This window comes from Poecile atricapillus, chromosome 18 (genome assembly GCF_030490865.1).
Source record: "Poecile atricapillus isolate bPoeAtr1 chromosome 18, bPoeAtr1.hap1, whole genome shotgun sequence".
Taxonomy (NCBI): Eukaryota; Metazoa; Chordata; class Aves; order Passeriformes; family Paridae; genus Poecile; species Poecile atricapillus.
The window spans coordinates 252,452-829,167 of NC_081266.1; the positions used below are offsets into that span (position 1 = coordinate 252,452).

Sequence of the window (576,716 nt, forward strand, 5' to 3'; positions counted from 1 at the left end):
CATGCCTTGGCCAAGCTGCAAGAGACTGGAACCAACTCTAGAGATGGAAAGGTTTGTTGGCAGAGTGGGGGCAGCTCGTCAGGACCCTGGACAGCACTGCAGGGAGCCGGCGGTGCTCACTGCCAAGGGGGACACAAGGATTTTAACAAAGTGGGAAGTCCAGGGAATCACAGAATGATTTGTGTTGCAAGGGACCTTAAAGGCCATCCAGTTAAAAGTCCCCTCTGCCATGGGCAGGGACACCTTCCACTATCCCTGGTTGCTCTGAGCCCCATATCCAACCTGCCCTTGGACACTTCCAGGGATGGGGCAGCCCCAGCCTCCTGGGCACCTGTGCCAGGGCCTCACCACACACACAGGGAACAATTTCTTACTAAAATGCATTCTTCTGCATTGCTTCATAAATTCCCCCATTTCATACAAAGAAGTCTAAACTAAGAAGACAGGGAGTTTGAAATCAATACAACCCAATGACACAGTTCAAGCTTGGTATAAAAACTGAGTGTAATTTTGGGTACAGCCTCACATTTTTTGTATTTTCTCATTTGCAAATCAAGAGGACTTTTTTTTTTTGTTTCTCACTACACAAACACTTGCACCAACCTCAAAATACAAATTGACTGTTAAATAAATGTGACAATGGCATAAACTGCCTATGACTTTTTTTTTTGGGGCGGGGGGAGGGGATTGTATTTAAAAATATATTTTACAAGCACTGTAGTTCAATTATTAGAAGCATATTCAGAGCTTTGCAAATATTTCATGCTATTTCTCACAATTTGCCAGAAAGCTCTTCCAGAATCTCTCCACTTATGATGAAAAACCAACTCCCTATTCTCTTTTAATAACAAATGGACTTAAAAAAAAAAAAAAAATAAATCTGATCACTATTGTTTGAAAGCACTCGAAAGCAATAAGATGGTCACAAGACTTGATTTGCCTGTTCTGCCCCCTTACAAACTCACTAAAGCTTGCTTTTTATGACTGATTGCTGTGCTGTATTAATCCCCGAGCATATAAAACGAGTCTATTGGAGACCGGGACTCCACTGGGAGAGGACAGGGAAGCTGTTGTCTTCTGAGAATTAATCCATCCTGGAAAATCAAAAGCCAGCCATTCACAATACAGTAATCAGCATGTTCTCCACTATGAAAGCCGTACGTTTCCCTTTCAGAAAACACAACTATTACTCCATTATGTACTGAAACACACAAAACTATTTTAATTTTTTTGTGTGTGTGTTTGTTATTATTTGGCTTATATTTATGGGTTTGTATGTATTCCATTGGTGAGCGTACAACCATCAAGTTAAAAAAACCCCACCCTGTCTATTCCCCATTGCTTAAAAAGAAAAACGGACTCCCACTGCTATTTCCACAACCAAAGTTCTCTCTGGATTTGCTTTGTGAACAGGATTTTAACTCTTTATCACCCTAAATAAAAAGAAATTCTTTGCATTTTTTGCCTTACACAGAAAGCACAGCAAGTCCATTTTCTATTTAGAATAATTTTATTTTTTTTTTGGACTTTGTTAAATTATATGAGTTTTTTAAGTAGTGGCATTAAAATACAAGTGTTTGAATTTTTGTAATTGCTAAATTAAGAACAATTTCACTTTATTTCAGATAGTGTCCTATTTGATGCTCCTTTGTTAGCAAAATTTTAATTCTTTCCTTTTAAAGTTGAATGAAGCAGCCTTCTAAATAACCCCTTTTTTTTATTTTTTTGAAAAAGTATAATTTTTTTTTTTTTTCCATTTAGGTGCTAGAAGTATGAATCTTCCCTTCAGTTACGGAGATAAAGATCAAAACCCCCTACAATCCCAGCTGTAAATCTTATGTGACAGTAATGAAAATGCTAAATGAATTTTGGCCTAAACACAATAATTAAGGCTTAAGGAAATAATTGAGAAATCATGTGCTTAAGAAGAATCACAATCACATTTCCATTCAGCCAGCAAAAAGCACCTACCTGTATACAACAGCACTTCAACACAATTTTTAACACTCAACAAAATATCCCTCTCAAGTAACTTTTTAAAAGCAAACAAATCAATCTTCTTACATTCATATTCACTCTTTGCTAAAGCAAAGAACACTTTTCTCCCCTATTTATTTTTCAAGTAAAAAGTCACTAAAAGCAATAAAAGTTAGAACCTTTGTTCCTATTGCCATTATCCCTTTTCAGACATCACTTACTTAATAAACGGCTATAGACAGGAGTTTTGTATCCTTGCCTGTAAAACCAACAGGTGTCTAAAATCCCACTGGGTCAATTCCGTAGTCCCACCAGGATGGCATGGCAGACATCAACTTCTTTCTGTTAACTTGAAATGACCTTAGGAGTCCAGTTCTGTTCACCATCAGTTTTAAGCAGTATGATGTGTTTCTCAGAGTTCAAAGCCATGTGTACTTTTTTCCATTTTTACACCAAAAATTCAATTGAAGGATCAAAATCTCATGCACATGGCTGAAGGTGGGTTATATGTAACGTGGAGTTAAAGGACATGAACTTGCCCTTCTATTTAGAATGGGATTAAATGCCAACAAGAACATGAACATGTTCATTTTTCTGAGACCTCTGAGTTAGACATGGCTGAAAATAATCCAATGACAGTAAGTGTGCACAAGTACCAGCAATATTAAGGTGTAATTCCTGTTTTGCTTGTGCAGGGAGGATTATATTTTTCAGCTTCCAGGGTAAAGCTATGGCATAGACAGAGTTAACTGTGCCCTCCTCCCCCTGTCCCCCAGCTTCACCCCCCTTCTCCCCATCTCATTCATGCTACATTCCACAGTGGCAGGGTCCAACAACAATATAGGAGGGTACCCAAAATGAAGAGGCAGGGCCTTCTATTCTTCTGCCTCTCTTGAATTAATTAACTGGAAATGAGTTTTGTCAATGTTTTGGAAAGGCAGAGGGGTGAAAAGAAACTGCTAGAATTAATCACAGTGAGAAACTACCTCTTCAGCAGTCTGCCAAAGTTCAGAAAACCCATGAGAAGTGCAAAATAAAAGGAAAGTGGGCTGACTTACCCTCCAAAGGAACAAATAAAATTCAAACAAACACCCAAGTCTCCAAAACAGAGACATGCCCCAGTGCAAAGGAATGCAGCATCTGTTGCCACAACAGCTTCAGCTTTGGTTTTAATATACTTGTCATGAAGACTGATAGGTATCAAGGTAGAAAAGACAGTTTACTAACAATTTAAATAGACAAAAGGCATGTTGTGTTTAATTCACTAAATATTTAAGTACATCCAACATTCCCTTGATGCTTATATATAGAGATATTTAGGTCCCATGATTGAAAATTAGTAACTTTGCTTGTTTAGCCCTAACTCAGCACAGATCTTTTACATGGAGAAGGCAGCCTGCAAAGGAACTCTTTGTAGAATTTTTTAATGATAGTTATCTCCAGGTTCAGCAAAGGAAATTATAACAAGTCAATACTGCAAGTATGACATTCTTCTACTGATGAAAAGAGAAGTAATGAAATTCCAACCAACTGACAAGAAGGACCTTTTTTCAGAAGCTGATTTACCCAGGTACATAGAAAACACACAGGTGACCTTTTGTTTACAGCAAAGGGAGGCAGAAGCATCATCTGGAAGTTTGTCTGAGAACAAACACAACATTTTAAACAGACTGGCACTAAAAAATTAATGGCTTCTGAGCAAGGGAAAATATTTTATAAGAGAAATACCCTTTTAGTGATATGACTATTGCTAATATTTTTGCTCAGGAGGGCTTCTTCCTGACTGACCGCAGAATTAACTTGTCATCTCGTTGCTGTATCTCCAAACCCATCCTCTCGAGGGCAGAGCTGTCTGCCAGCCCCTTCTGCTCCATCTGTGCAATCAGCGCCTGGTTCTGCTCGTTCTGTTCAGTGAGATTCCGGATTGCATAAATTGCCCACTGGCTCACAACTGTTGGGCAGAGTTAAGGACCATTTCTTTATTTACAGATGAAACATTGTTTATTTTGATTTATTACTCCTCTCACCTCCCCCCGCCCTCCCCATCCCTTAAACTCAGAAAACTAGTAGAAATCAAGGGTTTGAAAAAGTAAGATGTTTACAAGTGCTGACACTCAACATGCAAATACTCACATATGAGACAATTTAATTTTAAAAGAGGTATGCCCTTAAACGTCACACAAATTTGCTAGGGTTTATATTGAGTCAAAAAAACCCCAAGCAAACAGAAAAGCCCAACCAAATGAACTGCAGGAATTAAAAAGACATACTGTGTTAAACCAAAATTACAGCCAATTGAAATGTTCCAGTGATCTTCCTAGTGAGTTTAAATAAAAAATAAAGTCAGTTGTTTATGATCTGAATCCTTCAACACTACACTTCCAAGCACTGGCAAACAAAATAGGCTGTACCTCATGTACAGGAAAGATGACTGTTTTTTCACTGCAAAAGTTGAAGAGATGTAGAAAAGGACAGCTTATCCAGGTTAATATCTCAAAATAGCACAAATAATGTCAGAGACACTTAAACTTCTTTGACTTCTAATATTACTTAAATTCAGTCCTTTATGCCTGGGTGCTTTCACACACTTGCCAGGAGACCAGACACTACAGTCACTGGCAGGGAGCTCCTGCTGATGTTTAAATGGGCACAAACTGCAACTCATTCACCTCCCAAGGTGGTCCCTTGAGGCCAGGATTGAGGCACATGTCAGGGATGTAGACAAAGGATTTAAATTCCCAGGATTATCAGCCAGGCGTCTTCCAAGTGAACTACAGTGCTCATTTTATGAAGTGTCAGAGATGTTGGTCCCAATTCTGCAGCTGAAAAGTTATGATATAATCTTTTCCAAGTTACCCACACAGGAGCCAAGCCTTTCTGAATCACATGAGTGGTTTGCCTGCAGGGCATCAATTATTTACTACATGTAGCTTCACATCCAGTAGAAGAATATGCATAATTTACTCATCTCCTTGACGTCTTTTGGGTTGGGGAGCATCTAAGCACAGAGATAAATGTTCTTATGGGCATTTGCCAGGGGGTGACAGGAGGGGAAAACTCAGACAGAGGGGAACTTCAGACAAAACAACAGAAGAGATGAACTGGACTTAAACAGGACTTAATCTTACACAACCTCAGCAGAGAGAGAAGGGTTTAGATGAAGAGTAGCGTGGACACAAACGGAAGGGAACAGCCCCGCACTGGCATGCATCAACAAAATAGTCTTTTTGTAGCAGTTTATATTTATTTTCAAATTCAAGAAGTCCAGAATTGAAAACCAAAAATAATAAAGTGTTAACTACTACGGAGCTTTTTTTCTTTTTCCTGATTGACCTCTTCAAACTTTGTCAGGAAGCATGCTGCACACCTTCTTTGTTCAAAATAATTCCAGTTTGAGGTAATGACAGAGGAGACAAATTAAGACCAAAACAAATTATGGATCACATAAAAGCCTTAACAGGTGAACACAACAGAGAATATCAGTATATTCTCTTCTGTCAGTGCATCACTACTAGAATTAAGCAAAAAGAAAAGTGCCAAGCTACATTTAAGTTACATGAACTTGGTATTTGCAGTGAAGATTACATTTGAGTATATACAACAGTAAGATGCCAAAGTAATAAAGTCATATATGTACAGACTCTCAGTCATTAGTGCCAATGGTGAGAATAGATTGCAAAGCATGCAAGCTGATGAATGCAGATAAACCAAGGCTGACACCCAGCAGGTCTTTTCCAGGTCTGTTTTAGGGCATGCCATGAGTGCCAAAAAGTAACATGAAGTTCTCCCAGTGGACTGTGAAAAACAACCTACCACCCTTCCTGGCTTGGCTCCTGGGATGAGAAGCAGACTTTTCTTGCTGTGTTCCTAAAATATGGCCTCTGCATAAAACACAGCACTTGCATAAAAGCATATTTTCTATAATATTAACAGCAATTTTCCGGGAGTTCTCAATCAGACAAAATGCCACACAGACCAAAAATGTACTATCAAAACTTTTGTGTGTACTAGCCTTGGGAATGATCCTGCTACTATAGTCTTTATGTCCTTCAGCACAAACCCGCTGCTAAACCCCATGGCAAATGCTCTTTTCCTATTACCAGATCCATTCATGCTTACATAATATCTAAGACATCCCCATTATCTTATGAACTCTATCACCATTGTGGCATTTATCATTACTGACTACTGTAGCTGAAGCTGCAAAATGGTTTCAATAACATTTTCATTCCTTCAGACACCCCTTTCTGTGTGTAGGTTTTCCATTGTGACCACAGCCATGAATATTCATGATCCCCTTGTTCACATGCTGGGGAAGGATGAGGCCTTTGGACAGTTTGGAGCAGACTCTGGCAGACTTGAGTGTCTGTGGAGATTAAAGCCAGTCCCCAGCTAATACTCACATTACCCTCTTGCTCCTCTCCAAAGACAGAGACACAGAGAGAAAATTAAACATATTCGAGAGTCTCTAATCCTACCTACACTTTAGGCACTTTATTGTATGCTCAGCTTTAGAAACAGAGCTTCTAAAGTTGCCATAGTTACTACAAATAAGAGCGTGAGCCTGTTTGTTGTGAAACTGCACCGAAGAGAAGCAACACAGTGAACACAGCAGATCTGATTGCACAGACTTGTCTAGATCTTTCCAACTGGGCATTTTACACTCTCAAATAATATTATAGACAAGTGAAAATGATGATATTCTGTCACAGGGAAGAGGCCATACAAAAGGAAGAAAACAATTAATTTTATTTTGCAGAAACCTCATCACTAGACTATCTGTGCTTAAGGACTGAAAACAAACATTTCTATGCATTTATAGCAACACTTTTCCAAAATCCTTCAGTACTGTGTGCTTTGGGATTCCTATGCTACTTTGACATAGACAAGTAACTAAACTGAATCAACTTGACCTGTCTTCTATACTTAAGTAACATCTTCATTCCACAATTTAAAATTTTAAATCATCCTCTAGGTCGTAACTTTGATTGTCAGGGAGAGAGGAACACAAAGAGAAAGGAAGAAAGGTGGAGAAAACTGTTCCTTAAGAATGAAAAATATTAGTATTTTGGAGTAATGAAAATCTATGCCACTAAATTCTGTGTAAGTTTTGCCACTGACTGCAAAAGGAACTTTTCACAATTCTTCTGTTTCTTTTCACTCGGATTCTGCTACAAGAGGTTGCTGGAGTCAATGCAACAGCACAGTGACTGGTTTGTAAGCTTAATGGGGTGTGAAAATACAACGATGTCGTGCCAGGAATTGCTAACCAATGCTGCCAGAGAGGAGGACATACAGACCATTTCTCAGGGAGAGCGTTCCACCTCATTCTTAGTCCAACTGGAACCTAAACATTATTGACAAGCCCACTGCAGCCACCAGGACCCAAACAAATTGTTCCATAAAGCAATTTGGATTCTATGGATGATGGAGAATAGAAAAAAATATTAACGAGGTTGGAAGCTGATGAGGTAGATAAAAGGCAAGTTTTAGAAGTTAATTATTATCATTAGCTAATACAAGATACTGAAGGGATGACAAGGAGAATGAAATACGTGCATCTGTTTTCCTAAGTCCCCTTCATAGTTGTTAATACTGAAGGATCTGTAAACATAACATTCTTAGTGGAGAGTTTGATTTATTACATAGTATAGGGACTTTTTATTTTTTTTAAATTAGTCTGTTTCCTTCACTACATTCAGTTTTCCATAACTAAATTACTGCTTAGGAACTTTATTCCTTATGAGTAATTAGGCTGTATGCAAAAAAGAGGGTATTCTTTGCCCAATCCCATTACCTCGTTTAAATCAAAATTTTTATTATTTAAATAGCAACTACATTCTAATCAATTACAGGAAGAGATACAAAACCTTATTAAGAAAGCCAGCACTCACAGATTGGAACCCTCATCAAATGGGCTGTTTATGTAATCTATTTCTTAAAGCCACCCAATTTTTCTAAGAACTATTCTGAAACAGATCTGTAGGACTAAAAAACAGAGGTAATGAAAATACAGTATTTGTATTGTACAATAATTATATTTCTTTCTGGCCTTCAACAAGTAATCCAATTATCACTAGAATGTCTGCAGACTGGAATTAAATACTGAAGTATCACTTAGAGTCACTTCCACTTGCAGACCTGAGTGGACCACACTGAAAAGACATAAATCATTTTTCTTTCCAGTCTTTTAGTCCCTTCAAGCACTTTTGTTTCACAGCACCTTGAAGATAATTCTTCCCATCACTAAAAGAGGGCTCTAGACAACTATCAGAGCTGTTTGTCACAGTCTGGAGCTGTGATGGACCACACGTAGCAGACAGTCAGGACTTTGGCCCCTCACCATCAGCCAAACTGTTTACAAAGCTCTAAAAGTTTCATTCTGTCTGAGGTTTCAGTAGTTTAATGAAGTTCTAAAAGCTGTATAAAATCAGAGCAATTCCTTAAGATTAATCTGTATTTTTATATGACTTCTACCTGTGATTAAGACATTACCAAAAAAGTAATAACAGAAAATGCAACAAACTTAAATGTTTTATCTAATTTACTTATTTTCAAGAAGCTAATTTATATTTTTAGAATTAATGCTTTATACTCTCTTTATACTTAGCATTGAATTACCAGCACCAGAAAACAGCTGGGGTATTTTCATCCCAGGATGAAAATCAGAAATTCATCCTATACAAACTTAAAATATTTTTCCTAGACAGTAGGGAGAAAAAAGTCTAGAATATTTCAGTTGCCTGTATTTTCATTTATTCCACAGCTGTTCTTATCACCTATGGTTGCAGTCACCACATTCTGGGTTTAAAAGCTAGAAATGGGCAGTCCTGTACAAGCTGGGAATGTCCCTTCCTCCCACCTCTGACTGACTTTGCTCTTGCAGAGCTGACATAGCACAACCCATCTAGTCTAGAAGCCTCCAAAATACAGAGGCACCACTGGATGCTGGCAGAGGTATTTATTCCCGATCACACTTTTTAGGGATAAGATTTGTAACACTGGGGAAGAGAAAGCAGATGTTTCTGCTACAGGCAGCCCTCCCCTGGTGCAAGGGATCGGGCAGAGGCTTGGACCATCCAGTACCAAACAAGGTTCCATCTCCACCACAGCGTGGCAGCAAAGCTTCACTGGACAGCGTGTGTGGCATGAGGAGCTTGCAGCCAGCCCTTCCACTCCTCACCTGCTTCCACAAAATATTCCAATAAAGACAGAAAGCCTATCCCCAAAAACCTGAACTGGGGTTTGCAGCTCAAATTCCACCCTGCAGAACATGGCTTTGACAGAGATTTTAAACTACACCACCTCAGAACAGACAAATGGGCAAAACCATTTGGTTTAAAGGCACCAAAACAGCTTCAATACTAGGGCAATATTCTCTGTAATTCACAGACAACAAGAAACATCCACAGCACAAAATAATTGTACATTAAATACTTTTTCCAGTTCTGAAGCCCTCACTATCCTCCCTCATGCCAGCAGTGTTCCTCTTGCAGACAAACACCATCCTTCTGGCTACTTGCATTTTTCACACTCTGAGCAGTCTACCCATGATCTGCAATGATGAATCAGTTTCTAAAGTGTGCCTTGTGGGACACAGACTTCTTTAAAATGGGACTCACACCTTTTGTATACCAGCACACAGGCATGTTAAATCTCATGCAAGACTTTTTCATCCATTTTAAGTATCTAGAGCCAACAAATACACTTTGAAGACCAGAATGGACCTCTTGCCCAACACTTCTGCATTAACAGAGATGACCAAAGGTCAGCTCCTCTTGAAATCAAGCCTGTCAATTCTATTTCATGGGAAAGATGCCTTAATTCCTTTTCTCTGAAAAACTTCCAGTGTTGAACTGGAAGATTTCACTGTGTCCCTAAATAAACTGTCCTAGTGGGTAAATATCTCACTGATTACAGCCTGTGATTTATTTCTGGCTTAGATTTGTTTAGAATTATTTCAAAACACAGCTTTTCAGCATAGGTAAAAAAAATAAAAAAATCACAGATCATAACCAGCATTTGGTAAAGTACTTTTTGCATGAACTAAAGAAGGAAACCAAGGGAGATACTCCAAGTTTTGCATAATTTTTGTGTCTCTTCCCTCAATTTATGTTTTTGAGCATTCTTTTTGAAGGACAGGCACCAGAACTAAGTAATAAAATCTGCTAAAATCTGCTATCTGGCTGATTAGAGGTACAGCACAGTTTCCTGGCCCTTTTGGCTGTGAGTAGTTCAGAAAGAGAAGAACAACAGCTCACAATATCCAGTTGCTGTATATCTAACACACAATTACGGATATACATATATATATGTATTATCTACTGTACTCCCAGAAGTAGAGTCCAAGATCTCCAGCCTTTCACATTTTCACACCTTTTCAGTACTGTCCAATACTGACAGCCAGGGCAGATCATGAGGCTCATTTGAGTTCCAAGGCTTCCCCATTTTTAACCATATCCTCATGTCAGTGATAACCAGCTAAATAGCACCCTGTGTTCACTAAATGGCGTTTACTGCTTCAGGAATTTGAAATCTACTAGCACATCTCTTACCTAGAGTCATATGGGAATTTTTCTCCCTAGATCACTGGTATTTCTGGGTTAACAGTTCTGAGCAGTATTATGCACCCAGACTGCTATTAGCCTTTAATGCCTGCCAACTAAACATTTAATCTATATTCTATGTGCAGCCTTTCATGTTCTGTCGGACTTAAAACCCAGTGCCAGAACATCTTAGCATACTATGAACTTAAAAAAATTGGGTCTAGCACTTCAGAGCTACAAAAGCCATTGGATAGGCTTAGCTCTGTCAGGCTATTTTTATTATTATGTTTCTTACGCCAAAACTTACAGAAACTTTCAGAAAACATTAAGCCATAACCTCCAGCTTGTTTTCCTTTTCCCTATACTCAGACTTGTAATACTAGCTTAAAACCAAGAATATGACACATTCATTTTTTGCTGCTTAGGCTGCCAATTTTTTTTTAAATTATGACTTACATTTTTAATAGAAACCCATAATTTATGAGCAACTACAAATCATCTGGTTTTAAAACAGAAAGAATCACACTCTTGATTGATCTCAAGCTACTACTTCACAGTTAGAGAATATTCAGTTGTTTCAGTCCCTTCTTTTACAAAAATTCCATTTTAAGAGTTCATAACTAAATTTATTAGCTATCTGTAAGAGGTAGTTAGCAGGCTGGTATGTCAAAAAGCTTCAACTGCTGTTACCTTACTGTTAAATATGCCTTACCTTCTCTTCCCAAGTACGGAAAAAAAAAATGGAACATTCCATTAAGCTGAAATTAATGTATCAAATTACTATTAAAACCTACCACAAACAATGCTTCACAAGCAATGAAGCACAGGGGGATGGTAACTATGTTCACAAACTGATCATCAGGCAGGCTGTAGTCCTTTTAGATTTCCTGGGATAAGGAAAGAAAAAGGCTCCACCTTTACACAGAAATACAGTTGTGTATTTACATTTATACATATAGAAATAAACACGTTTTCTAATACGCTTTAAAATGACAATTACAGAGTCAAATAAAACTTTCAGAAATTTGGCACTACACTTAAAAACCCAATCTAATTCATGCCTGAGATGTGGTCAAGCTAATTCTAATTCACCACTCTAAGACAGATGATGAGTTGAGCTGACACAATTTGGACTGAAGCTCTTTCTCTGTTTAGAAATGTTAGAGATTTGTCCATTGATATAGATCCAACAAAGATCTTATGCCACCTTATCTTTCAGCACAGTACATTCATATTTTATCAATTCAGGGTCTCTGAATAACTTATGTGACATACCCTCCCCCCTGCCGCTTATGGTCATTTCAAATGTCACTTTATGACAAATAATCAAAACACTGAAGATAAATTAAACTCCAGTTCCATGGTCACAGACACCAAATGATGCCCAGTGTGCACCCAAAAATAACAACCATTAAATAAATGGGTGTTTTGAAAGAAGCAACTAAATTATAACCAACTATTTGTTTAGCAAAATAGACATTAGCCACAATTTTGTCTACAATTTCAGGCAATGTCTGCAGCTCCTTGAGGAAATCTCCACACTCATGGAGAAAGGAACAAATCCACAAAGTGAGTGGAAAGGACTGCAAATATATCCCAAGTGAGGGAAAAAAGGTTAGGTTTTAGAAAACATTTGCAAATCGAAAGAACAAAGTTTAACCAAAGATCTGAGGAAGTGCTTGCAGACAATTTCAGACTCAGGAAGGAGCTACACAGGAGAACACATTCGCCAGCTGAAGATAAAACTGTTTTAATTACAATGATCAAAAATGGGCAACAGAAAAATGTCAGAATAAAGTTATTACTCAAAGCACTGGCCAGATTAAATCCAAATATTATTTGGAGGCAGGCACAAGAAAAAATGTCAAGAAGACAGACTGAAATATGATAAGGTGGTTGTAGAAGGCCTTCCATTCTCAACAATATTTCTGAACCACTCCTAGCTTTACTTAAAAAACCCCAAAATTTCTGGCTCTCAAATTTCTAGTGCTCCGTCTCAGCCCAGAGGGGAATTTTTCAAAAGCAAGTCTACAGAAAAATCAAGGAAGCAAGTTTGAGCTATAAAAAAGGTGAAATAGTATATATTTTCTTTTTTTTCTTTTTTTTTTTTTTTGAGGGGGGTTTGCCCCTGATAACTAAAGATCTGCTTTCTTTAAAGAACTCAAGCCTGTCATAGATTTAAATCCACCGAGTGGATTAGAGAAGAGGAAAAATATGACAAGATTTGGTTTAGAATTAGTTATTAACTTTAATTCCTCACTTTTACATGCATGAGTTGGTGCCTACAGAGATTACTCCTCACAAGGGATTAGATATATTAGAATGTAACATTTGAAAGAGCTTTCTTGTATTCTGTATAGCTCTGTTAGATTTCTCCCAGCTTTAAGAGAGACCTTGTACATCACATGTTTCTTTAGTGGTGATAGCTGGGTAGAAATATAATACTGAAGAATAGATTCATAGTCAGATCTCTGCAAATCTGTGTTAGTATTTTATATATTTTTCAACTCTTAAGGAAATTACTAACAACACCCCCTCATACTCTGAAGTTCAATATTTTTAAACTACTTAAAGTATTTTCACTATTTTAATCATCCTGCAGGTGCTCTAAAAAATTAATTTTAGGAATTATGCAATCAGCAACCTGAAATATACCATTATATTGGTAACTGTAACTTTGTTAAATGATAAAACCCTGTGTCAACCCCTGCCTGGACCGCCCCCTTTGGAATTCCCCTATTCCTGGGAGCCCCATTAGCCCGTGCCCCACTCTGCTCCCCTGGTGTTCCCCACTGGTTTATGTATTGTGTAACCCCGCCTTGTGTTCCTCCCTAAGTCTTCCCTATTGGTTTATTATTTGTACACTCCCCTTGCTCCTCCCCACACATAAGTTGCTGTAGCTCTGTATCTTTTGTCTTTCCTCCCTGGAACCTTCAATAGAATAAATCCCTTTTGGAAGCCATGTGGAAGAGCTCTCCCTCGTCCTTGCTCCTGCCCTCCACGCTGGACAGCCACTGCCGTAGAGCATGAGCCCTAAGCTGTCCTGCTTTCCAGGAGCAGCCCACTCTTGGCTGGGTGCCGGGAGCTGGCTGGGGAAAACATCTGGCACTGCATCATATGATCTGCTGGGAAGGCAGCAGATGAGGAACGCTAGAGGTAGGAGAGAAGCAGGGGAGCATCAACTTCATGTAGCACAAGAGCACCTGGAATAGCAAGAGGTCAAAACAATAAACTGAACCATAGCCAGGACCTGAACTCTAGAAACTGATGCAGCAAACTTCGTCACAGTAGGCAAGTCTTCCCTGTGTCCACGTGCTACTCACTTTTCCATATCCCCCAATACTGGATCCTATGGATCACTGGTGAAAAATCACATTAGGAGGTGTTATAATGTTTTTAAAAACCAAGTAGACAAAGTTTTATCCTCTTATAAAAAGTTTATGGTATAGCTGTAAAACGTCAGCCTGTATAAGAAGGTGAAAGAAGTTGCAGTTTGCTCAAAACACAGTGAAGATTCTCGTGTTTTTTTATTTTCCTTTCATTCAAGATCATAAATTAGAAGTCCACCCTTTGAGAGTCTCAAACTTTATCCTCTTCTACTACATCTAAAATGAAGGATGAATTCTAGAAGTGGTTGCACAGCTGTGCTTTCCAGCAAAGAAGGGTCACTTAGGACAAAAGCTCCTTACCAGGTTTCCTCAGGGCTGCTTTTCCACTTAGGGAAAGGTGAATTTCCCTGCCCATCCCACCACATCCAACAGTGCCTGTTACCAGATCTGGACCATGGAAATACAATTCTGCCACTCAGTGCACTGACAAGAGGCACACTGTCATGTCTCAAACTACAGGAATACTGAAGATGTAAAACTTGTGGATATAAAGCATCAAACTGAGTAACTCAGAGGATACTTACCACCCCTTCCTCCTCCACCCAGCTTGTTAACATTGTGCTATCATCTACATTATTTCATCATTTTAGGATATATTTATTTGTACATGATGTTCTGCAGGACACAGCTGAGAGAATATGAAACATTTGCACCATTCTTTTTGTTTGTTTCTTATACTTCTTTAAAAGAGTGCGCTTTTTATTATATAATCATTTGGAAACCTATTTCATGTGTTCAGTAAATTAAAGCTGACATGATTCTGTACAGGAAAGACATTTGATTTCCAGATGCAATTATCAGAAACTTACAACTAGCTAATGATTAGATGACAAAAAAAATCACAGCTCAGTCACTGAACCTGTATTACTTGAAGAGATGGATAACTCTGCTTAAAAACTGCTTATCTTCAATATAAGATTATTTATTTCCCTCTAATAGCAGTTCATTTTTGAAAGTTTCTGCTCTTAAATTCCAGGAAAAAAAAATCTCTAATATGAAGCACGATGCCATTTATATTAAAATCTCCCCAACACTTCAGTAATTTGCACCATTGATTTTTTCAACACATTTTCATAACAGCTTGCGAGCCCTGTCTATGTGCTTAGAATAAATTCCCCAGTCTGATTTAACAAGTGTAGAAAAATCAACGTGGGACTTATTTCAGTTTCCTAATCAGATTTCAGTGAAGCAAAAGCTCTAAATCTGATACAACAACCAGAGTCTGAATTCAGATTTCTGTCACAGCTCTTTGAATAGGCACTTGCAAACAAGTAATATTTATTATTTTAGGAAATAGAATATAACCACAGTTTCCTTACTTAGAATCCAGTTCATGGAAGCCTATTTGTGCCCTTGCTCACTTCTGAACCATTTAAATATAACCTAGAAGCTCATGAGGCCAATTACATTTAGATACCCTGTGAAAGTAATGCTGGCATATATCCATGAAACCCCCACACCTTTCCTCATGCATCATATTCAATAAACAGGATTATTTTGTAAAGGATACAAGGATTGTTGTCATCAATGCTGCAATTGTCCAGAATCAAGGAAATGCCATCCAAGTCATACACCTAAATAAAAACAAAAGTATAATTTAACAGATGTCTCAACAATACTAATGATGTTTCATACAAGAAATATGTAAAAACATAAAAGGAATGTTTGTTTCATCAAAAATATTAAACATACTAACATGAATTGCAGAGTAAACCCGATGTTTTCAGCATGAGTATCACAAAACAGTGACACAAGTCACAAGGGCACTAATTTCACATTCTCCCTTAATTCAGCAAATGTTTGACTGAGGTATTTTCTGCTTCTCACACTGAGCCAGGTAAGCTATGCTCACTTACAGCTCCTGCTTGCTTTCAGAAGCAAGAACCATCAAGAACTGTGAAGCAAAAAATAGGAAAGAAAGAAGTTGAAAAATACACCTACACACACAAGTTTGCATGAGACCACATCTTCTGTACATTTAGTAGCAACGTGTTACTTGTACGTGCCCAGCACAAGTTCTTTATATCAAGTAAGAGCTGTGGATGTTTCTCCTTTAAGAAACTGTTCCTTATGTTACTAGCAAATGAGCAAAGATGAGATCTGGGGTCTTTAGTTCCTTGTGCATACATACACATGAGAGCTCACAACTACATTTGTGTGTGTGTGTATGAGATAACAACAGATAATCTTAATAGACTCATACACTTTACCAAGTCTTGGGACAAGCTGATCTTAACAATAAACATGGAGCATTATCTTATGGAAAGTATGTTCCATAAGAAATTTATGTAGACTCCTAAGGTATACTGTAACATCACACATGCATATTTATACTACACACATCCCCTTCCAACCTCATCCATTCTGTGACAGCCAAGCTATACTCATCCAAATCTTAAATTCTTTAATTTCTTAAAATGTAATTTCAAACCAAGAACTGCCAGTTCAAGGAATTTAACGTAATGCCAGTTTAGGCCGTGGCTTGATGATGATGTTCTCTCTTCCACCTTTTTTGCCCCAAACAGAATGCATTTCTATGTACCAAGGAAAACAATAAACACAAAGTTTTCACTGCAGGATCATCAGCTTTCTGAAACACAAGTTTTGTGATAAGAGAGGCAAGTCGAGTAGATTTAGATATGAAATCTCAAACAGCCTATGGATCAGTAAAACTGAACTCAGAGACAAAGATGAGCACACGCCTCTTACAAGTTCCTTTTCGGACAATGTTATTATAGAGTCTCAAGCTACATGAGAAAGCAGCAGTGACAGACAGACAGCCAATGCTTACACGTGTAAGAAGCAGAGAGCACTACTAGGTCTTAAAACCCACCTTGCACATCTGTCCTAACATGCCTAACTTTACCTACATAAAGTACAGTTAATAATACAAGTTTAAAAATATCCATTCTTTCCATGAAATGTTTGTGTTTTCTCCAAAGGCCATGCACCATGTATAGTATCATACTTCATAGCTTGAACAAGCAGTGACCTTTAAGTAACACAGTACTTGGACATGCTTGGGAAATGCTGGTTCTTTGATATTCAGGCTATAGCCAAACACTGATGTGCCTACAATGCTACCTCTTACTTCCCACCAGTGAAATGTTCAACAGTAGAAATTAATTAGGATCAAGTGCTGTCAACAGAAACAAACCATGCAATAATGTGCTCCAGTCTGATTCAAATGAGATGTCTGGTTAACAGAGTAATCATTTTGGGAAAGTATGATTTTAATCATGATCCACCAACACCTCAAAAAGTTACTGCAAGAGTATAAGATGGCTTCAAAGCTATGTGGGAACAGCAGCAGCAAATCACAGCCTTAGTGATACCTTCATGAAAAAACAAGTTGCTAACTACCAGTGCCTTGCACCTCCTCCCTTAGAGTTTCCTTAACATCGTACAATTAAACTGTACATACAATTTTTATGACTTAGGCACCGCTTTTGTCACCACAGTGACAGCTTTAGAATGTCACCTGTGACTTACTACACAGGGAAATGGAGCAAGAAGAAAGGCCTTACAATGTAAATACCCAAGACAAATCTATATACTCCAACTGACTCGAGATGAAAGGGCTAAATCCTGAGCAACCACTGTTAGAAAAGTTCCAGTCCATGCCAGCCATTCCTGAACTCCAGTGGTCCACTGAAAAAGCGTTTTATGGCAACCTACAGTTCGTGCTCTGTAATGTGAGCCAGTTCAGCAACTGCTCTGCAGATAGCAGAGCAACCTCTGCAACAAGAGTGCCTCAGGCAGTCAGAGGGAAGAACCACTGTCCCACCCAGCGTCCCACTTGCATTGCTGAGCATCTTTCAAATCCTGTCACTCTCATCTCCTTGTAACCTCCCAAACCAGCACATTTTGTAAACACTGAGAAATCGTCCTACATCTCAACCTCTAAACAGTCTAAAAATCCATTGGAACTACACTGCCAAAAAAAAACTGTTTTGGGAACTTTTCCAACTAATTATTGGGCTCAGAAATTTTGCTTTTTTGGTCCCTTGAAACCCAAACTATTATATGATTCTGCAAAAACAAAGCATGTGTCTTTAATAAGAGTTTTTCTATTTTATATTTTTCCATTTTCTATTTTTCTTCACTATAGCAAGAAGATGAAGTTGAGGAGCTGTGTGGTCACAGTTTGATCTGTGGATGTTGACACCTTCTGCTAACTAAGTAGATTTGTTACACACCTTGCCCCCATGAAAAAAAAAGAATTGAAAACTGAATTCCAAACAAGTCAAATCTCGTTCATATTTTCAGGTAGAACAGTCTTCAAATTAGGAAGCCAGTCTCATATAAAACAATTTGGCTTAGGTGTGTGTGTGTGTATATATATATATATAAATCTAAGTTAATGTGAACACGCTAAATAGTATACAGATGTTTTACTTGCTACTTTTATTAAGATCAATTTTAACAACAGAAGCCTTTTTCTTTTCCCTTTTCTCCAAGAAGACTTCCTTTCTTCATCTCTGCATTGAAAAAAAATGGCATTACAGCATTAGAGAAAGCACTGATGCCATCTCAAATAAATACAGGCACATGAAAAAAATTATCCCTCATAAATTGTTCATTTCACTAGAGTTACTCTGCCTAGGTAAGAAAGTGCCAGTACCAAGGGCAACTACGTATTTAATTTTTCTGCCTGTATTAACAATAGAACTGCTTTACCAAAGAAACAGATTCCAAGATTAGCACACTATGATTGAGTTCATTGGCATCCACAGTACCTAAAATGTCCTTGGCAGCTTTAGGCACAGGAAATAAGGTTGTGCAGAACAGTGCTAGGTGTCACAATAAGGCAGAGATCAGTCATCTCCCCTTCCATGTATATGATTCTTGTAAAGGAACACAGAAACAATGACCTATCTTGCATTTGTTTCATCTCTACAACAAAGAACTATATCCTCTGTAATTTATTCACTAGGTTTCTTTTGTAAGTTTTACTCTTTATTAAACAGTTCTGTACTAAAGCAGCAGAATGAGCTAAATTAATCCATCATGTCATAGCTCTGAAAGTGAGAGTGGAAAATAAGTATCTAAAGCCTTCCCCATACAAACCAGTACCACGTCTGTCTCCATGATAAAAGTGAGGTATTTAGAAGACAAGTCTAACAAGGTAATGTATGGAAGAATTTTCACTTTTTCCATCTGATAGCTTTATTCATCACCTATCAGCCAAAACCTCTACCCCTTGCTCAGCCAGAGAACCCAACTCCTTCCTTCCAGTGTATTTAATACAAACATACAGTGCATCTTTGTGAAGGAGACATAACACAAAACAGAAGACTGCCCCTCATGTATGACAGTAACTCTTGACAGCCCTTCCTCCTACACAGAAGGAAAACAGAATGGAACTGTACACCCACTGCAGGCTCTTGGCAGGCCCAACACAGAACAAGCTTAGCCCTTGACATCCCAAGTACAGGACTTTTATTTGTTGCTCTCTCCTCTTCAAGAGCTAGTGCAACTCAGGACATAAAGGGACCCAACATGGGTCAGTCCAAAGGGATTGTTTTATCTTAAGAACACCAACCCATCCAGCCTTGCAAAATACCAAGTGGGCAGCAAGCCTGGCAAGACCCCTGCTAGTAACTGTTTACAGGTCTGCCCACTCCCTTGAATTGTAAGGACCTATCACAACAATGGGACTAGACTATGAGGAAGAAAGGATGTAAAGAATGCATTCCTAATGTAATGGAGTAAAAGCTAAATAATGCATTCTTAAAGCAAAGACTGATTTTAAACAGAAAGAGAAGAAGCAATAAAACGCTAGCAGGGTCTCTCTGTTCCAAAGCATTACAAGATTTGTAATGCCAACAAACCAGTCCAGTAATCCTCTGCAATTATGGTTGTTATAGCAGGTGGAGATCATGAACAGAGAGGTGGAAAAGCAGCCTTTGCAGAGCGATTCTCATCTCCCTCCGGACAGTTTGTAGCTTTAGCTCCAACCAGCAACCCATGCAGCTGACCTGCTCCACTGAACTTGGAGATTGGCACAGCAGGACCCACACCCAAGAGGGCAAGTAGCCTGGGTGTCACTCAGCTCAGGAAAGAGCTCCTGGATGCAATGATCCAACTCTGTTTCACGGTGAGCTTGGCCCAAGTCACCACTCAAACCCCAGGTCTGTGGATATTGCTTCTGTTTCTAGAACAACTCAGGCAAACCAACATCAAGCATTAAGGTTATATTACAGATCCAAATCATAGAATTGCCTGGGTTTGAATAGACCTTAGAGATGATGATGTTCCAAGCCCCCTGCCATGGGCAGGGACATCTTCCACTAGACCAGGTTGCTCCAAGCCCTACCCAGTCTGGCCTTGAACACTCTTAGGGATGGAGCATTTTCAACTTCTCTGGGCAATGTGTGTCAGGGCCTCATCATCCTCACAGCCAAGAATTTCTTCCTAATTCCTGTTTCCAGGCTCTTCCTGCCATGCAGCCCTCTCCTGAAAGGCAACCATCCAGGCTGTCCCAAGAGAAAGCCGCTTCCCCAGCCCATGCCTACAGTTCCCAATTTCCCACCCCTTCTCCTTCTCCCACAGGAGAGCAACAGCCACTGGTAAAGTCCAAGGTCTCTCACACACACTGGTCACTTGGCTGGTTGCTTTTGATTGAATACAGACAGCAAACTCAGTGTAAACCCAGTAATGGATACAAAATCAGACCTATATTGTGAGGTACATGTCTGAAGTGAGGTGGGAATCCAGTTCTAGGTCTGAGCCATGCACCACTTTGAAAAAGTAACTCGTACCTCAAAACTCTTATCTGTGCAATGACAGCAGCTGCTTGTCCCATCCTCACAAGCATGTGTTTATGTATGAAAATAACCTTACAAACTGCTTTAAATATATGAAATAAATCCGTACTTATTTAAATAACTATTATTATTTATTTAAATTTATTTTAATTAATTAAAATTATGTCATATTTTATTTCATATTTAAAATTATTTAAATTAAATATTAAATAAACTGAAGGTTCAGACAGGATATGATACAACTGGCATTTCTGAAGTTTCAATGGCATGTAAATAAAGTACCATGATATCACACCAGAATTTAAATAATTTTTAAGACAGCATAAGGCAATACTATTTTCAGGCAGTTTATAGCAATTTAATACCCACCTTCCATTGAAAATATTAAGCCTGCATGCTTAATTGCTCCAGGGGCCTTTGAAAATCCCAGCAAAAAGGATAATAAGCTGTAAATCAACCTTTTCAAAATTAAGCAACCCTCTCCCATCCACTATCATTAGGTATTCCATAAAAATGTACTTTATTTCCACAAACACATATTACATCATAATGGGTTAGAAACATAGCTAAGCAAGAGTGATTAACAGTATTAATAATATTTTTCAGACATATTAAAAACTTCAATTAGATACTCTTAATATGAATGGGGAAGAGGAAGATCATTCCCGTATTACCCATCCAGAATTTGACAGACAAAGACACTTTTGGAAGTGTTTTTCTTGCTGAAACTAAGATAGTCTAACAAATCCTGGAGGAAAGACACATCTTTTATCACTCAAAAAAAAAAGTTTAAGATTTAATGCTTGCTGCTGTTTCCCCCTTTTTCCCACTGTGAAAACAAAACTGGTTTTCTATACAGGAATTATAAGATAAAGGGTTTCAAGTGATTTGATAAAGGCAGACCTGCATTTTTAAAGTGACATGAAAAAGGGAGAAAAAGCATTGGACAAATTCAAAGATTTAAAGTTAAGTCTATACAACAATTCACATCCATTTCCCTTCAAAGTGAAATTGAAACTCAGTTTGAGACTTTTCATAGAAAGTGCAAAGTGAAAACTATAACGGAATTAGGCACTGGCTTGCATTCTACAGGGCTGAAACAAAAGGTAGGCAGGCAAAAATTACATTGTTATTAAAAAGTCAGCAGAAATGTGATAGTAATTCATACTCACTAAAAGAAAAGCTTCCTTTACACAATCAATTTTACAATTTACAAATCAATTTCTAGACCAACAGTATATTTGCTACCCTATAGTCAGGCATCTGTTTACACATCAGAACTCTGACAGAAAAATGTGTAAGCTCACCTTCTCTTGGTTTTCCTTATTCTTGTAACACAAATTTCCAATCAAACGAATGAGATGAGATTTGAAACCCACAGCTGGATGTGAAATTTCTTCCTGCCCTGTCACAGCATGTGTGGCAGTGAAAATATTTACATCCTGTTTCCCAGCAAGGTGAGTTAATCTCAGGGTATCTAGAGAAAACATTTTAGTACATTACCAGGAGAAAATTAGTCTCACATGGCACAGAGCTTTATTATCAATTGTTGAGTTCAGCACTAAGTAACATAATTTCTGATATTCAACATCATGTCAAAGAACTATGAAATTTTACCTCATTGTGTGATTTAGGCTAATATAATCAACCATAAAAGACTAGCCCAATGTCAGAAGGCATTTTTGCATACTTTTTTCACCCTTAGATAGTTCACACATGAAGGCTGAAGCTGCTGCCATCCATCTCCACCTGAAGATTCAGAATTTGTAGGCTGTTGAGAATTCTGGGACCATAAATATATTGCTAAAACCAAGATTTTTAGAAAATTTCCTGTAGCTTGAATATGTCACAGCAATACATACTAACCCCAGAATCCCATTTTCCTCTCTACTTCAGCCTGTTCCTGGCACTGTAGCATGGTGAGAAAATTCAAGTACACGAAATTACAGAACAATTTGGGTTAGAAAGGACTTTAAAGATCACCTTATCTCATCTACCATGGGCAGGGACACCCTCCACTATCCCAGGCTGCTCCAAACCCCATCCAACCTGGCCTTGGGCATTTCCAGGGATGGGGCAGCCACAGCTTCTCTGGGCACCCTGTGCCAGGGCCTCACTTCCATCACAATCTAACCCTACTCTCTAGCAGTTTGAAGCCATACCCCTTCCTCTGTCACAACACGTCAATAGCATCCCTCCAGCTTCCCCACAGGCTCCCTTCAGGTACTGGAAGGCCACAATTACATCTCCCTGAAGCTTTTCTTCTCCAGACTCAACAATCCCAATTGTCTCAGCCTCTCCTCGCAGCAGTGCTGCTCCATCCCTCTGATCAACTGGAAGTTTCCTTAACACACACACGCACAAAATAAATCCTGTTGTTACTCATCTTATTGTAAGCCATAATTCTACAAAGCTGCCACCAAAAATAGAGGTTTGGTTGCTTTTTAAGTTTTTCTTTTGTTGTTGCTGGAGATATTTTCTTTATTTGGATTTTTCTTTGCTTGTTTGGGTTTTTTTACAATAAGAACCCTTCAAACATTTCAAAAGGAGTCATCGCTAGCAACTGTTTCAGCCTTTTTATTTTTTAATTTTTACCTATTTGTCTTAAAAATACAAAAACTTTTATAATATTCTCACAAAAATGATAGCATACCTCAATCTCAAAGTGCTAAGATGTAAAAAAAGCACAGGTCATGGTATGTATTCTCCCTCCTTGAGCATCTTTGGAACACCTTGGCATAATTTTCTTTGTGTACAAAGAAAATTTTCTTCCCTTGCTGTTTCTTAGCTTCTTTAAAGTTGACCTTTAAAAGTCACTGGATTTAATTAATAAAATTCAAATTGCACTTAAATTTTAGAAATTTGGGAAACAGAAGAGAACAGGCTTGGAGGACAAGTCCTTTTCCTACTTCTTGAAGGAACTCTTCCACGCATTCAGCCAGTGGAAGAGCATAGAAAGCAGCTGTCCATTGCATCCCTTTCTGTAGGAAATGAGCACTGCTGAAACTTGAATCAAGGCTCTGTTGGGCAACACAGACCAACAGAGAAAGTGGAGAAGCAGAAAATTTCCAGGATCAAATATTTGAAAATGCAGATTAACTACATCTCCTATTTATTTACCTTATTCAGAGGCCAGAATTGTAATTACCACTGGTTGTGAAAGACATATTTTTATTCACAGAGTACCAAACAGTTAAGCCTTGTGGCTAACTCACCTACAGCTGTTTCAAGCAAACCAGGGAATGCCTGCAGATGTTCCAGCTGGTCGTTGTTTGAGGTCATTTCACAAAGAACGTCAAGAAGACGAACTGTCACCAGCGCTTCCTGGAATGAAAACTGCATTTCTGAAAATGGCCTATGAAGGCTATCATAAAAACATAAACCCAGAAATGTCAACAGGGGAAAGGAACTCTCAGCTCCTCAGGTTCGGTGCAGGTCTTCCAAACTGCCAAGAATAAATTTATATAAAATTAGGGCAACTTTCTAAAATAACAATAACATATTAGATTGCAATAATTTATTTTCTACAGTTAGTGTTATATCTGCCTGAAAAATCATGGGGAAACCAAAACAGAGCCATATGGGATAAAATTTTAACAAAAACAGAGTCACTTCCAAAAGCAGAAATACAGAAAATTACTAGCTGAGAAATTATTTCTGTATAAATGTTTTCTTTGAATTTATTCAGTCAGAGCATTCCACTTTAAAGACACAAACACCGCCTGCAAGACACCAATTTGTTATCCACAGGAATTCTGTAAAGTTCTGTGGTCAAAAGAACTTTGGCTGTGAGAATTTACATTATTATTGTGTAAATAGGATTGCAATCAGAGATACAGCATTTTGGTTAGGTATGAGACACAATTCCATTTGCATATTATTTATTCACCCAGAGAACTATTTTTTCTCACTGAATATGTTGGTCCTGCTTGTAATGATAATCCAGCACTTACAAAAATGCCTTAAGAGCTCATGACAGAATTTGGAACACCACATATTGCTCAAGAGCCAGGCTGTGCCTGCAAGATGATCCCACTCCAGGTGTGTTACATAAACTGCAAGTAGCCATGAAAAGGCTCAGACATTGGTCACAGTAACTATTCCTGCCTTTTCTGATCCAGGAAAAAAAAGGTCACTTATCAACAGTATAATATTTTGGATTCACATAATCAACACAGTGTTATTCAAATCATCAATAATAGTGCTCAGTAATTAAGTAGTACAATTATATTCATTCACTGCTCCTTGGAAACACCAAATTGCTATAGGGTCTGGGTACTAAATCAGTATTTTCATTTTTTGACACATAGAGATGTAGGAAAGTGCAAATCTTGCCCTAAATTACTCAATAAACTGCTTTCATCAGCACAAAGGCAGATTCTAAACACACCTAAACATAAAACACTCCAAACATTATCCTCTTGCAAATTAATAATACCGCAATTGTATTTCAGAGACAGTAACCAGCATTTTACAATTTTTAAGAGGAACAGATTATTTAAAAACCATAGAAGAACTCCCAAATTTTCATGTATATTTGAAACTTGCTAAGATCAAAAAACTGTTCCTTCCCTGCTGCTGACTTTCCAAAATTTTTTCCAAATTTTGGAAAAATCCAAATTTTTCCAAACCCAAAAAAAAAAAAAAAAAAAGGGTTTTTTTGCCCTCCACCTGTACAAAAGAAAGGCAGTAAAGGAAAATACTTCCTACTGAAGTTCAAAGTCTGAAATAGTTTGAACTCTGATAGACATTCCTATATGGATATAATCTGAAAAGTAAATAAGGAAGTAACTGATGACTTTTTAAATAAGCATATTTAGAGCAAGATGCAGAAAAGATGTTCCTTATAAAGAGATGAACTAAGTCCAGGAAACGTTTTTATTTTGCAAATATGGTTTAAAGTTAGTGCAGGCAATCTGATGCTCAATTCAGGCTTCAAATGGAAAAGCTGTTTTAAACATTGGCTTAAGCATTGCAAAAGCATATGATTAGCTGCTCATGGGTTTAAGATGCAAGCTACAAGACCTGATTTTCCTTAAGAAAACAAATGTCTACATATAACAAACTAAACAGTGGATGGGGACACCCAGACAACATTCTGGGAGTCAGGCCAGTCCAAGGACTGTTCTCAAAAGTTTTCCAATGTGGCCTCAGAGCTCTGGAGTCTAAGGCAGCTTACTACTACAGACATGGCCTGAGCAAGGCACTTGGCTTGTGGGCCACAAAAAAGGCCAGGCAAAGCCAAGTTGAGTATCACAGATGTTGCCTAAAGCATTTTTAATGACAGACTCTAAATGCACAACTAATTTTTTTCAATTAAATACAACTGCTACAAAAAACCTAAAAATACTTATAATAATGAGGAGAAACTGATGCAATTCTTTATAATTTCTTGTAAGAAAAGAAACAGTTTTCTGAAGTTAGTCTGGCATTTCTCTTTTCCCACAGTAAGCATACATTGTGAACAAATGTATACACAGATATGCATGCACACATATTGCCCTCCACTTATTCACCTATCAGGACTTATATTTTCTGTTTATTCAGTGCACCCCATTTTCCCACCAAACAGTGACACTCAACTTATCATACATCTTGTTTATGTGAGAGAAGAATAAGAAGTCAGTGTCAATCAGGGCAAGTTATGCAGTAATATTCACAATACTGCTGTCCCAGCACCTTCTGGTTGGATAGAGACCTTGTTCTGGTGGGTGCAAACAAATAGTTTGTTTCCATGAACTGAAACCACAGAAAGTGGTCTGGAAAGTAACCACAACGGATAAAAAAACAAAAAAAAAAAGGAAGGCAGGGGAAAAAAAAAGTGAAGATGGAATTGTCTCAATGTACATCCTCTCACTGCCAAGTTAGTACCTTTTCCAGAAGTAGTCACTTAAGTTATCTGACATAACTTAGACCAACCAATTGGGGCAGTGGGGAGGCTGTGTTTCGTGGACAGACAAGAGATTGTGCACTTGTTGGTTTGTGTTTTGGTTTTTAAAAACATCTCCACCACCTCCCATAATGTGACTTACGGTATTTTTTCACAACATGTCTCAACCTACTTTTAAAATTCTTGTGTCTATTTAAATAAAAAATGCCAAGCAACTACAACACTTTTCAACATTATCATATAAAAGCGTTTAAGATAAATGTTTTTTTACTTTGATAATAAATTATGACACTTCTTCTCTAGAGTTTTTGGAAGTGAAACTATTGCACGTTAATTTTTATATGAACAATAAAATACTCTGACTACATGTATATTACTGCTTCCCATCTATGAACAGAATAAATATTTTTATTTTGGTTCATATTTGAATCACAGGATCATCAAAAAATCACAAAATATTCTGAGGTGAAAGGCAGCCATGAGGATCAAGTCCAACTCTCAGGTGAAAGGCCCATATGGGGATCAAACCCACAAGCTTGGTGTTACCAGCACCATGCTCTGACCTCTGAGCTCATCTCAGGTCATGGTCTGAGTTGGAAGGGACCTTAAGACCCATCCTGTCCCACCCCCTGCCTTGGGCAGGGATACCTTCCACCAGACCAGGTTGCTCCAAGCCCTGTCCAGTCTTGCCTTGGATATTTCCAGGGATGGGGCAGCCACAGCTTCTCTGGGCAACCTGTGCCAGGGCCTCACCAACCGCACAGGGAAGAATTTCTTCCTAGCATCTAATCTATCTTTACTCTCCATCACTGTGAAGCCATTCCCCCTTGTCCTGTCACTACAAGCCCTTCTAAATTTGAATTAATAACAATTCACAACTCAAATAAATTATAGAAGTGATCCTTAGTAAGATAATAAAATATCCAAATACATGACAACTTGAACATTTCTTAGATTTTGAAACATTTAACAATGGGGTAGACTTATTCCAAAGTACCATACCCTTTGCCATCCTCAAATTAAAAGCAAAAGTTGGCTGCTGTCCTATGGCTCTACTGTGCACTTTGCCATTGCTTTCCCAACATAAACTGGAAATGGTACTGTTATGTATGCCCCGTTGTGCAACAGTGGCAATGAGGAATCATCATGTCTATGTTCTAAATTCTAGTACTTAAACGGTTATCAGTCATACCTCATCTTCTGCATCTGCTGCAGCAGTTAACTTGAGCACAGCTCCACATTTCTCTTGGAAGCAGACTGCAAGGAAGTCAGCATGTCTCACAAACACATTCATTTCTTCACTGATAACTGAGTCCTTGTCACTTAATTTCACCATCATTAGCTCTAACAAAGTAACTCTGGAGACAGAAAAAAAATTTGTTAGTCAGATTCACTGAGCCATATAGAATTATCAGTAGAGCAAGCAGTAGTTAAAAAAGATAAAAACAATTATCATGCTTGTAACAGAGAGAAGTTTTAAAAATTAACAAGCCTCATGAACACTGGCAATCAGTTTCTGTCTCCTAGGATTTTTTTCTGTACAGAATTAATTTAATTCATCATTTAATTAATACAATCTGTCCAGACTGTCAATATTTTTTTCAAGTCTATTTCAATTTATAATTTCTTATGTCCCAAAAAAACATCACTGAGAGTGCATATTCCCTGTATCTAAAATTTAAAGCAAACCAGCTCTTAAAAGCTGTTTCTAAGCATAGCAAAATAAGCATAGACTATTTGACAGCTTCTGTTTGAAAAATACAGGTTTTTCACAGCCCTTGCCTTGCCCACAATCCTTCACTAACTCTTCCCCACACTCCCAAAAGAATTCTGAGCCCAAACAGGGAAAATAAAAATTGATTATGCACACTCAGTTCTTCACAGTCATTTCATAATTGTTACTAGATGGACTATGTAAATCCAAGTTAATCACTTATGTACCCAGTCAGAGATATTCAATGTATTAAGCTGGCAAGTAACTAGATACATAATGAAGCTCTATGAAATCTACTTGGGCTGCATTTTTTAACAGCTTTAATGTAATTTTATTTCCAACGCCGTTTCATGTTGTCAGGGCAAATTGGAAACATTTTGTGGAAGTAGGACTTGGACATGGCAGAGGCCCTCCGACAGGTCCCTGCTCCAGTCCAGCACACAGAGACTCCAGCTGCCTTCCCCAGACACCTCAATGGACATCTGTCCATTCTACATTTACAGGACTTGGTCAGTTTCACTGGACACCCAACACGAGAATGCTTGTGGTGAAGACTCCTCATCTCTTTTTGAAACAATGAATTCCCTATGCTTTGGGGTTTATGGCTGCTTTTTTCTCCAGTTCATGACAGTCAAAATGTTTGTATCTGAATTGGATTTGTCTTTTCATGTATCTCAAAAGAATGCATTCTTAAATACACTAACATTACCTAGGAAGATGCCAGGGCAGGGTATTCATCTATAGCTTGGATGCAAAAAGATTATTTCTATAGCACTTCCATATGTTTGTCAGTAAACAAAGCACTGCCCAATTCATAAATGTACTGTGATTATGTCTTTGAAAAACTTAATGGAGTTGACCAGCAGAACTCTTGGGATTAATAATAAATTCAGCAGATATGCTCTAAATAGTGATCCCACCTGTGATCATCTATGTCATGTCTACACCAAAAGCCTTTGAGGTGAGGGATCTGATGATCATCTGTAGTATGCTGAGACCTTTCTAGAAACTGGTTACACCTACTGCTTTAAGTACAACTGAACACCATAAACAGCTCTGGCTATCCTCAAAGGCATTACAAAAACGTGCAAACTGCCATTCATGACATTCCCCAGAAGAATTCAATCTAGTTCATTCACTTAAAACAGTTACACAGCACCTACCTCCTGGTACATTAAACACACAGCTCAGATTTGTTCCCACTTGGTTATCCTGAATTATGGAGGAAAACAGTATCTCCCTCCTTACCATTCCCACCCTATACCATCCTCATACAAGAATGATATTTTATTTATGGTTCAAACCTATTGCATATTCTTTCTTTGTCTGATAACCTTTCAGTTTTCTGATAATCTCCAATGAACCCTCACCTGTGGTAACACTAGAACAAAACACAGGAAAAAATGCAATGGCGCTGTTTTATTTAGTGATTTTTCACCTGCAAAAACTAGAGAGGAACTTCTGCAGCTTCCCTGGGTGGATGTAGAACAATATAGGCACATTAAACACATAAATGAGACCACAAAATCTTCAAGCAGTTGGAGGAGCTGTAGAATTCTAGCAGTGTTTCCCAAATTTGATTGTCTTAAAATCATTTTTTAATCTTCCTCAATTCTCTATTAAAGCAATGAACATTTTTCTATTATAACAGTGGCCATTTCCCATCAATTCAGCACATACTTACTCGAACAGCTATCAGTGCTTCTTCAAGGTGAAGATTTGTTGAAGCTTTTCAACAGTAGAAATATTAAAGATTAAGTAATCACAGGCATCTGCTCATCTATGTTTTTTGTAGGTTCTGCTAACCTGTATGAGACACACTTCCATCTTTCTTAAAGGCTTCCTCTTAATTTCTTGACATATCAACAGAAGTATGATGAGCTAAGGACATTTCTAATCGAGCTGTAAAACTCTGCAGGGTGTGGCACTCTTACGAAATCAAGACCCAGGCATGAAATCCTTTCCTTTTTTGTGTGTGAACTATTTCCTTACCGAGTAATGGCGCCAACCTGAATTCTGCAACCCTACATAAATCACTGCCAGTTGTGGCTAAGCTGTAATGTTAACCAACCAATTTAAAACCATTACTGACATAGAAACATGTATTTAGAGATTTTGTGCCAACTATGAAACCACACAGTTTTTCAATCATGTGAACAGGATACTCTATATGGAATGCTAAATAATAAAAGCCGCATTGGTTTTGGGGTTACCTTTCTTGATTGCTCAGTTTGGCATAGAGGGCTTTTACCAGCTCTGGACATTTCAGCAAATGTTCTGTAACAATCAGGAACCTAAAGGAAAAGAAAAAGAAAGTCTTACTAGTGCTGTAAAAGCAGTATACAGATTTACTCCAAACATTGCTGATTAGTTTTACTTGTAGATGAACAAGTGTGTTGTGCTTTTGGTCCTACTCACTAATAGATACAAATTGGCATAAAGTAATTGCACTGTCCTGCAGTTTTTTTCCCTAACATTGCAATGACCATATCTCATCAGTTCAGCACAGTTTTACTCACATGTTTGAAGGAAAGATGGCTGGAGTCTTAGACCAGTTATTCACATCACAATTCAAACAATGAAACACTCATCCAATGGTTTATGCATCTAAGCAAAAAGCCAAAGTTCAAATTTGAAAATTATTATTCTATTGATCACAACACTGTCTTTAAGCCCAAACAGTCAAAAAAGTGCCCAAATTATACAATTATTTTTCTTTAAAAGGGGCAATCTGACAAAGCACCAAAGCAAATGAGAACTTTTTTGTCAGATGTAAGGCAGCAAGGTACTTTTCTCAACTTCAACAGCATACCCTCCTTGTCTAATAGAGACCTAAGCTGAGAACCAATTTTAAGCCCTTGCTTTACAAGGCACATAAATATAGGCACATAGAGTCTCATATTCTGGAAGGGACACACAAAGATCATTGAGTTCAACTCCTGTCCCTGCACAAGACACCCCCAACTTTAACACAAGGATCTTGCCAGTCAAAATACAGTGAAGTATATTCTGCAGTAAATTATCAAGCTTTTCTCTTCCTTTCACCGCCTTCCCTTTCTCACACTATATTCGGGATTTCTGAAATACAAAAAGACCAACAGAAGTTGACAAACCGACCACTGGTTCCCTCTTTCTCTTCACCAAAATGTTGCAATGATACTAACCTTCCTGGAAAAAGAGTGTCTTTAAAAAAACAATCTATCCAAAACTGGCAACAGCTCATTCTTTCTTCTTAATTCTTTCTCTGGAAAATATGGTCAGCCTTGTCCTTGTGCTAATGCCAGTATTTACACCGTTTGCTTTCCCAAGCACCATCCACAGCAGTCCACAGCAGGTAACAGTCATTTAATTTCAACCCACACTCATACTCCCAGCATTATGGGAAAAAAACAAAGTGGGTAAAAGTATTTAGCTCCTCATATCACATCCCCAGGAGCACTAACAGTGGTATTTATGCTGCATAGGTACACACAAACTCAACGATGCATTTTTAAAGTAGCATGTCTAGGCTACAATAACTACAGGTTAAGTCTCAGAGTATCTTCTGAGCTGATGAAGCTACAGAAAAAGAACAGCTAAAATAATATTAAAACCAAACAATTTCAATTTTCCCTCCACCTCCTCCCTAGTTTTCCCTTTGCTGACAGCCTTTATTTTGCATAGCCATAACCTATAACATAGCTAATAAGAAGATCACAACGAAGCCTTCCAGCTGCAATAAAGTATTTTTTGGACAAGTACTCAATGCCAATTGGGCTAATAGAAGAATAAGAGTTCCAAAAGATTAATAGCTATTATATTTCTAATTGTAACTTGGACTTAGCCAGCATCTGGTTCAGTTACTGAAAACTCAACATTTTTAAGAGGGCAAGGAAGAAAAACTATTTTCTACTGCACTTCTTTTTACTGATATTTGCACATTCATTCATGAAAAAAATATGCAGAGGTATAAGGAATCATCAGCTTAAAACTGACATGCTGAGGAGTGTAGCACTGATCAAAGAGTTTTTCAATACAAATTTCAAAAAACACTTAGACTCACTCTAAGTCAGCAGCACAAATGTATCCAACTGAGCTGTGCAGACTCAGCTGTAACACCCAAGTGGAGCCATCAGCAGGGCAGTCAAGGGGAACTCTTCCACAGTTCCTGAACTAACTCTCAGCTATCCATAGTTAAACCTTCAGAATCGTCACAACCAACTTCATTTTCCATGGACTTAAGTAGAACCACAAACTTTTGTGTGGAGCTGGAGAAGAAAACAGCACAGATCAGTGCTGTGCAGAACACAGAACTTGGCCTAAGAATGTACAAATTTCAGCTGATAATGCAGTAGAGTATAAAGTGCATAAAAAGAGATAAGAAAAAAGATGTGAAAAACCTTGAAGCCAAATTTTTCTACTTTGAAACTGAGGCTATTTAATTTAAAGCTTAATTTTCATGTTTAAGACTGTGTTGAGGAAACTCTCTTGACTATTTGTCTTGTAATTAAAAAGTGATCAATAATTATCACAGAAAAAGATCTACTGCTACTGGGTTCATGTTCCTGATCACTATTGCAAAGTGGAAGGACCATAGTTCAGCTATTACTTGGGTCTGTGCTCCTGTATTCTCTCACACACATTTTGCACATTCTGTGGACTAGACCTCTACTGCTTGAGGAACTTGGAGTATTTTAGACTAAAATTTCTGATTCTTACCTTCTGGTTTCATAATGTGATGCAACACCTCAAAAAACAAAAAGCTCTTGCTGTCCCATCACTGGAAGCATCAAAAGCCAGGCTGGACAGGGATTGGAGCAACCTGGGATAGTGGAAGGTGTCTCTGGGGAAAGGGTGGAAGGAGATGGGCTTTAAGATCCATTCCAACCCAAACCAGTCTGTGATTCTATAAAGTATCTGCTTCTGTATTTAAGTGTTCCTTTTACCTTATCCACTTTCTGCGTTACTGCATCATTGTGCTGGTCTTGCATTAATTGACATTTGGTGAGAACAGAAGAAGCTACTCATGGAAATGATTTTTCTTAGAGAAGCTGCTAAGAGCTTCCTCTGTGCTTAGCAAAAATCAATAGCTGTCTAGCTCTGAGAACTGACATCCTATTAAACCATTTAGAAGGTAGGTCTGCCTCTGTGAGATTCACATTTTAAAGACAGGCAAGCCCAGGAAATCTCTCTCTTGCTTCTGGCTTTGAAGAGGTAATTGGGCATTGGTTGGAGCGGTGCCCCTCTGCCATGGCCCGGCGGGGGCCAGAGACCAGCCACGCAGCCAGAGCAGCCAGCACCGTTCTGGCCAGGCCCCCTGAGATCTTGGCACAGCCCCAGCACGGCCTGAAATCCTGAAATCACCGAGACTGCTTCAGCCACTGCCCAGCAGAAACCATCATGACCATCCACAGGCCTGGGCGAGGTATTAACTCTTTCAGTGCACAGATGAGACCTGCAGACCTCCATCCTCTCTTGGGTGAGAGAAAAGGACAGAGTGAAGATATGTAGAGGATAACATGAAGTCACCAAGATCAGTAAAGAAGGAGTCAAGTCCCAGATGGAAGGAGAATGAGGAGATGCCATAGTATTGGGCTGGAAGTGTTTTGGTAAGGCCATGGAGATGGACTATGATATACTAGAATATTCCCTTTAATTAATGAAAAGTCTGGGGGGGATGGAGTGTTCAAACTGTAGATGTGAGCAGAGGCATCCTCAATAAAGCAAAACAGATGTTGAAGTAGCTGTGATCCCATGAGGAGCTCGAACAGAGAGATGAGAGTGATGAAGACCCTTTGCCCCCAAGGAAAGAAGAAGACCTCTGTTCCCAGAGATGAAGATGATATCAGAGACAGACGGACAGAACCTTTGCTTTTGAACAGCTCATCCTTAAAATAACACCCCATAAGTTGACATGGCCCATGAACTCAGCTGTGGGAAGGCTGTGAAAGATGGGAGAAACTTCAGGATCGCAGATTTTCTGGGCAGCTGCTATTCGTGGAAATTACAAAGCCACAAGAGAACTGTTTCTTGTGGAGAAGTCTCCATGGCATGGCCAGAGAAATTCCTCTCCCTACAAGGACTGATGAAAGACTATTGTAGAGCTGATAACTGATTGAAAATCCCAGGTTTTGTTCCTACATTGTCAGTTGGGAAAGAAAAGAAGATGTGGAGAGGGGAGGAGAAGTGTTCTGAAGGTTTTATTCTGATTCTTACTATTTTTTTAGTTCTGTTAATAAAGTTTTCTTTATGCCTTTTAAGATTTGAGCCTGCTTTGCCCTCCCTCTTAATTCATATCTCACAGCAGGAAATGAGTAAATAATTCTAGTAGGTGCACTGGCGATTTTAGCCAGCGCTAAACCCGTTACAATAATGAAGAACAGAGCACGAGTATCATCACCAAGAGAAAACAGAAGAATTAATGGTGGAGTAAAGCACTTCCAACTCCCTCACCATGCCCAGAAATTCTGGAGGTAGCTAAGCAAGGATGCAGCACATTCAGTATACTGTCTTTAGTCCTGTCAGCTTTCCTGTTTTCATTTGTGGCACGGGAAAAGAAGAGGAAAAGTAAGATAATCCACAATTCTGAAATATAGAAAGATATTCAGTTTTGGGTTACTGAACATGGCATTTCAAATGCACACAAAAGGCTTTGGTAGGAGACTTAAACTCTCTTTGGGGGCCCACAGTAGAACCACTGGAATAAACTGAAGACCACTGTAATTTAGTGAAGGAAATGGTGAAAATTAAAGCTGTTATGCAAGCGTAACACAGTAACAAATGAACAGTGTTAAATATGCCAATTTTCTCGACTCTTTAAAAATTGTTTGGCTAAAATCCTAAAAAAATCAAATGCTTCCATAGTAGATAAATACAGGAGGAGATGTTCAAAGTCTTTATAACAGCACAAGGGCTGTATTATACCAAACTGAAGCTCAGAAGCAGCCAAGACAAAGTGGTACAAGCTACATTTGCACTCAGTATATTCCAGATGGCAACTAAGCTTGCTCCAATCAAAGCTGGGTGTAAGCAATCAACTTTACCATCAAATGTCATGGTCCACATTAAGTTGATTTTATCCCATTAGCAAATTTAGGGAACAGTTTCCTCAGTCTCAGAAAAAGAGGAAGACAACCCCATGTATGTTTTCCAAGTACAAAGAACAAGACATGGCAATTCTCTACTTAATCAGCAATCTTCTTTTCCAATCTCAAAACCAAAAGCATTTTTCATCAGTACATTACTACAGTAATGCCACTCTATCCAAAATATTTAGTAAGAACTAAATAGCTATCTTTTTACTGTAATTTAACAAACAAATGTAATAAATCATCCACATTTTGAAGAAAAGTAAAGAAACAAACTCAGTTACATTCAGCCAACTTTCAAACTTTTATCACCAGCCTTTTTAGATGCTAAAAAAGCAATATGCCTCATGAGAAATTATTTGGAATCAAAACATATTTTAGAAGCAGAAGTATATTTAATCCTTGCATAAGAATAGAAGAAACCTACCAAAACCATTTAAATAAACAATTACAAGTATAAAGCTATTTAATAACAAATGGAATGTGTGCTGTCATAAAATCACTAGGAAAGAGGTAATTCATCCCATTCCCACACCGGCATTTCTAGCTCTGAAGGAGAATATAGAAACATATTTTCATATTTAAGCCTTGGTCCTAGTATCAAGCATCACAATACTCCTCTCCTGTGCTGAGCCAAGCACAACAGTGAGCACCCTTCCATCTCCCAAAGGCACTCCCACAATGAAAGCATCCTTCCTACTGGACATGATAGCCCCCACCAAGTAAACTGAGGTCTAGAAGACTAAATTCAAATTAAGTGCAGTATTTCACTGATTCACGAGACACTCAGACTCAATTTGACAGTTTGACAGCTACATCTGAAAGGCACTAAGGAGAGATTAAATGTAACTTATATGTAGAATTGAATTGATTTTTTTTGAAGAGCTACCAAGAAATAAATGGAAGATGATCAGCAATGGCTAATAGCACTTCCTGCTTCACCCTCTCCACAATATACACAAGAAGAGGTGACAAGATAATTCAGTGTATGAGGCTGAGCTTTGAAAGATTGAGGAAATCTGTGCCAATTCACTGCTACTGCAAATAGAAAGTAGAAGTTAGTCATATCTCTAAAATTAAGGAAACTTTTCCAAGTGTTGTAACTATTTAAAACCACAGCTGAACTTGGAACCTGCAATGTAACTCCAACTTTCCTGGAATTAAAAAAATAATTGCTTTCTGGAGAGCAGAAGAAGGGGGTGGAGGACATCCTAAACTGTCCGACAAGAAACTGAGTTGCCAGCCCAATGAAAAAAAAAGGTTCTTCACCACACACACACCAATTCAGCAAAAAGAGCAGTACTGAAGAGCTCTCTCCTTGCCTTTAAATCTGTGCCCATAGGCAAGACTCCTTGCCACAGGAGTACCAGTTTTTGTCCACACATCTTTCCATAAGCCAGGAAAAAACCCAAAGGCAAAAGATTGGGGAGGGGTAGCCCCACATCCTAATCTTTACAGTAATCATTTAGCTGTGGTTTCAAAAAAGAAAGTGGATGTTCAGCAAAACTTACTTCAATGCCAAACAGCTGACCACACTCCTAATATCATTTTTCTGAAAGACAAAAGGCACATTATGTCTCTTATTTTAAAATGGAAGATTTTTGTTCTTTGCTCTTCAGGAATCAAAAATACAACCTATTTTTCCTGTCCATATTAGGACCAGACTGCCCCATGCACAAACTTGGAAAAACTGATTACACAAGTTATACTCTCATCTCTGATGGAGCCACCAAGGTATTTCTAAAATAAACAGCTTTTAGAACACACATCGATCTTGGTTAAGATAAATTATAATGTAATTTTTGTACTATGTTTTCCTAATTATTTTAAAATACACATATTTTTCCAGGTTCACATTCTAAAATAGATCGCATGTGGCATTCTCTGTTGGCTTCTTAATTGAAGCTGCAGATTTTCAGTGTTAGAGTTTGCCCCTTGTTCATTTCAAGACTACCCTGAAAGAGACTATTTCCCACCCACATCAAACATCCATGGTGGAGATAAGACATTTTCACCGTAACATCAACTGAATCTACTTCACACTAGAGAGATCAGGGAAATGCATATCCCTCAGCATTTATTTTGATGCTGCATTTATCTTCAAAACAATCTTACCACCAAGATTTCGGTAACAGTCAAAACAAATTTCAGTGTATCTTCAACACACAAAAAAAAATAAGGATAATCAGGATAATTATCTGAAAAGCAACACTTTAGTTTTGTCATCTGTCAATAACAGATAACAAATTATGTCAATTACGCACGTCAACATGTATAAAACTCAGTTTGGAAACAGCAGTCTCATCACCTAACCCTAAACTTACAGTTTGCTTTTTAAAAACTATTTTGGTCTAAGCAAATTGCCCTTGCCATTAAAAGAGCTGAGCCACAAACAAATTCCAGGGCATTTTTTTCAGTACAAAAGCAAACTATAAAATGACACTTACTTTTCATTCAGTCATCTTAAGTCTGTGTTAAGACTTTCTATATTGCTTTTAAAACACCAAAAATCCTTCATATTTAAATTCTGAATTTAAACACAACTTTAAAAAGAATGCTACAAAAACATACAAACAATTTTTTCCTCTTGGAAGACATGGTGTAAAAATTAGCTGCATGTGCATCCTTGCTATATAGGGCAGCATATCAACGGCATAACTGATAACACTATTTAGAAGAATGGTCAGTAGTAAAAAATATAGACGTTCAGAGGGATAAAGTCACTGATTAGGTGCTCTAAGTATGAAATGAAGATTCACAAAAAAAGCCATCCCTGTTTTGGTATAAAAATGACAGTGTGTTGCAGTAGAAAACTGATGGTGGAGATAATGACTGACACCGAAGAAGGCTTCAAGCATCAGCACTTTATTGCTCTTAAGAACAACCTCCTATACTATTCATCTTACATATATAACACCTGTGTGCCCTCTCTACCCTTTTGTGATGGGTCAGTACACTGCAGCACTCCGTATCTCATTGCGTTCAATATTGTTCACCTGTCTTACACAGTTGTAGCCCATTAGTGATGAGGGTCACCCACTCCCAATCACCACTAACTGTGTGCCTACAGAAACCAGTTATGTTAAAAAAGGAAAAAAGAAAACACAAAAAAACCAGGTTTTATGTAGCACTTACAAGCATTAGACAAAAAAGTCCTCCTATCATGACCTGTCTGTATGACTGTTCCGTGCTAGCTTAAAAAAAATCTCCACAACCAGCACACAAGTATAAATTAGTTTGCATTCTAAAACCCTGTTTCATTGAAAAAAACAAAAACATTTGTTGAGGACAAATTCCTATGTCCTCAACAAAAAAAGGAGTCTTATTTTAACAACAATCAAAAGAGTCATTGAAATTACCATGAAAATAATCTCTATTATAAACTACTAATTTTTTACTAGATCTTCATTTACTACTTTGCAGTGTCACAAGTTTAGACATTTTAATACAGTTATTTACACAACAAAACACTTAACTAAGAGGTGTAGAGAGAGAAAATTTAACAGTACATACGACCACTCAGAATCCAGCTGTTCCTTGTAGACTCTCAGGACATGAAAAGCCACAGTCAAGTTCCCTGGATCCAGCAGTTCTCTCACTCGCTCTGAATTTAGGCAGGTGAACAGGACCATGCAGCAATAAGTGACAATTTTCTCATCACTGTATGTCAGGCAAGTCCTTCAAGAGAAAATAAGGAGTTAAGGGCAAGTTAAAAGGGACCCTGGAAAAACAGGCTAGTGGCACTGAGCTCGCTAAGCTGTTCTTTGCTGTCTTTTAGAGAATCACAAATTTGCCACTCCCTAAGAAGGATAGAAGTCACCTGCAAGGAAAAATATCCAACTCACAACAAGGTCAAACTTCATAGAAGGTTTACAAAATTAATGCTAAATTGGAACTGCTTTCTTACGGTAAGGTCTTCCTACTCCTGGTGCTAACAAGTGGTTTCCAAAAACCCATGGAGAATGATTATCAAATTGAATCAAAGTGCCTTTGTAACCAGCTTACTACAAAAAATCTTGCTAAACATAACAATGCTGTCATGTGCCTGCACAAAATAGTTTATGTAGTATTTCCTTACACATATATTATCAAATCCCCAGGAAGATATACTGGTGAGGTTAGGAGAGGGACAGGATTGAAAGATTTGAAGATTAAGGAACTTTTATAGATTACATATGATCCACCAATACTGACAGATCTGCACAGAGACAGTATCATGAGAAAAGAAAATGCTGTGTTCTTGGAAATGAGTGTAACTACTTGAAAACATGTCTGAAATAAAGCTTATGTTTGAAGATCGTAATTCAAAATAGTTGTCTTCCAGTTTCTGTTCAATGAAATCAATCTACTGTTAGTTTAGAAAAAGCAGGTTTTTAAAGGTTCTGACTCCTGCGGTTGACTAACAAAAAACATCTACAGGATATGGTCTCAACCAGCCCATTCTCACCAAAGTTATTTTTCAGAGTTTCTCACAAAGGCACAACTATCATGTACAAGAGCTTTGAATACAACCACAGAAATGACACTAGGAAGAAACCCCGCATCCATGCTTACAAGAAGAGATCTGGGAAAGCACACTTCCAGATGCTATTCTGGGAATCTCCATTTCCTGCAGCAATGTTTCCAAGAAACTGGAGACTACAACGAAGAGCTGAAAGAAATCCAGAAAATATATTAACAAGAATTCAAAGCAACACTAATAAATTTCACAAGAATGACATACTTCAATATTCTAGATACACACTGCAGAATCCATCTACAGGAAGCTTTAGGTGCAGTATTTCACTTCTACTGTACATAAATATTTGGATTTTTTTTTCTAACACAAATAATTTTACAAAATATTTTAGAATCACACCCAAGACTTGTCTGAGTATTACACACAGGCTACTAGTGACTATAAGAACTGACAGGTCCAAGCTCCTCACATTATATTCTGGTTAACTGGACAAATGATTATTGTCTATTATGATATGCTCAATACCTTGTATCCCAGAATTTCTATCCCAGAAAATGAAAGCCAGCTCTCCAAATAGCTCTGCCTCCATTTTTGACACTGAATTTAACATGGCCAATTTATACTCTTACTCCAAAGGATTTATTTTAGCCTCCTCTCAATAGATTTAAAACATTTCACCACACAAGTTAATATCCTAGACCAGCCACCAAAAGGTGTAAATTAAAAAAAAAAAATTGCATGTTTTCAATAGCATGAACCCAAAGACTTCATGAAATTAAACCACTTTTTTGTCCTTATCAACAGCTATCAATAGCCTGGCCCTTATTCATAAGTTGTCAAAGAAACTTGAAATTAAATGTTCAAATTCAATTTAACAGATAGTACAAACAACAGCCTAATACATATGGAGGTGGCTAATATTGCCAGGTTCTGCAAATCTAAAATTAGGTCTCTTAGAAAGGTGCTGTGCTGCTGTGCCAGCTGGCAGCCAGATTTCCTAAACAGGTCTGGGCATATGTCCTCTTGAGAACAAGAAAGTGAGTCTAAGAAGTGGTCACTTTGGCTCAGAAAAAAGTAACTTTTTAAAATATATATATATATAATCCCAAAATATGTATGTATTCTCTATAATGCGTCTTGAATTATATTCTCTAGTTCTTAAGACCTCTGTTCTCTCCCCCTGCACATCTGCACTGGTTTAATTATTTTCTGCTCATCATTGTGCTTCCTTTTCTCCCACTCATCTGGTTCCCACCCTGCTGACTAAGGAGTTTCTGAAGGACAGCAAGCATGGGCATGCCAGCAGACATTTTATGGAAATACTTCCCTGCTAGAAAAAAATAACAAGGCAGTAAATCCTAGAAACAGGGTATTACCTCCCTTCGTGAATTTCTTAGCTATACAGCAATGAGAAAGGTCTCCCAAAGAAACATTAGGCTGGTTGACTATATTCCAATCCTTTCCTGAAATTTGCTTTGCTTTTTTCAGCTATCAATTACACCTTGGTTATTCGAGATTAGTCTGTCCAAAAAATTCTACAGACCAAGAAAAAAAGTTCAAGATCTTGTAAAGTTACCATTCTTACTGTAACAAAGATGAAATGCCATGAACGCATTTACAGTACAGTAATAAATAGCTACAAATTCTCCATTAATCACACAGTGGACTCTCAATATTTGTGAAACCAACCAACACTGCACTTGTTCAGCAGTGATGTACTGAACAAAGAAGGAAGATACAGAAAAAGGTGATAATTTGGTGGATGCATCCATGGCAAAAAACAGTTTCACCACTAAGTGCTTGTTCTTAACCAGCAAGAGTTAAGATTTTTCTTTTAATTAGAGAACACAAATCAATACATGGGCAAGTGGATATTCCATAAAACAAAACCTATCTCCTCTACCCACCTAAGCAGAGAAAGAGGATGCCTTGATAACACAACATATAAGTAATCTCACATGATGACTCCCAGCAATTTGGAAGATATGATTCTACAAATGGAAATTAGCACCCAAGCAGCTGAGCAAAGCCCAGAGTCCAGGTCACATACCATGTCCAGCAGTCACAGATAGAAAAACACAGATGAAGAGGCAAAAACAACATGAAAGGTCATCACACCACACCTAGAGTAACTCATCACAACATGTTCTCTGAAACACATCACAGCAATATCTGTAGGGTTGTATTTAAAAAAACAAAACATCTCCCCTGGAACTCCACTGGTCTTGGAATACATAAACGTCTCATGCAGTGCTTCTCTCCAAATATAACTCCACATAAAATGTACTAGCCTGGCACCAAGCTACCAAGGGATAGTGAATTTTGATACAAGCATTACAAATTTATACAATGGTATTTATGCTTTAAAAAAGAAACTCCCCAAAAATCCAACTAGAGCCATTAATTCACAGCAAGGTATGTGTGGGTTAAAAGATGTAAACACTACAAATATAAAAGGGAAGTATTGCATTTCAAACTATGGAAATATTTTCTTAGCATTCAATTTCCCTGTTTTTCTTTTCTAGTTTTACATCTATGAGACTTGACTGGTACAATATATGATTGATACGCTTGGATATCTGTATAATACAAATACTGCTTTTCTCCTCTGTAAGAATTTCTTCATCATAAAATCACAGAACCCTTAAGCTTGGAAAAGACCTGTTAGACTATAAAGTCCAACCGTCAACCCAGTACCATCATGTTTACCACTAAAGCATGTTCTCAATTACCACATCCACACCTTTGTGAATATTTCTCGGATGGTAACTCTACTGCCTCCCTTGCCAGCCCATTCCAATGCCTAGAAACCCTTTCCATGAAGAAATATTCCCTGATATCTAATGTAAACCTCCCCTGGAAAACTTTGAGGCAATTTCCTTCCATGGCCTTTCCATGTCTTTACACCAAAAGCAAGAAAATGTAGCTGATGATGAAGATAGACTTCCATTCTGCCATCCAATCAATAAGCCATGTGCTTCCTGTAAGGGGGGTGGGGTAAAGGAAAACAAAAAAAGGAGAAAAAAAAAGACAAGACAGTTTCACTTATACCCCTTTTTACAAAGCTGAAAACAATTGTCTTAAACAATTCTGTAGCTATCAGCATGGGTAAATTTAACTTTAAAAAAAGGTTACTCTGTGTGTGGTCAAGTGGAGTATTTTTAACCTGATGGTCAAGCACCATGAAATTGCCTGTACTGAGATGTAACTTCTGAAACACAAATCAGCCCTGGAGCTGAAGAGATCTCTCCTCACCAAGATTTCAATAACGCCTGTAAAAGCTGGTGTTCTTTAACAAATACACAGATTACATCTTGCTTTCACAACCAGTCTGCAACGGCTTAAGGAGATTTTCTAGGTTCTATACAACAGAGCAAAGGGTACAAGCAGAAACACTGACTCTTTACCTAAGGAATTCTGGTACCTCAATGTTTATCTCTATATAAACTGAACATTTAGTCGCTCAAAGCCACCCATGACAAAGATGAAGGAGATGATACTTGATGGCCCTGTATCAGGATGGTTTAAATGCACTCCAGAAGTTCAGTACCTTCATGATCACAGCTCTTTCTTCCTTTCAGTCCTTTCTTATCACAGAACAATTGAGCCAGACTCTAGCGTGTGCTTTTCATTTAATTATTATATTGACATTGTCTCATTAAACAATTACATTATATAGTCTAAAAGACTACAGTGGCTCATCTGGTCCCATTTCCCTACTCCAGCAGGGCCATCCCAGAGCACACAGCACAAGATTGTGTCCAGATTGTTCTGGAGTATCTCCAGTGAGGAAACTCCCCACCCTCTCTGGACAATCTGCTCAGGGCTCAGTCACTGCCCAGGGAAGAAGTTCAGCCTCATGTCCAGGTGGAACCTCCTGGGTATCAGACCCTGCCCGTTCCTCTGGTGCCATTGCTGGGCCCCACAGAGCAGAGCCTGATCCCTGCTCTGAGCCCTCCCTGCTCACAGGGACACCCAGGGCTGAGAGCCCCTCCCAAAGCTGGACAGCCCCAGCTCCCTCAGCCTTTTGTTTTAAGAGATGCTTCAGTCCAGACAAAGATGTCATTTCACACAGTGCCATTTACAGAATCAGATTGTGTATTAGATGAAAATTAAAATCCCTTAAGTTCTGAGGACAAAGACTTTAAGCATTAGGATTTTAAAATTCAATACCATGTTTCCTTCTGTTCCACATGGTTACAACAGGAGCCCCCAAATGTGCTCAGCAATCATTTCAAAAAACTTTGACAGCAACTGTAGAGGCTTAAAACAGTCCTAAGAGATCTCCATTCCCTTCATTTGGGTCAGACAACACAGTGATAGTTGCGAGTACTATCACCGTTATTGAGATTGTGAGAGAGTTGTGTGTTCTCTACCTTTACTGGAGTTATCAAACAAACAGAGATATAAAATAGATCCTACCAAAGCACATACAAAATTGTACAGCATTGCTTGTCAGACTGGAAATATAAGGCTTACAAACTTGCATCTCTCTTAATGCTCTAACCAGTAACATGCAGGAAAAACAGAGCTGCGGTGCCTCCTCTGCATTGGGGCAGACACAAAGCCTAATAAGTCCTGGGACCACACCCCAGGCTTCTGAGAGCCTGCACATTTTTAGAATCGCCTTTGAGCTCTGCAAATCTAAACTGTGGGCTGTGAGCTGTCACACAAAGCAGCTCTGGCTGTTTGTAAACAATGGCAGAATGCTTTATGATAGACTGTGTGTCCCAGAAATATAAAACCTCCAACTCAGCATAAGGTGTAGCTCTCTATTACTATAAAAATGTGAGTTTCCACCACTATCATCCGGTCATTGACTTGTTCCCTTGCGGCTGCAAGTTAAAGCAACTTCCAGTCATAAAGAGTTATTTGCCTCTTCACCACCATGAATCATACCACAAATACTGATCAAAATGTATTTTCCTTGGAAAACAGTCTGTCTAGACTACTGAAATTGAATGTACAATACATATATGGGCTCTGCCATTTAATGTTATATTAAAATAGTACCTAGTATTTTATTGCTGTAAATAAAATTACTGTCTAACTACCTTTTATATTTCCACCTTGGTCTTACTGCACTTGCTGCAGTGCAGACTAGTAACCCATTTTTACCATCTGTGGAATACCAAGAATGTTTTGTTTAGTAAGTTTCTGCTCCTTCTCCCCTCCATCTCCTCCACCTCCAAAACAAAGTTGTACTCATTTCTTTTTCTTTCCCTTCAGAAGTGCCAGCTCTAATTTTAACAGAACATTATGTGCATTGATTGGACAACCCTTGTGTTCCTGGAAGATAAATGTCTAGGCAAAATATCAATACTTTGTTTTGACTTAAAGGAGAATTTGACTTAAAGGCAAGTAAAATTCTTGCCACACTACTAAAAATGTGGAGTTACAAATAAATTAGAAGGGATCTGGAAGAAACCATCAGACCACACATCAAATCAGCCTCTAATGCAAATTAAATTCCAATGAGGTCTCATAACAAGAGATGAAAAAAAAAAAACACTTGTGCATTTACTAAGAAAAGAGTCAGTTAGACAGACCTTTGGAGATCAGGTTCAAACTGACTCTGATTCATACAGCACTAATAAGGTTTGCTAAATACAGTACTAGAACTATTTTCTTTATCTCCTGTTATTTTAATTGCATCATTTCATTTTTAGAAAGTAAACATAAATATGCTCATTTCCTTAACAAATTATCTATTAAAATCTAAAGGCATATGAAATGAGACTCCTGTTACATCCTGGATGTAGCAAAACACATGCCTGAGATTACTGCCCTATATGAAGTAAAACACTTAAGTTTTTTGTGTGCATTGCAGACCTGGGAACTGCCTTTATTAACTTCCTGCAAACATTAGGACGTAAAATCTTGTTCTTGAATCAGCCCAAAAGCTGAGCCCAAAAGCTGAGCCTAAATCTAATGCAATGTCTCTTTAAAGGTCCTGCAGCAGCAAAATCAGCAAGTTGGAAGTACTGGGGAGTCTCAAAATTGGCTTAAACCATGCCAGGAAACAAAGTGGGTGGCCACCCACTATGTACTATTAGTGGTGTCTGCCTGTGAGACACACTCCTCCTAAAAGGTACCTTCTACAGGTCTGAAAAAAAAGAAGAAAAAATTATTAACACGTAAAGTACTAACCAAGGTTATGAACAAATTTCTCCAATTACTTTTGATAGCATACTGTGTATGTTGTTTCATTTAACCCAAAATTTCCACTGAAGTGCTTATATTTGCCCTCAAAAAGCTGAATGATCTTTTTCTGTAAGTCTGTGAAAAGAATATCAGACTTCCCACCACTTACTCGTACCATTTATATTCTGTATCTGGCTAATAAATGGACCACAGTCCTTTTGGAATACAGAATAACAAGCAAACTTACACTTGGTATTTTTACTTGCATATCCACATTAATGTACAGCAACAGTTTTAGCATCAACCTTTTTTGGGCATTATCATTTCATTTAATACCTGCAAGGGCAGCTTACCTCTTCTCATTGCCATGTAATGGTTCCTTCTGTACCACATGTGGTATATGCCCAGAGATTGGAGAAAGGGAAAGAACTCGATGTATCTCACAAACTTACTTGATGTCTCTACACATCACGTAACTTGGCAATAGTCTCTAAAATTCTCAGCAAAAAGCAAGAGACACCTTTCTCTCTAAGCCCAAAGCTGCTAGCAAAAAAGGGTCCTGCAGAATGGGAAATAAAAGCCTTGTAGCTTTGTGTCTGGAAAACCATGGTAAGACAACTTCCTCTTTTCCACCACAATGGTGCTCCTGTAACTGGAGAGTATGGCAGTTGTGCCATGGCAATGACAATCAAACGGTTGAGAGAATGACATGTGTAACTCCTACATAATTATAACCACTTGGATTTTTATCCCAACAGGCAACAGATGCCTCCTGTTGTTCCCTCTGCTCAGATCTTCCTCTTGCTTCTTTCCATCCCCCTTCCACCTTCACTTTCCCTGGAGGAAAAAATATAGCCTGCTTCGGGCCTCTGTGGGAGACTCTTTAGAAGGGATATTTCCCCTTAGCATATATGAAAAAAGTTAATCTGCTTCTCCCTGCATTAAATTTATGATGCTCTGCCTTTAGGAAGCTCTGCAATTAAAAGGTTTGTTTGCCCCATTTTTTCCACCTTTATCATGAGATCCTAATGCCCCTGCTATAAAAAACATGGCAACCATTTTAAATCTAGGGACGCTTCTGCAAGGTTTGACTCACGTATATTTGTGTAGAACAGAAACCTGCCTAATTATGAATTATTTGCTGACATTATTTGCTGGGGTAGGTTAGGGGACACTAAAGAGCAAGGAAGGAAGGAAAGGACTTACAGAACACACTATTTAGAGATCCACAGAAATATAAGCATTACTGTTCATTTCAAGCCTTAACCAAAGTAACCAGAAACCATTCTAATTAAATAGACATCAGCAAACTCCTATTTTCTTTGTGCTCCAAGTGGATATCAGTCCACATTATAAAACCACTATGCATGTGGCATAAATCAGCAACATCTTGGCAGGCTATACTAGAAAGCCTGCAAATTGCAGAAGCAGGAAAAAAACAAACCAGCTCTACACACTGTCTAAAAGCTGCACCAGCAACGAGACCAGGGGAGTCCACAGGGCAGCCCACTGACCTACTGTTTGTTCTGACTTAGGGATATTTTCTCAGGTTACTCTCTCTCCTAAAAGGAGCAAAATTACTTAAACTGACTCTGGGACAGTCACTGCCTCTGTCTCCCAGTACAGCAATCAAAACATCTTTCCCTGAGTACCATGAGAAGGACAGTTTTGACCATCAGCACAAGCGTCAAACTGCTGGAAAGCACCAGATTTTTAATCACGATTTCTAAGTCTGCTTCCAATGCCATCCATGTCGTCAGTACCTGACAGGTGAACAGGATTTGGTCTGTAGATCAAATTGTGCCTCAAGGTGCTGCAATAAAACACTTTTATACTCACATATACACAGTCAATAAAAAAATTCAGTTCAACACAACTTAGAGAGAGACTATTTACAAGGGCCTGTATAGGACAAGAGGGAATGGCTTCCCGCTGCCAGAAGGCAGGGCTGGATGGGATATTAGAGAGAAACTCTTCCCTGTGAAGGTGGTGAGGCCCTGGCACAAGCTGACCAGAGAAGCTGTGGCTACCTCAGCCCTTGAAGTGTCCAAGGCCAGGTTGGATGGGGCTTGGTGCAATCTGATGCAGTGGAACCATGGCAGGGGGTGTGGACAAGATGATTTTTAATGTCCCTTCCAACTCAGGCCATTCTGTGATTCTAAATTAGAGAATTTGTTACTACTGAGTCTACTGCAGAAGCAGCAAGACTCAAGGAGAGAATTAAGCCCACAGTAAGAAAAAAAACAACCCACTGCCATGAATCACTGCACTTAAACATTAGCACATTTAAAACAGAGTTGGGAAAAGGTTTTAAAATGAGAGGAGAGTCTTACATGGGGCTAGTAAGGGATAAACACAGCAAACTGGAGCTTACTATATTTGGACACAAGAGCCTACAACTACAGTTGCCTGTAATAATGAAGAGCCAAGCCCTGCTGGAAGTTGAAGGCCCCACTCCCTCCTCTTTTTTTTTTTTGCCATTAAGATAGGAAAGTGCTGCATTTAAGTAGAGTCTCTGGTCTTACAATAGATCCCACAATGCCCTTCTTCAGAGGATCTAAACTCTCTCTCAAACCCCACTCCACTCCAAATGCTAAAAATGAAAAAAGAAATTAAGGCATGCATCAAGTTCCCATATTAATACCAGAAGTCACAGGCAACATTACAAAGACATGTCAGGTTGAAAACACTGGTAACACTGGTATTTACTCAAAATCTCAGTTCCTGCTGTATCACACAAATGTACACGAATACCTCAGACCTGCAGGGCACAGGGAGCAGTTCCTGTATGCACTGTGCAAGATCCTAAGCATAGGAACTCACAGTGAACGGGGCAAGAGTGAACCACAGCAGGCAGGGCCAGTACTACATGCACAAGAGCTAAAGAGAATTCTGTATTTGCTAACTCAGGACAACTCATCAGTTGGAGTGCTCTTGATCCAGGTTTGGCTCTTTTTCTTTTGCACGCAGCTGGAAGTGGTGTAAAGGCTGGTTGCCTATTTTGGAGTTTCTGCAAAAAGGCCAAAGCACAAAGCCTTTGAACAATGACCTGAACCGAGATCCACCCAAATCAGTGATTCCACAGCCTTCAATGAATTTTGGACCAAACTAAGAGAACTAAGAGAATGTTCTTGCCTGTAGGAGGTTGCATGAGGTTGACGTGATTTGAGAACATGAAGTTGTACAGCTGGAATCCTTGCTGTAGGTGTTCTGAAGACAGTTCATTAACGATCTGTGGCAATATTCACCAAAACACAGCAGAGACAAAACAGTTGTACAGTTAAAACTGCAGTATAGAGCAGGACTGGAACATCTGTGCATCTGGTAACTTCCCACTGCCCAGCAGCAAGTTCTGCCTACTCCTTTAACCACCCAACTGCCTATTGCTAGAAAACCTCACAACTTGTAACCATATATGCTTCTGGGAGATGTTCACACTCACTTTAAAGATGAACTCAGACTCATTTTAAAAAATACTAACAAAAAAAAAGCTAAACATGAAGGAAGAGCAACAACAAAAAATCCAAACGAACAAAAAAACAAACAAACAAAAAACCCAAACTAAAACAAAAAAAAAAACCCAACTCAATTGGTACAAAAGAACAAACCAATTACTTAAAACTTTCCTGTTTGGTAAAGTAGTAAAATCCTCTGAGCTATAGTAATTAGGGGATAGCAAAACTCAAAAAAACAGAGGATTTTCTTAAGCTATGGAAACATGAAACCAAAATCCCAATACAAGTGCAACCAGCAGTTTACCCCTACCAGATAGCATATCAACTGATTGTTAGGGCACACACTCTGCAAATGCTAGAGATCATGAAAATCCCAATATTATTTTTACAGATTGGAAAAACACAAAGGCCAAAAACAACACCAATAACTCAAATAAAAAACTCATGCTTATGTTTACATAAAAGTTTGATGAGTATAATATATTCGTCACACTCCCACAATTATTCCCCAAAAATACTATAAATATTATTTTGACAATGTAATTATAGTTTTTACTTTAACAGTGGCAGCAAAGTATTGGCACCAGTCCCCCATACAAAAATCCTAACAGACAAAGCAAAGATCACACATTGAAACTGGCAACTCTTAAGGTCAGGGTTGTCCTTTATTCCTATGTCTCAACAAAGTCTGTTTAAGTTACCAGCTGGTTTATTTAAGCTGTAATGCATACATAGTTTTAATTGTGCTAGCTGTAAGCAAAAGGAAACCTCAAATACAAAAATAAATGGGAGTGCAGATTTTTAAGTTCTCTTTTCTTCCATGTAACTGAATCATGTTCTTTCATGCTGCTTTTTGGGAATTAATCCCATGGACTATAGGTCCACTCAGGAGCTTTCTCCCTCTTCCTCTCCCTCAAAAGAAAAGCTAATGTGAAACAAAATTGAGAAGCATCACCTATCAACAGCTCACGATGACTGTATGACAGTAAAATTATTCAAGTTTTATAATCACTCACTCATTCCATGTAAATCAGCGAGTAACATAACTGGTACAAAAAAATCTGCAGCACAATAATTTTCTGTATTTGGTCATGAACACCCCCAAGATCTCCAACAAAACAGTATGCCTTCTCCTTCATAGATAAATATTTGGGGTACTGACATGGGAAGAGAGTCAAGATTAACTATCCTTCCTTAATCCAGCTGGTTTAAATTTCACAGCCACTGTCTATGAGAATCTCCAGGACACAATTTAGAAATTACACCTTCTCCAACTCCCTATAAACAAGCCTGTGTGAAGACACTTGTTCAGGCAGTTACAGACCTCTGTTTATAGACAATAAAACTTGGCAATGGTTTCTCAAATGCATTGGGTGAGCTCTGCTATGATGTCTGTCTAGCAAAAAGTTACTACCTGCGTTCCATCACACTTTCCAAGCATGTTTTAAAATATTTATTTTTTATATATAAAACATCAGCAGTAATTTGGAAATTAAACCATTCAGTGCAACATGATTAAAGAACTACAAAAAAAAGTGAAAACAAAATGCATTTTTTAAAAGAATAAAACAGAAGAATGAAAAATACTGGACAAGAGATAAGAAGGAAACGCAAGAGATAAGAGTGACTCCTTCTGTCAACATTGCCATTCATAAAAGAATATTTAGGTTCCATAACTGACCACTCTGTTTCTCTTTCCTGCTGATTTAAAATACTTTACTGAATGACCAGGCATTTCAAATATTTTCAAGAACAGATGAAAACCAGTTAGACTGTGATGCCAGTACATATGCCTCTAACACTCAGATTTTGAAACTGAGCCTGCAATGCCCAGATTTTTCTACCCACTGGCTCTGCAAAGGTACCACTCCAATGCATTCCCGTAAGTCCACATATTTACTTTTAGCTCATTTTCCTGCTGCCAAAATAGTCTTTTTAAAGGGGACTATAGCCTTCTAGGGTAAAAAAATAAAGAGATAAATAAATATTGACAAGAAACAGTAAACAATCAAGGATACAGGGATGCCCATTTAAGAAGGAATACAGGAAAACTAACTCAGTGTGCTTTGGCAGGTTTGAAAGCATTTCCTTCCTCTGCTCCTCTGTACTTTCAAAATTAGCCAGCCTTGATTTTCCACTGTAATTCCAAACTGCCAGTCCTTGAGTGCAGAAATGGAAAAGGTCAGAGCAAAGAAACACCTGGTTTTTTTCATTAAGTGGAAGACAGAACTGAAAGTCTTGTCTCCCCTGCACCCTCTTGAAAAAGTAGAAATCACTTCACTGGTATTTACCCATTTTTGTTTTCAGGAATACCTTTGCAAGCATAACAATTTAACCCTGTTTTACTCATGTTCTTCTTCAGAAAAACAAAAACATTTGATTAAATATTTCCTTTTCTGTAAACCTTTGAAAAGTACTTTGAATTAACAACTTTTTAAAACTGAGAAGATACGCAATGTAGCTGCTGGAAATTTATTTCCTTGTGCCATTTATTTTCAGGGATCTCACCTAACAAAACCTCCCATAGATCAGGTTAAACAGATTTTTCAGTCTGCAGAAAAATTTTCAATCTCATCTTTGTAAATACAATAACGTTGTAACTTCAAGTTTTTTTAGCCTATAATGATTTATTCTGGGAATTTTTCAGAGGTACATGATCTGAAACATTATTTACTGCTGTTCACCCCGCAGTACAGCCTTACCTCCTCCTTGAACTTCACTGTTTTGGAAGCAACATGAAGGTATTTTAAAAACCTTAAGAACAGACACAGGCATCAAGAGGAATCATCCAATCCTGTATCCAGCATTGAGCACATCCTGCTCCCTCTCCTGCAGGGCAGTCCCTCTGGCAGGTGTCATTCTTACACAATTCCTGATGCTTTGAATGGGCTGAAGGTGGCAAGCTTTTTTTCCCAGTACAGCTTTTTGAGCCCACTGCTGTCCAAGGCCACAGAAGGGACGGTGACAGCCTGGACAGAAGCAACATTTTTGGCTCCCATCACTTTTACTTTCATCTTGCTGGTCTGTAAAGCAGTTCACAACTGTGGCACAGGACACTCTTGCTCTCCATGACCTTTTCCAGTCCTCCCAGTAACACGGCTTGAAATTCACTCCTGTGGGCCATCAGTTCCTCCCCTTTGGGGCCACTGAGCAAGCCCTTTTTGCCACTCACTGAGCTTATAGTTCAGTTCCTCCCACACTGGAGGGCTGTGCTGGCATCACCAACCCTTCCCTGGCAGCAGGATTCCAGCAAGAGGTCCAGGAGTGAACCTGGGTTAAGAACAATACCCTCATGTGCCCACAGGGCTTCATTTTGAGCCAAACATAGCAGCAAAAGGAAACACAGCCTCCTGGACTTCACTGCTCCCTCACAGCTTCATAAAGGTGTTTGAGGGTAAGTTACTTAATGAAAACTGTTTCACCTGCTTACACAAAATGACAGAAAAGCAGCAGCAGAAATCCAGTAATAAACCTCATCTGAGGAACAGCAGTGAAAAGAAATAACAGACACACAAGAAAGCAAACATGCTTTACTGACTGCAACCACAGACAGTCTCAACTGCAGTCCAATGTATACAGCTCCACACGCACACACCCGGAAACACAGATTGTGAGAATTACTGATAACCCATAATATCCAGTGAAATGAGTAACAATAACTACCACTAGTGAGGAAGGGTAACATAGTCACATTTTCTCTTCACTGCATTGAAAGAAAGAATTCATCCCTTAAGGAAATGTGAACACTACTCAAATCAGTACTTAGTTCTTGGCAGGTATCATCCTCAATAGCCAGCAATCATGGTACCCAAATGAAAATTAAAAATAATTTTTAACAAGTCACAGCCCAAATTTGCTGCCTGGAATCAGATAAATTATTTGAAGCAACAAAGCAAATAAAAAGACAGTAAAACAGCAGAATGTATTTTGAATGGCAGTACTACAGGAACTTTGTCTTTTATAAAATCAAATATCCTGCTTCATATTCAAGAGTTTCAACATATCTTTCCTTTAGCAGTCTATAAGAAACAGTTCAGTAAAAAAAAAGCTAAAGTAGACTTGAGGCTGAGACCTTTTTCAAGCAATCTAAGAGAGGGCCAGTTCTTAACTGCAATTCAAAAAAGAATGCATCAGTAAAGTGACATCATACCACCCATATAAAAAAATATAGTGCAGGCCATATATTTAACAAAATCCCCAGCCTTACCAGTCAGTAACAATTCTTCTTTGATCTGTAGTCCATGAAGCAGCTTTATCAAATGAACAGATGTAGAGATGAGACCCAAGTTCCTATTATTAAATTGGGAAAAAACCATAATAATTCACTTGTTATGAAATACACTCAAAATTTAAAAGGCTTTTCATCAAAGTTAACAGGAAATCTTTAGCATCTTCAGGACCTCTGAAACAAAAATAGCTTCTCCTATGTTACTGCCTGCCTATCAGTAGCCACATTACTACCACCAGAAGCAAATGAAAGGGGTTTATTGCATCATCCTGTACTTTGCCAATTTTGGGCACAGAACCTTCAGAGCTAAATACCCTTTCCTCCCTTTTTGCTATTCTTCCTATCAGACATTAAATCTTAGCAAGTTATTCCTATAATTTAATCAGCTCTATTTGCATAAAACCTTTGCTTTGTCTGGAGATCAAGCATCCAGAACAAGAGTCATGTATCTTACTTCATAATAAACGTGGTGGATTTTCAATGCCAGCAAAGCAGTAAGTGACAGCTACCAAAAAAAACCAGAGCCAGTTCAAAGGGAAACATATGCAACTCTCACAGAGAAGCAGAGAAGGCCAAGTAATCATTTATCCTTTCTCCAGTGAGGAGGAATCATAGGTAAGACTCTCAGAATGATTTGCATTGTAATTTCTGTGGCATTAACAGAATTCTGCCCCAGCACAGAAACTAAGCCTTGGTCCCATGTCAAAATTATTTAGTTCAATAAATCAAATTTGACAAGTCCCAAGAAGCCGATTTTTAAGCCTGTAGTTCCCAATAATTATTTGATATAACCAACTTGTGACAAGTTTGGGGGCTTTCTTTTGTTGGTTGGTCGGTTTGGGGTTCTTGTGGGGCACCTAGGCAAGGAGGGTGTTTGTTGCTATTTTTTTGGGTTTTCTAACAACATCAACCAGACTATCAGGTATTCACTAACTACAGCTGGCTGTATCACAAACATCACTTCAATGTTGCAACAGACACAAGCAAAGAATAGAGAGCCTAAATAATTTAAGGAGCTAGATTGACTTAATATCCTTTAAACTCAACTTGCCTGTATTTATGTATCAAGATTAATATGCACAGTTCTACATGTGATGTATGTTTTGCCAGAAAAGCCAGACAGATCTAAATTAACCTTAAAATGCATACTAATCCTTTAACTGATTATTAAGACCATTTACTTATTCATTGTGTTATAAAACAATTAAAGAAAGAGAAAAAAAGGATAGTTCTACAGTCAGGCTTCCAACAGCGTTATATCATTTGTGTAATTAGCTCATATTATGGACCCAAACACTTTGTCCTATTACTGAGCAGGACCTTAAACTGACCTACAAATAGGTCAGCTATTTTTGTTTCTTGCATATTTGAATTCAAGTGATTGTATTAAGCAGGAAATGCCAGTTAATAAATCAACTAACACAGCAGTGTAAAATAAGAATCTCTTTTATAAAACCACACAAACACCAGTAGGTGGCATGGGCTAAAAGAGATTATAACTGTACCTCATGACATGTTGATTCTTGGCACACTCAACACAGGCATTCCTCAGACATCTGAAGCACTCTGCTATGAGCAGCAGACAGGTGTCTAGAGCTGCCTGTCCACAGGAGTCCTTACAGCTCTGCTCAATGGCACTTGAGGCGCTTGTCAGGATTTCCAGGACATTCCGAAATACACTTTCTTCTGCTGTTTGTCTGAAATACAAAAATTTGCGGTGAAGAAAAAAAAAAAACTAACTCCTACCAAAAAGCCTATGCCATTGACACTTCTTATTGTAAACCCAAAGATATTTCTGCAGCAATCTTTAACTATTCAGAGTATTTAACTACTCATAGTCTTTCAAGTAGAAAGAACAAAATACATCACATAATCCTTCCATCAGCCTTTTCAGAAAAAGGGCTGTAGGAGAGTTGTGTTGCCTCAGTATTCCTTGTGACTTTTCAACAGCTCTTTGGAATTTAATGTAAAGGGGAAAAAAAAAATTCTCCCTAATACATATAGATAGCAGGTTTATACATGACACTGCATGCTGCTTTAAGAGGAATTGCTTTAATTAATGAACACAGTTTATATGTCCAGCATTAGCTGTTTCTGAAGAATAAGGTATCAGAAGCTCCAGCCTGCTGCAGATTTCCTCAGAGGGAGAAAGGTCACCAAGAAAGCTGGTAGCTGCACGAGCACCATTCAGAAGTGTGTGAATCACAGTCAAGGGAAAAAGCCAGCTCTGTCCAACCTCAGCAGACAACCACCCAACACAGAAGGCACCAGGCCACTTCCTGGAGCACCCAGACCAAGGAAAAGAGCACTCCCAAGCCATAAGCATATGCAGAAATCCATATGACTGGATGACAGCTGAGGCTGCTGCTCCACGAAGATTCACCAGCCTCCCAGGACTGACACACATATCTACACACGATCTGTCACACAGAGATAAACAACATTTCCAAACTACAGCTATTTGTCTACACTCTGCCCTGATTTTATGTCCACCAAAGAGATGAGGGCAACACGTGATAAATGTTGCTAACTCAGTTCTGATACCACATGCTGGTGGAGAGAAGCCACACCAGAGAGCATTTATGGCATTGATACAGGAAAGTTCAATACGTTTGCTCATCCAATACTTCTGAACAGGGTCAGGAAAAGGAAATCCAGATGCAGCCTCCTTGAACCTTAAACAAACTTGTCATGTACTCAGGATCAAACAGAAGAAAGTGAGATGAGAGGAAATGTAAGGTAGCATTAAATAAAATGTTCACGCAGAAAACTCTTCCTAAAGGAGATTTAGAAAACCTCTTGTTCAAACACTACTGGGTGATAAAGTAATACCTGCATTCTGCTGCTCACTCAAATGCCTACACATTTGCACAATCAGAAATTCTACTTTCTCTTTTCTAAGTGATCATGCCTATAAATCAAACCATAGAATCACCAAGGCTCGAAAAGATCCTTTAAAGATTATCAACATCAACATTAACCAAACACTGCCAATCCACCTTCGCCCTAAGAATACCCTTAGACATGTCTGTGGACTTTATTTCCCACCTCTGCTCCTGCCACGTTTTCTTGCCTGCACTAGGCAAAACTCCCTTAGTCTTTACTCAGAGTTCACATTTTCCAAGTCCTATATCAGAGTTGTTGCTCCAATAGTGACATTTTTATGCTAGGCTACATCTTACTGACAGTACAGTGACCCCAACGTTAAACTCTGTTAGGGTGTGGAGGGGACTTACAAAGAAGGGAGAGTGTTGTAAGAAATACAACAACAAACACTATTATCTAAATTACCACAACATTAGGTTCTACGTCTCTAGGAAGTACGTATTTTATTCTGCAACCTCACAGCTGATCAAGACCAATATATTTACACACTCTCCATCTACACTGAAACATTAAAAAACCCACCACTGCATTACTGAGAATTACAGGGAAGAAGCTACATTTTACAGTGGTGCTGTACTGAAGGGAAAATACCAGTGGCACAAAAAACAACGACCAAACACAGAGCTGGCCCTCAGTCATAAAGAAAAGCAGAGCTTACACAACCCAAAAGAAAGTTTGGAATTTGGTTTTGGCTTCAAGACCAAAGAAAATATATTCATGGAACTTGAATCTTCAACTTACAAGAGGCAGTGCAGCTTCTGCCACTTCATGATGTACCAAGAGAAGACTCAGTGGCTGACGTACCATGGTCCCCATGGGAAATGCAGTAGAGACAAGTTTTACTAAATGTCAGAAGAGCTATGGTGTGGTAAGGTAGTCCCCTGCCAGGGAGTGCTTTCTACACTGAGCAGAACCATTAGCTCTTCCGAGTTCTTAAACTCTGACATTAATCTAAAATGGGACCGCTCAGCCCACTGAATTTTCCTTCATATCAGCCTATGTCTTTTGTTGGATTATCCCATGAAATCAGTCATTTCCTGACCCAATTGCAAAATACAGAACGCAGTGGTCAGTGCAAGACATACTACTGTACAACATCCACTTATTTAAACTGGTAAAAGAGAAATAAAAGAAGCTAGAAGAATTTTGTGCATATTTTTGTGACTCCACAGGTAAAAGGACACCTGACAGTTATTCTTGTGCTGAAAAAGCTCCACTCTCCTGGCAGAGCTATGCAGCATAACAGAACTTTTAGTCAGATACTGGATCAGAAGCATGCTGAGTTGCTGTGACAATTTTTCTTTCAAAATTAGATTGAAAGTGAAAAAAATAACAACTTAGAGTGCAGACATTTCCAGTAAAATGCAAAGAGGAAAACCTTGTGTGTCCTAATGGAGCAATTGTGGGGTATAAAATGAAGTATCCTCACTGTAAATGTGGAAGGAGATGATGATTTTTTTACATCACTGAGGAGAGACACAACTCCAAATCTAATCTCTTAAACCCTCTGAAAGAAAATCCAGACTGCTCAAGGCAGATCATTCCAGGCAGAAATCAAATCTCCAAGCCAAACAAGCAATCAAAAGGTACTCTGAATGAACATGGACTGACTTAAATGTTGTTTGATAAAGCAGGATTCTGGTCTGAGAAAATTTATGTGTGGCTCTTGTACCTAAGCATTCAAATAGCACTGCAAATTGAGTGTGTACTACAATGGAATTTTAATGAAAACTGCCCTGAATAAAAGAAATCCTCAAATTAGCAAGAATGGCAGAAAATATTTAGCTGATATTAAGAAACCAGCCAAGACTGACTTGAGAAAACTGTTCTACAGCAATGCTTACTAGCAGTTAAAAAAAAAAACAAAACTTTTCCCAGCAGTACAACAAAGATTCTCATACAAAGTAGCAGCTATAAGTATTTAAAATGTATTTTTGAATTGGAAAATATTTTCCTTCCACAATTTTTTCCCTAATTTTTAATTTATAAAACTACCAAAGCGCCTCCTAAGTGGACTTGAGATTCAAAAGATTTTTTTAGATTACCTTGCATTGTAAACAGGCCTTGAAATCCATTCAGAACTGCTTTGTGGATATTCCACAAACTTCTATTTCCTGTGTCTAGTTGCCAAACACAGCAGCTCCACAAGTTGTTATTGCTACCTGTCCTTCATTTCCACATCAAGTTCTGCAGGAACACAAAAGGAAGCAGAGGCAAAGGGTACAGCAGCTCAGCTCTCAGACAAGACATACAATTTTGTTAAGTCAAAACAAAAAGTCAGAATTCCTGTACCCAGGCCAAAAGGAAAATTACTGTTACTCCTTTTAAGGCCTGTTTTACTGTTAGAAACTCTACAAGATACCACTCTAGCAAACATGGAGTTAAAAACAGTAATAAAACTGTGTTCAAAAGACTAGGGCTCCAAAAAAATCACTAAATTAGTCAGGAACTATATGAACAAATCCACAAATTTACAAGTCTGTATTTCCACTCTAAGTTTTAGGTACTTACACAACTCCATTCCTGTAATCAGAGTCCCTAAAAAGCATTTAAAGTACTTAATCTCGTAACATTCCCAGGAACAAAATAAAGTCATTTTCTTCTTTGTGTAGCTTAGTAAAGGAAGCATAAATAAATCACTTAAAAAGCACTGGAAGCCTCAAGTTAATCTCACAGCCAAATTCAAGTCTCCCAAATTCCACATCATGGTCTCACAGTAGGGGCATTACTGCCTCAATTTAGTTCCTTCCGAGTTACAGAATACCAGAACTTGCATTTTTAATGTATTTTGTTTCCACAAACACTGAACAGTGATGTAATAACAAAAGAATTGTCACTAAATATCACACCTTCAAACACAAAACATCCATTGGCTTGTGTCTGTCACTGAACAGCACCAGCAACAGGATTTGCCAGAGCTGGCAAATTTTCTGTCAGAGCTGCTCCTAGACCCATTCTGCCGTGTCCTATGGGATGCAAGGTAATGCTACAGCTTTGTCCTTCTGGAAGAGCAACTGCAGTGTCTTTCAGTCCACCTGCACCCACAAAACTTGGCTGTTTTGGGAATATACTCTTCTTTCAAACACAGTGGCAGAGGCTTCAGGGAGCAAGATCTGTACAGGTCCTCCCTTCTTTCCCAAGAAGCTGAGATGAACACCAGAGCAATGGTGACTCCTAGGTCTCCTGCACTCACAGGCATCACAAAAAAATCTGTAAGTACATCTTCCCCTTCACCCCTTGATTTTTAAATGTGGATTTGAAAAATAAAACCGTACTGGGAATTTAAACAATCAAACCACCAGCAGGATTTTATACCAAACTTAAGTCTGATTTCTTTATTCTCAGGTGTCAAGAATTCCAAACTACTGTTAGGAGTGAGCACAAGCTGTACCTTCCCTCTCCTTCCAGGAAGAGAAAAACCCATTCTCTAACCCCAATCTCCCAGCTGAATCTCTGCAAGCCCAACTTCTGCCAGAGCCAGCAGTGCTGTATGGTATTGAAGAGGTCTCCCTGACCTTACAGGCACTGCTCCATACCAGCCCCGTGTTTCTCCACTAGCCCCATTCTCTTTACTCATCTTAAAACCTACTGAGGAGTATCCAATCTTTCCTCCCAGTGAAGCTGGTGCAGTCCATCCTGCCCCACAGTGTATGCCTTCTGTCCCTAAGGCCCCCGGTCACCACCCTCATCCCAAATCTTGGGCATCATGTGGAAATGGGACTGTCACCCAGCAAGGCCTTGCACAGGCAGATCTCATCCACTTCTGGACACCCTGCAGGGCTTCCATGGTTTTTTGCCCCAGAGCAGCTACTCCCACAGCTGCATCCCATCTAATGTGCCTGCCCAGAAAGGCACCACAAGCCTCAGAAATGGCCCATGAGGTTCAACAGGACCAAGTGCTGGTGCTGCACCCAGGTGAGGAAAATCCCCGAGGATCAACCAAGGCTAGACATGAGCAGATGGACCAGCCCTGGGAGAAGGACTTGGGGGTGCTGGTGGTGAGAACTGGACATGCCCCAGCCACATGCGCTGGGACCCAGATCCCCCCCTCTTCTGCACTGAGCCCCCAGCATGGAGAGCAGGGGAGTTGGGGTTCTGCCCCTCTGCCCTGTTCAGGACAGAGCCACCTGCAGAGCTGCCTTGAGCTCTGGGATCCCAGCACAGGAAGGACACGGAGCTGTTGGGAGAGAATTCAGAGGCACCAAGTTGTTTAGACAGATGGAGCAGACCTGCTCCTCAGAAAGGCTGGGAGACTTGGGAGTGCTCAGTCTGGAGCTTTGGGCTGACCAAACAGACACCTTCCAGCACCTGAAGGGAGCCTACAAGGGAGCCTGAATTGAGAGAACAAGAGGGAATGCCTTCAGCCTGATAGAGCAGGTTTAGATTAAATGTTAGGAAGAAATTTTTCCTGTGAGTGTAGTGAGGTCCTGGCACAGGTTGCCCAGAGAAGCTGTGGCTGCCCCATCCCTGGAAGTGTCCAAGGCCAGCCCGGATGGTGCTTGGAGCAACCTGGTCTAGTGGAAGGTATTCTTGCCCAGAGCAAGGGCAGGATGGGATGAGTTTTAATGTCCCTCCGACCCAAGCTATTCTGTATCTTTAGTATATTTTATGCAACCCACGACTAAAAAACAAACACCTTTCCACCATGCTACAGGCACAAGGACCGATCACACTGAACTCTTTGTGGAACCCGTGGGGCAGGACAGAATGGACACATCACCCCCCACACACAAGCACAGCCCCAGGAGAAGACTGCGGGTGCAAAAGCTCCCCAGAAGCGACATGATCCACACCCCTATGGGGGCACTGAGAGCCCCTTTTCCGGCCCGCAACCGACTCCACGAGGGGCAGGACTATGCTAGGAGCCGAGACGACTCCTGCCCAACATCCGCCGGCACCGCCGCTCCCTTGCTCCTCACTACCTGGGCTGCGCCTCCCGGAACAGAGCCGACAGCGCCCGCACGCTCTCCAGGCCGGCCGCGGGCAGCGCTCCCGCCGCCGCCATGGCCCGGCCCGCCCCCGCCGCGCGGAAATGGCGGCGGCGGCGCCCCGCCCACCGGGAGGGGCTGGGCGCAGCCGGGCGGCAAAATGGCCGCTCTGCCTGAGGGACGCGGTGCCTTTTCGTGTCGTGTTCCTTACCGGCCGCTTGCCTTTCCCTTGTTTTTCCCTTCCTCCTCCTTTTCCCTGTAGCAAGCTCATCGCGCCGCTGGCTCCCATCACGCAGCTTCTGCTGCGCGCCCGACACCTCGGCCCGTGTCCTCTTGGAGATACCCGTCTCAAAACAAATATTAAATGAATATAAAAATACATAAATTTCGGGAATAAATATTTCATCCTTAATATCTTAATTATATAAAGGTCGCCCAGCCTATGGCAGGGGTGTGAAACTAGACGATTGCTAAGGTCCCTCCCAGTCCAAGCACTTCTGTGATTTCTGTGAAGTAAATACTACCTTGCTCCAGGTTTTAAAATTTCTTTAAATTAAATGTTACATTTTTAATATTTATTTTCTGAAAATATCGTTCAGCATTTTCTGAGCATATATGAAAAGTTTACGTGTGCGGGTGGGAAATCAGCTTCCAAAGGATGAGAAGATTAATTGTGGCCAAACACTATGCAAAGCTTTATCAGACAATCATCATTAAATCACAGAATGGTTTGGGTTGGAAGGTACCCTAAAGCCCATCCAGTGCCTCCTCCTGCCTTGGGCAGGGACACCTTGCACTATCCCAGCTTGCTCCCAGTCCCATCCGTCCTGCCCTCGGGCGCTTCCAGGGACGTGGCAGCCACAGCTTCCTGTGCACCTGTGCCAGGGCCTCACCTCCCTCACAGGAACGACACTCTTAGAGCTCAACCATCCAGACAATTCTTATATAGACTATAAAATTTACTATTTTTTTTCCATTACTCACAGATGCTGTATATCTTAAGCTCATCTGATCAACCTAATTTTGTAAACAACAGGCAGATTCCTTAAAGATGCAGCTTTTCCCCCAGAGAGTTTACGGTCTAAATAACATTCTTCTTAGCACAGCTTTAGGGCACTACAAGAAGGGAAACAATCCACCTAGAGCTAACTGCATCTGAAAATAAAATTATGCAGAACTTACTTTTAAGTTTTAACTTACTGGAAATGTTATCTGCCTTCTGTTGCTTAGGAAATGTAATTAATTTGCTAAGCTTGGAGGCCAGCCTGGCTCCTTCAGATGTCTCACAAGGATGCTGTTGGAGGGATGGGAATACTTTCTGAAATTGTATTTTATTCCCAGAAAATAGAAATAAATATCCCCACTAAGGAGCAGAAATAACTGAAAAGCTCCCCACCACCTGGTTGCTCTCAGAGAGTAAAGAGGCATGTGCTTGAATATTTTTGAGGAACTCACCAGTTATAGTCTTACTGAAGAGCTATCTCAAGCCAATGAATGGAGGAGCAAAGGGAAATGCCCATGAGGAGTCCCACATTACTTGGCAGTATTTGCCAGCATCGGTGTACCTCATCAATTCTGAGAAATTTGCTGCAGGGAAAAAACAAGGCCTAAAAGAATGAAGAACAAGAAAAACCTATATAGTGATTCAGAGTATCTCCTATTTTGGGTTACTGCTGGTGCTTGGAATTGGAGAATTGTAGCTGTGATCCTGACCATGCTTCGTACTAAGAAATAGAGAGGAAACCCCTCCAGCTCTGTCAAAAGCCTGACATCTAGTGGTTGTAAAATGCTGGGCTGCAGAGCTCAGCCAAAAACCATCTGACTGCGGAATTTGTATTATTCACAGCTGGTGTAGAGTCCACTTGTTAATTCCATCTGTGAAATATGAGTTAGTCTACTCATCTTCATTGTACACTAAAGTCACAGGATACATGTCCCTTCCAGCTCAGGATAATTTATGATTCTGAATCACAATAACCTAAGCCTTTAGAAGGTTTTCAGTATGTACACTTGGCAGCAGATAAGCTTTGTAAGGGGAGAGCAATAGGCTTGGTATCTTCATGTTAGGAGACAAATACCTACGAAGTTTGCTTTTGTAGAATTTATGGAAGCCAGTCTAATGTCATCTTAAGAAATAATATTTGAGGAGATGCTACTGGTAACTAGAAGTTGCTATATACATTATCTATTTATCTCTAAGAAGAAAATATATCCAGTTATACAGAGAGTTGCTAGACTGACGGAACTGAGAAATAAAGGGTTAAACGTCAGTTCTCCAGAATCTTTTTGTTCAGATCTTTTCAATTTTTGCAGCTGCAAGAAAAGCTTCAATACTTACAAGAAGAAGTTATTGAAAATTGTGAGCATTCATTTTGATATAATACTATGAATCTTGTGAAGTTGTAGTTAAAAACCTCAGAATTTATATTAGAATTTCCCTATGCTAGCTTAACACTGGTTGAAATAAACATGCAACCTAAACTTTAATAAAAAGTAACAAATATTGCTATTAAATAACATCATCATAATAGATGTTATTTCATAAGGTTCAGATATAAGGATAATTTGTTGTGTTTTAATTTCAAAACCTTAACCCATTGAAGAAATACCTGATGAACCCTCTCTGTCATACCTGTGGATCTGAAAAAAAGAAAATTACGTTTCTTTTAAACCAGTATGTAAAGTCTGTCCAAACCCATTTGTCTAATTATGAATCTGAAGAGAAGCTTTGATCCATTCCTGTTTTAAATGTCTTTTTCCACAAGGTCATGCTATTAGACTAAAGTAATAGGTTACTATTTTTTTTTAAACTAACATCTTTCTTAAGAAGACACAAATATAAGTTGTTTGATAGTTTCCTTCTGCATCTGTTGATTATAAGATGTGTCCTCTTCAGAAGTCATTTGTATGTGTATGACAGGCTTCTAAATTCAAAAATCCCCCACTCTTTAATGACTGGGAGTAATAATACTTTGGAGTTATAAATTTTCCAACTCACACGAAGATAAAAGTAGATATTGAAGGAGGCAGTTGTCCATCTGTTCACCTGTGCAATGTTCTCCTTAAGTCCAAAGCTCATCCAAATTAAATCAGCCCCCTGTGTCTGCATCTGTGTGCCACACATTATCCACTTGTGAGATCTAGGCTACGTGGGCTTTGTTAGCCTCCCCTCCCATACTTTACCTGTCTCTGAGTGTGCCTCATACCTCAGTAACACAGCATGCAGTTATTAAGTAATATAAATTAATAATTAAAATATTAATTATTAATTCTATGCAAACACAGGCATGTTCAAGATGCTGTCATGGATGGGTGAGCCTGCTTTTTGATCTGAGCAAATGCTGATATTCACAGAATACAAATACAGGTTTCACCAGAGGGGGAAATGAGGAGAAAACCTTGTGATGAGTTAGAGGTGAAGCCTCAGTTGGCAGGAATTTGGTCAGGGATCTGACTTCTCTCTTCCATTTTCTCCTTGCCCATTATTTTTGTGACTCTGCAACTGCACAAAACTCTGAGTCTTCCATTGGGAAGTCTTTTCTGGGAAAATATCTCTTCTTTTTTTTTTTGTCTCCCTTTCAGAGTGGTCTGGTTTAAAGGCAGAACTAAAGGGAATAAAGCACAATATGATATTTGTGTCTGCTAGACTTTATTTTTGTCTCTTACCTGTGCTTGCCCCACACTGATGGAACAACCATCCTCCTTGGCTCATCCTGCCCCCAAGCTGTATCACAAGCACCAGGCATCAGGAGTGACCTGTCCAGCACCCAGTGCTAGGAACATGCAGGGTGAGATACTTCATGTATAATTCCATATAATGTGGTGCAGCCCTGTGCACCACAACTTCTGCTCCTCTGCTTCTGTTTTAAGTCTGCATCATCAAAAGCCAGAGACACATCCTGGACAAAATCTGTTGCATTGTTTTTACATCTAGGAACTCTAACCAGCTATGTCTGACATAACATCCCAAATTAATATACTCTAACCTGCAAGACCAGTGTATGTCTGACTTCTAAATATGTACTGTAGTTTCACAGCACTATCCATTCATGGACAGATGAGGAGTCACTTGATAAGTCAAAAGCAGGTAAGTCAGTTTTTCCTGCACAAGACAAAGATTTGTAAGATCATCATGTTAGATGAAGAGTCTGGGTACAATGTGCACCTTCATTCCTGAAGCAAGGAGTGCCTCTGCTGAGGAATCTGTTATAAATCACATTTTCAGTGAGACTGGCGAAGCCGCATAACTCTGGCCTCAGGGAACCTGTCTAATTTGTCAGCTAAAATTCAGTCTCCTGATAGAAAACTAGTCTGTTCATGCTTTGTGAAGGCTAATTACCCATGGAAGGAATCTGCTCAAGGAACTGTCAGCAGTGATGTGGTGTGGCACCATCATCTGGCTGGAGCTTCCCAGGGAAGGTCAGCAGAGTTCCCCTTCCTCTTGTGCTGACCTTTAACTGTGCAGCTGTTCTCTCCCAGAAAGAGAGTTTGATCAGACCATTAGCAGAGTTGCAGGAGCCAGAGTAGTTCTTATTCACCAAAGTCCTCCTTCAGCCCTGCAACAGAATTTGTTTAAACTCACCACCACTTGGAAAGGGACATAAATAACATCCAGCAAATAGGAGCTTCCAAAAATAATCTTTGGAAGAAACACTACTTCAATTCTTAAGAATTTGTTTTTTATAATCATTCAAGTGCACTGTGAACTGTAAAAACTACAGTGTTTAATAAACTGCCACAAAATTAACACTTCTTATTTCAGAGAAGAACTGAGTTTCTTTACTGGACCAATGAAAGTAATTACAATGATTTTCTATCTGCAAGTCAGAGTTTAATTCCCTTCCATAACATTAGACATGCAGTGTGTTTTTTCTCTTCTAGGATATTGTTCTCTGTTGTTTGCCCCAAACTTTAATAAGCAAAGTAACTCCATTTGTTCCATTAATGGCGTTGTTAAATTAAATTAAATTAAAATAAAAAAAATTAAATTACTAGTTTTATTCCTACTAATTATGAAGCCCAAACTTTGAGTATGTCCATAAAATATCAATGAGGATGGGAAGAAATTTTGGAAAGAATGGTTAGATCTTGAGGGGAAAATGCAATCGTTCACAGTTACTAGCAATTGTTAACAAGTAGAGGTTCAGTACTTGCCAGGGCTAATTTAGGATCCTGTAAGATATCTCTTCAATTGACCATTTAACTTTTGCTGTTATTTATCATGCTGCTAAGAACAGGTCTCCTGGACTGAATTAATTGTATTAAATATGGAAAATAGGTATGAAAAAGAATATAATTGCTTGGAAAACAGTTACATCCAACCCCAACATATCTATAGCCAATCTTTTAATATATTATAGAAAGACTTAGTTCAAAAACAGTTTGAAAGAAATGCTCCTTGTAATTAAAAAATATATTGCAGATTGACCATGTAAACTTGAATTCAGCAGGGTGCTGAATGCAAGTTTGCAAGAAACAGAGTAGCCTTGGATCATTACCAACCTTAAAATAACTCCCATTTTTAAGTTTCTTGATGTACCAAGGCCCCTTTGTTCTGTTTGACTCCATCAAATTTGTGTGTTTGTTCTATTAGATGGCATCAATGACTAGTCTCTTTTCAGAGTGCTTTGTAGAAAAGGGGACATAATTGTCTGAAAAGAGGCCTATTAAGTGTTTGCTTTTAAATCAAAGATCACTTTTGAAATATTAAAGAAGGACTACAATATATAAGTCACTCCAACCCATCTCAAGTATACTGATGCACATTAATGATACACTTTGAGCTCATACACCTATTTGGTTTTGTGTTCAAAACGTTGTTACCCTGGTAACCCAAACATCCCTCAGAATTTAACTTATTCTCCATCTAAAGTACACTTTTAAGGAAATTCATACAGGTTCTCAAGAGAGCTCTTTGCCCTTTTTCCCCCTTTGTTTGTAAAGGAAGAAGTAGTGACTGGTTTTGTCAAGAATGTTTTTTTTTTTCTTTTCTTCCTTCCCTCTCCCATCCCATTAATGACAGCTGAGATTTAAACACAACAGTACATTCAGCCTGTGTTCAGTGTTTAACAAAAATCCCAGTCTTAAACAAGTTGAGTTGCTTTACTGCAGTATCGATGCATGTTAATATACTGGAAAGAGCCTTTCTAAGGAATTCCTCTCCTTATTTCAGAGCATACCTTCATTCTCAACAGTCTGTGCTCTCATATATTCCTTTAAACAAGAGCAATGTAGCTCTTTTCTGGCACACTGGTATTTTACTGGGCTGTCATTAACTGGGGTATATTTCAGTGCTTGGTGCAATGGCAAACATCAAGAAGAGGTTGCCAAGTCACCTCACAGCCCTACTCCTACCCCGTGGTATTCCCTGGCAGGTAGGTAAGGATGGGGGGAACACCAGTGCATATCCTGTAGGAGACTGAATGCCAAAGATGACTTAAATATTCTGCCTTGAAGTGGTCTGGGCTCCCTCCTTCAGTGGTGATTGCTGGTGATCTGGCTCAGGGAGTTGAACTGAGTGCACATGATGGCTGCAGACTGATGTTGGAGCTGACAGCTCTCGGAAAGTGGCAGTCCTGCTTTGCCCTGGGAGCCACTTCCCATCTTTGCTCCATTGTTTGAGGTCTATCAATCAGTCATCCAGTGGAAGACCAAGCTGATTGAGAGGGCTGATCCAGTAGGAAAGCTGGCAGTTGACTTCAGGACACTCTGCTCTCCTTCCTCCTGCCTGCTCTTGGTTCCTGGTGCCCCACACCTCGTGCTGTGCTGCTGTGAGTGTTTCTGTGGCCACAGATCCCTGTGGGTTGGTGACTGGATTTAACTGCTCCATTTTTGCATTATCATATTCTTGCTATTATTTTTATTAGTTCCTGATTTTATTAGGCTGATTTAGGGTGGTTCAACACTTACCTCAACACAAGGTAGGAGATGGGGGCCTGTAGGAACAAGGGACAGGAGGCATGAGATGTGATAACTGGCATTGCCACCTTCCCACAGAACATTGGGGAAGATGGTTTTGGGAAGACAAGTCAGAGCTGGAATGGCAGATAAACTTTGCAGTTTGTGCTGGGCAGATGCCACAGCACCTGTAGTGCTGTGCCAGCTCAGAACTAGAACGTACCCAAACTAGACCCCAAGGAAACCACAGCAGCTCATGAGCAAACAAGTGACATCTGCATCCTTTCTGTCCCTTCCTGGGACAGGGCAGCACAGGGCTGTCCACACCTGAGCACAGGGCAGAAAGATGCCAGTTATGGACAGTTCTGGAGAATTACATCCAAGGGAAAACATTCCCAAGAAGGGGTAGAAACCCTACAAACACTACAAAGTACATCCTCCAAGCAGGTACAGCACAGCCACAACCACACACTCACTCTGTTACGGCCAGAAGCAGCAAGAACATTTGTTGAGCCCCATGGTCTACATGACAAATCAGTATTTATTCCAGATGTTGATTTTTTTTTTTATTATTAAGATTTATTCAGACCAATGCAGAAGAAAAAAAGGAGTAAACACAAGCTTAAAGTTTCAGAAGTTTCAAACTCATTATTCATCACTATTTGCTTGCTGTGTAATCTCTTCCTCATTATTCACTGACCTCTGGCAAACAAAGAGTTGAACTGACAGCAACTTCTTTTCCTCAAGCCCAAATTCTTAAAAAAACCTTCTATTTAAAGCTGTATTTCAACCTCTTCAGACACTCTGTCCAATAATCTCTTAAAATCACCACCCTACTTGTCTTTCACATCTAAGAAACTTGCAAAGAGAACTTCGCAGAGGGGAAAAATTCCAAAGGAATTCTGTAAGCCAGTCTGCTTACAGAAAAACAAAATCTCTTTTCTTGATTTCCCCCTTTAATTTATAAAAACATCTTGCTAATCCTTGCGGGTTTCTGAGAGAAAAGTTCTCTGAAATCCCTACACAGCAACAGAAGTTAGATACATGTTAAACAGAAAAGATTGACCACTTTAATGATTAAACAAAAAGAGGAGGTATAAATGACTGAGGAATCTATCAGGGAAACATATTAACTGCAGTTTCCTGATTTTTCTACCTTTGCATTCTTAATAATTTACTTAGAGGAGATACTGAGGTGACTGGCTCAGTTAGCTCTTCCTAACCTTAAACGTAAAGAGGTTTTATCCATTTCAATCACAGAACCCCCCCATCACACTACATACATACAGTTTGTTAGTTAATAAATATCACTCAGTTCTTTGGAAAGATTTCCAAATTTTGGATGATGTCATCTTAGCACATTTTTGAACTTAGATCAAATGAAGTTTTTTTCAATTTTTTTTTTTTATAAAAACAGTAAACAAATTTTTTTCCTCTTTGGTTAGATTATTCTCTGAAATTTTCCCAGTTTTGAAGTGAGGATAAAAATGTTTTTGAGCTTTTTAATTTGAAGGAGGAAAGAAAAGTTTATTAAAAGATTTGCAGCATTTGGATAAAACAGTAGTAAATAGAGTGTATCCTAATCTGGGTAGGAATGACAACACACAACTACTTTTATAATCACAATTTAAGTACAGAATACTGCAAATACTAAGTGCCAGCATTACAGTCTCAAGGAATATTGTAAAAATACACACCAAATTTGCTGATTTAGCAGCAGAAATAATACAATTAATTACTCAAAGGACATAAAGAGCTGAAGTGACAGTATTTTTTCCAGTCACACTGCAAATCAAGATACGTTGTAGGAGTTACCTCCAGGAGATGAAAAGCATACTGCTGACCCCAGGTGGAAAGTAGATGACTTTGTAAACAAAAGTTACTGTGGCATCAAGAAGCTGCCATTGACCTCAAACAAGGACAAGCATCTCCATGACCCCTGTGCACATTCCCACCTCTCAGTCCAATTCCTGCAGTACTGAGCATCTCTGCCAGTGCACACGGACTGAGCCTGTTTGCTCCACAGTGGTCCTTGAAAAGCCCTTACATTCTACAGACATGATTCACATATGCCCACACAAATTTCATCTCCTCTTTACATCAGTCTGCATTTACTGGAAAATTATGTCCGGGTTTGCCCCTACAATGAGCACAACACAAATACCACCAGGGCAGTATCTGAGGAGCATTTCTCATAAAAAGGGACAGCCTGCTCAACTGGCACTCAGTTTCCAGCACTGATGTCCCTCAGCAAAGGCAGAACTGTAGAACAGTGCCTGTTGAAAAGGGATCAGTTCTTAGCTCTGTTGGTATAGGGACAGTCTGTCTCTGGGAAGTTACCAAGCAGGGTGTTGTTTGTACTGGATGTTGGAGAAGCAGTGAGAAAGCCATGATTCCCTCTGAAAGATACCCAAGGAGAGTCTGTTCAGCTGGTACCAGCTGGGGTGAGATCTGAGCTGATGACTGTCTAGTGAAAAGGTCCCACAATTCGTCCCCTGCTCCACACACCAAAACTCTTGTTTGTACATTTCAGATTAACTTTACTACAGAATACGTCTTTGTACAATGCTGTGGAGTTGTGCTCATTGCATCATGTAGGTTACTGCTAGCTGGGGCTTGGAGCAGGGCTACTCCAGGAGCACACCAGAGACAAAATTCAGATACAGAGTTAGAACTGCCTCCTTGGATAGATCTCTCCACTGTGTTCTAGTTGGGAATATTCTCAGTTACTGCCCATATTACAGAACCACAGAATGACCAGGTTGGAAGAGACTTTCAAGATCATCAAGTCCAACCGATATTAGGGGCATATTATCCTCTCTTCCATTAAAGTTTAACAGCATTGCCTCACATATTATTGGAAAAGAAAGACAAAGTGCCGTCCACGTATGGCCACTTCTACTTCCTCCCCTCGCACCCCTGCAAAAGCCTCGTCACAAAACTTGCTCATGCACCCACGAGGGTCCCCAGCACTGTGAAGGGGCCTCATGTGTGCATGTCAAGAGAGGTGAGAGGAAGTTGTGGCCACAGGCTGAAAGGAGAAACCTGAAGGGTGATTTCCCCCTTGCCTTGTTGGTTTGGAGGGAGAGGGGAAGAAGGTTTTTCCTGATTCAAGCGCATATTTCCCTAGCTCAGCCTTGCTGAAGTACACATGCTTGTGGTTCATCCTCACAAATGCCACGTCAGGCCCTGTGCCAATACAAACACCAAGTCTGTCTTCAGTGTATGCAGGGGGAAAAAATAGTTCTATCTCACTCCAGATTAGAGAGTGTTTGCAGAGAAAGGGAGGAGATGAAGAGGGCTCTGATAGTTGTAGCTGAGTAATGCTGATCTCTGCCCTTAATAGGTCCTGTTGTGGAAGGCGCAGCTATTTGCCTTTGCGTGCTTTCAAGTTGATTATAATATAAAGGTATTCAAACGTACCAGGAAAAGATCTCAAAGGAACATATCTTAATTCAGTAGGATAAGAAGTTTGGTAGGACTGCCAGCATGCCTGGTGAGCTGAGGGAGAAACAGGTGCCTTAGGCCACATACCAGTGTGAAATCACTGAGTGTTCATTCCTGACAAAGACTTGGGAACAAGAGACATGAGACTTTTGGTTTTGTCTTTAAAATATTTCCATGTTATACAAATCTGCAAAGCCTCTGCTATTCTCAGCTGTTGGTAAAAATGTTCGAACCCAAGTTTCAAATAGACTGAAGCCTTGCATTCTATTTAGTTTTCTTGCCCTGGAGAGCCAATGCTATTTCTGCATGAAGCAGAAATACATGACAAAATTGAGTTGATTTAAGTAAGAACTTCACAAGAAAGGCAGCAACTGAAACGGATCCTGTTTGATCACCACTGAGGACTTCATGGAGGAAAAAAAAAGAAAATGTAACTTTGTTTGCAGGTAGTCAGTCCCTAAAAATGAAATTGAAAACAAAAGAGATCATATAAATTAATAAATTATTCATGACAATTGGTTTGACAAACATCAATCCATGCAGTTTTCATAAAGAATAAAGATCTTAGCCAAGTTTCCTGCCCTGTTAATTACATTGTCCCTACTTAAATTTCCTCTTCAGTTCAGCATTTTGCATGTTTTCCTCTCTGAAAACTGTCTGACAAACCTGAAACCTGCTGCTTGCCTTTCAATGCTGGGTAGTAGCTTTGGGTTTTGCTACAGGATTCATAATTCCTCTACCCCAATCAGCTTCATATTTCTTTAGGCTGAGAGTACTAAATGAAAGGAATTCAAGCCATAGAATTGCTAAATCTAATACTTCTAACGTTTTCATACTATTAAATATCTTACTGGCATTGAGTTTTAGCCATGTCAAACTCCAGCCAAATCAGCCCAGAAAGGACATTGACTTTTCCCAGCCTTCAAAAGCTGCTGCAGAGGTTTTCATCATTAGTTGAATTTCAGCCAGGCTACCCTCTGCAGCTATGAACATTGCATCCTAATGCTGGCTGGGGATTATTTGAATGGCTCAAGCTCAGCTTTGGGAGAAAGCTTCCAAATATTTCAGAAGCAGCTGAAGGCTGTTCCTGCAGCTCCACCTTTTGGGAGCTAGGGATCAACCAACCTGCTTGAGATGGTGACTTCTTTACAAGAAAAGGGCCTAACCTTGTTGTATTTGTGGCTGACATTAATCTCTAAAATATAAAGAATGAAGCACCTTGGAGGTTTTAAACATGCATTGATTCCTCACAGAAAGCTCTATAATGTGTTAGGCTGGAGATATTTTTATTCTGAATAGTTTCTGAAGCTTGTTCAGTGTCAGCAAGGAACCTCATTTATGCATGTACTTATAATAAGAATGTTTCCTTTCATCCTTTCTTTTTAAGATTCACTTGGATTCTTTGTGCTGGATTGAGAGGTGCTCAAAGTACACCATGTCAAATATGACAGTATCTGGTCCACATAAAATTCAGTAATATTCTTGTATGTTTGAAATGGATTTGGTTTCTAATCCTCCACTTGCAGCCTCAGACTAGACTGCAGACCAGAGACTTCATGACATGAGGTGTCAAGCACCCTCAGAACTGTTAGGTAATTTCTGTGCTCCAGTGAGAGAAATTTTCCTGTCCCTTTTTGAGAGAGCCCAGCACAAGGAGATGCTATCCTCTGTTGTTGGGCTGAAGATATTTGAAACATGCAGAAAGCATCCTGGATGCCATAAACTTCCAAAAACTTAGATGAGGACTACAGTACAAATCTGCCTCTGCTGGAAAAAGGAGGAATGTGTTGGTGACTGACAAAGGGACTGATCTAGAGTCCTTTGAAAATTATGATACATAAGGCTTGCACTGGGACTTGAACCAAGTCTGTGGTGGATTTTAAAATGAGAAGATATTGTGGCAGCCAACAGTGACCTTTAAGAGAAAAGGGTTCCCCCCGAAAAAATGGCCTCACTTGTTGGTTCCAGGAACTCGAGGGATGAGTGAAGAAACTAGCAACTCACAGATCCAGAACATAAACCCCTTTTTACCTCTTTTCACTCTTCTAGCATGGATTATGTTGCTTTGATGAATATCAGACATGTATTTTCCTTTCATCACTTTTCACGTTCTAAACCTTGCCTTGGACTCAGCCTCTGTTTCAGACTACTGAATATTATACATGCACGGGATCAATTTGGTGTATATAATGATAGGCATAATTGTTAAATTGGTTTCCAGTGTCTTTGAGGCTGTGTCCCTGCAGAATTGCAATTAAACACTTGACAAACCACAAGGCTATGCTAATCCCACTTCAAAAATTTCTGATGGCAAGGATGGCAGTCTGCCTTCCTTCTCCACTGAAAGATGGGGAGACCCAGCATTACTCAGGCTCTTAAAAATACTCTTTTTCGCCTTCGGTTCGATGGCTCGTGTTTCAGCTGTAACATTCTGCCTGAGTTGGCCATTGCTGTGTAACAAGCTCCTCTTTGTTCAGCCCTGCTACCTCATTTCTTTCTATTAGCCTTTAATCCCTGTCAGGGTTTCACCTTTGCAGCAATGAGGTCACAGCTCATGTTGATTGGGAAAGGAAATCCTGATGATTGTTGGTGACAGAAAGCTGATAATGCTGGTTTGGGCAGCAATAAATTCTCAGTCTCTAAATGAAGACTAACCTTTGAGCCAGAAATCACTTCTTTCAGTAGTTTTTTTGGGCCTCATTCACAAATATTTTCCCATGCTCAAGCTGGCTGACCTTTTGGGGCATTCAATGCACCTATGTTATTGTGCAGAACTGTTTTCCAGGGATCAAAATAAGCAGCCATCTATCAGTGAGAGGCAGGTGAAGTTATGAAATAAATCAATAGTGTTTTCCTCACTGGGAATGCAGCACTTGGAGCTCTCTGTAGCCTCTGCAACCGTAAGTGCCAAATTGGTCTCTGCTGCTGAACCATTCCATCCTATAAGCATTTTCATTTCTTCAAAAGGCTGGTGTTGTTGGACCACTTATTTTTCTTTTTTCAGGACAAAAGCACAACATGCAGAGTGATAAAAAAATGAAAAAGGGGTGAGCAGGAGTGGTTTGTGTTGTTAAATTAATATTGTTGACTCAAACAGTGATTCAGTAAAGACAGGTTTTAAATAACCCTAAGCAATGCAGATGCTTCTTTTACAACATCATAAACCATGTCTTTGGTATGGTTCACTACCTTAAATCAAGTGTGGCCCTTCTCTGCTGCAGCAACCATCATATGCAGATTCCTTGCACCTCCTGCAAGGACACAATTCCTTGCCAGCAGGGAGCAGCAGGGAAGTTCACCAACAGTTGAACAAGGAGAACTCTCCTAGAAATCCAGAACTTCAAATAATTGACAATACTGTCAAAACCTTATCTTCTGCACATTATATTTTCTTTTTCTTCCTGTTCCTCCTGCTGTTCCCCAAAACACATGTTCCATCAGTACACTGCAATCTGATCTCCTCCTAGTGCCTTATCCACCTACCAGAGCCTCAGTGCCCCCAAATACCTCCAGCACCCCCAAATATAGCTGCTTTGTCACTTATTCACTCCCAGACAGCCATATACATGCTCAATGCTACCAAGATATGAAAAGCTGGTGGCTGAAAGCTTTGGCTCCCTCCCTGCCAGCTCAGCCTGACTATTGTTTTTGTCTCTCAGCAAGCTGTACTTACCCCTTTGATCAAAATAACCCTGGACTCTGGTCTGAATGCAGATTTGAACTTTACAAATCGGGTTTTCTCAGCTAACAAAGTGAACATTTTTCTCCCTTTCCTCCCTGCAGTAACAGAACTCCCTGCTCCAACACACAGCTGGTAGCATTTTAGTCAGGCAATCCCTATGTAATCCATTCTAATTTTTTTCTTCCTTCCACAGTGTGTTGGTCTTCCTAATGGCAAAAATCCACTATGGTGAAAATTCTCTCTAAATACAGGCTCCAGCAAGGTTCCTGACGGGAGCAATTCAGACACCTGAACACCGATGTGCAGAAGGTGATTTAGGCTAGCCGTGGTACCCACACCAGCCTGGCAGAGGTGATGTAGGAGCCGTGGAAGATGCACCTTTCTGGAGAGGCAGTCAGAGCCCAGGCAGGCTGTACAAGAGCCTTGACAAGATCTCAGCTGATTTCAGACTCCTGAGCCTGTCCAGGCAGCCCTGTGCCATCAGAGGGGCAGATTGATTCTGTGCTCATACACAGAATAGGTAAATTTGGGACACACATTATCAAGGTTCAAAAACTAATCATATCTCAGTATGTTTGTATGCTAACTCTTATGCTTGCAGGTAACTACTTTATGTAACTTACACAGGTTTGCATGTATCAGATTTTCCAGTCCCTCTGTCAACTAAATCTACTGGCCTGTGGGTTAAACTCTTCAGAGGAGAGGAAACTTTGTTCCTTGAATTGTTTTGACTTCAGGATTCTCTCCTATCTTAGTTTAGCAAAAACTATAGTATTCCTAGACTTCGTATAAAAGACAAATTTTCATTAGAGAAATATAACTGGACTAAGATTCCTAAACCTGCCTCACATCTGCAGTCAAGCCCCACTTTCTTCACATGCACATCCCACTGTTATGGGCAGCTCAGGAGCTCAAGGACAGCAACAAACACCTGTGGGGCAGACCAGTGCTCTGTCTCAGTGCACAGAGTGAGCAGATACCCAGAAAATGCTGAAGTAAACTGAGCCCAGGGCCCAGGGAAGGGCTGTCCTTGGAATGCAGAGAGCAAGGAGCCAGCACACACAAAGTAGAGACCCAATGTCTCCTTGGACTGGGAGAGCAGCACAACAGCAAGGGTGAAACCGTGGAAAGCTGCTGCAATATGGAGAGCAGAACTGCTGGCCTGCCTGACCTGGTTTCCATTACCTGCCTGGGATGAGATGAAATTCCTTAAATGCAAGAACATTATCTCTGCAATTGGCTTGGATAGTCTGGCTCGTGTTTCTGCCCATAATTTGTGAGCCCTGAGAAGCTGGCAAGACAAAATACTGCATAAATGCATGGGGAAATACACTGCAGCATAAAAACCAGACGCAATGGAACCACAGCATCATTCCTCCCACAGTCCCAGGGCTCCCCTCCAGATTGATTCCTCTGGTTTGTGCTAGCTCCTTTGAGCATCTGGCCATGTTCTGCCATACTGCACAGCTCCATTTGACAAGAGCAGAAAATGGGCACATCCCGGAAGGGAGATGTGTGTGAAGATATGCTGATTGCTGATGGATGAATTCCCAGTGGATGGCACTTATTTCTCCCAGACCAGATTAAGCTTCCTTCCATGCATTGCAAGTAGCTTTTTGTGTGCATCTCTTTACCAGCAGTTTTTAACACCAAACATACTATCCTGCCTTTTTTACAGATCTGCTGCTAAAAAGATGGTTTTATGGTTTTAAATTATGAAGCTCATCTCCCAGGTTGTCTTCAGCTACCATACCTTGGCTTATACTGCAAAGAGATCACAGAGTAACAGCTGGACTCACACTGGGTGAAACCAAAGCAAGATGCTGTTGTGCTTCAGCCTCATGAATGTTCAGCACAATTGATCAGACTAGACCATTTCTGGGGAAAACCTGGAGAGCTTGTGTGTTTGCAGGAGGCGAACATCAACTCCTTTCCCTCAACTTTTTCAGTCTCCAGATGTGATCCTTTTATGCTTTACTGCTTGCTAGGGTAGACAGAGCCTACACATCTTGCTGAAGGGCACAGAGAGCATCAAGAGCAGTGTGATGACAAAGCTCAGCCCTCTGGTGCTGCTTCTTGAGACACATAACAATTACATGTACAGCTATAACCTACTGCAGCCACGCATCTGGGGCTACTTATGGCCTCATATCAGGATGCACATCTGACCTGCCACGAGCTGCAGTCAGACAAGACACCAGCCATCAGACAGGCCCATCCCTCTCATCTTTCTTTCCCACAGAAAAGTGCTTCTGTTTCCATCAATATGCTCCACAATGACCTGGGACATTTCCACCCACTGGCTTCTGATAAAACCTAGCCACGGATGCTGATACCACGTGGCTAATAATAGGTCAGCAGGACAAATCCTGTGAGACTGGAAATAATACAGCTTGGTGCTGATAGGATAAGTGGCAGTATCACTTTTCAAGTGATATTTATTGACTGCAAGCTCGAGGTGGAGAGGATGTATCTCATTCATCAGTGACTTTCTTCCACTCATTAAAGAGTGACTGTTTGCTCTTCTGTGTAGGCTGGTTGTATTTATTTGAATCATGTTCCCTCTGACTCTTATGAAATACTGACATTTCTATTCCTCAGTCCCAACTGAAGGGTCAATATCATGCTCAATTTGCTGCAAGCTTTACATATGTAATCTCTGGTTTAAATTTAAGGATGGACAATGGGAAAACACAATGTTACTTTCTAGCAAGTTCAGTATGTTAATTCATGTTCTAGTCACAGAAGAATGACATTAAAAAATGCCTTTCTGTAAATACCTTAGCACATACTTTCTTATTTGTTACACAGTCAAATGTTGGGGAGATTAAGGAGTAGATAATAAAAAGCATTGATATACCTAATACCACAGATAGCTAATCTGTCTTGACTCTTATGACAATGTCTCTAGGCATCTACAGATCTTCAGGAATCTGGCCATGTGGAAAACAGCTTTGGATCCATAGAGTCTGTCAAATATTTCTTGGGTTCCCCCCTCTCAAGAGTTTCTTTTTTGGTAAATAAAAAATACAGTTGATATGTTATAGAGGATCTAGTGCATTAAGCATTGTAGAAGAATCAAAAAGAAAACAGAGGGTGGGGAGAGAGCTAGCAAAAGATGTTCAGTCATTAATGAAATTTACTGGTCAAAACTAATGGCAATGTTCCATGAACTTGAATAAGGCAAATTCAGACCATTAACTACAACTAAAAGAGAATAAAAAAAACTTGTGTGGACAAGACACCCATGCAGTGTAACTTCAGAGACAGATGCTACCCAGTTATTTCAATGTGGTGCATTTCTGAGTCAGAACCAAGGCTGCATTTACCCAAATGATCCTTATTTGTGCATGAGTTCAGTTTCATGAATAATTATCATCTACAAACAAACAGAGAAGTTTACATCAGCCTAGTGGCTTACATGATATTCCAAAAGGAAACACCAAAGAGCCTGGCAGGTGCCAAACAACTGTAGAGGGCAGGGAGGAAAACATGTATACAATTACAATTGCAAAGGAGATTAAATGAGCAGAACACTGCTGCAAATAATCAGACTGCTTTTACAAACTCCTTCAAAAAATCTAATGTATACTCTTTCACATACTGCAAATAATTACATTCTTGGATTTCCTTTAATCTCACATATGTGAGACTTACAGCCTTGATTAAGGCCTCTGTGTTTGAAGGTGATTTGTTGAATTGATATGTATCTGATAGGTCCCAACACAGCACTGTGAATTAGTCGTGGCTAATTTGGTTATAGCTATGCTTTACCTTTTTTTTTTTTTGTTATGGCATTTTCTCTCTCCCACTCATAAGGAGAAAACTACCTCTTTCATGCCAAAGTTGTTATTTGTCATTTTAAAGGCTTCTGACAGTTCAAGGAAAGGACCTAGGGACCAAGAGCTGTAGGTGGGAGCACTTCAGGGTACAGAGCCCATGGACTGGCTTTGCAGGATCAAACCAACCTTTCAGGATCTTCCCAGCTCAGGAGATTCCACAGCAAGAGCCGATGGAAGCCACTCCATGAGCCCACCCTCACCCCCCACAATATGGGGGCAGAGCTGTGCCCTCTGCTGAAAATATTTTTCTTTTTGACCTCCCCAGCAGGAGGACTGCCACCTTGCAGTGTTTCCAGACAGCCTTTCCACTCTTTCTGTCAAGTTTATGGGTTATGAATTTAAAACACTTCCAAAACCTCTCTTAACATTTTCATACAGCTAAAGATACATATTGAAGACAAACCAGTTAATAATATTTCCATGTTCTCTCAAAGTGTCTGCCACCTGAGGGTTCAGTACAACTGGCTTTTATTTACAAAATATCAGAATGTGGGTTTTACAGATAACTATCTACATAATCTCCATACACAGAAGGAATGGATAAAACATGAAGAAGTAAAACACTTGCCCAAGGTCTCTTTGAAATGCTGTGTGCCTGATAAATCAGCAACTCTTCATTGACTTCAATAGACACCAGTTTAGGCTTTTAATGTTATTGCCAGAAGATGAAACAAAAGTTAAAATGTCCTGACCCCAGTGCAGTTGCAGAGAGTAATTGTATGATTCTGCTTTAGATAATTTTGGAACCCTCCAGCCCCTGGACCTCCTTGGCTTGCCCCAGAGAAACCACCCAGCCTTGGCTCAAGAGAGCAGGTAGAAGGCAGGGCAGGTACACTGAGCCCAGTGTGAGTGAATGCAGAGGCACAAGGAGCTCTTCAGTGCATTGCTCCCCTCTGTGGGTTCCCAGGCTGCACTCAGGCTGCTGGACATCCCTGGCTCTGGACACGGTCATCAGTCCAGCCTCTCCATTTCACCAGCTCAAACTCGACCACCATGGAAAAGAGCACAGACCAGGTGGGTCCCAGTCCCTCTTGCCAAAGCCCTGCCTCCGTGTCTCAGAGGAGATGGGTGTCCAGAGAACAGGGGGCTGAGCTTTGCTGCAGAGACACCAGAGAAGCTCTGCTGACCTCATGGAACTGCTGCTCTCCCATTTCTCTCCCAACAGAAAGGCTCCTGCAGAGGCAGCCTCTATTCCAAGCATCAAATACAACACTACTGCTAAAGAGGGGGTTTCCAGATCCTATCTCCTCCTGACTATGTGTGCCTGCTCAGAGTCCTTGTGCCCCTGCCCAGGTAAGCCCATGTCCATGGAACTCTGGTTTAGCAGCTTTCTAACCCTGTTCCAGTAAGCAGTGCATCTGCAGATCTGGGAAATTTTGTGGGTTTAGGGGAGAAAAAAAGCAGCTCATTTTCTCAGTGCCCTTCAGTGGGAGCAATCTTGTAGCCACTCACACCTACCAGATAACTGCACTTGGCCAGGCATCAAAACCAAAGAGAAGCCTCAGTCACCAGTTTTTTCAGTGTAACCTTTGCCTGGGAGGAGCTCAGGGAAGCCCAGGTGCTCTCAGACCACTTTAATATTCCCTTCCCAGCTTGCTAACACAGATACTTTCCTGCCTCTTTCTGCCCATCTCACCCCTGTGACCACCTTCTCTGGTCTCTGACACAGAGGCAGCAGCTCCACAGCACAGCAGCTTATGGGGCAGAACATCTCATTTCTCTTTTTTTACACAGGCATCTGCAGCTGAAATACTCTTTCCATGTTCCCAGCTGTTCCCCATCTGAGAAACTTAAGGAGAGGGCAGTGGAATAAGGGGTCAGGTGTAAATCTTACTCAGGGGAGAAGTAAAAAAGAATTGTAATCATAAACATTTAGAGAGCTTTCTAGCCAGAGATTCTTCTACATTGTGGATTTTTCTACAGCGAGTTGGAAAAAACCAAGTTGCTTTTATGAGTTGAAGAAACATCGCTAAAATCAATCAATGCATATAATTCACGACAAAATTAACCTCACCACTGCTAAAGAAAAAAAAGTTTACCATGACTTGTTAACTGATGGGGTCTGATAAAAAAAAAAAAAGTATGAGATTTAGTGGCTGCAAATTAGATCCTTAATCTGTAAGATGTAAAGTACATCATAGGTTGAAGGCTAGACAGTCCATTTTTCTTCAAGTTTTTGGCAGTTGTTTTACAAACTACTTCATCCTCTTGATACCACAGAAAATCTGGTGCTTCCTGGTAGACCTGAACAAATGGTCACCAGCTCAATAGGTACAAACGTACACAGTTTTTCTTTGGAAGAGAAAAACCCCAATTTTTTTCTAATTTCTAGCTTCTAGACAGCTGGCCAGAGTTCAAGCACCATTTAGTACTTTCTGGCTAGCCTTAGTTAAACACATATTTGTAATTTTCAAAACCTAAACTGCAGTTACAGAGTTATGATGGTATCCATTACAGTAGTGCTTTTTATCATTATTACAATTTCTGCTCAAATGTTGGCAATATTAGGACAATTCAGCAACATGTAATTTAACTTACCTCACATCCAGAGTCAAGGGTGGTTGTTCTCATCAGGTCCAAGGTCATTTGTGGGTTGCCTTTAGATAAAGTTGGTTTTGGCTTTGCCTGAGTGGAGGAACCCAAAATCTTTTATCAGCTGCCCCTGGCCCCATCACTGTATGACCTGCACCAGATCTCACTCATGTGAGGTCAGTTAATGACAAAAAAAAAAAAACCTTACCATCTTCAGGATCAACCTGCAAATGTTGCTCTGTGAGCATGGCCAGCCCAAGATACCCATCACCTATGGTGTGATACACCACAGCTGCTTTCCTTTGATGCCTATTGGTTTTTACCTTCTTTTCTTTTATATATTCTCAGTACTATTTACACATATATTTGCTTGTTAGCTTAATGAGCTCTGTAGCTTATTATTGCATTCATAGCAAGTTTTCCCAGTGCTTTCCCTGCCCTTTCCCTAGGTAAGAAGACAGAACAAATTCCAGAGCTTCAAGCCCAGGGGGTACAAGGCCCCTCTCCTATTTTAGTTCTTTCTGGGAACCAAGGCTGAAAACAGCATTTTGAGACAGAGAAGGGGCTTGACTTCAGGGAATTGACAAGGGAATTGCATCACCATGTGTCGTCCCAATTGGTACTTTTTATCAATTATGCTAATTTCCTGAAACCCATAAAAATGTATGCACCGCTGTGGGGGTGGACTTTTTTGGACATTCTTCCATAACTGCTCCTGGAGCTTCAATACAGAATCCACTTTTATATTGCCTCCTATATTAATACTACCTTGAGTTTCATTTCTAGGTTGAAAAAGGCATCACTTTCCATTTGATTTATTCATTTTAATTTAAATGGGGTGACTCCCCTTCCATCCAAGCAATACCAAAGCCAGACTTAAGCTAGGTGTGACTGTGGGGTAACTGTGCTTTGCCCTCACAGGCTCAAACACCATGCAAAAATCATAGAATCCCAGAATGTCTTGGGTAGGAAGGGACCTCAAAACTCATCCAGTCCCATCCCCTTCCACTAGATCAGGTTGCTCCAAGCCCCATCTAACCTGTTCTTGGACATTTCCAGGGATGTGGCATCCACAGCTTCTCTGGGCAATGTGTGCCAGGCCCTCACCATCCTCACACAGAAGAATTTTTTCTCTAATATCTAGTACAAACCTGTTTTCTGTCCATTCCCCCTTGTCCTGTCACTCCAGGCCTTTGTAAGTAGTCTCTCTCCATTTTTCTTGCGGGCTCCCTTCAGGTACTGGAAGGGGCAATTAGGTCACCCCATAGCTTCTCTTATCTGGGCTGAACAATCCCAATTCTCTCAGCCTTTCCTCACAGAATATGTGGTCCAAGAATGAAGTTTAAAAGAAGGTGGCCAGAAACTGTCCTATGAAAGTGTCCCTCCTGGCATGATCTGGCCATGATGCAGAGTATCATGACAAAACATTTGAGTATGAAGGCAAATGTGCCTTTGTCTGTCTGCAGTCACCCCAGGATGGGTTTTCCCTCTGCAGCTGTTCAAAATCTCTCTCCTTGGTCTGGTGATCATGTTTAACTTCAATTGCTCAGTTACAAGTAAACACTTGTTGATAGGAAAAAAATAAAGAGATGGATGCAGAGAATGAAAATATGGAGAGGGAGAGGAGATTTCAATAAAGAAAAAGAGGGGAAAACCCCAATGAAATGGGATAAGGTGAAAGCAAAAAAAAGGGAGGTCATTACAGAAGAGATAGCACATTCTTAGCCACAGCAGGAATAAAAGATCTTTCATCAGGCCAATGTTTTGGAGACTTGGTGAGTGTACTTTATGTCTCTGTCTCGGAGCAGTGATTTTCAGGCAGTCTCACACCTCTCGCTCTCACCACAGGCAGCAGGAACAGAGGCACTTGGAGAGCAGAAGTGATGTGGGAAGGGCTCTGACGTTCCTTGCTGTGTCAGAGCAGAGAGCCCTGCTCTGGAGAGACCAGAGGGGAGCTGGAGGAAACAGCATCCCCTCCATCCTCTGTCTGGGAGGACAGGAGCCGAGGGCACACAGGCATGGTCTGCCTGTAGGCAGGTTGGAAACCTCAGCCAAACTTGGGCCCCTGCAATATAAATCACATTCTAGATCCTTTCCCTAGGGAAAGCAGCATTCCTTTACCCATGGCTAGGCACATGCTAGCCAGCCTGGAGGGGCTCTGGCTGTTACATCAAAACCCTGCTCACTCCAGCTCTCTTGATCAGCTTTGGTCAAGAGAGAACAATCAACTGCTGCTTTTGAAGGTGACTGACTGCAAGCCCTTGGGATGAGCATCTCTGGAAGACTGAAGCTGATAGCCTTTGAAGAGCCAGCAAAAATGCCAGTTTAGGGAAGAGACAGATTTTCTTTCATTGTTTCTTTCAGAGATAATGTCTTTTCAACAAATCAGAAGAAGAATGTTTAATTAGTTACCATAGAATCATAGAGTATCCTGAGCTGGAAGGGACCCACAGAGATCATCAAAGTCCAGCTCCTGGCCCTGAACAGGACACCTCATGTGCCTTTGGGTGTTTGAAATGCTCCTTGAGCTCTGGATGTTGAGTGTGCTAAAAATCAAAAGGGAACAGGCAGCCAGTGGACCCAAACTCAAACCTTGCTACAGAAAACAGATGAGAAGACACAATAACAAGATAACAGATCTGTCCACAGTAGAAAGAAATTGCAGAATGCTGTTATTTGCTGATTTTTTTTTTTAAATTATATTATGGAGCACACATATTTATTTTGATTTTACTGAATTCCAACAGCCTTGTCTCATGTGGCTACTTGGAATCACCTCAGAATAATTTTGAAGTCCCCCCAAAAAAGTTACTCTGCTGTCCTTAGCATCATTTGCTTGTCTTGAGACCACTGTGCAAAAAGTAGATAAGACTGCATATTTTTCACTGTGTTAATATTTTCCCTACTGTTCCTAAGAGTGGTATTATCACAATTCACGAGCAGAAAAATAGGTTAAATGAACCACATCAACCACAGCCAACCAGCACTGGCTCTGTATGTGACGTAGCCAATGGTAAAGGGAACTGATGCTTTGTTTAACCTCTGTGAAAGCCCACCAAGCTGGGAAAACCCATCCTAAGTGACGAGGGCATCCCAGTGCTGGGTTACTTGTCCAGCTGCATTAGTGATCTCATTGGTGTCAAGAGTGAGACTTGAAATGAGTTGTCAAGCTCAGATGGGTAGGAAAAAGGCAATGTGGGCATGGCATGAACATCTCCATCCTTGCCCAGCACGTGAATGCAAACATAAATACTGTTTTCCTACCCAATGTAGCTTAACACCACCACAGAATATAGAAAAGTCATGTGTCAGCATCCCTGTAAAAGCTATTTCTGGCATACTAAATGCAAACTGCTAGAACACTGCAGGAGGGTTGCTAGAGGCTGGTTCTCACAAGAAACATCCCTCAGAGCCCACACTCTTGTTTTCTGCTGCAAAATGGCATCTGCTATTTTCTGCATCAATAACATCCTCCCAAACAGACACAGACCACAAACATTTTATTAAAAAAGTAAAGGTAGCAGGATCACACTGACCTTAAAGTTCATCCAGTTCCAACCCCCTGCCATGGCCAGGGACACTTTCCACTGTCCCAGGTTGCTTCAAGCCCCGTCCAGCCTGGCCTTGGACACTTCCAGGGCTGGGGCAGCCCCAGCTTCTCACAGTAGCCTGGTTCATGCTTAGTGCCAATAATGACCGAGAATGTTTGGTTTGAGTGAGGAGTATGTGTATGATGAATTTTCTTACAAAAGCTGTATCATATAGTTTCCCTGTGAATCAGAAACCATGGCATACTTCAGAGTATTTCCCATCTGACCTTCTTTATTTCCTCATAACAAACATAACAAAATGAAACATGGAGTTATTTATTTCCTGTTCTGTAATAAAAAAGATACAGTGTTTTGATGCCCAGAAAATACATTAAACATTCATTTATTTGTGAGATTTTCATTATATTATTACATATGCCTTGGTTTGGTGCATAGAAAATATACAGTTTAACATGCTAATTTTATTAACAATTTTAAAAAGGCATGGAGCTTTATAACACACAGGAGATATGGTCTGAGTTTCCAACATATTGCTGAGTACTGGTGAGATTGGAAGTTAAGCAATATTCTGTGTTCCTGTAACAGATTCATTTCAGTGAGAGGTACTTGTTTAATTAGAATCAAACAATCTTACAATGAAATAATAAGTACCAGAAAGAAGGAGTATTTTTTTAATATGTGCAATACCTTGTTAGTCTCTAAGTACTTCTAATTCCTTTTGCACTTCCTCTGGTAGCTGCAGCTGAATGTCACTTCTTAGATATCCAGGATGAACTTTTCAGGAATAATTAGCAATTCTGGGGGCCTATTCAGAGGGCCCAAACCTAACTATTTATCACTCTCTGACAATCTTCTTCAAGGTAGCTAATTTGAGGTGAAATTATTAATCCTTATCCAACTTCTTCCATCCAAAGACACCATATACTCATCCCAATGAACTCTGACATCTATTTTGTTCCACAGCCTGTCACTCATGTTATCTGGCCAAGGAGCAATATTTGAGATCTGTCCAAACATTTAGAAAAGTTTTAAATTTCACCAGGCAGCTGAGCAGTTTTACACACTACATATTTATACAAACAACTACATCAGGCTCACTTAATTTGCTCCACCCTATGTCTAATCAACATAATAGCTTGTTATTTGTCTTAAACTATAAACCAAATATTTAAAAATAAAACAAGAAAGAGCACTATTGGGTTTTAAAAACAAGTATATGACATAATAGCTTGTGGTAATGTTTCAGGCTGGAGCACTTGCTCGTGGGTGTCCCTCAGAACCAGTACTCAGACACAAAGACGTGGACGTTGACGATGTTGCGGTGAGACACCACCCCACCCATGACATAGTTCATCTCCAGTTTCAGGATGGCATGGAAAGGTCCAATTATGGGCCTCACCTGGCGAACTACACCTGTTGGGACAGAAAGAGGTTGCTGAGATTAGCAGGAGAATCTAGCTAATTCCAGGGGAGCTACACCACCCTTGGTGTTCAGTACAGCCCAGGGAAAGGTATTTTATCTATTGGGTCTGTAAATAGCTTGCAAGAAAGCTTGTAAAAGAAGGATAAACACAACTTCTTAGTCAAAATATTTTGAAGATTTATAATACACTTAAGTGTTGCAAATGGCAAAATTCTGAAATCAGTACTTTTTTTTAATTTGGAGACATAAATTCAATAAGCATGCTGTGACACTGCTTCTGCATAGGGCAGAAGGATATTTCCCTTGTAACCCAGAACACACATTGCTTGGAGGAGTACATGAGCACACCTGGGAACACCATGCAATTCCTGGTATCATGTTGAAAACCTCTTTTCGTTTGGAACAGTAGAAACCACCTGTATTGCATCAATAAAATCAACCCTTCCCTTGTGAACATCAGATGACACCAGTTTGTGAATGATTAATGTTCTGAGTCATGGATGGACAAACCCACTGGACACAAGGAGAAAAGGGGGCTATCTCTGCATCTGCTCCCATGTCATCCTCACGTGAATGGTGGCCATTCCTTCACCAACACTGGGGCTAGATAAGGAAGGAAGCAGTAAGGGAGAAGCTGTGTCCACATCCCAGCTAGGTGCCAGGGCAGGCCAGGGGCAGCCAGGTTCAGCCAGAGACACACATCACAGCCTGGCTCATGGATGATGCTTGGCCAGAGTCAAACTGAGGAGGCAACACGTGGGGCAGGGTCCAGAACAAGCAGATCCTCAGCTGTGCTACAACCAGACACCAGCCCTCTTCCAGCAGTGTTCAGGTAGGGACTGATGCTCACATTGGGCTCCTGGGCTCTAGGTAGGGTGTGGGAGGTGACCCTGGGGAGGCACATCTGGGTCAAGAGGAGTTATCTGTGCCTTGATGCAATGTGGCTACACAGAATAGTGATACAGCTTCAGACCTACAAAACAAAGTCAACACAAGCTTTGCCATTGACTCCAAAAGCTCCAGATCAGGTTCTAAATATATTCTCACTTCCTGTTTATTTTCTAGGCCTGGTGTTACAGAGTAGGCAGCTACCAAACTGCTCTCATCTGAAAAGGATGTCCCCAGATGTCAAAATCACATGAAGCCAAGGTCAGCCAGCAGGCACAGGGAGTCTGGTGGGGACTCCCCTCCACAGACACCTCCTGACAACAGACTGCTTTGACAGGGAGTTTGATTCAGAAGGAAATGTACAGTTTCAGGAAGGATGATTTGAGATATATACTCCTCCTGCATGCTAGGGACTATGTTTCACAAGAAGGCAGCACACCAGTACCATCAGCTCCTGCAGCTGTTCCCTATGAACACTGGCCTGAGGTCTGATGGGAGACATAAACGTTTGCTTCTGCAGGCTGTCAGCACCTTTTCCTAAGGCAGTGATGACATTACAGTTCTGTCCTGTTCAAACACTAACTAGTATCTTCAGCATGAAGTGAAATTGCAAACTTCTCACCACAGTCACTTTGCCTGCCATATTTGATGAATACACTTTTTAAGCATCCTGCCCCCTACAATTTATATGCATATATATAAATATATAAATATGTATACTTACATTTTATTTTCTTTAGCTTTCTTGGCTACCCTCCTGTATCTTATAAAAATGACTGGGCTTGGCAGATGATGTATTGAAACAGAAAGGCCTTGCTTAAATTGGCCTCCCTTTAGGGTAGCATTTAAAGCACTTTGCTAACAACACATCACATTATTGCAGGAACTCCTCTAACTGAGAACCACGGAAATGCACAGCATTGAAATCACTCACTGCTGGCAATTCTTAACCAACCCCGTGAGCAGCTCCTGCAGGTCAACCACCAAGCCCTAGAGAGCAAAGGCTGCTGGTTTTATTTAGCAATCCTGTTATAGCATTCTACACTTTCTGTACTACTCCATTAGTTTACTCTGCTCTGGAGGTGGGAATGCAAATGGTGTTTTCTCTGCTGTGCTATGCCACAGTGTGGAAAATATTCACACATCACTGATGCAGCATTCAAATCCATTAGGAACATTCTCATTCCAGTTGAGATGCACCCGGCTAAGAGGCAGGAAAAAAGAAGCAATGGGCAAACAGTGCAATGGGCAGTCCATGGGGCAGAGCCTTTTAGCACAGTTCTCTTGCTGCAGTTTTAAAATCCAGCCTATAAAATGGCTTGAGAAATGAATGCCACACATGCTGACAGCTATATTGAAGAAAGAAATGTAGAAAGAATACTCTGACAATAGTTATTTCTATAGTTTGTTGTGCCAGTGTTCTAGAGATCCTGAAATGACCATCACTGCAGGAACTATTTCCCTTCCCTCCCATTAATTAAATCAGGATGATACAGGATAATACAGGCAAGTGGCTTCGTCCTACAGCATATGTGTACGGATAAATTCATTCTGAATGGGTAGAATGAAAAAAAAAAGAAGTTAGAAGAAACCCTTGAAATGTTCTTCTGGACAAAATCATATGAAAGGTTTGCTGCACTTGGCAGATTCACTCCTTGAGAGCTTTGCATTTTTGTTTTGTGACAAGTGTTAAAATGGAAAACTTGAGTATTTTTCTCCACCAAACTCAAGGACAAAAGCAGGTGGAAATCATGCAAGATGCTTCCTGTGTCTGATTTTCTCCTGTCTCAGATTTTCTCCTGTCTCAAACCTTTCACATCACCTAGGAGGGAGGCATAGCTCTGCCAGACCCAAACAAGGCCAGCAGTCCCTTGCTGCCTCATACAAAAGACTAAAGAAAATTTTTGAGGTCTAGGCCTGGCCCATGTACTTCACATACATGGCTCAATGAATCAGTCAGTATTTCAGAAGCATTTAGCCCAGGACACATTTGAAGAAGCCACATGTAGTAATTCTGGGTGTAATTTTAAGTTACATGGACTTGTGAGACACTACAACATTTGCATAAACATGCTGTTTCACTGTCCCTTGTTGGCAAACGAATGGGTCCAGATTTGTGGTCTGGCTGCTGTCAGCATTTATAGCTGAACACTAAATACAAAATCATACCTTATAGGAGCAGGAAGGTTACGATTTTTAAATGCACTGAGAAGTCAGGAAATGTAAAAATTAACCAGCTGCTTTTTGATCTCTTTTTCACCCATCTAAATCCAAAGTAGCTGGATGGAGCCACTCAGATTTGCCATGGGAATAATTGCAGACTGGGACTTGGTCCTTGTCATGGGGTAGCTTTACTTTTAAGACAGATTGGAGAGAGGGGAAGTGAAGCTGCTAGTGGCTGATGGGAGTTTTTCTTCTTGACTAATTATCAGTCATTTTTAAGAATTGACAGCAGATCTGACTATTAAAAAGTGAATTTAACTTGTAAACACTTCCTTAAGAAGTCCACTCAGAGCTCTGAAGTTTAATTTCATTAATGCTTGGGCTTCTCTAGAAAGCTTTGATTGCTGAAATGCATCAAATAAAGAGGACATAAAGAGGTGTCATCACATTAATATATTTTTTGGTCAGAAACAAATGCTGAATATTTTCAAAGCTATTACCTGTCACATTGGATCATATGGAGCCTTGGTATTATGAAAGAATTAGAAACAATCTTTGATTTTACTGAGGTTTGGCTAGTTGACAAATGCTGTGATCTTTATTAAGGATGCTAAATGACTTCAGAGAGATGCGCTGTTATCTTGGTTTGGCAAACTTGAAGTGCTTTTAGATGTCTGGTTTGCCTTCCAGCCAAACCTTGCAATGGGTTTCAATGTAGACAATGCTGTGAAATCACTCATGCCTAAAATGCAATAACTATACTTGAAGTAGCCTCATTAAAAAATAGTTTCCATCGTGTATTTTTTGATCTTTCCTGTTCCCTCTTTAAAAATGTAAGATGCTCTATGTAATAGAAGAGCCTTACATATTACAAAAATAGGTGGGAAAACTTCAGCAATGAACGTTCAAAATGTGCAAAATCACATATATCAGCCTCGTGCTGCTTTATTCTCAATATCTGATTTACAGGGGGCTTCATGTGAGAGTGGCTGTGTTTACCCTGCCTGTCCCACTATTGCATTATTCTGATTCAGCCACACTTGGGTCCATGGCACCTGGACAATTAACTATTGCAACCCTCTCAACAAAAGCTTTTCTTGGCAAAGAGCCGCAGTTATGGCACACAGCATGATATGGCTCTATGATTTGATTTGCCATGGAAGAAAAAGTACCTGATCCTGAGGCTTTGACACAGAAGCCCCTGTAGAGTGCTCAGTTATCCCCTTGAGGCAACAGCTCTGCTGTTCCTGTTTACAGAATTCTGACAAGGAAGCTTCCTGAGCTTTCATGTGTGTTAATTCCTGACCAGTTCTCAAAGACTGAAATAAGGGCTCACTGAACTACATTTTGCCCCTTTAAAAACAGAAGTTAAAGTAGGGTTGTTTTTAAGTGAGCCAGGCATCTGTGTGTATATATTACATATATATACATACTGGGAAAGATTCACAATATGCCTTGGGTCTTATCTTCCTTTTCCATTTTCATAGGGTGTGCAGGCACTGCTGCAGGAATAAAATGGTTGCTATCAATACACAAACTCAGATGCAGCAGCAGAAGCAATTGAATCACAGTATTATTTAGACTAGAAAATATTTTCAGGGCCTTTGAGTCCAACCTTTGACCAAACACCACTGTCTCAACTAAACCAGAGCTCTGAGTATCACTTCCAGTTCTATTTCATGCTCAGAGATAATCATAAAAGCAGGTCTTTGACTACTTTTAACTGGGGCAGAGCACCTCAGAAAGCTGGATTCACATAGACATCTGCCAGAGGAATTCCTATAGTATGTTTCTTGGTGAATTGGATTTCAAACCTGGCTTTATTTGCTGATTTATGCAGCATCTCAGCCCACTGTTTAACATGAATACCAGAAAATGCATGCTATGCAATCTGAACCAAGGACTTTGGTGCCCTTTGCTGTCCCTAACTCAGTCCATTTCTTTCCCAAGCTGTCAGGTTTTATACTTCACACCACAGTTCACAAAACTTCATCAGAGCCACAGTGTAATTTATCTGCCTTCTGAGCCTTATGGAAACTGTAAGCAAAGATGGCCTGTATGAGTGGGTTTGTAATGCCTTGTACCACCCGAGAGGTGAGATGAACACAGATCAAGGAGAAGAGTTGGATTAACCAGACACTTGCAATGTGCTAGAGTGAAATTTGGCATTAGCAAGGTTGTTCCACTTGAGATCAAGGCTCATTCTCATCAGAAAAACACCTTCAGCATTTCTCAGACATGAAATTAAAATTCGCCTCCAGCTCAAGGTGCTCCTTTCCCCCAGAGGAGCTCTTCATCCTCATTTTTTTCCTGGAGGGGAGGGAGGTTGTTGAGCAATTTGATTACTGAGCAGTGCAGTCAGCAGCACGCTGAAAGGGCAGGTTTAGGCAGTAAATCTAGGATCCTATTTACCAAATGGCTTCTGGGCACCCTCACCTCGAATGGGCAGCTGCTAATTTCAACAGGGCGACCCGGCACAGAAAAAAACTCACAAAATATTCTTTTCTAAGGAGAGAGATATTCTTTTCTCCTGTGAGAGAGGAAACCCTAGTGATGAAATCAGAACAAAGATACTAGAAGAGACTGTGTCTTTTTTAATGTACAGCTGCAAAAGCTTGTTGAAAAATCGACTGAATTATGTCCTGCTCCAGGAGCTTGCTGGTAATGACTGGGCAGCACCAGTTTTGTATGGCCAGACACCATTGTTGTTTCATGCTAATGACATTATAAAAAAATGTTCCTATTGCTGCTTACTTTCAATAAATAGGATCCACATGAGGAGATAACAAGTGTTCTCTCTCCTTGCCCCTGTAAGCAGCAGAGCTTGCCTTTATTCCCTGGCTCTGCCTACACTTCCCCTGCCTCAGAGAAATCCTGCTGAAGGTGAACTGCTGCTTTCAGCACCAGCTGTGCCAGGAAGCCCACATCAATCTGGGAAACTCACTTTGCTGAACACCAAAACACGTGCACAGTAAGAACCAGCCAGCCTCTGGCCCTAAAGATAGTCTGGAACAGCAGAGGAGAGAGAAGCAGAGGGAAATAAGGAGGTACTTGCCTGGCAATGGAGAGTGGGTCCAGGGACAAAGTCCAGAACCAAATCTTTTGCAGACCAATGACTGAATTTAATGTCAGACCATACCAACATTTGCATGGAGGACTGTAAAAAGACTTTGCCACACTGTGAATAGCCAAACTACTTATGAGATACAGAACTTCTACCCCTATACTAAAAACTTCTTGTTTGACAAAAGTCAAACAAACCTCCAGTTTCCCTCTCCTGCCCCAACTAACATGGGATCTCACACACTTGTTCATGGTAACTATTTTTTGTTTATCTTCTTGATCATTTCTGACAAGTCTCTCCTCAGACTCTGGAACACACTGAACAATGATACCACAGTAGCAATTACACTGGTGATCAATCCAGCATAGTACTATCAGTAGCTGAGATACTTTAATGGTTCCAAGGTAACATCGTGAACTCTCACCCATGTAAAAATGGCTGGAAATTGAGGACAGAGTCCTCAAAGTAAGCCTTGCAAATAACAATGGAGAGCACTAGTACATATCAGGGTAGATAAAAGTGCATTCAAGCACCAGCACAGCCCCCCACAGAAACTCTGTACAGACTTTTTATAGCTATATTGGCTCTGCTTGTTTTTCAGAAGAATAGCACCATTCTGTTTAATAAACAAGAATATAGGCTTAGGTTATTACCAAATGCAATATGGAAGATTTCAGCTCATGAAAACTCCTTTTAGCTGTACTATGAAATTTTAAAACCTTCCTGAAATTTATCAGACTACAAAGTGGGATTACTGTTTTAGAAAATGAATGCATAGCTAAAGGGGAAAGTGTTTTATAGCAACTGTTAATACCTTAGGCACTGATAGGACACTTTTGCACAGGTTGAAAATGCATTCTTCATTTTTCACTGACAGCTGTTTAAAGGAGGAATGCAGTGAAAAGTCTATAAAAGCCTTAAAAAAACCACCAAACACAACTGGATAGGTCTGCACTTCTGTTTTTCTCCCACCCATACTAGTAAGTGATGTTAAGTTGTTAAGAGTATCATTTATATTCATTGCCACCTTGGCTTGTAACCACACCAGGAAACAAGGAGTCTTCAGCACTTCCTGAACCAGGAAAGACTGGGGATTTGCATGTCTTTTTAATATGACAGGGTAAAAATATTGGAAGCAACTTTTATACAATTATTTTTCATCAGATTGCATGAAGTCTACACACTGTCTCTCCAGGAATCTGGATTTCATTCCTCCTCTTACACTGGAAGATACTTTCTGTAGGCCAGCGGAGCTACTTTTGGAGTTTGCTCTTAGTTCTTTTGGCTCCTCCATGTCTGGTAGCCCTGATCATTGATTCCTGTTTGATATATTTTCTTTCCTTGATTTTGCAATACTGTCCTTGCCTCTTTCTTCTCCTACCTTTGGGCCTGCTTCTTCTACATATCTTTTGGGAGACTATTTTCTTCTCATAACATTCCCTGGGGCAGCGCTTTCCTCTGCTTCAATTTTCGTCTTTTATCTCCCTCACAACCTGCTCCTTCACACTCATCTCCTCCAATGACCTCAGCTGCAACCTCTCCATCAACAAAGTACAAACCAGCCTGATCACCCATTCTCCAACCCATCTCACACATAACTCAGCTTCCCTAACATCTCCCTGAAGCCTCAGCATCAGCTTAGAGGGATAATGGCTGAAACTGGTAACCTGAATCTTTTCAGCCCAAAATTCTCAGCGTTGAAGCACCCACTTTTCTTCTGTAACTGCATCTCTAACATCTCCCCTCAGTCTTTAAACCTTTCCCAAAAGAACTGTATCTTTTCACTTTTTTTTGTTCTCCCAGGAGAGCATCTTGTTCTTTTGCATCCACACAAGCACAAGTTACATGCAGGTCCTTGTTAGGGCATCATCTCTGTCCTTGTTAGTGACAGCCTAGCTAAAACTGTATTACTAATGAAGGTCTTCCTGCAAGGGCATCTTCATTGGCCTGTCCTTTCTTGCTCTCTTTACCCAGTGTTCCCTCCTCTCTCTGAGTCCCTTCATTGGCTTCCTCTAGTGTGATACTGAGTCAAGGTTTATTATTACTGAAAGACACTAAGGTCTTTCAGTAATTGTTTTCCTGTTTTTTTCCATATACCCTTATGCATTTCATCATGCTCTGAACTAGATCGTGTCTTTTCTTTAACAGAAAAAAAGAAGCCAGCCAACAAAAAGCTTACTGTAGAAATTTTCAATCTTTTCTTGTGTATAGAAAATTAGTCTTGTAAAAAAAATATTTGGTGATCTAATTTCCATTAGCAGACAAAATAACTTTGATATTATGGTAATTTCTCCTGAAATAGTACAACAGAATGAAGCATGCTTCATGTTTCTTTTACCAATGCATTTATGGTTTATTATCAAAATTAATTTATTCTTTCCTATATAAGCAGCAAAAAGACATTAAAAAATATGTATTTAAAAAAAAAACCTAAAAATATGCTATATGGATCCCAGTGTCATATGTGGTCATCCAGCATGCTGGTCCAGGTGTGCTCTCCCAGAACCCCATAAATTGCTTTTTGCAACAAGTTGGAACATTGCAATTGCAGAAAGATTCCTGAAAACCCTTCTGTTACTGGCTTAGCTGGGCATGTCCTCTGCTAGAGCTGCTATCTTCCACACAGTTCTGATCCCTGGGACTTAGTGGGACAGCCACTACAGCCTTCTGATACTGTCTATGCCCTTTGGGGTTTTCCTCCCTTACACAGGCTCTTCCCTTTCTTTACAAGATGGACTTTGTGAATTCTCATGGACTAGGATTGTAGCTGATTTGTCTTGAAAACTTCCCAGCACTTTTTAAGGAAACACCTAACATTCCAACTATTAATAATAATAAAAAATATATTATGAGGAGAGCAGCAGAACTGCTTCTGGCAGAATTATTTGCAATCCTAATATCACATAGATAACGTGCTGTCCTGAACCTCTGCCCCTCCAGGTAAGCTGGGGGGTTATTTTGATTTTCCTTCTCCAGTTCTGCTGCAGGCAGTTTTCTTTGCAGCTTCCACTCGTTAATCTCAAAGTACTTTACCATAGAGGAATTAATTAAGAGTCTTACACACAAGAATTAATTAAGACAGTAGTAGGCATGTTTTATCATCTCCATGTTGCATAGGGGGAACTGAGGTGAAGAAAGAGTTACCCAATTCTTTCACAGAGCTGGGAACACTTGGGCATGTATCATATCTTCTCAACTCATCCTTTCTCTCCTTAAAATGTGAGGCAAATAATCCAGTTAACCAAGTAAAATACCACTGACACACAGTCCTGTTCTTCAAAATGGAAACCCTTCCCTCAGGCAAATACCTCGGCCAGTCGAATTTCCAAACACATCCTTCTTTCTTATTTCAGACAGAAAGAAGCACACGGCACGAAAAGCAAACTACTGTAACTCCTGTGGGATCTGATAACATTTATACTCTGCTAAAGAAATGCCCCAATAACTGAAATCTGTAATCTTATCATCCTGTTTTAACAGACTCTCCCTTTTTCTCAGCATTCACATGTATACTTCTGTTTGATCAAGAAAGAAATAGAAACCTAATGACTTAGGATTTTTATCTACAGCTCATAAAGCCTTTGCAGAGCTGATGTTGTACTATCCTGCTTCTGAAATACACCAGTGCCACCTTCAGACCATGTGAAATAGGGCTTTTTCACAACCCTCCATATGAAAGCTTCAGTGATTTTTCTTTTCCTCCGGACAAGTCCTGCTGAAGCACATGTACAAACCTGAGCAGAATCTGCACGTTCACATACCAAAGCACAAGTGTTCAGTGGGAACAGTAGTAATTTATTTTCATAAATAAACATTAATAGAGAGTAATCAAATGCTCCTTTTTAATACCTGTCATGAGAATTCCAGTGTATTCCCCTGCCACTGCCCAAGCAGCTCCCATTTGGCAGAGCAACACATCAGCTGGGATCTGCTCCTGCCCTCCACCTTAAATCATTTGCCAGCTGCTCCTGGTTACATTAGGTCCCTCATCATTTTAAAACTAAGCCATTTGCATTTTTAGTTAGAGCCAGTTCTGAAAAAAAAAGTTTAAATACTTCTCAAATTAAAGAATAGGCCTCTGGTATTTTGAATAAAAAATTATCTGTGATATTAGTTCAAATTACACATATTGGACTGAAGAATATGAAATCAACACTGGCTTGAAAATCAAGATAGGAATTAATTACTTGAATTAATTTCTTTGACCTTGTCCTACAGTATATTAAAAGAAGAAAGTAGGCAGAAAGCACTGCTTACCCACTGTCATACCATCCATGTAACGCTTGATGATATCAAATGAATCTCTTAAATTTCCTTCTGTAATGTCAAATATGATATCTGCCTGGTTGGCCGGATATGTAGGTGTGATGGCACGAAGAAAAATAATCTCTGCAAGTAGAGTGTCACAGAATGTCACAGAATGTCATTGACAGGTATTTTAAAACATCACTGAAGAATTAAACAGAATTTGATCCAAAATTACTTGTCCTCACAGTTGGTGGAAGACATTCCTCTCCCTTACCACTCCCAGTTTGTCCTTTAAAATGGAAAGGCAGAAGATCTAAGGGAAGCGAGGATTTGTATAGATTTGTTTTCTACTCCTATTTCCACCATGCCCTGAAGCCAAAACACTCTTACTTTTAAAATCCAAAAAGATTGCTCTTAAGAATCCAATCAGATTTCCAGTATGTACCCAAAAAGGATAACACCAAGGATCCACAGGCTGGGTTGAGGAAGGGACCAAACAGATAAATCTCTCCACTCCAATTCCCCTGGGCAGTTACACAAGGTATTGCTATTAAGAATTAAAGAGTCCTTTGGAGGAGGTGTTTAGGTTTAAAAATAAAAGTGAGACTATTTTCATGTCCCTTGTGAGGGATGGAGTTATTATTACCCTCATTATTATCCTCACTCTATAGATGATGAAACTAGACTTGGAGCTGTAAGAATTCACCTGAGGCCATGCACTGAATTACAGTTTACATCTTCTGGGCTTCAGTAGTAATCTCAGATCACTAGGTCTCATCTCTCCTTATTAAAACATGAGGATGGACTAATGAGGCTTGGGAAGCATCCTGGGCAAAACCCTTAGCTGTGGTGCCAGTACACCTGGTGAAGCTGAAGGGGTGTGTATGGGAGCAGAAGTGGCCATGGGGCATTCCTCCATTCCCTGTGAAGCAGGGCCAGCCACGGCCTGGAACAGGCCTGACAGAACCTACACGAGCTCTACATCAGTGCTTAAATTCTTCCTGTCTGGGCAAGGACTGCCAGGTCTTTTTTCCCCACTCCTGCCTGGTGCAGAGAGGAAGAATCAACTTTGGCTTTCATTTAGGACAACTTTCTGAAACAGCAAGGCTAAGACTGTGGGTACAACAGAAATGAGGATTTAGGGCCTTTAGAAACCCCTCCAAAAGAACCTTTCTCCATACCCTTTTCTTTGTGTCTGAGCCACTCAGTAAGATGCTGAGAGCAGCAGAGCTGCAGGCAGTCATCCCAATGATGGCTGCATTGCCAGAAAATACATGCAAATGGCAAGGAGCAAAAACTGGCTCTTGATCTGTAAGTCTTTAGTTTTTATGTGAACTAAGAAAGTGAGTGAAAAGTGAGAATAAATCTACAGGACTTAAAAACTCGCAGGTACTGCAGAGGACAGCCACTCAGGTGCTTTTTGAAATTCTTGTCTTATAAACATTCTGCCAAGTTCTTGGAATTTCCCTTCCTTTAATCTATAGCAAACAACACTTTGTTCGTAGGTCAAAAATCAGCCAATCATCATTTATTTTCATCAATATAATTTATTTTGTGATTAATGTCTGCATGTAAGGTTTTTATTCTTGGAACAAGTCATCTGTCAGTAGCAAACAATTGGTCATAGACAGATGAGAGAAATATATTTAGTACCTTGTTCCTACAGCAAAACCTGCAAACAAGGGAAGAGAAAATGTCATGGGGCATATGGCTATTGTGTGAGTAAATGTGGTACATGGGAATTCAGAGTCAATATTTCCTTACATTGGAAAGCAGTATGACTTAGAGCTCAGAATGACTTTCTTTCCTCCACAAAATTAAAACTCCTGGATATCAAAGGTTTTAATTAAATGGATAGTAAGCTATAATTTGAAGCTGTGCAAACATTTACTGCATCAGTAGCGAGTCTGGCTTTAGGCAAGGATTTCCGGTGGAGGCTTTATATGCTGTAGTCTATTAAACAGAACAAGGAACAAACCACTTACCTTCAGGTCTTGTAAATTCTCTGAACGTGGGCAGTGAAATAACAGTGTGGGAAATTGTGTGGACTGGATCCAGCAGACAACTGACATCATTTGGTCGACAAGACTTGATGCAACGGATGGTATCTGTCTTTTCTAGTCTGACACTAAGAGAAACAAAAAAGTAATTCATATATAGACTGAATATTAAATAGTTTGTGTTTTGCAAACTAGGGAGCTAGAAACTATAGTTGATATAAGTGTTGATTCTTCACCCCAAAAACTTAGACAAACGCAGATCATCAGAACTTCAGGACCCCTGAAGAACTTGGTTTGGCTCAGAGCTGCAGTCAAAACCTTATCAAACCCAGTTCTTCAAGCCAGGCACGTGAAAACAAGAACTGTAGTACCCAAGATGCCATGTAATGTCCCTTTCCGAGGACAAACAGTGACAACAACGAGACCCACACCCTCAGCTGGCCTGGTTTCAGCAATTTCAGTGGAGCCACTTTTTCTTGCACCAGCCTTTTTCACTCAGTCATATAAAACAGAAAGAGTTGTTTCTGTTTTAGAAACTTGGCATAAATATGTAAAGGGCCAACTTTCATGATTATTGGTGTAACAAGGGCCATAAGAGCCTCTTTTAAGTCTTTTTTTCACACCCTCCCTTTCCATCTGAAAGAAGTGAGAAAACAGAAAGGAAGGGAAACTAGGGGAGGAAAAAAGTTAACCACATTATTTAAAATCTCAAAGGCTGAGTTCTGAGTTTGGGGAAATGGTAAAGGTCATTTCATATTCCATCTCAGCCAGCTGCTCATTCGGCCTTGAAAGTCTATTAAAAGTTAAATGACTTCTCACCCTTGTCCACTAAAGTGAATTTAAAGTCACTTACAGTTCAAGAACTTCACACAATGCCCACTCTGTGTTCATGAGAGATGAAAGGGCTGTGCTGGGACTTAAAATGGGACTAAGCCCCACAAATTATCTCAACTTTGACCTGCCCATTTCTACATATTTCTAAGTGGAAAAAGAGAATACTGCATGGTTGGAGGGGGGAATTGAAAGATTAAAAGTGAGAAAAATTTACCGAGTTAAAGGGAAACCAAAAAAGGGAAGATTTAGTTTGTTATATACCTCTAAAAAAGAATGATTCTTGCTATTTTCAAAATGTGTTATCCCAGCCCACACCTACAAACCATCTTTTTTCTGATGTTCAAAGGGACTCTATGGCTCTATTTATAATCAATATATCAGTAATTTCTTATTACATGTTCCCACCTCTGCTCATCAAAGAAAACCAAGCCAAACATGCTGATACTGTGTGAAGTTAAGTAAGGGGAAAACACAACATCAAGGAACTCGTGCTTCAACAGATATGAACTGGCACAGTCCATAGGGAGGCAACAAAGCTGAGTTAATAAACACCAGCTGAGCCTGGTATTCACACCCTGAACTTGATGCTTTGAGACTGGCCAGGATATACAGGCCAAAGAGACCTTTTACTTCCCACCATTATATGTCTACAAAATCTTGTCACGTCCTAGACACCTCATTTATAAACAGTGGCTTGCATAACTTATTTTGGGACACTGTTACTGATGAAGCACTGTTAGAATGCATAGAACATCCTGAATTACCACAGCTGTATTTAGGTAATAGAATTTGTATGCAAAAAACATTGTGATGGGAGTGTCTCAGGCATTCAGTAGTGGTTTCCTTTTGCTTCTTCTTGGGAATAAAAGGGAGCTTTATTCTTGACTTCAGCTGGAATAAAAGGAAAATACAAATATTTCTGAAATACTTTGCCAATAAAGCCATAATTTTGTGTAAGATGAAGTCTTAAGACTCGCATTCATGATTCTCACCTGTGGGATAAAGCCTTCTGACATGACTTTGGTACAGATCAGAGGATCGCAATGGTCACAAGTGATTTGTGTTAGTTCTCATTTAAACTGAGTTTCTTGATCCATCCAGCTCACAACCACACATGTCACAGATAAATGTCTGTGTCAACTCCATTTCTTTGCACCTTTTGTCTCTCCTCTTACAAATCCCTCTAACTTTTTTTTCTCTTTGCATGCTCCATCCACAGTGCTAAACTGGAACTTGTTCTTTCATTATACTCACTATCTGATCTCCTTTCTTTTACTATCCCTGCTAATTGCCTCATGCCAGCATATCCAAAGTGCAGTTGATAACACTTTGTTTTCTCATTGCTTCATCTTTTGGACATCTCCAAACTGGACTAACTTCTTTAACAACAAACATCTATTTCAAATTCTGGTATTTGCTATAAACTATATGCTCTGTTTTCATAATACTTTATAATTTTATCCTTACACATCATCTTTGCATTTCATCTTCTGATTAGCTGGTGTTTTCCTTTTTGCTCATGTTCTCCTTCACTGGGGACTGTGACTGGCAGAAATTTCGTCCTCAGTGCTGAGAACTTGTTTATTTGCATCTTTCCTTCAAGTTTTCTGCCTCTAGCACAAATTACAGCTTTGGAGATCAGCTTCCCTCTAGGCATTTTCATTTAAAGAGAAGAAAGTTAAGAAACATCTCAGCTTCTCTGATTATTTCCTGAGAATAATTTTTTCATTCTTCTAGGGTCCTGATATGATTCTTTTTTGTATTGTCTGTTAGATTCAGTCAGTAAGTTCATTGGACCAGGAGCTGTGGTTTCATTTTCATTTGGAAAATATAAATAGCACTATGTAACTACATATATGCTCCTGAAAGTCCCAGTGACACTGCAACATTCAAGCATCTAACACAGGGGAACGTGAGCTTTGTGTTCTTGAATTCCTTGCTAAATACAATTAATGTAGCAGCATTTTACAACACAGAGGGCCAAGTTCTCAAACTCCCTTCTTTTCCTGCCAAAAAAATACATATTCATGTTTGCAAAAATGAAGTTTATTTTTGAATATTTATCCTACTTCATTATGGCCTCATAAGGAGTTGGTAGCCAGAGGGCATTTACATACAGCTTCTGTGGTAGTAATAAACCCCATTAGCTCAAGCAGCACGGGCTTGTGCTCTCAGTATTCAAACCTGGGACTATCCCCACTGGCAACTTCTGGCAGCTTTATAAAGATGTGTCAACAGGCTTATTAAACACTGGCATTCCTTATGTGACTGGAACTCCTATCAGCCAGCTGGGATAAACTTTGCCTTGGGGAACATGTAATATTCTGGCAGAGTGCTGTGATCATGCACCAATCCAGGCGCTGGCTGATGATGAGCCTGAGAGCCTGCAGCTTCCAGTTAATGGAGTAATTCCTTGTGCTCAGGAGATTAAGGCATCTTATCTTGGTTTAGGAGGTTCCCAGTTTCTACCCTTGTGCCCTGACTGTGCTGTCAGCACATACACAGTGAGGTATTTTTCCTATAGGTGCATTTGCATGGATTATTCCCTGTTCTTCTATGGAATGACTCTTCTGCCTGTGTAATGAGCAGCAGAGATAACTGAGCCCAGGGTAATGTAGAACATTAATTTTTGGATCATATCTCTGGGACTGAGCTTTTAATATTTATCAGCACAAGGACTATGTGTAATAAATAAATCCTCTTCCAACTCAGAAAACAAAAGAATTCCAAAAAAATTCCAGTTGTATTTGTCTACATTGTTCTTGACAGCCTAGAAGTAAACAAAGAAAATCAAAGTAAAAGAAGAAAGATTTGCATGTCGGAATTCTGACTGACTTTTCAGGGCACTTATGGTTTGGTGTGATAGTGGTTGTGGATAAAGTCTTTAATGGTCAAAATTCATCAGTTTTAATATGAAAGCTGGAGAGACAAAAGTGTTATGAGACAAATCAAATATCTTTTTCAAAAGTTCCTGAAGATAGAACTGTTTCAGGATATAGCTTGTGAAACAGAAAGGAGCTCTCTGCTAGTAGCTGAATGCTGTTATGAAGTTGATTGCTGTTCTGCTGTCATTAGTTTTTCCATTCAGCAAAAATTCCACAGAAAGCAAAATGAAATAGCTCAAATAAATGTTCTTTAGAGGAGATTAGATTTTGTATCATCCTTAGAAGCAAGAACTAGGATCTGTACCTGGTGGAAATCAGCATTAGCTCACAGGATACAACACAGCAACAATAATTAGGACAGCTTGAGAATCTGGCTGCACACTTTTATACTGACTGATGTGCTGGGGCACCTCAGGGGTCCTAAGGGCCCAAGTTATGCCCTTTTAACAGATTTTCAGAAAATGTACACTATTTGCCACGTAAGTGATGAGATTTTCTAGAGATGTCTCAGTTGAAACAGTTCAAAATATGTACCTATTTCCTTTGGAAAATTTAGACCTAAACATATGTAACTGTGTATGATCAGATGACTCCCCTACTGTGTGAAGGAAATTAATAGCTCTCAGTCCTCAGGATGTTCAGGTAATGAACTCTTAGACACCAACTTCTGCTTTGTTTTATGATGCAGAGTACACAGAAGAATCTCCACAAATTAAGATGTTCAATTATAGGGCAGAGTGGAAAACTGTAATGATGATGGCAAATAAAATGCAAGTGCAGCATGCAAGAGATGAACTAAAACTTTATTAAAATTATGGGGGGGAAAAAGCTACTCCTAGAAGAGAAAGAGTAGCCAATGATGACTGTAAGTTAGGGATCAAAGCTCTGCAGAGACAAAGATAAAAAGTTTGGCAATAAATGTGTTGACAGTTCCATGGCGGGAAAGTCGCATTTGAATTGTCAGAAGAAGGTCTCTGGGCTCTGTGATTTGACGCTGCATGACCACAAGGCCACTGTGGTTGTTCACTTTTTTTGTGGTGAAAAACCCCTCCTGGTTCCCGCTGATGATGGACAGCTGAATTTTATCCCCAGGGACAGCATTGGAAGGACCCATGCGGAAAATGTCGGTGGGTACTTGAATGTTGGTAGGAAAAGAGAGGTGATAGTAGGTTATTCTCAGAGGCAGGCTCTGGCACTCCTTATTTTCATTACAAGGCAAGCGCTCACAGTGACTGCAAGAAAAGTGAGAACACAAGACAAGAGGAAGATTAATGCACATTTAGTGAGTGGGAGGGAAGGCAAGGGCAGTGGGGGTGGGAAAAGATAGGCTGACTTGCATCCTGTATCCATTCTTCAGCCTGGCACCTGACCCATATTGCAAAGGGATAGGAATTCAATAAGGATGAACTTGCCTGCAGCTGGAGCTTTGGGAGAAGCATTGCCATTGTGAGAAGTGTTGCCCTTGCTCTGCATGCACAGATGGATCAAGTCTGGCACCTCAGTGGGAGTGAGAGTCTGTTTTCATTTACATCAGCCAAGCTCTGCTAGGGAGAACACTGGCACTTTTTTCCCCTCCAAGTTTTATTATTTTGCTGTTTTGATGTATGTTCAGTAAAGGAAGAGATTCTAAGTGGTTAGGGAGTTGTCTGTATCCTATTTGGGATGTCTGGCTGTATTTTAAGACTGAGTGAATTATTCTGAAAACCATGAATGTCCAAGGAGTTGGTCTCTGAAGATGAACATTTCCTGCTGATATGGCACAGTATTCCTCTGTACTATCAGAACCAACGAGAGTATATCTAACACCCATCTAGGCAAGCTCTGAAAACAAGATCCAATGGCCTGATGTCTCCAGCATGTGGCCTACACATTCAGTCCCCTCTTATGTAGCCTTAAGTAATGGGAATGATTCTGGTGAGAGAGAAATTTGCCCTCTGTTCTTTCATTCCCTTAGCACTGTGTCACAGTGAAAAATCCAGAGCACTAGCATGAGATCACCCATGCAGGCTGGCAGGGAACAACAAACCAATACATCAGCATTCACAGTCTTCATGCATTCTGTTCCAGAGAGAAGTGAACTTTGTCCAGAAAATATGGTAGACAGCTATGGGCATCCAGTTCACTGCTGTGTAAGTGTGTTATACTTTGCTAGCACATAATGAAGGTCTGACATGCCATGGTGCCAGGTGGGTTTGAGAAGTGTGTAAAGGATTGCATACTGGGAAAGTTTGTATGCATTTCAGATTAAAGATATGCCCAAATCACCACACAGCTATCCAAACATCCTTCCAGGCAGGTGTGAAGTAAAGGTAGACAACAACAATCTCAGCTGGATGATGAATTTGCAGAATTTCATCATGATCAGGTCAAGCATTTAGCTCCAAACTTGCCTGGTGCAAAACTATGAATCAATTAAATTATGTGCAAGAGTCTCTCTACACCAAGCAGTATTTGGTCCACAGGTTGAAGTTTTGGAACCTAAACAATTTTTTTCTTTACCAAGAAGTGCTCCAGCATAAAAGCATGGTTTGTTTCTTACCACCTCAAGTAAAGCTGAGTGTCCATTTCATTACTTAATTTTGACATGAGTTTGAGCTCCTATCAGCAGTATCAACAGAACAGTGGTTCATAAGTGAGCCCCACGTTGCTGCCAATGCACGGTGATCTGAATTCCAGGAACTTCTCATTATATGCAAAATCATCACTTTCAAGAAGACTAATTAAAAGTGCCCTCAGTTCTTCAATTAACGTGTTGCATGTTTTCTTTTAATACTACTTGCAAACATAAGTGGTTTTTTGAAGCAATTCTTTGAAGTTTTGAATGCATTCTTAATTTTATTCATGTGTTTAAAAATCACACACAAGTCCTCACAAGATGGCCAGCTAATTAGGTGTGGATACTCTTGAAGTATTTTCAGGTATGGAGAGCTCTGCATTATTTTCTGAAATGTCATTAATAGCTCCACTAAGAAGGATGACTTGGTGTTGTTGAAATCATGAGGCTACTTGGTTTTGCTGAAATAGTGGAGCAAGTTGAGACAATTCCTTAACTGGAAATATTTTCTTCAAGTACAACTTCTTAGAAGCATGTACATGCTTATGAGCACTTACACTCTCATAAAGATGCTCTCCCTTATTATTTTATAAAAGTAAGACACATTTTTAAACTATGGCCAGAATTTTTTAAGAGAACAAAAAACCAAAGCTTCCACCTTTCAAAGACTTGAAAAAGGACGTTCTGTTGATTCAGAAAGTTATTTGTGAAGATAGATGTGCCTCCAGCTAGGAGCTAAAATTATTCAAATTTTATATCATGCTTTGGTGGTATACACTGCACACTGCACTGTAGGTTCAGTTAATGCAGCAATTGTTCCATCAAATAACCACAAAGGAGAGATAGAAAATTTTATTCCTTTCAAGAACCAGAGTTCATTCTGGGGTCACACACCACAAAGGCAAGAAGCAAAGAGCATTTCAACCCCAGTGTACTCTCTAGACATTCAGTGGGCAGCAGGAAATCAGAGGGTGCTGCTGATGGGAGAGCAGCCCAAGCCCCGTGGGACAGGTGAGCTGCCTGCAGAGCTGCTGTGTCCTGCCACCACACTGGGAGCCACAGGACAGAGCCAAGGGGCCCAGCAGGAGAGGGGAGTGCTGAGGGGGCAGAAAGTGCTGCCAGAGGAAACCAGCCCAGAGCCCAGGGGCAGCTGTCTTTGCAAAAGTCTGAAATCAGATACCTGGGCTACAAAAGTAAGTGTATACTGCTGCTAAATGTTTGTTCCTGGATTTGAACACAGTTATTTTAGCTCACTTTCTACTCTCTTCTCTTATGTTTATTTATGTGGCTGAAATATTGGTTTCAAATAATTACTCCCAGTTTGAATTTCATGTTCCAAACACTGATAAAAAAAAAACAAACCAAAACTAGAGGAATTACATTTGGAGATAATAAATGGAACATTTTGTAACCGAAAAACAAGAAGAAAAATATTTTGTGCCTTCCCTCACGTTAATTTCTGAGTCAAATTTTCACTTCATTGTGCTCAAAGGAGTTGAGTGGTATGCAACAATTCCTCATGTACTGAAGGAAAACAAACTTTTTAGCAATATTTATGGCTTTATGATTTACTTCCTACAGGGAAACCAGCTCAAAATGCTGAGCAACAAACCAAGTTTGTAAGTGAGCTATACCCTCACTGTACATTCTATGCTGCAGATTTCCAGAGCTGTAACCATCTTCCAGGCCTCCTAGAATATATTCCACTACAAAGGCTCTTGCTCGTGCTATCATTGGTGTGCACTTCTTTTCAGCAGGTTGCAACACACCATGAGGTCCAAGTGAGCCTTCTCCTCATCATGGGTATTGATGCTAATGATCAGCTGTGCAGGGAAGGTGGTTTTTGCCTTAAACCACAACTTAGACCAGAACTTTAAGGGAATGAAAGCAGCTGATAGTTGCTCTTCACAGAAAATTCTTAACCAGAGGAGAATCTGGAGCCCTGCTTCAGGAAGGAAAAGAGGATACAGGAGAGTAGTAGTGAGGATGGACAAGCACCCTGTGTGCTCCTCCTGTCCGGAGATGGAAAGTCTCTAGAACATTTCAAGCTGTAGAGGAGACAGGACTATATTCTGTTTCTCCTCAGCACTGAGCCTTTACATCCTATCTTTGTGTCCTTCATCTATCTTTCCTAATCTAGTTTCTTCTCCCTATCCCCTTTCCTAGACTATGGCCTTTGCTGCTCACTCAAATATTTGGCATCAGGACTGTCTACTCAGCCAGTCCCAATCCTCCTTTTCTTGCTCCATTCTCTCCTGGATGATATATAGTTCTCTCAGTATCCACCTCACAGCCCGAAGCATAGATCCTTTCCCTCAGGATCTTTGTGTGGCCATCCCACACAAAGGATTATTCCTTCCTCTGATGGTCCTCATCCAAATTTGGAATAGAATTATGGGATCATTAAGGATGGAAAATATCTCCAAGACCATCAAGTCCAGCCTTGACTGATCTCCACCTTGTCACCCAGACCAGAGCACTGAGTGCCACGTCCAGGTATTCCTTGGACAGCTACAAGGACAGGGACTCCATCACTTCCCTGGGCAGCCCCTGCCAATACCTGACAACCATTTCAGTGAAGAAATTCTTCCTGATGTCCTCTTGTCTTGTCACTAGTTCCCTGGAATCAATCACCCTTGACCATAACGTCTTGGCCCCTATGGTTGCCCCCTTTCTCTCTAGTTTTACCCCATTTTACTTGCTACCCCTGAAGCATCTCCCAGGCTCCTTCACCTCACCTTGACATACCTTCAGACCCTTCCCTCCCTGCATTCAGCCTCCTTTTCTCAAAATATGCATTTTCTTTTTACCAGGTTGGCTCCTCTCTCACCCGTGCTGGAAACCGCTCGCTGATCTGAAGCTGGGGCTGTCCAGGACAGACAGTGTCTGGTCCAGGACAGACAGACAGACTGGGCTCCTCTCCTGATGTGGGAGCAGGCTCAGACACTCTGTGGAGTTAGAGCTGCATGTCTCACACTGCTCTGAAGGGCAGTAAGCTCAGGATCACTAAATCAGAAGTGAACTCTTTGTTGCTGGAAGAAAAAGACCTCTCTAGTGATAGGAAGAATTAAATTGCAGTAAGGCAGATAGCCAAACACAAAGACTGATTGCAACTGAGGCTATGAAATCCTTATCATTCAAGGACTTGAAGGAAAAGTTAAATAAAGAACTCTCAGAAAGATTCCAGGTACATCTGAGCCTATTTTGGCATAGAAGAGTGGATTAAGTTTACCCATCAAGCTGTTAATTTCCTAAGGTTTATGAAAAAACAAAAGAGCTGAATGCAATTTTACAAAGTTTGTAATTTCAAATGTTTCAGAGGATTTTGGTAAGGATGACAAAAAGCACAAAAGCAATTTCCTATCAAATTTCAGATTTCTGCTCCATACCATGACAGCAAACTGTTAAAATAATTTTTTAAAAGTATCACCAAAATGTCTTTAAAATACACAAAACAGCGTGTTCCTCTCTACATTTGTTCTTTGAAATGTTTGAAATGGGTGAACTGCTCTGGCTGAAATTTGCCAAAACTTGAGCCTGAGTCAGACACCTGGCATTTAAAATTTCAGCCATTGGTTACACTTTGGCAAAATTTTAAGGAGTTAAAAACATGTCTTAATAATGATAAGCACCAGGCAACCTTAATAATAAGCAGGCATGTCTAGGAAATACAAATAGTTCCCCATTTGGCTCAATGCAGCACACACCTGACATGTTGCCATAAATGCTTCTTTATCTTTTCTCCTATTTTTCTTGGCTTAAATATTAGAAATGTTTCAATGCCATATAAAGAGAAGGTAATTGTTATGCAATTTGAAAACAAAAATGTTTTGGCAAGGCAGTGCAGCAAGTTGAATTCTATTATGTGGAGCAGCAGATCTTATCTATCCTGGGGAAAAAAACAAGCCTATAGACTGACCAATGAAAAACAAAAAGCAGAATTTAAGTAAAAGAGATAAGGCCTTCAATAAAATTGTTACCATTTAGATCAGGCCAGGCATTTTACTGTCTTTGGGGAAGATAACACAGACTGTTTCTTCCTGGAGCTCAGAGTATCTAAACAGCATCCTGAGGTTTCAGCCAATAGCCTGGGATGATTCTGTAATTACTTCACCCGATGGCAATCGCCCCTGCAATAGCCACCATACAAAAAACTCTCCTTTACAGGTATTGGGTAAAGAAGCTTCTGGATCACTGGGTGCTGTTGCCTGTACATAAGGATTTTAAAGAAAAATAAGAATAAAGAAGCTTGGATTTACAGGACTGAGGCCTGTTAAATTATAGCTATTCCAAAGAAAGTAATGGGGAACAGGGTAAAAAAATTTCCTGAGTTGCCAGCTTGATGGGAATGGAACAATATGTTGTCTTTCTTATGTACCAAGTTGGTGAAACTGGAATGTGTTTTGAATAAAAAGGAGAGAAAAAATGGTATCTGTACTAGTGATAAGAAGACAACTCCTTTGATTCTAGAGCCTGGTGAAAAACCAATTTAATGCCATTATCATGCAGAACGTAACAAAGATATGCTGGCTATCATCCCTGCTGGGGTGTATATGCAAAACTGATTCAGTCAAGGAGATGTAAAGTAGTTTGGATGTAAAAAGGGTGCTAAAGAGCTATTTTATGAAAGTGCTCCCCAGTGAGCACCAGGTAATCTCACCCATAAACTCTGACTCCAGCACATTGGTTCAACATTCCTGTCCCAGCTGAGAGCACCCATGGGTGGTAACAATGAACTCACATTCTCTTTATGCAAACATGTTTTCAACAATGCATTTATGTAGCTGTTGAGAGGGAAAAACCTAATAAATCCAACAAGATTATAACTCAAGGAATTAAAATAATTAGAATTTCACTGAGCAGCTGTAGGATTTGTGTCTGACTCAGCCTAATTATAGCCTGAACACATCAGAAAGACCTCACCCTATGAGTAGGTCTGAGTTAGGCAGAGTAGAACATTACAGAGCCCAACAACCTAGACACAGAAAAGCAATTCAGACATTCTACTGTTTTCCCAAAAGATTGCAAATAGCCAATGATGTCAAATACAGAAAAGAGAGAAAATGAAATGGAATGTGTGTGCGATGTGTATTTTATAAGTTGAACTCCATAGGAGTAGAAATCTGCTAATTCTGCCTAGTGGACCACTGCACGTTGCATTTTTTAAAAAACGTGGATACCAATGAACCCTCAGTCTTACAAACAAAGAGAACATCTGCATCATGAGGCACTGCCTGGTCACTGATGTGACAAATGTAATTTAAAATTTAATTCCTATTACCCTTCTCAGAACACAAGCATATTTTATAAATAGCTGGGTTTACACATGAACTTTCTCTCCAGCATTCTGATCAAATAAATTTGCTGTGCCACTTATATGATGTTTCAAAGACTAAGGCCCAAATGTAAACTAACTAATACCCACAAAATTCCTAAGATGAAGATGAATGTTGGTTTCATTCTACAGAGGAGGCACAGAACACTCAGGTCTGTCTAACAGATGGTGGCCATACCAACACTGACTGGGAAAAGCAATAGTGGGCTGATAACAAATGTAATTTGTTGGATTTCCTCCTTGGCTGGTGGAGCACACACTTACCTGAGTACAGGACACACAGGGGGACCATGTAGCAGCCTTTGGAAGAATTGCAAGTGGCCAGAAAGCCACAGGGCAGGAGGTAAAGCATCACCTTCACCAGCCATAAACTCCAGCTACACATCTGAGAGTTTTCAACAACTTCTCCTCTCTGCTGGCACTATTTGATGGGTATAAAAGAGCTGCCAGCTGCCCCTCCTCCCAGAGCTGTCTCCTATTTTCTACACCAGAATGCACAGACTATCTCTGAGCAAGGTTAGAGACACAGTTATGAGCTGCAGCTAACTTACCAACCTTGCTAGGATTCCCAGGTTTTGTAATACAGGTGAAAATTGGATACAAATTGCAAGAGGGGAGATTTATATAAGATATTAAGAAGAAATTTTTTATTGTGAGGGTGGATGCCCCAACCCTGGCAGTGCTCAAGGCCAGGCTGGATATGGCCTTGAGCAAACTGGTCTAGTGAGACACGTCCCTGCACATGGCAGAGAGGGCTGGGAATGGATGATTTTTAAGGTCCATTCTAGGAAAGACTGGGTGTGATTCTGAAATAAAAACCAAGGATTTCAAAGCTGAATGTAGCCCTCCTATCATGCTGCCTGCAAGGGAGCCAGACAGAGAGTATCTGCTTGTGGCTCTGGGGATCATTATGGTGCAAATCTTAGAAAGAGGAGCATGAGAAAGAAACCAGACCTGTGTGTGCAAAACATGGGGTAGGCCTGCCAATACAATACATATTTGCTAGAAACTGCTCTGTGTTCAGTCATCAGTGGCATGACATTAAGGAGATCATGCCACCAAAAAACTGTTTGACCTTGAAAAATAAGGTACTTACGTATCTCCTGACTTGCGGTAATTGTCGGGACATTCCAAAGACAGGCAGCGAAAGCCGCCCTGGATGTTAAAGCAGGTCTCATTGAAAGAGCAGTTGTGGCTCTCTGCAACACACTCATCGATATCTGCCAAATGGAAACAGGGGACTGGATTGAACACATGCTTTTCCTCTCCTTGCAGATGCCAGACAATGACAGTGTCCTATTAGATACCACAGGACATGGGGTGCAGTTAAACATCGCTACAGGATGGCACGGGCACGGCAGAAGAACAAAGAACACTAACCCAACCAACCAGCAAGAGGAAGAAAAGGAAGAGCAGCAGTGCCACTAAGTGGACAAGACCTAAATATTTGCTGACTGGTTTACAGCAGGATATCTCCTTTTGATGGCTAAACTAACTCATAGCATTTCACCATTGGAATCTCCATTGTAAGAATTTTTTATAATTATTTAATAATGTTTTAAAAAGTAGTCTCTACTGAATTACTTTGTAACTGAAATGTCCTGTATATTTATTATAAAAGACTTATTGCTTCAGATGTCTGGCTGATGTGTACTGCATTACCTATGATTTCATAGGAAAGGCATTTTTTAAATACAAAAACTGCTAGAACTTGTCAGAATTCCACAATCCAGTGGGGTCTCCCAGCAGCTCTTGAACCCACCTTGGCAGTTGCGTGCATTGGGTGCCAGCCTGTACCCAGTGGAGGGACAAGTACATTGAAAGCTCCCAGGAATATTAATGCAGCGAAAGGAACAGATATGTCCTCCAGTGGGCAATGCACATTCATCAATATCTGCAAGGAAAAAACACCACTCATTTACTATGTGTTCATGACATTCAACCCAGTGCAGATGTACAGTGTTCCTGCTATTAGCTTCAAGCACAATTTGATGATTCTAATTTCTGGGCAATGAAGAAGATCATCAGATAGGTGTGGCTTTAGTCAACAACAAGTAAACAGCAAAGATTTTCAGGAATAAATGGAACTCTGAAGAAAATTAAAAGCTATAAGAGAGCCCAAGAGACAAAGCAATGGATGAGGGCAAGCACTTTACAGTGACATGTATTGCAGTGCTTTATAAAAGGGAGGCAGAGGAATATTTTTATCCTTGTTTTTATAAAAAGGAAATTAAAATTAAGTGTTCTGCCCAAAGCCTCACTGTTTAGTAAGTCTTGGAGACCTAAGTCCAAGTTCAGGATCTTATCAGTGAGGTCACAGCCACATCCTCCTTGTATTCAAGAACACATTAGTTCAGAACCAGCCACAAAAAGAATAATTTCATATAATAATTTCAATTTTATATATAGCTATAGCTATATATAATATATATTATATATATTTAAATTTCAATAATAAATTCATAGAATAATTTCATACATGAAATACCTGGTAATATCATATATATCATATCATATGTAACATAAATATGCTCATATCTTCACTGGCTGAAGACTAGAAATTCTGGTAGTTCCTCAGGAAAAAGACAAATTTCTGTCAAGTTACAAAAGTGTGCCAAGCTACAGTTCAGTGTAAGCAGCAAAAATGAGAACACACATGCAAAGAGATGCCTCTGGAAAAGGACATGGGTGAGAGACCTTCATTAAATACAGTCTCACAAGAAAATACCCAAGAGACTCAAATATTCAAATGAAAAAATTATGTGGAATTGCTCATGTTTGTTACAGCAACAATAAGAAATGCCCACCCAACATCCCTCTCCCTGCAGTGCCATGGATCTCACCTTCACACGAAATGCCATCGATGTCACTGAGCTGGAATCCACGGCGGCAATAGCACTGGTAGGAGCCGTACACATTGGCACACTCTTGACTACAGGGGTTGTTCTCACACTCATTCAAATCTGAAATGCAAAGTTATCAACCTGAACCCCAAATTTCTTGCAGTATTCTTCACTCCTAATATTGGAATAAGACAACATTTTGGAAGGTTGTTTGTTATTTTTTTATTAAAAAGGGGTGGCACACATCACTGAGTAAACTGGAAATAGGGGTGTCTGAGTGTTGCTCTTAACAGGGTCTGGCAATACAGGTTAATCTGCACTGTGCTGTAATTTCCTACTGTATTTCAAGGTGTGAGACTGGGAGGGAATATTTAGGCCCACACTTATGTTTCTGTGTCTGGATATCAGCAAGGCTGGTTTTTTTGAAGGTTTTGAACCTGATTGAGTTGAGCCACCCTTCAAAGTGCAGCAAATACAGACCCATACACCTCTGGCTCACAGAATCACAGAACCATTCAGGTTGGAAAATACCTCCAAGACCATCGGGTCCAGCCTGTGACCAAGCCCTACCTTGTCACCACAGATGAGAGCACTGAGTGCCACATCCAGGTGTTCCTCAGACACCTTCAGGAGGGGGGCTCCACCACCTCCCTGGGAAGCCCCTTCTGATCCTGACCACCCTTTCAGGGAAGAAAGTCTCCCTGATGTCCAGCCCGAGCCTCCCTGGTGCGGTTTGAGGCTCTGTCATCTTGTCCTGTCAGATGAGCCAGTCTAAGGGTGATATATTCAAGCTGTGGGCTATAGCAGCCTCCACTAAGAGCAGCAGCATTCATGTCATCAAAGAGACTGCACTGTGATGATTTCTCGTGCCATTCCAGTGCAGCCTTGCAAGCCAAAATAAAAAACAGCTGAAAGATCAATGAGCTGTTCCTCACACTCCATAACCAAGGCATTGACAGCCGTACCTTCACAGGATCTACCGTCAGCTGAAAGTTTGAAGCCCATGGTGCAAGTGCAGTAGTAGGAACCAGGAGTGTTCTCACACTTGTGAGCACAGAGGCGGCCTGGGTAGCGTCTGCATTCATTGATATCTGCAATGATGAACACACAGAGAGGTCTGTGGATTGGCTGGCTCACTGTGGTACCAGTTTGGACAAGAATGTGGTTATAAAAGTTTAATTGTTCTTTTCCAGATTTAAATTTCATAATAAAGAGAGAAGAAATCATCAAAATGCTTATTTAGAAGCCCCCCAGAGTATAATTGGATTAGATCTATACAGAAGAAAGTTGCTTTGATCTTCCAAAGGAATCTTTCGCTTATAAAAATATCACAGAAAACAATTACACACACTCTCACACCTTTTAACAGGATAGCAGATAACATGTTGACAATATTAACGCAGCTTCCTTTGAAGTATCAGCAGTTCTTTAATATGGCTTTAGAGTCAGCCAAATAATACAGCAGTCAATTTTACATTCTGATGACAGAGGGCATGCAGAGAGCAGTAGCATTCTTTACACAGGATCACTTTGTAAGTGCCATGGCTGCAAGTATTTGGTCTGATGCTGCAACTTACCAATACATGTCCTACTGATGACATCAAAAGTATAGCCAGCTTTGCACTCGCAGCGGTAATTGCCTGGGGCATTGATACAAACGTGTCCTTCTCCACAGGGCTGGTTAGAGGATGAGCACTCATCCACATCTAGAACAAAAAGTGGTTTGAAGTACACTTCTGACTATGCAAATTGAGAGAGCAGCAACATGTTAACATATTTTTTTGTCCCCTGGTGGTTATAAAGTGTTTTGAAACAGAAAACAAGCTGTTATCCTGCTCCCAGCTTTTACAAGATCAGAGTCACAAATCCAAACTATTTGTACCAAAGCAGGTTAGCTCTAAGGTGTCTTTAATGTTGATGGACTTGGGAGGAAAGCAATGAAGTAACCAGGCAATCTTTGGAGGAATTTATGTGCAAAATTGTTTTATTATGCGTACTCAGTATTTGTGGGCCAGACCTTCATCTAGTCTAAGATGTCTGAGATCCAGAGTCAACAGCAGTGCTTTGATAAGCCACTCACAGGAATTGAAAACACATACAAAAATGCCTCTCTTTGCAAAAACCACCTCAGTTAAAAGCCAGCTGAATGTCTTTCACTGTTTTTTGATTGGCTTCTGTAGGGCATTAAATTGACCTTGTGTTATCTTTCTGTACTAAGGAGATTTGGGACCACACAGCCTTGTTCCATTGATGCAGTCACAGCCAATGCTATTTATGAGGGCTGATAATCATTACTCCTCAAAATGTAGGGTTTCATGAGTTTTATGAAAGACAGAGGGTGGATGCTTGTCATTCTTCACTTGCTGGCACTGCTATGAGGGAAAGAACAGGATCAAGAATTGACTGTGGGAATAATAAAAACCCAGGCAAAGCGCAAGCAACTGGTAAACATAAATTATATATGTGAGCTATTTTCTTAGAACTGCTTTTTCTTCCCGACTGTCACTCACCTACACATCTTGTTCCATCTTCATTGAGATGGTAACCTCGGCCACAGCTGGGTGAGATTCGCTGGCAGGTGAAGGAGCCATCGGTGTTAATACAGATCTGTCCAGCTGGACACGGCATGTTGGTACTCAGACACTCGTTGATATCTACAGGAGCACAAGTCACTGTAACTTTTTCCAGTCTCAAGAAGTTTAAGATAAGATGCTCTCATTATATAACCCTTCAGAGAAAAGTTCTGCCTGTGGGAGAAGACAACTATTCATGACATTTAGCTTCACTGATAGAACACTTCTAGAGTGAAGACTGGGAGGTACAAAAGCCATTGATACCACAGAAAAGCAGTGGAAATTGGTATAGAACTTGTATTTGTTTCAAAGCCTTTAAAATTCTCTGCTAAACATAAAAAGAGCTAATCAGCAATTCAATTCACCAGCTTAACTGGTTCTGTCTCACTCTCTGAGTTCTGATTGAGCTCTTCGCTTCTACAGGATGATCAGAGTCACATATCCAACAACAAAATCCCCTCAGCTCCACACAGAGCAGCATTTTGTTCCCAGTGTGTAAAGTTAGGCTATGAAACTGCCTAAATGTTTTGAGCAAATGTATTTTATGAGCCATTGGCATGCTGCAAACTGATGTGGCTTTACTGATGCCCACGACAACAAGTTAATCAAAAGCTGCCACGGACCTGGCGCTACCTGTGGCAGGTGTGCACTTTCAAAGGGTTTGCTGTGCACAGGCACTGGCCCCCCTCATTTTAAAGGCTGCAGTTTTATTTTCAGTCTGTTTCCAGTGTCAGATTTCAACACTACAGGAGAACAAGGGGCTGGTAATGAGTGCAACTTGGCAGCCGCTGCTGCTCGGCCAGTTCCACAAGTCCAAGACTTGCTGCGCCAATGGGGGAATTAAAAGTTGAGTTGAGACTTGAAAATAATACTCAAGGGAATAACTGATAGATTTGTAGGTCACATTAGACAAATCCATAAAGAGTCTGCTGGAAACCAGTCATTTTAATGCATTTATATGCAGGATATAATTCTGGTTTTGGGGAGTCTTGGTAAAAATGCATTGGCCTGATGAGATTGTCATCAGCCTTTAAAGTAAAACTCCTCTCCACAGTATGTTATAACTTTCCCATCTTTCTCATACACAATAAGATTATTGATAGGCTGTAATGTGGGACAGGTCTGGAAAGACCTACATGCCTGTAAAACCAAGCAGACTAATACCAAAGGGTGTTGCAGAGGATGCCAGCTTACTACACAAAGCCTTGGCTAAAACCTTTTGGATAGTCAGATAAAATAAATCACAATTTTTACAAATTTTGTTTCAGATAAAACACCCAAAGCCTTAAGCAGCTAACCACCTTAGGTAATGCAATCTCATTAAATATAGTGATCTAATATTTAAGTCTTTTATTTAAATGGCTTTCATCTGTCACTTTTACCTGTGGGACCAAGGAAAGAGCAATGCATACGCAGATGAAAAATAGCTTGAGCAGCTCAGAGCCCACTCACTGAAACTACAACTTTTCTCCCAGGCAACACCTGAGTATCTCCCAAGATAAGAACATGCCTTACCAATACAGTTGCCTAGTGCATCTTGTATAAACCCACTCATGCACTGTAGCTTGGGTCGGCAGCGGAAAGATCCTGGAGTATTCTGACAGATAAAATCGGGGGGGCAGTTATGAGTACCAGTCTCACATTCGTCAATATCTGGTACATCACAAAAAAAAAATTGTTAGCAGGAATTTGGCAGGTTTTTCATTACATTTAAAACATAAGACATAGTTAAAATCATCACATAGATTAAACCTCAGCATACCTTCCTGGAATTCTGTGATCTAGGATCAATCTGACTTACTACCTCAAAAAAGACCTTACTAAAACCAGGGAGGTTAAGATTTTTTCATGATTTTATGATTAATCTTATATATAGGGATGTGTCTGTGCACATTATGCTTTACAAGTTTAGTTCTCACAACTAAATGATTCAAGGCTATTATGGAGTACCTAAAGCAACACATTCAGCACTACTCAGCCTTGATTCAGCAGTGTGCTTAGCTTTGAAGTCAGCAAGATTTAATTACCCAAGTGTAATTTTAATTTTAATTTAGATCCAATGCAGATATTGTTAATTTCTTTCATAAGTGAATTAATTGGCCTTGATTCCCATCCATATTAAGGCTTGCAATATCCCTGCATTATCATGCTTTAAAATGCACATAAATATGACTTCTGCTTACTTTAATATTCTACTCCAGTTCAGAATAGACAAGAAATATTTGTGAATATAGTCTTGTTCATGTAAAGCAGATAAAGGAGACAATGGCAAAGGAGGCTTCACTCACTAATGTAGTTTTGTCCACATAAAGCAACTAAAATTTAATTTTTGCCACCTGGAAATGGGATGAAATCTCCTAAAGCTATCAAAATACAGAAACCCTCCAGCAACAGGATACCTCAGCTTTCTCATTCACACAGTTGATACAACAGTAGCCCTAGAGTTTTGTGGGACTTAAAAAATGAGCCTGGAGACCATTTGAAGTTTAGGCTGGGTTAATACTGAACTGGGTTCAGCAGGGTTCTACATGTAGCTCAGTCATGTTACTTGGCATTTAAAAGCCATACATGAATATTATTAATTTTTTATTTTTATCACTATTAACATAACATTAATAAATAATGTTATTAACATATCTTACCCAGATAAGAACTTTCTAACATTAGTGGCGGGTATATCTGTAGTCCTTTTTATCAACAGGAAAATATGTTAATACTTGCCAGTAAGCTATTTGTTGGCCTAAATCTGATGTCATTCAAACCACCAGAAGTGTTACTTCAAAGGGACCACAGTTACACCATGATACTTTCAAAAAACATTGCCTGATATTCTGCAGGTTTTGCACTGGAGTTTGCTCATCAGCTTTTTTATTTAATCTATTTATTAACCACTGATCCGTTCCTACTGTAAAACCTTACCTAAAATTTCAGTTGAGTTAATTTACTCATTTAGTACATTTATATTTACTTATAAACCATTCTAAGCTTAGGCAGAACAGACTTTCTTATTAGTGAAAACCAATTCCACATCAACTGGGGTTGGCTGCTAATTTATATCTCTGTAAAGGCAGCATGCCAGGTGAAGTTACAGATGCACATGACAGCATTCTTTAAGCTAGATGGAACTTGAAATAAGTAACTTTTTTAGTAAGAAAGACTGTTATGTTTGTGTTCAAACGCAGCTAGTCAAGAACAGTGGTTTTAGCCTCTTTACATTTTTAAATCCCTAGGAATGCTGTGATTAAGAAATTAATCCCTTTGTAACTTCCTACGGATAAAAGCTTACTTTCTTTTTCTAAAGATGCATCTACCTTCACATTTCCAAACTGAATCACCTGGTTTCTCCACTTGCCACACTTTGTTTCACACTCCAGAATGTGCAAACTTGATTCATTCAGGTGCATCTAAACCATTATTTATGCTCCAAGAGCAGGACTTAGGCACTCCAGTCACTCATGAGCAATCAATTCAGCACACCAGACTGGAGCTAGGCAGAAATAATCTCCAGGGTATCATGTATAGTTTGAGTTCTGGGCCTTCATAATCACTGGTTTTAGTCACCAGACCAGCTCCTAATATGCAACACAAATTGCCAATGTGAAATAGAGTTATCTCTCCTGGAAGTCTCTGCAGCAGCCCCCAGCTGCATGGTAATCTGCAAGGTCATAGGTGGAAAAACTGCTCTTGAAGTGTGTCTGTCTCAATTACAAGTGTATTTACCAAAAGCCAAAGAGCACAACATGATGTTGTGCCTCATATTTAACTTAAGCCTGGAAGATTTTAGTTTCTCAGCACAGGACATACCTTTGCAACGACTGTCATCTGTTAGCTCATAACCAGTTCCACAGCTCGTGTCCCGCTGACAGCGGAAGGATCCTAATGTATTGACACAGGTTTGTCCAATCCCACAGTTGTGTGTCCCAGTGATACATTCGTTAATATCTACAGCATGCACAATTATTTAAAAAGAAATAAGAGAGAGTAAATAAGAAGCATGAAGATGGGAAGAAAAGAATCTGAAGGCTAGCTATGGGCACACCTCCAACCAGACAGTCCTCTGAGCATCAGAATACAATGGTGTGGATTTGGCCTCACATCCCACTACACAGCTGTTGCCAGGGCATGAGCCAGCAAAGAGATTTGGACCCTGTTGGTTCCAGGACTCACTGATTCACTGTACTTAAGAAGAGGAAAATCAACTGAGTGAAAGCAAAGCGTCATCATCATCTGATTGAGTCTAGCAGTACATGATGTCTCCAGACATGTCTAAGGTTGTTAGAGGTAGGATGTGTAGACATGGTCTGCTAGTGGAGTTGGCAGTGTTTGGTTTATGTTTGACTCGATGATTTTAAGTGTCTTTTCCAACCTCAGTGATTTCATGGTCAGATTATAGTGACTATATGAATGAGGTAAACTTTCAGAAATCCTTGCCTTGCTCTGCATCCCACCAACACATGGATTAGGGACTCTCTGAGCCAAGCTGGATTTTCTACTTCACAGCTACTGATAGACATTTCCTCTGTGAATTTGTTTCATTCTAACTTTGAATACATAAGAAAATCTGACATCCATGTGTATTAAATGTAAAAGCTCTTCCTTTTTATATGTCCAACTAGGTTAGTGTTAATCTGACCAGTCACCAATATTTATTTTATATTCTGGAGTTTGTATCTAAGCCACTTCAGACTCCATTTTCAGTCACTGACAGAAAAAGGTTCTCTTCATCTGGAGCACTCGTCATCCTTGAACATCTATGCAGGGTGGGCAATGTGAACTGTGCCCTAGAAGGGCTCACGTCCCTCAGCAGCAAGGAGCCTGGGCTCACTAGCTCAGAACCAAATGTCACATTGCACATGCCTGAAATCCACCTCTATCCCAGTCCATTTCATTTGATGTCACAGATTAGAATATGCTGAATTGGGATGGATCCACAGGGATCATCCAGTCCAACTCCTGGCCCTGCACAGACACCCCTCAATCCCCTCCTGAGCATCCCTGAGAGCGCTGTCCAAGCGCTCCTGGAGCTCTGGCAGCCTCGGGGCTGTGACCATTCCTGGGAGCCTGTTCAGTGCCTGACCACTCTCAAGAGGTGGGGGAGGTGTGAAAGAACCAGTTCTTCTGGGAGAAACTGACAATCCTTCCTTGACAATTCCCATGCCACTCATGGAATCTAGAACATTAATCATTTTTGTCAGTTCTGCCCTTAACAAGCTAAAGAATCCTACTTTATTTATTTTGTCTGCCTTATCAATAACAATTCACTTTCACAAGAGAGAATAGGTATTCTATTTTGGTTTTAGTCACAGCAAAAAATTCAAACTCTGCCTCTTCTCCATTCTAAATTCTCCACCTTTTCCACTGACCCTCCTTAATTTCATCTTCCCACAATTCTCATTTCAACACTCTATTCAAATCAACTTTTTATGACTTCACCTCTTTCCCTAGCTGACATAAGCATATTCTGGTCTCTTCTCTCTGGGTATTTTTGTATCTATTCTTGTTATTTTAAAACAAGAATGTTTATAATTGAAACAATGGCTTTATTTCTTTTACCTTCACAGGTGATACCATCTGGTTGAAGCTGATACCCAACAAAGCAGGAGCAGACGTAACTGGATCCTGTGTCTCTGCACTGCTGAGAGCAGGGACCACCACCTAATGGATATGTTAAAAGGTCTTGTTTAATTAAGAGGCTCTTCATAGGAACTGAAACAAACCATTAATTTACAGGACACTTGATTTATTTAGAAAAGAAGTTAATACACATATACACAAGAAAGAAAGGGCTAAGTACTGAAAACTCTAAAAATGTATACAAGAAGGGTTATTCTGACAAACAGAAAGAGGATACTACAGAGAACTTACACAAAAGTTGGCTTATCTTTAAGAAAACTTTCTGATCTTGTTAAAATAGAAATTAATATTAAAAATGTTTCATATTCTAAAAATAGAGAAAAGGTTATATATTTCCAAAACCAAATATTTGTTGTAAGGCTGCAGATATTCTTAGTACTAACAGAACCCATGTCCTGTTTTTTAGAATGGCTGGACAGGTATTAAACAAAAGGTTTGAGGTAGGCACAATCCATGTGAGCAACTGCAGCTACATTAAAAATAATTGTATACTATAAATAATTTTTTAAGTACAACAATTTCTAATGAGGACAGGGCCATTAAATCACTGAAAATTAGATGGGAACTGAAAATCAGGTGGAACCATAGTTTTGTGGTTGAGATCAACAGCCTCTGCTCTCTGAATCTCTGCTAATACTGTGAGCTCCATCCTGACACAGTAAAACCTGTAGTGGAAGTGTTAGATGAACAGAATTAATTTCCTCATGTAACATGAAGGTGCTCCAAAACAAATTGCTGGAAGTTCCATTGCCTAGGAAATTTCAGTTTCCCCTGTTCAAAAAATTACAAGTACTTTTGGCATGCCAAGTTTATCAGAAAATATGCTGTAGACAGAACCACCAATTGGCAATGAGCAATACTAATCCATCTCCTGCAGGCAGCTGATTAACTAAGAAATACAACAACTGATTACATGAAGAAATAATGCTAGGAAAATATGTAACACATATTTCTATGTCGTCTCTCTTAATCAGCAACTGGAGTCAAGGAGGAGAGGCACTGTTGACTCTGGTTCACTAATGACCTGGTAGATATTCCCATTCTCTCCAGAGTGTAACAGCTGTAGAACATGGAGCACAGTAAATAATTTTGCAACTGGAATATAAGCCTATTAAATTGATTTTATCCTAAATATGTTTCTGGGTTCTGAAATGCTGGCAGGAAACAATGAATCACTGCTGGTTTAGGTTTATAGACATGTAAATCACATGTGACAAGCAATAAGTCAGAATACTTAGCAGAGCAATATTCCAAATGCATGTTTTTAAAGAGGCAGAGCAGCATGACTAATCAGGACTATAGCAACTTTTGTCTTCCTTTTTTTCAGGTGATGCATCTCGAACAGAAACAAGTTTAATTTCATATTCAATCACCCTGATAATAAAGCACCAAGAGAAGAATAAAAGATGCACATATTTAATATAGGATCACCATATTCTGAAGAATCCAAAGTACTCCACAGGTTCAAGGGTGACACTTCTGAGGTATTACCCACTAGAAGTTAAGTAGAAGTTAAATGCATTGTGTCAGCTTCAGTTGGATAGGACAGACTCCACTGTGAGAGACAATGCCTCCCCTGTATTTAGTAACTATTTAGGCATCACATAACGGCCCATTACTCTTTGGAAAGGCTCTTCCTCATGATTTTTTACCCATAACTATCCTAGGCAAAAGGCTTTGAGTAATCTCTAGATCTAATTTGGCTTCACTTTATTGAAAGCAATCACAAAAGAGCTGGCTAGCAGGACTAGTCACCTGACTCACCTCTGCAGCCATCATGCAGATAAGGATCTTCTTGGTCTAGTTCCTCCTTTGAAATTTCAGCTAAAAAGAGGGGAGATAGGCATTAGAGGAGAAAGCACTTTTCTTCTCAAGGTAAAACAGTGTGTGCATGGGATGGAACTCACACCAGGGTTTTGGACAAACTAGGACAAAATTAAAATTCATTATTTACATATTTTGCAGCTATTTCTTGCTTAAATTTGACATTCAAAGGCTCATGGCCACGGGGCATTTTCCATCTGACTGATTCAATATGAAAGTCACACTGTGATCATAGATTATATATGGACTGAGATTTTCAAATGCAGATTCTTAATGTCAGTTTTAACCAAAGCTTAACCTCATTTTCATAAGGCATGTTGTTGAGGCATGCTTGGCTTCCACTGCCTTTGTAGTAGCTTGGGGTGCTCAGAGATTTAATGAAAACCAGATTAACCTCAGTTATTTATTTAGACTTCATTTCAAAAAGAAGTCCACATCTAAGTTTCTGGGCACATACGTATGGCATACTTTCAAATATACACATTGGAGAGTTTTGATCTGTGATGCTCCTGCCACATGTGTGTATCCCAAGAGCCCATTCTCTCCACGTGAGGACATACAAGGGCCAAACACATCCTGAACCCACTGCTTCCCCAAAGAACCAGCTAATGGATTTTTTCCAACCCCACTACTTTGAACACCGGGGAAAAGGTAGGTTGGTAGTGTGCAAAAACACAATCCCAAAATGCTCTGCTTATTGACTAGGAAACTTAGGCTTGTTTCAGTGACTGCCCTTCAGCCTATTCCACCTGCAGTCACTTACAAGCAAGTGATGCAGAGAGGATGTGAAAGCAATGTTTGTGCAATGGCATGAGGCTGGGTTAGTTCACTGAATCCTCAAGCCATAGGGGCACAATTCAATTGTGCAGAGCTGATCAAATCAGTTTGCCCAAGTCTGACTGGATTTTGTACAGGCTTCTGGGGACACAACAGCAGAGATCACAAAATTAATTAGGCTGGAAAAGGCCTCCAGTCAAGTCCAACCTGTGGACAACACTTTATGTGATTCTGAGAGCCAGCTTGCCTTACCCCTGCAGCAGAATGCCCTTCATGCACTACTATGGCACAACAAACACAAGGTTCTAGTCCAAAAATCTGCCTTGCAAAATGGAGCCTCATCTCCCCTTCACCATCAACCAAAATGTCTATTTTTGTTGTTTGCTCTGCCTTTCTGCAGGCATTTGTTATTGTCAATAGTGTTATTTGATGTATGTTCAAACACTTGCTTGTTTCTTAGTTGAATGACGAGAACATTGCCCTGCCCTGCATGTGGACACAGCCCCAGCTTTGCAATGCACAGGGGCACTTCCTGGAGATCTTCAGCTGTCCCAGACAGTACAGGCATTTCAAAAACCCCTGATTTGTGGGCATTTGCCTCTCACATAATGGCAACATTTGCATTCTGCTGAGCTGGCAAAAGCCCTCTAGCAATTTAAAAAAATTTTCAATTGTTTGTTGATTTTCATTTTAATTAAGCATTTATCAGTGGGCAAAATGCCATTAAAATTAATTTATAGCCTATATTCAGCTTCTAGGATAAGATTATTAGTTGACAAAATAAGCTCTCATACATTTAAATTCTGATACCAGAAACTAAGTGACCCCTTTCCTTATTTTTAACAACAGCCTTTCAGGTATCACTAGCCAAAGAAGTGAGCTCCAAAACATGCATCATTAAATTACTCAGACGAGATGTCACATTAGAGGAATTCCAACAGAAATCATTTAAAGTGAAAACACTCTTTGTACCCTGTATCATTTTGTGTCTCACTCTTCTAAGTATGCAATAAAATACCTGGCTCCTTTTTAGGAGCATAATCACTGATGGACAGATCAATGCCTTCTTGACCTTTCCCACAGCAAGTTCTGAAGACAATTCCACACTGATATCCTATCTTTGGGTTGGGTTCACAACTCTGTCCTCGGAGTTGGGCAGCCTTTCCCAGCAAGCAGCAGTTACAACATGTCTGTTAAAAAGAAAATGAAAATATTAACAGAGTCAAAGCAACATGAGCCTTGACAATGATGTCAACAGTTATCTCACCTTGGCACTGATGGAAAGTTTTTCACGACTGACTCACGAAGGAAGATGGAGAAGCTGATGAAGAGCACACTCTGGACTCTGTAGACCTGGACACAGCTCCACATATTCACATATTTCACCTGTGAACTTGGGAAGTCACCTTTACTTTCAGTTCTCCCACCACAGAAAGGGACCAGCACAGCAGTGATAAGGTGACTTTAGCTCACATTCATGGCACACTCTGGAATTCCAAGACATTGGTACATTCCAAAGTAGCATGGAATTACCACTAGCATGACCCTGCTATGATCCATTTCAACCTTTCCTTTCCCACAGCCATGTTCCTGGCTGTTGGCCTCTTCTGAAAGCCTTTGATCCTTTAGTCAGGAGTGCATTGTAACCTTCATATTAATTCAGCTCTTGAGGCGTTTGCAGCCATTTTCCAAATGCTGCCAGTTGCCTGGAATCAAGTTGTGATGACCATTTACTTATTTGCTAGAACCATCACTGCTTTCATGGATGGTGTGACCTAACAATCAGGTTGTTATTATAGCCTTTCACTGCCTGTAAGCCTCTGCTTTTTAAGTCATTCCAATAATATCAAACTTTTTTCCCCTGGCATTAGCAAAATCCCACACAGCTTCAAAGCTGTGCCTTGCTCCTCATGTTTGAATAGAGAGTAGACAGCTGTGTCCTTCCTGGAGTCCCATGATCCCTTGGCTGCTTTCTCACAGAAAGGAATAAAGGAGTAAAGTTACGTGTGAGGAATTTGAAGGTTTATTTTTAGTGTGATTAGGAAGCACCTGAAGTTCTTTAGATGAATAAGGTCTCTTGATTATGTAAAGTTTACAACTGTTTTACAATATTTCTTATTATTTATGTTTAGATTTAAGTAGTCAGTTTTGGTGTGAATCCTGTAGCAACACTGCTTTTGGTATCTGTCCACAAGAGGTCTCTCCCTTGCTGAAATCTGTTAGATGGTAACCAAAAACCCACTAGTAACTCAGAGGAATTTTCCAGAACTTTTAAACAGATAAACAAAAATTTAAAATATTTTCAACAGTCCAAAGCAATGAAACTTTTGTGCTCACCTACTACACACAATCAAAAGTATTAATGACAAAACTTCTGAGATAAAGATGTATATCAGCCTTTGAAAAGTACCTATGACAAATTTTGGGGAAAATATCCATGCACCTTAAAGGTAGTCAAATTTCTAGAAGCTGCACTCCTTTCTGTAGGGCTGTTGTGGTACATACTTCCAGAAAATAATTTCTACACCTCGTGTACCAGCATCACATCTAGAAATAGATTGCTTTCTTTTGATGAAGATTTTAAAGATTAATCATTCATTTTGCATCCTTTTCTTTTTTTCCCTCCAAGGCTAGAAAAACTATTCTTCCAAATAGCCAGAAGAGAAAATTCTGCTGATAATTTCCTATGCCTATTGTGTTATGTGTAAAATCTAAGGCAAATATTTTCAAAATTAAGTCTTTTTGTCTTCTTTCCAATCCCAAGTTTTGGATTCAAAGGAAAGATTAGCTGCCCCATTTGTTGCAAAGGGCTGTAATTAATCCTTCTGACTGAATTACTCAATCATTCTTTCTGCCTCCTTGAAGGAGACAGAGAAGATCCAAGAGACATCACCTGAGCTAAAAAAATGGACCAACTTAGGCAAAATGAGATTCAAGTTTGTCTACCACAGCAAGGCATAACTTCCAGACGTTGTATGTCTCAAGGTGATCAAATTCAAAATGTAGTCAACAGAAGAAATGTTGAATTGTTCACTGATATTAGATAATAAGTCACTTTATGATCACCATGTCCACCATGGATCAGAGATTACCTTCACAGATACTCCTACCTCAGTGAAGTTGTTAGGTGCAGGATATTCCTGCTAGGGAGTAGCAGGGCAGAATGACTCACAAAGATTAATTAATTCAGACTATGTTTATACCAGTAAATTAAACAGGGGCAGAATGTAGGCTCAGGGCATTACTCCACAATCACCTGTGGTGTTTAAATATCAGCAAGCTCTAATGGCAACTAGCACTGCACCAGACAGGGCTGAAGTGTGTTGTGAGGCCAGCACAGCTCTCCTGCACTGTGTGTGGCAGGGGAAGGACAGCAGCTACGTGACAGCTGTGCTGAGCCATTTCTTCTCAGGGCCACAGATCAAGGCCCAGTCCAATTTGTTTAATAATCAAACTGTCACTATCAAAATCTGCCATCTTTAAAGAAGTCTGGCTGTTTACAAAAACACCATTAAGTCTCCTTCCTCATGCTGACAAGCTTACACAGGGAAGCATCAGGCAATTGGTGGGTAAGTGGGTTTCCTTGAAGAGTTGCATTCTGGTTTAGAATTGTCCTATGACGTGTGGTTAAAACAGTACCACTGCTAAAATCCTGCCTTTGGTGACAAGCACTTGGATCTGCAGAGTCCTCACCATCAGTCCTTGTCCATCTGCTCAGAGCCCTTCAAAATAGTGACACAGAGGGTGGAATATTATTTTGTGCCACATTCAGATGGAGGGGGATGTGTCTCCCAGCAGGAAAGGCTGCACACAGGGAATTCCTGTGCCAAGACCAGGGCATTCATTCCCTGGACATTATCAACAAGTGATGCATGGCCTCTCTGGGAGACATGGCCCATTGTGGGACAAGGTAAAACTGCACTTGTGGGCAGACTCAGGAGAACCCAGACTCATTGGCAAGGGTTTTCTTTCTGGGTTACTTCCCAGCCCTGTAATCAGTGGCATCCCACTGACAGGAGCAGACCAAGCCAGAACTTTCTAGAATATGAAACTTGTCAGTCAGGGACTGTCTGCCATCCTCTGCAGATTGTTTGATTTTAACTGAAAGAGCCACTCAGCATCTTGGAGAAGGGAAGAACTAAGATCCCTCTCATCTGTTGTCATCACCATGGAAAGAACTCCATATCAGAACCAAAACTGTTCATGTCCATGGCCAAGTTCATGATCTTACTGATGGAACTTTCTTCCAAAAATACACTGAAGAAAGGTATGACTATGCTCCATTCAAGGTAGAGAGGAACAAAGATAGTAATAAAAGTGGAGGGCAGGGCACAGATCAATTGCAGATGCCAACAACAGGCACTTTTATTCTGCTATCAGATGCTGGTATCACAGGCTTACAGATCTCTCCATCCAGTTGTAAATCAAAGTCATGTTAAATTAGAACATTTATACAACCTGGAATTATAACAGATCTCTCCATCCAGTTGTAAATCAAAGTCATGTTAAATTAGAACATTTATACAACCTGGAATCGTGAGAGGATTAACTTCAGTCCTACCCCTTTGGACCACCAATATTGAAAACCAGTGAGTCTGACCTTAGGCCACGATGCTCTAGTGAAAGCTGAAGTCTGAAACGTGTCTGAGTTTCTCACCCATCCGTCACTACTGCACTGATGTCCTCTTTTCATGCAAAAGTAGTTTCCTGGCCAATTAATCATTCAAGATTTTGCATTCTCCCTTCTGCCTCAGCTAAGATGCAATGTGACAGTCTACTTTGCTAAACAGGGCTCCATTTCTCAAAGAGAAGGACAAAGCAAACAACCTTAACAGAGACATGAGGTGCAGGTGGGGAAAAAACTGTGTGTGTGCAGCAAACCAAGTCTAATAACCACCAAGGTCAACCCTAAATAACCTCAATTCCACTTTTTAGAGACAAATGGGAGTATCTCAGAGTCTCACCTTGAAGTATTCGGTTTCACAGGTGGAGTTTTTGGCAATATGTGAGTCACACTCCTCACGCACGTTGGCAAATTCAACCCCGTCGGAGCAGGAGTGCTTCTCCAGCTGGCTGCGGCAGCACTGCTCCTGGGTCATGCTGCCAACAGCACAGAGAAAGGGGAGAACAATGTCACATATGGGTCAAGATGATGCAAGATTTGACAGTTAGTACTTGTACTAGTCATGTGGAAAGGGGTTTCTGTGGGAGCACTGTTACAACATAAAGATATTCTCTGGGAGGAGGCAGATTGTCTGTGTGACGTGTTTAATACAGCTTCACTGCTGATCTACCCTGCAGCCTGTCCTAACAACTTTTTTAAACAAATGGGTACAACAACACCTGCCTCAGGGTTCAAAGTGCTCAGGGCTGCATTCTGGCATGTTTTGTGACAGCTAGTGGCTGGGAAGTGTGATGGAAGGGAGAAGTCAGGCTCTGGACCTTGGGAGAGCCTGCAATCCCAGTCTACCCTCACACCTGCTGCCCCAAATCAACAGGGATGGCATGTGGGAGGAAAATCAGAGCATTGCTCTGTGGGACACCTGGAGATAAATGAAGATACCAAGAGAAGTCACAGTAAGAAACAGCAGGCTGTATTGCAAGCAAGGGAAAATAAAGACAAGGGAAAGAAAAGAATTACAGGGCAGGGAGATGCAGAGAGGAGACAGGATAAAATTGTGCAGAAAACTTTGCTTCATTACACTGCTCATTAAATCATTCTATTTTATCTCAATGTCAGTGAAAAAACTGCAAACTTGTTCCTGCAGGGAAAAAAAATATACATGAGGAGGCTTTAAACTTCTCCAGTCCAGTTGCTACTGTCATGTGAATACAAAGCCCAGTGAAGACCTCTCTCCTCTCTCCACTCTGCTTTTATGTGTAACTCTGCTTTGCTTAGTAGTTTTGTGAATAAAGCTTTTCCACCACTACCTTCTGTTACAGACACTGGGAAACAGAGAAAATACCCTTTGCTCCTAAAAATCCCCTATTCCACTGTTTGAAATTTTGATAATATCTGGAAAAGGAATGGGTTAGTGGACTACTAAACTACAGGCTTCTCCCACCTGAGATAAGTGGCTTGCCATGCTCCCCATCTGGAGGAGCTTTCTTGCTCTCCAGGACCATAGGATGACCCTTCCCCTCCCAGGTAGGATGAGGGACTCCCTGAGCTCTAAGGCCAGGCAACTAAAAGCAGGGGACATGTCAGTACTGGGCTCAGATTATGCTCTGTGCATAATCGTCAATATCAAATGTCAAGATACATTCCTGAAGATTCCAATTACTATTTATTAGATTGTACATGGGTCACTTCTAACCCAAACCACTCTATAATTCTACAGTTCCATGGTTAGTAATGGTCTGACTGTGCAGTTCTCACTTGGACAAAAACAGCCATGATATTTAGATGCATAGGAACAAAAACCAGGATAAATTCATGAACAAATTATTAAAAAATAGACTCTAAAATCATAGCAAGAAGTTAAGCCTAGGACAGTAACTTTATTTGGCAGGATATTTGAAGTTTTTGATATCTGATTTAGTTCCAGTTTGGAGAAATATGTAGGGTTTTGTTGCTGAAATTCCCTCTGAAGCAGAATTTCCATTCCCTGCCCAGCTCTGGGGTGGTCTGACTTTCAGGGCTTTGGAAGCCTCTAAAAACTGAAGTCCAAGCCCAACAGTGTGGGAGCTGAAACTTTCCAGCCTCTTTACCCCTCCACAGTCTCTTGAGGAGCTAGATATGTTAGCCACAGACAAGCAAACAAATAAACAAACAACAGCAGTCTTTCAGTAGATCTGTTTGATTCCTGATGTGGCTTTGTTTTTTCAAACACAAGCCAACTCTGTGAAATCTCTGAAAAACAGGCAATTTCAACCAAAACAAGAAAGTTCCTTGAATGTTTCCCACAGCTGTATTCCTAAGTCATGTGGTCCACCCCAACTGTAATAAGGAATTAAACATCAACTGGATACTAGGTTAAAATACTATTTGTTCAGTCTGAGAACAACAATGATAAAATCACACTTCATTGCCCAAATCCTACAGCCAAGTTGCTCTGGGAGCAAATATTGCTTGAGACTCTAAACACTGGTGTGACAGTAAGAGGGGCAGAAGTCCTTGAAGGATGGCAGAGAAAAATGTCAGAAATACCTGCAGAGTGCTGCTCTCCCTTTTCCATCTGCACCCCAGCCCAGGTGCTGCTGCTGCTGACCAGAGCTCACCACAGGCAGCTTGGCAGGCTCCAGGAGTTTGAGATGGGCAGGGTGGCTCCCTGTCTTTCCTAAATCACAAGGCTCTCCCTGGATTACTGCTCCAGCTGATACAGGCTCACTTTCCACTCCCTAGCAAGGTGAAGGAGCCGTCTTTCCTGGCTGACAGGACATTTAGATTTGTCTCTTGGTGTAAAACCTTCCAAGTGTACCATTAACAGTCTCTTAAAACAAAGAAAGTAAAGTAGTACCTTTCTATGAGTCTGGAGGTTTTTAATAAGGAGTAATATTTTTAAAAAGCCAAAAGCTGTTTTTTCTTTATCTGCCTTATTCTGACTTCCAGTTAAAAGAGAGCAATAATATTTTTCTGAAAATAAATAGATATTCACAATATGGCAGATATTGTATAACACTAAATAATGAATCTTTAGGAGCATGAGGCCTCATAAGTGGTAACTCATTCAGGATATTTCAGGTAAAATAATGTATTTCTGAAGGATGAGTTTTATTTATGGCTCACTAGTGAACAAAAATCACTAAGACATTTAAAAACCCTTTATTTGTTGTTTCAGATGTTGATCTAAAAGTTATTTCACTACTAGATAGTTTGATTATAAATCAAGCTAAGCACTTTTACTTTCTCACTTTTACTTCCTGCTAAAATTTTAAAATTTAAAATTAATGGGGCTGATTTTCATGGAGTTAATTTCCAAATTAAAGTCTACACACCTAATTACATCCACAATATTTTCATATTTATTATTCTCCTGTCTAGAGGATGCACTCCTAATCCAGCACAAATTTCATAATTACCTAATTTTTATTTCACTTCCTTTCATATAATCATTAAAATTTTACTTTTTTATGTAAAAAATGTCTTGTAAATCTACTTTTACTACCCTCTGTCTCTCTCATTCTGCTTCCTTCAAGCTATGTCAGGTCTATTTATGTGTACAGTGGAAGATCTTGAGCAAAATATCAAAATTTAAAAAAATGATTTTGCAAAAAACAAGCTGGGTCTTCCAGCCTTAGATTCTTCAGTCTGCATTCTTGCAGCACTAATAGATAATGTTATTCCTGATGCAATTCCAGAAAGGCTACACATTGTTAAAGGCACGCAAATACCATATGGAGATAGACTGTTTCTGGCATGGGAATTAAGTTCAGTTGCTAACAGCTCTGTGCAGGGGAAACTCTTCACTTAGAAAGGAAGACGACTTATTGGACAGGTTTAGTTCCAAAATTAAATGTCAATTCTTTCCAGCTGCTGTGAGTTTAACCACACCACAAGAAAATGAATGAATGGGGAAAGACCCACTGTGATATTACTCATTAAAAGCAGCAGATATGTTACTCATTAAAAGGCTACACTTGTATTTACTGAGTCACAAAGACACAGAGATAAATACTGACGTTGTCCAAAGAGATAATGCAATGAGATTAACTGGTGTGTAGGGCAAGAAACCACAGTAAGTGACTGCAGACATTGGGCCCAGAGCCTTGTTTCAGCTCAAACAAAATGGATTAAGAGCAACCAGAGGGATCTTTAGAACTTGTGAACTTCACACAGGGTCTGTCTCACCTTGTGTAGGACAAAAAAGTAAATGTCTGTAGTTTGAATCACACCACACTCAGTCAGTGACACTGATACAGCTGAGGAGTCCCTCAGGAACCACAAGGGACTTTGGGATAAGAATACTACAAATATGCTAGAACCAAGAACTGCCACCTTGTTCCTGGGATGCACGGCAGATACAAGAATCCCAGGGCTGGAAAGCAATTCTCTCTTTAGTACAGAAGGCATTTTCCCTGTGAGGGAGGTGAGGCCCTGGCACAGGGTGCCCAGAGCAGCTGTGGCTGCCCCATCCCTGGAAGTGTCCAAAGCCAGGCTGGACAGGGCTCTGAGCAGTCTGGGATAGAGGAAAGTGATCCTGCCCATGGCAGAGGTTGGAACTGGATGATCTCTAAGGTCCCTTCCAACCCAAACCATTCCATGATTCTATCATTACTCTGGATATATTTGAAATGGTTGGGAAACAGCCAAGAGGATGCAATTCAAACTCAATAGGGCAGCTGGTTCCTCACACAAACAAGAGACTCTAGCAGTGGGCTTCCTTTGAGGGAGAGACTGAATCTGAGACACCACTAAGTTATTACTATTCTAAACAGATGATTCAAAACCAGCATGGAAATTCTTGTAAAGAATATTGGGGAAAGCACTCACACCCATTCTCTTCTGTGTTGCACAGACTTTGCACGGCAACTGCAAAAAATCCCTTTTATTTCAGGAACTTTATCAAACCTGCTCACTTCAGAATGTGTTTTCTCCTTGTATTCATCTACTAACCTTGCAAACTGAAGCTGCAATATGCAGGGCAAACAATTTCCCCTGGCATTAAGGGATATATGGCTTTCTACCCCCACATTTTTCTAGAGCACTCAATCAGATGGTCAACACTGCACTGCATAGATGTTCAGGGGATCCCAGCTGGGGTTTAAACAGCCACAGGAATGCTGACATGTGGCCCCAGACAGCTCCCACTTCAGGCATGAATCTAAGCAGGAACCCAGTTATTTTGAAAATCTGTGGCCAATAAGGCATCCTGTTTCTCAATCCTCTATTCTCACCTGCCTAGACCTCAGCAAGGGCAATGAAGCCAGGTCTTTGTGCAGCAGGAATAAATGTAGAACATTACTGTCATTACCCTCATGTGCCTGCAAAAAAAAAATCATTCTCCCTCAGTACTCATTCTGGCCCCAATTACACCAGCAATTAGGAGTAGAATTTGGCCCTGACCTCTGTGTCTGAAAAGGCATCCTAAAGTGATTTTTTTCTGTACCTCTCACAGATAGGTCAGTTTGCAATCATAACTGGAGTAAAATAATATTGATGTTTAAAAAAGTGCTCCAAGGTGCCAATTTTACTTAGTCATTCTTAGAGTGAAATCAGGCTTCAGGGGGAACATGCAAGCATGAATAAATGCAACCAAACTGAGTCTATCGACCTAGGGTTTTGTCAAGAAGTGCTCATATCTCTCACAGAATACATGCCTTTTATTTTACTAGTATAATTTTCTTAACTACATCTCAGTTATGCACAAAAGCTAGATGAATCATTAGTGAGCTTTTTTTTCCAGTTCCTATGAAGTCCTAGCGAGTCTCTAAAATGAAAATCTTTTGAAGAATAAATTATTTAAAGCAGAATCTCAACTAGCATTAATCAAATTATGATTAAATCATCAAGATACTCAGTCCCAGATTGTTCAATAAACTTGGTTTCCTGTTTTTCCTCCCTCTGTTTTGTCTGTAATTCTTATGACTCTTCAAGTATTTCTTAAATTGGCATTTATTTCCTATCTGTCAATTCTTCTGCATAAGAGACTGCTTTCAATGCCAGTATAAATTCAAAAGTCAGAAAACATGGATAGACTTCCCTGGAAGACCCATTCTTTCTGTAATAAAAATCAACCCAACACTTCTACAATTACCCAAGTTAAATCACTTTGCAAATCATTTAAGCAGAGGGGAGCAAAGTAAAATGTTTTAAATACAAATTTCTCTGTGAAGCTGCCTCTCAAACTACCAGTTGTTAGCTCCACTAATTAAACGTAACAGCAAAAATAATGCAAACTACCACTGAGATAAAAAATACAAATGCCACAATAACATAAGACATGCAGTAGAATCAAAATCTTAATTAAACATTTGCCTTCATTATTTCATTTAGTAGATTACCAAACAGAAACATCGTATCAGTTCTGAGTAGAATTAAGAAATCTGTATATTAACTTAAAAGTTCTATTTTCTACAGTCAAATACATTTCATAGAATCATAGAAACAGAATGGTTTAGGTTGGAGGGGACCTTAAAGCTCATCTCATCCACCCATCCTGCAGGGACACCTTGCACCGTCCCAGGCTGCTCCAAGCCCTGCCCAACCTGCCCTTGGACACTGCCAGGGATGGGGCAGCCACAGCTTCTCTGGGCACCTGTGCCAGGGCCTCACCTCCCTCACAGGGAACAATTTCTTCCTAATATCTAATCTAAACCTTCTCTCTCTCAGAGTGAAGCTGTTTTAGATACTCTCTCTCCATCTTTCTTGTAGGCTCCTTTCCTAAGCTGAACTAACTGGGAGAGTCCTTGGATCGCTCTGTGGGGAACTTAAGGCTGAAGTTGGCTGAGGACTGCAGGACAGTGACCTGTGTAGGAGCACAGAAGGCTGCCTCACATGCATACACACATATCTACTTATTCAAACCATAGTTAGGCACCTGCAGGATCTGCTGTGTGTCTCTATGAACGTTTGCCCAGAAACGTGGCCAGATTCACAACCAGCTTGGTGACATTTGTGCAGCCACACTGAGTCATGTCCTGACTGCAGGCAGAGCCCAGCCCCATGAGCAGAGCTCAGTGGGAAAACCTCTGAGTAAGAGACAGTACATGCCACATGGCTTGGGGCTGGGTCAATCTACACTAGACTGACAGCAAAAATTAAAAGGACTTGATGCATGAAAAGCAGGCACTCAAGAGGTACTCCCCAAGTGCAAGCTGAAAAGCTGGGATATGTCAGATGGGTGCTTCATCTTCTAAGTTAGCTTTAATACCTGCCATTCCTATAGTTTCACATTAGAGTATATGCTGTGTTTTAATATATAATATGGAACTATGTACCTGCATTCTCTAGACTCGGATATTAACGGCAGAGAAGCACATATTCTGTTTTTATTTGCCCATTCAACACCCTTGTCACAGCATTCTTCCACTGACAGATCTGCAGAAATGAGGAAAGAGAGAAAAACATAATATATTTAATACAACCTTAATAAATGGCACTGCATCTGCCAGTTAAAAAAAACACAGCCAAACACAAGCAAGCCAGTTTTTCCCTCCCTGACTTACACACAGAACAGGGCACCCATACAAAAGGCAGCTGAGGCCAAAGAAAGCACCTGTCAGCACCTTGCAATAAAGCCCAGTGCTGGAGGTTTTCCTTTCTTGGTGAAGCAAACTGCATTTTCTCCTAACCTTCCACACAGAGACACAGCCCAGGGACGGATACACTGGCAGCAACCAGCTCAGATAGTCCTGCCAAATAAAACCATCTTTGGGATTGCACTCCTTTATTATCAAAAGCAGCAGTAGCAATAAGCAACCTCTTAAAATCCTGAAGAATACAGGATAAATCAAATACCTGATATGAAAACCAGATGAATCTCATTACAAGAAAATTTGCAGAACTATTTTTTTTCCTGAGGTTATTATCCAGTTAATCTGTTTTCAATTTTTTACTCAAAAGTATGCCCGTAAATGCCAAAGTACTGTAGAGAGGAACAAAAAGGTATATAGTATTTTGATCACTTAACATATGAAAAAAAAATTTTAATCCTGTTACCAACTTATACAAACTCTGAAACTAAGCGGAAAACCACACCGAAGCCAATTACTTGCGTAGAGCATATTTTTACAAGCTTCTAATTTAATAAAACTGATTACTGTTAATGAACTGAAAACACTACAGGTTTGCTTCATATTCCAAGTGCAAAAGTTCACTGCACAGCAGGTGCATCAGAACTTGGAATAAAACACGAGTCACACTTTTCTATTAATTATCAGTAGTCTGAACACTGAGCAGCTCCTTGTATAACAAATACACAAAGTACGTAAAAACCCTATTTGGTTATCCAGAGGGACAGCTTTTGAATTATTTCTCTCTGTTTCCAAAGTTTTTTGACTGATGTCCCTGACAAGTTTCACCCAGGAGTGCTGAGGGATCTGGATGATGACGCTGCCAGGCTACCTACGATGGTTTTGAACCTCATGGTGATTGAGAGGAGTTCCTGAAGGATGAAAGAGAACAAGCATCTCCCTGACTTTGGGAAGGACAAGAGAGAAGATCTGGGAAACTAAGAGGTGGTAAACCTCTTACAGAATCACAGAACCATTCAGGTTGGAAAAGACCTCTGACTGCAGACCAGCCTGTGCCCAATCCCCACCTTGTCACCCAGACCAGAGCACCAAATGCCACGTCCAGGCATTCCTTGGATACCTCCAGGGACAGGGTCTCCACCACCTCCATGGGCAGTCCCTGCAAATGCCTGACAACCATTTCAGTGAAGAAATTCTTCCTGATGTCCAACCTGAACAACCCCTGGAGCAACTTGAAGCTGTTTGGCCTTATCTTGTTCCTTGTTCCCTGTGAGCAGAGCCTGAACCCCAGCTGGCTGCACTCTCATGTCAGAGAGCTGTAGAAAGCGAGAAGGTTCCCCTTGAGCCTCCTTTTCTCCAAGCTGAGTCCCTCCCAGCTCCATCAGCTGCTCCTGATGTTCCAGAACCTTCCCAGCTCCATTCCCTTCTCTGGACATGCTCCAACTCCTCAATGTCTTTCTTGTAGTGAGAGGCCCAGAAGCAGATGCAGGACTCAAGGTGTGCCCCCACCCAGTGCCAAGAACAGGGAGAAATCACTGCCTGGGCCCTGCTGGTCAAACTGTATTTGACACAGGTCAGGATGCCATTGGCTTTTTGCCCATCTGGCACACTCTCCTCATTCTCTGGGAAGGTGATGGAGTAAAATCCTCCTGGAGACAATGTCCAAACACATGAAGGACAAGAATGTGACTGGCAGAAGTCAGCCTGGATTTATGAAGAGTACATCATACATTAAGCATGATGGTTAAGCATATGATTAGTTAATCTCACAGCCTTTGACAAGGAGGTGGCTAGTTTAGCAGATGAGGGAGCTGATGGTGTTTGTCATGACATCTGTAAGGCTTTCAGCACCATCTCCTATAACATCATCACAGACAAGCTGGCAGTGGACACTTCAGGTAAGCAGACAGGGAGGTGGCCATGGGGAAGCAGTGCACCCTTCACCAGCTCACAGGTCATACAGGTCTGGCAGGAGTGGCTGATGCATGGTCGTGCTGCCATCCAGAGGAACCTCAAGAGGCTGGAGAAATGGGCCAACAGGAGTCTCAGGAAGCTCTGCAAAGGGAAATGCAAAGTCCAAATGCAAAGCTCTGCAAAGGGAAATGCAGAAATGCTCCTGGGGAGGAACAAGGCCTATGCAGCAGTGCACACTGAGGACCTGCCAGCTGTAAAACAGCAAAGAAGGACCTTGGTGTCCTGGTGGACTCCAAGCTAACTGTAAGCAATGTGCTTTCCCAGCAACAGAGGCCCACAGCACCTTAGTCTGCATTAGACAGAACATTGGCAGCACACAGAGGAATGTGATCCTTCCCCTCTGCAGAGCACTCATGAAACCTAAAGTGCCATGGACTGTCAGTCCTGGGCTCCCCAGTTCAAGAAAGACATGGATGTGCTGTACTGAGTCCAGTGCAGGGCCTCCAAGATGATCTATCTACTGGAGTATCCTTCGTATGCAAAGAGACAAGAAGAGCTAAAAGTCCTGCTAAATGGGGAGAAAGTGGGAGAAACCGACCATTTTAGGCATAGATAAGTAAAACCTGTGAAAGGACATGGTTCCTGTCAACAAATATTGCAGTATTATAGTAATATTACAGTAAACAACAATCAAAATTATGGGATCAAGTAAACCAAACATGTTTTAGTAAGAAAACCATTATACTTATAAACAGAATTACATCTAAGTATTAGTTTATTACAGTGTTCTGTGCTCTATGATGCTGGTCATTCTTCTAGTCTTATCCAAAATAATGGTCAAAATTCTGTCATTGCTAAGCCAGGGCAATATTTCTCTTGAATTCCCCAGTGTGTCCAGAATTCATGCCAGTGACTGAAAGCTAAGTGCAATTTATAATGCTTCAGAGTAAACCAGTCTAGTAAATAACTCTGCCTGAAATCCATGCATTTGTGTCTAAGCTCTTCTTTGGGAATAGGGACTCTGTCTGGGGCCCTCTGCCTGACAAACATCATATGCATCAAATTTCATACAAAAGATTACAAATAATCTTATTTTTAGTGTTGCTGTCTGCAATCAATCTTAAGTGTGTTGAAAAATGATACACATTTAACTGAAGTGCAGAGCTGCCTGTAGGTTTTTACAGGGCTTTGCACAAATGAGTCTTTAGCCAAGTTCCTCCCCAGAAGGACAATCCCTGGCTCTGGACACCAGCTCTTCCCTCCAAGCCCTGGCAGCACACCTCTACTCCAACCAAATAACCCAAGAATTCAAAGCAGGCCAAGCTGAGGAAGCTTGTCTGAAGGAATGCATCCAGACAAAGAAGGATCATGAAGAGTTTGTTGAAGGAGAACTGTGGTCCAGGCCCATTGTTTTGGTGACATCACAATTCACATCCTCTAAAGATCCTGCCAAACATCTCCTGAGACTAGAGAGAAGTAAAAAACAAGCAGTAAAAAAAGCACTCCACCCTCAAGGCCATTCTTCTAATATGTAAAAATCAAACAGTAAAAAACATTTTCTCTTGGCCTTGCAGTTTGGTTTAAAAACAGTAATTCATGGGCAAATCCCTACTCTTTCAAAATCTCAAAGTGTGTGTATCACATATTGGGTGTCAACTTCTGATAGCACTAGAAATTATTCTATTTGGGCATTAAGAGTTGCTAATGAGTATTTAGAAATGAGACAGACTTCCCACCTCCCAGCTGCAGCTTTGCTGCTGATTCAGCTGCGCACACGTGCACATTCGTGTGGCTCCCAGTTGGAAATCTTTAAGCAAAAAGTTCATACTGAGGCCATTTGTGCCTTCTTACATCCTCTTCAGGGGACCAACAGCACGGAGGGGCTGTGGCCTCCCTGCAGCCTCTCCTATGAGCTGGTACTGCAGGGTGGGAAAAGAATCAGGCAGTGGGGAGCAGAAGGTAGAAACTCCTCTGATTATGACATCTCAAGGAATCTCATTGGAAAGAATGGGGTTTTTTTCTTGACTGTAACCACATGTCTTACTTCAGCTGCTGGGCTCCTGGCACGCCTCAGATCATGGCAGTGCCAGCGATGATCGAGTAGCAATGACAGTACTGCTCCACTAAACCTGGTGCTCCTTCAACAGCACTGCAAGTGCACAATGTTTCATGCAAACCAGCCAGAGAAATCTCAGGCATCCTAAAGACAAAGCCCTTATGGGAAATGCTGATGACATCATCTTTGTTCAGATTAGATGTGCCTTTTTATTTGGAGGGAGAAACCTTACAGGAAAGTTGTAACATGCAAGAACACAGTGCCAGATCCATTTTGTGAAACTGAGGAATGTTGGTTTAGCTTTCTGGTATCACAAGACAGAAAAATATGAGGATAAACCAGAGCTCTGTTAATAGAGGAGCATGTTAACTTCCTTTTCATCAGATACTGTAATTTTACATGCTAACTGATTTGTTCAGAAAATCCCAGGTTTATTTTGGATAAAATCCAGAACAGCTTTATCACTGCTTTGTTCCTGTACAAAAGTATGTGCAGCAGGGCATCCAAGAGAACTTGAGCTCTATTAGTATGGTAACAGCAAGGATGCCTGTCCTAATGGATACCTGGTGTATGCTGGATTCTGAGAGACATTTCAAGAGTCTTGGGGAGGAGATAGCAGAAACACAGCTGGAACTAAGTTCTCTAATTTTACAAAAGATGTCATGAAGAAGATCTATCAGATAGGGCATGATTAAGGTCAAAAATATCCAAACATGTGCACATGATGCATTTATGTGCTAGTTCTGAACTGTGTTTACACAGATATGATGTGTACAAAGGTTGTTTTAAAAAAAAAAGGTAGTTTGCTAATTTTAACAGGATTGCCATAACTTGTGGGAGTTCAAAGCAAGAAATGAAGTTAATATCTGGATTATATAAGGTTAATAACCTTAGACTTCTATGATATAATAATTGCTTATTCAGCTGCTGCAGTAAATATTTTCTGCAAAAGAAAGACAAGCTGAAGAAGGTTACCCAAAAGCATGATTCCTGGAATGAGAACCCCTGAATTGCTTCTTGTGCAAATGATAAGCAGAAGCAAAATTAACTGGATAAATTTCATAGCAGTATGATTCCAGCTAGATCAAAAAGGGAGATTTTTTTTTTTTTTAGGTAACAATCTACAATAGCAGCTATTCTGCACAGTTGCCTCTAATGGAAATGCCTATATAGAGTCCAGGATTGGAGAGCTGTTCATTACTCAGCACTGATCTACAGAACAGGTAACAACCTGATGGTGAAACCAAAGCAAAGTGACACCTGAGCCTAGGTGGCCTCACCAGGCCAGGGCCATTCAGGATTGCCTGTTCTTCAGGGTGCTCAATAATCTGACCCTCAAACACCTCCATTTCCCAGCCCACATAACCAGCTGCAGTTGGGTATGGATTAGGAAGTGAGTCCAGGTCAAGGGGTCAAAATCACACCTTCTTATTAAGATGTTCATAATCCTTTAAGCATGTGAATTGATTATGTTTGCAAAATGTAGTGCAGGTCTCGCCCTTCACTCAGTTTACTGCCTAAGAGGCTCAGCACAGTGGAATGTGAGAAAACAAAACATGACTATCCCTTCTCAGCATATGAGGATACAGGCAACAGATAGATTCTGTGAGAGGCCAGCACTAATCCAATGTGTTTCAGTAACAGTACGTCATGGAGAATTTTTGGAACTCATGATTATAACAGGCACACAGTGGTTTAGGTTTCAGGTAAGAACCACTTTCAACAGCCACCATGTATCTTTCTGATAAAACCTCTCCTGTCCTGTCCAGAAAACTCTCTCACTAATGAGGTTCATCCATCTAAATCCCAGCTGGAAAAAACTCCAAAACTACTTACAGAATTTGATTCTCAGAATGACAGACAGGCCAGCCATAATACCCAGTCACATTCTTTGTCTTCCAATCTCCCTTTACATCTGCATTGTCATAAAACTACAGCAACTGCATCTCCCTTTAACCCAGGTTCCCCTTCACTCAGCATTCAGGACACGGAAAGTGTGCTTGGCCTGATCTGCTATACCAAATTAACTCCTCCTGAACAATGACACCTGGCTGTTATCAGGTAGACAAAGTCAGCTGCTTTTGTAGCAGGGACACCAGTTAAATGCTGGCAGCTGGGATTTGTATTCTTGTTTTTTCACTCTTCTTGCAACAAACTGCAGAAATGCTGTCTCTGCCAATGCAAACACACTCTGGCTGGCCACTTAAGGTATGGAATAGACCTGGAGACATGTTTAGAAAAGAGGGGAGCCAGCTGACTTCAAAGGTCCAACTGGTAATAGATTAACATGACAAATAACATGACAAATGTTATCCCCAGCTGGATGCAGCACTGTTCACCATCACTCTCTGGCCATCCAGCCAGTTCCCAACCCAGCACAGAGAGCTCCTGTCCAAGCCTGGGCTGCAGCTTTTCCAGGAGTTTACTGAGGGAGACAGTGTCAAAGGCCTTGCTGGGGTCCAAACAGACATATCCACAGCCTTTCCTGCACCCACCAGGCAGGACCTGGTCATAAAAGGAGATCAGGTTGGTCAAACATGACCTACCCCTCCTAACCCCACACTGGCTGGGTCAGATCCCCTGGCCATCCTGTAAGTGCTGCATGATGGCACTCAGGACAAACTGCTCCATTACCTTACCTGGTACTGAGGCCAGGCTGACTGGCCTAAAATGACCAGGATCCTCCATCCCACCCTTTTTGTGAATGGGTGTCACATTGGCCAGTTTCCAGTCATCTGGGACCTCACCAGTGAGCCAGGACTGCTGGTAAATGATGGAGAGAGGCTTTGCAAGCTCATCTGCCAGCTCCCTCATCACCCTGGGATGGATCCCATCTGTCCCATAGATTTATAAACATCCAGGCAGCTCAGCAGTTCTCTGACTGCCTCCTCCTGGATAACAGGGGGACCATTCTGCTCCCTGACCCCATCTCCCAGCCCAGGAGGACAGCTGTCCTCGGGACAAGCTGTCTTCCACTAAAGATTGAGGCAAAGGAGGTGTTGAGCACCTCTGCTTTCTCTTCACCTGCAGTTACTGAGTTCCCTCCCTCCCTTTTACCGGCTGATAGACAATCACTCACAATTCACATTCAGCTAAAAACTACAACATCCTATCTAAACATATTTAAAGTTTGAACCTTTACTTTCAGATTGATTTCCCAGCTGAGAGTGATTATTTCAGGACAGCTGAAATCACTGAACAAACCCAGTTAGCACAGTAACGAAAGCAGCAGCACCCTAAAGGAAATGCCTGGTATGTTAGTGTGTTTTGTGGTTGGTTTGAAAACGGCCAACATTTTACTGGAAATTGTTTTAGGTCAGGAGAACACTCATTTATAGGGAATGTGACTCTGGTAACACCAACAATGGCCATCACACAACTAGAGGGATTTTTCAGATACAGCCAAACCTCATTTTATGACATATCTGTGTACAGTTTATAAAACAAGTTCTTAAAAGCTTCATGGCAATAGCTGGTGAGGAGGACAGGAGCAAGGATGGAAGTGGTAGTACTTCCAATGGATGTACTGCAAGTAGCATTTGCACATTATATCCCTCCAAAGCTTCATAAATCCTTGGAAACACTCTAAAAAGCTGGAATATACCATACAAAGTATTTCTACATCTGTATGCTTCAGCACTGATAAAAAAAAAAAATCTTTTCTGGTATTGCTTTCTTTATTACTAAGATTAAAGTCTCAATGCAGATTTTACTAGACTCAAAAACAAACCATTTATTGGGGAATATACTGCACCCTTGTGCAGCATTGCTCATTTATGGTGCAACCATAACCCAGAAAACAATGTACTTCCTATACCTGTGTACTCAGTACCCAAAACTACATCAGCTTTTTTTTGAATGAAAATGTAACAGTAATTTGGTTAACTGAAAAGAGTATGAATGAAAATCCCTGAGAATCTTGAAATTTATTTTATTCTTAAGATACAGCAGCACATACTTCAAATCCAAAAGGCAACTTCTAAAAGCTTTGAAGTCTGAAGTAGGTTATAATAGGTACAAATTAGAAACAAAGTACTCCTTAGTGCTGGGGGAAAACAGAAATGTTGCTTGCTTTAAAATGTGAACAGAAGAAACAGAATGAACTGTTTTAGCCAAAGTTTTGTTGGTATATTGAGGAGAGCACGGGAGATGTTTAAGACATGCTGCATCCTGTTGATCAGAGAAGACTTTCAACACAACTTCTTCTGGACTGTCCTGTGTCTTAGCAGAGGACAAGTAGCCTTGCCAAGTCTGATAAATATGCAAGTGACTGTCACAATTTTCTCCTCACTGTACACTCTTTCACTGTAAATCACCCAGTATATCATCTTAGTAGGTCCTTGTCTACTCCTTCTCCACTTACTTGACATTATTCTGAGCATTTCTAAGCTAATTTTTATTCACAAAACATTACAGCTGGCAATTCCAGCCATTTTTCTTGAACTCCTCACTCATCTGTACTCATGTTTTCTCTCCTTTTTGGGCTTTTTGATTGTTGTGGCTTCTTCCTATGTTTTCTCTCTTGCTCCTGACAACTCCTGCATTAATTTCTTTGCAGACATTTTTTTCTATTCTTTCTTACCCTGCAATCTTCTCAACCTTTTGCTTACACGTCTACATCTTATCTTGGAGCAATTATATCCAACCTCCCAATTGAATTGTGTGATGACTTAAAATCTCACCCCTGGCCTATCTCCTTCCAGTGAACCTACACAAAAACACGAGTGCCTAACATTTCAGAATTCTTACAAAAGCTTCTGCCTATTTTGGCTAAAACTACCAGCTTACTTTGTTATTTCTCAACTTTACTAATTTCCTTTGCTTCCTGTAACTGTCAACCATCACTTTCTGCTAAATTTTCACAAAAGCTTTTGCTCATTTGTCTCTTTCCTACTAACCCACTCTATGTTACCATTAAAATTCTTGCCTGTGCCCTAAAGTTGTTTTATTTGGATTTCAGCTCCCTCTTTCTTGACCTTCTCTGTTTCATCTTTTATTCTGTACAGATATTTTACTACATCAAGTAAACCCAGATCTCTGCTTACTGAATTCATTTTAGCACCTACTTCTTTAGAAGTATGCATAACTCAAAAAACCAAACTCAAAATCTTTCATGGTCCCAGTTAACTATTTCAGTGAAGTCCCAGAGAGCTAAAGCCCATCTTTCATTTCAAAAAATAACAATAGAAGTATTGTAGAACAAGTTGGTCTTAACACAACTATTTATTGAAAACACATGTAAAGTTGATATGAAACTTGCAGAATGGGCTAAAGTAGGATGACAAATAAATAACTTTTGAAAATGCATTGACCACCTTTCCGATAATGCCTGAAACCTAAGAGAACAATATAAATATACTGGCAGTAACTTGATAAGCTGGTTTATGGGGGTTTCTCTTGGATTTCACTAGCACGTCTGCTTTCAATTACACAGATGAAAAACAAAGAGCTTTAACATCTTGCTCTTCTCCTGATTACAATAAAATCTCATTTCTGAAAATAGCCTCTTAAAACAAAACTCAACTAAAAGTTACTTTAGAGGTAGCAGTCACGTTTCAGAAGTGGTAGTATGTGATTTTTTGGGGCAGGTTTTATTTATAATAGCATACAAGAAAGCACAGATTTAGCCTTTCATGTGTCCTACCTCCACCCATATACTTCTTATAAATGTACTGTTATAAAAGCACATGTAAAAATCATAATCTTAAAATAAAACTCATTCCACAAAGTCAGTGGAACATTTTTTTTATTACAACAGTAAGCTTCCCCTGAATAGACATGTTTCCAGATGTTTAGTGAGTTAAAACTGTGCCTGCAGTACCAAGATGTGCCAAAGAGAGAGCTACAGGATGAACTATTAATCTGGCCATGATGATGTAATTCATCTTCTTCAGTTTATGGTAGTTGATGTGTGTTAAATAATGCAATGTTTACAGTGAAACAAAGTTTCATCATTAAATATTTTAAGATTTTAAGATTCTTTTGCGAAGAATGATATACATACCTATATTCATGTTCCCCTGAAGGCTGTCCCTTCAGTTTCTTCAGAATGAAGACTTTAAAGACCTACTGATGGTAGGGTTACTAATGGTTCATTAGCAAGGAAAAGCAATTAAGAAAACTGATGGTAACAAGTTTAGAAGAAAACTGTCATAAATAGGTTGTCCTAGTAACAATTTGCAATTGTATCACTAAAGCACCTAAGAGCTCCTATTTGCTCCAAGGCCCCTTATTCCAGACCTGCAGGGGAGCACAGACTCTGCACCAAAGACTTCAACAACATGAACTCACCATGTAATTATTCCATTTACCTCCAAAACACAGATTACTATTCAATATTCAATAATTATTTCACCCAACAGAAGCCAACTCTTTAAATGCTGATCTCCTAAACAGGGATCCTCACCTGCTTTCAGACATTTAAATTTACTTTTATCCAGTGTACTGTTAAGTTTTAAGAAATAGAAACTCTCAGTCAAATTAGAGTATGGATTCTAATTTGGGAATAAAAAAATTTAGCCAGTTTTTGTATTAAAAAAACTTCAAAAAACTGAACTTACAGATCTAATGACTTCCCAGTTTTTTAACAAGTTATCTAGTAACTAAGGTTAAATGTACAGAGGTTACAAAGCAAAATTTTTCATGTTCTACAATAATGTTGAATGCTTAAAATTACTATGTCTTCTCACTGTGACACATCACAGTTTTGCTGATGTACTCTGTTGTCTAAGGCAAAGTAGGAGCTATTTTGATTCTGGAGGTGAATGCTGTTGTTCTGACCATCTTATTCTGTCCCTCTTTTAAAGGAGTGTTACAATCTCTTTATGAAAAGCAAATGTTTTGACAGATATCTGTGACAAGTGCTTTGCTTTATGAAAATCCAAGACTCAAGACACTGTGACAGTAACCAATTATTTACTTCACTGGCTTTTGTCTGCCTAGGCCAGAGTGTAATGAAACCTCAATGGACCCCTTGGGGTTACTCTAATGGAAAAGTCACTTACCTGTTAGCTGTGAGAAATTCATTACCACCATAGGACAAATACTTTCTTTGTTATCTCCTACAAATTAAGATTTGCCTGAGATCTCTACAATGAATTAAATCAAGTTCACATCCTCTCTTCAGACAGTACTAAAAGATCGGGAAAAGCGTGCAACACGGAAAAGGAGTCATGGCCCGGCTCCAGATCCCTGCTTTCAAAAGCAACCACATCACATGGCATCATTCATAAATGCTCCACATTTCGTCTCCAAAAAGCCCGCATCCTTTGCTTCGCTATTCCTCCCGCTCCTCTGGAATTCCAATTAACTGCTGGCGCAGTTTCCCATGTTTTCCGTCGTGTCTCCGGCAGATCAGAGCCGCCACCTCTGCGCTCCGCCGGGTTCGGACCCATCACCTCGCGGTGCCACCGCCTCTGGCTGGGGACGAGGGGCACCGTGCGATTCCTGTGATAGCCACAGGATGCTGGGCTGGATCCCGGCTGGGCTGTGGGCCGGGAGAAGCGAGTCACCCTTTCCGCGGGGCGCAGCCCGTCCCAGCACAGCCCGCACCGAGCAGCAGTGCTCCGGGGGCTCACCGCACCTTCCCGCTCGCTCGGACGGGGCAGCGGCGCTTTAAAGCCTGCCCGGAGCGTCCAGGGGCACGGGGAAGAAGGGCCCCAAGGACAGAGCCCTGCTCCCGCCCTTACCTTGTCCCCGGAGCTGAGGCAGCAGCGCCAGGAGCAGGAGCAGGAGCGGCCGCAGCCGCCGGGCCCCGCCGGGGGTGTCCATGGGCGGGGAGCGCTCGCTCCGAGCGGGTCTCGGCTCTCCTGCGGTGTCCGCCGGGCTCCCCCTCTCCTCTTGCTGCCGCTGCTGCTGCTGTTATCCCAGCCGCCTGAGACCGCTTGGAAAAGAGCTCGCAGGAACCCCCCACTCGGTGGGCTTCACAAAGATTTAATTCAGTGCCTGCCCGCTTAATTATACAGCCTGCAAGTGCTCGGCAGAACAGAGCCGTCACGGCAGCTCGGAGGCACGAACCCTGTTGCTTATGATGCCCCGCCGCCCCCACACGCTCTGAAAGTGACTCCCTTGAGCTCGGAAAACTGCAGATCCTCAGGGTGAACCTCGGGCCGGCGTGACTGATTCTGTGAAGGAGAAGTGCAGCGACTTCTCTGGCTTCCAAGAAAACCAGAACGGCAAGGCAAAGGAAAACAAAACAAAAGAAACCACCTAGCAGAGGTTTAACCTCTAAAGGGGAGATATTCAACCCCCCTGCTAGGTCTTTCCGTGGATTTCACCCCAATACAGCTTTTGTCAATAAAATAAGATTTTAAAAAGGAGAGAGATTCTAGAATCTTTCAATGAAATTCAGCGGGGAAAATGAAAATCCCTTCTTCCCTCCCCCTCCTCTTAAGAAATCAGGATGAGAATTTCAAACCAAATGAGGCAGCTCTGCTCTCTCTCCCCTCCCTTCTTTTTTCTTTTTTCTTTTTTTTTTTTTTTTTTTTTTTTAACCTCCTTATCTTATTTAAACAGGAACACAAACACTGATAGTGGTCAAAGGACCCAGTTGGCAATGCTGTTGCTGAGATCTTTAAGATCATGAGAGGGATAATATTTGCAGGCAAATGGGGATGGAAACACACAGAGGGTTCAACACCCCAGTATACTTTGCCCTCAATTTTACACAAACAAAGAGTTGGAAGTCATTGTGTGTTTACTTGAAGGTTGTGCCCCATGGACTCTGCTAGGGCTATTCCTCTTGTAACTACTCAATAATGCAACTTTTGAGTATCTCTCCTCAAAATGTCCAAATGGAAAAAGTATTTAAGGCAGCAAGGGTTGAATTTGTGTTTTCTTCTGCACCAAGTTATTTGTACTTTTCTAACACAAGAACATAAATACAGCCATAAGGCCAAGAGTCCAACTATCTCAAAAGCCTGTCTTGAGCCATAATCATAAAGTAGTGGAAGAGCATGAATAAGAAAAGCACACATGATAATTTTCCCAACTACTCTCCCAGCCTTCAGTTCCTTTGAGTTTGGAGCATTTCCTCAATGTGGTCTGTGTACTTAGTAGCCCTCAGTGAATTTCTATTCCAGGTATTTATAATGTCTCCCCAAGAGTTCTTGTAAAACTTTATCATCCAAAGTACCCTTTGGCAGTCGGTTTCATGGATTTACCAGTGACTGTGAGAAGGGCCATTTCCTTTTGTTCCATTTGAACCAGGTTCCAGTGTCCTTCTGGTGCTGCCTCCCACATACACTGCAAAGTTATCCAAGAACTGACCTCCATCCACACTCAAAATGCCGACATCATCTTCCTTTAACTGCCAGGGGGGTTTTGGTGGTTTTTTTTTGGTGTTTTTTGTTGTTGTGGTTTGGTTTGTTTGTTTTGGGGTTTTTGGGGTTTTTTGTTAGTATTTTATTGGGAAGGGGCAGATGGAAAAGGGAGAAAAGGATGGATGGCTAATTCTATTTGGGGAGGATTTTAATTGGGGGATTTTCTACATAAGCATGTCTATTCCTCTCTCTTGTTTAAATGCCCTAACTCAGTTTAAAAGGATTTTACATTAGTTACAGTGGGACCTTGCCAGTGTTTTATTCCAACCTCCCAGCTACCATTTTTCATGTAGCAGACAGCTGGAAAAAACACTTAACAAAGATCACACCTTGTCTAAAATCCATACCAGTTTACTGAACCAGAGGAATCCCCTCTATAGAAACTCTGGGTTCAGTTCAACATTGCCTTATTTCACTCTACTTTAAAACCTCCCCTAATTGATTAAAGGTGGATAGAAAGGACATCACCCAGCATGCCTGAAACAGTGTAAAGTCATACATAATAGCCTGTCCACACATGGAGTTACCCTGATTAACACCATGTGTGGACATTTTTACTCCAGAGTAAGAATTCCTTGTTCCTGTTTAGCTTGCCATCACAAACTATACCAGAAACAAGGCAAATTTAAATAAGGTTTAAGAAGTATTTCTAGAAAACATCATGGCTGTGGTCATCTGCAGATCTGACAAAAGGTTTTTCCTTGGTTTGGGGTGGGGTTTTTTTGCTCAATACACATTTCTACTATAAATTGGCACTCTCACCTACAGTCAGATTGAGAGGCCTCAAGTACATGTGATTCCAATTACTGACCCCAAGCTTTGTAATGAGCTGAGCCATGCACTTCAGGCTCAATCCAGAGGTCCTGGGAGTCAATGAAAAGTAAGGGTTTATGAGAGGAAACATTTTGCATAACCACATTTTTTTCTTATATCTGTTTGTAAAGGCTCTATAATCTTTTGTGTAGCTCTAAAACAAACAAATTCTTTAATGAGGATTTTGTTTCTACTTCAGAAGAATCAAAATCATTTGCAGAAGCTCAGATTAATGAGTAATGACAGCGTAACAAATCGTTGCGCAAGTCATTTCCAAGGGTCCTGTTGAGAGTAGATACACACAAGAAGATTGGCAAAGAATTTAGAATTACTCTATCAAATCCAGCCATCTATGGCAGCAGCTCCCATTTGGCTACTTAGGAATTCTTGAGATGGCCTGATAAAGTCTCTATAAGGGCATCAACCTCTGTGCAATGAACAAAGCTGACCTGATGTCCCAGCTGCTGTGCTTCCCAGCTAATCTCTTTAACTGCAGCTCCCAAAGCCTGACTTTTTACCACTCCACCTATCTGTCCCAGAGGTTGAGCAAAAGAGAGGGAAATGAAATTGCACTGTCTTTCCTGTTTTCAGGAAGAATGTTGCAAGGAAGTTAGTAGACTCACCTGGAAGTTAAATCGAACTGCAAATTTCTAATTGTAAATGGAAACTCCTCAGGCCCTATGGCAAAACATGAAGCTACATATTTGCTCTTGTATGTGCCACATTAAAAATGCATAAAAAGGCCTCTTCTCCTGCTTGACAGGAAGAATACATCACTGATTGATACACAAGAATTAAGATGATTCATGGATATTACTGTCTCCCACTGTAAATACAAGACCTCAAACTCTACAGTAGGTAAATCCACGGCTATTGGAGTACATATGACCACTCAGCTTAGCTCCAAACACTACTATGAGCATGGTACAACTGACATTCAGCTTCTTTGCTGTGTTGAGCATGAAAAGAAAGAGAAACTTAGCAGAGTTTTCAGAGATGGATGCACAGTAATAATTGGTTATTTTTTTGAAAGTGCTACTGCCATTACAGATAACAATTGCTTGCTTATTTTGAGTCTAAGTAAATGTAGTTTCATTTTTAATAGCTCTCTGGACTTGTATTCATGTTGAAGTTGTCACTTTGTGCATCACCACTGATCACCAAAGACCCTTAGGATAGTATCACTTGGGGACACTTAATATGCACTTTCCATATCCTTGTCAGGGATTAATTTGGAATAAACCAGGATGCAGGCACATCCCCATCCTCAACTCCCAAACTATGGTTCCCAGCCTAGGTAAAGAAAAGGAAATGGGAGGACCAGGAGCCTCCTCTGTTGCCCTACAAGTCCAAAACTGCGCCTCCAAGAAAGCTCACCCAGACACCACCACCACTAAGCTTGTTATAGCATCTTGTAGCTAAAAGCAGAGCTGGAATTCCTTCTAGAATAATTACTATGTCGTTCATAACAATCCTTAATTTAGCCTGTTCTTTAGATAAATTGTATTGTATATAAATAGAAATACATAAATAAGTCATATTACACACACACACACACACATATATATATATATATATACACACATATGTATGACTAAATGGATGCCAGTAGTCCAAGCCACTATTCCATTTGCATATACAAGAAATACAGATGCTTGTATCAAAACAAGAGAATCTGCCTGGGCACAATGTTTCAAATGTCTAAAGACTGTCAGAAGAGGTTTGGCTTATCTTAAAGAGCTTCTCTCGTAAAAGACAAAACATGCTTCTAAGCATGTTGAGGTTTTGCCCATTTTGGAGTTCATATCCATTTTTTACATGCTGCCTACATTTTCTTTTCTCTCTTGTCTGATTTAGGGAAAAAGATATAGCTATCTTGGACACTCAGAACACACACTGGTTGTCCATTAATATGTATGGGGACTGCTTCTAAGACTAGGGGGGAGTTTTTATGGGCATAAAGGAATGCTTTGATGATCCATGTCATTTCCCTTGTGGCACTATTTGTAGAATTCAGGAATAATTCAGTCTGACATTCATAGGGCATTTCCTGCCTTTCCTTCTAGAGATGCATCCTCCCAGCCTCTCAGATCTCTCACTTCCCATAAATTTCCTTTCCCCTTCTAAACTTTCTCATGTCCCCACACACTGAACTAGCCTGATATCTGAATCTGCAAGGTGTTTTCCGTGACTTGAGCCCTAGGAAGGCTGTGGTCCTTTGGATAAGCTGGAGAACAGTGTGAGTCATGCACACACATAGGAAGGGACAATGGCATCTGCTTTAGACTCTGCTTGGAGCCTCCACAAATCCAACAACAGCAGGAATCAGCCACTATTTTAGCTGCAGTCTAAATAGTATCTCATTATAAAGGATGGGGAAGATCCATGAATAAAGCAAATGGCTATTCTGGTAAAGGCCATTTCCCCTCCTGATAACCCTGGTAAATTTGAACTCCAATCCCTTGCCAAACAAAAGTAATGTCTGAGTATGTGACCCAATGATCTTTGGACACCAGAAAATACACAAATGAATGTAAGACATTTCAGTCTTGAATAAATAAAATCCCAGAGTCAGTTGTACCTACTAGCTTCAGATCAGGAGTAGTTTTCTGTTTCCTCATGGTCACTGAAGACCTGCATCATTCAGTGCTTCTTCATTGTTTCATGAATTTTCTGTATTATTTACAAGTCTTTTTGCACAGTTCTAATAAACAAGAACCCATCCTACCCATCTGCAAACAGTCCCAGCCTGACAGAAAACCTTTATCTTACCAGTAGAAACTATGATTTAAAGCAGTATAACATAAGCAGGCAATCAGTGGAAAGAGTATGAACACTGATAAAACTCTGCAACAAATTCATGTATACTCATTTCCTCCTTCTCCCCCAGTTTTACAGACAGCCTGTTTCTTTTCCTCAGTCTCAGTTTCCTTATCAGAGGTTCTCAAACCTTATTTACTCATGTACCACATCCTTTAAACTTCACAGCCTTTGGCTTAATATCTTTGTCCCAGGAACCTGAGATCATTCTTGGTGGCCTGATTCAACAAACACATGTTAATGATGCTATTTATGGGGAGTGTGGCTGCATTTACAAAATGGTGACACAATTCTGAGCAGTGGCTATGAGACGGTACCTTAATAAACATGAATTTGAAAGTTATTGTAGTGTAGCAAACTGTTTAGAATAAAATTATATATTTCCCATATTTTCTAGCACAATTCCACAGAAACTGGTTGATACCTGGTGTATGTGAAATTTGTACACCCTGGGTTTTCATAGGAAAGGTGAATGGATCAGAAGATCTATGTACAGCTGCAAAATGCCAATACTGAATGAACTTCATGTTCCATGCTGCCTGTGCCCTGTTGTTCTCAGGACAGCCAGCTTCATTTCTATGTCTCCATCATCAGCCAAAGCCTGTGTGGATGAGGAGGCTGGCTCAGTCTTTGGAGAGATACTTATTTGAATAACATTGAGCTTTTCTGTCTGTCAGGGATTACTTCGTCATTCCTTTCTTAGCTCCTGGGTGAGCTCTGGAAACAGAGGAAGCAAAAAAGTTTAGGTTCTACCTGAAAGAACTTGAAACAACTGATCTTTTCTTTTCCAGACTACCCTTGCTCTTATTTCTTTTGACTTTGATCTCACAACTGTTCTTTCATATAGTCATAGAGTTTGGGATTGGGTGAATGAGATATTTCTGCAAGAGGGAAGAACAGCCTCCAAGTGAACATAGGAAAATAGGATGTGGCATACAGACAGCGGCAGCTTACACCAAAAGGAGGTAGAATAAACATCCAGGCTGCTGACAAAAATGACCCCCCACACCCTGAAAGTCCTAAACATGTAGGAATTAATTGTCCAGGAGAAATGTGGTCTGCTAAACAGCAAGTTTGAGCAGACTTTAATAGATACTCTGTTTCTAGCTCAATGTCTCTGGCTTCTGATATATCTTTTGGCAAAATACTGGACTTCTTGGTGCCTCATGTTGTCCATAGGGATAACCTGATTTGTAAAATGTTTTGAGCTCCATAAAATTAAACAAGGTGCATAATAATTAGTTGTTAGAAACTAGCAACTTTAGGCCATTAGCTTCCCAAGATTGTGGTATGAAGTAATTTGGCCCAATTTTAACTTCTATTTCTTCTGTTTCAAAGCAACATCCTATATAGTCTATATTACAGTAAAATAAGTTAACATTATGACAACATTAGTGTTCAGAATAGCTCTCATATTTTCTCCAAACTTAGATATGTACAGACAGGCAGATTTCCAGCCAAACAGCAGATAAAGACATTTTCTGGATAGTTGTTCTGTAATTTGTACTCTGCTTCTGAAATATTCCACAAACATACAGGCTGTCATTATGGAGATCTAACTTGTGCAAGTCAGTAATAGTTGCATTGCAAGTCAGAAAACAGGGTTCTTCCAAATAGGTGAATTTGGGGGCCACACAAATGCTGTCTTAACTCTCCTGCAGCAGATAGGTCGTATGAAGAGCATTTGCAGAATTATTTACCTGAATCCAGAAAAATAAGCTCCTTTATTCATCCCAGTTTATTCAATATACTGTGTTTAATAGCTCTTCTAAAGACAAGTGAAAGTTTGGCTCTGAGGAAATCACTGGCAAAATTCCCATTGACTTCAGTGGGGCCAATGCTGCTGTTAACTCTTCCCTACAAGGAAAATCCAGATTGCCCAGGAAGCTGGCCTGCCTCTGCTAAGACCTCAATCCACACTGCTTACAAGTTGAACTGATTTTGTACAATTATGAAAGCTGTTATTCTTGAGAATTTGCCAAATCCTCAAGACAAAACTAGCATAATAAATTATCCCCAAACTTTTACCCTGGAGTAAAACAAACCTTCTCATTTTATAAATGAAAGCACCTATGTTGACTTGCATATTCCAGTGGTTTCACTGACAATTTAACTGAAATTTTTTAAAAAATTATTATTTCCAAAAGGAAACTCATGCTTATTAAATGAACACTGATGAAACATTCTGCCTCCAAGTCTGACATTTCATTATAAAGGCACTAAAATATATAAAATTTGTTGAAATATAAGTATATTGTTTAGTATCTTCTGAAACTATCAGAATTAAGGATGATTGATAGCCTGTGAGGAAAGGCTAAATCAATTGGGATTATTCAGCCTGGCAAACAGAAGGCTCTGGGGTGGCAGAATTGCCCCTTCCAGTACCTGAAGTGAACCTAGAAGAAAGATGGAGAGAGACTATTTACAAGGGTCTGGAGTGATAGAACAAAGGGGAATGGTTTCAAAGTGAGAGAGAGTAGGTTTAGATTGGATATTAGGCAGAAAATCTCTGTTGTGAGGGTGGTGAGGCCCTGGCACACAGTCCCCAGGGAAGCTGTGGCTGCCTCAGCCCTGAAAGTATTCAAGACCAAGTTGGACAGGGCTTGGAGCAACCTGGGGCAGTGGAAAGTGAAATGGGATGGGCTGTAAGTCCTCTTCCAACACAGACCATTAATTTATTTTATTTAAACTTATTTAAAAGATTTAAATATATGTCTATTCCAGACCATTTACCACACCAAACCATTCAGTTTCCTTGCTCCCATCAAAATACAAAGATGACTTTGTAAATAGGAAAAAAACCACAAGGAACTGAATTTAATGTGGAACAGAAAATTCAGCAACATTGTGATAGTGCTTTATGCTGTGAAGTTTCACAGTAGATGTTCAAGTACTGTTGTTCTGATCATAGTTGGAAGAAATTGGACTGTTTTCTCTGAAGCAACAAAGCTAAGAATAGCTATAACTTTGCAAGGAACTGCCACTGAAAAAACTGGTAATATTTGTGTTGGAGTGCTGTAGGACCAGTTCCCATGGGATGGTATGTAGCCTGATTTCAATACAGCCAAACACTTCATCATTATTTAACAGGCTTATTAACCTCACTGGGATTACTCACACTCCTTAATTTATATATGCCCTTAAATTCTTTATTGAACTGGGTTATATAAAGTGTCCAAAAAAAAAAAGTCCAGTCATGTTTTTCATTTTCCAAAATGTATGTTGAGAACTGTAGTCTTTCACTATGATTTCTGAAGCCAGCCTTTGCCAGACTCCATCATGGGTCAAAAGACTATTTTTCACACACATGCTATTCATACCTCCTTCTGTATTTTCTAACAGCTCACAGATTCTGAGATCCTTTTCACTTCACTGCCTGTCACAACGAGCTGTTTCCTTTCTTAGCAAAGCCAGCCTTACTAGAAATGTCTGTAAATTCTCTTTTGGTTTGCTGTTCTGTTTCCAGTAAAAAAAATCATGCTGGAGTTTTCACTGCCAGATTTCTCTTCAACTCAACATTGAGGAAGAAGACCCAAATAGTAATGTCAGCATTGCTTTCATATGTCAGTCATATGTAGATTTCATATCGTGGATTTTCATTTCATTGTATGATAATAAGCTTTAACCGGTACCATGCAAAGCACAGAGGACGCATTTAAGCAGGGAAATTATATTAATATGGATTTTTCTAAAACCTCTTAGTGTTTGTAACATATCAAGTACCAGGTAAATATCTCCCTTCTAGCCAGGGATTCAGCATAAACAGAAATTGAAAAGAGAAGTACATTAATCAGTGTATTTTGTTTCTTAACATCTGACATTTAAAAACTAAATTTAAGGAGTTACATGTCTTTCAGCAGATCACTAGTTCAAGAACATTTCAAAATTAATTTTTTCTAATAAACACAATATTTGGAGAGAGAAGGAGGAGTAAAGAGAATTGTGGTTAGTTATGATGTAGACTTGCTTTTGGAATCAGGAGGAACGTTGCCACTAATTTCAAGGGTAGAAAGACTGAGCTAAGTACATGACAGTTGCACTAAAGGAATAAACAGAAATAATTCCTGCCCACAGGTTTAAAACACTGTGTTAAAACACAAGCACTTGATCTGAAATCTAGTCTTTAAAAAATAAAATGATCAAATTACAAATAGTCAAGACAGCTCTTCCCATTTACATGCAAGCCTAGTCCAGAGACCACTGAAGTCAACTAACAATTCTCAACACTTTCCAACTGGTTGAAACTGCTAGATAGCACTCACTATGGGCCAATTATTTAACCAAGATATTAACACTTGTGTTCCATTAGAAATGTTTATTTCAAATTTATAAGGCTTTTTTCCTACAATACAATGAAACAATGTAATTGCATATACAAATTCTGGCATGCTCCCAAAGACAGTATTTTGTGAGCCTTATTATCCATTTCCCTGTGTTTCACGTTAGTCATTAGACCTGGTGCTAATTGTAAGACAGAAAAACAGTAGGTGTTTTCTTTCATTTTCTTTACATTGTCTCAAATGACTATATAAGAATTTGGGTTCATTGAAATCTACTGCTAAATTCTCCTTACCTCATAGGAAATATGGTCCAATCCAAGTTATATGAAACATTTTCTGCTGTGGAGATTACTTTTGACATACTCTGCCCTTCAAATAAAATGAAAACTAGCAGGTAGCTAATATGGATGCAATACTAACTAACCATATAATTATTAACATGTCATTTATTAACATGTAAGTTCTTTTTACTCTTAGTTTCATGGTCTTGTGACTATTAAGATTCGTGTTTGAATCACCAGTTTTGAAAAGTTTTAAATAGTGAGGTCCCATTTTTGCTTTCAAGATCACTTTTTGTCAGCAGATGCACAGCTCATTATAATTATTCTGACAGGTAACACCAGAGGCTCTGACTCCCTTTCCTGTTAGAGAGGTCTTTGGCATCCTGTGATGCAATGTGGGACCAGGCAGCCACTGGTCTTTATGGAAGGTATATCCCTTTGGAAGCATCAGCTCAGGAGAAGGAGAGATAGCACTTGAAATTAACTTTCACCAAAAAATTGAGTTTTCCTCTTAAAAGAAAATCAATGTAAATTTTTTCACTTAGTGCAATCAGAAGCTGCAGCTGAATTCTAACATGGAGTCATCTTCATGTTGTTTTAAAACTATTATGTAATTTTTCTTTTCATTTAATCCCTGATTTCTGTATTGGATTCATATAAAGTCTCCAAACAGAAGATCTCAGGAGGTTTAACAACCTGTGAAATGGAGAAAAGCAATCTGCCATCTTCCTGTAACAATTGCATAGAACATGCAAGTAAGGACACTAAGTTTTCACTAAGCTTTCTCAGAGGATATTTCAGGGTCTCAAAATAAAGGCCCCAAGTACTCTCTGAAGCTCAGAATATCTCCTCTTCAGTATTTAGGGAGGAGTGCTACATCTGGCTTTGAAGCATCCAGGGTGCTCAAAGCATTAGTAGGAGTTACAATCAGTTATGAGTTGTACATTAAATTCATTACAGAAATTAACACTGAGATTACCATAAGAATGAAAATCATCACTGCATTCTTACTATTCTCCCAAACTTCCTGAAGTACAAAGCAAAGAAGAAACAGAGCAAAACATCTCAAAATAAATGTTTTTGTTTGTACCGATTGTGTCTCCTAAACAGCCAGTCTGGCTCCCCAGTGATGAACAGGGAGAACAAATCTGCTATGCTGATCAGAAATATAATCCTCAGACTACATTCAGTTCATATTAAAAGATATCCACACAGGCACAGGTATCCAATCTCTCCTGTGGAGCAAAGAAAATGGAATGCAATTTCTTCTCTAGACTAAAATTTTCATTGCTCCTAAACCAGCCCTTTACAGCCCCTTCAGAATCTAAATTTCAAACAGATTCGCCTAGCCCCTCTGATGTATTCAGGGCAACTTTAAAACAGTACAAGAAAGGTAATACAGTGGAGCCTCTTTGGCAATTTGCCTGAATCCAAACACATATCATCTGTTGGCAAGACAGAAATGGTTTGGTTATGTCAAAAGTGGCATATGTTACTTTAGGAAACAAACCTCTGCAGCAGGAATTTAAACACAAGTGAGGCTCCAAAGTATCTGAACAGTGCTCTTAACTGAACAAGAAAACTTGTTTGAATGAATGACTGCATGCCCAAAACACAGGAAGTGATGCAATCTGTCTGAGGATTGAATTAATGTGCTAGAATACAAAAAAAAATTTAAAAAAAAAAAAAAAATCTAAATGCCAGCCTGCAAAACAGCTACTACCTTTGTTTATCATAGCTAAAGGATGAGAAAAAATTAAAATAACAAAATTATGATCTATGCTGCTTGTAATTTAGACTTGAGTCTTAGATGCACTGATGTTGGGAGCAAAATTCTTACTGAATGTTCCCTCCTTCACTCCAAGCTTCAAAAATACTCTTATTCCAACTTAAAAATTTTGTATTCTTGCACTTTATTATTTACTAGATAGGTAGACCATGAAATAAGCTGGCACATACAACATGATTTTGCTTCATTACACATCAGTCTGACATTAAGAACTAAAGTGCTTTGCTAACTTTACAGAACATTTACTATTATTATTATTATTATTAAATATATACTGCAAGCAAAAAATAACATAAGTAAGAGAATTAGTGTAGTAAGAAAATTCCTAATTTTTGAATTGCTAGATATAACATATACTTGTACATGTACAAAAATACATTAATTTCATAATTAGTCAGCAGGAATCTTTAGGTGAATTCAGCATCCTAGGGTGGCAGCTATAAGCTCATTTAATTGTAAATCAAGCAGGTATGTTAATGATGGACAGCATGCTAGCAGCTGGAAATTTTCACAGAATTGACAGTGAAGAGTGATTTCCCTATTTATCCCTTAGTAGCTTTATGCTAATATAACAATATTATTTTCAAAATCCTAAACTTGCATAAATCGCATGAAGTTGAACAAAAAAGAGGATTAATTGCTGTTAATAGAACTAAGCTGAATTTAATAATGTGAAACATACTTTTCTTAAATCCCTGGAATCCATTAAAGGAAACTGCATTGTGGCTGTGGTAGACTGAATGTTAATCTAACACATATGCTTTGGGAATGCCCATTCATACATAAATTCTCAGATGAAATATTTGAAAGCATTATTTTAATCTTGTACAGCAATATTCTTCTAGATCTTAAACTGGGTATTTTTTAAGAAATATATGCCTTAAGGAATCACAAAATTTTTTGCTGAGTTTTAGCTGAAACATAAAAACCCCAAGCCCCAGTTGGTTCTTCAGAAATCCTTCAGAATTTCAGCTTTCTGAATCCTTCAGAAATAACCCTTCAAAAGGGTTTCCCATCCTGGAGTGTTACAGCAGCCTCAAATTAAGAAATTAAGCAAATTAAGAAAGCACTATTCTGCTTGAATGAGCAACATAATACATTTATGGAACAGTCATGTTACTCAGAAAATCACAATTTACATCAACTGGTTTTGAACTCCTTTTTCTCATACCAGGCTTTTAAAACAGAGACAAGAGTTTCTACTCATGCTATACTGAAAGTTTGTATGGCAGATCAATAACTTTAAAAAAACCAGAAGACATAAATCCCTAATTAAAATGTCAAAGTCAATGTAATTTTTACTGTGATCAGTACTCTATGATATTGCCTGTATAGTTTTTTATGCCCCAGTTTTCAAGGACAAAAATACAATGAAATGTCTAAACCAGACTGCAATTTGGTCAGATTTGGAAGCCATTAAATCCCTTTAAGTAATTTTGGAAGTCATTAAGTTCCTTAGTATTTTATGAAAATATCAGCTCTAAATTCTTGCTTGGATAGCTAAACAGTCTAAAATTACAGCACACCACATGCCCCAAACAGGTGATTTTGGTCTTCATTGTTTCTGAAAAAGAAACACTTTATTTGCATTTCTTAGGAACAGGAATTCAAGCCAGGAGGCCATTTAGACTGGTATCCTTTTTCTAGCAATAGCCGTAAGTGGATGCTGAGAAAAAACAGACTTTTCCTTCAGAAGTCCCCCGGTTTCTAATTATATGCAGGTCACATGATTTTCCAAACTTGCTGGATTTTTTTTCTGTTTAGTAATCTTTAGTGGATTCTTCTTCTAAGTGTTTGTCCACTTCCCCCTATAACCCCTGTAAATGTGAGCATCTGCAATGTCCCCTGGTGAGCAGTTCCATGGGGCTGCTACTCTTTGCATAAAGAACTTGTTGTATTTGTTCATCCATATTGTATTTGTTCTGAAGTCAGCTTCGTTTGACAGTCTTTAGTTTTTCTGGGAAAAGAGACAGTGAACAGCTGACCTGCATCAACAATCCCTGGGAAAGCCAGGATCCTGTGGATTTCCTATCAGCCCTCTAAATTACCCTTTTCTGAGTTAAAAATGGCTAGCCTAGTAATCCATTCTTTCTAGAGAAACTCCATACTTTTGTTACCTTTTTTGCCTTCTCTGAATATTTTCAAGTTTTAATACATTCCTTTTTGAGATCAAGGGATCAGAACTTGCACTATATCCAAAAAGCCATGATTGAACTAAAAAGGTACAAGGTGGCATAATGATGTTCTCTGTTTTGTTTTCAATCCTGGAAATGTCTAACAGTTGATTTGGTTTTATGACTGTCACTGAGCAATGAATCAATGTTTTATGAAACTAAAGATCATAACCTCAGAATCTTGCTCGTAAGTGGGAACAGCTGGTTCAGTTTTATGTGACCCCAGAGCTGTTTTTGCCATGTGTTTGATTTCACATTTATATACTCTGAAATGTTGCTATTTTGTTGCCTGGTCATTTAGTTCTGTAAGCTCTTCTTTACCATCTTCTCTTCTTCTCTCTCTCCTGAATAACTTAGTATGTTCCAAACTTTTAATCTCAATGTTCACATCTGCTTCTAGGTTATTTATGAGTACATTGAAGAGAGTAGATCTTAGTACAGACCACTCCTGAAATTTGCAAGTGGTGATTCATTGTAAAAACAACATTTTAGACTTATCCTCCTTAGTCAATATTTTAGGTGACTGTTTAGCTAAGCAAAGACCTTACTTTTTGATCTGTGCTGATTATTTTTCTTAAAAGCGCTCAGTGACAGACCTCTTTAACTGCACTGCATATCCACACAGACTATGGCCTGGAATAACACAGAATCACAGAATGACTGGGTTGGAAGAGACCTCCAAAATCATGGAGTCCAACTCATGCCCTAACACCTCAACTAAACCATGGCACCAAGTGCCACACACAGTCTCTTTTTAAAGAAAAAAAAGTCACCAGGGATGGTGACTCCACTGCCTCCCCAGGCAGACCATTCTAATACTTTATCACTCTTTCTGTAAAAAACTTTTCCCTAATATCCAACCCTTGGCACAGCTTGAGACTGTGTCCTCTTGTTCTGTAGTTGCTGCCTGGTGAAAGAGACCAACCCCACCTGACAAAGCCACCCTTCAGGAAGCTGTAGAGATTGATAAGGTCACCTCTGAGTCTCCTTTTCTCCAGGATAAACAACCCCAGCTCCCTCAGCCATTCCTCACAGGGTTTGTGTTCCCAGCCCCTCACCAGCCTCGTTGCCTCCTCTGGATGTGCTCAAGTGTCTCAAGGTCCTTCCCAAAGTGAGGGGCCAGAACTGGACACAGAACTCGAGGTGTGGCCTCACCAGTGCTGAGCACAGGGGAAGAATGAGCTCCCTGCTCCTGCTGGCCACACTAGCCTGTAAAGCTGCAGGGGGTTAGTGTGGCTAAAATGCAGGAAACAACATGGTCCACAAACTGCACTTACCTTCTGAAAGATCACCCAGAGGCCCATAAGGAAAAAGTCTCTTGATTTTCTATGTAGATCATATTGAGTTAGGCTTCCCCATTTTAATTTTTATTATTAATTAATAACTGAATTCTGCATGGAACAGATCACTGCACATTATAAAGAGGAACAAGATAGTATTTCCAAACCCAACTGTTTACAAAGGGCAATATGGCAAAGAAAGAAAGGCAGTTGCTCAGGGAAGTTGTGGCTGCCCCATCCCTGGAAGTGTTCAAATCCAGATTGGATAAAGCCTTGAGCAAGCTGATACAGTGGGAGGTGTCCTTGCACATGGTAGGGGAGGTTGTGACTATATGATCTTTAAGGTGCATTCCAACCCCTTAACATTCTACAGTTACATGATTATATGAAGCTGCCTTGATTTGGACTTGATGATCTTGAAGACCTTTTCCAACCTTAATGATTCTATTTATATCAGTGGTAAACTGGATTGCTTGGCTTTTACTCTCACTGGAGTTTACCATTCTGTAAGCCAAAATCACAGGTTTCACCAAAAATGTAAAGTCAAATGATTCATTCTTTTTCTTTAATTCATAGCAGAAAAAGGACTGATTAATTCATTAGGAAAATATAGAAACCTGACAAACTAGTCTAAGAAGAAAACTCATATCATTATTTGAACCCTTTCTAGCCAGATAAAAAAACTTCTTGCAAAAAAATTTCAAGGAAAAAGCATTTAACTGTGAATATTTTCTTTCCCTATGAAAGAATTTTACTTAAAAATAACTGCATTCATTACCTTTTTTAAGTGATACCCACAGCCAGTGTTCCACAGCCAGCTACACTACCCTGTATCCTCTCTGTAAACACTGGCTCATAGTCACCTGAAAGCATGACCCAAACAGATACTCATTTTCTATTATCTTAAGGACATCAAGTCTCCTAAGCCCATCCATGAAAGCTCCCTATGGTGCAAAATCAATGAGTAAAAAAAATATTGTCTGGATCATGATATTCCAAATGTATTGGATAAATTTCTAATTATTATTTATATTGAGTTGCTATATTTATAAAGGCATTCTTTCTGCATTCAACATGAACTAGCACCTAAATGTATTTAAAACTCCACCATGTAGGACAAAATGTGAAACAGAATTCCTTTTAGAGGACAAAAGTATACATGGGACAAAATACTCCTGTTTAAAATTTAGGACTGCAGGTAGATGTAAACACACAAACAGAGCACAGGCTAACAGAAAGATGGCAGTACTCACAGAATGAAGTTGTCTTGTTTATAATAACAGCTGAGTCGCTTACCCCCTCTTAGTATCTTTGGTTTTTCATTCATTTATCAATATCAACCCTAAGATACTCATCAGAAGAACTGTAAAGTAAATTCAAGGGGTGTAAAAGGACAAACAGTGCTGGTAGAGAAGATGCAGGTCATTGTATTGTGTGTGGGTAGCAGTTTTACGTGTATAGAACACTTGATTTCAATTTCTCCTCTTTTAATGAAGAGTAATTCAGTGCAGATTTTTTGCAAAAGGGAACTGATGTAAGACACAAGGAATAGAGAACGTGAGTTTCTGAAGCTGTGCTGTTCATGTCTGTGGTGACAGCCAAGCCTTGGCCAGCACTGAAGCTGGAAACCATATGGTAAGTGTCACAAACACTTGGAAAATACTGCTCTGAAAACTACTCCAGACAGAGAGTAGCATGTTCCTGTTACAGCATCTGTACTGTAAGTCCAGTTGGCATGGATACAAGGCAGGATGAAAGGCAACAGGCTGAAAATCTGAATATTTTAGGGGCAATTGCTGGGGCTTTGTCAATAAGAGCTGTGCACATGAGTGAAGAGCTTTTTGGCCTTTAGTATTTAAAATAATAATACAACTGAGCACCATCGCATATAAAAAATGGTGTGTTTGCTTTTTACTTGTTTTTTTTTTTTCATTTAAAATTTGCTGGAATCATTTGAGACTGCAGTGAGTTAAAGACTTGATTTGTTTGCAGGGTATCTCAAACAAAAACATTTTTATCAAAAATATTTTTGGTCTAAAATATTAGCAAAAACCAACATCCATTCAATATCATTCAAATAAATCAAATAGCCATGTCTGTGTCCATTCTCCACCCAATCTATTTGCTCTATGTTCAGCAAGTAGCTACTCAGGTCCCCTTGCTGAACATAGAGCAAATAGGGGATGTGGGGTTTTGCTAATATTTTAGACCAAAACTATTTTTTGATAAAAAACTGAAAATAAGCAACTAGATCTTGGAGCCTGTCACTGAATACAAAAAGCACAAGTTAATAGGATGGAAGAAAATGGATTGTTTTTCTTCTCACAGTTTTAAACAGCAAGTTGTGCAGAATCTACATATCTTCATGGCTGCCTCAAATTTTAAGTGATACGGTTTCTGTACTCTCAAGAAGGTGGGGATCCACAGGGTTATAGATTTGCTCTTCATATTCTAAAATAATTTGGAATACTCTACCTCAGCTGGAGGAGAACAGTATCTCACAGTGGGAGAGGACAAAAAAAACCACATTCCCTGTCTCCCAAGCACTGGTACCTTTCCTTCTATGTCTCATAAAACTGCTTCAATTGCAGCCTGTTAGCACTATTTATGCACCTTGGAGTGCTTGTCTTAGGTTGCAATGTAAGGTGTGTATTCTACCACACCTACATCACCTTCTGATGAGCTGTTATGGGTTGGTCCTCACATCAGCTTCCCAACACACTCAGCCTGAAGGGAGCCACCAAGGACTTCCCAGGATGACTCAATCAATTACACCATCCCATTGTGAAACGCCCAGCTGTGGGGCTGGTACCCAACATTCCTACCTGTATTAATCTGGGGCTTGGGACACCACAATATCACCATTGGGTGCCCAGAGGACAAGAGCTCTCAACTGCTACCACTGCACCTCCAGAGAAAGACCAGACCTTTCTACAGGATCACCTTTTCAACAGGAGCACATCTGTCACTGCAATTGGACTGCTGCCATCACCCTGACCAACACGGTGCCAGGCTGTATTCTGACATGCTTGCTTTAAGCCAGTGTTTCTGGACTGTTGCCTTTATTATAATTTTTCCTATTAAACTGTATTCTGACTTGGAATCTCCTGCAACATATTTGTGTGGAGTTAATTCCTCCTGCTGGTTTGCCTTCAAAACAGTGCAGTGCTCTTTTGTATTTAAAACATAGAAAAATACTGGTTCTGCTCCACTGAAACTACCAAGAATGTGTAATTTCTGAGAATTTCTTTGGAAAATGCACACTTTGTATATATGTATTTGCATATGGGTTGACTCATTATGAAGGTAGATTGATAAATTCTGCCTGAGTAAATTTTGTCAACGTTACAAGGCTTTTGGAACCCTAAACTCTTTCCAGAAAGGATTAAAACTTCCTGGTTTTACACAGAAAAAAATTATTCCATCAGAGTTTTTTGTTCTCAGTGGACAGCATTACTTTTATTACAGTATTAAATTAACATTTCTTTCATTTTACTTCATTTTTTTTTCCTTCTCCTCCCTTTTGTTATTTTATGTTTTTCCTTTCTCATTTCTCTGTCCAATAACTTTTGAGACTAATTTAATAACATAGAAGAACAAATGAAAGCAAGGAGAAACCAACCTATGGAAACTAACAATCTATTTTGCTTGTATATTACTTCAGAAATGGCTTATAAACCCTCACATACTTTGCTAAATTACACAGTTATCCAAATGGCCCTGTGGTTGTGCTTTAGAACTGTCTGGTACATAGATAATATACAGATGCTCCTTCTTTGTTCCTCTGAATGTCACAGTGATATTGAGATAAAAGACACCTAGATACAAAGAGGACTATTTCAAATGAAGATAAAATAGATTCCCTTCATTTTTTAGAGGCAAGAAGTTAAATCACAAAATTACAGCATGGTTATGTTTGGAAGTAGCCTCTGAAAATAATGTGGAGACTCCCTCAGCCAAAGAGAGCCACTTAGAGCTGGTCACCCAGGGCTGTGCCCAGACTAATTTTGAGTATCTCTGAGAATCAATACTCATCTGCTCTGGGCAGATCTGTTAGAGTGTTCTAACATTCTCCTGGGAATGACTTCCAAGTGAAAAAGCACAGCCCCATGCAAAATGGCACCACACACTGTCCTATAATGAATAAGAAATGTTTAGAAATAACCCAGAAAAGCTAAAACTGAAAATTCAAGTTGGCAATCAAGTAAATCATCACAAGAATACATTTCTCATTTTACTTCATATCTATTTGTGTATTCTTACCTACTCTTAGAGATAAAGCTCTCAACCAAAAGTTTCAGTCTGTTTATTTTCTGTAACATGAATATAAAGGTAATTCTACATGTTCACACTCAATACCATCATAACCTTTGATTAAATCATAAGCACTTGATAGAAAAACAGAGGATACCAAAAGTACTGAGATCCCGCTGCTGACTTTAATACTTTTGGATGTGGACATAAACCACTTTGAATCAAAACTCAGAGTGTCTCTTCAGTGTAAACCTTCTTCAAGATTCCAGAAAAAAAAAAAAAAAAAAAAAAAAAAGACATCAGTAAATTTGTATATTGATGCAGCATGATGACAATTATATGTATTATGTACTATATGTATTATACATATATTTTTTGTAGACATTAAAAAAAAATACAGTTAATACTAATAGAGACAACTATACTTTCCATAGAAAGTAAGAATGAAAAAAAAACCTTCTATGATATTTACTTTGTGCAGATTACTCAGGGCCTGAGGCTTCAGCACAGTCCTAATTCAGGTCACAGGATAACAGCTTTTAGGTAGATGAACAGAATATGATTATTCTATGAATCCAGGATCTCACATTTTAGCATTTTAAAACTATTAACATGGCTCCATTCTAAAGATAAACAACAGTTTCTAGACAAAACAACATCTTTTGTTTGTGTAAATGCTTTTTACTGAATCTGAGTAGCATTTGAAAACCATACATTCTTTGTTTAATATTCCTTGCCAAGAATGAGAACACCATTTGGACTACAAGCTCAGTGACATAATTGCTGAAGAATGAAATTATTTTCCTGGCTATTAAAAAACCTGGATACTATATAACATTTTTAAAAGTTTCTGTTCCTAGGATATACATGTCTAGTAATTGACATTTCCCAGTGGAAATAAGTCTTCTGTTTTCAGAGAGGTCAAACAGACCGTGCAGAAGATAGGGCTCGTAATTCCTTTTCCCTCAATGCACTACAGAGAAAGAAAAGCAAAACATTGAAAAATTGGCTCTTCAGGGAAATATAAGAACATGAACAGCCTATTGGATCAGACCAGTTGTCCATCTATCATAATATCCTGCCTTTGATAGTAACTTATGCATTGGAGGGAAGTAACAGAAAGGTATAATAGACACCTTCAAAAGAACCTACCCATAGCTGAACTGCTACCACTGAACTATGAGTTACTACACTGAACCCTGACTTACTCTTTATCTTTGAGTACTAACAGTTCCACTGCCTTGAATGAAATCATGCATGTTCCTAATATGCTTTAGTGATTTATCACAAAGTGGTCTTCAATCATTTGTTTAAACCCTGAATATGACAGTTTATAGTCACATTTTCACATTTCATATGTGAAAATCATAATTTTCAAAGCATGCCCGAAGTGGTTCAATAGATTCTCAATAAGCATATAAGGAAATAGTTTGATTTTATCAAACTCTCTCAAAGATTTTATTTCTATATTTTATGTGTTGCTTTCAAACATTTCCTTCTACAATTGTAAGCATATTTCTATTTTCATTGTCTTCTCTTCCCTTATTAAAGACTCAATAAGATGGCCCATTCACTGTGTGCTCAGTTGTAGCATTTGTGCAAAGTGGCTGGAGACACCTGAGCTAACCCAAACCAGACCTAATTTGGATTGCAACTCTGCACAAAAGCAACTGCTCTACTCTCGAGGCTGGCTGCATTTCAGAAGTAGTTGGTGTTATCATGTGGCACAAAAGGCAGTCAAACAAAACTCACTTCAAACCTGAGGATGCCCAGGAGAACTACAAAACTAGTAAGTAAAAATAATATGAGACCTGTAATGGCTCAATATATGTGGGTATTTGTTGAGATAATGCAGGCCTACCAGTTGCCCAGTAGAACCTGACATCTATTTGACCTATCAGTTTGTCTTATGTATTTTTATATCTCTGTCTAGTGACATAAAATCTTTGGTATATTTATTGTTTTTTGTTCTAGTTGGTCCTTCTGCTTTATCTATCTCTATAATTTAATGACATTATTTAAATTTATCATTTGACTGTAATGTTGTGAAATAGTTGCTTCAAATTCGAAGTGAGCATAGAAAATGGATCTAATCTATGTATTTGTTTATACTATTTTCTACTGAATTATTCTCATTTTGCAGACTAGAAAATAAACTGGAGAAAGCTTAAAATTCTTGACATGACACGTGGCAAGGATACACAATCGTGGTCTCCAGTGTCCTGAACTATTGCACAAACTGATTCTGTCTGAGATTCAAACATTTTTTTCCTTCTCATCTCTAAAATGCCCCCTTTTGTACTTCAGAATTTTTTGTCTGAGGACAACCACAGCCAATCACAAGGTATTGGATCAAGTTACCACATTATGTCATTCTTTAATCAGTTTGGGGCTGTGACAAACTGGCTATAAACTTTCCCCCATCAGTCTGTACTTAGCTCTTTTTCTTCAGTGGCTACAATTTCTATTTAACAGGTGTCATTATTATTTTTAGCAGCCCTTGTTTTCCACTAGGTTTAAGGTATTACCATGCTGCTTACTGGCTTTATCAGTGAAGTGTTCTATGTTCTGCTACTATAAAAAGGCATCTCCTAACATGTCTTGTATTTTTAGAGACCTGGGCTATGGAAGGCTCGATATTTGTGCTTTGTCCACAGATCCCTGTGACTTGCTTTTTTTCCTATGGTTATAGGACTTGCACAGTGACAGAACCTGTATTTCCTGTCTTGCATTCTTGTTTTCCATTCACATATTAAACCCTTTACCAGTTTCAACCTAAATAAAAGAAGGTAAAGGTTTCAAATAGAAATTTCTATAAATTTCACAGGTTGAGCTTGGATAAGGTGGAAAGAACAAAGGTGATCAACCTGTTCAGGGAAAGGACACAGCATTTCAATACTTCTCTTCCATGTGGCTTTGAGCCACATGTATGAACAAAACACAGTTTATAGTCAGGTGACACAGGAGGGAGACTGAGAATTTTAGTGCAAAATGGCATCATTGAGGATAAGTTAAAACACCACTACGTCATTTATGATTTCAGGCTTTTCTATAAATGCATCATAACATCAGCATACAGTAAGTCTCATGTGCTGGGGACCTACTGTACAAAGTGATTTTCTGTAGTAGAGGTGCTGGAATTACTGAAGTACTTTGTCTTGATATTGACCTTCATGAGAACATCAACAATCCAATTCTACAGCAGCCAGTTGTAAACTACAAAATTTTCCAATAAACTGAAACATTAATTAACACACACAACAGAACTGAATAAACAATTAAATTCCTAGTAAGGCAGGTCTGTAGGCCCTGGGACAATGATTGTTATACAGGTATCTTTAAGAGTTCATCTTATTAATAAATAACATTAGAATAAATAGAAGTAATTTGCTGTGCTGGTCAAACATGTTATACTCGTTTCTTGTTCATTAACTTTTTCTAATAATTTGATCTTTTATACTGAAATATGACAATAAAGCAGTTTTCTAGCACTTAGGAAGGCCCTGAAGGAGAAGGTTGAGGCCTTTCTTTTTCCCCAAGACTTTGGTATGTTGAGCTATAACTAGTAACCACAGGCGAGATGGAGTTTATATGACAGAAGAGAAAAATGTACTTTCTTTAGCACAAGTCACATTTCCAAAAGAGAAAAATATGTATTATTTCTTTAAGATATTTTCAGCCTTCCTTACTTATATCTAACAAAAGGCGTTTTTCTGCTCCACCCTGTTGCATTTTCTCATAAACTGACTTATGTCACTGTTCTGTTGCTTATTTATATACAGGTCAAATTGAAAACTGATGCTGTATTCCAGATTTAATACAGCAAGGGCTTTTGTCTTCAGTGAGGATGCAAAGTCATTTTCTTCTTCGATGCATACAATTAACAATTTTTTTCAAGGAAGGATGGAAAGAAAATCCCAAGGGAGGAGAACATCGCTGTGAGAGCCGTCCTTTTTTCTGTAATATTCCCTTTTTGTGCTTCACTTTTTTCACCATGGAATGTAACTGGAAATACATACCCATCTGGTAGCCTGAGATCCTTCTATCTCTATGCAACCTACACTTTGATTATAATCATGAAGGAAGAAACTCAAACTTTTCTGTTCCATGTTTCGAAAAGGTATCCAGACTGTAAGAGGACTAAGTCTCCCAAGTGTCCTTCTGCATTAATGAAGCCTGTGCAGAATGAGCATATAAATCAAAAAATGTGCTAGGAAAAGGTTGTAAAGGTATGTGACAAGCCATGGCCTCCTTGCAGAATACGAATGCATCAACACACGTTGTAAACTACAGAATTAGAAGGCCGGACTTATTTCCACTAGAGTGGAAGAAGCTTTATAGAAACTGTCACCTTCCATTTTCCTGAGCTCAGTACAAGCTGCTTCTCATCTTCTGGCAGAGTGGTCACACAGCTGTACACACCTAACTTTGAAATGATGGCTGCAGCCAACAGTGTCCATAATCCTGGCCAGAACCTCAGTGACCTCTGCTCTGTTTTGTTCATAAATTATTACTTGTTAAGAGGCTCATAAGTGCAAAAATTGGAAGCATGAAATATTACTTTCATAATTTACTCAGATTTTTATATAGCCATGCTTTGGTATCTCTGACTTTTCATCCATATTTTACTTAATTATTTTTATATTTTTGGTTTTTTTTTTCCATTCTGTTTCTTGATTAGATATCTGAAAGCACAGATGATTCAATTAACCAGCATGCAATCTGTTTTCCCTTGGCTAAGGCAAAACTTGCCACTAACCTTTGCATCAGTGAAAATCTATCCCATCACCTTAGAGAAAAATTATAGCTCTATTCCCTATGGAATGCAAACAATAGCTTACCAAACCACAAACTAACAGGGAGAGATAAGTGGTGAAATTCTGGTTCCACTCAGGGGTTGTGTTTACACAGGCTCTGTACCTTTTAAGCATACAAAAGTGCACACCCCACCAGAGCTGACTTGCTTGTGCCATACAACGACTCATGCTCTCACTTCTGGAAGAACTGTTACACATCCTACTAAGGTCTCAAAAATAGAAGAGTGAAGGGCCTGTAGACCATGCTTTAATGCAGTTCATCAAAGCAATAAGCTATTTCCCAGCTCTACACCAGCTGGATAACACTTGGCTAACCTTGGCAGAGCCTCTCATTCTTCAGTCCTTTAAGCTTCCAGGGAAAAACATTTTCTTTGTAGAAAAAAGCTTATGATCTCTGTTGGAATCAACTCTGGCCCTGGCAATCCTTCCAAAAAATGACTATTTCAACCTTTGTTCCAGAGTTAAGAAAGAGAAATATTATAAATATTAAATAGTCCCTAGAGGAAGTAGAATACTGGACTCAGGTCAACCACTGTAACTTCTTTTTTAAACTTTAAATGCCTATTCTTTTCCCAAATTGTTGATCCAAAGAAGTGTGGAAAACTGTGTGAATAAGAACCACAAATTTAAAGATGATAGATGATGATAAAAATTGTATCATTTTCCTCTCTGAAATCAGGTCCTAGCACATGCATCTTACCCAAATTACTTCAATGAATCTTCATGAAGACCATTTAATCTAATTAATTGTGCTTATTTCTAAGGACCATTATAATAACTGATAAATGTTAGAAACTTCTTATGCCATACTCACAGTTTTTTAAAAAGTCTTTCTTAAGAAACAGAAAATATATGTAATTTATTTTAGGAAGAGATGGTTGCTATCCCTCTACTCCCAGCAGCTGTGATTTGTACTCATTCCAGTTAGCTGATCATATCGGTGACGCTGTCTTTTTCACTGCTGTATTTAATAGAAATATCTACAAATATCACAAAAAATATATTACTCCATTAATAGAAACTGACATTTTCAAATACCTACAACCAGCTAAGCCTCTTTTTAATTCATCTTCTCTACTTATTTCAAAACTCAGCAGTAGAAGCTAAGAGTGATGTTTCAAAAGGTGAAGATACCACTCACAGGCTGCTTGTTACAAAGCCCTACAGGCTTGAGGAGTTCCTGCACTTCAATTCTTTATCATCACCTGCTCAGGCAATACCTACTGAAAACACAGCTTATGTGAGTGCAAGATAAAAGTTAGTATAAAATATCAGTAACAGTGAATCAGACCATTTCCCCTTTACATTAAGCATGTTATCTACAACTTAATTGTGCTTTTTTAACACCCAAAATAAATTTCAGTTTTTATATTCTGAAGCAACAGGTAGAATGGAACGTGGCTGTTCTTGTAAATATGACTGATAATTCTGAAAGTTTTCTAGCAATTATTGAACTATCAGTCTTACTTGAATTTCCATCTAAAGGCTTATTCAGAGTACAACTGAGAAACCTATCCTTCTCTGACTTCATATAAAATGTTTCCAAGAAAACAAATAGGTAATGCAAAAAGGCTTTAAACCCATAGTCCTTCCTGAAGGAAACTCTAACATCATCTGACAAGGTCCAGCATCACGTAGGTAAACTATAGAGCTGTTGTAAAGTCTGCAAGCATCCAGTCACACAAGTTGGACAAATGAAGACAACTTCATTAACTTTTCAGCACATGCTTTATTCACTTTTTCTGTCAGGCAACTAAAATTCTAGGCAAAAAAGTCAGAGCGAGATATTCAACACAGATCAAACCCAACTTTAGTGACATGAGAACTACTAGAGATGAAATATTAATTCACCCATCCTATTTGATGGCCTGTCTATTCTAAGACACATAACTGCACTCCGGAGGTTGTCAATTTAATCCAGTATTAGGTAATACTCCAAACGGATTCAGCCATATGTGAATCTCAGTCTGACAAATGGATCTCCAAAAGCTATCCTACTGGAATCTCCTGAGTATCATTCCTTCTTACTTCTCCATAGACCAGATCATTATAAACAGTACAAATGGGATCCCCTCTCAACTTCATTTACCAACTCTCCTCAGTTCCTGTATTTCAGCCACACTGCTTTTCTACTTAGCTTCTATCTATACTGCAATTAATTCCAATTGTATCAATGTACTAAAATTGGGACATATCTTTTTGCTTAAGATAATCATGTTGAAAGGCACTTCTTTAACCACTTGAATGCTCTCCTTTATTTTCTTTCACTTCTCTATCTAAAGACACTAACATGATGGCTCTTTTCCAAACTCCTCTTTAATCAGCATTTTGAATCAGGCAGCAAGATTTTATCAGTGTGATCCCACGGGCACTAATTCAGCTGAGCAAACAGGACTGTTTGAACAGTCCCCTTTCAAGAAAGGCTTCCTTCAAACATCTTAAAATCCTCCTACTAATATCTCAAGAACCATGCATTCTTCATTATTTTCACAAATATAAGAATAACTCGTTCAAGTTTACCTCAGCTCATTTTTTTTTTTAAGCAACTTTCCTCCTTTGCTTGGTGGAGGCATCTTCAACCTGTTGCATTACAAAGTTCATTCAACATTACCATTATTGCTGAGTCAAAGAACAACCAGTGGACTCCAAGCCAATATCATCAGGATGTTTTTATCTTTATTTATGTCCCATATGCTGGCAAGTTACAGTTCGAGATCTATTCTCATAAGTGAGCTCTATTTTTATTAAAGGTTGACAATACTAGAGGTCTTGGATTCTTAGCTGAATCTCTCATCTCTCATTTTTTCTCCTCTTTCAGATCTTCTGACTCCTAGGGTTAGTCTTTTAACCCTTTTTGCAGTCCTTTCCATGTCAGCTCTTTCTCTTCTGGATTTCATTTCCTTGTTAGCTCCACCATCCATTTCTCTTCTGCAGCTGGTTTCCAACATTGCTTCTCCATATTTTCTTCCTCTGTGTTGTGCTTGTTCATGTTTCAAATGTCAGTGACTGGCTATTTAATTGCTAAGTCGATACTGTCACCACGAAGACAGGAAGTACACGGGTTCCCTGAATTACAAGGTGACAGTTTTCTCCTTGCCTTTGTTTGGTGCACATCTGCTTTTTCACCCCTCCTCTGTCACAACTCTGAATTGTCCCCACACTCCTTCAGCAGCACATTACCTGAAACTTCCTCCATTATTTCCAACATGTATGTAAGAATACACACATATTGTATGTAGGTGTATGTAGGCATACTTTTCCCCCCACTTTTCCGCATTAACACATCCTGTTTCAGTGCCACACCTGAGTGTACTGATCACCTCGATGACTATTGAACTCTTATCTCCTTATTCCCACTGTTCACAAAATAAAAGTAACATTTCTGACCAACTTGACCACTTCTTCCTTTTTTCTTGCCTTTGTGTCTGGCTGGTTTTTTTACTTTAAGAAAATCCAAAACAAAAAGCCCAAAACCAAACCACAAACCAACCCAAAATTTTCTGCCTATGTAATTTTTCTTCTCTCACAGAGAAGTACATCACTTGTGGTCTATGGGAGGCAGCATGCCCCTCTGGCCAAGTTGCATAAAGCAGCACTGTAGCTTAAGCTCAGATTTCTTTCCAGAAATTAATTCCTATGGGCATGAATACTATAAGTATTACAGCTAAGCCTGAGACTTAAGAGTCAAACAACCTAATACTGAATCTACTAGTCCTTTCAGAACAACAATCATGTTTAAAAATTATTACCATGTTTTCCTTTTCTTAGAACAGATCTGGCCTAGGAGACTGTCCTTTAGTTTGAGTGCAGTGTTTCAAGAGGGCAGGGAACACATAAAAACAATAAAACATGGGATTGCTCAACTGAAAATTTTTAATGTGTCTACATACTTCTGTGTAGTTCAGGTTGATTTATCCCGATCATTACCGAGTGGTTGTATTAAATTGTGCGTAATACTCATCTGTTGGAATATTTGAATACTCTTCCTCTTTAAGATAAATGTTCCTAGAAATAAAGAAAAAAATTTAAAAGCCACTAGTAAATGTTTTCTTGCTAGTATACAGAAGTAGCCTGAGAAACCTGAAAAAGATATAATGAATTAACACCCATAAATGTTCATAAATTAATAAAAATTGAATTTAATGTAACTAGAATTTGTGCCACATCTCTTGCAATTTAGCAAACTTCTGTTTTTCTATTCTATTTTTCTTCATGAAATATCCCTTCAAAAATCTCAACAGTAAAAGCCCGAATTAACACAATTCCAAACTTTTGTTTTCATAATAAGAAGATGTTATGTATTGGAAAGTCATTTGTAAAATGTATTTATGAACCTGAGATTGGCTAAGTTGGTCAGAGCATGGTGCTATTAATGCCAAAGTCATGGGTTCAATCCCCATAGGGGCCATTTATTTAAGAGCTGGACTTGATGACCCTTCTAGGTCCCTTCCAACTCTGACTATTCTGTGATTCTGTATTCATGCCCCAAAAAAAAAATACAACAAAAACAAACAAATAAAACAAAACAAAACAAACTGGAAAAAATATTTACATTTGTTTTTCTTTTCCTGTATGTATTATCTTCCTCCTTTCCCATAAGAGCAGACACAAGAACGGCCCATCAAGACACATCCAGTGGTTAGTTAAAGTTCTGTCATACATAACAGAAATGCTACTTGTGCTGCTACTTTAACCCTGAGCTATCAGAAACTGGCAGCTCTATCGGCAATTCATCCTTTTTTGTTTCAGAAAACTAAAGTAAATCAAAGAAACTGCTTTTCACCTGATAGTATCATTTTTCTGTGTAGCTAATTATATTTACTCTCTATTTTGCCATCTATAGCAACAGTCTGTTGTCAGTGGAATGCTTGCAAGAATTTCAGATCCTAATTAATTCATGCCAGTCAGTAACACCCAAAACCGACTCTCTTAAGATTTATTAAATAATACTGGAAAACACACTTCAGATGAATTGTTGATTTTTTTAAAAGCGTGAACTCATAGCAAGTGTATTAAAAAAGTTACAAACAGAACAAGTAAAAAAGCTCTTTGAAAGCCAAGCTACTGGGTTAATAATTATAAAGAGGTTTTTTTTATTTGAACCATGCTGGTTTGGTGCTTACTTTGCTTTTTGCTCCTGAGAGAGTTCTGCATTCACGACATCTAATTCTCGGCGCTGAACCTGATTCTGCCGCTGCTGGTGCCGCTCCCAAAGCAACTGGGCTCTTGCAGCCTGTAGACGCTGCCTGTCCCATTCAACATCTCTGCGGCGCTCCTGCTCTTTTACTCTCTACAGGAGTGAGAAAAATGCTTCATTTTCTCTTTCAAAGACAGAACTGTATATATAAAGTCTCATGGGTACGTTCATCCAAACAAACTTGCTTGCCTTTATTGAACACTAGGGGGAGGATTTGAAATGGGGAGAAGGGAGGAAGGATTTCTAAACCTAGCAGAAGCAAGATGAAGCCAATCAAAGAGCTATTCTTTTCTCTCTATAAAAATCCAGAGCAGCAAGACAGGTTGATTTTTTTTTTTTAAACTCTTCTTAGCAAGAGTTGAAACTTCTTGAGGCAAGAAGTGTATAGAAATCAGTATGGCTTATAATATGGCTAACTCAGTATAACAGGGGAGCTACAAACATGAGTAGACTCTTTTTTTCCTCTGCCTCACTTCTTACCTGACACCCCATTGAACAGAATAAAAAAATCAGGCCCGCAGAAAACTTACTTTTCTTGGTTTTACTAATTTTCAGCCAGCTTAATGAGTGGAATGGGTTCAGAGTAATAGAAGAGGCAGGAAAATGACAATTCTACCTTCAGCTTTAATAACACTACTAGGTAAGATAGTATAGCCTACGGTATTGTAAGGACTAAAAGATAAAATCAAACACTATTCCTGTCATAAATGCAGCCTCTGCACTGAGGGAGGCAAGTCACTTCCTACTTCACAATGTCTTCATTTTGACTGCCTGCTTCTACACACCTTTAGAGCAGCAACTGTTACCACCAAAATTCTAATTTACAGCATGGCTCATAGTTGTGTGGGATGCTAGAAATTAAACTCCATAACATTCTTACATTCATTAACTTCTAGGCCTCTGAAATATGCATGAGCAAGGTCACTGGACCTGGCTTATTTGCCTTGCTTGGGTACCCTTGAGCATGAGAATGCCCTGCTTTCACCTTCAGCGCCCAGATCTTCTTACCCTAAGGAGCAGCCCACTCCCTGAAGGCAGCTTGTGCACTCTCAGGTCATGAACTGCACTATGAAGCCTGAGGTCTTAGGCTGGGCAGGATTCTGCTGCTCAGCTGGACCACCATGGACCATGCCCTAAGATCCCCTTGGCCCTGGGCTCCTCAGCAACCCTCCTCCCAGTCCAACTCAGGGCTACATCCTTCTCCATGACATCTCCAAAGTGCTTCAGAGGCACTGTGTTCAATTAGACTGATTAAAGTTTGGATAAAACACAGATCAATGGAAAACACAGTCTCATACTGGCATGTCCAGGGCAAACAATGGGATTTTTCTTCTACAAACATTGTCTATAGTATTATTACAACCAAGAAAACAGAAAATGCATGAAAATACATGTAAGCTTAAATACCAGTTTCTCCAGAGCTTGTTCCTTTTGAAATTGACGAATTTCCATCAGCTGCTCTTGATTCATTCCCTTCCACCGATCCACGAGCACATGATGCTTACCCAAGGGACCAATTGCTTGGTCAGGGTTTTCAGAAAGGAAGTCTCCTCGAAGGAGGCAGGTAATTTCATCCATGTCATCTTTTATTTTTTGTGCCTTTTCTAATTCATTTTTATGATCTTGTTCAGCAGCCTAAATTCAATGGAAAGAGAGGTGATATTTTTCCAAGAGAAATATGAACTAAGGGATGAAAAAATGTTAACACACCATAACAGATGTCTTTCCAACTGGCACACAGGTGTCAAAAGCATCACATACAAATACTTGATGCCTTAAGTTTTAGCTTTCGTATTTTCCAGATGCTGTACTGCCTTAGTGTGACTCTGAACTTCACATAAAATGTTAGCAAGTTCTCTTCACAGGGTAGTTAGACAATCCATTTCCAGCCTGAGAACCAAGGACACCATTTCAGCTTCAGGCCCCAAAAGGTACAAACAACAGCGACTTGAGGAGAACAAACTGGGAGGATGGGACTTCATAACCTGAAGCTGTAACTGGACAATAAACCCCAATACATAAATGGACTAAAACTTATAACAGTGTGAAAACTCATGACCATCTTGCATCCATCTAGAGTCCATCTTGGGTAGATCCACGGCCAGGATCTTGAACTGCCCAAGGTGTATCCTTTGAAGGCCTTTTAATAAATATCTACTGTATTCCTTTAACTCTGTCTAGTTTAGGCAGAATTTAGGCATCAGTCTTATTGGCCAAGATCAAAAGTCTAACATTAAACAGTTCTTTAATGTTGTCATATCACATATAGCAAGTAAATTGGGGAAAAATAACTTTGTTTTATAAGAAAACACATAAATAAATAAATAATTCCACATTTATCCCCAAGTAAATAACCAGTATTTATTTAGCAGACAGACACAATATGATAGAAATTCTCAATAAAAGTTTACAATCTTGAATCACTAGCCTTGATTTGCCTACTGAACCTAGGTGAAGAACATGGTTAAGCCCTCAAAACAGACAGACAGGAGATGTCCAATTAAAGTCTGAAGATGCAGCCTTGATTCTGTTTGCTGAGACAAAATGCAAACTTGAATCATGTTATGTGAATGTGTCTGAAATACTGGAACTGGAGATCACAGTATGCATTTTCTATGGAAATCACTGTTCCTAATGTTCACTACAAGGCACAGTTTCCTATTCAAAGGAAATTCCCCCCTTACAATACTCCAGAAACAAAATACAATGATCTTAGTGAACACAATTACCTTTCAAGGAAGAATTAGACTCAGTAAACTAATTTGAAGTAGAATGATAATGCTATGCATCTTTCATTTCTAATACTATCTCATCCTTCTGTAATACATACGCTAAACAATCTGGAGCAATGCCAAGTTCCAGCTTCCACTGGACAGAGGACAGGAAACCTCCTGCTTGCTAGAGCACACACAGCACAGGCTGCCAGACCTGTCTCTCTTTACACATCTATCTTGACTGCAACAGATCAGTGAGTAATTCTGTCTCCACTTTGACTAAGATGCGCTGTTAAAAAAAATCCCTGCCTTGAGAATATTCACGTATGTAGAACAGCTCATACTTTCCTTGCTGATCAGTTGGCACTGGTTGGCACACACACATTGGCAAAGTAGATTTATAGTTTGGAAAAGCTCCACAGTAAATCACATTTAACAGAAAATAAGCTTGAATGGATCTCATATAATTGCTGACCTTGAAGCTTAAAATGTGCAATTATTATTTAGATCACCTTCTTAATGTTACTCTACTGTGATCTAGCAACAAATCAAAACAAGGCACTTCAACATTGTAACATTAAAGATTAAAGATTTCTCTCCCTCTTAGAGATTCCTCTTTAAGAAGGAGAGCATAAAATTTCCAAGCAGCATGAGAATCTTACTGGAGGAAACTCCCAGTCCTATGTACAACCATGCACGTCACACTACCATGCCATGATTAATGATAGATTTTAAACTCTGAAAACACATCAGATTTATCTTGGCTTCACTATTTCTGATCCAGGCAAGCTGCCACTGATCTCTTGCCTACCTGGGCACAGCTGGCTCATGTTCAGCCACAGTCACCAGCACCCCAGGTGCTGCCTGGCACTTTCCCGCCCGGCACTTCGCAGACACAGTCCCCATCTTGGAGCTGTAGGGAGTTGTTGTGAGCGAAGTGCAAAATCCAGAACTTGGCTTTGTTAAAACTCAGACCACTGGCCTGTGCCCATTATTCCAGCACATCCAGATCCCTCTGCAGAGCATTCCTACCTTCCAGAAGACTTGGTGCCATCTACAGTGACTTGACCCCCTTGTCCAGGTCACTGATGAAGGTGTTAAAAACTGACCCTTAGGAACACCACTGGTGCCTGGCCCCAGCTGGATGTAGCTCCATTCCCCACCACTCTCTGGGCCCAGATGTCCAGCCAGTTCTCCTACCCAGTGAACAGTGTGTGTCCCTGCCCAAGCCATGAGGAAAATGCTGTGGGAAACAATGTCAAGGGCTTTCCTAAAGTCCAGGCAGACACATCCACTGAAGAGGTCACTCTGTCCTAGGAGATCAGGTGGGTCAAGCAGGATCCATAAACCCTGGCTGGCTGATGCCCTGGTTGTCCTGCACGTGTTGCATGATGACACTCAAGAGGATCTGCTCCATGACCTTTCCCAGCACTGAGGTCAGGCTGACAGGCCGGTAGTTCCCTGCATCCTCCTTCCAGCCCTTCTTACAGGAGTATCCCACTGGCCAACTCCCCTTCACCTGGGACCTCCCTGCTGAGCCAGCTCAGCTGGGAAATGATGGAAAGTGGCTCTATGAGCACTGTCACCAGCTCCCTCAGTACCCTTGGGTGGATCTCATCTGGCACTGTGGACTTTTGTGGGTCTAAGTTCTACAAAAGTTCTCTGACCATTCCTCCTGGAATATGGGAGCTTCATTCTGGTCCCTGACCAGGCACCAGCTCAGGGGGCTGAAGACCAAAGCAGAGAAGATACTAAGTACCTCAGTCTTTTCCTTATGCTCTATCACTACATTTCCTCACAAACAAAGGATGGAGATTCTCCTTGCCTTTCTTTTGCTGTTCATGTATATTTAGAAACATTTTTCATTGTCTTTGACAGCAGTAGACAGGTTAAGGTCTAGCTGGGTTTTGGCCCCTTCTAATTTTCTCCCTGCATGACCTCACAACATTATTGCAGCCCATCCCTTCTTCCAAATGTAATAAACCCTCTTTTTCTCACTGAGTCCCAGCCAAAGCTGTAGTTCAGCCAGGCTGGTCTTCACCACTGGCTTGGCTTTCATCACATGGGGACAGCTTGTTCCTGTACTTTTAGATTTTGATTTTCAATCAACTTGGGCTGTCTATAAAAAAAATTATATGACAAATGCCCCCAAAAAAGGTCAAGTAACATTAAAGACTTGCATGCTTATACCGCTAAACCAAAAGTACCATATGTAATGTAAGTAATTCTAATGTGGTTTATTTTAATGTGAGAAAATACATTTAAAGCTAATTCACAACAAATATAGTTTAGCCAAGCTAATAACATCCATGTAACCCTTTGAGTTCCATGTAGAAGCTGAAGAGAAAAAAACCCTCTGCAGTAAGATGACAAACTAGAGCATGACAGATAATAGTACTAAGACAGGCTCCAAAGCAAGGTCAGTAAACAACCAAGAGACATTGTACTCAAATACCCAGGAAGCAGCCAAAGTGCCAAAACCAGTGGTTGTGGGGAGTCAATGTAAACGATAAGGATAAACAACTGTTAGTAATGTTTCCACACAAGTGCAAAGAAAAGCAGACAGACACACTAAGAGGACTGATATAAACCCAGAAAGAAGCATGGAAGGCATTTGCTGTACCCCAGATTACCAGCTCAAAGTCCCCAAATGACTGGAGAGCTGTTTCTGCCCACCAGCCAGCAAGGTGAGAACGAGGAGGGACAATTTTGGCAGAGAATAACTAGACAGAGGACATTTAGATCCTTGGAGCCTCTATTCACTTGGCAAAGTACATAAAATTTATCTTGTTCCAATCTGAAACAACCTTGGAAGTCAGCTCCTAAGAAACCCCTGTGAAAATGTCACCATTCTGATTTTGTGCATCTTATTTTCCTTCTCTGCCTCCACAATTTCTAAAAAAAAACGAACCAGCTTAGTATTAATTTACCTGGATTCTATTGAAAGTTTTAGTAGCTGTACAAACAACACGCCTGCTTTCCTCTTCTTTTCTTTGTTCCTCCATAAGCTTTCGGTCAAGTTCAATCCTAAACTTGTCATAGAGATCATCTAAATTAGATTCAAATGAAATTTAGTCAATATTCATGGTCATGATGTGCCAAATGAGTTAACCAGGGGAAGAGGCAGGGGAAGCTACAGATACAATAGGCTGAATAACTATTTCCAAATCCTATCACCAAAGCTGTCCATCTTGGGATTTCAGGTGACTTATGAATCAGTTTAATATGTAACCTATCTTGTCTAAACAGTGCTAAAATGAAAGAAGGATCTTATGTACTGCAGAAAACAATGTTTCATGACAAGCTGGGAAAGAAAAATCATTATTATTTTTTCTGCTCTAGGACCGTATGGATTGGACAGTTTGGCCTGATGAAGTAAGCATACCTACTGGAGGCATAAACCATAAATGAAACCTGGGTGATATTACAATCACATGTGATGAAACAGAGATTTCCTAAGAGAAACAGTGAATACATTAGAGCTTATATAAAAACTGCTCTAGTACCTCTAGAAATTAAATATGCAATAGGGAATACATCACAACTTCAGAAAAAAATTAAAACTTCACTATCTTTTTTGTTACCTGCCAATTTTTGGTCAGCTAATGCATTTTTCCAGTCTTTCTGTTGTTGAAGAGACCACTCCCTTAACTGCTCCTTTTGAAACTTCATCCTCTGATCATAGTTCAAGTCTTCACCCATAAACTTCTGCATGCCAGATATGGTACACCGAGGATCATCATCTGAAACTCGAGCAGGTCTGTCTTTCTTTAGAGCTTGTGGATCATTCAGGTCAAATTCACGTCTTGTTTCCGGCTTCTGAAAATTCTTGTGAAATTCAATGAGAGCCCTATTCATGTCTTTGATTTCATTTTTCTGTCGCTCTTCTAGCAGACACATGAGCTTGTCATTTTTCTTCATGTCATGAGCTAGACAAAAATTAACACAATGAAACTACAATTCCTAGAGGTGCATGAGTCATTGGAGTGCACACATAAGGTAGAAATAAAATTTTCAAGATGAATAAACAGAATATATGTAATATATTATATGTTATGATTATGCCTTAGAAGAGTATTTGATCCATAAGTACCAGCCCAGCAAACACTCTAATGTTAGTAATATTTACTTATGAAATATTTTCATCTTTTTAGGTATAAATTATTTTATTAATGCTACAATTAAATATATATGTATGTGAAACAAATACAATAATAGCTACTAGAACTATGAGGTTTTGTTTGGTGAAAACCTGCAGGAACACAAGAAATGTACAGTAAATCAGTTCCCATTTACCCATAGTTTACAGCTACATATGAAATTGTTGCTTGTTGGAAGCTTCAAATTGTTGGAAGCCAACCAAAATTGTGCTGCAACTGAAAGGAATATAGGTAGCTCTTCCATAGTTCCAATGATTTTTCTAACCATAGCAATAAAATCATTGGCCGGCATTATGTTTTGAACAGCTTAAGTGCTCCTGCCCATTTAATTGAAACTAAATAAATGACTGCATTTTTAAGAAAAAATTCACACCAAATTAGCCATTTTAGTTATTTAAAATAATTTGCTAGAAAAGATCATTTCCTCTTTTGCCAGACTCCACATTGCTGCTGGTAATTTCCCAAGAGTCAGACCCTGAGAGGTGTATTTTCAAGCCAGGAAAATCACAAGCAGCTGTAGTACAAGCACAGCATGGAAGCTGGCAGCTCCATTTTAGTTCCTCTTGAGACACATGGAAAGCTCAGGCTGTGGGACCTTTTCACCTGATCACAAAGAAAGCATGCCAAACACAGAAGACCACAAAGGGTTTGATCAAGGCACAGCATTAAATATTTGTGTGGCTGTGAGTTCTGGCTCAGCAATGGCTCCTCTTATCACCTTACTGTACATGACTCATGCTTCCAGCAATAATAATCTAGAGAGGATTCCACTCATCAATATATTCTATGGAAGAATGGCTAGACAGAAAATGAGCTCACTCTACAGGAGACCAACTAAAACAGATTAGCCACTACTATATTGAAAAGGACAGTGGTAAGTAATTAATTTATTTTTTAAATCCTGCTGCATAGTCAGATTTTTAAATTATGTTATTCATCAATACCTTTTAAAAGAAAACACTGAAGATTCTGGCCTATTAGGCAATGTCTCCATGATTAATCATGTCAATATAAATCTTAAGACAGCAAGGAGAATATATACTATGCCAATGTAGATGTATGAACATAAATAAGACATAAATTGGATGACTGAATTTAGAGAGTATATTATGGGATAAAAGAGAGCAGAAAATGGATTAAAACATTTAACTATTCACAGATATATCACAGTATCTAGAAATATACCAAATCTTTCATGTTGTGCTTTCTCAGCTGCTTCTTGAATTTTTCTCTCCTTGACCTGCGCATCCAATGCATCTTTATCAATCTATTAAAATTAAAAAAAAAAGCAGCTCTTTAGGAGATACTGTGTTTGAACAATTAAAACAGGTATTGTAAAGCTACATTGACTCACAGCTGTACAAGATAGATATAACCCCATTAGCAATGGAATAAGTACACATTACTAATGTAAGTAAAACAAAAAAATCATCTCTAGAACAGACATCCCCAGTCACAAAAAACTACAACTTTCACTATTAAGCATTTAAATAAAAAATATATGAACAGTTTGAGGCAGCTAATTTCTAAACTAGTTCTATTTATGTACAAAGTTTACATGTACATTGAAAGTAATTTTTCATTTGGATTACTTATCTGAACTCTTTAGAAAAATCAGTGATTTACTGAGGATAAATTCTTCAATCTGTAAGTGAAAAGGGCATTATCTTATGTTTCCATTACTCAGATGACAAAAGAGATACAGAAGTCAAAGTAATAATAAAACTAGTAATAATCAAGGGAAAAAAAATGTAAAATCTGGGTTCCCATTCTGCTTTCCAGTACATCACCACCATGTTTTTAAAATATTCAAACCCTGCTTTAGGATTTCTGTTTTTTAAGTCAAATATTGTCCTGATTTTTAAATGCTCTCAGCAACTGCCACTCAGGTAAATTGGTCAGAGAACAGACACAAAGAATCTTAAAACCACACAAAAGTACTGATAAAGATTATCTCCATACGGTTTTCCTGGCTCTTTATGGTTCAGACCTGGCCTAGCTTCAAAGCATAAGAACAGTCCCTTCTGTCAGCATCATTGTTCAGGTACACTGAATGATGCTAAATCAAAATAAACTGTTAATCAAAATTCCCCAGAGGAGCTCTCCTTCATTTTAGATGTTTGTCTAATGTAAACAGATCTATCAAAACCTGCCAGAGTCAGTTCTACAAAACAAGTCAATTCTACAAAAGTATTTGAGTAAAACCTTTGAATGGTGCACTCCAGTATGGCTCAATAAAACACATCAGGATATGTTAGTTGTCAGCTATTTCATTAACTGAGAATATATGGCTTGCACTTCATTTTTAAGGCTCTAGAAAAGCCAGTTTATAGAGAAAGGATATGTTTCTGATGAAGAAATTCCAACCCATCCCAAAACTGCTAAAAAATGTTATTATTTCCTTGCACTTAAGTATATTGTTTGGTACTTAAGTATATTGTTGGTGTGTGTTGGGATGCTGTAGGAGGTGGACACACCTGTCATGTTCGTTAAGTGGGGAACTGCTAATTGCTCTGCAGTTACAATGACTCTTACGTAACAGTGAAAAGAATAAATTCAAGGCCCTGTCAGAGATAAGGTGAAGATATTTTTCCACTGAGTTATGTTTCTGTACCTAAGAAAAGAGGATCCAACTGACAGCTGTTACAATTCTACCAGTTCAATGAAATCACCTCACAGCACTCGTCCCTCCAGGCACACTCATAAAATCTTAATGTGGGCTTTTGGACATATCACACGGAGATTCAATATGCTATTGCATCCAAAGTCAAGTAGGCATAGAGCACATTATTCCCTGACGTTCAGGATGCAAAGTGCACGGTACACTTTGGAGAAAATCCAGAAGCCTGAAGGGTGTTCACATATAGGCATCCACAAAAAACCAGACACAACAATTAATTACACATACATAAACAAAGGTGGATCTGTCTTGTTTTGTCTGATGCAAAATGTGGACTAATTGCAGGACACTTACAGCAGTAAATCTCTCACAGCATCAATTCTAGCGAGGTCCAAGCAGAAAGGGGCAGTATCATGGAACAGAGAGGTAAAAAACAATTACTCATTTCAGCCACATTACATGAGCTGATTCTAGAAGCTCTTGGATTCCTTCAAAGTACTCCTACACAGAGATACAACACAAGGCTTGATCTCTCTGTGCTGTTAGGGGCAATGACACCTTGACTTGAATCCAGAGCAGTGGGGCACAGGTACACGAGAAGCAGTGGCAATAACGTAAAACATAGTAAATTTTGCCTCGACAGAAGGAAGAATCTGTTTCCATCGAGGGTGGCAGAGCACTGAACAGCTGCCCAGGGAGGTGACAGAGTCGTTCCCTCCCTGAAGATATTCCAAACCCACCTGGACATGTTCCTGTGTTACCTGGCTCTGGCTGACCCTGCCTTGGCGGGCGGGTTGGAGTGAATAATCTTCAGAGGTCCCTTCCAACCGTAAGTATTCTGTCACTTCTTTCACCAATAACTATAAACGCGACTCTAAAAGTTGCATCTGAGCCCTCCCTTCCTGCCTGCTCCCCCTCACACACACACAGGTGGGGGGGGTCACTCCCGGCCCGCCCAGACCGCCTTAGCCGCATTCCCTCTCTGCCCCGCACTGGGGATCACCCCCGCGTTAAGCCGTTCTCCTCAGAACTCCTGGAAGCGGCAGGGGAACTCGGCGTCTTCCCTCCCTTCCTACCCGCCCTCACCCCTATGGTGCGGATCCGTGGGTTGAAGATGCGGCCCCGCCGCAGCAGCTCCCGCCGCCGCCGGCGCTCCAGGGCCGCGGCCTCCTCCAGCTCCCGCTGCGGCCCCAGCCCGTTCATGGCGCCGGGACGGAACATCGGGACGGAGGGGCTGGAGTGAGAGCGGTGGCCGGGAGCAGCGGCACGTCCAGCCGGGCCACACCGCGGCCCGTCGCGATGGGAACGGGAGCGGCGGTAGCCAGCCTGCACACACCGCGGCCTGTCGCGATGGGAACGGGACATTCGCAGCACTGCGGGGCGGGGCCGCTGCACGAGGCGCGCAGGCTGTGAGGGAGGGGTGGGGCGGGGCCGCCCGTGCCTTTGAGGCGGTAAAATTGTGGAAGGGGGGTTTTGGTTGGGGTTTTTTTGCTAGTAGACCAACTGGTGAAATATTCTCCAGTCGACTCTTTGAGGGGGTTGAGGTGTGGAGCTCTGGAGCTCCTGCCCCCGGCTCCCCGTGGGGATGGGTTACCTGAAGCTGCTGGTGGTGAAGGACTTCAAGTCGTGGAGGGGGCAGCAGGTTATCGGCCCCTTCATGAGGTTCAACTGCATCATCGGGCCCAATGGATCAGGTAGTGTGGGTGGGTGTGTGGGTAGGTGACAGCTGCTCCATGAGATGTCAACATTGAGGGCTCAGTTTGGTGGTATTCAGCCTCACGGACCTGCTGGAAATCTCCTCATGTGCACCTGAAGGGGGGGCGCAGTACAGGTGAAGCCTTGGAGAGGTACCTGCTCTAATTCTTAGCTGAAAGTGCAGGTTTTTCCAGCGGGGAAGGGCAGGAGCACGCTGGGGGGAGAGAGGGAGGGGGTTAATGGAATTTTAATTTCGAGTTGACTTGTTGCTTTCCAGCTTGAGCAGAAAGCCCAATTTGCAAACAGCACACCTCGTACTGGCCACTCCAGTTTACAAAGATCACATAAAGATGGTTTTATTTTAATAGCCCGGGCTGTACCTAATGGAAACCTGCTTCTTGATGGGAGTCTGTGGGTTTTGCTACGCTTCCTGTGGGAAGGGGAGCCCGGCTGTGCGAAATGGCGGCTGATGTGGAGTCGGGCTCACACCAGCAGGGCTGGCCGTGATCCCGAGCTGCTGGAACTTCTATAAATCTGATCTCTGCTTCAGAAAGCTCCATTCAACCAAGGGGATTTTTAAGTCTGTTTGTCAAAGTGGTAGGAGGCGAGTGCTGTCTTAACAGAGCAACAAGGATGTGTTTAAGGTTTTGCTTTAGCTTCTCCAGTCTGTTAATGATTTAATTTATAATTCAGATTTTTAGACCCTGTATTTTCCTCACTTACCTGATTGAAGTAAGAGCTATGAATGGAAGTTGAATATGTCTAGCACTGTTCTCATGTTCTTTATCATTCTTTCTCCACTGTTCTGTATTGTAAAGTCTCAGAATTATGATACTTTTTCCAGGTGCTCTTTCAGTTAAATCTGAGTACATTTTATAGATGAATCGAAGGAAAAAAGGTGTGACTATTATGTAATCTCTGAATTGGGTATTTTTATTTCTCTGTTTTCCTCCTAGTGTTCTTTCTCTGCTGATACTTTTGAGAGTAAGTCTAAATATTGTCGAAGTAATAAGGTTGAATGCTGAAAGTAATTAAGCTGTCAGCAGAAATGCTGAAGACTAAAGGGATAAAACAAAAAGAAGATTCCATTAAGAGGATTTTTGTCGAAGGACTATGACCAAGCTTTGTTGCTGTGGTGAATGGATCTGGGAAAGTGCTAGTATTCTTCAGAAGACTGGAGTTGCAGTGGAAAAGTTGGAGATGGAGTGCTTATACAATAAAACTCGCTCACTTCTCTCCAGAAAGCAGGCTGCCAAGGAAGGAGGGCGATGTGGCACACTCTCATCCAGAGAAGCTGTGTAAAAAAAAAATGACTTCTTCAATAAGGCTGAAGAAATAAATCAGTTTTGTCATAATTTTTGTTACAGACAGGCTTATTTTCCGCTGCCAGTGTGTTACATCTTAAAAATGTTTATTGTGTGCAACATCTTTTCCTCAATAGAGTCTCAAAATCATAGAGTGGTTTGGGTTAGAAGGGACCTCATATCTCATCTAGTTCCAGCCCCACTGTCATGGGCAGGGACACCTTCCACTAGACTGGGTTGTTCCAAGCGTCATCCGACTTGGCCTTAAACACTTGCAGGAATGGAGCATCCATAGCTTCTTTGAGTAACCTGTGCCACCATCTCACCACTCTCACAGGGAATAATTTCTTCCTAAAAGAATAAAAAGATACGTAATTAGAAATAGAATTCTCAAAGAATTTGGCAAATCTGTGGAGTCTTTAATTCTTAATAAAATGCTTCCATTTATGTCATGTCAAAAATGTCTGAATTTTTTTTACTTTTTAAGGAAAATCGAACATAATGGATGCTGTTAGCTTTGTGGTGTGTGAAAAGACATCAAATTTGCGAGTTAAAAGTATTGGAGAACTTATTCATGGAGCACATGTTGGAAAACCTGTTTCTTCTACAGCTAGTGTGAAGATAGTGTGTTGTGAGGAAGACGGGGAAGAAAAAACTTTTTCAAGAGTTATCCGTGGTAGGTGGTAGTTTCTGCTGCATGTACTGTCTGGTGTAGAAAGAAATGGAGACAGAAAATACCCAACTTGGAATTTCAGATGCCCAATATTAGTTCATAGTTGGGCAGATTAGTATAGCCCTTTCAGATAGCATTTTAATAGTGTTATAAATGAAAAAAATATATTCGGGTTAATTAGTTAAAAAATTAAACAAGTTATTATATGTTCTTTGCTCAATAGCTGTCTCTAGATATTTCCTTGGGATCTGTAGATGATGTAGGCTCTAGGAAATGGGGTCTAGGAAATGCAGGTGTGAGCACCATAAGCAAGGTTATGCCAGTTCCTTTAGAAAGTACTAAAATTAGAAACTAGAGTTTTCAAACAGAAAAAATAAATTACTGAAAGGAATAAATGAGTGATTGCAATCTCTTGTCATCTTTGAGAGAATTGCTTAATTAAATTATTTCAGTAGTTTAATTATTTTCCAGTGGATTTTTTTGTTGTAGCCATTTTCAGCAGTAATTTTTTTTTTCCTTTCCTCCTTTAGGTAGTTGCTCTGAATTTCTTTTCAATGACAAGTCTGTCAGCCGATCTGCATACGTGTCTGAGCTTGAAAAAGTAGGCATTCTTGTCAAGGCCAGGAATTGCCTTATTTTTCAGGTGAGCATTTAAGAAACTTTCAAAAGAAAAAGGGTTCTTGTTATTTTATGGAATACACAGTTAAGTATTGTATAGAAATGAGAGCACCCTTAGCCAACTACAAGGCAACATATTTTTTCCTGACCTTGCCAAGATCTACAAGAGTACAAAATATACTTAAATGGGGTTTGTATGTAGATGCATACACTAGTAAGAATGAAGCTAATCTGGAAGAAGTTAAGTGCTTCTGTTATTCATAATATATAAAAAAGTATGGGTGTGTGTAAATACTTAGTGTATTTAATTGTAGGAGTGCTACAAAAAAAGCAATTTCATTTTAAAACATTTCTGCTAGTAATGATGCGTTAAAATGTAAAAGATTTTTTGTTAAGATTAAGGGGTTGAAAATTCTATTCAGCTATTAGTTTCCTAGAATTTAATGACATAGGCCTTAAGCTTTTGATGAATGATACATTTCACAAAATCATCTCCCTTAGAGTTGCTGACAAAAATCTCTAAGGAAGAATGGATTTTTCCCTTTTACAGAAACATTAATAGAGACCTGAGTGGCTAGGTGATCCTCATTTTGGCACCAAATTTTTCCTTGGGTTTAAATCTAGATGCATTTCCCCCAGCTGTGTTCACCATGAATATATACAGAGGTCTATACGTTATGCTCTTAAATTCAAAAGGCATCATATTCACCTACAGTGCTGAATAGTTTATTTATTTTCAATTTTGGTTTAGGGAACAGTAGAATCAATTGCAATGAAAAAGCCAAAGGAGAGGACTCAACTTTTTGAACAAATTAGTAATTCATGGGAATATGCTGAAGACTATGAACGAAAGAAGAAGAAAATGCAGCAGGCAGAAGAGGATGCACAGTTTAATTATAACAAGAAAAAAAGTGTGGCAGCAGAACGCAAACAAGCAAAGGTGGAAAAAGAGGAGGTAACTTCAAGTTATTCAATTTTTCATGCTAAGTTGCCAGATTTTGCATCTCTTGTGAACTTTAATAGTGTTTAAAAAAACACAGAAAGCCAAAGAAACAAGCTGACAAACTTCTGTTGGTTTTAGTCTAGTAGTTTCTTTCAGTATGGCATACCAGATAATAATTCAGTATAATTTGAAAGGGTAGAGGAATACATGTAATCTAAATAAAAGAAAGTATAGGCTTGCCAGTATAATTAATTAATCATTGGCTTAAATGTTTGAGTTTTATGGTTAGTGACCATTACTGGAATTTCAGCTACTTGTACGTCATGTTACATCACTTTTGCCTTGAAGTTAGACTGCTAACGGTGGAAAATAGTTCTTGTAAACTATAAATTAAATTTTTATGTTGATAGGCAGAGCATTACCAGATGCTAATCAAGGAACTGGAGGATGAAAGGATACAGCTGCAGCTTTTTCAGCTTTATCACAATGAAAAACAAATTGACTTTCTGAAAAACAATTTGGATGAAAAGAATATGGAGGCTTATATCAAGAAAGAGTCTCTTTCTGCTGCAGAAGATTCATTTAAAGTCAAGAAAAAAATGCTTGGGGTACTAAACAGGGACCAACAGCATATGGAAAAAGAAATGAAGTAGGTTTTCCAATCACATTCTGTGATAGTTGAATAAGGCATTATCTGCACTGGGAGTTGCTTGGCAGGTGTGCAATTCCTGGTAAAAATTTGGGTGGTAGCCCAGTGCTATGGAAGTCAGTTCCTTCCTAGCAGTTCTTTGAAGTAAAATCCAGAAATGGTTTTTACCTCCTCTACCATGCCTAGATACATATTTCATTATATAAATATTTGCTTGATATTAAAATTTAGGAGGTTATGTTTCACTTCTAAAATTACTATTTTCATTGTATTTAAAAAAAAATCTTCTATGGGTACACCCACAGTGTAAGTCCCAACTTTACATTTTAAAACTTATAGTTTTGCAGATGTGGTCAGCAGGGGGGAGGGGTGTCTTTTCTGTCTTCTCTCTCCCCTTTTCCTTTGGCTTTGTTTTGTCTGTGTCTTGTGGCAGTCGGTTGTTTTGGGTTTGTTTCTGGTTTTGTTTTTTAGGACTCTGGAAGCATCACTGATTCAGCAGAGACCTCTCTATATAAAAGCAAAGGAAAACACATCCTACCAAATCAAGAAAGTAGAAATGTCTAAGAAATCTCTAAGGGACAAGGAGAAATCCTGTAATAAGGAAAAGCAGAACATAGAAGAACTAGAGAGAGAATTGAATGATATTGAGAAGGCATGGAGAGCATTTGAGGAGAAAACCAAAGAAGAGAGAATGCAGAGAGCAGCAGATATTGAGCTGGGAGAAAGTCAGGTGAGCCAGGAGGCCCAAAAGTACTGTTTGCTTGAGAGGTCCAAAAATACTCCTGATAGCACAGAAACTGTTATTTCACCAATGATCTGTGATTTTTAGTGATCTTTTTGCCCTTGAACTGAAGCAAAACCAAAATTCCAAGTTTTATTTAGACACATGATACATTGTGGAAGGGTAGGACAGAAAACATTTGTGAGGGTCTCAGGGTGAGTTATTTTTGAGAACTGGCTTTTCATCTGCTGTATCAATTAGGGAAAACCAATGAAGACAGAAAAGTAAACCAGATCTTATAGTATACATACCATCTGCTGTGGGTCTGAGTCTGAAACTGGGGTAGCTCATTTGAGAAGGAAAAGGCTACATCCCTTGATAGGAAGTTTACTTCAGAAGAAGCTGTCTTTACAACCATATGGCCAGGAATGTTTGTAGAACTACGTGATGGGTTTTTTCCACTGTCTCCTCCTTAATATAGTTTCTGATGAATTAATGGAGAACCTGCAGGGTTGTTACTTTAATTTGTGAATATTCCTGCACTGCTTTTTAGAGGGGTTTGGTCAGTTAGTCATCACTTAGCAGATTTGTTAAAAATATTTATATTTCACTTACTATATTAATTTTTCTAATATCATGAGAATGCTGAAAATATTGCACTAATTTTGGGCTATGCAAAAACTTGCTGTTAACTTTCAGATTGAATGGGAAGTACTTTAAGGTTCCCTGAACAAAAAGAGTAATAGAGAAGGCTGTAAAAAGACTGTAGGTGAGAACTATTAGGTGTAAGCTTTGGGTTGAATCTTACTCTAAAAAAGCTTGTTAAAATGCAGTCACTAGCTAGAAGAGTCTTCTTGAGAACTGGGTAGTTTTATAAAGTTTAGGTAGGTAAAGTTACTTAAGGCTGTAACAACATGAGTCTTCTCACTTGCCAAGGAGTGATTTTTTTTTTAATTTCCTTTTGTTCAGTTAGAGTGGTACAAGGAGCTAAAGGAAACGGCGAGAAAGAAAGTAGCTACTCTAGCCCAGCAGCTAGAAAAACTTCGTTGGGAGGATAAAGGAGATCAAGAAAGGCTGAAACTTAATCGCAGGAAGAAAAATGAAATTGAGGTATCTGTATCAAACTAGAATCGGGTTTTTAGGAGAAAAATATCTCTCTGCCCTTCCTCTAGTATAACTATGTATATAAACGTGTTCAGTGCTCTGATGTAATAAAATCCTCAGCAGAAGAAGTACATTGCAAGTGTTAATTCAGTCTCCATGTGTTGCAGCATGTTTAGCAAAATGGCCTCTAAATTTGTTCAGAAATAGTGTGTGTGGGCCCACACTGAGGATTTAGACTTGAAGGCTTTGGCTCTGATATTTTACAATTATTCAGAATGTTGGCTTAACTGTCATCAGTTTCTGGTTTTGTAAGTGTAGTCTTTCTGAGGTGTCCCACTGCCTTTGTATATGTGTATGACAGTCACTCCCTGCAGAGGTGTATTTTGATCACAGCTGAGATGGTTTTAGGGTCAGTTGTGTGTAAGAATGTATTGTAGTTGGAAAAATCTCAGTGTCCACTGTTCTCTTGCACTTCAGAGGCAGGTTTTTTGTGTGAATACAGTTGAAGTCATTTTGATTCTGGTATCTTTTATCATTGCAGATACAAACATGTAACAATAAAATATGTACATTTTTCACTCTGGCTTGGTTAACATGCCTGATGTTTGCTTCTGCTAGAAATGAAAAGGGCAGAAGCTCAGCTGATGATTTCTGTTTTGCTGGAAGCCTTGTCCTGTTAGGTGTTCTGGGTTTTCTACTTGGTTTTGGTGGTTTGATTTTTTTCAAACTGCTAAATTGCATTTGTATCACCTATTAAGAAGTTTATAGAGTCAGCATGCATTTCTTCAACATTTAGATACAGTCAAGGCTGAGGGAGATGGCTGTTTAGAAAGCTTAGAAATGCATCATATGAGTTCCAAACACCTCATTCTTGAACATATAAACTTGTTTCTATGGAAAAGTCTATATTTTGCTCCAGATTTATGAGGATATAAAATTATCCTTACCATAATAGCTAAGCTAATATTTGTACATCCATTTTCCTTTATTAAATACTATTTCTTTTTGAATTACCAGTTACCAGGAAAATTTAGTTAGTATGTAAAAGTGAAAACAATTCCATTGCCTGTGCTTCTTAAATTGAGCAAGTCTCATTGTGTTGTTGAGAAAGGAATAAGGAATACTTAAGAGTGCATGAAATACGAGTATGCAGACATTGCAGTGGGTACAAGAAGAGGTTAGCTCTCCATCCCTAGAACTATTTAAAAGGTTACAAGGAGTTCAGGAGTTAAATTAAGGCTTAATAAACTGTGTCGGTAGCTGTATTTTTTTTCCCTCTTCACTTGCTTCAGTTAATGTGTTTTTAATAAATTTGAGTAATTGAAAGTTCTTGTTTTGGCATTGGTGGGGTTTTTTTACTACAATGTTTTGTGTCAGTTTGGAAAACTGTCAACTTCTTTGGAAAAAGTATTGATGCAGGGCCAAGAACAGCACATCTTCTGTTTCAAGACTATAATTTCCTGGCTCTTTGTTTAAAGTTTTCTTTTATTTATTGATGTCATGATTCTCTGTGCTGAAGACGCTTTCTCTGAACTGCAGCTGAACATGGAAAATCTAATAATGGCCTTAGTAAAATAATTTCCCTACAGTACTTATTCAGGTTCAGCTTGGTTGCAAAAGAGATGCTGTTACATCACCATAAAATGGCAATAAAGAATCAAAGATCTATCTCAGTACTTGTTCTGAATGTAGTTGTATATCTTAAAACTGTCATTTTCTCTGGTTTATTTTTAACACATTCTGTTTGTGACTGCATAGGAAACCATAAAACAGACTGTGGAACAGGTAGAAGAGCATGAAAAACGCATAGAGAAGTTGGAAGAATATACTAAAATATGCATGTATGTGTAAAAAATTAAAAGCTAACTGGATTTCTTGGGTGTTAATCATTTTCAAAACATCAGGTTTCTGTTTCCTTCTAATTACTTTCTTTGAGGTTTTAATAACATCTAGAAGTCTTACTGATTTTATTTAATATTTCAGTCACTTAAGCTGTCAAAATAAAGTAGGAAGTATGATGACTAATCCATATTTCATTTGAATCAGTTCTATAATTTCTCACAAGTTACACTACAGTGGGATGGGACTATTATTGGACAAATTCTGAGCAAGGAAACAGGACAGTTTTGTAGTTGTGCTGCTCTAGAAAGCATTAATATTTACGTTGTGTATTAGCAAAGCTTGGGTCTTGCCTTCTGCCTGATACTTACTCCTTCTGAAGTTAGGTGACTGCAGAATGACCTTAATTTATACTGAAAATGTGTATAAATGAAATTGTGAATTGCTTTTTATTTTTGCTTCTGTTCAAAGTGGATCGTTAACAGAAAAAAAACAACAGGAGGAAGTGCTGGCTAAGGAAATTGAGAATGCAACAATACGAATGGCTGAAGTGAACGAAGACTTGAACAAAATAGTTGGTGAACTGCAGAATGCCAAAATTGATTACCATGAAGGAAGGCGTGAGCAGATGAGAGCAGAGATCTTGGAAAGTCTAAAAAGGCTGTATCCGGATTCTGTGGTAATGGAATGGCCTCATTTAAATGCTTTAGTTTGGAGTTAAGACTTAAAAGTTCTGCATTAGACTGAGTAAGCAGCTGGAGTAAATTGGCCAGTCTGTAATATTGTTTAAATTTTGTTCTTGATTTTGAATGTACTTGATGAAATAGTATTACTGGAAGAATTGTAGCATATACTGTCATTATTTTTCACAGGTTCAAAAAATGCAGGCATTACTGCTTGCATCAAACAGTAATCTTGATCTCTTGTGTGATTTAGTGATGTTCAGTTAATTCATTTTTTCCTTATTTGGTTTTGTTTTCTTCTGTCCTCCTTTTTGACTTTGTTACTTTGAACAACTGAATGGGAAGATTAGCCATGAGACCATTTATTCCAGAATAAATTCCAAATACTGCTTCTGAAAGACAGTTTTTATATTATCAAATGAACTTGCTTATAAGTTAGGTTAGTTTACATATTTTCCTTAAATTACACTTCAGTAATGCATTAAGGGTTTTGTCTATTGATTCTGAATTGTCAGCATACGTTAATTGGTGTATGAAGCATCTTTATATCTTTTTAGTGATGTTAAAAAGATAGACTCCAACACTAAAAACCATTTCAAATAGGAAATTTTTAATAAATATAATCAGTTAAATAGTTGGCCTCTGAGTATGACTCAGTGTAATTGATCCCTTTTGATATACATAGTTATTTGAGATGTACAAGCTGGCAATCTTTTTTTTTTTTTTTTTTTTTTTCATGTTTCCCAGCTTTCCAGTGTTGCCTTTAGAACATGAAAAGTAAAATGTTTTCAGTTGTTTTTTGGCTTCTTGGTCTTTTGCAAAAACCTCAGAATATGGCAAGCATCTGATCCTGTTTTTTTTCAGAAAAAGCTCAACTCTGCCTATAATTACAGAAAGTAAATAAAAATCTTTCAGGAGCATATACAACAGAGAACTATAATTCATTTTCTCTCTGGAGGTGTTATTTCAACACATGGTAAAAGAGGCTAGATTATTTGGACTATGCAGTACAAGGAAAGTACTTCTTATTCTTTTCGTGCTCCCTCATTTTGGGGTTGAAACTGGAATGGTACCTCTTGCTGCCATTTTGCAGATAACCAGTCTATTTATTTAAGATGTTATTGTCATTTTAACATCTTACTTAGTGTTAGATACTTCTTACTCTCCAAAAAGCATGCTTAGCTAACTTTGTTAACTTTGCTAGCTCTGCATGCTTCTAGAAATTTATGAAAGTGATTCTCAGTAACGCATAGATATGTACCTGTAACCTTAGAGGAAAAAATGAGATCCTTCCAGATTCTGAAGGCAGACTTTATAAGTTGGGTTGATGACTGCTATGATTTCTGACTTTTTCTGATGTACAGCTGTTGTGAGAGAGGGCAGCTGGTAGATATGTAATACTGAAGCACTAAGAGGAAAATACATCTTGTATGCAAAAACATTTTTTATATCTAAAATATTAATATTTCTCTGTATTTTAATCTTCAGTTTGGAAGATTACTTGACCTGTGTCATCCTATTCATAAAAAATACCAGCTTGCTGTTACCAAGGTATTCAGCAAATACATGACTGCTATTGTTGTTGCCTCCGAAAAAATAGCAAGAGATTGCATTCAGTTCCTAAAACAAGAACGAGCTGAACCTGAAACTTTTCTTGCTTTGGATTACCTCGATGTAAGTATGTCTTTCTTTTTCCTGTCACCAGCAAGCTAATACACTTATAAGTCTTGATACTGGTTCATTTAAGTTTAACTAAAATTAGCTTAAGTGTTAAGGCACAGGACTTGGGAAGTGAATTTTGTGAGGCTCCTTTGCCAGTCAGCTGAGGTCCATATGGATGGCAGCATGACCATCTGGGCATATCAACCCAGTTTTTTGTGATCAGTAGATGCTGAGGGTACATTCTTCCCTGTCATCCAGTTAATTAATGAAGGCATTAAACAGGATCAATCCCAGTATTGACATGGCTACCTACTGGCCTCCAGCTGGGCTTTGTGCTACCAGTCACCACCCTATGGGCTTGTCTGTTCAGAGAGCTTTCAATTCATCTCACTATTCATCCAGACCCTATTTCATCAGCTTCTCCATGGCAACCTTAGGGGAGGCAGTGTTAAAAGCCTCTCTAAAGTCTGGGTGGGAAATATTCACTGGTCTCCCAGGCCAGTCATTTCTATTGTGTCAGGCTGTTGTTGATCATGCATGACTGACTTAGTGAGTCCATGCTGACTACTTCTCCAAGATTTTGTTTTCATATGCCTGAAACTGGTTTCTAGGATAAGTTGCTCTATCACCTTTTCCACAATCCACATGAGGCTGACAGTCCTTGGGTTCTCCTCCTTGCCCCTTTTTGAGCACAGGAGAGACACTTGTTTTCCCCTAATCCTTAGGCACCTCTTTCAGTTCAGCTGCCATTCTCACTCAAAGGTATATTGCAAGTGGCTGTGTAATGACATCCTTCAGCTCTGCTGGTTGCATCACACCAGGACCTGCACATTTACATGCATTCAATTTGCTTAAGTTTGCCTGACCTGATCCTCTTCTCACAATATGTCTTTATGTTCTAGACTCCCCCTTGGGCTCCTGCCTGGATTCCCAGAGGCTAGTCTTGCAAGTAAAGACTGAGGTGAAAAGAATTCAGTACCTCAAACTATTCTATATGCTGTATCACCAAGGCCCCTGCCTCATTCAGTAGCAAGCTCACCTCTTCCTTAGTCTTGCTTTTATGACTGTGTATTTACAGTGCCAAAAGTGTATTTACAGATGCCGTTTCTTTGGCATCCCTTGTCAGATTTGGTTTCATCTGAGTTTTGGCTTTTTTAACCTCATACCTGCATGCTTGGATTGTGCTTCTGTATTCCTATGAGACTACTTGTGTTCCTGCTTCCACCTTTTGTTTGTTTTCTTTTTGTGTTTGTTTATCCTCCTGGCATTTTTGCTTGACTTCTTGCTCATGTTAACATCCTTAAGACTGGAGGAGCTGATCATTGAACACTGAACAGGATTCTTGGGCCTGTCTTCATCTGGGGGCCTTGTTCCCTGAAGAGGGCAGAGTCCAAGGCTGTGAGTTTGCCTTTCACCCGTGTGCCTACTCTCAGGATGCTGAACTCTTTCTTCTGTGTCATGCTTACTGCAGCTAGGACTGCTTTTGACTTTCTCATCCCCTACAAGCCTTTCCCTTTTGAATATGAGATCTAGCACACCTCATGTTCCCACCTTCCAGCATCTCTCACTTGGGCAAAGAATTGGTCATCAGTGCTTCTCAGGAATGGCATGGATTGCTTGTGCCCTTTCTTGTCCTTTCAGCTGTCTGTAGAAAGCCTCAACCATTTGCCCTTCCTGATCAGGCAGCCTGTAGCAGGCACCCATTCCATTGTCACCTTTACCAGGCCCCTAAGTCCTTACTTATGAGCTCCCAAATAGTTCATCTTCTATCCCCAGGCAAACCTCTATGCATTCCATCTGTTCTCTCACATAAAGGGAAACTTCACCTCCTTGTCCCCACCCCACCTGTCCTTCCCAAAAAGCCTCTATCCCTCTGTGGCACTGCTCCAGCTGTAGGAACTATCCAACCATGTCTCCTTGACCCCAAAAATCATAGAATCACAAGCTGGTTTGGTTTAGAATGGGTCTTAAAGCTCATCCAGTACCACCCTTGCCGTGGGCAGGGACACCTTCCAATAGACCAGCTGCTACCCTCTGGCCTTGAACACTTGGAGGGATGGGGTAGCCACAGCTTCTCTGGGCAAGGTGGTAGCCCTGCGACTGCACACAGAGCATGAACTCCAGTTTATTCTCCATGCATTGGTGTCCTTTGATTTGATGCACAGGTTATACAATAGTATCTTAATGCCATCATAAATAGTAATGCATTAGGTTATGCAGATTGAAGGACAATGGTGTACAGAGAACATAAACCCCAGATCTGTTTCTAGTCTTGCAGTGATGGAGCTCCCTGTTTCATTGATCTGTACATCCTGTCCCCAGACTACTCAGATTTGAGCATGCTGTGCTGTAACAACATGGATTCTAAACACTGCTTGTTTGCTTTACAGGTTAAACCAATTAATGAGAAGCTAAGGGAGATAAAAGGAGCTAAAATGATGGTGGATGTTGTACAAACCCAATTTGCTCCACTGAAAAAAGTGATTCAGTTTGTGAGTGGGAATGCCTTGATCTGTGAAACAGTTAAGGAAGCAAAACACATTGCATTTGATGGACCAGTGAGGTTGAAAGTAAGAGACTGAAGTTTGCATATGTTTTCATTGCAGTTATGTGTTTGATGTCATTAAATAGTTATTCTATGAACAAGCTGGAGTATTGCAGATAAACACAGAGTTGGTACTATGCTGTCTAATCCCACAGAAGCAAATCACTAGATACTTCACATGGCTGTATTTTCCTCTGATAGTAAATTGAAGCAGTTTCTTGGGAAAAGGTGGAGGCAAATTAAAGGTTAGTGTCCAAATAGGACTCTTGGTATGGTCCTTGTGATGAGGAGTAGGAGGGATGGATAATCCTGCTTCTAAAACTCTCTTATTTAAAAATACAGACTTAATCTTGCAAGATTTTCTTTAAGGAAATGCTTTCAAATTTTTTTTTTAAATATCTGCCAGAATCTCTTGGTTATAGATACGGATTTTGTTAATGACTGGAAGCTTCTCTGTTGCTTCCTGTAGTTCTTTCTTCTTATTCCTGTCTCTATTGCTGCAGACAGTGTTTTATTCACTTACTAAACCTTCTAAAATTTTGATTGACAGCTTTAAGTTGAAGGTGAGTGTGAAGTCATTTTTACTTGAAATAAAGTCACAAAAACATTCATGTTCTTTACTAAAATTTACACTTTTACACTATACAAAAAAGCTGTTTGCCTTTACTCTGTTACCATGTTGCTTGGTCAACTTAGTAAAAAAAACAAATTTAAAAGGTGTCTGTTCTACACCTTTTAAGTGTAAGTGTAATACAGAGGACTATATGCAAGGAAATGATACAATTTCATTTTATGTTCTGATCATTTACACTAATACCGAAATACAGTTACTACTGAGAAACAACAGACTTTCTCTTTACTTCACGTGTCTCTTCTTCGCAGGTTTAGAAGAGAAAAAGAAAAATTTGAGTCCAACTCAAATGTGGTAGTTACTTGTTTAACTACCATGTCTTGGCCACTAGTGCATGGGATATTTTGGCTGGGATTTTTTTCAGATTTATTTGGATATAACTTATTTTCTTCCAGACAGTGGCTCTTGATGGAACTTTATTTTTAAAATCTGGAGTGATTTCTGGAGGATCAAGTGATTTAAGATTTAAAGCTAGATGTTGGGATGAGAAAGAAATGAGTAAAATGAAAGAAAGAAGAGATAGCTTGATTAATGAGTTAAAGGTAGGTCTCTTGAAAGCACTTAACTGCAAAAGTCATGCTCTAACTTAGTTCAGCTCTGGGAAGGTCATTCTCTAATAAATGTAATTTGCAAATCTTCTAGAAGATGCAGACTGGACATAATAGCTGTTCATCCTCTTGTTAATAATGAATTCTGTGTCAGTTCTTAGCTGTGGTTCTTAGCTTGCAAGCAAAAATACAGGACAACACTGTTGGTCCAAGCTCCCTACAGGAAAAAGTTGAGTACTTGAAGACTTGTAGTGAAAGTGACAATGTGGTTGTGTCAACATGGGAATGTTGGCATGAACCAAAACCTGCCAGTGTAAAATGATTTGTCATACCTTTAGTGTTGGCTTTTTTTAAGAGGGATAGAGTTGTAATGTAATCTGTGAGCAGATACTTTCTTGGGAGAAATAAATCCATTAAAATATTAATATTGAATATGACCTGTCCTGTCAGCCTTTACCTTGAATGAGGCCTACATCAGTGAGGGTAGCTTTAAAATGTGAAAAACAAATAATTTTCAAATAGTTCACCTTTTGTTTAAAAAGCTTTTTCTCCTACCATAACACGTTCCCAGGACTTAATGAAGATCAGACGGAAGGAGGCCGACTTGAAGCAATTGCGTGCTCAGTGCCAAGGAACTCAGACACGACTTAAATATTCACAGGCTGAATTAGACATTATTAGAAAGAAACATCTTGCTAATCTCTTCATGGTATAATATTAAGTCTTTATAATTTTCATGTTTAATAATTGCTTTAAACTGCAGTTGCTAATAAAGTAACACTACTTCCTTACATATTTTTTTTTTATTTAGTTTAAGTTTTACATAAAGCAGTTACAACCAAGGAATTGATAAAATATAAAAAACAAAATTGCAGAGTACTTTACATGAAGCTTTTTCTATTGTGGTTTTAAAACTTGGATTTCTGATACACTTGGTTTATCATTTAGTAGCCTTCAGAAGTCTGTAAGTCAAAGTGTGCTTTATGTGGTACTTAGTTTGCTTTTCTGCTCTTTAAAGCTGTAATTCTTACATGCAGATTGGGAGTATTGGTGGTTAAGTGACATTTGAGAATAAAATATTTTATGTTTTTAATCAGAAAAAACGGCTAACCTGGAACAGAGCTGTCTCTTAATTTCTAGAAAGTTGATCATCCTATTAAGAAAAATTACTATCTTTTTCCTTTCTATCTAGGAAAAATCAAAACTGGAAAGTGAACTGGTAAATATTGAGGCTCAGTATGATATGCTGAATGAAGGAGTAATACAAAGAAAAGAAAAAATAGAAGAATTTCAGAAAAATATTAATGAGGTAATGCCTTCTGTCAGAGCTTAGAGAGTTCATGATAGAGATACTCCATGGCAGAGTTTTTGCTATGACTTTTCTATAAACAGAGCACACTTAGCTGTCTGGGAACAGCAGTCAAAACCAGGGAAGCTGGTTACACTGTGATGACTTTTGTCTTCAGAATGACTGGGTGCTGTCAAGAAGAGTTTAGGTTTGAGTTACACTTGGTAGATCATAGGCACTTATATGCCTTATATCTGGCATTTGGACTGAAGATGTTACTTGAAAATTTCAAGTACAAATCACTTCTCAGTAGTTGTTAGCTGTTTTCTTGAAGTACCTTAAAAATCCAGTTTGTAGGTGAAGTGATTGAATATTTTACATCTGTGAGTTGCAAAATACTATAATCATTTTTTGTTCCATTTCTGTTTTCAAAGGTTGAAGATGTTGTTTTCCGGGAATTCTGTGAAGAAATTGGTATAGAAAATATTCGTGTATATGAACAAGAACATGTGAGACAGCAAGAGGAGATTGATAAGAGAAGGTGGTATATGTCACTAAAATGTAAACCAGTGGTTTGGTATTAGATTGGGCACGCTGGTACTTGAGAAACTCCCTCACAGGAGAAAACACGAAGTCCTAGGAGAATGTAGAAGGCTCTCCTTGTCACTGTAAGGATTAGTTAGACCATTGCTATAGATTAGTTAGATCACTGCTATGGTTTGGGTTTCTTAGATGGCAGCAGTGACAGCTCACAACAAACTTGAAAGGTAACATTCACTGTTTTGGTAGCACTATTCTAAAAGAATAAAGAATAGTTTTCTAATACCCACATTGAAAAATGGTACTAGCCCAAATTGAGCATAGCATGAAGGGTCACTTGTGTGTGAAAAATCTTAAGGGAAACTGGGTGTAAGATGGAGGAGTTTGGTATAAGAACGTACTCTTACAAGGAAAACTGGTTCTTGGGTTTTTCACAGGCAGCCTCAGCTGGTGTTTCTCTCACAGACATGTGCCCACTGCACCATAAATTTGTATCTTAGAGGGAGAATGTTAAAATGAACTGATGGTTGAAGTTCAAGTGTCACTTTCCATATTGATGTGGCTATATTCTATATTGTATTTGTTTAACCGCTATCACTGTATCTTTGTGATTTCCCATATATTTGCAGGATGTGGTGTAGTAAATCAATGTAATGCAGATTTTTGTGTTCACATAGAAGATATAGTAATGTTATCTAAATAGAGTCCAATCACAGTTAATAGCCTGTTTTGTAAGAAGTGGTTTTAAATCCTGTACTTTGACTAGACTGGAGTTTGAAAATCAGAGGACACGACTGAACATTCAGCTGGAGTATAATCGTGGTAATCTACAAAAATTAACAAACTCACTCAGCAAGTTGAGGGAGACAGTTCATAAAGACGAAGCTGAGATTATCAAGCTACAGAAGGTAATAATAAAATAATTTTCTCTGTCTCTGTAATTTAATTTATTCTTTCCTCTCAGTTCCAATTTTGAATAAATGTAGTTGATGCTGTGGATTAATTTCTCAAGGGGTTAATTCAGTGTTGACTTTGAAATTGCTTAGAAAAATGTAGATGCATATTAAATTTTAACCTTGGAATAAACTGCCATATTTGGATGCTTATTTATTATTAAAAATAAGGTTACTAAAAGTTAAGTTTTGGATTACTGTCTGTACAGTATTTTTTTATACTTTGTTCAGTTGATATGAAAAGGCAACATGCATCTATAGATCAAACCAGCAGCATGCAGCTTAGATTGAGCAGATTTTATGAGTAAGAGCAAGCAACTCTGGTGCTTTACATCTTTAAGCTAATTTACAGCCACTAATGCATTTAAAATAATGCTAAAACCAATTTAGATTTTCAGTTGAAGCAGTATGTATGGGTTCCTCCTTCACAGTGTTCTTTACCTGTATTGTGCTGATGTTGCTTGTTAAAGAAACAAGCTTGTGCTTGTTCACAGAAAAGGGAAGGAGAAAATACATGCTTTGAACAAAAAACAAAAGGTGAAATGTATAAAACTGCCACAAAGTGGGGGGAAAACCCACCTCCCCAGTGCCTTTCAGATCTTGTACTGTAACACATTTGAATGTAACAGGCTTAAACTTCAACTCCTTTCTGTATGGTAGAGGTTCCAGGTCTAGATTCTTGGTGGGAGGCTAAAAATTTAAATATTTCTATGCAGGATGAGGAAAAACTTCTAAAACAAGTGAATGGACTTTTGGAGGAGCAGCAGCACCTTAAGGATAGATTAAGTGCTCATAAATCTGAGCTTACAAAAAGCCAAAATGAAGTTGAAGAGTTCAGAAAGATGGTGTTAACTCTTAATAGGTAATTCCTAATTCTACTCCTGGGAAGATGACTAATGGGATAATATTTAGAAGGGATTTACTGATCACATATTTGGATTTCTCTTGTTTTATTTTCTTGTGAAAGATTTATTAGAGACATAGTGCAACTACAGTGTGCCTTAGTTTAACAGTGTTTCAGTGTGTGAAGGAGAGTATTTCAAGAGAGCCATCCCATAAACTATATAGAATTATTTTATTACTTACCTAGTCTTAGATCTCACTGTGATCTCTGACCACAGATCTCTCATCTCTTGTGGTGAGTATGTAGTAGCTTGCAGCTTGACTGTGGGCATGTGAAGTTCCCTTGTAGTTTGACCATACACGTTTTACAGTGTGTCTGACTAATGGGAACATTTTTATTTTCTGATTTGTTGTTTTTCCACACTTTTCTTGTGTTGAATACATTAAACTAATACTAACTGTAGGTCATTGTTTTGTCCTACTGTTACATTAAATTAACTCCTTTGCGTGGGCAGTTGATACTTCAGTTCCATTGTGCTTGCTTATTATTGATGTCCCTTAATCAGGAGTCATTGCTGTATTTAAAAACCCTATCATGTTGGCACAGTAGGTCTAGAAAAACTTGTGAAATCTTGATGCTATTAGAGGAGCTGGCTGCAAAGAATCAAGCTGTTTCAAGGAAAGTAATGATAAAAGATACTTGATTACATGTTAAGGAATCAAATCTCCATACATGTTAACTAGAGTTAAACAGAGCAGAGCCAGGCTGTAATTAGGGTATTTGAATGTGCATTTCAGTGAACTTGGCAGTGTACTGCACCTGAGGCTTCCTTTGGAGTAATTTGGGAGAATGGAGAGGACAGCAGGAGTACAGCACCATTTTCCTTTATGTTTGATGGGGGTTACTGCAGAGGAAACAGCCCTCTTGGTGTTTGGAATCTGTTTTCCATGCTGCATTTATCATGCTGTTTTTCTGTGGGTATTATTAGCAGTGATGTTTTCACTTTTGCACTGTGCCTTTTGTGCGTGTAGAGAAGCCACAAAGTTGCAGAGGGAAGCTACAGCTCTAGAAACATCTCTGGAAGAGAAGAGATTAAGGCGACATAATCTGCTGCTTGAATGCAAGGTGCAGGACTTGAAAATCAAGCTGCTGTCTGGATCACTGGATGACATCAGTGAAGTAGAGGTACATAAAGTGTTTAGAAGAAGATAGATATTGTGGAGGAGCACTTACTCATGAATTTAAAGTTTCTTTTTCTTTCCCTGCAGGACTGTTTCTCTTACATAGTAATGTTCAAACCAGTACACTCTACTTATGTGACCAGGTCTCTTTCATTCAAAAGAACAATTTATTTTTGTAGACAGAAGTAGTGTTGGCAAATATTTTTGCTTGTGCTCAAAACATACTCTTGTGAAATATATAAAATCTTGTGGTAAAAGAAAATTGGTATGGTGATAAGAGGATACACAGGGATCAGTTCAGAAATGTAAATTAATATGTCATGTGCAAGAGTTGAGATATTTGGTCTATCATCCATAATGTAAATGCTGTATAGAAAATCATCCTTTTGAGTTCAGCCGATGTAGATATTCACAGAAATCAAGGATAGGCTTAAGTAGAAGCATTCCTTCTATCTGATGACTGTCCCTTACTATTTGTCTCCATCTTCCCTCTTTTTCCAACATACCTTTTGTGAGGATAAACAGTCTTTCTGCACTGTTACAAAAGAAATGAACTGTGGGTTTTGAAGAACTTATAACAAATGTGTGAATTTGGTAGGACCTTGTTGAACCCATTGCTTAGAAAAGTATTTTTGCCAGAGGATAGGTGTGAACTGGGCAGCAGACAATGTGAAAAGAAAGAACAAGAACTGGTAATGATCAGAGGATGTAGGAACTCAGCTCTCACTGTTTCTGAATAAGGAAGAGAGGAAACCAAGGCAGGGAGCAGAAGGAATGACAATGTGGATTCTTAATTAATCTCACTGAGAAGACCAGCAAGAATTAGTTCTGAGAAAGATTCTTGGTGGGAAAGGGGTCTAATAATAAGAGATAGCACATGTTTCATTTGAGGGAAAGTGACTGAAATTCAGGCTAGAGAGAGTAGAAGATTCTCTGCTTATGCCATAAAGAACTGAAGCTCCTCGATTCTTTCGAGTGGAAGACATGCCTCAGTTTACACACTTCACCCTTCCCTTGGAAGGGATTGAGGCATCAGGGCGTGTACATCTTTCCAATCAGGAGATTTACAGTATGTACAGAGTTGTAAATATGTAATAAACAGATTGTTGCTGCTTTTACCATAGCTTCAAGCTGAGTTCAGCAGATGTTTTCATCTTCATTTACAGGTGGGTGTGTTAATTAGGCTCATGAGGCTTTAACTGTTCACTCCATTTGGTCCAGGGGAAGAGCCATGGATTAAGTTTGCCTCATGCCATGTTACCAATGTCTTTTAATTTTAAAACCTTGTAATGAATTGGTTTTACTGTTTTCAAGTTAACTGTAATGTTTCTGAACTGGAATGTCCTTCCTCTTCTAGCTAGAAACTGAAGTAGAAGGCACCCAGACTCTATCAGGGATCTATGAAAGGGAAGAAGGAATTCAGATAGACTACAGTACCCTAGAAGCTGACCTAAAGGTATTCTTTTCTGTCTGAAATTATTAGAGATGGAGTGCTTAGTTTTTATTTTTGTGAAAGATATTTTATTTGTTGTTTATTTTGTTCTTCACCCTGGTCTTTTAAGTGACACTACATATAACCATTGCTAAGATGAAGTGCATGTCTGTGTGCTCTGGTTTTGTACTCATGACATAGCATTGATGTGTGGGATCTCTAGATAGGGCAGCTTCCCATATAACTGGCTTTAACTTACAGCTTCCCTGAACCACAAAAATGGCATTGAGAGACTTAATATAATCTTGATTTTTATTTTTTTCCCCTTTTCCTTTACTTTCTGCCTTGAAGTTCCAACTATATATGTTAAGGCTCAAAACTTCAAAACCCAAGGATGGCTGTGGGGGGTTGTTCACTTTGTTGGTGACATTTGCTGAGGCTGAGGCTTCCCATCCTTCCCTAACAGCCCATAAGGCCACATTTTCTCAGCAGGTTTTGCAATTTTTTTTTCCTTTTTAATCTTGAAGAAAATAGTTAAATGGCAGAAGAACAGAGCAAAGGATGTTCATCAGTAGGACTTACCTCAAAGAATTTACTGAGAACCTCTTCTTTAAAAACCAAGGAGTGAAGCACTAATCCTGCTCCCATGTTGTGTTTTAAAAAGGGAATTGAGGGAAAATAATTGTCTCCCTGTTTTTAGAGGTCTTGGAAAAGAAGAGTGAGGGCCTGGTAGATTCATTGCAAGAGCTAAGACATGGGTGGCATTTTCAGTTGTTTTTCAAGTTAAAGCTGTTAATGATTGTTTCAGGAACCATGAGTGCTTGCTGTATGTATTAAAATGTGTTGGCCTAAAAGCAAATTAGATTACTCTATTGGTTTTCTTTCTTTAGCAACTAGAATCTGATAAAGATATAGAGGATCATGTGAAGGAAATGCAGCAGGAAATCAAATCTAAAGAGGTCACATTAATGAAGACAGCTGCTCCAAACCTGAGAGCAGGAGAGAAGTTACAGATAGCTCGGGACAAGTTCCAAGAATCGATAGATGGTAACACTGAGTCTTTCATGTCAGTCACTTCTGTGATTCTACCCCTAATGGAAATTCTTCTTGGGGTTGGTCCTGCTGGCTTTGCCCATTTCAGATATTAAGATATATTTTTGTGGTTAGGTGTTTATCCTCAGTTATCTTTTTAATTATATGTAAACCATTCTTTAACGTACACTTGAATGTGCAGTAGTTTGTTGACATACAGTTTGAATGATTGGGAAGATACTTGTTCCCCACACAACATCATAAAGTGTTTTTACTTACTTCCTGAGAAGTACTGACTTTAATGTTAAAATTGCTTAAATTTTTCTTACATAACTGAAGGAACTGTGTATGTTGTCCAAAACTCACACATGAGCATTTCTGCAAAATGATGACTATCTTCAGAGAGTTTTGAATATATTAACAATGTAAGAAACTTCAGGGGTTCTGGAGCTGTACCAGATCAGTGCTGGTGCTGCTTAGGGCTGCCTGGTTCCCAGAAGGAAGAACAGGAGAAGGACATTGTTCCTTGCTCCAGATAAATGTGGCACAGAGCAGATTGAATACATCACAACTTTGCTGATTTGTGGGTTCTCGATTTGAAACTTGGAAGGAAAATCACACTACATTGGTATGTTCCTTTTTCTACAATAAATATTTTCTGTGATCTTGCTCATGGTACCCATTATATATTTGTTCCGTGTATTTGCTCAAGGACTTCTTAAGGAGTAATTCCTGTGATTTTATTTTTCAATAGCTTTTGAGACCAGCAGAAAGGAGGCCAGAAGATGCAAGCAGGAATTTGAAGAAGTGAAAAAAAGGAGATATGAGCTGTTTAGCCGATGCTTCGAGCATGCCTCCATCGCCATTGACAGGATCTACAAGAGGCTGTGCAGGAGCAGTAGTGCTCAGGTGTGTCGAGCTCAGGGGCTTTGCCTTAAAGGCAAAGATGCTTTGTTTCCTAGAATAAAGTAGCACCACTGGCTTCCAAAGACAGTCTCAGTCCTTAAGAAGAAAACTACAGAAATAATGATGACAGAAGTTCAGGGTCAGGGAAGGAACAGGCAATAATCCAAAGTATGCTTGACATTAGACAGAGGGAGATAATCTGTGAGCAAAATTCGGAGCTATTCAGCTTGGGTTAGTTTTACTCTTTGATTTTTAGCAGACTTGTAAATTATCAGAACATGAGTGTGAAATTATAGTGGTTTAGGTTTGCTAATTTGAGTCCTTCATTTTAAAATAAGATTGGTTTACACATCAAGTTATATGAATAATAATCATTAGTACAGACAACTGAAAATCATAAATCAGTGCTAGTGTTTTGTGCAGGGTCTTGAAGCACCTTCTACTCCGCCTAAATATTTAGAAAACATAAACAGATATAATAGGTTTGCAGCTTTTAAGAAACATGTAGAAAAATTGTCTCACATTTATCTTTGTTATTCTTCCTGTATTAATACCAAAAGTCAAGAGGGAGCTCCCAAATGCTTTGTTTATGTTAAATTCCATAGGCTGTGGAATATTTAAAGGATTGAACTGTTGTCTGTCTTAAGATTTTGTTTTCCTTCAGCATGTTGTGTGTGGTTTGATTTTCTTCCATGATGTCTGTGATCTAAGAGGAGACATTTGAAACGAGGGTTAAGTAAAGAAATTTCTTATCTGTCTCCAGTTGTGCAGAGGGGGAGGAGTCTGTATTATTTTATTGTCTCTTCTATTAATGAGAAAAATAAACCTTGTAGCAAAGATCTTACCCATCATACTTTTAGGGGTTAGGAAAAATGGTGGTTCCTTTAAAATAATGCTCTTATATTTTGTCCCTCGGAACCAAGATACAGAAAAAGGTACAGAAGTACAAAGTACAGAAAAAGACTTTATTGCAAGCAATCTTTGTCCAGCTCAAAGCTAGGTTCTGTAAAGCTAACCTTTCACAAAAAAAAGGCAGTTTTGCAAATACATTGTCTTCTAGGCCATAAAAGAAGAAACTTGCTTTTGAAGTCTAATATTTTAATAATTAAAAAAATCAAAGCAGTTACATAAAAAGGTGGTAAAATCAAGTTTATTCAGTAGTCAAAAGTTTGGAAATAACAAATATGTGGCGCTATTTCCATACTGGTTTTGTTACTGAGCCTCTTGGTTCCTGGTTTGTTAACAAAACCATATTCTCTGGAAGCTGGATACTGCTCCTCTCAGAATGTATGAACAGGTTCCCTGAAAGTGAAGCAAACTCACTGGTTTCCTCACTAGCTCAGTCTGTATTTAAACCTAAAAAATACCCATCTAAATAATTTGATTAATCTTACTTTTAACAATTAAGTGTATTTGTCTGCAGGCATTCCTTAGTCCTGAAAATCCTGAGGAGCCATATCTGGAGGGCATTGGCTTCAACTGCGTAGCTCCAGGCAAGCGCTTTATGCCAATGGACAGCTTGTCAGGAGGGGAAAAAACAGTGGCAGCCCTGGCTCTTGTGTTTGCCATACACAGGTAAAAGAACTGCTGTGGGATTATCCAGAGGAAAAAAAGAAGTATTAGAGTATTCTCCAAGTATCTGGCCAAGTAGGTGATAGAAAGAGACAGCATTATGCTTACACACATGTGAAATAAATTCTGCTAATGGAGTGTTCAAGCATTGCTGAAGTCCTTACTCTTCATCTGTCATGACTTTATATCCTCAATGTAGAATTTCATGTCAATTAAAATATTAACTGTTAATTTCTTGTCTATTATTTAATGTTAAATGATACCTAACTACTTATTTTGTAATTTTATTCTTAATTATTTTCAACTTTATTTATGGAGTAAGCAATTAGAATGTTGACTGACATTTTGGTATCTCAATGCAAAATACTGTCTTGTCTTCTGCAGCTTTCGTCCAGCTCCTTTTTTTATTTTGGATGAGATAGATGCTGCACTGGACAACACAAACATTGATAAAGTAAGTTGCTTTTTTACCAACAATATGTGGTACTTTTTGTAGAAGTGTGGCTACTTCCATTGCAGGGTGTTGGGATACAGAGATTGATTAGCCTGCCTGAACTTGTTTTAAATTAGATTGGATTTAGGGCTGAAATAATGAGTCCATGAGATATGGGAAAAATTTAAAATTTAAATTCCTTAATCCAAGTGTGTTTGATTGGTCTCAAAATTGGGAAGGTGAGAGGAGGTGGTGAAGAGTGTGAAGGTGTGCAGGTGTGTTGTGTAACCCTCTGTGGCACAATCTGACCTGGAGGGCACCTGGGGATTGTGCTGCTTGGAACTGGTAAGGCCTTGGCTCTGAGAAGTAGGGAGTGTGTCTGCATGTGGAAACCAAGTCCTTCTGTCACTGGAGTGTTTAATATCATTGGCTTAGTAACTGTTTTTGGCTTAGCACCAATTAATCTGTTGCTCCAGTCTTTTTAGTCATGTGACTTTTCTTGATTTAAACACCTTCCTGCCCTCTCAATTTCTCTGTCCCTTTTTGCCAATAACTGTTCAATGTAACAAGAACCAAGGCTGGAGCACAGAGATTGTAGCTGTGGATGGCAGCCCCTGGGAGGGGGGAGGCTCAGAACAGGGGGATTGTTTGTAGGGAGGAATCCTAAAACTTTCCACATATGCCTGGATTTTCTTCTGTAGTAGCATTTTTTTTTTTTTCAGAACAGTATTTCTACTAGCATTACTGCTTTATGTCAGTCTAGGTAAAGCCTAACAAAAGCAGTTGTTTAAACACCAAACATTTTGGTTTTTCCCTTCAAGGCATTAACTGTGATGTGCCAAGTACCCCAGAGTTTGTTTGGACAGTACCTCTGGAATAGATAGCTGGGAAGCTCTATCACTTGTGCCTGCCACGTAGAATTCAGTTCCTTCTTGGAGATTGCTGACTCACTGTGAGAGGTTCCTGAACCTGAATTCCCTAAATAATCCTTGGGAGGCAAGTGCACAAGGGTTAGGCAGGCCCTGAGGTTGTTTTAACTTGGTGCAGTGTGTTTCAGCAACATCAGATGGGATGTAGTGGGGCTATAATGAAGATCCCTAAGGAAACTTCAGGGTTTGGCTCTCAGTGACATGATTAAAAACAGCATTACACATCACACAGCACCTCTGTGACCTGAGCTTCTATCACTTACTGCTCTGCTTAGGACTCTTACTTGGGACTGCTCTAAGATAACATATTCCAGTTAAATATGAGTATTGTTTTTTCTGTGTGTTACTCTTTCTGGGCTCAGATGTCTCAAGGCTGATGGCTTGGAGCAGTTCAGGCTGACTCCAGGCTTTCCTTTGCTGTTACACCATTTATTGCTGAACTTCACATTTCTGTTCTTCATGGAAGCTGTGCTGGGTGTGTCAGGGGATGAGCACTGCCTGTCTCTGCACTCTCTGGGGTGCCTGGCTGATGTGTTTCCTGGCTCTGGCTGGAGCTGGCCAGGGACACAGATCATGCCTTTACCTGGTTGCTACCAGGATGACTTCATTAATCCAAATAAATTCCTGTTGCAGTTAGACATGCCCCAATCCTGTACACATGGCACGAAGGTGAGGATTTTGGGGATGGTGCCAGCTTTCCATATGGGCTAGCAATGATGCATTAACAGAGCTGATGGTGATTAATAGAATTCACCTTTTATGCCCAAGGATGTGCTGAGCACCATTCTTGTCAGAACACTGGAAACAAAGAGGTGATTTTGCCTCTGTGCACCTGGATTTCACAATTCAGTTCAAAAGGAGCTAAAATTAAATACTGAAAGTAAGCAAAACTGATCTGTGAAAGATTGTTGCTTGTACTCACTGGTACCCATTTTTTATTGTAAGAAATTAAACTCTTTCTTTCCATTATTTCAGATTGATGATGTTTTACAGCAGATCTCTCACTAATTGAAACTATATTCTGAAATTATTGTGAAGTTTGTAACTTACTTGCAACAGTTTTTCCAGTAACTTTCTAACAGTTCTTTCATTTAAAAATTAATTTCCATGTCACATAGAACTGTGCAGGCAGAGGGCTCATTAAAAATGTACTGGTTTTCCTTTATGCAGCATTTTATTTATTTTGGGGGACATTGCAATACTCACCAATTAATAACTTGAATTTTGTGCCTTTGAGTTGCATTATCATGGAGAAATTTGCTGCTGCCTGCAGTGAACTAATTAAAGATTATTATACAGCCAGTAACAAACTTTTCACTTTTCTTAAAACTTATTTAGAAATTTCCACCTTCCTTTCTAGTTATATAAAGTAAAATTGTTATTCATTGACACTGGTGTCTTTTTATAGCTTTACTCATTGAAATGAACCATTATTTTCTTAAGTATTTTCAAAAAGCAGCACATCTGAGGGGTTGGCTTAAAACCATGCAAAATATCTGGCTTTTAGAACTGGTTTATTTCTCATTTTAGCAATTTTATTTCATGATGGAATTCTGCAGCTAGCACAGTTCAGTCCTTTCCTCACCATTCCCTAATCACAGCATTGTTTCAGGTTGCCAGAACTAACTGAAACACTTGGTTTCTTTCCAAAGGTCTCAAGTTTCATTAGAGAACAGGCACATGAACAGTTCCAAATGATAGTTATTTCCCTGAAGGAAGAGTTTTATTGCAAGGCAGATGCATTGATTGGAGTGTGTCCTGAGGTAACAATTAATTATGGTTAAATAATGCACATGGGGTTGTTGCAGTGCTGGTTGCACCTGAGGTGTTGCTCCAGTGGATCAGGCACAGTTGGTGAGTGGCTGTGTCCTGCTGTGCAGGTGCCAGCTCCAGGGAACATCCTCTGGGGAACTCAAGCTTATGATTGCATCTCATAGTTATGAAATGCTTATTTCAAGTACCAAGTGTGTTACATGGTGTGATCCTCCCTCTCCTCAGCACGATGACATTATGTTCAGCCGAGTCCTGACCCTGGATCTCACCGAGTACCCAGAGGGGGAAGAGCAGGACACAGCAGAGAAGCCCAGCCATGGTTCTCTCTTCGAATAGCCCATGGATGGTGTCAGGGCTGGGTGACAGCAGGAGCTGGCTTCACAGCTGACTCTTACAAACCTGAGTTTGAATGTGGCTTTTAGATGTTGACTGGAAAATGTTCACTTTTCAAGTGAAGCAGTTTTACAAAATATTAAGGGAATCAACTGCTACTCCTTGCTGCAGTTTTGTTAAGGAGTGGGAGCCTAAGGCTGTTTCTGAGGTGTGCACACTGGTACCCAAAGCTTTCATTCCAAATACTTTGGCTGTACAAAGAAGGACTGCAGGTTCATTTCCATAAGTATAGTATCTCAAAGAACAAGCCTCTTACTTTCCTTATGAAAATTCCATAATGCCAGCACACTGTTCAGGTGCTCACTACTCCAGTCAGGACCTTCTGTGTTGTAGCTGCATCTATTTGCCTTCAGATAGGATTATTTCCTCTTTTCTAAAACAGTAAGGTACTGGAATGTGCTCGTTATCTTTGGTGACATCTGTGACAACCAGAAAGACTTCGGTCTTCCACTGCATCCTTACACAAGTATTAACTGTACAAAAACTTGTGATGCAGCTCTAGAGCTGTGATGTAACCTTGAAAAATTTCACCTCTGAGCTATTTCACCTCGTTCAGAAGTGGAAAGAATGAGTCAGATGCTATAGAGGCAAATGAAATTAATACAGAAATATAGAAACATGTATTGGTTTGTTATCATGCAGCTGTCCCAGTACACTGAAGTTGCTTTGCTGGCTGTTTTTCATCTAAGCAGATGGAAGTTAATGAATTTTTCATCTAAAGTTAATGAAGTTGGGTACAGAAAACTGAAAGCTGTAATCGCTTTATCTGGCTTATGTTCCACCTCTGAGTGCTGAAGAGGTTCCCTTGGTTTGTGATTGTTCATATTAATTATAACTTGTGTTCACAGAGCAGGTTCCTTTTGTCCTGTGGGTTGCTTACACATCCCCTGCTTTATCAGTGCTGTAAGCCCTGGGCTTGTGCTGGGCCTGTGGGGATCCTTGTCTGAGCAGGAGTGTAACACGTTTCACAGGAATACAGATGTTCATCAAGTATTTGAGTTATTGCTACACTTCACTGAATAAAATAATTTACTTTGACATATGAGTCAGCATCAGTGCCTTAATTCAGAATTTGGTAACAAACTGGGAGGTGCTGCTGCCCAGGGAGGCAAAGATTTAGCTTCAGATAAGCATTGTTAAAGTGAGAGGTGTGGCTTTAAAGCCTGTGAAGAGTAAAATTCCAACCCTCTTCCTCGGGGGAGCTGCCCCGCCCCAGCCCCTCCTGGGGTGGCAGTCCAGGGTGTTGTGACTGGTCCTGTTCTGCTGTTCCAGCTGAGTGTTCCTCAGAGCCCTGCAGGAGCACCAGGACTGACAGCCCGAGGGGTTTGTGAAGCAAAGTCTCTCCTCCATCCCTTCCCATCTCAGCTGAGAAAGCTCTCACGGGGTCCCTGGTTCTGTTTCGTTGTTAATGCTGTAGTTATTGTTGTTTGTGTGCCTTGTTATACACACCAGTAAAGAACTGTTATTCCTGTCCCCAGATCTCTGCCTGAGAGCCCCTTGATTGCAAAATGATAATAATTCAGAGGGAGAGGGTTTACATTTTCATTCCAAGGGAGGCTCCTGCCCTCCCTAGCAGACACCTGTCTTCTAAACCAAGACATGGCATCAGCAAAGGTGATGCCAAAGAACAGCCCTGGACATGCTCTCCTGCAGACACTGAGATGAGAGCCCACTGACTGGAAACCTACACGTGATTACCAGTGCTGGCAGCTGCAGTGGGAATTCTTTCTTGCTGCCAAGTACCTGGAAGTACCAGGTACTGCTGGGCCTCACCTTCACCCTTGGCCCAGTTCAAACAAAGGTGAACTTACACACTAGGAATTTTACCTGCAGACAGATCCTTTGATAATAAATGGGTTTCATTCCACTGCAAGACTTACCTGCTGCCCAAGGCAGCACAGTCTGTGATGTACCAATATTTAAAGTATTTCCACGGGAACCCACTGCAGAGAGGTCAGGGAGCGCCTGCCCTGCACTGTCCCTGCAGGTGCAGCACTGTTCCAGCCTTCCTGCCCCAGCTGAGCTTGTGCCTTGCCAGACAAAGGAAAAACCAAATCCTCATTCCAAAAATGGAAAGTAAGGGGGTCATCATTCTGTGGGTTCCATAAATGTGAAACTGTTCTTCAGGACTTGGGGATCAGAGACTGAAGCCTGCAAGACCCCTGAAGAATCCAGAACTTCAGCTGATTGGAGAACTGAACCCCCTCTATTTCAAAGGCAGGTGTGCCAAGAGGCACTTTTACCAGATTCAAACGTTGTGGCTTAACTTGGAGAAGAGTTTGGTCCAAGTGGCTTCACACAGATGCAACGAGAAGTTGCATCTGCTTCTGTCTGACCTTGCAGGTCCTGCCTGAGAGGTCTGGCAGTGCTAGGGGAGTGACTCATTTGACTCTCAAGCTTTACATACATGACACAGCGCTTTAGAAAAGAGAAAGCTAGTATGTGCAATTTTATTCCACTTAAAATCATGGAAATAACAGCTGAAAACTCTCCATGCAGCAGATGTAAAACACCTACTGTTAAAAAGCTTCTGAGGTGGGCCTTGGGTGTTTGGGGTTTTCATTCAAGAATGGGTATATCATTATCTGACTGCTTTATCCTCTTAGGAGAATCAGTGCCACTTTCTCCTAACTTCCTTTTAGCACAGTCCACACATGAAGTTCCTGGGGTGAGAGAGGGGAAAGAAAACAAATTAATATTGCTACATCCATGTGTTTGGTGTACTTCTTATTTTAAGCACCAGCTAGCAAGATACAATCCTGGTCTCCTGAGGTTCTCGTATCTGGATTCTGAATTACATGTAACATTAACCCTGCTAAAGGTCTGGGCACAAGCTCTCCCCCAAAACTGACACAAACAACAGGGACTCAGCTCAGGATTCAGCTGCCTTTTTGCTGAAGCTCATTGCTGATGCTCATTGATGTCAGCATGTAAAAGCTCCAGAAAATGTAGAGTTACTAACATTGACCAGAGTACTCTGAGGTAATACTATCATTTGTCATTTGATAGACCTGAAAAGGCTATCAGTTACCTGCTGCTAGGCAGAAAGAAAACCAGAGTAAAAAAGGAGCATTCAGCAAACTTTCAGAGCTAACTCTGAGCTCTGCACAGTAATTATTTAATTACTTTGGAAATAAGAGGGATATTTTTCTTGTGTTGGTACCATTATGGAACTTTCTGTGAAAATAAAAGCATTACTTACCCAACAGCGTTGTGCTGTCCACCCGTTCAGCATCTAGAGAAGTGTAAGAGACATCAGCAACACACATGAGCATCCAGGAAGTTTTTATACTTTTATGTACCATCCCAAAACAGCAAGGTTGTATCTAGAATCCCAGAATGGTCTAGGTTTGAAGGGATGTTAAAGCTCATCCAGATCCACCCTCCTGCCAGGGGCCAGCACACCTTCCACTATCCCAGGTTGCTCCAAGCCCCATCCAGCCTGGCCCTGAACACTTCCAGGGATGGGGCAGCCACAACTTCCCTGGGCAACCTGTGCCAGGGTCCCACCATTCTGATAATAAAAACATGTCCTCTCTAATCTAAATCTATGCCCTTTCAGTTTGAAGCCATTCACGCTTGTCCTGTCCCTAAAAGTCCTTCTCCAGCTCTCTGGGAGTCCCTTTAGGCACTGGAAAGCTGCTGTAAGATCTCCCTAGAGCCTCCTCTTCTCCAGGCTGAACACCCCCAGTTCTCACAGCCTGTCTCCAAAGCAGAGGTGCTCCAGCTCCTGATCTTTGCTGCCCCCATGTTGGGGACCCCTCGGCTCAAGGCAGCTCTGCAGGTGGGGTCTCACCTGAGCAGGGCAGAGGAGCAGATTTCCCCCCTCCCCTGCTGCCCACACTGGGGGCTCAGCCCAGCACAGGGGGGTTTCTAAGATGGGGAATGTCCAGCTCTCACCCACCAGCACCCCCAAGTCTTCCCCAGGGTTGCTCCATCTGCTCATCCTCAGCCTGGATTTGTGCTTGTGATTGCCCTGAGCCAGCTGCAGGACCCTGGCCTTGCTAAACTTGGTGATTGCACAGCCCTGCCTCTCCAGCCTACCCACTCTGGATGTGACCCCTTCCCTACAACCACAGCCCTCAGCTTGCTGTCACCTGCTGAGGACACACTTGAGCTCACTGTCTACATCCCTGTCAAAACCATTACATGGTCCTGATCCTAACAAAGACTCCTGGAGGATGCAGCTTCCATCAGTTTCCATCCACACTGACCACTGACCATCCAGCCCATTTTTTACCCACATTCCCCAAGTCTTCCTTTTTTCCATTTTGAAAAGTGGAGATTATGCTGCTTCTTTTCCAGTCAGTGGGAATCTCCTGAGTTGACACAATTTTTCAAATAATATGGCTGATCAACTTCACCATGGTTTAGCAGATTGAGAAATCCACCAGGACATGATTACTCCAGCCCAAGTTACTACCAGTCCTGACCTCAGGTCCAGCTGAGCCTCTCCTCTGCTGGGCTCTCCATTACCTCTCCTAGGAAGTGGAGTCCTCAAGGCATTCCAGGATTCCTGGACTGCTTGCAGTCTGCTGTGCTCCTTTTCTAGTGAGTGTCCGGGGGCTTGTAGTCCCCACTCTGCATCAGGCTTATTTTGGTTTTGCATTTCTCATTTCTTTAATACAGCCCTTTTGACAAACTCCCCCTGCTACATTTTAGAATAGAGTTTGTAAATAGACACAAAAAACCAAACCCTGACAGTTTGGTGATGTACAGAGCAGTTCTGCACACCTGAAAATGGTTTTGTCTGGGATCTTGACTTATAAACCAGATCACAAGATTTTCAAATCTGAATAAGGTCTCTCTTGCAAGTCTGATGCAAATCAGACAGCAGACAAACTTCCTGAAATCTCAATGGTGTGATAAATATTTTTTCTAGCCTTCAAGGAAAGAAAAACATAATGCAGTCTAATTGGAATATTCATCAAGTCACAAAAACCAGGATATTAATTTGGGCATGCACTTTTCAGGGAAAGGTCCCTGCTATGCACCACCTGGGAATAATTTTAGACAAAACATTTATCATTTCACTGAAATGATAGATAAAAGAGCTGTCAAATAGCAACTCTTCCCAAGGTAATTTAGTGATTTTCCTCTGTTCTCTGGATAAACCAAAACAGAACTGTCCTTGTTTGGAAAACATTAAAGAAATCTCTTTCCTTAGACACACAGTTGTTTCTCTTTGTTCTCTTCACAACCCTGTGTGTACTAAACAAACACTTATTGCACTGACTTAATTTCCTATTCTATGTTCAGTCAGATATTGTGGCTCAACCAGTTTATCCTGCCAGTTAATCCCTTCAATTCTCTTAGTCTCTGTTCCTGACAAGTCAGATTTCTGATAATGTAATACTCAATAGGCTGAAGCAGTTCACGTCATAAATATCTGTTAAGTAAACATCTTTACCAAATACTAACAAAGAGACAAGTCTGGAATTCAAGATTAAATTTTCAAGAATTCACAGCCCTCCAAAGTCCACAGATTTTAAAAGAAAACATCTAGTTAAAGTTTGGCCACATTCCAACTCTGCATATCCCTCACAAGCAACAAAGCTGCACAGAAGGCCAGTGGCTCAGATCAGCTGCAGTGTTCAGGCAGGGCAAACTGCCCAGTACCTGCTCCAGGTTGTGCTGCTGAAGAGGCCACATTACCTGGACTTCTCTGTTTGCAGATTTGAGCAGCCAGATCCTGGACATACTCTGGGAATTGTTGGAAGCAGTCCCCATAGGACACCACTTTTATTCCATGCAGCAGCATATCTGCCTGGAGCTTAAAAAAGTGGTCTTCATTTTCTTTAAGCACCAACATGTAATGTTCTAGATCCACTTTGTTTACTGTGTAAAGAAAAAGAGCTTGGAATATCTGGTCACGCAGAGTCTCTCCACAACCCAAAAACAAAAAAGATTTGGTTCGGTACAAGTTCTGAAGAACCTCCTGTGAAAGAACAGAAAGAAAGAAGAGCTCCATTTACTTCAGCAGACAAAAGCCAAGGTCAGAACTTCTAAAATACATCAGCCAGAAAAGGACCAGCAAAGCAGAATGTCACTAGTGACCTGAAAAAAGCAAATGTTTTAGGACCAGGCCAAACTGACATTTCATAACCATTGTTCCAGAAAAAGGAAAAAAAAAAAAAAAAAAAGCAAAATTATCATACAAATATGGGAGTTGAAACAAGACAATCTTTATTAAGGTCTCTTCCAACCCAAGCCATTCCATGGAATTTAAACAGGCATGTAAGTGTTGCCAGCAAGGGAATTTAAATTGAAAGAATTAGGGTGACAGAATATTGCGTTCCTGTTAGGTCAATCTCTAAATAAGGAAAATAAATATTCTTCACCAAATATTTGACTTCCTATGACAGCTAAGCCAACACTAAGTCCAGGATCCAGAGCTGGTACCAGTTTAAACCCCTAGGAAACCTAGCAACCATATGATGATGAATCTGTGTCCTGGTGTCCGGTATTTTGAGGCTCTTGTTCTTTCCAAAGATAAATACAAACTGTGACATCCAGCTGAGGGGTTTGGTTGTGATTTACACAGCCACAGTACCCAAGGGCACACACTGCCCTGGCAATAGAGCCACCTATCTGAATAATTCTGAAAAATTCCTCTGGTCCCCAAGTATTTAATTGATAAGATCCCACAGAGCCTTAGGTATCTTGTCTGCAGTGATTACAAGAAAACTGGCAAAACATAATCAAAATTGTAAAGAACACACAAACCATGACTTCAGGATCTTGAGTAACATCTTTATATCCCGAGGGATCAAGCACCATTCCACAGGGATCCGTATATAAGCCGTGAATATGAAGAACTCCGTATTTTACGTGGCCCCTTGCCCACTGAAGAACCTAAAGCACATCATGCAAGATACATCCTTTTGTTATAATATACCACACTCACCATGAATCTGCAAAACTATACAGCTGAACTGACTTATAAAACACCTAAAGTAGAGACAAGTCCTTTTCCACTTTTCTACAGCAAGAGGTTGTAATTGCTAATTAAACAGCTCGCTTTAAATGGTAACAAAGATGTGATGGCTGACACTGCAGCTGTCTCTGGCTTTTTGGGTTAAACAGCCACTCAAACAAAAAGCAAGTTCCAGCAGCACTGACAGAAAACATATGAACAGCAAATTAATTACCAGCCAGGTGAAATTCTACTTGGAATTTTAACAATGACTTCACGTAAGTTAAATAATTTGTGGGTTTTTTCCAATAAATGGCAGAGTACTAGTTAAGAAACAAGTCACTGAAATTCTCCTTATCAGATTATTCAGAATAAAGAGATATGTAAAAGAAACATCTGGGAGTCTTCTGTAGCTTATAAACATGCTTTAACAATTACCAGCTTTTAGTCTTGACTCTTTAAACAGCAAAACATCTTTCAGTGCAGCTAATGTGCTGATTTGTCATATATTAAGTCTAATTTTACTGCTCTCATCGTACCTTATCCTTATCTTTAAGGTCTAAGGATTCCATAGGTTTACCCTGTTGCTGACCAAATATTTCAAGCAAATTATCATAGTTTGTAGTCAGAACCATCGTGCCTCTTTCCATAAGCCTCAGGATGGATTGTAGAACCACAGGGTTCTGAATGTGTTGTTCTAAATTATCAAACACCTCCATTAAGCAGTCCTGGAAGAAGTTTGGCTTGGTGTCGCCAGTACGCTGAGGAAAGAGGAGAGGAAGACTCCATCAGGCCCATGTGCTCTGTTACAGCTGCCTCCCACAGGAACCCAAAGCATTCCTGTAAAAGAGGGCTTCAACAGTACACCAACCAAAACCACCCAAAACAAATCTTAATTTGTTCCAGAGCTCTTGCCTCTATTTAGTGCAGTTCCAAACAATTGCCTGGGTTTCTCAGGGGAGCTTGTAATACAAGTACAATAAAACAACACTAAAATTAGCTTACCCTGGATTCAGACTAACCAGTACTTTAACAGTATTCAGCTATTCAGTATATCCTGGATATCCCTGGGATATATTATTAAAGAGGGGACAGGGGGTTCTGTTTTTTCATTCCTGGTTGAGAAAACTTCATTAATGATTAAATCTGCTATGAACACGTGCAGACTTATTGTCACCCCAGCCTACACTTAGCCCTGTGTCTGTCACCCAGATCGTTTCAGCTAGAAGGAAGACTTGGCAAAGGTCTTAACACAGTTTGAAAACCTCTGGAAACTCAGCTGGATGACTGAGAATGGGAAAGCATGGGCTGTCCTCGGGGAAGTGTGAGCTGCACCAGTGATTCACAATGTGTGGCCCAAGGTCATCAGCAGGCTCAAGGCCTACCTGTACTTTCAGGGTCTCCCCAGTTACAGCTACAGATCTAGAAATTCCTCTTTCACTTCTCAGAAACATGACAGCAAATATTTAATAGTCAGGACTCTTGTTTGCATTAATTCTGATGAAGACTAACTTATAATAAAACTCAGGGATTTTTTAGCCTCCCCAAAATGTACAATGGGCTGTATGATTACTCACAAAATTTCCATTTTCACCAGAAAAAAAATCAACTTTTGGAAGCAGTGTTTCCTTAGAACAAAAGCACATAGTAGGTTTAGAAATTAACAGAGGTTATAAACATACTCACTGGTGACATCTTCCTGATGAGATCATGCGCAACCACAAGCAGGTCTCTCTCTTTGATTACTTTGTTCCGGAATTCAGCCACATCCCTGGGGTGCAGTACCTCCAGCTGCTCAGCTGCTCCAAGGACAGCCTCAATGCAGCTCCTCCAGGAGCAGAGTGCCGGGATTCCTGGGGCTACTGCAGCACTCACCCCTGTCCCAATTACCAGAAGAAGGTCCTGAGGCTGCTTTCTTACAAGACTTTTTCTTGAACACAGAAAACAAAAGTGTTGATTGTTCACGGCGCATTTCCTGCCTTGCCTGAAGAGCTCAGGGACTGACTCCAGAAGTTCACCTGAGCCATTCAGAACTTCTGCAAAACACCAACCAACCCAGCAGGAACAGAGTTCTCCATTCCTATACAGCAGGATGAGATGAGCAGCCACAGGAGCTCATGGCCTCCCCCAAACCAACAACTGCCTAGAAGCCTTTTTGCCATTTCACATAAGTGAATGTGCATGGTTAATACCAGCCGAAACAAGGTGACAACTTCCAATCTCTACTATCTCTGAGATCCAAATTGACAATTGCCAGCCCACTGAGTAAGCCAAACACCATTTCCAATGAAATTTTGAAAAAAGTAAGCAAGATTGTCCAGTGACTGAACTAATACATGTGTGATAGAAATTATGTAGAACTATTTCAAAGAGACAAGTCACAATATTCAAAAAATACAAACTTTTGTTTTTTTCTGGGAAGAGGTGGAATATTTCATTCTCATTTACCATCACTGTAGATATGGAACATAGCAGTCATGCTAGTTCAGATAAAGGGTTCATCCAACTCACTATTTAGACATTACTACCCACAGATCTCTCTCAGAGGTGTGTTGGAGTTACATCCATATTCTCCACACAAACCAGCACAGGGAACTGTGAGGAAAATCTGTCTTTCATGATTACTCAGCTAAGAAGTGAAAATGCACATAAACCATACAGCAAAATCACTTCTGTACAAACAAGTACAGAACCTCAGAACTCTCCTGACTTTCCAAACTACCTTCACAGATTTTCAGTTCCAGGTAACATGGTAGTACAGATGATTAACACCTCTTATTTCACAATCATCTGAAACTATCTAGGTCAAACTATAATGTTCAATTTGAAACAGCCTCAAGAAACGCAATAAATATGTAAGTTTGGCTGCCAACTAGTGCCTACAAATAAAAAGTGTTTGATGACCCCATGCCTTCCTGCAACATTTACCCCAAATTGTTTCCTCTCATTATTTATTTTCCATAAACAACTTGGCTGAGCATGAAGTACTTAGTCAATGAAGAAACAAGCTTCTGCGATAATTTCAAGTTTTCAGGCATGATGTTGTTCCTGTATTCAGTACTCAGTAGTTTATTCCCACTGTGGTTTCAGATTTTCATTAAGAGACAGCTTTGTATCAACTCTAATACAAGTTACCTGAACTTCTGCTCACTTCTAATTGTAGCCCCTTCTGGTGAATCCATCTCTGAGCCCTAAATAAAACAAAAAGCAAAGTAATTCTTAATGCTTCTACCTTAGAAAAAGCCAAAACCAAAATCAGATGTATTACTGTTGACTCTTTTCTCTTTATTCCTACCAGCTACTTTAATATCAAGGCTCCATGTGTCACATCTCAGTGAAGCAAGGCACTGATGGAAACAAACCTGACAAAGGACAAGTGTGCAAACCCAGCACAGCTCCAGTTAAGCTTCCAAACGCCACAGGCCTGAGATAACAGAGATGTAGCTATTCATGCAGCTCAAAAATACTTGTGTCTAAACTCAAGATAAAATTTATCATACCCACTAAAACTACAAGTCATTTGAAGTCAATAAGTTTCTTGATTTTTTTTTTTTGTTTTCATAATAATCAGTTTATTCAATCCAGTTTGTGGAAACCAGGCTTCCACACGATATCCTGCTCACAAGAAGCCCTCTGAGAGCCACCTGGCTACATGACCATGCTGCAGGGTATGACAAATTTTATTTAAAAATAAATAAAATATTTCTCTCTTGCTGAGAAGAAAAAAACCAACTTATTTCTCTGTCATCTATTATGTCTTTAGTACAAGAAAGACTCCATCTTGGCAGGAGAACTACTATAGGATCATTACTTAGAAACCCCCAAGTTCCATTAGATGGGTTTATTTTTTTATGAGGATGTATTTTTTTGTTTGGCTTTGAGACACAGGTTTTGGTGGTGGTGATGGCAAGCAGCAGACCCTAATCCCTCAAATAATCATTGTGCCAGAGCCAAAGGCTCCTAAGGTAACTGCCAACCCTTGCATTCATGTGCTGGAATCTAATGTGGAAGCAAGAGGCTCCAAATTTGGAGATTATTTGCCTAACATAAAAACCCAAACCAACCAACCAACCAAAAAAAAACCAAGAAAACCACCCCAAAAAATCCCAACAAAACAAACAAACAAAATTTTCAAACCCACAAAAAACCCCAACCAACTAACTCCAACCCAACCCAACAAAAGTCCAAAACACCCCCCCCCTAAAAAACCAGACAAACAAACCCAAACAAAATCCTCCCCACAGATGTTTTCAGCCAATGTACTCATGGTGTCTTTTAAGGAGGAAAAACCTTTTCTTGTTGTAATATTTATTTTCTCTGTACTCCCTTCCCTGACCAACAGTGGATACTGATACGGAGGTGCCCCACTGTCATCATTAGCACATCCAAAAACCAGGGCAATAATCTGTCTAGGGCAGAGCACTTCAAAATCACACAGAACCATCAAGGCTGGCAGAAACCATCCAGATCATCAAGGTCACCAGCCCAGCATCACCATCATCACCCCTAAAACATGAGCCCCAGGTGCCACAAGACTCCTTCATACATGGGAACATTATGAGTGCACAACGCAAAAACAACACAGGAAGGAAGGGCAACTTACTTTTGTGGAAAAAATAGTTCTTATTTTATAACCCAATTGAAGAAAGCTTTAGTAATGACAACTCCCCACATTTAATAAAAGCATCTCAGCACGGGCTGCTGTCGATATCAACATTTCAAACCTCGCTGCTTCCTTTTAGCTCCTAAAGTTGCTTCCTGAAAGGCGCAGCCGTGCAAGGAGTGGGAGCAATGATCCCCCAATCCTCACAGAGAAATGGCTGCGATGGGGGGGTCACATCTCCCCGTGGTCCGAGTACTGGGAGCTGCTCTGGAACATCCTCCGGGGCTGAGCACAGCTTTGGGCAGCTGCTCTTCAGCACCATTTCCTCAGGCTGGGAGTGGGAGCCCACGGGGAGCCAGGGATGCCCGACAGCCGGGATGGGAGCTGGGTCCTTACCCCCAACACAGCGAGGACATCGAAACAACTTCTAATCTCACATCTTTCCTGCTCAACACAATCCGTTTCTATCAGTGAAATAAGAGCTCTATTCACCGCCTGAAACTCCAGGTCACCAGCCTGACCCGACGAAGCGAGTGTTTCTAGACACTTTTATATCTGGCAACAGCCTAAAAGGTTCAACCCAAAAGGCAGCCGTGGGAAAAGGAATGCTGTACCACGAGCCCACAGCTCCCTCCGAGAAGAGCCCCGCGGTGAGCGGGAGCCGGGCCGGGACAGCCGCTCCCAATCCCCGCCTGCTTCCGGGAGCGACCCGGACGGGCTCCGGGCCGAGCCTTCCCCCGCCCGGGAAACAGCCGCCCCACACCGAGGTTCCGCCTACCGCCGACACTCACATTCCAACTAAAATCTGCTCCCAAACCGCGGCCGTTCCCCTCAAACACCGCGCTGGGAGGGCGGCGGGGAGCTGAACGCGTGTGTTCCCTAGGCCCCAGTCCGAGAACGGGCATGGGACAGGCCGCGGATCCCGAAAAGCACTGAAAACCCCTGAGGGGCAGGAGTACCCAGCTGCGGCTGTGTGTGAGGGGCAGCAGTCAGCGTTCAGCTGCCGGAGAAAGCCAGCTGGCTAAGGCGTGTTAAGCAGTTAGTGCTGGTGATGGAGGTGCTGGACACGGGACGGCAGCGTTACCTGGGATGGCTCTAGCGGCGGCACGGCGGGGCTGCCGGGGGTGGCCGGGACATCGTGAGGGGCGATGTTCTGGCGCCGGGACAGCGGGTGGCACAGGCCACCTTGGGCACGGCCACCTGCAAGGACAGCAAGGAGAGCCCAGCGCTGCACACCGCTGCCTCTCCAGCGAGTCACATCGCCAGCAACACCCACAGCGCCTCCTCCCTTCGAATCCTATTTTTTTTTTTCTTTTTTTTTTTAAGCTTTTAATATCTTAAAGCCAGAGTGTAAAAACTTCCAGGTCCTTCAGAACAGTTTTTTCTGGTGTTTGGTTAGCAACATACAGCTCAGTTGCAGCGTTTTTTCCTCATCAGAAGTCCCACCTCCCTTTGATGCACCACACTTTAATCCTGGCAGTCGCACGGGTAAAGGCAGAAAGTGAATCAAAGGACGCTGTTACAGACCTGTACCCCCAAATTCCATTTGCAAAACCATGTTGAAAATGCAGAATTCTCTGGTTTTTAATTCCACAACTGGAATTTTCAAAACTATGTGCGGAAATTCAAATTCCCCTTTGTGCTGGGCCAAGGGGAAAAGATAGGGTGATGCATCTTTAAGTAGTGAGGATGAGATCACAACCTTTTTATAGAAACTGAAATCATCCAAAAGCTGCACAGCAGCAGGCTGAGCACGTTTCTCAAGCTGCATAAAAACAGCACTATCTGGGAATTTCTTTCCAAATAAAAAGGGAGAACATACCCAGACAGCTCTTATCTTGAAATATGACTCTTAGACACTGCTTTTATTTCTTGGTGAGAACTGGGGGATTTGACTGGTTTTATGTTATTACTTCTCCAGCCACTTAACTCCATTTTTACGGTTGTGAAAGTGAAAACCAGATCCTTCATTTTCCACTGGATATGATGAGAAATCATTTTAGCACTCTGAATCTCATCTAGACAGGACCAATCTGATGCAGTGATAGAGAAATTAATATTTATAAAGATAAAGCAATAAATCCCACATTAAAAAAATAATCTTGTCCTAATACTGCGCAGTAACATACAAACACTTAAGAGAAACTGTTTTATTTTATTTATTCTATTAATTTAATTATTTTATTGTTCATAAAATAGACCTTGCCCCCCGTGCAAGGGCACACATAAACTCCTGTACACACAGAGACAGACATGCAGTCTGAATCATTAGTGGGTTGAACTTGGCCAGGCATAGGCCAGAATCAGGATTCCTGTAGGAGTGGTGACAGGCTCACAGGGCACGTTTGCAACCATGGTTTGCCCCCTATAAAAACACCAAGAATGTACTCTAAATTTCGAGTCCAGCAGGTACATCCATAAATCAGTGCAGTGCCTACATTTAACCACACACTGTGCAGACTGACAGCACTTTGTTCTGGCTGTTCCGTACCTTGCATTGCTTACATAAGTCACACTACAATCAGCTCTTCCTGTGTTTCCCAGTTTTAGAAAAGGCCTAGTAGTTTCATGCAAGGACTGGATATGTTTTGAAATTTGTCTTTGACTAGTTTCATACATGTAGCATTGTCCAGCAGAGGAGAAATTCACAGAGGGTGAAATGAGTTGACCGTGTTCCTTCAGTGTCAGCCAGAGTTCAGGTCAGCAGTCTGTTCACTGGAGCCTTGCACTCCTCATGCCAGTTCAAAGGACAGGGTTCAAAAAGGATTTTAACACTTGGTGTAAGCAGGACTGAAGGGGGTGAGGAGTGAGGTATGCTGAAGGTCTGAGAGTTTTTACTCATGGAGTAAAGGGGTGAGAAGATGAAGCACTGCTGTGGTAAGTCTGGACCCCATCTCTTTCAGTCACAGGTTCCCTGAAGCACAAAGAGCCATGTGGGGTGACAACTATAAGGAAGTATTTCACTTGGTGATTAATGAACCAGGACTGTAACAACAACAAAGCACAGCCAAGGATACGTGCTGGGCTGCTGGGACGTCACACAGAGCAGAAGGAACCTGTGCAGCTCCCAGGTCATTTCAGACCCAAACTGCTCCCTGCCTCTAGCGCCCATCCCTGTGTCCATTCAGCTGTGCCCTGTGAATTAATAACCTGTGGCACAAGCTGCCCCAGAGCGCTGGCTGTCCTGAGCCCTCTGCAGCATGGAGCAGAGAGCTTCCCACACACAGTGCAGCAGCCTGTGCAAAGCAGAACTGTACAGACCACTTCGCTAATTGGGAACTGCTGAGTCCTGCATCATCTTTTAGGGAAAATGTAAAGCAAGGAAGTGGCTGAGAGAAATGACCTCTCCTGTTTCTTAAAGCCTCTGTGTGTGTGTGTGTGTGTGTGTGTGTGTGTGTGTGCGCAGGTATGGACTCCACAACTGATGTTATTTTGATTTATTAGTGTACTTGCTGAGTTTTACAGTGGTAGACAGTACAGATCTCTGTTTTACTGTGGTACAGATCTCTGCAGCAGTGTTACAGTGCAGTGGGTCCTGCTAGGAATGACATAGATCAGAGAATCACAAAATCAAAAATGTGATTAAAATAGAATGCAAATCTCATCTCAGAAATAATACCTTGTTCTATAGCTGTCCTTTCAGGTTTCACTTTCATAAACCTCTTAGAAATTCTGCTGTGAATTTTCACTCCACCTTCATTAACAGCCAAAACCCAAGTATACTGCATGCCATGAAAAACAGATAGTGTATGACTATCTAATATATCTATACAAGGTAGTTATACTAAAGATTTATGATATTTACTAACACATGACCATATCCTTAGCACTTTAGGCTTGCACAGCTCTATTGGTACATAGCCAATACATCCCAGCTGTGAACTCAGCCTTCAAAAACTTTACTCATTTGGTTGCTGAAAGGCTGAGGCACAGAAAATCTCACCAAAAAATTTACACTCATCTGGAATAATAAAGTAAGAACTATATATTTTTTCACATCTATTGTATTTTTTGTCATTCATGCAGGCACAAAAAGCCCAGACTAATTTCAGCTGAGTTTTTCTCCTGGAAGATATTTACTAGATACATACCTAGTTTCTAAACCAGAGATATTCTTTCAAGTTAGTTCTCTACACAATCTTAAATCAACTGAATAATAAAAAGGGATGGGTGTGCATCTATATGTCTGGATGCTTAGAAGATTTTTATATCTTTTTACTGACTTTTCCTAAAAAAGCAGTCACTCTACAAGTGCGTTATAACTTTGAAGAAATCATTTCAAAGACATGGTGGCATTGCATTTCTTGCTGTCCAGCTAAGATATTGACTTAAAACGTATGTCAATAACAAGAAGGTCTCCACACTGAAAAAGTGTAATACATCTAAAATTAAAAGCTCTGGTTTTTTGTTAAGGTTCATTTTGTTGCACAGACAGAAATTAAAAAGAGAACACATAACCAAAGCCCAGCATGATTAGTTTTCTGCCTTAATTGTGGCAGGCCAGTGGTAGCTGAATGTGCTGTAATTCCTTTCCAGCCATGCTTGGAGTGCACCATGCCTGTCAGCAGGCTCTCTGCTGCTCTGGCTTCTTATCAGAGCAGGAATATCAGAGCAGGAAGAAGCATTTCCTGTGCTGCCCACAGGCTGGGCTTAGAATACCCTGCAAAGATGTGAGGCAAATGCTGAGCCATGCCTGGAAGGCAGCCACATCTGGAAGCTGGATAACAAGGAGAGTGGAAGAGCTGGCATTCCATTTCAGCATAAACGCCAAGAGAGCATGTTAACTTCAACTTGTTTTGATTTTTAGAGAATAGAAAAAGATTAAAATTCTCTTTCTAAAATGCACTTATCCACATAATAGCTTTGGCCAAGTCCTGATATCAGTTCTCAGTGATGTTGTAAATTCTGGATTGATAAACAGCTAATATGACAAAATGTGCAGAGCCATTATTCTCTTCAGCAAAATAAATACTGTCCAAGTCTGAGCAGTTCTCAGTTGCACAAATTGAGCTACATTTTCCAGAGACACATACAGAGCAGCTTCCAGACAGCCTTAACTGAACTTGCCTAGGTAGAGTTTCCTGTAGTGCCATCAAATCTGAACCAGCTTCCTTCAGAGCTCCTGTAGTATTTCCACCTGCTATACACTGCAGACATAGGGAATTCTTGGAGCTAGAATTATTAAGCCAGATCCAGCACTTTTCTTATGCAGTTACTTGACCAGTGCAGAGAAAACATTGCAGCCATTTTTGTTTGTTCACATTTACTGTCAGCCTTTCTTAACAACAAACATGCACAGAGATGAAAAATTTTGCTGTAATTTATTTCACTTTTTTGGAAACCACAACAAGTTACATTTGTCTCTTAACATACAGAAAACTGTCTCCCAAATAACCAAAATTCAGAGTTGTGGGTTTATTTATATTTGACTCAAATACTGATGTCATAAGGAATGTATATTTTTTAAAAGAATTTTATTTATTCATAAAAATGCATCTGAATGTCTGAAAGGAACAATAGTTGACTATTTCTGTGATCAAGAAGAACATCAAATGTGTCTCTCCGTGTATCCTCATGTTCTTATCAATACTTTCCCAAACTTCCTGTTGAGTTTGATGGCTATTTTATATAGACTCTGCCATGAGGTATCTTAACATTTTCTACAATCCACCCAACTTGTCTCCAGCAGAGCTTTCACTACACAAAATTTTCCACCATGACATTTTTCTTTCATTTTGCCTCTTATTATATCCATTTTATTTTATTATATTTGCTACAATTGTCACGTAAGATTCACTTTATGGTAGCTATTAGAAATTCTCTAATTTATTTCATAATTCTAATGAATATACTGAATATTATATAATGCAATATACTTGAGTATGTTACAGCATAGAGACTAAGAAAAAACATATCTACTGTACCATCCCACTGAAGAACTGAAAATAAATCACTTCATATTTTTGCACACAGATTATTTGCTTTTGTGCAGAAAGGGTCTTATGTCTATGAATCAATAGAAGTCACAGTCAGCCAAAAATTTAACTACATTTTCAATAATGCTGAAGACCATTAAGCAATGACCAATATTTTTCAGAGTTCAGCCACCAGAGCTAACACAATGCATAATTTTTTCAGAAGGAATAATTTGAAAATAAATATTTTTGAACCTAAACCTATCTGTGGGCATTGAATTATTTAGAACATCCTGGCAAACAATGAAGTTCTGTAGTGAACTTCATGTGCAAGCCACAGTAGGTCACAGACTTGATTTTTATCTAAGTTTAGGAAGTTGATTGTCCTACCAATTCCAATTTCTCCTTCTTCTCTTCATATTTCCACAGGAACATACTGAACAGGCATAGAAGTCCCATAAGTCTTTGCATACAGAGAAATTAAGGGGCGAATAAGCTCTAAACTGTCATAGCCCAGATTCGGAATTTTGGATGTTTCTTCCAGGTGTTGAACCATCTCAAGTTTGCTTTACTCCTTAAGTAGCTTTGGGCAACCTTTTATGATCCAACTTAGAAAACAAAACAAGGAACTAGAATCAAAACTTCAGACCTTCAGAGTTTAAGACAAGTGCTTCATGGCAAGTTTCTTTTTCTTGATACAAACCAAAGGTTTGAATTCAGAAGCACAAGAGGACTTCTGTTCACCTTCAGGGTTTGCCCAACAACCACACTTTGGGTGGATTAACAGGGACAGCTGTGAAGGAGGAAGAGATGCTTCCAATACAGCATTTCTTTTGGCCTTAGCAACCAAATTCACATTTCAAGAGTGAAAGGTTTCTGCCTAAATTGATGGAATCAAGTAATCCTCAGTGTTCTATAAGCCATTAGAACTGTGAAATTCAAATTGGTGTTCTTCAGCTTATTTATCTTAAATATGCTAAGAACAGCCTTTCTTCAGTGGAAAGACACATCCCACCTCCTGAAGCTCCTTAGCTGCCTCTTTTCATTGAATTGCTTGAGGAAAGAAAATCTCATAGCCTTCTGCCTGAAATAAGCACATAATAAGCTCCCTGAATCTAACAGATGTCTCTACCTTTTAAGCTGATCTGGGGAGCACTTTTTATCATCTATGGTTTAAAATATTTGGCTAAGGAAGAACAGCACTACATGAAGGGGTGCTTTGCCTGAGGACACTCAGAAATGGACTGGCTTAAGACTCCATCTCCTCCTGCTCTGCCTGCACCAATGTGATCAACATTCCCCAGGACAGTGTGGGAGTGTGCAACTGGCCAGGGAACTACCTACCACTAACAGGAAAAGCACTGGGCACTCTTCAAATGTCTTACTTCTTCTTCCTGGTGAGACACAAATGCCTTACAGCACAGAGTAAGCTTGTCTACAAGTAGTACGGAAACTTTTACTTCAGCATGCACAGTCCCTCTAAAGTACCATTTGAGGAATTCTTTAGGCATTGTTAAAGGATGCCATAAGCCCAGTTAAGATTTACACATATATAAATTGTCTTTAACAGGAGATAGTGTCATAATACAGGAAAACACACAGCACCCAACACTTCTGGATATATCTGGGCCTTACCAGGATTGAAGTCTGACTTACCCAATTCTTATGTTTCATCTTGTCAGGATGAACTTGCTCAGTTTTAGTAAATATATGTTGATTGTCAGCAGCACAGTTGATTCAGATACAAGACATTTTCCAGGCATTACTGTACATAAAACACTGTATAATACACCAAAAAGTGCAGTGTGTGTATGTCAAGGTACATGGTCTGAAACTGAGGAGGTAATTGTCTCTGCAGCACAAGCTGGGTTATTGCCTGAGATCAGCAGTTCCTGATTTTCACGAGAGGTGCTAATGCTAAGGAAGAGGTGACAGACCTTGGTAGAGACTTCAGCAGGCACCTTAGGTTGGGTTTTGTCCCCACAGGGGAACAGGAGAGCAAGAAGGAAGCAGGACTCGGTCCATGCCATCAGTGCGGTGGGCAGGAGAGATCTGCAGTGGCCGCAGCCGATCTGTGGGAGCCCGTGAGAAGGAAGGCCAGCGAAGAAGGGCGTGCAGAGAGCCTGACCAGGAACAGCCATGAGCTGTCAGGGCCGCAGGACTGGGTGGGTTTCCCAGGGTGCTGGCTGATGGCAGGGGAGCAGGGTGGACTGTCAGGGGTGCAGGACGGGCTCCCCAGGGTGCCGGTTGATGTCAGGGATCGAGGATGGTTGCCCGGGATGACGGAGGGTGGCAGATCCGCCCTGTGGGCGGCTCGGGGCGGCTCCCGGCCCTGCCGGCCCCGCCCGGCGGCCGCAGTAGGAGGAAGCGGCGGAGCGCGGCTGGGCAGCGCCGGCGATCGCCGTGGCCCGGGGAGGGGTCGGCGGCGACGCCCGGGAAGCGTCCCGAGGGGGAAGAGGCCGGGCCAGCGGGACCGGGAGGGCTCCTGGGCATTGCCGTGTCGGGAGCGCCGGGTGCCGCCTCCGCGGCGGCCTGACATGAGCTCATCGGCGGCGGCGGCAGCATGGCCTGTGCCCGGAGGGACGGGGAGGCGGACGGCGAGCCCGACCGCTCCCTGCGGCACATGCTGCGGGCGATAGCGGAGGAGAGGAGCCGCGCCGGCCTCCGGCACGACATCAGCGGCCTCGGTGAGTCGGGCGGGGCGGGCGGGGAGCGGTGCCGGGAGCCCCCGGGGGGAGCGGCAGCCCCGGCCCGGCCCCGCGCCCGGCTCGCTGTCAACAGCACCTGTTGTGTTCCGGGGATGGGATGGGATGGGCCCTGCTGCCTTTCCGAGCCTCCCGGGATCATCCCCTGCTCCATTGTCTGAAATGCCCTTGGAGATAAATGGTCAGGCGGCACCGCGCACATCAGACCATACCGTATTTTTTAAGTGAAACTACGTGTCGTGTGTTTTGGGATGGAAACAGAACCGGTTTTTGGTGCCTCTTGCCAGTGCTCGCTCTTGTGCGGCTCTCAGACGCTCTCTAGAGATTCTGAGCCTGACACCTCCCTTCTCTGTTTAAATGACTTCACCCCGCTTGCCATGGTCTAGTAAGCACAGGATGTTGTGGCTCTAGCAGGTCAGTTAATTTTTTAAACCGTGAAGGATTTCTTAAGCTTTCTGTCTTGTTTATCTTCATCTCGGGTGATGCAGATTTCACATGGCACATATTTTTTTAGCTTTTGGCAAAGCTTATGCAGTGTAAAACAAGTTTCAGGTTGAAATTCAGTCAACTTTAGGCAACAGAATAGTATGGCAGCTCTTTAACCAAAATTGTTCATGTCAGGAAACTCTTCTGACCAGGTTAATGAATAGGAATTACTGATTTTTATATGCAGCAGTAGAGATCATGGAAATTGTTCTTCACATCCAAAATTTCTGTCTACCTTATTCAAAGCTTTTGTATAGCCAGGACTGGACCTGTGTTCTAAGGGCGTGAATATCCAGAAGTTTTTGCAGGGGTAGTGGTTTGAATGATGAAAAGTGATGTACAACACTTGTTTCTTCCATGGTGCCCTTATTAATGACTCCTCCCTCTTCAGCTCCTTTATAAATAAGGCCCCAAAAGCTTCATCCACTTTTGAGTCTTTGTTAAAAGCTCAGGATAAGTTATTACTCACATTTTACAGGCTGTGAGCTTTGGATTGACATGGGGAATCTCTGTTTCTCTGCCTTTATTCATCACTTTGTCTGCCAGTACTTGCTGTGGTCTCCCTGGGAAGGAATGGGCTCTCTATTCTTTCCTTTTGCTTTGCCAGAGAGTGAAATCTTGTATGAGCAAAGCGAAATGGTTCTTGGTTGGAATAGCCTGGGTTGTTCTGGAGTATGCTGGGCTCTGGGGCCACAGCAGATGTAAAGGATTTTCCTCGAGTTCAGAAGTCATGAAAATAGTCACAGTCCTGTCTGGGTTCAGGTGGTTAGCACAGAGATTTTGTCTTCCTTTTGTGCCTGGATGGCACATCACCTGTGGGGTTTCAGGACCTGCACACCCACAGCTGGTTTTATATTCATGGTGGGGTTTTTTGTAGTGGCCATATCCTTTTGACCTTTATCAGCAGGTGAAACCTGTTGTTTTCCAGTTCTCTTCAAATCAGCTGAAAAAGACTCCCAATGGTGGCTTTTCCCTGAGTGCTGCTAATCCCTCAACAATAAAATGGGACTCACTGGGTCATAACATAGCCATCCTCTCTCCTTTTGTGTATTTCCTAAAAATGAGCCCAAGGAGGAGGTAATTGCTCTTTTTGCTGATATGAGGTTTGGTGAGAGGAATTGCTTTATTTCAATAATGTCACATAAGCAGTTGGACAGACTTTGTTCAAAAATGCAAATCCCCTTGTGGGGTGGGATTTTCTGTAATGTCCTGTTTGTGTAATGTACAAAATGTAGCACTTCAAAATAATGACTCATGTCGTTATTTACCAAGCTGTGAAGGGTGATGTCTCTCCAAGAATTGTTGGCTGGATGTTTGTGTCATTCCAGCTGGACAGTCCTGCTCTGGTGTTGTTGACTGAGGTCCATCTGAAGTGCTGTTGGTTGCAACATTTCTCTGGCAAACTATTTCTCGTCCTGAGGGAAGGACAGAGGTGCTGTCTGTCTCCTCAGCCAGGCTGCGTGTAAGGCTCTGAAGTTGTCTTTTGGCCAAAGCCCTGAGCTGAGGAATGTTTTGTTTTTGGTGGTTTCTGATACTACTGTGTAACATTTTCAGATACTTCATTTCCTTGTCCTTCTGTCTTTCAGTGACAATTTGCCCTGCTTTTAGAGTAGTAGAGTGGGTTTGGATGGAGGGTGACTTTATTCGTACTGGATCGTAGAATGACAAAGAGAGAATAAACAGGTAGATCCGAACAAGCTCTTGAACTGTGGCTAGTCCATAATGGAGATGTGTCATGGGTGAAAAATGGAGAAGCCATAGAGATCCTGAAAAGAAGGTGACTGCCCTGTGGAGTGCAGCACATGGGGCTTTAACAAGCAGCTGAAATCTGAGGTGTGGAACAGGAACCTGTTCCAGGTGCCAGCAGAGAGGTCCAGTGGTCTTACCTGTCGTGAAGTTTCTTGTGCTTTCTTTCCTGGTGGTCCTGGGGGTGTTCTGGGACTTGAACAGCTGTTGAGGAGAGGAGGGTGTACTTGGCATGGGGGCAACAGAAACAGGAATGTTCATCCTCAAAGCCAGAGGATTGCCTGGACTTGTTTGTGCAGCAGTGCACAAACCTCAGGGCTCATCATGTGAGAAAAGACTGTAGCATGATTCATGGAGCACATTGCCTTGATGAATAAGACCTGGAAAGAATTCTTTAACCTTCCTGAGAGAAGGGGAGGTGAAGTGGCACACAATAAATGCTGGTCTCTGTGATGGAAACACAGTGTGGCATGAAAAACATGGGAAGAAATTTTTTGGAAAACAAAAGAGATTAAAATGAAAAATTAAAAGGAGAATGAATTTTGATTTGAAAGTACTAAATTCAGGCCCTACCTTCTTCATAGTGTAGTAACTTTTAATTAAATTATAATATTCAAGAAGGATATATTTGCATCTGTAACTTTGAAGAAAGTGTATCCACAGAGTAGGTGGAAGTGTCTGCAGAGAATTTACTGCAACACAGAACTGGTTTGACAAGAGCCACTTTCCAGCAGACAGAAAACATTCTTCATTCATGGTTCTTCTTGGAGTTAGTTCAGGGAGTTGTGGAGTCAAAGGTGAGAAACTACAAAAGCTGCAAAGCTTTTTATTCTTTTCATCTGTCAATAACAAGGAGGTATGAAAACCACGTCTGTACGAACAAAAACTTGAGGGATGTATACAACCAAATTCACCAACTATGGCTAATGTGGCCTGTAATGGGTTTGTTTAAATTAGAGCAATTTTATTTCAGCTTAAAAATATGTATTTTATTACTTTTACCTTATTTACACAAATTTCTTTTGCCCTATTTATAAAGTGTTTTGCAACTAATGAATTTGAAGTGTTCACTAAAAGATGTGTAGTCAAATACTGAAGAGAAAAATAACATACTAATGTAAGAAACTTACAAATAGTAAAATAAAAACGTGTTTATAGAGTAGCTTCCTAGTCAGTCAAAAACAAAAATACCCCCCCACAACATTCCAGCAGGAGGAATCTGTATTTCTTTTCAGGAAAAGTTCTAGAAAGCACAAATACAATGCAAGATCAGAACAGGTTATTTAAATCAGAGTTAAAGGAGATACTTTGAAGTCAGAGTGATTTAACCAGTTTACCCTCAGGTAAATACCCTGAGGTATTGAATCTCAGATTTTTAGCTGGATAAAGATGAACAAATAGTGAAGAAATTCTAGTGATTTAATGAAAGATGATTTTAATATTTTTTTTTTTTTTTTTAACCTGGCACTGAAAAATGTCTAGAAGACATTTCTGCAATCAAATACTTGTAGACATTTTATGTGCATTGGAGAAGTTGGATGGGGTGGTGTGGGAGAAACCACAGGTGGAGCAAACTCTTAGATCCAGTGGCTTTGTCCAGGGTATGGGAATGTGTTTCTGCTTGGGTTTTGTGTCCTGGGATCCCATCCTGTCACTTCTGCAGTCACGTGTGGGAGTGTCCCTGTAGGATCGAGCTGTGGATAATGGCAACCTGGGGTTATACTGCAGGGCTGCAGCCTTCCAGGGTTAATACCTTTTTCTGTGAGGGTTTTGTTTTGCTTTTTTTTTCTTTTTTGATTGGTTTTGTTTGTCTTTTAAAGGTGATTCATTTAAAAATCCATTTTAATTGTTCATTAGTTCATTGCTGTTCCTTGTTCATGCTGATGTCACTAATGGCCTGTCATCACTCACTGGTACATTCAGGGATTTGTCATGTGGCTATTGAAGGTTAGCTTCTGTCTGGAGTGTGACAGATATTCCATGCCACATCGATAATGTAACAGAGTCTCTTTTATTACAACTTTAACATCTTTTTTTAACAGTTGGGTTTTTAGTTTGTTCTTTCATTTTAATAGAGATGAAGCCCTATGGGATTTTTCATGTCCTGCTTGGGAGTGTATACGCTCAAATTATCAGACTGGAGATGCTGAAGTAAAGAGGCAAGATTTTTTTAAACCTAAGAAAAAAGTCACCACCAACAACCCAAAAAATATCTCCACAAAATACCTTCCAGAACATTGTTGCCCTACCAAAATGATCAGTTGAATCTCTAAGGCATGGCATACTGCTGTTCATTTTTGGATGCTAGCAGAAGTTGCTGGATTCCCCCCCCTACCTTTTTTGGTTTTTTTTAATTAGTCTCCCTCCAGGCAGAATTATGAATCCATAAAACTCCAGGTTCGACTTTTTCACCCTATGTTGTTCTGAATGGGGCAGAAGGGGGAAATCAGGTGTAGATATGTCCTTCCTCTGTCTCCTTTTCTGTTAAGAAACTTTTTAGGGCATCACAAATGTCTCTTCAGCAAAATGCTGTGAAGAATGCAGCAAGTAAAAATATAAGCTTATATTACATAGGTCATTGGTTGGAGACAGAAGCGACATGAACTCACCGAGGGTCCTCAACAAACAGGGTGTTTTATTATTTGGAACCTTGGGAGTTTGAATTCCCCAGGCTTAGACAAGGGATTGGTCTGGGTTTTAACACCACCCAACTCTTTGGCCAGTGATATGTCTGCACTTAGAATCAAATGGGATTGGCTGTGGTCCTTTGTATGTGTTCAAATCCATCCTATCATCACTCACCCAAGGGACTTGTTTATCAGACTAGGAGAGCCAAATTTCCTTTCTTATTATGGCCAGATTTATCTGTCAAGCTACAGACCAGCTGTACTGTGGCATGCTTACCTTGTACTTGTTTGTCACTGTCTATGAAACCTGAGGTTGAGGACATTCCCTAGAATTTACAGAAATCAAGAGGATGGGGGACATTTGGGTTACTGTCCCTGTATCTAAAGTCTTGGTGTGTCTCTTCAAATGCAGGATCCATGCTTCAGTGATTTAATGACTGAATTGAAGAATATTAAGATTTGTATTCTTTACTTCTAAGCTGTAGTTGCAACATCAAAAGGCAGTAAACTGTGTAACCGAAATCTCAGGGGAGGATGTTTGTAAGCCCAGTGGTGGGCAAAGGCAGTAAAAGACATTGCCTTGTGGTGCTGTGCTGAGGATTTTCTAAGGAAGACCTTTCCTTTTCAGCTCACATGTTCCCGCTTGAGACCTTGTAGCTGTCATGAGATAGAAGAAGTGATTTCTCAGTAGATAAAGGTTGTGACTGACTCTGGTTACTTATAAACCATTTTTTGTAAGTCTTAGCTGGAGAGGTTGCCTGTTGAGGGTGATGTGCTGGGTGGGAGAGACCCAGAGAGGGAAGGAGGGTGAAAGAAGCAGAGCTGAAGTACAAGCAATAGTCATGTTGCAGGTTGGAGGCAAAATCTTCAAAGTCTCTTAACTCTTAAACCCAGTATTCTGTTCCCTTGGCCAGGTTACTGTAATAACTAATAAATAATTACTATAACACCCCTGTACAAGCCTTCCAGGTCTGTAGGGACCTGTAGCTGTGCAAGTCTCCCCTTTGGAGGAGAAAGTGGAACAGTGATGCTTGTTACCAATAGAAAGGGATGGCATGTTTTCAGTAGCTAAAATATTAATGGAAGACTAAACCTCTGTTTATGAAATAGAACAACAACTTTGCAGTAGTTGCTTTCCCTTCAGGAGTAGGATGCTGGCTTTAGGGCAGTTTTTTGGGTTCTGTCTGACTGAAGTTAGGATGTCATGTCTGTTAATAAAATTCCTTTCCCTCTCTCTCCCTGTCCCTCTCCCTCTCCTCTCCCCCAGTAATGACCATTTCCACAGAGAGCCAGGTTTTTTCTTGTTTCCAGTTACTTGGTTGTGGACTAAATTAAATCCTTGTGCTTTTCTTGGGACTGTCAAGAAACTGTCCCTTTCCTCACATGTATGAGGTGCCTGCAGCATGAAAAACTGGGGTTCTGATGAGGGGATTGGTGGTCTCCAACCCTGCACTGCCTGCAGGACAGCCTGGGCATGCTTCCCTGACAATTTGATGGGTTCACAGTAAAGTGATCAGCTCTTAGAAGGAAACATTTTTCTTCCACGCACGACTGTGATTTGTTTAAAGAGAGTGGCCTGCATTTGCCATAAGAGGAGACTTCACTGAGATGTAGGTGAGCAGCCAGGCATTTCACATTTATTTCTAGCTAAACAGCTGTATTTGTTGTCTTAGAAACCTGCATTAACAGTAATGTCAGTGCTAAAGGGGGTGCTGCCCAATTAGCTGAAATATCTAGGTGCTGGCAATGACACTCAGTTTGTTGGACACTCCAGCCCTGAAAGTGTGATTTTTATAGGGCTTTTTTTTTTTTTTTTAAGAGATACATCCTTCTTTAGACTGGTTGTCTTATGTGTGCATGTCAGGTTGGACACCCAGCTGAGAGATGGCAGTGTCAAACAGGGTTTTTTTAAATCTTGGCTGCAAGATGGGTGAAAGTGTTGGTTGTCAGCTTCTAAAAATGAGTGGGTTTGTGGTGTAGAAGGTAAGTGAGAATTATGGCTTCCACTGTAAAGTTGCCAAGTGCTCACTCAGAAAGATGCTGCCGATGTTTCTAACCAGAAAAGAAACTGAATTTGGAAAATAGCAGCCTGTGGTAGTAAGTATGGGCAGGAAATAACTCTGCTTCTCTGCAAACTGCTGTTGTGATAACTACTCCTTCCTTCTGCCTTGACAGCAAGTTGCCAACTAGCAGCCTGGGCAACGATAAGGTACTGGGGGAGGTACATACATGAAATTATCAGTAATAACCACAGTCTTGGTAGTTTTGTAATGCTGGAATACTTCTAAAATACAATTTGCTGGTTTTACCAGATCTACCACAATAGTCTCTCAGACAGAACTTTGACAGTGGTATTTATTAAGTGTGAAAATAGGGACCTTAGATGTCATAAATTTACAAAAGTAGCTGTCTTTGATAGGAAGGATTCCTTTGGCAGAGAATAAAAATAGCATGTATTTTATCAGTGAAAACACGCATTTGTACTGTTCTAGACACGTTTCTGCACTCCAGCAGTACCAGCATGCTTTGTAAGTTGCCAAGTGGCCTTTCCAGATTGAATCTAGGTCTTGGAAAGTTTGTGACTGTTGCTGGGTAATGGTGGAAGCAGCAGTAGAAAACACTGTAACCTTTTTTCCCCTCTTTCACTGGATTTAAGGTGTCTGCATCCAGTGGGGTTGCCTCTGTTGAAGGAGGATGTTTATACACCTGCACTGAATCCCCAGTTAAGCCAGCTCTGAAACATAGCAGCTTTTCTGCAGTAGTTTCTTATGAAAGGCATAACAAGGTGGCTCCTCTGGTGCTTCCCTAATGAGTAAATTAAATCTGTGGAAGTGATGCTGCAGTCCTTTGGGGAATTGCACATGGTTTAGTTTGGGTGCTGTTTCCAGGGAACTGAACTACCACATGCTTTGAGAGGCTGAAGCACAGCAAAGTAGCTGACAACTGTTGGATGAAAATTGATTTATTATTTCTGTGCACTGCAGTTTGGTAGCAGGTAACAGTACCCTTTCAATTGTGTTGACTCTTGCTAGGATTAGATATTCAAAGTAAACTGCCAGATGCCTGTAAAATTTAAAACTTAATTTAATTAAAACTTTATTTGGTGTTTCATACTGACCTGTCATATTTGATGATTTCTCTCTAAATTTATCTTCTAGGGTTACTCTTGTTGGAAAGTATTTCTCATGTTATTATGGTCCCATCTGAATTCTGTTTTTTCAAAGTGGAAATCTGTTGATGGTGCACAGTAGTTTATTCTTTTAAATTATATGAGCTTTGATTCAGTATTGAATGTTAACTGAAATGATGGTTTTCTCAGCATATGATGTAATAGTAAAGAAGAGACCTGCTGGAAGATGTGTGAACTTTAGGAATACATTTTTTAATTATTTTTTTCTAGAGGAGATTGTTTTTGTCTTCTTAACAATGATGCTATAAAACAATTTTCTGCTGTGAAGGAAGTGCAGATTAAAATGGAAATGGAGAATTGAAACAAATGTGGATGAAAGAAACTAATCTCTCTCCCACCTTCCACTTCTGACTGTTACTTCTGAGTAACGTTGAAACCATCCCAAGGAGAATAAAGGAGAAAACTGTTTAGAAAAGTTTGCCCAGAGTCCAAACAGTGAGACTTCTTGATGCTTTTGTGCAAGTGAGCACTTCTTTTCCTTCAATACTCTCACTACCTGCATGAAATGAAATAACAAATAAGCAATACTGGTTTTTTTCCAGGATGTGAGGAATCAAAGGGTCCAATTTGAGGAAGCTCTGAAACCCCAGCCAAACTTTGTGGCCAGTGCTTAACCTCAGTCATGTTCAGCTATACCTTTCTCTGTCACTTTTAGTGGACTTTCAAAATACTACACAAAAATTTGTGTGTCCCTTGCATTTTGGCGGCCAGCATCAAATGCATTCCAGTACTGTAATATATGACACTGCATGGCTGTTGTGTAAACTTCAGCATGAGGGATCACCTGTCCTCTTCACATGTCTTGAACTTAAATAATAGATGTGTGTTGTGCTGGACTTCCACAAGGTCATTCTGTGCTCCTCTGCATGAGAGAAAACAAACTTTTTACGATTACATTATAAATGTAATCAAAGTGACAGATTATATGTGAGCCTCAGAATGTGGAATTATAAGTGTTCCAGAAACACTTATAAAGTTTTCTGAGGTGACCACAAGTAGTTTAGTGAGCAATTGAGGACGTAAATAAGATATGTTATTGGTATCTAGAATTGTAAGATGAGTACTGGGCAGAAAATATTAGTTTAATAAGAAAATATGAAGAGAAAAACCCCAAAATGAAAATAAAACCCCAGAGCTGAAAAAGAATGCTTGTTAACTCTAGCAGTTGAACTGTGGTGTACCTTCTCTCATTAAGTAACAGCTCTTTGTGGGAGATGTGCTACTGGCCTTCAGCTGTTTTCTTTATAAGGAGGTGCTCAATTCACCATAGAAAAGGCAATTTGGTCATTAATAGAACATCTTTGTGCTGTGTATTGTTCTCCTTTAGTTGTGCATTGCAGAAGTGCCTAAAGCCACACTCAGGTTTACTTCTGTGAATCCCTTCTCTCTTGGGTGAAATTCAGTAAAACAGAATAGAAATAGCAGAAAAGAATTGTTTGGATTCAGAAATGGCTGTACAAATTTTAGGAGCAAGGGAGACAACTGAGAAACTTGTCTGTTGGTTGATTGCTCTTCAGTGTCAAGGGTATTCCTCAGGTGAGTGGAATTCTTTCCCGTGCTGATGCAATGGGTTTTTATAAATTTAATCTTGGAAAATGAAAGCATATAAAATATATGAGTTTTCCTGTGTATTGTTGATAAAGATGCATTGAAATTGAAGAGCTCTGGAATAGGTTTTCTTAATGCAAACCTGTGCAGTTTCACATCTGGCTGTGTTTGAAGTGTTCCTTGTAGGAGCTCTAATGTACCCTCCTCTAGGCCTGGTAATGTGTCCCTTTGTGCACAAGCACATTTGAAATCTGCACTGTTGTTCTGCCTGTGCATAAGGGTTCTTCCTTTTATTTGTGCTATAGCTCTGCAAGGATATATGAAGAGCAGGGAAAAAGAGGAAATAGTTTTGCGGAAAGGCAAGTTTGTACCCCAAAATTTATTGTGTTAGAAACTCTGTCCCTGGGTTTGGCTGATTAGCAAACAACATATTCATAGAGCAAGCTGTAATTGTTCCTGTGTTCAGTGTAGTCAAAAGAGGATTTAGAAGCTGTGAGGGAAGGGATTGAAATCCTTGTTTTGCCACAGAAAGTTTCCATGGCATTTGCTCATCTTTAATATTGTAGACTTGAAAAGGTTCAGAGAAGGGCAGTAGAGGTGCTATGGGAATGATTTTTGTACAGGGGATACTTATGTAGTAGGGTAGGACTTGTCAGCCTGGAAAAGGGATGCTTCAGGTCCTGGGTGCCACAAGATACTTGTGAAGTAGGTGGTGTGAATGCAGTGTGTAGGCAGTAATTGCTCACTGTGCCTTTCTGTGATTAAAACCATTGTTTAAAGTTGGAAATTGGTAGGAAAGAAAACTCCCAAGCCCCTTAAAAAACTCACAAACCAAACAAAACCACCTCCTGTATGGTAAAAGCTGTGGGATTCATGGTCACAAACAATTGTAGGTTGTGAATGTCCATGTGTGTCCAAAGAGATGATGAACAGGTGACTCAAATGGCCTTGCAGCAGGAGCTGCATATTCACTGGTCTCTGGCACAGAAACACTGTGGCCTGTGAGGATACTGAGGAGAAAGGAATACACTCCTGCATCATCCTCTGCTCCTCCCTGTCTGTCTTCAGAGCTGCCTGTTCAAGGCACAATGCTGGGGTAGACAACCTTTGGGTTTGACTCACTGTTCTTACAGGATGTTTTTGTATTCCTTGGAATTAAAAGGAAAGTGTTCTTCAAGGGATTTCCTCATCAGGAATGCCCTGTAGTAGTGTTTCACTATGAAGTGTAATACAGAGATAATTAGAAATATTTCTTCTTTAATTTTGTACTGTGCAGTTTTTGATTATCTGAATTTAGCTACTTTGTGGTATTTCTATGCTGATCTTTTAGTATCTCTGTGGAGTTACTGGATATATAACTTTGATCATTAAACCCAATGTAAGACATTGTGCTGCAGAATAATACCTCAGCGTTAATCCAAATAAGCTCTTATTAGACAAAAAAAATAAGCTCTTTATGTCACTGTTTAATTAACCAAGGCAGATCAAAGTGCTGGCAGGGAGATGGTTTAGGAAGAGGTTAAACTGCAGTTCTGTGGTGTCCTTTCAGGACACTCCAATTGGTAGTTCCATACTTAGATTGATAATCAGTGTCTAAATAGGTCCTTGGTATCTTTCCTATGTTTCCATGGATGCTCTTAGGCTCATCTCTGCTTACACTACTTTAGAGTCATAATCTACAGATCTGAGAGCATATTTGACAAAGAATAGCTTAAAGCATGTTTCTCATAAAGTACAAATGAAATATTTGGAAGGTTTATTTATTAAACTGATCTGTCTTTGTGACAGGATGACGATAGTGCCTTATTCTGACAGATGGAATAGTCAGGCAGGGCTGCTAAGTGACTTACTCAAACCAAAAGAGTTGGTGATGGGGCAAATAACCCTCTTCTGGTGTTTTTCTGACTTGAATTTTCATACCTTCTCTAATTTGTGAATGCTTCTTTATGAATTCAGCATCTAAATATGTGAAAGAGCTCCTTCAAAATGGGCAGATACTATGGTTAGAGCTGTCTGGCTCTGCTCTCACTGATTAATCTCCTTCTGATTAGAGTCTGATGATTTAGATGTGCAGAAGTGTTGTGCCTCACACTCCTTGTGCCACCCACCCCCTCCCCAAACTCCTCTTTGTTGCTGAGGAAGTAATAAAACTTCCCTAAATAAATGTTGAAATAAATAAACATTTATTTATTTCCCTAAAATAAATGTTGAAAAAGATCCTTCAGTTGATGAGTTATTAAGCCCTACTCTCTGTGCTTTGCCCTCTACTTTGTGTTCTCCAGCTGGGGAGGTTTGCAAGGTCAGAAACCTCTTTTGGCTGCTTTTTTCTTCCTTAAGGCCTTTCCTAGGTGAGCTAGAGTCATCTCTTATACCTTTTTTATCCCAAAGTACTGTATTTTGTTTTGAAAACCAGCTGAGACCTCCCCTTTCCTAAACTTTTCCTGCAAGCTGGAGAATTGTTAATTGTGTTTGAAGATTCTCTTCACCCTGAGCCCTCCTCTCCCCATTCCAAAAGTCTGTGAATACTACTGGGGCCAAGTTAAGTCCTTAAATACATGAGACATGCATTAAGTGTTTGTAACTTTGACTGGCTGGGCTGTGTGTGCTCTGAGGGTCAGCAGTAATGACCAGGACCTGAAATGTTGTCTCCTTTGAAAGTTAATGCGATTTAATAGTAGATTTTAAGGAGTATTTCTTCTTGTGTGCTGTTGCACATTCTCTCTATTTCTACTAGAATTGAATAAACACAGCTGTTTTGCTGTAGTTTGGCTCTTTTTGGCTTCAAGGTGAGTCCTTTAGTCACTGTAGTCACAACAGTCACAGCATCCTTGGTCTGGTTTTAATTACAGCAGAATCTGCAAGTATTCCTGAAGCATGGAGAAGAGTTTTACATCTCACCAGCTGCAGGTAGGGTTGGAATTGACAGTGATCCAGTGTGGCTCTAAGGATTTCCAGGGCTTTTCCCCTGCATTGTGCTGCAGTGCTGAAGTAGGTTCAGTGCTGCAGTGCTTTTATCCCCAGGTTTTCTGTTTAGGCTAAGGTTGAATTCAGAGAATCAGTTTGTCCTCTGTTCCCCAGCAAGTATAAAAGCACACACAAAGTCCTGGTATTGTACCCTGTTTTGTTGTTCTCCTGCAGGCATAACCACCCAGAAATATATATGCTATATATATATATATGCTATCTCTAAATACCTAGGTGAGCATAGTAATTCCTGTGGCTTATAGCCTCAAACACACTTGATGGTGTCAGCAGCTCATGAACAGTTTCTCAGAGTTCTGCATGTATTATAAGAATCAAGAAGTGATTAATAAACCCTTTTTTTAATGCTGGGTTTAGATAACTTGACTTTGCATTATAAATCTAGGAGTGCCTTGCCTAGACTTATTTTGTTTCCTAGTCTGTGGAGCAAACCAAAGCAGTGTATTTCTGAACACTAAAGCACTTTCAGAGAATGTACATTCTTTTTTAGTTTTTCCTTTGACTTTCTTAGAACTTCAGAGGAGCTCAGGGCAATCCTCTTTCCTCCTCCCTCCCTCCCTGTCTAATTAAGGCTGGGAATTCAGGTACTCTAACCCCATGAGATTTAATAAATGTCTTTGAGACTATTAGTTAATCACGATGAATGTGTGCCACTTTCTGCTCTTTGCTAAATATAGAGGCAGGACTGGGTCATGGTGTCCTTCACTGTCACTGGTACCACAGGAACTTTCTTAACCAAGCTGAGCTCTGTCTTAGCTGCAGGGATTTTTGCCTTCACTATTCCAGCTGAGGTGTCTGCTCCTGAACTTTGTGGCTTGAATGCTTAGGAATCAGCTTTGAATTTCCAGCCTGCATATGTGTCAGTGGATAGTTTAGAGCCATTTGTCCTTGTGTCAGCGAGGTTTATCCTTAAACCTGAATAGTTCTTTTTCTCTTCTTGATGTTCTTCTGTGAATATACAGACCAGTGATAATCCTGTCCTTTTTCAGACTGGTTTTGTGAGTCTGAACACACTGGAATCCACTCTTGCATGTTATGCTCTCAGGTGTAACTGTTTGCTATACACAGTCCTGTTCATCTGTGTCCTAAGGAGACATTCCCATGATAAAGATATCCAGGATCCTGTATCTGCCTGATTCCATTTGTCTGCTGGAAGAAATGGATAGTCCTTAACTACTCATATATTTCGTGCAGATTTTATTCAGGATTACACATTATGTTCCGTGCTCCCTTAAGTAATTGAAGTTACTCCACTGCAGTCTTGCAAATAAACTGGAATTAACCTGCACTGGGAGCTAATTACCTCGGCCTTTTTCTGTTCTCCCTCAGCCTTTCCATTTTGTTTTTTTTTAAATCAGCTATATACATATTTTCAAATACTGTCCTGCTTGACGTTGATTAAGGTATTCTGTGCATGGTCCATCAGTGGATTTTTATTGCTTCAATATTACTTTTTTATTTTGTTTGGATACAATTAATATTTTTCTTTCAGTCACACATATGTCTCCTAAAATTTTGAAAGTCTAATCTCCTGCCCACCCAGGTAATTAAAGATTGTAAGAAAGATTTGTCTGGAAAATACTGCACATGGAGTAAAGTAGGAAAATGTGCTGAGGATGTCCTGTAAAAGGTAGATGTTCTGGAGGAGGGGTTGGCAGTTGCACATGTACATACACCTCCACCTGTCTTGCTGTCTTGTACGTAATAACCATCCATTATTCTCACTATCCATTTCAAGTCTTTGTTCTCTGTCAGCAATATAATTATTTATATTTTTTAGCGTTTCTCTTCTCACGTGTTTAAAACAGCTTGATTGTAACAGCCAGTTGTCTCTGAGTAGGGCTTTGGGGAGGGGATGCAAACACTCCATGGAGTAGTTCTCAGCTCCTCTATCACCAGGCACAGTACTGCATTCTCTTCTCATCTTTAGTAACACCAAAGGTGCAGCACCCTTTGCTGTTTTACTACAGCTAAGTGCTTCGAAGAGTTTCACAAAATGAGATGTCACCTCTGCTGTGCCTCCTTTTCTTGGGTAGAGGCCCAGCTGCAGTGCTATTGCTGATGCTGATGTCATTCATCTCCTTGAATGCGACTTTGTGGCATCTTCCTCTTCCCATTTTTGCCCTTCTGCTTTTTATTGTGTAATTGGGATTCAAGGCTTGTGAACTCAAAATTTCCTTAAGCTGAGTTTTGTTCCTTTGTCAAAGAGAGGATGAATTACAGTCATCCTGCACAGGTACATTCTTGTTGCTGTATATTGGTTTAAGGAAGGCATCAGCTGTTAGTTCCTGAAGGATTGGTTATAATCCCCAAGAAGGATTGGTTATAATCCCCAAGACCCCATAAGAAACCTGTTGGCACCTTGTGGCTTCAGGTCATTAACTGGAGCATGTCCTGTCACGTGTCTTTAAAAGGGCTCGAGTGTGGCTTTGCTGTGTTCTCCCACAGTGCGTTGTCCTTGCACCTCCTCATGGCACAGGCAGAGCCAGGCTCTGCTCCCAGCCCCTGACCTGTGCTCGTGGGGCAGAGGGGCAGGTTGGGTGCTGGGATGTGCTTGACAATGGCCCAAGATGGGCTGTGGGCTCAGGCCAAGCGACAGCTGGTCTGTGCACCATAGAAGAACCTAGAGCTACAATTCTGATGTTGTGTTAAGCACAAGCAAAAGTGACATCCTCATTCAAAACTCATATCTCTCCTTTCTTTTATACCTCTTAGGGTGTTTCAAAGATGACCGTATTGTGTTCTGGACTTGGATGTTTTCGACATATTTCATGGAGAAGTGGGCCCCCCGGCAGGATGACATGCTCTTCTACGTCCGTCGGAAACTGTCTTATGTCAGTGGGGAGAGTACAGAGGGTAAAAAGGTGAGTAATGATGTATTTTAACTTGAGAAGCTTAAGGTAACATGGGATTTAACACTGGTATTCTGGAGTGCCTGACACATCTGAAGAATTGCAAACCAAGCATAAGGAATTTCCAGCTCTGCTCACCAGAAGATGTTACACAAAATTGATCCATAAGGAAGTACCTTGGTTAAGGTTGTGAATGCCAGGTGACCCTGCCTTGGCAGGGGGGTTGGACTGGATGATCTCCAGAGGTCTCTTCCAACCGTAATCATTTTGTAACGTCAGCAGCAGTGTAAATGAGATGCACTATCATAGACTTGAGAAAATCAGAAAGCTTGCCTGCCTTTTTGGAAAGCTGATTTTTGTTTTGTTTTTCAGTTATGATACTTTATAAATTTGAAGCATAAGTCTGATCAGACCAGCTGTACTGTACAATACTGTGACAGGACAGAATTATCTCTCTCTTCTCCCTGGCCCTCCAGCTTCCATCATGACAACCACTAAGCAGAAGATTGCAAAATATGGTTCTTTCTCTGTCAGATGAGGGGTTTAGTCTTCATCTAGTGTATCTGGAGCTTTAAGACTTGTGAGGTAAACTTCTATCCTGACTGTTGTTTAAGTGACTATAAAAGCATCCCTGTTTCACATCAAATGATATTATGGCTTTGTTCAGCCTGGTAAAAGCATGGGTTGTTTAACCTCTTGTTCTTCTCAACAAGGAAAGTGAATCTCAGAGACAGCCTAGCTGCTTAAATCCATTCATATACCCCCTATCAATCTGTTTAACTGATTCATTAGCTTAAAGTGTTTGAACATCTTGTGGATAGGCGACAGTGACATCCCTTGTATTTGCTCTCAGAGCATTATTTAAACTTTCTAAAAGCACCATAAATAATTCTTATTTGTGAGAAGGTTGCATAAGTGGGGTTTACTACAAAATCAGCACTAGTTAATCATGTGTGGTAACAGCTGGGATGGGGAGTGGGCCTTAAAGCACATTAAAGCAGCATTTTGTAACTCTCCCATGGCTGGCTGTATTTTGCATGGCTTCTGAGAATTTAACCTTTCCTGTGACTTTGAAGTACTTCAATTGCTTTGTGAAACTTCATAGTTGGTGATTCCCTTGGTTCTTGTTCAGCTGTCCTCCTGTTTGATTTCACTGGACTACTTTGTAGTTCCAACTCCTCTTTTATCTGATTTTTGAGCCTGTCCAGTGAGACACCAAACAACTACTCCTACACTTTGAATTATGACTATATGGGTTTTTAATTTACTTTGTAGTTTTGGACATTGTTTCTTGAAAAATTATGCCAAAATGCCGAAGTCATACTGTTAAAGGGGAGATGGAGACTGGTATCTGTAGAAGCTGGATAGAAGTGCAAGCCTCCCTGCCACCTACCAAACTATGCTCCCATGTAAGTTTCCAGAGGTAGACTGAAGAGGTAAATGAAGGGGAGAGTTCAGAGTTGTTTGGGGACATTTAGGACTGGAACTGGAGCTGTGCTGTTGGCTCCTGCTTTATGCCAGGCTGAGCCAAATGATCTGGTGATGAATCCTTCATGGATCACATTGAGTATGACTTGGTAGTCTGGGTGTACAGTGAAGCAATTTCATTGTAGTTCTTTCACAAACACTACTGTAGATGTGCTCTGTGCTGCTGCAGGTTTGGCTGAAGAGTGCTGGCGGAGGTGACTCATTGTCCCATGTCAGCTCAGAACATCAGTTTATTTTCATGAAAATAAGATCTGTGCAGCTCTGAGGATAGCAATCATTGTACTGATGACAGCAACAGAAGGGGTGGAGTGGGGAGAGGTGTTTGTCCAAATGCTGACAATGGTGGTGTTGGGTTGTATCATTTCCATGCCCTGGTGTGATGGTATGTGTCAGTGGGGAGCAAGTGTCAACAACTCCAGTGGTTCCCAGGCTTTGGTGCCTCTCCTGTGTGACTAAAAGTAGTTCCTGCTTGTGGGTTTGGGTTTTTCTGTGCTAACTGGAGCTGAAGAGTGTTGTCGATAACATTTGATTTTAAACTGAAGTGTAACAGAGGATAAGCAGAAAAAACCTGATAGGATTGAGATTAGAGGTTCTACTCAGTTTTAAGACTGAATGAGAAGGGCTTTGAATGCAGTTTAGTCATGACAGCTTGAAGTAATAAATTGTACCATTTCATTTGGTATGTCCTGTAGGTCCTGGTGGTAAACTTCTTTACCATCATAAATTTTATTTTAAAAGGCCTTTTAAATTGTCAGCTTTGCATTCTGCCTGGTCTAAGTGACTTTCCATTTGCTTCTCTTTTCCTTCACACCAATTTCTAAACTGAGCATAGATGGGTGAAACAGAAATTAAGCTCTTAATACGTGAATGCCAGGGCAGAATTGCCATATTGAATTCTGGGCTATATCCACTACACTCCACTACACAGACTCTTGGATCCCAGAGAAGGACATTTAATTCTGTCTTTCCTTGGCACATCACAATAACACACTTGCAGTTTTTCTTGCCAAGTTTTGAAAATACATCTTCTCTTGGTGTCTTTAAGCAAAACCACAGACCCCCTGTGTCAGGTTCTTTGCAGACCAAGGCACTGTGGAGTGTAGCTTTTCCCAAGGTTAAGGAATTTAGCAGGGTTTTGTAAAGTGGAATCCCTTTGATTTGTTTATTAACTCTTTATTAAGTCAAGACTCAAAAACTGCTTTCCTGCTGCCTCTCATGCCAGCTGATGTGACTTACTGAAAAATGCAATCCTTGATTCTCACTTCCACTTTGTCTTGGAAACTGCATGTTTGAAAGGTTAACATGGTTAGACTTAGGATTATGATTTTAAAATGCTGTTAGGTCAAGATTGAGTATCTCTGATCTTTCTATAAAGAGCAGCTTTACCTGGGAATCCAGAAGATGCAAGTATATAGTGTTACACAGAAAGCTGGGAAACAAAGATAAAACTTCAGTGGTAGACCAGCAGGTTGCATTCTGCCTTTCATCATGCCTTGTCACCTGAAAAGGTGCCATATCTATAGGGCAAAGCAATAAAAAAGATAAATATAAGATACCCGGGGCATATGTTCTGAGCTTGCCTGGATATTGGAGCAGTTCCTATTTTCTTCAGCATCCTATGAATGTGGAGGAGTAGAGTTGCTGCCAAATGCACAGGATAGTCATTAGGACTGTTAAGTCTCTAAAAAGCTTAAGCTACTGATGTTGTGACTGCAGCTTCAGAGACAGAGCTGAACAGAGTCATGGTTTACATGTTCATGTGCATCTGGAACAATGGATTCTCCTGCACACAGAGTCTCCTGCCTTTCTTCCCTGTTCACAAATACATCCCACATTTCCCTAGTTCATTTCCACACAAAACCTTGCATCATCAGCAAAATCTAATTGTGACAGAAAACTAAGAAGCTACATGATGTGCAGCTTCTGATACCAGTTTTATGTTTGGAAATAGGTACCTCTAAGTAATAGTTTTCAAAGAGATGTGGTATTTTCTTAGCAGGTTGAAGTTGAAGTTTACCGGAGAGATTCTAAGAAGCTTCCTGGCCTGGGAGACCCCGACATTGACTGGGAAGAGAGTGTCTACTTGAACCTCATCCTCCAGAAGGTAACGGTGAAGCTTATCTAATTTTCACTATTTATGCATTTTTGCCTTTCAGAATCTAAATTAACATAACTGAGATATTTATTATTTTTCAATAGAGCCCTAATGGCTTTCTACAAAAAAACTTTAACTGTTTGCAGTGAAGCTAGGCTGAGTTTTATGCTCTGTAACTAAGTTTTTCAAAAGGAAGGCTTCATCCAGTTTAATGTTTTTTGAGAATGAATGAGACTTAGACAAGCAGCATTTCCATTAGAGTTCACAGTACTGGTGCAGTTAAGAGAGAAGAGTGTAAATGCAGTATCATAAATTATGCTGAGGGGTTACTGATTTTAACAACAAAATTTCGATAAAACATTTAGTGATAGGAACGTGAAGCAAGAACTAATTATTTCTTTAACAGACTCATAGGTTGTTTGGTTACTTTATGTGTTACATTGGTGCTTAGGAAAGCTGAATATTACTGTAATCATTTGAGATCCCTTAAAAGTTTTGTTCATTATGATCTCAGAATGGGAAACTGTTGTCACACATCCTGGAAAATAAATTGTTTTCATTCTCTCTCCTTCCTCCCAGAAGTCTCTTTGCAGAACTTTTCTGCAGAGAGCAGTTTTTGCCTTTATTTGATACTCAATAAAACCAGGATACATTTGCCACAGTCAGAATTCAGAGATGTTATTACAGCAGGGTATTGCTGCCCAGAGGTGTTGCTCTTGCTCCTTATAAGTTTTTTCAGGTTGTTTGGAAGGCTGTGCTAGTGTTTTCTGACCTAATATGTCATTGGTGTTCATTGGTGTCTCCTTTTCCCTGTTCAAAGGGAGGAAATCTTTTCCATTTCTATCCTTAAGTGTGCTTAGGGATGTGTGTGTGTGCACTGCTTAGTCCCCCAGCTGAAATTAATCTTGTGTTAAACAATATTGGCAGGACTTTCCTTACCCATCCTTTGTGTACCTCAACAAGCAGCTGTTCAAGAGATTAAGAGATTTTGGTGTCACTGAGTTAATGAACAAACATAGGCTTAAAAATTGTAGGCAGTTCAGTATAGTAAAGGGATTAAAGAAAATGGCAACACCAAAATATCTTACTTCTTAGACAGCTAAAAAAAACGAGACAGAATGTGTTTTGCTTCATGCACATGAATGTTTTGTTTTCCCAACTCTAAATGTTAATTTCTCTATCTGTTGCCCTGTTCCAGCTGGATTATGTAGTGACCTGTGCTGTGTGCACACGCTCCGATGGAGGAGATATTCATATTCACAAAAAGAAATCTCAGGTGAGCTTCCCCTTTTATTGCTTTGAATCAGAGATTGGTATCCAGTATTATCCAATCCTAAAAACTGCTCCAAGACTGGGATAGCGGTTCTTAGGCTGTGGTCTGACAGATTCATCCCATGAAGCATTTCAAGTCTTTGTCTAGTGACATTTCTTGCCAGATAGCAACCCCAGAAACACAAGGTCTGTGGCTGCAGAGTTGTAAAGATACAGTAACAGGTTTTGGGTGCAGATAGATATGGAATAAAATAACATTGTGAATCATCCCAGGATAGCTAGGCTACCCTTACTGAGGAGGTTGATCTTAGTGTGTGTTTTGGTTTGGAAGACAGGTGTCTGCCAGGAAAGGCAGGAGCCTCCCTCAGAATGAAAAATGTAAACCCCCCTCCCTCAGAATTATTATAATTTTGCAATCAAGGGGCTCTCAGGCAGAGATCTGGGGACAGGAATAACAGTTCTTTACTGGTGTGTGTATAACAAGGCACACAAACAACAATAACTACAGCATTAACAACAAAACAGAACCAGGGACCCCGGGACAGCTTTCTCAGCTGAGATGGGAAGGGATGGAGGAGAGGCTTTGCTTCACAAACCCCTCGGGCAGTCAGTCCTGGTGCTCCTGCAGGGCTCTGAGGAACACTCAGCTGGAACAGCAGGGATGGGCTGAGATCCTGGGCTGGTGGATGAGGTGGAACAGCAGGGATGAGCTGAGATCCTGGGCTGGTGGATGAGGTGGATCAGCAGCTCTGTGGTGGTGCCTGGCACTGCCACACGTCCCAGCAGGACAGGGGGTGTGAGGCCCACAGAAGAAGCAGCAGCAGCAGCAGCTCTGTCTCAGTTATGGCCAGTTCCTTTCCCCAGGTGTGTGCTGCTCTGAAGCCAAAGAACAGAGCCAACCAGCAGCTGCCCCCACTCTCCCTTTTACCTGCCCCACTTCTCCCCTGGGCCCAGCCAAACTCTCTGTGTTCAGCAGTCAGGTTTCCCCACAACTAATGGGGAAGATTCTGTAGGTGAGAAGGAGCAAAAGGAAGGACACCTAACCCCCAACAGTGTGGTTCTAAATAAATAACAACAATTAATTTGCAATTAAAGTAAAGGTATTCCGTCAGCTGCTTCATGGTAATTTTCTTGCAATGTGGCATTTTACTTTGCTGCTGTACTGTGGCAACTTAAAGGCACCTGAAAGTGGTGATGAAAAAGTACAATGGTGTACTATAGTATGGTGAGAGGTCAGGTACACACAGGGACATTTACTGTGAAGCAATGAGTTTTTGATTACTTGCATGTGAAAACCAAGGATTTCTCAAGTGCCATTATTGCAAATCTGGCTTTAGTCAGAAACCAGCTCAGCTCTGCTTGCAGGATGTCCAGCATCTCTAGTGTAAGTGAGCAGTGCGAGCCTGAGGTGCTTTGTAATTGCTTGCTGTGTGTTTGTTCCCAAGCACATTTAACTGAGAAGTGATATCTTTTTCTGCATCTTTCTCAGCAAGTGTTTGCATCTCCAAGCAAACACCCAATGGACAGTAAAGGAGAGGAGTCAAAGATCAGCTACCCCAATATATTCTTCATGATTGACAGTTTTGAGGAGGTGAGTTCCTTGTTGCAGCAGCAAAGTTTTGTCCTATTCTAGTCTTATGCCCTGATTAGCTGGTTTTATTACCTTTTGAGAAAATGTTCTTGACCACTTGAGGGTTATGTTCTGCTAGATCTTACTTTATTTTATTTAACCTTCCTCTCTCTTTAATGTTTTTTGAAATCTGATCTTAAAGCTGATTTTGGCATCAGTGCCTATGCTGGGCTAAAGCATGACAGGCTGATCTGAGAGCTGCTCATCTCAACAAGTGATTCGCAGTGTGCACTGCCTGGAGTCTGCTTTTTTCAAAGGCTGGAACATTCTGCTTTCTTACAATTTATATTGGAACTTTGGGCATTAGGACAGCAATGGAAATCTGAATGTATTTTGACTTAAACAACTTTGCATCAAAGTGTTTCATCTTGCATCTTTGCCAGGTTTTCAGTGACATGACTGTGGGAGAAGGAGAAATGGTCTGTGTGGAGCTAGTGGCCAGTGATAAAAGCAACACCTTCCAAGGGGTGATTTTCCAGGGGTCCATCCGCTATGAAGCACTCAAGAAGGTCTATGACAACAGGGTAAGGAGCTTCTGAAAGACAATGTCCTTTGTAGCAATGGTGCTCTGTCTAGATTTTCTTTGTGTCTGAGGCTATCAGCTTATTGTCCTGTTAGATCAGCTGCATCATAATCTGTCTTTTTTGGCTTTGAAAGTTAGCTGAAAGATGCTGGTTTTGGCTCAGATAACTGAGGTTATTCAGACTGGAATATATTTCTCTGCTGTTTGCCAGAAGGAGGGAAGTTAGGGATACATGGGCAAGAGTGTGACACAGGAATGGACCTGAACAACAGTTCTTGGAGTGCTTTCATTTTCTTTAAAAGTCATAGATATTTCTGTATTCAGAGAAGGTATGATTTCATGGGAGATTTTAAATTCTGGTAACTACCTTGTGATACAGTATATTTTTCTTCATTATATTTTTCACTCATGGCTGTTTTCAAAAGACCCCTGTAGTCTCACTGCCATTGAGAGAAGCTTTCTTTGCTTTCTACAGAAACATGAAATACCAGCACTTTCACCTTCAAATACAGTACTTAGTGCTGAAATCAAGAGTCAGTAAACTTCTCAAATGGTTTATTATGAAGACAATCCTGAGAGATTTTTAGAAACAAAACAGAAGAAATTCTCACAATATCTACTGTGCCTCTAAATTTCTCTTTGTTTCTACCCTTGTCAGGAGAGGTCCTGAATAACTTCCCTTCTCCCTGTTTAAATGTGAATCATTACACTCTTCCAGCAGGTTTCTGAGAGAACATGAAACAAAAGTTGTTTCTCTCCCACCTTCATCTTGTGGCCTTACACTGCTAGCAGCTGGGTTATTAAAATAAGTGGGAATGGAGAATCTCTGAAGACAACATAAAAAGAAAGCCCTGCAGTGGAAAGTTAAGATTTTGTGTGCTGAAGTCACCTCATAGCCTAGGAATGTCCTGATTGACCACATAGCTACTTGACATTATTTTGTTAAATGAAGTAAATTGTTAACTCTTCAAATATTTCATTATGGCCAGAGGCAAAACTCTAAATTTTACCACTGTTTTAACAGAAGTAATCTCTATGCTTTTGAAAATTACTTGATTTCAGTTGTTTCAGGGAAGGTTTCAATTGAATACTAGGAAAAATTTCTTTACTGGAAGAGTTGTTAAGCACTGGAATAGGCAGCCCAGGGAAGTGGTGGAGCCCTCAGCCCTTGAAATATTTAACAGTTGTGTAGATGTGACATTTAAGGACATGATTTAGTGTTGGGCTTGGCAGTGTTTGGTTAATGATTGGACTTCATGATCTTAAAGGTTGTTTCTAACCTAAATTATTCTAGGATTCTGTAATTCTCAGTATAATACAAGCCAATGAGCATCTTGGCCTTTTCATAAACTGATGAAAATTGCAATAAATCACTTAAACTTATGGATAAAAGCTGAAAACTTAAGGCATTGTTTTCACTTCGCAAAACCTTGACTGTTTTCATATTGATCTGTTCCTTTTTTCAGTTCTCAGTTCAATTTTCAGTTCAGTTGTGCTGACTGGAAATTGAGCCCCTGTGTCTGTTGAGGGGATTTAAAGCTGTCAGGGTGTCTTGGTGAGCCATGCAGGTTAGTTGTGCATGGGACTGGTTCCTTATATTTTGGCCTTGACAGTGTGGACATAAAAATGTCAGAAATTACTTGGCACAAAGTAGTGACTGAGTTGTGGGGTGTGCTTTGCTGGTTTGAGGCATCTTGTGTGTGTGTGTGTCTATTGCTTTTTGGACTCAAATGAGTGCCCCAGCACAGGCTGCATTGCATTGTGCACATGCCTGCCTGTGCTCTCGTGTGCCTGGATTAAAACCTTTGGTTTTCTCTCAGTGTGCCATTGCTAACTCTGCCTTTTGGATGGCTGAAGGAATTGGTTCTTCTCAGAACCTGTTTTTGTCTCTGTAAAATTACTTTCCTCTGGGAGATTACTTCAGATTGTGGCTTAAAATGTGTCTTAGGAATCATTATCCGCTATGGTTCTGACTTTTTCTTAGATAATTGCTTTCAGAGGATGTTATTTTCAAGTTGTAGAGTGTTATTACATGTTTTTCTCTCCTGTCTTGATGCATTGTAGGTGAGTGTTGCAGCTAAGATGGCTCAAAGAATGTCTTTTGGCTTTTATAAATACAACAACATGGAGTTTGTCCGAATGAAAGGACCACAGGGAAAAGGACATGCAGAGATGGCAGTGAGCAGAGTTTCCACTGGTGACACTTCACCATATGGGACAGAAGAAGATTCAAATCCAGACTCCCCAGTGCATGAGAGAGTAAGTAGCAGACAGAAATACTGTCTTAAGGGGAAGCATAAACATGCTTTGTTCCAAAGCTAAAGCTGGGGTTAACTCCATCGAGGTTCTTCACTTAGGTTTGCCTATGTGTAATTTGGTTGTACTCAGTATGTGAGATGGATTCTTTAACACAGTTTCCTCTGAGCAAATGCTGAATACAGAGATGACTGGATGATTCATACTTCTGGAGGAGGGTTTTGTTGAAACAACAGCAATCTTGATGCCAGGGAAACCAATGATTCTGCCTGTTTTCTATAAAAAAAAGTAGATTCCACTTATGTGTGAAATGGGATTTACCTAGAAATGTGGGATTTGTGTATTATATAGGTTGCTTGCTAAACCTCACAAGAAGTGGTGCTTTTGGGTATTGTCACTGAGGAATACTGCCAACACAAAGCCTATAGTTACCATTTAGTATAATGGTAAAATAAAGATCACAGGTCCAGATGCAGCATCATATTCATAGATATGCTTAATTTTAATGCAAGTGCAGTAAAATGACAATAGAATCAGACCAGAGATGCTGATTTGGCCTTTATTCAATCCTGAGCCTTATTTTCCATTAAGACATCTTACTTGATTAATGGGGATTAGGCAACATGTCTTCAAAATGGAGTCTAGTATGGTTTTCTGTGTAGTGTAGCTAACCTTTGTCATTTAAAGATCTGCAGAATGTCTTCCAGAGGTCTCCATGCAGGTGGTATGGTTTTTGTTTCTGACTTGGTAAAAGGCAACATGAGCTACCAGCACAAAACTCATTAACTGGATGTTCTTGCTCTCTACCACAAGAACACAGCCTGAAGAAATCAGGCCTGGAGGGACAACATGATCTTTTGTCTCCAAGGCTTCCAGTGACAGCTGGAAAATGTCGAATTAGATTTGATAATGTGTTACCACTGCTTTTTGCTAATGGTTTTAACACTGATATGTCTGTTTCTGATTCCCCCTACAGTGTGATATGAGATGACTCCCAAATTAAAATCAGAGACAAGCACAAATGAGAAATTAAGTGTGCTGGGAAGAGGATCAGTTGGGTGTTACAATGCCCTTATTTTATTTTTTTAACATTAGTGATAGGGGGACAACATGGAGTGTTTCTGTACTCAACCTGGCTTGGCTGCCATCAGCACTTCATGTCACCTCCCTCTGCTTTTCTTTGGACAGATATGAGCAGTGTCATGTGCCAGCTCAGGGAGAGTTACAGGATTGTAAAATTGACTGTGTGAAGAAGGAAGGACAAGATAAAAGTTACTCATGTCCATTTGCAAAGTAGTTAATCCCTATTTTCTTCCCTTTGAAATTAAACTATTAAAATACTGCAATCAAAGCCAGTGCATCAGCACTACGTTTCAGTTCTCTCTAAAACAGGTGTACTTGGCTTTAATTGTAGTTTATTCAATGACAACTGAACTGCCCTGAAGGAAGAGTGTCTCCATAGTTTTGTCCCTTACTTGAGTTTCAGCACAGACAGTTTCATCCCTGTATTTGTCATCACTTGGACTAACCAAATCTTCTGAGGTACCACAGCTTAATTTTCTCCTTCCAGTATTGAAACATGACACACATAAAAGAGAACATTGACCTAACTTCTGCCTCAGTGTGCTGGGCTCAGGAATTTGTGACCCTGTTCCCCAGGGATGCTGACTTTCCATGGGGATACCATGGGACAGCCTTCCCAGCAGGGAAACTGCTGCCTTGTGTGTGCCAAAAAATGAAGATGCACATTTTGAGTGTGTTCAATACAGTACATTCTTAGTGCATAGTAAGTCTCCTGTATCTCAACTTACAAAAACAAGGTTGACATTCTTGGTGCCTAAATTACTATTTTTGTGCCATTATGACTGCAAATCCTTGTTTAAATTGACCATCTGAGGAGAAAGGTTTTTCATTATTCATGTAACAGTTGAGGTTTGTGATACATCAAAATATTTTCCCCTTGATAAACACCTTGAGATGATTGTTCAGTTTAATTTCTCTAGCCACTTGGATAAAACAGAGCTAGATACCAGTCATCATTCTGATTTTTACACATGTGATTGCGTTATGGCACATGGAGAGAAAACCAAGAATTTCTCCAGTATTTCTTCTATTTCCCTTTCAGATTACTTCTTTCAGCACACCACCAACCCCAGAACGTAACAACCGCCCATCCTTCTTCTCCCCATCCCTCAAGAGAAAAGTGCCCCGAAATCGAATTGCTGAGATGAAAAAGTCCCATTCAGCAAACGACAGTGAGGAGTTCTTCAGAGATGATGATGGTGGAGGTGAGAGAAGTATTGACAGCTAAACAGACTTGTCTGGAGAGGGCACAGAGCTGTGGAAAGGGTTCCCAGTGCAGGGTTTTCAAGGTTTGCAGAGTGGAAAAACAACATACAGCCAGTGCCTCTCTGAAAATGAGATTTTTCACAGGCTTCTTAAGCATCTCTTTGAAGGCTGGAGCCCACAACTCCTGAATATATTAAAACTTATTGCTTTTGTATGGATCCATCTGAGAGAAACTGGAGCAGCTGAGCAGGGCCCTCAGTGAAGGGAGCCAGTGACAGCAGCTCCTCGAACTGGGAAAAAGCGGGGTATTTATAGAGGAGGAGAGGGGCAGGGGAAACTGGGATACATGAATTGGGGTGGATTGATAGGGAGGGAAACCAATGGGGTGTAACAAATTAACATGTTCAACTCTAGGGCCTCTGGGAGTGACACTTTTTCTCTGCATGACATAAAAGTGTCTTGCCTAGGGAGAAGCTCTCCAGGGGAGAGCCAGGATTTCTGAACTGGCCGGTTCCCCGGCCTCCACAAGTAAGTACTGAATTTTAGGGCTATTCTATGACTTTGTGTGTGAGGTAAGGCTGAGTTAGTGTCGTGCTGGTGCAGTATGGTAACACAGGCCCTCTCCTGTCTATTGTTTTCAGCTGCTGCTGCTGCCGTTTATTAACTTCAGTGTAAATGGTGAACTCCATGCTAGGCAATGTTTTAAAAAAGCAGTTATGATTGTGTCCTGCATGTGATTTGTCTCTAAACAATGAATAGGAAGCTTTTGTCTTCTTTTGAGTTTCACAAGTGTTCCAGTGAAGTAGAGTCCTCTGAGGCTTGCTGTCTCTTCCTGCCTTTACAGACCTGCACAACGCGACAAATCTCCGGTCACGGTCGCTGTCTGGAACAGGACGCTCGCTGGTGGGCTCATGGCTGAAGCTGAACAGAACAGATGAAAACTTTCTACTCTATGCACACTTAACATATGTCACTTTGCCATTGCATCGAATTTTAACAGGTGAATTTTGACACGCATTGTGCACAGCCTACCGTGTTGGGGGATTCTGCTATTATGACAGAGGAACAAGAATTTCTCTGTAATGCTGTTGTAAATAGGAATTGATTTCAATTTAGAAGAAATTACAGATTCCAGTAAAAAATCAGTAATTCGTAATTAGGGATGGATTTTGAACAATGGTTCAGCAAAATACATAATTATTCCTTATGATCATTGTGTTGATAGTCTTACAACAAGTTAGCTGGAGTTAGCAAGCTTACTCATTCTCTCACCACAGGCATTCTGGTATTCAAAGAAGATGTGTTGTTTCTGCTGGCATTTAATATCTGCTCAAGAGGGTGGCACAAATGCCTCCATGCTCAAGTACTGGCTTTGAGCTTGAACATCTTTTCTGAGACTTAATTTGTTGAACATACGGTTGCAAGAATTGGGGTATATATTGAGATACACAGAAAGAGGGCATGAAATTTCTGAGCTGTAAGGCAGAATTTTCATCTGCTGTTTTTCCCTGCACACATTTTCTTTTGCTTGACATGTTGTGTAGGCCCTGTTTCCAAGGCCTTTTTGTAATCAATATATTTGTGCCAATGGCAGCTTTCCAGGTAGTAGGAGTATTACATGTGGGGCAGGGTGAAGTGGGAAAGGTGCTCATTTCTCTTGGGTAGTTCAGGAAACCTGTGCTAAGATATTAAAATCCCAGTGATAGTGATCAAGTACTTTATAATATGTCTTGAATTTGTTGATAAGAGTTTACTCTGACCCTTCTCTCCATGTTGGATAATCATAATTCTGTCACCATCTCCTCATATGTCAGATGATCCAGTTCTTTAGTCATCTCTGTGGCCCTTCACTGGACTCCCTCCACTGTGTTTAATTCTTTACAGCTCCTCTGGAGCTGGGGATCAATTTTTGCTCATGTCATCCTTTTCATGCAGTTGTGTTTGATCAGCCTTTTAATTGTGTGTTCCCTTTTCCCATGTTCCTTATTCTTTGTGTAGCCTTGAAAAGGATATCACAGCCCAGTTTCCAGATATTTCTGCATAGTGTCTGCCATGTTGGTTTTACTGCCTATATTTAGAAAGATGCCCATAATTACAACAGAAGTTTTGAAGTTCATATTCTGTCCCACTTGGACAATATGAAATTAAAGAGCCAAAAAGGTGAATGTTTTTATATGGCAGCTTTTCGAGTGCAGAAATGTAGGCTTTGGGCTATAGAATGAATGAAAGAGTTGAATTATTTGCACCCACAAAAGTCTCCTTATGGGACTCAGGGATGTTGCATTTGTCCCTTCAAGAATGAAAAACCCCTTGGCATCTCTTGTTAATGGCACTTACACTTGCTTCCCTGGAAAATATTGCCACTCCCTGTCTAATGTATGTTGCTTTGTTCCAGTATAAATGATAGTAGGTCAGCTGTCCTCTCCACATGATGCAGTTTGTCATCTTTCAGTGCCTCCCAGCTGTATCCTGGTTAACTCAGATTTTAACAGGCAAAGCCATGTACTCATCACGTTTTGGATTCCTGGTGGGCTGTGCCACGTTTATGTCTCCAGTTCTTTGTGCTTCCTGGTACTGTGGCTGCTTTCAGCAGCCTCTTAAGTTGGCTGTGTATCTTTTTTTCTCTCCCATGCCCAGATATCCTGGAAGTGCGGCAGAAACCAATCCTGATGACATAGCAGAGAGTGGGCAGTGCCTTGGAGCCTTGTTGCCAAGTGCCTATCCACAGCAGTTTCCTGTGCTAACGCCACCATCTAGTGTCGGGAACAGAGACCGCCGCAGGAAAAAGAGACATCCAGGAATACCAGCCGATCTAAAGTGCCTCTTTCTTCCTTCCTCTGCTGTCACACACCAAATGCCCACATCACTGGAGTGTTTCTGACTGGAAGAGGACTTTCAGCAAGACAAAATGAGAAGGGGCTGCGTTTAAACTGAGTCAACACCTTATGGACAGTTTGCTACTGTGTTTACTTTATAACTAAGAAGCCAACAATATGTACAGAATGTGTTAAACTTTATATTCTTTGGGAGAAACATTCTAAGAATTTCATAATGATGTGCTGTTGGACATTGTCCCATAGACTCTGGCCATAACCTCCCTTTGTCTGATCAGGTGTGTGAGTGTGTGTGTGTGTGTTTGTGTCTGTGTGTGTGAGTGTGTGTGTTTGTGTGAGTGTGTTTGTGTGTGTGTGAGTGTGGAGCAGAGTGGGGACAGAGCAGCTTCCTCCTAAGGGAAGAAAAGGAAAAAGATACATTGCTGTTTTGGTATGTGCAGCAGGTCAGGTCAGAGCTTAGAAGAGGTTGAAAATGTTCCCATTTTTCATGTGTCAGTGTTAGGACAGGTGAAAGCTGCTGACAGATTTCCGTATCTACCAAAGAACAGCAACATTTTCATCCTCAAGAACTGGCTAAGAAAATGAGCCAATGAAAAGAAGGCTAAAATGTGCTGCTATAGTAAAGCTGAGGTTCTTCTCCAGTACTAATGCTGCTTGTCTTTCTCTCAGCTGAGTCAATACCAGTTTGAGTCTAAAGTGAAAAAACAGGAGACTAATTGGTCTCAAAAGGCCTAAAACCTTACCAGTAACCCATCCTCCTGCATGCACTGGACTTGAGAGTTTGTAGTCGTCTTTGCAGTACCCTTTGTAGCCAAGGAAGGCATGGGAGCTGCTCTGTGGTCAGGCAGCTTACCCGGATTTTCCATCTTTGGTTGTTACATGCTGAAGCACAGAGAGCTTTCTTGAAATACAAAAGATGGAAACGTAATTCTTTTCTGAAAAGTGACTAAAAATTGCATCGTGGGAGGTCTGAGAATGATGTGCCAGGAGCTCTCAGGAAAACAGCCTTATGTTTACACATGAAGTTCAGCTCTCTCTAAACAGCAAAACTGCTGTCCTTGACATTTAAAAACAAAATTATTGAATGTTGAGGTTACTGTACTCTGGCTAACTATTTTGATGAGAGACAGTACATACTTGGGTTTATTTAGGACCACAAAGCAGTGAGAGGGGTGCCATGTCCCTTAGGGCACATGAGACTCCAGTTCATGCACAAAGGGAGAGCAAAGATGCCATTTTTGTCACTTTTGAGACTCTGAGCACCTAAACCTGATGCTGTGGCATGTGCTCTGAGCCTGGACCTTTGTCTCCCTCATACCTGGTCTTTCCCAAGTGCTTTGTTGTTACTCTCACAGTAGCATCTAATGACTTAACCTCTCAAATAGGACTTTCTGCTTTTTTTCCTCAGGCTAGATTCCATGAAAATAGCTCCACTTCAGCATAAAGGCTGACCAAATTTGCCCTTCAGCCCAACCTGATGACTCCAGCATGGTCAGGGAGTCTGTCTGTATTTGAGGCCAGGCCTGGAAGCTGTCCCCTTAGCACAGCATGGCAGCCTTTCTTACACTGGCAGCATGAGGATATGACAGGGACAGCTGATCCCTTCTCAGTTGGCTTCAAATGCATTGCAAAGCCTTAGAAAAATGTTCCCTTTGTCATTACCAGCACACCCACTTCTCATGCTGCAACCTTGGAATGTTGCCTGTGGTCTGTGTGGATGTGAGGCTGTTTCCACCATCTAACCTGGCTGCCCCAGGCTTTCCCCCTGAGCCCAGGGAGAGGTGGAATCTTCACTCTGCTGCTGAAGTGCCCTCTCAAGGAACTTGCCAGGCAGCCTGGGTGGGTACCTGAGATCCCACAGGTAGTGTTCCTGGCATCAGTCGGTACAAATATTCTCTCTTTGCTCATGCAAAGAGAATTAAACCACTCCTCAGCTAGAAAAGAAGCCTCTCAGTGTGCTCCTTACTCTGCACTTTCATACTGCTGAACTGGGCAAATCAGTGTTTGGTTTTCCTTCAAATGTTCATTGCAGAGGGAAGGGAGAGAGGGCTCACATTTGTACTAATCATAACAATTGATACCTTTCAGTCAGGCAGCTGGAGGAACAATGTAAAAAGGAAGTGTATCCAGATAGGACCCTCAGTGCTTAGGTGCCTGATCACTTCTCAGTGAACAGGAATTTGTAATGCTCCCTTGATGTTGTGTGTTATGTTTAGGTGGCTTAACTTTGTGTGATTTGAAAGACTGAGAAAATCTTGCTGTGTGAGATTTCAAAGCAAATGAGGAATGATTCTAAGCTACTGCATTAGCTTAAAAGCAGTGCTATGGAAGGTACAGTTTAGATCCTACATCTGTGTTTCAGGAGATATCATCTGCTTTGTTACATGTATGTGGTTGGATTTTGATGTCTAGTGTTTGAAGGGCTGTAATGTCCTAAAAAAAGTAAATTTATTTCTTGTATCTTGCTAGTGGGATATGCTATACATACGTTGAAGACTCACCTTTTCTAGTAGAAAAGGACTACAAGTATGCCCTCATGGACATCCATGGAAAACAGAGGTCAAAAAGTCTACTGAATGTCAATAGTGCTTTTTGGAAGCAAAGATGTGCCAGATTCTCAGTTACTCCTTCTTTCAACAACTGTCTTGGACTTCTTATATATAACCAGTGGCTCGCACTTTCTGTTATGAAATTTCACATTTTGTTCTGCTTTTAAACAAACCCTGAAAATTATAATTTGTTGCCTTGTGTGGACAGATGGACAGGGAATTTGGTCAAAAAGCTTTGTTTGGGTCAGGATGGCACAGCTAGACCCTTAGCATGGTATTGCACTACATCAAAAAAGAAAAGTGAATGTTAGTAAGAACCTCTCACGCTATTAATTTGGAGGGAGTTTAATTCTGTGGGTCCTGAGCAGTAAGAAGGATTCTCCCCACTGGCCATTGCAGTAATTGCTGCAGATGGAGCTGGCATGTCCTGCAGTGCCATGAAGGATGTTTGGCTGTCAGTGGCTGGAGCACAGTGGGTTTCATTGGTTATGCTGATGTTTGAAGATGCAGCTCAGTTAACAAATTTGGGAAACTTTGCAGAACAACTTTCCTTTTCCTTCTTTCTCTTTCTTTTTCTTTTTTTCTTTCTTTTTCTTTCTTTTTCTTTCTTTCTTTTGGAATTCCACCATACCTCATTGCTCAGTTAAGTCCTTCCATCCTTCTGCCCACTCACTCCCTTTGGAGAACAAGGCTTACCACTTGAGCTCTTCCTAGGTGTTGTATATTGATAGATGTCAAATACAAGGATGTGAATATTTTCACCCATAACAAGTTTTTCACTGCTATCAATTTAGCCAGTATAAAAAGCTTTTTTTAAAAAAAAAAGAAAAAAGAAAGCTCTTAAATTAATTATTTTGTGTTAGCTGACTATTGCTCTGCCTTAGAGACCACCATGTATGTGAAATTATGTTCTCTTACTGCCAGCCAGGACAAGGTGGATTCTAAATCTCCTCTTAAAAGAAGATGCTTTTAGAAGCAATGAGTCTTTCAGCTGTCTTGGCTAATCCAGTTTGTGTTGGTCCCTGTTCCTTCTCTTTTAATTCTCCTGGTCTTCATTGTTTACAAGGCTTGGGCATGTTGAGCTCTGGATTGCTGTTACTATTTTTATAGTTTTCTATTTCTGGGCATGGTGTGCTTTCCAGAAAAGATAATTGTTTGCACAGGTGGCTTTTCACAGTAATATGTTTTTCCCAAAGTATGTTCATTATTTAGGCAGTGAAGTCCTTGGCTCTGCAGACAGATTTCTTCCAGGAGACCTTCATGTATAGAATCCCATCTGGTCACTGAAGTTCTGTATGGATGTGGAATCCAGGGAAATAGACTACTTTTAGATTATTGACCTGCTTCTTGCCAGTCATTAATTTTGCCTTTTCAAGATGATTGCTTGTCCTGTATTTTGTAGTCCGAAGCTTCCATATTAAAGACAGATGTAAAATCTTCAGAAGTGCCTAAGCCCTGTTGTTACCCAGTGGGGTTTAAGAACAAATTTTTATTTAGGAAAATAATTGATTAGTCTTAAATTCTATCTGTGTTGTATGTAGCAGTGTCAAGAAATGACAAGTTTATAGTTCTTGGATGAACAATGTCTCTCATATGAACTCACCCTTTGTGTTTGAAGGACTCTCACGGTTTCCAAAGGTCATGGCTGAAAGCTCTGGAAAGTGGATTTCCTGTGGTCACAGCAATTGGATGTCTGTAAATGCCTTACACATTTTGCAAGGTATGACTGCAAGTGTGTGGTGCTGGTGTGTAGAAATTCTGCATCAAGAATAGGTACGGTAGAACCCAGTTAAAGGCATTGTGAAGTAAGTAGCTTTTACACCAAACCTTAAACAAGAGTATTTTACACCAGAATGTAGCTGTTTGGATACTTGGTCTGCAAGCAGGTTGCAATGTTGAACATTCTCTGTGTAAATATATAAATAGCCTAATTTTATCAGCCTAACACATGTTGCATGGTTTGGGTTTTATTTGCCTCATCGATCATTGGTGTTGCTTAAAAGGTGATGGGTTGAAAATTGTGCTGGCACTGTACTGAGCCATTTGAGCAAAGAGCAAGGAGAATGTTGTGCACCAAAAATAAAGTTGACCATGCTTATGGAGCAGTGAAGAAAGTGTTGGACCCTGCAGCAAATAAACAGACCTCTTTAACAACTATGAACTCTGTTAGTGGTGTTTGCTCTCTGCTGTGCCTGGTGGTGTTGGAGTTTGGATGTTTTCCTTCCTGGTGGCAGTGACCAGTGGTGGATGGTGCTCCATGGCACTTCTGTAGGCATTGCCAGGTGGATACTCATGTGGCAGAGTGGCCTCATTGCTCTTCACTGTGATTGCACTTGGAACAAAGCCCAACTTCTGATTCTGCTGCAGAACCTCTGAGTGAACAGTCCCTGACAACTTGACATTGGATAGGGGGGAAGAAGGTAAAAGTCAGTGTGGTCCTGAATTTGCTTTCATTCTTGCCTTTAGAACAGCCCTTCTAAACTGATCTGTGGTTTGTTCTAAACTTGATGAATATTTATGTTTGTGCAGTGTATAATAGTGAGGGCTGATGGCTGGAATGGTTTCTTGCTGATTGATTCAGGAAGAACTTCAATGCAGGTTTGTGCATTGTCACAAAAATGAGATTGTATTTATATCTGTGCTGCCTTGAATTGTGTGTACTGGCAGGGATCTGCCTTGATTTAAAGCCATGCAAGGCTCTGAATCCTCCCTCTCCACTTGATTTTTGTGACTAACATTTCACAGTAGAAGAAACCTTCAGAGGATTTTTCTGACTAAATTAGTTAAACACTCCTTGAACAAATGTTAGATTATGTGGCTTCTAAATCCTTTTAATATTCATGTGGAGGGTTTTGAGGTCAGTCTCTCTGGCAGTACAGGTGCCTCTGTCCTCCCAGCCAGCTCCTTGCTCCAAGCTGGCTCAGCTCACTGACCTGGCAAGGAGGAAAGGTTTTGCTGGACTGGCTCCAGGTTTCCAAGTCAGGAATGGGGAGGGCAGGACATTCCTTCTTTTAGTAGCAGGATTTTCCAGGCAGGAGTTCACCTGCAAGCAACTGGTTGTAAAATTCATTTTATTAATGTGATGTTATGCACTCATAATGATTCACACAAGACAAATGAATCTTCCATTCATTTATTCACATTTTCCATGGATTTTTGTACATGTCCTCAGTGTATCAGAACTAATGAAAACATTAACATACACTTTATGTAAAACTTAAGTATGCACTGAAAAATTCAGAGCATTTTGAAATCTACTAACAACTAACAAATCATCACATTCAGCATCTTCATTGGGTTTAGACTAGCTCATGCCACTTTAAATTGTTTAATGTCAGTTAATTTTTGCACACAGGCACCAGCTACAAAATTTTATCAAATGCAAATAAGTTAAGGCATCAGAAATAAAGTCTTTAACAACAGTTTAAATGTTACAGTGCTGCAAAGGGAGCTGAACTTCAATTTTAATAGCAAAGCAAACCTCCTGACTGCTTTATGTTCTACAGTATGTTCATTTGAACTGTAAATTTAATTTAAACTTTGACATCCATCAATCAAAAGGGACTAAAGAAACACAGTGTTGCCCTCCCAAATAGATAATTTTGAATACATTACAAAAAAAAAAAAAACCCCAACCAGCCAAAAAAAAAAGACACAAAAAAAACCCAAAACAAAAAAACCCAAACAAAAAATCCCCAAAGGACCCCCCAAAAAACTAAACCTTGCATATTGCAATTTAATATAATTTAAAATTAAATTCAAGCCAACTGTAATAATCTCCCTTAGAAATTATTCTGAGAATTAAAAGAAGCAAAGATGTTTATTTTCCAGCTGAAACTTCAAAATTAGAAGAGGAAGAATAGCTAAGACACTCCCACATCTACATACAGCTGGAACAGTGAAGGCATTAATGCAAATTGGGGCAGGAACTTGCATCTTTAATATCAGGTATCTGTTATCCAGCTGTTCAATACACTACCAACAAGACACAAGAAAGCCTCCTTGCTGTGAAATGCTGATCAGAATTCTTTCCTTGGCTAGCATGTGCCAGTTTGTTATGAAGGCAGCAGTACCCTGATGTCTGTGCTCTCCATGAAATTTGCTTTTTCATTTAAGGCCTTTATTTCTATGTAACAATCTCTGGCCTTTTACAGCATTTCTATATTTTAGTATTTCTTAAATAGAAACTGAAGCATCATCAAAATTTCTAACAGTGCTGGAAAAGGGCTGTGCTTTATACCTGAGCACCAAGTTTGTCAGTGTGCAACTGACTTTTCCTGCTTCGTAGTCCACATAATGGCATGGTCACCATGAATTGATTAAAATCTGCTTTGCAGGGAAATTCTTCCCTGTTCTTTTAGAGGCAATTTTCCCCACATAAAATGTTCAAAATTGTATGTTTATGCATATATTTAACATTCTAATGAAGGTAACATCCCAATTTTTTAGCTTCCCCTCGCTTTACTGATTAAATACATGCACAGAAGAATTCAGGTGTTACTTGCTACAATGGCTAAGGTAAGGTTTAATTCTTTCCAACACAATTTATTATTCTTCTACTTATTTTTCCATTCCCTCTGTGCCCTGTTTGGAAACAGGCCAGAGATGTTCTGTCAGAATTGGGCCACATCCATGTGTGCAAAACCCCACAACGAGCCCTCTTCAGAGGCAAAGCATAAGGAAAGAAGTATTAATTAAGTTCAGTGTGTTGGTCCACGTTTCTAAGAATAAAGGAACAGTTCCAAATCCATGAGCTTTTGGAAGTAAGCAAAGACAAGGTCAAGCTTTTACAGACAGAGCTGTTGTTTATGAGATGTACAACCAGAGCTCTGTCTATAAACCTTTCTGAACAGAGACAGGGTTAAGACACTACAGTCAAAAGACAAATGCAAAATTAACTGAGCCCTTGAACCAGAGCCTGGACTAAACTCTTAGGCAATGTTCTGCTTTTCATTCATACACATTTAGACATCCTCTGTCAGCTTTGGGCCTCCAATTTAGGTAGCAGCAAGACATTTTTCAAAAAAAGTATCTTATTTTGAGGAAAGCAATGTCACTGACTTTTAATGGTTTAAGTACTTAGCCAGATGCAAAAAGAAACCCCAAAAGGCACCAGTTTATTTTTCAAATAACTCAAATGGCATCTAAGCTCTCTTCACACTCCAGTATTAAAAATGCAATTTTTGTACACTAAGCGTGGCTGAAATGCGAGCAAAGGCCTTTGTTTTCGAACTTTGGTAAACAGGGATATAGATAAAATCAAGATTTTCCTCCTTTTAATGAAGAGGGGGGGGAAAAAGGCCATAACCTGAATTGTGCAGTGAATTAGGCCTAGAGGCAGCCATTTGCTCCCCCCCAGAGCAGGGGTGCAGGTGAGATGTGCTGCACCTTATCAAATGCTATTATTCCTTGTTCCCTGCCCACAGGATGCCACTGTGCTGGATTTCCAGGTTCCCTGTATGAATTGTCTCACACTGACTATATTTAAGGAAAGGGGTTTTTCCTCTGTGTCACATTAGCCAGAGGCAAAACAGCATTTGTTCCATCTTGCCAGAGCTGGTCAGTGCAACACATCTGAGAGCAGTTCAAGTTTCATATTAACATCAAGCTCTTGGAGAAGTCCCAGAGTTGGAAGCAAAGTAGAAAAAGTTACTAGGGAAGGAGTTTCCAGCAAACATTTGAAAAAAATAAAAGGATTAAACCACCAAACACAGTCTGACAAAGTTGAGAGGGAAACTGAGACCAGAATGAATGTTCTGATCCCCAAATTATTGCCACCTGGTTAATTTTATCATAGCTGAAAACTATGTTTACAGATTACCCCATGCTCTCCACATGCAACAGAAAGCTTCTGCCAAAGCTGCACTCTGCTGCTTTACTTAATGGTTTTATCACATGGAAAAATACATCTGACACACACCCTTGTGCATGTGTCTCCTGGCAAGGGCCACAGGAAACAGAAAGGTCTTTAAAAGTCCTGAAGTTTGTTGGTGGGAAGAGCTCTCTTCAGCAAAGTACCAGCAGCAGGGCCAGTGCACCACGTCCAGCTCTGCCTCAGCTGGGCTGCAGGACTAGGGACAAACACCTCGGAAGGAGCACGTGGAAGTGCAATCCTTTGCCTCTGACCTGTCAGAAGCCAGGGAATGCCAGAGTGTCCAAGACAAAACTGTCCTCCAGTTGTCTGCTTGTACTGTATTGCACATCATTCGCTTGCTGCTCCAGCAAGAACAGAACTGACAGCTCCTCTGCAGGAACTACTGTCAACAAGACTCCACAAGCAAATTCTCTTTTAAATATCTGCAGTCTCTGAGTCCTGAAAGCAGGTACAGACCCAGCACAATGGAGATCATCACTGGTGGGATGCAGTACTTCACTGAGTCTAAAAGGTCAGTCTCACCAGAATACAACAGACCAATTAAAGTTCTGCAGTCTAGAAACAGCTGCAACAGGTAAACTTGAACATCCTCCCTTCCCAAAACAGGAGGTGGTTGCATTATATTACAGTCTGTGAGGAAGCTCTGGTACCATGTTTTTATACTCAGATTTCTGTCCATTTGGTCGACTGGTACTAAAAACATATGCTTGGATTTATATCCATGTGCTTTATCCAGAAGAGGGTCCTGCATTTAGATACTGAAAATGACGGAGCACAATCCAACACTTGTGTTCTATTAAAGCTTTTATTAGCTAGTTTAGCTTTTCCTCACATAATTTTTCCAAATTCCTGTAACAGTTCTTAATATCAGAGTAAAGAATTAAATGTTCAAGTGAAGTTAGGGAAGAAAAAAAAGAGCAGCAGCAGTTTGGCATTAATTCCTCAAATTACGGACTGCAACTTATTTAAGCCTCCTTTTTCTCCAGTAAAATTTTGTGCAACTCATCTGCATCCTCACTTGTTTTCACTCTTATTAGCATAGTGACAGGAACAGCTGGATTCTTCTCATCGATGGGTGGATTAGGAACACAAACTATAAGAACATTGTTCTTTCCGGTTCTTGTACATGGCATCTTAGGTGGGATTAGAACATTCAACAGTATATTTCCTGCATTTGAGGAGGGGGAAAAATTACAGTTAGTAATTTTTATTTACAATTAGTAATTACTTTTACTGCAATACAATGTTAGTATTGAGATTTAGGGTGGTGTTTGGAAGGAAGGCAATTCACAAACATCATGTATGCTTGTCTTCTTCTTCCCTAAGCATCTGATCATGGCCATTGTTCTCAGATTTGTCCTCATTAGAAATGAGAAAATCTCTACAAATACTGCATCCTCCTTTTTTAAATGGAGGAACCCAAATATCAAATTATAGTAGGGACACAGAGGAAAAAGGGAAGGGGACAAGGGAGAAGCAGCAAATTTGGAATCCATTCCCAGTGCTTAGTTTATGCCAGGTTACTCATTCTGACCACCAGCTCATATGCAGAAGCAAAACATTTTGATACAGACAGCGGTTAACCTGGACAAACGAGGGTAAAACAGGTACTTTGTACCCCCAAACTTACACCATAACCTTTTACTTCATGCCCTGCTTCATGTGCTCTCTTCTGTAATGCTCACTACATGTGCTTGTCAGTATTGTAAATGATTTAGGAAAAAAAAAGTAGGAAGGTTTTCACTAATTTTATCTGTTAATGCTGTGTAAAAAAGACCAAAAAAATCCTGCTTAGCAAGGAATTTTGACGTAAAGACTTGTTACTGGGATAAATGTACTTACCTAAATTGGTATCTGCTCGTACTAAGAGTTGAGTTTTTTCATTTCCTGCTGGTTTTAAATGTAATGTTCCTACACCTTTTTCTTTAAATTCATTATCTTTTTTGTAAAACAGTTTGCACCTGTGGAGAAAAAAAATTAATAACAAATCCTTGTTTGTGCAGCCATGTAGAGATGAAATACAAAGATATCTCCCAGAGAGATGTAACCATCTGACTTGCAGTAACAGTAATCAGGATTTAACATGCTGTGAGTAACCTAAATCAATATTATTCTTGACCTTGTTTTGTGTGCTAACTGACAGCACTTGCAGACCAAAAAGGAAGTGAATTATTTCTTTTAGTATTGAAATGATAAATGTATTACTTTCAGGGAAAAGTAAAAGGCACAGCAACCTGTACTCAGGGTCTGTGAGGAGCAATAAACGTAGGCTACTTTTAAAAAGCACTAATTAGAAAGCCATAAGAACCTGCTGTATCATTCTGAAGTTATAACAGGACTTTAATGTACAATTTATAAACATTTTTTAAATGAAGCTCTAATAAACCTAAAGCCATTTTAATCAAGTAGCACACACACCTTCTTTCAGATAAAGCTAATGGCTTTTTGTAACAGGACAAATTCTGTGCTGAGTGTCAATCAGATACACAATTATTTGGACTACTGAACATGCTTTAAAAAACTGCTTCTAGTAGAGCTAGCTTCATTTTGAGCTTAAAAGCACAACTTGTTCACTCCTTTATATAATAATAATCAACATTTTCCAACTGAAAATGCAAAGCTATGCAAAGCCACCTGGTGGATTTTCCAGCAGTACTGGATATGATTTCTGTGGTAACGACCCAAGGTCCTGAATATAACTGTACAAAATCTGTAGGCAGAAACATCTTCACTTGTAAAAAAGCTGATCAGATATACAACACAAACTACTAGAGCTGTGTCCAAGATATAGAAGAATTTTAGTATGATCTTACACACCCCTGCCTGTAATTAATTTTTTTTTACAAGTTCATATTCTATATGGATTCCTAACAAGCTTTATTAATTAGGAAGTCAGGAACATGTCATGAATTATGTGCTGCAGTGGTGAAGAACAGCAATATGCAGGTATTAATTTTATTTTCCAAGTTAAAGTCACTTACTTCTTTGAGTAGAAAGCATCATCTTCTTTTATTTCATTAACAATGACTTTTGGTGGCTCTTCTTCCTCCTCTTCTCCTCCTTTAAATAAAATGTTTTAATGTTAACATGAGCACAGATTTTGGCACTATATTGTAAGTCCCTTATGCCCACCATGGTTGACATGGACACATGTGGCCAGTCAGTGACAGCCAGAACACCTTTCAGTCCATGTGTACTTTGCAGCAGCTTTAGCTACAGAAAAAAAGCGTTACTTGCTTTTCATTCAGCTCTTAAAGCAACTTCATCCTCACCTTCCGTTTAAGTGGGATGAAAATACCCAATCCATACCAAACAATATAAAGCTTAGTAAGTCAAAACCTTCTGTTTGAACAGGTACAGCTTTCCCATCTCAAAGAGTATGCTCCACAAATGGGTTCAAGTAAAGCACAATAAATACTTTCCAAGACCCAGGTTTAATTTGGGGGAAGGGAATTAGCTGCAGAATAACAGATGAGAGTAGCAGATTATGCCTTTCCAGTCCCTCAGCTACCAGGATTTCTATCAGCACATGCAAAGAGCAGAGTAAAGCTGTCAGGTACTATGTAACTTTGTTGGCCTTACAATCAATTAAGTAAAATGGACTAAATTGCTCTGTATCTCACACTTTTTACTTCAGGAATTGCTTGAAAAACCTGCTAGGAAAAGTAGTGGGATTGAGAAATCCATGCTCCAAGGTGAACATACCAGCTGCTTTAAATTTCATCAATTTAAGTCCTGTCCTCAGATAAATGATTATATTATATATTATATATAATATATAATGTCATAAATAAATTATAAATAAATTTATAAAACGTATATTTATATAAATTTATAAATAAATTATAAATAAATCTGACAGAAGTATGGAAGTCTTGATAAGCACATACTTTTGGTGTTGCTTAAATAAGGCTGGGTTCTCCCAGTTAGGGGTATAACTCTGCACTTTCAGATTCAAGAATGATCACAGAATATAGAATTTCCTGAGTTGGGAAGGAGCCACCAGGATCATCCAGTCCAACTCCTGGCCCTGCCCAGAACACCCCAATAATCCCACCCTGTGCTTGAGAGCGCTGTCCAAATGCTCCTGGAGCTCTGGCAGCCTTGGGACCTTGAACATTCCCTGAGGAGCCTGTTCAGTGCCTGGGCATCCTCTGGGGGAAGAACCTTTCCCTGATACCCAGCCTAAACCTCCTCTGACACTACACCATGCCATCATCTCAATGAACTTAATATTGCATATTTTTTAGTATTCATATGTCACATACACTCACAGCTGACCATTAAAATAACTACAAATAGAAATACACAGAATTTACCTTTGTCATCATTATTGCCACTGTCTGTCTGAGCTTCTAATAAACTGGTGGATGCTGCAGTGACAGACTTAGCCTGGTTTGCATCTTTTCCAAACAAACCTGAATTCCCAGGAGAAAATGAGAAACTACTAAGTGTTCCTGAACCAAGGGAACCCAAAACAGGACTGTCAACACTCTTGCCAAAATTAAACGAGACAGTTGATGTAGCTCCTAACAATGTGTCTCTTTTTTCTGATGCAGCTTCAGGTTTTCTGTCTGAGGTATCCTCAGTTTTGCTGTTAAACAAAAATGTGGAGCCTTGCTGGAGCTTTGAACTGCCAAACACAGGAACAGCCCGCGGGCCAGGGGTCTTGCTGCTTTCGCTCTCGGAGCCGCTGTCACTGCCACCTCCGTGCTGCTGTTCAATGCTCGCCAAATACTGCTCATAGTCCCTGAAGATGGGGGTCAGGTCACACAGGGGGTTGCTGTTCACATGCTTCACTATCCAGTCACGAACAGAGCAGTTGAGAGCAGCCAGCTGTTTGTGGTAGGTGCCGGAGCCGTGTGCCGCGCTCGAGGCGCTGCCGGACGAGCAGGGCTGGCTGCCACCTTTGGCTCGTGGGCTCACAGCCTTCTTCTCAGCAAACACAGCAGCAGTGGGACCATTGGACGTTGGGGATCCTGTTACAAGAAAAATCACAGAATTATAGAATACCCTGAGCTGGGAGGGACCCACCAGCACCATCAAGTCCAGCTCCTGGCCTTGCCCAGGACATCCCAACAATCCCATCCTGTGTCTGTGAGCACTGTCCAAATACTCCTGGAGCTCTGGCAGCCTTGGGGCTGTGACCATTCCCTGGGAAGCCTGTTCAGTGCCCAAGCACCCTCCAGGGGAAGAGCCTTTTCCTGATATCCAACTTAACTCATTTGGTTTATAAGCTCTGGTTTAAAAAAATAACACAACAAAACAACATGGATGCTTTGCTGACCTAGTGAGGAATGTGGCTTAGAACCCCTTTTTTCCCCAGAAAGCACAGGTCACTTAAAAGCCTAACTAACATGCTCAATACTTCTTAATCAAATCACTTCATTGTTACTCAGCTGAGCTCCTTCTTTTAGGTCACCACACTGTGCCCCAGGTACTGCCATGCCAGGGACGAGACCCAAGTTTTAATTTAGACAAGTCAGGAATAGACAAAGTAGATGGAGCACACTGGTGTATAAAAAAAAATTCCAAAGACATCTTGTACAGAACTTTAAAAAATTACGTGTCTTATATATTGCCAAAACCTTCAAAATCTTACAAAAATCTAACAACTTTAGCAAGCTGTAACACTTATTAAATCAAAATACTAAATTTATCTCTTGCCATTTGTGCCTTAAACCACCCTGAGTGCACTAGCCCATAATTTTACAAGCTTTTGAGCACTTCTGTATAAAAAACCCTAAGAAGCAAAATAGAAAAATTCTCATTGAATATTTCAGATTCCCTTAATTTATTCAAGCTCACTGAAATCAAAGTTACTCTAAACTTCAAACTCCAGCATTTCTACTCTATGGCATGGTGACTCCAAAATTCTGTGTTGGCAGGATTACATTTCTGCACCTCCAGCAGAAAAGGAGAGAATTAATATTCCTCAGGGAATTCCAGATCATGAGAGCTCAATTTGCCAAAGTATTTCAAATGTCTTAAAAATGTAGGTATAACTGTAACAGATAAATTTTGAGTAAGTCTGCCTGCAGCATCAGATGTACAAAGGAAAAAGATGAAGACTTTAGCTATGCAGCATATATTTTTTATTTAAATTCAAATAACTGGGACATGTTACCAGATGCTTTATACCTTTTACAGACTGCCTTATGACAGTGCCTTCCATCTGTGCCTAGAAAACTTTTACCTCCAGTATTAGAAACATGAATTTAGTTGCCACCTCTTTAAATTGCATGCATGTGAAAACTTGTCCCTCCAGCACTCTAAAATATTAAGAAATCTTACAAAGAGATATAAAGACTCAAAACCTTAAAACACAACTACAAGATGGTCTAAATTTGTTTTTCCATTACTAAAATAACCCCACAGATTTTATGACTGAAGGTATTGATAAATATGTATGCTTATTTAAAACTTACCAAATGCTGATTGTGTTTCAGAGGTGCTCTTCAAACTGCTGAAAGAAGGAGTACTAGAGACACTACTGCTGCCATTGGACAGCCCTTCCAAAGGCTTTATTCCTGCACCATTCCCAAATCCACTGAAGCCACCTCCTCCTTTTCCAGAAGGCACTACAAAGCCTTTGAACCCTTTAAAAGCTCCTCCACTTTCAGACTGAGGAGAGAAAAAAAGAGAGACAACCAGTTACATACATCTCCACACAAATCCCATCCCCATTTAATATTCCTGATATTCTCGGTTTGTATTGCCCTAGTTCAGCATGTAATTCCATGCATTACTGTGTCAGCTATGCAAACAAAATTAACAGCTTCCTCTTGACACACACTGCTACTGTTCTTAAAAGACTCAGATGTTTGGTATGAAAATAAACTGGGTCTAAGAAATGGACACATGGAAGTTGTTTGGAGCTGTGGATTTGTTTGACTAGCTATTAGACATTCACAGCATCTAGTTTTCTTTAAATAATTACATAGGATTTTGCAATTCCAGGTTTATTTTCAACAACTTTTAGCATTTACAATGGCAATTAAGAGCCCAATACTTTCATCCACTCATCACTCTGGAGTCACCTATGAAACCTCTTGTGATTTACCCCAAAATTCCAGTATGACTGATGGAAGATGCAAAGAGATTGTACCTGACCACAAAATATCTATCTCTGCAACCTTTTCATTACCCAGTTCTGATCACTGTCTTTGCAACCGTATTGTTTTAGGATATCATTTCTTACATGTTTCTAAAAGACAAAGTATGATTAACATGCAAATAAAGCACTGCAACTTTTAAGTCTTTGAAGGTAATGACCTTTTACTACTGGAAGTGAACTTTCAGTATCCCTGGAAAACCATCAGAGGAGAACTGCTTCTGAGTTTCATCTGCTTTTGCCATTGAAGAAATGGCAAAGCTTGTCAATTTTAGGCTGTATTCCAGTATCTGACCTTATGGTTATGGGTCTCTTTGCTTCCTTTTGCGCTATCTTTTCCAGTCCTCTGCTTATTCCTAGGGAGGCATTTTTATTGTGCTTCTCTCTGATCTCTCTGATCTGATCAGTCCCACCTTTCTCTCTAGATTTTCCAGTTAAACTGCTGTCTTTTCACTGCAGCATTCTGCTTGCTCCATGCAGGAACATCAGTAAGTTTCAAGTTTACCTTTTCACAGATATTTCACAGGTTTCTCACACAACTTCAGCTGTTATGTCATTTCTTCTGCGTTTTAGACTTTGTCCAGCCTGCTGTCCTGGTTTTGGCTGGGATAAAGTTAATTTTCTCCCTAGCAGCTGGCACAGTGGTGTGGTTTGGATTCAGGGTGAGAAGGATGTTGGTGACACAAGGATGTTTTAGTTAGCGCTGAGCAGTGCTCACTGCAATCAAGGACTTCTCAGGGTCTTGTGCTCTGCCAGCAATAGGACACAAGGAGCTGAGAGGGAGCACGGCCAGGACAGTGACCTGAACACAGAATGTCATGGCCAGCATAGAAACTGGGAGAGGAGGGGTGGCTGGGAGCAGCTAATTGCTGCTTGGGGATGGGGTGAGGTCAGTGGGTAGTGAGCAACTGTCCTGTGCATCAATGATCTTCCTTGGGATTTATTTCTTTCTCTTTTTGTTGGTTCCCTTATCGTCGTCATCATCATCATCATCATTCTGTTTCGATCATTAAACTGCTCTTACCTCAATGCAGAGGTTCTATTCTTTTGTCTGATTCTCCTCTTCATCCCACTAGGAGGAAGAGTGAGGGGCTGCATGGTCCTTAGTTGTCAGCTGGGGTTAAAGTACACCAGCTTCTACAAGCTCTTAACAGCTTGCTCCCAGTCTCCTGACTACTTCTACAACCCATGTGGTCCCTTTTGCTATTCCATTTGCCCCTGAATCTGTCCTGCTCAAGTTGTAATCTGTCTTGCATCATCTCTTTTCAGTACAATCCTTTATTTAACTGTATCCTCTACCACATTTGTGGCTAACACTACTCAAGGCATCAGTGGGCTAAGAGAGCTTCCTCATTTACAGTGCTTGGACTACAGGTGGAAAATCAAAAGCATAAGGAGAAGACTGTCTAGCTCCTAACTCTGCTGAGTCCCATCCAATCCTAAAGCAATCTGTGTAATAGCTCCAGGGTTATTTCTAACATGATGCATGTCCTGTTCAAAGCATATCTGGTAAATATATATATATATATATATATATATATATATATATATATATATATATATATAACAAAGCATTTGTCAAGGACTTCTGAAAGGACAACAATTTGGCTGGACTGGGTTGATGCTTTCACAGGGACTAAACCTGTAACAAAGGCCAACCTCCATTCAATTTTCAATTTGTTAACTGCAAAGAGCAGATGGCACTAAAGTTCTTAACAGGGAGGGAGAAAAAAGAAGTAGCAGCCTTCTTCACAAAAGAAATGTTTTTCATTCTCAGAGCAGCTTAGTATTTGTGTGTTTACTAATATAGCTTCTGAGACATCCCCCAGCCCTCCAGTATGGATAACTAATAACTTTGCATTTCCATACTTCCATCTCTGCAAAAAATCAGTTTTACCCATTTGCAAATGACATTGTGTCTGAAACACTCTTTATTTTTACTTCAAAAATATGCATGAACACCCTCTTTACCCAGTCAAACTACTATTCCCCTTTTATTTGCCTTAGCCTTATTCTTAGCATGGAGCAGTACAGCCAAAATTCATGTGCACATATAAGCTGTTGAGTCAAAATGATAAATTTATTCAGCCCAAGGAAGTAAAAACTTGAGCATGATGTTGTATTTTGTAAGTGAGTAAAACTCCAGCATTCATGTTAAGCGACTACATTACCTCTGACCCAACATTTCGGCGCTTTGCTTTTTTAATAGCTCTGTTCTTCAGGACTTCTTCACTTGCCACAGAGAATGTTCCCACCTTTAAGAGGAAGTTATGGAATCATTAGTGGAATACTTGAAAAGCACAACATGAAGGGACAGCCAAGATCAGGTTTTGAACACAATTCTAACACTGCTACCAAACAAACAAGGGAAGAAGTTAAAAACCAACCCACTCCAAAAATACAGCACTGTCACGAGCTTGCCAGCTACCTGAATGTTGGCTGATACTTGGAAAACTCTTTCTGGCTCTGCACTACATTTCTCTTTGTGCTATCTCTGTTTTATTACAACAAATAATCTAAGTTTTGCTTTGCTTTTTTAAAACACAGCTCTATGTTCTTTCTGCTGAAGGGAATCTGTCAGTAACCCACAGTTTGGAGCAAATATATGGAGATGTGGGCCCTAAGGCAACCTCCAGCATTCTGCTGTAGTTCAAACACTGGCTAAGAAAGCTAATGGCTCAGTACTACCCTGCAATAAATGAGGAAATTAAGTTTTTTTATATTCAAATTCCTGGAAGAGTCAGCTTTCTTTCTTACATTTATAGACCTAAGCATTGAATACTTTTAGACAGAAAAAACTAAACCAGTTTGTTTAAACATGAGCCATAAGGAAGTGTGAAACATTAAAGGTGAAAATCTCTTTTTACAATCAAATGAAACATACCACTTGAACTATTTGCCTAATTCTGTTGGCTGTGTGGGGACATTCAGCTAAAATTACTGATCCTCAAAAAAAAAATACTGGAGACATACAGAGCATTTATCATCAGAAATCAAATCTGCTTTTCCTGTCAATTCAATAAATATCTATCACATATATGAAGACTCCAATTGCATTTTAACAAGCTTCCCTCTAGAAACATGAAGTTCCTTTCCTCAGAACTACTGATGTAATTTTAACTCTTAAAAGCTGCTTTGCAATATGGTCTGCATGACTGGAAGCTTTATAAAAATAATTTTCAAAAATGCACTTCTATAAAATTATCTTTAATTACTACACTTTTAACCAGTTCTACTGTAGGTTTCATGCACAAGATACACAGCAAGTGTAAAGAGCTACTCTACTACCTGCAGGGGTGCGTAGTGGGGGAACTAATGTGTATTTTATTTACCTCCTCAGCTTCATCTTCTTGGTCCCAGTTTCGGTCAGTCAGTTCCTTCTCTGCAATTCTCTTTGCCATTTTTCTACACCTGTGTGGAAGAAACAAGAAATCCTAGAAAGAATTGCACAGAAATTAAATTCTAAGTAGCAATGATCTTCAATTTGTATTCTTAGAACAAAAATACAGGAATTGCAGTTCATGTAGAAGCGGGTCAAGACTGGAATGACAACTGAAAACCAAATGTTGTGGCAAAAACACTCAGTGGCACTTGAGATTAAAGTTGTGGTAATCAGCCATACTCTATTTTAAATTAAAGTAACAACAGAAGTGTACAGTTCGGTTATGGGATAAATCAGCAGCTGGAAAATTCCTTTCAGAACTATAACTCATATATTCTCATTCTGAAGGGCTACAAAAACCCCAAAGCTGAGGTTAAAACATTCCAGTCTACATTGCCACCTCAGGATACTCATGTGAGCAGCAAGAAAAAAGTAAGTTGCTTTATCACATCTAAAATAAATACTAATGAGGATCCACTGAATCAACTGATCAGAGAGCTTGGTTAAGACTGAAGACAATGCTCCCCTTTAAAAGTTGGATTGGTAGGCAATTACTAATTTGAAAAAAAATTATGAATAAATGAGATTAACTTTCCTACAAAGGATACACAAGACATGCCATGAATTTTAGAGCAATTACTGTAAGCAGACAAATCATCAAGTTTCTGGTTATCTCTGTGATGTAAAGCAAAATCAGCATTGCAGAAGGAAGGTCTGTAACTGTTCTGAGTTCCATTTTACTAAAGTACAACTTATGAGCTGTGTACAAAACCAAAGAAAGAAAACATAGTAGCTGGATTCAATCTAAAAAACCTGGCAAGCAATCACACTACTGGAATTTTACATGAAAAAAGAGGGGTTTTTACTAACAATGGTTATATCTTCTGATATATTCACTAAGTATGAAAACTTTCCAAAGGAAATATGTGGTTTTGTTGCAATTTAAATCTTAAGCAAGCACAAAAATTAAAACTCTTCCAAAAACCCTCTTTGGTTTGTGATTAAGACCTGCCCAGAAAAAAAGAAAAAAAAAATGCACAAATAGCTGAATTTCAAAGCCAGAAATTGTAACAATACATTGTTACATGATATCTTGTTTATATGTTGAAATGTTATAGAACAGTAAATCCAGCAGCACAGCAGTCTTGGGAGATCACACACCCATGTCCTGAATTTTGTCTGACACACATCACAAATAAGGTCAAGTTACTAGGGCTTCTAGAAGTTGAGGGACAAAGATTGGCCTGTGTATACATGTTTAAATGCCCTAATCCACACTGTCCTAAAAGTAGACATCCTTGCTTGATCCCTGGGAGACTATTTCAATCTAATCCATTGAAAAGCTAAAAAATAAGTTATTTTGAAGTCATTTTATTTAAATTTTTGTTTCAATACTTTCTTTTTATATAGAATGTATTATATTATGTAATACACTTTAACTTTAATTTATAATAAATAGAAGTATTCTGTATATTTTTGTGCATATATTCACATTATGTATATACTATAAAATTATTTAAATTTATTAGTTTGATAATTACATAAAGTATTTGAGTTACTGAAAGAGCACATTAAATAAATCTGTCCCACACCAAAAGAGGGATAACCTTGTCAACCTGGGCTCCAGGTTCTCTGCACCCACCTATGTTTACACAATTTCGCTTCGAGAGTACTGTAGAGGATCTAAAATACATTAATCTAACGGAGAACCTGAAATGCAGTCTATCCCCGTGAAACAAGAACCAACACAAACCTACATCAGGTTGGTGCTCACAAACTTCACCAAGTTTTAGGAGCACATGTTCTGAACAGGCTGAGATAGAAGTATTTTGAGAAACATATCAAAGAATGACAGAATATCCTCAATTGGAAGGGACCCACAGGGATCATCCAGTCCAACTCCTGGCCCTGCACAGACACCCCAACAATCCCACCCTGAGCATCCCTGAGAGCGCTGTCCAAACGCTCCTGGAGCTCTGGCAGCCTCGGGGCCATGACCATTCCTGGGAGCCTGTTCAGTGCCCGACACCCTCTGGTATCTTTTCCTGATATCCAGTCTAACTCTTGTTCCATTAACAACCTGCTCTTGTTTAAAAATAACCCAGATACTCTGCCGATCTACGGAGATCCGCCCAGGAGTTTCTCTGCCCTACTTAAGGCAGCCGTTCCCAAGCGAGGCTTAGCTGGAGGTGTGCAGCATCACCGGAACACCGAGGGGCCGGAGCCGGGTGCCGGGCCCCGGCGGTGTCGCTGCGGGTGCCGGCGGGAGGAAGCGGAAGCCGGATGCCGCCGAGGCGACCCCACGCCGCCGTCCCCGCGGAGCTGCCGTTCCGCTTTGACTCCCGGCTCGGTCCCGGGGACACCGCGTGTTCCCCGCGCACCCCACACAACCATCCGTGCGTTCCGAACCCTGTGAATCGGCACCGCTGCGGTGCCCCCAAAACCCCGCTGCCGCGCCGCTCCCTCCATGCGCAGCCCGCACACCCCGTTCGCGGGTGCCGCTCCCTCCATCCGCACACCCGGTTCGCGGGTGCCGCTCCCTCCATCCGTACACCCCGTTCGCGGGTGCCGCTCCCTCCATGCGCAGCCCGCACACCCCGTTCGCGGGTGCCGCTCCCTCCATCCGCACCCCGCACACCCCGTTCGCGGGTGCCGCTCCCTCCACCCGCACCCCGCACACCCCGTTCGCGGGTGCCGCTCCCTCCATGCGCAGCCCGCACACCCCGTTCGCGGGTGCCGCTCGTCTCCGACCACCCCTCGCGCCCCCCGCGTGTGGGAGCCGCGGGACTCACTCGCTCGGGCGGGAGCTTCTCTCCGCGCTGCGCAGTGGGGCCGACGCCGAGGCGCGCGGGAGGCGGGGTTTCCTCGCAGGCTGCACGGCCCCGGGGCGCGCTCAGCATCCCCCACTGTGGCCCCACAATGCCCGATGCCGCCGGGCCCGGCCGCCCCCGGTGTGTCCGCAGGGGGACGGGGCTCGCTGGGCCCAGAGCGGGAGCACCGCGTCCGCCGCCGTCTCGGGCCCGCCCGCACCGCGCGTGCGCCCGGCGGGGGCAGCGGGGCGGGGTGTGCGCAGCGCGCGGGTCACGTGACTTCCGGCGCGAGCCGCGCTCTCAGCAAACCGTCTGGAGATCGTCGGGAGAGATAAAACCCTAACGTCGGCTTTTACTCAGGCATTACTTTACCCTTGGCCAGGACCCTTCTCTGCGCGCCCGACAAAATTTTGGCCTCCACCCAGAAGCTGATAAAAAAGCTTTCTCACTTGTTTATATGTTTTTATCAGATTAATGTTCGCTGGTTCTAAATTGCATAATTCGTCATTTCCAACATGGGAGGCGCCTCAGGGCGGCTGAGGGGCTGCCGTGCCCTGAGTTGTCACGGGCTGTCCTGCTGTGCAGCCCTCCTTCCTCTTCCCTGCCACTGGCTCACTTTTCTCGTTAATTTTTAATTACTTGTTCTAATTAATCACAATCAGGGTGTTAGCTATAAGCAGTGCGCTGGTGTGTGCACTAGACCTGTAGGAAAGCGTGCTCCAGAAACCTGCGGCCCGGTGCTGCTTGGGATGATCAGGGCAAACACCTTCACCACAGGGTGGAAGGCACCCGGAGACAAAGGGCTCTACACAGCCCTTTTCGGCCTAAATGCTGAAAATAAAGATGCTGATTTTGTCCCAGTGGGGGGCAGAGAACAAGAATCCAGCGCTGCCCTGCCAAGACACACTCGATTTGAGCTGAAAAGGTCACTTTTCAGTGATTGCATCAGCACGGCCGCCGAAGGGATGAGGCTGCTCTTACCCAGGCTGAGGCACTTCACGTGGAGTTTGCTGAAAAGAGCCTGGAAACTCCAGTACTGCTATCATGCTGAAATGTAAGAAGCAGGAAAATAAAAATGTATTCTCTTTAAAAATGCGTTTTTATTTGATTTTTTAAAATTTTATTTAAATTATTTTTAAATTAATTTAAATGTAATTTAAATTTATTTTTTAAAATTTAGTTTAAATTTTAAATACTTAAAATATTTCAATATTTTCTCCGTTGTTTGCACATTTTGTTATTCCAGAAGTGTAGCTTTTTAATTGCTTTTTCTGTCAACGCTTATTTATTGTAAGACACAGTGCTGAAGGAAAAGTCCATTTGCAAAATGCTCTTTGAATAAGGAGTTTTCCAGCGTCACTTAATGGGATTCCAGGCATTTCCCCATTGATATATTTTATGTTTGTGCAGTTGCTTGGAAGGTTTCTGAGGAATTCCTATAAAGTATTTTAACTGGAAACATGGCTGTTCTGTTGTATAGGACTCCCGATCCACACAAAGTTAAACAACTTGATGATTTGAAATATTCCCCCCTGCGTGGTAATATGGGATTGGCACCTATTTCTGTTGGCAGGTCCTTTTAAGTTTTAAACCTGTTTTGCTCTTATTCTAATCCATATCTCACAGCAAAAAATAAGTAATTTTTTAGTTACTAGTTTTAAAACCACGACACTGTGTAAAGATGATACTTCTCCCATCACTGAAGTTTATTTGAGGCTGTCACTCTTACAGCTCCTATTTGAAATGTCTTTCTTCTCAATAACAGATATTTGAGGGAAAACATTGCTACACGTGTAAGCAGCAAGTTTGGTGTTTCTCAGCAGTGTAGGTGCAATGAAGTTCTATCACCCTTAGAGAAAGGGGCAAAGTTGTCTGTGTGATCCCACTGCCACCAGCAGCAAAGGTCATTCTGTGGTAACAATTTGGTGGGAATAATAGTGATGCCATTTGGGTTTTGTCTTTTTGTATTTTGTATGTTCTCTGTATTCTTTTCACATATTTGTAGCTCTATAGCCTATTGTATTAGTAGCTAGTTTTCCCAATATTCTTCCATGGCCTTTCCCTAGGCAGAAAGAAAAAACAAATTCCAGAGCTACAAGCCCTGGGAGATACAAGACCCCTGTCCATTCTTGGTTCTTCCTGGATTCAAGGCTGAGAACAGCTCTTTGAGATACATTTTCATGGACAAAGTACAACCAGTACCGAGGAGGGGACTCCTGAGAAGGGGCTTAACCTGGGGGGGAATTGCATCACCACTTGTCCTCCTAATTGGTGCTTTTTATCAATTATGCTAATTTCCTAAAACCTATAAAAAGGTACTCACTCCTGGGGGGGTACGGGGTGGGCTTTCATGGACATCATTCCATAACTGCTTCTCAAGGCCTTCAAATAAAGATCCTCTTTTATATTACCTCCTTACTAAAATTATCTTGAGTTTCATTTCCACATTGGGAAAAAGGCAACAATAGGAACGCCTGAAGTACATTGCTTGGGCTGTGGATAAGAGAGAGTGGGAAATATGGTCCTAGAAGGGCTATGGAAATCTATAGAAGAGAAGTTTCTTACATTATAGTGTAAAGGCTGTATCCAGTTCCTAGAGGAACTTATGGTGGCCATCTTTATACTTCTTTGGTCCATTGATTGTATAAGGACAGTATTTTACTGACTTGTCTCAGTTTGAAGACACATTCTAGGAGAAAAACACTCTGAGTGTTTTTCTTTAGAGAGAGAGGGCTTCAATAATTCCCTTTTCTTCTGACAATGAGAGAAATAGATACCAGGGGATGAAAGTGAAAGAAAAGTGGAACTGTTTATTAACAAAAGCAAGACACCCACAAAGCACAGGAAAAAAATAAAATTGAACCTTACACCCCACCACTATCTCACTTCGTGGCCAAGAGGCAAAGATGGCAACTACCTTTTTTTGTGAGAGAAGGAGAACAGAATTCACAAAGCAGCTGGGAACCTGTTGGATTTCTGGCTTGGGTCTTCTCCTCACAGCCGGTTAAGTTGGTGGGTTTAATGTCCCTTCCTTTACTGGCTTGGTCTTTCCAGGGTTCAAACCAGCTGTAGCTGCCCCAGAGGCTCCCCAGGCTGGAGAGAAAACAAAACAAAAAAAAAAAACTGCCAAAAGGATTTGCTGGTGAAAAGCCTTCAGACCAGGAGGAGAAAAAAAACCCAAAATACCCAGACGCTACTTGCCTAAATTGGTGGAAATTAATCCCGTAAAATGGCAGTGAAGTAACAATCCATGTAGCTGCCGACTTGCTGGAGAGAAGGAGATTGTACAGGTTTCCAGGGTCTGGCCTTGCTCCCTGGTTCATCTTAAAAATACTATAGACATTTCTGGGCATAAAGCAGATTATTAAGGAGTAAAATATCATCAAAAAAATCACCCCAAGACATCACTTTATAAAGATAAATTAACAGAACAACATTTTATTCTTATCAAGGACAGTTGAACAGAACAGCATGGCCTTGGAAAAATAAATAAAGTAAATAAAAAAATAAATAACTTAGGTAAAGAGAAGTCATGCAAAACACAAGCAGGATGGCAGCTCAGCTCTGCAAGGCTGACAAAGTGGAAGTTATGCAAAACAATGATACTGCACTTATTCAAAAGTGGGGGTCAAGGAGCAGCCAGGTAAAAAGGACACTGGATGCTGAAGACTGAACAGTGGGTTTTAGTCCAATTACAGGGGAACTTAGAGCTAAACACAGAGTTGTGATAACAGTTCCCCTCCGTCAGGGGGTAGGTATGGATAGTCCAATCACAGCAAAAGTTCTTAATAATACCTTAATAATTGGAAGTCAATGGCTGGCACCTACTAATATGACCCAGAAAAAAGCCTTTGAAATGATGATTAAAACTCAGGATCCAGACTGGAAGGATATAGATACTTATGTTAGAAATGTTGTTTGATATACAGATAGTACAGAAAGAGTTGCTGAAACCAGTAGGAGGTTTTGTGGAAGAGCAAATTTTGACTGGTAACTTGATGGGTATATTAGATATTAATTTTCCCACTGTGGATTCCAAGCAGGATCCTAATGTGGCCATGTTTAGAAAGAGATTAAATAGATATCAACAAAGGATACTGTAAGGATTTAGACATGCCATATCAAAGACTATCAAAATACGAAAATTATTCAAAAATTAAGCAAGATCGTAAGGAATTGCCTATCGAATTTTTAAATCACCTAAAAGAAACATCTCAAAAATATACTAATATCAATCCTGAAGCATAGAAAGGAAAAAATCAATTAACCCCTATATTTGTGGGACAATCCTCAGATGATATTAGAAGAAAATTACAAAAGGCTGAGGGACAAGACTACTGTGATTTAGGGGAGCAGTTAGATGTTGCTTTGAGAGTTTATCAGAATAGAGAAAAACAGCGAGAAACAACTAAACACAAAATAGTTGCAGTTGTGGAAGGAATTTTCAAAGGAATAGTGCCCCTGGGGAAAGAAATGGGGTGAGGGCATGGGCAACTTACCTCAAGCTCCCCTGGGAGACTTGGTAACATTAGTGAGTGTGCATATTGTAAGAAAGACAGGTGCTGGAAAAGTGATGGTCACAGCTGCAACATAAAAGCCCCCCTCTCATGGTCATGACCGATGATGAGTGAGGGAGACCTGAGGATTCTTCCCCAGCAGAACCTCTGATTGCAGCTAAACCGGGGAGTGAGGAGGTCAATGAGGAGGCAGTATTTTTAGTAGATGTTGGGAGCTAGTTGCTCTGCTAAATACAGTAAGAGGAAATAGGAATGATTCTATGACAAACATTGGTGCAGCAGGGAATTGCAGAACTCAGATTTTTTGAAGCCCATTGATTTTAAACTGGAAAACAATGGATGACTCGCCCAATTCACTGAAGCCTCTACTTGGGAGAGATTTTTTTGGAACAGCTATGATGTTGAACGTTGGGCTCAAATATCAGTTTTTTCCTTTAAATTTGTGTCCAGTGAAAACATTGCTCCTCTTATCCTGTCTGTACTGAATTTGTCTCTAGTTCTGCAAGCATTTTATCAACATTTTTTGTCATTATATAGAATCATCACAGAATCCTGAAATGGTTTGGGTTGGAAGGGACCTTAAACCTCTTCTTATCCCATCTCCTGCCATGGGCAGAGACACATTCTACTAGCCCAGGTTGCTCCAAGCACTATCCAGCCTGGCCTTGGACACTTCCAGGGATGGGGCAGCCACAGCTGCTCTGGGCACTCTGTGCCAGGGCCTGACCACCCTCACAGGGAATATGTAAACTCACCCTACTTTCTCTCAGTATTAAGCCATTTTTCCTTGTTCTGTCACTCCAGGCCCTTGTACATAGTGTCTCTCATCTTTCTTGTTGGCTGCAGAATCCTGTCTCAAAACTGATGGTATTTCATACTGTAAAACAGATGCCCAGACATGAAGCAAGATGTCTGGTTGCTATTCTGCTGAAGATTACTGCTGGATTCCTCTTAGTGTTTTAGGTATAACATTTGAATCAATAACTGAAGATGTTTTACATCAGGTACATGCAAAAATATTGTTAATGGCAAATACATTTTGTAATTTCATATGGCATTTGAGCAAAGGAGTGTAGAATGCTTTCAGCAAAGTCAGTCATGTTTCAGAGCCTAACATAAAAAAAAGTAAAGAAAAAAAGATTAACACAGAACATTGTATCACTGACATCATAACATACTGACAAAAATTAAGAAATAGAAGCAAAAGACCCATGTCCTGTAGAATCAAGGAAGGGAAAACTTAGATCCCAGCTGCAAAGTGATCCTAAAGTGACTAATCTCTGAGGGAAAGTGAGGACAGAAGGTAGCTGGACAAGCCCTTTTAATAAGATCACATTTATTTTTGTGATATGTTTTTACAGTATATATTTGCAACTGGGAATTTGAAGGTAAACCTTTAGGAACAGAAGCCAGGAAGAAGACACCTTTCCAAGTCATGTTATTTAGGTCCAGGTTATTTTTAATTATTTTTCACCTTTAACTTTTGTTATCATGTATTTCCCCAGCAATGCAAAATAGCCAAGGGTGAGATGAAGAAGCATGAGGACTAGAGGACACAGATGTTCCAACAGCAATTCAGGATTGCTGAGCCAGGGCACTCAAATGTCATGAGTCAGCCTGTTCCTGGCTAGTCATGAGACTGAATAAAAAATATCATTAGCTGTTTCTCAAAGTAAATTTGGGCTTCCTTTGTTCGCCCTTGGATTCTGCTTTTGTCCTATGCTTGGGATATGTTTGTGAGTTTTGGCCCATAGATAAAAGGACTGGAAGGGGATTTAAGTCCCAAGCAAAGGGCATTTGAAAAGCAAGTCAAATGCTAGTCTTGCAAGAATGGGCCAATTATAAAAAAGGTTTCTGCAGAGGCATCAAGAGAGTAAAACAAGCACCATAGAACAAAGAAGATGAATTGTTTGGCATCCTTACACAACTCACCTAGTATTTAACTTGGGCAAGGACAGGGAGGCTGATGTTTAGCCCAGAAAAAAAGAGGGAGAGCATTGAGGCTGGAAATTTAGTGTGGAAAAGAGGAAGAGTATCAAGACAGCAGCAGACTTTTGGCTAACTTGCATGAGCTGTAGCTTGGAGATTTGCATCCATTTTTGGGCTGTGTGTTACTCAGTCTTCTTGTTCTGACTGAGGCAGTGTGGCCATGGCTGGGACACAGGATCTCCCATGGGAGACACCACTACACCTGAGAATTTTCTGTGTTCACCTGGGGAAGGAGCACAAGCACAGTGTTGATATACTCAGTGTCCATCTCCCTCCTTTATTTTGACAGCCCTGGAAACTTTTGTAAAGCACTCAAAAGCCTTTTTTTTTACCATTTTTTGGGAGAGAGTTCACAAGTGAAGTGAGAACACTTTATTGCATTACTAGAATGTTGGTGGTCAGGAGAGAAAGCCTCACTCACACAAGGATTTAATCTATTTTTCTGATGGCCTGTTGTGTTTTGTCTTTGCACATCTCTCATTGCACTTATGCTTAGTGCAGAGAGGATTATTTAAGAAACCTCACTATGTTTATTTAAAGAAGAGAAAAAACCCACGAGAACTCAGAATGTACTTTTTAATATTCTTTGGAGCTGTTCCCCACGATTGCATGTTAAGTAAGACACAACCAATAATTGCATTGAACATGGAGACTTTCTATCATAAGCATTTCATTTCATTTCATTTCATTTCATTTCATTTCATTTCATTTCATTTCATTTCATTTCATTTCATTTCGTTATTCAATTTTTTTAAACCTCAGCTTGCACAGCTCCCAGCACAGTTGTCATACTGGGGAGCCTATGTGTATGCTGCTTCAATAGCAGGAGATAATTAGTGTACCCTGCTCCAGAGAATGAGTGCATGGACTGCATGAACAATATCCTGTTGCTCAACACTTCTCATTTCACTTTCTCAGATCCCCTCTTTTGAAGATGATATTCCCACAGCCTCACTCTGTGGTGCTCTGCAATGTTGCTTTCCAGCGATATTAACAGGAATGGTATTGATCTGAATATATTCCCAGAGTGATCCTTGGAGCAAAATTTGTTTGAGCAAGTGTTATTTACAAATTCACCTCAATGTACAAAAGAAATTCAATTCTCTTCTTCAAAGCAGAGTGATAAAAGGATTCTGGGGACTGAGTCAAGACAGTGAGGCTGGAAGTGGAGGACAACAGCAGCAACAACAAAATTGAAAAAGAGGATGGGATGAAGAGAGAAAAGAAATACAATATCTAGAAGGCTTCTGTAATTAAAACCATATTAAATATCTGTGCTCTGCAAATGATACAAATTGATATAGTTTCAGAAAGCCATTACTGGGACCCCACTACGGGAGTTCAATATATTTTCTGCCCTAGGGCTTTGTTCAGCAGAAATGTTAAGCAGGACTTCTGTGTGCAGGAGCCTGCTGAATACAGTGAAATGGGCTGCTTCATCTTTTCATCCCATTCAGCAGAAATTTAACTGTCCTGTGGAAATATGTCTCAGTATTGCTAGGAACTTTGCATAGAACCAGAGAGATGTGGAGGCTTCATTGTAATGTTCCTTTTGCTCCCTGCTGGGTCACTGTCTGTTCATTGCACTACAAAGGCCCTGTTGCTTTCTGCCACAGAAATTAATTTAATATTTTTCTTCAGAGCAAAAATGGGTTTGGGTTAAATACCTCATGGGAGAACAAAACTTTGGGAACAGATGTGCATGAACTTTGTGTAAGAGCAAAATGTGGCATGAGGCAGCTGAATCAATTATGATGAAGCTAAGGTGACAGGTGTCAATTCTTCTTCACTTGACCATAAGGAGATGTGATAGGGAACAGAAAGTCTGTGGCCTCTGCCAGAGCCAGGCCTGGGTTTTAGAGTAGTAGGACAAACACAGAGTTCCTCATGGCAGATGACTTATTTGGTGAATACATTAGTGGCACAGGTACCTACCTCTTCCATAACAGTGTGGTTGAATTGTGAATCAGGCTTGGGCTGATAGCAGCTTATTCTTTCCTACCTTTCCTTATTAAAAAGCTTAAATATTTTCCAAAATGCTGAAGAGATTCATATGCATAACTCTTGTTTGAAAGAGGCTTCTTAAACTCCTCGACAGTTTGGGAAACCTTGGGTCCTAAGCATGAGACATTTTTTCTGTTACTGTTACTTTCAGCCAGGTTTGTCTATCAGTCTGCCCATGTTTTCCCAGGTGGCCAAGGGAGATGAACTGTTCAGAAAAACATTCTGTAGAATCAGTTTGACTCATTACCTCCTGCCTGAAAATGAGATGAAGGAATGCTCTGGAAAGTGATGCTGGAAGGGATGGACTGCTCATTTCTGAGGAAGGAGTCAGAAAAGGAGAAAAGTTAACAAGAACTTCAATATTCTGTTAAATTCTTCATTAATGTGAAATGCCTGGGAATAAGTGATGTTCAGACGAGACAGGATTCTTTTCTCAAAGGACATGAGCAGTCCATTTTCAAGGACTCAATGGGGCACAAGTATGAGTGCACATCCTGGAAGGGTTGAAGCATTGCAAATCCGAGTGATTCACTTGGAGGAGAACGTGGTTTCTTTTCTGAATCTTTTACACTTTGACACAATGAGGGAGGGAGGAGGGAGGGGAGGGAGGGAGGGAGGGAGGGAGGGAGGGAGGGAGGGAGGGGAGGGAGGGAGGGAGGGAGGGAGGGAGGGAGGAAGGGAGGAAGGAAGGAAGGAAGGAAGGAAGGAAGGAAGGAAGGAAGGAAGGAAGGAAGGAAGGAAGGAAGGAAGGAAGGAAGGAAGGAAGGAAGGAAGGAAGGAAGGAAGGAAGGAAGGAAGGAAGGAAGGAAGGAAGGAAGGAAGGAAGGAAGGAAGGAAGGAAGGAAGGAAGGAAGGAAGGAAGGAAATCCAGCGAATTCCGGAGCTTTTCCCCTCCCCTTGGCAAAAGCCTTTTCTCCCTTCTTTTATTTTGTTTATTTTTTTTGGCTCAGTTGTTCCTGATCTCTTTTCTGCGGGTTTGGGATGAGGAGGTTGGGCCGGGATTTAGGGAGAGAGGGACGCGCTCCCTGCCGGGTTCTTTCTGGGAAAAACAACCTGGAATCCAGAGGTAAAATCTGGTATTTTGATAATGAAAGCGCAGCCCTTTTCCAGAGAATTCCTCCGGCCTAATTGGATCTGCTTTCCCTGTTGCCGTGCGCTCCTTGTTTGGTTATTTATGGAAAACATCTGTCCGAGGCCTGGTGGCTCCCTGAGCTGGGAATTCAGGGAAAATCTTGGGAATTTTCTTGGGGAAAAACATCCAAATCCCGGGCACCCTCTGGGGGGGACAGGAGCCCCCAGCAGGGCAGGGAAAAACCCCAATTCCATGGGAAAAATATGGAATTTTCCGGGCTGGAAAAGAAATTTTCCTCCCCCCCAAGCGGTGCTGGGATAAAGGCAGGGATGGATTTTCCAGGTGAAAAACGGGATCGGTCCCAGCGCTGCCTCAGCTGTGATTAATCCGGGTAATTAATCCAATTAATTAATTAGTTAACCCCGGGGGTGGGACACAGGGGAGGCTGAGCTCTTCCAGGCCGGTGGCGTCATCGCTTTGGAGGTTTCCATCCTCTCCCGCGGATTTCATGGATTTGGGAAGTTTTTCCTCCCTTTTCCCACTCCCGGGCTGGAGCTGAGGGAATTGGAGCCGAATTCCAGAGGGAATCTCCCGATTCCTGGGATCCGGCCCCAGCTGCGGGCACAGCCCAGCTGCAAATCCCGGGATTTACGGGGTGGGAAAGGGCCGGGATCCCTGGAATTCCCAGGATTTGGGATTCCAGCGGTGGCAGCTGGAAATCAGCTGGATCCTACCTGGAGCAATCCCGGGAATTCCTCCTCCCTGCGCCCGGCACAGCCCGAGATCCCAAACCCCGCTGGGCTTTTCGGGGAATTTTTGGAAGTCCAAAGAAGCGATGTCCAAATGCTGGGAGGAATTTCTCTGGATTTCCCCTGTTTCACTGGGAATTTCACTGATTTCCCCCATTTCAGAGGGAATTTCAATGGATTTCCCCTGTTTCAGTGGGAATTTCTCTGGATTTTCCCCATTTCAGTGGGAATTTCACTGATTTCCCCTGTTTCACTGGGAATTTCAATGGATTTCCCCCATTTCGGTGGGAATTTCACTGATTTCCCCCATTTCAGAGGGAATTTCAATGGATTTCCCCCCGGTTACAGCAGGAATCTCTTCCCATCCCCTCTCCCGTTCCCTCATCCCTTTCCCTCTGTCCCAGGGTCCCCGATTCCCTTTTCCTGTCTCCTCTCCCCATTTTCCCGGGATCCTGATGGCATTCCCGGGGCTGTATCCATGCCTTTGTGCTCAGGCCGAGCTTCCCAAGCTCGCGCCGCTGGGAACGGCAGCTCCAAGGGCTTTGGGGGCATCCAATTTGGGATGAGAACCTCAAAATCTGGGATGGGAGCCCCAAAAATTTGGGATGAGAAGGGTTAGGGTAGGAACCCCAAAAACTTCAGCCTGGAACCCTAAAAGCTTATGCCTGGAACCCAAAAAATTTGGGATGAGAAGGCTTAGGGTAGGAAGCCAAAACTTTGGGCCTGGAACCCCAAAAATTTGAACCTGGAACCTTGAAAATTTGGGATGAGAAGGGTTAGGGTAGGAACCCAAAAATTTGGGCCTGGAACCCCAAAAATTTGGGCCAAGAACACCAAAAATTTGGGATGAGAACCCCCAAAATTTGGGATGATGAGGGTCAGGGTAGGAACCCAAAAATTTGGGCCTGGAACCCCAAAAATTTGGGATGAATAGCGTTAGGGTAGGAACCCCAAAAATTTGGGATGCCTGGAACCCCAAAAATTTGGGAAGAGAAGGGTTAGGGTAGAGAACCCCAAAAATTTGGGCCTGGAACCCCAAAAATTGAAGATAAAAAACCCAAAAATTTGGGCCTGGAACCCCAGAAAAAAAATTGGGAAGAGAAGGGTTAGGGTAGGGACCCCAAAAATTTGGGCCTGGAACCCCAAAAATTTGGGCCTGGAACCGCAAAAATTTGGGATGCCTGGAACCCCAAAAATTTAAGATAAAACCCAAAAAATTTAGGCCTGGAACCCCCAAAAAATTTGGCCCTGAACCCCCCCAAAATTATATAGTTTAGAACCCCGAAACCCGATCAAGAACCCGAGAACCCGATCCAGAACCCGATCCAGAACCCGATCCAGAACCCGATCTAGAACCCGATCTAGAACCCTAGAACCCGATCTAGAACCGATCTAGAACCTGATCTAGAACCCGATCTAGAACCCGATCTAGAACCCTAGAACTTGAGTCTAGAACCCCAAAATTCTGTGTCTGGAACCCCCGAACTCAGAGTCTAGAACCAAAAAAACGGAGTATGTAACCTCAAAAATTCTGCGTCTAAAAGCCCAAAACTTTGGGATGAGAAGGGTTAGGGTAGGAAGCCAAAACTTTGAGCCTGGAACCCCAAAAATTTGGGCCTGGAACCCCAAAAATTTGGGCCTGAAACCACAAAAATTTGGGATGAGAACACCAAAAATTTGGGCCTGGAACGCCAAAAAATTTGGGATGAGAAGGGTTAGGGTAGGAACCCCAAAAATTTGGCCCTGGAACCCCAAAAATTTGTGATGAGAACCCCAAAAAATTGTGCCTGGAACCCAAAACACTGGAAATAAAAACCCCAAAAATTTGGGCCTGGATCCTCAAAAATTGAAGATAAAAACCCCCAAAATTTGGGATAAAATCCCCAAAAATTCTGGCCAGGAAGACCAAAAAGTTTGGGATGAGAAGGGTTAGGGTAGGAACCCCAAAAATTTGGGCCTGGAACCCCAAAAATTTTGAGATGAGAACCCAAAAAATTGGGCCTGGAACCTCAAAACAGAGTGTAGAACCCCAAAAACGAGAGAGGGAGGGAGGAAGGCAGGAAGGAAGGCAGGCAGGAAGGAAGGCAGGAAGGCAGGAAGGAAGTGGCGGAAGTGGCGGAAGTGGCGGAAGTGGCGGAAGTGGCGGAAGGAAGGAAGGAAGGAAGGAAGGAAGGAAGGAAGGAAGGAAGGAAGGAAGGAAGGAAGGAAGGAAGGAAGGAAGGAAGGAAGGAAGGAAGGAAGGAAGGAAGGAAGGAAGGAAGGAAGGAAGGAAGGAAGGAAGGAAGGAAGGAAGGAAGGAAGGAAGGAAGGAAGGAAGGATAGTGAATTTGTCTACTCTTTGTTTTCATGTGTGTAACTTACAAGTCTCAAATTGACTTGATTCTCAAAAAAAAAAAAAAATTTCAATTTGCATTTCCCAGCTAAACTGTAGCTGTTCCTAATGCAGAGGAATAGGACCATTTTCCTAGGTGACTGCATAATGTTATCACATAAATGTATTTGTCAAATTAATGTATTTCACACAACTTCTCTAGAAAATGAGAAATGAAAAGCAGTGAACTTCATTATGGGTTATAATTGATAATTTATATTTTTATTAAAATTTGTGGCCCACCATAGTAGCACTGAAGATGTATAAACTGATTTTTGAATGGTGGGCAGATTAAATAAATTTCTAAACCTTTCCTGTTCCCCAGTGCTGTGGGGAGGATGACACAATAATCCTCATCCTTGCAGTTAAAGGCAAATTGTCTAGTTCATGAACCCAAACACATCTTTGCAGGAAGTCAGGCCTACAGGAATCACTAGTTTTGTTCTGGTCAGCAAGTGACTATTTTATAATGGTAAGAAAAAGTGTCTTTGCTCTATCAATGGAATATGCATTAATACAAACCAACCAGCATAATGTCAATGAATTAACGACTAACAGGTAAAGAAACAATACTTTATTAGTTTGATCAGTTTTAGTTGAAAGCTGAACTCACAGAAGTTTTGCTCTGCTATGACCAGAGGTTACAAAGGTAACCTTCACAATTCACAATTTACAAAATTATGTGGCCCTGCTATTTTTTTGTATATAATGCTACAAAATACCTTTGTACAGAACACATGAGAAGTAACATTGTTTTGATAGTGAAAAATTTTCATACTTATCAGTATCTGCAGGATTGACTTATTTGTCTTTACAAATGTGAGTAGAATTTAGATTTTAAAAGTCCCCATCAGCTAAGCCATTTTATTGTTTGACAGTTAAAAATACCTTTGATATTTTAAATCCAGACATCAAGTACACTATGGAAAACAAACTGACTTCTTGAGACAAAGAACGAAATGCCTTACTTTCACCTATTCAAGCAGAGTGCCAGCACAAACAAGTGCTGTAAGTGTAACCCATTACCTTAACAAATCTTACTAATGCAAATAAGGCTCTTCCAAAATAATTTATTTCATTGTAAGGTTAACAGGAAATTTCTGTTTGGACTTTACCCCTAATTTTGGCAGGTTAAGAATATTTCAGCATGAATCTTCAAATTATTTTAGTGTAAAAAGTTGTGCTGTGCTTGAACAGAATATGTCTGAGAAGTTTAATGGAAATTATGTACATTGTTTTGGACTCACAACACATTATATCTCAAACCAGTTTTAAGAGTATAGTTGATGTAAATTTGTTTTGGTAGATATTGGTGTCTTTAAATAGTTTTGAGATGAACTTAGTTATTAAAATTGGTATCTGAGCACAACTGTAGCACAGTGGTGTTTTAAATACTGACTAATGATTTAGGCTGAGTTTCAGCTTTGTTTTAGTGCAGATTAAATAAAATATCAGTATTCAATTGGTGCAGGAGTGGGAGTATTTATACAGCCAAGCTCTGGTCCCTAGCACTCCATCAACTAACTGCTTGCTAAAAGGTGCCCTAAATTTTGACTGTCATCAATAAAATTATTCTGAGCATTGTTTTTGACTTCCAATTCTATTCTGGCCATGCATCGAGACAACAGTAAATCTAATTGCACAGCTCCCATCACTGCATGGAAAATACTGCAGCTGCATGGTGAAACACTGACTTCATAGACATTCATGCAGCTTGTTTGAATCTATTTTTAAATAGTTGGCAGCTGGCTTGGTGCTGCATCAGGCGGGGTCTGTCTATAGGACCTGGAGCCTTGTCGCACAGTCATGGAAGAGAAGTGACATCGAAGTGATGTGTTTCTGTCCACACATCATCTGGAGCACATCTGTGCTGCAGGGTGACTCGCACGACATGACTGGAGCATCTGCTTGAGTCAGTGCCAGTTTAAAGTATCACTGCTGTTATTTATTAACTAAATAAAGTCAGAGGCTCCGTGTCTCCATCCCTTAGCAGCAGATTCATTTGGTCCCGTATCCAAATGTCCCACACTCCCATCCCTTCCTCTTTCAGCTACTACGAACAACCCCGTTTGTGCTGTGGATCTGAAAGTATCTCATCTGCCAGAAGACTTTACCTCCCCTAGTTAGATTTCCCCTTTTTTTATGCGTCTCAAGTTTAGCATCCCACTTTAGGGTGCGAGGACAGCAGCAGTGGAGTACAGCAGGTAGATGGGAGTGAGTGAGGACCCGCATAAACTGAATGCGCTGCCCTGTGACCCTCCAGTGCCTGGATCTCTGCCTGCAGCAGCTGACTCCAGCCGGGATCCTCGGGATAGCCGAGACCGGGCGGCTGGGGGGGTTCCCTGGGGCGAGCACGGCCCCTCACGGGATGGGGGGGCCGGAGCGAGGTTTGGCTGCCCCGGCTGCTCCCCCCGTGCGGCCAGGCTCGGGCAGGGGAGAACCAGCACCTGTTCCCCCCGTGCGGCCAGGCTCGGGCAGGGGAGAACCAGCGGCTGCTCCGGCTGCTCCCCCCGTGCGGCCAGGCTCGGGCAGGGCAGGGCAGAGCCATCGCCTGTTCCCCCCGTGCGGCCAGGCTCGGGCAGGGCAGAGCCAGCGGCCGCTCCCCCCGTGCGGCCAGGCTCGGGCAGGGCAGAGCCAGCACCTGCTCCCCCCGTGCGGCCAGGCTCGGGCATGGCCGGGGAGAGCCAGCGGCTGCTCCCCCCGTGCGGCCAGGCTCGGGCAGGGCAGAACCAGCGGCTGCTCCCCCCGTGCGGCCAGGCTCGGGCAGGGCAGAACCAGCGGCTGCTCCCCCCGTGCGGCCAGGCTCGGGCCGGGGAGAGCCAGCGGCTGCTCCCCCCGTGCGGCCAGGCTCGGGCCGGGCAGAGCCAGCGGCTACCGAAGGTCTGTGGAGCGGGGGGGATCCCCTCCCTCACGCCAGGGCAGGCCCCAGGGGACACGCTCGGGGCGGGCAGGAAAGGGTGCCAAACTCCCTGTCCTCTCTCCCGTTCTTTCCCTTCCCTTGTCCCTATCCTTACCCCTGTAGCAGTCCCTGCCTGTCCCTATCCTCATCGCTCTATTTGTCCCTGCTCCTATCTCTGTTCCTGTCCCTCTCTGTATCCCCCGTGCCTATCCCTGTCTCCTTCCCTTTTCCTCTCAGCTATCCCTGTCCGTGTCCCTGTCCTCTAACCCTCTCTCTCTCCTTCTCCCCAGCCCTATTCCCATCCCTCTCTCCTGTCTCTAACTCCTATCCCGCTCTCCTACCCCTATAGGGATAGCCTCCTACCCCTATAGGGATAGCCTCCTACCCCTATAGGGATAGCCTATACCCCTATAGGGATAGCCTATACCCCTATAGGGATAGCCTATACCCCTATAGGGATAGCCTATACCCCTATAAGGATAGCCTCCTACCCCTATAGGGATAGCCTATACCCCTATAGGGATAGCCTATACCCCTATAGGGATAGCCTCCTACCCCTATAGGGATAGCCTATACCCCTATAGGGATAGCCTATACCCCTATAGGGATAGCCTATACCCCTATAGAGATAGCCTCCTACCCCTATAGGGATAGCCTATACCCCTATAGGGATAGCCTATACCCCTATAGAGATAGCCTCCTACCCCTATAGGGATAGCCTATACCCCTATAGGGATAGCCTCCTACCCCTATAGGGATAGCCTATACCCCTATAGGGATAGCCTATACCCCTATAGGGATAGCCTATACCCCTATAGGGATAGCCTCCTACCCCTATAGGGATAGCCTCCTACCCCTATAGGGATAGCCTATACCCCTATAGGGATAGCCTATACCCCTATAGGGATAGCCTCCTACCCCTATAGGGATAGCCTCCTACCCCTATAGGGATAGCCTCCTACCCCTATAGGGATAGCCTATACCCCTATAGGGATAGCCTATACCCCTATAGGGATAGCCTATACCCCTATAGGGATAGCCTCCTACCCCTATAGGGATAGCCTCCTACCCCTATAGGGATAGCCTATACCCCTATAGGGATAGCCTATACCCCTATAGGGATAGCCTATACCCCTATAGGGATAGCCTCCTACCCCTATATCGCTATTCCCAGGGGAGCCCTGGCCCCGCCTCCCGGCCCCGCCCCCCGGCCCCGCCCCCTCGTCCCCACTTTGTCGCGGTGCCGGTGGCAGGAGGAGCCACTCTGCGCACGCGCGGGGCCGCGAGAGGCCCCCCCTTTCCCCCCCCCCCTTCTCCCGCTCCCCCCGCTTCATCCGGGCACCCGTGCGCGCGCGCCACCGCCGTGTCACAACTCTCTTCCCCCCCGCGTGGCGGATCCCGGCGCACGCTCTCCCAGGAAATATAGTCCCTGCCCGGCCCCGGCTCCCGGCCCCCGGCTCCCGGCTCCGGCTCCCGCTCCCGGCCCGGCCCCGCTGGAGCGGCCGCGGGGGCCGGCGGGGGGCGGCGGGGCGAGCGCGGGGCGGGGCGGGGGCGCGGATGGCGCGCGGGGGGGCGCGCGGGCGGGGGCGCGCGGGGAGGGTCCCCCCAGCTCGGCGGAAAGTGAGGAATGAGTCCGTGTCCCCAGCGAGGAGGCGAAGAACTTGCCGTGCACATCGAGTACTTGTGTCTGCCGGCTGTCCTGCCGCTTTGCCTTAGTATTGTTGTTCTTGCTGTCGCCACTCCTTTTCTTTTTAATATTTTTTTTTAATTTATTTTTCCTGGGTTTCCTTTTTTTTCTTTTTTTTTTTTTTTTTTTTTTTTTTTTAGTTACTTTTAAAAATTGTTTTTTTCCATTTTTCCGCGGAGGGAGGGGTGACTGCCTGGCTGGCTGGCGGGTCTGTTGCAAAAAGCGAGAGAGAAAATCAAAACCAAAACAAAAAAAAGCCAAAAAAGAAAAAAAAGAAAGGCAGGAAAAAAAAAAAAAGCCAAACAAAACCAAACCAAAAACCAAACCAAACAAACAAACAAAAAAACAAAACTTCACTCGGATCTGAAAGTGGCAGGAAAGTGCCTGGCAAGTTGCAGGGATGGAGCTACACAGCTTGCAGGAGGCGTTAAAAGTGGAAATCCAATGTCACCAGGTAAAAGAATGAAATGCTGAGGCTACCAGGCGTGCTCTCCTCCGCTCGGGGCTCGCAGGAGCGGTGTTGCATGTTCGGCGAGAGCCTTCGTGCCGCAGCCACCAGGGGAGGGGGCTTGGGGGGGCGCGGCGGGGACCCCCGGCCCCCCGCCGCAATGGCGAGCACTTCCCCAAAGTACTTTTAGGGCTTCTTTGGCTGAGTTCTGTGTGTGTGTGTGTGTTGCGGAGATGCGGAGTCAACGCTGCAGTCGGTGCTCGTGTGTGTGCGTGAGTGTGAGAGTGTGTGTGCGAGTGTGTGTGTGTTGGAGAGATTAGGACGAGACTTGAATATTTATGAGCTTTGCTTGAAACTGACTCGCAGTGTTTACTTGCCTCTTTGTTCCTTACCCCCCTCCCTCCCCCGTCCACACACATACATACATTTAAAATAATCCATTAAACTTGAAACAGTTTCTAATTCTTCCTTTTTTTGGGGGTGATTTTTTTTTTTTATAGAAACTAGTTGCACAGATGAAGCAAGATCCACAGGTAAATGCAGATCCTTTTTTTTTTTTTTTTTTTCCTCTTCTTCAGTATTTTATCCCTGCCGTAATAAGCGCAGTTGTGCTGGGACAGCAGGATGAGAAACTTTATCAGTAAGAGATCTCATTTTGTAGTCTGCACTGAGCTTTCTTGCTAAGGAGGGTGTTTTGTGTATGCATGCTTCTGTACGGCTTCAGTGGAATGGTTTTTGCCTTTGAAAAATTTCTAGCTCTCAAGTTTATTCATTACAGGGGTTAGTTTGCACTTTGCCTTTAATATGCGTGTTGTTGCCGTTTTTGCAGAACGGAGATCTTAAGAAACAAATCCATGAAAGGCAATCAAGAATAGCAGCTCTTAATGAGAAACAAGTAAGGAACAGATCGATTCAGTTGTGTTTGGTTTTTCTTCTTGTTTTTACGATGCACTATCTAAACATCCGAAAAGTGTCTGAAAAATGCTGGCGGCAGGGGATATAACATCCATTTTCTTTTGCATAGAGTCAGAAAATGCATGTTTTCATAATGAGGTCGGATTCTCTGATGTCTTGCTGGGGGAAAGAATTATTTCAGTACTTGTAGTAAAAAGATAAGCAGTAGTTAAAACGTAAGAAGAAAAAAAGGCGTCCATTTTGAGTTGGTCGACATGTTTTAGGAATATGGAAAATTCTCCTGTCTTGGGCTACTTTGTGCACTTCTGTGTAATGTGCAGAACAAGAGTTGGGAAGGAGGAGGCTGGAGCCCCGTTTGGAGACATTTCTGTGTTTAATTACAAAACTGACTTTTATTGATCACTTTATTTCTTTTTATTTTTCTTCTTCTTCCCCCCCCCCCCCCCCCCTTTTCCTCCCCACTTGCCTTTCTCTTCGCTTGGTCTGATCTGACGTGTTGGCTTTTGATTCGAGTTCACTTAGGCACTTTCACTTTTTTCTTCCCCTTCCAAAAATACGAATAAAAACAGATTAACCTGTTTCAGCTGCCAGCGAGAGGGGGAGAAAAAAAAAAAACCAACAAAAAACCGACAAAACGGAGGAGAGAAACAAAACAAACCAGGAACCTTCCCCCCTGCTTCTTCCCCTCCCCGCTCCGCCGCCCTTCCCAAAGTTTCTGCTGGCTGTTTTTGTGCGGGGTGAGCCCGGGGCCGCTGCTCTTGCCGAAGGAAAGTTTTGGTGCGGGGGGACAGCGCCGCTCTCCTTTCCTGCCCGCCCGGCTCCCCCGGCCCCTCTCCCGGCACTTCCAGCACGGGAAGGGCAGTGGGAAAAGCCAGCGGGAGATCTGCCGGGCCCAGCCCCGCTCTCCATCCCGGCCCTGAACTCCCCGGGTCGCGGCCGTGATGGGTTCGTGTGCTCCGCTCTCCCGGCCCCGGGCACCGTTCAGCACCGGCGCTGGGGACAGCGCCCGCCAGCCCAAAGCCGCCGCTTCCCTCCCGGCCCGGGCAAACGGGACACGTGTTCCGCTCCCCTGCTTTCCCCCGTCCTTCTGTTTAATTCTTGTTTGTTTGTTTGGGGTTTTTTTTGTATGTGTGCGTTTTGTTTTGTTTCGCTGGAGTTGTGGTTAAAGTTGCAAAGTGCCTGCGGGCGATGGCTGCACGCCACCCTTTTCCTCCCAGGTTATTGTTATGAGAATTGGTCAGCACTCTCAGTTTAGTAGTGGAAGCTTCCATTTTGTGAGGAAGGGGTGTTTGTTCCTCCTAACATGGAGAAAAGTCTGCGGAGTTTGCCGGTGGGGGATGGGGCCCCATTCATGCTGAACATTTCCATTTTGATTGCTTTGATGCCATTTTTGGAGGGGGGAGGGGAGAGAATACCCTACTCAGCAGAGCACAAAGATGTTTAATCACTGTATAGAATCAAATCAGATAGTTTCTTTTTTAAAGCAAATCTGACACTACATGATATGTAAGGGCTGTTAGTCCTTGTTTTGCAGTGTAAAACAGCAAGTTCTTGACTCTTAATACTACTGTATTGGGTAGAACCTTGTGGTTTGTTTTTTTTTTTTTAATAAGGTAAAAGCCTTTCCTGCAACAATGCATCTTAATGTGTTGTTTCTTAAATATCAAAATAGTTTTACTGTCTAAGTGGGTATTTGGAACATAGATTTCATCATTTCCCCCTATATTGTAGCAACTATTTCAAGGCTGTTTAAATTTTTATGATCGTAGTAAATGAAAAGCTATTTATTATATGTCATGTTGGAATTTAGATAAAGCAGAGAGACACATTTGAAAATTCAGTTTGAACATTCTGATTCAGCTTGGGGAAAATGGCTTTTGCTAAGCTTGCAGAGCATATTTATGTATAATCCAAACTAACTAGTAAACAATCTTTGTATATTTATGACTTGCCATTCTCATAATCTCGTAAATAAATCTATAGACCATGAAGTAATTAAATATAAAATACCTAAATTCTGTAAACAGAAAATTTGGCCTAGCAGGAAACCTCCTATTTTTAGGCAAACCTTTAAATTTCTTTTACTGTTTTCAACATCCTCTGCAACAAGAGCTCATAATTAAGAGCCTGGCTGGTGGTGTGGTGTACTCGTGCTCCAGGCTGCCACCTCCAGAGGTCTACACTGAAATCTTTCTCGGGTCACACATGAAATGAGTTTGGAGGTCTTAGCTTGTGAGCAAGTCACAAACCCATTCTGTAACTTTGCAGACTTGCTATAATTAGTAGTTGCTCCTTAGATAATGGCTTGTAAATGAACTCTGCGTCCTTGAGGGTATAGAGAAGGAGAAGTGAGGACCACGGAGACCACAGATGGGCTAATGGTGGAGCTTTTTGGTGGTTTGAAGCCCTCACTTTCATGGAAACACCAGTGTAAATTTAAATAGGCAGTTCAAGTAGGGAGGTTATTTTTACATATGTATTTACATCCCTTCCTCCTTTATGCCCCCAAAGACTTGTTTAGGCACAACTAATTCATAATTCAATAGTGTATACCTTTGATTGTACATGCACTGAATACAAAAGACCCTAAAATTGCATTTCAGTTTAACTGCACATGTTAATGATGAAACAGTAAAACAAAGAAACCCTACCTACACCTGTTAGGAACATAGCAGGAGTGACTGTTATCTCTCAGTGCTGCTATCCATCACTTTTCATTGTAGATGGCTACAATGGCATTTGTGGCAACGTGTACTTTTCTTGAAAGTTACAATGAAGACAAAAAAAATTGAATGACAAACTCAACTTTTGAGGGAAATTTATGAAGTAGACTTTCATGTGTAGCTGGATTTAAAGTTGCATCCTAATTAAGGATCCCTGGCTAGTCATCGATGTTTCTTTTATGTTGGTGGGTTAGAGAAATATAGAATTTCGCATAGTTTTAATATTTTTCAGTGTCATCAAAGAAGTACTGTAGATCCATCATTTTCATTACTGGAAGGTAAGAGCTTCAATCAGTTCTTAATTTGGCATCCAACTCAGAAAGACAAGTTAGACTTCTGTCACAAATACATCCTTCAGATGCTGTAGTTTTGATTAATTGTCATCACCTTTGAGAGTGGGTTACCTCTTCTTTAAGGAGATATGATGTGTGAAGACTCCATTAGTTAGTCCAGTGGTTTTGTACCTTCCATCTGCAGCACATGCCGAGCAGCAGTAACATTTTTATCTAAATTGTAAAGCAAGAAGCATTTATATGTAAATAAAAGAGGCATCATAAGAGCCTGCACTGGCCTTAATAGCACACCAGAGGTGCTCTGCTGCATGTGTTTCTTGTTCTTTATGTCCTTAAGGAGTTATTAAGGGTCTTTTAATTCTAGAAAGTTGACTCTTATTAATTAATAGATCAGGATAAAAAAATAAGCAAATCTTTAACCTCCATTAGAAGTTCCTTTTTACTTGTTCCTTCTTACTGTAAGTGTTAGGTGGCAAGACACGTCTTTAACAATGAACATGTGTGGGCCACTATATTTTTGACCGTGATGAGCTCTGAATTCAGACAGCCTGTCCTGGAGCACAGTAATAAAAATACGCCTTCCTGAAAGACATGATGCCATTCACTTGTGTGCTGCCTCATTTCTTTACCATTATTTACTGTCTATGAAGAAAATCAACATTAGTTTCAGGCAGACTTTCCCAGCCTGTGTTATTGCTGGTTTGGGTTTTTGGTTGTTTTTTTTTGGGTAGTATATCTGAAATGAAATCACTGACTGTGTTTTGCCTGTGGTGATCACCAGCAAAGCCTGTTTCTGGAAAGTGTTAGGCTTCTTAAAATTGAAGTACAGTTCTTGTGCAAGTTGTTGGAGATGGTTTAGGTCAAGATGTCTCATTGTGCTGATGTTGTCTCTTTGTTTTGGGGAAGAGGAGGAAGTGGATTTTTGGGTTTGTTGATGTTCATGCTGGGCTGTGCCTGCAAATGGCAGCATTGTTTACATAAGTTAAAGAGTAAATTATTGATATTGCCAGAGCTCAGTATTTCATATGGCTGAATTATTTCAAAATGATTAAGGTAAAATAAGGGTTATAAGCTTCAGTGAAAAGTCAGGTAAAATCTGAAAGGTATTTCCAGATTGAGTTGAACCTGATGTCAAACTCTGACCCGAGGTATGCACAGCCCTCCCTATTGCTGTGGCAGAATTGCATCCATGTCTGGGTTGGATGTCAGGGGTGTCAGGGTGATGGGCTCCCACCCAAGGGGAGTACTAAACTGTTTTATCACTGCACTGAGTCTATAAACACAAAGACAGCTGCTATTAAATATCAGCCATTCTTCTGCATACTGAGGTCCTGCTGACTTTGCTGGGAATCCTGAGCAATTGTAGAGTAAAATGAATTTACTGGATCAGAGTAAAGATTAGTTCTGGATTGTAATTCTGAAAGCTCCTGTTCCCAGAAAACTCCAGTTCCCTTTTTTAATTGCAGAATCAGGTGGCAATGTATTGCTCATTTTGCCATCTGTAGAAAGAGGGAAAAAACGAGGGAAGGATTTACCTTCAGCTCCTTGGAGGAGAAACTTAGGAATATAGTTTGCATAATGACAATCCTAGCATTCTGTTTGTGCTTTCAGTAACAGCATACTGAGATTCCCATGTCCTATTGGAGAAAAAGGGTAATAAATGACATTTTCATGGGGGAATGGAAATACGGCTTTCAGCCTGCCATTATGTTGCCCTTATAAAGATTCATGTAACAAAAATTTGTACTAGAGGGGTTAGAACCCCATTTTGTTTGGTAGCTGCTTGACTGGCATGGGAAATGCTATTTCATTCCAGCATTTTTCTTTGACTGTACACTTTTCTCTACTTACACAGTGTATCACTTGGCAGGGCTAACTGTTGAAAAGAGAATGTTACATTCATTCTAACCATTTTAAAGAGTTCACTTTGATATTTTACCCACTTAAACACCTGCTGTCAGAACAGTACAATTGATTTCAATTAACTTTGAATTTCTTCAATAAGATGACTCTTATAATAACTCCAGTAATCCCATGATGCTTCATTAGAGGAGCTGGCTATGATGATTATCCCTGTGATTTAGCAATTTTTTCCTTACAATGCCTTTGTCTATACAGAAAAAAGAATTATGCCAACAATACCTTTTTATTTCATTTCTGGTTTTACACTAACAGCACTTGCTGCCTGTTACACACTAAAATATCTAATTTATGCTTGCAGCAAACAGGTATTTGTTCAGATGTACACAATACTTTAGTAGAGAGACTTTTTAAAAGAAACTTTAGTTCTATATAGGAGCTCTGTGTCTTGGAGTTAGAATTTCTTTTAATTTTGAGTAGACACTTGGGTAGCTGTTAGGCAGTGCTTCTACAAGAGTCTTTATCAGGAGCTCTGGTTTGATGGAACCAAATCTCCACTGGTTCATGCCATGTGTGTGGCTCATCCAGAACAGTATGTCATGGCAGATGTTTGAACCAGCTCATCTTGTTTCAGGATCTGGCACACAAACTTCTTTTATCTGTGGAAGGAAAGGGGAATGTCTTCTTTCCATGGTGTGATGCTAAAGAAGAGTTTTGAGTGGTGGTTTTAAATGACATTTCCAATGGGATACTGCATCAGTCTAAACACTTCTGTTATGTTCAAATAGAGAAAATCCCTTTTCATCTCATTGTAGATTTGATTTTCAAGTTGAAAGCATGAGGGCATATGAAGACATGTTCATACAAAGTTAATTTAAACTTTTCCTTCTATGCCTTTCTTTTTGCAATCAAAGATAAAATGTGCAGCATTTTTGTATTTGATTATAAAATGATGCCTCCCCCTCCCCTCTGCCCCCAAAACAAAATCTGAAGCACCAACAAAACTTTTAAGCAAGAGTTAAAGGACAGAAATTTGCAAATTGATTAGACAAGGCCATGGTAAATGGTGTATGTGTGACCACAATGTCAAGGAGGGCAACTGGTACACACAGAGGAGTTGGAGGTAAGGGAAGCATGAAAACAGGCTGCAAGTTTAAGATAAGAACAAAGAAGAACAAAAAAAACCCAGGATTGTACTAATTGAAAAGCAAATTTGTCATTCTGCCATTAAAGTAGACAGTTATTTCAGTGTAATAGACTCATATTTGGTCTATCCAATCCTCATCACACACTTCTCTTATATTTATGAATATACATATATTTAATATTGTTTTCTAATTTTATTTTTTTTGAAACTTAAGGCGGTACTACTTTTTTATTTGGAATTTTCCATCTTGAGTTAAAATTTACTTGGTGAAAAATGTTTTCTCCCCCACCCCTCTTTTTTGAATCAGCTGCTTATTGTTATGCAGCAGCAATTTCCAGAGTGTCATGTGAAATTGCTGATGCGGCTTAGTTCTCGCTCCAACCTGCAACTGCCAACAGTAAGCGTCTACTGAAATCTAATATGTACCACAGGGCTTTTTGCACATGTACAGGCAGACCTTTCTGGTTAATAGACAGAGGACTGGGAAATAGGAGCTTGTATTTTCCTCTTTTTAACCCATGGAGAACTTAAATATATATCCAAATTTAAACTATAAAACAGTCCTTTGACTGAATTAAAGTAAACCAGAGAACTGACCATAAGTGCAGCTGCAGTAAAATCAAAACAATAAGTAGTTGAGAACTCTGTAGATAAGATGAGTGGTGTTAATTTAGGTTTCTGAGAGGCAATCTTATTTTCAGAGTTGTAATTCAGTTTTAAGAGCCTGGGCATTGAAGCTCTGGCCAGAACAGTGTGTTCACCTGAAGGTTGGTTTGATTGCTTGTGTTTAATTGAGAGAAGCATATAACTGGCCTTGAAACAGAAGTTAAGTCTATATTGTGTATAAGTTATTTTCCACATTGATTTAGCTTGATCCTGTTGGTAGCTTGTGATGTAGCTTACCTATTATCTGGGGAGAAGGAGTGGAATTGCCTTTCTGTGCAGCTCAGCTATTGATGACAAATCTTATAAGGTTACAGAAAGTGAAATTGTGTATTACATTACAAATAATTTAGTCAAGTGAGAATCATTGATACTTTTGACATGCAGCAGAGATTAACCTACATTTTCTGTAACGTGCTGTTTTTCTAAAGTGCTTCAAATCAGCTAAGATTGCCTAAAGACTTGTTGGTGAGGCAAAGCTTTTCTGAGAATAAGGAAGATAGAAGCTTCCATTCTCAGAAATGTACAGACTTGAATGTCTCTGTGTGTAAATTTGCTTCTGTGTCTGTGTGTGTGGTTGGGTGTGAGCATAAGGTCTTTCTCTTTGATATCATTCAGGCAGAAAGCCAATATGCGCATGTAAATGAGCCTGAAAATGTAATTAAAAATATATACATACTGGGAACTGCAGTACAGAATTTAGTATGAGATGTAGGTTATAAAGTGATAAGTAACATTTCCTATATAATCACTGATTCTCTGATACTGACTCTCATCTGTGATTTATGCATCTTGTGTGTTATTAAGTGCCAAACAGATAAATGCTGAAATGATTTCTTTAGATATCATTTCACCACGATGACTGAAAGCAAAGTACATCTTGCCCATTCTCTTCCCTTCAACCAAATCAAAAACCAAAATACACCTACCATGCAAGTATTACTACAGAGACTAAAAGTATTTTACATAAGGTCAGATAAAGACCTATTTGATAACATATCTTTCCTGGCTATAAAATGTGACAAAACAGACTTACTTGTGAATATATTAGATGAAGGAAATTCTGCAAATCAATAGCATGCATCTAGGAACTTGTATACAGATGGAAAAAGAGAAAGATTGCCAGGGGAAAGACATAAACAATTTTGTACTTTATTTCAGTGTAGAAAACAAAGGCTCACACATGAAAGCCTATATGAGAGGCACCTCAGAAACTCCAAACTTTAGGCAAGAAGCCAGTTTTCTTTTAAGTATTTTCTAAAAGTTAGGTCAATGTGCTGGGTGCAGAAGCTAATGTTTCTGCTCTCCAGCTTAGGGAGAAACTACTTGGAAAAGCATTTATTTTGCATTTAAAAATATAAGTGGAGTCCAGATGCATTTCTATCACCAGCTCTGCAGCCCATAAATATATACAGCCAAAGTCAGTGCCTTATTTACATTATTTTATTAACATTCTTTGCTGAGTGGGCTTGAATGGAGCACAATCTCTCATATAGAGGATCTAATTATAAACACAAGGGACAGAACCAAATAAGCAGTCTTTAAAGGGAAAAGAGTCTGGCAGCTTTGTTTAAAGTGTCCTTTAATGAACTTCTTTAGCAGCTTGTATCTTAGCAACACGTTTTATTACATACCAGTGCGGGAGAAGCAGTTTGCAGATGGAGTTGCACACAGTAATTTATTTCCCCCCATTTCCCCGTTTTTTTCTCTTCCTCTGTGGTGACTCGACTTGAATGTGCAGAGTAGCTTTTCTAACACTGATAGCTCACTTGAAATCCCTGATTGGTTCATTTGTATCTGTTCTGTTTTGTTAGTTGATGAAAAAGGCATTTATTATTTTAAATGCATACTGATTTTGCATGCTCTTAGAAATTCAGATATGACTGTTTTGAATAGGCATGGATTTAAATGGAAAACAACCCCAGCTTTTTTCAGTGCACTTTTTTTTCCAATGATGTGTTGCACTCAGCACCCATCCTCATTGCACACACCGATGAGTTTCCAGATTCGGGGGTTATTTACTCTCCATGTTACATGGAATTATTTTAATCTCTTTTCTTTCACACCTCCAAAACTAATTGGAATATAGGAGCGACAGAAGCATTTGCAATCTCTTTTTTGTCTTCTTAGACAAAAGCTTGCACTTAAACTGCAAATATATTAAAAAAAACCAAACTGCTGTTTCAAAATCCAGTTGAAATTCTGCACTACTGTCCCTCCTTCAAACGACATACAGGGCTTATCTTTGTTGAAAGAAATACTTTTTGTTCTCTCCACTGCTAGTTGCAGACCAAGTTCTCCTCATATATTTTCAGTGAAAAAGTATGAGTAGCTTTTTTCAATAGGGTCTTTGGAGGAATGTGGTGTTATTGAAGACGAGTATGAGCAATACAATCTAGACTTCATTTTTTTTCTTATAAATTAAAGGGGAAAATGCCTTTAATGAGCAAACTAAATACTATTCAGCTCAATTTACATTTTCTGCTGGCTAGGCAGGTGTAAGTCGAGGAATATATTTCCCTGGAGTTCACTGGAGTTACCCAGAGTTTGCACTGGTGTGATAAAAATCAGAATATTTCCAGAGGGAGAAAAGCAGGTGAGGAGGAGAGAGGGCAGATGAAGGCAGTCCAGAGTGTTAGGAGAATCCACAGGAGACTTGGCTTAAAGATACTGCTCTTGGGGATGGCTTCATTAAACTTCAGTTAGGAGCTCATATATTAGGGGTTGATATTAAAAAGACAAAACCTATCCATTTCATAAAGTCCATTGATATTTGCAAGTAGACAGGGGATGGTTTTTGAAAGAGATGGAATTGTTTCTCTGCTTAAAATTAGTGAAATACAAATGCGTTTCCATTGACTGGCAAACTATTACATTTCTTGACCCCTTAGTTCAAAAAACCCAGTTTCCTTTCACTCCAAAATATGGATGGATGGATGGGTGGATGGATGGATGGATGGATGGATGGATGGGTGGATGGATGGATGGATGATGGATGATGGATGGATGGATGGATGGATGGATGGATGGATGGATGATGGATGGATGATGGATGATGGATGGATGGATGATGGATGGATGGATGGATGGATGGATGGATGGATGGATGGATGGATGGATGATGGATGATGGATGGATGGATGGATGGATGGATGGATGGATGGATGGATGGATGGATGGATGATGGATGGATGATGGATGATGGATGATGGATGGATGGATGGATGGATGATGGATGGATGGATGGATGGATGGATGGATGGATGGATGATGGATGATGGATGGATGGATGGATGGATGGATGGATGGATGGATGGATGGATGGATGATGGATGGATGATGGATGATGGATGGATGGATGATGGATGGATGGATGATGGATGGATGGATGGATGGATGGATGGATGGATGGATGGATGATGGATGGATGGATGATGGATGGATGGATGGATGGATGGATGGATGATGGATGATGGATGGATGATGGATGATGGATGGATGGATGGATGGATGGATGGATGGATGGATGGATGATGGATGATGGATGGATGATGGATGATGGATGATGGATGGATGATGGATGATGGATGGATGATGGATGGATGATGGATGGATGGATGATGGATGGATGGATGGATGGATGATGGATGGATGGATGATGGATGGATGGATGGATGGATGATGGAGGGATGGATGGATGGATGATGGAGGGATGGATGGATGGATGATGGATGGATGATGGATGGATGGATGATGGATGGATGGATGATGGATGATGGATGATGGATGGATGGATGGATGGATGGATGGATGGATGGATGGATGATGGATGGATGGATGGATGGATGATGGATGGATGGATGATGGATGATGGATGGATGATGGATGGATGGATGGATGGATGGATGGATGGATGATGGATGATGGATGGATGGATGATGGATGATGGATGGATGATGGATGGATGGATGGATGGATGATGGATGGATGATGGATGATGGATGGATGGATGGATGATGGATGGATGATGGAGGGATGGATGGATGATGGAGGGATGGATGGATGATGGATGGATGGATGATGGATGGATGGATGGATGATGGAGGGATGGATGGATGGATGGATGATGGATGATGGATGATGGATGATGGATGGATGATGGATGGATGGATGGATGGATGGATGGATGGATGATGGATGATGGATGGATGGATGGATGATGGATGGATGGATGGATGGATGGATGGATGATGGATGGATGGATGGATGGATGGATGGCTCCAGTTTTCTGGTTTCGATATGTCAGGTGCCAGCCTGCCTCTTGTCCCTTTTGGATCTGCAATATATCAGCCTTATTAGCAGCACAAAGAATCCTTTGAACTTTAAAAGCAGTAAGAGAGGTAAAGAATGGAGAGGTAAAGGATTCAGTCCCACTCCCCTTTAAACCATGGTGATACTGGTTTTAAAACAGAACTATGTCCTCTGGAGCCAAAAGTGATTCAGTTGCTGTGTGATTAACTTACTTTTTCTTTCACAATTCAGCCCACTGTTAATTAACTCAATTTCAATTGAAAAAGCCCTAAGCTGGAGGAATGCACTAGAATCTTGCACAATCGCTGGGATTAACGATGGCAGTCTGAACTGTCAAGCTAAATCATGAAATTTGCAATATTGCTAGACAAAGGCTTACATCTTTTTTTTTTTTAACTGTAGGTCCCTAACAAAAGGGACCTGCCATTACCGGAACAATTCATGTCCTGTCATGAAAAATAGCATTTATGCCAGGCACAGCATCTGAAGACCATGTCTTGAGTTAATTTTTTAATGTGATAGAGCTGGGAATATTTAAGTGAGGTATGAAAACAAGAGTCCTAACATATAAAGTAATTTCCTTCAGAAATGTTGCAGTAAGAGGGAACAAAATTAAGAATTAAATTATTTTCTGCAACATTTTGAAAGGAATTAGAAACCTATGTGTCAGATTGGCTAAAACAAATCAGCAAGATTCAGTGTTTCATTTTACCTTCAATAAAGAAAAAACATACATTTTTTTTTCCAGAAGCACAAACATTTCCAGAAACTTCTTTAACCCTCTGAATGCTAGCACTGTACCTCATTACAGAACTACTTTTAGTAAAGGAAACTTAAAGGAACTTCCATCCCTAGATGAAGCAAAGACTCATTTATAAACAATGAGAGCAGGAACAATAGAATGCTGAGTGCATTCTGCATGAATAATATAACTGAGGATTGTGGAAAGCCTATGATTTTGTATGCCAAACTCAGTTTGGGAGTTAGTTTATGAGACTATATCTGGATTTAAGCTCTGGATTTCAGGCATTTTGATTGAAAAATTTTTGCCATAGTTGGTTATTTTATCTTTTTTTTCCTCTTGTACTTTCTTAATTAGAGCAATTCTCCTAAATTTGCTGAAGCTCTTTATCCTGTCTGTATTTAGGGTATGGATTAATGAGATTCTCCTCCAGGATCCACAGACCATAAGGTAATGCAAACAGTGAAGGCAGTAGTAGCTGACGTTTTCCATACACAGTGGAAGAATAAATTTTCCCCAAAATTCATCTTTGAGTGACTTTGCTTACTGTTACAAATACAGAGCAAGTAAGCTGGAATTTTCCTGGCTTGGGCTGCCTGAGGTGGTCCATTTCACCCACTGTTATGAACTTGTTATCCTATCTTATAGAAAAATAGCATATAGTTATGAACAAGATGTTCTTCCCAACCTAAGGCATTCTGTGTTTCTGTGGTTCTCTCGAAGTTGAGTTAGGTTATTTTGCAGTTCAGTTGCTGGTTGCTCTTTGAAATTGCCTCCTATTAAACTGAGTGCTGTCAAATGATAATGATAGATTTTGTAAGATGATCCAATGTCCTGAAAACTGGACTAATGCATTTGCTAAAGATCTTCCTACTGTATGGCCACTATTAGTTCTACTAGTGTTAGCTAGGAGAAGTGGTGTGCATAAGCTCTGTCTGTAATAAGTTTCTGATACTCTTCTATTTTGCTTCACTGTTTGAAAAAAAAAAAAAAAAAAAAAAAAAGCCTGACATCTTCATGTTAACATTTTGTAGTTTCCTTGGGTTCAGTTGAGCTGTGTCTGTTTATACTTCCCAAAAATCTGGGCCAGGTGGACTTGAGTTCCCTCACCATCCCCAAACTACCAAACTGGCCAGTCACTGATACAAGTTTTTCTTGTTCTCCCAGGTTCTTGCTCTTTCGTTAAGCTGGCTTCAGTTTAGGTTAGCATCACCCACTGGTTTGCTGATGGACTTCCTCTAAAGGCTGTGGCTAAACCTTTAGATTCTGGTGTCAAAAAATAGCTTTAAAAGTATTATTCCAGAACAAAGTCTAAATAATAATGCTGAAATTTGCTACATATTTACTTAATAATTTACTGTTCCTTGAAAAAGATCTTTTGATCATCAGATAGTATTCATCAGCTGGCCTGTTCCAACCTACCATATAAATGCATAGTTTTCAAAATGCACAGTTCTCAGGAGACTAGACATGTACAGGACCTGTTGTTTATTAAAATGCAGTTTCTTGACATGACTGAACTCAGCACTCTTGTAGTCTGTTGACTTATTATCCACTGAATGAATTTTACCTTCTCTGGTTAAGGATTCACTAGGTAGGTACAATTCCTCCCAAGCCATTACACTATTTTCAACTTAAAAAATCTTGGCATTGGAATTAGTGGATGCTGGACTTCTGTTGGAATTTGTTTTGCTGTGTTGAATGTGCAATGAATCAGCCTTAAACAAAAATAATTTGATTGCTTTGCATGCCTGTCCAATGTTGTTCTGAGGGAGCTGACTGTTGTCTAAGAGCATCCCAAAAGTTTTTAGTGGAAATGGCTTGAAGACAAAGTGCACACAGGGATTTATGTTTCAAGGGCTAGATTCTGCCAAACTCAAGGGCGTTGGCAAAGCACCCTTCATATTTTAAAGAGAAAAATCCCCTCCACCTGGTAGAAGAGGTGTACAATGTGTAGAGAGACCAAAACACACAAAGAGCTTGAGAAAACAAATTTGAGGTGATATCTAGGGCAAAAGGATTAAAATAGAAACTTACAGGTTTTTGTGAACACAGCAGGGAGGTCTCAGTATTCAGATGAGAAATAAAGAGGGATAGGTGCATTCCTCTGTCATAATGGGGATGAAGAACCAACCCCTATTATCTTTTCCCACATTATTCTGAGGGCTGGAAATGTTTTATATCCCTAAGATCTGGGCCATTTCAGGTCTAATGAAATTCTGGAATCCTACTTAAAGCTTTTATTTTCTTATAAGACCTATATCCCACTATGGCTGGGAAAAGGGTCCCTTAAGGTTAAAGCCTCTTCCACGGCATTATAGTATTTTGAGTTGCAGTCTGCACTTCATTTGTCTGTGTTAACAGAAGTTTGTGTCCATTGATTTTGATATCTTGCTTGAACAGAACATTAGAGGGGCACTTTGGAACTCCTATATTTCTTAAGAAAATGCCACCACTTCCCTTTTTCAGTAGGAATTATTGCCTCTCTTTTCAGATTCCTAATGTTTGTAGTGTTATCCATTACACAAGACCGAAAAAAATCAATGAGGCTCATAAACACAGTTGAAACTTACTTGACATATTTTACTCTAAATGTTTTGCTCACTATAGAAAAGTCAGCAAATACAATTGAAAGAGAGCACAGTAGTGCCATTTTTTAATGTTAAATAATACTGTCTGTTACAAAACAAGGGAACAAATGAGTGGTTTTCCAACATTCTCTTTAAAAAGCCAGTAGCATTCTTTCAACCAGAACTTTTCCACTGCTGACCTTCAGTGCCACAAGGAGCTGTGTAGCAGCTGGGTGGGGGATCAAAGTGCCAATGGTGCTTCTCTTATCAGGCTGGGTTGGATTGTGACCTAATGGTTGGGTTTCAGAAGCTGGGTTGTGACCTTCTGGTGCAGGGTTTGTGCCATGAGCAGCAGGGGAGGGGGGTTCTGCCCCTCTGCCCTGCTCAGGTGAGACCTGACCTGCAGAGCTGCCTCCAGCCCTGGGGCTCAGCACAGAAAGGACGTGGAGCTGTTGGAGCAAATCTAAGGAGGTGCCAAGATGATCAGGGGGATGGAGCACCTCTGTTGTGAGGGAAGATTGAACACACTGGGATTGCTCAGCCTGGAGAACAGAAGCTACAGGGTTAACCAATTGTGGCTTTCCACCTGAAGGCAACATACAAGAAAGATTGAAACTACAAGGGTCTGGTGTTGCAGGACAAGGAAAAATGGCTTAATACTGAGAGACATTAGGTTTAGATTAGATGTTAGAAAGAAATTCTTGGCTGTGAGGGTGGTGAGGCCCTGGCACAGGTTATCCAGAGCAGCTGTGGCTGCCCCGTCCCTGGAAGTGCCATGGGCCACTTGGGCTGGGGCTTGGAGCAGCCTGGGCTAGTAGAACATTTTCCTTGCCCATAGGAGAGGGCTGGACAAGGGTCCCTTCCAACCCAAACCATTCTGAGATTCTATGATAAGGAACTGTTTTTTACCCAGCAATTCCTCAGTAGCTGAAGGTATACACAGCTGAAGGATCTTACACAGTTCTTGCCTGACACACAGTCATGATTTCCTGCTGTTAGCATGTTTTTCAATGGCATGACACTCTTTCTCCACAGTGAAGAGTTTGCACAGAAGCATGCGGCTACAACACAGAATTAATGGAGAACTGTGGATGCTGAGAGATTAGTGTGTAGTGGGGTTCTTGTGGAGTAACAAACATTTCTCTAAAACTTGTGAGGTACAAAGTGTGTAAAGGTAGATTCTGCAGTAGTCCTCTTACTGCAACTACAATAGAAATGATGGCCGGACATTGTGTTAGTCTCAAAGTGACTGAGAAGAATGAGGTTCTGGAATAACTTTCCAATAGAGAAAGTGGAAGCAAACAACCAATCTTTTATTTTTTAGGTGAATCTGTGACATGCAAAGATGTTGAGGAGCCCTGGCAGGAGTAGAAAATACATAGCAACTACTTGTTTGTGGGCCATAATGTTTGGAACTATTTCTGCAGGATACAGAAAAAAAAAATGTTGAGAACTGAAAGGGTAGATCAACATGTTAGCCAATCTCTATTTTACGTCATGCGGAGAGTTGGTTCCAGCTGTCGTAAACTTCTTGATGGACAGATGCTTTTGTCATACTGAGAAACTGATTTAAAAATTATTTTCTGTTCTAGTTTTTATGGCATCAGTCATAGGAGTGTTTCTATAATAAATTGAATATAGAGACATTGAAGGCACAGTTTGCTCAGTTTGTAGGGCAGAATTGTTATTTCACATAATCATACTAAAAAAATCATACTGTTTCTGGCACTTCATTTTTCACTGGGATTGTGGTACTTGAAAGAGTCATTGTCTTGGTTTGAAAAGACAGGTGTCTGCTAAGGAAGGCAAAAACTGCCCCTGAAATAGAAAAAATGCAAAACCCCCCCCAAATTATTATAATCTTGAAATCAAGGGGCTCTCAGGCAAAGATATGGGAATAGGAATAACAGCTCTTTACTAAGAAAATTAAGCTAAAAATGTCATACAAAAAAACCCAAAACACTGACAGAGTCAGAATACAGCCTGACACCAGTTGGTCAGGGTGTTGGTAGCAGTCTGGTGGCTGCAGTCCTGCTGGAGTGACAGATGTGGTTCTGTTGAGGCAATGATCCTGTAGAAGGGTGTAGTTTTCCTTTGAAGGTTTGGTGCTGTAGATGGGTCTGTTCTTTCCTCTGGGAATCCAATGGAGAAAGGCTGCTGTGGTGTTCTGATTCTCAGATTATATCCAGGTAGGAATGCTTGGCTCCTCCCCTGGGTGGAGCATTGCACAATGGTGATGTGATTTTATCAGTCCTGCAGTGAGACTCAATGGCCCATTAACAGAAGATATCCCCTGGAGGGAGGTTGGGTTATGGAAGAGATAAAGAACACTGCCCCACCAGGTTTTAACAGATGGTAATAGAATACATACTTTTGGTTACATCTTGCATTGCAACCCAAGACAGCCATGAAGAGACACGAAACATTTTTTTTCCAGTGCAGTCCACTCAGTGCTCCACTCAGATACAGGATTATAACGTGAGGACTCCCTATGTGAGATTGAGGGGACAGTTTAAGTTCTGACATTGGTATTTCTTTTTTAACTGCCAAGAAGCACCAGAAGATGGCATGGTTTGTACAGATGCGTGCTAGAAAGTAAATGAGTGAGCTTGTGAAACTGCTACTAATAATCTTGGATAGAGTTTTTAACACTGCCATAAATAAAAGCAGCAACATGCAGTACTTTAATCTTTATTTCTTCTTTCTGCCAGTAAGGGACAGCAGTAAAGTCCAGTTTATCTATCTGTGAATCTCTCCATCTGTCTGTCTGTCTGTCTGTCTATCTATCTATCTATCAGAAAAGTTAAAAAAAAGCAAGTGTGATGTAATGTCGGTGCAACATACACTGAATGGTCAGCCTGACAAAAAGGGGTATTGATGGTAAGTGAAAAAGGTGACACCTTCCCTCAAAAATTTTGATGAAAATCTTTCTTTGTCTCCTCTGTGCCTGTCAGTTCAAGCCTGGCAGCCCAGACTTATCCCTCTTACTTTCCCCTTCTCTTCTATCTGTTCCCAGAAAAAATGTGATGACCACAGGATATTAAGATACCCAGTTTAACCCTCTGAACTGGAGTACCAGCATCTGCTAGCTATGGAGATTCAGGGTTTAAAGATATTTCATCTTAACATTCGTAATGTTGGAAGAAGTAGGTGTGTATTTTAAAAGCTGTGTTTGTGGGATTCTGCAGGACCAGCAGGCTCTGCCTAGCTTCCCATCATTTACTGGATCCAAAGGTTTTTTTCATGCAGGTGAAACTGGTGAAGGTTTTTATCAGTTTAATGCAAGGGTGCCTCAGTTTGAGCTTGTGGACTAACGTTAGTATTTCTCTAGCCTTCTGAAAATGTAAAGAACTATGAAAATGTTTAAAATTATTTGTTAAAAAATAATTAGTACAGGGGAAGAATCAGCTGAAACTACATCCCCTACCATAATTGTTTCAGCATGTGACATGCTTTGGCTGATAATCATAAAATGATAGAATCACAGAATGACTTAGGTTGGAAACAGCTGTTGGTTTCCCCTCAGAAAGCAGTTAGCTGCATAGATGGAAGTGGCTTGGTTTAGGATGGGAGAAAGTCCTCAAAAACAAGAAATGGTGTTAGAGTCTGATCTTTCAGGAATCTTAAAGATTTCCAAGGGCTGTATTGGTAATTTGGGGAATGAACTCCAACCTTATGTCAGTGTTCAGTGTGTGCCTATAGCAAATTTTCCTCTGTGTTGTGCAGGACTCGGGGTGGAATAGTCAAGTTCACTTCAGTTCAACAGCATCAATACTCTGAAACTGTCTGTTCATCTGCCTGAAACTTCTTTCCAGAACACGCAGATCTCTGGCACAGGTGAAAGTCTCCAGGAGAAGGGAACTTGTTAACAATGTATAGAATGGTGCCATTTTTAAAGGAAGAAGTTCCATTTCTTTCTCTTTTTTTCTGTGTGAAGGAAAATCATATATTTACAAATGTAATTACAGATTTGGAAACCACATGTCAATTATTTTCTATTAAAGGAGCTTCCAGAAGCCTTTTAGGAGTCTCTTGATGTTAACCCAGGCACAGAAATGCAGGGAAGAACTTATGTCTGAAGAGCTTTCAGTTTATAAAAAGACAGGTTATAGTTCCAGAGAGTAGCAGCTGAGGCTCAGAGGTATTTAGCAAGGCAGCCAAGGTTGTGCTGGGAAATTTGCAGCCAAGCTGGAAACTGAATCCAGGGCTTCTGTGTCTAGTTTATCAGTTTATTCACACGGGCATACTGTAAAGGTGCTGTTCTTCTACATTTCTTCTGGGAGGGATGTGAGCATGCTCTGTCTCCTAAATGAAAACATTCAGTATGCCAAATAGTCTTCCTGGTGGCATTTTCTACTAGTTTTGTTGCAGCGTGAAGTAAATGAAAAAAAAGGCCACTGGCCTCTTCAAACAGCCACAACAACAACAACAAAAAACCCCACAAACAAACAAACACACAAAAAATCCCACCAAAAAAAAAACCAAAACAAAAAAAACCCAAAAAACCCACCCCCCAAAAAAAATCCCCAGAGCTTTATTTTATATCCTTGATGAAATATTTATTTGGAAGCAGCACAGCAAGTTGGGATAGTTTGATTTGATTAGCAAGTCTAAATGTATTAGCAGCAAGACAGAAGCTGTATTACAGTTAGTGATAATTAGTTGCACTGATTACTTCAGACTGCAGTACTGTTTGACAGATGTGTTTCTGTGGTGCACTATTGAAAGAGGAGCGTGCTTTACCCTGTGGTGCTTCTTGGCTTTCCTTCTCATGGTATCTTGGTCTTGTCATTGTTTGCTGATGAAGTCTCCACAACAGCTACTACAATTTGTTGCTTGGCAAATACAAATACTCTCTTAGAAGTGAAGTTTAAACTGGGAAATAGTAATGCATGTGCTCATACTGGTGCTTGACAGTCCTAGAGAAGGTCTCTTGTTCTCCATGGAAATGTTCACAGCCCAGCCCATCATCCCTGCTACTCCCCATCAGCCCTGTCCTTCAGGTCTCATCCAAACCCTCATGAAATACCACAAGAGCTGTTTCTTAGACTGGAGAAGACCTTGGATCAGATATCTTCACTGGACAGAGGAATCTGGCTTCCCTGTCTGCTCAGCCCTCAGTCTCTAATACACAGTAGCAACTGCTAGTGACAGGATTTGTAAGAGACTCCTTGGAATCAGATTAGGCTGAATAAAACTCTTTAGGGGGACCATATCTCACAGGGAATTAACAACCTCTTCTACTGGCTCACTCAGGTCCACCTGTGGCAGGGAAACATGGAAATCTAATTGCTGTGGTCTGATTGAGGAGCAAGCAGGAAGGAGAACAAGCATTCTGCAGCTACAGTCTATAACCCACCTCAAATTCACTGCTCTGTTAATCACAAGGTCCTGAAACATCTCTGTGAATTGCAGGTGCTGCTTCAAAGAGAATGACTTCTCAGACTGGGTGTCCCTTTTATAGGCAGTTGCTCTGTGGAACATTGGCTGTGGATCATTTGACACAATCGTATTTTCCAGGAACTATATCAAAGCTAACCTCAGTGGCTCAGCTTCATGTTGTTAAACACATTAGACTCTGTCAATCATTCTGTTCCTTAGGAATAAACTGATACAATTTTGGATGTCTTGCTTTTGGTGTGTGAGCAATAATCCCATTATCAGTCATCCAGAATAAAATGCATTATGGTATGTACTAATATAAACCTATGCATAAACCTGTGAGCTATTTGGGGACAGATGAGCTAGAAATATGAATTTGTGCAAGCCAAATGTTTTCCATGTTTCTCCAAAACATACATCTTGTGTTACTGTACATGTGTTTTGCTTGTTGCTTCAAAGTAGCTCACAGACTCTGTGAAGTGCTTCTATCACTAAGCATGATAGGTCAAAGAAAAAGGGATCATTTAAATGTGTGACACAGCTGTTAGTATGGCAGAAAAAGCCAGAGGTTGAACATTTGGGATTGCCCATGGAAAACATTTGAACATTGCCAGACAGCTGGCTCTGTAAGAAATGTCTTGGTTGCTAATGCTGTATGAGCGGACACTTCGTGACCATCAATTCTTCAAGAAATATGTGTGTATTTCCAGCTGGATGAAGTTGTGAGGCAAACTTTAAATAGGAAAGATAAAATGTAAAGTCTGTCTTATTATTCTAGAGATGAGATGTTTATGTCATTTGCCAATAAGGCTGTATTTCTGGAGGTTTCTTTTGGCAGGTCACCTAGCCTTAGTTACTGCTCTGATAATACTGAGCACTGCAGGATTTTCCTGTGTTGTGATGTCTTGGGGATCACTGTATTACTTGTATCTTGTATGGTTCTTAGGGCTTGTAGTTAGCCTGCAGTATAAAATCAGGGTAACAGTGTGGCAAGTAGAGAAGGATCAGCTAAGCTAACTTGTGAAGAAATGTTAGGAGAGATTTGTTTGCTGGGTTTTTTTCTCTGATGGGATTCTGCCCTTCTACAGAACTCTGGGCAGCCTGTGCTGTTGGTGCTTACTGGCTTTTCTGGCTGTGCAGCATTTCCCAGGGGAGCTCAGCACATGTCAGGACAAAGCCCAGAGCTTGCAGTGAGCAGAGGTCAAGAGAACAATCTCAGAGGTTGGGGCAAGAATGTCAAATGGAATAAATTTGAGGAATACATAAGAAAGATAGAGTGGGGGCCTGTGCAGAAGGCAGGAGTGGAGGAGGCTGAGTGCTTACAAAGCTGATGGCAACTCACCACGGCTCTGCCTCACCACAGGTGCTGAACATCCTTTGCCAGCTCAGAGCCCTCCTTCAGGATTACAGGTGTCCCACTTCTTGTCATCCAACTTCAATAAAAAGATTTTGCTTCTGCATTTCCCTCTCTTCCTCAGCCCTCCAAGCAATTAATAAGCAGAAATTAATACCAAACTCCCCAAGCCCTTGCTGTAGATAAGGCTTGTCCCCTTTTCCTCTGTTCACACATGGGTGAGGAAAAGTATGGGGCTTAAATGGTGTGACAAAAGTCAGGATAAGAGTTTGTGGCAGGAGTGGGAAGAGATCTTACTGGTATGCAGACTCAGAGACTTTTTGCAGTTAATAGCCCCATGAAAGCAAAAGCTTATAGATATGTTTGTGGATCTGGACCTTATTCTGAACAGCTGCATGGTCTTTGTGGTATCTACCTACTCAGCAGAAGGCATTTCACTGAAATAATTATGCCCATGTGGTTTTGCAGCTGTAGCAAAAAGGAACTGCACAGTATCTCTTTAAATAGTATATGAGGTCTGCATGTTCCCAGTGCAAATGGAACACTTTTCTCTAGCTTGAGCCTTACAAGCTTATAAAGTGAGTTGGTTGTCATAATGAGTGGAAGGCCATCTGTGAATGCATGGCTTCCTTGGAGCATTTGTGTGTAAACGACGATGTCATGACAACAGTCGACAGAAAACTTCCTTTACTGACTGCAGTTATAGAAGGTGGCAAATTTATTGGTCAATTTATTAGAAATTTAAGTGAAGGAGAAAAACAGCAGGTGAAATTAATCATGCTATGAAGAGCTTTGAATATGGAAAAATTGGATTTTAGGAATTAAATGTAACTTTAAAAAGGCTTTAAAAGAGACATAAGGTAACCTGGTTGTCTGTCTTGGTTTGAAAAGACAGGTGTCTGCTAAGGAAGGTAGAAACCTCCTTTGAAATGGAAAAAATGTAAACCACTCCCCCCTTCTTCCAAATTATTATAATCTTGAAATCAAGCGGCTCTCAGGCAAAGATATGGGAATAGGAATAACAGCTCTTTACTAAGAAAATTAAAATAAAAAAATAATTCAGTAACACAATAAAACAACCCACTATCAGAGTCAGAATACAGCCTGCCACCCTGTTGGTCAGGGTGTTGGTAGCAGTGTGATTAAATGGTGACAGATGTGGTTCTGTTGAAGCAATGATCCTGTAGAAGGGTGTAGTTTTCCTCTGAAGGTTTGGTGCTGTAGATGGGTCTGTTCTTTCCTCTGGGAATCCAATGGAGAAAGGCTGCTGTGGTGTTCTGATTCTCAGATTATATCCAGGTAGGAATGCTTGGCTCCTCCCCTGGGTGCAGCATCTCCCAATGGGGTGATGTGATTTTATCAGTCCTGCAGTGAGACTCAATGGCCCATGAACAGAAAACATCCCCCAGTTATGAGGGATGGGTCAAGGAAGAGATAAAGAACACTGTCCCACCTGGTTTTAACAGGTAGTAATAAAATCCATACTTATGGTTACATCTTGCATTGCAACCCAAGACGCTGTCATGCTCAATTCATCTTGATTTTTGTCAGGTCACCTGCACAGGCCATTAAACTGATTGTCTTGGGATATATGCTAGAGATGGAGTAAACTACCTAATATTAATTTAAGAAAAGGTGATAATGGTATCATGTTGACAGTGTACATTTAGAGCGATCAACACTGGATCAACTTTGGAAGCTATGAAACCTATGACCATGAATTTTTATTACGGAAAAAAAAAAAATTAGAGACATGGCTAAAAATTAAATTAGGACAGCTTTATACCAAGCTATTAAAAATGGTGTTTTTAGAAACCATTATTTGGTTTCTTGCACTGATCAGTGTGCTGCATTAAGGGCCTGTCACAACCTGATGTACTTGTTGCAGAAAGCCATCAGGAAGCCTGGAGAAACGGAATCAGCTCAGAGCCCAACTTCACAGCTACATCTTTCCTTAGTTACTTGGCCAAATGACAGCACCTCTAGCACTCATGGTATCTTAACAACCAAAGTCTGAAGTTATATTTCACTTTGTAGTTTGAGTATTAACTTCTGTGTATACTCCAGTATACACCAGTATGTGTACACTGGCATGTAATCTCTACATATCTATGAATGTAATTTCAGCATGAGCACAAGAGAGCTTTAGCATCCCTGCAAATTTTTGTCTTTGAAACTGACTTACAGAACATTCTTAAAATAGAGACTCCAACTGAGTTATTTTAAAATGTGTAATTTTAAAATATAAAAGCTTTATTCTACATCCCCACTGATGCTTCTAACTCTTTTGCCAAGAGGAAGTAAATGGATATGAGCATAACTACCTCAGCTGCTGCTTGAGACAGCTAATCAAAAGCAAAACTCTCAACCTGTCTAGACAAAAGCTGCTGTCAAATGTACAGCAAAGTTCACTTAAAAAGGGACCAGCTTTCCCTTTGCCTCTGTAGTTCAGTTAAAACAGTTACTCACCATTTGTACCCTTAATAGATACAGTAATTTCACTGTTTTTTGAAGCTGATAATGTTTCTTTAACTACAGTATTACAGGTCACAGTCTCTTATACAGCCGGTCACCCTTAATAAATCTGTTTTCAAAAATCATGTGGTGGTTGAGAAATATATGACAAGTGTCTTATCAGATCTAATCTTTATATAAAACATACTTAGCGGTGTTCACTACGTACTACTTGCCCTGTTGAATTTCAATTACTATCACAGTTAGGAAATTCTGATTTAAAGTGCCCTTCTAGGTGGAATGGAATGTTGCCTTTATTTAAAAGAGCCATTTTTCTTTCTCTTTCACTTTATAGTATTGTTTGATACCCAGTGTCCTCTGCTAAGTCACCCTGTGTGGTATGACAGACCAAATGACCACCAGCATAAAGGGGTGCAGCCAGGTATCTTATGGTGCCTGTGTGCAGCTGTATTAGGAAACTGAAAGGAGCTTGTAGTCAATGCAGCTTTTTCTATTCCATTTGCAAATGAGAAATTCCCTGGAAGTGCCTGACCTTACCCCTTGATTCATTTGCTAATGTTAATGGATAGGGAATATTGCAACGGTGATTGTTTTTTAGAACTTGTTCCTGCTGTGCTCTGAATTGTGTGCCCAAAGTCATTGGAAATAATGCAGTTGTGTTTTAGCACTGTGAATATCCAACTACACACCTCAAAGATTTGTCTATATAAAAATGTTAGCAAAATATAACTGTTTTCATATATTACACCTGAACAGTTCCTTTCTGGATGTTGTGCACTGGAAACTTCTGCAAATTCCCTCTCCTTTTGTAGGAGAGCCTATCTGTTGGCTTGCTTTCTTAGCACAATGTAGCCACATAAAGCATCACTGGCTTCAATTTCCTCCTGAACCTCTTTAACTTTAATCTTGTAACCTCCTGCTCTCTCTAGTACTGCTTCCCAGTTATCAGGCAAGAGCAGGGGGTCACCAGGGTTTTCAGAATTTGATTAGCGCTGTTGTTATGAATAATTCAGATTGTTTGGTACCAGCACAAGTGATCCAAGTAGCAATTTGAAAAATCTGATTTAGGATTTAATATCTCTGAAAAAAAATTAATTAGTGCTGCTGCTGAGGGCTCTTGACTTTGTCCATTCATATTGATGAATTTAGTGCCAGTGAAAAGCAAGATTGAAACAATCCAGCAAAAACAAGCATTTCTGTGGCAGAGCCCATATTCTGTTACAGATACCCAGGGTGCACATATTCATTCCTCCCTGTTCCAGTCCAGCTCTTTCACTGTGTGCCCTTCTCTTTCTGAAGAGCAAGTTCCTGAAAATCCATGTAGGTGTAGTAATGGAAGGTGTTCTTTAAGTGATCATGTGCCCATTATATAGATTTTTGTGATCCTGATCGGTGTCAGTCTGCTGTGACTAAACTTGACTCATGCTATGAAAATCTACCAAAGTCCAATTGGTAGATCTTTCTAAGAAAATAAGAACCTGCACTTCACCTCTGAGCGTTAGTTGTAGGTGTGTTCTGACAGGGCCCCATCTCAATGGGTCCTCACTTTCCACCTGAAAGAGCCCAGATGTGTTGGAGCCTCAGCTTGGATTCTGTAGGGTGGGGCAAGCACAGGACAATTTCCAGCTTTGCAGAGGCAGCAGTGTTTGCACAGTGCCTGTTTGCCCTCTGCTCCACTGGCTGTCACAGCAGCAGCTGCTGAGGAGCCCTGTGTCCTGGCTGGTGTTGGTCAGGCATTCTCTTGGCATTATGCACAGCCAGCAATGTTCCAGGCTCTGTCCCTGCCAGCTCTATGCAAATCCTCAGCGCTGATGTCAACGCCAGTTTGGTTTTTATAGACTGGTGACAGCAACAGCCCTCAATATTAAACACACGTACACATACACAGTTACAGCAATGATTACTCTAGATGTTCAGCTAGTCATAATATTTGCACTTGGCATGATAAGGAGCTTTGAATGATAATAGCACTACAGTAGAAGCTTGTTAAAGTGACAGTAACCCTGGTGTCAGCACGGAGTGCTGCACTGGCGCGTGCGTTCCTACAGCTTTCCCACACACTGCATCTCTCTGTTTGCTGTATGCCATGTGTACAAAAAGAAAGTGCTTGAGGATCCTATGTGAAACCCTCTGAACTTCTTTCAGACTGTCATCTGCTCTAAGGCAGCACTGAGCCATGAGAAACAGTGTAGGCATTAGGGACCTTTTTCTATTTGAGGTCTCCTACATGCAGTGTGTGGGACCACCTCCAAAGCTCAGGCACAGCTCCTCAAGGCCCTCCTTGTCCTGCCAGGACCAAAGTGGCACAGTGGTGGCACAGGGATGCTCATTAAGACAACCTCATTCAGAGCCTGCTTTAAGTATTGGTCAGCCCTGAAGTGGTCAGGTAGTTGAACTGGATGACTGTGAAAGGTTCCTTTCAACCAAAAAAATTCTATTCTATTCTATTCTATTCTATTCTATTCTATTCTATTCTATTCTATTCTATTCTATTCTATTCTATTCTATTCTATTCTATTCTATTCTATTCTATTCTATTCTATTCTATTCTATTCTATTCTATTCTATTCTATTCTATTCTATTCTATTCTATTCTATTCTATTCTATTCTATTCTATTCTATTTTTTAGGTGTTGTTGAATAACCTGTTGCTCTGTGGAATGCAGAGTAAGAGAAGGTGGTGATTTCACATACATCATGACTAGTGGGGTCATGCTCAAATTTTGTGAATAAAGCTTATGTTAATTTTCTGCTTAAACATGAAGACAAATGTGTGTTGTATGTATGTGAAAGGTGGGGCTCTCCAGTGGCTCTTGTGGTTCAAAGAATACCCACAAGCAAAACACTGTGCAGCCAAACACTGTCAAACTTCCATTTTCTCATCAGTAACTGTGAGCAAATGTCTCTGGCCTCCATGTCCCCATCTGCTACTGAGGATAGTGGAGCTCTGCTTTAATGTGGTAGTGTGCAAATGCTTGGAGATGCTTGCATAGGAAAGGCTTCCACACAAATTGTTATAGCATGCTCCACTTTCCTTTTAGACATGGGAGATGCCTAGTGTATCACAAGTTTTTGTGGGCACACCTTTTCTGTAGGTAGTCAATTCCATCTCTTATACAAAAGAAGAGAAATAAAGGCTGAAGAACATGTTATGGCTGGGAATCTATTGATTGAAAGGGGAGCTAAGTCAGAGCACTTATGCTTTTATTAATGATCCTGACAGTTCAGTATGAATGGAGAATGGCTTGTAATTAGGTTTGCAACCATTATTGATTGTTGTCATTTTCAGTATCGATTATCTCACTACTTAGGAAAAAAATAGCCTGGAAGCTCCTCAAGAATGCTGAGCAGAGCCTCTGGCCTGCCTTTCTGCTTCTGCAGGGAAAATCAAGCTGCTTCTGGTGATAAAATGGAGCCCTGCCCTGGCTGGGTTGGGCTTTTAGTTCAGTGTTGCTGGCTGTGCTCTCCACCTCCTTCATGGCATCTGAGTTCATTGGCTGTCTTTCCAGAAAGGATACACCCATTTCTTCTCTGAACTCCTACCCAGTATAAATTCCTGAAAGACATGGGGCTAAATCCCTGTCTTAGATGGAGAGCCAAGATTAATGGTTGTTATTTGTCAGCTGATAACCACTGAAAGGGAAATGTACTTGTCATTCACCCCTACAATCAATGCTGTATAAAGCCATGCATATAATGACTTGGAGCAAATGAGAATATCATGTTATGAGCTAACAGAATTGAAATACAAAATACACAGAACTCCTTTGAAAAGTGTGATTTCCACAGCCAGCAGTACTGATTGTTCAGTGTATCTGTAAGATCAAGGCTGTTTACAAAGAGATTGGGGAGCAAAGGAAAGGTGTGTTTTAAACACCAGAGCAAAGTCCAAGACACTCTGTGGTTATGGTGACATGGCTCGTAAAGGAATTCTGTGGGTAGCTGTTTCAGAGAAGAAAACCCGTGTGATTTGTGTTTGCTGAGGTCACTGCACCTCCATCAGCAGCCTGGGAGAGCAGAGCTGCTGGGAGCAGTGGCTTTGGAGGCTTTGAGGGCATTCCAGTGACTGGGCAGTATTGTTCCTTTGTCTCATGCATTCAAAACAACAATAAGATTTCTGGAGAAGAAGAAAATTCCTCGGATGCCTGGGATTTTTTCAGAGCCTTTTGCAACAAGGGCATTTTACTGAAGTGGTGCTGATTATTGAATTTTTGCCTAATGGAAGTTTCCTTAAATCCAAGAAGATAAAGTGTTTCCAGAAAATAACAAGAGAGGAAAAAGCAAGCTATTTTTTCCCCTTGGTCAGCTTCTGCCAGATCTTAAGGTTTTGGTTTTTCCACCATTTCTGTTTTGATTAGTATGGAACATCTCATTCCACAGTGGATTTTTTTTTTTTTTTTTAAAGAACAAAGACCCTCTCTGACCTGGATTTGGATGCATCTGTGACAGCTGACTTCACTGGCTGCCAGCTGAGCATAGTGCATTAAATTGATGAAATAATAATGACGTACCATGCCTGAACTTGCTTTGACGACCACTTGAAGCAGAAGCCAGAGTAAATCAGGCCAGTGCTGCAGCATCCCAGTGGTCACAGTCCATCCACTGACTTGGTGCATGGAAGATAACCAACTTCCCAATCACATCCCCACAGGCTTGCTTCATTCCCATCTCATACTCTTCTTCCTTTAATTAAAAGGCAAATTAAAAGAATCTCTAACTCTTTTTTAAGGAGCAACATTTTTATGCATCCTCTTAACTGCCCAGAGCATTGGGATTATTAAAACTGAGTTTTCCTTTTCTGAACTGTCTCAGTGGAGATACAGGCTAGGGTAGAGCTGAATAGAGTCACTGGCAGAGCAATCTATTTGCCCTGGCAGTTTTTTAGTCTGATTACTGGGGCATGTTCCTTCCAGGAGCCCAAACCTGCATGTCCTTAACTTCCAAACTGCATTTTCATTGATAACTGAGCCTCCAGCCCTGCAATTTTTACATGGGGAAAATCTCAGCAAACTTTGTATCCAGACTCAGCCTTTTTGTGTGCATTCATAAAGATGAGTGGAACATACCAGTGGTTGGTTTTTGTAATGGCTTGATGAGAGGAATTGATTTGGAGGGAGTTTTGTATGGCTTAATTAATATTACACATTGGTTTAATGTTGTGAAAGGGCACTTCAAGAAGATAAAGAGTTTGCCTCTAAAGTCCCCCTAGGTGTCCTTTCCTTAGAAAATTTGGGTTCTGTTTTCAGGACCAGTGTGGAAAGAATAAGTACAGGACGTGGAGGAAGAAATGGTTTTCTGAGGTCTTTGTTAGAATTTCAGGCTTTTTGTCTTTTGTTTTTGATTCCTCCCTCCCCCCACCCTCCTGCTCAGACATGACAAAATATATCAATTAACTGCAGCAAAGAGATCAAAGCAGTTCTTACTTTGCAAAAAGGAATATTTATGCTCAAATAGTGTCTTTTCAAGCTGATTGTTTCTTTTTAAAAGTACTACAATGTCTTACTTTCTTATCTTTTAAGAAAATACTTAATCTCACCTACTGATGATAATTAAATGAGCAAATAAAGTTAAAAAAAGAGAGTATTTTTTTTTTCCAACACAAGACAGTAAATTGTATAGAGTAAGACAACTATATACATGTATCACTAATAATTACCACTATTGGGTATGCAGTTTATTCCAAGTAGACTGATAGCAGAAGGACTTGAGCAGATACACTGGAGATCTTCATACTTTATCATGATGGTCAACTGCTGCAGGAGTTTTTGTAAACTGTAAGGAATCTTGCACACATTGTGAGGTGTAGTATTCCAGGAGCTGACAATCACGTAGAAGGCCATTTGATTTGTGAGACTGTTTTGGGATCAATAACCTTGACTTTACAAATTCTGTTCCACAGAATATTATTTTCCCTTAGTCATCCCCGTGAAAGTAACCTCTTAAATGTCAAAAAAATACTACCATGAGCCTGAGACACGAGGATTTTGCTGTGAGTTTCAATTGTGCAGTGTTTTGCTGTTAACTGATTTTACCTTCCACTCTAACTAGGGTTTGTGCTTGTAGACCTGCAGCTGGAATGCTTTAAATCTTCTGTTTACAATTGCTTATGGAAAATGCAGTTTAAGCAGTAGAGTATGGGGTGGGAACCAGGACTCTTGGATTCTTCCTGCAGCCTTGTGTGTTTTTCACTGTGGTCATTATCTGGTTCTTGGAGAAGGTATTCTCTTAATCTTCAGCAAGGAGTTACTTATGGCTTTGACTGCATCATTCTGTTTATTGGTGTTTTTAAAGAAGGATCCCAAGTGCTGAAAGCTCTAATTTATGTATCTGAGAGATCAAAGATACGAGAAGGAAGGGGTTCCCTAGAACAGGCTGTGACAGTAGTTAGTGTTTTCTGCATTTTCTGCCTCCCAAAACTGAGGTGTGCTGCTCCACTCAGGAGATGTCTTGGTAATGGCACTCAGGGAGTCACAGCAGCAGCCTGGAAGCTGTGACTTGTCTGGCACAAATGTGGTAAGCTGTGGTGGCTGTGATGCTCGGGCAAATTAAAGTCCAGCTGTGCTCTCGTGAGTAACTGTAATAACTGAATAACTTCTGGACATTCAAGACCTCAAAGTCACCTGTCAAAGGTCGGTGCAGATCTTCAGGAGCTCTTCAGTGGCATCAGCAATTATAAATACATACCAGCATGATTCAATGAACTTTAACAATTAGGAGTTGGCTTTGTCTTTTTTTGCAGTTTGCCACATACCGTATGTGACCTCTTCAATGCTTAAGCACAGTTTTCATAGGAATTAAACACAACAGAATTAATTTCATAACAGAACACATTGTTCTGGTTTTAATTTTATTAAATTAGGAATGGCCCTGTTGACAACAGTAATTTTACCCAAGCAAACCAAATGCTAGGGGAGAAAATTTAGGTCAGCAGTCTCAGAATTCCTTCTTGAGCTGTGTAAGTCCTCAAAAATGGACATAACTGAGACATAGGTAGGTATTACTCAAATTATTTCAAAGTGATTGAATGTTTAGAGTCAAGACTTTGTTTGCCCTTTTTCTTATATCATGATCTTTTGGAACTGAAATGTCACTGACTGCCAGAATTGGCATGTCTTCACGTGGCTTTAGTGCTGTGTTCCAGTGTCCAGCAGCATTATGACAGCATGTCAGTAACTGGAAATTGATTTGTCAGTGCTTGAACTGAGTGAAATAGAAGCAAATGGTAGGAAGAGTGAGTATTATTGACTTTAAATTGATTTCCTATTGGTCTTGTTTCTTAGTGTATTAGGATGAATGAAATATTCAGCATAACCACGCAGCTTTCAGTTAACAGTATTTGTTTTGCAAATGTAATCTTATATTACAAAGAAATACCTGTGTTACTCCATTACTTTCAGTTTCATACACATCCTGTAAAAATGCCAACAGCATCCTAATAGGGACTAAGTCCCATCTGGCATCAAGTCTTGCCCTTCACAAGAACTCACCAGCCTGTGCACCCTACCTGCTAGGACATCCCTTATCAGAGCATCTTGCTTATTTATTGTTCTCCACTCAGCACTGTGGTTCTCTGAGAGCACAGAATGAAGTCAGAGGATTTTGAAATGCTGCCTCAAGACTGGCTGATTTACTGTCAAGCTAAGGAATTGTGACAAAGATGTAGGTCACTTTGACACTCCCCTTCTCCCTGGCTTTCAGGCTGTGGTGAAAGTTCCAGCAGCCTCCAGGCCCCTGTCCCAGCTGGAAACTGAAAAAGGCACAGACTCTGCCTTGCTGAGTGTGTGTATGAAACAGAACTGTGATGAAGTGCAGTTTTCAAAACACAAAATAAGTTAATATTTGGTGGAAATATCACAGGATCAATAACAATTTCCAGGTTTTCAGCTCTGAGAACTCTGATTTAAATCAGTTGAAATAGAACTTTCAGATTTGGAAAAAGAGAGAGTTTGGAAGGGAAAGGCTGGTACAGTTTTGACAATGGCCTTAGCATGGAGTTGAGCTTTATCTCTTACAAAAAAGGATTGGATAGATAAGTAGGTGATAGGGGAGCAGAGGTGAAAAGATGGTGTGGGAACCAGGAAGGTATAAACACCTCTGCGTTGGAGAGGATACTCCATGCTCAAGGAAGCTCATGTCTCACCTTCTGATGGCATGAAGTTCTGTCTGAAACTGACATAGAAACTGAGCATAGAAAGCCAGTTTTTGAAGTTCCTGTTTAGTGGTCATGCTGTATTGTTGAGTAATGGAGAATCAGGGAAAGCAACAAAATGTCTTTAAACCCCTTCCATGGTACTTGAAGCGATTCTTCCCTGCTTTCCTTCATATTAAGCAAGGATGTGCCTCTCCAGTGACTGAACAGGTTCTAAAAATGTACAGCCTGTCTTAGAATGCCAGAAGGATGACCAAAGTACAGAGAAGCAGATAGAAAAACTTTAGTCAGATTGAAATAACACAGGAGAGAGAAGGGGCTTGGGAGGGGGGGAAGAAAAGGAAAACACCTACTAAAATTGTACCTTAAATGTGAGGAGATGGTGCTTATATGAAGTGACAAGGGATCCATATCCACAAGTTACAATAATGCAGTTTTTAAATTGAATTTTTGTGGCAGACCAGCTGAATAAAATTGCAAAGCTGTGCTTCAGTTGTGTAGTAAGTGGTGCATGTGGTGTGAAAGACAAGCTGCAGTGTGATAACAGACTATCTCCTCCTTGCACAAAGAGTTCTGTATTCTGATAAACTCAACAGCAGGTGCTGGTAAATATTGGTCCAAGCTACTTGATCATTAGAATTTAATGTGTTGGTTCATCATATTGAGTTTAGTCATTCTTTCTACTAAATGTATTGGTTTACTTTTGGAGACGCTCCTGTGGAATTACTATCCTGTGTCCTATTGGCATGAGTTGTAGAATTACTGAGGATTCTGATGAAATGAAAGGGCATGAGCAGGAGGTTGGTGTTGGTCAGAGGAGAATCAGCTTTTGCTTCTCTCTGGATTTTCAGGGTCAGTTCCAGAAGTGAGCATCTCTAATCTGAGGTTTTGTCAGGACTTGGAACAGAACAAACTCTGCCATGGTTCATTGATCACCTCAAACTCATTTGGAGAAGTTTTGGCTTGTGTTTGTCAGAGGGGTGGCTCCCCTCACACCCCCCCTTGCCCCCATCCTGTGGCAGAGCTGCCCAGCTCCAAAGGGGCAGCCTGACCTCGAGATCAGCTGCTGGAGCACTGGGCAGTGCTGCTACGGGGTTCTTCTTGTGCACACCCAAAGCACTGCCTTTCATTTTCAGGTATTTGCCCCATGGTTTTTCCTACTATTGTTTACAGACTTCAACAAGACCTTCTGGTTTTTTTTTTTAATTTTGCTTTTTAATTTTGTTTTTATTGTAAGGTCTCTTGGTTGTTGAAGTGAATTAGTGGAAAAGTCACATTTAATTTGGACATGGCTGTATGTCCAGCAAGTGTTCTGTCCTGGGCTGATGTGAACTCAGACATCCTGTTATTGCAATTCCAAGAGTTGCTTAGGAAGATGCTCCAAGCTGTCCCACTGTGTTTTGGTTGGTTTCATGGTTTATGGTTACAGTGGCAGTGGTGAGTTGATCACTGGGGACTGGATCAAGGCTCTTAAAGATCCCTTCCAACCTTGACGATTCTGTGATTCTCTGTTGACAAACATGGATTAGAATGAGATGAAACAATATTTTACTGCTTGTGCTTTAACCCAAGTATCATACCCAGACCAAAACCCTTATTTAAAGTGCTGGGACTCTGAGGCTTTTATTATTGGCAGCCATCATGGTTTTATCACAGATCTTACAGTGGTGAATACTTTTCAGATTAAGGCTTGGTTTTTGTCAGCAAACATTAAACTTTCATTTTAAACAAAGAAAAGTTTTTAGCTCGTCTGATGGTAGAGAGAAGCTCAAAAACACAAAACTAAAGGAATTCCTTTATAGAAGCCCTCTTGCAATATTTTACTCACATGTTAATAGTTTTCAACCTCATTTCTGTTCCTGTGTGTGTGAGAAGGGGCTTAGTCTTGCATTTCTGAATGTTTGGATCTGCCATCGTTTTTTATATACTACTGCAAGACTGTAATCTGAGGTTTTTAGGCTTTTAACTCTCAATAAAATCAAAGAGAGGAAAAGCATCTTTCAAAATTTGATCTCTATCTTCATACCAGCTTGTGCCTTCACAGCCCATGTGATGATTCCTTTGAAAGCAGTGTAAAGGGTAAGATTCTTTTGAAGGGAAAGAAAAGTTTCTAAAATCCCTGAAAGAATTTAAAATCATCTATGTTGTGTATTTTGAAAGCTTCCCTGAAGTGGAAGTAAGTTAGTGAAAAGATATGAACTGAAGCTTTTTATTTTCAAATTGCCATCATAGCCATAGCAAATTTACTACATCCAGCTTGCTATTTGTGCCTGTGATGTTTGGAGAAATAAACTCTTTTTAAGATGTAATTTCCAGGGTATTCTTTGTAGTATCTGCAGTGATTCTGGCTCTGGAAATGCTAGGAAATATTGGAAAGTCAAGGTTAGGCATTCTTTCTGCTGCCAGTCAGGTGGGAACTCTGACAGGGTTCATCATGTCCCTGCCAAGTTGGTAGTTTTTGTTCTGGCCATGGCAACTTGAAACAGTATTAAGGATGAAATTTTTCAATCCTCACTTCCTACTGGTGCTGACTTCTTAAACACAAAACTATTTATAAGAATTTGAGAGTGGAGTGGCCCATAACAGGTCCAGGGGAAAGGCATTAGAGCAGGGCAGGGAAACTCCACTTAACCTCCCATAGTTTGTGGCTCAGGGATTTCCTGAGCTAGAGCTGATCTTTCTTTAACCTCTTTGTACTAGTCCTGTGCAATGCCTTTATTTAAAATTCAAGTAATTATTTGCCTACTTGGACTTGAAATCATTTTGGAGGCATATTTATATTGAAGACCAGGGATAACTCAGAATATATTTCTAAGTGGGAATCACCACAGGTAGCATATCGAGTTGTGCTCAGAAACATGAACCTGTGTCTGCTGCCTTCATTCTAGTATTACACTTGAGGGGAGAAAGTGAGATGAAGAAATCAAACCCCACAGCCAATTAATGAAACAAAAGGACTGGACTGTGGATTTACAGCCAGATATTTGAGCCAAATCACTCAATACTCAAAGCTCAGTTTTTCTAAGCAGCTCAGTGCCCACAGCCTTTTCAAAAATCTGATTTTGACCCTTAGTGAGGGGTTTCTGAAGGCTTAGCCTGTAGTTTTGCAGGCTGAGGAGCCCTGGCAGATGCTCAGGAGTAATTTCTTGTGCTCTTTAGCCCCTTGCAGTGCTCCCCTGTTGTGGTGATGTGAGTGGGGCAGAGTGGGGCAGAGCAGGGGAGGGAGTTGAAGACAGATGGAGTAAAGGGATTGACCCACACGGGGCATGGGACCTCTCAGTGGGTGAGGGGATTTCTGCTGCTGCTTTTCCCAACCAGAGGAACCCTGTTCCTGCTTGGAGACCTGTGCTCTCCTCACAGTGGGACTTTTCTTCTTATCTGTTGCTAGAAGCTGGGAAGAGCTGGCTGACACATTACAGCTCACCATCCTCAAAGAACTCTTTTGCCCAACTATTTTCACATCTCCTACACTTCTGTGCAAAGTTTATGGACTTGCTGAGGGATTTTCCAACCATGTGGAAAGCATGGGTGCATCTTGGAGCAGTTTGAGGTGACAGAATGGCCAGAGATACGGTGAATGTCAGGATACAGGCAAGCCATGGGCCAGCACCAGGTCAGGCTGGAAATGCACACATGAGAACTGTAGAGAAAAACCTTGTTAAATCATCACTTGACCTACAGATCCCTGGAGCAGCACTTCTATCCAGCCATGCAGGTGTGGTGCCCCTCCTTCTGCTTCTTCCCTTGGCCATGATCAGATGAACAGAGGAGCGGGGCTGGTGCATTGTGATTTACTGCTGCCATAGATCAGCAGCAAAGGGGAGGCTGAGATTTGATTCTCTTCCAGCACTGATGCTGAGGAGTATCCACAGTGCTTGGGGCAAAGATCCAATCTGGCTCTCCATTGTTAGAGCTGGGGTTTCCACGTGGGATCATTAACACACGCATAAATGTAGACAACAAACCCAGGATTTATAGGGACTCGCATGCAAAGTGCAGGTAAATAAAAATTGATCTCTTAGCAGAAATTAGGCTCTTCAGCTATTGGCACAGTCTTATTTTCAAATAGCTACAAATATGAAATTACTCAAGTCATTAATTGACTGTTCAGCTTTATGAGGATAAGCATATGGCTACAAAATCTCTTTCTCCCTTATTCTGCAGTACCACCTCCCTTCCCCCCACCCCACTCCGCCCCCTTTGTGTATAGACCTGGAAATTCAATGCACCATAAAAACTATTAGAATTCTCTGGTGTTGTGAAGCATAAAATCTTTGTAGTATCAAGCTTGTTATTCCACTTTGTCAGTTTAGTAAAGATCAGAAATACTTTTGGTCTGGTTCAAAAATTTTAAGAGAGGAATTTCTGAATAAAGACTAGAAAAGTTTTTTGTTTGGCACAAATGCCTATGATAGGACCAACGGGTTGAAGGGATTGTGATGGAAAATGGAGACAAAATTTCAGAGATATTTTTGTTAAGTGTGCCTGTTTTTCAACCAGATCTTTACACATTAACAGATAACAAAGTATGATAACTGTGTGCTCTGCAATGGCATACACAACACATGGATTTCCAAACAAGTATATGCAAACACATGATTAACAAAGCAGATTGTTACCCAAATTAATCTGAAAGCAGATTTTTTCACTAAACCACTTATGGGAAACAGAAGTACGTTTCATAAACTTTCTGTATCCACTGTGTAATTGTTTTGTACTGTTGTCTTGGGGCTGAGCTGTTTCTGGCTGTGCAGGTAGAGGGGACACTTTTCTGTGTGCTCACATCTGTGTTTGGAGCCTGTGGCTGGAGTCAGTGGGGAGCAAGGAGGGAGGGATGTGCAGGGCACAGGAGGGATGTGCAGGGAGGGATGTGCAGGGCACAGGAGGGATGTGCAGGGAGGGATGTGCAGGGCACAGGAGGAGCCCTAAGCAGGGCAGTGGAGGAACAGCTCTGCTGCGGTTTTTTTGCAGGCAGAAATTCCCAGCAAACTGAGGAGTGGAAGAAGCCATCCAGAGGCATAGCCCCACAAAGCTGCCTTGGTCCCAAACCACAGATGATCTTCTGGAGATTTTCATGGGGAGAAGGGCTGAAGTCTTTGTGCTTACCTGCTGACGTTCCAGCTTTCAGTGGGTGCTTGCTTGCCTCCTGCTCTCCTGCAAATTCTTCCTCACTCCTCTCCTGGGGATGAGACTTCAATGCCAGCCTTTATACAAGCAAATATTCCTTTGAGCTGTTTGTCAGTTAAGGGAGAATTGGCCCCCAGTTCCCTCTCAGCATGAGAGGGGATGAGAGCTAGTTGAATACTCAGCCTAGTGGTGCCTTTTCTTTCTAATTTCTGACTTTTAAGTGAAAGCTGAGCTGTCTGTGGCAGGACAGTAATGAGGTCTCCTATATTTCAGTAACTGCTGGTATATGGAGAAGCCCCATTTTTCAGGAGGAAGGGGTTTCAATGTAAAGTCTCTCATCAGGGAGTTGAAGTGCATATTTTTGTTCAAATCAAACAGTGATAACAAAAAGCAGAAGATTGTAGCATGATCATTAAAAGGGAGCAATAACATTGCTGCTTGTTTTCTCCTCTAGAAACAGGGCACAAATTATTTGTCTTCAGTTGATGAACTCTTGTGTGGTAAAAAAGGCAGAAATTAATGTCACCAAAATGTTTCTAGTTGGCCCCCCTCTACCTGTGTAATGCCTTTTATGTAAGTAAGCCAGCGAGGTCAAAGAAGTGGGAATTAACCCTCATTGCCCTGGACTATCACTGGTTTATCAGGTTCTCCCAAATCCAAATGTTCTGTACCACTAGCTAGGCAGTTCCTGCTCCCAGGGGAATAGAGGTGTCTCAATTGCCTTACTGGTTCTCCTTTTGTGCATCTTCACTGGTAGTGAGCACCCAGGAAAGCAAGGAAAAGGAACTGGTCCCTGGTGATCAAAATCCACACTGTGAGAGTGACATATGACTTAAAGCTGCATGGACATTTTGCCTAATGAAGGAGCCCCATGTCTTCCAAAGAGTCATAAAAACTGATAAATACCAGTATTTCTGTCACTAGATGATATCGTAACTGGAGCTAAATCACCACCTGCAATGAGTAAATTAAATATTGACTATTTCATTGACTGTTAGATTTAATTTGAAGCAATCATGCAGGAGGTATAACAACACAGAAGATGAGTGACTGTTTAATCTTGTCATCCCCATTAAGTGTTGAATAATTAGAAAAATATCCACTTGACAGAATAAGGGAGTTGACTTCATCTTGGGTTTCCATGTCAGGACTTCTATTTCATAAATTTATAACAAAGCTGTTGGGAGCAGCTGTTGTTTCAGGCTTCCCTCCCTGGTAATGTGGCAGGATTTGGGTTCCTCGGTGGTCTGGCTACGTGGCATCCAACCTGACTCTTTCCAGCAGAGATATTTGTACGAGCTAGCCAAGGGAATCTGTGCTTTTCCAGGAGCCTGTGCTCTGCCACAGGACAGCTGTGCCCAGAGCTCCCATAAACCATATTGTCTTTCAAGCTTAGCTTAGAAACTGACAGTCCCTGTTGGTTTTCTGTGGGCCAGTATGTTTGACAGCTCAGAAATACATACAGCCTCTTCTTCCTTTTTGATTCCTACTTTGCCCAACCCCATTAAAACCCTCACCTCCTTGACAGAAATCTTTGTTGTTTCTTGAGAAGTGGTCTCTTGTTTAAAAAGGAAAAGGCCTAGTTCCCATGGAGTTCTGAGCCTTTCATCTTCCAGAGAAATCAGTGGCATTTTAGGTGCTCAGCACTATTTAGCGTCCAAACAAGTCATGTTCACAATCATTTCCCAGAGTTTGCTCTTTCAGAATTGTTGGATTTCTAAGGAACAGCAAAGGACATTCTTTACAAACAATAGGCATTTGGTCTTATACTATGTTTAAAGCCCAGAGATCAGACAGAATTTTTTTTTTTTTTTTTTTTTTTAATTATTTGAACTTATTTTTTAAAATCTTATCATCCTTCTACTTGAATGGATATTTCTGGAGCGTGGAACAGACAAAGGTTCTTGTTTGCACAATGCTGACATTCTTCTCCCTTGCATTCACATTTCTTCAGGAGGTAGATTGTCTCTCAGCACTGCATCCAAACTAGCAGCTCTCTGTAGGTGAATGCATCATTATTTGTGTGATGAAGTCTGCTGAATATAGTTGTATTGAAAAGGCATCTGTCATGTACAGGCAAGCACAGAAAGAACTGTTTAAAGGGAAACAGAACCATTTTATGCCTTCTGGATTTTGAGCTTGGCTGCAGTATTTGTTTTCTCCTGCAAGAAAGATTTTCAGTTCTAGGTGGTCAACTCCTGATGTCTCTTTGCACGCTTCTGTAGCAGTCCAACCTTCAGCTACACACAAAAGATTGGGATGAATTCAATACAGTGAGTGAGGTCCCTGTGCTAAACAACCCATGGTCTGGCCTTGAATGTAATTACAGGCAGTCTCCATATCTATCCACTATCCAGAGGGTTTTAAGGCAAAGCCATTAGTCTGTAGTATTTCTGCTATAGGTGCTCTCAGTCCATGAGAAATGACAGTGAAAGTAAAAGGCTCTTGAGTGGACGGTGACACTGATATTCCTTGGAGTCAGCACTGAATTAAACTTGGTTGCCACCAGCCCTGGCTCCTACCTTTAGTTCTGTTTTGTTTTTTGTGAAGGAATAGCTGCAGAATGATCTTTCATCTTCTATTCATATATCCAACAAAGTGATCTGATATGAATAGTTCTCTACTTTGCTCTTTTGAGGGTAGGATCACCTGTGGGTGAGAGAGGTGAAAACAAGTTCCATGCTGGGGTTTGCAGTCTGACTGTAGCTGCTCCCACCTGCCATCCCATATGTCTTTATTACAGGCCTGAAATCCACTACTCAGTTTGAATTTAAGACAGAATTTGAAGGCTGGAAGTGGACTGACATAGTGATTCAAGTTGAGTGCTGGCCTCCTGCACACGCTCAATTTCACTCTTTCCTTATTTATCTGAAATGCCTTTGAAATCCTTGAGAATTTGTTTGGGTGCAAATTGAGAATGAAACAACAGACTGAGGATTTTGGGGAACAAGTTCAGTAAAAGATTTACTCAATGAGTGAATAAAGATTTTAAAATTTTGTCTTGCCCAGAAAAGAGCTTCTGTCTGGGAAAAGTATCAACAAACAAAATTACCCATCAGTAAGACTGATCTTTTCTGGATTACATTGCTCCAAATTGTTCAGCAATTCCCAGGGAGATCTCCATTTGAGAAACATTCCCTCCAGAAACCATTCAGGGGTTTTAATTGCATTAAATGAAATTCACTGTGGCTGCATTATGTTTCAAGACAGCTGATAAATTAATAAATTAGATCAGCTAAAAGGAAATGAAAGTGAATATGGGAAAAAAACCACTAAAAACATGAACTTACCATACAATTAGAACACAATGAAATACAGTTACTGTCTTAATTTGCATAAAGTAAGACTGCTGAGTTTTGTCATTAGTCTGAAATACATGGATTGTGGTGAAATATATGGAAGATGATGGCAAACACCTTCAATCCTTGGTTGCAGCTGATTTCAAATGGCCACAGCTGAGAAGCAGGAGAATTTCTGTCAGGATGAAAGAACCTCAGTTCAGAGTGCATCCAGAGCCTTTCAGAGGACCAGTGCCACTCTGCAAGCTCCCTGTAGAGTTCTCATGGCTAAAGTACCCAAGTTCTTGCCACCACAATAACAAAAAGCTCAACACACAAATGTCTGTCTTTCTCCTGTCACTGTTCACGGGAGTTCACAGGAAGCAGTGTGTTTTTAAGCAAAAATGAGAAGCCCCTGAGTTCTAGACACATAGAATACAAATTTTAGTGACACTCATGGAGAAGAGGCACAGTACTGAAATAAAGGGAGGCAGATTATCCAGAAAGGTGAGCTTGATGCCATTTAGAAAGGGTCTGGATCCCATGATTTATCTAAAAATGACAAGTTCCCACTCCAGAAGTGCAAATGTCTGCCCTGCATCTTCTAGCTATGATGAATGAGTTTCACATTCAGCTTGTTCTGGGGCATTTAGTCTCCATATGCTGTCTGCATGTTCCTGGCCTTTAATCACTCTGCCTTTGTTTTCTCAAAACTTAAATTAGAAGTACATTAGTGTTTATATGGTGTACAGCCAGGGTGTTTTTGTGTGTTTGTTTGTAGAGTGTTGGTTTTGCTTTTCACCAACAAACAAGCTGTCTGAATGCAGTCCTCTTGAATGCATGGGATGAGGCAAATCATGAGGAACTGAAGCTGGCAACAGCAAAAGTGTAAATTTAGAGCTGCTAATGGAAAGTAGGACTCTGGTTTTGGGGCTATGGGAGAACCTGTGTTACACAGCAGGGAGCCCTCCTCTGACCTGCCAACAGGATGCCTGTGTACTTTCTCCTTTATTCATAGTGAGATCAAGCTGAAGTTTTCTTCTGAGGTAAGTTTGGGTTTAAAAAAAGCATGTCAGGACCTTGCAGACCTGCTTCAGAACACAGCTCCCCCTCTCTAGAGGCTGTCATTACTGGGGGCTTCAGCACAGGCTGTGTCTTACTATTAGCAGCTTATTGTACATTTTAAACTTGGTATTAAGGGAAAGAATAGAAATCTATCCATCAAATAAAATGGGAAACCAACTACTCTTGCCTTGACGATTTTTTGGGAGGAGTTCGTCCCACCCACATAATATTTAATTTTCTGGATGTGTGTGTGTGTGTGTGTGTGTGGGCACACATGTAACTCCATTGCAAGTTTTAAAAGCTCTGTTTCTGACAGAAGAGTGTCTAATTAATAGGAGTAGGAGACAAAATGCCAGCTTGTAGATTTGTTTCCTCAGCAGAAATCGGCTCCCCCCTTCCTGTTACACTGCTCCTTCTTGATCTGATGTAACAAGAAGAGAGAGTCAGCTGTGAATCAAGCGCCTTGTTCTCATTTCCTTGATCATTGGCATGGTTTGAGAGAGAGAAAGGAGGAGGGATTATTTGTGAGGTTATTAAAAAAACCTCAACCCTAGTTCCCCCTCCTCCTCTCCTTCAAGATGCACAGGCACTACCAGAATGTTCCGTTATGTCAATCTGACTTTTCTCATTAAATAGCATCCTCTTCCTCCCTACTCTGTGTTAGTTAAAAAGTGCAGTTTACATGTCAGTAAACAGCTAATTCCAAGTTTTGATGAGTGGATTGCCAGTTAGCAATACCATTTAAAATGCATTGGTTTTTGCAGTCAGCAAGGTGTTTAATGGGTTCAGAAATTAAAGGCTAATTGCAGTTGACTGAATGTGTATTTCTAAGCCCACGGTTACCATTGTTGGAGTATTTACCAGTTTGGAAAATTTTCTCTTTACATAAATCTGTTAATTCTTTATTGCTGCCCTATCCTGGAGAGCAGTCACATTGAGAGTTCAGTCACTCACACTGACAAGCTGGGGTGGGGTTTTTTTGATGCAACTTTAATAATCGTCTGTTGTCACATTTCTGCGGGATGGTTTTGCTTGGAGGATTGAACAAATTTGTTCATGTAACATTCAGGTTGTATATGATCCCTTGTGAAAGAAAATGGCATGTTGGTATTCTCATTACAATACCAAGGAGACAAGGAACTTGGCTGTCTGGAGAATAAGCCAGAAATACAAGGGTAGAATTAGAAGCAGTAAAAGTTTAGCGTTGTCCACTGCAGTATGTAAAAATGCTGATGTGCAGAAGAACTGAATGCTTCTAAACCAGATTTTTAATACCAATAATATTAGTGGAAGCCTTTCCTGGAGAATGTGGCAGGTTAGAAAATCAAAAGCCATTTTGCACTTTATTAGAAAGACTGTTTCAATATTTCCTGGCATGTGCTTTCCTTCTAATTAATGTCATGCACAGAAGGGGTAATCATTCAGCCATCTTTCCAGCTTTAAAACAGTCAAAGATTGAAAAACAAACGATTACACAATGTAATTAGTTGAAGGGATTTTGAGGGGCATGTCTGGGTGTGGTGGTGTTGTGCGTTGTTCCCCTCTTCTGTTTCAAGGCAGTGTTTGTCATTCTTTGGCAGGAGTGACTGATTTATTGTCTGACTCCTATCAGGATTCATCCAGGGTGGCTTTCAGTCCCTCCCCCTGCTGCCAAAACTCCTCTGATGTGCTGTGTTTGGGAGGGGAAGGAGCAGGGGGAAAGGGAGAAGGTTCTGTGTTTCTGACCTGCTTTACAGCTTTTCAAGTGAAGTAAATGAATGCACACACTCGCTTCCCCTCTGCTCTGCTGATTGGATCCTTGTGTCGATGAAATATTTCACACTGATAGAGGGATGCTGAAAGCACTCAGCTGGTAATGCAAGTATGTACATCAGGGATACAATAACTGACTCTCAGGTTAAAGTCAAACAAAACCGCCAGTTTGCTGCAGTTTTGATTAGAATGAGTTTCACTTTGAATTTAAATCCTTGAGCCTGCTGCAGCAACGGCTAATTAACTGAGATCTGATAGAGACAAAGAAATACATTCTTACTTCTAATGACAGGCAGGCAGGAAGTTGTCAAAAAAAAAAAAAAAGAGAAAGAAAAGGAATAAGGAAAAGAAAATTAAAAAGAAAAATAATAAGGAAAAGAAAAAGGAGAAGAAACCAACAGACAAAAGAAGCCGTAAAAAAACCCCAGCCAACTAATGCTGAGATTGTACTTCAGCACACATAAACCTTCCTGCCCGTGTTTCACACTCATCTTCCTTTGGTTGACAGTCCGCCCCTGGAAAGGCTGTTTCATTTGAGTCCCAGATTTTCTTCAGCTATTTTTTAGTTCTTACAAAAACTAACACTCAAGTTGTACCTAGTCAGGCAGTCACCACCTCCTTGATATTAATCATGCTTTTGGGGGCTGCCTTTAGGAAGGGGCAGGGGGACAGGAGCAGTGTGAGGTGAGGAGGAAGGGAGGAGAGGGAGGAGGAGGAGGAGGAGGAGGAGGAGGAGGAGGAGGATGAGGAGGAGGAGGAAGGCTGCCTGCCCCCGGGTACCTCACGTCGGTCTGTGCCATGGTGGCCTCACCCTGGAGGTCATTAAAAATACTTCTGTCGAGCAATTTCTTCTCCCTCCTGTCCGTTCTCCCCATCCCTGCCCCTGCCCAAGCTGGGAGAGCCGCAGGGAGAACATCTGGAGCAAACTGACAGGTTTGCATTTACCGAGAACTGGCAGAAGGAACTACCCCAACCTTCTCTAAAACCTTCCTCCTCTTCCTCCTCTTCCTCCTCTTCCTCCTCCTCCCCCTCTTCCTCCTCTTCCTCCTCTTCCTCCTCCTCCCCCTCGGTTGCGCATCTTGAACACCTTTACATGCAATACAACATTTTTGGAAACTGCACATAAAACCTTTCCATGCCACAGTCTTCATCTTTCACTGTACGAGAACCAGTTTTAATGTCTCCTCTTTGGGCAGAGGTAACCTGGTGCCCGAGGCCTGTGTGCAAAAGGAAGCATTTTATTAATGGGGATCCAGGGATAAAATACAGACTACAAAGCCTTTTGCCTACATAAGCATCCACCAAACTCCTCTGGGGTCTGTATGTACATGTGTGCTTGGCTGAAGCCCTGCTCATTTCTTTGTTTCAGTGTGTGAAGTTATGATGGTTGGCTCATGAATTAAGGTTCAGATCAGGCAGGATCAGCCACGTATTTAAGCAGCAACTTGGAAATATAGGAGAAATACATAGAAATTCATAGGATTGAACCAAAATCCTAAGACAATGTACTAAAGTGCCATAGCTGATGACTGTGTTTACAGTGTGTTTGTATGTTGTCACTCTCTGAATACTAAATATTCTGTTGTTCAAGAGAATTTTATTGTGACTATTGGGTAAATGAGGAGAGGACATGGCTCTCATTGCTGGAGAACTCTGTTCAGCTGGTTTGCATGCATGGCATTAGATTAGTGCAGAATGTTATATTATTAATTGACAAAGACATCATTTTGGTTTGAAAGTGGATTGCCAGTGTTCTGCAAGCTAAAAAAACTCTCAGAGTTATGCCAAATGTTTTCTCATAGCCGTGGGGCCACTAAGGAAAAAATTGATATTGCTCTGTAAACAGCTGCAGTTTTTCACAACCAAACTGCTTTGTCAGAACATCATTCTGGAAAGATTAATGGAGTGAGGTCTCTATCTACTGTGTGTAGGTGTTAAAATATAAATGTGATGGGCAGTGAATTTTAGGTCCTTTTTAAACAGATCTCATATTTTACTAGGAAAACATGAAGGTTTGCTGAAAGGGGTGTGTGTTTTAAATCACTGCTGTGGCAGAGAGCAGCCAGGAGCTGAGAATTCTTCCCTTGTAGAGCATGACCATGCTCTTATTTGAGATGCAGGTGTGAAGTACTGTTGACATCAGATCAGGAATGGTTTGAAGAGATGATGTAAACTGCAGCAGAGTGACAATGAAGGAGCCAAAGCCTTGCACCAGAAGCAGTGCTGGGTATTTGAAGGCTGGCTGGAGCCTTGCTTGTGTGCATACATGTGCCCCATTGCTTAGTGTGTGGATCACAACACAACAGCCACCTGCAAATACTTTCTCCCTTTGCTCTTTCCCTTGCTTTATTCACTAAACAGAATGATTTGTGGTTTCTGATAGCAGAAGTAGCGTTTGAGTAATCAAATTTGAGGCTAAAACTCTTGGACTGCCACCTTCTTACCTGCAAACCTTTACAACACCAGACCTCGCCAGAAAGGAGGGGACAGGGAGAAGGCTGACATGCACTAATAAATAGGAAGGCCAGAGTTATTTTGATACATATGGAAAAAAAATATTAACTCTGCTTTAAATAGTTGAGACCATGCCATGTACATGATGGGAAATCATAAACAAGTGGCAGATTTCCAGCACATTGTGGTGTGTTTGTGTGTGACCAGCATACATATTTCAAACTCCGGACTGCCTGTGGCACCCTGCAGTGAAAATGAAAGTTGTGTTGCTATTGAAAAGGTGCTGTTTCAAAATTGGTGTATTGTGTGTGCTATTATGCTGTGGATGAGAAGCAGAGACCTGCTTTCCAGCATTTAAAGCCAATATTTTTTTTCTTTTTTTCCTCTCTTTTGGCTCTTCCATTGTATCAGCACATGTTTTCTGCTGCAGTGTCCAAAGCTTGCTTAGTGTCTTATTGTTCATTATTCCAAAAGTATCTGATAATATGTTATGCTGACTGATTCTCAAAATGCAGATTTTCTTTCTCTTTAAAAAACTAAGATTATTCTTTTAATTAATCTGGCAGAAATAGAATACAGCAGATGTAGGTTTTGTTGAGGATTATTTTAATCTTTCATATCATAATCTTTGTTTCTGTCAACACTCCTTTACCAACATCTTCTCAGGGTTATAAAGTAAAAATGGCTGTTACAAAGAAAAAAACACAAAGATGAGAATAACTCATTTCTTAATTAACACAGTTTGATTAAAGAGGCTATTTTTAAAGTTTTGATAGGCACATTTTAGAAAATTAATAAAAGATTAATTAAAAAGAAGAGATGCTATTGCTGCTTTTCCCCTAAAATAGACAGCTTTTGTGTACCTCTATTTTGGAAGCTAATCTTGAGCACTTGATCCTTTGTATATACTCCCATATTTAGTTTCTAAAATTTTCAGTTATTTAAATAAATTTAGTGTAACACTGTACCTTCAGGAGGTGACAGACATGGGCCAATTGGCCTTTGCAAGCCTATCCCAAGGACATAATGTTTCCCCTGTATTTACTTAGAAAAACAACAAAACCTATATTCAAATGAAAGTTTTCCAATTTCACAAGCATTTCATGTTTATCACAACTTAGACTGAAACAAGCAGTAATCTTTATTTCCTTAGCTCTTTTGGTTGCATACACATTAATAGACAGGATTGTGAGGTTATTAAGAAAAATGTTAGCATGCATCAAACTGACTCACTGTTAATGCTTGTAGGGGGAAAGGATGGATGGTAGTTTAAGTAGTGATATTTTTTTGTCTGTTTACAGAATTTCTGTTTTTGTACTTCTCAGCTAATTTGCTCCTTTGAAACAAGACAAAAAGCAAATAGTTGCTATTGAAGTTAGTCAAGAAAGTTAAAATCTACTTCTACTTAATTTACTTGTTCTTTCCACTGACCTACCAAGGATTGTCTGTCTTTTGGAGTCAAGTGTTACTTGCTTAGATGTTTTCTGTTGCTGAACTGTCTGAGAATGAAGTAAAGCTGTACCAATACTACTAGAATATTACTTATTAAAAATTTAAGTGAAAATATGAAATCAGAGTAATGCTGAGTGTTTCTGTAAGAAATTTTTTATTCAGTAACCCACATATTCATGTCTGAGGACAAATATTAAAAGACACTTCATCAGTACAGTGATCTGTCAGGAATAGCAAATGCTCCTAGGGTCACAAAAGAATCCCCACCCAATGTCATCAGCAAATCTCTGGTAATTTGCAGCAGAGCTAGGATTTCCTTCCTGGACTAACTCCAGTTAGGCAATGGATTTCTAGCACTGTAACCAAGTACAGCATTTTCAGACAGTCTGTGAGCTTGCATTTTTCACAGAACGTAAAGCAAAAGTACAACTACAGGGCTGAACTGTCAGTCTGAGAGCTTTATGGCACTGTAGGGGTTAATAAGGAGGTTTGCAAGGAAATATTCTGTAAAGCAGGAGAGGAGGTGGTCAGCTCTCCCACATGCTGTCCCAATTCTCTTTGGCATCTGCAGCACCATACCACAGGGCATGGAATCAGTGCAAGGAACACCAGTGGAAAACTGCTACAACAAACCAGAAAAACAGGGTTTTATGCAATTTTTCATTAGCAACTTTCACCCCCTACATAAAACACATAGCTAATGTTCTTGTCTTTCAGTTGAGCACTCCTAAACTGTCAGACAGGTAGATTTCTGTTTTGAAGAGAAAGCTCTTTTCTCTTCAAAACTTCTATGACACACAACAGCATAGAGAATAAGGAGAATATTGCCTATGCTTCCTTGGGATGATTGTCAGGGTAATGGAGAATAAAAGGTAAAGACAAAAATGAAGAAAGCTCAAAACAATTTGTACAAAGTTACAATTACTAAAGTAATGCTGACATTAGAATCACAGAACCACAGATTCAATAAGGTTGGAAAAGACCTCAAAGATCAAGGAGTCCAACCTTTGACCAAAAAGAAGTAATTTTTGTATATTAAAATCTGAAGCAAATATCTCTGATAAAGTGTGTGCTTGTGAGGTAAAGCATATGCTTGTGATTTCATATAAACTCAAAAATTACAGTTCCTGGAGCAAGCATATATGTCCACTAAGCTTTTCCAGTCTTAAGGTGTATGATGGGTTTAAAGGTAAGAAGGGATGTATTTTCCTAGAAGTCACTTAAGTTTTGTGCTACAAGGCTTCTATTTTATGCCCAGTAAGGTTTTCAGCCTTGATTCTGGAAAGAACTAAGCATGTCTGTAACCTTATACATGCACACTCTTCTGTACACACATTGTATTTTAAATAAAGTTGACAACAAAACTCTTAATGGGCTTTAATAGTAGAACAGCAGTTTCCCAAAGGCTGTACATGACATGTAATTGCATTGGAGTCCAAAGTTATGGTCAGTGTATAAAGTTAAACATGGGCAGAACTGTTTGCAGGATTAAGTGCCCTTGATGTCAACTCTAGTAAAAATAAGATGTTTAATAATTAAAGATATCAAAAGAGGCTTGAACCAGCATATTTTTCCACATATACCTAACTTGCCTAAATGGCATTAATAAGAAAATCTCCCAAGATTACTCAAAGTGCAACAACTTCATAGAAGTTTTTTTTTTTCCTTTTCAAAAGTGAGCATTTTATGTACACACTATTATTCACCATATGCATCTTCACAGTACCTGCAGAAATCTCAAATACAGATCTTGTCAGAGATCCTATAACAAGGTCATAATCAAAATATTCCTATTACAGAGATATAATACCTACTCTGTAGCAATATAAAAGAAAAAGGGTTAAGAAAAACAGAGTACTTCAGGTTGAAATGATACTATGGATAAATTAGCTTTGATGATGTGAGAAACGACACTCACTTTTAAAATGTCGAAGGTTTATTAAACCATAACAAAATACAACAAAAAGACTGAATAAGGAGAAAAAGCAGCTCTGGGATTATAAAACTAAACCAGCATGTGCTCATCTACCAAATGGATGCTCTGCCTTTCAAAAGTCCCTTCCAAAGTCTTGTCACTCAATTCCTTCTTTGCCGTCTACTGGTGGAGATCACTTTCTTACATCTTGATTGGAGATCAGGTGCTGCAATAGGAACAAACCTGAGCTCTCCCAAATGCCCTGGCTATCAAGGCTGTCCAGTGACAACAACAGGAGGGGAAAGAGGACCGTGGGGAGAACATATAACACAATAATAGAATAGAATAGAATTATATATATAATATATTGAATTAATAATAATATATTCATAATATGTATAATATAATAACATAATAATATACAATAATAATAGTAACTACACATTAATAAAACTTCTTTTAACATACACCTAATATTCATCCCTTAATTGTGAGAGCCAACCATTGCATTGCTCGTCTGTAACGATGATGATAATGTGATGATAATATAATAATAGTAATAGTTACTCTTATAATTACCAACACTGGAAAAATAGCGGAATTTTGTGAGGAAGAGAAACCTTTAAAGGGAAAGCAACAAATTGACTCCAAAGTCAGTCCTGGTGAAAGAACACAGGAAGTCGCCAAGCACTGGGGTGCGGTGGGCATGTGGAATGGGTATTCAGACCAATGGAAGAGAAAGTTGAAAATAACATTCTTTAAGCCTTTTATTATTAATTGAAGCTGAAGTGTTACGTAGACACATATCACCATCATTTACACTAGGATATTAGTTCGAGGCACAGCCCAAAAAGAAGAAAATCCAACCCAAACCCCCAACTTTGGAAGTTCAGAGTGCAACCCACGAGTTCCCGAGCAAAGAGGGGGAACCCAGCCCTTCCCCTGCCAGGAATAAAACCGTAAATCCGTGCTGCCTGGGGCCGTGGGGCCGTGTTCGTCTGCAGCCCTGTGGTGACGGTGCCGCTTCTTTCTCCCCCTCTCCCGGCAGAAGCTGGCGGTGCTGCTGGGCAGAGCCGAGCCCGGCCTTGTCCCGCCGCTCCTCGAGGCTCCCGGGCACACCCTGCCCATCCCCGGGCACACCTTGCCCATCCCCGGGCACACCCTGCCCATCACCGGGCACACCTTGCCCATCCCCGGGCACACCCTGCCCATCCCCGGGCACACCCTGCCCATCCCCGGGCACACCCTGCCCATCCCCGGGCACCACCTGCCCATCCCCGGGCACCACCTGCCCATCCCCGGGCACAAGCTGCCCATCTCCGGGCACAAGCTGCCCATCCCGGGCACACCCTGCCCATCCCCGGCCACACCCTGCCCATCCCCGGGCACACCCTGCCCATCCCGGGCACAGCCTGCCCATCCCCGGGCACAAGCTGCCCATCCCCGGGCACAGCCTGCCCATCCCCGGGCACACCCTGCCCATCTCCGGGCACAGCCTGCCCATCCCCGGGCACAACCTGCCCATCCCCGGGCACAAGCTGCCTTCCTCGGGCACACCCTGCCCATCCCCGGGCACACCCTGCCCATCCCCGGGCACCACCTGCCCATCTCCGGGCACACCCTGCCCATCCCCGGGCACACCCTGTCCATCCCCGGGCACACCCTGCCCATCTCCGGGCACAAGCTGCCCATCTCCGGGCACACCCTGTCCATCCCCGGGCACACCCTGCCCATCTCCGGGCACAAGCTGCCCATCTCCGGGCACACCCTGCCCATCCCCGGGCACACCCTGCCCATCCCCGGGCACACCCTGCCCATCTCCGGGCACAAGCTGCCCATCCCCGGGCACAGCCTGCCCATCCCCGGGCACCACCTGCCCATCCCCGGGCACCACCTGCCCATCCCCGGGCACACCCTGCCCATCCCCGGGCACCACCTGCCCATCCCCGGGCACACCCTGCCCATCCCCGGGCACCACCTGCCCATCCCCGGGCACACCCTGCCCATCCCCGGGCACCACCTGCCCATCCCCGGGCACACCCTGCCCATCCCCGGGCACCACCTGCCCATCCCCGGGCACACCCTGCCCATCCCCATCCCCGCGCTGCCGGCCCGGGCACACCGATGCTCACGGCGGCCCTGCCCGGCGGGATGGGTGCGGAGCTCCCGCAGAGCGCCCCGGTCAATCTGCAGACCTCGGCCAAGGCTGGGGGTGCCCGCCGGCCGGGGGAGCTCGGCTCCAGCGCCCAGGTACGGCCGGGCAGGGGCCGGGAGGGAGGGAGGGAAGGCTGGGGGCCTGGGGGGAAGGAGGCAGGGAGGGATGGGAGCCGGGAAGGAGGGAGGGAAGGCTGGGGGCCTGGGGGGAAGGAGGCAGGGAGGGATGGGAGCCGGCAGGGAGGGAGGGAGGGAGGGATGAGGGCCGGGCGGGAGCGGCGCGGCGCTGGGGGCTCCGGGCGGACGGGGCACCAGTCGGTGACCGCTGGGCGGGCGGTGTGAGGGGCTCCGGGCCTGGGGAGGTGCCGGCGGGGCGGGGGGGAGACCTGACCCTCCATCCCACTGCTCTCGGGGTGCAGGAGCAAGGAGAGATCTGTCCCTCTGTCCCGGAGCCATCGGGGTGCGGTGCTCGCCCCGCCGGCCTGCAAGGGGAGGGCGTCCTGCTCTGATGGCTGGCGCTGGGCATTTGGGAGCCTCGTGTGGCTCGTCCTCAGTTGCCCCAGCTTCTATCGCCGCGTCTCTGATTCTGGAGCACTTCTTAAATCTCACAAAGTTACACTGAGAAATGCGGGGCGGGGAGCTCCTGGCTGTGCTGGCCGTGCTGGAACCTGCTGTCGCTCAGGCACAGCGGAGCTGGCAGGCTGCTGCCTCCAGGTCCAGATGCATAACATGTTTAATGTTTATGTTCATGTTCACGGTAATTAAAATATTAAATAACTGGACTCAGTGAAAGGAGATCAGAAGGGGAAGGGATGCTGTTTGTTTGGTGCACAGTATGTTTTGTGCAGTCCATTAGCACAGAAGATTTGACTCCAGTCAAAAGAGAGGGAAGTTGAAATATGAAGAAAAGTGACAAAACCTTTCCAAAACTTTGTAGAAGAGGGTGTAATGTATAAATGCTCACATGGATTTCTTTTCTGCTTTCTACACATAGGGGCTGTGTTAGTCTAGGGGGGGTTTTGTACTCTGATTCCTCTTCACAGGCTCAGGATATGAATCTCTGATAATCAGGAAAGGAGAACCTGGTACGGATAAAGGCAACAGGCAAACTATACCTGAAGATTTCTGTAAGTCAAGGTTATGTTGGAATGCATGAGGCTTTTTAACACCCAGGAAGCCCCTTCCTAAACACCATATGGGGCAGGAGCATCACCTGCTGCATCCACTGACAAATGGAAAGCACATTCAGCTACTTTGGAAACCAAATTGTCCTGTCATTTTTCCTGGAGAAACTGTTCTGTTTAGCTGTTACACTAAAGTATCTGTCTGGGGAATTGGATTTTGAATATCCATTTTGTATTTCATGCTGGGTAATTTCCTTTTTAGAAGGTATTGTTTATGCTTTATTGAAAATATACTTGATGGTATTCTATTAGATATTTCTTAGAATCCTGGAAAATAACTATATGAATGATAATAATATGAAAGATAAAAGTTTCAATATTACAATGGTCTATCATTTTGTGAAGGACTATCTTTTACTGTCACTGTCAGGAGCCATTGGAAGAAAAGAATCAAAGCAATGAGGGAAGAAGCTTGAAATATAATTTAATATGTTTAGACCAAATAGTGAAGCAGCACTCCTAGGTGCTGGAGAACAATGGGAGTTATAACATTTGGCTGCAACCTTTCAATTTTTTCAAGTGTTGTTGGAGGAAGACTTTCTAACATGCTGTAGTGTTAAATAATCCATCCTCCTTCATATTTATCCTTTTAAAAGGGCAAATGGGTGGCAGTCCCACCTTCCACATCCCCAAACATGATGGGCTCAATGATGTATTGCAGCCTGCTGGAGCCAGGCACTGATGCTCGTGCAGGGTTCTATTTTGTATGCTCTCAAACTTGAAACAGTGTTTATCCTGGCATTGCAACTCTTACAAAACACCTTAGCAAGGCCCTGGCTCCCTGCCCATCCTGACTCCACAAACAGCATCAAACCTACCTCCTGTACTTCCCTTACCACATCTGTATTTCCCTGGGTCAGCTGGAGAAAATTTGGCAGCTTCCCCATGCCCTCTTGCATCCTGGGGCTTTTCTATACAGAGGGATCCTTTCAAAGCAAAATACACTATGAGGATTTATGGTGCTATAAATTCTTGGCAAGATAATAAACTCTTGTCCACAAATGCTTCATTAACTCCACAGCTCACAGAACTACCTGTGTCCCTGTTTAGACTGAGCAGACAACACGGGCATCCATTTATTTTTTCAGGAAATGTGGCTTTTATACATGTAGGAGGATGCTCACATATACCTGTTAGTTATCTGTATAGTCAATTTACCAGAAAAAAATGCATCCTGGAACTCAGGGACTTACTTTTGCCTATCATGGTAATTTCTCTGAATAATATATTTGTAGAATGATTCATTACCTTTCTCTTCACCATCCTACTTTATGTGCTTCACTGTGCTCTTTGTAAAAGTACTCCTTCCATAACTGGAAATCTGCCTGTGCCTGTGACTAAGTCTTTTTGTTTTTTATTTATTATTTGTGTCGCAGCAGTACTTACAGGTTTTATTTATAGAGGTATTTACCTGTATTGGTCATGTGGCTATATTTAGATTTATTTTTTTTCCTAGAATCCATGTTACTACAGTGCCTGAAAACATGGCAATAGTAAATTTATCCTCACAATATGGAGTTAGCATGAATAAGGTGTTATTATTCCGTGTTTTACTGTGGGGAAACTGAACTTCTCCATATGAAGCACACAAGGGCTGCCTTAGGCAGGATCCCTGTATTGGCAGCCACACTCCAGGCCTTTTTGGTAATTTTGAGAATGCCTCAGAAGTGTCTGTGCTGCACATGGCATCCTTGGGAATGAGAACTGGTCAGTAAGTCCTTGGATCATGCTACAGCCCCCTCAGCCTTTGCTGGATCTCTTTGTGCATCTGCCTCATACTTCTTCCTCATCCATGTGCGGAAATGCAGGTGGAAATGATAACTAGTGACCACAAGTAGGGACAAAAGAAAGATCCACAGGAGGCTCCACACAGATCTAGGAGAGGGGGAAAATAAAAAAAAATGGATTATGACAGCCTTGGTCGTGTTGGCAATCTCCAGAGCACCAGCATCTCGCTGGCTTCAGAGATGTACCAGGTTATCTGTGATGCCAAAATTCATTCTGTTCCTGGAGTCCATGGCTCCTGCTCTTACTGTGTGTTACAACTGGTGTTCAGTTGTATTTTTCTTCAGATCTGCGTTGGTCAGTGATGGCTGATGAATTTCAAGATATTGAAGAGATTTGTTGAGAGCTTACTTGAGCTTTGTTTTATTGGTCGCTATATTGGTTTCTGGGTGTCTGTCTTGGAGGAACAGAGCAATGATTGCTCTGTGTGGGTAACAGTTCCTATTGACTTTCCCTAAATTGTTCTGGTTTTTATAGTTAACTCAAATGTGAAACAGAGGCTGGGTTTCCTGCTGGGGCCTAATTAGGGCTCTGAGCTTTCTGCTTTTGCTGGTCTATGAAAGCAACCTGATGTGGTAACAGTGTTCTGTTCAAAACAGCAACAGAGAAAACTCCACAGAAAGCCAGTGGTGTGGAGATTTTGAACAGATTGAGTACTGACCGTGCCATCATGGCCAGTTTCATACACAAGAGTTGTTCTAAACAGAAGAATTGTGAAGTATGGTCCTATTAGAGCGTACCTTCAGGAATATGTGAAAATGTAGGAGAGGTGACTTGGCCAAACTAAATTAAGAATAATAATAAAGAAAAGCACTCAGAGAGAAGAAACCCCAAGGATTCACCACTCCACTCACCATCCCATGATCAATTCTCGCCATTGGGGCTTAAGTTTTAACTCTACCATAAGAATGTTGTACAGAGCATGGTAATTTTAGGAAACGGGTTATAGAGTGTGTGCGACACATTCTGCTTATATCTGCACCCTCTCAGTTGCAAGTTTATTAAGGAAGATTAATGAATTTACTCCATATTTAAATATGGGCATCTAAGAGCAGGATTTGGCCTTACTACTCTGATATATACAGCGTAAAAGCACTTTAAAATTAGTATTTCTTGCTAAATAGCATAAAATTACATCCTTTCAGGTTAATTAAACCATTTCTCAATGCCTGGTTGCTGTTGATGGTATATTTAAATGTCAGATTCACAATAAGCACTTATGCTGCTCAATGATAAATGGCTTCCTTTTAAATATCCCATATATATGTATATGGTCAATCCATCTAAAGCATGTGGATTTCTGCTCTGCTCAATCTGCATTTCCATTTGGTCTACATTAGGGTTCAGACACTCAAAGACTGAATAAAGACAGGAACTGCATAAAACCTCATTAGGCCCTATATGGTATTCCTTACACAGCCAAAAATTTCCAGTGAAGGCGGCAGAATGTTCAGCAGGAAAGGATTAGTAAAAATGGGCTTACACTGACTGTCTGATATTTTGTTTTAAAAATATAAGAGCAACTTTTACAAATTTGCTTCTGTGGGAACTGGCAAACAAGCACCCTGCTGGAAGAAAATTAATGACCAGGGAATAATTATGAATCTCAGTTTTTGGAGAGCAGCCAGTGGTAGCTGTCTGCAGTATTTGTGTCACTGAACATCCCATCTGCAGGTCCATGTGCAGTGGGGTGTAGGAATGGATGTGCACCTTAAGTATTTATGGAATGGATTTGCTTCCTGTGAGTGTCTGGGAAGTGTCTCTACTGAGGAACACAAGCAGAAGGAGATTAACTAAAAACTACTTTAGTTTTGTCAGTGATTCCTGGTCCTGCAGAAGAATGATGGAGCTGTCAGCACATTTGTATGTCTAGTCCTTATAGCCAGAAGGTACTTCATTGTCCTGTCTATAGAGAACCAAACAGAAGAGACCAGGTTAAAGGAAAGGCTCCAATTTCATGCCTTTTCTTGGCAGCAGTTTTAACTGCCAATAAAATAAAGTCTTAAAATTTAGGAATATAAAAAGTTAGAAGCATGGGCAGCAGGGAGAGACCCTTCTGCCCCACTCTGGTGAGACCTGACCTGCAGAGCTGCCTCCAGCCCTGGGGCCCAGCACAGGAAGGACGTGGAGCTGTTGGAGCAAGTCCAGAGGAGGCACCAAGATGATCAGAGGGATGAAGCAGCTCTGCTGTGATGAAACCCTGGGAGAATTCAGATTGCTCAGCCTGGAGAAGAGAAGCTTTGGGGTGACTGTGCTCAAAGTGATGGAGTTCTGTTTGCATTAGTTAAAAATTTGGCTCTTTGAATGCATATTTCAACCCACAGGAACTGTTTTGCTGTTCTAATCAGAGTGGTTTGAATGGGTTTCCTGCTTTTTAATGGGGTGTTTGTGTATCTCTTGCTTTGACTGTGGGCAGTGCCTCTTCAGGAATGAGATTGTGCACTCTGTTCACTGGCCTTTTTGTGTGACATGTGAAGGATTGCCATCTTGGGGGATGAGTCAGAAAGTGCCTGATCCAAATTTAACCAAATTTGTTCATCTCTAAATTTAGAGAATAGCTGAATAAGACAGATATATTTCAGTTTCCATCAGTGACAAGGACAGAGTGTTGGCGGATGCCTGTTAACAGCTTGTGTTAATAGCGTGTGGTTTTGATACTCACATGGGTGTGTATGGGTGGGAAAAGTCTAGTTACTTTTACTTATCATGTGCCTGTTTCTTCTTTGACTGCTTTTAAATTGCTCTTGGGCTTGATGTTCCTTCCGTGCAGATAATTCTTGGGCAGATGGTGCGCTGTGGTCTTGAGTCATGTTTTTGCCCTCTTGAGTAGAAAGACTTGCATTGGACTTGGATTTTTATCATTATGAAAACTGAAATAAAACTGCCTTTTAAAATAAGGCAGGCACCAGGCAAGGTAAGACAAACCAAAATTCTTTTTCTTGATCTTACAATCAGGCTTCAATATCAATAATTGTCTTTTATGGCTTCCATCAAGTGCTTGATGACATCATGAGTCAAAGGCTCCCAACTAGGATTTGCATTTTGCCTGCCATCTCTCACTGGCAGTGCCATGATTTCTGTTTCTGCCATGTCTAAATTTTTCTTGAGTGTTTTTTTTTTTTCTGGTATCTGTGCAGTTTGTCAAACTGGATTCATATTTTACAACATGTCCTGAAGAACATGCTGCCAGAGCTCTCCTTGCATCTGGAAAGAATGCTCCTCCTTCTTACCTGGAAGCTGTGTCCATCCCGTTGAAGTCTCCCCCTGTTCTATAAGGAGGGGAAAGCATCGTTTGTGGTCCAGTGTTGAAAGGCATTGAGGGTGCAGTACAAGGGCTCACCACAGTGGCTCGCCAGTGGGAGGTTTGAGGTCTTGTTGATCACAAGACGGTGCTGTCTGGAGGGGGATAGGGACTATTTACAGTGCTCACGTTACCGTCAGATCTCGCAAAAGACGTCTGAGGGAATCCTGTATTCTGTGGAAGTGAGTCCCGTGCACAGTCCCTTAACTGTAAAAAGAGGTCTCGAAGGAACTTTCTTGGAAATGTGATGGACGGGGTGAGGGATGGACGAGAGAACGAGTTGATTACTTGTCCTGTGACTGAGGGAGCCAACCAGGCACTTGGGGTAGTTGTGCCGAGCCCTGGGGTGCTGCTTGCCATTCCCCAGAGGTTTGCTGTAGCTTATGGGAATAGGGGTATACTTACAGAAAAGCCTTGACCTGCTAAGATTTTTATAACGTCCTCAGTGTTTGTATTTTTTAATTACAAGCTTGTATCACCTGCTTGTGAGCTTTTTCCATTTTGTTCTTTGGTTTCTGTATCTTGGTTGCTCAGTTGGAGCAGCGTCAGGGATGCTGAAGTCTATGTTGGCATGTCCCATTGTCCTGGCTCCGTGTTTGCTGTGGGGCAGGGTGTTGGGTGTGTGCTTTGAAGGGTTTGTGCCGCTGCTTGGCGTGGCAGGCTGTGGCTGAAAGCACTTTGAACCTCTGCTGCTGTTAGCATAGCTGCTTGTGGTGTGAAAGCGGCTGCTGCTTTTCCAAGCTGCTGTCGCTGGGCTGGTGCGGCGGCTGTGGCCCCGCTGCATCGGGGGACGCTTGGCCTGGGCTGTGTGGGCTCCGTGGGCTCCGTGGGCTCCGTGGGCTCCGTGGAGCGCTGTGTCCGCTGTGCGCTGACTCCGCCGTGTTCTGGCTGCGGTTGCCGTGGTAACCATGCAGATGCTCGCAGCATCGCTGCTGATGCCGCTGTCCGCCTGTCTGTCCCCCCCCGCAGGGGTTTGGCCATGGAAGAAAAGAACCACGCCTGCTTTTGATGTAATATTGGAGAATGGGAAGGGGCTGGGCAATCCCGCCATCATCAATGGGCAGTGCTGAGGCAGTGCAGAGGCTGGAAGGGGCACAGGATGTTCCTCTGCTGAGGGCTGGCCAGGAGGAGGTGGCACAGGTGGCTCCAAGGCTCCTGGCAGTGGCAGCATCGCTGCCGATGTCATTTTGGCTGTGGCTCAGAGGAAAGCCCGGGCAGACGGGGCACGGGAGCGGCCGTGCCTGCCAGGGTCCGGTGTCGCTGCAGGGCGGGCGGGCCCGTCCCGTGCTGTCCCCGGCCACCCCCGGCACTCCGCCTCGCCCGGGGGCTTTCCCCTCCCTCTTCTGCCTCCCATGGCTGTGGCGATGGCTTTTCCTGAGGCTGCCCCGCTCCAGCTGCTGGAGGGGAGGTTTTAGAGGTTTGTGAGGAATTCGCTACTTGTGAAAGGTCCGCGGCTGGCTGGGAAGACTCCGCGCCCTCTCCGACTTGGCAGATGTTTTCCACAGTCCCACTCCCGGTGGCAGTGGAGCCCCTCCCGCCGGGTTTGTGAAGGGTAAAATGGCTTTTTCTAGCTTTTACCGCCGGGATTTGATCCTGTGAAAGGACTCGAAACGCTTGCAGCGCTGTATTCTGGAACTGGAGCATCCCCGCTCCTGCGGAAGGAGGAAGGGCAGACCCCGCAATCTCAGGATGTGTCCGCAGGGTTTCTCGCCCTGTGTTTCTCTCTGTGGAGTCCCTTGCCTGGGTATTGGAGTTCCACTTGGTGGAAACTCTTCCATAAATCGCTCTAGAAGCCAGTAGGAGTTTCGCTGCTGCCTGGTTCTTAAGAGTGGCTTTTTCATAAATTCATGTATTTACAGTTTCCCACAGGCTCGGGGTAAAAATTTCTGTGGATCCATGCCAGGAAATTCTGCTTGAATCCAAGATAAGATGCTATTAAGTTCATCGATAGAGACCTGGATTGGATGCTCTCTTATCATTGCTTCTAAGAGAGTCAAAACTTCTGCCTCTGGTTTGGAAATTAGGTTAATATTTTCTAAGTTCCTTCTGGAGTTTTACCTGACCTCTGGGTCAGTCTGTGCCTTGGTCCTCTGTCTGTGGTCCATCCCACAGCCCACAGGTTGGCTTTTTCCACCCTCACCAGCTCACAGAGATGGCCGAATTCTTCCCCATGGAATTTTCCAGCTTTGAGCTGCCTTCTCCAAAAGGGCTCTAGGTCCTGAGTGCCACACATTGGGCAACAGAATGTCGAGACATTGGTGGCTGGGTTCTTTTCCCCAGGACTGAGATTGATCAGGGAGAGACTTGTTTTCTTGTATTCAGCCTCAGTTGTTTATTCTTTTTTACCTACATTACATATTTACAGAGTACATGGAGCTACATGCACCAGGGAAGCAAGGTGCAAAATGGAGAGAGGAAGAATCTCTCCAAGGCCTTTTATGTGTCCATTTACCCAATAATCAAATGCCATGTAACTTATTTTCTTTAGTGACCCAAAAGCTTTTCTTTAGTGACCCTTTGTGCTGCAATGCAGATTCTTTCATCCAATCACTCATTATTACCTAAAAACCCTTAGAAGAAGAGAAGAAGGAAGAGGAACAAGAAAGAGAAAGATGCAATGCCCCAAATCCTCCATCTTATATCTCACATATTAACTAAAACTCCAAAGTCTAATTTTTTCCCCCAGTGATTTAATATAATTCTGTCTGACTCACACTCACTCGCAGCATTATTATATATTATTATGTACTATTATACATTATTATATACTAAAAAGTATATAATGCATGTTTATGGGATGTCCTGCACAACCAAGTTAACATCTGCTGAGAAAGTTGCTGCTTCCTTTCTTTTATCCTAACAAGCTATTAACTGCATAATTTTAAAATCAGACATACTTATATACACTTTATATGGAATTCAGGCAAAATTTTATTGTAGTTTCCCAAGTTCTATTCTCAAGGAAGTAACTTTTGGTGCCAACATCCAGTTATTATGGCTGAGCTGATATAATAACTTCTTTTGTCAAAAGAGTTGGAATTATCATCTCATTTTCTTTGTGGGTTTTGTCTTCTGCTTGCCCCCCACTCCTTTCCTCTGCCACCTTAGCTAAGAAACATTGCTTTTCCCCTTGTCTTTATTCTGTTGCTTGTTGGATATTTTCTTAAGCAAATTCAACTTTCTTCTGCTTAGCAAATTGGATTAGCTTAGCTCAGGCCTGACAAAAGGTACTGTCTGTCAGTAAGCAATTTTATCGCCTCAGGTTGTCACTTCCCTCATATTTTTCAGTTCTTCTGAGTGACAGAAGAACACGTAACACTCAGAGCAAAGAGTACAAAAGCAGCTCTGAGCCCAGTGGGTGCTAAGGTGGAATCACATGGAATTCTAATTTTTCAGTAGCTGCTAATAGGCTGCATGGGCCATTCTGATAGGTGAGGATTCCTAAATCACTAAGGCATGATGGTCATTTTCTCCTTTATTTTTCATCTCCTTGCTTTCCCTTTTCATACAGTAATCTTCATATCCTGCAGCTGTGGTAGGACAGTGGTGCTTTAGTAACTGGGTCTGTTGAAGATTTTCACTCCTGCCTGAGGTCACTTGAGGGAGAGGTGTGAAACTGCTTTGTGTGACACTGTTCATGCATTTTTCCCTTTGCTCAGGAATATTTCTGCAAACTGTGAACACAGACTGAGTAATTTGAAAACATCAGTCATTAAAAACCACATCAACCTGGAACAGCTGAGTAGTTAAACACCAAACCTTTTATGAATCATCTGACCAAGAGACTATAGGTGTGATCACAGCTACTGAGTCTTGCTGCAATTCATTGATTTTATGCTCATTTGTGCAGGAGGTGGAGACTTAATTAGTAAATATGGTTTCTGAATAATGCTACAAATCACAGAACAGGTATGTTGCTAATGCATTTGGCACACGCAAACTTTCTTTTGCTTTTTAATTTTCTTTGGATTCAGAAATTTAGAGTGTGATCAAATGCCTGCAGAAAAAATACTAATAAAAATAATTATATATATATATATAAAAATTTATTTTTATAATATATGTAGAAATAATTTATAATTATTTTGATTTTAAAAATGGTGCATTAAAAAATCTGCTGACCAGTAAATAATATGGTGTAAATTGTGTTTAGGCATAGGTATTTGGCACAACTTGTGTAACTCATCAGGGGGATTACTGAAACGGTGAAAAATGTGGACTGTATTCGTTGTGTTTTCCCTTTACCAGAACACATACCTACAGTGTTCAGAGTTTGTGTTTTTCAGTGCAGTCAGATGGCAATGTGCAAGTGGTAAGAAGTAGAGATAGTGGTCTGAAAATCCTGTGGTAAAAGCAGAGATAAAATGGGTGATGCTCTGAAAAGCCTGAGAGCCAGAGGAAAAGCAGAACATTGTTTGCTTCATCTCTGCATATTCTCTTCTGATACCTGCAGGAGCTGTGATACCACCTGGGGCTTTCTTGCAGATGAGTGGTGATGAAACGGATGAGTACAAAAACCTCAGCAGCAACTAAGAATTTGGTTTTCAAAGCAGGTGTGGAATTTAAGGTGGTACTTTGCCTCCTACTGGCTACCCCCATGCAGAGAGAGCTGTTCCAGGACAAAAGTCCAAGTCATTTTTAATTGGCTTTAAGAAGAGTTGTTTAAAATTGTATTTTTGGTGCCCAAAAGAAGTATGGTTTCAAAAATACTGACATTTTGAAAAAGCAACAGGACATTCCAATTGTCTGCTTCATAACAATCATAAATTGCATATGAAAGCATGATTAATGAATTCTGAGTAAAGGGACAGTAACTGGAGAGAACAAACACTTTTAAAACCTGTAAAGTAAACCTTTATATTTCTATGAAATTCCAATTTAATTACTGTTTACACAAAGTATGTGTCTGAAATAATAGCCTCTTTAGAATACAATCAAATGTGAAATTGGCATCTTATTCTATCAGTATATTGGAAATACCATGCAGTGATTTCGCCATAGTTTTGAAAATTAAGAATGATTTCTACTGATTTTTATGCAAGTCTAGAAGGAAAAAAAGAAAGAAACAATATATATCTGAACATGTGTTAGAGGAGTCTCAAAGTTATGTCTGAAGGCCTGGTGCTTTTATTGGTGGACTTTATGGAAAAATGATAGTATTCAGATGTTTAAGCAAGCTAGAGGACAGCAATTGTCTGGGATTTGTGGGGGAAGGGGCAGAAAGTTTTAGGCCAAATCAACTTGGAGGCTGCATATAGTGCTTGGCGTTTATATAAAGCAAGCTCAAGGTTGAATGCAGCATTCAAGTTGCAAAATGGATGTAGAATGGGTCAAAAACCCCTGCAATTACTTCAGCCATGATCCATTCAGGTTAAGAACGATCCATTCAGGTTAAGAATTTTCGTCTTTGCTGTTGCCATAGCAATCTACCACATTAAAAATCCATTCTGTAAAACTGTTGTTGCCAATATTGAACACATAACAGACAAAAACATTTTTTTAATAGTTTAGGTTCAACACGAAGAAGACCTATATCCTAAAAAGATGCAAATATTCTTTAAAAAGAAGAAGATTAGTATTTCCATAATTCATTGTGGGAACACATTTTTGCTGCAGTGTTGATGTTGGTATAAAATAATTTGCAAATAATCTGGCAATGCAGTGTCAGTTGAGCTCAAATAAATGAACTGTTACAGCTGAGATACAACAAACCCATATGTCCCTGAGTTAAACTCTTATTTTGGTAACATGCTGTAGAACTGTGTGTCTCTTTAACCTTCTGCTACTGGCTGAGTCTGATTATCTTCAGTGATTAACTGGAGTGATTTTACTTATCCTGGTGTAATTCTGGAATGGGAGAACAGTTGTGTCCCCTAACAGCTTTACATCTGTGATCTAATCTTAAACTGCTCATGGACACAAGCTCTGCAATGAGTCTGTACAGATAATGAATTATCTGTAATGTAGCAATAAGTCCTTAAGCATTTGTTAGTACATCTAAAGGAGGGGGGAAAGCAATTTATAATTCAAAGCAAACATAGCAATGGTTTGACAAGTGTATGTACCCAAACTGAATAACATGCAATTATTTTTCAATAGAGATACAATATCTAGATACATACATATGTATATATGTGTGTGTATGTGTGTATTCATTCAGGACTGAAAGGGCAGAAGCTTGCTTAAATCACAAATAGTCCTAGATTGGAAAACTCAGGCATTGACTAAATAAGTCACAACATAATAGCTGTAAATTGAAGGTATGGCCCTTTGTCTGATTGGTGATAATGTAGGTCTCATCTTCGTTTCTGACACAGCATCCTTTTATCCTCTGACCATCTCTAGACTTCATCCTTTGAAGTCTTGTTCTCTGTCCATGCCATACTTCTTTGTTTCACTTTTTATGTCTTCCATTTGCTACTCTCCCCACCCTGCTACCCCTCAGTTGTCTTTGAAAGCCTTTAACCTGGGATAGTGTTGATTTATTGCTGGAGAATCATAGGAGGTTCACACAATATGGTGAGTTGGAAGGGACCCACAAGGATCATTGAATCCAGCTCCTGTTGGTTACTCCTGTAGTTACAATGCAAGGCTTTAATAGAAATTATGAGGATAAGTGATCTCCTTTTTTTACTGCACTTAGCAATATTTCTTAAATTTTTCATTTTCTTTTGATTGAATGGGAGGAACTGCTTTTTTTTTTTTTTTTTTTTAATACAGCTGTGTCCTCTTGTTTGGGGGCTTGAGTTGGTTTTCCTATTTTAAGTTATTACTATTTTCTTAGTGAATAAATTGACCAGTGAAAAGGATGATTTCATTTGGATTCCTTCACTGTTTTTGCAATTTGAAGTGTGACCCTTTGAAACGCGTGCTGCTGGATGACATTTACCCAAGGGAGATTGCAGTGGGGCTGCTTCATTCCTGTCTGAGAGCATCTGTGGATTGCTCAGCCAAACCCATGTACCTGACATGGAGATCCCTGTCTGCCTGTGGCATGTGTTCATTAGCCAGTAATTCCTGCTCTGAGGGATGCAGTGCCTGAGCTTTCTCTTCTAGTCCAGGGCTGGAGCTTGAGGTAAGAGTTAGCAAAAGATCATGAGCTCCCAAAATGCTTCTGGATGTAAAGTTTAGTGAATTAGACAGTAGGAAATACACCTGATGAATTTGTTCTTATTTGAAAGAAACACAACTGTATAAAGTAGTTAGTCTGGTTTAAATGTATACAGTTAAACCTGAGGATAACTGAAACTTGGCTGTTCACTTTCCCCCATCCCTTCACATTGTAGATGTTTCAGGGGGTTGCCAGAAAAGCCCAACTAGCTTTAGACAGAGGAGAGATTCAGAAATATCTTTGACTTTTATGGACCTTTTCATAGAAATGCTTAGAGCTGTAAATGTAGAAATAAGAAACTCATTTATCTTTACAAAAGTGCTGCTATTCAGCACTCATAAAAGAATCTTTTAAATTACTGTTTCTGCTTGTATCAATAAATTTGTACAAAATGCTTAAAGGTCAACCATTGCCAGAAAAATGTCTTTTCAGCTGGCTAATTAGAGGTTTATGAAAATGTGCACCAGCTTGCTCTTTAGATAAACTGGAAAAGAGGAAAGAGAAAAAAAAAACGGCCCCATAGATAAAAATGATAGCGTGGAATTATTGAGTGGCAAGTCTTTGATCCACCAGGTTCACCATGGCATGTGTCAGGGCATGAAAACAGATGGCTTTGCTAACAGGAAGAACAGAAATATTTTTCTATTTGTTGGGGAGGTATCTTGCTGATGTGTGAGGCAGTGATAAGATAGACAGGGCAACGAAGTTGTTCAGTCAGATCCTTCCCATTGTTTTTAGTCCATATATCACCCTATCAGGAAAGTGGCAGAAATACCCCTTCTGTTCCTCACCCTGCTGCCATAACCTTTATTTTAAAGGAAGTGTAACTTGTTTTATCATCCATAGATGGAAATGCTGTCCTCTCCTTTCCCTCTTCTCTTAGCTTGAGACAGGATTTGAATGGAGTACATTTTTTTCATGGATAATCCAGGGTACTGGTAATCCATGAGTACTCAAGAAAAATTGTGTTGTATGGTTATAACTGTTCAGCTCTCCTTGTTGTTTTACTCAGGCAAATCTTCAAATGTTAATCTTTGTTGAATATGCAACGTCACACCCCCAAATGTCTCTGACAGGAGTAGCAGAGGTAAAAATATAAACGCTGTAGGAGAAGTTTATTCAGAATATTCTGCCTGAATACACTTGTCATTTCTTATCAAACACTGGAGACAGAATGAAATAGACTGTTTTGCCACTCTGTGGGTGAGGTATAAGGAGAACATATGAGCATGGATGTGACACAGTTTCACTTTCCTTGAGCTGATTATGTTATAGTTTCTTTTCTACTGACAAATTTCATTACCAGATTGGGGTAATAATAGCATATTTTATCTTGCTGGCTGTGATCCAAAACCTTGGTTTAGAGCAGAGCTAAATTTAGAGAAATTCAGTTGAATCTATATTTTTCTCCATATTAGCTATTTCTAACAGCCTGATAAGATTTTGTGTTCAGTGACTAAGTGTCTCTTGCTGTTATAATGACAATCATCCACTTGCTTGTATTGCTGTGTCGTCCCAACAGAATAACAAAGTGCTAGATGAAAGTTACAAAACCTTGCCTTAAGAATATTGGCCAGTTAACCAAAGTCTGAACTTTTGGTTAGAAGCTGTGGCTTCCCCATCCCTGGAAATGTCCAAGGATGGGGCTTGGAACAACCCAGTCTGGTGGAAAGTGTCCCTGTCCATGTTGGGGGGTGAAATTGGGTGATTTTCAAGCTCCCTTCTAAACCAAGCCATTCCACGATTTTATGAATTGAAATTCAGCTGTCTTCTTTACATATATGGCCCAATCATAAATTTATAAGTTCTCCATTTATTCCATCCTGTCATAAATAAGCTTTGAATAAATTTGGTATACAACTAAGAAAAGGGTGAGTAACAAAAATAAACATGGATAGTAATAGAAGCTGTGTTGGCCCAAATGGGCATCATCTTAGCTGAATGTTTTATGGCAGTGCACTGTAGTAGATTTATAGGCAGCTTTCCATTTTAATAATTCAGTATTTGCTATTTCCTGAGGCATGGCAAATATCTCTCTGTGACCTTGGCTACCATGGAATACATCATCGTACCGATGCACATCGCTGTGGTGCATTTCAAATCTCTTTTGAAAACAGTCTGGTGCCTAGAGAGCCTTCAGCCAGGGTGGCTGGGAAGAGAAAAAGAGTTGGAAGGGAAATGTTGGCTTGGAGAGATTCTCTCTGGGAAAGCTTTGCAATTGTTTTAAGCTGTGTTCAAATGTTTTTCTTCCAACAGACTTTGGGAACTATCACTGCAGCGCCCATTAAGGTTCCTCAGGTCAGCTCCTTGCAGAGGTTGGCAGGACAAGGACCAGCAGTGCTACCTCAGGTACAAAATACCGTTTCAAAGAGGGGGTTGTGTCATTTTGTACATATTGTCACAAAATGTCAAAAATATGTCATTTTGTACATATTCTCGTGTTCCTGTCCAGTGCCCAGGAGCTTGAAGGAGAACACATTTACAAGAAATGCCCTTTACAATTTTCCTAACACCTGCAGATGTAACTGTTCTAGTTAAATCCTTTAGGATGAAGTAGCATTGCCCACAGAGATGGGGGAACTGTGTGACTTTCTTCCCTTCTCCTTTTTCCCCATCCTTGTTTGGGTTGGATTTTGAGGACTTCTTTTGTAAGAGGTTTTCTTTCTTACCTTATTTTTCTTTACTGCAGGAGGTGAGTGGCTCAACTTGTTTGGATGTACCTCAGGAAATAGATTGCCCATGGTCATATTTTCCTTTGTCAATGGTGACACACACCAGGCTCTCCCACATCTCCCACTCAGCAATTCATTCACCTTTGTAGCATTCAGCAATTTGTACTCTTGAGACCTTGAATGATGTTTTGGTGAAATTGAAGCCTTTGAGCTTCACATAGGGACATCTGGATAGAGTTTAATGATATGGGATATACAAGAAGTCATGTTAGTCACAGGACCTTATTCTTTCCTGATTGAAATTCTTTAAAATATATTAAATTAGAGGTTGTTGAACAAAAGAACACTCTGTACATCTCACAGGATTGGGCCCTCTCTTATTCCATGTCTGAAAAGCAGACAGCCCCCACCTAGTGAATGCTCAGATTTGAGAATGTCTCCTTGAAAAATGTGCTCATCTGCAGCTATCTGAGAAGTACCTGTCTGAACATTGCCACAGGAAATGAAATATTTCTGTTATTTTGGGTATTGAGGAAACTCAAGAACAACATGGGTTCATGAAATCATTATATTCAAGAAGCAGCTCTCTCTTCTGCATTTTGAGCCCTGGTAGGATCCCATTCTGTTTTGACAGCTGTCAGAACTTAAATGAAAGATATTTGGGGAAAGAAGGGTTGAGAATTGTTACTTGAAACACTTGCCAACAGTTGAAGTGTTCTTTTGGTAACATACATGCTGTCTCTTTTTCTTTCTCTTTTCTTCTCCTTTGCTCAACTTTGGTGCCTTTTATTTGTGTAACTCTTGTGACAGAGGCTGGTGTCATCCAGCCCGTGCTACTTTAAGTAGAAAATTACTTTTTGATACTGTGTGTGTGCAGTGCACTGCCCTAGTTTTATTCTACCTCTTCTTCAGTGATTGCCAGCTTCCAAACTTTTGCTAGTGCCACTGTTCCCCTTTCATCTCCCAAATTTAAGCTACGGTTTTGCTGTGAGGGAAAGGAATTTATGCTACCTTTTTCCTTCTTATTTTTTCTCTTCCTAGCTGACACCATTTATTTTCACAAATAACTGTAGTAGTTTGGGGTTTTAGGTGGCACTCTGCCAAAGGTCCTTCATGTAGTTGTTTATTAAATGTTTACAGTTGGTGTTTATATTATGAGGAGAATATTCATAGGTGTTGGAGCACAAGGGGCTTATACTTTTACTTTCTGTTTTGGATTCACACTTGCCCTCGCAATTAATGTTATTTTCACTTTAAGTTATTGTAACTTTAACTCATGAGTACCCAAAACTTTTGTTTCTGTATAGTTAACCCTTTTTATTGTTTTGTAATTGCACATAAATCTGGTCTCCCAAAGTTAGGTAAACTTAGGAAGTTTGCGGATGCTTAGCCCATGAAAACAGCTATTCCTCTTCTGTATCACACGGTGGCAGAAAGTGCCCAGCATATGCTCTGCACTGTTTCAGTTTGGTGAGTCCTATCACATCATTTCAGTATGTAGCACTTTTTAAAGAATTTAGTATTTTGGAAAATTAAGTTTGTTTAATCATCATCATATATTACTTTGCTTATTTTACAGCAAAGTAATATATGTTCATATACACAACCTGCAGGATGTGTATTATGGGTGTGTGTAGGATTCACTGAGGTATTACATCATGCAGTAGAAAAGATAATTATATAGCTGGAATATATGTAGGCATTTAGTTTTAATTAGGCTTTTGATTAAATATAAAATTGTAATTAAGAGTAACAGATACAGTAGATCCTGGTAAACTACATGACAATTTTTTGGCTAGAAAAACTCCTGAACTGATGGGTTTAAACCAAGGCTTTGTGCACTGCTTTTGAAAATAAGACCATTAACTAATCATGGGTATGAAGCTAATTATAGAGTCCTCCCTTAAACTACTTTACCAAGGTATTTGTCTGGTATCTCAACTAAGCCAGTTAGAGAATCGTTACACACAGTAATTGCCTAAAGAAAACGAGCAAAGAACCCTTCAGTTACTGCCAGGGTATTGTGACTGTGTTTTGTTGGAGTTCTGTGTAGTTTTGCATCATTCCACAGCAGGTCTCTGAGGCTTTCCAGTGTCACCCCAAAGCTGTGAGCTGAGCACAGTGGCTACCCAGCTCTGCACAAGTCTGCAGGACCTTGGACAAATCTCTTTACCTTTCCATCTACCATGACTGCTGGAAATGTGACTGTCCCGAGCAGGACTGTGCCTGTGATAGCAGTTTTGCACTGCTCATGGGTGTTGGGGTCCTGTCAACATTTGAGGGACAAGTCTCCAAGACACAAAGAGCGTGCAACGTGTGTGTTGCTGCACGTAATATTTGCTGCGGGGACAAAAGGAGTTCCTTCTTCACACGATAGGGGATGATGGCCAGCCCTGAGAGATGGTTTTCTGCACACCAGTAAATCCCTGTGTTTTCATTAAATTGCTTACTTAGGCTCAAGATTGAAGTCAGCACCATTTGAAGGGCTCCTGTAGACTCCAGCGTGGTGACATAGGCAGATGTTTCCCCTGCCTGCCTGTTAGAACTTGTCAGTTTGTTTCACAGTATGGAAGGTGTGAGAAGTAACAGGACTAAATAAGCACAGAGGGAACTGACTGTTTCATCTGACTGCGTTAATGAATAAGCTGGGAGTGAAGTTAACTCCATGTGAAGCAGTTTAAATTATTTATTTTCAATCCTGGAACTGTACTTAACATGTTAAGACAGAGCCATGTTGACAGGGTGACATTAATTACACCACTGGAAACCTACCACATTAGCTGAAAACAGTTGATTGCAGCTATCATTCATGGTTCTGGGTATAGCCCCAGCTGTTGCAAAGCTGGGCAAAATGTCCTCTTCCATTCATGGAAGTTCTTCCTGCATCCACCCACAGCTGCAAATTAGCTCTTCAATTACTACAACAAAATATGATGTTTGGTGGTTGTAGGTTTCTTGTATCCATCTCTTTATTTAATTTATTTTTTTGTGAGCCATGTGATTGTGTGACTGATCTTTCCATTTGACATGGCATGTCTTAAACATTTGAGGATGTTCACTGACAATATATATAAAGTATAAAAGCATATACTTTACTGTAATGTATGTAAATGTACTGTAAATGCTTTCTCACAATTCCCTTAATGATTCAGCACCCTCTCCTTAATTCATAGCAAATCTTGTCTCCTTCAGAATAGGAAATTTTTGCACCTGGGTTTTCCATTCTTTGCAAAAGCTTTGGCTTACACATCTCTACTGAGAACTGGAAATGGCTTGACTTTGCATTTGTATGGATGTGCACTAATGAAAATAAGGATTTTACTTTCTTCTCACTCTTTGTTTAGCACTGCTGTGAGTTAAGAACTTCAGAATTACTCAGTTGAGAAGTGCTGGGAATATATCTACAAGTACGTAAATGATTGGCTATTTGCAGTTGGCTATTTGCATTCTGATATTGCAGATGATCCTGGGTCCATGGTTAATGCAATTAGATATTCTACTGGGAGAGCACACGTGGTGCAGTGTTTGTTCATATGTCCAATAACACCTGGCTCTCTGTTTGTAGGTTAGGCCAAAGACCCTGATTCCGGACAGCCTCCCAATCTCCCCGTGCAGAGACCAACCTTCCAAGCAGCCTCCCACGTTCCAGAAGGCAACCATAGTGAGCATCAAAAACCCTAGCCCTGCCCTTCCCACTGCCAACAACACCGTCAGCCATGTCCAGACACACAACAGCCAGTCCCAGTGTGTCCCCGAGCCTACAGCTCTCTCATCCCCACTGAGCGGTGCTGCTGGTGTGGCCTACGCCATCATTTCCACCTCCCCCAGCAATGCAGCTCCCCTCAGCACCAGCGCCACAGTCTCAGTGGTCAACGACAGCATTAAAGTGCAACCGCTTCTCATCAGTGCCGACAGCAAGGTGAGTTCCTTGGGCAGCACACGCAGGAACGGCGCTGCAGGAATGAGCAGAGTATTGCCCTGGCAGTGCACAGCCCCTGTGTCACAGTGCAGGTGTTTGGAGCTGCCAGATGGATTCTGGCCATGTGCTTGGGATGTGAGTCACACAACACATGTGGCCACACATGTGGCAACGCCACATGGTGTGAGTCACTCACCCAAGATGGGTAACTGCCCACTCAAAATGGCAAAACACAAGTGGCAGCCCATGGGGGCAGAGATGCTGTGCTGATCATATGGAAGCAGCAGTTGAAATTGCCCCCTCATTGGCATCTGGGAGTGTCTCCAGTGTGCCCACCAGATCCTAGAAGTGCCATTGTGGAACTGCATGCACCAAAACCTGGAAGCACGGAACGCCGTATCATAACAAAGCCAGGGCTTGGAAAGCCTGAGAGATGCTGTGGGACAGTGCCTGGAGAGCTGGGGAGCCCTAATGGCTGCAATCAGCCACAGGGAGCTGTGGAGCAGAGCCATCCCACGCTGTGGAGCAGAGCCATCCCACGCTGTGGAGCAGAGCCATCCCACGCTGTGGAGCAGAGCCATCCCACGCTGTGGAGCCTCAGCTGGAGCTGTCTTGCAGCAAGGGGCTGGGGCTGGGGCAGCCTTCCTGGCAGTGTCCCCCTCCCAGCCTGCCAAAGTGGAGCAGCAGCAGCAGCAGAGGCAGCAGGAGAGGGGATGCTCGGAGCTGCAGGGGCGCAGTGCTGAGCACACAGTGCCATCAGAGCAGTGCTCTGCTCTCCCTGCCCCTCTACATGGGGCAGGCTCTGCCTGCTAAGGCCTGGCCACCATCCTGTGGTCTGTGAAAGCCCAGCTAGCTGCCCCAGCTCTACCCCTAACCCCTGCTGCATCCACCACTCCCACTTCAGCCAAGGTCCCATTCCTGCTTCCTGAGACTGTCTGGGGAGAGCAATGGCACAGCCAGGTGGGCACAGCCATACTGAGATGCCGAGATTTGGGAGACATATCACTTCTAGACATATACCACAATATGACCTGTAAAACCTAACTAAGATAAAGAGATGTTTCCTTTGATGGTTTTGAATTGGTTTGTTTGTAACAAAAATGTAAATAGTACTTTCAAAAGAGTTGTTTATATATGTGCATAGTTACAGATATTTACAAGTTATTTATATATCATTAGTTATTTAGCTAAGGACAGATAACAAAGCCAGATTTTCTATTACTCCTTACTGAAAGACTTCCTTTAAAGATATGATAGGGAAGTCTTCCCAATCTGGGTCTTGGTTCTGGCCAAACTATGACCTTGATTGGGAAGGGAAAAGTATGCTGTCAAACCCAGGAGTTTCTGTGCTACAGATGAAAGTCTGTCACTTTGACTGGCTGATTTGGCTTTGCAGAAGCTGAACCACTTTCCTTTGAGATAAATGAGGAGGTCTCATTGTGAAAAGGACGCTCCTCAGCAGTGGCTTCAGAACTGACCAGGAGATGAATCAGTAAAAAGAAAAAAATCAAGCTATGAATTACTTGTTTCATCTTTGTACTGCCTTTCAGCATTGGAATGCAAGAAACTTCACCACTCTTATACCAGAGACAGATTCCATACAGGCTGCAAATGTACCCAGCAGACATTCACTGTAATTTACTACTGGGATTCTGCTACTTTTGATCTTGCTGGCAGCACAGGTTCTCATACAGTGCTAGAAAAATATATAGGATGTAGGATGGCTTTTGAGGTAAATAAAAGCAGATATCTCTTCCCCATTTCTTTGACATAAATTATTTTTCTCGTACTTAAAATGGCTGCTGGCTCAGAAAACCATCCCTTTTTATGCTCTTGAATCTTCTAGAATGATTGAGTTAACATATCTAACACTTAAATGACATTGATTGAAAATTAGCAATGAAGTAGATGGAAAAGGCCTGTTAAAATCTGATAATCTTTTATCTAGAAGGAAATAGTCCTTGGAAAGTCCTTTTTGAAGCTTTCACAGTCCTTTTGATTATAGGTATGAAGTCATGTGTAGTTCTGTGGGCAGAAATTCATTCCTTTTAATTTAATAGCTTCTAGATAATGTGACTTACATCGTGTAAATCTTCATGAGTAGCTGGATATTCTACCATAAATGTGTGAATGAGATCTGTGTCCTAATTCCTATAGGTTCTAAACAAGACCTGATTTTAATTTAAAACACATATAGTTTATTTAGTTTATGGAAAACTGGACATCCACTGCTTATAACACTAAAGGCTGAGGAGTGAAGTCTGATCTCAGCTGCATGAGGAGTACCTTCTTTCCCATGCCCATGCACTTACTCTGAACTAACAGAGGTACAACTGAGATCAAACTGTGTTTGAAAGTTTAGTAATCCTATCTCTTCTACTTGTACACAAAATAAAATCAAAGGAAAGACCTTAAAATCACTAACACCACAAGTGCTAAGATATGGCTTCTCAGCCACCTTCACAAGTCCTCTAAGTAGAAAGTATCCTAATTTTCAGAGGCACTGATCAAATGACTTAGGCTGCAGCAGGTTTATAATGCAACAATAAGAATTAATTTTTAGAAACTTAAGTATGAATTTAGGACCTTAACCTAGGTATCCTGTTGTTTTATGCTTTTGACTTGTGACTTATAATTTCTTATTTGTAGGGTATCGAGTAACCCTTCAAGGAGGACTCAAAGGTTTCAGGCAGAAAAATCCAGTTTCATATAGTGAATTCTCTTATTTGTACATTGTCTTTTAGGTTATCATTATTCAACCTCAAGTCCAAACCCAGACAGAAAGTAAAGTGGAGACAAAGAAACCTCCTGAAGAGTCAGCTCAGGGACTGCCTGCTACCAAAAAGAAAAAAGAGGAAAATCCAGAGGTGATTTATTTTATTTTTTATTTTTAATAAATGAGCTACAATATGGTTACGTTATGGGGACAAATCTAAACATTCTTCTGTGTGCATATGCGATTACTTTATTTGTGCTTATGGTTCTGCCAGCTATTTGTCTCTCAGTCTCTGCAATCAGGGTATTTTCCCTGCAAGCAAGTGCCCTGACAAATTTGGTTTGCACCATTCAAACCTTCCACTGTCACAAAATGTGAGACTTGGAGGTCTCATAACCTCGGCACCCCATGGTTGTAGCTGAATGTCCTGTGAAAGGTGTATGCAAGCTTAAGATATTTTCTTTTATGTTATTAAACATACAGTATCAGATTTAGAGGCTGTATATGAGGTGAAATTAGCATTTCTTTTGCAAACTGAGCTTTTTACATCTTTATAATGAATCTTGCAATTTTTAGATGGTATTAATAGTTTCCTGCATTTGTTGTGTACATGTCTTCCCACATGTACACAGATTCTAGTCTGAAATACATTAAAATTCTTTAAATTGAGTAAGAGAGTAGAAAGCAGGTAATGAAACTAAATATCTTTCATGAATTCTACTTTTGATTTAAACTATATAATATAAATATAATTTATATTAAATATAAATTAAAAATATAAATTGCAAGTCCTTGTAGAAATGGGGTCTCCCTAACAGACATTTAAAGTTTTGACTGGATATGTTCACATTAGATTGGGTGGAATTTAGGGCAGTTTGAGAAGTTACACAAACTGAATCTACTTCTTTTGTGGGAATGCTCACCTCCTGTGAAATTTTAAACCTCACGAGTCTAATAAATGTGTAGCACAAAAGCATCCTTGGAGCTGTAGGTTTAAGAGGCTTATTACAGTATAAATCTGTGTTACTTGAGGCATGTGGGTGGTCATTTGTTTTACCATTTTAAGAGGTTCATATAGTTAAAACATTGGTAAGGATAAATATTTTAGCCCAAAATATCATAGCTCTATGTAGAAGCTCTGCAAAACTATGCTTGGGAAACCTCCCAAGTTTAAAATCTGACCTTTATATGAATCTTCATTACCACTGAATGACAGGACTGTAGAGTCCTGTTTTGTTTAGGCAGGTATTTCCAAAAACTTATTTATTTTGTCACACCTTATGGGCAGAAGGGCCAGTAGGTCCTGGTTAGAAACAGAATGGTAGGAAAAAACATCAATTTTTCTTTGCCTGTAACTTATCCCCATGGAAAAAATACTAAATAAAGACCTTCTAGAGAGATGCAGGAGGAGGCAATTGGACTGGCCACACTTTTGGTAAGGAATTCAAAAATGTAGTATTTCCATTACATTGCTAACTAGAATATCTCAATGACCTTTTTCTAACTGCAGACACTGTTCCTACTCCGTTTACTGGAGGTCTCAACAACCTTAATTTTCTGTGTAGGCTGCTGACTTTGTGCCCTAAAGTATGACAGTTCTTCTCATAGATTTGTTGCACAGCCATAAATTGGTAGGTCTAGAGTTAATTTCTTTTGTTCTTTGAAAGTAAACTTTAGTTGATTACCATGTATTTATGCAATTAGTGTAATTAGAACTAACATCATAATTAGTATAAATACATGTAATGACATAAATAGAACATCTTATTACAAAACTAAATGCTTTTATGAAAATCTTTGTTTTGCTTCACAAGGAGACATACTGTGTATTTTTATAAGCACAGCTTATAAACAGATGATTAACTTTAAAGCAGAACTAACATTTTTAAAAAGTTTTTTTAAAAAATAAAATAGGCATTCAAGGAACTTCTCAATTTTATTTCTCTTCAAAGCACAGAACAGTAGGTATTTAGCATTGACTTCAGACATCTTTTAATTGCTAGAGTTTATGTAGTCATACAAGGAGAACCAGGCATATCTCAAGTAAGTCTTCAGTTAAAGCTCTTTACATTACTATGCGTTCAAATAAGATACATTTCTAAAAGACTTTTCCTGGGTTTATTCTGTCAGTGCTAATTTTATTTATTTTCTTACCATGATTGTTGTAGTAGAAAATCTAACCAATTTATTTTTTTCCTTAGAAAATTGCCTTCATGGTAGCACTAGGACTGGTTACAACAGAACATTTGGAAGGTAAGATGGCATATATTGATTTACAGTTCAGTTTTTGAGTGAAATATTTTCTGTTGGCTTTTCTGCCAGAGCATGTTACTGAGGATTGTGTTCAGATGGCTTTTGAGTCTCTCCAGAGGAGATTTCTCAGCTTCTCTGGTCAATCTATTCAGTGTCCTGTTACCCTTCTGGAAAAGAAGTTCTTCCTCATGTTCAGGAGAAACTCCCTGGGCATCAGTTTCTGCACGTTGCCTCTTGCCCTGTTGCTGGGCACTGTGGAGCACAGCCCAGGCCATGCTCTGACCCCTGCCTGCAGATATTTATACACATCAACAAGGTTCCCTCTCAGTTTTCACTTCTGCCATCTTCTGAAGGGCATGAAAACAGAAAAAATGAAAATTAAACAATCAGATTAAATGTTGCCTTTGCACAATTGTGCCTTTCAGTCTCACAATAGCAGGTGGCCTTACTTAGCTCTGCCTCCCACCCCATGGCACAGCTCCAGGGGCACGAGGACTGGCCCTGCAGCCAGCCACCAGCATGCTGGACACAGGCTGCTATTTGGACTCACCCAGTCATTGTGGTCCTTTAAAAGATATTAACAATTGGAGGAAACAGCCAAACAAAAATCCTTCAAAGGCTCTGACCACCACTGATACGGTTGATGGATCTGTGAGCTTCAAAGATGTTTGCCCAGATATGCAACGAGTGTCCATGTGAGATGGACTTCCAGTTCTTGAGCTGATTGTCTGTCATCTCTAGAGTTCCACAGAATAATGTGTAAAATAGTGGTGAAAAACTGGCATTTGTTTTGTAAAATTTTACTTACTTAAGACTACTTCTCACAAAAAATTCCTTCATTCCATTTTCCCCACTTAGCTAAAAACTTAACTTCCCATCTAATCAATCCTGGGTTTGCATGAGAGCCTTTAGCATGTCTTCCCAGGCTCCTGAATATGACTTCAAATGAATATTGCACATAATCTAAATGCAGTATCACATAGTTTTCAGTTTCCTTCTCCAGCCTTCCAAAAATAGCTTGCAAAAGTTAGCAGATTTGTATCTTTCTTTGCCCTACTTTGTTGTTCTGAAATTATAGATGAGCAGGGGAGACAAGAGTGTTTTTAGTAAAATTTCCAGTGGTGTGAGACAAGTTGGGGTGGCAGAATAGTTCTCATGGACAGAGATGATGCAAATATTTTTAAGAAAAGATCTGCACCCTGATGGTTTTAGTTACAAGCTCAGCCACAACAAGTTTGTGTGGTTCCACCAAGGAATCACAATCCAAAGGAGAGAAAGCTGGTATCTATGTCAGCTGACAGTGGTTCTTTCTCTTTAACTTGGGACCAAGAAGGGCAGAGAGCAACAGATCCATCACTGTTTTTCTTTTATGAGATGCTTGGCCCAGTTACATACAAAGGAAACTCTGCTGCATTTGAATTCTTTGTTTCTTTTTCTGGGCCAGTGAAAGTCACAATCTTGTATCCCTGTGAGCACTTCTGGAAGACCGAGCCTGTCCTAAGTGCAGATTTTTCTCTGCATTGCCATGGCAGTGCTGAGATGCTGCAAGCCCTGAATTCACTGATAAGGGTCCTGAGCCTGGCTGCAAGAGCCACAGCTCGAGCTCACACTGCTGAGACCAAAGGAAAGAGTCAGCCAAGGGCCACTTCCTCTGTTTTATGTCTGCTCCAAGGTTCCTCTCCTTCTGAGATAGAGCAAGACAGGAGTATCACCAACATGAGGGCATTAAGACTAACAAGATCCTTCTGGTACCTCATTGCAGACTTTAACTTACAATATTCACATAGGAAATATTTTGGAATAGAGCACACACTTCATGTCATGGGATGAATGCTAAAGTGTGTCTGGGGCTTATAATCAAAATAGTAGGCTCTAAAAGACATGCCTGTAATAATCTCAGAATAATTCTGAACTGATGTCAGGAGCTGGAAAAAGAAATTCCATATGCTGTAAATTGAATCCTAGCTCAGATCAAAGTAGCATTAAACTTACAGATTTCTGTGTCCAAGTAATCTTCTCCCTCTCTGTGTGTTTACAGAGTGGTTGCCAAACACAGTCCTCAGCATGTCCCATCTTCAATAGGTGCCACCATTTAGTGGGAGGGAATTGTAGAAGTTTAGTGGAAAGGAGAAATGGGCTGCAGTCCAAGCAGCCCATCTGTGTGCTGGTGTTTGCAGTGACACATATACACACATGGCTTATAATGACATTTTGCAAGCTCAGGATCACGAAGCTGTATGCTTCTGGGTGGATAAATCATCACACCCTGGTCAGAACTGAATCCAGCTGTGCCATTTAAACTATGCTTTTTCTAGCCTCCGTGGAGAAAAAGTAAAATAAATTGAATTTAGAAGGTTCTCTGTACTTTCATATGATATGAACATAAGGCTTAATTGCTTTAAATGCTTCCCTTCTGTTAATAGCAGACATTGAGAGTACTTTGAAGGCTCTCTGATGATGCTTGCTGAATTTGTGTCTGAAGGGATCATAATAAAATTCTTGTAGGGCAGCAGAAGTCTACCTTGAAGGAAGGAAAATCTAAAAAATGCCTGTGAATCTCACGAGGAAAAGCTTATTAATGTCAAACCTTGAACTGCAGCAAATATAAATGCTGATGAAACCCAATTATACTTTAGAAACTGAAACGGAACACAAAGCTCAAGGGGCTAAGGGTAAGATCATCTTGCTTAACAAGTTATATTTACATTTTTCACTGATGAATGAGAAATACACAGTTCATGTTCTTTTCCATGGTTACAGAAATCCAGAGCAAGCGTCAGGAAAGAAAGAGAAGAAGCACAGCAAATCCAGCCTACAGTGGACTCTTGGAAACAGAGGTACTTTATCATTCACTTTTTTTACCACTGTTCTATTTCAAATAATAAAAGTGTTTCTTACTACAAAAATATGAATGCAGAACCACAGATACTTGTAAAAAGATACTGATGTAGAAAAGAAGGAAAATAGCTCAGTGGCTAAGCAACAGGTTTTCACCCCACAACATCACTTGGTCCAAACTAGAATTCATCTTAGTTTTAATAAAGACCAAAAGGACTAAATTAATGTGGGACCTAATTACTCTTTCATCTACAAAGACCATACCTGGAGAACAGAAATGCTGCATTAGGTTCAAATGTGCATTGCTATTTCTCTTTTCTTATGTGCTAAATAAAAAATGGAGATATTTGGTTTTTTATTAGTGACATTCAGAAAAGGGGTGTGTTGGCTTAAGAATCAGTGTGGTCTGCAGGGGGTGTAGAAGTCTGCATAATAAATATAATAATGCATTATTAAAAATAAAATGCTCTGTATAATCTCCATTGTCTCTTACACTTACACTGTTGCATTTATAGAAGTATCAGAATTTGGTCCTACATAATATTGGATTACAAACTTGGCATAAAAGCAGCATATAAATAGGCTTAACTTTTTCTGATTTATTTTTTTTTGTTTCTAAACTAACATATATACATTTATTCAGCTAATTAAAATTTCACCTTTAAAATTTCAGCACACTTTGGGTTTACTGTTTAAACTTCCAACTGAAATGAAACTCAGTTGCAGCCAGCTCTCCATTTTAGCAAGGCTTCTCTGTGTTCTGAGTTCTCTAAGTCTAAAGAAAGTGATTGTTCTTTATTTAGGCATGAGGGATGCAGAATTTCTGGTATGCCAGTATTTCAGATTTCTATCTTTGTTGGCAGACAGCAAACAGATGAGGCTAAGAAGAAACCCCTGCTGCAGTCAAACTGCTGAGTTGTTTGATTGTACTTTTTTTGAAAACACTGGAGATTTTTATGCTCCAGAGCAGCTGTGAGCACTTGAGTTCTTCAGAATTCCTCAGCTTTTTTCTTCAGTGCAAATACTGATGTCCATACTATTTAACACCGTAGGAACTTCAGCCTTGTTAGCATTAAATCTGTAGCTCCTTAGACATTTCTGTCCTGATTATTAAAATACTTGCAGCAGAGTATTGTGGATGTAGCCAGCCAGGTTGGTGTTGTGACAAACTCTTTGGAGCAGAGGTGGAAGAGAAGATGGCCGAGGTCTGCTGCACCCCTGGTTCACACTTCTCATCATATCTATTCTCAAAAGCATACACTGAAATGAAGGATGGCATGGGGAAAGAAATGTCTGTGAAAAACTCCTGTGGCTGATCAGCTCATTAGGAGCTGTCATTAAGTACTGACCATGGGGAATGGCATTCAAGTAAAATGGAGGCAGATGGTTTTTCTGTGATCAATTAGCTGCTCAGACTAATCAGTGACTTGAGGTACTTGTGGCATTTCAGGCATTTTGGTGCAGTTTAGTCTTTTGAATGATCTTTAATTAATGATGGTTTAAATTGAAATTGCATATAAATTAAACTTTTTATTTGGCAACACCCCTCAAACTGGCAGGAGCTCAGCATTTGTACTGGTGATACTAACTTCAATTGCAAAAACGTGATCATGGTCTTATGTCTTCACTTGAATGGTGTGCTTTTTCTTTTCAAAACTTTGTTCTTAAAAAAATGAGATACCATTTTATTTTCCTACCCTCAGTCTTTCTTTTTCATAGGAAAGGGTTAAGTTTTGGGGTGGTTATTTTTTGAAGAAACATCTATTCAAAATTCATTAACAGACTGGCAGGCACCCATCTATAAGATAACAATTTGTTCACCACAGAATAAATAATTTAGTAGCAAACCCCCTCTAATTTTCTTCCAAGCAGAATCTAACAACATCTAACGGAGGGAAATGGTGTTGCTTCCATTCCTACTGTACAAGTTTGTTTTTGGATGGCTCAGAGGAAAAGTTTGGGGTTGTCTAGACTATGAATGAAGCCTGGCTTGCTATTGACCACAGCTGGTGCTGTCAGACAAGGCTGGCCATGGGCTATGTTTACAGGAGTTAAACATCTCAGACAGGTTTATGCTGCTCTCTCTTCGTGAGTTTGGTGATCTCAGCAGATTGAAATCACTGCCAGCTCCTCAGGGTCCTGCACTTTCACTTCTGAAAGGGAAATATTTTGCTAAGGCCTTCACTTGTTGCTTTCAAATGCAGTATGTTCCTCTGAACTGTAGGCAGGTGTCACAAAGGTAGCAGTGCTTTTCCTGCAGGTGAGAAATCCATGACCATTTCTATATAAGCAAATAAAGATGTCACTTCACAGCAGCAGTTTTCCCTTATAGATGTTGCTCTTGGAGTTAGTTCTGCTGTAGTCTTGCTCCTACTGGCCCATGCAACATATCCTGCAACCCCATCAATAACATTTACAATTTGTATTTCTCTCTTCTTAATAAAATTTAATGCACAATAAACTGCTGTATGAAAAACTTGTTAGAAAGGTAAACCATGCACCTGTTTGTCTGACTGTGTCAGTGGTGAGTCTAAGTAGCTTTTGGAGAGCTGGTTAGGTATGAGGTAAACCCATGAAGATTGATAATCTGAAATGTAAGAGACAAGCAGAGCACTTTGCAATGACATGGGGGCTGGTTTCTTTTCCCTTCTAGCGGAAACGCCTTGCATCGAATTATTTGAATAACCCCTTGTTCCTTTCAACGAGAGGTAAGCATATTTTTAAATGAATATACTACTATTCTAATGATATGTCAAAAATTTATTAGTAGGCATATAAGTTACTGTTAGGATACCATAGGGAATTACTTTGTGTAATGCCCCTGTATTTTTTAATATGGAGTGAAAATAGTTTGTTTACTTGCAAAAACAATGGAAGGATAAGGCTAAAGGTCACAGTTGTATAGAAATGGATCCAAAGCCTCTGCAATCAGTGGAAAATCTGATCTCTGGAACTTTAAGCACCATGCAGTGAGAGAACTGATTGAAGAAAATAGTGTTGCCAACCCCAAGTGCTTAAAAATATGTATTGAAAAACAATTACTATTTTAGGCTTTTCATTTCCCCCTTTCCACCAATTTTAAGAAACTGCTCTCCATCCTCAAGCACTTGAAATTTCCCACAACTTTTGATTCAATAACAAAGGCTGAAAACCAGTTTATCTGATTCCAAGAGATAGAGCCATAAATCTAGATGTGATGACCTTGAAGATGCCTTCCAGTCTTGTATTTATAAGAACTTCAAATCTGAAACTTAATAGTAAATGCCATGAGAGTTAACAACTCAGAGGAGCCATTTGGGGATGCTGATGATTAACTCATGGGAAGAAGTGCATTTCAGGAAAAAATGTACAACACAGAGAAGACAAATAGTTGGAACATGTGAGATGAAACACGGAGAATGTTGAGTACAGTTTAATTCTTCAGACAAGACCCATGTAGTATTTTAAGGAAGAAAGTGAGAAGCTTATATTGCAGAAGAGGAGACAAAGCCAGTAAAGAAATTTGATTCTGTCCTTGCCCTTGTTTTGCCTTTATAACTTATTCTTTACTGAGATGCATTAGAGGTGAGGGAAGAGAGACCTTTTTCTAAGTTAAATATTATTTCAGTATTAGGAGCATTTGCAGGGGTAATTATAATTGAGACATGAAGTTTTGACAGTTTTTCAGTGTTTGCTTGATCTCCCTGTTAAGTGTCATGCTTAGTACTTGAGATTCACCTTTTTGCCTCTGCCTTGACTTCTTGCAGCACAGGAGCACTGACTGAAAGGCAGCAGTGCTTCTCTCTGCCTTCAAAACTTCATATGCCAGGTACAGACACTTGGCCTACTTACCATATTCCTTAAATGTGTTTTGTCTCAGAGGACAGGAGAGGTTATTACAGCTATGATGACCTGCCTCTTAGCAGGAAGCCAGGCTCATGTGAGCCCCACTAGAAAGAATATTATTCCTGGCTTAGTTTTATCTTCAAAAATTAAAATTGCAATTTATTGTTTGTGTTATTATAGCACTCGTTTTTTCCATGTAAACACATATGAGAAATCAGGACAGAATGGCACTGTTAGCAAGTTGTGCTGCCAGCCCCTTGGTGGGTTTAAGTTAGGGTTTGATATCTCTGACCTTACTTTCATTACATGTTTGTCATTTTATTTGCAAGCTAGGAGGCAAGTGATAGAGATCTGCTGATGCAGCTGTCCTGGAGCTTCCTGAAAATCAGCAACCTCTCTCCTTAATCATTAATTCCTCTGAGTCCTGTGTCTTTGGTTTTTCCAGAATCCAGAATATGTGCTGGAGTTCTGCATATTCTGAGAATGTTGAGATGGACTTCATTATAGCAGAATTCCCCACTCTGCAAGGTTTTTCTTGGCACCAGCACTGCTTTGCTGCATGCCATGCAGGCGCTGAACAGAAGGCAGGTGCTGTCCCAGATTGCTTGGCTCTGCAGTGATGCAGCTCTCCAGCTTCAGAGCAGGGATGGCTGCCCCTTCTCTTAAAAAATGCTCCTTTAAAAATATTGTCCTCAGTTTAATTTTTCAGCAAATAGAAGAGGGAAGTGGACATGTTGTAAGACGTTTAAAACTTTGTAGCAAAAGTGAGCTGAAAAGACAAATAAACAAACTAGAAAAAATCTCCATGATGTGCAGGAAACAACTGTAATTTCTGGAAATATAGAAGAGGACAATTCTTGTAAATTTTGATCAAAATGTTAATTAATCAGGATTCATTTATATGAAAATGTCTTATCTAAAATGAGATCACATCCCCTGACATGTATTATTTGTACAAACGATTCAATTATCAAACCTCTGTTTATCTGACTAACATTTATATCCCCTGAGTAATCATGGTGTCGTACAGTGGTGGATCTTTGTGTGTGTATTTTTGGATATGAAGTAACATCTACACATTTTATAAGTCTGTGATTCTAGGATTCATTGCCAAAGTGTACTATAATTGCTAGGGAAAAGTAGCGAAATTTATAAAATATAAAATATAGGTTAAAATAAAAAATATAAAATATAGAATACAATCTATCAGAGGCTGTTAAATATAAAAATGAAGATGCAAGCTCAGGGTTAGGGAAGCACATAAACTGCCATCATCAGAAGGATGCTTCTGGATTTACTCAGTGTTTGCCTTCTTCTTACACTCAGTGCAGGAGTAGCAACACTGTGTGTGCTGTTAGCAAAAGATTTACAGCCTGTGGTCCAAGTTAGGTGAAACTGTTTCTTTATTCTCCAGTTCCTACACGTGTGTGGGCCTGCTCATGTGTACATCTTCACGTGTGGGCACAAACCAGTGTGTAAAACCAGTGTGGAATGGTGAGGGGACCTGCAGGTGTGTCTGAAATGAGGGATCACAGTGGAACAGCTCTATTCCTGCTCTGATCAGAGAGCAATCTGAAGGAGGCCAGAGAGAAGTATCAGTTTGGTTGTCTCCACTTTAATCCAAGGAAAGGATTCACTGTCCATGAAGTGTTTTTCAGTGGGACAGTGGGCTCCATCCCCTTGCAAGAGCCCAAGCAAACGGCTGGACCTGTGCCAGGGGCTGCATATCAGGAAAAGGCTCTTCCTCCGGAGGGTGCTGGGGCACTGAACAGATTCCCCAGGGATGGCCACAGCCCCAAGGCTGCCAGAGCTCCAGGAGACTTTGGACAACGTTCTCAGGCATGGGGTGGGATTGGTGGGGTGTCTGTGAAGGGTCAGTAGCTGGACTCAATGATCCTGATGGGTCCCTCCCAGCTTAGGATATCCTGCGATTCTCTGAAATCAGCAGCAAGAATTGCAACACTCTGCAGTTTCCATAAAGCTCTTAATTTTTTCTGGCTTTTTATTTTTGGACCAAAGTGTGTTTAATTCCACATTTTATTTTTTTAATTTTTTTTATGGAAAGCTTAGCCTGCTTTCCAGTGAGCTCTATTTGTTCTTGTTCATATCAGGTTGTGAATACAATCACTACAGACTCAGTTCATCCAAAGGTCACTGGTGTTTGATGAGGAATTGATGATACCATCAGGCTCACTCCCACAGGAGCTGACCATTTTGTCTAGGAATCAGCTCAACATTTAAACCTGTGCTCAATGATTAGTTGGAGACACCCATTTCATACTCCACATTCTCCACATTGCTGGTTCAGGGCCAGCCATTTCAACACCCAGCAGGCTGAGGTCCTTCAGGAAGACTTTTTGACTACTGGCACATGGAGAAGAGCTCTGCATGAAAATTCCTGACAATTTCAAATACTATGACCTTTTAGCATCAGACCTTTGGATATGGGATTCCTGCAATGTACATTTTTAAATCTGAAATGCTAATTCCACTGCTTGCTGTTACATTCTTTCCTGCCTGCATTCATCTTGGCAATGTCCTGATCTCTTATACCACATTTTGATTAAAATTATTCCCAGAGATGAGAACTAGCAACCGCTGCAGCAATGTAGTTTTTAATCTGTTTTCTGCCCTTCTTTTATATGCTAGCAAATGAGGATTCATTCTGGAAGGTATGTGTGGCAAAGTTTGTGTATTAGCAGGTATCTTTCTCATCACTGTGTATTCAGTGCTTGCTTCTGATTACTGTAGTCACTCTCAAGGTACCTATTTGCAGAATTCTCTTTTCCCACTTAACTAAATCTTTGAGTCCCTAAGCTAGAATTTCAAAGAGATGAACTTTTTCACATGCAAGGCTTGAGTTTAGTCCCTTTGTTGATTCCACTGATTGAGAAATTGCTAGTCCAGATTTATGAGTTTCATGAAAATTTTATAAGAAAAATGAGTAACCATTCTAGTTTGTAAAGATTATATCTCTACATTGCGGTTAAAATTAAGATTCTTTATGCAGCTAGATTATAAAGAGTAATATTTTGGAGAGTGATTTTTTGTCAGGACTGGTTTAGAATTCAAGATACAAACCTGACTAAAACTGACATGAAACTTTTAAATTACTTTTCCTAAAAATGAGAACGTGCTTTTGGAATTAAAAACCATAAAATTACTATTCTACTTCCTGGAAAGCCAGTAGGAAATATTTGATTTTTTGTAATGATTCACAAGGCATGAGAGTTTCAAAATCAGTGTCTCCTTTATTGAAAAGAGTAATTAATGTTGCCATCAGATTAGCAAAGCAATCTAGTAGATGACATTGTAACTTTGTTGATGAGTCTTAGTTCATGTTATGTATTGCTTCAGACAAAGCACTAATCAGTCTTGCTGGAGAAAGGTTGTCAGAGCAAGTCTGAAGAGAGAATAATTACTGCCAGGGAGAAAGAGGCCAGAGGAGTTCACAAAAGAGGGTTTATAGCCCAGGGCTGTGCTCCAGCCTCCTGTTTCTGCAGCTGCCCTTTGAAGCAATGCATGGAAAATGGAACATGTGCTTCCCCAGAAGCCTTTTCTTGCCTGCTTCCTTCTGCTTTGGGTATGAAGGACAAGTGATCCCCACATTAACTCCAATCCAGGACAGAGCTGTGCATGGGGATACATGTTGTAGTAACATGCTGGCAAAGAAAAAAGTGAAATAATTCCTATGTCATAATCTGGCTATATTACTCTCCTCTCTCCTGTGTTTGATTAGTTGGGTTTTATGTTTCTATTTCAATTTATAGAACTTGCTTCTGGCTCATTTGTTGTTTGTATTTGTTGCTATCATGTATCTATTATTTCTGTCTTCTGTGTCTGTCAGGGTCCTTTTGACAATTAGATTTCGTGTTTGAAGGAGCCTGTCTGCTGCAGTAGAGGCTTTGAATGCTGTATAGAGAGAAGTTCTCAATGGATTGACTTTACCCAGGGCACCCTTCTCTTGCAGAACGAGATCCATCATGATGAGCACTGCACTGCTTGCAAGCGTGGAGTTAACTTGCAGCCCTGTGGGACATGTCCCAGAGCATTTCATCTCAACTGCTTGGACCCACCCCTCAAAACTGCCCCCAAAGGGCTCTGGGTCTGCCCAAAGTGCCAACAGAAGGTAAGCTCCATGAAGCATGGTATACCAAGAAAGGAAAATGGGCGACACCTCAAATTTGTGTACAAATCTAACCTATGGTCGTAGCTCAGTGAACTACAAAAGAAGTCACTTCTAGACAAAGAAGCACAGAGAGGCTTTTAGTGGAGTTTTCAGTACTTATTTCTGGTATTTTTCACCATCCTAGAGTTACTACACACATGGAGTGCTGTAGCTTGCCTGTAATTGCTAAGAATTGTCCTCTTAAAATGTCTCTTCAGTTTCTTCAGCTCCTTTCTTGACAGTAACACCACCAGCATGTAGCTAAAGAATGTAAAACTTAGAGATGAAGGAGGCAGTGTCAGAAGACACTGTTCACCAGTGGATCTGAAAGGTGTGAGGAGAAAACTTCCTTTTCTTTAAATCACATTTGTTACACACAGCTGTTCATCACAGTTATGTGAGATAGGCTAAACTGTCTAGTTGCTGTGGACAATGCTGACTGCAAAAGTTAGATGAAAATTACTAAAACACTAAAGTGTCACTAAAGTGTAGATTCTGTGTCACAGACTTCCTTGTGCTTAGCCTTGAGATCACTTTTATATTCTGCAACAAGGACCCAAGTTCTGGTTCTGCCAAACTGTAAGGCTGGAGCAAACATTAATATGTATTTTTTGGAATCCTAACCATTTATTATTTCCTGGGCTTATAGGTGTTAAAGAAAGATGACAATGTGCCATGGACTGGAACTCTGGCTATTGTTCACTCCTATGTTACTCATAAAACAGGTAGGGATTAACTCAGCCACTTAAAAGGGATTCCCTGCTCATGATAGGCAACAGCATTTGAGTGCTTAGCTGAAATATTGAAGTAGTGTTATGATGTTTCCAGGTCTGATGGTGTAGGTTGTAGGGCCACAAGTGACTGCAGAGACCAGACTTTTTCTCCCCCTTTCCTCTTGGTCTCCCCCTTTGCCATCTTCTCTCTGTAAGGAAGCTGAGAGTGATCTCTCAGGAACTTCACTTTCTAGAGGAAGTCATCATCACAATGTTGTGTTCCCTGGAACAGGGCTGAAAGAGGATTTTGAGGCAGAATCATTGTGAGGCAGAGTGGGGCTAAGCAGAGCCATGTAATTGGGTATGTAGCACAATGCCAGACACCACAGCAATACCAGTTTTTGTTTGTTTGTGTTATGAGGTATGGCAGCCACTTGAGTCATAGGCTGTATGACAGCTGTGCATTGAGCATTATTCTTTTTTAATTCCCATTTACACTCTTACACGAGCCTGTCTGGGGCATTAGATCATATTTGTAAGGACCTTTATGGAGGTCTGGCACAGTTGCAGTTGTGCTTTTCTGCCAGGGTCACTATTGCAGTTACAAGGGGCTGGCCTCTTCCTAAATACTCTTCACCTCTTTCTTGGAGACCTCCAGGATCACATGTGGTCTAAGCATGTGTTTACATTCACCTTAACAGTAGACTGCACCTTTTGGGCTGTCCTCCTGTGTGCTAACCATTTACACAGACACATGCACAGAATCCCAGAACTGTTTTGGTTGGAAAAGACCACAAGAAGTTCAGTGAGTCCAACCTGTAGCTGATCCCACCTTGTCAACCAACCCAGAGCACTGAGTGCCATGTCCAGGTGTTCCATGGATGCCTCCAGGGATGAGGACTCCACCACCTCCCTAGGCAGCCCCTTCCAATGCCCAGCCACCCTTTTAGTGAAGAAATGCCTGCAAGCAGAAACTCCAGATTTCTTTGGCTGTACCCGCTGACAAAAGGCTAATGAGACCTTTAACTCACCATGCAAAACACCTGCTTCTGCTTTCTGTCCTCCAGTGCACAGTACATCCTTTTCTTAACCTCTGCATCCTTAACCTTATTGTTCCACAGTCAAAGAAGAAGAGAAGCGAAAGTTATTAAAGAGAAGCAGTGAGCTGAAGAGTGAGCATAGACAGTTAGAAGAAAAAGATCGACTTCTCAACAGTGCAGTGAAGGTAGGACACCTGATGGGGACAAAGAGTCTCCTGAAGAGATGTTTATAAGGAATTTAAGAAAAAAAATTAAGGTATTTTGTGGCTAGAAAATGATTCAAGCTCCCAAGCAATAGATTTTCAAGTGTGAAAGTATTTCTCTCTGAAGTACATGTGCATTTTCTTTACACACAAAAGCAAGTCACTCTGGAAGGCTGAGGAGGAGAAATCAATTGAATTCCTGTGGCAAAACACATACAGACAAAACTCCACAAATAGCCATGGCTGCCTTCCTTGTAGCTGCATCCATAGTTCTGACCTAGCCAATAACTTCAAGGCACTTCCATCCTTTAGGTGCAAAGTTTAGTCACAAGTGTGTCCTTCAGTGGTAGCTGCTTGTCCATTTGCTCAAACCTCTTGATACCAAGTAGAAATAACCATCTTTACTGGATGTTGTAGCATCTCTCCATGACTGGACATGGACTATTTTGTCTTTCCAAACTCATTTCAAAGCTAAACAGTATCTGGAGGTGTCTTCCACACATATTGTGCTATGAGGATCAGTCTCTGGCTGAATGGGCTGAATTCAAAGCCTATTTCCTACTCTTCATGGCTGAAGGAACTCTCTGGGGCTATCTCTGTCCTGAGAGGTAGCTGTTAGTTTGCATGGCTGCCTCAATAAATATTTGACACTTCCTTAGCCTGGAAAAATCAAAGTGGCAGCTGCAGGAGTAACTGGTCACTGCTTGTTTCACCATTGCAGTTATCCAGAGGAGGCATGTTAAAATAGTTGTCACGTAAAACAGAGTGGAAGGAAAAGCAATAACTTATTAAAAGACATGACTGTATAATCCCTGTACATGTGTATAGCACTAATGGAGCCACATGTGTATGTAGTAGGTAGGAGAGTGCAGTGGGCTGAGGAATTTGGAAAAAGAAAAGCTGTCAGCTATTAGGTCTGTGTCATGGCTGTCAAAATCAGTAAGATTTCTACCTAAGCAGAATCAGGTTCTTTCAGTGGGCAGCACTGTCTTATTTAAATGGTAATGTCAGCCAATGATTATATTTATTGGAAATGTATCCACTTGAAAGGAGAAAATAAATTAAAGGTGTCTCAGCACAGAGCAATTTCATTCTGACATTTTAAGAGATACTTACATGAAAAAGAACACTCTCATACACCCCACATCTGCAATGGTAAAAACAGAACATAATTTATCTTTCATCTGAAATTTCATCTCTCTAAACCAACCTCTGAGCAGTTCCACACAGTTGCTTTCCAAACAAATTGATTTTCAAGTGAGCATTCCCCAGTTCCCCAGGACTGGAAAATCCCTGTCCCTGGACAGTCTGGACCATTGCCAGAGAGGAGCAATCTGCAGACAAGTAATCAGTTTGGTCAGAATCCTGGGCATTCTGGGAGAAAGAAAATAGGTTTCAGGTGTTAGAGACCACTGCCCCCTTTCATCTTGCAGACAGATTCAGGATGTGGGTCTGTCCCTCACAGAAGAGTGGGGTGCTGGATGCAGCAGCCCATGGTTGGGGAGGGGAAGGAGAATTACTGATTCTTCCTATCTCTTCTTGGAGAAATGGAGGGTTTGGGATGCCTTTGTTTAGCTCCTACTCTTGTGCCCATTTGCATGGAGGTTTTTATTTCAAGCACATGACAGGGTGCAGTTTGGCCACCCTGAGGGATGAAAGCTTACTTGTGAGTGCCCTGGTGTAACAGTTGTGTCTTGGAGAAAGGTTTTCTACCAGAAAAACATTGATATCATGTTCAGTATCTTCACAGCCTATTTCCTGAAATGTATGGCAAGCATCAAATGCATCCTGGTGAGGTTCACCCACCAAGCATTTACCAGGGTCCTTTGGTAAGAGTGAGAGACCTGAGTGGTGCCTTCTGTATTTTCAGTAACACAGCTATTGCACTGCTATGCCAGGCAGCTCTGTGGAGTGCAGAAGGTGTTCCTGCCAGGCTGTCTACAGGATGGAGTCAGAAACATCCTCCAAATGCATTTTGCCTGGGAAGAATATTATTCCCTCAGACAGCTGCTGCAATATGTGCAGCACTGATGATTACTCCATTTGTTAAGCTGAGGTTTTTCTTTCCCCAAAGGAGAACATACTTCATTTGAGCAGAATGCACACCCAAGGCACCAAAGGATGTTTGGAGAGATGTCTGACACCACTTTGAATGTATTCTCAGTCTTTCCTTCTCTCTCCCCTTCTCTTTATTTGACAGAAATGCTTAGAGCTAAAAACCAGCCTGATGGCCCAGCAGAAAGGGACTCAGTCATCACTGGAACGTCTCAAAAGCCTCATTAGACTGATACAAAATGAGCAGATGATTCAGGTTACCATGACGACCACCACCACCACCTCCCTGCTGTCCATCCCCTGGATCAAACCCTCTGCTGCCTCTGCTGCCATGCACAAAGCCTTGCAGCCATCCCAGGGTAACAACTGACAAGAGTCAGCAACGAGAAACTTTATGCATGTGAGCAGAGGAGAGATGAAACTGGAACCAAGGACAGAAGGAGCAATCTCGGTTTTGATACACTTAGAGACTTCCAGAGCAGTCAGCCCAGTTTGTAGGTCACTGTGGCAGCAGGTTCCCACAGAGCAGGTTGTGCTGCAGTTTTGTATTTGCCAAGACCTTCAGTGCTTATGACATTTTGTTTTGTTATGTTTGCCTTAATGTATTTATGACTGAGGATGAGCAGGAAAAGCGTGGCTGATAGGAAGCAGGAAAGCCTTTTTTGGTGGCAGACAGGCTTCCTGTTCTAAGGGGAGAGGAGATAGTGAGGAATTAGAGAAGTAGTTGGGCTGAAAGCTATGTGTGTGGGGGGGGGAATCGGTGAGATAACCAGAAGCTGAGCTACTTAGCACTTGACATGGATTGTTTTCATGGGAGAGGAACAAGTTTGGCCCCATTGATTCAGGTGACCTGGAGATGGGGTCACTGTGACCAGAGCAGCATCACGGACACTCACAGAGCCTTGGGAACAAAAGATCTTTTTTTTCCATATTATTAGACTTGAGAATTGCAGATATTTAAATAAAGAAACTGTATGAAGTTAGCATTTCTAGTAAAATATTGAAGTATTTTCATGCTGATGCTTCTGTATATGCGTTCTGAAATGTTTAAAAAATACGACTGTAAAACTCCTTTTGCAGGTCCTTTTTACTTATTTTGCTATCAGTGTATTTTTCTCATGGAGTTTTTGTGCAAGGTTTAGCATCAACCATAACAGTGGATATCTTTGACAGTTTGGGTTTCATTTTTTAAAGAGATTATTTTGTGGTTTTTCTGTCTTTTTGTTCATTTTGGATTCTTTTTTAAAGAAAAAAAGCAAATAAATATTCTGGTTTTTGTTTCTTGTCAGTACAGATAATATGCCAAAAAGAAAACTTTACCTTTTTGTACTGCATTTTTATTGTTAAAGATATGTAACATGATTTGTTTTGTGTTTGGGTTTGTTTGGTTTTTTTTTTTGGTTGGTTGGGGTTTTTTGTTTGTTTGTTTGGGGTTTTTTTTGGTAGAAATATCTGCTGAAATGGTACAGGAAAAAAAAACTGCCTCAAGGGGTTGTTTCTCAAACTGGAGACTTGAACTCAATACTTCTGGGGGAGGGACAGGGCATGGAAAATCAAAAGGGTTTGGGAGGATTATGTTTTTGGAAACTTGATTCCTTTTTAATATTTTGTTGGATTCTAGCATATTTGGGAAGTGTTTAGCATTAGCCTGAGAAAATCCCAGTGCACCTGCTGGTTTTGCTAACTGGTCTTCCTGACTCTTCCTGGTCCTGCCTGGTCCCCAGGGCCCGTCTCCTGCGGCTGCCTGGGAAGGGGGTGATGAACACCCCGGGTTTCTCAGCTCACACCCCCAGTGCCATTGTCTCTGTCCTTGTGAGTTCTCCATCAGTCAGCACACCAGGTACTAATGGGAAGCCACCAGAGCAGGACACAAGGCTGGTCTCTCACATCAGCATATCACTTGGTGCCCAATAGCCTTTTTTGTTTTTAATTTAAAGAAAAAACCACATGAGGGACTGGCTTTTTCTGTTGCCCATCACTAGGCAGCACATGGTCCCTTCAACCATTTTCACAACTCCGGGAGAAACTGTGCAGTACTATACAAATCTATTTTAATACACAACACTCGATTGAACAAGATTTTTATATTCTTTTATTGATGAACAAAGTGAACTAAGTAAAACACAGTTATTATACATTGGTTAATGTATGCATTTTTGCATTCTGAATGGCTTGCAATGTAGATGTTTTCAGGTTTCATGGTTTTTTTTTTCCTTCTCAGACAAAAAAAAAATAAGGAAAAGTGTGGAAAGATTAATATGTGAAGAATTTCTGAAGAACTGTCTTCAACTGTTAAAAGTAGTTATTTTGAAAAGGGGGCTGTCCAGTGGATAGTGTGAATAGGAAAAAAAAAGTGTTTGTCTTAAATATGCCAATGTAGTTTTACTTCTTTATGATGCATTAAACTTGACTGACAATTTCCTGGCATTGTTGTGGTGGTCTCTGCTGACGAGGGTCACAGCTTGCCCTGCCCAGGGCTTGTTGAGGGACCCCTCCCTGGCCAGACTCTCTCTGCAGTGGGGGAAGAGACTGGTGCTGACTTCTCCCCCACTGTGTTCCATTCTCAAACTGAAGTGCTGCAAGAATGAATGCAACACTTTCTGCATGTTTTCTATCAGGAAGGTGGCCTCTTCCTTGAGGCCACTCTGTCCCCCAGGCAGAGGCACCCTGTCCTGTCCTTTGCTTCCTGCCTCTTGGAATAATTGCCAGTCTGCCAGACCCCTGGGCTTTGCTTTCATATCTGCATTCTCAGGTGGTCCTCAAATGTGTGGTGGTGACCCTTTCTGTAAAGGAATTTATAAATCACTTATAACTGTAGCAAAGAAACAGGGAGAGTGGGCCATCACAGGGGTTGGCTGGTTTCTGCCTGGTGGAAGGGATGGAACTTCTTCCCAATAAAATTAATCAAATTAAAGCAATTTTTCAATCAGCTGATTTTAAGTTTTTTCATTTGCCAGCTATTCTAGAGAAGAACAGCCAGAATTATAGGCCTGTTGTGTACAATTACCACAGCTTCCCTAGCACTGAAGACACCAGTTAGGAAAAAAGATGAGAACTCATGTACCAAACCAAGACTTTTCCCTCAGAGTGACAATTCTGGGTGACGGTTCTTAGGTGCTGATCAACCCACTGTGGAAACACTGCTTGTATTTGAGTTTCCTTACTAGTCTCCAGCCCAATTCACTGTACAAATCACCAACCCTCAAGGCAGTCTTTTCTCAAGCAAGACTGAAGAGAGCATTTGTAGCACCTCACTACAATGTTCCTTTGCTCCCAGATGATGCTGGAGGACACTGGAATCCTTTGCAACATTCCATATACTGAGATGGCTTTCCAGGATGTGCATGCATAAAGACAAAAATCTTACTCTTCATATTGTGCAAATGAGTATTACTCCACCAGGAAAGGCACAACACCTTTCACACCCCAGCCATGTGTATTGAATGAGGATTTACACCTTTCACAGTCATACCTTGGAATTCGATGGAGTGTTCCTGCTCAAAAGAGGGCATGTTTGCTTCTGACTTCTTTGTAATTGAAGAACTCTTAGAAATGAACAGGATATGAACAGGAACACTACAGGCCAGTAAAGCTTTGGCTGAATGTGAGTTTCTCACATCAAAAATTCCAGGTGCTGGCAGTAACTCTCCCTTACCTTCTTCCCCCATGATTATTTTACCAGACACTTGTGAATTTGTGAACCCCTAAGTTTATAAAGAAACAGGAAATCCATCTGCAGGGTGACAGGGATGGGCAAAAGTGGTTGGAGTTGCTTCCACCTCAGCGGATTCCCACCTGCTATAAACTTGTGTTTGCTCAGTACAGCTGTGATTACCTGGCAAAGGTTCTGCCCAGGCACAGACAGCTTACCCATAGTCCAACTCACTGCCTTAATAACTTCCATATATAATATTAAACCCCACAGTTTGTCTCCTAATATCCTTCACATGATGCTCTGTCTGCTCACATCCACATTATATGCTGATGAATTGGAACAGCCTCGGCCAAAATCAATGAAAATGCCTTCAGAATCAGAGTCCATTGACTCCAAAATCTGATCCACTATGTTTTCAGGGCTGGAAGAGGGAACTGGAAGTAAGGAAGTGTCTCTGTCAAGCTCAAAAGACCTGTGTGTGTTGCCAATTGAGTGGAAGAGTCCTTTCTGTTGCTCAGCTGTGCTGAGTTTGCTGGAGCACTGCACTGACCCAGCGCTGGGCCTCTCCTGCTCTCCTGGCAGCGAGTTTTTCATGGTTGTCACGGAGCTCTTGGAAGCGTTGTCCATGATGGTGGTGAGGTTGGAGTAGCCCTGGAGCTCCAAGCAGGAGGTCATTTCTGAGACAGAGTGCCTCCGGATGCCAGCTCCGTTGGCAGCGATGCTCTCGGTCTCGTACTCGGCCACTGGCGTCAGCAGGGGGTTGTTGTAGCTCTTCGATCTCACCACAGGGTTCTTGGCAAGGATGTCACCCGACCTCGAACGCCTGAAGAAACGCTTCTCTGCAAACAAAGACCCAGAGTAACATCTGCAAAGGCTCCTATCATGGTACTAATAATTATGAGCGTTCAAAAGAAATGTGAAGTCCTGAATATTCATAAGCTTTTCTTGAATAAACTTTTCTAGAAGACATTTTGCTGGTTTTGTAGATTCACAGGCTTCAGATTTCCTAGATTTCTTTAGCATACTGAAGACCCCAAATCTATCTTTACAAATAGTAACTGAGATTCTCTTATATTCACACAACTTCAGCAGCTGAAGTAAAACAGTGAATACAGTGGGAGAGGTGATATACAGCTGTAATTACTTCATTTAGACAAGAATAGAAAGTGCAATTTTGGTTTTTTTTCAGGCCATAGAAGTAATTAGTCATCTATAGTGGCTGAAATTTAACTTTTCCACCCATCCTGGGAAAATAAAGTCTCTTCAAATTTGGAGCTTGAGGATTAAGACATGCAGTTTTTCTACTAATTCTGGAAAAACTTTCCAAGTATTTTTCAGAGACCACATGGGGGAGAGCACCAGGAGTGTCTGAAAATGTTAACTAGAGGGCAGTGCCCACAGAAACCTCTTTATGGGGGAGAAAATCTGCATTCAATCAAGTAGTGATTGCCTGAATGCTGTTAACCAAGTGGGATTCTCCCAAAAGGTAAGCAGCAGATGGCAGCAAGTGATCACAGAGCTCCCTCTCTGGCAGTGGTTTAGTGCTGGAGTGTCCTGACAGTGTGAATAAAATGACCATCATGAGCAAAACGACCACCACTCAAACTCTGTGCAGGTCTCAGTGCTCAGGTTCACTCCTGCTATTAGAAGAACAAGTGGTGTGAATAATAGGTCTCACTTTTGAAGCTTTCTTTCTTTCTTTCTTTCTGCTAATCTCACTTTGCCATCCCATGAAAGAGGCACAGCTGGAGCAGGGGATCAAATTATCCTCTGGAAGTCAACCACAACAACTGCACACTGCTTGCTTTAAATCAGGATGCTGGTATATGCTCCCTGCAAGCTCTGCAATTTCCTTTACATATTCCAATCTCAAAATTATGCTATTGTGTAATTATGTGCTTACCTGGACACAGATCATATTCTGTGCTACTAAAAAAGCCAATTTCTGTATTTAAGATTCTATTTTGCAGTTGTATCTGCTTCAGCAGTGAAACAATCTGATCCAAGTTAATTTTAGGACCTTTTCTTTGTTAGGAGTTTGAGCTGGCCAACAGGTTCCTGGGGCTATGAACTCTGGTCACAACATGCAACATGCTAGCAAAATAGCTGAGGAGAATTAGATGCATTAGTTTAACAGAGCAGCCACTTACACACTCAGCTCCCTTGGATCCAGGTTCAGTGATTACAGCAAGACCCATTTCAGGAATATTGCTGCAAGAGGAAGTGCCCAGCCCACCAAAACCTTCCTATTTTCTTCAGTCATGTAATAAGACATTTATTTACTAACAATTCGTTTCACTGGTGCTTTATTCTCTTTGGGTGCATTTTTTCTATCTTGACATACAAAAGGTTGTATTTAGAAAAGGTCAATTTGGGGCTCCATTTAAATGTTTGCAGCCTTTTAATGGCAAGCAATGAATACAAAGCAGTAATCCTGAACAATTTTCCATAAATAACCAGCCTCTATTTATTCATGTAAAACTCATTTGTTTCTTAAACACCTGCTGCAACACAACCATTTTGCCATTCAGCTTCAACTGAAAATCAATTACTTTATTGACCATTTCTGACAAGCAAGATTGAATTGACTAAAGAGAAAAGGGGCAATTGAACTTATTTTCCCTTCTGTCTGCCCTGTTCAGTCAGGCCACCCCAGTATTTACAATAAAATACTCAGGTACTACCACATTTCCTTTTTCATTTACACTGGCAGTACCCCCCTTGTATTTTCAACAGATTGCATTGCTATAGAGGATATTCCATCTTCATCCTGACAAAATCCTGCCATCACAGAAGTCACCAAAGGCTTCAGAGCTCCAAGAATCAGAAATTAAGCTGAAGGGAACTCAAGCTGCCACCAGGCCAGCCCACATTTCCCCCTTGCTCCTTACAGATGCTGATGTACATGATGGGTAAAAAGTGTCTCAGCAGTGAAGATTCAATAACCTCCAGAGGAAATTCACGTGAAACTAGAGATTTTTCCTTCCACATAATATGAATTCCCTCTGCTATGTGAGACCCACTGTGTATTTCTTATCTCCATTGAGATTACCTTCTACTCTGCAGAAAGCTTTTACATGTTTGAAGGCTTCTGTGTTAGTCTTCTCTAAGACAAATTCCTAAACTCTTCCCTAATTTTAACAGCCTTGTACAATCTTTGTGTACTAATGAACACTAATGAAAATGAACTACTGAGTACTTTAGAAGTGGCTTCTTGCTTCTTCCTCTCACTGTTCATCCTGTGAACAGTAATCATCACTTTAACATCCTGTGTTAAAGCTCTCTTGTTAAATGGTGGAATAGAAATTCTAAACACATTCTAGATTCATTTTACTGATTTTTATTACTAAGCACTCTTATGATGATGATCTGTTTTCATCTTTTGCCACTGCCAGTTTCACTGTGACTCTGCAGAGTCTTAGAAAAGAAGGCTGATGTATTGATGTAAACTCTGTCAGTCACCTCTTGTGCAGGCCCTGGCCCAGCATGGAGGAAGGTTTTGGGAAGTCCTCTGTGCTGTGCCAAATGGAGTCTGTGTTGTTCTTACCCAAGATACAGGCAGAGTGTGTGAAGGGTCCATCACTGGAATACAGACCATACGTGCCCAAGTAAGGAGAAACAACTTTCTGGATCAGGGATTCCAGTTTCAAATAATCTTCAGTCACACCTTTCGACTCATGAACCCCCTGAAAAAGAGGAAATACCCACGATAAGCACTGCCCCCTTCAACCACAAGCTCTCCTGGCTCACCAGGGCAACCAGAGATGAACAAGCATTTTCACTGAGTGACAGCAAAGGTGTTCTGCAATGTGATCCTTGTTTGCTGGTACAGCTGATTCCTCTTCTGTAAAGCCAAGAGATGTCAATCCATTGTTGTATTAATTGTATATTCACTTTGATGCCTATTCCAGATGTGAAGCTTCATATCCTGAACTCATGGAAATCATGTCATCACCACACACTTGTCAGCTTGCAAAACTTCATGTTGCAAGGCCCAGCTGCAAAACAAATCTGTAGTCTCACACTCGATCTTAAAGCATCTCTACAGTCCCTACTTTTAGATATTAAGATGTTTAGATATTAGATAGTTTAATTATTACATTAAAATTATATGTCACATTATTTATTATTACATTATTAGATATTCTATACTATATGACATTAATATAGAGTATATTACTCTTATTATACAATTGGGTAATTTAGATATTAGGTTAATAAGATTTCTTAGACACTAAACACTAGGACATTTAGATAGTTGAATATTAGGATTTAGATATTAGCACAGAAGCTCTGGCATTCTGGGTAAGAAGTTTTCAATGAATGAGAAAAATCAGAGATGGTTTAAGAAGACTTCAGCAATGCAGTACAGAAAGACAGGCTGAGAAAAGGAACCAATTTACCTGAAGTATTAACAGCATCTGAATAATAGATGGTGGAACTCTGGCTCTGGAACGGGATAACGCATCTTCCAATTTTATATTGAGGGTAATTATATTCCTAAAATGCAGAAGAGCTAATTGGCGAACCGAGGGCTCCTTTCCCTTGGAAACACAAAGAAAGCAAGACAGATTATGAGCAGTGTGAAAATGAGTTTCAAAATCCTCTGTTCAAATTCCTTCTTCCACTCCTGAGGGATTACAAGAATGGTAAACCTATATGAAACACAAAGGAAACATAACAAAGGACAGAGAGCAGCCACTAAGTCTGCACAGTAAATCTGATTTGGCAGTAATGAACTCTAGAGATGGTGACTGTGTCAGCATGTGAAGAGGATGAAGGATTGGGATGGGATGAGAGCTGAATGATATACGAATATTTTGTATTTTAACAGTACATCACAAATTAAATGTATCATAAGCTAAAAAAAAAAAAAAAAAAGGCAGGGCTGCAAATTGGCTGAATTTCCATTATTTTGTAAGATTCTGAGTACTCCCTGTTTACTGTCTTCAAATTTGGCAGCCTGACTCAGCCCACCTGTGAATCCTCCTCTCTATACAGTTTGAGAGACTTTACTTATGTCAGGAGCAGAGCTGAAGTTTCTTATTTCATTTTCAAAGACATCTGTTTTCAGTTCAATAATACCTTCTCCAGCTGGAGAATGCAACTCAAGCTCTGTCTGCAGAGATTAATGGCACCTGCCATAAGTAGAGCTGTGAAACTGTTTCTCTTTTTGGCATTAGGGGTTTTTCCTTGGGTATACATGGAAGGTTTGGTATTCAACTGATGCTGACTTAAGTCTGGAATAAAGAAGCCTGACCCAACCCTACTCATTCCTTTTCACTTTCTAAATTATTTAAACTGAAGTAAAGTAGGCCCAGTTGCTTCAGTTGCTAATTAATATAATTTAGAAGAGCACATAATCACCAATTGGGCTTTTGGAAGAAACCTCAGAACATAAGCAACTAGATCTATTTGAATTTACATGGGACTTAGGACTCTTAAACCCTCAAAATTCCTTTGGAAATTCAAGTAATTATTTCCATCTGATAGGGGATAAGACTTGTGTTACTAAAATATTTTCAAAGGCCTCAGAAACACAACAGAGAATAGGGATGTTTGGTGCCATTTTCAAAACCAACTTAATGAGTTCTAATTTAGTCAAGTACTTAACAAAAGAGGCTTAGAGCCTACCTGTATCTCTAAGTGTCCAAATATCTTGTATTTAAATTACAGGGCACTTAGAAAAATCTCCCTTTGTGTTCTAGTATGTTTTTAATAACATCTTATTTCCATTGTTTTAGAATTCCTACTGGTGACACAAGTCATTAGGTGAAGCAGCTTGTATGTTTTCTGATCTCTTCCCTTTCAGAATAAAACTCAGTATGCAATAGCAACTTTCCCTCTAAATTCAGACTTCATACCTGCAACTGTCTGAAGATTCAAATGGTAGTATCCTTAACCTTTGGGCAATCATTTTAGGCATAAGGTCCATTTGAAAAAATGAGAGAAGGTTTCTAAAGTTTCCCCAAATATATTCAGCCACCAAGTTCCCTCTGAAATCTGTAGGAATCTGTAAGGAACTGCAAAGATCACTTGCACCTGTCTGGTAGATTTCCTTGAGACTTCAGTGACAAACAATACTCTTTGGCTATCACTACATTAGAAGATCAAGTATCTATTGTGCATTTAAAATGACAGCAGTTAAAATCTGTGCTCATCTAAACTGGTCAAACCTCATTGACTTTTGCTGTCCACTTATCATAGCACAGAATTCGATCTCAGACATACAATTCCTTTTCAAAATTGGAGATACTTCAAAGACAAAACTCAGATTGCAGAGAAGGAAATGCATATATTTAAATCAACACAACTCCACTTATTTCACTGTGCAACACTTCAGTTTATCATTCATAACCTTTTTTGACTTTTAGTGTGATTGGCAAATGGACTAACCAGCTTCCCTGCACTTTTGTTTTCAAAGTTCCTCTTCAACTTTTCCAACCAAGCACTTCAAACCATTTGCACAAGTAATTTATTTGCATGACATGACTAAACAGAATAGCTGCACTAGGAGGTCGGCCCAAGGAGAGAGAATTAAGGATTGCATCAATCTGCTGATGAACCTGTAAAGTTGCTTTTTACAGTTTTTCAAGATTCTATGATAACAGAGTAATTTTTTTCACCTGCACAGGATAGAAAATAGCCTGCAGCATGGGCAGGACATCACTGAAGAAAAAATCCCAGGTTTCAGCTAAGGTATCCAGTAATTTCTGCCCTGCAAAAACACAAAACAAACTAGTGAAGAGTTTTGGTTGTAATCAGCAAGCTTCAAAAAGCAAAACACAAAGGAAACAATGTGAATCTGCTACTATATGCTAAGATGAATCATGTAGCAGCTACTATGAGCAGTATGGAATTAGTTTTCCATACTGGTATACCAGATCCTTCCACATTTGTGTCTTTTCAGGTGACTCATCTAATGTTCTTAATAAACTCAGAGTCTGAAGCTACTTAGGAAAACCCTGTGAAGAATGAAGAGTAATAGCCCAGGTTATGTCTTCCTCTAGCAGTAATACTTGCTGGACTGGACTGTGGAGGCGAGCAGGGGGAGGACACATCATGTTAAATGTGGAAATATTCCTGCAGAGGAATTTACCCCACTGTTCTCTCTCCTGCCTTTCTCTTTCCTGACTCTGCAAGTCAGCAGAGCAAACCACACTCTGTGGAGATGCTCTGTAAAGCATCCCCTCAAGCTGGTCCCTTGTAGCTTTTCCACTGTTCCCTTTCCCACTTACACAGAAAAACTCACTCAAGATCTATGGAAAAGAAAAATCATGTTAAGGCTCTAATTTTTGCTCTCATTTTCAAGCAATGCAGTTAGAATTTGCTATGGGGCAAGTTCCCTGTGGTCCTCACAACAAGGTCACCTCCATGTCCATTCCTTCCCCAGCAGCAGCCACCTGGAATCCTCCCCAGTGGAATCTGGAGAATTTCTGGCCAGGTTGTACTACCAAGTTGGACATTGAGTTCCTCACAGAACATTTTGCACAACACAGAGGCAAATGCAGGAGCCAAGATCCACAGAGGAAATCTGGTTCCATGGGTGGGTCCTGGCTTCAGTGGAAAGCATGCCAATGCCTCCAGAGCATTTGCTAGAACAGCTGTGACACACACAGCCATGCAAAAATGCAAGTTACCTTCATAAAAACGGATCTTGTCCCTTAGGATCACCATGCCTTTTGTGAGCAGCTGATTCTGTAAATAAAATATAGACTACATTTATTCAATTCTGTATTTCCCTACAGCAATCATATTTCACATTTTGTTCATTTTTAATTTTAGAAAGTGAAGGGGGTATTTTATTTTAAAAGTTAATCATTGAAGGACTCTTGCTGTGTTCATCTTACTTAAATCACTTGGGACACTGTTGGGGTCGATGAAGGCCATGAGAAAAATCCCTGTAGTCATGGTGAGTAAAATATCAGCCACTTGAAGGTCCCATAGTTTCTTTGTTACCACTGGCTGTATTTTGTCACATTATTTTACATATTTATAATCCCTAGTTGTTATTTGCTCCTTCCCATCAGACTCCACCCCTACCTTAGTTTACCTAAGTTACTGTAACCCCCTGGTCCTCACCTTCTCTGTGCATTCCTATATGTATGCATTTGTTATTTTGCTTATTAAAGATTTTGCTTTTCAGGTCACACAATTGTGCCTGTCCCTATTTATTTTCACCACCCTCTGCCCTGAAGTCAGAGGACCAAAAGGTTTTGTTGTTGTTGAGTCACCTTCACTGCAAGAGGACACTTGTGAAAGTATGCCATAATCACCTGCTGGTTTTAGGACAAAGGATGTATTCTGTGCAGTACAAAGTATTTCTCAAACTTCCAATGACTGACCTACAAAACATGTACTTAAAGAAGCAGAAAGAATATTGCTTCAACAGACAGTGGTACTTCTAAAATTCTTTCCTAGTAACTCTACTGCAATGAATTTCACTGGTTTACTCAAGGACTTCAATTTTAAGATAAAAAACAATGTCTGAAACCTCAAGAAAGACAGCAATGACCTATAGAAACACAGTGACAGGTTGGGTTTTCACTATCTAACTGTATGTATATATATAAAATCCAAATCTCATCAATGTGTTGATTTCAAAAACACAGGAAAGTCAGTGGACATCTCTGAATGGTTTCAAGTATCTCCAGGTCATCATTTAGGGTGGGCAAAATTATTTTTCTTAGTAGCATAAAACAGAATTGGATTTAAATAAAGAAAACACAGGCCTACCTGCAGATACTCAGTGAAAAATGATCCCAGTTCTGTTTTCAGCAATTGCCTGTTTTAAAAAGAGCAAGAAAAGAATCTGTGTAATCAGCAAATCACATTAGCTGTGCACTGCATGAATGAGAAGTCATTAATAGCAACTTACTTTAGAATGAGCACAGAGACTGCCATTAATGACTAACTACAAAGAGAACAAACAGGATCAACAATACTGACTCAAACCATCATTCTTGCCTGTTGAAAAATATTTGCTGTCATTTTAGATGCCTCAATTTCACATATGAAAGGAAAATAAGATTTGATGAAAAGAGGATGCTTTCTATCCTACATCCACTCAGGACAAGACAGCTGAAGTTTCATATGGTTTCAATGAAAAGGCAGGTAGGAATTTAATGGTTTAGCTCTGCCTTTCATAATTCCTCTACACTAAAACCTACAAAGCAACCTCAGAGAGCAACTGAAACTCCCATGCAAAACAAAATCCCACAAATTCTCAATTCAGAAACTGAATTCAACTCGGTCCATAAGCCTGCTGGTATCCAGGTAAAATTTGCCACATAGCTAAAAAGCTGTGTTATTTAAATCTCACATGCTGGATGCTAGATAATACTTCTTTATTAAAGTTAATGCATATTTATAGCTTCCTCTTTTCTGAGTTTCAGGATACTGATGTGATGCAAACAAAGCTCATTTTAAGCGCATTTTAGTGGCATTTCATCTTTTGCAGCCACAGTTCAAACCCAGTAAATCACTTGTTTGCTTCATGTAACTTTTTTTAATATCTGTTGTGCAGTGTTACACTTTCCATTCTGAGTACTGTGGGGAAGAATTTGGAAACATAAACAGTGTTATTCAGGCCATGATGTCTAACAGGACAGTTTTGTTACTTCATTTCCATTCATCCTGTGTGGAAGGAGCAGTAGCTCTAAGCTCACCAGGCAGGACATCTTCCCTTGCCATGTCTCACTGAGTGCTTTGGAGGCTTCACCTCTTCCATGGATGCAAGGGAAGCACCTGAGAGTGGCACCTCTGGAAATGGCAGCATCACTGCTATGCAACAGGGCTGAATCACAACAGGGGCCCAGGTTTTCCATTCCTTAGTTTTAAACCAGCAGAGTTTTAAACCTTAGTTTTAAACCAGCACATCAAAAGGCCCTACTGCTCAGAGCTGAATTCCTCCAGCAGAAGGAGGGATCAGCTCTTTACACAGTGAAATGTTGACACGCATCAGCAGCAGTGATTACTGAGGCAAAATGGACTGTGCTGGTCAAAACTGCCACTGGGAGAAAAACCTTCATGCTCTGCAGAAGCTGTGAAGTGTGAGGGCTGGCAAACAGTACCGAGCATCTGGCTGAGAACACCTTGTGTGGCCGAGTCTCTTACCTGACTCCTTCATTGAGGTTGTAAAGTTCATGGTCTGGGAGACCCTTACGCTGGAACACTGCTATCACTCCATTGTGGATACTGAAAGAGGACATGATGAGTCATTGAAGATTGAACAATGCTATGACCTCCACAATTATTCTAACATTTCTGTCTAGACACTTCAGGACTTTTTAAAAAGTCATAGATGACTTCTGGTACCCCACCCATCCCAGATGCCTAAAAGGGAATTACTGCCTAGCAAATAGGTAACATCTTTGAAAATCAGTTCTTTTTGATTTGTTCCAACTCAGTGACTTCAACAGCTGTACATCTGAAATCAGTAACTTCAAATACTTAGGCCAACTTTTTAAACACTTTAAGTATGTCACCTATAACTTTTAATACCTTCACATATATCTGAAAAATTTGCAAGTATACTCTTTATCTCTATGGCTCACTGCAGAGACAATTAACAGCTTCCATTGCACTGGAGTCTGTGCAAGGCAGCAGCAATCAGTTTTAGAGCTCTGGAAAGCAGGACAAGGACCAGATGTGCCCACCCTGGAGGTACAAGTGTGTGGGGCTGCTGTGTCTTGTGAAGAAGAGCTAAACGTGGTTGGTATCTGTTCATAAGGTCTCCAGGGAGGAAGCTTGATTCTTACTGGTGGAAGAGCTCATCATAGAATCTCAGGATGTCCTGGGTTGGAAAGGACCTAAAGATCATCCTGTCCCACCCCTGCCATGGGCAAGGAAACCTTTCCTTAGAGTAGATTGCTCCAAAAGCCATCCAACCTGGCTTTGAATGCCTCCAGGGATGGGGCAGTCACAGCTGCTCTGGGCACCCTGTGCCAGGGCCTCACCACCCTCACAGGGAGGAATTCTTTCCTGATATCTGATCTGAACCTACTCTCTATCAATTTGAAGACATTCCTCCTTATCCTGTCACCACATATCCTTGTAAAAAGTCTGTCTCCTTCTTTCTTGTAGCCTCCCTTCAGGTGCTGGGAAGACTTGGTCAGCTCTGGCCTGATCCAGGGCCAGATCCAGCTGCACGGGGCTGCTCCCACTCCAAGGGGATGTCATTGCAGGAAAAATGCAGGAAAAATTCCTGAGGCAGCAGCAGAAAGTGCCTCAGGAATGCCAATGCCCACATTAAACTTTCCCAGGCCGATGATAAGACAGCTCATTTCAATGCCAGCTGTGAGCAGAGGACTGCTTGGAAGGCAAACTCAACACTGTTCCCTGAGAGATTCAAAACTCAGGGACACAATAGCTAAGAGATGCACTATCAGAAAAGCACAGCCACCTTCATCTAAGGAAAAAGGAAATTAAAAGTGGCAGGTGAAGGGTCTGCCCTGCTGTGGAGAAATACAGACGCAAGCAGAAATAAGAACCATTATCTTCTTCTCTCTTTTGTTCCTTTGAAGATGTTTCCAAAAGCTCACACATGACTGCTGCCACAGCAGTCCCTCTTTCCCCCCTACACCCACGAGCACAGACATACATTCACAATCTAACCCAGGTTATTTTGGCTGGCTCATACAGACACACTCAATTTATGATTATTTGAAAATAGGCAGATAAATGTCTCTGGTATACAGTGAAGTGACTTAGGTGTTTTAATACTATGAGTAATAAGGGAAATAAGATTAATGTAGTGAATGAAACAAGCAGTCTCTACACACTCTTCTGATTCAGAAATGAACTTTGCAGTGTTGCCTGCCAGATGTAGGCAGAGAAGAATGACTAAACATCTCTTCTAAAAGGCAAAGTGCTCTCTCTCTCTCTCTGGCACCCCTTTCTAAATAATTTCTCTCTCCAGTTTAACAGGTCCGTTTGGGACAGGCTGCAATTAAGCACTTGGTCATACAAGTGAAAATAAGCTGGTCTGGAAAATTCCCTCTTCAAAGAGTTAGGGAGGCATTAGTTGCCTCACTTCACCAACTATAATCACTGCTCTTACAAACCAAGAAATTGAGACAGACAGGTGAGGGGACTTCCTGGAGGTGTTACTAAGAGTTAGTATCTCTACTAAGTGTTACTACGAGCTAGTATCTCTATGGACTGTAGGACAAAGAAGATTGGTTTCCTGCATTCAGGGAGGTGTAAATTATTCTGGAGGGCTATGGGGAGCAGCAATTCCCTACTACCACCACCACCACCACCTTCTGTTACTGTAGTCATGGCTGGAAAATTCCCCATGGAGAGCAGTGGTGGCTGGGCCAGTGGGAAGTCTCTTTCACCAGCCCTGTTCTCCCTCCCATCCTACAGTGAGCTTCTGTCTGCCCTCCATGCACACAGAGTGCCAAACACCCCACAGAGGGCTTCAAATAAAGGGTCAGAATAAAAAGGGTGATCCTCAGACAGGCAGAAATACTTTAAAATATTTCTAAATAAAAACTGACAGAAGAAAAATATGCTGGTCTGGAATATTTTCTCCACTGGAAAAGCCTTCCTGTCATCTGAAAAAACATTCATCTTAAATTAGGATACGAAATATGGTTTTCATGTCTGTAAAAGTTATTTTACAGCAAATTGTTTACTGTAAAAATTACCCCAGACCTTAAAATCCTTTCTGATTTGGTATGTCTCCTCAGATTTACTGCTGATCTCACTAATGTTACAAGCAATTTACCTGTTTTCTTCACCTTTTCCTTGCTATCTCCTACTCCTTCATGCCTCTGTGAATTTTCTGTATTTTCTTACCTCAAAGAGGATCTAAGAACCTTTGACTAGAGGCTTTCCCAGAGCACAACTCAGACAGTATCAGCTCCTGATGAGGCAGTCTGTGCTAGCTCAGCCAGAGTGAAAATCCTGCCGTGGATTTTATTTGGCCTCAGTGGGCCCCCTGGTGTGTGAGCTCAGGATTAAAACTCCTGGGTTTCTCAGTCCAATTGCTTTAGTCAGCATTCAGCCCTCATTTTTGCCTGAAGTGATTTTACACCTAGTGAAAAAATCTGAACTATTTTAATCCAATGCAAATTCTGTGAGCTGTAATGAAGTGTATTGTTCCGCTATGTTGCCAGTTAACTGCACCAACAGTGTTTTGCTGCACAGATCTGGGGTTCATGGGAAAGCAAGCTCTGAAAAAGCCATGATATAAAGTCTCATTTGCCTAATAGCAGACAGCAGCTTGTCACCAATTTCCCTTTGATGTAACAGTGCTGAGAATTTCACTGCATTTTAGCTCTGACATGAAGGGAAGTCATCAGGGAGGAAGGGACCTTCCTTGCTACCACAGCACTACGTTCCCCCAGTAAGGCTGAATTAGGCTCCTTCAGGTTGTCCTCCCCTGGTGTTAAAATGCAGAAGGAATTTGCAGGTATGAACAGTCTGAGCTGAGACTGGTGTGAAGGAGGCAGCAGTGGCAGAGGGGACACCACTGGACCACGGTGGCCACACACAGAACAAGTGCAGAAGAGCAGCCATGCACCCACCCCCTCCTCCAAAAACACCCCCAGTGACAGAGCTGCTGTCCTGCAAAAGACCCCATTAGCCTCACTTCAGCTTTTCAGTCCCTGCCATGGCCAGGGGCAGCATCCCTGCTCTGCCTCAAAGATCTGCCTTTCAGCATGGGATCAGCCAGTCTGTGCAGGGCTGAACCTGATGCGTGTTGTGCTTCAGCTCTCCCCAATTCAGTTCTCATGGACTTAATTCAAAGCTTCTTTGAGAAGCAGATACACATATGCCACACCCAGGCACAGCTGCTAAGGCAAGAAAGCAGCAGACATTTAAATATAGAACAGCCAGGCTTGGTGAGAGGGGAGAGCTCTGTTGGTGCATCTTGACTTCCTTGATCAGCAAGCTCTTATGCTTGCACAGAATGAAACAACACAAGCAATCATTTCATTTGGAAGGAAAAATATTCCTGTAAACCAAAGTAGGGAAAGTGTCCTCTGTTGGGTTGTTTCAATTTTGCAATAGAAAAATAAAAGAAATTCCACAGCCCAAAACTTAAAAAACCCAGACCAGATTTTGGGTGAGTCAAATTTTAGATGTCCAGGAACATTACAGTCTCCCTAGGAGAGATGAACCAAGACTAGACTCTGCTATATATGTCAAGATGGACATGCACTGATGATAGAAGCTACAGTGTATAATTTCTTAATCCATCTAATTCAGTATCATTTAAGACTCCCTGACATCTATTCAAGGAACAGCAATGGGACAGTTGTGTAATTGTTTGGATGAAACGTGCAGATGTCCAGCTCATTGACTGGCAAGCACTTCTGCCCAGAGCTGTACCTGTCCTGTCCAGATTAAAAGTAACAAACTCTTGCTTCATCTCAACCAGGAAAATCCTCTAGCCTGAATATCAGCAGCAGCCCCAAGTCTGGAACTCTCTGCCTCCCAGCAAGCCGGGTGACCTGCTCTCCTTTTGCATCTGCACCTCCACAGCTCCCTCCCCACATCAAGACCTGGAAAAGCTAACCCCTGCCAACAAAAGCTGTCAGCACACCATCACAAAAAGGCTCTGGGGACTCTATTCTGATCCCCACCCAGAAGTCTCTTACTCCCTGCTGTTTCCCTTAGGGCTACTGGCCAAATAAAGTCCCAACTGGCACAACTCAAGATGGCCCAATCTACCCTTGAACTACCATCACCATCCATCCACACATCGGGTACAACTCAGGTTCATACAAACAGCATGATATTTGAAAAGAAACTCAGCCTCTTTTGTGGTCAGCACAGTTTCAGAGTTTAGTGCACTGCTGGCATTCAACAACTAATTCTTAATACAGACATGAAACTACAAATTTAGTGATGAGAAGGACAGAAGATATGCTATTTTATATATTTTATTTTTCTCAGAATTTTAGCAAATGTATCTGTAGTTCACCGGTCTTTTTCTTCCTACAGTTGTACCACCATATAATTATAAAATACTACAGATGACACATTCCAAGCTGTGATCTAGGAGGTGACATTTCATTTTCAAAACTGACCTCAGAATTTAATTCCTAACAATTTAGAGGCTTAGATTAATCTTTTAAGATTGTCACCAAAATGGACATTAAGATGCTTTCTGAATAGCTGAGCTAATGGACACATTCACAGCATAATGTTTGCATAGATTTTCTTGTAAAACAGCCATATAATTAAAATGTATAAACAAAGTAAAGGAAATAATCAGGGCTTATTTTCCCTGTCCAAAGTGCAGGCGCTTGCATGTGTACATACACACACGCACACATCTATTTGTACTAGCATGAGCAAACTTAGTAGACTTTGTCATAACTATATCAACTACCAGCAACAGCCACAGATATACAGACAAGAAGTATGTATTTTAATAGTTGTGCACATGTAATTTTTTTTTTAAATATAACCTAAGCCACATAAACTTGGAATATTTAGATAGACACAAAGATATATGAGTAGCTGGATGCTGTGAAACAAGTCGTTGTCTGTCACAAAGGCTGAAGGGAAGGCAGGGATGTCTCTCTGTTATCAGCCTTCAGAGGAAGTTTAAGAGCAAGGGGTAAAAGGCACTCCTGTGTTAATCTGAGTGGGAGCTGCAGTGCATGTACCAAGGCAGGCTGTGAGCCTGCAGCTCCCAGAGCAGCCACCTGCACAGCAATCCCAGTGCAGGAGCACGGGCAGACTGCCAGAAGGCAGCACACGGTGTGACCTTACCTGTTCCAGGTAGCGTTGGAGCAGGCCCGGCGCTGCTGTGTCCCCCGCTCATCCAAGGCTGCCTGCTCTCTCTTGCCCAGATCACTGAGGCTGGGCGAACTCATGAACTTCAACCTGCGAAGAGTCCTCATGGTCAAATGTGTGTTTGCGTGTGGCAGCTACAGATACACCATCCTGTTTACACACACACACACGCAGCTGGAGCAGCGGCAGCAGCAGCAGTGCGAGCGGTTCCCTCCGTTTGCTGGTCAAAAAAGAAACTTAAAAAAAAAAGAAGAGAGAAGCGGTCTCTAGGGAGCACACCTCTGCCAGCAAGAAAACAAACCTTTAATCAGATCAACTCTGACGTCATCAACTGTGGTTAATAATTTCTCCAGTCCTTTCAAAAAATAAGTCAAACTTCTGGCTGCTGCTACAGCGCACTGAAGGGGCCCCTTGTAAGCACAGCTGCCCCGAGTGTGAAGGTTTCCCTTCCCCTTGGCCCCTGGCAGCAAATCTTGGGAATCTCGCTCAGCACTGCGGTGCTCCACCTGCCATGGGAACTGCCTGGCTCCTCCAGCAGCATCTCCCAACCTCCCGCCCCTCTTCCTGCTCTCATCAATGGAAACGAAACTGGAGGGCAACAGACAGGGGAAAAAACAAACCAAAACCAAAACAAACCCAAGTAGCCAATACTGACGCACTGAGACCTTATTGGGAAGTTTCATAACTGCCTGTGCCCTGCCACACTGCGACACTGAACACTCAAACTCTCACCCATACAGCCACATCCACAGGCTCACAGGCTGCTCTGCCTCAAAGCCTCACACAAAGGATTTGCAAGCAACATAACTGTGGAATGAAAAGTGATGGTCTGGGGTTTAGCATTTGGAGGAATTTTTGATGGTGCACAGAAGAGCCAGATGATTTGCCTTTCTCTGCCTGCATTGTTTGGCTTTTTTATTTTTAAATTGTGATAACAGCTGCAATGAATTTCTACAAAAGCCCCAGGTGTCTTATCTTCAAAGGAAAGTTGACTGACTGCAGCAGTGAAGCTGAAGGATATGCTTCCACAAGACTCCACCCCATGCTTAGTTTGCTGTCACTCACTTCCAGCTCTGTTTTAAATCCAGGAATGCCTGGCTAATCTTCTGCGATAGTTTGCAACTGACTGATCCAGAACATAAGAATTGCTCTTCTATTGCTACAGCACTGATCTGCATAGTCTGGTAAAAGCCACAAAGGCTTCTTGCAGAGTAACTTCGCACTCACTGCAAAGAGTAGAAGAAATAGAAGAACTTATCATCTTTTTTTTTTTTTTCTTCCTGTTTTCTACTTACTCTTTTCATTTGTGATTGCCTGTTGTCTAGATGTCTAGATTCAGGTATAACCAGCTTTGCTGGTGTCCAAATAACATAACAAAGCTTACTCTACAGAAAAACTCAATTTCTCACAGACAGCTTTGCCCTATGTGAATCATATACTGACATATTTTAGTAAAAAAACAATTCCTCTCACTATTCAACCAAAGTCAGATGAGATTATTGCATATAAGTATTTACTTCCATAATTTGATGTAATTAGTGATAGCTCCATGGGGACCAATTACAGAACTACTTAGAGAAATAAATCTATTTTTACCTTGTGCCACTTTCAGCCATAGTGGTTTTATCCCACTGCTTGAATTAGCATTGTATTAATTTCCCTTCCTACACCAAAACTCTCAAGTATACAAACGAGCAGCACAGTAGATGGCATACAACAAATCACTTTGGAAGGGACCTGCAGCCCCACATCTAATCTAAGGACAAAGACCTTACTATCCCCAGTCTCTTCCAGATGTTCAAATCCTTCAAACAAACAACAACCCATTATGTACATGGCAGCAAAAGGAAAACAAATATATATATATTTCCATATTCTAAGGGATGAGATGTCTTCTACAGCATACATATGAGGGAGCAAACACAGCTCCAGCAGGACACTGCTTTATCCAAATAGGATGAAGGGCACTCCATTTCTGTGGACAACACGGCTGGGGAGAGCAGGGGAACACAAATCTGCCTAAGTTTCTACTAAGAGCTCAGATAAAATGTTTGTCTGCCCTGTGAAGTGAAAAAGCTACTTAGATAAACAAGTGGCAACACAATTCCCTCTAATTTAATTTTCCACCTAGTTGCTTTTTTTCTTCCCACATTCTGTGAATTTAATAGGTTTTGCAAAATGTTATAATGCTGGATTAAATCCTTGGATTTTTTAGCCCTTTGATTCTGTCTGTATGGTTAAAATACTACACCTGTAGAAGTTATTTTGTTTATATGTCACCCCATCAACCAGTCACCTGTACTACACTCAGAGTCAACTCATGCACCAAAACATAAGCCAGCATTCCAATCTCCTGAAAAATTTGCAACAGGAGACAGGCTTTCTCTACACTCTTTTCTCCTTTCTTTGATTATACCTCATCAAATGTTGATTTAAATATATATATATATTATATATATATTTTTATATATTTATATGTATATTATATATAAAATAAATAATTTTCAACAAGGGCTACCTCCACCCATAATTGCAGATTAATCCTACATATTTATACCATGCTAAGAGTCCACGGACATGCTTGACTTCATGTCATTCATTAACTTGACCTAAGTAGTGCTTGGGTAAGAAGGGAGAAGATAAAATCTGCACTTCAGCATTACAAGTGAAGAAGAGAGAGGTGGTGTGACTTGCCCAGCCCACCTCATAAGCAGGTGGCAGAGACATCAGGAGATGCTGGACCTCTGTTTCCCATTCCAGCAGAGGAAGGAGTGGGTGCTGCAGGTAGCTGGGGATTTCTGGGGCCCAGGTGGGAATGCAGGAGACAGAACTCCCCAGAAGGGTTTGTGCTGCAGCTGTGCTTCTGCAGCCACTGCTGAAGTGTTGGCAGTACAGCACTGCTCCCAGAGAGGGTCAGCAGCACAGACTGCTCACCACTGGCTATGGAGAGGGGTGAGAGCACTGCTGGACTTACTGGGAGGAAGGAGAGGACTGGGGACTGGGAGGAGACCTCCAGAAGGTTCAATAAGGAGCACTACAAGCTGCTTGAACAGAACAGCTGCACTCAGCACAATCACAGAGCTGAGACTGTCAGGTACTGGTAGGTAAATTCAGTTAAACCCAGCATGCCATACATGCTACTAATACTATGTATGTATACTTAGCTCACACAAAACCTGCAGCTCAAAGGTTAAATAGCTTAACCAGAGCCACAGAACCACTTCAGTGAGGAAGGCACTGCCAGCCATAGCTCATTCTCCTCCCCTGCGACATTTCTCCTTGTAAAAACAGGGCTGTCTCTACTAGAAAGAATTCTTTGATCTGTGGGGCCCACATCCTGTGAATGACCGCACAGCAAGTCCCAGAGCTGCCAGAGTCATAGGGGAATTCCTGCTTACCTGGACTTACCTCTATCTTAAGGCCTAAACCAATATATAGGTAGATAAATACAAGCTGGAAGTTGAAGAGGATTTATGCTTTTACTAGAAAACCATGTTAACATACAGATCCAGGACCTTGTATCAAATGCTGCTTTTTAAATCACAGGAGTCACTCCACAGTTGCCTCCTGCTATGTCAGTTTTGCCTGCAACATTCTTGCTGGGACGTGTGGTATAAAAATTGTATTGCTGTGCCTAGAAAACATTAGAAAAAAAAAAAAAATCCAGGCAGTCCTCCCCAAGCATACACTTGGTTTCAAAAGAATGAGATTTAATGAAAAAAAAAAACAAAAAGAAAGAACCTTACATTTTATTTACCTAATGTTATGTTAATTTTTACAGTTTAATTCTACTGTCTACTTAAAAGTTTCTTTTTGACCACGATGAGATGGGAAAAGAAGTACAAAGTAATGTTCACAATGGGAAACACTGAGAAATTTACAATATATGAAATCCATAATAAAGCTGTGACTGCTATGGGTCAGCTTGTTTCAGACTACACCACTCTGCTACTGCAATGACAAGTGAGCACTGCAGTGGTATCGCTACTGTTTATGGATGTAAACAGTAAGAGAATTTGCCATCTCAGCTTTATTCACCATTCAGAGCTCTGCCATGAAGCAAAACAACTCAACAAATAAAAATTTTAATTGGAAAGGAAAAAAGCAGCCCGCTACTTCACTTTATCTCCCCATCTCTTTTGGAGAAGAGAGCAGAACTTCCTGTAGTGATGCCGAGTGCTGTACACTTTACAACCAAAGAAGAGAATGGCAGAGTGTCTCTGTGGCAGAAAGGGGTTTAAAATCTCCCTAGAAAAATGCATTTTAGTTTTTCATAAACTACACCACAAAACTTAAGGTATGCCTTGACACATGCCAAAGCTGAGGAATGTCTTCTGACAGAACAGCACAGCCCTCCTAAAGGCCCAGGACATCCTGCCACAGCAGCAGACGAGGGGCAAGGCAGAAAGGAAGGAGATGCAACCATCAGGAAAAAATAAAGAGCCAGAAGGAAATGAAGTTGTAAACCTTACGACTCATCAATTCCTTTGCTACATAAAGCTCCTGTATTACTAGAAAATAAAAAATAAAGAGAGTAAAGAAAGTATGAAACAAAAGAGTGTCTATTTACACCCTTCCTCCTCCATCCCACTGACTCTCTGTAACCTCTGGAGATAAAGGCATTCTCAAGGATCCCTTTTTGTTTATTGAGGTTAGTCCTAGGACAGCCTTGGTTTTGCTAGTCCTTTATCTTATTTCTACCCTCACCACAGCCAAGCCCTGATTTGTAAGAGAGGACTTGACCTTAGTTAGATGTCTTCCTAACCTTTCGAACATCTCCTCTGTTTCTACATCCTGCAACCAGCCATGCCCGTGTGGCCACAGCTACCTCCCTGTGCACAGAGCTGGGCTTTCTGCCCCTTCACCTCCATGTGCAATTCACACATGGCATTTGTCTTTTAGCTTGTGACAAAGAAATGCTCACGACAATATCTCCTTCCTAAGCAATCACAAGGTGACACTCAAGAAGAGCCCTTTGACCAGGGCTAGCAAGGGATGCTCTGCAGTTCACAGAGCATCTGCAAAGCTTCAGAGCTGACATTCAGGCAACCCATGGCTTCTGCAGTTCCACTGCCTGCCTCAGAGATCTGCTGGCTTCCACCAAACATGGCTATGCATGTCATGCCAACCTGCAGATGGACCCATCTCCTGGACCTTTCCCTCCAGAAGTTTCTCAGTGTGAGGCAGAGCATCATGAGTGTGCCTAGGAGATTTTCTCAGCAGAGAGGCCTGCAAAGGTCCGCAGCAAAGAACCATCCAGACTGCAGCAATCATCCAGTTCTAGTTTCTTTCCATAGTCTACTGATGGATGACATTTAATACCTGTACACTGAGCTCCTCAGCCTCCCCACCTTGCTCGCTTCCTGCTTCTCTTTCATCCTTAGCTTTTATACTCCCCCTTCATTTTTTGTCTTTCTTAGCTAGCTAATTCTTCCTCAGACAGTTTTTAAATATAATGGAAAATTTGGTACTAATAATACTTGAAAAAACACTCTTTAGCTGGCTCTCAGGGAATCAAGGGATTTTACACCAAACTTCACCAACTTAACATCTTCACGTTGAGGGGAAGATCACAGGACGATGGACAAAGCTTGGTCCTGTGGAAAAACTGCAGCCTTTGCTCATCCTGACTCTTAAAATCTGGAAAAAACATTTGTGTCAGCCTACTTTTTCTAAAATTTCAGTTCAGGCCCATTGCTCAAGGATGGAACACAACGACACCTGAGGTGATGAGGCCACCTGGAAAGGCAGCTGGGCTGGGCTGGGGCTGTGCCCCCTCAGGTGAGTGGGAAGGGAGCCCTGAAAACAGCCATGTAAAAAACAAAAAAACCCAGTAAAACATGCACCTGCCTGTGAAAATGTGCTCCTTATTGCTTCTAACTACATTTTAACTCTTTGATGAGCCCCTCACAAGGCAAAACAGCTTAACTCCCACAAAGGTTTATAAATCAACAGCTGTTTGTCACATGTGGTTTTTTTAATAAAAGATGCTCCTCTTTGGGTTTCCCACCTGGAATGGAAGGGGAAGTGATGGCAGGGCAAACACAAGAGGAATCCTGCTACCCTCTTCCCCTAGGCAGCTTGAGGGACCAGCCCAGTGCCATCCCCTTTTTTGATGGGACAAAAACCTAGTGCCAGCACCCACGGTGTGAAATGCTTCCCACAGGACACTCTGTGACCCTGGAAAAACAAACCAGGAACCTCCATGAACCCACTTGTCTTGCACTTTTGCTCTGTCCTCCACATATGGAACACAGGTTTTCTCCACCCACACTCCTTGTACATACCTGAACAGCGGTAGCACCACTTGAGTCTTCCAGTTTTGCTGCATCATTAAAGCTTTAGTCCCTGCTCTGATATTCTGGTGCTTTCAAATTACAGGGGCATCGGTCAAAAGATAGAAAAGGGGGAAAAAATGTTTCTTTTTTGTCCCTCTCAGAATGATCAGAATTGGAATTAATTTTATCCTGTGTAATGTTTTGGCTTGGTTCATATTTTTTTCCAAGTGAGTTCATGCATTTCTACTTGCAGAAATAAAAGGTCAGGAAACCAGTCTATCCTCTCTCTCCTAAAAGGGGTGAATCCCTTCTAAGGAGTGAATCATCAGTGTATGGAAAGAAAACAAAATGCAAAAATACCTTCTGTGGGACTGTAATCATTGCTGCATGCAATTACAAAATGGACAAGGGGACTTTGGATGCCATGTGTTTGCATGAATGTTTAGGTAATCTGTTTAATTTAAGTGATGAACATGGGGAAGAAATTAAACCAAAACTTTTATCTTCTTGCTAAAAATAAATAAAACAGTCTTGCTTTCAGCAGTGTTTGTCTATGCAACACAAACATTTGAGCAGACTGGAGGAGTCAGGGAGGAGGACAGGGCAAGGACTCTAATCATTTTTCATAAAATAAATATAAAATTATCCTGGCCCTCATCTAATCTTCCACATGTTAAATAGGAGATATGTGTATGAATATATGTGCATGCCATTATGTTGTTTTTATTAGTCATCTGTTACAGAGATTAGTTCCAAGAAAAAGTTTTGGATCCAGATCTGAACTCTCTGAGGAAGGAGAGTATCCAGAATCGAACTTTTGATTACTACTGGCATAAAGATAATTTGACTCCAGGTTTTTGATTCATTGACTGAATTTGATTTCCCTGATTTGTTTTGTACAAGAATTTAGCATATCAGTTTAAACATAAACACATCTAAACTTACTCCGCTGGAATAAAATAGAAAGTTTCAGTGTTTTTTTACTGTAGTGTTTCCTTTCTAATGCTTTCAACAAAAAAAATCTTCTTGGTTCAAATGTTTTCAAGAATTCTTTTTAAAAAGGCAATAGGCTTTCCAACTTATTGCTGGTACCCAGTAGTGTTAAAAAAAACCCAAAACAACAAATCAATGAACAGTATAGGAGCCTTAATTTTAAAGGCTGAATTATTAACAGTGTATAATTGTCCTTCCCTATGAGAGGGACTAAACTTTAGTAGTCAAAACCAAATGCATCCAAAACTATTAGATACTTTAAGACCTAGTTGAGAGGTTTAATGAAAATATAACCAGGACTCACTTGCATTTCACACATAAGGTCATTTATTAGACCTTTATCACAAAATGCTATCGAGTTATCAATGCCAGGCATTGGAATAAGTAGAAGTCCCGTTTCAAATACAGAACACAAGTTCTAAAGACATAAAAAACCCAATCAATTTTCAAGCCCATATCATGATTTTTTTCTTGAAGCCCTATTTCAGTAATCCTTATAATTTAACTTTTGGAGGATCATTCAGACCTCAGTGACATAACCTATCCTCCTGGAGAAAACGGAAGAGGAATGAAAGGTACTACTTATGCCTTCCTTTATTTAGTGCAAATAGATCTCTACATGTTCAGAAAGAAATCCTTTTGGAGGAGGAAACTGACAGTTGTTTTCTGGGAAAATTTCTAAGTTGTTCTGAAAAAAAAAAGAGTTCTTACATGTGATGATAATGTTAAAAGGAAAACAGAATAACATAACAACATAACACAGTAAGCACATTTACTTTTCTTTCACATAAATGCACTTGCACACCACCACATACACTCTCATTTTTTAACAAAAGTAATTTCAATAAATCATTAAAAATGTTTTTCTCCCTAAAAAACTTGAATCTCAAACACAAATCCAATCCTAACAATGAATATTAAGAGTTTGGCCATGCCCCCCTGCAGGAAAGCTGCAGCTGTATAAGACATTCCTAGAGCTCAGCTGTTCAGTGTCCTTGCCACACCCATATATATATATATATATATATATATATATATATCATATATGGGCCATTCAAGATTCCCTTGTTGCTTTAGTGCACAGCCAGCCAGCGCAGCTAAATCTGTTTCTGTTTCTGCAACACTGACTGTGATCTTGGTGAACAGCAGCTGAATGCTCTAGTGCAGCTTGAAGGTGCTGTGGTGGGTGACACCCCAGCTTCTCCATCACCCATTCTGTCTCTCCTCTTTAGGGTTTTTTTTTTCCTCAAGGACACAAAGTTATTTAGAGGCTTCTCTCAGGCAGCAACAATTCAAGCAGTTTTCTCTATTGCTCACAATCCTGATTCAGCTGTAAACAGATTCCCAACTGAAAGTTCATACAAAGCGTTTTTTGAGTTACATTAAAACTGGATGGATGCAGACTGACATGCACTGATGCTAAAGACTCCAAAGGACTGCACTATTATTCAGGTATTTTTCTGTGGCAGAAATTTTGGAGATGTTAACCCTACTGAGTCAAACAAAATTAACTCTCCAGGGTGTCTGAATTTGGAAACGTTTTCCAGTTGGAATTAGTATTGCAGAAACATGTGCTTACCTGCTAAAGGAAGAAGAAAACAGGACTGAATAGTAAACAGGGAAGACTCTGCAGCAGGTTTCCAAGAGTCAACATGAAAATTCTTGGCAGGCAATACAAACTGGTTGAAAAAAGTCAGGCCCTTGCAAAAAAAGTCACCTCTGCAACAAAAGATAAACAAAAGATCAGTATTGTAAATATTGCTATTCTACAATACGTTGCAAGAGTGCGCTAATAAACCCATAGTGACACACAGAAGTAAAATAAGCACAATAATCAGTGCTGTTCTACCTCATTGCTGACTCAAATATTTCTTCTTGCACTTTTCCTTTTTCTGTTTTATTTTCTTCATGGGGAGCAATTCACTGGTACCAATATTAAAATCTACACTTATCTCTAAAGAAGGCAAGAGAACTTCCATGGGTACAGACAGTGCAAGCAGTGCTGTGTCCCAGCATTAAGGAGGTGACAGAAAAAGGTTTGAAATATGCTGCATGATTTACTGTGATTGGCTTTGGAGAGCATATGTCCTGAAAGACCCAAGAAAGTCTTAAATGCATCATTTAGAAATACTGGGAATTCTTTCTTTAGGGCTTCAAATGATGGGTACAATATCACTGCCTGCCCTGGGCTGGTCCTGAAGTGCCCTTTGAGGTGACCATGAACAGAGTTAACAACCCCAGAGTCGATAAACAGGGGAAGCACAATTAAGAATTATGTGACTTCTAACCCCAACATAAACACCTTCATCATTTAAAGATTATTTTTGCAAATAACTGGTCAATAAATATAGAACACTATTAGGAAACTCATACATGTGTGTGTATGTACATATATATATGTATGTATGTGCGTGTATATACATTTGTGTATGTATATATATATGTATATGTGTGTGTGTGTGTATATATGTACACACACACACACATACATGTACCATACACAGATACACAGTGGTATTCCCATGCATGAACATTCTGAGTACAGTTCTTCATGTCTTGCACTTTGCACAGTCATTAGTACCAAGTCTAACACAGCGCTAAATTTAACTAAAAATACATGGATGTCCTTTTTGGCTTAGCTCATCCTGGGTATGAACCATTCTTGCTTTTTTTTTTGACATTTCATATTCACTGCATGTGTTTAAAAATACGTATTTTAAAGTTAATCTTTCCCATGCTTGAAAGAACTAAATAATCCCCTTATACTTCCCCCTTTGTCTCCTCCATCAGTACCAGCTTCATTCTGTTACCACTTATTTTAGGCAAACTTAGAGGTGTTGGTTTAAGTCAGAGGGCTGGGCAGAGCCAGTGCATTTTGCCCGTAATGCATTCAGGAGAGAGGTGCAGAACTGGAGAAATTACTCTCAGCTTGGAGGCTGCAGAGCCTTGAACTGGTGTCCTGAGCACCTGGGCCAAGGTAGGGACAGCAGCCTCTCAGCAGCATGTGGGAGATAACACGTGAACAAAAACAACATGAGGGATGCAAAAAGAAAAAGGTACAAACATAGTCATGCCAGAGCAACGACAATTCCTGTGGATGAGTATATGAAAAACTGCTCTAATTGTATGAGAAATCCCACTCATGCCAGAGTTGACTTACAAAATAGACCCTGGGCAATATGTGACTGACAGCATCAATACTATTTAGCTAAAAATAGATGACTGAGATGCTTATGCTATCTGCTTAACACCAAACCGACTGCTTTGAAACTTTCACATAACCTTTCTGCAAGAAATGCAACATTTTAAGAAATTTTCCCCACTGACATGAACAGAGATTGGTTGCAGGATATTTTACAGGAAACCCTCCCAGCCAAGGCATGGGTTCTGGCCAAACCCTGGTCCTGGCTGGTCGGGAAGTGTGCCATCAGATCTGGGAGTTTCTGTGCTAAAAATATGATCAAGCCACTTTGACTTGCTCATTTGGGCCTATAAAAGCTGGACCCACTTTTGGGGTGAATTTGGAGACCTCACCTGTGGATGGAAGCACTGTGCAGGATTTTCCCAATTGCTGGGAAGTGTTCTCCAAGTGCTCACTGTGGAACGGGGCTCCCAGTGACTGCGGACTCTGGATGATGGTGACGTATTCAGGCAATTGCTGATGCATCTTCCTCAGTCACTATCCTTTCTCTTGTATAGTAATGCTTAGGTGCTTTTCCTCTCCTACTTTGCCTTGTTGCTAAAGCCAAGTGTGTAGATTTATTGGATGTACCATTTTACTTTTGTGCTGACTTAAAATTCGTAGTAAAATAAGACCATTCTTTCCACTGGTATCTGTGTCCTTTAAATTGTCCCAGCAATTGGCAGAACACCTCCTGACTTCAGACAGATATTATCAACAGAGAGCACAATAATAGCTAATTGGTTCTCAAAAAATGAAGTGCTTATGGGTATGAAAATACTGCTTTGTTTGGGGAACATGCTTTGACATTTCTATGCTAGCTGATTAAAAAAACCCTCCATTTTGCCCATAATCGGTGATAATTTGATCAGCCAGGATAATAAACCTACCTCATAGTGCTATTCTTCAGGATTTAAGGGGGTAACTTCAGAATAAAATTCCACTGCCTTTTTTACTTAAACTGATCTAACTTTGATGATTAAAGTTCAGCTATTCCATCAATGCAAGCATGAAGTATAAATTATCTTTTTTTTGTTGTTTTTTTAATTTGTGAAATACATTTATCTTGCTTTTATCTAATATTCAGTATATCCTAAACTACACACAGGTTCAGGAGAAGAAGAGAATGCCTAAAAAAAAACCTAACCATGATGCTGCTGCACAGAAGTTCCAGAAAACTGTAATTAAATATTCCTTTCTCCAGCTGAGCAATCAGTGCATCCTTTGGCAGATAAAGCAAATTAAGAATTCATTTGTCATCAAGTATTGATACCATCCCTTAAACCAAGCATTTCCCAGAAGAGGAATTTCAGAATTGCATGACAGTTTTCTCAGCCACACACTGCTGGCTTACCCCTCCACTCCAGCGATAGCAGCAACTCAAGGTTCTCTGAAGAATCTCTGTTAATGACCCAAAATTACCTTCAGGCTGTAGCTTTAGAGACCTCCTGACCAGCATGGAAAGAAACATGACTCCAGAGGTTTTTGGAACCTAAAGCTGCCACGAAATCCAGACTCATCTCAAACTGCTCTGAGCCACAGGGCAGTACAATTTCTAGGTAAATTCTACATGTGAGGCAGAGGAGGAAAGGGTGTAGTATGGTTAGTGATGCTGTTTGGGAATTTCTCAAAACCAAAATGTTACTCCTGGCAGAGATGATAGTTGTCCAAGTGTTATTGGACAAAAAATGTTACATGCATTCAAAAATAAAGAGCAAAGCACAGGATCACTCCTTACAGGTGCATTACAAATAATACAACTGCCCTCCTTTTCTAAGTGAGTGTATTATGGAATTGACTTATTTGTATGAGTGAAATTGATTTCTCATACAACATCAACTTGCTCAGTGAAGGCCATACCCATTCCTCCTCAGTACTGACAACAAGAGCTGCCATAAATCAGTATTTCAGTGGAGCTGATAAGAGTCACCCTGCTCATCAACTACTGCTCAGCCAGTTACAGCCTGAGAAATCAGTCACACAGACTCTTCATTCTTGCTGTTACTGGGGATGCCTTTCAATTCAGCGATGAGTGGCCAGCAAATAAGCCCTGCGCCTCAGTTTGAAGGCTAGGGGTCTGCCAAGGAAGGTGGGAATCTCCCTTGGAATGGAGAATATGACCTCCTTCCCATGGAATTATTGTATCTTTATGTTTTATCTTTAAGGGGGCTTTTAGGCAAAGATAAAGGAAAAGGAGTAAGAAATCTTTACTAGTATGTATAACCAGGCAAACAACATCTGTAGAGAGAATGGACCAATGCCCTGACTAAAAGTGATGATGAAGATAAACACATGCTCTAAAAAGGCAGACCCAAGGAGAGGCCATATAAAACGGTTCTTAGAAAAGCTTAAATATGTATAGTTGTTTATAAATATGCAACAAGCTGATGCAATAGAAATGGTGTATAAAGGGTGTTTCCAAAACAGCTTAAATAATGCCTCAAAATTGCCAACAGCTCCAACTTGGGACACAGAGCAGGCAAGGAATTTCTTTCATAGCAGGGAATAACAGCACTTAATTCAAATCATCCCCATACATTATTTTCCATCTTTAAAGGGCTAAATATGTGCTAGCTAATTAATCACTCTTTTAATCACACCTCAAACCACAGTCTCATCCTATGAACCTGGGGGAAAGCAAACACCTCTGAGAGGATGTGCTGCTGGACAGGCATTTGTCATTTCTTCTCTTCTTTATGCTCAGGGTCAATGAGTCCCGGGGCCACAGATGCAGGCAGATAATCACCAGCTCTTGTAATTCAACAGTTCCTTGGGAGGCTGACAGGGCTATTGGAAAGGCAAATTTTTCACTGACCTTTTTATGAAGGCATTTATTGAGCAGTGGCATTGAACCACTTCAAACAGTGTTAAATGATCAGAACCAGACCTAATAGTTCTCCCCTGGTGTGAAGATGTTGTCAGAGCAGACACTCATGTAAATGGAGGCACAAGCTCAACACATCTCAGCAGTCTGTGCTGAGCTACAAGGCATCAGAACACATTCTAGAAATTACAGTGCCTTTATGGTGCAGCAAAACAAGCTCAAATTTTCACTTTAAAGAACAGCTTTCTGATTTGCATTTGTGATTTATTATCAGACACACACACAAAAGTGATACTTTAAAGGAAAATAAAGAAGTAGGGCAGGTCATGAATGATCTGAGCAAGCATGAACGATCTGAGCCTCCAGCTCTGGACCAGTCTTTCTTGCTGCAGTTAATATCCATATTTAACTCTACTGTTGAAAGAGGAAATACTATTTTTAGCTATTACCTATTACTTTTGTTCAGAGATTAAGTGCCACATACAGCTCTATTACTGTATTTACAGAACTATTTATCAATCCCAATGGCTTCTACATCACAAAAAAGAAAAGTAAATTTTACTAGTGTGCCTTATTGTGCCTAGATTTTACAACTGTAATTCTATCAGTTGTAAAAATTAGAAGTGCCTCCAGAATGGAAGTGGTAGGAGTGGTGACTGCAACCCAAGGATCAGATTTTTTTAAGTACTCAAGGTGTGATTTTCTTACGCATTGAAGATTGAGAATTTGGCTTACAACAGACACATCTCCCTCACTGTCTCCCAAATCACTCTGGATATAAAACTTTGAGTACTGAAAAGAAGACCTGAAAATCTAGCAATTAACTCGGGAGTCTAAATACAAGCTAGGAGTGTTCAAAATTTAGCTCCATCTTGGGTGATGGGTAAATACTTCTGGAAATTCCTTTTACACTCTGTCTGCTCTGCAATGTCTTTTTTAGTGAGTTCCACTGGGACTGTGTCTTAATTCCATATTCCTTCCAGAGTTTTCCCCTAATTAGATTATTAATAAGATACAGTGAGATGAAGCATTAAGTCAATCAACTATGTATATTATAGATATGAAATCCCTGTCAATACATAATAATTTCATAATAAGAGGAACTAGACTTATACACTGTATTCACCTGACTCCTAGAATGAAGTTTGAGCTCTGCTTTGGCTACAGAAGTTAAACAGACAAAGAACAGTTTCGCCAGGCAGTACCACAGCTCTAAATTCATCAATGTACTAGACAACAAGTGGGTCCATTATTCTATAGCTGGCCTATAGGGAACTATTCCTGTAATTAAAGTTGTAAGAAAGCTGCCTAATCATCACCTAATAATCATCTTTCCCGAAACGCTGACAGGTGCGAGAGACAGAAGAAATGACAAGAATTTATTTTAAATGAAGCATCAAAATTTAGCTTTAGACCTATCTTTTATTATTCGTCAACAAGCTAGTAAATACAAAATATGATTGTTTCCTGCAATGACTTGCTTACAAGTATGCTAGCTGGAAATGATACGCATTAGGAAAGTTAACAATTTCCTTTAACCTTTTTTTAAGGCTGTTCTTTCTTGTTGCTTCTGCAATATCAAAACGCAGGCACACATCCAGGCTAATGCATTCCTGAAGAACACGAAGACACCCGACCTTTACCAGTGATCACTTACCAGCTGCCAAAACTAACAGCGACCGTGCACACACACACACACACACACACACACTGCAAGGGACAAGCCCATCTCCTGCAGGAGCCATCGGAGACTGTGCACTTCAGGGTGGAACATGCAAAATCATTCTGCAAAAAATATATTTTACTCATGCATGAAGGTCTGAATTGCGTGAATAAAGCTTACAGCAGTGAGACCACAGGAAGCACATTTACAGCCAACTCCAGTTACCTGAGATCGCTATTCCAGACTGGAAGAGAAGGAGAGCAGTGTCTGCACAAACACTGAACATTCAGGCAGGGAGTAAAACCTGCGAGCCCAAGCTCCAGCATTCCCAGGGACCTTCCGAAAGGCTGCCAGGGCTGTGTCTCACCGCAGCTCACAGCCACAAACAAAGCCAGGAGCCCCCGACCTTCCGCCGCCGCCCGGCCCGGGGGCTGCTCGGAGCCGCCAGCCGAGCCCCCCGCACCGCAACCCGCGGCGGGGCCGGGTACGGACCCAGCCCCCTTGGCCCAGCTCTCCGCAGCGAGCCCGGGGCTGACAGAGCCGGCAGCGGCACCACCCGCTTCCCCCGGACCGCACGACCCCCACTCACCGCGCCCGGCCCCGGACGGAGCCTCCGAGGGCAGAGGTGGAGGCGAGGCCCGGCCCGGGGGGCAGAGGTGGAGGCGAGGCCCGGCCCGGGAGGGTCGGGGGTCCTGAGGGGCCGGGAGCGCTCCCCGAGCTCCGCCCGGGGCAGCGGCTGCCGCACAATGCGCGGCCGCGGCAGCCACGCCGGCGGGGCGGGAACGGGCGGGCCGGGGGACGCCACAGGGAGGAACCCGGCTATAAACTACGACCTCGGAACCGCTCGATCCGCCCAAGCCCAGCCCGGCAGGGCCGCCGGGGACACCCCTCAGCCCCGGAGGGTGCTGTGGCACGGCAGGCCGGGCAGCGCTGGGCTTGTGCAGCCTCTGGTTTGTTCTGCGGAACAAGCGCGGCCGATGGGCCCCTTCCCTGCTTCAGCCACGGAGAAACAAGGGAGCAGCGGCACAGACACTTGGTGCCTGCCAGAAAGGTGCAGGTGTAGGCAGCAGCGCAGTCAGCGTGTCAAAGAGAAATGATTCTGCTCCAGATGCTCCAGTGCTGGAGGAGCTGGAAGGCCACTGGGCAGCATCACATCTTCTCCCAGTGGCGAACACATGCGGCTGTGCACAGGTCCCGGAGCGGGTTTTGCTGGAGCACACAGTGCAGCGTGGGACTGGCCGCAGTGTGCTTCACGGTCCCTGTATCCTCCAAAAACATTACAAGCATAACCCTCCTGCTCTTATCTAAACTGGGTTTTTCAACCTCCTTTTAGATTTGCAATTGAAACATCTTCTAAGTGACCCTGCAGCCTCCTACGTGCTGAATGTAAATCCACCTGCCAGGAGGATGGCTTTTGTATTTGTACCTTTCAGCTGACCCCTGAAAATCAGAGACACTCGGCAGCCCCCAAGGAAAGAAGTGAAAGGTACTGATTTTAGAAGCTGCCCTTGAGGAGCAGCTGGAAGTTTGCTGGGGCATCCAAGTAAAATGAGGCAGAAAAGCATCCCAAAAGCAACAGCCAGAGATGAATGAGGTGGGTGGAGCAAATGTAGGGCATTTCCTGGCTCCTGCTGCTCTCATGGTGGGAATCCTGCACCTACACTTCAGGCATATGTTTTACCTGCCATTCACACAAAAGCAAGGTGTGTCCTAAAGATTCCTTACAGCTTCTTTTCTCTGCACTAGAGATGTTATTTATGCCACATGCTGCTCTAATGAATACCTTTGTTTAATGAATAATACGTAGGGGATGATTACATGATGTAGAAGACTTGTTAGAACAGCTACAAATCCACTGAAGAGTTTCAAAGTGATTTGTGTAACATTTTTCAAGTTCAGCTGTGTCCTGAAAACAAAAAAATATGTTGGTTTTTTTTTCTGTGGGAAGTATCTATTTTCCCTTTATTGTGGTTCTTTCTCACAGTGCAAGAGAGTTCGTGCCACGAGAGATGCCAGTGGAACAGAGATGGAGAGGAGAAAAGCCACACAAGGAAGGGTTCACACACTTAATGTGACCACTTAGCCAGGTACTTGCCAGTGCCCTGTACTGCTCAGGACAGAGGAAAGCATAACCCACCCCAAAATATTGCAAAATGAGAAGAAACATTTTGGGGAGGCTGGTTCCCAGTGTTTGAGGTATACAATACCGTGATGGAGGTGTCAGCTGCTGTGCAAAGATCGAGGCCCTCAGAGGAGATATGCAGAGACCAGGCACAGAGGGTGGAAAAGCACCTTATCTTAAGCTGATGAGTCAGTCCCATGATTTTTCAAAACTTTTGGTAACATGAGAACAAAATGTCATTTACAATTAAAAATTATTGTCAATTTGGTCAGATTTCTAACTCATTTTATGAAAATCGCGAGTTTGTGTGATGGAATTCCAGACTAGACCTAGCTTTTATACAAATCTGTTGACCTTTTCTTTCATAGGGAGTTCCTCAAAGACGAGCTAGAAGGTGTTCAAATTTAGTCTTCCCTGCACCAAAAACTTGACCTCTTGACTTTTTAGATCAGATGATGACAAGTGTCTAGGAGTCACTTGGACAGAAGAATAATTTAAGAGGTTTATAAACATATCTCTCCCTGTCCATTATGTCCTAGAAGAGCAGACCATTGCTCTCAGCCTGTCTTTTAGGATTTTCTGGTGGGTTGCAGCTATGCAAACTCAGCTCTCTAAGGCATTTTCTCTTACATAAGGAGAGCTTGGAATGTGCTCACAGCTTTGCTCAGCAGCTTCTCATTTCCCCACTGTGCTGCAAATTGCTGCTTTGCTGCTGCTTCCTCTTGGTTTACCCCAAGATCAAATATCCTTTCCCCTTGGCCAGATTCAATTGCTCCCTAAAGGAAGGAATACCCTTGCTTTTTTCAGAGACCTCTTTACCCACCTATTCTCCTCTTACAGGGAGATAATCTACAAAGCAAGATCAAAATGCATACTGCCACACAGAACTGTCACTCTTAGCAGATGGCAATAATAATTGTTACTCTCTGATCACCATGTGATCCAGTGACATGACTTGACTTTCCAGCCTTTGCCTGTGGCAGCTTCCAGGACCAGAATCAGAACCAAGAAACTTACTTTCTATCCTCATTAATACCCAAAGGTGGCCAGAGGGGTGTGTGTAGAGGGGATCAGCCATCAAGGCTACAGTGCAGCAACAATTGATATGCAACAGATGAAGATAAAAAGAGAGGACATCATCAGATCCTCCCACAAGCTAGACTTAATGCATCTGAAGAGGAATTTGCAGCATCCCAAACTTGGAAAAAGGGCATTTCTAAAGAAAGACTCTTGGTTTGACAGTATTTTAGGGGTGGTGGGTGTTAGATTCAGTGTTGAGACACTGAATTTGTCAAAAGATTGGGAAGATGCTTCAGCCAAAAAGCCCCAACAAATATCTGTTGGGAACAGACTTCTTTTTCAGATCTGATGGAAGATATCAAAGAAGTCAACTTTAAAATGGTATCACCATATCTGCTGACAGTAAATGTTCTGGGAGCGTGCTATAAAGCTAAAACTAGACTTACTCTATTAGATCTTACTTTCTGTCACAGTGGGCATCAGATAGGGCTGCAGAATCACACCAGCACAATCCTCATTTTTTCAGAAGGTTGCATAAATGTATGGTCAGTCAGTGTGTGTGTGTGTGTGTGTGTGTGTGTGCGCTATGCATGCCAAAATAATTGTCAAAAAAGCCTGATGACTGAAGAGGTAAAGAACAATCTCTTCCTTGTTCTGCTAGCAGTTCAGGATTTCATTACTTCAGAGCACATTTTTTTCCAGAAAGCTCCTTTATTTAACTTGTGCTGTACTTGTGCATGAGAAAATAATTGCCACACAGGCATCCATATCTCAATTATACTGTGGAGATCTCTGGAGCACTACCATGACAACTGCAAAGTTGGTAGAAGCTGTTCCACTCGCACAAGCACTGTGTTGTCTCTTGACCAGAGTAGTCAGGAATTGTCTCATCTGTTGTCCTCAGAAAAAAACATTGTCCATAAAAAGATCATTCTGCCCAGGGGAAAAGGTTCTTGCTCAGTCCCAGCAGTGCAATTTCTGCAAGGTGCCCTTGAAGGAGCAGGAAGACACCAGAACCCATCAATGCCCCTCCAATAATCAGGAGTCTTTCCACACTGAGGAGGCTCTTTCTGCAGTCCATGGAAAGAGAGTGATACAACCATGTGTAAGACAGGCAAAGTCAGCAACATTTGAAGAGAAGCACCTGAAGCAGCCAGGCAAAAGCTGCCCAGTTCTCTGGGATGGAGTTTGATGACAAACAGACAATGAAGGACAAAGCCTATGGATTCCTGCAGGAAAAGTCTTCATAACACAGTACTACCTCCACAAGCCAGCACGTCTCAAAATTTATTTCTCCTGCACAGGCACATTATTAATGCAGGCTATAAACTCCTGGGACTACCAAAGTACTGTCACCTTCTGTCTCTGTACTCATTTAATCCACTGTGCCTCCTGTGGGTGTGCAGCTTTTCAGTAGGAGGGCTTGTGGTTTTATTTTTAAAGATGCAGTTAACTAACTGTCTACCCAGTTAGTTGGGCCCAGAGCAAGAAACCCTATAACTAAATGAAGACCATTCATTTCAGGAAGTGTACACACCCAAAACTGGCTGAAACCAGGGGCTTCGGTCAGTTCCACCCATCTTGCTAGCATCTTCACCCAAAACCACTAAATTAATTAAGAAAGTATCTGCAAAAAGCCTCAGCAGCACACAACTTCACTGCAGAAAATTATTCCTCACTCAGCAAGAAAAGGAAAGTGAGTAAAATAATGCAAGTGATTTATATCATTCCATTTCAACAGCTTTTCAAAGGGCTGTTCAGGCATGCTACAATTATTCATTTTTTAACTGTATCTCACAACCATTACAGATCCTTGAACTGTCTGGCTGAGTGTGCTGGTTTTGCATTAATTGATATTTAGTAAGAAGGAAGAAACCACCCACAGAAATTATTTTTCTGAGAGAAGCTGCTGAGAGCTTCCTCTGTGCCTGGAAAAACCCAATACCTGTCTGGTTCTGAGAACAGGCAACTGATTGAACCATTTAGAAGTTGGATCCGCCTCTGTGAGATCCACATTTTAAAAACAGACAAGCCCAGGAAAGCTCTCTCTTGGCTTCTGGCCTTGAACAGGCAACTGGGGTAACTGATTTAAAATCAAAGGTTTTGTCTCTACATTGCCAATTGGGAAAGAAAAGTGGTCAGGCAGGGGGAGGAAAATGGTTCTGAAGGTTTTATTCTGATGCTTCTTATTCTTTTAGTTCTGTTAATAAAGTTTTCTTTATACCCTTTAGGTTCTGAGCCTTTTTGCCCTTCTCCTAATCCATATCTCACAGCAAGAAGTGAGGAAGTGCACTGGTGATTTTAGCCAGTGCTAAACCCACCACACATGGTGCATTGGCTGGGAAACTCAAATTGGTGACTCTGAACCACTGCACTAAGGCACTTCTGGCCCCTGATATCCTCCCCAGCCCTGCAGAGACCCTCCACAAAATCTCATTACAATGTGTATAATTTTCCTAATAAAATAAATTGCTTATCCACAGTGGCATTACAAAATGAGCTGGGGGAATCCTGCGTGCAAAAGCGCTGACCAAGCTCTCACTACATCCAAATTCAGCATTTTGTAGCAGGTGCCCACAAAACATGGAGACACAAGGTGAAGTTTGGATTCTCAGAACTTCCTCAACCTACCAAACTGTGAGCATCAAGGTATCAGTATTAGCTCCTACCACAGGGATAACACTGGGGAAGAACAAAACACTTGAAGTAAGAAGAAAATGGCCTTGAAAAACCTTTCTCTTGCCATATATTCATTAAGTCACACAGCTACAATTAAGAAAACCTATGGGCAAGCACGAGGACTCAGACAATTTGATTGTCCATGACACCAACACTGGAGAACGTACACACCCTTTTGAACTTTTCACTTCTGAAACAGCGTTAAATAGCCCCACTGTAAACAAAAGTTCTCTTTTCCTGAACTACGTGGGCAGTAGATCACAACCTGTGTTATGTGAAGGTTAGCAAATGTTTAATTTTCCTCCACACAGCAGTCTTGCATATCACTAACTGGTGTTTCTGCTTCTTGATCTGGACTTTGGGTAAGCATCCTCTAATGAGCCCCTCTGCTAATGCTGTGCAGCTGTCAGGCATACATAAAAGAACTGATCAAAATCAGATTTCTTCTTGAGCTTTAACTGATGTTTTCCTTAATTAGAGCATTCTTTTGTTTTTTAATTCTTTTTTCCAAACGTCAAAGCTGGTTGCTTCAAAGGATCATTTCAGTCACCCCTGCAAGAAAAGAGAAAATTGATTTGAAAGATTAAAGGGAGCATGAGAGAGGGAGTGCAGACAGACAACACAGAACGAAATATTTACGAATGCCTCATCCTACCATAGTGACTTTGCAGAAGAAATGGAGAGAACAAATAAGATTTTTGCATCTAAGACACAATCATGACAATATATCAGAATAGTAAATGCAACTTTTGTGACATTCATGAGAGATTTTTTGTGAAGTTCCTCTACTCAAAAAAGGCAGATCCTGGCAGTTCCCTACTCCAGGTATCATATTCCTGATACTCATTCCAGCTCAGAAGAGCTTCAGAAAAGCCAATTTTAATTCTTCATTCTCAGTTCTTCTTTGTCACAGAAATTTAACTTAAGGATTGAGGATGAGGAAAGTCAAGGCTGGACTTGGACAAATGAGTTGGGAAGTCATGGCAGGGGCTGGATGAGTAAATCAGTGCCAGATAATGGAGGGGAGGAAGGCCAAGAGGGAGGCTACAGAGGGGGCAGCAAGGCAATGCAAGGCATGGGGAAGCAAGGCAAAGTAAAGAAATGATCAGAAATGGCAAATAAATGCTTTTTGGTACCTACCAGGCTGAGGAATCCTGCTCCAACTGTCCCTGCAGTGGCCAGGGTTATCTGACCCTTTATCCTCATTGTTTTTAAAGGGGCCTAAGCTGGGGAGGTTTAAAAGGTAAATGAGAACAAGAAATTACCTTGATTGTTTGGATATACTGGGTTAGAGAGCAAGGAACAGAGAAGAAAAAGAAGCCCCGCAAATACTCTTCATTTCTTAAAATGGCAATATTTATTTGTTAAGATAATTAATTTCAAATAATGAATAACATAATAGTTTTGAAAAGCTTCATCAAAATTAAATTAAACAATGAGCCTGTCCCTTCTGATCATGCCCATTAAAACTTTGCAGCTATGAAAAAAGGCATGGGCTACTATAAAATCATTATTTGTTTCCATCCACTTGCACAACATTATAAATAAGACTTTCCTTATAAAAATCACGTAAGATGCTTGTGGCACATTTTGTAAAATGCAACTAGAAAAAGACAAGATACTGTTAATAAATAATACATTCAATAACAAAGCAATTTTTGCTATTGAGAGACATTTAGACATTTTGGGGTACGGTCACCATGAAACCACCTGAAAAAGGGACATTCTTCAAAGAAGCACTGCACAGTACTTGAAAAATGAACAAATTCTACTGACATAATCATAGAAAATACATTATTGCAGGGCAAAGAAAGAGATTCCTTTAGTCCTTGGAATAGTGTTGGCTGACAGCAAACATTTGCTACATTGGAGAGTGAATTAGATCGAAGCCCTGATCACAAGACTCAGAACAATACCACGCTTTGGGATGTTTAACACACTCCACACTAGTATCTTTGCCCCTGAGCATGCCAAAAAACCAATGATTTGAGATGTTCACCCAAGTGCTCCTGTCATTTGGACACGATATCCAGCCTGTAAAGCTTACACACATCAGAAATGAGACAATGAGTATTACATGCTGGGCACTGGAGGTAAAACAAATTCATGGAATTATGCAATCTCAGAGGCATAATGGTTTGCATATCTACTTTAAAATCACCTCAAGACATCAAACTACCACATTACCATCACATTTTTTCAATTAATTGGGCAAGAGAAGAAGGAATGCAAATAAAAATACTAGAATTTAACAGCTAACACTGACATCCCACATCACATGGCTCCTTTGGGAATATGGTGTGAGAGAGCAAAAATGGCAACTGTGCCCAGTCTGTAAAGAGTCAGGAGAAACTGTCTGTCATGCCAGGGCTTTGCATACCAGCATTCCTGTAAACCACTGATCCCAAATCAGGTTGTTTTATCCCAACACTGAGCTCCTTCCCAACACCTGTTCAAGTTTTGGTAGCACCACTGATCCAAGCACGCCTTTCTTGAGCACTGTACAGATGAAAGGTCACGGAAGGTGACAGCCAGGACCTTGTAACTACAGGGAGAAGCAAACAGAAGCTTTCAAGTAGTGCTTCCTGGGCTGCTTGCCTTCAGATAACATAGTTTGTTCCCAAAGTAAAGCCAGGGAGTTGGGATAACCCCAGTGATATTCACTGGTCCCTGGCTGAACAGATGTACAAGATGGCTGCAACTGCAACAACAAATATTGATGCCTTGTGAAATCACTGACTTCTTGTAAATACCTCAGTGAGGTAAATGCAAAATTAACAACTTTGAAAAACCTTTGCACAGCCCATCTCTGTTCTGGTCAAGCACAAAACTTGCCCAAGCTGTGGCTGTGCCTACAAGAAATGGAAGGGAATTCACAGTTTTAGTTTGCACTTCATCTTCTAGCCATAAGCAGCAAAATGTAACAAGCACAGTCACCTATCTCCTGGCACAGGCACAGACTATTGGATGCAGGATGTGGGATGTGGGCAGGAAATGTGCAGCACTGGCTTCACCAGTGAGCCTGACTGATCTCCCAGCCAGTGCAGCCCCGTGAGCCCATGCCTGGGAATAAATGAGATATGCTGGAAATACAAACAGATTGTCCCTTACAGTGCTGGAAAGAACCAGATTTAACTTTAGGAACAGAGCAGTTTTTTTATTACCATCCTAATGGTAAGGGCCACGTTACCAAATCTGAGTCTCAGAAAGAAAAATAGTCAGAAGGGGATGTGGTTCAGTGCAAAACCTGCTGAAAGTATCTTCTTTCTATTTCTCTTCTCTTTTCAGTATTTTTACACTACAGAGCTCATACTAGTAATCCATCTCAAGGACACAACATTCAAATAAAAACACATGCATGTTTTTCCATTCATCATCATCCACATGCTACATTTCACAGTTCATTAAAAGAGCAATGTACCACTCTAGATAAACATCACAGCAAGGCACCTTTCATTTCCTTGGTGTCTTTGTTTGCTTGTTTTTCTCTGGAGCTTTTGGAAACAGCCAGATGGAAACAGCATTAACACAGGTTAAAACCAGGTGTCTGGTATGTGTAAGAAACAAAAAAGTTTAGTAGTGCTTGTAACTTCCTTAAGACATAAAATGAAAATAAAAAATACTTGTATTGATGCAGATTTTTTTTTATTATTTGAGGTAAAGGTTAGTGGTTAGGGGTTAACTTTAAGATCCACTTTGCAGAAGGTCCAGAGATTATTCATTTTACCCCGACCAATGGTACTGGACACATCTGCACACGCATTCCAGTCTGGAGAGTGGCTCTATGCTAAATGGTGGGACACTTAACTTGGCAAATTAAGTGAACATTCAAAGTCCTGGCTACTCTCACTCATGCCAGGGCTGCTGGCAGGGAACCCTGAATTCACTGCTCAAAAGTTAAGAGACCTCTCTCCCAAAACAACTGGAAAAGAGAGGATTATATTATTTATGTGGTTCTTTTGTGCCTGTTGCATGAACAGTTGGTAACCATGGCTCAGATTTGGTCCCAAAATTTGCATGTGGTTTTAGTCCAAAATGTATCCAAAAGCTCTTCATAAGAACAACTTGTCAGGGTGGTATTGAATATGTGAAAACGAGGTCTGCTAAGTTTTGCCCCCAGATAAAGATTGGGCCTGTGGAGCTGTAATTCCAAACATAGTATTTGATCACAGTAAGGATTATTGAACATATTAAAAAGCAAATTTCAGATGCAATTTCAGCCTTACAAGAAGAAGTCCACGATTTGTCTGGAATGACTCTCAATTTCCTACTAGCTGCAAAATCATTAACACTAGTTGTTGTTCTCATGCAGATCAGCGGGAAAGAATTATTAAGGATTTGGTTGAAATTTGAAAGCAAACTCAAATTCTGCATCAGGTAGCTTTCAAAAGGCCCACTGAACTTTGAATAAATCTTTGACACTCACCTCATGGTTACAGAATTGGGCCTGGATAAAAGGAACTGTTTATATTATTTATATCTGTAGTTATTATTTAAATAATAGCTGCTGTATGATGTGGTGTGGTTAAATATGGAGTAGAGACTAGACAAGGTAGAGTCTTGTTAGTCTCTAAAAATGGGGGGAAATTATGCCTAATTGATTTTTGCCTTTTGCCTTTTATATATATTCTCTGTAGTCTTTACACATATATGTGTAGTTCTGCAGCCTAATATTGTATTTTAGCTAGTTTCCCCAGTACTTTTCCCTGCCCTGACAGGCAGAAAGACAAAACACATTCCAATGCCCCTATCCTATCCTGGTTCTCCCTAGAACCAGGGTTGAGACCAGCTATTCAAGATGTATTTTTATAAACAAAGTTCAGCTTCCATCTAAGAGTGGGAGGGGACAAGATTCAGAGAGGGTTGAATTGGGGGAAATTGCCTCCCCACTTATGTCTCCAATTGGTGATTTTTGTCAGTTATGCTAATTTGCTAAACTTATAAAACTGTATTCACTCTGTGGAGGGGCATGGGCATTTTGTGAATATTTTCCATGATTGCCCCTGCAGGCCTCCAATAAGGACCAGCCTTTTTTATTACCTCCTATACTAACATTATCTCAAAAATGTGTTGTTTTCTTTCTAGGTTCTTTAAGCCATCAGTATGGCAGTTACAGGCCTTTATTAAGGAGAAAACTCCTTGTTCTTAACTGAAGTTGAAAGCTATATTGGAAATAAATTTCTATTTTATTGAAACAGCTCACTGAGTATGAGTGTACTCAGATATACCAAAGATTCAAAATATGATTATGTTCAGTTTAGGATAAAACCCAAAGACACCTGACAGTTTCATAAAATGGGGTTCAGGAGAGACAGAAAATCTGTTTTTAAAGAGAAAAATAACTTGTTGAGATTTTATCACTGAAAACATAGGTACTGTTATGAAAAAAAAAATATTGTGTACAAAACAGAAAAAAGAATAAGACCAACTTTTTTAAGAAAACCAATATTTGAGATTAGAGTAATGCCTTTGATATAAATTGTCTTTTAAAAAAAAAAAGAGAGAATAAGAACTTCTTCCTTGCAAATGCTATCAGAAAAGAATTGCAGCTGAAAAGCAGGGGGAAAAGATCATCCCATTCCATCAATAAAATCTAACAAAATTATTTGATTTGTTATTGATAACAAAATTATTTGCAGACATCAGATCCATCAAGAATAATAAATTACTTGAGGACATCTAATTCCTAGTTACAGCCAGTGAATGGTGAAGCTTCCCAGTGTAGAAAAATCCTTTTCTCATTTTCACTTGGCTCATCCAATACATTTGACAAACTGAAGAGCTCATGGATCACTTCCATGAAACAAGGAGGTGTCACAGATCATGATTTCCTTCCAATTTGGGACACTTTCATGCAGCAGAAGTTTGAAATGCAGTGAGATATTTGCCTTACAAAAGGAACCAACAAACAGCATAAACAGCTCAAGGTCTGTACTTATTGGGAAAAAAGACTTGGTAGATTACATAATAAATTACAGAATTATGATACTTTGACTAAATATCACAATCTGGCAGTGCTTTAAAATAATTTAAAATTTTCACAGGATAAATTCCCTCAGGTTTGAGAACAGTCAACTGGTTAAAATCCAGGCAATTCTATTGATTTTATGGAGTCAGAACAGTCAAAGAGAGCAGAGAATCTGGTTTATAAATTGAAGGCAGAGAGGAGAAAACCTTCTTTGCACATTAAAAATCCACAGCTTTTCCCTTTCTTGCAATCCAGGTGCTCCCTGGATGTAATGTTCCTACTGTACTTCCTAACAATGGGGGAGAATTTTAACACAAAAGCGTAATTTCACTCAGATAAAAAGGATGGTTCATTTGCTTGTTTTCACTGTTCAAAACAGATAACCTTAATAAAATTTCTGAAGTTTTTTTCACTTTAATTCCCAAGCATGAGTTAGTTAATTCTCACAACAACTGAGCTAAAAGTAATCTCCATTCACCTGACAGAGAAATCACTACAGGAAGAAAGACTTCAAAACTCTGGGATAAGTAGTAGTTTCTGCTCCTTCAGTTAATTATGAGTTAATAGAGTAACTAGTACTAGGAAGATGTAAAATGCATACAAATATTGATAAACCTGAAGTGGTTTTTGTCCCTCTATTAATTTTTTAGGTTTAAAGCCAGAGGAAAGTTCAATGTAGTGCAGAGAAAATTTTAAGCAACTTGTGAACACAGCAAGTTTCACCCCATACAAGAAGAACCGAGGGAAAGAGAAGCAAAAGAATAAAGACCTAACAATAACAACTTGGGGTTCCAAGCATTTAAACCTATGTTTCCATCCCTTTACCAGAAATACTGTGTCCTTTTGTGCTTTTATCTCCTTTCTGATATTTGTCTACTTCTTTGGCCGCCACCACTAAATGGCAGCACATAAACAGCCACAGATTTCAGAAGAGCTGAATCTCTGTCCTGAGCTTGGTTTTTTTCCCTTTTTTTGGACTACATTTGGAGTATAACGGGTGTTTTTTTTAAGTCTATGGGGCAATCTAGAATTGGAGGCTTTGCAGAAGTATGGACTTGAATACAAAGCTAGAAGTCAGAATAAGCTGGAAACCAGGAGAAATTCACATATCTTTTAACATGGTTTCTTTAGTTTTTAATGCATTTTAGGAGAAAAAAAAATAGGGGATATTTTTCACGTGAAAAAATTTTGCAGTTTTTTTCCTCTAAATGATTTGAAAGTAATTCTTCAAGATACTAACCAGTATCTGAGCTATAAACTTCAGGCTATTTTGTTTATATTTGTGTAACTGTGTGCCTATTATTTAGGGAGTCTCCAGAGACCTCTGAAAAGGCTAAGAGCTCTGATTTACTTTACACCACTGTGAGCAGGGCTGCCTTGCATCAGGCATGCCCTTCTATTTTTTCCTTTTTCATGCTGGCTCTGCAGCTTTTCAGTGCTCCCAAAGGCTGTTTTATTTCCCAGACTGTTTAAGCAGAGACAATCTCATGTGAGAAGTACAAGTCTTTAAGGCTAACGTTACAATCCAAGCAGAAGAGCAAGTCACACACAGAGAAACAATTTTTGAAGCTTCGACTAATTTTAAATGACACATTCATTTCTGTAATTTTCCTATAAGCACATGAAGAACCTCATTCTGCATTCCACTGAACCCCTCAAATACCCTCAACAGTCCATGAACATCTGGAGTCCAAATGAATACAGAATTAATCCCTAAGGCTGGACAGCAAAACAGGTCAGGAACCATCCCTGCTATGAAAGTCACTGTGGAAATCTTGCAGCAGGTGACTGAAATCAGGCTGCACTTCACTGCTGGTTTTGTAACACGTTTTCTTTTCAGACCAGTTTGCCTTAACCAGCTCTTGCCCACAGTACAGCACTGGCATAGCTGTGAGTGCAATGACCTGAACTATCCTGATAAAACCTACAACACATAGGTCTATCCATCCCCAGTAGCGAGGCATTCCTATGACATTCTAACCAGATTCTTAGCACCTTAGCACTCTCCCAAGAGTCTTCAGAGAGCTGATGGTACTCAGCTCCTTGGGCTTTTAAGCCCTTCCTTCCCCTTCCTCTTGGGGGGAGGGGGAGTGACACATTTAAAAAAAAAAAAAAAAAAAAGGAATAAAAGGAAAATAAACAAAGATTCAATGACACACATGCTGTCCTACACACACACAAACAGAGGAAATAAGCAAGGAAAAAGGAAAGTTCTACAGGGTGCTGACCTGGAATGAAATGGAATTTGGAACAGACAGTCATATTTGGCACTGTTAGCAAAAGCTTATGAGTGGCCTGGTGACTCTCTGAGCCTTAATGCCCTTTTTACACTTGTCACTTAAAAACGTCCCTGGAAAGTTCAGCTGTGCTGCTTCTGACACTGTTTTCCCACTGCTGCTAAATGGACTTGATGGAGAGATACATTTCATCCCCTCTCAGTTCCATAAAGCACTAAATAAGGACATATTCCATTTGGCCTTCAAGTAGCATTTTTATGGTCCATGCAGATCCCTTTAAAAACAACCGACATAAAACAGAACTCTCTGTTGGAGAGCATGGAAATTAAAAACTATTGTATCTCCCAAATTGATTCCTATGATTCTCAGGCTGAAGGCTGGATTAGAGGGTCCTCACATGGTTCTAGCTGCATTCTCAGTACCCCACTTTTATGAAGAAACCAAAGCTGTAGAAATTCCTCCGGCATGGCATGGAATCCGGAGTCAGGCAGGACATTGTCATAGTAATGATGGCTGATGAACTTGCCGTGCAGGTCCACCGAGAACGGCCAGAAGCCGTAAATTGTTACTTCCTCACACAGACCAAGGGCAGCGCTGACCAGGAAAAGTCCCGTGGAAAGGCGTTTGGCGTGAATACCTTTGCTCTTCCAGAACTTGCTGATGTCCCGCAGGAAGTTGGGGTTGGCAAAAAGGACTGCCTGCTTGGCACCGAAATCCTCCAGGGTGTAGTAGACACGGAGGGAGGGTCCTGTCCCTGTTTTCATGGAGAAGGCTGGCATGTAGATGTAGCTGTGGTTATAGACCTTCACGCTGTCCACAAAGGCTTTTCTGGACCACAGCAGATTCTGGAACCTGGAAAATCACAAGGGAAAATGAGTTGGTCAAACATAGGTTTTCCCAGATGTTTCATAATCCTAAGGGCTGCTCTTCATACCCATATTTACAAATCACTGCACACCTTTTCCAAGCCCAGAGAAAGTCCAGACAAACTTCTGGCTGTCTGACACTGCCTCTCTTTTGAATGAATAGACAGCTGAAAACTATCTGGTATCCTGCTAACTCCAAAACCTTAATGATTTCATATTTTTTAAAAAACCCAAATGAACACTGACAACATTCCATAAGACTCAATTCTTTTTAGCAATATTTTTCATCGGCCCAAAAATCAGCTTAGATTTTTCAGGTACGGGAATCTATAAAAGAAATTTTAAAATCTGTGTTGTTCTTGTTTCCTAAAGACAGACTAAAATAAGAACCCAGGTTAGATTAGCAGGGCAAGGTATATGTACAGATTAGTTTTTTTATATGAAAACAGCATATTACAATTTGTTTAATTACCAGTAGCTATTTCTAAATAAACAGCTGATGGCTGTTTGATTCCTGATGTTTGACTGATAAACTACTCCACAATTAGTATCACGGACTATAAACTTTCCTTGTCATATGCTTGCTCCCCACCTTCATCACTTAAAATATCCAAAGCCCTCGGAGTCTGAAGCTTACTACACTAAAAACCACTTTTGCACAAGCCTCACACACTTCTTTCATTGCAGCCAGGCTGGTCCTCTGAGTGTGATCCCTAATTTTTTCCTCAGCTCCCAAATGCCTGTGTTGCTGCCTCCTCTCCCAGTTTCCTGCAGCCAAGACAGATGTGTCATGACTAATTCCCTAGTCACACACCAGAAGAGATGGAACAAGAAAGTTAAATCAGCAGCACTGGATTTTTTTTTTCCTTTCTGTTGTGCAGGCAGAAATAGGTATAATAGTATGTTTTTAAATAGTTATACAGAGATCAATTTTATGTATAAACTATAACAAGAATGACACAAGCAGGTTTAAATAGAGTGCCCAATGACCTCAATAAGCATTAAACAAAATTTCAGCTGCAATGACTGGAAACAAAAAACCCAAACACCTCCAATAGCACTGAAATGTCTCATATGCCAGGTTCTTTTGTAGTTTTTGTTTTGGCAAAAAAAAAACCCTTGAAATAGTCTTGATAAATTGCCGGCGCCGAAAGAGAAGGTCGGAATTTGCAGCCGCGCCGAGTCTGGCCCGGGGACCATCCTGCGGCTGCAGGGAGCCACTCCACTGGTCTGTGCCGGGATGCTCGGCCAGCGGAGCCCGCCGATCCCTGCGCGGACGTACCTGGCTGCTGCCGCCCCGGTGTGTGGGACAGGTGCTCGGGACGGCTCCGGCCCTGGAACCGCTCCTCAGTGGCACACGGCTCCTGCCGGAGCAGAGCGCCCTGCTCCTGCACCGCCGGCTCCTGCACCGCCATATGAACAGCCTGCACCGCCGGCTCCTGCACCGCCATCGGAACAGCCTGCACCGCCAGCTCCTGCACCGCCGGCTCCTGCACCGCCATCGGAACAGCCTGCACGGCCAGCTCCTGCACCGCCTGCTCCTGCACCGCCTGCTCCTGCACCGCCTGCTCCTGCACCGCCGGCTCCTGCACCGCCGGCTCCTGCACCGCCGGCTCCTGCACGGCCAGCTCCTGCACCGACAGCTCCTGCACCGCCATCGGAACAGCCTGCACCGCCAGCTCCTGCACCGCCGGCTCCTGCACCGCCAGCTCCTGCACCGCCGGCTCCTGCACCGCCATCGGAACAGCCTGCACCGCCGGCTCCTGCACCGCCGGCTCCTGCACCGCCAGCTCCTGCACCGCCGGCTCCTGCACCGCCGGCTCCTGCACGGACAGCTCCTGCACCGCCGGCTCCTGCACCGCCGGCTCCTGCACGGCCATCGGAACAGCCTGCACGGCCATCGGAACAGCCTGCACCGCCATCGGAACAGCGTGTGCTGCAGGCCGCGGCCGCACGGCTGGGCTCGGACCGCCGCCTCCCGGAGCTCTCGGCTCCGAGACCGCGCTTACGGCACAGCCTCCGCTCGGCACGCCCATTCGCCGCTGTCATTTGTGGGCAGAGCCTGGAGACAAGGGGACGCGACTTTTCACGGAGGAAAAAGAAATGACTGTGAATCATGGACTGGACTGCTGCGAAAGCCGCAGCGGAGACGCCGCGGACACCGCCCGGCGTGGAAGCAGCTGAGAGGGAGTTCACCCTCAGGCGCACGGGCTGGGAGGACAGGCAAGAAGCTGAGGGAGGGACGGACGTTATCCGGGACTCCTGTGGCTTCCTCCTGCCGCGCTGCCGGCAGAGCTCCCCAGCCGCCACTATCGGTAGCGCCTGTATCATGTATGGCTTTATCCGTGCACCCGAGCACCCGAGCACCCGAGCCGCCGCCCTCAGCACCGGGTGCGCCAGCGCGGTGCCCGAGCACACTGACACTGCGGCCGGCTCCGTACGGCGCACCTCGCATCGCCGCCCTCAGCACCGGGTGCGCCAGCGCAGCGCCCGAGCACACTGACACTGCGGCCGGCTCCGTACGGCGCACCTCGCATCGCCGCCCTCAGCAGCGGGTGCCCCAGCGCGGTGCCCGAGCACACTGACACTGCGGCCGGCTCTGTGCGGCGCACCTCGCATCGCCGCTCGGCCCGCCCCTGCCCGCAGTTGATTGGGCAGCCGCCGCTCGGCCCGCCCCTGCCCGCAGTTGATTGGGCAGCCGCCGCTTGGCCCGCCCTTGCCCGCACTTGATTGGGCAGCCGCCGCTCGGCCCGCCCCTGCCCGCAGTTGATTGGGCGGTGCAGCCGCCGCTCGCCACGCCCCCCAGCGGCGCGCAAGCGGAACCCGGAAATGGAGCGGCGCTCGGCACCGGGAGCTCTGGGGCGGAGCCGCCAGCGCTCGAAGCCGAAATGTTGATGGGAGGTTGCAATCACTCTGCACTACGAGACACCACACCCGTGGCTAGGGCTCCATAAGCCCTGTTTTCATTAACAGACTCACAGTATCCCAGTGGGGAGAGTCGTGTTACAGCGCCCTTGCTGTCCCACGATAAGACGCGGCCATTGGCAGTTCGGTATTGATTAACATCTCTACGTGTGATCCCATCAGCTTCTGGAATAAAAGTAACAGCTATCGCAGATCTTAACACCGCTGAAAGGATTTCCGTGCCTGGGTTATCATGCGGATGGAAGGTTAAAGCATTCCCGGTGCTGAGGGGAGACAGGACCACACCACACAGGTTAAATCCCACAGAAACTTTCAGCAAGCACTTGCACACCCACCAGGGGTGTCTGGCTGACTCCAGGCTCAGGGATGTGAGAACATTGCATAATGATTTCACTGTATTTCCTTTGGGAGCAGTTTCGGGATTGTTCTCTCACCTCTGGGATGGTTGGGGAGCCCTCCGGGGTCAGTTTGTCCTCTCCTTTGGGATGGTCTGGCCCCTTCTGAAATCTGTCTAATTCACTTGATACTGGCTACTATTATATACCCATAGAAATAATCTATTGTCATTTATTTATTAATAATGTTTGTAGTAATCTGCAATAAAATAAACTCCCTTTGCTGCTACACAATTGGCTGCTGCTATTAATTGCCATACTAATGATTGATACTGTTATTGATTGCTTATCATCATTTTCATTGCTTGATATATGTACATCTTAATTTTATTAATCACATCCACTTATTGATTTTTTGCTAGTTGTACTAATCTGTAATAAGGTAGAGAAATTTACAAATGTGTGTGTAAAGCAATGCATCCTATTCCTCTCCAATCCTACAATAAACACACCATAGAACTGAAATTCTATGAGGATATTTCAATCACAAATCTAAACAGGTTATTTTAATCCTGGTATCTTCTATCTCTATGTTATGACAACTACTAATAAAACATATATTTTTAAGAAAAAGCATCAAACCATAATTTCATGAGATCTCATTTATAATTTCCTATTTCATCCCCACATCAATTTGCCCTTTAAATTACTGTAAGATTAAGACTTCTGTAGGTTTTCTGGGAAGTTCTTCTTAACATCTCACAATTTCTTTTGCTGATGAGGTATCATCCCTAAATGTACCCTCAGAAAACTTTTACTGTTCTCCTCAGTCTTTCCTTCTCCCTTCTTTTCTCCTACCGGATTAAATAACTTATCCTCCAAGTTTCCATTTTCCTAACCCAGAATTTCATTGTTTTTCATCTCAGCAACCGCATCTGACCTTTTTCTTTGGAGCCAATGGTGCATTTTGAGACACCTCTAAACCCAACAGTCCTTTCTTTAAGGCTGAGGGTTCCTGGATCTCCTTCTGAGGTGGGGGACATACAAGGCTATGACAATTCAGAATTTTAGAAACCTATAATACACTTAAACAGGTGGAGGGGAAATAGAACACACAGAAGAAACAGTTTGTAACAGACCACATAGAAACTCAGTTGCCAGAAAAAAAAAACATTAAGATAAGATATATTGTGAAAACTCAGCACAACAGGACCCAGGTATTGTAAAAACCTGACAAAGCAGAAAGCTGTGGCTCAAGAAAGCAGCCAGGAGCAGATGGGTGGGTTTGAATGGGGAAAGCTGAGCTAAGGGAGAAGCAAACCTCCCTGCCCAGAGACAGGGGTCAATCAGCAAACACTGAAGAAGACATTCAGCCTTCATCCTAAAAGACCCCCGAATGTGACCACCAGGAGTTGTGGCAGCTGATTATAACAGAAGTGAGAGAAGGCAGAGATGAGCAGGCAGGGAGCTGTGGGCTTGTGGGATCAGTTATATTTATGTCTGGAACCTGTCTTGACCAGGTCTGCATGGCATGGAGGAGATATCCCCCCACTGTCCCTGATGCAGTCAGCTGATGGAATAAAATGGATCTCTCTACAATTTTGATTGTCAAGTCCTGATTCTTGAAATCACTTCTTCCTGCTCATTGCTGCATCTTGTGGTTAAGAGGAGGTGGATAGGAGAGTAAAAATCACTTATTTAAATGGGGTCAAAGCATGGCTAAAATAGCAACACACTGTTCCAATCACAGCAGGAATTTTTTTCCAACTCCATGTATTTCTGTTCATCAGCTAAGAAAACACAAAAGCAAATCAGAAATTTGGGAATTTTTCTTTCCTGGCTCTGCCCTTGTCCTGGTGGTAGCATTGGGCCAGTCCCCTCCGTTCAAATAGTTTTGCTTCCTTTTCTGTTCAAACAAGGACAAAATAGATGTTCCACACAAAGAGAAAGAAAGGCATCATTTATAAATGCAAAGGTTTTTAAAGAAACTTTGTATTAGAGGAGGAAAAAAATTGATTACCAACAAATGGGGCTTCAAGCAACCTCCATATACAGAAGAGTTTATCACAGTCTTGCCTCTTAAGAAGTACTTCCTAGAAATATTATCCCCTTGCTGTTGGCACAGATGTTCAGAGACTCTTGAAGAAGAGCATAAAATGTGAATTAAAAGAATTATTCTTATCACTTTGGACTTCTTAGCAATTAAGTAATCTGAGATATATTTAGGCACCAAGAATGAAAAAAGAACATCTATATGAAGTATTTAAAATCTGGTGACTACTTGACTTTACAGGGAAAGATCTTCCCGTCACTTGACTTGTACAGAAAGGACAAGACAAGCACAAAGGTTTTCCTTCAAGAACATATTTTATGGGTGGTTTCTACCTTTTTTTTCTGATATTTTGCAATTACCAAATAATAATGTAACTACATAGGAACAGAATATGTAGTTTTTACATGGAGACATACTGAAGAGGAATTCTCATGAAACTTTTTCATGAGTGTAAGCAACAGGCACAATACTGTACATTTGTTAAATCAAAGATGAAGGAAGCTTTTATCAAATTAAATTATTTATTTGATTCCATCTTTTTATTCCTAATAGTCTAAGTCAGTTGGATTCACAGATGTCTTCAGGACTGAATCCAGGAAAGATTATTAGTTGCTTCTAAAATGTAGGGGACACTGGAAAGCAAATTTAAGCCCACTCAAAATCCATGGGAACCTAATAAACAGCAATGATATTTAACTGGCATTTCCAAACTAAGAGGCAGAATCATTGCATCTGTTAGTCTTTAGTCTCATTCCTTCATCATGATTTAGTGCAAGACACTGGATGCAGCAAAAACTTGTCAAATATCACAGAGATCAAAAAGGTAAATTAATTTACTGAAAGGAAAATGTTCCCATTCAGTGATGGAGGTTCATACTTCCACACAGGCCATAAACACACAGCTCATGGATAAAATGCCAAAAAACATCAGCTGGTTGGGAAGACCCTGAGTGCTGGGAGTATTATATCCATGTTATTGATGATATAAGTGTGCACAGGTTAGACATGGCACTAGAAAGGAATACTGCTGCAAACAGCATCTGTTTGCAGATTTAATTAGAAGTTTAGACAAATTATTGTATGACATTTGCAAGAGTTGTTGCAGATTATAAGAAATTCATAAAATTTGCTTCTCCTGAACAGCCCAGATCCAGGGATCTGTTGAGAAACAGATAATAATAATAAACCATATCCACAAACTCTTTATATTTCTTCGTTAAAAATCTTATTCCATTGGTCAAAAATCATCACTGCCTCCTAAACATTTTTTTGTTCACTGACACATCCCTCTCCACAGCTATAGACAAGGGTTTGGAATATGGAAACAACCTCTGTAAGTGATATAACCTTGGCTGAATTTTTTCAGAGCCTTAAGAATGGCTGTAGGCACATCACAGGTCTTGCTACTGCACTTCCTCTTTCCTAGGAGGGACTTACAGCAGCTCCTCTTGGAAAGAAAATAAAAACTGGGACAAATATAAAATAATCTTCTGCCTACAAAGCAGTTCCCTGCAGACGAAGCCAAGCTGAGCAGAATGAACTGGAAACATCAAAGATATGGGATTGCAGTCCCTCAACAATACTTGGGGGTAGAGGGTGGGAGAAGTCACCTTGGCCCCAGGAGCAGCTTTACGCAACATTTCAATCCCAACTGCAACTTTAACACAGGCTTTGACAGAAAAGTGAAGTTTTGAATGCAAAGTGGAAAAAGGAGCTTCACACAGGAGTGTGTAAGGACTGTGAGTTCCAATATTAACTGAAGAGAGACGCCTGTGAAAAAATTTAGACAAAAAAAGAAACTGGGACAGTCAACACACATCCTCTTAGACTGGAAAATTTCTACCACAGTACATCTATTGTCAGTTCTCCTGAATTATACTAATTGAAGTTAGGGTAGGACATTCCCAAAACCCAAATGAGTCGGACATTCAAAGGGTAGGACATTCAAACCCAAATGAGAACAGAGTAAAATATTTCACAAGTGAAAACTGTACTACCTGCACAGTCACATTTCCTGCTGAAAACAGAGTAGGAACTTGATCTCCAAGTTTTGCAAAAAACAATGTTTAGAAATTATTTTTAAAATCAAGGTACTCCTAGATTAAAATTGTGACTCTTCCATCCTAAGGCACTAAAGTGAGAGGAAAATGGTGGTATTTCTGCCATAACTACTGCCAACAATTTCATTTTCTAAAGGCACTAATTCTGTTTTTAGAACCACACAGAAAATTGCTTTCACATCCCTGGTGAAAACTTTGCCCTACTCAACATGCGTCACCATAAATTATCTGGTACAGATGAATCTTTTAGAAACCATAAATGGTGTTGCAGGACCAATTCACTAAACCTGCCATAAGACATTTGAGGGATAATTGAGATGTCAAGCGTCATCAATATCAACATACTTCAAGTAAGGGCAAGAGGACAGGGGAAGAATGACAATGAATAATCCCATTATGTGATGCTAGCTAACTCACAGCTTAGAAACAGATCCATCAGTTACAAATCTGAATGTCTTTGAACTTCATGAAAGTGTGGATGTATATACAACCTCAATTCCTGGAAAAGCTTCTTTCCATAGGAATGATGACAGAGTTGGAGTCATTTTTTCTATTTTAACTTTCAAGAGATAACCTTTTTTACCCACTCTAACTTAACACACAGGAGATAAAATAATTACTTTGGACAGCACACTGGAAACATCAGTCAATTATTTAAAAAATTTAAAAATTAAAACATTTCTTCCTCACCAGAAGAAGCAAAGCCCCAAAGGAGGCTTCCAATTTTCAGTGCTATGAATTTGTTCTGTGTGTCATTCCCAGTTCCTGATTGTGTATCTCCTCCGAATCAATACACATGCACGTACATTTCACAATACTCTCATCCATGCTCTTGCAACACAGTTACTGTCCACTCCCTTTGAAAACTGACATTACCCACAATCTTCTTTCCTTCCTCTTTCTTTTCCCATTTCCCACCCCCCTCCACTCCTCCTTGTGATATCCACCCCTCACAAAGTAGCACCTTGCCCTCTCCATCTGCTTCTTCAGCCACCTCCTCATTCCATCCTTCCCCTCTTGCTGGAAAACTCCACGGTTTCTCCAGTGCAGCTCCACAGTCTCCTCAAAGCATCACTAAAATTCTTTTCCTATTCTGTTCAAAAATAGTAACTACAGTCAGCTTTCTACTCCAGACCTTGGTGGAGGGGAGACTGCAAAACAAATATGCCTGAGTGAAATAAATCCTCCATCTTGAAAACCATAAAACCCTCTGTAAGGTTGTGTTTCACACTGCTCCTCTTCATTTCATCCCAAATGCCATGGAACTTATCTTTCCTTGATGGGATGTTCCAGCCATTTCATTCCACTTCATAAATCAATTACCATCTACATTCCAAAGGATTTTCAGGTTCCCTGTCTTTAGATACACTGCCCTGAGTAACTCCCTGATTTTGCCTGGCACCTGGTGCCATCCCCTGCCAGTTCTGATTGGTTTGCTTTGATCTCATCCCACAAACATTTCTGTGCCTTCTCCTACTCAAGCACTCTGATTGCAATTGGCTCTTGAAGCTCATTATCTCTCCATTTCCCTCTTGCTCGCCCTCTCTGTTCTGCTCTGCAAAGACTGTCATCTCACAAAACTAGAGAACCTTTCAATTCCTGAAAGAGAGAAAAAGTATTTCATTTAAATACCATCAAACATCCATTTCCAAGCCAGTGCCTTTCTTTTTTAAAAAACTGGCTTTCTACTATGTATTTAATTTCCCTGCTTTGCTTCCTTTCACAATCCTTCACCTCCCAGTGCTCACATTATACATTTCTTTATGCCTAATCATTTCCTGCTCATCCCCTTGGTTCATATTTTTTCTCTTGTGTTTTTCAGTGAGCATGGCAGGGTACTATCAGATCTTGTTATGCCTGAGAACAACCTACCTCATTCCAGATGATAAACAAAGAACATGGCAATTAAAATTCAGGAAGACAAAATCAGAAAGCACTGACCTTTTTTCCCCTGCTCCCTCTTCCCCACTCTCATCACTCATTTCAAAAATTTCAACCAACTCTAATAAATAACACAGATTTGTCCCAGTTTCCTAAGAAAACAAAGCCTATATGATCACACCCTGCCAAGCAGTTCCATCCCAGCCCCTTTTACACTCTGTAAGTATCAAACAAATAATGCAAAGGCAATGGGGACTCAAGGTTATCTCTGCTGAAACAAAGAAAAACCCGAATTAGCATCCTCATTGACTGGGAGGCAGCAGCCAGCTGGCCTGAGCAGCGCAGTAGTTTGGGGTTCCCATCAATATGTACCTCCTTTAGCTTCCCTGCTTGTACTGAAAGGATCACAGGTTTAGCCTTTAATTATTTCACCTAACACCAAACCATTGCTTATTTCACATTTTCCAGATCCCCTTCCAGGATCAGATTATTAAGAATGCAACTCTGATGCACTAATTTCTATAACACAAATGAAGCATTTTTATTTTTGTTTACCCCCAACCACAAAAGGAAAAATCTGTTCTCTACCTTTTCTGAATTATACTGGGATTTGCAGTCACCAGTTGGGTTTTGGATCCAACATCCTTGCTGTATTCACTGGATAGAGGAGGAAGGTTGCACCTGCACACACAGACAGTCAAGATTTTAAATGACATTCAGGACTGATAAGCTTCAGACGATGTAAAAATGCTGTATTACTGGACCAGGCTACAATTGTTCCCTACTGTCCCACATCTATAAGCATTTTTGTACCAGACTGTGGAGAAATAGAGAAATAAAACCTTTTGCAGAGATGAGATCTGGGAAGCTGCTAAGCAAAACCAAGGGCATACACTTGACATTTCTGACAAGCTGAAAGGCTGTGGAAGAGGCTGTTACTATCTATAGAAGAACTTTTTTTTAAAATCCAAACTCTTTAAAAGTTCTGTTTTTCACTCTGTTTTGTCTTGTTTACCATATCAGGCTCCAGACTGATAATATCACTCTGCACTATTACAGGCATTATAACTGGCATTTTTAATATTACACTGTAGGGTATCATTATTTTATAAAATTCACTGAGAAAACATAGATTAAAAAAAATTTTGTGGCTTTTAAAATATGTGTGTCTTAGTTCTGCTCACAGTCTTGTTCTGGTGGGTAGGGTGATAATGGAATAAAGCCAAAGCAATTGAGCAAATTTACTTTGGGAAGCCGAGAGTCAAGACTCAAAAAAAACAGAAGGGAAACATCCACACAGTAAACAGTGATAAAAGTTCCCTTGTAAAGACCAAGGAGGAGGAAGCTGCAGCAGATAAAGATGAAGATACATTCAAACAGTATCCAAGCCTATGCACTACCCCAAAAACTAGTCAGGAGAAATCTACTCAACACATAAAAATTACACTAAAAACTGGTTTCCAAACATTTTTCATTTCAAATTTCTCCTTTAAAACAAAGACATGAGCAGTACTTGGAATGCTTAAAAGGCAAAAATGAAACCCCGATTCTCAGAGACAAGCAGAATTTGGATTTTTTTTCAGAGAAAGGCTTTTAGATGTTTATGTTGTTGGGGTTTGGGGCTCTCTCTGCAGTTTTTGTTAACTCACAAAAATACCCCAACCAAAACCACAGTTGTGCTATATCAGCCTCTATCTGCATATAAATACAAGCTCTCACAACCTTGAATTCTTGTCATTAAGAAATGCCAGGGAAAAGGACAGCAATGTCCTACCTACATGAAACATAGATGAATTAAATCATACTCATCAAGAAATACAAAATTTCCAGGAACTTTTTGTCCTTTTTATGACTATATTTGTTAAGATGCAATGTATTGAGATTTCAGTCAAGAAACAGCTTTTCACAATTCTGCGGTAGAGTTCACTCTACCACAAATTAAGAGAAGGTGGACAATTTCAAAAGAAAACAGAAAAAAAAATAATCAAAATAAGAGGTTTCAGAAACTGCATTCATTGGGGGAAGTGGGGAAAGGGAAGGGGAAGGGGAAGGCAAGGCAAGGAAGAGCTAGGCTAGAAGCATAGGGAAATTTTAATTCTTGGACATAGCAAATGATAGCATCTTAACAAGAAAGAGTTCCTTAAAATAAAGTAAAAGTCAAACAAATACTTGTGAAGTAAGATTTACAGTTGATTTGCCTTAGGGTAGAGAGGTGGCATAAATACCTCTGGCAGATCACAGTTTAATATAAAAGGCACACTTTAAAAAAAAACATTTTTGATTAATGTTAATTTAAAAGCATTATGAAGGACTAAGACCTCATCCTAGTTTTTATCATCTCAGCATCTAAATAATGACAGTTCTTTCATAAGCCAGTCACAGATGTATTATTTAAACACATCTAATTCCTTTCATCACCTTACTGTGCAGGAAACACTAAGAAATGGCCTGAGTATCTATAGGAAACTGCAGGAAATCTGTTGCTTGGCTTTCCCAATTATTTTCTTGGATAGGTCAGTAGAGTGCTGAGTGTTCTGCAGGTGAGGAACACACTGAAGCACAAGACTCATACTAAAAAAACTTTATTTTTAATTCTCTTACTGGGAATCTCATACTGAGAAGTAAGTACATGAAAAATAAGAGTTTAAAACATGACTTAGGACTAGTACCCAACACTTCTCTCTTAAAATAAACATTAGCACGTAGGGAAGGGGGAAATAATATCTTTTTTCTTAGAAATAAGAATGATAAACTTGAAAATCAGAAGAGCCCATTATAACCACAATACCTAACCATGCAGACCATATGCACCTTTCTCATTGCATATGCAGCTTGCTGTGCCTTAGGGCTGAAAACTGCTGCTCTCCTCATCTCATCTCTGTGTTGGAACAACTGTGTAGAAGATGCTCAGCAACCAGATGAGTTTAAACTCATGAAATAACCTTAGCAATTACAACATGACTGCAGCCATCTTCTTTCACATGACAAAGCTTATGGAAATATACATAAGTGAAATCAAAACTCATGTGAAGGGAATTAATGAACAAGGGCAAAACCTGGCACGACATTTCACACTGCAGAAATACTTTGAAGATATTACACAAATTTCTTTTCAAAAAAATTTAAAGTGTTATGGAAGTCACCACTGTGATCTTTCCTCTCAGCTCTCAGCTTATAGAAATGAGATTTAGAAAAGATCAACTAAATTTTCCATAAATATGATTTCATATCACTAATACAACAGAGCCTGCAGACAATGACTGGGATTTTTGCAGGATTCTCCCTATCACTTACTTCTAAATCAAAATGAGCTCTGTACATATAATGGTTGCTTTAGCCTCCCTGCAGAGAAATGGGTTTTTATGATAAAATAGCTAAAATAGCTGCTGGGGTTTTTTTTGGGTTTTTTTTTTAATTCTGTTGTTTTTGTAACTGATTGCTCCTACAGCATTTTAATTTCTAGAAAATATAACCACTGCATATACACTGCAGTTTTGGAAAACCTAAGGAGTTTTGCAGTAATGGCAATCAGAGCGCTGCTCTCTCCCCCTGTGCTTTTCATCTTCTCTTCTGTAAATGCTCTAAGTATATACTTCCCTTTGCCTTTAATTTCTTCTATTTCTTTGTGTTAACAGGCATTTAATAATGAAGGCATTTTTGGTCTTTGAGGTGCAAACCAGAAATTACAGTAATGATTTAGGGCAAATTCGGATGGTTTTATAGTAAGCCATCAGGATCTAATTGTTAGACTTGTTGTAGTGGGAGTTCATTATGTATCCATCAGAAACCCAAAGAAACTCCAATTCTCATCTGTTTTGGAGCATTCCTCCAGTTTCTCCTGCACAATGTTTCTCTTGTTCATGTTCATCAGGGAGGAACTAATTTCTGTCTTTCTTCCTTAAGGATTACAGACCTAGAAAGTGCCAGATTTAATCACAAAAGCAATAGCTGGTTCAACATCCCTCCTGACAGGTCCTTATAAATTAAGGAAGGCTGGAGGGAAAGGAAATGTGAAGAATCACAAAAACCTCACATCAAGGGAAGAGGTTTGGCTTTTCCTCAGACAGTCAGCCACAGTTAAGTTTTTAGGGAAGAAAAACAAAGGAAGATTTTAGCTTGTAGCAACTCAAGTCTTGCCCCATAAATCAGCCCTACTCATTCTGACTTGCACAGGTTGCATAGATGGTATTTAGTTTCAGAGGACAAAGCACAGAGCAGGCTGTCCTGGCTATCAGTGCATAAATGATGAGAAAAGCAGCTCCTCAGTAGCTCCCTGAGACACTGCACAAGTCCTCACAACTTTATTGCCCAGCAGATTGTCCCCACAACCCACATCCCTCTGCAGAACCAAGCCTGAACTCCTTTTTTGCCTCTCCTCCTACTTTGACCCAAACTGCTTGTGTAAAGCATCCTGCAAAGGCAGGGCAACAAGGCAAATTATCATTGATTAATCCTAACTGAACAGCTTTGGAAAGTTTGAGGCTTAGCAGGTGGAAGGAGGGACAGTGTCATTAAGGTTTTTGTCTTACCGCATGACAAAATCTGCTTCATCTATTTGTTTGCCACAGCCACTCTTTTTCAGGATCCCACCGTTTCCCACCACAGAACATTTCTTCAGAGGCAGCTGGAAGGGAGTAGCCTAGCAACACAAAACAAGACCAGTTTTACAGGGGAGAACACAAACATCTTTGTAGCAGCCACTCCTGGAGAACCCAGGGAGATGTTAGGGCTCAAAGAAAGAAAAGAGTTAGGAGTGAAGAAAAAAAAAGTACAGAAATTATCTGGTAAGTACATGTAGAGCCAGTCTTATCCCCACTCCCCAAACCAGGATGCAACAAATGTGATACAGAAGATGATTTTCTGCAAAACCAAAACTGCCTGAAGTCCTGACACAGACACTGACCAAAGTCAGGCAGTTCACAAGCCTTCCAGGCAAGCTGCAAGCACACAGAGGAAACAAGACAAGCAGAAAAACAGGAAAAAATCCACGAGGGTTATCTTCCTGAGCTGATAACACAAAAGACATCTCTAAGGAAGAAAGGAAGGAAGCGGGAATGTTGTGATGACAGAAGTGTACTGGGAATCTGGAGTCACCCTGGCTCTATCCATGTTTGTGTTCCTGGGAGAGGTCAATCCAGAGCCTTAGGCAAAGATATTTGGAGCTTGACAGCAGCTCCCTAAACAGCCAGTTGCCCAGACACATTACAAACCAGTGTTAGCATAAATTAAAATTAGAATGGGACCATTTTAGATGAGGAGCTCTTGTAGCTGCTTAACAGGGCATGAAAATGCAAAGTCAAATGGTCATGGGATCCCATGCACCAACAGAGAAATACATTCGATCTGTACACTCCTCATTCCAAAGGAACTCAAAACTATGGACAGGATATGTTCCTGTCAGCCCCAAGCCTTTTGTGAGCTTGGAGCAGTCATGTAAGCAGCACACAGCACTTCAGAGCAGCCCAGCATATGAAAAAAAAAAGGTGATGAAGAGACATGTGAATTTAAAGCAGTGTGATTTAGTTACAGAAGTTATAGCTACTGATTACTGATTTTTCTACAATACAAGAGTTAATATTCTCCTCAAGCAAAAAAATTATGCAGGGATTTTTTATTTATCAAACCTGTCAAAGCCTGACTTTGGAGCAGAGACAGGAGTTACTGCACAGGCCTCAAAGAATGCAGATGCCAGGGAGAGAGGATACAGCATTACAGAGCAATTCTCTCTGGGTGGCCTCACTTGCATGTACAGATCAGCATCTGACATTGCATCATATATTCATCAGGCACTGCAGTACAGGACACAGTCCAGAAAACAGACCCAGTATTACAGCACAGACTGCATTTTTTAGAACTTATTCCTGCTGTCTTATTTCTCTTCTTCCTAGATTTACTGGCTTTGTCTACCTTTCTCTGCAAACTAGACTCTGTTCAGCTTGTATAAAATCACAACCTGCTTTTTAATGAGAAAACTAACCCCTGATTAAGATATTCTTAAGCAAAAAAGTAAATTTTATTGTCCTGAGACCCAGCCATGGTTAGGAATGTAGTGAAAGCACAGCAGAGCAATACTGAATATGCAGCTGCATTCTTGTCCTACATCTGCCTTCTTAAGAACACTTTTAAACTTACAGTTATTGAACCAGGAGCATATATTGAGATTCAAAGGACATCTCATCTCTGAGGTGACCCTGATCAAATGAGAACTCACATTCTCTGTAAAGGGGTGGGAAGCAGGGGAAATATAGATTACCTATGTTCTATAAATAACAGCACATTTCTTAAAGATACATCAAAGCTCCTTTCAAGAACTGGTTTTACAAAACACTGTGCCAAGCCACAAAGACAGCAGACATTAACTCCTGCTTCTAATAGCAGTGGGCACTGTCACATAAATTCTGTGCCTTTAGACCCCCCCAAACAGACATTTAGCAGTTACAAAATACTTCAAAATTCTATGAGTTGCAAATAGCCTTTAATATTGCTTGAGATGGCTTGCTGTCTTTCAAGGGAGGCTTATTTCCTGTTCTGCTCAGAGATGATAATATCAGTTCTTGATATATGTACTTTCGTTTCCAAAAGCTGATGAAGTATTGAAACTCTTGTCAATTTTATTCAGGATAACAGATGTTATCCTGAATAAAGGCTTGCTGCCTGGTGTGTACAGAAAATTCCCACACCAAGGTGAGGTAGTTCTATTTTTTATTTTAGTTTGTGCAAAGTAGGGAGCATGGTGGGAACCCACAATTTGTGTAAATATACACAATTTCTACATTTTAACAAACAATAGTATCAACACACATTGGTTACAAATGACACTCATTTTTCATTAATCAAACCCTTATTTGCTACCTATATCTGTTGCTTATCATTCTTGTTCTTCTTCCCCCCCATTTACTGCTTAGTCCTGTTGACTTCACTCCTGGTGGCTCCCATCCATACAGCCTATTAATTTCAGAATAGCACGCCCTTTCCCTTAAAACAAAGCTTAAGCCAAGCCTATAAATTTTCACAAGCTTCACAATTAAATTACTTAATCACACCTGCCAAGCTATAGCTACTGATTAACAACAAAATAATTCCTAAGTTGGGATCACATGAAGGAAAAGACATCATTCCAGTGCCATGACCAGCGTGTAGGGGGTTGCAAAGTCCAGAAGATTAACTGTCTCTGTTGCTTGCTGGCATTTCAGGTGCTTTGTGCTTAATTAAGAGCAATTACTTAGGATGACCTCGGAGAAACCTGCATTTATTATCTTGCACATGACTTTTTTTCAGACGTTCCAATAACAGATCTGTGTTATTGCTGAGATTGCAGGGACATTCTAGGAATTCTTTGTCCAAACAAACACAAAACTGTTTGGCCACACAAAACTTATACAAGTCCTAGATTCAAGTGTTGCCTATAAGCAACTGTGAAAAATATGGCTTTTTTTCCTCTCTCTATAAAACCTTCTAATGCTTTCCTTCTTTACCTTCCACATCACAACACTTTGCCAGGCAAATTATCAGTTCATAACTGACAGTGTGTAAATTCTCACATGAAAGGGACCCAGCTGCCATTTACACTAAATGGTCACTAAAAGCTCAGCTGTTTTTCTCCTTAAAATTCTGAGCTAGCCTAACAAATGCTGGCTTTAGGCATCATAGTTGTAACAAAAGCATTTCCACTAATATTAGCTTTCTGAAACTCTGTTATTTTCATTGTCAACACATGTTGTTTTCTTCATTCATAAAATTTTTATGAATGGCCAGTCTTGTGGGTGGACTGGATAAAACCTGCCTCCGTTTATTTGGTCTGAGAGAGGAAATGTACCAGAAAACCACCAACTTATCCCCATTATTAAGCAATAATTACCATAGAATTTACAAATACTTTTAAATAGTAGCACTTTGCGTATTGGAAATTAGCAGGATGAATTCCCTTGTAAACATAAGTCAAGTGATTTATTAAATTAATTGCATAAGGTATTTTTTTTTAAAAGGTATCTCCCAACAAAACCAAAGACAGGAAGGTCCATTGTCTCATTTTTCCTTTTTTAAATAATGAAACTCTACTGACAATCAGTTCTAGTTAATATTCATGTAAACAAAAGAAGAATCTGCACATCCCCCTGCAAATTCAATGACAAAGAAGCACACAGAGCAATAGATTAAAGACTCCCAACTGAATATGGGACTAATTTAACAATGCATCTCTCAAGCAATTCACTGATTAGTTTCATCACTCATCGAAGCAGAAGTAAATCACTGTCGTCAGTTAAAAGAACATTACACATACTAACAAAAATAATTTTAGATAGTGTTACTCAAAATCATTTTGATTTCATTGTTAGGTTGTTAATGCACTAATTTTTTTCCTCTCTCACTGCCAAAGACTTAAATCAGAAACCAAATTCTTACTGGAAAAACAGGAGAAATTACAGTATTCAGCCTCTGATTTAATGCTGATGATACAAAAATCATTAAAAACATAGCAAACATAAATTAGAATAATTTATCTTTCAAATAAGCATTTTGAATTTGAAAGAGATGCCGTGATTTTGCTGTCCCTTTTGAGAAGGCAGCAGCCTGATGAGAAGGGTGAAGTTCTACTGAATTTCCTAAGAAGCCAACAAAACCCTGAGAGTTCACGGTGGTTTTTCACACTGCCAGATGCTGCAGGGTAGCACAAGCTCCTTCTTCATTGTTTACAAATCATGTTCGGTCTGATGCACCCCTTTGTTCCACCTACAGAGCTGTCAGGACGTGACAGCTTAACGATAAAAACTCATCAATGTCAGGGAAGGCGTATTCCCAACAGGGAAATATGAGTGGGGGCTGTGGTTCTTTCCATTTTATTCCCTCCTCTCCAGCCACTTACCAGTTATATCCTAACCAGGTGCAGGAGCCCAGCAGAGCAAGAAGTGACCCAGTGACAGCAAGGAAACAGACACAGAATTAAGAGAATGCTTTGGGTTGGGAGATCATCTTGTTCCAACACCTCTGGGCAGGGACACCTTCCACTAGACCAGGTTTTTCACAGCCCCATCCAAACCTACCTGGCCTTGAACACTTCCAGGGATGGGGCACCCACAACACAACTTCTCTGGGCACCCTGTTCCACTGCCTCACCACCCTGCCAGAAATCTCTGATTCCACATGTCTAGTCTAAACCTACTCTCTCTCACTGGGACAGGTAGGAATCTGATTCAAATGTGATTATTACGAAAAGAAACCGTGGCAGTGACTACGAAATTAAATAAGGAAGAGATCCTACACTGGATCTCCAGCTACCTTCTTCAGTTTATTTTGGCACTGCCAGCTCGTACATGTTGGAACCTGAAGCTCACTGAACAAAAGAGGAGTTGTCTAGGTGAGACAAGCTCCTCTGTAGGTCCACATGTCTCAGTCATGACAGGCTTTATTCAGCCCTGAAGCGGAACTCAACGTTTGAGCTTACACAAACTTTGTGCTCTTTAAAACTGTGTACTTTAGGCAGTATTGCTGTTCATGAGGTCAGAACCTCAGGAACTACTTACACAGGGACACAGGGCTACAAAAGACCACTTGGAAGACTGAACACATTGCTGTGCTGCTGTAGGAAAAGCTCTGCTATCCAAAAAGATCCATGAACTGTAGAGCAGCCACACACTAAAAAGAGAACACTTTGCAACATTATTCACATAAAATGTGGAGCAGCAGTGACTAAGCTGGCAGTCACTTTTAGTTCCAGCTGTACTTTAAGTAGGAACTTCAAAATAGTGTGATCTTTACAGCTTTCTACCCAGCATGATGTCACTGCAAGGGAGCACTTGCTCAGAATTAAAAGAACATTTCAAATTGCTGATGTGGTATTTAATTCAATAGAGTCAGCCTCCATACAGCCAGGATAGCACAGTGTGGGGATTATGGAAAAAATAAGGGAAAAAAAAGCACATTTGTAGATCGGATCAGACTGTATATCATACAGTATTTTAAACAATGAAATTTAAATTTTAAATTTACAATTTTAAACAATGAATGCTCTGACAATGTCAAGAGTATTCTCCCTGACAAGACAAAAAGAATAAATAGGTGAGAGATTCCAAAGATCTGCAAGGTTTCTGGGTCCAAACTTTATGACCTGCAATGCAATGCGTTAGGACCCCAAATTTTGGATTAAAACTTATAAAAATAAAATATCATTTGGTGATATTGTGGGGGTGGGGAGGGTGTCTCTTATTCTGGGAGATGCTTCCATTTCCACAATTGGGATTCTCATGAAGAACTTACGTTGCCTCCTAAAGAGCTGCATTTAAATGTTCTGTGGAGTCACCCAGTCCCATGAAATGGTAGAAAATGGAAAAATAGTGTACAAATTCCTTGAGGAACAGCATGACCAGAATCCATAAACAACTGCCTCTGTTGGCTTCCCTTACCACCTTCTCATAGGAGTCTTGAGTGACTCCTTTGATTTCCTCTTTTTAAATCCTGTGTGATCAGGCTAAACCTCAGGTCATAGGACAAAGCACTAAACTCTTCCAACATCCAGAGGAACACTCAGCAAATCCTCCCTTTTCCCTGATCTCCTGACAACAGCAGCTGCCACGAGGCCTGGGGGACATCATCATCCTCCAGATGGGATTGTCAGTCCTGCTCTGCTTCACCTTTGGATGCAGGTGCACAGCAGCCTCCCTCCTACATTTCAGATGACTCAGGTTAAACGTGGGCACTGTCCAGTGTCTACAGAACCTGCCAGACCACAGGCACCAGGTGGCAGAAAGGAACAGCAGGTATTCCAGCACTTATTTCACTGTTTCTTTATCTGCTCTAAGTCTGAGCAGAAGAGAAAAAGCTGTGTGTCAGCCTGGGTAAACACCAGGGTTGCATTAATAAAATGCTCTAAGCTTAAGCCAAAAAAGCAAACCTTTTCAAGTTTTGCTGGTGTGTTTCATGGAAACAAGGATGAACACAAACCATAATTTTGTGGGGGGAAATTACTTTTTTAATGTCATGCAGTATAAACTTCAAGGATGTTTATCTCCTGCCTTGCACTGCACAATATCCTGGCTCAGGAAGTTACTCTCTGTAGGTACACACTAGCTCTCATACACAAAAGCCTTCATTAAAGTAAATTTTACATTCCAGGTAGAGAAATGAAGACAAATACAAACAATATGACTGTCAAGTGACGAAGTCTTCCAACTCTGCCTGCACCTTTGTCCCTCACTGATTTCAAGATACACAGTTTGAGTATCAAGCAGAAACCAAAGAGAATAGGGAGATCTGCAGGGCATCTGCTTACTTATGTCTGGTGTAGGAATAAGTAAAGAATGTTGAATTGTTCTCTTCTAGCAGGGTGGGACAACACACAGCCAGCAAGGAAGAAAACTGGAAATCTTGCAAGATTTCCAACTACTGCTCAGTAGGGGGTACTGTTTACTTTTCCCAGTTTGACAAAGGGTTTATCAACAATTTTATGCTCTTCAAAATCTTATTAGCAAGACAAGAGTATATGCAATAAATAAGGTTAGTTTCAGCTCCTAAAAAATAAAAAGGGTTTCCAATTCTACTTGTAGAAAGGACAGTAACACTTACAGAAAGGAATGGATCTCTAAATTCCTGATCCCATTGATATGAATAAGCAGCTACAGCAAAACTGATTAATCAACTTTATATAGTCATCAAAAAATGGATTTAATTATCATAAGAGGTACCAAAGTAGCACACACTTCCATTTTGACAGTACCTCAGACAATGAACCTCTACAAGGAGATGATCCTCTCATCAACAAGTGATCCTTGTCTTTCTGTTACCTCAGAATAGTTCAGATGAATCACTGACATCTTTTGAGATTCACTGTTTAAAAATACATCAAAGACAAGTAGCAAGGATTGAGCTGTCCAGGAAATTTGCAATTAGAGTTTGAACAGAGTTTAAATACCAAGATTGGTTTTTCAGCAGCATGGAAAGTCTGCTTATGTTAGTACTTGCACACTTCCATTTTTCCATCCCCTATTAATGAGAAAAATTAAGCCTCTTAAGAAAGTTTCACTTACCTTGTAGATAAGGAAGCAAAACATAACTTGTAAGACAAATTTCAGACTTTGAAAACTCCAAATTTTACAACACATATGGAGATTATTTACCAATATATCAATCTGCATCTTACACTTTTAGTCTATCCTTCACACAGAAAACTACATGGCACATGGTCTGGCCCACGTAACTAACAAGACCTGAAAAGCTGACACGTAAGACTTGAAAAGCAAATAACAGCACACAAAGAAAACAACACAAAGAATTGTAAGGACTGCACATTAAACAATGGCACAGCTTTACATTTAGAACACTTTCTTGAGGGCAGTCTTTCTGCAAAGTAGAGCCAAGGTTAAAAGCCCTTGCTTGAAAGACAGAAAGCAGGTCAGCAGCATCAAAGGATTTACATATAATGAGTGACTACCAATGTGTTTAAAAAGTCATGCTTGCCAAGTAAGGAAGCAATTAGAGGGAAGTGCAATGCCATGTAATGTCATGTCTAAAGGTTATGAAAACAGAAGTTTAGAAAGTTGAGGAGGTAAAAGGGAATAACGACTGTAATTACAGATCCAATGAAGTTCCCATTACCTTTTTATTTTTTCTGGTAATGAAAACAAAACTCCTTGAAATGTATTTTAACATAGAGGCATGATAATAATTAATGAATAACTGATCATGACAGACTTGTATAAACAACAGTCACTTCTACATCAATAATAAAACACTTAGCAACATAAGATTAAAATGGGGAAAAGTGCCATTTCATTATATAAGGGTACAGCTTCCCTAAAAAGTAGTAAGAAAATGTAATTTGTTGCTTACATGAAACCTTGTCCATGGAAGTGCAGCAGAGTTGGGGAAGGGTCTGGAGCACAAGTCCTGTGACAGACAGTGGAGGGAGATGGGGGTGTTTAGCCTGGAGAAAAGGAGGCTCAGTGGAGACCTCATCACTCTCTACAAGTGCCTGAAAACAAGACCCCAGGTGGGGGCCAGGCTCTGTTCCCAGGAAATAAGCAAAAGGACAAGAGGAAGCGACCTCAAGCTGTGCCTGGGAAGGTTCAGGCTGGACATTAAAATGAATTTCTTCACTGAAGTGTTTGTCAGGCACTAGAATGGGCTGCCCAGGCAGGTGGTGGAATCACCATCCTTGGAAGGGTTCAAGAAACACCAGAATGTGGCACTCACTACTCTGGTCTAGTTGTCATGGTGGAAATCATTCAAAGGTTGGAATCAATGCTCCAATAGGTCTTTTCCAACCTAAATGATTCTGTGAGTCTGTGAAAGTAATTTTGGGTCTCTCCTCTACTGAGAGTGCAGCCAAACAGGGAGGCCAGGCCTCAGAGACCCAACCCAGCCTAAGACCAAGAAAGCACAATTATGCATTAGAATCTGAAAACTAATTTCACACAAAGGCCCTTCCTTAATGACTCAGTGCTTCCCTTGCTTTTAACATCAGAGAATTCACATAATCCAGACCACCTCCTGCTCCAGCCAGGGCCACCTGCTGTTTCTTAACATGTCAGGACCCTAGACAGCTCTGAGGCTAAAACAAATTATGTGCCACCCTCTGTTCGAGGTTGCAATTTGGAGAAGACAATGACAACTTTCAATAAACTGCAACTCTCTTCTGCCAGCTGATGAAACAAGCATGGAAATAAAGTTTCAGAAAGAATTTCTCACAGAAAGGTGGTTAAGCATTGGAATGGACTGCCCAGGGAGGTGTAGAATCACCATCCCCAGAGGCGTTCAAGAAATGACTGGACTTAGCACTCAGTGCTGTGCTTTAATTGAAAAGGTGGTGACTGGTCCAAGATTGGATTTGATGCCCTCCAAAGTTTTTTTCCAGTCTTAATGATTCTACAGTTCTAGGAAATCACAGTAGCTGGAGTAGTAGGACATCATATTATTTTTCTATTTTTAAGATATTGTCAGACCCAGCAAGTAGGTTTCTGAGCTTCCTATCAAGATGAAACAAATTTTATTTTTCACTTAAAGCAATTCCCAAACCTAATGCAAATCCAGGGGAAACTAATGAATGTCCAGAGCAGGAGAAAGCTCTTAACACAATGGGAATGCACTGGATTGAATACTCCCTGAGTAATAAGCACTACACAGCAAGCTGCTTGAGTCTAGAGCCTTTCCCTCCACTTTGTTTTTGGGGCCTACTTCAGCCCCAGTTTAATGGCTAGGCTGAGGAGGGACAGTTTCCTATCAGCAAATATTTAAGCTTTGTGACCTGGAAGAGGACGGGGTAAAAGAGCAAACAACTTGGAAGATACCAGCAGGGAATAGCCAGGTCCCCAGTAGAGATGAGAGGTTATTAATTAGGCTCATGCTGAACCCACTCTCAGTACTTGCTAACATATAACACTCAAACATAATGACTGCAGTTTCCATGCAGCATTTCCAAAGACATATCCCTGGGCCAGACTCATTTCTCTGGCTGAGAAAATTACTCCATTCTGCCTCTTATACTCACTCTGCTGCTTTAGTTTTCATCCTTTTACCGAGATATGTCATACAAGAATTGTCATGATCTTTCACCTTTTGAAAACTGATTTATCTGATTTTGATACTCCCCAAAATTAAGCTCTGAAATTTTCCTTTATCTTTCTTTATTCACATGATGAATCTTATGGAAGACAGCACAAGCTGGTTCTTGGCTTTTGGTATGAGACATATAAAATCACAGAATAGCCTTGGCTGGAAGAGACCTTAAAGATCATCTTGTTTTAACACCTTTCACTAGACCAGGTTGCTCAGAGCCCCAACCAACTTGGCTTTCAACACTTCCAGGGATGGGCATTCACAGTGTCTCTGGGCAACCTGTGTCAGTGCCTTTTCACCCTCAGAGTGAAGACTTTCTTCCTACTATCCTAATTAAACCTACTCTCTGTTAGTTTCCCTCCTGCCCTGTCACTACATAGAACTGTGCCCTCTGGTTTCATCTTCCCACAGTATCTCTAATTTTTTTTTAGAGCTCTCTAAGTCAATTAAGGAGAGATATTCAAGTGTTGTTGCTCTCCAGGCATGTCTAGGTAGTCTTTAAAGGGCAGACAAAAATGACTACAAAATGACTTCCTGAATGTTGAACAATACAGTTGTGGGGGACAGTGAGCCAGCCAACAATACACCTGTCCTTGCTTGGAGGGAAGAAACTATCCAGGATACAGTTTGCCACTCTCTTTAGGGGAGAAGCTTTAGCTTGCCACCTTCACAGGTGTGGTGAAGCAAAAAGCCACCTGTCCAGCATCCTTTTCAGTGCATGTTAATTCTGTGTTTCTTATTGATTATTCCCTTTAACATGCCCTGACCTGCAGGAGATGAAAGGTCAGATTTCTGTAAGCCCAGTAGCATTCATACAGACATTTCTTGGGGCAGAGAGCTGAATGAAAGCCTCCAAAGAGGTCAGCTACGAAGCTCCATCTTTCTTTGTTCTGTGTTGCTGAGAGCTGAATTTCACTCAGCCTTTTTGAAGGCTAAAGCTGAATTCACAGCTTTATTCTGCAGCTGAGAGGTGCAGGGTCTCAGCTCTCCACCACCACCCCAGCTGGCTACATACAGTCTTTCTCAATTGTGTCCAGCCAAAAAAAAGTCACACTTGGAGAAAATGCTTTTTCCCCTAAGCATATAATCTTTTATACTATGTCCTGCAATTAGAAAGCCAGATTAGATTATTTTCTCTTTTTTGTATTACTAGTAAAGATTCTACACAAGTGGAGACCATCTAGACCTTCCATTTTTGTCTTGATCTTCTGACAATGCCATTCATGACACCTAGAAACAGTAGATATTAGATCATCCCACTAACAACAAAGTTAGCAACAATATCATGCTCTTTTTCCCCACTAAATATGATTTTTTGTGACTCTAGACTATGCAGACAAGCAGTAGATTAAACAGATTCCTTTTAACAGCATGCCTATGGTAATCTCACATTTTCATACCTTTCAACATAGATCTGTACTCTTTTCACCAAAAACAAACATGACTCTGTCTTGGACTGCCAGAGCCTACATATCCTCTTTTTCATTCAGCTTCTCCTTTCTGTCAGCAAAGCAAAGGCACATTTGGGTGTTTCATTTCAGAGTTAAATCCCAAAGAGAAACCTTACCAGAACAGTTGAGCTTCATTGAGCTTTTGTATGAAAATCTTGGAGGCCTGTGAAGTTTGTAATGTGTTATAAATCAAATCAAGATTCAACTGAAAAGTTTATGTATTTTAATAAATTAATGGCCTGCATTTTTCATTCATGAAATAGTTTAGTGGCAAAGCTTCCACTGAAGCAGTGAGAATTTTCACTAAGGTTTCATTAAGCCTGAAGAGGACACTTGTAGATACAACTGACTGGCAGACTCTGCACTCCAAATATTCCAGTGAAGAGGAGGTTGTTTTAGAACACTTTGCTAAAGATAAATTCTGTATCAGAATTCAAAACGGGCAAGTCTTTCACAGTGAGTTTGGCAAAGTGGTGGGTCACAGGCTACACTATTTTGTTTAAATCACTTCTCCCACTCCTACTTAAAATTCAGACATCCAAATTCAATGCATTGAAGAAATGCAAGAGCTCCACAGAACTTGCTGTAATTCATATGTAACAGGACTCCATAGAGAGCTCATTCCACGACAGAATAAGCACAAACCACTCGTGTTTCAGAGCAGGAGCTCTACTCTGTCAGCTCAGCCAGGGGAAGAGATTAAACATTCCCTCAGGCCTCTCAAACCTCAGATACTGTGAATGCCACTCATCCCAGGGAGTGCTCCAGGGAATAACTCCACACAGTTTCATATATTGGGTGAGCAAAAGGTGAAAAAATCCCCTTTCCAAGAGCATTGCATAGGAGGATGCGAGATCCCAGGCAGGCAGCACTCAGCACTTCTCCCTTTCTCCCAGCTGCCAGACACAGAAACATATTCCAGAAATGAAGGCACACAGGCAGACAGACAAAAGAAAAGGTTGTTGGTTTGTTTTTTTTGTCTGTCTGCCTTTGATAGAACAAACTGTTATGAAGGACAGACCTCTAAGGCAAAAGCTCACAGCGTAGCCAAATAAAACCCCTCCTGTAATTCCTAACATGTAGCATGTGTACATATGAAGAAATATCAAGCCCTAACATGGGGAGTATATAACAGAGATTTCCTTCGTGGATAGAATGTTTTCAGTTACTTCCAAAGTGCTGAATGATGTGATTGTATATTCTTATGTATCACTCACACACATCTACAAAGAGAGACTGTAGCAACAAAAACGGAATTAGAGACCATAGTATGTGGGAATAAGCAATAAACAGAGAAAACAACAAACTCCATAAATTAATGAAAAAAATACTGCCATGATTTTGTAATAAATATGTGAGAAGAGAAAGTGCTCAGTGCTGACCCAGCAGATGAGGTAATAGTCTACACAGCTGAATGGACAGCCCTGAATTCATTTTCTATAAACACTGTTGTAATTTATATCCATTTTCACAGCCACAGCGGTGCCTTAAAGAACCTAAAGCACAAAAGCAAAGCTCAATCATTCAATTAACAGCCCAAGCAGCTGTGAGGATAGAAAATAAAATTATTTTCTCCATAAAAATCTGTAATTTCTACAGTGAATTTTAAATTTTATATTCCATGTATGAATTTTAAATGGAGGGTAATTTAGACTAGCATTTCTCAGCATTTTGATTGCAATTAGGATGTGTGGTATGTTTAATACCTGTTTTGATTGTTCACAGATTTCCAGGATTTGGCTTGGGATCTATCTCCAGCAGCCCTTCCATGGCACTCTAAGCAAAGAATTCCAAACCCCAGAGAACCTGCAACAGAGCCTCTACTGCCTCTGCTTTATTTCTGTTCCTTCCCTCAAATGAAAGTTTCTCTCCTCCATCCAAAATAAACTACTGCAACTCCCAAAAAAGTAGGAAGAATATTAAAGTACAGCATAAATTGCTCTTAACACACCAGTAAAGTAAAAAATCATTTTCACTCAGCTCATTTTTGCAGAGACAGCTGTTTTATCCCTTGAGTAAGTAGCTAGACATCCACTGAAGGCAAAACATAAAGACATGGCAATCAAAAGACAACTTTCAAAGTAAAACCTGTAGTTTTAAAATTTACTCTTTCTGACAGGAATTTGGAGTACACTGCCAGTAAGTGGTAGTTAGGCATATGTTAGTGAAAGGAAAAAGACTCTGAAAGCGTAATTTCCGAGAAAATGCTTTTTGAAAGACCATGAATTCTGGTGGAAAGGCAACTCATCAAAGCCAAATGCACACCTTTCATATTTTTGCAAGTTGTACTGTATTTAACGTCTTTGAAAGTACAATAGGATATTAACATATTTGCCAGAAGATGGAAGAAACTTTTTAAATTTACAGGGAAAAGGGCTATGAAGTGACTGACTTAGACTGCTGCCAAATCAGGAATCCTGCACAATTTATATTTTCCATATTTACTCAAGTTTTTAAGGGGATTTCAGAAATGAACCATACCTGACCTGCTAATGAGATATTTAAAAAAAAATAAATTTATATGGCTTCCAAAACCCTGATCTGTAGAACATCAAGATAACATCAAATTAACTTGAAAATTCCACAGACAAATGTCATCACAACATGCTAATTGAGAACGGAATCAGGGAATTTCTGTGATCTGAAAAGACCAAAATAACACACAGAAACAAATGGAGAGAGCAAAGGAAAAACATAATCACAGAATCATTTAGGATGGAAAAGACCTCCAAGGTTATCAAGTGCAACCTTTGAGCCATCACCAGCTTGTCAACTAACCCAGGGCACTGAGTGCCACATCCAGGTGTTTCTTGAACACTTCCAGGGGTACTGACTCCACCATCTGAGGTCCTCTTTTACCACTAAATTTTACTGGGTAAGACTAGAAGTACAGTGACTTAGATCATGCAAATACAGAATGTGCCAAAACCTCACACAGGCATTTAAAACCCATCCTTCAGATATGGAAAACCAAACATAAAATGCATTTCATATAACTTAATTCCACTGGAGTCCTGCTCTAGGTTGCAGATTCACTTCCTGACTGAAGTAAGAGTGGCCCACAGTGGATCACCTGCTCCCACCTCCCTGCTCAAGCAGGACCATGCTGGGGTGGTAAGAGCAGGGTATGAAATGGACCCAAACTTAAGCCTCAAATAAGACAGTACAGGTATTAAGCCTTTTATAATAAGTATCTTACCAAAAAAGCCAACTACTGCAGAGAGAAAATTAATATAATGTGCTGATCACAGAATAATTCAAATATATAGTCATGTATACAGTAAAACATCTTTAAACTGTATAACATGAATTTTAGTAAAAATAATAAATAAATAAAATGAAAGGCCAACACGTGGACAGCATATAAAGGATAAAGCTTTTTCAAGAAAGAAAAGCACCTTTCTTTCACTGCACCTGTAGGTGGAAGTCTTGGAATATAAACAAGTTCACTGCCAGTAAAACCTCTGCATGAAGGAACACTATCCTTTTAGCATCTTATCAGTTATATAAAACTACATTAAAACAAACAAAGCAAACCTAACCGTGTTGCCTTTGGGCAGATTAGGACCTACCCTTATTTCTATTTTTACACCCCCAGCCAGGCAGCTGAAGTCACTTACAGACATCACAATTCTGGTGTCCCTATAACTTCTCATGTGTGCCCACTGCCTTTAATTATTCTTTTGCTTGTAACAGTTCCTGCTTCCAAAGTAGCAAGTTTATGTCATCATAAAGCTAATGAACATTGATAAAAAAAGCTCATAAAATTCCCAGGGCCTCTCTGTCCCTTTGCTTGTGTTTCCCATTTCCTCTTCGAGTTCAGCCTTTTTGCTCTGTACTTTGCAATCCCACAGCAGAACATTTGTAGTTCTGACCTGTAGGTACTGTAAAAATTATACTTCAGGGAGAACATTTCAGTTGTGCAGCCAATGAGTAGAAACACGAGCTCTCGTATTACCTAGGAAAGAGAGTGATGGATGCTCAGTCGCTTTGGATTTGAAACACAAAGGCTGAGTCAGAGCAGGTGATCCTCTCTCTGCCTGCAAAACTGACAACTCAGCTGAACTCAACTGAAAATGACACTTTGCAGCCACATCCAGTCTTTCCCCCTCTCTCTGTCACAACTGGGAAGGTCAGCATCTGTTTATGTGTTTACATGGAGTGAGACAAAGCCCATCTGGCATGTGCATTATTGTGAGAGCTGCAGCTGCTGTGAAGCCGCACAGATAAATTTGGCCAAACTGGGTTTTTGGCCAAACCCCCAAACTGGGCCAGCCTAGAAGTGAACACGTCCCCGGGTGAGGCAATGATTGGCTGGATTCGAATTCAAACAGGGGATCCCAGCCAATCCCATTCAATCCTGAATGCAGGAATGAATCATTGGCCAATGAGCTGGGTGGTGTTGAGACCTCACCCAATCAGATGTTGAATCATGGGAATTTTGAACCCCTATAACGGGTGTGTCCATCAATAAACTGCGGCTGTGTCGCGTGATCCGCGGTGTGTGGTGTGCCCGTCCAAAACTGAGACCCCAATGTAACACATCATAGCAGATAAAATCCACAAAAATCAGCTCACCCAAGGCAGTCTGGCTGAGCTGCTTGGCTGGAGACACTGAGCAAGCCAAGGCTGACCAAAACCCACATCAACAGGGGACAGAAAGCAACTCCTTGGTCTGACTCAGCTCACTTCAACAAGGGCATGTTTCCCATCCTTCATTTAATTACTTCAAACTAGACACAGTCCAGTCCAAGTTTTTTAGCATGAATTTGATTTTCACCATCAGGTGTGTTTGCATCTCGTCTCTAATGAGCAGTTTCAGAAGCACTGTGGCTCTTGCTTAACTGACCAGCCAGAGCAGAGGATGGTCTATTACAGCTTTCCTAACGTGCCACACAAACTGGTCCAATTAAAGAGTTCTTAATTAGTAAGGATGGAATCATAGTGAAGGTAGGGGTTTCTCTTAGCTAAATATTAAGCCACATTTTTTTGTTTTGATCACCCTGATGCCAATGGCTAGAGATTATCCAGGACTGAAGGTTATGCCTTAAGTTTTAGCTTTCATATTATCCAGATGCTGTATTGTGTTAGTATATAACTCCAAACTTCATATAAAGTGTTAGCAAGTTCTCCTCACAGATTAGTTAGACAAAACAATCTTTCTCCAGCTGGAGAACCAAGGACATCATTGCAGCTTCAGGCCCAAAAAATATAAACAACAGCGTATTGAGGAGAGCAAAATGAGAGGATGGGACTTCATAACCTGAAGCTGAAATTGTTCAATTAACCCCAATATGTAAATAGACCTAAATTTATAAAAGTGAGAAAACGTGTGACCCATTGTCCATCCTGGGTGTAGCCTCAGCCAGGCTCTTGTACTGCCCAAGGTGTATTTTTGAAGGGTATTTTAATAAATACCTATTTAATTCCTTTAACGCTGTCTCTGTTCTAGGTAGCCTCTTAAGGCATCAAAGGGAAGACTCATGCTCCAAAAGAGTGCAATTTATCAGGTCTCTACATATAGCATTGCATCTCCCAGTTTATGAAAGGCACTGTAAAATACAACTGCTTGAAAAATAACAGATATATTAGTTGCTTTCCCAAAACATAACTTTTATTTCAAAATATTTAAATACCTCTTCACCTTTTAGTGTACAATGTTTTCCACATGTCCAATAATTGATGTTTATCACATTTTCATTTTCAGTCAATATATGTATCCCCAATCAAGAACAGTTTGCATATTAAAGTAGGTGTAGGGAGCAGGAAAAAAAATGAAGAGAAAAAAATGAAAGGACCAAAAGGGAAAGAACCAAGAAATTTCCTTAAACCCTAACTAAATACAAAGGCAGACAAGGAAGTACTGTTTAGATAACAGAATTATTTGAAATAGAAATAAAAGCTGATTAATAGAATGTACCTAAAAGCTGATTAATAGAATGTACCTAAAATTTACATCCATTTCCAAGACATCAAGAAAAGATGTAACAAATGATAGCAAATATTTCACTGTATTTCTCCAAGCAGCTATTAATTATAGAGTGTGACTGAGAACAGAGTATACTGCTACCAAAAAATTAACAGAGCACATCAAAAATCAACAGGAAGGGCAGTAATTCCTGCCTCCTGGCAGCACTGCAGCCCATCAGATCCTAGCCCACATTGCTTCAGGTTGTTTCCCATTTTACAGACAATTTTTGGACTGCCTAGGTCTAAAATCAGTCCAGCAGAACAGAGCACTTTCCCTCAGGCAGGAAACGCTGTCCTCATAAAGGTGTTGACATTTTTACACAGCTCTACCTTGACTTTCCACCCTGGATCTGCAGAGCAGCTGGCTCCCATCTAACCCTTCCCAGAACCTGCTGCTCCTACACCTCAACCTCTGCTAGAACCAAAGTGTCACTTCCTTCCTCTGGATGGTTTTCCTGTTATTCTTACCATGCTGTAAGGGAAAAAGCTGCAGACTCTACACCAAACTCCCCTTCCCAACCTGATTTTTTTCTTTTCCTGAAATAATTACAAATTATTCTGCTTGCTGCAGGCTGTAACTGTAAGAGCAGGGAATGTGCTTTGAAACAGCACCAGCAGGATGATACAAAATCTCTGGCTAAATGAAAGTTGTTGTGAGCAATCAAGAAAAACCAAATTAGCTCCCAAAATTTAATAGGTACCCTGAATGAAAAGCACAAATCACAGAGCACAATCATCAAATAATACACTGTTACCCAATACAGCATTCAGAAAATCCAGAAAATGTCAGAAAATATCTCCATTTTATATTTACAATTAGAGCAACATTTTCTCTGCCTTTGTGGGAATTTAAACTTCAAATAAATATTTATGTGATATGTGTGATTAGGAAAACAATTAGGAATTGTTTAGATTAGGAAAATAATCTTTCTCCTGATCACAAAGTACTCAGAAACAGATGCCACATTTCCCAAGTTTTTTTTGTGGTTGTTAGTTATTTCTTTTGGATTTCTCCAACACCATTTGTGATGACTATTTGTGAGAAGCTCAGCCACTCTTGTAACTGACAGCTTCTGCAAGTGAAACTTGACAATGGATTTGAGCAGCTGAGGAATTATATTTTAGTAATTTAAAATAATTTACTGGTACCAAAAGTGTCTAGCTGCTTCAAGTGAAACACAATTAAACCAGAGATTTTTTTCAATTAATTGTTTTATTTTGCCAGATTAAAAAGTTGAAGTTTAATATTTGGAATGTCTTTTGAAATGTATTCACTCCTTTACCCTCCAAAACAATACATGGCAGAGTGAAAAGTTACATTAGATTTAACTGGGGTTTTTAACCTCTTAGGGGATGGAGAAAGGTGACCTCAGAAATTTACTTCAGTTCTTCCTTGCTATAGGGAAAATCAGGTATTTGCACAAAAAAACTAACTGTTGTGGTGAGCAGCTTTTTCCTCCCTAGTGCTAAAGATAGTCTGAAATTTGGTTTTGCAACACTGAGGAGGAAAAAGATAGTAAGGAGTGAAAAATTATTTCAAAAAAACATCTGAAACTGGGGCTTGATGCATTGCAACTCCAAAGCAGATGAGTGCCAGTTCATGTTCCCCTCATATGGTTTCAAGTTACATCCCAGCTATTCTTGTGGTCACATCCTGCTTACTCAGAGCAGCTAAAAATGACTGCAGGAATATATGGAAGGCTGGTTTCTCCCATTCCAGTCAGCTGGTGAAGGGTGGGAAGTGCCAGTCATGCCTCACGTTGTGGCTCAGTGCAATCCTGCAGGACCAGAGCTGATGGCTGAGTTTGCACCCTGTGGGAATTGTGTGTCCCACCAGGGCCAGCAGTGCTGGACACTCACCAACACACACAGATCTGTGTTTAATGAAGCTCCACAGGGATGACAGATACATTTACAGGCTACCCATGACCTTTACTGGAGAGCCTGCCTTCTCCTGATTATTATCCTGACTGCTGAGTATTAACCAGTTTCTCTGCAGGAGGGGAAAGATGCTGCAGTCACTGCAATATCTCATTTTCTGCTTCCAAAAATTTTAATTCTCAACTTCAAGGGGTAAAATGACACAGAGGGATGGACTAAGAGGAACTGCTTCCAGCATGTGGAATTACTGGTTCATGCAAAACTCTGCAACATCAAATTCTGTCCTCATAAACTGAAATGGAGCACTGAATTACTGTTTCCACATAAAAGCTTTTCTCTTTTGCAAATTTCTCCCTCGGTGGGTCTAAAACTTGAAAAAATAAAAGGAGCAATATAATCACTCAAAGTCTAAGGAAAAAAGAGGCAGCAACAGAGCTGATGAAAAGAAACCCCAACAGCTGAAGTATTACATTAAAAAAAAAAAAAAGTTAAAATGAAATGTCATAACACCACCAAAACCCTTTAACCTCTTTACTTCAAAGAAAAATTGGAAAACTAATGAACTGATACTAAATTTATATTTCCATGATAAAGCATTTTTAGTGGAAAAGCACTCTGTCAGAAAATGCTGACCCAGCTGTAAGAATTTTATCTACAGACTGCTCAGAAGAAAAACTATTCTATTTTGTATTGCTCACATTCAGAAAAAAGTGACATTTTACATGGTAATTTTGGACATATTTTTATATAACATGAAATACAAGTTCCCTATTTAGTTTTGAGTTACATTATCCTGTAAGTTAGTCCCTGGTTCAGGACTGAGAAATCTTCTGAAATCACCAAACTGCTCAAGCCCAGCAATATGGATAGAGCCATTTTTATTTATTCCACAGGAAATATTTGATTATGTTGACATAGCTGTGGCCCTTTACATTCCTGTTACATCCCCATGGCATTTCAGAGTATTAACCATATTTTTTGAGTTGTTTTAAGCTTCTGGATACTTCGGAATGGAATATTCATCTTCAGGAAAATTGCTTGCAAGCAAGCTAATAATAGACACCACTCTTCAAAGCAGGAGCCTGAAAAATTTAGGCTAGTAATATTTAAAAGCCTAAAATTTAGGCTTGAAACAAAGAAAGAAGTAGAAAAATGTGTTTAAAGATTGACTGCAAATAAATCCTCCTTAGCTTTTAAGCGTACCAGGATTTTGTCTGATAAGGGCCTACAAAATTCCTCTGGGTAAAATGCATATATAACAATAACACATAAAATCAGAGGCAGTGGTACTTGCAAGGAAAGAAGGAGCAGTAGTGAGTAGCATTTGTCAGAAACAAACTGCCCATCACCTCATTAAAGGGATAGCATTCTAGGGCTGGAACAAGATGAAAATTCCCTTTTTCCACCACCAAACCTAGAGCAGCATCTCCCCACCCCCTTTCCAGCATGCTTGACAAGTCTGAGGACACTGAAGTCCCAGCTGCTTAGCTCATATTGTCCCCCAGGAGTTCCTCTCTTCAGGATTTACCAGATCTTTACTACTGATCTGGCCAACTGATGAACTTTTAGGACAGGTCTTAGGATCCTGGGAATCTTGGAGTTGCAAAGACTGACTTCTCTCTAAGCTCTGTGAAGGAACCCATCCAGCATGCTGCTCTTTGCTGTGAAAGGACGTAGGACACCACTTCAGCCAAGCAGAGTGCTAGGTTTTAATTAAAAAAAAACCCAAATCCATCACAAAACTCCTTTTTGATTTCCTTGTGAAATTGTGATCTCCTTCTGCCAGCCCAGGTGGGGCTTTCCTGAAACCTTGGAAAGGACAAGCATACTTCCAGCACCTGTTGCCAGTATCTTTGTGGTACAAAGTTCACAGCTCTGCCAAGGATTCTGGTTTTCTCCAATAAACAGTGCAATACTGTAGCAGCAAATCACACTAATCATCATGAACAAGACTTACAGCTACTGCTCTGCAACACACCATGAATTTTCTCTCAGCCTCCAGAAGAGTTGGGTCCAGCTGAGAAAGCCCTTTCCAGCTGTACTGCAGGAAAAAGCCACTTGCCAGGCAGGTTTCAGCATCTCCTTGTTTGTGAGCTTGCTGGGACACAAAAGGCAGGAGCAGGCTGGGGGAGGCAGAGGTCCATCCATCATCCAGCTGATGGCAACAGGCACAAGCCACAAGAGAGAGGAGCTGGCATCCTGAACAACACACAGCTCTAACAGAGCTCCTCTGGATCCTGTCAGCACAGGGGCTGCTCCCATCTCCTCTGCTCCACACTGCAGCTTCCCCTCACTCCCTCTCCATTAAAACAAACTCATTCAAAGTGATAATTTTGTTTTTGAGATCTAAAAACTATTAAAAAAAACCCAAAAACAAACCCTAAAACTTCTTTGATGTTTTATTTTCAGGATGAAGTTATCAAGTAAGAACTCTGCTACACATTTAACTGAAACAGCAACAAATGAGAAGCCCTGCGTGAATGACTCAACACTGGGAGGCTGAATAAATCCCTATTATCTTGAATTTGACTGATTAAAGTAGCATGTAAATCAATTAATAAAGCCAGAAGTTTGGCTTTAAGTGTGTAGCCACATAAAATATTTGTACTCAACATACAAAATTCAATATAACAAACTCACTATTTAGTATCAGTTCCTGTATTATTTAAAAATACAAGAAGCAGCCTAGATCAGTATTACAGATTTTCAGCTCTCAAAAACCCTGCACTTAACTGAAAGCACCTTTGACAGACATTAATAACCAACAACTTCCAACATTCAAAAATACAGCAAGAATAAACAAAGTCAAGCTGGGCTTACGCTGTTTGCCATCAATGAACTTCATTTATCTGGAAATAACTTGGGACAGTTTCACACAGAGCACCGTCCCATCTTGGCTACACAGCTCTGAACTGAAGCAATTGTAGGTGAGGGATCAGGCTCACTGTGACTGTGACCCCTGACTGAAATGCAGAAATCACCCTCTTAAAATAGCCAGAACTAAACATTTTAAAAATCAAGACAGGTGACCCAATTTCAGCCTTTGTGTACATCCCAAAAAAACAGCCAGGGAAGTATTAACATTCATACAACCAAATTTTTCCAAGTGTGGAAAAAAGCAGATGCTGTTTGGTATCGAGAAATTAAGATAAAATTCCTTGATGACCCTTCACTGTATTTATACTCATTTATATCATGTTACCATTTAGTATTTTCATACTTAAAATGGAAATTAAACATGGTTACTAACCTGTGGGAAGAGAGAATAAGTTGCATTGTCAATTGTGACAGAATATAAAAATTCCCCATCAAACCAGAGGTTCTTTCCCATGGGGGAATTCATCTTTGTCATAGCAAAGAGCCGCCCAGGGTCACAGCATTCTTCCAGCAGCTTCCTGGAGAAGGGAACAAAAGAGTAAGCAGTATTAATTGGAGTCTTGTCACACCTTTGTTAATCATCTCCCCTTACATCCGTGTTCCTGCCACACTTCCCAGCCAGCACATGAACCATGGGACTCCTTTTTACTTACAGAAGAGCCAGAAAACCTGCTTTTATTTCAGAATGACTTAGAAATAGACAGAAAAAAAAAAAAATAGATCTAAATTTTCATTCAGACTGACGCAGAAGCAAAACCAAGATTCGGCAAAAGTAACTCCATCCTATTATAGCCCATTTTAATAGATAAAAAACTGGCACATACAGAAATAAGATAAGCTCCTTTGAAAATCTGATCCGAGGTACATAAATATTCAGTTATTTATAAATGTTGTTTATGAAGAGCAGGCCTCCTAAAACCCCACAGTTACATACATATTTACATATATACAACCATACTTAGGTATGGAAATTCTGGTACCTCTCTTTAGTTACTGAATGTCCTTGTGCTACATTTTCAGCAGTATTAAGAGCCTGCTTCCTAACTGAAGGCCAGCTTGATTCATTCCAGTATGATGAAGATATATATATATATAGAGAGAGGCTGTACTCGTTAGTGTCCCCACTGAAATTCCATATCCTCTTACTCCTTCATTTCCCAAAAATACTACTCAGCCTGAGTAGAAATTGGAGAGCTGGTGAGGTGCTTGAAGGTTGTCCTGAAAATTCTGTACCACAGCAAACTCAGCAATTAATACCCTAAAATACAGAATGATGAAAAGCTCTAAAGGTCCAGAATATCCCATCTTTCCAAAGTCTAAATGGCACTAGGAAGGGTGATGCTCATGGATGTTTGTAAAACACACACTGAAGAATTCCACCATTACAGTGCAATATTACATTATCATATATGTTCCTCAGATATTTGAAAGTAATGCCAAAGAGACTGGAACCATTTGTTACAAAACTGTGTAACAAAATTAAAATTTTCTAGTGAAATTCTGCAACTCACACCTCCCCTGGAAGTCTGATCTGAGCAAAAAGCACAAAGAAATCCCCAAATAACTTAGTGGAAAACTATCTAGGGAGTGTTCTATTTATTTATGAATGAATCTTTTCTTAGCCAGGGTAGACTAAAGAGCTAAGGAACATCTCTTCATACAACTCCCGCCCTATTTATTAGATAAAATACATATTCCTACTCTTTCTCATGCCCTAAAATACCTTTTTTCAGTTCCCACTGAATCCTTCACTAATAAACCTATTATGAAAAGCAGCAGAGGTCTCCTGAAAGGGCCACAGATGGGCAAGGCCATTCATTCAAGAATGAAGCTGTGTGTATGAACACAAAAATCTTGTGCACTCATGTGTGTTCTCTGTCAGAAAAGAATAATTATTAAAAGCCTTTCTGATCCAAACCCCGAAGTTACAAAGCACGAAAAGCTTAATAGGAAAATCTTCATTTAAAAGCAGACTGGATTCAAATACAAACCTATAGCAGGATACTTTGCAGGATCAGGGAGACTGAATTGTTTGCTGAGTTTGATTAAAATGTACAGCATAAATGTTATGATAGAATTTGCAGAACTGCAGCAGCTTTTAGCCAGGAATCCCAGTTCACTGCAATCATCCCATCACTCGAACAACATAAAAAATCTGCTTTTGATTCAAAGTTCTCTCCAATTCAGAGAAGACCTGTGTGTGAGAGGATTTAACAGTGGGATTGAAAAGGCACTGGAGGCCCTCAGATCCAAGAGCACTTAGGGGAAAAATCCCTTCTTGTGAAAGAAGGAGGAGAATCTCACTTCAAGCCCCTCAGATTTCAGCTGTAATTGGACACCAGGCAGATCATTAAGCAAAAGGCAGCCTCAGCACTGAGGTCTTAACCTGAATTCACCCACAAAACTTTAATAAAACTCCCAAACTACTTATTCTTCACCTTAAGTTAACAAACTTTGCAGTCTGACTTCAGTTTGCAGTTAATGTTTAATAATTTTGACTGGTTTGCCTCAAGTCCCAGTCAGTAAAGACACAGAAGTTATTTCTGTGCTCAGTTAATTCTGAGCATCCCTGTGCTGTGGGTCAGGGGGAAGCGCTGGGGAGGGCCAGGGGCGCTGGGAAGGGAGCCCAGTGAATGCCACGGAGTTGAGAAACATTTTTAAAACCCCCCTTAGTAAAACTTTCAAACCTCAGTCACGACAAAAGCTTCTGGCATTGGTTTCTGTTGTAATCAGCAGTGCTAAAACATTGTCCTTTCAAGTGTGCCTTGAATGTCTAATACTGTGTTATATTTAAGGATCTTGATTTAACTTCACAATTTTTCCTGTATAAAATTCCCAGCAACTTTCCGGGTTGTTTTTACCCTCAAAAGAAAAATTAAGATCTTATTTTCCTCTTCCACAAATTTAATGGATTTATTTATGGGATTTCCACATCTAAAATTAAGGTTTGTTCTCAGTCATTTAAAAATTGTGTGAACATATTATTCAAGGATGGGAGTTGTTCGTTATTTCCAGTTTATCTGGCAAAATAACAAATCTAGGCAAACCAGTCAAGGGTACAAATAATGCTCTAAAAGCTTAGAAAGATACTGAAACAACACTAACAAGAAACCTACTAAACATGCAGAGTAAAGCCCAAGGCAACTTCACTGAAATATGAAAAAGTCCTGAAAAGAAAGCAAACAAAGAGATAATGATTTGGTTTAGCAGAGAAAGTGTTTGTGCAGTTAGATAACAGCTTTTAAGTTTACAAGTTTGTTAATATTGTTAGTTGTTGTTATGTTAGCGTTGTTACCATGTTTGTTAAGTTGCATGTTAAAAGTTTTTAAGAATTCTTTACATTCATTGTTTTTAGTCCAACAGAAGGAAGAAGAAACAAGTTTGGTTGGGACCACCCCATTGGCCTAGGAGGATAATTTTAATCTTAGGCTGTGGGAAATGGAGACTTAGATCATGCTAGAGTTAATGTTTATTCTGTTCAGTTTCATGTTGATGATTATTCTTTTTTAAAGAAAACAAGAAAAAGGGGGAATGAAGACCTTGTCAACTACAGGGAAGCTCAGTAAGGCTACATATTTTTTTTAATTTCTTGAACAGCTCATTTATGGAGCCTAACCCCATAATTATTAGACATTTTTTCACTACAATACAAGCACAGAGAGACCACCGGTCCTAATTAAAGATCTAGAAAGAAACCAGCAAAATTTTAGGGCCTTTCCTACTAATTTCCTGGGAAAAGGGATATGCTTCAGATAAAGGATCTCACTTTAGGATTCCAGCAGAATAACAAGCCATGCCTGCAGCCTCTACAGGAACACCAAGAAGCTCAAGGGGAGGAACCCCGGGAAGAACCTGCTGAAAAGACACATTGAAGCTTGTGGATGTTGTTACCTTCTATCTGCTGCTGATTAATTCCACCAATTTCTTAGCTCTCTAAGCATTATTAATTTTTAAGTCCTATCCACTGGTTATTCCACCAGACATGACTCCTGAAGGACTCCTGTTTGCTGTGCCCATCCTAGTCCAGTGATTCCCTGTTACAGTCACCATCTGGGACATTTCTTATTTGCAGGGACAGAGCATGGCCTGGCACACCATCACACATTAAAGGGGGGACCATGTAGACTGTGCTAGCATCTGAGACTGCCATAATTCATGACAAAAAAAATTAGGCATAAGAGATTCATCCATCAATTCAAATCTGATTGCAAAGATGGATTTGACTTTTGGAGCAAAGGACAGAGAATAGCAGCCTCAATATTGGCACCTAGGGTTGCTGCAGCAAAATCTTTAAAAATGTTGGGCAATCTAGGGTGTTGGCTGAGTAGGCAAACCAATGCTGACTGAGCTATTGACAGATGTTGATGGTATCAGGCATGCCACCCTGCAGAATGGAGCTGCAAGAGATTTCCTGCTATTAGCCCAAGGACACGGTTGTGAGGATTTCAGAGGCATGTGCTGCATGAATCTTTCAGATCAAAGTGAGTCCATACACAAAAGTATCCAAATTCTCAGGGAAGGAGTCAAGAAATTGCACATAGAAGATGAGAGTGAGTGGTTCAATGGACTATTCAGAAAAATGGAACTTACCTAGTTGGACTCTATCTTTAGTCAAGACAGGTTTACTGATTTTTGTAGTTATTGTTATGTTTATGTTGCTACCCTGGTTTTTAAGTTGTCTGTTAATGGTTTTTCAGAAATCTTTACTGAAGGTCTTTCAATTCAAAGACTGGGGCAGGTGTGGGAACCAAATTAGCTGGCAGAGATAAAACCTTGGACCTGGTTCCTAACACAGAGAAAATAAACCTGACACTTTGGGAGGCAGGGTGCTGGGGGGATGCTAATGGAGTAATTCCATAATAGGTCATGTCCCTGATGTGTGTTTGTAATTGGACCTTTGCCCTGATACCCCTTTACATTGTGAGGTTACCCACGTCCCCGGGTCTTTGGATGCTGCCCCTCAGACCATGCTGTTCTCTGTGAACATTAAAATCTATCTTTGGGCATTCCATTGTACTTGTCCCGATTCATTCTGCCACAGCTGACCCGGCCAAACCAGAAAAGAGGTCCAACCATGACAGATTATGATTCAAGATTCCAGTTATATCACATTTCTTACTGACTGAAAAGGGGAAAATAATCCATAAATGCCAAAAAATGCCTTGCTTTAGCTTCCTTGAAATGGACACTGACAAAACAGTGTGCTCTTTGTTGCTTCTGTACACCCAGAATTACACACTAGTTAAGCTGTAATAGTCTGATTTTGGATGAAAGCCAGGATTTAATGCATCACCAAGCACTGACACTAGACTTCACTTACAGCCCTGGCTGCTGCAACCACCATCACTTCTGTGAACAGCTGACCATCAGCTGGCTGAGGATCCAGAGATATTTCTGAACTGAACTGAATTCAGTGGTCCTTCAGATGGCTTCTAACAGATAAACAAGAACGGTAAAATTATCACAGATTAAAAGAACCATTTATCTGAAACACACCTTGAACTTCCAATTCCTCTGCAGGTAAAAGCTTAATTTTTGAAATTTTGCTAATTTCAAATCTTGCCCGAGTGCTAGGTGCTATAAAATCAGCTTCATTGATGCAAACACTTTACTAAAGGCACTAAGTAGATTAAAATAAAGACCTATCCAAATTAGAACCTCTTTTTATTAGAAACTCCCAATTCCAAGTCTTTTCAAGTCTCTTTCAGTGGAGCGACAGACAAAGGTTAAATGGTGGTCATCTTGCTCTCATACTGAACTCCATCATAGTTGCATTTTTCTGCCTCTTTACTTAAATGAGACACACAGAAATGAAATAAGATCTCACCAGCTCTGGGTTGAAACGAGTCTGTTCTTACAGGAAAGATCAGCTGAGATGCTTTCACAAATCATCTCCAGACAACTGTTCCGAGAACAAGAGGCCATACACCCTGTCTCTCTTCACATCTTTCTCTCCTATATGCCCAGTGAAACCCAAAAATCAAGTTTTTTGGTGATCATGAAAGACTGTTATGATGAAACAAAAGCAGAAGCAAATGCTGGATCACAGGATGTCTTTTTGCTACTCTCCTACTTCCATTCCCAGTGGCTGAGTGACAGCTGTGTGTTGTATTAATTGATTTGAGATAGTCAAAGCTCCATTTTGCACTCAGGAAAGTGATTTTTTTTTTCTTTCTGAATGTATCTCAGTAACAAGATACTGAGATTAATAATAAATTATAAATAATAAATAAAGTGATACTGCCTTAGTCCTGCTAGCTCCACATTAGAAAGGACAAAACGCTGATGCAGAAGTAATCTATTGCTATTTGGTCTCAACAGTGCTGCCAGCTTGCTAACACCTCTCTGTAAAATGCCTCTTGTGATTACTTAAAACATTCTCAAACCTCCTGTCCAATGCTCACTGTGGCAAAGAAACTTCAGGTTCTTTCAGTCTGAGCCTCTAAGAGGAGGTGGGGAATAGTCCAGGAGATAATTTCTGAGTTTTGTCCCACATCATCTTATTTCTGAGTCACTCCACTCCTTCACTGGCAACCTAACCCGAGCCAAGTCCCTCTGGACAGTCACAGCACCAATTCCCTGCTCACCACAAACATCCACTTGGATTCCAGGATGTGTAAAACACTGGGAATTTCCTGGGTCAGACTTAATCAGTGGGGATCTAAACACTCCTTGTTTCATCTGAACATGTAATCCGCATTTCTATTAACAGCTGCTTCCACAGGACATGAGGAGGTTTAGCATCTGAGCTATTCCAGACTCTAAAAAGAGCTGACAGAACTTCCCTGACCCACAAGAAAAAATTTTCCAGTGTAATCAAGGAACATAAACCTGGCTTTCATCACAAATATTCACGTGGCACTGAAAGAAGAGTTTCCAAAACTCACACTTCCAAAGCTTCCAGTTCACAGGCACCACTACAGCTTGTCAGGGCTCTGAAACAGTCCTTATATATTATACATTATATATGACATAATCCAAACAGCTTCAGTCATCAAGGCCATCATATATTTACAATTTTCAACCCACTGCATACTGTTTTGCCATTATTGTTTATCAAATGGTATTTGGCAGCACTCACTACGAAGAGGGAGTTTCACAACACACCACAATGTTTAGTGGTTCTGGGGTGGGGAGGTTTCCTGTGCAGACACAGAAGAAGCAGAAGCAGAAAACAGGGAGCTGGCAGTGAAAAAGAGGTGAGCACAAGATAGGAAATGCCCGAGTCTGTCCTAATCAAAGCAGTTTGCTGTGCTCTGTGCTGCTGAGAAATCTGGAATGCACAAACCCCATTATCCAGAGCAATCAAAAAACAGCTTTCTAGGAGATAAATGTGATTTATGTACTAAGCTCTTATAGGCCTGAAGTCCTGGCAGAAAATGTAATTTATCCAACTTCCCCCTCTGCCCAATGTGGTGGCCTTTAACAAGCTAACACTCCATGTGAGATTAGAATTCCTAAAAGCCTGTCAAATACAAACCACAGAGATTACTACATGCTATGACTCCTACCCATCTCACCAAAATGTTTTCTTTTCCATCCACTTCTCCTGCCCCCAGCTATACAATCACATCTCCCCTGCACAGCATGAGTGAGTGGGTCTGGGAAACTCTGGGCTCCCAAGTGCTGCAGAAAAGCCACAGGAAATGATGAGTTTCACTTTCCCCTCCTCTTTCTGACTGAGCTTCCCATCCTTTATAGACTTCTTCATTCTGAGAGAACCCAGTTACAGGATCCATTAGAGTAAAAGTAGTAAACAAGGAGACCTGTTGCTGTTTAGGGAGCTGCCTAGCATACTACAACAAGGCAAAACATGCCACCTTGAAATGCCTGAAAGAGTTATATATACTGCAACATTATGAAATTCTAAATAAAAGCCAAGCCTGAAGAGTTTGACATACACAATATCACAGGAAACTATTTTGGGTTGAAGTACTGTCGAATTCCTAAGTTTATTAGCTGCCATGCTCCAGTTTTCACAGACTACCCATAATTCAAAGAAATCTAAATATTAAAAATACTTGAGCTAGGTTCTGAAGTGATCTGAGGGAGGAATTTATAAGCCAGCTCTTTCAAACAAGACATAAAACTCACAGCCATGAAGTCTCTCAGGCTAGTGTGTCCAGCCTGAGTTTACTTTTACCCAGGAATCCTCACCCTCAATTCCTGAAGAATCAGGTATAGTTCTAAGAACAGAGACCTCCTTTAAAAGACCCAGGGAAATCCCTGGATCACAAGTGCTGGGTCCACTTGTGTCTATCTCCCTGACACCCATAGGAAGGGCAGCACAGAGTGATGCAAACAACCTGGGAGATTTCTGGAGTGTGTCAGGGATAATTTCTGGTACAGGTATTGACAGGTCAGCTTACAGCTGGGAATACTATTCACTAACAAGAAATCCCTGATTAGGGAAATATCATCAATAAAAACAGTGGCTGATGGATGGGAGGAAGGGAAGGAAGGAAGGAAGGAAGGAAGGAAGGAAGGAAGGAAGGAAGGAAGGAAGGAAGGAAGGAAGGAAGGAAGGAAGGAAGGAAGGAAGGAAGGAAGGAAGGAAGGAAGGAAGGAAGGAAGGAAGGAAGGAAGGAAGGAAGGAAGGAAGGAAGGAAGGAAGGAAGGAAGGAAGGAAGGAAGGAAGGAAGGAAGGAAGGAAGGAAGGAAGGAAGGAAGGAAGGAAGGAAGGAAGGAAGGAAGGAAGGAAGGAAGGAAGGAAGGAAGGAAGGAAGGAAGGAAGGAAGGAAGGAAGGAAGGAAGGAAGGAAGGAAGGAAGGAAGGAAGGAAGGAAGGAAGGAAGGAAGGAAGGAAGGAAGGAAGGAAGGAAGGAAGGAAGGAAGGAAGGAAGGAAGGAAGGAAGGAAGGAAGGAAGGAAGGAAGGAAGGAAGGAAGGAAGGAAGGAAGGAAGGAAGGAAGGAAGGAAGGAAGGAAGGAAGGCTGGTTCTCTAAGTTATTGTTTGATCTTGAACTTATCAGTTTGGACTGGAAGTAGTTCATAATCTTTTAGGTGCATTGTGGAAACCATGTGTTGGAAACAAAAATCCCACAGTCCCTGGCCCCAAGAGATGGCCACCCATTCCCTCTTTCTGACCCTTTGTCCCCAGCTTCCTGGGGCAGCACTGGACTTACTCCATAATGAACTGACTGAATCTGTGATTTTCCTTCCTGCTGCTGAGTAAAAATAAAAAAATGTGCCCTATCAGGAAAATAAATGTCAGTCTCTTGACCTGCATGAGAAGACCCCCAGCTGCACAAGTGGGAGTACATGCAGGTACTGTGAGTACGTGTAGGTTCATACCTACAGGGTATGTACTACTCAAAAGTTAACAGACTTTTTTCTTTGACCTGGCCTCATCTCCCAGGACTGATACAGCTGATTTGAGAGCATCCACCAACCAGGCAGTCCAACTGCCATCTTTTTAGGTCTCAAATTAATCTTGAAAATTCACCTTTCAGTTCAAGAATGCATGACAAGTTACAGAACTCTACTGAATCACGGCCAGTTGGTCTATGCTACTCATTTCAAGAAACTTAAGCATTGAATTATTTAGGGAAAAAAAAGGACCAGTTCAGAAGCAACAACTGAACAATTTTAGAGAGCAGTAATTCAGTTTTCACAGTAATTAAACTGTTTACTACAGGGTTGAAGATGAGCTATTCAGTTTTCAACAGCATGGTGACATTTTGTTTTTTGGTACAATGTCATAATCTAAAAATCAACCAGACAAAAAAGCAAATTAGTACAAAAAGGGTGTATAAGCCAAAGAGGAAACACATTTTTTTAAAGTGATTAAGCAGCAATCTAAGAATAAGGCAAATATATTTAAGAACTATTTCAAGAACACCTGCACTTCCTTAATTAAGCATAATGAAGGTTAAGAAGAAATTGTTTGTTTATGTAAGCACCAAGAACATGAAAGGTTTTTGTAAGTAACAACAGTAATTTGGAATGAGGTGTTAAACTAAGTTAGTGAAGGCTAAGTGAAGTCTCAAAATGCTAAGAACCTGAGACATTGATTTATTTGGGAGATCATACTACTACATTTATTGCATGACTTTCTCTGCAGCATTTGGTGCCAGGCCTTAACAGAGATAGGAAAGTAAACTAAAAGGACCTAATGTAGTAATTAGTAGTGCTAAAGACATTTCTCTGGTTTTATGCAATAAAAGTCTGTTATCAGTTGATTTATGCTGCACACCTCTCACAAATGTCCTGCAGATCCCCACAGGATTCTTACAACCATTGGGAAGTCGGCAGATTTGGGGCAGAAGCTACATGATGGAGATGCTGCAGGAGAGAGAGAGAGAGCCAACACCCAAGACCCAGAATTTCACTACTCTGCACTCTGCCTCCTGCACAGCAAGATCACTCTGGAGAATATGCTGGCATTTGACAACCAGAAGTGTAGAAGCTTCATTTTCACCCCCACAAATCCTTCACCTTCCCAGTGCTGCTCCAAAGCTTGGAACCTGTTGGGGGTTAGGGGTCCTTCCTTTTGTTCCTTCTCACCTGTAGAATTTTCCCCATTGGTTGTGGTGAAACCCGACTGCTGGGACTTACTGGGTGCTTGAGAAGACGAAGGGTTTGGCTGGGCCCAGGGGAAAGGGAGGCAGGTAAAAGGGAGGGCAGGGGCAGCTGCTGGCTGGCTCTGTTCTTCAGCTTCAGGGCAGCACACACCCAGAGCTGTTGTTGCTTGGGGAAAGGAATTCACCACGGCCGAGATGGAGCAGCTTCTTCCTTTTCTTCTTCTTCTGCTTCTTTTCTTCTTCTTCTGGTGGCCTCGCACCCCCTGTCCTGCTGGGACGTGTGGCAGTGCCAGGCACCACCACAGAGCTGCTGATCCACCTCATCCACCAGCCCAGGATCTCAGCTCATCCCTGCTGATCCACCTCATCCACCAGCCCAGGATCTCAGCTCATCCCTGCTGTTCCACCAGCCCAGGATCTCAGCTCATCCCTGCTGTTCCAGCTGAGTGTTCCTCAGAGCCCTGCAGGAGCACCAGGACTGACTGCCCGAGGGGTTTGTGAAGCAAAGCCTCTCCTCCATCCCTTCCCATCTCAGCTGAGAAAGCTGTCACGGGGTCCCTGGTTCTGTTTTGTTATTAATGCTGTAGTTATTGTTGTTTGTGTGCCTTGTTATACACACCAGTAAAGAACTGTTATTCCTGTCCCCAGATCTCTGCCTGAGAGCCCCTTGATTTCAAAATGATAATAATTCTGAGGGAGAGGGGTTTGCGTTTTTCATTCTGAGGGAGGCTCCTGCCTTTCCTAGCAGACACCTGTCTTCCAAACCAAACAGAACCAAAACTGGCCAAGTGCATGTGGCCAAGGAGTTCTGAAATAGCTGAATATCCCCAGAACAGTGAACAGTGAAGCCTGGAGTTCTTTTTAAATACACATTATGTATGCATCCATTTAATGCCAACAATGTGTATGATCCTACTAGAACATACAATGAGAAGTCATCTCTTGAGAAATCTTATGGATGGCATCCAGACAGAACAAAGCATGCCTCTGTTTGAAAGTCTCACCCCAAAACCATAATAACCAGCCCCAGTCTGAGATATGAGAAGTCAAAGGATTGCCTCCTGTAATTCATCATCCCTCAGCCTGAGTGGCTGCCCCAAAGGGCAATCTAACCCTCAGCAAATATAAAGTTCACTAGATGTCAAGTCTGTGGACTGTCTAGTTGGCAAAATGCAATCAGAGAATGAAAAAACAGAGCAACGAAAGTTGTTTTCCAGTATTTTTGCTAACCATATGGACATTTTTCCTACCACAGCTCTTAAGTAGGACAGGTACCAGAGATAGCTGCAGTGAGTGGGCTGTACTCCACATATTTCATCACTCCATTTCCAAATCTCACCACTTCAACAGTCATCTCTAGAGGAAAATGATCCTCCTAGCTCGTTGCATGAAAATGCCCTCTCCTATTATGGTTTCATAGCCTCTCTTGTATCTCTGGCCATTGAAACTGGACCCTCCATTTACTCAGGTGATCTGCTTCCATCCAACACTAGTGCTTCTTCACTGAAATTATCATTTACCTCACATTTTTTAATTACTTGTTACTTCCTTGAGTTATCTTGCTTAACCAACAGAGCAGTCCTTAAGTTGTCCACTTCACTGAATATTTTACCCTTAATTGATTGCTTTTCTGATTTAGCCCCATACTTGCTCTCAAATTTCCTAACTATGGTCTTTCTCTGCTATTCTGCCTCACATAAATGTTTCTTTATTTTATTCTCTGCTTTTTATGTTTCTTCTTCTTCAGTGCCCTTGCTGCTACAAACTCCTTGTCTCTATTGTATCAAGCCCTAGCAATAATCTTCCACCTCCCTTCCAATCTCCTAAGGTTTCTCCATCACACCACCTTCCCTCCTGCCCTCCAAGAGCATTTTCCTTCATTCTGGAGCACTCCATTCTGCAATCCTTTCCTTTCAGCCAACAAGAGAGTTCTGACCCTCTTCCCAAGGGAAAATTCAGCTTTTAAGTAAGAATAAAAACATAAGAAGGAAGGCACCCTGCTCCTGAGGGTAACCAGCAACCAGGACAAGATTAAATGCTGACAGAGCTGTGCCCCCTGCCCAAGCTGGACACTGGGGCAGCACCTGCTGCCTCTTACTCCACAGTCCTGTCACTGGGGACCAAAGAAGCTTAAGGATCTGGGACACAACCAGACCTAATTTGCACCTCTATTTATAGAACATATTACTCTTTGAAGTGGGAAGAGTTGCTGGTGACAGCTGAGGTAGTTCTGGAAATGATCCAAAGCATTAAGGCAATCCTTTTCCAAAACACTGGGGCACAAGTTATTCTGGAGCTGGCATGCTATGGTGTCACCTGTAAATTCCCAAGGGAAAGCAGGCACAGCCACCACCTCCAGGCAGGGAGGGATGCAAGGGCAGGACCAGGGAAAGGAAGGAAGAAATCCCAAGGGTGCCTCCCCACTCCTCTTTTCAGAGGAGGTGTATCAGCTTGCTCAGGAAAAGCATAAACCCAGAGGACCTAGAGTGCTCTTCACTGTGAATTAACTTTCTGAAGGGTTATGGTCTTTTACAGAATCAACATTTAAAAGCTGCTGCTGAAAATGGCAAACAAAAATCCTAAATATCCTTCAAGAAATTTATCAAAGATATCTACTCAATATGAGGATAAAAGTAAACATTCACTAAATGAATCATTCAACCTACTTAGTCCTGCAACGAGGCATCTTAAGACAGGAATACTGCCTGAAAGTTGGTTTGTACTTTTAAAATCACGTTTATGTGCTCAATCACTTGTCCACTGTGTTTTGGGAGGTCTTCCTCTGCAATACATTCAGCCCATTCACTTTAGACCCAAAAAGCTGATGATGAAATGACAATGCCTGGCTATTTCTTCCTTAAACTTGCTTAAAGCTGATCTGTTCTTAGCAGTTATTCAGGTTTTTGAGACATACTTGTACACTGGCAGCAATTCATGAGTGGAAACAACTTACTTCTCAGGACTCTGGAGTTTCATTTTAATTTCTCTAAGGCAAAACAAGTTATTGATCTTAAATGGAAAGGAATAAGATTCTCACCAGACAGACTGAAGAGCCACATGAGACACCACCTGAAACCAAATGATTAAGCTAAAAGTTCTTTGGGAAAAAACTGATTAAGCTCTAAAGTGCTGAGCAAGCTCATATTCATCTAGGTTGAGCCCTGATTTCAAGTGACAGCACACTGCACATGATCTCCTGGTTACACCACAGAGAAGAGAGCCCAGCAGCCCATTTCCCTCCACACACACAGAGTGAACTTTGCTTTTCTCCATGATGCAGATCTGCTGTTCTGCAGCAGATGAGAAAACAGAATTTGTACTAAATTTGTAAAACCAACTCCACATTTTCCCACAGATTAGGTGGGGAAGAACAAACTCAATCCTCTCAGTACAAGACTTTCAGTACCAATGGCCTGTTAGACAACTAAAGCACAAAACAGTTCGTTTGGTTTTTTAAAATGAGAGAAAGCATCAAAGACCCAAGGCAAAAATAAACATGTTCTCAGATCTGGACTCATTAGCACTTACTGAATTACACTAAATAAGTGTTTTCCACTTGTTCTGTTGTCTAAACAGATCTATCAAAATGCATGATTTCTCTTTTGATAGGTTAACGTCTTTGTTGTTGTTACCATTTGTGGATCAGAAAGCTCTAACAGCACACTCTGCCATTCCCTTCTGGATACACTTAAAAGCAATGGCTTAAAAAGGATAGAAAGAATAAATATCTCATATGCTGCATTGTGTTGTGGATGATGCATTTTTACTGCTTCATCCAGCTGGGCACACATAAACCTGGAGAGGTTCAGCATTTGTCCATACAGCTCAGCAAGTGTGATTGTGCACTAGATGCTTGCTGGCTGCCAAGACAAAATGTTCAATAATATGACCTATGAAGGAATGCCCAGATTGGTTTTGTTTCTCCTATTCCCTTCACTGTTGCAGTTTCCTTAATTAAAAAATGCATCTAATTATAGGCTGATATGTAATTCTCACTATAGCAATCCCTAGCACTTAAAACTGTGAGTCAGGCCCCCAAAATTATGACTAAGCACAGAAATTAGGCATCTGAATTACAACAACCCACACTGGATTTTTACTTGTCTTTTGGGGGCCAAGCCACCATTCCCATTTACAGCCACTTCCCTGTGGTTATGAGGACTGAAACATTCCATTTCATTTCTATCCCATGAAAGCAAGACTGTCACAAATTCACCTGATTGCAGGAGCTGGCACAGCTTTACAAGGGTGGGAATTCTCCAAGTCACATGAAGTGCCCCTAGCCTCAAGATACATAGATCAGCATCCTCTCCTGCTTTTGCTCTGAGAGAGGAGTCAGCATCACCAAGCCAGGTGAAATTTTCCAGGTGGGTATCCCCTGGCCTGCTGAGCCTCAGAATTCCAGAGCCTGAAAACAGCTGGAATCCTGGTCCTTGGCAAAAGCTGTCCTCCTCATACTCCTAAATTAAGACCATCACAGTGATAAACTCTTCTCCATGTAACTGAGGAATAGTGGTAGATATATAGACTTTCTGAGAACTTACAGGTGATGTATCTGCTTTACAGACTGAGGTTTCTCAACCTACTTAATTATATCATAAAAATTACAGAGACCTAAAAAGCAAATAAAAATTAAATGCAGCGTGTACTTATCTCAAAATTATTTTTCAAATCAATCTTTAAGCAAGCTGTAGACAGAGTGTTCACTTCATCATTCCCATTCTCATCTGATCCAACAGCATTCCTCTGCTCCTGCCTCATGAATATTGCATCTCCTTTCTATCCCATATTACAGCCACACCCTATTATGGATTTATTCTCATGCTTTTTACATTGCCATTAAACGGGAAAACACAGGAGACTGCAAAGAGTCTGAACCGCACTCAGACACATAACAAATCTTTAATAAGGTAACATTGCCCGAGTGGATGGCAGTAAATCATCCACAATGAGCAAGGATAATTTAAAGACTACATTCCAATTAGAAATGTCTGCTGCAGCACTCGCTGCTGTTGCCTAGTGACAGACCTCACAGATGGAGCGGAAGTAGAGAATCTGAATTTCACCCCTAGCTGACGATTCATTCTTTATACTGTAAGTAGCTGTGAGTTACTATCCAGGAACAGGGATTTATATCCCTGCTGAATGCTGCATATGGAATAAGGGGCTCTTCTATTCTCTTTGAAATAGGTAAGTGCTTCAATGGAAGTCACAGAAAGAAGGAAAAAACTAAAACAAATGCATTGCACGCTTCTCAAGCAGCAAGCTGGTACCCCAGGTTCTAGCAGCAGGAAGAGCCAGCACCCACCAAACCTTCAGCACAAATATTGGATCACTCCTCCAGTGGGAACAATCCCACAGCCTGTCACTTGCCCAGGTATTCCTTCACATTAAAAACTGCACTAACAGATGAAAAACCCACCCCATTAATCAAAATTCCAAATCTGCATAGCCAGGATTTCACTACACACATTTCTGGAAGGAAAATCCTTCAGAGCACAGAATGACTCTCTGCAAGCTTATGGCACTGTAAAAATAATAATTTCTGGACAACGATAGCTAGTCACAGAATTCCCAACTGATGCCAGTGGTGAGCTAGACCTGAAGTTCAGTTACAAGAGATAATCATGTCATGTACATAGTTTCCTTTATTCCCTTTATAACTCTGCTTCCTTGGCTGCATAGAAGTACACAGGGACCCAAAATCCAGTGTCCCCTGGCAGTTAAAAGTAGGAGGACTGAAGCCCAGATGAGTAACCTGATAGTTTTCATCTCATTTGCCATTAGGCCTAAATTTTACTGACTCACTGAAAAAGGCAGGCATCAATCAAAGAGTTTTGGGTTCAATTCACTGCACATTTCCAGCTTTTTGGACTGGTTTCCTCAACTGTTTTGCATTTCTGAGTACTCCCTACAGCAGTAGGTCCCTCATCACCCTGCCCTGGAGCACAGGACCAACAGCATCAGTAGAACAAGGGAAATTCCAAACACTGAGGCAGATGAAATAGAATTCCCAGAATTGACATTTGGCCAGATGGACCACATAGGAAAGTATTAAAATCTATTCACTAGGGGGAAAAAAAAAATTTAAAAAAACGTTTTGTTTGTTTGTCTTCCATCTCTGACAGGAAATACAAAGCTATTACTTCTCCATTAGAGCAACAGCCGCTCCCAGCATTCCAGAAATATGCAGAGCAAGTTTTTCCCACAAGAAAGTAAGGAAAATAGCTGATGATCAGTTTTCCCATCATTTCTCAAAATACAGGATATCTATATAGCAACTTTTAAATTAAAGCTGGTGGTATTTCCTCAGAGGGAGGCAAGGTGATAAGGCCTTTATCTTGCTAATACATGAAGGCAATCTCTGCAGTTTACCTGGAAAGCCTGAGAGCCAGCAACTGGAAAATCAAGGACAACAGATGCCCTGATCATCAGCAGGAGTTGCAAGACTCTGGAGAAGGGTGTTGTTAGTTCAGATGGGGAAGGAGTTATAGGAGTAAATAATTTCACAACAAGTTCCTATAAAAAGAGCCACTCCAATAGTCTGGGGTTCCCCTTAAAGCTGAGGAGGACCTCAAGCATCTTAAGAATAGGAATAGGCTGAAGAAAAGGTGGAGGGGAAAATGAAGGAAAAAATACACCATGCTTGTTCAGGAAATGTTCAGGATGCTCTCAGCAAACACAAACGACATAAAAAATGTTTACCAATTCTATTCAGCTGTTCCCAGGCTTTAAAAGCCTCACTGTAGCCACATCTCCATTTGAAAAGAGCATCTCTAAACCAAGAAATTAAGGAGGGTGATGCCTTAAATTTTAGCCTTCTTATTTTTCAGACCCTGTGCTGCCTAGGTGTGTAGTTTTGAGCTTCATATTAAGTGTTAGTGAGCTCTCTTCACGGAGTAGGTAGACAAAACAATTCCTTTTCTAGCTTGATACCAAGGACAATTGTTACAAGTTCCAGGCTGAAAAGGAAAAACAAGGGTGGACTGAAGAGAGAAAACAAGAAAGATGGGACTTCATCATCTGAAGCTGACCTAGACAATGAACCCAAATATGAAGATGGACCAAAACTTATAAAATAGTGAGACCTGGTGACCAGTAATTCATTGTGTGACCATTTTTAGGTCCATCTTGGGTGTAGCCCTGGCCAGGCTCTTGTACTGCCCAAGGTGTACCCTTCAAGGCCTTTCAACAAATACCTATTTTATTCTTAACTCCATCCAGCCTCTGTTCTAGGTCAGCTTTCTCAAGACATCAAGGGCATTTTCTAGCAAATGGAACAGAAGTCAAAATAAAAGTCTGTTGATTTTATGCAGTAACAACGAAAACCCCACACCATTTTGCTGGCCATAAAATACTAACAATCTAATTTCACAAATTTCACCTTTATCCTAAATGGAGCAGTGGGAAAGTGACCTCCAGAATCCTGGTGAAAGCTGGGATTTAGTTCTCCACAATATAATTCACCTTGTTAAAAATTTCAAAGGTCAAGGCATAAAGGACAGCTTCTTCATGAAGCTCAGAGCTTCTGTAGCAAACACTTTACAGAAAACAATGCTTTGCCAGGGTCCAGGGACTTTTCAGTGCCTTTTCCCATCCCACCCACTGTTTATCTAATCAGGTTAAATTCCAAGACCTGGAAGAAGAATATCTGGTTTTCTGTATGTAAAAATCATGACATGACAAAACCTGAGTCTAAACTGAGGTTTGCAAACACTACTTAGCTTGGATTAATGTGATTCAGTCTGAATTTAACTGTATGCAACTATGTTAAAATGATAGTGCATTAGGAGCAATTTCCTTGCATTTTGAGAACCCCATGCAGCATACAGAAAAAGATTAAGGTATACCCAGGGATTTAAAATTTAAGTACTTTTTGGTGCTCAGAAAACTGGACCAGAAGACTGCAGTCCAGACAGCTTCCTCATTTCAGTGAGGTTCATCCACACTGGGGAAAGACAAATTTTAAAGGGTGAAAGACAATTCATTTTCCATGCATTTACCTACTAGGAACTAGCCTCAAAAATAGGAATTTTCATATATGTCATTGAATACATGTCAAATGGGAGCAACACTCTTGTCTGCTCTGAAGATGAAAATTGCAACCAGAGGAATAAATCACTCATTGCTACATTGTATGGATTATTCAGTGCCCATTCCATCCACTATGCAGCAAAGAAAGGGAAAACATAAATGGAAAAATACATACATCCAGCAGAGTCTGGGTATGTACATACCAGATTTTTGGGGCCCCAGCTGGGTAACCTAAATTCCAACAAAGTTTCTGTTCCTCCTGATCCCCAGTGCCTGGCTGTGGGCCTTCAGCTGCTTCCAGCTAACAGGAAAAGAGCCTCAGGGAGCTGGCTCCATCTTCCCATATATACTGGCAGACTGGGGTTTTTACAAATCCAAAGGAAAGCAGCCATCCAACACTTTGCAGGATACTAGGGACCCCAACAGTCTGTTTCAGCAGGATTGCAAATCAAAGTCTGTAAGAAAATGCTGCTTAGGGTCAAGGAAGGAAGAAAGCAGGAGCTGGAACTGATGAATTTAAATCCATTCCTATCTTGCGAGCACAACTCTCATCTGCAAAGGCAGTGTGAGCTAACCCAGATAACTATTTCTCATTCTTTTCATGTCATTCAGGTATCTACCTTGAAGCCATGGAACCAAGCCTCTCTAGAGCTTGCTTTCTTCATCACAGCCTCCAAATAATAACATGCAATAAGAACATTTCATTCACCTTTAACCCGCTCTTCAAAATTGTACCTTTTCACCAAAACAACTTCTCATCTCAGCTGGAAACCACAAATTACAAATACTCCATTTATCACCAATGAAGCAAATACAACAGCAACAACAACAAAATCAAGTTGATGAAAACACAGCCAGGCAGTAGCAACACCTACTCTTGACAGAAAAATGAACTGGATTTGGCTCGACATGTGGCCATATCCATCAGTTTCAGGGCAGGGCTTCTCAGGCCATAGAGGCAGAACTAACCTAATCCTAACCCAGGTCTACTCCTAACTCTGTCCTTCATATGCATCTAGTGAAAGCAGGAATAATTCTGTATCTGATGAAACTGTTTAAGAAGGGCCAAACTCTTATATAAAGTCAACCTGAGCAACCTAAGTTTAATCTCAGATTTGCCTTGAAATAGCCCAATGAGGATCCCAACACTCATGTAATTTGCAGTGCTGACATAAAAAGGAGAAGGAAAAAAAAAGCCATGTGAACTAAGGAAAACCTTGCTGACTCAGCAATAGAATCTGTCATAGCCAGCTGGGGAAGCAACCTGGAATTCTAGTTCTGTGTTAGTGCAGCCCAGAATGAACAATGATGTGCACTGGGGGATGTGATTGCACTCCAGGTACAGACAGGAACATCCAGCAGAGAGCAGCTGACAAGAGGAAGTTACAGTGGGAAAAGCCCCTCTGGCACACTGGGAACAGAGCAGGATTTTTCAAGGCACGCAAAGCCAACAGTAGGAGAGGATCCACAGTCTGTTCACATTCACACTGCAAACACCAGAGCCTGAATATTCTCTGCAATTCAGCCACTGGCCCTGCTGTGTGATTTCAGGGCAGTGGCTTCTCTGCTCTGTCCATGGAAAATGGACAAGAGGACAAATCTGTGGAAAAGAGTGGAGAAGCCACCAGCCAAGGTGAGCACAGCCAGTTTGGCCATGTCAGAGGGGACATCACTGCAAAGACAAGCTGTAGCAGATGCTCTGCACCAGAGTCAGGTCATGGACAGTGAGTTCACAGGGCACATCTGCCACCAGTTTAATCAAGTCACTCCCAGAATAATCCCTGGTGACCTTCCAGCAGCATCACACAAAACTGAAGCCGCAGAAGCAAGAACACAAGCTAAATCTCAAAGGAAGCCTTTCTGCTGTCTTGCAGGGACTGTCCCATCTCTTCCTGAAGAACCTTAAAGACACTAATCACCATCCAAGCTGTTCAGTGGGGCTCCTAACAGTCCAAAACCCACAGCAGACTCCCTAGAGGCCCACCCTCTAACAAACAAATGAGAGAAGTGACATACAAACACACAGTGCTTGGGATTTGTGGTTGTATGGAGCTTGTAAGGCAGATAAAAGGATCCAGTCCTGCCTTTAATGAATTGCAGTATTTTAAATAAATCCTAAAGGTATTACTGTTTGTAATTTACTTTAGCAAATAACAGACAACAAGAAGAAACATTTTTGCCTAAATAATCTCAGAAGCACTAGGCCCTAAAATACTCCCTAAGGAATCTGTAGAAACAGTTAGGGCTCAATAACATTAACCCCGTCAGAGGATGACAAACCATTAATTATATTGTAGGCAAATTAGACACATTAGCTATTAGTGGCTCTAATGATGGTCTTACTTGTATTTTGACCACTTTGCAGTTCAAAATTGAATTTTACCATCTGACTGACGGAATAGTCAGCATTTGTCTGACAGGAGATGCTTTCACAGGATAACTACCCTGAAGCTCTAGTATCTTGAAATTTAAAGGCATCTATGGATAATTTTACAGGTATTTATATTTGAAAACCAGTTCTGGAAATGCATTCAAACACAAAACCCCCATTGAATCATTCCACAAGAACCAGGTCAGTCTGGGTTCTTGCATAAGCAAGGGTTTGCAGGGCTCAGATCTTTCCATAAGGTTTCTGGCTGTACAGAGAGGAGAAGGAAGCAGCAGTGGAGATTGAGGAGCTACCAGCACTTAGATGCCAGGGTTCAACTCAAACTACCCCGGATTACCCAGATGGTTTTGTTGAACTTGCTGAGTCGCTCAGTGAAGTTGTCCTTGACCCAGGTACAGAAGGCAAAGGGGGAATAGTTTTTCTGAGGTTTGAAAAGTGTGATTTCATCAAGTTAATTACCCAACATGTAGTTCAGCAATAGGAGTCCAGTGAGTTTATAGGAGGAGAAGGTTCCAAACCTATCAGGTGTTTGATCTGTGTAGCAAGAACCCGGCTATACAATACCACAAATGCTACTGTATTACACAAAGCAGTACTATCAATATTTGCGTATGGATTTTTAGCCCAGATTAATTCCAATTTCTGCTCCAAACTGAGCGAAATCAAAATTGTTTGTTAACCAGAATGTGGCAGGAGAGTTAGGGAGAACAGCAACTAACACTGTTCTTAAATAATATTTTATTAATAATACATTAAAGAACACAATCTTAGACTGTTATGGAAAGCCATATTACTTGAAAGTTCACATGCAGGAACTTTCTGTAAAGCTCTATCCCTCCTTTCCCATTCAAACAGAGACTGACATTCTCTGGAATTTTCCAGCAGAAAGTTAAATCTGGAGGTTTTACAGCTGGCTTGCTTAGGGACAGCAGGACCAGAGCAAAGAGTTTCTGTTAACCTCAAATATACAGCAGCTTGCCTGACACGGGCTTCAACTTCAAAATCTTCTGTTTTGAAGTTAATTTAAGCAGCAAAAATACAGTTCTACTTCACGACTTCTGGATTAATACAGTTTACTATACACACTACATATCTCCAGCATACAATTTCTCTTAAAAGCTGCTTTTAAAGCAGATTGATTTAAAGTTCATTGTATTTAGTGCTGCAGCAACTCATCAAGAGACTCAGACAAGAAACAACAGCTCCTTTTATTGCATGAGACTCTCTTCAATACCATCTCTGAGATAATCACTGTGCTTAGTGAGTAGAAAAACTTATGGGCAAGTGGAATAGCTGATAAGCCACACAGAAGTTTTGTTACTAAACCATGTGGTAGAAATGGTCTAAAACTGTTTTGTAAACTGAAACTGCAGCAGCACTACCAACCTTCAAACATTTGCTTTACTAATGTAACAACTAATAGACCAAACTCTTTCCTACATAACCTATGGGGTAATTTAAAAAAAAACTGGATTCATCTCCCCCCAAAAATGGGGGTCTTCGGTGCACAGGATTAATTAATATTCAAGGCCAACACAGCTTCTACTGTTAGTTAAGTGTTTTAGGAGAGGGATTCTGTATCTCTACCTTATTGCTAGTTCTGTATTAAAGGGAAGACTTCTTCCAGGCCTGCTTAGTGAGATAGCATTAACACATATCTGCTTAGATTTCCTGCAGGCTTTGGGGGCTAACAGACAAATGTGAAGTTTCTGTTATCCCAGCAGACAAGATATTAAGCGACCACATCAGCTCCTGTTCATGACAAAGGCAAATAGATTCAGAAAATACTGAAGAACTTAAAATAAAACTGTACGTCCCTTAAAAACAAAAGAAAATATTTTTAAAAGGGAAAATAAGTCCCTTGAATTTTGGATCTGATTCATTTTACTAAAGAAGGTTTTTCCGGAGGCAGTTTGATTACCACACACTCTGATCTTTAATTTGCTACTTGGAGGACAGAGAGAAAAAAAACAGCTTCCCTCCAGTAAAGGGAGGGAAATCTGCCTCTCTTCCAATTGCCTGTATTTTACCCAAACATGTGAGAAATTTTTGAGGAAATGCAAATCTCCACTGCACACGCTTTCAAAGCAGAGTGATTAAAAAAAATCCTCCCCACCGCAGGGACGCGGTCGGTTTTCCACCGCTCTCAGTTGTGGTGGCTTGGTTGCAACATTCCTCCTCTCCTGTGCAGCTGGGCAAGGTGAAATGGGCCCCAGGGATTATCGCCATTTCCCAGCCACGTCAAAAGCAAAAAAGGTGCCTTTACACGTGGCTTCTATAATAAACCACACAGAGTCAGGGAGCGGAGCTTCCCAAGCGCTGCTCGGAGCGGGCGTGCTGACAAGAATGCACATCCACGCAAAGCTTCCCCTGCGCATCCCGGGGAGCTCCACAAGCCGGGCTTTCTCCTGGCAGCAAGCTGGCAGTCCCCAGCACCGAGGAAAGCCGGGCTAGCTCTGGGCTTTGTTAGCAGCCACAGGGGCTGCCAGTGCCGCTGATACCCGGGAAGCGAGAAGCATCCCATTGTGCAGGCGAGCGCCGTAATCTTCGGAAACCTCATCCCCCTCTGCAAAGGTGTACCTGCGAGGATGAGCCTCCATCCCCCGCGCCGAGCCCCTTCTCCTCGCCGCAGCCAACGGAGCCACCCCGAAAAAAGTTTTGCTGGGCAGAAGGGGCCCTGCCTGCCTCCCGCCCGCTGTGAAAAAACAAAGGGTCGAGGAAGGAAGAATAAAGTTTGGGGCTCGGCGGGGTAGGGAGGATGCCCGGGTGGGTTCCGGGCCGCGGATTCGCGTCCCCGCTGCCCTTGGGCTGCGCACGGCGGTACCTGAACAGGGCGACCGCAGTCTGGTTCCTCCTCCACGCCTTGCCCTGCTGCAGCAGCACCCCCTGAACGATTTCCTTCTCGTCGGGCAGCCGGTACACGGGGAACACGTAGAGCCAGCACAGGACGAAGACGCCCAGGGCGCTGGCGCCCACGGGCAGGCGGGTACGCGGCCACTTCCACGCCAGCCCCGCCATCCTCCTGCTCCCGCAGCGCCGCCGCGGCTCCGGGCCGCGCTCCGACATCAGGCCCGCGCCATGCGGCGCCCACGGCCGGGGGGGCCGGCCCGGCTCAGCCCGGCTCGGCTCGGCTCGGCCCGGCTCAGCTCGGCTCGGCTCAGCTCAGCTCAGCTTGGCTCAGCTCGGCTCGGCTCAGCTCAGCTCGGCTCAGCTCAGCTCAGCTCAGCTCAGCTCAGCCCCGCCGCCCGCTGCCATCGCCGCCGGGGGGAGCGGGGTTGCTGCTGCCGCTGCGCCGCGGCTCTCGCTCCTCTCTCGGCGGCGGTGGCGGCTGCCGCCCTTGCTCACAGTCATTTGGTCCCTCGCGTTCCCCGCCAGATGATGCTCCGCCGCTCCCCGCCCTCCCTCCGCCTCCTGCCGAGGCCCTCGCTTGCAGCCTCGCTGAGGACCGACCCGGTAAATTTCCAACCCACCCCGGCCTCGCTTCCTGGCCCGCGGCCGCCGCGGGAGGGAGAGCGGAGCCCTCGGTGCTGCGGAGCTCGGCCCCGGCGCCACGCCCGCTCCCGCCTCACCGCGGGCACAGCGCAGCGCACGGCTCCGGAGAGCGAGCGAGACCCCGCTCCGGGGGTCGCCTCCGGCACCCACCGACCCACCCTCCCTCCCTTTCTCCTTCTCTCCCGCCGCCTGGCTCTCTTCCCCGGCAGAGGCCGCATCAGTCTCCAACTCGCCCCAGCGGGACCGACCCCTTCCCGCTGGTGTCGGCGACACCGACCCGCTCCGTCCCATCCTCCCTCCGCTCCGGATCTCCCCGGCTTCGAGCCGACAGTCCCGGAGCCGGGATCACCGCGTCCGCCCGGTAAAAGGGCATCCCTCACAAAGCACATCCTACAAAAAGTACACAGAAAAATCTGTGGGCTAAGATAGTTTTGGGAGAATGTAGCAAACCGGGGGCACGGCAAACCCAAAAGCAGAGCGTGCCCCTGCCTGCAGCAGCGATGCCCAAGCTCTTACAAGGAGCAGCACTTGCTCTCTTCAGCCTCCAGATTGAGGGGACACCTCGCAGCCGTTCTGCAGCAGCACCTTGTGAGGGGTAGCAGAGGGGTAAACACTGATCCGATCTCTGTGGTGACTCCTGAAAAGACCTAAGGGAATGACATGTAGCTGTGTCAGGGGACGCTTAGGTTGGACATTAGGAAAAGGTTCTTCACCCCGGTGGCGGTGGGCACTGGAACAGGCTCCCCGGGGAAGTGCTCAGGTATCAGGTGTCAGCCATGACAAAGTTCAAGAAGCATTTGGACAACACTCTCAGGCACACGGTGGATTCTTGGGATTGTCCTGTGCAGGAGCAGGAGTTGGATTTTGATGATCCTTTTGGGTTTCTTCCACTTCAGGATATTCTATTCTTTTCTGTGCTCACTAGTGTGGTTGGATCTTTGCAGAGAACACAGTGAGGGTTACACCCCCGGTTGGATTTGAGTGGCTGATGGGTGTTCCAGCCCTCTGGGATTGTTGCTGCAGTGCTCAGAGTGAGGGAGAGGTGGTAGAGAAAGCACCCACAAAACAAGGAGCAGCAGCACGAACCTCGCACACCTATGGCAGTGCCCAGCTCAGGCTTCCCACTGGGAATTCATCTGTGCACTGGGATGAGGGTGCCACATGCACTCAGCCCTTCTCAATCACCAGTGTCATCATTTCATGCCAACAGAGTGACTCCAGCAGTAGAAAGCACCTCTCTGTGATAACCAGATAGGTTGAAACATGGGAGACACTTTCAAATCCTCTCAGTATCTCTGTGGCAGATCCCAGTTTCACAACCCCAGTCTCTAGTCCCTGGCATAAAAGGCAGATTCAGCCCAGGCTGGTACCATCCATTTGTGTTCATCATCTCCAGACACACCTTCCAGCCCCACATAACCTTAGAGTTTTGGATGAGTTGGCAGCCAGCTGCTTTCCAGACTAAAAGCACATGGAGACTTGGCTGGTTTGAGTAGTGATTAAGGGAATTACGGGGTAATTGGGTGAAGGAAGGAGATCAAGAAGAAAGTTTGATACAGTTAGTTTAGCATCTCCTGGCCCTAAGGCAGCAATAAAATAACCATAAATACTAGTTAGGTGTTTCAACAGTGCTTTCAGCTAGAGATCCCAGCATACTTAGTTTTCAGTGAAAAAACAAACCTGGAAATTGCAATGTATTTTCAGTGCTTGAGAGAAGGAATAACATTCTCATTCACAGTGTGTTGCTATGTAGAAACTGACAAATGGAACATTTACTTCAAGATGTCGAATGAACATAAAAATGCCAGGAACATGTAATTGCATTAAAAATATTATTTTCATTCATATTTGATATGCTAGAGCTGTCTGGAGTGTTATAGCTGTTTTCTCTGGACAAAAATGGGAAAAGAAACTGAGCAAGGCATTTTGGTTAACCTCTAGGAAAAAAAAATGTTTAGAGCCAGATAAATATTTTTGTTTTGGTGAGGAAGCTATTTACCAACAGCAGAATAAACCAGAATCTGTTCAGTCACATTTATTAAAAAGAAACAGAACCATTCAGTCTCCAGAGAGAAATTCAAAACATAGCTAGAGCCATTAAAAATAAAATAAAAAAAAAAAAGCGATTGAAAAAAGGATGTACAGAAATGTATCCCAAATTAGATCCTGACTCTTTGCTCACCTTTGGCTGAGAAGAGAGACAAACTAGAGGCTCTGTATTGCTTTGGAAATGAGAAAGTGATAAAGAACAAGAGAAAGTAGGAATTACTTATTTCAATATGCAAACTGCTTTCAATGAATTAAGTTAAAGTGCACTCAATATACACAAGATTTTGAGATATCTTTTATTTGTGATCCTGTGATATATTCCTAAGCATTTCCTCCCTTGTTTTCTAAATCCATTTCAGCTTGAAGCCCCCAGGCTGTTGATTGATTTCATAGCAGTCCATTGTCTGGCACCACAGCAGTAACTCCATCACCTTATCCTGCCTGCCACCCTCAAGGAGCCACATGGACCAAGACAGATACGAGGTGGAGCTTCATGTTGCCACTGACTTGCCACAGGGAACTGCAAATGCCTGGCTCTGCTCTTGCACAGGTGGGAATTACAGACACACCAGGACAAGCTCAAAGCCAGGTGTGTTACTCTGGAGTCAGATGTTTCTGACAGCTTTTCCTCTGTCAGTGAGCCCTGAAGAACAGCACATCCCTACTTTCTGCTGGGAATAACAGCTGCAGCTGGGGAATAAACATCAGGTTAGAATAAAATGCCAAAAATGAATCTTGCTTACAAGCAAATAGCCTGAAGTACTTCAGTGACACTTAGTAATTTTTGAGAAGATGTAGAGATGTCATGATCAGCAATCTATATCTAAATCAAAGCAGAATATTGATATTCAGGCATAATTCTACTCTGTTGAACTCCATTTTAGTGAGAATTGATGGTGATGATTCACCTCCATTACTTAGTTCCAAGTAAGATCCCAGCCTGAAGGACCAGGTGTCCTGGGCAGGGTCTGTCCACTACAGCAAAAAAAACCCCAACAATTGTTCCTGAGAGGTGCCTTTAAAAAGCAGCACAGAGAAAAGCAAGGAGTGACAGCATGGAATAAAATGCCTTTTAAACTCTCAGGTGAGACAATGTGACTGTTCACGGAGCAGAAGGAAAACGTTGTGCTGTGATTTTCCTGCTTCCCCTCCAAAATGCACCAGAAGGATCCCCTGTGTTCCTTGTTGCATTCCCTCTCTGCCCCTGTGGATGGAGCTGACACTTTGCTCAGCAAACACCTTTCCCCAGCAATAGAATCCAGATTTTCTTCTTTCCCTTGCTCCCAGCTCAAAACACTCGCAAAGATTAGAACTACATCCTTCAAAATATCCAGCTTTTGCCTGCTTTCATTTGAAGTATCGTGTACTCCTACAGGCATCCCCTTGTACCTCGTCTTTGCACTCTTTCAGCTCTCTCACTTCCAAAATAACAGGGAATTTCCCTCCACTTCAGCATCCCACACACTTTCTGTTCTGCAGAATTTATCAGAGGAGTTGCACTGGAATCAGTTTTCAGGGTATGGCATCCTTTTAGTTGATGGAAATGTTACCATGCACTATACCTGGCAAATCTATTACCTTCCCAATGCACTCAGTTGCCTCTTGACCAAAATTCCTTGCTCTGTGCTGTGCCCTCTGTTCTGCAAGTATTTAACACCACATTAGTAGAGTCTACATGAAAATTTGATTTCATTTTTCAAGGGAAAACAAAGCTGAAATAAAAGTAAGCATTCTGTGTGGAACACCAGCCCTAATTCCCCACTGCCATAAATAACCAGTGCTCCTTTGGGACATTTTTTTTTGACCCAATGTACAGCACAAAAATATTCAAAAATCACCACCTGTCTGAACTATTATTGTAGATCAGCTTTTGTGTGGTGTTGATTTACCCAATATTGATATTAATCTAGTATCAATCTGTTGACTGAAAAAAGACTCTCTAACAATTTAAAGTTAGAAAGTGTATGTTTAATTGGCACTGGGCAATTGCGTGGGGTAGTCCCCTAAGATGCACTGCAAACTCACAAAAGATTCCAGTGTCTATTTATTTACAAGTCTTGAATACCCAAAATATTAATATATATTCATAATGCTAACACCTCCCATTCCCTGCTTCATATTAAAATACATGGTAATGAGTTTAAAAGGTCATTACACCTGCATGGTCAGTTCCCTGAATTGAGGGGGTGGTCGTTTTTAGTGAGGAGTGGTCGTAAAAGATGAAGGAAAACCACTCTTCCTCACTCTGACCTTTCTACTTTTACAATGGTTGACATTACAAATGACACTTGGGGCAACTCCAGTTTCCTCCCTTTGTGACTTTTAAATAAGTTTTTAGCTGTAAGGTCTGTGTTCTTCCTGGGCCTATTTATCAGTTCCTCCATTTCTCATTATAAGCAGAGCTAAACAAACATGCAATGACAAGTAATTTGTTATCTAAATCTGGGATTCATTATCTCAAATCCTGCTTCTATCCTAATCATTAACTCTAATCAGTTCCAGCAAAGTCTATCTCTAGCTGAAAGCTTTAATTTTTCTAAAATTCTTAATCCTTTTAAAATTCATGACTCAGGTGTCACCTATGAACAGGCTGATTTCTCTGAATTCCTCCTGTTCACACAGATCTAAAAGCTGGCATCTGAATCAGCTGCTGTAAGAGCACCACAAACACTGTAAACTGTATGAATGGATGCACAGTTGCCCCATTGGCAAATTCCCAGTATGCCTCCCCCTATCAGAATTTACTCTACAGCTCTGTCAAAACCACCCACAAATGCATATTCTCACTGATAAAGCATTTTAAGCCCCTAATTTGACAGACAGTTTTGTATAATCCTATTAAAGGAGAGAATTGTAACTACAGTGTCAAATTAATTCCTGCAAAGTCATGGTGTCCAAAAGCTAATCAGTTTTTACCTGGCTTGTACCAATTATCCTCTGAAGAAATATTACCAGTTTTGCCACGTGTTTTTCCCCTCAGCTGTCATGCTGTAATAGTATCATTACTGTGACAACACCTACAGTCATCCTTCCAGCTGCAGAGAGGAGTTAGAATGAGTAAGAAAGAAGCATAAAATGGGGGAAAATTATTTACTGATGAAAGACAAAGATCATACTCTAAAACAGAGAACCTCTTTTATAAGCAGTGTTGAATAGACTTTCAAAACATTTTTAATGCAAACAGTGATGTTGGCTGGTAAAAAGGTGGAACAAGAATGAGTGAAAACATGCAGCAGTAAGTGACAAGGAATGTATCAAGGCATTAGCCACAGGCACTTTGTTTTTTGGTTTTGAATGAAAAGAACTACCACCCACTCAAAAGGAAAAATAATCAAAATCAGCTACTTCAGTGTGCTACTTCAGATATTTCATGCTGAATACTTACGCTGGAAACAACTTTTGTGCCAGATCCAAGACCTTTTGAAGTTATTCACATTCTGCCATTAGCTTCAAAGGGTAACAGGATTTGCCTTGAAAGTAATAAAGAGCTGCAACTATTTACAGGCAAATTAATTCATGGCAGCTTTGGTTGCAATAGCTACAGAATTTAGCAAGATGATTAACTGTGTTAGTTATGTGTTCTGGTAAGGGCCAAATTCAAACAATATAAAGGATAATTAACTCCCAAAATATTAGAATTACAGGATCATAGAATGGTTTACATTGGAACAGCTTCCAAAAGTTCATGTTTTGGGAGGAGAGGGGAGGTGTTGAGGAGGGTGTTCAGGGTTTGTTGGATGCATGCTGGGAGTGGACATCTTCCACCAGACCAGGCTGCTTGAGCCCCATCCAACCTCATGTTAAACCCTTCCAGGAATGGGGCAGCTACAACTTCCCTGGGCAACCTCTGCCAGGGCCTCATTACCCTCACAGGGAAGAATTTCTTCTTAATATCCAATCCAAAGTTACTCTCTTGTCAGTTTGAAGCCATTTCCCCTTGTCCTATCACTCCAGGCCCTTGTAAATAGTTTCTCTTCAGGCACTGGAAGGTCACCATGAGGTCACCCCAAAGCCTTCTCTTCCCAGGCTGAACAATCCTAATTCTCCCTGCCTTTCCTCACAGCAGAGGTGCCTCCTCTGGACTCACTCCAGCAGCTCCACATCCTTCCTGTGCTGGATGCAGCTCTGCAGGTCAGGTCTCAGCAGAGTGGGGCAGGATTGTCCCTTTGGATGCAGCCTGGGATACAATTTTCACCCAGGATACAGATGAAATTATAACACACTATACAAAAAATATTCCTCTGAGGAGAATGGGATGTAGTAACATCCTCACTACACCCATCTTACACATGTCCTTAATGCACATATATATTAAGACAGTGGATTTTATAAAGAGATTTATTGTGCAAGAATGATTTTTCATGCTCATTTACAATGAAATAATTAATTTTAACAAATAATCATGCCATTGCTTAATTTCAACACTAAACAGAATATTTACATTCAAGTTTACAACTTTGTTCAAGTTCCATGTACAATATTGTCAGAATTAAGCAAGAATGCATCTTCAAATCAAAGTTGGTGTTCTTTTGGTTGTTTTTTTACAATAGAGTATCACCTTTCAGACTTTTATTGGAAATGACAAATTTCCTGTCTTTGCAGTACCCTTATTTCCCAGCTACAGCACTGGAAAAGAACAAAAAAATCCCAAAGAAAACCCCAAACACAAAAGCAACCTGCAGGAACCAGTGTCACACACACATCAATCTCCAGTTAGCCAGGCATTTAAACAGAAAGGAGGCTGCAGAATAACCTCTGCACAACTGAGTTTTGAGGGACTGTTTATGTTGTCCTTGAAACAGATCCTGCCTTAAGAAAATGAACCTCAGGACAATTCTTTCACAAAGTCTTAAATAACAAAAAGACCTGCTTTGTGAATACTGAAGTGAACATCTTCTAATAGCACCAGACACACCCTGGAACTTTTTGTTGTGTTCTGGGTTTTTTTTTGTCCCACCACAGAGATGCTCAGGATCACAGCATTGTGGTCTGTCAGCTTTTAAAAAACAATTAAAAAAACCAAAAAACACCCCCAAATATAAAAACAACAACAAAACAAGAAAAAAATACTTTTAATGTGCAGAAATTCAAACTCTAACTTTTTGGTACTGCTTTTTCCTCTTCACACTCTATGGTGGAAAGGAATTTCAGAGTCCAGCCTATGTTTTCTTGGCCTGCACACAAATCTCTCCTTTCTTCCTCAAAGACTTCCAACAGAGGCACCTCCCTCCCACCCTGACCCAAGCTGAGTATCAGCCCAGACAACACTCAAACTCAGAAATGCTTCTGAATGACAACTTATGATGGTCCCACTGAACAGCTCAAAAAAGCAACAGAATTTTTCCTTCTTTCCACAGTTCCATGTGATGCCTGCTACTGTAATCCATGATCTCCTATCAGTGCTTCACCTGCTGCCTGGGTTCACAGAGGCCAGGAATAGCAACAGAAGAACCAGAGCACACCTGCCAGTTCACTGCTCTGACTTATGTAAGTTATATGACAACAAAAAAAGAGTGATTGTCTTGGATTTTGGCTGTGAATGTCATGGAGAAATACTGACTTTGAAGATGCAAACCTGAACAGTCCCACATTTTAAATAATCTTTACATTTTGCAGAGACTACTTCACTTGTTCTGCCTTCATGTTGTAACGTCTCCTGCAGAACTTGCAGGCTGAGGAGCAGCTGTAGAAGGCTGCACTGGCAGCATTTCCAGCTCAGATTCACGGACAAAGATGACAGCATCACCACTGACATTTATCAAACACTGAGCCTGGAAAAAAAAAGACAATACACAGTTACCAAACATTAAACAATAATATATTTTTTGTTTACTTATATCTGCTAAATATAACTACACAGAAAAATCAACAGAGATTGGGAGAAAGACAAATTATTAGAATTTATTAGTGAGGCAACCTGTGCTATATTTTCTTTTCTATCCGCTCACTTATGTGCTACCAAACGTGCAGATGGATTCTTGGAAGACCACCACAGATGAAATATCTGGATATCTGTACTAGCTTTTATTACTGTTTTGAACATATTTAATTTATTGAATATTCTGTTATTGTCTTTACAAATTAAGGTTTGTCTTTTCATGTACAAAATGTAGCATTTTACATCAGCAACTCCAGGTATTTCTACATGGAGTTAGGCTGAAAATCCTACATTGCAACATCATAAATACCAAGTAAGTTCTGCACTACTGTGCAACTGTTTCCTGCAATTTACTTCATTCTAGCAAGCTTGGTTCTTTTATCCATCTGGGTATTTATGAATCATCCTCATAACTTTGTGTTAATACAGTAACACTCTTGGATTCTTCAAACATTATCCCAAGATATCAAGAAATGTTGTGCAGGTTTGGTTCTACAGTACTGGTGGTTTTTAAAGACATAAAATGCATATCTGTATCATACTAACCACAAGAGCATTTGTTATTTCACATCCTAATGTACCTGATTTTTGTTTGGGTTCTCCATGAAAACACACTGCTTCATGATGTATGACACAACTGCATTCCCTCCCAGAGCTGCAACATGAGCTCTCACCATGGCAAACACTTCAGCAATAAAAGCATGGAGGAAACCACTGACACCACCCTCCTGGAATGGAAAAAACACACATTATAAATTATATTACATCTAGCTACAAGATGCTGAGTACTTCTCTTACATATTTATCAGCTGAATAATTTAGTGAATCCTAATCTCCATTTAAGTGTGGAGAACTTCAAACCCATTCACTGTGTAATGGGTCACAGTTATAAATCAGAGAGAGACCATTTACAGGGGCCTGGAGTGACAGGACAAGATGGAATAGCTTCAGACTAACAGGACAGATGGGATATTGGGAAGAAATTTTTCCCTGTGACAGTGGTGAGGCCCTGGCCCTGAACTGTGGCTGCCCCTGGATCCCTGGAGAGTCAAAGGCCAGGCTGGATGGGGCTTGGAGCACCCTGGGGTAGTGGAAGGTGTCCCTGCCCATGGCAAGGAGGTGGAACAAGAGGGTCTTTAAGGTCCCTTCCAACCCAAACCATTCTATGGTTGTATAAAATTCTTGGAAATTCCCAGTAAGGAGTGACCATTACCTTTGATCACTGCAACTTCATGTACGTTAATGACTGTCATTAGCTCTCAACACTCACTAAAGAAATCATCCCTCAAAATAAAAACTAAGCAAAGAGTAAAGAAGAGACCTAAGCTATTCGAGCTATTCATTTTTTTTACTTTCCCCCTTGAAGCACAAAGGAACTCCTAGCCATCTCATTTCATTCATTTTTTTTAACTTGATGGAGCATTTTTACTTTGGTGCAAAACTGAAGAATTTAAACAGATGTCAAAGGAGAAGGAAAGCAACCAAGTATGGATTTTCCTAAAAAGTCCTTATGAAAGAATATGAACAACTACGTTGTGGGGAAAAATCTGTGCACACAAAACAGGCAACCAGTCAAAGAAATAAAAATCCACAGAAAATGCTGAGAAAAGAAACTGATCAAAACAGAGCTCACTGTTGGTTCAAAACACATATAAAATTTCAAAATTCAAGTGAAAGGCAAGACCACTAGACTTCCCACATGACTCTGTGTGTGTGTGTGTGTGTGTGTGTGTGCCACTGGGAAAAATGGAAGAGGCAGGTAGATGAAGAGACTGAGCTAAGCTGAATTTCTAAGGGCTTTGCTCATTCCTAAAAGTATGTTCCCTGAACAGACTCATAAAGGCATTAAAAAAACATATCTTGGACGAAAATTTACAAACAAAAGGGACAGGTATAATTTTATCAAATCCAGCATAAAGCCATAATGAAGTCAACTGCAGCAAGAAATCAAAATGCAATACAAGTTCATAATTCTCATGGAATTTTGATTTTGTCCAAGTCTTTTAAAGGTACAGCAACTGATGGGGAAAACAGTATGTATTATAAAACTAACACAACATTGGATGACAACAGGTAACCAAACTATTGTAAACACCCCGCTATAAACAGCAAAGCCTAAGAACAATGGATTAATCTGACTTGAAATTATCATTAATTTTTTATTCTGGTATATACTTCAGCACTACCACAAGCAAAACATAAAGCAATGTAAACAAAAATGCTGGTCATTACTTTCTTGTAGGACCTAAACCACATTGCTGGAGTTGGAGATAATGACTGTTCTGACTCCATTACAACTCAAGGCAATCCTATAGTAAGAGTAGTTTGTGACTCAGCCTGGGTAGCTGAAATGAATTTGCTCCCCTAGGTGCTGGAAAGAGCACAGCACCCCAGGGACTGTGCAACATTCCAGCTTCATGAAGGAACTGAATCAAACACTTGAGTGACCTATCCTTGTTGAGATCTGCTATCACAGATACCAGAGCTTATCAGCTATTGAGAATTTGTACCTACAGAATCTGCACTTAGTACAGGAATGTCTTGTAACCACTTCCCTGCTGACATACTTTTGAAAACACTGTCCTTTTCCTTGGATTTCTCAAGTTAAAAGGGAAAGTTAAAAGTAATTTGCAAGATCCAAACAAAATGTTTGTCTGATCCAAGTTTCTCTAGAGAGCTCACAGCCTATTTTGAGGAAGCCTGATCATTTTTATTAACATCTACCCTGTAATTTTAGCAATGTGTAATTAGGAGAAAACAGCAAGCTCTTCAGACAAACCAGGCAAGAGGTACACTCTATTTCTGTGGCCAAAAGCAAAGATACAGCTACTTCCTAAAAGGACAGGAAAATTATAAGGAACATGGCTTGCATTTTGACATGATGTAGTGGTTAGACACATGCTCAGAGGATTATTTGTTTTCCCAATGCAGGCTGGAGATCAGGGTTTGAACATCACCTCTAAGCTCCTTGTGTGGTCATCGACTCATGGTTTAATTTTTGATGCTCATCACACAAAGATTTGTTACAGAGAATGCACAGAATGTAATGTTAAAAATTAGCATAGTCTATGATATGGGCAATGTTATATTAACCAAATAATTTTAAAATCCAAATACACTGTGAAACTTCATCACTGAGCTTGCTAAACCAGGGAAGAATAGATGACTTGCTTTTTTCTTTAGCATTGAATTTGGGTTCAAATGATCCCAACTTCTACCACTGTTGGTCAAAGACATTTTTTCCATATATTTCTGTTTAAGAACTCACTGTTTTAGTGTTTTGTCTAATTCAATGGCAATGGTAATTGTTAACTAACCCCTTCCTAGCAGTGCCAAACACAAACCAGCTTTGTGTACACCTTCCCACAAATGACACAAATTCTACTCCCTGGCTGTGCCACACCTCAACTCTAACCTCTGATTTTTACAATTAACAAAAAGTTATTCCGACACAAAATGAATCCCTGCCACACAGCTCACCTCACGCAAAGAAGTGGTTTCTCGTATAAAAAACATGTTGATTATGCCAAGATATTTGGTTATTTTCGCCCCAGGGAGAAAGGAAAGAGGTGTCATCTTAACAACTGAGACAGTGGAATTGGTGCATGATGGGACAGAACGGTGCCGTAAGTATCCCTCAGCCAATGGACTTGCTTTTTCAAGGGAAGTAGCTGAAAAATGGAAAAAAATAAGAGAAAATAACTACCAAGATCCACCACTGTTCCTCAAAACATAAAAACTCTTCGTTATGGTTTTCCAAATAGCTTGGTGACAACATTCAGCTGCCTGTGATGCTCAGCCATATACGTGAGAAAGGAAATCATCATGCAAAGCATGCAAAAGGAGACAAGAAGCTGAAATGGCTTTTATTTGAAAGAGTGGCATTCCTGCAAAAGGAAAACATTGAGGCGAGCAGCTGCACATACAACCATCAGTTATAATGTGAAGGTAAAGAAAAAAGTGCCAACATTTTGAAACATGTATTCTGCTGGAAGAACAAATTATAGGAAGTGTGAAAGTTGTTGTGTTTCCCCAGTGCAGCATTTTCCATTAAAACAGGTATTAATCTCTGGTAATTTAAGCAAGATAGTCAGACCTGCGGCCAAAGAACTACTGAAAACCAACTCACCACTTGCTAATTTAGTGACCACTGCCTTGACTGTCCCCTTGGTGATTGCTTCCTCTTTCTCACCCCCAATTTTCCAAGATCATACATACACCTACATCCATGCAGTGGATGTTATACAATTAGTAGGCGTACACATGTATGGAGAACTAATTACATCAAGACTTTCTTTTGCTTTTTATGCTACTGGTTCATCATCCCTAGGTGAGGTTACAGAGCAATGTCAGCAGTTTTCACATTCAGGAATCCATTCTACACGTGATCTGCAGTGCTACTGCTGGGCAGGGCACTCCACTAAGTCACCACTGGGAAATCAGAGATATGTCTCAGATTATCAGAACGTGGTAGAAACAGCCGCCTACTTGTCTTAATTGATCCGCGCCTTATGGTCTGAGCTTTCAGTTTAATGAGCTCTATCCAGCTGTTGCATCTGTCTGCAAAGGAACTGTAATCAACTGCCGTTGCTGGAAACACAGACAAAAAAACAAAAGAAAAAAAAACAGAAAAAAAATATATGGATGATGTCTCTTGCTCATCTCAATGCTCCTTTTTGAGGAAGCAATGATTTGTGTCTGAGAGAGAACAACCATCCGTTTGCAGGTCTGTTTAAAAGGAAAAGTTACAGGACAGGTCTGGACTTGTCCAAACCAAAGTACCGATTTCTGGTGATGTCCCAGCTCTGAACCAACTGCCTGAGTGGGACTTCAGCACTGAAAAAACATGCAAATACAGTAATTAAGGACTTATGCTAGATTAGTTTTTTTTTAAATCTCAATTAAGGTTGTAAGTTATGGCTTTTTAAACTTTATTTAAGCCTTTTTTAATTTTCATTTTCATTGGTTTTTTTTTTTCCTTACAAACAGCTGCTGATCAGGATTTAAACTTCTCAACTGTCTTTATCAATAACTAACCTACAGACAGGAAAAAAAAAAAAGCTTTGGTGATGAGGGTAAGAGTCACAAACTGAAACAACACCTCTGTTTTAAACAAAAATTAATCATTCTTACAGAACAGTCTTCCTTGCCCCAACATCCTCCCTCCAACACCCCTCCCATTATGATTACAATAAGAAATAAGAGTTGTTTCTGCTATGACTTTTGGTATTAGTTGCAGGGGTGTTTGCACATCTTTAAAAAAAAAAGGGGTGGGGTTTTGCAAACACCGTTTCTTCATTATCCTGAAGAAACGGGAGGAACACATGCTAACTTCAAACTAACAGGCAAAACAGTCTCTTCCCAAGGACTCATTTTCTGTCAGATAAAAAGTTATATCAATGGACCTGACAGAAAGGTTGTAATTATTAATAAACCTAACTTCTATAATGAAAAATCATATCAAAATATTAGGATATCATTAAGCCACACCAGAGCATGCATTCTCAGTTAAGTAGTAAACACTTCCTGGATTAAGGCACATCCAAAAAGAGTATACCAATATCCCAAGAATGCTCATTCTGTTCTGGCAGATGGCTAGGTTAAGGAAACTCACCTCTCTGAGCAGCAGGAATACCTGTGTGGGAACTTGCACCCTCCAGGACTTCTAATAAAACAAAATTAATTCCATTCAGATAATCTGTTAAGCAGAGTTAGGTAGTACAACAGCTTCCAAGAAAGATGGGAGTGAGTATTTACAAGGGCTTGGAGTGACAGGACAAGGGGGAATGGCTTCGAACTGACAGGATGTTTAGATTAGATATTAGGAAGGAATTCTTCCCTGTGAGGATGGAGACTGCCCAGGGAAGTTGTGGCTGCCCCATCCCTGGAAGTCTTCAAGGCCAGGTGAGATGGGCTCAGAGCACCCTGATCCAGTGGAAGATGTCCCTGCCCAGAGCAGAGGGCTGGAATGAGACGATCTTTAAGGTCCCTTCCAACCCAAATTACTCCAGAATTCTCTGACCCTTATAAAAGATTTCAGAGTCAAGTACGAAAAAGCTCCACCCTCTATATAGTATACTGTGTACTTTGATAACAGAGTTAGTACAAATAATTCACTTTACTAAATCTACCTTGCAATTTTAATATGTTTATTTATTAAAGGTCACTACTGTACAATTTTTAAATATTTTTAAAACAGCCATCCTACAGAAAAGTAAAAATATATTAAATAACCTGTTAAGTATATCTAAGTACAATGAAATTGTGAAGAAATGACAGATGGAATAATTTTCTGGCTGAACTGCTCTGTCTACAGCATGATATGGAATGTGGAGAACATCAGGAAAAGGGGTACACAGGAACAGGCTGCCCTCCACTTTTCACTGCCCGGCACACAAGGGAGCACAGTCCAGTAATGAGTACAGAGACATCAGCAGAAATTTCTGGATAGCTTCTCTTTTTGAAAATGAAAAATGTAGCAAATTAAAAGTTAAGCATTAAAAAAAAATAAAAATCATTAAGAATCTTTTTCTGGCCTCTGAAAATACAAGTGTGGTAGACACCCTTCTTCACACAATTGATGTAATGGCAAAAAAGGGAGTTCAAACATTTACACTAATTCCCAGATATTTAATTTCTTCTCAGTAACCATTTTGGTAGATAATCCAACAAGGGAGAAGGAATTAAAGACAGCTGATTTCAATGAATTGAATTTTTAATGCTGTCATAGAAGAACTGTGACAACGATTCTTGGAATGCAGCTCTATCTCAGGTAAAACACAGCAGCTACAATGTGCTGCACTGTACAGATTATTTACTATACAAGTTTAGGCTCCTTTTACTTAAAGGAAATTTGCATGCAACCAGTATTTGGTAGATAAAGTACTTCACATCATGAAAACAATGATATTAATTATGTGAGGCTGAGAAAACATGGAGGTATGGGCCATTTACAGTGTGTGACAAACCTAATTATGTCAAATGACACCCAACACCCAGTGGTTTGCAGCACCTTCAATATTCTAAATGCAAAGACAGGAAATACAGACAGAATGATCAGCCAAGCCATCTTCTGCAACTCTCAAAAAACCTGACAACAGGAGTAAATATACCCATTATGCTGAGGCAGCAAAGCACATTTAAAGCCTGTGAAAGTACGGATATTTTAAAGCCTCTACAACTATGAAAGAGCAGAATTCAAAATCCATAAAAAACAACACTTTAACATTCTTCCCCTTAACTGACCTTTAGATGGAGAGAATGACTGAGAAGAAAGGGGATCAGAGCAAAGTTCCAAGGGAAATTGGAGCTGTTCTTCATTGTCCGTAGATGCTTCAACAAAGAAAACATGGCCAACTGATAATTAACCCCCAAAATAAGATTTGCCAGTAATTACAAGCAGAGTCAATTTAGTCAGGTCTGACTTGAACAGGTATTTTCAGCATGTGCATAAAGTAATGCAATTCTGCAGTAACAGGTGTGTGACAACAAATCCAGCTGCAACATTGAACAGAACTTTTGTTCCATTGAAAAGGATTTGAAGTATTTAGGAAAAAAATGAAATCCATTCATGCATTTTTATTTTGATTCTGCAGTTGGATCCAAGTCAGCTATTATAATAAAATTAGCAATCATTTCACATGAAAGAAAACTGTTATTACTGAAGAAGTCAGATATAACTTAAGTTTTAGAAACACATGGCTCTGTTCTACTATCTAATTCCATTCTGAAGAACTGACTATCCTCAGAGTTCTGTCTGAATTCTCACTTCCAGACAGCACACATACATTTCTAGCTTAAGATGGTACTTCATTAGCAAGGTGACATATGCAGAACACAGTAGTCTCTTCCATTCCCTTAACTGCTTCACTGAGTTCCAAAACTATTACTGACCTGCTTAAGGATTTTCATAAGGTTAGGGCTTTTTAAAAGTATTATGAATAATTTACTTTCTGCCTTCTTAAAGTATGGTCAAAATTTCTACTTATAAGAACAAGTATTTTCTGATGATTTACACCACATGTTCCAAAATACAACAGAAATGTCATCATCTGTTACACCAACCTTTTAGAAAAAAATAATCAAAGTAGTATCATAAAAAGAGTAAGAAAGTACTATAAATTTGTTGATTATGTAAAATAAGTACCTAGTACTTATTGGCCAACTGATAAGTAAGTCATCCTTCTGGAGGTCAAGTACATGAAGTCTAAAACACCTCTATGTGTTGAAAGTACCTCCCTGAAAAACATGTAGATTTGAACTTGATGATCTTTTTGGGTTCCTTTCAACTCAGAATATTCTGCAGTCTGTGATCTGAATACGTAACTGAAATTAAAATCCAGACTCATTAGGCACTGGGGATAAAAAAGGAAAGATGCCTCACAATAGTTACCTCTTTGCTGTGATTTTTCTGGAGGTGCTTTGTTGGATTGTAGTGCTTGGTGTTTGTCATATGTAATGGCAACAGCTGTGACTGCAATCTGCAAATCAGAAATATTTGGCATATAAGGTAAGTTGATCTCTTGTGCAATCTGAAAAATAATTTTGCAAACAAGCAGTTCTCTGCATAGAAACATAATAGGGGAAAAAAATTCTAAGAATTCACCAGACATAGCAGTAAATCAAATCCTATCCCAGTTTACCCTGAGCAGCAAATATTAACTAGGGCCATGCCTATGTGCTGGAAGTTAAAAACAGCAATTCACTTACCTGAACTAATTCATCCTCTGGCAGAGCAACTGTGAAGTTTACATGGCAAAGACAGCAGGGAACCATAGACCGGAGTTTAAAATACAAACTCTGTTGAAGACAGGATATTATTTTGTGTTACTCAGAAAAAAAAAAAGTGTGGTTTATAATTAAGGATCAAAACTTTTGTAATAGTAGAAGTCATCTAACGATATTAATTTTTTCTTGAAGAATTACATGTGTGAAAAGTCAGGACAGAATGCAATTTACCGTGGAGCTGTCTTTCTATTTCTGGAGTATACTGCCAGTCAAAGATTGACTCCTGCAGATTCCAAAAGCTTTGGAAATCCCTAATATACTAAAAAAGGGCTGAACCTATCTTTGCAAAAACTCACAAACTAATTACGGACACTTTGCAGCCTATTTTCAAAATTATGAGGCACATGTTATTTTCAGCATAGCTGAATTTTACTTGGCTTCCATTTGAACACTTAAAAAAGTATTTGAAATAAGATCCTTACCTTCAACAGATTCTCACAGAGATCATTAAAGTTCTTATTGAGTGTTTGATTTGTTGGGTTAATGTTGCTTAATCTGGACACTCTAACTGCTGTGAACATCTGAATTAAGAGACAAACATGGGGTTTTTTTTGTCAACATATGCCAATATATTTTATCTAGTGTCTTAAATTCAAATTTACAAAGAAGTAGAACAATGTAAAATATGTTAGCATACATGTTAACTAAATAACAAAATATGTTAGCTAAGCAACACAGTCAGTAATCTGTTTCCTTTAAGGGGCTTCAAACCCAGCCAAACCTTTCAAAAAGCCAGAACAAAACCTTTAAGTTCATATTTACTGTAATTTCTTTTGTATGTCTGTACTAGGTTATTTGTTACATAACAGCATTAAAAAACTAACAAAAAAAAAGGTTCTCATACCTTACTGTTCTTAGCAAAATACTACTTTTATTTTGGTCATAAGGCTGTCCTTTGAATTTATCTTTCAAAGTATGTATTTAAATTACATCAGCATATTTCAATACAATTTAGCAAAAAGTTTCAATTTTGAATAATCTTACTTGAATTTCTGGTGTCCAGTTGTTTATACCAGGCATAATTTCTGTGTTGCAACTGTAAAAACCTGTGAAGAAAATATTTGGGAAAAAAAATCTATTTTATACACTCCAATATAAAAATACTTGTAAAGGAAACATATGTGACAACGTTTTCCAAGTATTTTCCCTCATGTGGTTTTGCATATTGAATAATACACCAGAAATGAGATCAACATTCAAAAAACAAATACATAATTCTTGTAGGAGGGGCAAACACCCCAAATCCACAACTGCTCCACCTATTTCTATTAGATAAACTGTGCACAAATTAGGAATTTCTTTAAAAAGGTGTGATAGGAAAAGCTAAAAAGCCAACCTTTAATAGAGATCACAGAAGGCTGTATAGGAACTACCATAGTGACTGAATGCAAATTAAAAACAGAAGTATAATGACTAAATGGCAGAGTAAAATAAGTTATTAACAGCAAATCAGTGATTCTGAAAGCCTGAATATACAGTTAAATAAGCAGAAATGAGGCCAGTCTGGTAGGGCCTATATAAAAACACAAAATGAGCTAGAAAAGAAATTGTGTAGCAGCTCGCAGAGGGTATAAATATTAATAGACTGTCTTTGAGAACATCAAAAGCAGATATTCTGCTGGAAAATCAAATAAGATTTGGAAAGAATATGCAGAAATAGTAACATGAGAGCAGAAAACATGCTTTTCTTTTTACAGCAGTGTAGTAGAGCTTTCCACAACAGCAGAAAACCAGTCCCTTGTTTATTTGTCTTGAACAAGTGTCTGAAGGAGATATTGAACAAAAAGACAAATGAAAAAGAAAGATTCTTATAAACCACAGAATAGACAAAAGATCAAACAGCTAATTGACACTGAACTCTTAACTCACTCCACTACCAGAGAAGAGCATTCTTTAAACTTCAAGTACTAAGGTGCTAATGTGGCTGGTCCTAATAATTTCCTTAGTACAGGTAATTACTGATTACTCTATTACTGATCCATAGCAACTTTTCCAGAAAAGGGAGCTCATGCAAGAAAGGAGCAGATGGAAAAACAAGACTGCAGATGGGCTGATATCAAGTTCCTAAGGAACACTCACTGCTCACAGGCTCTCAACAAGCACACAGAAAAAAGCACCTGACTTAAACCATCTACTTTGGACATCAGGAAGCATTTAGAAAGTTCCTTCACCAAGGTCTCTTTTAAAAAACTAAGAATGAAGCATCATCAAATGAAACACAAATATAAGACTAGGAAAAGAGAGAAAAATACTTCATTTTCACAGTGAAGACATCTGTAATTTCGGATTTTGTGCTTCAAACACATTAATAACTTACATGCAGAAGAGGATAAAGTAAGATGATTGCTGATGGCCTTAATTTAGGGCAACAAAATCAACTGCAGCAGAACTGGATAATCAGTGAGGAATAAGAGATTTGGTGATAGTAATGGATAACTACAAGGATAGTTCTGGGCTTGACATGACTCAAAATTATTAACACTGATATCAGTTATTAGGAAGGAAACTAAGACTTTCTCAGAATAAACACAGGGAAATTCACTATGACAAGAGGAAGGACAAGAACAAATCAAATATCCAGAGCAGTTTCTATATAATGGACAACTATATTTGCCTCTAATCTAAATCCAACAGTTCTGATGGGGAAGTTATGACATATCTATACAATAATAAATAGCATAAAGACAGCTGATACCAGGCAATAATTAGTTCTCTATTCTACTTTCATTAACCTGGAACCTATAAATTGGTAATTCGGTCTAAAAATCTTCAGAAACAGTAATATTGTCAGTTCTCTTGGAACTTTTAAAATAATTTTAAATAAAACTAGTCATATTTTGTCATTTTGCAGCCTACAATATAAATTAGAAAAATATGGTTGTAACTATACCAGAAGGTGGCGGAACATCTGTCAGTAAAGAATGTACATCTTCCATTGCATCTGTGTCATCAATCTGCAAAAAGGGAATAATTGAGAAAATCATGTTGCTGTGCCAGTAAAAAGTTTCAGAAAGAAATAAAATAACCTCTATTCCATTCAACCTTTAACACTCTTATTTTAGATCAGACTGAGAGCCCTGCTACCTTCTATAAATACTTCTGCTGTGTCTTTACACCCATCCTATCTTATTGAGCAGCAAGAAATCCAAATTTACCTCCAAGTCCCAACCTTTTCTTATCAAGTGTTTTAGAAATGGTTTATAATTTAACTCCAGTATTGAAGTGTTTTGTCAAGTAATGTGTCTCCTTCTCACTCACCATGCAAAAGGGTGTCTTTATTTTTTCCTTCAAGAAAACAACCCAAAAATTAAACAAAACCAACCCAGGTATCTTTACCTCTCATAACTGCCTTCTCAGCCTCTTTAAGCATATCCTCATCACAAGGGAATTTTTATTACTTTTTCTTACATAGCTGCAGCGACCAATAATTTTACTCTTGAAAGCTTAGTCAGCAGTTTAACTAAATCTTCTGGAATATTGTTTCTGATATGCAATTAATCATCAACCAAATGTCCAATTTCTCAAATAAAATAGTAATAAATGACTGCACAGATAGAAAGTATTTTTTTTCTATAAATGCCTTACAAAATCCTCAATTTTTTACGAAGGTATTCAATCTTTTTTGTAAAAGCACCAACCAATCTAAATTTATTATTCCAAACTCTCCTAAGCTGTTATTTTTTCACCCTCCTTTCATACCTGTTTTCAAACAAACTGCTGTTATAGTGCTCCCTCATTCTTCCTATCTACAGCCCTTCTTCCAGATTATTTTCTCTGAAGATGGTGATTTGTGAAGATTAACAAAGCCTTAAATGTACCTTAGGCTGCAATTAGAGGCTGTATTTTGAAGTGTTTTTTAGTCAGTGATAGGTATTTGTACTACCTGTATCTACAGGATAATCAAAACTCCTTTAACACTTGCTGGAGTATTAAAGACTTCAAAATGGACAATGTTCAATCACATCCTTGAATTTTAGATAACAGAGAGGTAAAAGAAATCTACGTCCTTTATTTATCTGTAGGTGTTGTTCTTTCTAGTTGCAGCTGTAGAAAGAACTGGAAGGTATTGTCAGAAGCTGTGAATTCTTAAATTGTGAAAAGCAACAGCTGAAATTCAGAGAAGCTCCTTTTATGTGCTCTCTTGGCACAATCAGTTTTTTGAATGCTTTGAATTCTGGAAACTAATAACTCTGAATGTTCAACTACAAAGGTAAGAGCTTTGAGACAGGAAGAAAATACAATCTTATTTGCTAAATAGAAAGTGTGACAACACAGAATCTCAGTGTTTATAAAAGTAGAATTTAAGTTTATGATTAGTCTGATCTGCTGCTTGAAGCAAACAGAAGGACTTTTCTTAACAGCTCTTAATTATTGTTCTAGAGATGGCTCCATATCCATGAACAGCAGGGCAATGTTTCTTCAGGTAGCCTGTAGACAGAGCTGTGCTTTAAGCAAAGAGAGTAACAAAAAGAGAGACAAAGCAAAATCTAGTACTTCTATTGATACAAAAGGGAAAAAGTACACAATTTAGGAACTATTCTTGAAGACTAGGAAGATTTTTTTTTTTTTTTTAAATATATATTTCAGGAGAAGAAAAGTATGAACATAAGTAGTGAAAATATTTATCACCTCCAAGACAAAAGCATCTTTCTTCCCATGTGAAAGGTCAAGCTCTGTAACTTCATCAGAGCTTTCTGACTGAGATCTCAATAGCCTGGAACGTTGTCTTGGCTCTGGAATGGGAGACCCGATACTTTCTTCAGGTAACTCCTAAAAGGAATGTAAGAACAGATGTCCTGCCCAGCTTAAAAATAATTCAACTCTGCACAATATGTTAACAATTCTAAGAATCATATCATTCTGAACATTATACTACTGAGAAATACATCTAAATAATACCAAACTGATTTGTCTATGTGGCTAAAGAGATCTGAAAATTCCAGCAGCTTTCCAAAATACAGTGAAAAAAGTCCATATCTCTATTCATAAATTTAGATTTTGAATGACTCAGTAAGAAAAAATAGATACCTAGTGTACATATTTGAATCAGAATATTTTATTTTCAATAAAAGCTTTACTTACTGGAGGATTAATCTCATAAAGTTCCTTGTTTTTTGCTATTGTATCATTTATTTTCTTTTGCATATGGGATATGTGCTGCTCATAGGTGCCATCATTTGGAGTCTTCCCAGCAATCTGAATACCTCCAGGTGTTGGCAAAGCTGCTAAATACACACCTGTTGCAGACTTTTAAAAGTCACGAAGAAAAAGACAAGTATATAAGCATGAATTCCTAATATTTTCATATAAAGCTTTCCATAATGCTTATGCTAAAACTGCATTTTAACATGAAAATTACAGCAGTATCTGTTGCAAATAAATAAATAAACAGATCTCTCGCATCTGTTCATTTATGAAAAATCTTCATTATTCTTTTAAAAAAACTCCTTTTCATTTTTCATGGTGGAACCCTTAAACTTGCCTAAAAATTCCAAACAAACTAAAAATTAAAGACTCTGCCGCAGTGTGTTTTGCATAAGTAAATAGTTTCTTACAGTTTTAGAAGATCTAAAATTTGGACAAACCATTTACAGAATCAGTGAGGTTGTGACAATCCTTTTTCTATTTACAGGAAACAAATAATGAAAGACAAAAGAAGATGTCAACCAGAATTACCCAAGCACCCTCTGATGCCGGAAGAAGCAGAGTATTTCACTATTCTAACCTAGCATGGAAGAATGGGGTTAGAAAATATTGTTAATGAACATTTCTTGACTTTCTCAAATCTATCATTTATTTTTTCAGTTCCATCAAAGAAGAGGAAACAGACCTTCCCCTTGTTGCCAAATAACCAAAAGATTTACTGACAGACTTAACTGACCTTATTTCTCAGTTATGGAACTTAATTCAATTTGAAGAACAGGGATCTCTTTGACAGGAATACCATAATTTTTCTACAATTTGTGCCATTAAACTGTTCAAAGTTTCTTTTACATTCATCCACTTTCTAATCATCTTGTCTTCTACCATTTTCAAGAGATTTGAATCTTCTTCTGCTGGTTATGAAAGACAAGTCTGTCCTGATTTTACAAAAATTAAGATACCTTGCTCTTAAAATGATGTTTTAATAGTCTGGTCACTCTGAATCCCACAACACTTGCATGTCTTCCTGAAAAAATACTGTAAGAAAGCAAAAGAATCCCAGGATTCCAACTGTACTTACTGCCAAGCCCATCAGCATATTTTCCCCCACCGTGATCTGAATTCTCAGCCCAAAGAGGGCATTCATCCCTCTCAGCTTCAGTTTGTTCATCAGTTGTGTGTGCACTTCATACTCCATGAATGGCAAGAGGTTACTGATAGAGGTTGCATTTGCTTCAGCCTGAGCTTTCTTCTTCAGACGGCACAATCTGGCAACACAAATCAGCACAGACAGAGCTTTAACAAATTTGTGAAGATTTGAAAGGCATCTTGAATTTTTTTTCCTCACTGTATAACCTAATACAACTTCTTTTCCAACTCTTCTAGATTGCTGCAACAGTAAAATAAAATGCCAGTTCTTCACAAGGACTCCTTGAGACAGTGTCATCTGAAAACTTTTATTTTCAGCTTTTCTTCTAATAAGAACCTCAAAGCAAACATCTATTTCTCTTGCTGCAAGCCTCAAATATTTCAGGCACAAGTACACAAAATTACTACTGTAGTTTCTAGTGCTAGAACTTTTAAAATTCCTATTAATACAGTTATCCAAGACACACATTGGAAGGTAGAAAAAAAAAACCCAAAACAAACCAAACCCAAGTGCCCTCACAGCTAAAGCATTAACCATATTTATCTGAAAAGAATAAAACAAAGAGCATAGCAATCCCACCTCTGACTATACATACGTCATCTTCCACTCTTTGGGTTTAGTCCAACAAGCTGGAATTCAAAGCCCACACCAGTGCAATGATATCTCCAGAGAGAAATTTTATTCAAAAACACATGCCAATTGTATGTTTTATAATATAAGGTTTGATGACACATCAGATTTCAGCAACAGGAATTCTTTCAAAGAGCTACAAAACTTTACTAGACTAAGGAAGTATTTTGGCAGATACCTGGCTTGAATAAGACATCCCTTTCCAACAACTATTGCCTCTACAGGAAGGTCAATTGTGGTGAAAAGGACATCAGGAACTTTCTGCTTCCTGCAGTTGTAACAGTAAGTGAGGTGAGCAGGAAATGGCATGTTCAATTCATCATATGGGATATGGCAAAATCCACAACCTGGTGGTGAAGCTTCTTCAATCCTAAAAATACATTATGGAGAGAATACTTAAAACACCTGTATCTTGTTAACCATGATCAGTAAGTGCACATGTCTATAAAAACCTACAGAGACCTACTTAAACCATACACTGCAACTAAACTCTGCTCTGTTACACCAATGTGACAAGTATTACAATATTCAAATTAGAAGAAGAAAAGGTTGCACACTACTTGCCCAAATGCTATCAATAAAACTTGCATTGAAATTTCTTATGCAGGGATTGAGAAAAAGGATGTTCAGTGACCAACAATTCATATAAAGCTGTAACATTACTGAACTGGCTTTAAGCAGTGTAACTTCTAAATATAATCCATGACACAACAGTTGTACAACGAATTCACTGTACCAAACACTCCAAAAAAATCTCTTTTACACTCATTGTGTCCAAAATCCCGTAATAGTGGAATACAAACAACAAACCAATCACCCTTCTGAGAAGCAGCACAACATATATTAAGATTGTGAGAAGAAGAGCAAGATTATTTCCTAAGATAAGGTATCAGTTAAAACTCATAATTTCTTAGAGCATAAAGGCTCTCCCCCATGAACAATACCCAGGAATGACCACGATAAAAATATGAACAGGGAAAGCACAGGCCAACTGCATCACTGCAAATTTATTCTGTTTCATAAACAAATCTTCTCAGTGATTTTGAAGGGGTCATTAAGCAAATCTGACAGATTTGGAACATTAGTTACCGTAAGACTGTGGCAAATATATTTTGTGTTGAGCATGAGCTTTGTCTGTTTACCTGTTTTACCTCCCTCTGGCATCTCTAATCTATGCCAACACTCTTAGTAACACCAAAATACATAGTTTGATAAAAGTGCTATTTTCTTTATATTATGAACATGATATTTCTTTCTCTCCACCATATAGTGACTACAAAAACAAGTATTTTACTTGTGGCTACAGTTTTTAAAACTTTATCTACCCTAGAAGACAATAGTCTTCTGCTAAAGTAAAAGAATAAGAAACAATACTATGTTGATTGGTTTATTATGGAAAAAGCGATACAAGTGCTGAAGTGTAATAAATACCCTTGCTTATAACTATAATAACCCCTTAAAATATTTGATTACCATCTTGATGAATACATAGTAAATTATCAATATGTATTAATTAATCTGTATATTCTCCAAAAATAACTTTGTGGCAATACTTATTCTTCAAATTTTATTCACAAGAGCAGAAACAAAGGGAAACTTCATGTTTGGCCTTCAGTTTCATGATTTTGTTCATCAACTTCAATAAGCACATACCTATTTTGGAAAAATCTGCCATCATATTTGTTCTATAACCAAGCTATTTTATCTCCCACACATAAAGAGTATTTAATGGAACATATATACACATATTACAGACAAAGCCACTTTTGGCCTATATAAGTTATCAAACAACTGACATTTTTTATTGTGTGATAAAAAAAAAATGAGAGAAGAGACCTGAGGAGCAGCGAAGGAAAAAACTGAGTTATGATCTGTGTTAGTAGTCAAACGTGTTACCTTATTGAGACTGTTAGAAATAAAAACAGAGTATCTAATTTGGTGCAGAGCTCCATTACTCCTGTGGTGGTTGTTGTTAGTGAAAAGCAGTAAAGTGGTTGGTCCCGCATCCTGCACTGTAACACTGTAACCTACCCTAATAGAGAAGAACTATCTTGGCTCTGAGGAAAAAAATCAACCTCTCCCTTCTCTGACCCTATGGAAAAGAAGCCAGGCTGCCAAGACAACCTTTGTTCCAAACAGCCTTCCATGGTGCCATCCTGAAGGAACCTAGGGTTCAGTACAGCTGCTGTGCCAGATGCAGACAAAATACAGACCTCTTCACTATAAGAGAAAAGAATAACAACAGAGTGAATTCCTACTACTTAGTGGTGCTTTTATATAAAATTAACAGATTAAAAGGCTAGCACAAGTCTCAGTGAAGTTCAAAATCACCACTAATTTTGTGCACTTGTGCAATTTTATCCATTAAAACTCAGAAACAATCCTCTTCTGATATTTAAACCATAACCACTGCACAAGTACAAGATGAAGAAAGATTGAACAGAAAGACTTAAGAGTTTTGTCTCATGTTACAAATAATGTAAGAACAGAAAGGCTAACCAGGTTTAAATGTGGTTTTCAGTTCTACGGTTAACAATGCAAAGAAATACAGCAAACCAACCAAATATTAAAAAAACAAAAACAAAAAACAAGCTATATTTTTTACCAAAGTAAAATGGAAGTTGAGAGCCTCAGCATCTTATCAAAATTCAATTTTCAAAATGAAGTTACAACCCAACACTGACAAGGGTGCTTCTTGAACAACAAAAAGTGGCAAACTAGTAAAAATTTTATTAGGAAGAACTACAATAATGGTACATTTTGCATGTAAAGTAATAAACCATACTTGGATTTAGCAGAATTAAAAGCTCTCAGAATGACCACAGAGCTTTTAATAATTCTCAAGCTGTTAAAAAAGAAACAAACCTCTAGTATTCAGTATAAAATACTATCTTGAAAAAAAATTGATAAAATCTTTCCCACATTTTCTAGACTGGTACATGTGTCTTTTTTTTATTTGTTATTTCTCTTTCCAAAATTTTTCATTCATAACATGTCTGGCAGACCAGTACTTAAACGCACAGGCTTGTGCTTTAAGCATGGAATAAAGCTGAACTGGCAATAAATATGGGAATTCCAATAAATATTTTACCAATAATCAAACACTACCACATTAAATTCCTTTAGAGAAATGCAAGCATCAAATAACCCAAAAACTGATTGCCTGTCTATGCTCAATACATTCTTTCCCCATAGTTAAGGTAGGAAAAATAATACAAACTATTCATGCTTTTTACAAGGAGACTGACAAGCAAAGGAATAAATGCTTCCTTTTGGTGTGTTCATCCTTCAGTGATGGAGTAATTTAGATAAATAAGATAAACCAAAAGTTTTCCAATTTCTCTCCTTAAAAAAGCAAATCTTTAGTGCTTTTACCTTAAAATATTTAGGCAAAATCAACCTGAAAGAAAATAAATTCAGATTATTGAATTTGCTCACTACTTCCCAAATGTTATTCAAAATATTGAACCACAGCAATTTTCAGTTTAGTATCTTCAGACACATCTGGCTCCAGGGTGAACTTTTTCTGGGCCTGAAATGTGAAGTTTTCCATTTAAGTTCTGGTCTGCCAGTTGTTATCCAATAATGAAACTTCAATACATATACTTTTAGGAACAGTCTTAATTATTTAAGTAGATTAGGTTTAGAAAACTTCATGAATAAATTAATATTGTTGCTACAAAGTAAATTGTAGACTTCAGTTTAAAAGAAAAAATTGTAACATTCATTAGAAAAAACTTAAAACCCGGATCTAAACATATATAAAAAACACCTAATACTGGAATTTCATAATCTCACTAAAATTCTGTAAAGTAGTTACAGAACAGACAGTACCAACAACTGTACTGGAATGGTTAATTTTTAATGCACTGATGATGAAATACGTTTTCTGTGGCATTTTGAAAATCAAATCATCATCATGATTTACCAAATGCTGGTTGATTCACTGTAGCCCACTACAGCATGACAACCCAATGCCTTGGCATGGGATTTTATTTCTTGTCTGATTTCTGCCCACCAGGCATCTCGTGTCTCTGGTTCATCTGAAAGACAAAGTATAAATCAGTTCACTATTCTGTACTATGCCAACACAAAGCTTCATGCAATTAATCTGGAAAGTTGAGGTTTTCATATTCAAGTGTTTTGAATATGGACACTTTATTTCCTTCCTATTTATCACACTTCAAGGAAACACTAATGGAACTTTTTTACTAATTATCTTGTTTCCCTCTATGTAAGCAGATTCCCGTAAATTACTGCATTCTTGTTGTCCATATGACACATAACACTAAAATACTGTAGATACTGTTCCAATCTCTACCCATTTTTACTTCCAAACCACACTCTCAGTTTCCAATAACACAAGAGCAGTGTGTAACTTGCAACAAAGCATCACAGATACTCTGTAATACTGAAAAACTAACAGTAATGAAACAGTATTTGTAGTAGTAAACTAATATTTTACTTTGCTGTACGCTTGATATCTTTGAAATAACCTCAATAGTTTTTCCTACTGGAAGCTGTTCTCTCTGTTATCCAGATTTGAAAAATATTTGTTCAAAACTGTATCACTAATCAAACAGACAGTTCTGTAGCACTTCTAACTGTCAGAAGCCATAGGGATTTGAAACTACTTCTACATTTCCAACACAAAGAAGTATAGGATGTACGCTGTCAGTGCTTTTTTGCTTCAGTATCCTGGACACTGCACCTTCCCTCCATGCCCATGAATGGATCTGAATTACCTTTATTTTTCCCAAGGTTATATGTTAAATATATCCTGCCTGCTTTTCTTGAAAACGACAAGATACAAAAATACAAAACATGTGTGCTGCTAGAATAAGTTCATGCAATCCTGCTCAGCAATTAGTTCCCAGAACTAAAGCTCTGTCTTGCAAGCTTTTTAAACATGGAGCCAACAAATACTAAATTTACAGCTAGAATTTGTCAGCTGTTTCTTCTCTCAAAACTTACCTGTTTCAATGAATGTAGTTGGCAACTGTGTTAATTGTTGATACAAAAGGGAAAACCAGTAACAATCAATCATATTACCAAGGGTTCTAAGTAGAGATATTCTTACGTAATTTCCCTGAAATTAACTGAACTTTGCACAGATACAAACTTCTGGCCACTGAGTTCTCTTTGCTGAATCATAATTTAAGTATCAAGGTCAAAACCATTATTTGGAACCAATTTTGTACTACCAAGAATATTTATTAACAGTGTATGATAAACACATTATCATACACTTGGTTCTCTGACAACATGACAAACAAAAATGCAAGATGCAAATATACACATAATTTAAAAGTTACTGAAACGGAAATATTGTAAAGCAAGATGTATTCATTCATGACTTTACCTCAACTTTGCATTTAGAACTAGGCTTTAATTTTTCTAAACTAAACTAATGATCATTTTCTAACTAAAATGAAGAACATAGAGGTTTGTATATTCAATTATACCTAACTTTATTTGGCAATGCTTGTGTAACTCACAGCATTATGCTGACCAGCAGCAGCCTGGATGCTCAGACTGAAGTTTATTCAACCTTTGCTTTAAGAAATGAACACTAAACAGAAAAAAACCTTACAGTGAGAGTTCTTAGGAATGTTCTCTGCAATCAACAAAAATATACATGTTATGACACAAAACAAGGGATTCCTATGAACTGTATCAATCATGTTCTCTTATATCCAACTTTACTTTAGCGGGTTTCAGTGCATTACTGGCAGAATCTTGAGGTGCTGCACTTCACTCTCAGTGTGAAAACACTGTTTAAATCCTCTCAGTGCCTAGGAAAATAAATGCTTAAGATGATACTCAGCAATCCTGATTCAAATTCCTGGAGCACCTGCTCTTCTCAGCTTTGGAAACTGAGATTCCTACAGAAATAATCCATCACAACACAAGGTTGGAGCTCCCCAGCTTCACAGCTCTCAGAACCATTTGTGGTACAAAAAGTGGGCAATGTCTTCTCTTTGCATGTACACCTCTGGACAGAGGCTGCTTCTGCTGCCACCAGGCAACAGCAGTAAGGGCAGCTGAATTGAGGGGGAATCTTTGGAAATGGATTGTAAGGCCAGGTTGTAACATCTGACAAATTCAGAGTGCATGGAAGATGTGAGACCACAAGTACATTCTGGGAAAGTTCTCTCTTTTTGGTGAAATGGATAAGGATCTTGGGAGTAATTCCTCTTTCCCCCTCCAGTCATGAGCCAGAGATTGTTTTGATAAGCAGCATGTTTCTCCTTGTAGATGAAAAGTCTAAGTAGCAATGCAAGTGGTTCTCTGACCATGCAGAAAATCACCTGCTCAATGAGACTGGATCACAGGCAGCTGGTTATAAACTTCGACTAAACAGCCACACAAATTCCTGTACTTCACAGAAAACACCTGCAAAGAAGAAATGCCCTTTTTTCTAGACAAAAAGTGCCAATTTTTCCAAACTGTAACTTTTTACACCTTTTGGTTCCATGTGGCAAAACCTGCTTCTACTTATCACCAGTGACATTTCTATGCAAGAAAATGTGAAGTCATGATGACAGGTCAAGAGATAGCAACAGGTGAAGTGACTGAGGATGAATACAGAAAGTGCTGTGAAATAAAAGTAAGATTGATAAAGACAAGAATGACATTGAAAAGGAATGTAGCCAGAGTGAAAACTGAAATGGAATGAGATGTTGAAAAAAACCAGGGATCCTTAAAGTGAACATAAAAGGTAGAAATAGTGACGGGTCCCAAATTCTATGCAAACATTTAGCTTTCCTCCACAAAAATTTATAGTTTAAATTATTGAACTTATTAAAAGACTTAACAATTTTCTTACCTAACATCTACAAGAACAGGTTACCATTATGGCAAATACATACTGTTGTGAAGTTGCTCAACACTATGTCTTGCTAAAACAACATTTAACCCTTAATTCTAAGAATCTGTTCAATATCCCCACTAGCAAAACTATTAACTACAGAAATGTATGGATCATTTTCATTCTTATTAGAATTAGGAAGTGTTTTCCAGCCATTTTCTTCAGCATTAACAGGATCAGGCCCAATATCTTTCAAAGAATCCAGTAATTTCTTATTGCATAAGAGTCATGCATAAACAACTGTTTATAAAGAAGACTGGGACCTCTGCTTAAGATATTTGACTATTTTTTGTTCCAGAAAGAGGCCAAAAAAATAACAATTATTATGTCTATATATAAATACTGTACATTCACAGTTTACATTAACTTACCTTTGCATATTAAAACACAAAATAATTGTCTACAATTAAAATCAAACACCATGACATTGCAATAATAAGTTGATACAAAACACTAAATGCAGTGCAATGTGTAGCATTCATATTCTTCTGACAAATATTTTCACAAGCAGCCTTTTTTGACACATGAGCCACACAATTTCACATGGGGATGCTGTCGTAGCATTTACAAGTTTAGTAAAGCTAAGGATTTACATAAACAATTAGAGGAGTTAGGGAAGCAGGATGGCATGTGTCCAGCACACTCCATCAGAGTGCCTGTTGGTTTTTTTGCTAAGGCAAAAGCTTAAGAACTAAGGGTTTGCGAAGCAGATTCAGCAGACAGGAGCCAGAAACGGTGGGTATTTTGGCGCATGCTTGGATCAGGTGACAGTACAGACTGAAAACTATGGCAGCTCACTGAAATGGTTACAGAAAGTAATGGCCCTGGATTCTAGGTGGAAGCAAAAAGGCAAGCATACAGAGCACTCAGTCACAAGCTTTTCTAGCAAATGTACCGAGTAGTTTGGACCAAGGTTTCTCTACAACTTTAAGCAGAAAAGTTTGCAGGAGATTCCACTGCTAATTATGCCTCCTTTGTGGAAAATCAAAGGCTGAATATTAAACTTACTTTATTAATGTTTCCAAATTGGCAGGGTATTTATAGCCAACTGGAAGCAAAGCACACTATTTCTATAGCTGAGGACTTGAGAAACAATGCTGTTAACAGTACTGTGTTTTATAAAAATTGTGCCAACTCAAATCTCCTCCAACTGAAACTTTCCAAATTGATTTTATTCAGCAGTTTTATAAGACACAAACAGCACTTCTGTACCTGGAATGTTCTTCAAGTTAGCTCTATCCACCACCAAGTCACCCATCTCCTCTAAAATACAAGGTTGAGCTGTACTATCCATGGGAAAATATCCTGCATAAATCTTTGGCCTGGACACTATCACCTTCTGATTCATAAGAAGCAACACCTTTCCAAAGTTATTTGCTAGAGGGTCACTTCTACAGGTTCTTTCAAGATTTAGCCAGAAGCTGCATTTTGCTAGTCCATATAGATTTTTTAAAACTGAGGTCAGATTAAGAAGAATGGCCTCTTGATGTCACAGTTCATACCCCAGAGGTGCTGTATCCGTAAAGCTGAATCCTGAGACATCCTGAGGAAGTGATTCCAAAGCAGGAACTGTCTGATTCATTTCAACCAATTTTACATGTAAATATTTACATGTATAACACAATACTCTGACAGGAGGACAATCATCTGAGGAAAATTTTCACGATGTATAAATGACTCACTGTTCTGTTTCAAAAATGGCAATGGAGGCCAATAATATTCTTTCAGACTCAATCTTTGAACCTTTCATTAGGCCAAGCCATTGTCCACACATTCAATATTCCCTTATTTTTGTATCTTCTTAATGAAAAACCTGTAACAGCTTATACAGAAAGAAGTGTGCTATTTTTCTGTAGGTTTGGCTGGTTGCATTTTTTTAACAGACATCTTTACGTTTATAAGAACCTTCCCTGGACCTTGAAGTTTTATTTAATCCTTTCTGGTTATCCCATAAACATTGACATTATCAATTTCCTAAAATATTTAACAACTAAATACCTGTAGAGAAACACAAATCATCTGGTCTGTAAATATTAACACAAAATCCAGGTAGCAAATAACTAAACCTACAGCAAACTAACCTAAAACTTTCAAAAAAGTTTCAAGTCACTCCATCCTTGTTTAAAAATACTACTCCCTATATTCATCTTTAAGACTAAAAAATGTACAAATGAAAACTTTGTTACAGAAAGTGAAGGAAGTAGACTGTAAGGATATATCAAAGGAAAACTAGGATACACTAAACTAGCAGGAAACAGTGCAACCACACCCAAAGAGAAACAAGCACACTTACTCTTACAAAGTTAAACTCCAAATAAAACATCCAGTCTGCAAAAATATTATTGATTACCAGTGCTTTTCTGCTAGATGAAGTCAGAGAGCAGCACACATCTCACATCTTAAGCCCAAACTGCTGAATGAGTAAAACAAGGCTTGAAAGTTGAAGGAATTCTTCAATTACTAAGAAGACAATTTTAAGAACACTTCAGATTAAAATTGCATTTACAGGACGAGATATTGGCTGGCTGATTAAACACAAACACTTTCATGTGCAGGGCAGTTTCTACTGTGTGAATCAGGCCAAATCACTACATGATCATCAAGACTCCAAAAGAAACCATACAGAAAAGTCCACACATCACTCCTTTCACTGTCAGCTCACTGTTGAGGAGTGTTAGCTTTAATCCCAAAATATACTCCAAGATGGAGAAACAGAAGGGTTGTTCCCCTTATGGCTTAATACAGCCACAACAGTGGCTACAACCTTTTCTTTTAATTGTATATTAAAGTCTGATAGGAAGATTACAAGCTGAAAAAAGTGTTGTCTAAAAAAAGAAATATCTTGCAATAATATCAAAACAGCAGTAATTATTTAGTGTAGAGATAAAAGAAAAGAAACCACCATGTGATACAACTACAATAAAGTGAAAAATATAATGTCAAAATATAAGGCATTTGAAGAAAAAAAATAGAAATATATTAAAAATTAAACAACACTTCAAAATATTTAAAAATGAATGTTTAAATTTGTAATATTTAGATATAATACTTAGAATTATAAACGCTCAAAAATACTGCCCAGAAGTTAGAAAACATTAAATACAGGAAATAAATTTGCCTCTGGAAAATTAGTTCCATGCATAAATGTGTGCCTTTGTTACTCCAGTTTTTAGTGATTATTTCAAACACTAATTCATCTTAGAATGGTGACTCAGCTGGTAATAAAGAAACTACTTATTCTGTGTCTCTGTGGCTTTGTCACCTTAGTACAATAAATACAACCTATTTTAAAAAAATGAGCAGTTTTCAAAGAAAAGCCTCAAATGACTACAACAAAGAGGCTGTTACCCAAGGCTGGGGACACTACACTGTAACAAGACAGGGCTTTCTAAAGCACATTTCATCTGTTTTACTGCTGCAGGAAAAGGATGGCATTATTTGGTATGAAATCACAGTGTCTCTGGATTTCCTATTCCTTGATTACACTCCTCAGGAATGCAGAACTTCAGCAACCAGCATTTCTATACACTCACAAATGTTTATTTTAACACTAACTAGGCAGCGAAGCCTCTTTTAACTTCTAGATCCAAGGAGACTTAAAAAGAAAAATTCTTATGTCTCATATTATCAATTGACATTTATCAGTTATTCCAACAATGCTGCTACAGTCAGTTAGAACTTGTGTTCTCTGTCTGCATATTTTCCTACAAAACTTCTATACACATTTTACAAGGCCATGTCCAGCTGTAATTATGTAGCAGTTAGGAAGGTGTTGATTCAACCAGAATCATTCTGGTTTTCTTCTAACAATGATAAATTTTGACCCAGGCAAATAGTTCTACAACTGTATGTTTGCAACCACAGAAGCAAGTATCAGAAGGCTAAAAAAACTCAAAGCAATCCATGAAGGAAATTTTACAAAGAAAGTAGTTTCAGTCAAGCCCCATACTTTGAAATTAGGATGAGTTATGTGCAAAAATACAATTTTTGCAAGACCAAGGTTCTCTCTCTTGTGCACTATCAGTTCAAAAACGGAAATGTAGTTGCGCAATAAGCAATGGCTGTTTTGGAGCACTTGTGCATGGAAAAGTTGATATTGGCTTTCACACCATTAGCCAGAATTTAGGGAGAGGTTTTCAAACAGTATGAACAGATTACATAACATTATTTAGGTAGGCAAAGAATTCTAAACAAAGATTTTAAATGCCAAGTTTATTTATCAATCACTAACAGAACATGTGAATAATATTCTGTGCTCAGTGACAGCGACCACCCTTTCTTCAGTTACATAAATATCTACTTAGAACTAACTCTCTTTCTCAAAAAATCCCAAAAAGACAAGTTAAAAAAAAAAAAAAAGAAGCACAGTCCCAATTAATTTTTTTTCATTAACATAAGGGTGTATCTGCTTTCAGAAATAATTTTCAAACACCATTTACCATAGAAATTACTTAGGAACATTCACTCCTTTGGAAAGGCTGCAGAAAACTGGAGTAAATTATTAGTGGAGAACATCACACCCCTCACTCTTCTCAGAAAGAGATTCTGACAACTGCCTTAACCTCTCATTTTCATTCAACACACACTGATGGACAACAAGTCAACCTGGAAATTCTCCAAGAAAAGGCAAGAGGTCAACCTTAAAATGGGTTTGGGTTTTTTTACTACCTGCTCTGAAGGATAACCACATCAGACACCAAGAGGAACATTCTGACATTTCCTACTGTGCTCCTACAAATGGGCCACACTTACACCCCATAAAGCAGCTTGAAATGAAACTTGCACATTCTCTGTTTGTATTTCTGTGGAAGAAAAACATTCAGTTACAGAAACAAAACACAGTCGAGTTTTCCTCTTGCATTTCCTCATATCCAAAACTAACACTGGAGAATTTCACACTCCAACAGCAAGACTGCATATCGCACAAGGAGCTCAAGAGATGCTTTTGAAGTTTTAAACAATCTTTTATTTTTCCACATTTCTGACTACTGGAGCTGAAGATGCACTGCTGGAGTAGCTTCCTGCATGAGGAGTTTAAAATTCAATTATGTGAGAAACAGTATTTTGGTGTTATGAAACAGCCACATGGAAAAGCAGTTTCTGTTGAACAAGTTCTTGCACTGCCTATCTTTCTGCTCTGTGTTTAACCTCAGTGCCAAACTTTTAACAAAGATCCACTCTTCTGGATTGAAGATTCCTTGCATGATTTTACATTTACAGTTCATTCTTTCTCAGAGAGTGCACCAGAGGGTATCTTCCACTATATTATGGGCCTCTTTACTATGAATTTTTGCTCAACTCCCTACTTTTATTTTGCAAACTCATCTTCATATCCACCTTTTTGTATTTTACAAACATTTAATCAATTCCTCATCAAACTATATGCAATTCCCAGATATTCAAGCAGCTTCTTTCCCATTTATGAAATAGTCAGTTTTTACTCCCATGTTTGATTTTCAAGCACCTTCATATCTTTGATGTTTCCCTACCAGTGGATGCTCCTGTTTTACCTTACACATAATTAAATTGGTAAGAAAAAAAATAAAAAAAATCTCTCTGCACTACATAGGTTACTAAGCAAGCTGAAATGAAGCCTGAACATTTTTCAAAAGGAAAATAATTTTAGCCTACTTATGGATGTGATTACATTCTCTGTCCAGCAGCACATCTAGCAGTGCAAAACCCCCACACTTGAGGAATATGAAGGTAATCTGCTCAGTCCCAAACCTGCAGGATTAACCAGCTCTTCCTACAGACCTACTGACACACCAAGGCTCCAGAAACACAGCCAGCTCTCAGAGAGGTATTCACTTTACAATTACTGTGTGGTTTAGACCTCTCTATTCCAACCAATAGGTTTAGGTAAAAAGCACCTCTGGGTAAAAAGTTTTATATACATACATACGCAAATTCATTTTCCTGTAATCTCTGAAACATTTAGACAACAGTTCTGGATATTCTGTCAAGAACTGAATTCCTGATTTCCACCTAGTTTCCTAATCTTACATTGTGAATCACTTTCTAGCCTAGTTCAAGGCATTTCTGGTGTCTGTACACAAAATCATTTACTCCGTTAGTCTAATAAAATTCTTTCAATAAAAACATCCTACTAAACAATCTGGAAGAAGTAACAATGAATTCCAACTTTTCAAGGTTGTACACAATATACAAAAATTTCGACACATTTTTAACACCTTGGATCAGACTATGCTATACCAGTCAAAGACCTGAGAATTTTATAATATTCTTTTCATAGTGGAAGTTAATTTTAAAAGATTATCATTTTAGAACAAGCAAAGAAAACAAACAAAATCAGAAAAGTTCATAATCATAATATTAAAGGATGCTTATTTTAACAAGGAACAACAAAAATGAGTTTTAGGCTCTCCCTACTTTTGAACAATCTGCAAAATGAAAAATGTCTGATTTTTAATAACTGCACATTTAAGCTGACTCTTAGAGCATCATACAGATGCTTGCATGGCAACAGGGAATTATCAAGAAGGAAGGCTTCTGGGGGAAACAAGCCTTCAGAGGTCAGCTTTGTACCTTTTTATTGCACCAGCTTTAAAAATATCAAAGTTTGACACGGTCTACTGGCTTGGGTGTTACATGTAGAGAAGTTATGCCTGCCTCTCCTCCCTGTTAAGCATGTTATCTTTCCAAAGAGAAAACGTGAGAGAGAGAGGTCTTTATTTCATCTAGATTGCATCAACTCATCTATTCCTTCTACAGCTGTAAAAGAAAGTTACACACTTTGATTACTAAAACTGTATATAAAATAAGAATATTGGAGATTTTTTTCAAGCTAGATAATTAAGTGATTTAAAAGTTCAAATAATTGTTTTAAGTCCTGAAACTGGCTGCATTTTACAATACAAGATTTATGAACCAACAAATCCTGGGCTACATACTATCCTTCTCTTTAAAGAGATAGTTCTCTATTTCTCTTAGACAATTTTTGTATCTATTAGTATCTATAATACATCTGTTATTTTAGAGCTACTATTAAGAACAAACACATTCATCCATTTCCTGAAATTAACAGGAGGAAAGCCTTTGTTGAATAAAGTGCAAGCCCATGCAAAACAAAACTAACAGTCCCTCAAAAATCAAACCAATAGGCCAAACAAAACCCAACAAATACCTTACATAAAAAAACCCCAAACCAAACAAAAAAAATCACACCTAACATGATCCCAAATGTGAAAGGAAGAATCTATTCTCTTCCCCTAAATTACTTCCTTCATGGATGCTGAGCTGAAAGTGACTACTAAATAAACATCTGAACATTCAGCTTTCCAGATTGGTATTAAATTATTCTTAGCAATACTATTTTATACTAAAACAATGGGTTTTATTTTTAAAGAAAGTCTTTAACAACACGAAAGCATGACATTTAGGCATTTGATGATTAAATAGATTTAAATTTGAAGCATTAACCTAAATATCCTAGAGCATTTCTAATAACTTCACTGAGCTGCCATAATTTCTGTCAGCATATGTAGTACTGAATGACTAATAAAATACCTGAATTGAAACTATTCCAGTCTAGCAGTTTGTATGATCTTGTGTTACCCATTATTCCGACAAAGGCTGAGTTCAAAACAGCAAATTAGTAGATCAGTTATAGAAGCAGAATAGTGAAAAAAAACTACCAACAAGAACACAATTGACAACACCACTCCACAGGAACTGGAAAGACACAGACAGCAGAGTTAATAAGAGGCTGGAATAGAAAGGGAAAAAGGAGCATGCTATAGCAATCTAGCACTACGTGACCAAAGTGGACAGTATATGGCAATTTTGTCTTATTGGCAAGTTCTTAATCCACCTTCAGAATGTTCTCTCCTCTTCCATGTTTTCCTGATTTATTAATTTACCAGTTTATTTGCTTCCTTTAATATTTTACAGACTTATTTGACTCAAATGCTTCACGATCTTAACTATATCAGATTTTTTTTCTACTTCTCCACCTTCCCTCCCACAGCCATGTGCCTTGTTCCCCCTTTTGTCCCCACTATTTTGCAATATGAGTTCCAAGGATCATGCATTTTACATTCACTTGTCAGGAGTAATCTGCAAGTCTCACAGAAACACTGCAGCTGTGAAAACATGTATCTCTATCTTGCCTTATGTCTTATACTGCTTCCAATCAGATGGTAAAAATGAAGGAGTAAATAATGCAAGAAATGAGTTTTTAAAACTTCAGAGAAAAATTGATTTTTTTTTTTCTATTCTGTCTTACATTATCACACAGTAAATTTTGCATATAAGAGATCTGTATCAAAAATCTGTTGAAAATACAGAATCCTAAAATAACTTTTTAGCAAAGAAAGATTCACATATTAATTATACTTAGGCATTTCTTTCAATATTCTCTTCACTGTGTAAATACATCTTAGAATAGGAAGACAAAAGATTAACACTGTGTACTAATATACTTGAAAAAAAATCCCTTAAAGTAGGAGGATCTAATTCAAATTAAGTCTTAGATTTAATTTTATGTTTCTAGTTTACTGAATCTTTAGATCAGCAACAATCTGACCTACCTGCCTGGAGAATTGCTTGCCTTGGGCCATAGGAAGAAAATGAACAGATAAGTTTTTTTGTTTTTAAGGATGTATTTGCATCGATTTCCTTTTATTACTCCTGACTAGTGCATGCAAAACCACTACAGGTGCTATTTTTACTCTCCTCTGCATTTTTAAGTGAACTGTCAACTCCAACTTTTTGCAAAGCATTCCTCATCTGGTCTCAGTGACTAAACCAACCAAGTCTTCAGAGTCAAAAGTCACTCAGTTCTAACATTAGAACTAGGACATGCAAAACACACATGTTCTCGTACTGGGGTTCCAAGGAAAATAATATATAAAAGTCTTGAAGTATTGTTCAATAAAATTTTTAAGAACAGAAACAAAGCTGTAAAGTTAAAAACCATGCTGTGAGCTAAACTGTAGCCATTAGTCCTTAAGGATTTCAAGGAGCTGAAAATGGGAAAACATTCAGAGTTAAGACCAAGCATTTAATCTCATTTTTGCTTGAATGGAAAACTTGCATCAAGCTTTAATCACAAAAAGTGGTAAAAAAAATTAATTAACCCTTCAATAATTCAAAGGTAGTTTTCAGTGTAAAAGTTACTGATTCAAAATATTTTTTATTACTACTTTAATTCGCTGAAATGTTTCTCACTAAAAACATAACCTTTGCATAACTTATTTTTCAAGCTTAAATGATTATCTGAAATACATTGCTTTTTACATAGATTGTTAGACCAGATCTGCATCTATTCAAGCACTGATGTGTTATAAAAGTTAGATGACAGGCCTTGTGCAAAGAAGTCATTCCTATGATGACATACCAGGATTGTGGATGCGATCCAGGAGCTTCACTGAGCGAGCACTGACAACACCCCCAACATGGACTAGAAAGCCTGGTGGGAAGGTCGTCAAGGTAAAAAATGGGAATTCCTGTTATGATTAAAAACAAACATTAAATGACTGCTTACCAACCATTGCTGAGTGCCTGTTAACATGCAATGAATTGATCACTTCCCTGAAATACAAGCAAAGCAGTTACACTGGGCCAGACGTGTCCTTCAGGCTCACTGAGCACTTCAGAACCACGTGTCCTCATGGACCCATTGTATCAGAAAAGCAGAGCTTTTACACAGTGAAAGAATACTTTTCCCCCACAGAGTTTTTCTCAGCACAACAGTGATAAATAATCAAAACTTTCCATATTTAGAGGTTAACAAAACCCCTACTGATCCACTTTTACCATGGCTGCTAAATACCAGAATTATTCTTTCATTAGCTGATTAAAAAACAAATGTTTTTCTCCATTTTTAGGTGTTCTTGTTACAAGTGACTGCAGTTTGATTCTGAAGCACAGGGTGAAACAAACTGTAGCCTTGTAAGAATAAGGAGTGTCTTATTACAGGAAAACATACCGAAAAAATATCAAAGGACTGCTCTGCTCGTAAGCTCTATATAAAATATGACAAGTAAATATCCATCTTTTAAAATAAAGCAAAGGTGTTGAAACACAACTGTAAGTTCTTAAACTAAGGTAATTCATATCCAGTTCGTAAGTAAAATTAAGAGTTAAGTTTCAGCAACTACTCCAGCTTTTAATTCATAAAAGAGGTAAAGTAAGTAATAATGGCAATTTTTCAAGACATATATGATGAAATAAAAGTAATATTCAAAGAAGTTGAGCCCAAAACCAGATTTTAGTTTCTCCAAAGATGTTCTGAAATATGTCTAATATATACATAATAACACACTTATGGGGGAAAGGCAATAATTCATGTTCAGCAATTCTAAATGCAGAAAGCAAAAAAAAAAAAAAAAAGAGAAATCATGCAATCATGTTTTGTATAATTGTAACTGATTAAATGGAACAAATAAACACCGTATTTTTATATGAGAGAAAGTACAGGATAGATTCCTTTCTCACATACTTGGAAACAGCACAATTCAACTGAGCTTCTACCTGAACAGCACACATGCTGCAGATTCAGTGAGGATCAGGTTCTTCCAGCAATACATGGCATGAAAAGTCATCTTAAACTGAAGCCCAATGTAGGTTTAAAAATTAATACTTCAGGATTCTTACCACCCTTGTTATAGGAACTCCTAAAACTTTTAAAAGGTCCTACAAACTTCAAGTTTTCTGGATTTTCATTTGGCTTTTACTTTCAAAATTAAGAGTCAAACTTTGAAATCAGCAATCATAGTATCAATAAGCAGAAGAAAAACAATCCCAAAACCCAAACCCTCCAGTTTTGACTTGATGCAATTAAAAAGTAGGAAGATTTCACCCCAGGATTCTGCAAACCTGTTTGACTGATGGGTCTTCAGGAGCAGCAATGGATTCTAGAGAGGTACACAGTAAAGATTCCCCCAGAAGGTCCTAACAGATTGCAAAGTGCTTTGCAAGTTATCAGAACAGTCAAAATACTCACTTTCCCAGGATTGCAGACATCAATAAAGAAGTTTTCTGAATGTGCCACCTATATGAAATTCCATTAAGCCTAAACTGCATTTACATTTTATATATATACACACACTCACATTTACACTGTGCTGAAGCACTATAGAGTGAACAAAGTGAATAATACTCTGGGCTCTAAAGCTTAAGCAAATCCAGTGTTTTTTAATCTAGGTGGAAATTCAGAAGTTTTTCTACTTTCTGTTCCTTTCCATAAGGCTGTGTACTACAAGTAATTTTAACATGTTCAGACTTCCAGTTTGCCTGATTCCCTACACTAGAAACCAGGAATAAAACCTCAAATAAGAATATCTTATAATAAATATAATAATGTATGATTATATATAACATAATTATATATTATATATGATTGTAATATATATAATACAGCAATACTGCCAAGCCTGTACTATGATACATTATAAAATAAGGTGTTCTGTCAGTTAACTAGAGCCACAGACAAATCTGCATAACAGACTCAACCATTCTGACATAAATCTATTAACAATCTGTCATTCATTCTGACACTGATGGAACTCCATCACTTCATATGAGGACTATTTTTTCTTTTTTTTTATCTAATTTAGAGGTTTTTTTAAATTTTATTATTACTCAAATACAACTTCCAGCCCTCAATTACACGTTGTCAACTGTAATAGTTCAAAATTATAAAGCTACAGTTATTTCAGGGAAAACCAGATGCAGTTCCCATATTATAAATCACCTCTATTATTAATCCCCTCTATTACTGTAATTTGCAAAGGACTCCTTTACATCAAGTTGGTGCAACCACAAAATATTTCAGTACATGACAAACCAGGATGATTTCCAAGCTACAAGTGAAGATGGTCAATCATTTTACCTCTACCAATTCACTATTCCACTTCACAGTCATTGACTGCATAGACCATGAAAGAACTGTCCCTTTAATACTCACAACTACACTCAGGTTTTATAGCTGGTGTTTGGGGGAAGTCTGATAAGGTTACAATCAAATCCACAAATAACACAATGTTTAAAAATGTGTATACACATACATGCATTGCTAGTGGTCTTTTTTAAGTGCATTTCATTCAAAGACACAAAATAATGAAGCAGGACATGGAACAAGGCTACACACACCCCCTTCCTGTAAGTGCCAGAGGAAGCAGTTCTCTGATTCCTTCCCAGCCTCTCTCGTTCCCATCACTGAACCACTCCCTCAGGTAATGCTCAGGTGTGCTCACAGAGCATCTGGGATTAAACCAGAGCAAGAAACTGGTCCACATTAAGATATTGCTCATTTCCTGGTTAATTATTTTTATTCTAAGCATATTTACTGTGCTATGTCATGAGGTAGCCAAACAACCTGACAGTTTTTCTTCATCTGAACTGAGAGGATGGGTGGATAAGAAGTCACTGGAAAGAAAAGATGCTTAAGTGAGGATTTCAGCAAAACAAATCTCCCAGAGAACTGCACTCTAACACAACAGATTTCCTGCAATGCCCTTCAGAGGTGAAGGCCAACAGATCCCCATTTTGAAAAGGCAGCAGCAAAGAGCTCTTGACCACTTGCAGAATGCAAAAACAGGAAGAAAACTGAATTTGTCCAAGTGGAAGTGAGAGACATGAAATACCACTGAGAGCAGCTTTTGGCCATTTCTACAAAAACACAGGCTAATTTTTTAGGAGTAAGATACCTCAAATTCTCCTACTGATAGAAACACAGCAAGTATTTTTTAGTTAAAAATATACAGAAAGCTGTGCTACAGTTACTCCTGCTATCTACATATGTCCAGGGAATTGCTAACAGTTATTAATGTACAACATAACAATGTAACATGTAGATGAGTTTTCCACAGCTGTACTTTCTACAGATTTATTTTCAGGGAAGAAATTAAGGAATATTCCCTTCTAACAAATTCTGTTCAATTTGCAGTTAGGGATATTCAAGTTATACACCAAAACCGTATTTGTTTAAAAAAAGCTGTTGAGACACGCAACTAAATGAAATTATTCTAAGGTACCTTAGCATTACCATGTATGTGAATAATCTAAGATGCAAAAGAACTATTTGAGCAACCTGCTCTTGTGGAATGTTGGAATAAGATGATCATTAAGGTTCCTTAAACTCAGAGTATTCTGGGATTTTAAGACATATCTAATACATGTGAAACTATATTATATGTAGTGAATTTATTCTTGGTTTTCCCAAATACTTGCTATCCTAAGTAATCCAGATGAGTGCACTGTTTATGTGTGTAATATTAAAACAGACAACATAACTTATAGATGTTATTCATTCCAGTTAACTCAACTTAAAGGTAACACCAGAACAAAAATACATCCAATATTAAATTTTTAGAAGACAGAAAGAACATATTTTTTATAGATTAACTGTCCACATGCTTTGCTGCTACATCATAATCGTCATCAATAACAGACTCAACATGTCTCCATCCAATTTTACACAATTTTTTTTCTACTAGACAATACACTGACCGTATCAAAATAATGTGCAAATAATTCAAGCTCCAAAAATACATTAAGAACTCTTAATTTACATTTTTATTGTCTTTAAAAAGCTTCCTAAGGAAATAAAAAGATCAGCCATGGAATGTCTGAAATGCTAGCAAAATCAAAGCTAAACAGAAAAAGGGCTTGTTTTAAAGCATTCCTTCAGCCAAATTAAAAAATTAAAAGCAAAAAGCCATGGTTTTGTATTCATACCTAAACTAAAATTTTAACTGAAATATATCAACATGCAAAATACACCCATCTAAAAAAAGCTCTTAAAACAGCAAATAAAAAAATTTCTGCATGAACAAAACTACAAAGGAATTTGCAAAGCCTCACCAAAAAATATATATATATTTCAGATAATGCTTTTGAAATCCCCAATACAAGAAGAAAGGGCTAGAAAGAGTCACACAGTGTTTTTCAACATACCCGCCTTCTACAGAACCTATGGGGCGATCCTCCCTTAGCCATGGATAACACAAGAAATGAAAAGAGAATCATCCACTTACTCAAAACAGCAGATGGGCACTTATATTTCACAGATGCAAGTGAATTTGTTCCTGTGACTAAAATATATGCTCCTATGTGACTAGTTTAGGTAGTCAGAAATTGCAATTAGATTTATTTCTGAGTAGGAATATACTCACATTTCTTCCTTCAAGACACCTCATTATCAACGTTTTGATCAAAACAGTATATAATTTACAAAAAAGATTTGCAATCTTATTTATTTGCAACTCATTCCAAATGTAAACAATTGATTAAAAATATTATTTTCATCATATAGTCTATTCAGTATAATTAGATGGTATTTTTAGTCCTATAGAGGAAAAGTTTAAATCTATGAACGTCTTTTACTGCTTGGCAAGTAGTTCAGGTTCAAATTCCCAATTAAATGCTACCTTCTACTCCATGAGATGGGGTACAAGGTATGAACTGAGTTCCCAAAAACTGAAACTTCCCAATTCCAAATGGGATTCTCAACTTGTTTAAAGCTTTGCCAATGTTTCTGAATGTGACTTCGGTAAAAACTTTATCATCATGTGTCCACTCAAATATTAAACTTAACATGCATCAGTACCTTACAGAGACCACACAACAGTAATTTCTCCTACAACTTCTTAATACCATTGGAATTACTTTAGTGCTGTGCACAGTTGATTGCTCCACTTTTCCTAATGCTTTAGTAATATATTAATATTTAAATAATTTGTGTATAAAAGGGCTATGAAACAGTCAATGCTTGTAATAAGTTCAGACCTAGAATTACACATTATCAAGCAGAAAGTAACAGCAAACATTTAACTTACTACAAGATAAATTTTCACTTCAGTAGACCAGAAATGGAAGTATAAAATGCCTTACCCTTTGTTCCAGAGCTGACTGAGTCTGTTGTCTTAAAAGAGTTTTAAATGGCCCCCCTTCTTTTCCAGCACTCCCACTGCCCATTCCTGAAGAGTATCAGTACAAATGACATCCAAAGAAACATATATTATAATGTGTAATCAAAGGGTGATTTCAAAATAGATAAAAATTAGTCATTGAAAACAACCAAATTCTCCCCATAATTTTAACTTTTAAGATTAAAAAAAAAAGAATTGAAATTTTGATTTGAGGGTTGTTCTAGGTTTTTCTTTTCACATAGTGAATTCACTAGCTGTGATTTTATAGTATTTGGACAAACCCCCCAGTCTGAGATTTTTTCCTGCTGTCAATCTGAATTAAAATCAACTTTAAAATATAAAAACGTAAAGATGTGGCTTTAAAATTCTTTCCTATGATATATAACTTTCATTTTCCTGTTATGACTTTTTGCCTATGATTTAAATATAGATCTATTTTTCACGAAGTTTTTACATAACCAGATTATCTGCCCTTATCAGACAGTCTCTCTGTCAGATGACACTATAGTTGTGTATCTCTCACTAATATTACTACATATTTTTATTTCACAGAAGTAATAAAAATCTGGTTTTCAGAGTTTCAGACTTCTGACTTCTAGTCAGACTTCCTGACTACTAGTAGGAGACTTTACACATAATTACAGCAGCAGTTACATAATGCATGATTAGGAACAAGAAGAAAATACAGAGGCAATGCATATCCTTTGATTTGAAATATAAACTCTGAAAAAAATTACAAATTATTTTAAGCTACAAAAATATTAATCTGATTTATTAAAATAAGCTAAGGGCTCGTATTGCTCAACATTTAAAACTACACTTATTTGATTATTGTATTTGCACACACATAAACTGCAGATTAACTGTAAATGAACATGAGATAAACTCCAATTTTGTGTAATGTGATAATTCTCTCTTTCATATTTTTACCTCCAGCCTCACCCCCCAACCACAGAAGATTTTGTGCAAAGAAAGTTTATCAGATTCATTAATATCTTTGCTGTTGAATTATTTGCTGTCAAGGACGTGCCCCCTTAATAGAGCATGTTGAGATGCAGTTTATGTGTCTGACAGTAAATGATGGGCTCTGTGGTTAGAAATCACTAAAGTAAACACATACCAAGATTGTGTTTTTCCTAAAGTAAACACAATGCTAGTGAATCAGATTCTCTTGATATGTCATGCCTAAAAGCACATTATCATTGCTATTCCTTACTTCTAAAGCCACCAGGGCTAACATGACAAAGCAAAAAAAAAGCCCCCAGGTAGCCGAGAAAAGCAGGGCATAGAGAACAAAAAGGTGTCAGGAGCAAGATGAAGTACAAACACCACAGCGCAAACAGTTAGAAATGAAGCCAAGATTTTCTTTTCCAGAATTTGTAACTAATTCAACATAGTAATTCTTTGCTACTTTCCTTTTTCTTCTGATCAAGCATCTGATAAAGATGAACAAGACTGTAAATATACATCAAAGTGCAGTTATTGGTTTTAACCGTAGACCAGGAGATCTAGAAATGTAAATTCATTCCTAAATCCATTCATTCATTTTCAAGAGTTACTAAGCTACCATTACCATGTAATTAGATATAAAACCACTACAATTTTCAACAAGTATTTTTAGCTGTTCTTGGATAAGGAAACAAAAATATTAGTATCTGTATAGTCCCATTAAACAAGATTAAATTGCTTTTACTATTTAGCATTGATTCTAAACATCACTGTCAGGGACTATACAATATTAAATACAGACAAACATAGCGTAAGTACTACACATGAAACAAACTCAAAAAACTCAAACTAACCAAAAGAGTTTCTACAAAAAAAGCGCAATAACATCAACTATTTAATTGAAATCTATGAAAATAATCCATGTCAGTGAAATGAAAAAGTGGGCAGTAAAAACAAAAAACATGGGCTTTGTTTAGAAGTTTAAATTAAAAAGCAGAGTCGGTAGCACTTGATAACCATTATTTCAGCAAATTATAAATGAATTCAAGAGCAAGTGCAATGTGCATCTGCTCCATGCAAAATGCAGGAAAAGTGAAGAGAATGTGTGGGATTACAAATACAGTAAATTATTTCAGTCCAATTACGAAAGGATATTTTTCAAGGGTAAAGAAGAAATTCTGTAGCATAAATGGCACTGTTTCAAATCCTCTAAGAAGTTCTGAAGGTGTTTCAAGCTTCTGGGGCAGAGGTGAGAGATGAAATGAGTAGTCATGTAGCCAGCAGTTTTCAGAGGCTAACTGAGCAAACCAGGGTTACAGAAGCATCTGTGTGTTAATCAAACAACAACATTTCCTTAAAAGGTTGTTTAAAAGGCCATAATAGATAGATCCTACCAGAAGCAGCCAGAAGCAGCTCTTCAGTGAAAGAAACACTTTTCCTCAGAACAACTGGGCTGACATGGCTAGAGTGTAGAGGTTTAATGCTAGACCCCGAGAGGAGGAGACAGGACTTTTTAAGATGTGGGGAATCACAAGAGAGTGTAGGGGAGCTGGGAAACAGGAAAATCCTAGGTCCCTGTGGGGAAGGTGCTGTGGAGGAAAGTAATAGAGACAAAGATGTAGATTCAGAAGATGACTAAAGAAACGGACAAAAGAAATCAAAATGAAGCATTTTTGTTTTCTCTAAATGAATCAACACTTACTGCAAATTATTTCTTGACATACAAAGAAATGGAATGACAATACAGCTCTACAACATGCATGAGAAGCATGTTTTTAAAAACCATGACTTGATTAACGTAATTTTGAAATTAATTTTTTAGAGATGTGGTAATTTAACATTTTAAATGTCAAACAAAATTTGATAGCAAATAATATGGAGTTAAACCCAAACAACAGAATCTTTGCACACGCTTAATCTGATTACTTTCATTATCTCAGTAGAAAAGGTTATTTTCCAAAGAGGTCATTGATCTATTTTATGATTTTCTAGAGTAATAAATCTTGTAGAATTTTAAGTTCCCACCAAGAAAAGGAGTTCCCACCTTCTCCATTTCCTCCAAACATATGCTATGGCAAATCAGAATGTATTATCTGATTAAAAGACATCATGCTTTTTGTCAGCCTGATTCTGTTCATTTGCAGTGGCATAAAATATTTCCCTTCTCCCAGAATCCTAACTTCAAACCCAGACTCAGCAAATGTATTTATAGATCAGAAGGCATAACACAAGCACAATTGTATTTCACAGAAGACATCAAGGTAATATTCTCCAGATTTAGAGCTATTGAAAATTAGGTGCTTAAGTAGATCCAAGTTTCAACCTCCAGTGTTATGGTAATAATTCTGGGAAATTTTGGGTATCTGCACTGTTTCTCCAGGTTAACCTCCATCCCAGACATGTCAGAACATTAACTACCTGACTGACAAATAGAGAAGAATATAATATACTGCAGAAGTAGCGGAAAATACTTTTTTTTCACATCAGCCAATCTGAGTAATGAGCATCTCCAATTTGATAATGTTTGATGTGTCACATAAGAAGTCTGCATTTCTTTAATTTTGGTTCACTACTGAGATCACTAACTTACACACTGAGATATCTGAACTTGGTAACAGCCTTGGGAAATGAAAATAGAGGTCTAAACATATACAGTAATTGTTCAGAACAACTTACTGAATTTAAAATGTTATAGAAGCATCCTCTGCATAGCATCAAATTTTGAGTAAAACAAATAACTCATGAGATACTGTGCTTCTAATCTATTAAGATTCAAAATCAAGTTTGTCATAACAAGATACAGAATTCTCAAATCTAACTTAGCAAATCCTCTTTGGACAAGTTTCAGTATCAGAGTTAAAAGCTGCCAAAGACAGTGCTAATAAGCAAAACTATGCCCACAGTTTGCTTTAATAGTAGAAAGATAGCCAAAAAATATCTTTACATATTTGAAAAATTCCTACAAATAAGAGGAACCAATTACATCATCTGTTTCAGTTCTGAGGCAACTGACTAAAGACAACAGGATTTATTTACCTACCTAACATTGCCAGGAAATACATTAGGCTGCTGCTTTAAAACCTTAACACATACAAGTTGCCACATGCCTAAATTCACAACACTTACACCTATAAAGATGACCATCTATGTTACATTTAAACCCTTTACTTGAAATTATCTCTACCCTGGAAAATCTGATCAAAAGAAACAGGTTTTCAAATAATCAGTACACCAAACACATGAATTTGGGATGCTCCTAAGTAATATTTGTAGGCCTTTTAAAATGAGTGACCACCATAGGTTACCCACAGGACAAACATCCTTTAAAAAGGACAAAAAAATAAAGTATGCTTTTTTTTGTTTGTTTGTTTTAAAAATGGGACAGAGAAGACAGGACTAGGACTAAGAAAGCCAGCTTCCTAATTGGGAATATTTTAACATATTAAAATATAAAATATATATATAAATATTATTGTCATCTAGGGAATAAAATGCATTAAATATTTAATACAACTCCATTTGAATGCAATCTTCAATTTATCTGCTAGGAAAAATTCTTGAAAGGGATGCTATTATGTAAAGCTGAATCAACTACTTTAATATGCTTAAAAATTGTCTAATTAGATGGAGCCAAGAATGTTCTGAGCTTCAAACACCACAATTTAAAACATCAGTTAAAAACTAACCAAACTTCGATAAACAATTCTACAAAATACTTTGCCCTATGGCAGCAAAATTCACAGCATTAGTCATATAATGAAAAATAAACATACAATAATTTTTTGAGTTGTGCTGACATTATTACTGACATGATTCTAACCACAGATTAAAAAAATAAGGAGGGAGGAAAAAACAAGTTGATGACCAAGCAATGGAGAAAGAAAAATGGTTTTTGAAGATGGCTGGATTACTTCTAATGTAATTTAAGTTACTTTGAAAGTGTATACTGTGTATGTAAAGCCATTTCCATATACCAAGAGAATAAAAAGACAGGGGTTGCTATATTTCTAGTCTTGAATTTGCAAAAGGGAGTTCAAAATTAGATAAATGTATGCAGTAAACTTAGGGCACAACACAGGAGGCCTGAAGGCTACATAGTTTTAGAAACACCATCCTTAACATACTGTGGTGAGAAATACACTCCTATGATCTGTGATATGAAATGGAGGAAATAAGAAAAAGGCAATTACTTAGGACTCCCTTAATGCTCTGAGATGTTTTATTTTGATTTGAATACAGCTGCAGTACAAAAGCAATTTTCATGTTATCCAGAACAGTGGAAATACAGGCAGGTTTGAAATTTTGAAGAAACCCTTTTGAGTTTGAGGTGTGCTGTGTGAGGTCTCCAATTTTCACATCATTTTGATAACTTAAATGCCAAAAAGCAAAGAGGGGTTGAATGAAAATACAAAAAGAGAAACACAACTTAAACAAAAAGTGGGTGGAAGTGCCTTACCAGTTTTGGGTGTCAAACTCAAATCTGTGTCAGAAGAAGAGGACTGTCGACTGTAGGACTTGGAAGGTGAAAAGGAATAGGTTTGGTTTTTCAGAGGGGTGGAGGGTCCTGATGAATATGTATTGGGATTGGGATCTTCATTGAAAGGAATCCTGCCAGAAGAAGGTGGAAACATATTCAGTAATCCTGTGCCAAAGGACCTGGCTGACAGCAGCATGATCCAAACACCAGGATGGGACTGGGGCAGGGCCAGCAGCTATTCCTTAGGTGCGAGGCTGGGAATGAGGCCAGAGGCAAAGAAATGCTGTTTTACCCTCTCAGCATCCTACAGAGAGATGCTCGTCATCTACAATGAAACAATTAAGCCAAATGAAAGGCATGAGATGTCACAAAAAAATTATATATATATACATATATATATATGCAAAATAAAAAAAAATTGAAAAGTTTATGGCTTAAAAATCTGGTCAAATACACAATGCTTTGAGTTAGTTTAATAAAGAAAAAATGATTTCAAATTATAGTTGTGTTTATACATATTTATACACTTATGTATACACACATATGCATTTTAAGGTAAAAAAAAAAGATGTTTCCTTATCCTATAGCATCAGCAGCATGCCACAGCTAAAAACAGAGCAAAGAGGAGAATCTTTATGGGAACAACTCTATTGACAAACAGTTTACTTATGCACAACTTGACTTACCTGCTCTCTAAAACCATCTCTTCCACAAATGGCACAGACCCTTCCTAGAACCATTTTAAAACCTACTGTATCTGAATTATGTTTTAAAGCAATTATGAACTCAATGTTTCCCAGTTACATCACCTTATTTTTTTCACTTAATTTCACAGGAAGCAAGAGTATGTTAAAGTGAAGAGCGTGGCTTTGTGGAAGAGACTCCGCGGCATCTCCAAGGAACTATTCTGCGTTTGTTTGAGCTGCTGCACCCTGGGTGCTTCTTCCCTGACAGCAGAAGGTGTGTCCATGAGGAAATGAGGGAAGAAAGATGGGTGCCACCTGCCTACACTGCCTGCCTGCCTGCTGTTTGGGACCACTGTGCCTGTGGGCTGCCTCTCCCCAGCTTTGGAGTGTGAGCAGTCTCGTACCAGTGTAGATGAGAGTGGGAACAGACACAGAGAAGTTCTGAGTAAGTCGTGAGCCAGTAGCAGTGTGAATTGGGCTGTTGTGAGTCGAGCGGCATCCATGGCTTGGCGGATGAACCAGCGGAGACCTGAGAGAGTTTGCAGCCAAGGCGGAAGAAAAGAAAACAATATATACAAACAGGTTGCAAAGTTATGTTATCAATGATTTTAGGGAAGTTTAGCTAGAGGAGATCTCTTACTCTAAGCAGACTCTAAGAATTTCAATTCCTAGCATGCAAGAGTCCAGATGAAATAAAAGGAGGGAAAGGAACAGCTAAAGCACTTGCTTATGACTGCATAATTGATTTTTGGCAAAAGGCCGTCAAGTTAGTAAAGCCAAGAATAAGAAGAATCAAATTAGTTGATTTTGTTGCCTTAGAGACACATCCCCATTTTTTTAACTGAGACAATATCCATCACCAAGTTGAACATGGATAATTTGGGAGGTGGAATTTCCACATTTTGCTTCAGAGTGAAAGCCACAGGTTTATTTTTAAGTTGAAAATTACCAGGTCTACCTTTTTTGTTTTCAAACACCATGCTGTTTTTCCTATGCTGCACTGTATCCAGAAATTCTTTTAAAGGCAATTTTTTGAAATCCAGACAAGTCAAACAAGTTATGCCGTGAAACAGACACGAGTAATTTTTAAAAGTCGGTTCATATTTTGCAAAATTCTGCAGAGCAATTGATTCCTGCACAACAAAACTGCCTCATCTCTATTGCAGTGACACAACAGTTCCAAGCTAATGAAAAAGTTAATGGCTATTTCAATTAATACATCTAGAAATACAGGATATGTAATACACTTATTGGTGCAGTTTTTTCCTTCCTGGATTTCTCTACCAAACAACAAATAGCTAATTTATCCACACAAAAGAGTAGCAACAGTTGGAAGAAGACTAAAAGTATATTCCTATCAATTTGTATGCATATGAAAATATTGCATTCAAACTGCTTGGTGCTGCAGTACATATGACAGAAATCACAAAATTCTGCTTCTCAGTGTAAAAAGATTTCTCTGCAAGTTCACTCTCTACCTGTTTTGCCATGGTCCTACTTGTTTTACCACAGTAAAAAGCGAAGTATGCAATAAAAGATGAGACCTCTTTGGGGTCATTGTCTAAATCACTGATAGAACCATCGTAATTCAAAATTAATCTTCTCTTATATGCTCATAAAAATTTAAATTTGAACCAAAGCTATCTGATCAAAGCACAAAAGGACCTCACAAAGCACAGGAGGTCCTCACAAAAATGTTCATTGCACAAACACAGCATCAAAGCAGAACAAATTATAGTTAAACTGGTGGGTCACAAACCAAGGGTATGTAGTACTATTGCTACATAAATACAAGGAAAGTCAGCTTAAGTAAGAATTACCACTCCAGCTTCTACTGAAATAACAAGTCATCCAACCTAAAACATTTCAGAATTGTGGAATATAAAACTGGGTTGCAGACGAAACTACAAAAGAAAAACAAATTCTGGGGAAAAAAAGAAATCACACCAGTTATGGAAAACTGAATGAGTATGAAAAGAATAGAGGTGAAACTTGTTTCCCTACAAGCTACTAATTCATACTTACTCCTTCATTTCTTTGGATGGGGAGTTACATGCAGGTAAAAATGCTGATGTGTTACTTAATTTATCCAACGTGCAGGCTGTTCCTATGGCTCTCACTACAAGTCCAGACTCTCCCTCCAAATCAAAACACTGCAAATAACCAACAACAGCATTTCCTCTCATTTCAAGCACCTTCAAGCCAATCTTCCTTTGCAATTCACCTACAAAACAAAAGGGAAAGAGCTCATAGTTGCTGTGAACTTCCTCTATTCTCCTTTGTGGTCTTTGACCAGAGGAACAGGTAATAAATCCAATCCTACAGAGTTAGGCCAAGGAGCCAGTCACAACTTCTGTCTCCTATAACACTGTGCGATGTCGATCAATGACATACACAGCTTTTTGCTTTTTTCTCCAAATCCATTGATTGTCAAAACAACACGTCATTTCAGAGGGTTTTTTCCCCACTAGTCTTTATTTTCAGTAGGCTTTCTTTTTCCTTTTTTCTACTTATTCAGAGAGAAAGAGAAGTCAAGATGTGTTCTGGAACTCACGTAAGTTTCTAAATACTTCATATAGTTCAAAACAGTGCAACATATTTGAAATCTATATGAACAGGCATCTATAATTTCTTGATTTACCAATTTCAACTTCATTCCTACTTTTTGCCCCTCTACTGCAAACCAAACACTACCACTTCTATTAACTGCACACAAGGACTGAAAGACTGTGACTGTAAGAACTGGTCTGCCATCGATGCTTTTTTTAGGAGGGCATCATAAAAAAATTAATTGTTCTATGTAGCTGGATTGCTTTGGTAATAACAAAGGTGGAAAACACCATCTCATTTCTTATGAAAATGAAAGATTTCCAAAATCCTCTGTTAACAACCTGAAAAATCCTCACTGTCACAAGGATGGCCTAACAGTCCTAATGCTGCTGAGAAATCAAGCAGAACAAGATGGTCACAGAATCACAGAGTTTCCTGAGTTGGAAGGATCATCTAAGTCCAACTCCCAGCTCTCGTTTCTACTGCTTTCTTCAAGTTTGACTCTAAAATTACCAGCACAGGTTACTATAGCAAACTTCTTAATTGAAACCATGCCTGTACCAGTCTTGAAAAAACTCTAAGGTTGAAATAGAGTATGAAAGCTTCTTTTTAACTTAACACATAATGACAAGGATCTTTGAAACAGCCTGGCTCACTCTCAGAAGTTACAGATTTCTTCAAGATTCTTTATGTGTGACCACCTGTAACAGTATTGCAATATCACACATTTTATTACATGAGATGAAACCGTATTGCTGTGAGTTCTTCTGGGTTTTTGTCCTCCTTTCATGCCATGAATAAAAACCAGCAGAATACTTTTTCTGCCTGCACTATTTATGCACAGCAAGAAATAAGCAAATGTGTATTCTGTAAACTAATATGGGGACTACATTAAAAAAAATCTTCATGTTAGTTATGGCAACAGTTTATTTCACTTTTTCCCTCACAGCGTGCTGGCCTTCCCAATGAATGTACATCTCCACAGTTTTTTATGTTGCCTCACTTACTGAAGATCTCAAGGACACCTTCCACTAGACCAGGTTGCTCAGAGCCCCATCCAACCTGGCCTTGAATTCCTCTAGGGGTAGGGCAACCACAGCTTCTCTGGGCAACCTATGCCATGGCCTCACCACCCTCACAGGGAGGAGTTTCTTCCCAATATTCAATCTAAATCTACTCTGTCAATTTTAAGCCATTCCCCTTGTCCTACCACTTTGCAAATAGTCCCTCTCCATCTTCCTTGTAGCTCCTTTCAGGCACTGCAAGGCCACCAAGGTCACTCCAAAGCCTTCTCTTCTCTAGGCTGAATAATCCAAACTCTCCAATTCCTTCCTCACAGGATATGCTTGAGAAACAATGAACCAAGCCTGACTTCAAAGAAGCAGGATGAGGAACATAATTATTGATGCACATAGTATCTGGAATTGCGTGTATTTGTTCACATACTTCAAAAAGTTCAAAGAGGGTGAAGTTCATTACTTTAATTATTTGAGTCAAAATTCTAGTGATACTCCTTATGTGGGTTAAGAACATCTTCAAAAAGGTTTCACAGGTTTCTTTGACCTTGATTAAAAGCAACCAAAAAATTAGGCAGCAGCATGGCCTCACCAAGAAGTGAAAAAAAAAAAAAAAAAAAATCAGTCACACTGTCCATCAGTTAGTAATACATAATCCTCAGAAACAGAAGACACTGTGAACTGAAAAAAATCAATTAACAACAAAACTCATATGCCATCTTAAGCAACTTATTAAAGAACTTACTTAAATCCTGAACATTTTCAGAAGTAGCAATAACCACTAGAGCCCACGTGTTTAATACCTGACATCAGTGAAATGAGTCTTTGTCGAGCCTCATTCGATGCCCTGGGAGTACGGATCCTGTCTATCCACTGGTACTCTGGGTCCTCATTAACTACAAGCTCTTCCACAAATCCATGAATAATTACTGCTCTGTAACACTTAGGAATAGATGTAGCTGTTAAAAAATATATACATAAAAGATGTAAGAGGTCTAGGAGATAAGGATAGCAAGAAAAACATAAAATTACACATAAAAGTTATTTCAGAAAGTTTTCCAGACAATTTTCAGTGAAAATGTGGACATACCCAGGAAGTTTTGCCCATGAGATCACGGAACCCTGATAACTGCCCAGCACACCAGTTACACCACGTACCATTATGAAACCTTTTCATTTTGTGCCTATTTAAAAGGATATGGACTCAAAATAACACCACATGTGTATGCACAGGCACTTATGCATTATGCAGCTTATGGACATTATAAATCCCATCAGTTATTTACATTGTTCCGAAACATGAACAGTAAAAATGTATCAAAAAAGAAAAGCAATTTGTGTCAATGTTATCTCCACTAGCTTTATGCAATGAGCTGGTAAGAGAAGGGAGACCGATAGAAGAGGCAAAGAAAGGAAAGGAGGGAAAAAGTTTTTTGTTCAAGTAAATGTTTTTCCTCTACTTACTGCAAAAAAATTTGACTCCACAGGATGACTGCCTAAATCTGTTTAAATCATTGAAGAGATCTACTTTCACCACCACGTTGATCTCCCCACGTATGCCTATCAATAAAAAAACAGAAGTTTTAACAACATAACAGTATCAATACAAAAGCAGACCTAGAAATTATTTCCTATTATCAGTAATTAATGCCAGAGGATCAAGAAGCCATATCCTTGCCTCTCAGTTCTGCTGCAGAGACACTGACTCAGAGGAAGTTTCTAGTTCTGCCAAGCCATTGAGGCTGAAGCAATGACTCCTCAAATGCCTATTTGCACCAAACAGAACTTTTTAAGAAAGATGGGACTGGGGAAAGAGAAGCCATCAGCCTCTTGATGCTGCAGTGGCCTCTGCTGGAGGGTGCTCTTTCTGCTGAATTTCCTCCCTGAAACGATTTCAAAATTGCAGTAAAGCTCCTCTCTGAAGTTCAATGCAAGGAGAAAGATTTATGGTTCTTTCTAGAACCACAAAGTGGCACAGGAAGTGTTTGCAAAATACTTTAACTGTGAAAAGAAATATATAAAAAAATAAGGTATTACAGACCTTTTAGACAAAGCTTAATTTTCAACTATGATTAAACCTTACTAGAAATGGAATATTTTCTAACACATAACCATTCCTTTTTGATTTCTATACTTTCCTATTCTGAGCTTTTTCCTCTTTTTCTCTGCCCGGTAACAAAATCATTTCACATATTATAGGTTCTGACATATTGAGGACTAAACTTCTTGTTGAGTCTGATCTCCAGTGTCTTCAGAAGCCTTTATCACATCAGTATATGACAATGAAATGGCAGCATTGGATTTGTTGCTCAATTTAGATATTACTGCAATAAAATCAGCCACATCTCCCTTCCAAAATGCCAACAGAAAGAAGCCTTCAGTTATTATAACAGAAAATGCCTCAGGCATTTCAAATAACATATTTTCACAAAAAAATAAGGTTGAGGTGAAAGAAAAAAAAATTAATACAAATATCTGAACATTTTAGTTATTATTTTTTAAGGAAGCATCAATTAATGTTTGCCAAGGGTCAAGACAATTGGAATCTAGTGCTATGAGCATGAAAATATAAGAAATCAAATTTTACTTATATTGAAAAAAGCTGTGAAATACCAACATATCTGGAAAATATAGAGAAATCTAACTCTCTCTAATCTACCAGTTGTACACAACCTGAAACAAGTGTTTGCATAATTTAGTTCCAGAAAAAAATGTGACAGGAGTATGTGAATAGAGATAAAAAGCCGATTAAAAAAAATATACAATATTTCTCTATATTTTCTGTTTGCTATAACTGGTTTAAATGCAAAAAATTCTTTGCTTTAGTTATGATGAGCATCAGGTGAACACTAGCAATTATTTTATAACACTGATTTATAATTAACACTGATTTATAATTTTAACATTGTTAGGTCATTTAATTCACCCTGAATAATGAACAAGGGGGATGATGGCAGCCACAGAGATGGTCTGCTCTAAGGTATTCAAGCAGCAAGTCAGTTGCTCTAAGTTGATATTGGCTCTCTGAGACAAAAGCTGTTTCATTAAAATCAAAAGCAAAAATATCATTAACTTTATTTTCTCATACCTTCAAGACCTTCTTTTCTGATGAAATCCACCTAGAACTGAGAGCACTTACTGCATTGAAAAGGAATTTCATCCTGTTGCAGATATCTCACATCCTGTCCCTTCATCCCAACTGAAGATCATCCCAAATCCCAGGAAGGCACACTTCAACCAACTCCAGCAAAATTACATTTGTTTAACAAACACGTGGTAATTGGACAAACATGCCTGAGTCTTTTTTTTTTTTAATCTGAAATTTGCAGTAAGTAGTGAAGATTTTTTTCCACTTGTCACAAGTCCTATGGAAGGCATTCTGCCAAGCACTGGCCTTTACTCCTATGCCAGAAATTTTTTCATGTCAGAAAATAAGAGAAAAAAAAAGCCAGGAATGTAGTTTTCCAACTCTAAAGCTAAAGTTATTACAAATTTCTGAAGACAGCTTACAAGATTATAAGAAGCAGATTACATTTCAAACAAGACTGTTTTAAATTAGCAAATCTTACCATGAATGGTATCATAAATTGGAAACCATCCTGAAATAACTGTGGCTGCTTCGCTATAGAGCAGAGGATCAATATCTATGTACACTTTGCCAATTGCATCATTGGCACTGTATGTATCATGATCAAGAACTGTGATCTGGAGAGGCTCATCTTGGAGCTCTTCATCATCTACCTGGAAAACAAATATTAACATTGAATCTGAATATTTAAATGTGCAGGGAAACACTGCTGAAAAACGAACGCAGAAGAGAGTTAGTTATGAACAGTGACCTGACACAGACAAATCAGTTATTTCAGTTTCCTGAAGCTAAACAACACATTCACTCAATTTGATTTTATCCTTCAGAGACTGGTGACATCCTGCAAACAGAGCTATCACTGGGAGAAGAACAGAAAAACAAGATTACAGTGATCATTAATTTTAAAATTCCACAAAACAGGAAGGAAGTTAGTTTAAGACAAAATACCTCAGAAGACTATTACACTCTGATGTTAAGATTATGGTGTTCTCATCTGGTCAGGGGCTTAAAAGAAGATATTTTACACAGCCTTCAGTAAAACTTCAATAGTTCTACATATCCAATTTCCTAAACAAATGCAATAATCCATCTACAGATAACAACTATTTTGTTTCAGGACTAAGACAGACATTTCACAACTTTTTGTGTTCAATAACACAAACCAAGAATTAAGTTTGCTAACTGCAATGGGATGACTCAAGAGTTTGCAGAATTGTGATATTGCCTTAGAGCATGGTAAATGAACCAGAACTACACATTCAAGTGTTTCAATAATTAATTTATTCTAAACGTAATCCTCATTTTTTAAGTAGTAAAGAAATGTAGTAAGAGAAAGGAAACATGTAAACACTTGTTCAGGGCATAATAGCAGACATCAACAAATTAGATCCTGGAAAGCAACAAGCAATTACAGGAAAATGCTGAGTGCCCTCATTATTACATAAGGAAACGGGAAGAGAAAGTGTCCAATAATTGTTGTCCAAGCTCTCTATTTTGTAATCTTCACATAGGAATTTTCCATTTTCTCCTTTGACAAGTGCATTGTCTTTGCAACCAACTCTAGGACTTCAAATATCAAATAACTTTCCTCGCTCAAAATTTAAAAAAACCCACAAGAATACCTGTACTTTAATATACATGTATTTATTGATACACACTTTTATGGATAAATGTACTGAAAAAGCCTAACCCCTGCTACACTTCCCCTACCTTCACTGCAGTATTCTCTTTTCTAATAGAACAACATTTAAGTTGGACTCAACCTGGCAAGCTTTTATCTTCACAAACACTCCTAAAAAGCCAATGAGACGCCCTTAGCAAACAAGGTCTGACTGAAGGTGGGTTTGCTGAAAAGGCTTTGTACATTTAAACACAAACACACTTCAGTGCTCAAAATTTCATTTTCTGCTTGAAATGCAATTATTTAATTAAGGGCAGCTAAACCAGAGTGTCTATATAGTTACAGGCAAACTCTTAAAAAATACTTACTTCAAATTTGAACCACTCAGAATTCCACTGAGGATTAAGTGATTTGGGATACACGTCTGTCTTAAATGTCGTATTTCCAAATTTCACCTAAAAATACAAACATTCAATTATCAATTACATATATTAATAAAAAAAATTTGAAACTCATTTAATTGACATATGCAAATAATTTCAAATACATATTTCAAGAAATAATTTTCTTTTAATTGAGTGGCTTTTAAAATCAATTTCCATATATCAGTATCCATGTATCAATGACATTTCCAATCAATTTCTCTCTCATCCTATCACACTACTAAAATTGTTTATTTTCCTTCTCATTTGAGAGGCAAAAATATCACTTATACTGGCTATTCAAAGTCACTTTGCACACACTCTTTGCCTTCTATAAAGAAAGATATTCTAAATGTTGGTAGCTTATGACCTATTACTCTTCTCTCCAGAATTTCTCAATCAGCTTCACAGACAATTGATGAAATAAATATGAAAACAAACCGGATTTGAGATAGAAAGATGACCACTAAAAATTAAATATTTTCCATACTTTTATTGCTTATTGCACCTTCAACCACAAAATAACCCAGTTCAGCAGTACCCATATGGTCTCCACAGGCATCTGTTTGAGGTTAAGCCCGTTTGGGTTTTGTGGGGGTTTTTTGTTTGCTCTTTTAAAGTGAAACTGAAATTCTGTGATGCTCCATACATCAGGAAGCCACACAGCACCATGTAAGAGCCTTTATTTCATTGCAGCTTTCACTCCAAACCATTTGCAAACACTTGCAGTCATCTGAATGCTGTCTCAAAAAAATGAGCACTCGACCTCATACCAAGTACTCGTAAATACTCAAAGCTACGTTTTTAATTTATTCAAGATTCTTAAGGAAAATAATGAGTAGGATGACAGAAAAGAAATGCTGGAGATAGACGTGTGCAGATTTTGATAGCTTTTATCTTTCAAAAGTCTAAACGCATTTTGGAAACTAAATTTAGGCCTGGAAAACTGTGTAGTAATTATTTTAACACTTTTGCTCAAGACAGCATTAAGTAACCACTTTGTACACTTCAATAATATAGTGATTATTTTGCACAGGTGCATATCCCAACTCTGAAGAGATTTTGCACCTGCTTAAGTACAATAGAATGATGTTAGCACCGGCTGTAAGGGAGCTACCAATTAAATACCAGTTCTGACTCCAGAAGTTGCCAGCATGCAACAGCTCTGAGCTCCTCCCAACTTATTCTAAGGCATTATCTTGGGAGTAAATCAGCTCCCTTGGAGCCCCAGGCAGTTATAACTGAATTTCCCCAGTACTCCAGCTAGTTCATGGAAACTTGTAGAGATAATAAAACACCACACTGTTGTCCACTGTGCAAAGTTAAAAGCACATTTATGGAATAAATTGTAACAAAATATTCTGAACTGGGACAAGGATCATTGTGCTCATGCTAGTGAAGCCCAAGTTTTGCATAACCTGAGCCAAGTAAGAGCTCTTAAGTCTCTTCTCATTTTCTTTCCTAGTTCTAAGTTTATATTGCAATATTTAACAAGGAAATTTAAGGTTAGTAAACAAATAGAACCTCAACATCTGCTTTTCATTTTTATTTAAGAAAAAACATATTGTAAAATTTTTCAGCAATCTCACAGAGAAAAATAAAACAATAATTTCAAGCTTGATTTATTTTGAAATAAATCTCACCTGCTGTACTGCCTACTACACACATGGAAAGGGAAGTTACTTCATACCAATCCTAAGCAACAATCCTAAAAGCAAAATCCTCACCTGTGTATTTCTATACCCTTATTTGCACCAAGACACTCATGGAACTGCATGTTAACCCAGCTAAGAAAACTGATCTTGATGAAAATTTTTATTTTCCTTTTTTGCTACACTAGTATTTTACTATAGGAATTTGAAAAATCTATTTTGCTACACTGACAATAAGGTTGGGAACAAGTAACCTACAGGAGAGCTGTTTCTCCTAACACAGCAAAAACAGGCCAAATGAAACCCAGTGGACTGGATTTCCTAGTCCTGTTTTCCCTGTCTCCTAGTAGCAAGCATCAGAGTTGTTGTAATCTTAGACTGGACTAACAGGCAGCCTACAAGAGAAGCTTTTAAAAATTAAAACCTGACCAGTGAAACAGCTGACAAAACAGTGAAATGCTAAGTTTCAGGTAATAAAATAGAATGATGTACTATTTCAGCTCCACTGAAAAGCATCTTCACTTTACTACTACCAGCTTCTCTCCCATTAAGCACTACCCTTGGAGTTTAATTTCACCAAACTTTTAAGCACCAAATGAAATCAGGACTTATACACCCCAAATTTAATTTTATCGTATTTTTCAGTGTGCACAGGTCTGGAAAGGCATTTTGTCTTCTTACCTTAATTCTAGTATTGTGCCAGCCTTAACCACTCACTTGTGATACACCTCAATCACTATCTGTGGTACAAGACAGACATTTTCATAGCACATTATTTTTTAACAGCTCTGATTCTTCTAAGAGTATGATACCTGAATCTATGGAGTGTTTCTGAAATGTTCTAAATCATCCATACTGGAAAAAATGAATCAAAAAAACATAAGGATCATGTAACAGAAATGATAAAAAGGCTTGGATTGGATGGGTCCTTAAAGTCCATCTCATTCAAACCCCTCTGCCATGGGCAGGGATGTCACCCATTGGATTACTTCACTCAAAGCCCCATCCAACCTTAAATAATTCCACTGATTTCGCAGTACAATTTATTTTACAATCCCTTCTTGAGAAAGAACATATTGCCTGTTAACTACATGACTACAAAGAAGGTTGAAGTTGGATAGTCGGGGTGCAATAAAGTGATTTAAACACGAAAATAATATTTACTATTTGTTGACTAAAATCCCCCTTTGAAAATACTTCAGTACTTCAAACGTTTTAAAAGGAAAGATTAATATTAGCCTTAAAAGTAAAGCCTGCACAACCACTAATATATTCAGCAATATAACTGATTTAAAGACGATTTGATTACTTCACCATTCTCCTTACAATACGTCTGTCTAATTACAGAATCAATTAGGTTAAAAATTACCTCTGAGATCACTGAGTCCAAGCTACGACCGACCACCACCACAACAACCACATCATGGTTATTATGGTTGAGCGCCACGTCCAGTCTTAAACACCTCCAGGGACGGCGACTCCACCGCCTCCCTGGCGTTCCAATGTCTGATCCCCCTTTCTGTGAACCAGTTTCCGCTGCTGTCGCACCTAATGCTGCCCGGTGCAGCTCAGGGCGCTATCCCCTCGCCCTGCCGCCGGTTCCCGGGAGCAGCGAGACGCCGGACGGGCCCGGCAGGTGACTCCGCCGCGCGGGCCCGGCGCGCCCATCCCGCTCCCCCCGCCACCAACCTCCACGAAGGCGTCGGTCAGGTCGCTGGCGCGGTCCATCACCGGCAAATGGCGACCCGCCACGATCTTGACCTTCAGCTTGCCCGGCATCTTCTTCCTCCCCTCCCCTCCCCTCCTCCTCCTCTGGCGGGCTGCAGGGACAGCGCAACCGCGCCTGTGCCATGGAGCGGCGGGCGCGGCGGCTGCGCATGCGCGGGGTCCGGCGGCCGCTCCGCCCTCGGCCCGCGGGGAGCGGGAAAGGAGCCCCAGGAGGAGGGAATTGTTGGGGCTGGAAGGGATCTCTGGAGATCACCCAGTCCAATCATCCTGCCAAGGCAGGGTCATCCAGAGCAGGTGACATAGGAACGTGTTCAGGGGGGTTTGGGCTTTCTCCAGAGAGGGAGACTCCACGCCCTCCCTGGGCAGCTGTTCCACCAGTGTAAAGAAGAGCTTCCTCGTGTTGACGTCAAACTCCTTGTGTTTTACTTCATGGCCATTGCTCGTTTTCCTGAAACTGGGCACCACTGAAAAGTCTGGCACCGTCCTCTTGGCACCGATTTGAGATATTTATATCTATTAATGAGATTCCCTCTCAGTTTTCTCCAGAATGAACAGGCCCAGCTCTCACAGTCCTTTCTCATCAGTGATGCTCCAGACCTCATCATCTTTATTCCCCTCTGAAGACTCTCTCCAGTATCTCCTTGTTTTTATTGCCCTGAGGAGCTCAGAACTAGACACAGCACTCCAGATTTGGCCTCACTGGGGCCGAGTAGAGGGGCAGGATCACCTCCCCTGACCCGCTGGCCACAGTTCCTGATGAGCCCCAGGATACCGCTGCTCCTCCTGGCTGCCAGGACACATTGCCGTCTCATGATCAGCTCGTCATCCACCAGGACTCCCAGGTCCTTCCCCGCAGAACTGCTCTCCGGCAGATCACCCCCAGCCTGTGCTGGTATTTGGGGTTGTCCGTCCTCAGGTCCGGACCCCAAACCTGACCTTACCAAAGCTCCCCGGTAGCGGCCCTGCCAGGCTGCAAGATGGCGCGCACGGCCTGGCCGGGAGTTGCGGCCCTGGCCGCGGTGGGATGGGCCGGGATCGTATCCCGTATCCCATATCCCGTATCCCATATCCCGTATCCCATATCCCGTATCCTGTATCCTGCATCCCGCATCCCGCATCCCGCATCCCGCATCCCGTATCCCATATCCCGCATCCCGTATCCCGCATCCCGTATCCCGTATCCCATATCCCGTATCCCATATCCCGTATCCCATATCCCGTATCCCGTATCCCGCATCCCGCATCCCGTATCCCGCATCCCGTATCCCATATCCCGTATCCCATATCCCGTATCCCGCATCCCGTATCCCATATCCCGTATCCCATATCCCGTATCCCATATCCCGCATCCCGCATCCCGCATCCCGCATCCCCCATCCCGTATCCCGCGGTGGGATGGGCCGGGATCGTATCCCGCATCCCGCATCCCGTATCCCGCATCCCGTATCCCGTATCCCGTATCCCGCATCCCGGATCCCGTATCCCATATCCCGCATCCCGCATCCCGCATCCCGTATCCCGCATCCCGCATCCCGCATCCCGGATCCCGTATCCCGTATCCCGTATCCCGCATCCCGCATCCCGCATCCCGTATCCCGTATCCCGTATCCCATATCCCGTATCCTGCATCCCGCATCCCGCATCCCGGCTTGTGTCCTCTGCAGCAGCCTCCGGCTTCTCTGCCTTCCCGGGGAAGGAGCTGGTGCACCCTCAGGATGCTCTGCCTCCCCAAGGAGGGAGTTGCTCCGATGAATACCAGGGAGCCTGGAGCACGCGTGCATCCCCGGACACTCGAGGGGAGTGTCCTGTAAAGGGTTTAAATCCAACACCCCCTCCCCGTGGGTTTGGCTTTGTTTTCTTAGTCGAAAGACAAATATTTACAGTATTTGAAGGATTATGGATAGATTAAATGGAATTTAGTTATCAGAAATAGGATTTGATACGGTTCTTGCAGCCAGGTTGTAACTTTCTGATGCCTGAAAAAGGTCTTTGTTTAGGCAATAGCACTGTGGGAGCTTGGCAAAAAGCAAAGGAGCAGGGCCAGGAGTTGGATCAGGTGTGGTCCTACATGTGGGGTTATGGAACCAGATTGTATGAGATCCTGTGGGATGTGGGCTGTGCTGCTGGTGTGGTCAGGAGCAGGAAAATAAAAGAACCCTTGTGTTTTGGTTAAGTACTTGCCAGGTGTGGAGCCAAATAGTAGATCTGCTGGGATTATTTTCCCTTCTTTCTAATCTTACAAAAAGACTAAATAATATTATGGGCTGGAATGTGATACTCCAAACAAACCATATAACTGAAATGCAGCAGTGTGTGGTGTAGGGAATTAAGGTATAGAGGATATTTGGCTGGCTGTCATAACTTGCAGTTAGTCTCATCAACACAGCACTTTGTTTCTTGGGCTTGCTTGGAAGTTACCCTTGGAAGAATCCATACTTTTGCTAATATTAATCATATCCAAGCAAATTATAAACAGGCTGAATTCTTGTTTTTAACTCATGCATGCATGTTTAAATGAAATACTGTAATGAGACAACAGGAAGGAACCTGGACGTGCTTGTTGACAACAGCTGAACATGAGCCAGCTGTGCCCATGTGGGCAAAAGGCCAGTGGCATACTGATCTGGATCAGGAATGGTGTGGCCAGCTGGGCCAGAGCTGTGATTGTCCCCCTGTGCCTGGCAATGGTGAGGCCTCACCATAAACCTGGCATTCACCCTCACAACAAGATGTTGAGGGGCTGGAGTGTTTCCAGAGAAGGAAACAGCTTGGGAAGGGTCTGGAGCACAAGTCCAATGAGGAGCAGCTGAGGGGTGTTTAACCTGGAGAAAAGGAGGCTCAGGGGGTACCTTGTCACTCTCCACAATTCCGTGGCAGGAGGATGCAGCCAGGTGGGGGTCAGGTTCTGCTCCCAGGAAACCAGGGACAGGATAAGAGGAAATGGCCTCAAACTATGCCCAGGAAGGTTCAGGTTGGGCATCAAGAATTTCTTCATGGAAAGTGTTTTCAAGCACTGGAATGGGCTGTCCAGAGTGACAGAGTCCTCATCTCTGGAGGTGTTCAAGGAATGACTGAATGTGGTGTCACACTACTGGAAACAGCGAGAAGCACGACACAGACACTCTTGTGAGTTGAACAGGAGAGCAAGGTTTATTACCTTAGATCTTCTTTTATAGACTGATACACGAAAGTACAGAAAGGTAAAACTCTTAGTAGTTAGTGAGTTAACACATCACCATCATTGGTCAGTGGGGTACACCACCCCTCGACCTTCTCTTGCAAGAAAACAAGAAACTGACAAACAGCACTTGCAAGGCTGTCTTCTATCTCTGACGATTATTTTAATTCCTCTTTATGATTTCCCAGGCCACTTTCTCAGGCGAGACTGAGAAAGTTATGCGGCCTGTTTTTCCACAGGCACTGTGCTCCCTGCTTTTGCTCATACTTAGTGTTCATAATGTGGCACTCGGTACTCTAGTTAACAAGGAGGTGATGGGTCAAAGGTTTGACTCAGTCTTGGGGGTCCTTTTTCCACCTAAATGATTCTGTGATTCTGAGATTACTCCTAACACAATTATCTTGGTTTGAAAGACAGGTGTCTGCCAAGAAAAACGGGAACCTCCCTTGGAACGGAAAATATGACCCTCTTCCCCCTGAATTATTATAACTTTAAAACTAAGGGGCTTTCAAGAAAAGATATGAGAAAAGGATTAACAGTTTTTTCCTGGGGTGCGCATGGGTAAGAAGGCAAAGAAACACCGAGAAATGAGAAATGAGAAACCTCGTGAGCGGCTCCTTCCCCCTTGGCGCAGTTCCGGCCGCAGCCGGCAGGGGCGCTGGCGGGCCCAGCTGCTGTGCTCCCCTGGCGGCTCCAGGGGGCGCTGTGCACCACCCGCCTGTGGCAATGGCGGAGCGGCTGGGCAGGGGCCGAGGGCTGCGGCACCAAGGGCTGCGGCTGAGGGCTGCGGCACCAACCGGGCAGCGGCTGAGGGCTGCGGCACCAAGGGCTGCGGCACCAGCCTGGCAGCGGCCGAGGGCTGCGGCACCGACCGGGCAGGGGCCGAGGGCTGCGGCACCAAGGGCTGCGGTACCACCCTGGCAGCGGCCGAGGGCTGCGGCACCGACCTGGCAGGGGCCGAGGGCTGCGGCACCGACCTGGCAGCGGCTGAGGGCTGGCAGCGGCCAAGGGCTGCGGCACCAACCTGGCAGCGGCCGAGGGCTGCGGCACCGACCTGGCAGCGGCCGAGGGCTGCGGCACCGACCTGGCAGCGGCCGAGGGCTGCGGCACCGACCTGGCAGCGGCCGAGGGCTGCGGCACCAAGGGCTGCGGCACCACCCTGGCAGCGGCCGAGGGCTGGCAGCGGCCAAGGGCTGCGGCACCGACCGGGCAGCGGCCGAGGGCTGCGGCACCGACCGGGCAGCGGCACCGGCCTGGCAGCGGCCGAGGGCTGCGGCACCAAGGGCTGCGGCACCAACCGGGCAGCGGCCAAGGGCTGGCAGCGGCCGAGGGCTGCGGCACCGACCTGGCAGCGGCTCACCCGGGGCACCAAGAGGTGACCGAATCTCGGCAGCTGCGCCAGGAGCCGCGGGGTGTCCCGGCAGGCTGGGGGTGCCTGGTTATAGTGTAGCAAAACACGCCGTGGGTCTGGGCAGTGGCGGCCCAGTTCCCCAGCACAGCCAGTGAGGTTCCCCTGGAAGGGGAAGGGGTCCCGGGGTTGTCGCTGAGGTACCCGAGCAGATGGTGAAAAGGTTTTTTAGTGAGGCAGGGTGTTAATAAGGTTCCAGGGCACCAGCCGCTCCCTCAAGAAAAGCTTCACTCGTGGTAGAAGAAGGCAGCAGGACACGGAACCCAGCAGTGGTGGCGAAATCTCCCCACAGAGACCTCGGCCTGTTTCCCCCAGGAATGGCGAGGGAGGATGAGAGCTGGGACCTGCACCCAACCTCTCTTCCCCAGCCCAAATCTAGCGGCATCCCTGCTCCTCCAAGAGAAACCCCCAGCTCAGCAGCCAGCCGCGCCTTTCCCGTGGCAACTTCTTTTGTCTCTCTTAAATATCCATCCTTATGGTTTCTTAGCGTAGCGACGGGTTGGACAAAATTCCATGAGAAAAGGAAACAAAAGGAAAAATCCTAAACCCCGACAGCAGGACACTGTGAAGAGCAAAGACCCAGGAAGGAAATCAGAAGCAGAAAACGTGCTATTAATGTTAAGGGTTTAGTTTTGACGAGAAACGAACTTTCTGAGTGGAATCTCCTGATCTCACCTGCTTAAATGTTATTTTAGTTCACATAATCAGGCGGCTATACAGCATATGAACTGAAAAGTGTAAGGTAGCAGTACAACAAATATACTGTGTTTTAGGAGGTGTTTTAGGGCATTTGGGCCGTGGCAGCAAATTAAGCCGGGATTAAATAACCCACTAGAACTGTGTGTGGTGTGGATGGTGGCAATGAGCACTACTTCACCCTAAAAATGAGGCCATTGATCCACTACACTACTTGTGAACACGAGCATTCTTAACTTCCCTGTCACAGTAAAAAACTACCAGCAGATGATACAAAAACCCCCAAACATTCCCTGTTGTCCATGTTAGATACAGCATTGTTTAGCATTTTTTCATTTCTGGTGCACGGTTTTAGAGCCCAAGATTGGGGGAATGTAAAATAATTTTTGGACTTCTAACAAGTAAAAACAACATAAAAGTAAACTTTGTCATGTATTCTTTATTTCTGACAAATCCTCTGTTTATTTGCTGCTTTTGCCAACTAGCTTCACAAATGTTGCCTAGTGAACATCTCCCATTCTCTGGGATTATGAAATACAGGGATGAATGCAATGCATATTTCTTTCTTGAAAGACTTCTGAGGATCCAGCTTTTGAACAGAAGATTCTAATAGTCAAAGGACTACAAATCAGAAATCAGAAAACATTTATTTTAGAGAGCCAGTTCCAATCTGCTTTTTTAGGTACTTGGAAAGATTAATTAGATATCATTTAATGCATTAAGAAACCTGCTTGGTGTATTAGACCTACCTTGGGGCTGAGGATTTTCTGTACCGGCAGAATGAGACCTGTCTTTCCATAAATTAGCATGTTACTTCCCACATTTCCTGCTAATAGCATTCCTGTTTTCTAGGGCCAGAAGGGACTTGTGAAAAGTGGCAGGGACTCAGCTGAAAGTATACTCAGACCCCTAGAATTTATGAACTACTTGAGGCTACCAAAATAGCATTGAATTTCCATTGGTTTTAGGCAAATATAATGGATATACTGGAAACTAAAACTTTTCTATGTATATGCTCAGTAATAGGCATGCCAGAACTCCACAGAAAATACTACAAGGTGTGTTTTCATAATAAGGAAACAAGAGGTGATATCTGGCTTTGCATTTCAGTATCTAGATTGTTCCTTGCTGAGCTTTTTCCCTTCTGCTTTGAAGCGTTTTAGTAAGTCATGACAATAGAAGTCCTGTTTCCACTACTGTATGCTTAAAGAACAGCATTATCTTACTTGA

The 576,716-nt window shown here is 40.4% G+C and overlaps 11 protein-coding genes across 39 annotated transcripts; 3 read left to right on the plus strand and 8 right to left on the minus strand.

The window, feature by feature from the left end:
* Positions 1–3,206: 3,206 nt before the first annotated feature.
* Positions 3,207–61,574, minus strand: ATXN10 (ataxin 10). Of its 2 annotated transcripts, none has more exons than XM_058853065.1 (11): positions 61,448–61,574; positions 55,145–55,336; positions 53,619–53,701; positions 39,908–40,004; positions 38,867–39,031; positions 30,500–30,580; positions 27,765–27,930; positions 23,898–24,006; positions 21,990–22,159; positions 15,423–15,486; positions 3,207–3,928 (listed from the first exon to the last, which is right to left on the minus strand). In XM_058853065.1, the coding sequence occupies exons 1-11, from the start codon at positions 61,528–61,530 to the stop codon at positions 3,741–3,743; spliced, it is 1,398 nt and encodes a 465-aa protein (XP_058709048.1). In that variant the 5' UTR covers positions 61,531–61,574; the 3' UTR covers positions 3,207–3,740. The 2 variants fall into 2 exon arrangements, with proteins under 2 accessions (XP_058709048.1, XP_058709049.1); XM_058853066.1 differs by having other exon boundaries at positions 61,359–61,553.
* Positions 61,575–85,657: 24,083 nt separating this feature from the next.
* On the minus strand, positions 85,658–148,989 carry FBLN1 (fibulin 1). Of its 3 annotated transcripts, none has more exons than XM_058853040.1 (17): positions 148,243–148,987; positions 136,330–136,429; positions 129,414–129,549; positions 125,468–125,639; positions 123,613–123,672; positions 121,768–121,869; positions 120,019–120,156; positions 117,730–117,867; positions 116,152–116,295; positions 115,219–115,347; positions 114,607–114,732; positions 113,642–113,761; positions 112,561–112,692; positions 111,895–112,018; positions 99,176–99,318; positions 97,200–97,331; positions 85,658–86,817 (listed from the first exon to the last, which is right to left on the minus strand). In XM_058853040.1, exons 1-17 carry the CDS (start codon positions 148,322–148,324, stop codon positions 86,678–86,680), a joined length of 2,118 nt encoding a protein of 705 aa, XP_058709023.1. In that variant the 5' UTR covers positions 148,325–148,987; the 3' UTR covers positions 85,658–86,677. The 3 variants fall into 3 exon arrangements, with proteins under 3 accessions (XP_058709023.1, XP_058709024.1, XP_058709025.1); XM_058853041.1 differs by lacking the exon at positions 148,243–148,987 and adding an exon at positions 147,559–148,090; XM_058853042.1 differs by lacking the exons at positions 85,658–86,817; positions 97,200–97,331; positions 99,176–99,318 and adding an exon at positions 103,700–104,141 and having other exon boundaries at positions 148,243–148,989.
* A 27,316-nt stretch (positions 148,990–176,305) lies between these two features.
* Positions 176,306–188,276, minus strand: RIBC2 (RIB43A domain with coiled-coils 2). Its single transcript, XM_058853029.1, has 7 exons — positions 188,160–188,276; positions 185,639–185,720; positions 183,878–184,222; positions 183,224–183,342; positions 178,987–179,214; positions 177,506–177,672; positions 176,306–176,387 (listed from the first exon to the last, which is right to left on the minus strand). Exons 1-7 carry the CDS (start codon positions 188,274–188,276, stop codon positions 176,306–176,308), a joined length of 1,140 nt encoding a protein of 379 aa, XP_058709012.1.
* A 382-nt stretch (positions 188,277–188,658) lies between these two features.
* On the plus strand, positions 188,659–216,851 carry SMC1B (structural maintenance of chromosomes 1B). The gene is made up of 25 exons (XM_058852979.1): positions 188,659–188,767; positions 190,560–190,748; positions 191,276–191,388; positions 192,115–192,318; positions 192,717–192,955; positions 193,427–193,685; positions 194,646–194,786; positions 196,539–196,621; positions 197,091–197,298; positions 198,791–198,976; positions 201,355–201,534; positions 202,536–202,682; positions 203,260–203,397; positions 203,881–203,997; positions 204,411–204,517; positions 205,283–205,424; positions 206,186–206,331; positions 207,345–207,498; positions 208,852–208,950; positions 209,817–209,973; positions 210,713–210,867; positions 212,288–212,439; positions 212,821–212,890; positions 215,451–215,561; positions 215,797–216,851. Exons 1-25 carry the CDS (start codon positions 188,659–188,661, stop codon positions 215,905–215,907), a joined length of 3,717 nt encoding a protein of 1,238 aa, XP_058708962.1. The 3' UTR covers positions 215,908–216,851.
* Positions 216,852–218,394: 1,543 nt separating this feature from the next.
* On the minus strand, positions 218,395–228,768 carry FAM118A (family with sequence similarity 118 member A). 8 transcript variants are annotated; one of them, XM_058852984.1, is made up of 8 exons: positions 228,568–228,768; positions 226,016–226,071; positions 224,567–224,810; positions 223,420–223,641; positions 222,691–222,819; positions 221,620–221,902; positions 219,167–219,199; positions 218,395–218,627 (listed from the first exon to the last, which is right to left on the minus strand). In XM_058852984.1, the coding sequence occupies exons 2-8, from the start codon at positions 226,060–226,062 to the stop codon at positions 218,524–218,526; spliced, it is 1,062 nt and encodes a 353-aa protein (XP_058708967.1). In that variant the 5' UTR covers positions 226,063–226,071; positions 228,568–228,768; the 3' UTR covers positions 218,395–218,523. The 8 variants fall into 8 exon arrangements, with proteins under 8 accessions (XP_058708967.1, XP_058708963.1, XP_058708971.1 ...); XM_058852980.1 differs by having other exon boundaries at positions 224,567–224,960; XM_058852988.1 differs by lacking the exon at positions 228,568–228,768 and adding an exon at positions 228,098–228,171.
* Positions 228,769–235,753: 6,985 nt separating this feature from the next.
* On the plus strand, positions 235,754–270,625 carry KIAA0930 (KIAA0930 ortholog). Of its 3 annotated transcripts, XR_009279092.1 has the most exons (11): positions 235,754–236,085; positions 251,398–251,546; positions 255,019–255,126; positions 256,316–256,393; positions 257,879–257,980; positions 258,403–258,543; positions 260,607–260,801; positions 262,924–263,086; positions 263,932–264,087; positions 265,725–266,255; positions 266,288–270,625. XR_009279092.1 is itself a non-coding variant. In XM_058852963.1 (10 exons), the coding sequence occupies exons 1-10, from the start codon at positions 235,962–235,964 to the stop codon at positions 265,763–265,765; spliced, it is 1,257 nt and encodes a 418-aa protein (XP_058708946.1). In that variant the 5' UTR covers positions 235,754–235,961; the 3' UTR covers positions 265,766–270,625. The 3 variants fall into 3 exon arrangements, 2 of the variants coding, with proteins under 2 accessions (XP_058708946.1, XP_058708947.1); XM_058852963.1 differs by having other exon boundaries at positions 265,725–270,625; XM_058852964.1 differs by having other exon boundaries at positions 255,022–255,126; positions 265,725–270,625.
* A 693-nt stretch (positions 270,626–271,318) lies between these two features.
* NUP50 (nucleoporin 50) lies at positions 271,319–287,899 on the minus strand. Of its 3 annotated transcripts, none has more exons than XM_058852930.1 (8): positions 287,634–287,899; positions 284,792–284,893; positions 283,631–283,714; positions 280,774–280,969; positions 278,665–279,324; positions 277,327–277,405; positions 276,188–276,306; positions 271,319–271,523 (listed from the first exon to the last, which is right to left on the minus strand). In XM_058852930.1, the coding sequence occupies exons 1-8, from the start codon at positions 287,739–287,741 to the stop codon at positions 271,510–271,512; spliced, it is 1,362 nt and encodes a 453-aa protein (XP_058708913.1). In that variant the 5' UTR covers positions 287,742–287,899; the 3' UTR covers positions 271,319–271,509. The 3 variants fall into 3 exon arrangements, with proteins under 3 accessions (XP_058708913.1, XP_058708911.1, XP_058708912.1); XM_058852928.1 differs by lacking the exon at positions 271,319–271,523 and adding an exon at positions 271,588–275,513; XM_058852929.1 differs by lacking the exon at positions 271,319–271,523 and adding an exon at positions 271,588–275,513 and having other exon boundaries at positions 284,792–284,870; positions 287,634–287,889.
* Positions 287,900–305,339: 17,440 nt separating this feature from the next.
* PHF21B (PHD finger protein 21B) lies at positions 305,340–399,378 on the plus strand. Of its 2 annotated transcripts, XM_058853030.1 has the most exons (14): positions 305,340–305,393; positions 305,888–305,920; positions 306,217–306,282; positions 372,806–372,898; positions 376,787–377,140; positions 379,885–380,007; positions 382,058–382,109; positions 384,870–384,946; positions 387,601–387,655; positions 391,422–391,444; positions 392,743–392,901; positions 393,590–393,665; positions 394,775–394,878; positions 397,097–399,378. In XM_058853030.1, exons 1-14 carry the CDS (start codon positions 305,340–305,342, stop codon positions 397,319–397,321), a joined length of 1,494 nt encoding a protein of 497 aa, XP_058709013.1. In that variant the 3' UTR covers positions 397,322–399,378. The 2 variants fall into 2 exon arrangements, with proteins under 2 accessions (XP_058709013.1, XP_058709014.1); XM_058853031.1 differs by lacking the exon at positions 305,888–305,920.
* Positions 399,379–399,814: 436 nt separating this feature from the next.
* Positions 399,815–431,936, minus strand: PRR5 (proline rich 5). Of its 4 annotated transcripts, XM_058853032.1 has the most exons (10): positions 431,894–431,936; positions 425,216–425,355; positions 416,342–416,455; positions 410,723–410,803; positions 409,343–409,391; positions 408,247–408,304; positions 407,233–407,324; positions 405,010–405,150; positions 404,154–404,292; positions 399,815–401,445 (listed from the first exon to the last, which is right to left on the minus strand). In XM_058853032.1, the coding sequence occupies exons 3-10, from the start codon at positions 416,443–416,445 to the stop codon at positions 400,895–400,897; spliced, it is 1,215 nt and encodes a 404-aa protein (XP_058709015.1). In that variant the 5' UTR covers positions 416,446–416,455; positions 425,216–425,355; positions 431,894–431,936; the 3' UTR covers positions 399,815–400,894. The 4 variants fall into 4 exon arrangements, with proteins under 4 accessions (XP_058709015.1, XP_058709017.1, XP_058709016.1 ...); XM_058853034.1 differs by lacking the exons at positions 425,216–425,355; positions 431,894–431,936 and adding an exon at positions 416,667–416,893; XM_058853033.1 differs by lacking the exons at positions 425,216–425,355; positions 431,894–431,936 and adding an exon at positions 416,532–416,636.
* Positions 431,937–438,063: 6,127 nt separating this feature from the next.
* On the minus strand, positions 438,064–506,246 carry ST8SIA1 (ST8 alpha-N-acetyl-neuraminide alpha-2,8-sialyltransferase 1). The gene is made up of 5 exons (XM_058853011.1): positions 505,945–506,246; positions 482,550–482,694; positions 459,980–460,089; positions 456,039–456,131; positions 438,064–446,182 (listed from the first exon to the last, which is right to left on the minus strand). Exons 1-5 carry the CDS (start codon positions 506,184–506,186, stop codon positions 445,696–445,698), a joined length of 1,077 nt encoding a protein of 358 aa, XP_058708994.1. The 5' UTR covers positions 506,187–506,246; the 3' UTR covers positions 438,064–445,695.
* Positions 506,247–512,986: 6,740 nt separating this feature from the next.
* C2CD5 (C2 calcium dependent domain containing 5) lies at positions 512,987–570,339 on the minus strand. Of its 11 annotated transcripts, none has more exons than XM_058852918.1 (27): positions 570,166–570,338; positions 566,771–566,857; positions 565,263–565,434; positions 563,158–563,253; positions 562,497–562,652; positions 560,153–560,351; positions 557,421–557,572; positions 554,359–554,553; positions 551,979–552,064; positions 546,481–546,589; positions 534,177–534,291; positions 532,373–532,468; positions 530,427–530,618; positions 529,550–529,736; positions 528,409–528,573; positions 527,956–528,096; positions 526,217–526,280; positions 524,311–524,372; positions 523,749–523,847; positions 523,249–523,338; positions 522,932–523,019; positions 521,785–521,871; positions 520,154–520,204; positions 519,028–519,129; positions 518,020–518,210; positions 515,121–515,267; positions 512,987–514,432 (listed from the first exon to the last, which is right to left on the minus strand). In XM_058852918.1, exons 1-27 carry the CDS (start codon positions 570,253–570,255, stop codon positions 514,301–514,303), a joined length of 3,351 nt encoding a protein of 1,116 aa, XP_058708901.1. In that variant the 5' UTR covers positions 570,256–570,338; the 3' UTR covers positions 512,987–514,300. The 11 variants fall into 11 exon arrangements, with proteins under 11 accessions (XP_058708901.1, XP_058708900.1, XP_058708899.1 ...); XM_058852917.1 differs by having other exon boundaries at positions 532,340–532,468; XM_058852916.1 differs by having other exon boundaries at positions 532,280–532,468.
* Between the last annotated feature and the right edge of the window lie 6,377 nt (positions 570,340–576,716).

Coding starts and splice junctions, on each gene's coding strand:
- KIAA0930 (XM_058852963.1), top strand. CDS start 235,962: ATGGCCTGTGCCCGGAGGGACGGGGAGGCGGACGGCGAGCCCGACCGC. Junction 251,547..255,018: donor AGAGTACAGAGGGTAAAAAG/GTGAGTAATGAT, acceptor GTATTTTCTTAG/CAGGTTGAAGTTGAAGTTTA. Junction 264,088..265,724: donor ATTGCATCGAATTTTAACAG/GTGAATTTTGAC, acceptor TCCCATGCCCAG/ATATCCTGGAAGTGCGGCAG.
- ATXN10 (XM_058853065.1), bottom strand. CDS start 61,530: ATGGCGGCGGCGGGAGCGCTGCCCGCGGCCGGCCTGGAGAGCGTGCGG. Junction 30,581..38,866: donor CAGCTGGATTCTGAGTGGTC/GTATGTACTGTT, acceptor CTTTTCCTTTAG/GTTCCTGATTGTTACAGAAC. Junction 22,160..23,897: donor TTTGCTTGAAACAGCTGTAG/GTGAGTTAGCCA, acceptor TGTTTTCTCTAG/ATACCCTGAGATTAACTCAC.
- FAM118A (XM_058852980.1), bottom strand. CDS start 226,062: ATGGATTCACCAGAAGGGGCTACAATTAGAAGTGAGCAGAAGTTCAG. Junction 223,642..224,566: donor TCATCAGGAAGATGTCACCA/GTGAGTATGTTT, acceptor CTCTTTCCTCAG/CGTACTGGCGACACCAAGCC. Junction 221,903..222,690: donor CTCAAGATCCTGAAGTCATG/GTTTGTGTGTTC, acceptor GTTCTTTCACAG/GAGGTTCTTCAGAACTTGTA.
- PHF21B (XM_058853030.1), top strand. CDS start 305,340: ATGGAGCTACACAGCTTGCAGGAGGCGTTAAAAGTGGAAATCCAATGT. Junction 384,947..387,600: donor GTGGACTCTTGGAAACAGAG/GTACTTTATCAT, acceptor TTTCCCTTCTAG/CGGAAACGCCTTGCATCGAA. Junction 393,666..394,774: donor CTATGTTACTCATAAAACAG/GTAGGGATTAAC, acceptor ATTGTTCCACAG/TCAAAGAAGAAGAGAAGCGA.
- ST8SIA1 (XM_058853011.1), bottom strand. CDS start 506,186: ATGTCGGAGCGCGGCCCGGAGCCGCGGCGGCGCTGCGGGAGCAGGAGG. Junction 460,090..482,549: donor CTTATTCTCTCTTCCCACAG/GTTAGTAACCAT, acceptor TTGTGTTGCTAG/GCTACTCCCTTCCAGCTGCC. Junction 456,132..459,979: donor GAAGCAGATTTTGTCATGCG/GTAAGACAAAAA, acceptor CTGTGTGTGCAG/GTGCAACCTTCCTCCTCTAT.
- SMC1B (XM_058852979.1), top strand. CDS start 188,659: ATGGGTTACCTGAAGCTGCTGGTGGTGAAGGACTTCAAGTCGTGGAGG. Junction 197,299..198,790: donor GGCTGTATCCGGATTCTGTG/GTAATGGAATGG, acceptor TTTAATCTTCAG/TTTGGAAGATTACTTGACCT. Junction 208,951..209,816: donor CCCTAGAAGCTGACCTAAAG/GTATTCTTTTCT, acceptor TTCTTTCTTTAG/CAACTAGAATCTGATAAAGA.
- C2CD5 (XM_058852916.1), bottom strand. CDS start 570,255: ATGCCGGGCAAGCTGAAGGTCAAGATCGTGGCGGGTCGCCATTTGCCG. Junction 557,573..560,152: donor CCATCCAAAGAAATGAAGGA/GTAAGTATGAAT, acceptor TTCTTCTGGCAG/GATTCCTTTCAATGAAGATC. Junction 521,872..522,931: donor AGAAAAATCACAGCAAAGAG/GTAACTATTGTG, acceptor TCTTTGTTGAAG/CATCTACGGACAATGAAGAA.
- NUP50 (XM_058852928.1), bottom strand. CDS start 287,741: ATGCTGAGCGCGCCCCGGGGCCGTGCAGCCTGCGAGGAAACCCCGCCT. Junction 283,715..284,791: donor AAGAAGATGAAGCTGAGGAG/GTAAATAAAATA, acceptor TTCCTCTTAAAG/GTGGGAACATTCTCTGTGGC. Junction 277,406..278,664: donor TGGCAATAATGATGACAAAG/GTAAATTCTGTG, acceptor TTTTATTTAAAG/GAGGAGAAGAGGAGGAAGAA.
- RIBC2 (XM_058853029.1), bottom strand. CDS start 188,276: ATGAACGGGCTGGGGCCGCAGCGGGAGCTGGAGGAGGCCGCGGCCCTG. Junction 184,223..185,638: donor AGCACAACATGAAAGATTTG/GTATATTTCTAG, acceptor ATTTTTGTCTAG/CTCATGACATGAAGAAAAAT. Junction 176,388..177,505: donor TCTCAGGAGCAAAAAGCAAA/GTAAGCACCAAA, acceptor CTTTATTTCTAG/GAACATTTATCTTAAAGAGG.
- PRR5 (XM_058853035.1), bottom strand. CDS start 416,472: ATGAGGACTCTTCGCAGGTTGAAGTTCATGAGTTCGCCCAGCCTCAGT. Junction 407,325..408,246: donor CAAGATCCGTTTTTATGAAG/GTAACTTGCATT, acceptor GTGTTTTTGCAG/GGCAGAAATTACTGGATACC. Junction 405,151..407,232: donor CTATTTTCTATCCTGTGCAG/GTGAAAAAAATT, acceptor TGTGTTTCCAAG/GGAAAGGAGCCCTCGGTTCG.
- FBLN1 (XM_058853040.1), bottom strand. CDS start 148,324: ATGGACACCCCCGGCGGGGCCCGGCGGCTGCGGCCGCTCCTGCTCCTG. Junction 120,157..121,767: donor AGATGGTATCACCTGTGAAG/GTAAAAGAAATA, acceptor TGCATGCTGTAG/ATATTAACGAATGTATCACT. Junction 113,762..114,606: donor TGACGGTAGATCCTGTGAAG/GTACGGCTGTCA, acceptor TTTGCATTTCAG/ATTTGAATGAGTGTGAGAAC.